Source organism: Brienomyrus brachyistius, unplaced genomic scaffold (assembly GCF_023856365.1).
Source record: "Brienomyrus brachyistius isolate T26 unplaced genomic scaffold, BBRACH_0.4 scaffold46, whole genome shotgun sequence".
NCBI lineage: Eukaryota > Metazoa > Chordata > Actinopteri > Osteoglossiformes > Mormyridae > Brienomyrus > Brienomyrus brachyistius.
The window spans coordinates 1,788,264-2,354,678 of NW_026042321.1; the positions used below are offsets into that span (position 1 = coordinate 1,788,264).

The window sequence follows — 566,415 nt, forward strand, 5'->3', positions numbered from 1 at the left end:
CCTCTCACAAACTGACAGTAAGATGCTGTTCACTCTACTCACTGAGCCATTGCTTTAAGAACACAAAGAAAATGATGCTCACTTATTACTGCGTTGCTATGCTCTAGAAGTACATAGTTAAGCAGCATGAACATAAATGTAATTACAGATATGGATGCAAGAGAAAATTTAAGTACTGTATAAAATGAAGAAGTAATTTCAGACTCGTTCCTTCCCACAGTGTTGCAGTCATGATTCCATCCATCCATTTTCCAAACCGCTTATCCTACTGGGTCGCGGGGGGTCTGCAGACTATCCCGGAAGCAATGGGCACAAGGCAGGGAACAACTCAGGATGGGGGGCAGGCCATTGCAGGGCACACTCACACACCAGTCACTCACACATGCACACCTACGGGCAATCTAGCAACTCCAATTAGCCTCACCATGTTTTTGGACTGTGGGGGATGAACCGGAGAACCCAGAGGAAACTCCACTACGACATGAGGAGAACATGCAAACCTGGACCTCATCTTAAGAAGCAAATGACAGAAAAGTTTGGATTTCACACATACATTAAAATTTTTGTCAAATTCGTACTAATTTATTAATAAATGTGATATATTGGGCCTTACCACATAACGTTAGTTGGCCTACATTTTAGACGCACTATTACCACCTTCTGGGGAGCTAACCCTGGGTGTGTGTGTGTGTGTGTGTGTGGAGGGGGGGGGGGATTCAAGACCCATCTACAGTGCAGAAATTCCAGATGAACCTTCTTTTTCCCTTTTGACTGCTCACTTTCAGAAATTGATTCTTTCCAGTCATAAAATTGATAATGGTATTTATTAACGTTGTTATTAATCTGAGGGAATTGCCAACTGCCACTCTTTACATCAATGGCCCAGTTAGTGACAGTTTCCTGCCGTTACTGTATGTCACATAAAAGTTTGGCTAACAAATGCTACTATTAAGAAAGTTCATATGCTGTAGATTCCTTTCATTTGTGTTAAGGGGATGAGAATCACAAAAGAACCACAAAAATTAATTCTGGTGCTCATTACGATTGCAGTGGAGCAATAATTGAAGAAAGACAAATTAAATACTAAGTTCTTCATCACTTGATCACACTAAGGACAAAGGAGCTCAGTAAATCGTTCTCAGCACGGTGTAAAGCCTGAATCCTTCCGAACTTTTTAAAAGCGAGTTGCTCATCAAGTTCGCAGAATCTAATACAAGGATGTTTTTTTTGTCAATAAAATGTTGGTTGTAGACCTGAGTCACAAATTCAAGGCTGCATTCATCAGCTGATATGGGACAAAGAAGCCAACGCAGCACATGACAGCTCCACCGAGAGCCTGACATCACGGAAAGATTAGCAAGTAACATGAGAACAAGCCACGAGCCGGAATGGGCTTGTTATCCTCAGCCTTTGGAAAGTCTCCTTGTCGGTCACAGTCACTGTGGAAACTCCACACTCGGCTATCTGACCTACGACACACAGCTGCCTAACCACCCCCCCCCCCCCCCAAAAAAAAAAAAAAAAACTCAGCTCCCCCTCTGCCCCTCCCACTCTGCCCCTCTTCAAACAGGACAGACAAGCAGTACTATATTTGGGTTGGTGTAATTATTCCTAGTTCACAGACGTGTTTAATCTTCATATGAATATCATTTCCATTAGTTATACATTACTTGCAAATGCTTTTGGACGCCATTAATATCTCCTAAAAATATCTTAACATTTTAACCTTTTTTAGTTTACACCGAGGAACACAGAAGAAATAAAAGAAGAAATAATTGCTACTGTTCTTTAAAATACGAAAAATATGATTATCATTCATAGGTGTGTATGAAGCGCACACACACACACCTAATGCTTAACCTGCCAGCCAGGGCTTAAGCCGTCACATATAAAGGGTAAAACACAGACACAGCACATGAGAGCCATAAGGGCAGGGCAATCAGGGCAGGGCAATCAGGGCAGGGCAATCAGGGTAGGGCTATCAGGGCAGGGCAATCAGGGCAGGGCTATCAGGGCAGGGCAATCAGGACAGGGCTATCAGGGCAGGGCTATCAGGGCAGGGCTATCAGGGCAGGGCAATCAGGGCAGGGCTATCAGGGCAGGGCTATCAGGGTAGGGCTATCAGGGCAGGGCTATCAGGGCAGGGCAATCAGGGCAGGGCTATCAGGGTAGGGAAATCAGGGCAGGGCTATCAGGGCAGGGCAATCAGGGCAGGGCAATCAGGGCAGGGCTATCAGGACAGGGCTATCAGGGTAGGGCTATCAGGGCAGGGCTATCAGGGTAGGGCTATCAGGGCAGGGCAATCAGGGCAGGGCTATCAGGGCAGGACTATCAGGGCAGGGCAATCAGGGCAGGGCAATCAGGGCAGGGCTATCAGGACAGGGCTATCAGGGCAGGGCTATCAGGGTAGGGCTATCAGGGCAGGGCAATCAGGGTAGGGCTATCAGGGCAGGGCAATCAGGGCAGGGCTATCAGGGCAGGGCAATCAGGACAGGGCTATCAGGGCAGGGCTATCAGGGCAGGGCTATCAGGGCAGGGCAATCAGGGCAGGGCAATCAGGGCAGGGCTATCAGGGCAGGGATATCAGGGTAGGGCTATCAGGGCAGGGCAATCAGGGCAGGGCTATCAGGGCAGGGCAATCAGGGCAGGGCTATCAGGGCAGGACTATCAGGGTAGGGAAATCAGGGCAGGGCAATCAGGACAGGGCTATCAGGGCAGGGCTATCAGGGCAGGGCAATCAGGGCAGGGCTATCAGGACAGGGCTATCAGGGCAGGGCTATCAGGGTAGGGCTATCAGGGCAGGGCAATCAGGGCAGGGCTATCAGGGCAGGGAAATCAGGGCAGGGCAATCAGGGCAGTGACACTGATGCTAGCTGTCATGTGTAAAACAAGCTGGCCAACAGAAACATACCAAGGAATCTCATGTCTTCAACTTCCAGTTAGTTCTTGCTTAACTGCTGAGCATGAAAAATACTCCGAATCAGATGCTACACCTCATCATGAAATATAACGATTAAAAACTTTCACAAGCTATATTTTTTTGTATTGTGTGACAGTATTTCCCATTAATGCTTCAAATACATTTTCCTTCCAGTAAATCAATAATATGCTAGTTAAAATACATATTTAGTTGTTTCCCCAGGTTTATAGTCCTGTAACTATAATACATTTCTGCCCTAAACAAAAAAAGTTCAACTGGAACTTGCATCAACAGTTTTTCTGCTGAGTCTCAGGAAGCTATAGTTTTAGTTTCTGAAGTTACTGTAGGTAGAAATGTGTAACTACAAATGAATGATTCTGTGATGTGAGCACAGTTTTTATATAAAATATCTTTTGCTGCACTTTAAAAATATTACTAATCATGAAAAGTTTATGAATCATGTGAAAAAGAGTCAACTGAGATTGAAGTAGAAATGTAGTAAAGGGTCAATAAATACTGGCTGCTTCAGTCTTACATTAAGTTTGGTGAGAATCAAGCAGGTCAATAATCTGAAACAGCTTAAACATGAGGAAGCGGATGTTACAAAGTAGTAAATCCTACTGACAATCTAAGTTAAACCCCTGTAAACCATTATCCGAAAGAGGTACCAAAGCAGGTCTGCCAAAGAAATGTTCACCAAGCCAGTTGGTGGACAAGGCAGAGCCCTAATATGACTTACACTTGTAGTCCTTGCAAAAGTTCCTTCCTTCAAACATGAAAGAATATCCAGGAGAAAACATCACCACTTATCTCTGTTCGGACTCTGGTGAAGGCTTCGCCCAAACGTTAGCGCTATATGCATGTTGTATCTGTAATAATAGGGCATCAGAGTTTGCACCGAGTTTTGAATGTAATCTTAAAAACTGCCATGTAATGGACTGGAATCCCATCCAGGGATTGGTACCCTGGACCCGTGTGGTCCGGCTTAAGCGCCAGGCTGTCTGGAGCATTAGGGGCATGGAAGAAAAGCAATAACGTCAGCCAATGAAATTTACAAATGAATGACCCATTGAAAATAAGAATTGGAATAATTATATTATTAAAATGAATTACCATGATTGTCAATGTATATGTTAAATGAGAAATGAGTTAAAGCAAACTAATGTCGATAGCTACTGCTGCATAGCACCATCTTATGAAACATCCTAACATTTGGCTTGAGGGACGTTATGATTTTATTAGCTCATAAAGTATCACTCATAATTACGCTACTGCAGTTTTTTGGCCGAACCATTTCATGGCTGTATCTATTCGGATTTCCAACTGGCAATGGCCGTCCTTGCACGCTTTATAGCTTTGCAACTATTTACGAGGCAAAGAGATCTTAGAGGATAATCAATCTTTTAGTATGCTGAAAATATGGTGATTGCCATGGCTTACAAGAAGGAATCATGGAAGAGCTACATCAAAATATTTCCTACCTCAATTTACAGCCAAAAATGCAATAAAAACATGGATTCTCAACAATATCAGTTTACTGGAATGGTAAACTGCAGAATTCAGGAGTTATGGCTTAAATATGTAATCTCATACTGTAAAAAGCAAAGGTTAAAAGCATGGCAACAGCATTATACATTTGTGAACGTGGATCCCTCTCTGCCAACAAGGCACTAAGCAGATTCAAACAACGAAGCGTGAAAATTGGAGGCTCAGGACAGCTGGGCTTCAATGGTGGATGAAACAGGACGCCACCTCCCCCCAATGAAAAGACACGTCTGCATCAGGCCCCGTCTGCATTAGGCTCTGTCTACATCAGGCCCCCGTCTACATCAGGTCCCCATCTGCATCAGGCCCCGTCTGCATTAGGCCCCATCTACATCAGGCCCCTGTCAGCATCACGCCCCCACCTACATCAGGTCTCAGTCTACATCAGGCCCCTGACTACATCAGGTCCCCATCAACATCAGGTCCCCGTCTACATCAGGCCCCTGACTACATCAGGTCCCCATCTACATCAGGTCTCAGTCTACATCAGGCCCCTGACTACATCAGGTCCCCATCAACATCAGGTCCCCGTCTACATCAGGCCCCTGACTACATCAGGTCCCCATCTACATCAGGTCCCCGTCTACATCAGGTCCCCGTCTGCATTCGGCTCCATCTACATCAGGCCCCCGTCTGCATTAGATCCCATCTACATCAGGCCCCTGTCAGCATCACGCCCCCATCTACATCAGGTCCCCGTCTACATCAGGCCCCTGTCTACATCAGGTCCCCATCTGCATCAGGCCCCTGTCTACATCATGTCCCCATCTGCATCAGGTCCCCGTCTACATCAGGTCCCCGTCTGCATTAGGCTCCATCTACATCAGGCCCCCGTCTGCATTAGATCCCATCTACATCAGGCCCCTGTCAGCATCACGCCCCCATCTACATCAGGTCCCCGTCTACATCAGGCCCCTGTCTACATCATGTCCCCATCTGCATCAGGCCCCTGTCTGCATCAGGCCCCATCTACATCAGGTCCCCATCTACATCAGGCCCCTGTCTACATCAGGTCCCCATCTGCATCAGGTCTCTGTCTACATCATGTCCCCATCTGCATGAGGCCCCTGTCTGCATCAGGCCCCCGTCTACATCAGGTCCCCGTCTACATCAGGTCCCCGTCTACATCAGGTCCCCGTTTGCATTGGGCCCTGTCTACATCAGGTCCCCGTCTGCATCAGGTCCCCGTTTACATCAGGTCCCCGTTTGCATTGGGCCCTGTCTACATCAGGTCCCCGTCTGTATCAGGTACCTGTCTACATCAGTTCCCCGTCTGCATTGGGCCCTGTCTACATCAGGTCCCTGACTGCATCAGGTCCCCGTCTACATCAGGCCCCGTCTGCATCAGGCCCCGTCTGCATTATGCTCTGTCTACATCAGGCGCCGTCTGCATCAGGCCCCGTCTGCATTATGCTCTGTCTACATCAGGTCCCCGTCTACATCAGGCCCCGTCTGCATCAGGCCCCGTCTGCATCAGGCCCCGTCTGCATTATGCTCTGTCTACATCAGCTGTCCAGCAGCACATCGTCACCGTCCATGAAGTGTATTGATGAACAATGTATATCTAGTGTTATACTTTTTTTCAATAAATTACATTACATTAAATACATCAATGCCTCCATCATGCTACTGCTTATAAGCCTCAAGAGACTCTAGTGCCCTCCTCCTACCCCCACCCTATGTAAAAAGATACTCTGAGAGAGACAAGGATTATGGAGGTCAAGCAGGATCAGAAAGGCTTTCCTCTCCCACTGTGAAGGGAAAACAAATAACAATACTTAATACCATTACCAGGTGAAGAGGAAGCACAAGGGGGTCCACAAGCCACACAACACAGTTTGAGAAGGATAATTAAAGTCATGGTTTGTGCCCGGAACTGGTGCTGGAGGTGAGCTGGGCCACAGCAACATCAGTCTTCCCGATTCCCCCCACAGTCTGTTGTTTCACATTGCCCATCGCCGCACACACAAACTTAAATATGACTCTCGCACCAAGAGCACTGTCACATCCAGTTTAACGAGCCTTTATGAGTCTACAGGGAGGTGGCAGCTGGTGCCATCTGCTGCCTCGTGATCGCCGGCCCAGCCTTTCTTGTCCAAACCTTGGGTGTCAAAGAGCCGTTTGCCTACCTACCTCCTCACTGGCCTCATTCACATTGAAACACAAGACCAGCTCATAAGAGGTACCTAATCCTGTCAACGACCAACGAAGAACAGCTGCAGAGATAAAATGGAGGCTCGAGACTGAATCTTTATTACCAAGCGAAGGCTTCCGATTGGATTAGGGTCAATTTTAATAGGAGATGTCACCTTGCTTCATTGCTGATGAGTGACAGTTCTGTTGTCCGGTCCTGGTAGCTCTTAAGGGTCTAGATTTAGGGCCAATTGCAATTTTTTCTCCCAATCAGAGTATGTCAAAAATCAAGTAGTAAATGAGCTGAAAGTCTGTTTGTATGTAACAGGCTATGGCTCAGGGTAGAGAAGCAAGTGATTATTTTTAAATCAACCAAGAATTTTCAGTACTTCTAGATTACTTTTTCAAAATCCATGTCATTTAAGTCTTCTGCAGTGCCTTCTTAAAAAAAAACATTATTATATAATTATTTGTTATTCTATTTAAATAAGCCTGGTGGCTCGTGCTACTGCCAGTTTACCATCCCATTAAACTAACACTTCTTGACCCAGTCATTGTGGGGTTTCCTCTCGGAACTACAGTTTCCCCCTACAGTCCAAAACCATGCAGTTACCAAGTTGCCTGTACGTGTGTGTGTGTGTGTGTGTGTGTGTGTGTGTGTGTGCCCTGTAATGGGTTGCTAGCTCATCTTGGGTTGTTCCCTGCCTTTCACCCATATTATAAATGCATGTTTTGGTGCTTTATATCATATGTGGGATTCAAGTTTTGCAATTATATATGTTTTATGTGATGACAGTGTATTGATTCAAAATACACCTTGTAAAATTTACCCAGTATTTAATATTCCAGAAGTTTATGAAATGGCTATGAAAATTCTTTCAAGAATTACCACAAACTTCATTTGATTTGAAAAATAAACATTTCGAAATTAATTCCAGAATTTGAAGCAAGTTACTCCAGTTACAATGCATTTTTCACTTTGATCGTAAAAGTGAAGAGGAAGAGGAATATCAGAAACTGTCTCTGAAATTGTTCTTCCTTTTCTGCTCAGAAGACTAAGGAAGTGCTTGTGATTCTCTTTAGAGAAAGTACGTTATCTGAGAGATCATTTTATATCATTTAAACTCAGAATAAGTGTCTTAGAATGCTACAAAAAGTCAAAATACTAACTCAGCATAAACTAAACAAAAATAATAAATTATAAAAAAGAAACTTAATTCCTAAAAATGAACAAAAATAAAATTAAGATGCAAGAAAATGCATGTGATTTTTTTTATATCCTTGGGAGGTGATTTCGGTTGGTGCTGCAGCTATGAAGCAAAGCATAACTTGGCATAGATGTTATTCCATTTCACTTTTGGAAAGAAAACTTTGTAAAGAAAGTAAAACTTTGTAAATAAAAAGTAATAATTGAGAATAGCTAATATTACAGGAAATGTAAGGAGTAAAAGAAGCCAGATAGTTTGAGGCATTCATGCCACACAAATAAATTTTACAAAACAAAATAATGACAAACAGCCCAGATAATTCCAATAAGAACAGTTTTCGTTTGGCTATGCCCAAGTTATAATTCTCACAATAGGTTGAGGAAAAGACCATCAGCAGAAGACAGAAAATAAGATAAAAAATATTTTGTTATTTGTGGTTCTTCTGAAAAGTCTTTAATTTCTGTAGACCTTCTTTGGTTTATTTGGATAGTATGTTTCTTATGGTGACCATTCAATCTCCATTTTTGAGCCCATTGCTGTTCCTTGCCTTTAAAAGTAATAGTGAGCACAGAGCATATGCTCTTTTGTCTGAGACAAATGGAGGGAAACTACATGTATTTCCAAGCTAGACTGGTCTGGCTCCCCCAGAACGGGAATGGATCCCTTTAAGAGTAACTTTGAGGGGAAAAAAAATACTTGCATCTCTGCTGAGCATAAGTCATTCATAAGGGTTAGCTAGCTGGAATGGGGCCTCTTCTTAAACATTAGACTAAGGTAGTCTTGATAGAGTCAAGAGATTAAATTTAGACTCTGGGGATATACATGAAAACAGCACGTGAATCAGCGCATTAGACAGCTTGGCATGCACCGGGACATTTTTAAGTTCAGTGAAAGCCATGTGCTGAGTTACCAGATGCTATGTGAGCGGTGTGTACCCAACCACATATCCAGATGGAATATGAGAATGGCCATCAGCGTAGGCTTGGGCGGTGTGCTGCTGGACAGCTTAACAACCACTCTGAGCTGTTAATGACCTGACTTGGAGCACAACCGGTACATGAAAACTGTGTAAGTATATCATGGATTTGTTTGCTGAGAGAGAGAAGGTGAAGGGTCCCAAATGGCAGCTCAGCTAATAGACATAATTAATCTTGAAATTGAATCAGAGGTTCAAATTAAAATAAAACAGAAATAAAATTAAATAATAAGAAGACAGGAAGTCTTCCCTGTATTTGTAGTGAATGTGTTCATGGATATCGTATGTTCTCTATGATCACAAAAAAATTATTATAAACCATATTCAAATTCTACATCCTTAAGGGCTACTGCTATAAAACTGATCAGGTTCTATTATGCTTGTATAAAACCATACAGTTCAGTTTTAGAAATATTTCCAGAGATCTGGAGACATTATCATTAAGGGGTTGCTCTCTTTTTAGGCAAAAAGATTGTGGGAAACACTGACACCTAGTGGTGATGTGTGTGCGTCGGAGCTCCTCCTTAAAGTCACTAGAGAAGGCAATTTCGGCACCCAGGATCGATCTGTTTTGAAGTAGCATGAAACTTCTGATTTTGAAGCGGGGTTCACAAAATGTTTGAAAACGCCAGTCACGTGACCACCATGTCATCTTTCCAGAGGAGGGAAAAAAATTAAAAACCCTGAAAAATTTGGGTGCTTTGGGTGTTTGTGCCATTGTTGGTTTGAGGGAGTGGTTTGTTGATTATTAATATTTGACATACAATAGTATTAGTGGAAAATGATTGTAGTTAGTGTGATTTAGATATAGGTATAATTATACCAAGTGAAATACCAAGCTTTTGGTTAGTTAGAAATATATAAGATATATATAAAGTAAGATTTTGCATACACACATAGATTTCATATACACATTAACATTGTTAACATATTTATACAAATATAGGCACAGGTACATATTGGGAAAGAAATAGGCTACATTTAGATAGTAATAGGGAACAATGGAGGAAAGAGTTCCTAAGAGACCTTTTAGGTCTATGGTCTGAGATTTCTTTGATTTGATATCCATGAATGAAGTGTAGAGAGTATAGTATAGAGTTAAAATACTACATCAACACCTCTTCTATGTTTATATATTTGCTACTACACACTGACAGTGGAGCACTGAAAGACAGATATGTAAAATACATATAATAATAAACACAAAAATTCAAGTTTTGTGTTTGTTGTACAGGCAAAAAAAAGCTGAATGATCCTCTGGTTGATGACTGTAAAGGACTGTCAGCCACTTTCCGGGGTGGACGAAGAGGGGTTCTATGCTTTTTTGGGAAATTAGACCCCATGTAAACATTGAAGCAGATGGTCTGGGAACGGTATGGTGGTAAGGGGAGGAAAGACAGGAGAGAGCTTGTTCTCGTGAAAGAGAATGAAAACTTTATCAATAGCAAAAAAAAAAAAAGGAAAAAGGAGAATATCTGGTTGCCGCGAAAAACGTAACTTCAAAATAAAAGCACATCTGCACTTGGAATTCTGAGCAAGTCATTTCCCGCTACAGTATAAAGAAAAGCGGGAAAAGGTGAAGGAGGAGTTAGGGAATATTGTTTGTGCGTCTCACTTCTGACATGTAGACCTCAGTCAACATGGATGCTTTCATGGCTGCCACACGCCATTTCAGTGAAAAGGGGAAGCTAGCACACTGATTACTGGGTATAATGAAGTTCTCCCTGGTACATACTGCAGAAAGCCTTAAAAAAAGCATAAGAAAAGTATATATCTGAGTGGAGCCACCAAGGGAAAATAAGATGCATTATAAGAGACAATGCAGCCAATATGATAAAGTGTTAAAGTGCGCCCAGCTAATGAGAATAACTCATATTCCATGTTTTGCCCACACACTAACTTAAATCACAAAAAAAGGCCATAGAAGACACTCCTGGCCCGGCTCTTGTCCAGAAAAAGGCAAGAAAATTTGTTGGACAAGCACAACTGCAAAGGAGAGGCTGGCTCATGTTCAGGGGTAGCTTGGAATACCAGAGCACAAGCCGCTCCAGGAGGTAGAGACACACTGCAACAGTACTTTATAAAGGGGACTAGAATCTAAATTCATTGGGCAGAAGAGTATTGTCTGTCTTCAGATTTGCCAGAGCAGCTCAAACTAGCTCTGTTTAGTCATAGAGTTCAGCACTCCAGGACTGTTTTGAACGTACTGACTGGAATGTGTTCAAGGACGCTGCCACTGTCAACCAACACATAAATCTGGATGAGTATGCTGAGTCAGTGTCTGCATTTATATCCAAGTGTGGGGATAAAGATGTTCTTAGATCTGCTAGAGCTAACCTGAACCGAGGCTTGTGAGCAGCAAAACGTGCCTATGGACAGAAAATACAGTCACTTCACTGACTCGAAAGATTCAAAACGCTTGTGGCATGGCATCCAGTCCATCACGGATTACAGGCCCTTACACTACCCTGTGATAACAGTGAATTTCTCAGCGCACTCAACCAATTCTTCACCCGGTTTGAGGAGACAAACAATCAGACCCCCTCAGCATGGAAGATCTATGTTTGGATTCAACGGACGTCCGGAAATCTTTACATAGGGTTAACACACGGAAAGCTACAGGTCCTGACAACATTCCAGGGATATGTACTTAGAGAATGTGCTGACTAACTGACACACGTCCTAACAGATATACACAACATCTCCCTAAAAAAAGCCATTGTACCTCAGTGTTTCAAGACAACAACCATCAAACCACTGCCAAAAAAAGTAATCAGCTTCATGATTAATTCTTAATGACTTCTGCCATATAGCACTCACTCCAATTGCAATGAAATGCTTTGAACGGCTGGTTAAGGACTACATAACATCCGTACTTCCTACAACATTCGACCCATTCCAGTTTGCACCCCGTCTAAATCGCTCAGTCGATGATGCCATAACGACAGCACTCCGTCTAACCCTGGCTCACCTTGAAATAAAAACAGTTATGTGCGCATGCTCTTCATCGATTTCAGCTCTGCATTTAATACTGTTGTTCCACAGCAGTTGATAAAGAATCTGGGTCCACTGTGTATCAACACCTCATTGTGCGACTGGATATTAGACTTTCTCACAAACTGACCTAATAGTACGGGTTGGCAATAACATCTCTGAGACAACTACCGTAAAAACACCGGGGTTCCTCAGGGCTGTGTTTTAAGCCCTTCGCTGTTCACCTTGATGACTCATGACTGCTGTGCTGTTCAACACGAACTACTTCATCCAGTTCGCAGAAGACACAACGGTTATGGGTCTCATCAGCAATGATGATGACTCAGCCTACAGAGAACAGGTGAATCAACTCGCTGTCTGCTGTGACATTAATAACCTGCCCTTGAATGTCAACAAGGCAAAGGAGATCACTGTTGACTTCAGGAAATAGTGCATTAAACACACACTCCACTCACAATCCATGGCAACGCTGTGGAGTTAGTGAGCAGCATCACGTTCCTGGGAGTACACATCACTGAAGACCTGACATGGACCACTAACTCCACCTCACTTGTTAAAAAGGCACATCAACGACTCCACTTCCTTCATCAGCTAAAGAGAGCAAAGCTCCCCCAGCATGTCCTCACATCTTTTTATAAGGGTACTATTGAGAGCACCCTGACCAGCAGCATCTCAGTCTGGTATGGCAGCTGAAATGCCTCTGACCAGAAGTCCCTTCATAGAGGAGTGAGGACAGCAGGGAAAATGATCAGGACCCCCCTCCCCCTTCCATCTATTCACGAGATGCACCAACCTCACTGCCTCAGCAAAGCGGGCAGGATTGTCAGGGATCCATCACATCCAGCCTACAGTTCAACATGCTACCATCCAGTAAACCCTACCGCAGTATGGGATGTAAGACCGCAGTATGGGATGTAAGACCGCATTATGGAATGTAAGACCGCAGTATGGGATGTAAGACCGCAGTATGGGATGTAAGAATGCAGTATGGGATGTAAGACTGCACAACTGAGCAAGAGCTTCTTCCCTAAGGCCATTAGACCTCTAAACTCACTTTAATAAACGCACTACATACTCGTATTGTGAACATTTCCATAACACACACTAAAACATGTTTTCATATTTGTTACACTCTGCTGTCATTACCTATTTTGATTGTGGAAAAATGTTTTCTGCTTATCACTCGTTCACCTTACCTCACTAGTGCTACCAAGTCTCTACATTATATTTAAGTAATCTGCACTTATACGCTGTGCTATAATACGGCAATGGTGAGACACTGTGCAATATTTAACTGCAATATTTACCTCTGTCCTGAATAGTTGTCTCCGTGTAGTTCTATATTGTGTGTAGCCTGTAGTATTTTGTTTTGCACATTGAGCCAGGAGAAACGCAATTTCATTCTACTATGCACTCTCGAATAGTATGGCCGGAATGACAATAAAGTTTACTTTCACTTTTTCCTTGACTTTGATTTGCTGAAAAATTAAAGGGGACATGAAAAATAAGATGCATTTAGATGTGGAGGCTGGTGGTATTTCAAACAGGGGAAGCATATTTTAGACAAAGTTTACTAACCTACTAACGAACGAACCTTGCTAACGAAACAAGGAGTAAACTCTAGAATGCCTTATTGACCTTTTTATTTACAGAAGGATATGTACAAATAAAAGTCGATAAAATATAAAGATCTTACTTGCCGAAAACCTGCAGGGGGAAATGCACTTGAAATGATCCGATGGTAAAATAGAAATACTGCCAAATAAAAAGAGCTGCAGCCACTTTGACAGCTTCTCCAGTCATCATGCTGCAGATCAGTGGTCAACCTCTACTCATCAGGGTCAGCACCTGTCTGCCCCAACATTGCGTGTCTTTTCCCTATTTGGCCAGCAGGTGTTGCTGGTCATCCTGTCCTCCATGTTGTCGCGTGAGCCGCCAGTGGATTGTCACCTCTTTTTCCCACCTGCACCATGTCACACAGCTGTAACAGAATGACTAACTCAAAAAGATGATCCCTGGGCTCCATGACACGCCTCTCACTGGGATTCATTTCTCTCGTGCCCGCTGGTGACCCAGCAGCACTGGGGTCAGAGCCCCAGTTCCGGGTATCTGTTTTTGCTGTAGCACCCAGCCTACTGCCTTGGCCCAAACCTCTGATCTGCACAGCCCAGAGGATCATGGACAATCCACTGATTGATCCATGAAATGAGGGGGAGCCCATAGACTTGCAGCCCTGACAGAGCTCAGTCCCGCCGGCAGCTGTTTTCTGCACCTTCCATTGGGGAGGAAGGCAGGGTCAGAGAAATCCTCAGGCCTTTGGGTATCGAGTCACCGGAGTTTGAGCCTGGGAATTCACTCCTGAGCATCAACTGCCCTGCCCAGGACATACAGACAGAATGTTTTACTGGACGGTCGGCATTATTGGCTGGACGTCTGTTTTGCAATCGGCCCTCTGATCGGTGGAAAGTTTTCCCATTCAGCTCTTGGAACATGCCAAAATATTTCCTAGACATGTTGACCTTCTGTTTAAAGGTAACACTGAGACCCATGAAAAAAGCAGGGGGAAGAGACGGTCGCCCTGCTGAATCCTATGATTTATTACAGCGCCATTTAACGATGCCTTAAAAGTCACAATTTCAGCTGTCCAGACTGAAGCAGAAAGGAGGAGCACATAGTGTAATGGAACAGAATATAAGTTACTACTTACCGCAGGACCGTAAAACAGCGTGCACTTCGTAGTGTCCAGAATGTTCAGTGCTCGGGCACGTCCTGCTGCACCTTCCCAGCTCCCAGCAGCAGACGCAGAAGAGAAACACAGGATTTTCACTTCATCTCAGAAGTGTAAGAAATGCAGAAAAAGGACAGAAAGTGAAATGCAGACAGCTGCCAAAACTTACATAAACCAAGCATATCAGAACGATATGAGCCTGAAATCAGTACTTGGGTGTCACTGAAGCCACAGCTCGACACTTGTGACCTTCTGTAGTGTTTCATGGTACCGGAGAATGTGAAATCCAAGTGGCACTGATCACACAAGAGTGTACAATAAAGCTTTTAATACACTGAAAAAATATCACCTATAGAATTCACTCAAATGATGTAACAATTTGCACTCATTTTTAGTGAAGTATACTGAATTTTAGTAGAGATAATACTTTAAATAAATTACATTAAAGTCTACGTACTTTCATGGTAGAATAGTTATCATGTGATAGTCACATTAATTGTATTGGGCGTATTATTTGCTAAATTTGGGTTTACTTTACGTATAAAAAATGATAAATTTACCCAAAAAAAGTAACTGTAAAAATGTTTCCTTAACTGAGTAAATCCCATACGGTGATACTGTGAAAGTAGGTAGACTTTAGCTTAATTTATATAAAATATTTTAGTTCCTAAAAATGGGTATACTTAAAAAAATTTATAAATTTACACCAAAAAAGTGAGTGCTGTCACGGGTGCTCGCGATCGCTGGGTGAGCGTGCAGGCAGGCGAGCAAGCAGGTACAAACAGGCAGGCAGGAATCGGGCAAACGAGGGTTTATTCCAGGCAGGAAGACAAACACAGGGTAACATCAATGACAGACACTGGATTAGTACACAACAGCAACTTAAATACAGGAAACAAGGCAGCAGGAAACAAGACATGACTGGGCACAATCCGGGAATCACACGTGGGTAATTAGAGGGCGTGGCACACACGAGGAACGGGCGTCACAAGTACAAATTCTTACCTCAATTTATTTGAGTAAATTCTCTCTATATATTTTTTTTTCCCAGTGTACAGATTGTTGGACCGTAGAGAGATGCCGCATCCAACATGATCGTTGTGCAGCCAACTCAGTATGACACGTGCCCTGATTTGCATACATGCTTGCGTTAATTGGGAAAAGATCATTGGACAAGTTACAGAGCTGGAGGATGTCTGGAATTGGGCAAGAAAAAGCATGGAACAGTTCAGGTCAAGTACTACGGCAGAAAGCAAGTGCGCAATTTCCAGACACGTGGTCCAACCGACGCTGGATCTTACCCAGAAGGTGGACACACGATGGATTAGCACATGTGCTATGCTTCAACGATTACATGATGTCAACGTAGGGGGGTATTGATCCACTTTGAATTATCGTACAATATAATGTTAACTTCATGTTTTAAAAGAATTTGAATGTAAAATAAATTGTAAATGAATTCGATTTGTTTCTTTTTCACATCTATTATATTTTGTGTCCTTACCCAACTGCACAAGTTCTCTTAGTGACTTTTTTTTCCCTATGGAATCCCAAAATCTAGCTGGGCTACCGGGAGGTTCAAATTTGATAATCCAAATATTTAGGATTACTTATGTTACTAAGGCCACTTAAAAATAATAATAAATTGGTTCTCGTCCCTTTTTTGGAGGGGGTGGGTCGGGCGGGCGGGATTTTTTAAATTTTGATTGACTGTTTGGACTTTCAAATATCTAAGAAAATACATATTTGAAAATACATACCGAAGAGAGCAGACCTACTTAGTACGCTTCCTCAGTTCTTCGTTTGTTGCGTTTCAAATATATTAAATGTAAGAAAATACAAGAATGTAAATTCCTTGATCCATGTATATCTCATAAATGCCTTCCCAACTATGGATTTGGATACTTTATGTTGATGTTTCATTCGTGAATATAAAAATGATACTATTTGAAACCAATATTCTGTTTGTCATTCCCATTCTAAATGAACAACGAAGATTTTAAAATATATATCTAGAAAGAAAGTGTATTAAAACATGTTAAAACACGAGGAATTTACAAAATACAGGAACCTGAATGGTTGAACAAGGAAATGCAACTCTACAAACAAGTACTTAAGAACATGTACCACATCACTTCCCCAGATTTAAATCTTTGCACCAGCCCATCTCAGGTAGAGACAAATTTAGGTTCATGAAACCATTCCAAGACTGGGATTACACAATGTGGATCAATCGTCGATGTGGAATGCGCGGGAAATTCAAATTTCGTCATTCTTGGGCATTTTCCATGCGATTTTTACGAAATAAAAAATTAAAAAAAATTCGGGTCAGAGGCATTTTGTCGGGTCGGGCGGGGACGAGAATCAATTTTTTTTTTTGAAGTGGCCTAACCTTGGTTAATGTAACGGATTGCGTCATAAATTAAATTTTTGAGCATGTATTCAGTAATCTGTAATCGATTACATTATAGACATACCCACCCAACACCGCCCACTCACTGAAACACAAGATTCAGTTTCCCAACCAATTCTGGCCGGAAATTTACTGCTTGTGCACACCTATATACTCTGTCCCTGGTGAAAGGATTTTCACTAAGGCTGGTGAGATTGACGAGTTGTACACAATCGCATACCTTAAACCCACAGTTCATGTCACATAAGCATAATTCATATAGGATATTAAATTATTAGCTCATTAAATTAACCTAATATGACATTACAAGTAATTTGTGACATACTTTATTCACAGCAATTATGTGATAGAACAATAGCATTATGCATAAATTAATATGAATATTTGTAAATTGCAAAAGTTGTATAAGCACACAATACTATGAATTTGACAAAAGGTTGTCATATTTTTTAGGGGCACTAGGTGCCGCACTTAGTCTAAAAAAAGCTATGAAACACATTTCCAGCACAATTTAGCGAAAACCTCCAGCGCTTCGCGAGGCTTCGATATTACATAGAGTAGCGCCGGCGGTGCTGGAACGTTCCTACATTTGTAGTTGTAAATAGCCCGTGTTGTATTGTTGTTGTAGTTATAATTATAGTTGTATTTCATTATTGTGTTTGCCCGTGTCTTATGTACACCCTGTGCGATCCTCGCATGTCTTTAACATTGTGTAAATGACCCACCGCGTGTGTACCTGACGGTCTGGCCTCCCTGTGTTTTCCTACTGTGTTTGGTGGGTGCCTGTTACATTACTGTTCAGCACTGTGAAAAAAGCGTGTCCTGTTCCGACAAGAAGGCTCGTTCTCCTTTGCTGGGCTTGCGATGCCTCGGTCCGGCGGTACAATATTTGTCAGTTTCGCTCGTCATTAGGAAAAAAACGGGATGCATTTAATTTAAGAGATCTTGTACATTTAGCTAAATGCTAGAATTATACCATAGGATATATTAACTGGGCATTGACACTGTTTTATGCTGCCAGTGTTTATAAAAAAAAAAAAGCCAAAAATAGCTGTTTTCTAGCTAAATAGATATTGTTACAAAATGGTGTTCTACTACGTTGGTAAGCAGGCAGTTGTGTATGACTGAAGACTTTTCAGGTCTAGTCATGAGGTCTTTGTCCATGACGGAAGAATAAAAAGATCTATATATCATAACACTTGTATTATTTAATTTTAAAAAGTGATAAAACATGTCATACTAATGCAAGTTCATACAATCAATCATGAGCAAAAATAATGACGTCACTGCTATTTTTTTAACCTGATTGCGGACTCTGTGTTAGCGATGAGAATATGGCTTTCATTTCGACTCATTTAATACATTTTACAGTTGCAAATGGAATTGGATCTTCACAGGTAAAGGTTTAAACTTCAGAATATCATGGCAATCCTTTGTCAGTGTTTGGTAAAAATACCCAGCTGGAACATATTTACTACATATGAACAGAAATGAAGTTAGTATAACTGAGTTCAATGTACTAAGAATGGAAAGTCGGCTTAGCATGTATGGCGTACAGCAGTTAATAAACCACATTGCTGTTGAGCCAGTAGCCGATCTCAGCCTTGTTTCTCTCCACCCAGTCTATGTTACTCCTCACTGTCTCCACAGCCTGCAGTCTGGAGGATTCCCCTGCCCCTGCCTCAGGATACTGCTGGAAGAATTTCTGCATCTAGAATATAACCACAGAGAGAAAAGCACACCGGCTGAATCTTGCACTTTAAAATGAACTTCACTCACTAAACTGGATGCCAAGGTAGAAACCAATCTTGGTGCTTTTTGCTTTTTTTTTGCTTTGGTACTTTTTTGTATTTTATAATTAATTTTATTTTAAATGTATACTGCTGTTTTTAATTTTCAGTGACATGATCCACAATGTCGAGTCTCCACGTGGGTCACATGTGTGCGGAGTTTGCATGTTCTCCCCACGTCGTCGTGGGGTTTCCTCCGGGTACTCCGGTTTCCCCCCACAGTCCAAAAACATGCTGAGGCTAATTGGACTTGCTAAATTGCCCATAGGTGTGCATGTGTGAGTGAATGGTGTGTGAGTGTGCCCTGCGATGGGCTGGCCCCCCATCCTGGGTTGTTCCCTGCCTCGTGCCCATTGCTTCCGGGATAGGCTCCGGACCCCCCGCGACCCAATAGGATAAGCGGTTTGGAAAATGGATGGATGGATGGATGATCCACAATGTCCTGTTCCTCTCACCTGCCAGAGTTGGAGCTCTGTATTGTACGTTGGGGTGATCCTGGCCACAAGACGACCCAAATTCCGGTCATTGATGGTGTACCTGATTCAGGTTTAAACACAACAGTGTGAAATGTGCACAATGGGATGAATTTATGGGATGAATGTATCCCAATGGGTGAATTTTAATTCGGCCAACATGATTTTGTACCCAAATCAAAATACTACTTAATGCAAAACAGGGAAATGATTATGTAAATAATGGGTTATAATATGACAAAAGCAGTTGTTTCCAAATATGTCTGGCTCATTCTAGAAACAAGTCAAGTCACTTCGAGGTACTTTTGCAAGTAGCTTGTGTGACAAGGATTACAAAGTCTTGCTGATGTAACAGTGAAGAATGGTAACAGCGAATAATGGTTAGGTTGGTATGAGTAGATTCAAGTCTGTCAATCTCAGACTGGGATACAGTGGTTTACTCAATACTGGAACTAGAACTCTGTGAGATGCCAAAATATTTTATATTTTTTTCCATATGAAACCATATTAATAATTAGCTCGATATAATTATTTTTTTCAACCTCAATGCTCCATTTTTATGTAAAATTCCCTTAGAATTGCCTTTAAATTAATTCATAACATGAAAAATTCAGCAAAATGAAAGGACCGCAAACTGAAATCTAATTTTAATAGATAAATCACACAGAAGTAAACATTATTGTAATGGGCTGCAACAGCACAAAATGGTCAGTAGATTTACTCGTTAGGGTTTTTCTCAGACTGCCTCACTGTTTGTTCTAAGGATCTGGTTTGACTAGGGCTGGGTGATATGCTCTAAAAATGATTATTAATATTTATCATAATATACTAACTTTCATATGTAGAAAACAGTAAATATCACTGGTTATATTGAGTTATTCTGATTATGATGACCAAAATGATTTATTAATATAGTGGATTCCGCTTATAATGGTTTGTCTGGGTGAAAATGATCGCTATAAGCGGGTGATTGTTATAACCAATCTTTTTCTTTGTGTCTCAGGCAGATTACCATGTAATTGACATTTGTATATTTACAGCGTGAACCTAAGGTAGTAAAACAGATAGCCTCACTACAGAATTTGACACTTTCAAAACAGTACAGCTGTTTAAAATGCTTTTCAACTACTGTAATGAAATCACTGAACTATATCTCAAATACGCTGTAATACAGGACTGTATATAAATATAATATATTGTGGTTTCGCTGCTGCATCTCATTGGCTCATTTTTGGCAGTTTATTGTAAGCTTTGATGAGTCAATATTTGTCATGGAGAGAAAATGACTTTTTCCTGTCATGTTTTCTGTGCACACAGCAGGTACAGTAGCTAGCCAGAAGTAGATGGGTTACTGCAAGGTCATGCAGGGATATCAAAGTATTAAAAAAAAAATTACCGTAATTCGTTTTTTCCATACGTTGTCATGTATAAAAACCCCCAAAAGTATTTGAACAGGAATGATTCTGTTCCAAGCTTTTTGATCCATATAAGCGGTTGATCACTATAATTGTGATCACTATATGTGGTTTTCACTGTAGTTATAGAGCGTGTGATAAGTAAAATAAGATTCATACCTTGGTGGAATTTGTGTAAATAGTGTAGTATAATAGTTCATTATGCAAGAAAACAAGTGTTTAATCTATATCACGATACTCACGATATTAAAATTGATGCAGATATGAATCACAATAAGATATTTTATCAATATATCACACATAGGGCTATACTCAACAAGGGTTCAGGTGAAAAGTTGTTCAGTGAGTAACACTGCAGCCTCAGATCTTCCAGGTTTGGGTTTTGGATCCCGGCTTTCCTGTGTAAGTGGTACTTGAACTGGATACTCTTATTCTTAGGAGAGGGAATGTGGCTCAGAAGGTTAGGCTGCTGTGTCCATCAGTGGAAGGTTGCTGGTTCAAATCTTGGGGTTAGTCAAGTGATTGAGCAAGGCCCTTAACCCTGGGAGCTGCAGGACCAGCTGACCCTGTCCTCTGAACTGCATGGCCCATTGGATAAAAATGAATGCTAAATAAATAAATGTGCTTTAAAGGAAGACTGTGGGTTGGAGGATGTGTCTCATACTGAGAGGTTTCTTTATGGTACAGGGTGCATTGTTCTAATGTGATTTATGTCCAAGCTTTAGGAGATAACGTACATACTATGGCTAGCTCTCCTACTCAGCAAAATCTTCCATGAAGATAATGCCCCCGACTCAAGTCAAAATTTCAGCAGTCCCAGTCAGTAAAACTCACCCCGAATGAAGGGTTAAAGGAGATTCCGTAGTGGCTGCATTTCAAGCGCCATTACCAGAATACGTCATTATGGAATTTCTTGTAAGGAATGTTGTCACATGGCCCCAGTAGTGTTGCTGACACCATTGCATTTCTGCTGAGGTACACTTAAGCTGTGCTTGTGTATGCTGCCCTAGACTTCTGTTAGCACAGTTTACGTTGCTGTTTTCTGCAATCTAGCTGTTAACCTTTTTTTTTTTTGTTAATTCTTCCACTAGTAAATATCGGGATTTCGGAATTTCACAGCGACAGGCCCTCTAGTATTTCTGCTGTTTTCGCAATCCCAAATCAAGGTATAAGCATTCATTAATAACACTCTCTATGAATGCCATGTCTATAAGGATCTATGAACACATTCATAATACATTATAATGCATTCATAAAGCATTATAAACATGGCTATAAATATTTAAAAGGATAACATTATATCCATAATTTTTATGCAATATGAATGCTTTATGAAGCTCTCATCTATAATGCATTTTAAATACCATTATAATTCATTACAAGGCATCCTTAATGCTTATACCGACCATCATAACGCACTATAGATACCTTCATAATGCATTATATGTGAGATTTCCATTGGAGCTTATGAAATATTGTGGTCAACACTATACAGTAAAACCTCGCATTGCGAGCATAATTCGTTCCGGAAATGTGCTCGTAATTCAAAGCACTCGTATATATCAAAGCAAATTTTCCCATTAGAAATAATGAAAACTCAGATGATACGTTCCTCAACACAAAAATATTCATTAAAAAATTAATACAAAATATAAAGTATGAAGTAAAATACATAAAACTTATTAACCTGTACTTAAAAAGAATCGTGGATGGTGTGAGGGAGACGAGAGAGAGGAGGGTTATTTTGTAGGACGACTTTCACTATAACGGAATCACTGCTATCTGTTGGCTCACTGGAATCTTTTTCTTTTTGTGCGACTTTAACAAGGAACCTATCCAATGACAGCTGCTTTTGCCTCATTTTCGATTTTGCAGAAATGTGGACATTGCATTGCCATTAAATAGATTAATCGCTCGCACTGCTACGCCCTTATTCGGGTGGTGCTTTTCTACTAAATTTTTACTATACGAGTGAGGCATGCCATCTGACACTGAACATGGGAATGATTACCCACAATCTTGCAGCGAGAGAGAGAATCATCGGCTCAGTTGTGATTAGGTAAGACCTCACTCGTTTATCAACTTAAAATTGATTCATTTTTGCTCGTCTTGCAAAATACACGCAAACCAAGTTTCTCGCCGAGGTTTGACTGTAATTTCTTATAACTGTCAACAGAAGATGCTGTAATGCTTTTTTTATTTTTATATCGACCGTTATGAAGGTATCTATAATGCATTGTAAGTGTTGGCTTCAAGTCAAGTGTTACCCATTTATTTTTTTAAACATGATATATTTAAATGTAAATGTAGGCAGCCAACCCAGGTGTATGTTAAATGTCGAACATATGTATGTACTGTGAGATACTGTTAGTCAGCTTGATAGGTTAAATGCTCACAGTAGCCAGTAACTTCAGTGTGCTTTTTTAATCTATGGTGTTATAACTGAATACAGCTGTGAAATTTTCCAAAAAAAATTGACATTGAGTTAAGCTGATTCACTAAATGAAACAAATTCATTAAAAAGAGCTATTCTTACCGGTTCACAAGATACTCCCAATTCAGTATGACCCAGTCCCACGCCATCGTCTTCCCATATTTGCTCAGAGAAATGTATCTGATCACAGTGAACACATCCTGACTTCTGATTATCTTCTCATCTTTTGTTGCCTCAAGCAACCTGTAAAAAAACATTTAAAAAGAAGGAATAGATTCATCCTCTTTGAGGCTTATTTTCCAATCTGATCATTTTCCTTTATCTTGTGTATACTGTAAATGTCCATCCATTTTCCAAACCGCTTATCCTACTGGGTCGCGGGGGGTCCGGAGCCTATCCCGGAAGCAATGGACATGAGGCAGGGAACAACCCAGGATGAGGGGCCAGCCCATCGCAGGGCACACACACATACCATTCACTCACACATGCACACCTACGGGCAATTTAGCAACTCCAATTAGCCTCAGCATGTTTTTGGACTGTGGGTGGAAACCGGAGAACCCAGAGGAAACCTCACGATGACATGGGGAGAACATGCAAACTTCACACACATGTGACCCAGGCAGAGACTCGAACCTGGGTCCCAGAGGTGTGAGGCAACAGTGCTAACCACTGCACCACCATGCCACCTGTGTATAAATGTGCTTGTGGATATTATTTGTTATAAATATTTCAGAGTTATTTATTAACAGATGCAGTAAATCAATTTCCTCAGATCTCAAGTGAAATGGTTACAATAAAAAAATGGGACGTAAACTCTTGTACTTCAGTTTCTTGTTTTTCCAGGTCAATGAGGTATACAGTTTTAATTTAGTAGATGGATCAGACTAGACCAGGGGTGTCAAACTGCAGTCCTGGGGGGCCGGAGACCTGTGTAGCTTAGTTCTTTCCCTGTTCCTCCACAAATGATTCAGCTCAAGAGCTGTGTGGAAATAATTGTAGCACAAGGAGTTGCAAAGAGTTGAATCAGGTGTGTTAAACAAGGGGAAACCCAAAAATGTGCAGGGCTCCTTCCCCCCAGGACTGGAATTTGACACCGATGGACTAGAATGAATGAGATTTTTTTTTTCTCTCTTACAAATCAGTTTAAAATTTCTAATGTCAACTGCAAAGGTGGACAGACCTGGTTCAGAAAGTAAAAATCCCAACCAAGATTGTGTTTCAACCAACCACTTGAATATAAAGAGTCACAGTCACAGAGTACTTAACTGGTTGGGTGAAACAAAATCTTGATCTGGATTTTTGCTTTCTGGACTTGAACTATCCACCTCTGGTCAATTGTAATAAAATTCAATTGTGAAACTCATAAATACATTTTTGACATCCTAAGGCACAATGCAAAGAATGGATAGCATCAAAAACAGATTTATTTTGCATCTGCTGTTAACATGGCTACCAGGTCCCTGCTATCAGATCTGGAGCTATGTTTTATCTCCAGATGAGTGATTATATGCTTACCGGTCTAACAGTGACACGTTCTCCACTGATGCCAGTCCATACAGCAGCTTCTCCTTCTCCTGGGCCAAAGTTGCTTTCTGGTACCGGTCAAACATTTTGGTCCACGATTCCTCATTGCCCAAAGTCTTCATACCATAACGATAAACCAGAAGGCGAAGATTGACACCTAGACTACTGTGATGAAAAATTAAATGATGTTTTATTTCCCATTTGCATTAGTACAAGTTATTGTTAATGAAAGACAGCATTAGACATATCCTATCAAATGATAAAAACACACTATTCCAATTGGGTGTTTTACTATTTGACTGACAGACCATTGATGATTTTTTATTCTTTGAGAAGCAGAACATTATCATTAGCAAATAAAGCCACACAATAATGTCGATTTTGTCAAATAAATGTATTCACTCATGGCATAGAGATAGAGAGATAGATAATTTGCATATTTACATTTTGTCGTTAAGCCACTGTGTGAACAAAGTGGAGGACATATTAAGAGATTCTTCGTCACCCATTGCACAGGCGATTCCCAGGACAGTCTCCCTCAGGAGCCTGTAGGTCAGGGACAACAAATGAGGCAGATTTCTATAAATTCACATAACTGATGGTTCTTCACAATGGTGTTGTGATGCATATCTGTAAACCTCAGTTAAAGATATAAGATGAGGACCTTTCCTGACAATCTTCAGCTTATGACTCCCTGTCTTTAAACTTTATGCTCAATATCTCAGAATACTGAACTTAAGATGGTTTTCAGAATATACTTTTTGTTTTGTACCTCAGAATCTGCATTTTTATTATAACTTTCTCACCTCTCAATCTGACTTCCAGTATCTGTCCAGCCTAGCTCTCTGACCACAGTCAGGACTTGATCACGGAAATGTTTCTTCAAGAACAGAAAGAAATGTGATTAAATAGGAACTAGCAGTGAAGTCTTTAAGAGCCTGGCACAGGGTTGTTTCAGCTGGGGAAGTAATTCCTGATTCCTAAGACACCAATGCGTTTCACACCCATTTGGTGAATAAGTGTCACCTGTGTTGAGTGATACTGTTTTAACAGGTGATTAACCAGCATACTTTGAATTGGTGAAGTTGTGCTTTAATGGGGACGACAGCCAAGCAATAGTGCTGATAGGGGCAGCTTTGTGCCACAGAGGGGTTGGGGTTATTTCAAAACATCAAAATCTTTGGTAACACTTTACTTGAAACTGTCATTTATAATGCACTATAGATACCTTCATAATGCATTATAATGGTCTGTTTAAGATTGAATATGTACATAGATGAGAGCTTCAAAAACCGTTCATAATGCATAATAGACATGGCTATAATGTGTTAAGCCATTTTATAACTTTTAATAGCTGTTTATAAAGCTCTATGAAAGCATTATGTGTTCATAGATTTTTGTAGACATGGCATTCACAGAAAGTGTTACCAAATCTTTCACTCAATGAACAAATATACCTACATATAGAAAAAAAATCACTGTTATTCACCAAGTCCAACCTGGAATTTAGGGTAGAGATCATCATCATCCATCAGCATGTCCTGCAAGTATGAGATGGAGGATGCCACTCGCGCCCAAACGATGTAATCCTTCTCACTACTCAAGTATTTAGTCAGACTGAAGGCGGCCCCATAGTCCACAACATCTGCCCTGTTTTAAAGCAGCAGTGAAGAAACAACACCAATCAAAACAATGATGTTTTTTTTCATCATTTATTTCTAAAATGAAGCACTTCACTGGAACAAAAACACATTATTGTGTAGGAAGTAGCTATAAGTAATGTAGGCAAAGTGCATCTTCAAATGGATAGTGACCCTTACCGAGCCAGAGCAAATATGTCGTCAATATATCCACACCTGTCCACTGCTGTAAATTGCTTTAAAATATAAATAACATTATGGGTCAGTGCCGATTGCAGTGTCAAAAACATAGTAATGCAAGGGTAGTCATAACAGTATTAGTGCCAATCCAAAAAAGATTGATCAAACAAAATTACCGAATGATTTGCGGTAAGATACTGGCTCACGCTATCCCATATGCTGATATTGTAGTTGGTCCTGTAGAAGCCCATGTGGCCTTTGTTTAATTTTATTAGTCCATCTGCATTTGTATAGTCAGGCAGAGTTAAACCTAAACCGAAAAAAAAGTCCTTGGTTAGGATATAGAACTGCTCACATCCACATTAGACTATGAAAAATAACTGTGGTTTCAGACTAAAAATTGGTAAAAATGAATTATTTTTATAAATTGGGAAATAATGATTTGTTCTTACCTGCATTTGTTTTATCAAATATTGTGTTATTATACTTGTTACTGTCGATAGCTTGCCATTTAATAGGGATGGTCCATTTGTAGCTGTAAAGAAGTGAATAATAGCCAAATGACTCATTTTCACTGAGTGTGTGGCTTAGCAGAGGTGAATCTATTAATGGGAGAAATCAGGGCTCTGAATTTACAGTGTTGGGGGATTCCCAGTCTATGAATGAGTAATGTCAGGAAGGGGTCAGCCATGCTGGTATAACAGCTTCCACAATTAGCTTAAAGTCCTTAATTTGAAAAAAGAAGCTCGGCATCAGGAGTATATAAAATAAATATGGTATGTACCATTTGGACTGGTAAAATTAAGATGTATTTTTCAATGAAATTAATTTAGCCAAACACTTCACTGATATTGGTCTAATTCACAAAGAAAAACAACAATATTAATTAATCAATCATTCTTATAAGCATGCTGTAGCAGTTAGTACTACAAGTTAGTGAATCCTGCAGTTTTGTGAGTTTCATTCACACATTATGGGCGATGTAGTTAAACCAGGTGAGTCTTATCCTCTGAAGTAAAGCAATTGCATTGTGCTATGGGCACAGCTCATAGGAATCTCAAAGTGCATTCATGGGAATGCTGCTGAAACAATACGATGCAGTGACCGGCTTACCTCAACGGGACAGGTGGCTGAGAGGGATCTGCATTGGGATCCAGCAGGAAGCGCTGTTGCGTTAGTGTGGCCTGTGTCTCACCTATGCTGACATCCACCACAGGGTAGCCCATCTGTCTGGTCCATGTGTCCATGATGTTTGCTACAGGTAATCCACTAACCTACACAGCCACGACACTGTTATCACTCATAGACTTAGTACACCGCATTCTGCATGCCGATGGGCATGACAGTAAACAGAAACAGCCAATAGGGTTAATATTTACCTTTGCTAAAGCAGCCCAAAAATCTGACGTTTTAGCATTCTTAAACTGAAAGTCTTTTAGATATTGCTGTGGAAGAAAAAAAAGTTACAAATTCAAAGCCAAATCTTCATTCTGTTCCATAAAAAAACTTTTCCCCAATTATCAATGTTTTAAATGTGTGTCAAACCTCCAACTTTCAGTAATGAATGGCGTGGATTCAAACTTTGTCAGTCTATACGTAGAAATGCTATTTTATTGAGAAATCTACCTGACAACCTTGCCTGAAAATATCGTGGCCCATTAAATCTTCCAGCATCCTCAAAATAGAAGCCCCCTGCAGGCAGAGAGAGGGCAGAATAAGTAATGCTGTACATTAATAATGATAACTTACAATATATGACACATATTTGATAATAAAGCACTGATTGCTTTGATATTGAAAATGGTACAAATGATTGTAATAGCTATCAGTGTTGGGAAGGTGACGTTTGAAATGTGATAGGTTGCAGATCACTGGTTACCTCATTTAAAAATCTACTAAGATTTGATTACTTTTTCACTTCTTTTGTAACAAATGTCTTAAATTGGACAATAAAGATGAAAAGTCCCAACATATTTGCAGACCCGTGTTTGGATATAATGCCCCCAAAAAGAGGCATTTTGGCTGGGCAAAAAGATGTAAAGCAAGAAAATTAACGTTATGTTCTACATATAATCCATCCATCCATCCATTTTCCAAACCGCTTGTCCTACTGGGTCGCGGGGGGTCTGGAGCCTATCCCGGAAGCAATGGGCACGAGGCAGGGAACAACCCAGGATGGGGGGCCAGCCCATCGCAGGGCACACTCACACACCAGTCACTCACGCATGCACACCTATGGGCAATTTAGCAAGTCCAATCAGCCTCAGCATGTTTTTGGACTGTGGGGGGGGGGGAAACCGGAGTACGGAGGAAAGCCCACGACGACATGGGGAGAACATGCAAACTCCGCACACATGTGACCCAGGCGGAGATTTGAACCCGGGTCCCAGAGGTGTGAGGCAACAGTGCTAACCACTGCACCACCATGCCTCCCCTCTACATATAATTTTTACTAAAAAGAATATTCAGATGTAACCCCTTTATAATCGCCAACATTCTGATAAGTAACTAATTTAATTACATATCTTTTCTCAGTAACTATAATGGATGACAATTACATTTATTTTGTAATTTAATGACATAACGCCATTACGTTCAACTAGCTACTCCCCAACACAGATAGCAATTAAGCTGCGATCGTCAGACTCTTAGTAGCTACAGTTGCTAATAGTTGTATTTTTTGGATAAGAGCTTTACCTTGCTGTACGATATACCATCAAACACTGATGTGATCTCAGCTGGACTCGACACATTCACGATGATTGGGTGAGACGAGAGAAGTGCATCGTCAACCATGACAGGTAGGACGTCGTCGATTAGCATTATGTCGCGCTGTCAGAGAGATTACAGTGTTCAGCCCTCTACCACTTTCAGTATGGCAGGGTGCTTTAAATAAATTCTGACACATCCATAAAAGGCTTACCATTTTCCATGTTGGCTCGGCTACATCCACTCCAACATATTCGAAGAAACTGGCGAAGCCTTCATTGAGCCAGAGATCATCCCACCAATCCATTGTGACAATGTTGCCAAACCACTGTAAATGGATGTCAATGCAGTAGGTTACTCTATAGATAGGCTTTATACTGTAATGGCCAGAGTTTCAAATTCACATTTCCGTCTTCTTTTTCCTCAACTGTATCTGCAACATTCTTGCATGGGTGTTATGTGGTAGCACGTTGCATGCCAGTTGTTACGGCGTGATATGGTGCAGGAGGGAAAAAGACGATGATCCACTAGTGGCTCCAAGACAAAAAGGGGTTTATTAAACAAGCTGAACACACAGGGGAAAATAAAGGACCACGAGGAGTCAATAGCAAACGTGGAAAACAAGAACTACAATAAACTGTAGGATAACACAAAAGGGGGTGCAGGAGCAGTCAAGGGAACAGAGGCGGAGAGACACAGTAACAACACATCCTGACACAACAAACAACTGAGGGAATTAACTAAGGCAAGAACTTAAATACACCTAGAAAACTGGAGCAAACAAGGAACAGGTATAAGTCATAATCAATTAACCAATCAAACGAGGCGTAATAACAATGAGACATAGCTGTAAGCAGTAACATTAAATAAACACAGAACAAAGAGACATAGCAAACACTGAAACTAGGAACACTAATCATACACAAGGAATTACTGCACCAGGAACAAAAATGCACATGGGAAGCACCTTAGACCAAGGGAACCAAAAAAGAACATAAACATGGGTTAAATGGAAACCTGATTAAATAATAACGAAGGTGGAGTTAGCGAGAGGTCAGCATTGAACTCATGACCCCCAGGTTTACAGACTGAGCCACAAACTCAGCCCACTACACTGAGCGGCAATCCAGGGAATGGGGAAAACACATGGGGAAGAGGAACTAAGACAGAGAGGGGGCGAGGTGGAATGGCCAGCAATGCCTGCTGGCCAAATGGGGAAGGGTCACAGAGGGCGGGGTCGGACGGTACAGACCCTGACAGTAGTTATTGTTTTCTCTTTTTTTCCCTATCATCCCTTTCTCCTTCATTTGATATTTCCATCCATCTATTTTCTGTAACCACTTGTCTTAGTCTGAGCCTATCCTGGAGCCTACAGGCAGGAAACAACCCAGAACAGGGCACCCATTGTAGGGCGCACACACTCACTGAGGCTGCAACCCCACGGCAATCGGCAAAATTTTTGTACCATTGTATGTCAATGGGGAGAGAGAGACGCTGCTCCCCGCCGGTGCAATGCTGCCTCAGGCGCCAACCTCCGCCCGGTTTTTGCCGCTTCGCCGCGCCACTCGAACTTCGAATCTTACTTTTACCTCGTTCGCTACTTTTACCTCGTTTGACCTCTAGCAAAGCGTAATCCAATTAGATATAATCTGAGTTTTGTGATGGGTACGTTCAGCGACTTGGAAACCAAACCAAACGTTTAATCTAAAATCATATTGAGACTTAATTCAGAAAAATTCTGCTTGGAGGTATATACAGTATATGCAGAAACAGGGATACCAGGTAGGTTTCTGTAAGCATATTTAGCAAATGAAACTAATCAACTATGTAACTCATTTTGTTTCAAGCAGAAAAGCACTTTACAATCGCACTTATTGTTATGGCAGGCGCTCTTTCATGACAGAGTACTAACCCATCCTGCACCTTCCCCACTGGTAGTGTGAACGCAAAAGTGAATTTTTCACCTAGTAGTTTGCTGCTTGCCGTGTGGACACAGCCCCTCTCTCAAACACACACACACACACACACACACACACACACACACACACACAGAAATCATGGGCAATTTGGAAACTCCCATTAACCTCAGTATGTTTTGGTACTGTGGGGGGACACACAACATGATAACACAGGGATAACACATTCAAACGCAACAAACACGGACTCATAGTGGAGACCCAAACCTTGATCTCAGAGGTATGAAGCTGCTTTGAACACTGCTAATCACTGCACCACCATGCCAGTCCCCATTCAACATTCTGGAATTAGAATTGTATTTATATTAATCTACTTAGTAGATACATTTGTCTAAAGCAAAGTACATGTGAGTAAACAGAAGCAGAGTCAGATAGTATCCCTGGAGTAAATGGAGCTAAGGGCCTTTCCCAAGGGCTCGATGGCAATACAATTCCTCTGCTAGCTGTGGGATTTGAACCCATGACCTTCCAGTCACACTCCAAAAACTACACACCACCCAAAGTCCACAGAAAACCACACATACAACATTGCCGCTATCAGACAAGTTCAGGGCCCCACTAAAGTTCCCTTTTAAGGTCTAAGCCCCTAGAACTCAGAAGCCCAATTCCTGGCTCAACCAAAAACTATTTCAGCAAAAAGACATGAACAGCAAGCGGTTATAATTATTAAACAACAAAATATTTTTCTGGAAAAACAATTTGTTATGTCCAAAGATTTGTACACATCATATGCATGGAGCCAATGATGAGAATTCCAGAAATGAATAATATACGCAAAAGAAGCGTATACTGGATATATACTGGATATGCATGAACACCATCTTCCCTGGCTTGCAATAAATGCTGCATAACTGATTACTGAAACATTTCCTTATTTTACTCCAACCATAAAGTTTTTAAAAGAAAGTGTCCCTTAAGGGTGAAGGACAGTGTTAAGCCACGCCTACAATTGAATTGTTATACTTTTACTGTAAATACATCACATGCAGTGCACTCTAGAATTACAGGAAACCTTGGTAAATAAAAGCAAAAAAAAACATTTTGTTTATGACCTGATACTTGAAAATAAATAAATATAAGCTACCAAAGAACAAATGCAAAGAATGAACTACCTCTGTATTTATATTAGGATGACTAAGAGTCTCTGTACTGGTGTCAGGAATGGGGCATTTTGATGTTAGACTGCTAAGATCACCAGGTTTACAGATCAGCTCTTCACCATATATCTCTGAAAGGTCAGCAGAAATTTTACTCTGACGCAGCCTTGGAGAGCTAATAAAACTGTGTTGCAAGTCTCACTGTTTTTATCACGCAGTCAGAGAGGGTGTATCTCGCCATAAAGGAGTTATTTATGTTTTCAGCAGTTTGTGATCAATAGTAAGATATACAGGAATGTGATAATCTGATTAATGAATTAGCTGCCAGGTTTCCGGAAAACAGAACTTCCGTCTTTTACATTTTTCTTTTTCTTTTTTTAACTGCGATGAACATGCAAATTTCTGTAAGAGAAAAGGGACCGTTTCCTAAATGTAGATAAATGTAAAGAGGTGCTAATTATATTAATTGTTTTTCATTAAATTCTTGCATAATTGTTTTATAATCCAGAAATCCAGGTTTAAATGGAATGTTTCTAAAAGAACGTGATTATGGGGTGAGTTTTGCTCACAATGAATAAAAATGCATCTGGTGTTTTCTGTTAATGTCAGGCACCACTCAAGATTTTATGCTATAAAAAATCAGTTCCCATCATTTCCGATACTGTTTCTGCTAACATGACCATTTAGCTTGTTTTTTATGTTTAGGCATACTTAAGATTTTAAGTGTCAAGCTATAATACAAGATTATGTGAACCATAATGCCACCATTACAGCTGCTCGGTTATGGTAAAAAAAAACATAATCACGATTATTATTGACATTATGGTTATTTAACCTGGTTACTCACTGACTTTGGAAATATCATGCATTTATTGAACTTTTCAAGAAGTGTTTTTTTCAGTAGTGGATGGATATTCTTCAATTCTAAATGCACTTCAACTGAAATATGCATAAAAAGACCCTGGAAAGGGGTGTGTGCTGGATTTATAACACAACGCATCAGGGGAGCTTCATTGCCAACAAAAATGCAGCAAAATAACTGCTTCATCTTGACTTTCAATTATACATTGAAGCATGGATTGGATGGATGAATGTATTTTCTGAAACCATGGGTCCTATTCAAGGTCGCATGGGGTTCGGAGCCAATGAGTACAAGGCAGGAAACAATCCAAGATGGGGCACCAGCCCATCACAGGGCACCAGCCCATCACAGGGCACCCATGGGCCATTTGGTAACTCCAATTAACCTCAGCATGTTTTCAGAATATCAGGGAAAATTGAAGGACCCAGAGTATATCCCACGACAGCATGAGAAGAACATGCAAACGCTACACACATAAAGCCATGGCAGAGAGTGAAACCCAGGTCATAGAGATGGGAGGCAACAGTGCGAAACACTGCACAACCGTCATCCCCTGAAGACCCCTTGTAACTGAAACTGAATCGTAATTAATTAATTGCCCAGCCACAGTCACCCTGCAAACTTTTGCTCTTTAATCATTCATTTATTAGGCTATTTTTACTACAATCATTTTTCAGGGAAACTTGAACCACTTAGGTTGAAATCTACAACCAAACACCATTTCTTCTTTGATGTACTGGTGTATTAGGGTCCTCACCTGGTGAACCAGCTCATGGGAGATAACACTGGCCACACGTTGTTTGTTGTAGGATGATGAATCTTTTTCATCGTACAAGAGGTTTGCCTCTCTGTAGGTGATGAGTCCCCAGTTCTCCATGGCCCCTGTGCCAAAGTCTGGGATGGCCATCTTGTCTGTAAAAAGCAACCACATTATTTATTTATTCTATATCTGCTAACCCGCTAACCCTTCCAAGCATTTGATTGATTTCAAAAAACCTTGATGAAAATAAGTACAGTTGCTTACATCTAAACCAGAAATACACAATGCAAGAATTGTGAAAGCACTATTCATATCAAGCAAATGTAGAAAGGAAAAATTACTCAGGCACAAGGACACGAGGCAAGGTGAAGGTCAATGGGACACTACCTAGCTTGGGCATGGAGTAATCCATGTTGAAGTATGTCTCAAAGTAGTCAAATATTATCTTCGTGGTGTCTGCGGCATAATTTGCTGTATGGATTTGCAATGGCTGGGCATAGATGCGCAACTGAAAGAAAAAATCAGAACACTGCAGACAGCACTCTTTCCATGTAGGCAGTCCCCGGCTTACGAACAAGACCCATCCCCAAAGTCTGTCTTTATGTGAGATCTGTAGCTAAGTCTGACCTTTCGTACTAATTTAGTGTCACTTTGTCAAATGTTTTATCTCTATGCATATCAAACACTTAAGCATCACTTCCAAAAGCACTAAAACATCTTAAACATGATAATAATAATAATAATAATAAGTAGAAAAAGAAGACGCAGAAGAATACAGTAATAATAACAGTAACTACACACAGTACTGCACTGTGCTGGTGAACCACTGAATCCACGCAATGTTACAGGAGTCGCAAAGTAGTATAATAATTAACCATTGTGTTTGACTCAATTTTTCATTATAATAGGCTTTATGGCAGTTCATTCACAAGTACGAGTTGTCTGTAAGTCGGACATTTTTAATCCACAGACCACCTATTTACAAAAGTATGGATCCTCTTAAATGATTCTAGTTGGTCCGACTTAATTTGAACAGCTAGTATTACTGATGCACCGAGTGACTGAATTACTGTATCCAGTCATTTTTCCAACATTTGACTGGTATTGGTACTGACCTTTGAATCACCTAACCCAGACCAGGGCATTTTATGGTCCGCGGGCCACATCCCGCTGACTACCTATGACCGGCTCACGTGAGTTCATAGTTAAAGTGTAACAGTGACACCTATTACTTTGTGATAGGTGCATGACATTCAATTAAACAGCTTTTATTTTGAAGGCCACTATTGTTTTTCTTAGTCATCAGTGCCCTTATGCACGACAGCGAATGTATTGGACAGCTTCCAAGAAATTAGTTCTTACCCTTAAATATGTCAGCTAAAAAAGTTTATGCAGAATGTAGAGTTTTTAATAAGGCATGTACTTCTTAATATTTATTTGCTGAAATCAAAGGTAAAGCTGTGTGCTTAGTGGAGAACATATAGCATGATTTAAGGATTTCAATCTGAATCGCCATTACGAGAGTAAACACAGAGAAAAATACAAGAATTTGACTGATGCCGAACGAGCACGAGCATCAGAAGATTTGCTAGCGAAACTGCAAAAGTTTCACAAAGCTCCACTGATCCAGGGACGCAGCAGTCAGTGCCTGCTTGGTAACATCCCACAAAATAGCAAGTTTATCAAAGACTGTTTGGTGGAGTCTGCAGCGCTAGTATGTCCTCATTGTAATGTTTAATTTACTGTTTTTTTTTATAATGGGAACCTAAGTATATTAAAAGCATTAATTATATATTAAGTATATTATAAATATTCTGGCCTTCTAGAACCATTCCAATTTCTCATGTGGCCCCTTTGGAAAAATAATTTCCCACCCCTGGTCTAACCTATAGTTACAAATTATACATAACCTTTTTTTTTCATGTGAAGTACTTCTGGCAGAGTATATTTACAGTTCTCCTGCATTGCAAAATTAAATAGAGGTTAAGATCTAATGAGGAAAAAGCATGCAGGAAGGACCGAGGAAAGGCATTACAGTGACATTTTAAGACTTAATCTGTGCCCATCTGTTGTACAACCCCTGATACTCCGCACTCTTTCACATACATCTGAAGTACTAAAGCCTGACAATCTAATCTCTTGGGTCTTTCAGTTCATATGTTCATTGCACATCCCAGATTACCTGTAAATATTTAAAAAGAGTTACCTCATATGTATTATTACATATATATCTTATATACAGTATGTGCAATTTATCACTTTTCAAAAGATGTTATAGGGCAATATGTTAAAATTGCTTTTTAAGTGCAGTAAATACCAAACACACAGTGTGTGTCACTGACGTATAAAATAAGCCTCTGATTCACTGAAAATGAGCCTCGCTGCTGTGTTATTTGCTGTTTAATTCATTTTTCCTATTCATTCTGGGTTTTTTTTTGCCAGCTCACATTCCATTCCCTCACCAAAAAGCTGAGCTAGATTATTCTGTTATTCATCATTGTTTTCATGTGGAATCGAGGCACTAGAAAAGTCACATTTCGTATGTTGGATTTGCCAATGAGTTTACACACTGAAAGAAAGAGCCACTGTTATGTAGTAAGGAAACCGATTCCCATGGAGCCAGAGCAGAAAGGTTGATGTCAAAGTTGCCAAGTGAGGTCCTTATACAATACTTTGGCAATTTGTCATTCTTTAACATGGAAGATCTTCCTTACTGCTTCATTGATATTTAATTTTTTTCTTAGAAAGAGAACAAAAAGGTGAAAACTTACTGGAATTCCACGTGAAGAAAGTCGTTCCACAAACACAAACTGATGCACAGCAAAGCAGACCAGATAGGTGCTCATGGGTACTGACTTCTCAAAGGATGATTTAATCTTGTTGCCAGGGACTACCTCCGTTTTCTGGAGAAAAAATGAGAAAGGAGGCCAAATTAATACATTGCTATTTTTGTGCTTTCAAGGGGAGACAAACATAGAAGATTGATTACACTTCAGCCTTGCTTTCTCCTTGATCTTTTGATGAAACATTGCTTCACTTCTCCCCAAGTCTGACTCCCAAAAATAGCACAACCAGACTGTTTATTGCTAACAGTACTACGCTGGATTTGGCCTATAATTTACTTTAGCTCAAGTTTTTTTGAAATTAACAAACAATATATCAAGCCTGACAATCAGTTCTTGAGGAATAAACATGTTATGTTTCACTGGGTCAGTTATTCAGTGCTTTTCTACTTCATATATGCAACAGAGAGCACTTTTCCACCACGGCAGGCACCATACTTTTGGTACGGTACTTCCTATACTCTCCCTTTTCCATTGACTTCCGGTTGAGTACCAGTACCAAAAGTTCGGTACATTGGGGTGGGTCTTGAAAATAGCGTGTCTCTGAAACACAATACAACTGCCGTCCTAAAAAACTTTGCAAACAATGATAAAAAAGTAAAAAAATAAGTACCTGGATGGGCATGTTGGAGAGAGCGTTGTAAGCTCTGTCGTGGGTGATGGAGATGGTGAACGTGGCCTTCCTGTTCGGCTCATCGAAGCATGGGAAGGACTTGCGGGCGTCTGTTGGCTCATGGTCAGTGGCAGCAATTTTTCTGAAAATTAAACGGGTTTGCGTTCATATTCTAGTTCAGAATTCAACCTAAATAATCATTATAGCAAGAAAGAAAAAGAATGTTTGATTGTTTTTCCTATAACTAAACCAAATATTATTTGCGCATATTTCTTTCAAAAGGTAAATGTAAATGTTCATAAATGTATAAAAGGTACAATGGAAAATAAATACTATTTTTACAGGCACTTCCGCTTTATGCAGGTGGTATCCAAATCTTACATCACAAACTAGTGATTGATTTACTGGCATATGAAAGCTAACAAAGAGCCCTAAGACCAGCATCAACATTAAAGACACTAGACCACTGTACTTTAACCCAGTGAGCTTGTTTGTAGTATACATCAATAATGAGGCGAATTGCACTCATATGGCAACTGCTTTATGTTTCTAGGAAATGAGTTGCCAAAAATTACATGTGTGTGTAGCCTTTCCTCCAATAGACACTGATCTTAGGAGATATTGTTATATCAGTCAGACTGAAAAATGGCCAGACAATAGCTCGCTAAGAAATATAATTTGCTCTAAAACTGCACCCAAATCATGGTGTATTGAAGACTTAGGGTCAAGCAGAGCATTAATCATTCAAACCACTTTATAAATGTTGTAATTTCTTTAATTTTCTTAGCTGTTATTTATTAGGATACCTCTGGTTCATTTTCTGCACGTTTATGTATACATTTGTTATATAACCATCTATCCACCCATCCACCCCTGTACCATGAAACAGGGGTCACCCCGTATGGGATGCCAGTCCAACACAGGGCACACAATCCATGACACATTATGGACGATTTTGAATACAACAGAGGTACTTCATTAATCCCCATGGGGAAATTCTCTTTTGCCTCATCTTGCTCTGCATATAGTTGAGAGCGAGTTTGGGAGTCACAGTGAAGGGCAGCCACCTTGTGGCCCCCAGGGAGCTGGGGGTTTAAGGGCTGTGCTCACGGGCCCATAGTCACATGACTGTTCTGCCAAGGCTGGGTTCAAACCAGTGACCTTCTGATCGCAGACACTGCTAAGCCACGCACCGCCCCTTAGGGACAGCCAATCATCTAACTGTATGCTAGTGGACTGTGGAAGGAGTCCAGAGGACTGACAGAAAACTGAGAAAGCACAGGGAGAACAAGAACACCCTATCCACACAGAGCCAAGGACAAGAATCTTCACTTAGCCCAGGAGGCATGAGGCTGAAGCACTAACTGCGAACCACTAACTAACCATGCTATGAATAAATAGCCAGTATTGGTCAAGATATTCCATGAATAATCTCACAGGTGATTTTTATACCTATGATATCCTTGAGGTATCTGTTTTAATTGGCTTCCTTTCATTTGCCAAAATGGGGGTACCCTCCACAAAAGAGCGGACTCCCACGGGAGGGGGACTGGGCCACCAACTCCCTGTCGTGGTGTTTCCAAAACAGGCAGGAATTTTTACACATTATACGTGAGGCTGTGAGCTGTAGCCCACAAGAGGTCGGCTTAAATCTGTGCCCCTGAGGAACTCACTACATTTTAATGTTGTTAAATTAATTAATTAATTAATTTAGTTGGATAGATTCATACTGTAATACTCACAGAGTATTATTTCTTTTCGGAGCACATAACAGATCACCACAAGAATTAAACAAATGGAAAATTATTTAATGCATTATATAATTTCTGTTTGTCTAGTTGATAGTAGTAAAGCTGACTAGAAAAGTATCTGCATGATAAATCCTTGATAAGGGACAGATAAAGTTTCATTTACCTCCCCGTTATACTAGTACTTCAGCGTATTAGACTATTTAATATTTTAAACTGACGACCTTCCACTCATAGCAGCATTGTGACCAGCTGAGACATACACTACCCCTACATGGGCTATTCATAAATGCTTCGTTAAACTTGAACACTTAACATTTCTTAACTGCAGTAAGTGACATTATATATAGCGATTCCGGTTCTGTAGCACTTGACTACATAATGGTTCTTGTGGAACCCAGTGGTACTTACTTGGTTACCCCGTTCTCTTGGTAGGTTGTTTTGTAGAAGCCCACCAGGGAGCCGTTAAGCCAGCCCTGAAAGTCCAATGTCAGCACGTAATACTCGCCAGGTCTAGTGACCGGCAGCTCATCTGCCGCTTCTACCACCACGTACTCCTGGGGCTTGAACTGGAAACAGCCCCTCAGGGCCACATCACTCTGGCCGCTGGGACTGGTCTTCTGCAGCCGTGGGGGGGAGCGGACGAAAGTCTCCCGTATGTGGAGCCATAGGTAGCGTGTGGGACTGGTGATGCGCACGCTCACTGAGACGGTCCCGGTGTAGGTGTCCACTTCCAGGTCGGGTTCCATGTGGAGGTCGTAGTGTTCTGGGATCACATAGCTGGGCAGCCGGAAGTTCGTCCAGTTTCCACTCGTGTCATTGGAGGCCCGGCACGGGCCACGTTCCTCCGGGTTTGGTGGCAGCGTCGGCCTCCCCTCCTCTGAGGCGCTGCAGGAGCTGGTGAGGCCCACTGCCAGGCCCACTGTCACAGCTAAGACGACCACCACAGCGCAGATGATAGCTACATGCTTGCCTCGCATGCAATACTGCTTCGGAGTCTTCGGATCCTTCAGATCATTTGGATCCTCATACTGCATCATGGTGAAGTTGAATAGGGGCCACTAAGGCAGAAAGAAATACTTCAATAATCGAAAATACTACAAGGATTCTCCCAACAGCACTACAAACAGAGAACCCCCCCCCCCCCCCTCCCCTTTCAGTCTGAAGTCAATGGTATTCAGCCCCTTTGGGGATTCTTTCTCTCACCCCTGGAAACAAAAAGCTTTATCTTCAATCACCAGACTCTTCAAATAAGGTGGAGAAGACTGAGGAAAGAGAGTTAGCGAGGCAGGGACAGGCAGTGCAGAAATATCCAAGCAGATGAAGGACTGGCATGGAAAAGGTGAAGGTGCTTTATCTCTGTTCATACCCTGTTTGGGTTAAACATAACTCACTGATATGTTAATTAGCAATAGGGAGTCACAGTCAGGTGTCCACAGCTGTCAAACAAGAAGCGCTTCTCGGTTGGGGGGCATGTAATTACCGTACCATAATACAGCGAAGTCACGCACGGTCAAGATAAAAATGACTTACAAATACGACTTTTACAACACTACTGCAATTCACTTTAGAGAAAAATCAGCACTTTGAGCCCAGTATAAATTACACATCATATATGATTTGTGTTGAAAATTCACATCTCGTGCCTCGGTGAAAATGAAAATGGTAAGGTTTATAGAGCTGTGAGCAATGACATTTCAGGGGACAATGTTAGTGTATTGTGGAGTTTATTGACACCATACTCGTCCACTACTTTGACATGCTGATAAATTAACAAAACAGAACATTTTATTTTGTAGGGAATATTTTTACCATTATTAACACAGGGTTCCTCTAAACGTTAGAACATAAGTTGAATTTGTCAAAACGTACCGAAAGTTATCTCTGACAAACACTAAAATGCTAGTAAAAGCTGTTTACTTCTTATGGGAAGTTTCAGAATTTCAGAAATGGTAATTTCATAAAGGGGGCAAACCCTTTATGAAGGGTTTAGATATAGTTGGTTGTTTGGGGAGAGAGTGCGGTGTGTATTATTTTATTTTCGGTATTTAAAATTTTAAAACAATACCCTTACCATGCGGTGGCTTTACTATTTCAAGTGAAATGGGTATGAACAGTGCTGGGAAGGTTACTTTTAAAATATAATAGGTTACAGATTACTAGTTAGCCTGTTAGATATGTAACAAGTATTTAGCTGTTTTGATTACTTCATCAAAGTAATGTAATTTATTACATTTGATTACGTTTTTGATCTAACAAATGTTTGAAACTGGGCAGCAAAGGCAGTTCTCGGAATTTTTAACTGGGGTTGCCCCAGTTTGTACCGGGAAGTGAGAAGTACGGCTGCAAGGGCACTGAAGGCAGATAAGGAGGTGTTTGTTAGAACAAGTGACATACCGTCTGTGATCTAACAACCCACATCTCGTTTACAGAAGAATTTAAGCATTATGCACATCCAAATCTGTTCCTCAGAGAGACTCACAGTCAGGGCAGGTGATGGAACGGTTTTTACGGATGACACTGCAGTTGTGACCGACTGGGCGGGCAACTCTGAGCAACTGTTTAAAGCTGATCCTCTGGCTAGGATGCTGGATGTCTCTGGGTCTACGGTTCTTGGGGCTAATCCTCCGATTAGCTGTGAACCACTCAATCTCACTGAGATTGCACAGGTGGTGAACCAGCTGAGAGCAGGGAAGGCAGCAGGGATTTGAGATATCCGGAGTGTATCCAGGCTGGTGGTAAGGCTGTCCTCCTGGCATTGCAGGTGAGCTTTGCTTATATTTGGGAGTCAGGCGTCATCTCAACTGACTGAAACGGGACTTGTAGCCCTTATCTAGAAAGGGAAGGGTGATCTCCTGGATTGCGGCAACTACAGGGGAATAACACTGCTATCAGTGCCCAGTAAGGTCCTTTCTACGGTCATCCTTAACAGGATCTGCGATCACTAGCTCACTTACCAGCAACTGGAATTGTCTAGCTGTAAGCCTATGAAGTCTATCATCGACTGCATCCTGGCACTGAGGGTTCTTAGCGAGTGCAAACGCAAATATCGGCAGTTTTTTGCAGCCTCTGTCGATTTTTGTAAATTGTTCGACTCAGTTGTTCGAGTCGCCCTGTGGGACATCCAGAGACTTTTTGTTTGATCCCCTACTAACGGCCAGCCTATACTATATACCGGTACAGTGAGTGCTGTGCACGTTGGATCATAAATTGGACTCAAGACAAGAATTGTTATTTGAACTGTAATTGGGAAGATTTGTTTTGTAAACATTGTCTGCTAAGAGTGCAGACTAAAATGTATTATTGTTTCATGTCTATTTCATCAAGCCATCCATCTCCCAACATGAAAACACATATAAAAGAAACAAATCACATAGTGTACATTTTCTTCAAAATACTGTAATCAGCACACAAAACAATATTTTTAATACTTCTAATATTTCTAATAATTGTAATATCGTAGTGGAATACATCTCAACATCAGGACTTCCTTACAGCTACTGTAAGGAAATATGTGGTCCTAGACAAAGTTAATCTTTATTAGTGATAAGAAACAAACTGATAAGCATTTTCTATCTCATTCTATTTATCGGAACTGCATACATGGAAAAACATTTACTGTATGTTGTGCAATAAATACACAATGTTCAAACTAGCTGTATAGTTTTATTAATTTATGGTCAGACTATTCCTGCCAAGGCAATTATTAAAGTTTATCGGGCTTGTTGCTTTTCTGTAATGGATCACAGAGCCAGGTCCATGAGCTTGGATTTTCCCAAAGCTAATTAATTAGTAGTTAACAATCGCCGGTAAGCCTCAAAAGAGTTTTGGTTACCTGAAGGTAATTTCCTCAGTACAGCTATAAATACTAATTTGTCAGGGTTTTCCTGAGACATTGCCTGTGTACTGATCTTCCTGTTTATTTTGTTCCCGTTGCCTGTTATTACCAACTTTGCTTATTGAATTCTGATTTTGGCTTTTGGGTGGCAAGGTGGCACAGTGATTATAGGATCAGGATTTGAGTCTCTGCCGTGGCTCCATGTGTGTGGAGTTTGCATGTTCTCCCCATGTTGATGTGGGGTTTCCTCCAGGTACTCTGGCTTTGTGTTTTGAATAAATATGGAGCCCTCTTAGGCCTGTAGCCAGAAATCAATTTACTTCTGTAATATTCATATCAAACATTATATAATTATAATGTGTGTTATTAATGTATATTAAAGCTGTCATGACCTGAACATTGAAAGTTTTATGAATGCAGTGTTTTAAGACATGTTAAGGCAGGGGTGGCCAATCTTATCCGGAAAGGGCCGGTGTGTATGCGGATTTTTGGGGTAACTTTTAGGTCAGCTGTTCATACCCAGGTGTGAGGACTCTTCAGCCAATCAGTCCTCTAATTAGTAATCTAATTAGGGAGTCGCAGCGAAAACCTGCACACACAGAGGCCCTTTCTGGGTGAGATTGGCCACCCCTGTGTTAAGGTATACTTACATGCTGCTTGTGAATGGACTATGAATGCATAATGAATGCATTATGAAGGTGCAGTTAATGCAAAGCATTGCAAAATCCTTCAAGGGGATGCAAATTGTAATGGCTTGGTGGTTAACACTCTTACTTTGAGATTTGGGGAATAAGTGACCTTCCAATGAATGTGTAAGACCCTCACCGGGATATGCAGTTGGACGTTGGATGCTATATACCGTATAGTGGCAATGCCGTGCACATTGATCCCATGATCCCATATATCAAACTCGGCTGTTAATATACCGTTCTTTGCAATGAGAAACTGAGCATATGATATAGGTGCCCTATTTATCATTTTATAGAGGGACCTAATATTTTTGGGAGAGTAATAGGATACAAGAGCCAGACTGCACAAGAAAAATGATTTCGAACATACAGCTTCCTTTCTTCCCAGATCCCCGCAGTAGCATATGCAGGACACACACTTCCTTGGTCCAGTATGGAGAACCATGTGCTGTCCCCCAAACTGTCAAGAAGGTCTTGGATTCATGGCAAGGGATGATGATCTGGGATGGTCTTTCTGTTCAGCCCTCGGACATCCACGCACAGCCGTAGAGTCCGTTCCTTTTTGCGGACACACACAACTGGTGGGGAATAGGGAGACACAGACTTGCAGATCCAACCTCTGTCTAGAAGGTTCTGTACATATTCTTTATCCTCCCTATACAAAGGCTTGGGGATGGAATTATAGCACGTTTGGACTGGATCGTTATCCACAACATTGATTTTAAGTTGTAAGTTGGGTATACAACCTGTGTCTCCCTCCCCACATGCAAACACATCTGACTCTTCAAAAAGCATCTCATGCACAATACCCTGCTGCTGGTCAAGATGTTCTAAGTCTTCACGAGGATGCCATCTTTCTTGTGTGTGTGTCTCCGTGCGACTATCTACACTCTCATTGGTTGTGCTGGCTTGGCTGTCATGTGTGGTACAAAGGTAAATGTTACTGACTTGGCTAGTTGATGAGAAGGGGAACTCCAATTTACTGAGCTACTGTCAATAATTTCTTCTATGCAGCCCAATAATGTTCTTGGACACAGAAAAATGCTGTGTTTGGTGGAGTTGCTGACTGGGATCTTTACAGCTTTTGAGGCACCTACTGTTACATCAACTAAGGCAGGGAACAGTTCTAACCCTTCTTGTAAACCACCTTTTAAGGTTGGTTCAAATCACATTGTCCCTCCCTCTGGCCAGAATCTGGTATAACACCTAACCTCACATACTTAACCTAACCTCACAACAGTGAGATCCCTCTTTCCTACTCTGATGATATCATCTACAGGTTTTTCTTAAACTGGATTCTCACTGATTACAGAGACAAGGGTTTTAGCTGTGTCCCTATGAGGTTTTAATGCTTCTGCCAATAAGTCACTTAAACTACTTAAACAGTTAGTTATAACGGCTGAAAAACATGAACCACCTAGCCAGGTGAGTGTTGAGCCGTGGCGCAGAGCGCAAGTATTCCAAATTCTTATAGTCGTCAGGATTAAAAAAGGATTAGGGGTGCCCTCTAACCACTGTCTCCACACTTCCAAGGCGAGTTTAATTGCAACTCCCAGTTCCCTATGTTGTAGTTCCTTTCAGCAGGAGTAAGTTTCTGGGAAAAGAAAGCACAGGGATGCTGTTTGTTGTCAGACGAGGAGTGTTGGGATAACACCATCCCAATCCCACTTCCTGAGGCATCAACCTCCACTAAGAATTGCCATGATGGGTCAGGCACCTGTAGGACTGGAGCAGAGGTGAAACGGTTGTGGAGGTCAGAAAAAGCCCTCTGGGCGGCATCCGTCCACTGAAATAAGACCTTAATAAAACAATGAAAGGTGAGAAACCAGTTGTGCAGCCTGACATATTAAATGTAAATAACGATCTTATAAAAGCAAATATGGAACTGAATTACACAGTATTTCCTTACAGAGTATGGAAATTGGGAACACAACATCTGTTATGTATAAAATAATTTGTGTTGCCATGACTGAAGAGAGATCATGGAAACACAAAGTGTAAACACAGAAAATGGAACAGCCACTTTTGTTGTATGTGAGGAAAAAAGATGAAAATTCAGCATGGTGTGTCGGGAATGAAAGAAGTCACACTGTCGACCAGCTATGGAATTATAGGATTATGGAATTATGCTGAGTGCATGTATCTGGTTATTCATACTCAAGTCTTGAAATAAGTAGAGGCAACTTACAAACCACATTTAACAGAAATCTCTGGTGACCTATCTCTCCATGAGACGGCCATAAACCAGCACTTCTTCTAATCACATGATGCCAAAGGATCTGCAAATGTAGGCTTTCTTGTGTTCCTGGGTGTACCTGGAGGTCTTACAGCTCACCATCGTCACAGTAGAATTGTACTTTAGCTGCCAAAGACATGTTATTCGCTGTGTTTTATTTGCTTCTTTGTATTTTGTGAAGGCTATCTGCCAGCGGCTGTTTTCCAAAGAGCTTTTTGTGCTATGACATTGCCGCTTTTTATCTCTATTATTATATACTTCCTGAACACAAGCTTTAAGTGAAGGGAATGATCTGTCACTGCATAGATTTGTTCTGTTAGTTCACTGAGTGACTCATACAAGTAAGTGACATCAGTGAGCTGGATGTGGTTCATCCGGCTCTCTTTCAGTTCCTTCTTTTCAGGATCGGTTCCTGTCCTGCCCTGGTCCATGTGCCATTTCCCTGTTTGGCCAGCGAGTGTCGCTGGTCATCCTGTCTCCCATTATTTCCCATGTTGTTAGCTCCTAGTATTTCCCCGTTCCTTTGGCTGCTGTGTGACTTAAAGGGTGAATCAGGCTTTCATGTCCTTTTCCCTTTTGTTGTATTTGGCCAGAGACCAGCCTCAACTATGTCTGTATTTTTAACTTTTTCGATATATTCTTGATCATGCATTTGTGTTATGGTTCATTGTTGTTCCCTGTTTTTATTAATATTTATTTACACTTATTTTATAGTCTCCTTTGGTGTTCATCCTCTATCTGTTAACTGACCTCACTTGCTCTTTGTTGCCCCTAGTTCGTAATAGTCCACACTTGCCCCTTGTTAACTCTTGTTATTCATATGTATCAAATTGCCCGCCCTCATTCTATTCCTTAGTTGGTCATTGTGGTTATTTGCCGTGTTAGTGGTGTTCGATTGTAGTTATTACTGTGTATAAGTTCCTGAGTCATTAGTGTTTTAATCCTTGCTTGGTTCTGTAACGGCTACAGCCACACAGTAAGGCCTTAAATTCTCACATCCTTAGTTCATTATTTGTATGCTTTTTCTAATTAAACTGTTTTATTTACAGTAATAATTCATAGGTCTTAGTTGATGTGTTTTGCCTTTCGTGTTAGGTGTAGTGTACATATTGTAGGGTTGTGTGCAGTGATTGTCTAAATTAATGTTTTGGTTTGCAGTTACTTTGGTTGTGGGGAGTGGTCTTTTGTATTCAGCATAAAGGTGTTGCTGAGGGCGGAGGTCACTTAAAGGACAAGCCCTGGAGCAGAAGTGAACCATGTGCTGCCATGGCAAGAGGGGGGAGTTGGGGTTTTGCTGTGTTTACTTATATGTAGTGCTTATTTGGTTTACCCCTTTTGTGTGCTAATTGGTTTGGCCAAACCACTATGGTTCCTCATGTTTCCTTATAGGGAGTCAGCTTGTTTCAGTTACTACTTTGCTTTGTAATATTATGTTACGTTTGTTTTTGTTGACCGCTTTTATGGGCCCAGTTATTAAGGTTTTGAGTTTCGTTATTGTCTGAGTTTTAGGGTCAATAAAGCCCGATTTCTTTAAGTAAGCTCCTGTGTTTGTTGCCTTACTGCTTGGTCCATTACAGTTCCCACATGTCTTCTAGCGTTAGCTTTCCTTGTGCTTAGTTTCAGGTAGTTCATGTTTTACCTGTTTAGTTTTGACCCCTTGTTGGTCCTTTACCTTGTGGTTCTCCATTTCTTTTTGTTAAACACTTTTTGCGTCGATACCTAGATCATCCCTCCTTCGTGATGTCTTGCTGTAACACCTGTGTGGAATGATGTCTGAAAGAGTGACTATGACAAATATTCAATATGTAATTGACAATATACACACATTGTGTGTATACTGCATATATTTGATGTATATATCTTTAGTCAAATTATTTTAAATAAAATTTCATACGTACATAACCGCCCACGCCAGCATAAAAAAAATGTTTTAGGGAAGTGAACAGACAGATTTTTTTAATTTACTTTTCATTTTTTCACAAATGATGCGTGAAAAATTAAAATGCAAATGCTGTTATTTCATAAAATTTTTCGTTTTGGCCTGTGATGATGAAATGGCAAAGTAGAGATTGTATTTTTATTTTATTATCATTTTCGTTTTCTTTTTGGCAGGAAATACCTCCCATACTAACCCACGACGTCACATGCCACTCTGATTATCCATCCATCCATCCATCCATATTCCAAACCGCTTATCCTCCTGGGCCACGGGTGGTTCGGAGCCTATCCACTCTGATTAGACTTCACAAAATACTGAAAACAATGCTGAGCAATTTATCTGAAACAATTTATTCCTAAATTTACCCCATGCATACTGTTTTAACATGATGATTGGACCATATGTAGTGAAGTGGGGTGGGGGGGGGAATCAGAAGCATAGATAACCCAATTTGACTATGCCACCCAAGGACCTCCCACCTGAGGACCTGCCCACCATTATCTTAACTCACCAGGGCAAAGGCTCAGTTACCAACAGAAAGGCAGAGTCATGTTTCTAAATACCAAAATACAATTTATTAATGCAAAATGGTGCTATACAGACAGCCAACAATTATACAAATATAAAACAGACAAAACCCCCAGGTGAGACAATCCTTGATTAACGGGCAATTAAAAAAGACGTTTCAACCGTAGCAGGTAATCTACCCAACTACACATATTAATTGTAATATTCTGCAACTGCGTGTGGCTTCTTCATAAAGATATGGAAATATGTTTGACTATTTGATTCAAGTGGACTTGCTTGGAATTAAACTATACAACTCAACTCTTGTTTAATTTTACGTATTTTCTTGCATCAGCTTTAAGAAAGTAGTCGGGAGATGTGTGGTTTATACGCATCCATCAATTCACTATACCTGCTTGTCTGTAGCCCTTGAGCACAAGGTAGAGAACAATCCAGAATGGGGCACCAACTCCTTGCAGGACACACTCACACACCATTCACTCACACACCATTCACTCACACATGCACACCTACAGACAGCTTAGTAACTCCAATTAACCTCAGCATGTTTTTGGACTGTGGAGTTACCTCACAACAACACAGGGAGAATGAAGGAGACTGGACCCTAACACCCAGAGGAGTGAGGTAACAAGGGTGTAGTCATCAAGTTCTGGGCTTATGCCTTTGACCTCTGCAAGGCTCCAGAACTTTTTAAGGCAGCTTGGGAATTTTTAATGGGTATTATTGAGATTTATGGGGTATGTTGTAAAATTTTGCCAAATTCTTGGTTTGAGTGTGCTTCTGCTAAATGTTTTAGGTTTAAATTACCAACTAGTCCGTTGGTAGGTATAAAACACGCAGGGTTGTGACTTAAGGAGAAGCACTGATTGTTGAAGGATATCAACAGATGAGAAGCCATGTCCTGTCCTTGTTCTTTTCTGTCCTCTGGTCTTGACTGGCAGGGGACATGCTGCATTTATCATGCTGCAAAAGCAGACACTCATATTCCTGCGTTCTAACGCCACATTACAGTTCTGCTGTACTCCTGATTCTCCTACAAGGACATGGTGTCTGGAGGAGGCTGGTTCATGATCATGAACTATACCTGGTGCACGCAGTCATATATTCGTATTATGCCCTGTGTGAGGCCGGCATCCAGGTGTCATTCAAGCTGGCCTTGCTCATCACACTGACGCAGATCATGCGGATCGCTGGTGGTTGCCTGGTCATCTACCTGCTCTTCTTTCGGAGGCAGCAGGGGCAGGATTGCCGGCACTCTCTCAGGTAGGTAGACCGGGGAGTCCCTAAGAATATGGCCAGACCCTGAGGCTACACTCAGATGCACATAAAGCACCAGGCCTGCTGGTTTCTCCTTATTGTAAAAATATAATAAATATAGTGATACTCTATTAGTCCCTGTATCACTGGGTCAATGAGTCGAATAAAACAAAAAGTACCTGCAAAGTGCTGCTAGAACACTGCTCAGAACGACGAAAACTGTGTTAAACTTCCCCAGATTTATGCTACAACACAGTAATTGCATTTTTTTATTCGTAATTCACCATAGAACTTTCTGCACGCTCTGCCGCTGTTCATAAACCCAAATGGTATACATCCAAGACAAGACAGTACAACTGGATACCTTAAAACATCTCACATGAATCTTACATCTAATTAAATTGACTTCTATGTGAAAACAGAAAAGGCATTTGAGTTGACTGTAATTATCCATGTCAGGAGGACACATTGAGCTACCTCAGGTTTTACAAACTATAACTGAAAGGCCCATGTGCTTGGCTAAATAGTTCAGTTCCTCTTGTATTTTGAATGGTTTCTTTCCTTGACTGAATGACTCATCCAGCTGTTTCACATTAACATTAGTAACACATGCGTGATTGTAGAAGACTGAACAATCAGCACACAGCAAGATCTCAATGCTTAAGGTAAATCAAAGTCAGTTTATTTGAAATGGTGGTTTACAAACCCTGTCCTAGTTCAAAGTGTCCTCCCTGACATGGATTATCTGGTTACCCCACTGTTATTTTTACCTGATTAATGAGGGTATTTAACGATTTCATGTAAGCAATTATTGGATGGATTTACTGATTTGTATGAAGTACTGATTTTCATTTATGAATATAATGAATTAAAAATGTCTTCCACACTGAACATCTCCTGGCATCTTACATCACTTCTATCTATCTATCTATCTATCTATCTATCTATCTATCTATCTATCTATCTATCTATCTATCTATCTATCATGTAAAGCATTTTTAATGTCTCAGATAAACACTATTTCAGGGCTGTCTTCTCTACCCGTAGCTTGACGGTGTCCCCGGGGATGCTGGTTGGGATCCCTGACATGTCCGGGTTATTGCACAGCACAGTTCTATGGGAAAATAGAGGAAAGACGGGATAAAACGTCCATTCAACCATCTTCCGTAACTGCTTATCCAGAAAAGGTCTCCAGTGAGCTGAGAATGTATATCGCCAGAAACACAGGACACAAGGCAAGGGACATGCTGGACTAGGAGCCAGTGCATCATAGGACACACACGGACAGACACACACACACACGCACGCACGCACATTCACGCACGCACACACATTGAAAGTATAGTTATCTTTATAGGAACTAATTTCTATGGGCATAAGACTAATACCAACAATGACAACAAATAAGCGAATTTCCGTTCCGCCCCCTATGACGCTCCGGCAGGCATTGCAACAGAAATAACCACGTTGCGCGTGTGCGAGGCAGGAAGTTATGCTGTCTACGCAACTGATAAAAACCAGCACTTTAACCTTGAATGAAAAACATGCGTAAGACGGCGATCTGAAAAGCATGTCAGCTGTCAGCCTAGCGGTGAAAGAGCGGCGAGCGTCGCATCTTAAACGGGGGAGCGGGCTGAACGTGCAGTCGTCGCATTACGCGGTAACAAACTCTCCGGATCAATCTGAGAAGGTATGCTGTCTGAACGTGCTGATCTGCTAATATAAGCATTGATTTGGTACATTATGATATCATTTTAAGATCATGAACCAGAGTGTTTAACTAGGCGCACGCAGTACGTGGTGCTTGGATGAATTACGGAGGCGTACTGGAACTTCTGGGATCGCATATGTGGGCGTCAGGCGCTTTATAAACGAGCTAAAGGAGCATTTTTCAAGACGGTGTACTGAGCTGGGGAGCCACCAGTAATCGAGGTAGCCAACTGCTCTGACCCCCCTCTGATTAATTCTTGCTACTCAGATTTTTCGCGTTTTCAATATTTCTCTATAGATCGGCCTATTTCTTGTCGGATACTTACCTTCGATGTAATCAATTAATTACACATTAATGAACTAAAACGGTGTCATGTATATTTATAATTAATCTAGAAAGACCACTGGAATTATACATATGGATAACTTTCTTTGCAAGTGTGACTTAAAGCAGAATCACAAATAAACCGCTGTTCTTGTATGTGTTTATTTGAATAGAGAAACACAGGCTGTGCCCTGCTGTTGCATTTATATACTGTGTTTCAATTAGGAAATTAGTACCGTAGAGGTTGCAGCTCAAGAGATCGCTATTCATAAATGTATCCATTTATACAACATATTAATTAGGCGTTTCTTCCCACTGTTCAACCCAAAGGAAAGGAATAATTCAAAATAAGGTCTTGCCTTTATCCAGCCTATTTCTCCTAGACATAACTCAGCTCAGTTCAATGTAAATATGAGATATTGACAATTTTCTTGTACTTAAATTCTGCTCCTGAGAAATAACCTTCCTGGCGTCTCGGCCTGATCCCTTTTTAAGATCTTAAAATACTTTTTCTCTTCACTGCACTGATTTTTATTTGTCTCCGATAATCAGCTTTTGAGAATAGTGTAAGATCTAAAAGACAACTTGACTGATTAGCTTTTTAATGATCCTGCACAATATCAAGTATGTATCTTATTAATCAAATTCAAGTCTCAACTCTGTTAAAAAAACTCCTGCTTTTATTGCTATTTTGCTGTTGTAAAAGGACAGGATAATTTCTTTTAGATTGATAAATTCTTTTGTTCCTTATTTGTCTTGGGGGTCGGGGGATTAGGAGAGACGGGTCCGAATTCAGTAATCTCGAAAGAAGCAAGTGATTTTATTTTTGATGATACAGAAAAGACTGTTCTGAGCTGCAAAACTTTCCCTGGTAATCTAGGTTCAGTACTTCCCCACTAGGTACGTGAGCAGGACCTTACTTGGGACTTTACCATTCAGTTTAAGAGTCTGGTTATTTAACAGTTACAATGTGACTGTGTCACTTTCCTGCAGTGTTAAGGATTAAAGCCAGATTTCCAGGATCAAAGTCAGCATTTGAACTCTTTTGCCAAAATACACTGTAGTGTGTTTAAATTGGTTTGGTAGACATTTTAAAGCAAATTGGGGGTCAGAGAGCATCAAGTGCCTAAAGAAAGCCTTGTGTAACATTTGTATTTTCACAAATGTTATTCTGCAGTATATGTACCTACGTATTGTACACCAAATTGGTCTGAGAATGCTGAGATTTTCCATCTTAATACAGAAGAAACCTCCTAAAATAATGGCAGGTGAAACAAACACATGCAAAAATTCCAAATATTGGAAGTTTCTGTGTTTTTCTTTGTGTGTGCGTGCGTGTGAGCATGTGTGAAAACAAAACAAAATGTTCTGACCCAGGCAGACGTGAGATGGAGCCGGGAGACGCGTCAGCTCACACCGCTGGATGACTGCGAGCGGCTCGGGACGCTGTTCGGACAGGTGAACAAGTGCCTGCGGGGGGTGGGCTTCTGCCAGCTGTACTTCGGGGAGAAGATCGTGGAGCCCGTGGTGGTGGTCCTCTTCTGGGTGATGCTGTGGTTCCTCGGCATCCAGGCTCTGGGCCTGGTTGGAGCTCTGTGCATCGTCATCATCTACATCCAGAAGTGATGCCTCGTTGGTTGGTGGGCTGTGCTCCTTCCATCAACCGCAGGTTCTTCACACTACCTGGCCTTCAGCAGACCAGTGGACACATCAAAAGTGCCTTGCATGGAGTTTTATACGACATACTTATGCACGGCGTTTGGTAGCAGTAATATTTTTCTTTTTGTAGTCATTCAGAGCTTTTAAAAATGTATTTTTTTAACTTATTGTTACATCCCGGTCTAGGGTCAAGGAGTAAACAGGGAGGACAACGGGGAATGGGGAGGGAGAAAAGAGAAATGACTCACAGACTAGTTATAGTTAAGATCGGATATATTTGAAGTATATTTTGATATAGTGAGATAAATGTGAAACACCAGGGTGACCTTCAGGAGCAGCAAAGGCCACAATAATAAGCAAAACTAGTGAAATACCTACGTGAGCACCAGCTAAGGCTTCCATAAACAAAAAGAAAAGAAAACAAAAGACAATAGCTACCCTTATTAACCACAAAACAGAGACAAACGATTGACATGCAAAAAATAAGGGGCAGCCACTCCCTACAAGCCTTACACAGAAATATATACAGATTATTTACAAAGAATACACAGGGCAACCAAGTCCAAATCGAAATGCAAACAGGGTAGTCATTAGCCAAACACTGGGCCTGAAAGACATACACATCATAACGCGGAAAAACCAAAGTCAAATCGAAATCCGAAAGAGGAATCACAGAGAGACAAAACAAGATCGTTATACACAGGAAATCAAATACAAGAAGTGCAAGGAACAAAGAGCGAAGGCAGTAAAAGCTGTTAAATGGGGTTGCGGGTCTTGTTTTACAGTGCTATATCAGATGAGAGGCAGGATAGAGAAACGAAGTGAAGAAACCAGTTTGTGCAGTTTTGCCACTGCGTTTGGAGTGAGGGATGGAAGACCTGGAAGCGGATCAGCTGGACGGCAGAATCGAAACGGATCTAAAGGGAAATGGAGAGACATACACACCCACATATATGGACGTAACAATATGCATCTTCGTAAGATTGAAAATAGTGAAACCACAGTGTAGGAAGTACTCTGCTGGGTAAAGGAAACCTTAGACACTTCAGCACTTCTTGTCAGTATTAGAGACCTGATTGAATGACTCTTACACAGTCTGCTAAGAACTATGACTTCATTGTTTTTCAGCATGCAACAGATCTTCAACCCAGATACAGTTTACATGTCTGCAAGTTTAGACTCGGGTTAACCTGGGCACTTTACTACGGTAATCCTTACCAGGCTTTGTTTACTATACTGTATGCATCACACTTTAATTTCTCTTTTAAAAATCTCTTTAATGACTTTAATCTCTTTGACTTGTTGTGGGCTCTTTGTGATTCTTCTTGAGAGCTTTGGTGCAACACTGGCATGAAAGTGAAACCTATTTAATGATTTCATAGCTGAAGGGAAGGCTTAACTGAAAACGGCCATTTGCACTTCTGCTGCCCCAATGGATGAATATATGTCCCAGATCTAGGTGAGCTAATGGGCCAGTGTGCTTGCTTGTACGGATTTGTTTTACATCACTGTGATTTTATTTCAGAAGTGTCACAGCCCATGGTTATGAATGCAAGGACGTTTAGACTCATCTGAGTTGTACCTTTTGGCTGTAAGTTTTACGACATCTACTCATCTCCTCTTTGGAGATGTTCAAACTCACGCTTGCCTTTTTAACATCATATCTCAATTTTGCAGCCTTCTGTGTCTGTAAATGCGCATGGTGCCTCAAAAAGATTGTGGAATTTAAGTTTCTTACTCAGGACCCTGTACTGGAAAAGTGACTAGAAGATTGTTGAATGTTTAGTCCTCTGAGGGGAACATGGTGGCTTAACACTGTAGCCTCATACCTCCAGGGTTAAATGTCTCCACCTCCTTGTATGGAGTTTGCATGTTATCCCTGTGTCTGCATGAGTTTCCTCCAGTTTCTTTCCGCGATCCAAAAACATGCACTTTGATGAATTGGTGTCTGTAAATTGACGTGTGTGTGTGTGTGCGCGTGTGTGCGTGTGCGTGTGCGTGTGTGTGTGTGTGTGTGTGTGTGTGTGTGTGTGTGTGTGTGTGTGTGTGTGTGTGTGTGTGTGTGCGCGCGCCTGGAAATGGATTTGCATGCAGTCCAGACTCAGGCTCGGTGGATAATTAGCTCTTTTTAATTCGAGTTATAATTTTTTTTACTTTAATGTTCCATTTTGGCTAAAGATTCTATTAGAATTGTTCTTAAGCAGATTCGGAACATGAAAAATGGTGATAAGTTGAATGGACTGCAAACTGAAATCTAATTTTAATAAATAAATCATATAATAATATATCCTTTTTGTTGTGGGGCGTAACACTAGAAAACACCAACAGCACATTTCGTTATGCACTTTTTTTGTCTGACTACCTACTAGGGATCCAGATTTTACCAGGGAATGTGTTTGACTAGGGCTGGGAAACATGCCCTAAAAATGATACCAGTTTTTTCAGAGATTTTTACAATATCAGCATTTACCACAATATTCTAAAATTCATACCTAGAAGACAGTAAAATATGACAGGTGGTGTTGAGTTTTTCTGATTTTGAGGAGCAGATTGTTTTACTAATAGTTATAGAGCATATGACAGGTCAATTACAGCAACAGACTCATATCTTGATAATGCACTATTTTTACACAAATTCTATGACTGTCAGTTATGCAAGAAAACAAGTATTTAGGCTATATCACGATACGATATTTGAACTGACGACTATATTAATGTTCATACTTATGGTACGATATTTTACCGAGATAACGCCCAGTCCTAGTCCAGGCTGTTCCCGTACCTCAGGGTTTCCGAGGATCAGCTCCAAGTTCTCCCCAGCCTTCTACTGGATAAGTGGTTTGAAAGAAGAATGAATGATCAGCATCTTATGCAGATATGAGATGTTACCAGTTAAAGAAAAAGTATTCAAAACCTTGCTGCTGTAAGATGTCTTTCTGTCACTCTTGAAGATAAAATGATACAATACAATTACAACACCTGAAAGTGATAATGAAATTAATTTCTCAGTAAAAATTATGCTGAATGAATTATTGACAGAAATGCACATGAATATATTTGAATTATTTAGTCAACGATGCATAAGAAGAAACCAGTGCAATCAGATAAGAGCTTCATACCAAGGTGGAGTGGAACCATAATATTGTCCTCTTTCATGCTTTTAATTTAAAAGCGCTATATAAATGTAATGTTTATTCATTCAATGTGAATGGCTTCAGCTACAGCATAGTTAAACTTGAGGCTGGGTCCAGCAGTTTTAAATGCCTCACATATAACTGAAGTTTAGCTAATTAAGAATTTTAAGAACCGTTTCAATATAGTTACACAAATAGAGTCATTTCACATTGGCATAGAATGGGCCTCTTCAGATCTCGCCCTCAATTCGTCAAGTCAATTGTACACCTATAAGGATACGTCGAATTTGTACAAATTACAGGCTTTTGAGCATCACAATTTATCTCTCATTAATATTTTAGGCTTATAAAATTCTGGACATAAGTAAACATCTGTAAAGTGCTGAAAATCCAGTATCCGTTATTTAAAGCGCTACAGTGACATACAGTATGTTGTTTTCAAAATAAAATTAAACTAAAATGAGACCGTCAATTTGATTTTTCTAGAGGAAAAATAATTTGATAGATTAATCAAACCATTAGGAAAATAGATGATAAATAAAAATTATATACGGTGTTATATATACGGGACAGTCCTAGTGCAAGGTACTGAATTTCTGTGAAATAAATTTACATTCTTTAGCAAATTCTTTTATCAAAAGCAACACGCAATTGACAAAGTAGGATCAGATAGTCGGCTATAGAGTGCAAACCTGCAGAGCAACACATCACCCCTAGAAATAGCATAAAACGAAAAAGCATACCATTAACACATATGCCTAATATTGAAATTAAAGAAGGGAAAACATCACATTTATAATGATGTTTATTCACTTAGTAGGTCGATTCTCCTATACTTGTAAGTCAAAGAATTAGGTAAAGGCTAAATTACATAGCAAAGCCTAACTTTACTTTAAATTTAGCACAATAAAATGTATAGTGTAGCACAAACAATATCAACACTTACACTTTGTTAATCTTGTTGCCGGATCCAGTAAAAATTATTTAGTGGGCACTGAACTGTCAGTCAAAAACTTATTAGCCAATCATCCCTGGAAAAGCCCGCCCATGCGAGAAGTTTGTGTCAGAACTGTAAAGAAAAAGTCAGGCAGAGCACAAGCGAAGAAGTTGGCAGTATAAACAAAGGAGCACATTATCAAAAGACCAAGTTAATTTGAGATGACATTTCTTTTGCTTCAGTGAGAAGTTTTGCTTTATAATATTGGCACAAATCTGACTCTGTACCTCCCCCTCCTACCTGTGCCGCCATAACCTTACACTCATCTAATTGTTTGCACTTCCTCTAGTCTCTCCTGGGATGTGCTCAGGGCCACCATCAGAAATGTATGCCCCCCCCCCTCGGTTGATTAAAACAATTTGGCCAAAAGATTTGTAAGCCTGCCAACGCATCAAGGTAGACTTTTCAGCAGGGGTCTAACTAACCTGATTTAACCTAATCTAAACAAATCTATCTTAAGCTAACCTATAGCCATGTAGCTGTGGTGCTGGCCAACAGAAAGGAGCAGGGATCCAGTCGTGCGTGCAACCTGAGGTTTTATTAGGAGCATGGTAGCGACAATACAAGTAGGGATTAACGAGGAGAATGGTTGAGGTCCGAAAGCAGGGTTCAGAAGCCGGGAGGTCTGTCCTACAAAGAAACACAAGACACGAGAACACGGGGTGCGGGAAGCAAGAGGCGCCGGTCTCAGCGGGGAAGATGGTTCAGGTACGGGAACGGGTCTGGGGAGAGGAAGAGGAATAGGAATGGTAAGTACACGGGGATAACAGAGCAGGGAAGAAGCAATGGGTAGACGAAGGACAATAGATCGCTCAGCAAGGCACATTAGCATGGCTCAATACTTCGCACCGTCTTACTGGTGCCCGGTGCTTAAATCTGTTTCCCTATCAGTCTGACACACCCCGCGAGTTCCGCCCCTGGGGCGTGGTCGGGGCGGAGCCCCCGGCTGAGTTCCCGGCAGAGTCCGTCGATGTGGGCGTGACAGTGCCCCCCCCTTGACGGCCGCCTCCCGGAGGCCGGAGGCGCTTGCGGGGTCTACCCCGGGGCCGCGGAGCAGGTTTAGCAGGAAACTGAGCATGAAAGGCGGCTCTGACAGCGGGGTCGATCGGGGAATTGGCGGCGACCCAACAGTTGACTGCAGGAGGACTACCCGCCCACTCCACCAGGTATTGCAGTTGCCCCCGCCGGCGAGTGTGTGTATGCGTGTGAGTGTGTGCGAGCATGTGTGCGTGTCTATACCCTCAGGAATTGGCAGTACACTCTATGCACAGGCTCCAGTGTACAAAATGAGCCCTTATGAATGCAGCGTGAAACAAAAAAAAATGTTCCGACCCAGGCAGACGTGAGATGGAGCCGGGAGACGCGTCAGCTCACACCGCTGGATGACTGCGAGCGGCTCGGGACGCTGTTCGGACAGGTGAACAAGTGCCTGCGGGGGGTGGGCTTCTGCCAGCTGTACTTCGGGGACAAGATCGTGGAGCCCGTGGTGGTGGTCCTCTTCTGGGTGATGCTGTGGTTCCTCGGCATCCAGGCTCTGGGCCTGGTTGGAGCTCTGTGCATCGTCATCATCTACATCCAGAAGTGATGCCTCGTTGGTTGGTGGGCTGTGCTCCTTCCATCAGCCGCAGGTTCTTCACACTACCTGGCCTTCAGCAGACCAGTGGACACATCAAAAGTGCCTTGCATGGAGTTTTATATGACATACTTATGCACGGCGTTTGGTAGCAGTAATATTTTTCTTTTTGTAGTCATTCAGAGCTTTTGAAAATGTATTTTTTTTAACTTATTGTTACATCCCGGTCTAGGGTCAAGGAGTAAACGGGGAGGACAACGGGGAATGGGGAGGGAGAAAAGAGAAATGACTCACAGACTAGTTATAGTTAAGATCGGATATATTTGAAGTATATTTTGATATAGTGAGATAAATGTGAAACACCAGGGTGACCTTCAGGAGCAGCAAAGGCCACAATAATAAGCAAAACGAGTGAAATACCTACGTGAGCACCAGCTAAGGCTTCCATAAACAAAAAGAAAAGAAAACAAAAGACAATAGCTACCCTTATTAACCACAAAACAGAGACAAACGATTGACATGCAAAAATAAGGGGCAGCCACTCCCTACAAGCCTTACACAGAAATATATACAGATTATTTACAAAGAATACACAGGGCAACCAAGTCCAAATCGAAATGCAAACAGGGTAGTCATTAGCCAAACACTGGGCCTGAAAGACATACACATCATAACGCGGAAAAACCAAAGTCAAATCGAAATCCGAAAGAGGAATCACAGAGAGACAAAACAAGATCGTTATACACAGGAAATCAAATACAAGAAGTGCAAGGAACAAAGAGCAAAGGCAGCAAAAGCTGTTAAATGGGGTTGCGGGTCTTGTTTTACAGTGCTATATCAGATGAGAGGCAGGATAGAGAAACGAAGTGAAGAAACCAGTTTGTGCAGTTTTGGCACTGCGTTTGGAGGGAGGGATGGAAGACCTGGAAGCGGATCAGCTGGACGGCAGAATCGAAACGGATCTAAAGGGAAATGGAGAGACATACACACCCACATATATGGACGTAACAATATGCATCTTTGTAAGATTGAAAAATTACAAAACTGACTGATAGTGAAACCACAGTGTAGGAAGTACTCTGCTGGGTAAATGAAACCTTAGACACTTCAGCACTTCTTGTCAGTATTAGAGACCTGATTGAATGACTCTTACACAGTCTGCTAAGAACTATGACTTCATTGTTTTTCAGCATGCAACAGATCTTCAACCCAGATACAGTTTACATGTCTGCAAGTTTAGACTCGAGTTAACCTGGGCACTTTACTACGGTAATCCTTACCAGGCTTTGTTTACTATACTGTATGCATCACAGTTTAATTTCTCTTTTAAAAATCTCTTTAATGACTTTAATCTCTTTGACTTGTTGTGGGCTCTTTGTGATTCTTCTTGAGAGCTTTGGTGCAACACTGGCATGAAAGTGAAACCTATTTAATGGTTTCATAGCTGAAGGGAAGGCTTAACTGAAAACGGCCATTTGCACTTCTGCTGCCCCAATGGATGAATATATGTCCCAGATCTAGGTGAGCTAATGGGCCAGTGTGCTTGCTTGTACGGATTTGTTTTACATCACTGTGATTTTATTTCAGAAGTGTCACAGCCCATGGTTATGAATGCAAGGACGTTTAGACTCATCTGAGTTGTACCTTTTGGCTGTAAGTTTTACGACATCTACTCATCTCCTCTTTGGAGATGTTCAGACTCACGCTTGCCTTTTTAACATCATATCTCACTTTTGCAGCCTTCTGTTTCTGGAAATGGGCATGGTGCCTCAAAAAGATTGTGGAATTTAAGTTTCTTACTCAGGACCCTGTACTGGAAAAGTGACTAGAAGATTGTTGAATGTTTAGTCCTCTGAGGGGAACATGGTGGCTTAACACTGTAGCCTCATACCTCCAGGGTTAAATGTCTCCACCTCCTTGTATGGAGTTTGCATGTTATCCCTGTGTCTGCATGAGTTTCCTTCAGTTTCTTTCAGCGATCCAAAAACATGCACTTTGATCAATTGGTGTCTGTAAATTGGTGTGTGTGTGTGTGTGTGTGTGTGTGTGTGTGTGTGTGTGTGTGTGTGTGTGTGCGTGTGCGTGCGTGCGCGCCTGGAAATGGATTTACATGCAGTCCAGACTCAGGCTCGGTGGATAATTAGCTCTTTTTAATTCGAGTTATAATTTTTTTTACTTTAATGTTCCATTTTGGCTAAAGATTCTATTAGAATTGTTCTTAAGCAGATTCGGAACATGAAAAATGGTGATAAATTGAATGGACTGCAAACTGAAATCTAATTTTAATAAATAAATCTTATAATAATATATCCTTTTTGTTGTGGGGCGTAACACTATAAAACACCAACAGCACATTTAGTTATCCACTTTTTTTGTATGACTACCTACTAGGGATCCAGATTTTACCAGGGAATGTGTTTGACTAGGGCTGGGAAACATGCCCTAAAAATGATACCAGTTTTTTTCAGAGATTTTTACAATATCAGCATTTACCACAATATTCTAAAATTCATACCTAGAAGACAGTAAAATATGACAGGTGGTGTTGAGTTTTTCTGATTTTGAGGACCAAATTGTTTTACTAATAGTTATAGAGCATATGACAGGTAAATTACAGCAACAGACTCATATCTTGATAGTGCACTATTTTTACACAAATTCTATGACTGTTAGTTATGCAAGAAAACAAGTATTTAGGCTATATCACGATACGATATTTGAACTGACGACAATATGAATGTTCATACTCATGGTACGATATTTTACCGAGATAACGCCCAGTCCTAGTCCAGGCTGTTCCCGTACCTCAGGGTTTCCGAGGATCAGCTCCAAGTTCTCCCCAGCCTTCTACTGGATAAGTGGTTTGAAAGAAGAATGAATGATCAGCATCTTATGCAGATATGAGATGTTACCAGTTAAAGAAAAAGTATTCAAAACCTTGCTGCTGTAAGATGTCTTTCTGTCACTCTTGAAGATAAAATGATACAATACAATTACAACACCTGAAAGTGATAATGAAATTAATTTCTCAGTAAAAATTATGCTGAATGAATTATTGACAGAAATGCACATAAATATATTTGAATTATTTAGTCAACGATGCATAAGAAGAAACCAGTGCAATCAGATAAGAGCTTCATACCAAGGTGGAGTGGAACCATAATATTGTCCTCTTTCATGCTTTTAATTTAAAAACGCTATATAAATGTAATGTTTATTCATTCAATGTGAATGGCTTCAGCTACAGCATAGTTAAACTTGAGGCTGGGTCCAGCAGTTTTAAATGCCTCACATATAACTGAAGTTTAGCTAATTAAGAATTTTAAGAACCGTTTCAATATAGTTACACAAATAGAGTCATTTCACATTGGCATAGAATAGGCCTTTTCAGATCTTGCCCTCAATTCGTCAAGTCAATTGTACACCTATAAGGATATGTCGAATTTATACAAATTACAGGCTTTTGAGCATCACAATTTATCTCTCATTAATATTTTAGGCTTATAAAATTCTGGACATAAGTAAACATCTGTAAAGTGCTGAAAATCCAGTATCCGTTATCTAAAGCGCTACAGTGACATACAGTATGTTGTTTTCAAAATAAAATTAAACTTAAATGAGACCGTCAATTTGATTTTTCTAGAGGAAAATTAATTTGATAGATTAATCAAACCATTAGGAAAATAGATGATAAATAAAAATTATATACGGTGTTATATATTGGGACAGTCCTAGTGCAAGGTACTGAATTTCTATGAAATAAATTTACATTCTTTAGCAAATTCTTTTATCAAAAGCAACACGCAATTGACAAAGTAGGATCAGATAGTCGGCTATAGAGTGCAAACCTGCAGAGCAATACATCACCCCTAGAAATAGCATAAAATGAAAAAGCATACCATTAACACATATGCCTAATATTGAAATTAAAGAAGGGAAAACATCACATTTATAATGATGTTTATTCACTTAGTAGGTCGATTCTCCTATACTTGTAAGTCAAAGAATTAGGTAAAGGCTAAATTACATAGCAAAGCCTAACTTTACTTTAAATTTAGCACAATAAAATGTATAGTGTAGCACAAACAACATCAACACTTACACTTTGTTAATCTTGTTGCCGGATCCAGTAAAAATTAGTTAGTGGGCACTGAACTGTCAGTCAAAAACTTATTAGCCAATCATCCCTAGAAAAGCCCGCCCATGCGAGAAGTTTGTGTCAGAACTGTAAAGAAAAAGTCAGGCAGAGCACAAGCGAAGAAGTTGACAATATAAACAAAGGAGCACATTATCAAAAGACCAAGTTAATTTGTTTGAAAGTTATACATTTTACTTTAGAGATGACATTTCTTTTGCTTCAGTGAGAAGTTTTGCTTTATAATATTGGCACAAATCTGACTCTGTACCTCCCCCTCCTACCTGTGCCGCCATAACCTTACACTCATCTAATTGTTTGCACTTCCTCTAGTCTCTCCTGGGATGTGCTCAGGGCCACCATCAGAAATGCATGCCCCCCCCCCCCCCCCCCCTCGGTTGATTAAAACAATTTGGCCAAAAGACTTGTAAGCCTGCCAACGCATCAAGGTAAACTTTTCAGCAGGGGTCTAACTAACCTGATTTAACCTAATCTAAACAAATCTATCTTAAGCTAACCTATAGCCATGTAGCAACATTCTCCACCACTTATTTACTAAAGAAAAATATCTAACATCTGCAGCATAACAGGAATACACGCTTAACCATGTTAATAGCTCACTACATTGACCACAGTTGCTGTGCTCCAAGCTCAAATACATGGATCAACTCCATAATTTTGATAATTATACTAGATTTTACTATTTTACTCATTAAAACAAGCATAATCCTACTTTCTTCCTAAACATTCTAGATCTGGGGCATCAAACACTCTTCCCGTGGGCCGGAACTGGTCCGATTAAAGGTCTGATCCGGCCTGCCAGAGATTTTGAATATGAACACATTGGACTGGAAAATCCTTCAAAAAAACGTCGGTCCTGTAGGGGGTGTGTCATGCCAAAACTCTTCCACCATCTGAATTCTTTCTTCCTGTGAAGTATTGCTCAGCTGCTAGGCCCAAGACACAATTATGATGATGTAATTTCAAAGCACTCTATAAGTTTCAGGTTCACCGTTGCCACGGCAGCATGAGTTAACATCAATAAAATGCTATTACAGATGTTTTGCAAAAGTGTGTTTTTATTATTATTAAGAAATCATTTATATTTAACTTGATACTACAACCAGCATGTTTCATTAGATTGTCTATTTAGCTCCATAGCGACATGTTTTATTTGCTATTACTTCATTTTTAAAGGTGTGTTTTTATCAATAAAAAAATCAGTTAACGTTTAACTTGATAGCATAAACAACATATCTTGTTAGTTTATGAATGAATATTTAGATCGATAGCGGCATGTTTTCTTAACCGGTAAGTAGGGCTGGGTATCGAGTTCGATACTTTTTAAGCACCGACCGAATCGTCTCGATACTATCGAGTATCGAAAAAATCATTTTCGTTCGGTACCAAATTTCGATACCTAAGGGTATAATCTTGTCAACGTCAGTGAGCTAGAAAACGTGCGGCATCCTTAGGCTATGTTCACACTTGGTGTCTTTTTTCAAACTGCCAGCGTCTGCTTCACATTATAACCCTATGGAGTAATCCGTTTTTTCAAAAAAGTCCTGACCGCTTTTTTAAACGCCACCGCCGGCGTCTCTTACTGCAGCTCAGAGCGTCTTTTCAAGTTGAAAAAAGTTCAACGTTTCTGAAAAGAACGCCCTACGTCAAGCATCTATTTGACAGCTGACCAATGACAAGCGAGTAGCGAGACCTGTCATTTCGATAACAAGAAAAAATGGAGACTTGCCGGTAGATAAACTGAACCGACATTCTCCTCCCCGTAACTTCAAGAGTCAACTTTCTCTTTCTCGACATTTTTGCATCACACAGCACTAGGCTACTATTGCAGCTGTTGTTATAGCAACAAAAGACGCGCTCAGCTGCTATTTGTAACCATACGCTGCCAGCTTTTTTTTTGCTAAAAAAGCGCCATTAGCGTCTTTTTTGACAAGAAAAAGCTGATAAGTGTGAACACTCCCCTAACGTGCCCGGATCAAATGCTGGTGATTGGCTGCTGCGAGGCTGCCTTGAAAATCAATAGTTTACGGCGGTTACGCCCACTCGCCCAGAGCTTGTCTAATGTGAGGCTGTAAAGTATACTACACTTTAAAGCATAGCATAAATTTAACGCAAACGATGTTTAAGTGATCAAAAGTATGGCTACATTATGCTAAGATTGACGGTAACAGCGTGCGATGCAATATTTGTAAAAAGGTTATCGCGTCCAAGACTGGCAACACGTCAAATATGATAAAACACCTGACAGTACACGGAATTAATTTACGAGCAGAAAGTTGCTCCGTGTTTGACTGCAAGAAGATCACGCCAGTGCAGTCATCATCATCCTTTCAGTATTTTCCTGACTCAGGGCCTCCATAAAATGCCCACCACAAGCGTCGTCCTCCGTGACTGATGAGGATAACGGCGCGATGGCTGGGGCTCCGACAGGTAAACAGACATACAAAATCAGCTAACTTTTAGCTTGTGCACCGTTAAAGTTAAGTTTAAGTTTGTGCGGGGTCAATTTATTAATCCTTTTTCGGACCTAACGTACGCTGTGTAACATTATGTACTGTTTCGATGACTTTAAATACCTAGCTAAGTTGATACTAAAATGCTTTAAGGTTAAAAGTAAATGATGAAGTTTACCTCACATTAAACTTATCTTATTTAAATGTCCTTATCCTTGGCTGCATTAACAGTTTAGCTTTCATGTTTTCTTCACATTAATGTTATAGTCTCTGCTCGTGCTGACCCTGGAATTAGGAGACCATCAAGTGATAATCCATTTACACTGGCAGAAAAAGTAAAAATGAACAAAGAAAGGAAAGATGAATGCCACAGGGCCGTTACAAATTTTATTGTTAAAGGTTTACTGCCTTTTTCTACTGTGGAGGCTTCATGGTGGCGGTAAGTACAGTAAGCTGTAAATTATGTTGTAATATTACCATTAAGGCTGTTGGCCAGGTTTGTAGGTCTTAACCTAGATAATTTTTAAAACTTTTTATAGTAAGCAACAATTATAAAATAATGGTAATTTTACTTTTTTTGTGTTTGATGATGTCAACTATAGGGAGATGATAAGCACCTTAAACCCCAGATATCAGTCCCCCAGCCAAGACATGCTCTCAAATACCCTCATACCTGCATGTTATGCAGTTGCAAAAGAAAATGTCAAGAAAGAGTTGCAAGATGTGAGGGATGTGGCTGTGACTGCTGATGGCTGGACCAGCATTGCACAGGACCACTACCTGACAGTGTCAGTTCACTATGTGAGAGAGGGTTCCATGAAAGAGAAGGTCCTACATACAAGGGCGGTATACACATCCCAGACAGGGGACATTGTAGCAGAAGAGATAGGAGATATTCTTGATGAATTTAATATAAAGGACAGAGTAGTTGCTGTGACAGTGGACAATGCAGCAAACATGGATGTAGCAGTAAAAAAGATGAGTATTAAAAAAATTTGCTGCTTTGCTCACACTCTCAATATTGCTGCTCAAAAGCTTTACACAATTACCTCAGTCTCACAGTGGGCAGGAAGGATCAGAGCAATGGTGGTGTGGCTGAAAAGATCCAGCCTGGCTAAACCTGTCCTTAGAGAGAAGCAGCGTCTTCTTGGTAGGTAGAAATCAGAATAGATGAACCTTAGTGCAAAACTCTTTGGCCAAATAGTTATTAAAAATCCTTTGCTAAATCATGCAGTAAAACATTTCTGCAAATAAACAGCCACTTTGATAACCACACACACACACACACACAAACATGAATTTCTCTTTCTCACTTTAGGTCTTCCAGAACATGCGGTCATCCTTGATGTGAAAACAAGGTGGAATAGCTTATTCCTCACGGTGGAGCGATTCCTGGAGCAGTTCCCTGCCATCCAGGCCACCTCCATGGACCATCGTCTTAAGAAATTAATGGACAAGGACAGGCAAAAACAGTTCTTATTCTAAATGCCATTTTCAGTGTGAACGATTTTGCTCATAAATCTATAGTCCAGCTAATGAATGTGATTATATTTTACAGACTGCAGAGAGTTTCTGGTGAGGATTTTAGAAAAGCAGAAGAGTTTGTCAAAGTTACAAAGATACTTTACACTTCAACCCTCTGCGTCTCTGCTGAAAGGAGCCCAACTTTGGGTCAGATTCTGCCTATCTTAAATAAACTCCAGCACCACTTCACAGTGAATAAAGAGGACTCCTCCTTCACAAAGACCATCAAGGACACTCTCTGGAATGACCTCTCAAAAAGATACCAGGTGTGCAGTGTAATCCTGTTGAATTTGCACTTGTTTTCATTAGAATTATTCAGTGATTGACTCATAGTGTTTTTGTCTTGAATGATGGCAATATCAGACAGTTTTTGGAGGAGGGCACAGCCTTAGATCCCAGATTCAAGTCAAAAGTGACAAATGAAGTGTGGACCAGACTGGAGGAGGAGCTAATGAAAAGGACCTCAGAACAGGTGTTAATTCATATTGGTAATCTTCTACTCCTCTTGAGTTGTAGATCAATATGTGTAACCTATTTTTGTTATTGAATATAGACTCCAACTGAGCAGATAGAACAGGCACTTGAAGAGAGTAACCAAGATGACAGCTCTGATGAAGACAGTGCATCTGCAACAACAACACTGGTAAGAAAATATAAAGAAATCCTATTTTTTCCTATTAGCTTGTTTGCATTTATCTTTATAGAGTTTTATATTTTTCTTTATTTCTTTACTTATTTGTAAATAGAAGAGGCCAAAGCTTTCTGCCCTTGAGGAGCTGTTTGCTGTGGAGGACATGGCTGTTGAAGCAAGAATGCAGACCACTGTCAGCAGCACTACAGAGAGGATTCAGGCAGAGATAAATAAGTACAGACTGCTTCCGTCTACACTGTCCTCAGTAAGTCCAGTAACCTGGTGGTGGGACATGAAGGATACTCTGCCAATGCTCTCAGAATTGGCATCAAGGTATCTTTGCGTGCAAGCGTCATCCACACCCTCAGAGCGTACATTTTCCACTGCTGGGGACATTATCAGCCAGGAGTGGGCTTGACTGTCTCCTGAAAAAGCAGACATGCTAATTTTTCTGAAGAAGAACTGTTGAGTGATTTCAGGTGATCTTAAAAGGTTAGTTCACCAAAAAAATGAAAATTCTGTCACTAATTACTCACCCTAATGTTGTTCCAAACCCATAAGACCTTTGTTTGTTTATCTTCAGAACACAAATGGCGATAATTTGGATTTAATCCAAGAGCTTTCTGATCCTCCCATAGATTTACTGGATATGCAGTTTTCAATGCCCAGAAAGGAACCAAAAACATAGTCAAAATAAGTCCATGTGATATAAGTGGTTCAATCATAAATATATGAAGCTGCGAGAATACTTCTGTGTGCAAAGTGAACAAAAATAACTGTATTCAACAATTTATCTATGGGAGGATCAGAAAGCTCTTGGATTAAATCCAAAATATCTTCATTTGTAGATAATTAATGACAGAATTTTAATTTTTGGGTGAACTAAACCTTTAAGCAGCAGTGAGCCTCACAAATACTTAAAATTGATTGACTTAAAATGGCTTGAACTTTATTAAAACGGTTTGCAGTGATATATTGTGCTAATCACACTTTGTTCATTTTGTGCTTTCGTTCCTTTGTTTATTGGTCTTAGAGATAAGCCTGCTGTGAAAAGTGTCACAAACATCCTGAAAAAATAAAACCAAAGTTTCTCTGAGATTGTGTTATGTAATCTTGTTAAAACATATTTCTTAAAATAAAAGTATCGAAAAAAGTATCGTTCGGAACCGGTATCGAATTCAGGGTATCGGTATCGGTATAGAAAATTTTGGAACGATACCCAGCCCTACCGGTAAGTTTGAATGAATGAAAGTCAGACGTCTTTTAGTGAGTCATGAAAGGCACGTAGTACTGTAGGTGCGGTACTGGGAGTAGTAACTTCCAATGACCAGAATTCAGATCAGACACACAAAATTTTATTATTTAGTTGACAAAATGCATTTGTTCACTAAAATGTCTTTCTTTCATTCATGAAATGCCTTTTGTAGACAAAAATTCATTTGTGGCGCCACGTGCTGGACGATCAGGCAGGGAGCGAGGAATCAAGGAAACAGGGTCGGGAATGAGGGTTTATTGATGAAAACAGGTACAAACAGCAAGAGACTTCAATGACCGGACTGGGGAAACAGACTGGAACGTGGACTAAATACACAGGACTACTCAAACTGACAGAAAACAGCTGGTTACAATCGTGGTAGCACATGTGGTTAATGAGGGGGCGTGGCGCACACGAGGATCGTACGAGCAGGTCATACCATTTAGCTGATAAAATGCATTTTGTGAATGAAATTACTTATTACTGAAAGTAGATTCACCCTTAGTTCACGAAATGCAAGGTGCTGATATCAAAGTTAAATGCACAAAATTAAACATTCTTTTTGCTTTCTGTGCACGAAAGAAAGTGAAGTCTTGCTTTTATGGACAAAATGTGTGAAAAGTGGAGTTTTTCTTTTTGTGGACAAAATACAGCAAGGCATTCCTTGATTTTGTCAATAAATAATGCATTTTTTGTGGCACAAAATGTTATTTTCAGCACGAAATCGAGCGCTTAGCCCTATAAATTCTGTACACTTGAACTAGCACAGTTTTTTTTTTTTGTTTTAAGCATACTGTTATACTTGCATTACTTATAACTACTCTATGGGCCGCCATTTGTAAAGGTACTAAACCTTTTTGTACTTGCCACTTTTTCAACATTTAGTGCAATTTTCTGACATTTAGCTAGAAGTAGGTGTTGTGTATCATAAAGTTTTTTTTCTGTGTAGGTTATGTTCAAAATTGTTTATCCTATGTAAATTTAAATGACTAAATATATTAAATGTAAATGTTAAATGTAAATATAAATGTTTACGAGCGTCGCTCTTTCGCATATTGGTCAATACTGACACGCAAACGTGCGATCTTTCACGAGATGTGTTTAGTGATTTTCATCTGACAAACAGATACTGAAGTATGCAGTAATAATAATAATAGAATGAAGGGCAAACATTAATACAACAGTCTTCATGTGCAAATGAAAAATTATATTGTCTAACCAAAAGGAAGCTACCATACTCACAAATAAACAAAAAAACTATATGTATACCTATTGTCACAACCATAGCGGGCAGCAGTGCGATCGTGCGGGTAGGCGGGTCAGGAACAGGCAAGGCAAGCGGAAATCGGGGCAAACGACGGGTTTATTGAGGGCTAGGGAGCAGGAGACACTTAACCACACCATAACCACAATGACGGACAGGGGAAATAGGTCAGACCAGGACTTAAATACAACAAGACTAATCAAAGGAATAGGACAAAGCTGGAGACGATCAGGGAAGCACACGTGGGTAATCAGGGGGCGTGGCACACACGAGGAGCGGACGAGCCGGGCATGACACCTATATGTATTCATTCCATTTTTACAAAAATACTCTGTAGACTGATGTTGCTAGCTATATCTGTTAGCTGTGACTAAAGTCAGAACTTACTGATCTCAGTGATGTAGGGGGCATTAATGCTGCATGTGCATTAGGGCACTGCCGGTATTGAAACCTGAAATGAAAGAGGGCCCCTTAAATATTAACTACAATGTGCATTAATTCATTCCAAATAATAAACAATTGTCCTTTTATAAGCATACTTTCACTATTGAAAAGATAAGATCAAGGGTTTGATTTGTTAAGAATTTATTATTTTATTAAACATACCTTCTCCTCATTAATTTAACTTCTAACGGGGTGGTAGTAGCCTAGCGGCTAAACACATTACATGAAAGATCGCACGTTCGCGTGTCAGTATTGACCAATATGCGAACGAGCGACGCTTAGCAGTGACAGATAACCGTAATGCATTATGGTCCTCATAGTTTCTGCGATTGGAACTGCCGTTTTGAAAGCGATTTTTTGCCATTTCCGAACAAAACGTTCAGCAGCAGCAGCATCTTACGAACTGCTGCCACCAACGAAAGTATGGTGGGAAATATTTAAGGCCAATTTATACGATACTGCTGATTCCCCTCCTGCCCCAAAATACATTCATAACTTCCCGATGTCACAGTGGAAGGTGTACATGATGTTGCTCCCGGCCGTGTAGCAATACCATGTAAGGCAGCGCGAACACCTGCCAAAACTGCGCGTTCTATGGTCTCCAAGTGAGCAGAACTCGCCATGTTGTCCTGCATCAGCCCTAACCAGTGTTGCCAACTATTTTCAATGGAAAGTAGCTAAAGTCTGCTCGAAAAGTCGCCAAATGTCGCTAGATGACGTAATGCGCATATTTGCATATTGATGACGTAATTACGTTGTGTTTGCATTCTGCGTGTTTTCCCTAATCTTACCTCACGTATCCAATATAGAACTGTTAAAAATCAATATAAATCAATTACGTTACATATTTTCTGTTAGACAACACAACGGAACTTATTAACCAGCAGTTACATCCTCTGCAATGAAATAAGAAGAATAAATAAATAAGAAAAAATAAGAAAAAACGGTCAAATTAAATAGTTTTATTTCAAGCAAAGGAGAAGCAGGTAAGTGATTGGTCCATGGCAACACCGTTTGCACATGCGCAGCTCATTCACATCTATGTCAGCTGCCGTGCAGTCACGGTAATATGCTGCTCCTTTCAGCCGGAGCTAGCGCTCACTGATCAGGGCAGAGACAGGAAGATGAGTAACTGTACCGGGAAAGCAAGACCTCGCGCTTACAGGACAGTACTGGCGACATTTGTTGCCAAGGTTTGTCCAAAAGTCGCTAGATTTGTCGCTAGGCGCTTTTTTTAAAAACAAAGTCATCAAGGGGGTCTGAAAAGTCGCTAAATCTAGCGACAAAGTTGCTAAGTTGGCAACACTGACCCTAACCTGCAACCACTTAGCGCGCTCTCGTCAGTACCGCCCATTTCTACGCAGATGGGCATGGCTAATTTGCATACATTCTCAACATTTAGAGTCTACATTTAACATTTATATTTGACATTTAAGTTTTACACTTAACATTTAGATATGTTAACATTTATAGCAAACATTTATATTTACATTTAAATTTTATATGTAACATTTATATTAAATAATTTTGACCATAATCTACACAGCAAAAAAACCTGATGATCCACAACACCATTGACTTCTAGCTAAATGTCAGAAAATTGCACTAAATGTTGAAAACTGGCAAGTACAAAAATGTTTAGTACCTTTAATAATGGCGGCCCAGACTTCTCTGTAATATTTTGGTTAATATTTAATATTTATTTATTTAATATTTGGGAAAACCGTTGATTACTTCTATGAATTTCGGAAGTTTCATAGAGTATTGCAGTCTCTTCATCTGATGGTACATGATTTATAATCAATTCAATTGTTCATTTAACACACCTCTACAGGGAGAAAAGAAACCTCTACTATTGAAACAAAAAATTCAAAAGGCAGTTTAGCAAATTAAAACAAATTAAATAAATACTAAGAGTATTAATAATGTATTACTAATCTAGGAAACATCATTTTCATGTGGCCCACACAAGTTTGGGCATGTTCCATTGTAGCCCATTCACTGAAATGAGTTTCACACCCCTGTTCTACATACAAATGTATAGTAATAAGAGTATCACATACAAACTTTTCTATGGAGCTAAATGAGGGCCAATAGTTTTGTCAATCTGAAAAAAGAATTGAAAATAAAATTTCAAGCTTTGATGTTGAACTTCTAGAAACACAATAATGTATTCAAACTAAGAACAAGAGTTTGAAAGTTTTTTTTTTGTTTAGAAATAATTTTGATTCAGTTCTGTATTTTTTAAAATAAATGTTTTGATGGGCGACAGCAATGGATGTCCGGGCCTCAGCCAAGTGATATTTTTATGAAACTACATGTCAGTGCTATCACGATCAGTGAGCGTGGATAATGCTCACGGGCAGGCAGACGGGCAGAAAAGCAGGCAGGCAGGATCGGGGGAAAAAAAATGGTTCAATCAGGAACTGGGAGCAGGAAACACCAGACATCGACTAACATCAATGACAGACAATGAACTGAGGCAAGATGGGGACTGAAATAGACAACAGAGTACAGCTGGGTACAATCAGGGAAGCACACGTGGATAATCAGGAGGGCGTGGCACACACGAGGATCGTACGAGCTGGGCGTGACAAGTGCATGTAGTGAATTTAGCATAAAGGTCCCAGTATGAAATTGACACATGAAAGTAGCCAGGAGCTACTCAAGCTCCAAGTCAAGACAGCCCAGGAACTTGTAACCAGGAACCAAGTTCTTTATTACAGGGGTGTGATGAAAGATTTAATATGTACTAAAGGAAATGCATCAAAAGCGGCCCAAACTAGAAAAGATGGCTGGTAAAAAGTGTCTGACAAATTAAAGTAAAAATTTAAAGTAGTGCACACTGCCTGTGTGGCTATGAGGGCCTGACTTCGCCTAGTTGGACTTCTACTACTGTATATGGAGCTAATGAATCTTTAAGATATAATATTCCATCTCGGCTGAAGTGGTATTTTTCAAAAAGAATATCATTCGGCAACAATAAAGGATTTTGCTGATCGCGCAAAACTCTCTCAATTTGAAATTTGCTTATTATTATTTGTGCCCCAATTGCAATTGGTCGCTCATCCATGAATGGCGAGGCCAGGACTAAACAGATTTCCATGCACGGACCATGATTAAGTGTGTGAGCTAATCCTTGTTTACGTATAACAAACCTGCTCTGAGCAATTTTGAGGATTTGGATCTGCTGCTATGACAACTCATCCAGCAAGAGTTTCGAAAAACCGACAGATCCAGGATCATGCCAAATCATCAACAATTACATCCAGCTAAAAGAGTAATCCACTTGCGAAAAATACCCCTCAGGACTTGTCCCACATGTTTGTGGAACCTGACAAACATTTACAGTTGTCACAGTGATGTAGTTGCCGATGGATATCAAATTGGACCCCTTATGAAGGGTGTTATCATTGATGTTTTACATTATGCCTGTTAAATTTGCAATGAGGACATTGTGGACGACACTTTCCTCAATAATAACATGTATTATAAAGCTACTTTTCATGCATATTTATACACATAATGTCCTGGGGACAGAAATCGCACTGATTCGGTGGAATGGCCCCATAAACCATAACCCTTGAACTTTGATGTGAAAGCACTTAATGTTAGCTAGGGACCGTAACTAGAAAGCTCTCCAAGATACAAATAGACAAATTTATCTAACATTGCATTTCATTTCAAATGTTTAGTAAATGATACAAATACCGTCAAATGACAGAAAGCAACGAATATCCCATTTTCAACATGGGGACTGCAGGCTATATGACTACAAATTTTACATCAATTTGTCTGAATTCAAATCTTAAACCTTTTGTTGCAGGATGGAACATTTGTGAGTATAACCTGGAAATGTTGTCTTCTATTTTTAATTGTTTTAAACCTATAGGATATGAGGTCATAATGTAGGCTATCATAAGGGTTTGGGAATACTTTTCGCTAATAATTAAATGTAACATTAAGCCTAAGAGCTCATTTGATGTTATTAATATAAATGCCTGGCTTGTGTAAGTCAATAGACCCATAGCAAGTAAAATAATATTGGATGATACACAGATTTATAACTTTATATGGGTGAGGTATGAAAAATGATCTTTGACAAACTGATCAGTGTGCAAAGGTTAAATTAACCAGGGGTGGTACCCCGGGAAATGCCCTTTATTTTCTAAGCCCAGTGTTAACAGGCATGGCTTAATGTATATTATTGAAGTTTAACATATTACAGGTTATTTTATATTTATTAGTAGTAGTAGTTAAAATAACTTCATATAATAGTACGTGGGGGAGGCATGGTAGTGCAGTGGTTAGGACTGTTGCCGCACACCTCTGGGACCCAGGTTCAAGTCTCCGGCTGGGTCACATGTGTGCGGAGTTTGCATGTTCTCCCCATGTCATCGTGGGGTTTCCTCTGGGTACTCCGGTTTCCACCCACAGTCCAAAAACATGCTGAGGCTAATTAGACTTGCTAAATTGCCCGTAGAATGCATGTGTGAGTGAATGGTGTGTGAGTGTGCCCTGCGATGGGCTGGCCCCCCATCCTGGGTTGTTCCCTGCCTCGTGCCCATTGCTTCTGAGATAGACTCCAGACCCTCCGTGATCCAGTAGGATAAGCAGTTTGGAAAATGGATAATGGTACATTTTATTATTATTTATCAGATAATTATTCAATTAATTATTGTTAAGATTTTTTAGTAATCATTACATATTATTAAAACTGTGGCTAACCAGGGCAATAAAATGTTTGGGAAATTGAATCTTTTAAAGGCTCTATATAGAACCATACGGTTTATCGACAAAGAACCCTTTTGAGAGTCTAATAAATTATAGAATCCATAGCACAATTGAATTATAGAATCCATAGCTTCAATTCTGAGTAAATTTGAGGTCTGTTTTCAGGTATGGATATTCACCCATATAATGGTTTTGTGGCAGTAAAATCACAAGGAGGGGCTTATGTTTGAGTCTTTAGCCAATCACAGTCTTCATGGTGTGACATTACCACATTTGTCTGTTTTTTTCTCATTTTCAAACTGTCCCTGAGGCTGGCAGTGTCTGTGCCTCAGCAGGCTAAGCCTCTGTGTTTATCAAAAAAAAAAAAAACGCTCATTCATTATTATTATTATTATTATTATTATTACTATTATTATTAATAAATGAAGATGCACCCTTACATTGCCCCATACAGTCTTTGCAGGCAAACAAATTCCTGTGTTTTGTCTATGTTTATCTTCACTAAAGGCATGCACAACAAAGCAGGTACTTTGGAAATCTGTGTGTCTTTCTGTTTAAGAGAGAACACTGCTTATAATTTATGCGGTGATGTCATACAATGAAGAGTGATTGGTTAAAAAAGTGAAATTCAAGCCCCTCCCTTGTTGACCTAGGGACACATTGAACTCAGCAAAAGCAGGACATGGTCCATCAAAGATCAAATATAGTTAATACAGTAAAAATTGCAAATAGAATTATCTGTTTCACAAGGAGAAACCTCTAATCATCTCATCTTTCTTTTTGCTGTCACTCAGTACTGCTGCATCAAGTTTGTTGTGATTTGTCTCAAAATTCGAACAGGTCCAGATCTTCACCTATACAATGTGGCTGCAGCTTGGAAAAGATCGGACAAAGCATTTTTCAGTTATCATGCTGACAAGATCAAGTGTCTGCGCCTGCCTCCTCTTTGTTATCACTGTGCAGTGCTGCTTCAGTTTTGGTGTGATTTGTCTCAGAATTTGATCAGGTCCTGATCTTCACCCTTAAAAAATGTTGGCAAAGGCTGAAAAAGATCTGTCAAATACTTTTTGAGTTATCGTGCTAAAATAATCAAAAGTGTGAAACTACCCTTGTTTTTGCTATAACTATGCAGTTCTTCAGTTTTGGCGCGACCTGACTCAAAATGTTATCACTTGCAGCTTGTCATCCCATTAATGTCGCTGCAAAGTTAGACAAGGATCCATAAAATTCTTTTAAATTTACTGTGTTGACAATACTAAGTGTCTTTTACAGCCGCTGTTTCCTTCCTTGCTGTCACACTCCACTGCTCCTTTATATTTGGAGCAATTAGTCAGAAAATCAAATCAGACATAGACCATCATGTTTTTCATGCTGCAGTAATCACATTCACCACATCAAATGCTGTCTGCTTTCACCCTTCCCTTTCCTGTCATTAAATAGTGTTGCTTCACTTTTGGGATGATCTCTCTCTAACTGAAAAAAAAATCCAGCTAATCACCTATACTGTAGAATGCAAAATCTGAAAAAGATCAATCACATGTTTTTGAGTTGCTGGTTTAATAGGCACAGTGCTGTGGTGGTGGCAGCGGACCGATCCCAGACCCATGTATATTCTCTGAGTCCAGATAATATAACACGAAATAGCCAGGCTGTGTGGCTGTAAAGGCCTAGAATCCCTGCTCTAGGTACTTGGTGAGCTAATTGTTAAAAACTACTTAACTCCACTGTGGTTTTTGGCAATAACACATTTACTTCAGATAATTTGATGCTATAGCAGAAGCATTTATTATAACTAAAGGTTTACACAGGTATACAGTGTAAAGAATATGCAAAGAATATTTTGTGAGAAACTGTTACTCATTGCTAAGACAATAAGGGAAAAAAAACAATGATCTTGCAGGCACTGTCCGGACAGTGAGGAAACTAACGCAGTTTGGCACAGACAGAAGGTAACAGTGTCGTACACCGTAGGTCGTTCCATCCCTTTTCAGCTACATAAAAAAAAAACAATTAATGGTTAATACTGATCGATGTATCAGTACATTAACTGTTAACATAACATTGATGTATCAGTACATTAATGTTTAACATAACATTGATGTATCAGTACATTTAAAATAACACGAAAACAGTGAAATATGTCCTCTAACTGCTTATCCTGGTTAGACTTGACAGGGATCTGGGGCCTGTCCTAGGTAGCACAGGTCCCATGACAGAGTGGGCATGGATGCACACAAGCGCACGAACACACACAGAAACACACACACACATTTAAATGAATTTGCAAATTTTTATCACAATGTGGTAAAATTATTTGGTAAAATGATTTGGCCATCACTAAATCCAAAAATAACACAATGTGATATTTTTCTAATGTTCAGCCCAAAATAAATATCCTTTCATGTAACATTAGGGAGGACATGGTGCAGACTGTGTATGGCATAGATATACTTTTTTTATTTATTTATTTTGGCGGGAGGGACCAGCAGACATTGGGGTCACTGCCCCCAGCCCCCCATTTTCCGACGCCTTTGCTGATGATATGAAAATTTAGAAAAGTCTTATCTCAAGCCGACTAACTATTTCAATCCTTGCATGTACATAACATGCAATGTCGATATTAATATTGCACAACATCCAGCCCTATTTCTTACCCAGAGCGAATCTGCACAGTCCAAGGAGACACACAAACACCATACACACACAAGGAGTGAACCGTTTACTATTCTATTAAAAAATGTGTGGTTATAGGTTTTTAACACCCTTACAGAAAATCAAAATTAACAGAAAGTCCATTGAAGATCCAATATAAATGTTAGCTTTTTATACAGAAATCCTACAAGAAACATTTTAGGCTCATTTGATTCTGCATTGGATATTACCTCCATAGTTAATCTCTGCACAGTCTTCATCTCTATGGTTATTCGGTTCTCCGGGGTTCCATTTGGTAAAGTCAAAAGGAGTCCCATCAATCCAGAGCCAGGTTCCTTCCTGTAGAAGTTGAAAGATTAGGGGATAGAGGTCATTCTTTGAGAGTCATTCCATGAGTACTTTTAATTGAAAACATTTTATATCCCATTAAATAAGCATGTTTGGATCTCTAAATTAAGTGCATTGTTGCAATATCATTAGGCCTCTGTACCTATAACTGGAAGTTTGCTGGTTTGAATCATGTCCTTGGCAAAATAGTCACACATCCACTGGGCTCGTGAGCAAGGCCCCCCCCCCCCCCCCCCCCCAAAAAAAAAAAAAAAAAAAGATAAATGGCTGACACTGTGCATCAACCCCAAGCTTCACTCTCACTTAGATACCCATCTATGGAAAGCTTGTGAAGTTAAACAACATGGTCAAGGACAAGTCTCATACCCCCCCCCTTTGAAGCACAGCCATCTGGCAATTAAAACCCAAACAAACCGACTGACGAACAGTTTTTATCCAAGGGCTGTGGCCGCCATCAAACCCCTCTTCCAGAACAGTGAAAAGTAACTGTGTGCACATGTTTAAGACCACATACACTGGAACAAGGCCTTTAATAATCTGCACTAAAAGCACTTTTATGCTGCTGCTGAATTCTTGTGCTGCTTAACTTAATGCTACTATTCATTTTGCTGCTTCCTTTAGTCTGTGCTCAGTTTTATGTAATTTATATTTATGTATTTCTCTTAATTAATTGATTAATTGATTGAATAATCCATTAGTTCATTCACGTGTGTATGTCTCAAAGGCAGGGATATGCAAAAGTCAGTACTCTAGTGTACCGATATTCATACTTGTGCACATAGTAAATGAAGCATAATTTAGTTTTTTTCTTTCCCATTTCATTTTGTATTCTGACCGTTATCAGCACCGGGGTTATGCTGGTTAAGATATTCTCTCTATCCACATGAACCTCCGGGCCATATTTTTTTTAGAAATTAACCTAGACAGATTACTTTTACCATTAAATTAATTTTACAAGTTGTCTGACCAACATCCGTTTGAATATCTGTAGGAAATCCATAAGAGAAGAACATGCAAACTGCACACATAGAGCAGAGATGGGATTCGACCCAGTAGGTGTGAACCGTCACATCAGCACACACCAGCTAGAGTAACTTAAAACAAAATGGTGTAATATTACAGTATTTACGTTCTGTTTCGAGTTGTATTCATCCATCCATCCATCCATCCATAAATTTTCCAAACCGCTTATCCTACTGGGTCGCGAGGGGGACGGAGCCTATCCCGGAAGCAATGGGCACGAGGCAGGGAACAACCCAGGATGCGGGGCCAGCCCATTGCAGGGCACACTCACACACCATTCACTCACATCAAGTTGTATTATATAATGCCAATCAGTTTACCTTTACAGCATCAAATGCACCAATCCAGGCGCGAGGAAAATGGCTGCCTGTGACTTTCTGCACAAACTGGTACTCTTCAAAACTGTGGATGGATGCCAAAGTCCCTTTTACATGGATGCAGTTGTTCTGTGCAGAAGAAAACAGAACAGGGCCAGTTTATAAATTGATGAATCCCTTAATCATAAACTCTTCATTGGGCACCTAGTATTTTCAGTTTTATTGGGAACTTTTCTTTATTATGCCACTCACATTCATAAATTTTGTTTTATTTATTCTGTGTTGCCAATAAAAAAATACATAAAAAAAAGTTAAAAATAGCATCTGTGCATCTATTTTCGTAACAAGACTGAATTAAATACAGTTTTGTATTTACAACGCAGTGTTAGAAATACTACAATTATCTGATGATTGTGCAATGTTTTTGGTTACGGGTTAAGCAACATAATAATTGTGTCATTGTAGAGATCTCCTGTGGCCCGTAAATGTGAAGAACGATTGTCAAGCCCTTCTTCAAAATGATCAAACTCTTCACCTTTCATTTACATCAAAAACATTACAATGAAAGCCAGAACACTGTTGTAGCAGAAAAACACATCTGCTAACTCCATATAGTTTCCTTTTCATATGTAAAATAATTCTTTTTAGTGATTTTATTCTGGGGCTATTGAACTGAAACTCAGGATATTTTACTATAGCTCACAACTTGAATCTGCTGTAGGTTAAATTCCCTTTTGAATGGTGGGGCCATGGCATAGGGTAACATTACTGCAGGGCTACTGTTCAACTATCTCATTTTGATTCTCGCCAAGTGCAGTTTCTCTCTCTCTCTCTCTTTCTCTCTCTACACACGTAGGGTATACCTGTCCTTCTGGGCTCGCTCATTCACTTCTATAGGAAAAATGCTAACGCTAACTATGACAACCTTAACCCTCACCCAGCCATAACCATAACCATAACCATAAGTAACCAAGCAAAATATAAGTGTTTTTGCATTTTTTATTTTTTCATAGCAGTCACTGGTATTTATAAAATAGAGTTTTCTCTTACTGGTCCCCATAAGGGGAAAAAAAACATATATTTATCACGTTATGGGGACATTGTGTCTTCATAAGGATAGATATACCCGCTCACACACACACACACACACACACACACACACACACACACAATGTTCCCTGATCTTTTCAGGTTTTTCCAAATATTTATTAGGACATCAGAGGCAAAACTTTTTTTAACCAGGTTAACCTAAGTACCGTATTATTTAACTATGTTGTAGTTAATCCATATAAAGTTTGGGATAACTATCATATGCTATCAGGCGGGTCAGGCTGTATAAGGAGTGGAGCCATTGTTGTTGTCTCATGTACAGTATGTGATAATAGTTGTCTTCATAGCTTTGCAGATGAACTCTTGCAGTAATGTTAAGTATTTAGGAACTACACGGGATTGCAAAAGAAAGGGGATGCAAAAATATAACCTGACCTCAGTGCACTCTTACACACCCCGATTCTTTAATCTTACAATCGTTAATTCCTTCAATTCAAATACAACGACAGGCTACAGTTTAAAAAAAGAATAATGCCATAATATTGCAACAAGTTTAGCCACATAACCAAAATAAAACACAAGCTTCAGATCAGTAGGGGTGTGGTGGTTCGTTATATCAGTTGGTGTACACAGATACACAGTAATACATATCTGTTAAACCAGATGACACATCCCAGCTCTTTGCGTTAGAAGACTATCTACTAGACATCTGGTGTTGGATGGCAAAAATTTTAAATTTAACACAGAGAAAACAAGTACTGCTACTTGGCCCTGAGGCTGCTCAAAATAAGTTTTGCAACCTAAGCCTTAGCGGTCTTCCTACTCAGCCTAACATTGTGGTCAGAGATCTTGGTGTCCTGGTTGATTTAGATCTATGTTTCGATGCTCACATAAGAAATATCATTAGAACTGTGTTCTACCATCTATGGAACATAGCCAAGCTTTGGAAGATGCCCTCCTTTCATCCATCCATCCATTTTCCAAACCGCTTATCCTACTGGGTCACGGGGGGTCCCTCCTTTCATGAGGCAGAAAAATTAATACATGCCTTTATAACTTCAAGACTGGACAATTGTAATGCCTTCCCTTCTGGTTGTCCATCAGGATCCTCAAGTGATCGTCAGCTGTTACAAAATGCAGCAGCCAGAGGACTTAGAAAAACTAAAATGAAACTGATGATGTTAGCTGTTTTATGCTCCCTGCACTGGCTTCCAGTTAAGTCTCGGATTAATTACAAAATAATACTATCAACTTATAAAGCACTGAATGGCCTTGCAGCAAAATATCTTAGAGATCTACTGGTTTCTTACAACCCCTCCCCACCTGCTTCGATCTCAAGGAGCAGGAAATCTATTAGAACCTAGAGTAGAAAGAACTACAGCAGGCTGCAGAGCTTTCTCTTATAGCGCTCCTCAGCTGTGGGATAGTCTTCCAGCAGATTTGCGAGATTCAGGCTCACTCTCAACATTCAAGTCTAGACAAAAAAATCACATTTGGTTAGTCTAGCTTATTGGCACTCTAATTGTACTTCTAGCTTTTGCTAACTGCTTACCCCCAGTTAGGCCTAGAGTGTGAAGTGCAGAGCTGGGTGGGGATCAGTGCCATTGGTTTTGGATGAAGTAAACTGTCAGTGGTGTCACTCTAACCAAGACTTAAATGTAAAATTTTTGACTGTGTATTAGGATTTTGTCTTCTTCTTATTTTTACTTCCTCTACCGGCCCCTAGAGGATGGGTTCCTCCTTTGTATCTTGTTCCTCCCAAGGTTTCTTCCTTCCTGGGAGTTTTTCCTTGCCACTGTCCCCTCTGGCTTGCTCACTGGGGGCTTTGGGCAGGGATAATGTAAAGTGCTTTGACAAAAGTAACGTTAAAATTTGAAATACAAATAAATATTAAAATGAACTGAACTGAATTTAATTGAGTGTACTAAGACTGACATTGTCACTCAGTCAGAGTGAACTGATCAATTGGAGGTGCTTGGTGTCTTCTGCCACATCGGTCATTAGCTAGCTGTCATCATGACCGATTAATTTGTTGATGCAGTTTACTGATACGGTATTTCCAAACTACAGTCACTGAGGTGAAGTTTATGTAATAGTTCCCAAATGTTGAAGAATGCAAATTACCAGGTAGCTTTCATGGGGAATGAGTCAAAAGAAGTTCGTTATTTAATGTCATTGTATTATTATGTTTAATCAGTGACCAAGACCAATATAAAAGAAGTAGTTTGTTCATTGCATATCACTAGTATTCCTAAATTCCAGCTCCTGTAGACCCAGACAGCTCTGCTTCACCTGTTGTCTTTAGGAAACTGAACCACTGAACAGGACCCATCTGGTTAACAGTGTTGGGGAAGTTACTCACAGAAGTAATCCATTGCAGTCAGAGGTGGAATGTTCAGGACCAAAAAGTATTAATCCAGACCAAGGTTTTGTTTCAACCAACCACAGTCAAAAAAGTTACTTTGAAAGAACTCAATTGAATCATAGACAGTGGTCCCACCCAACTACAATGAGTATTTTGAAAATGAAACATTCTTTTTACATTGACTTCATGTTCTGAGAACATAACATAGTTGACTCAGTCTCACTCAATTTTCTCATGTCTAATTAAACCAACTGAATTGGTTTCTAGACTGTAATATTATTTATCAGGGCTGAGAGAAGGCAAGAGCTCCCCTAGTGGCTATAGGAGTGCATGTGTCCTAGAGCAGGAATAATGAACAGCAGCCTCAATGCTTTTAGACCACGACTTGGATTAGAAGAACAAATCAAATCATTTTGCTCATTTAATATTTAAATTTTATGAAGAACCACCACTGTCCAGTTTTTATTATAGACAACATCCTGTAAGGTTTTGGCAGAATCCTCTTCATGATGATGAGTGGAATAAACCACCTTAGAATATATACCCAATTTAAACTGAGAGTAATTTAGTTGGTTTAATTAGACATGAGAGAATGATTAACTCAGCTATGTTCTGTTCTCAGAACACAAAGTCAATGCATCAACTTAAACAGAATGTTTCATTTTCAAAATACTCATTCTATTTGTGTGAAACTGTCTATTCAATTGAGTTAATTCAAAGTAACTTTTTTTCAGTGTGCTTGATTGAAACAAAACCATGGTCTAGATTTGTACTTTCTAGAAATTAACTTTCCACCTAATTTCCCCAACACTGATTAGAGAAACATGAATCCTCCAGTTTTCCCGTGGACCTTATGAAATTCTCTTCAAGGATTCATTGATAAGTGCAGCACAATCTCAAATAACCAAGATTTTATCAGAAGTGGCATTTACCTGTGCATCCACCCATGATTTTGGATGTCCTTCAAAGTAGAAGCAGCGTGAATTATACTGATGCCAACCACCAGGGCAATTGGCTGTAGGGATGTTCAATCCTGAAGAAAATCCTATAGAATGAAGGAGGGGTGTTAGCTTTGGTTTAACTGACTTAATTATAATTAGGTGTTAGGACAGTTACAGCCTTCACAATAGGGAAGCTACATGCCTACTGTACTTTTTAAATCCCCAGAAAACTTTAATTTTATAAAATCAAAGATTGTATTCACACACACACACACACACACACACACACACACACACTACTCAGTCCATATATATATATATATATATATATATATATATATATATATATATATGTATATACACATACAATTTTAGCTATATATATATACATATACACATGTATATGGACTAGGTAATGTGTTAGGAAGGAAAGGATGTCCATCGTTTGATGGAAATGAAAATTATCAACCTACAGAAGGTTGAATTTAAAGACACCCCGGAAATCAAACTGAAAAATAATGTGGCAGGCTGGTCCGAAATTTCATTGCAGCAACTCAAAATCGTACTCAGTAGTTTGTCTGGCCCCATATGCGTATAACGTTGGGGCATGTACCTAATGAGATGACGGATGGTGTCCTGAGGGATCTCCTCCCAGATCAGTTGTGTCCTATTGGATTTAGGTCAGGTGAGCGTGGGAGCCAGTCAATGGTATCAGTTCCTTCATCCTCCAGGAACTGCCTACATGCTGTTGCCACATGAGGCCGGGCATTGTCGAGGAAACCAGGATCAACTGCACCAGCATAGGATCTGACAATGGGTCCAAGGATTTCATCCTAACACCTAATGGCAGTCAAGGTGCCATTGTCTAGCGTGTAGACGTCTGTGCCTCCCTCCATGTATATGCTTCCCCAGGCCATCACTGACCCACCACCAAATCGGTCATGCTGAACAATGTTACAGGCAGCATAACGTTCTACACGGCTTCTCCAGACCCTTTCACGTCTGTCACATGTGTTCAGGGTGAACCTGCTCTCATCTGTGAAAAGCACAGGGTGCCAGTGGAAGACTTGCAAATTCTGGTATTCTTTGACAAATGCCAATCGAGCTCCATGGTGCTGGGCAGTGAGCACAGGATCCACTAAAGGATGTCAGGCCCTCAGGCCACCTTCATGAAGTCTGTTTCTGATTGTTTGGTAAGAGACATTCACGCCAGTGGCCTGCTGGAGGTCATGTTGTAGGGCTCTGGCAGAGCTCATCCTGTTCCTCCTTGCACAAAGGAGCAGATACCGGTCCTGCTGGTGAGTTAAGGACCTTCTACGGCCCTGTCCAACTGTCCTTGAGTATCTGCCAGTCTCCTGGAATCTCCCCCATGCCCTTGAGACTGTGTTGGGATACAGAGCAAACTATCTGGTAATGGCATGTATTGATGCACCATCCTGGAGAAGTTGGACTACCTGTGCAACCTCTGTAGGGTCCAGGTATCGCCTCATTCTACCAGTAGTGACACTGACCGTCGGCAAATGCAAGACTAGTGAAAAAACTGTCAAAAAAGATGAGGGAATAATGTCAGTGGCCTCCAGCTGTTAAATCATTCCTGTTTTGGGGGTCGTCTCATTGTTGCCCCTCTAGTGCACCTGTTGTTAATTTCATTAACAGCAAAGCTACTTAACTGACCAGATCAATATCCCAGAAGTTTAACTGACTCGATGCTATACTCTGATTCAAAAGTGTTCCTTTGATTTTTTTGAGGTGTGTATGTGTGTATGTGCGTGTCTGTGTGTATATATTTATTTATTAAAGTGGTTGAAATTATAGTCTTAAACATTACCTGAATATCATGAACATGTTATGTCTTGGGGGTCACCAGTGCTTGAAGTGGGAAAAACAGGTACCAGTACTCAACTTGTTAAACAGTACCGGCAGATTGTGAAGAAAAAGACAAAGAGATTATGGTAATGTGTACTAGTGAGTACTGCCCCACTTCAAGCACCAGTATCCACCTTCATTAGTCTATTAACCCTAACCCTAACCCTAACCCTAACCCTAACCCTAACCCTAACTCTTAATGAGAATCAAATATCTCAAGACGTCCAAAATTTTGCAAAGTGACTGTTTTGCATCCATAATACTTTTGGGCAAAAGAACATCATCACATTTCTCAAACAGTTCTTGTTCATATGACAGACAATATAATTCATAATTATATAACTATTATAACAATACTGCAGTTGTATAGTAAAATCAGTATATAGTAGTAAACATCTCCAAAAAAGTAAGACTAATCCAATTCATTTTGCAGATGAACATAACTTTATCTGTTTTGTGATGTTTAAATAAAATAAAAGGTACTAACCTTTGGAAGGTTCCAGAGTTTTAGTTTCATTTTGGAGCACTGAAATGCACAAAAATAATTTCATAAAGAGGACTTTCAGGACCTGCTTACAGGGCTGGATGTAGGATAATGTCATACTCAGGACCAAGCAGTGCAGGTTAAGGGTCTGGATTAACGGCCCAACAGAACCCTTGAATTCACAGCATTTGAACTGCTAACCTTTGAAGTACTAACCACAGATCCTTAGCCTCAGAGCCACCACTCCGCCAACTGTGATTGGCCATATTGGAAAAAAAATACTGTGTACTATTTTGAACCAATATGGGATGAGTTTTGTCTCATATTCTTGACTCCCTGATTTAATAAAGGTTTTTGTTCACTGGTGTTCCAAAACACTCTGTAACCCTTGGTTATTCCTGCTTGGGTTCAGCTGTTTAAGTTTTGTCTTGTATTCCTTTATTCCTATGATTCTAGTATCTCCTGGTGTTTGAGAATATACAGTCCCTGACAAAAGTCTTGTCGCTTATCTATTTTGTAGAAACACCTGCTATTAACCTGACTTTTAATTAATCAATTGATGTTACAAATAGCTCATATGAAAAGCTAAAACCCTACCAAATGATGTTTAACGCATTGAAATGAAGTAGTTTCACTGAAAAAAGATTTATCATTTAATCAAGACAGAAAGGTCAAATTTTGGCAAGACAAAAGTTTTGTTGCCTATACAGAAATTGACCAAATGTACTGCAAATACAAAAATATGTCAGCAAATTAAGTAGTGGTGCTGTGAGATCCAAATTTAATATCTTGTATGACTTCCATGAGCTTGAAGGACTGCATCCATGCGGTTTGGCAAGGATTCATACAATTTATTGATGAAGTCATCAGGAATAGCAAAGAAAGCAGTCTTGCATGCCTCCCAGAGTTCATCAATATTCTTAGGTTTCATCCTACCCCACACATGCTCAATGATGATTTTTCCACCACCAAACTTCACTGTTTTCTGGGTGAATCTCGGATCCATGCGGGCTCCAGTAGGTCTCCTGCAATATTTGTGGCGACTGTGGTGTAATTCAACAGAAGATTCATCTGAAAAATTCACCTTCTGCCACTTTTCCAGCGTCCATCCTTTTAGCAGGCTGTGGGCCTTGGCAAATGCCACACGGTTTTTCAATTGTCTTTTGTTTAGTGCTGGCTTCTGGGCACTGATTCGACCATGGAGGCCATTTCGAGACAGAATCCGACAAACTGTTCTGGTTGACACAGAGACTTCAGGTGACCAGGTCTCGTGGAGCTCTGCTGCAGTGGAAAATGGGCTGGCCTTGGATTTTTGAACCAACAAACGGTCCTCTCGAGCAGTTGTCTTGCGGGGTCTGCCTGACCTGGGCTTGTCAAAAACGTCTCCAGTCTCTTCAAATCTTTTTTTTATCCTCTGTACTTGACGCTGAGACACATTGAAGGTGTCTGCCACATCAGCAGTGGATCCGGTCTTCAGCCTCTTGATGATCAACACTTGAGTCTCAGGGTGAATCTTAGGCATGTTTGCAGAGGTCTAGTTGCAGTTGATGTGAAGGTCTAGTGTAGTGGGGTTCTTTTTATACACACCTGAGACCTAATTAATCCATTATCAGGTGAAGCTCATATGACAAGGCGACAACACTTATGTCTTTGAAAAAATTGACTCAATGGGCTTTACCAAGCTTTGAATATTAGAATACTTTTTGACAGTTTCGTTTTGCACTGAAACATTACTACAAAAGCTGTTGGGAATAAAATGAGCCATTTCTTGTAAAAAAATATATTTCAGCAGCACTTGAGGTTAATTTGTACACAAGCGACAAGACTTTTGTCAGGGACTGTAGAGCTGTCACTATCGATTATTTCAATAATCGAATAATCTACCAATTAATCTGATGATTCATATATAATATAATAATATAATATATAATATAATATAATATATACATTGCAATTGGCATGAGGCAGGAACCAAGCAACCAGTGTAGGGTGCACACTCAGTCACACATATGCTACATTTAGGCACACTGATTCTTAAATAGCATGTTTTTGGACAGTGGAAGGAAACTGGAGGATTCACGAAAACGTCACACATATACACAGGTTGAACATTCACATTCCACAAGCACAAAGCATCGGTGTGTGGCAACAGCGATACCCACTGCCCCCCTGCTGTCATTGGCTTGCACAATGTACCATGTTAATATTGTCATGGCATTTCATGCACATGCAGTTGTCACATCGTAAAGACTACAAAGGTCTGCTGGGATCAAACCAGTTTTACTCAGTCATTGGAAACAAAATTTAACAAACTTTGCAATTTGAATAATGGTTCCCTTTCCACATTAGCCTTACAAAGAGTGAAAGCTATTAAAACAATATTCATCAGCATGACTTTTAACATTATCTAGCATTGCTTTTAAACGATCAGTCAAAAAATCAGTCTACATAAGCTAATATTGGTAATTTCAGCTTTTACAATAAACGCGTCCTACTATCTATCTGTTGAACAAACTAAATAGAATTATGTAGTATCTGTTACCGAAAGTTGTCCCAATTTCTATGCAAGTGGTTTAAAATAATTTAACCACCAGATCAATCATTCAGAGTCGTACGGTGTGTTTAAATCTCACATTATGCTCATGTCTTCTTTTTGCTATGATCCATTGTGAACATTTGTTTTGTTGCTCACGTTACAAATGCCCTGTTAACGTACAAGATTAAAGTAGTTTAAGAGTTCGTTTCTGTAGTCGGTAGTCCCTCTATGCGGTATATCATTAATGGACTATCGGGGGCTCAAGTACAGGGGGGCTTGCAGCTTGACCCGGTGTGTGCCTGTTGAGGTGATTCAGACACCTAACTTGATGCCTTCTAGATGCCTCCCTGAGGAGGTGTTTTGGGCATGTACAACCAGGAGGAGACTCCAGTGCAGACCCAAGACACGCTGGAGAGATTATATCTCTTGGCTGGCCTGGGAACACCTTGGTATTCCACCAGTGAAGCTGGAGGTGGCTGAGGGAGGTCTGGACATCCCTGCTTAGACTGCTGCACCCCAACACCCGATAAGCAGTAGACAATGGATGAATGGGTGGATTGAATTGTGGGGCATTCTATGCTAACAGCATGTAATGAAAATTGCAAGTGCGACATACAGTATAGCTAGCTAGTTCTTACTTATTGTTGTACTTTTCAGGATACTCGAGGTGGTCAGTGTAGCTCCATATTGAATCAACCAAACGCACTATTACCACTAGGATTTTTTTCAGCGGTTTTCAGTCACGACAGTTTTTCCCTAACGCAGTTTTCTGTCACGACCCTCCTGATGTTTATTGCAAGTTTATTGTAAGTAACATTACCGGTATTATGATTCACTGAGTTTGCTAATGTCAATGTTAGGTTAACTGAACCGTTATTTCACCATGTATTATTATTATTAATAATAATAATAATAATAATAATAATGAATAGCAATAGAGAATTTTGTCACATCGCGAATGTTCTTGTAAACTGTAAAATCTAACTTAATTTTAGCTAGTTAAATCTAGCTTCCTCACTTTTTAAATTCTCTCTCCCTCTTATCAAGCACATACTGCAGACCATAGACATCTGAGCGGGTTTGCTACGTGCATGAATGTGTATCAGCATTGTTTCTACACTTCCTGTATTCTGCGTTTCAAAAACAATGTCTTCTGCAGAGTCATACAATTGCTACTTAATGACATTTCATAAAATTCTGAAGCCGTAGCGGCAATAATTTATAATTATACTGGCGGCAATAATTATGTTGTGAATTATACTGAATCTGTAATGTAGCTACTAACCTCAGTTTAGTGAGGTGTGTATCCAAAGTATTTGAAAGGTAAATATAAATATAACATGACAGATGAACACTGCAGATTCCATCCATCCATTCTCTATATCAATCTGTCCTATGCAGGGTACCGCAAAGATAAGGGTGTAAGGCAGGGGGATGACCAAGGACAGGGCACTGACACTTTGCAGAACACTACACTGAATTATTTCAGTAAATCTTTTCTGGTTAATGAGCACTGCCTAGCAGTGTGTCAGATGATTAAGTTTGAGTCCAAATGCAAGTTGTCAGTGTATCCCAGGGGTGCCCAGTCCTGCTCCTGGAGAGCTACCACCCTGCAGAGCTTAGGTACAGCCTTAATTTAACACATGATACAGATAATCAGGCCCTTTGGTTATATCTCAGTTTGAGAACCAGCTTAACTTCAACAAAGCCGACTAATTGTAGCAGAATAGTCAACGACAGAGTTGACGGGAGGCCCCAAAGGTTTCCCACAAAAATGAAGGGTTTTATTTTTCTATAATTTTTTTTCTTTTATTAAAAATCATGCAGGCAACAACAGTATAATAACAATAATCAAAAAGCCCAAAACAAAAACTGAGCAAAACAAACAAGCATAAGACAGGCTGTCTTACTAGAGCCTGTCCAAAGTACCAGCAGGGGCGCAACAATTTTGGTGCCAACCCCCTCCCCAAAAAATATATATATATAAAAAAAAAAAAAACTTGCCCGTTTTACAATTCACTTACTGACGTTTATTTAAACAGATTTCATTTTTTCACCATAAAAAAGGAAAAACGTAAAAAAGTGGAACAAAAAGGAAATGCTTTAGCTAGCTATCCATGAATGGTGATTACATGATCAGGTGCTAGTCCGACCGACGTTAACGATACGTTTCATTCACGGTGCACGCCCCACATTTCAATCAATCTGACAAACGGCTTCTAAATCCTTGTCTATAGCCTGTGTGCATTACCAAGAAATCGTTATGCAGTTTCAACTTGCCTAACCCAAGTAAACTAGCCAGCAGCAGCACTATCTAACCTGGTTTTCTGTGAAGTTCATAGCCTAATCCCTGAATCTGGGCACAAGCTTGCGGATAAGTGACGTTTATTTCCATCACAGTTCATACCTGTTGCTGTCTTTCACCCACATCAGCATTTTTTGGCGCATCCCCTCGCACGCCTTCATTTTTCTTTCTGCCTTGAGTACCTGATATTTTTCTGCTCTCTCGATCCTTCCGCAAATGCACGTCAGTGAGCGACAGGCTACTACCACTCTGGCTGCTACTAAATAGACGCTCAGCAGCGCGCAACCACATATTCTTCAAAGTACGGTCCGTGTAACGTTTATCAGTTCATTTTTCTAAGCACAGACGGATATTTGGAGTTCAAATATCCAAAGTTGGCATTAAGAAAGTACTGCTCCTGGACTCAAATAATTCAATATTGTAGTGATTTTATCCCCAGTTCCCGAAGAGGATTAATTGGTACAACACCGAACCAGCCTACCAAAATTACCAATAGTCCCAAATAATCCCAAAAATATATAAATGCAAAACTCAGGATAATGTAAAACTAAATATCAGAAACATCAGAACAGCATGTTCAAATGCATTTTTATTACGTATTTTTATGTATTTATAATGATAGATATCAAAATTCATTTAAAATAAGTTAATAAAATAACATTGTAAAGAAATGGTTGGGGCAGAGCTGTCACTGCAGCCAAAATTAACAACTGAAGTACTGCGGCCCTAACAGATGTAATCTCACTCTAAACATTCTACGAAACTTGAGAGCCCTGCGTGTCATATTTTTTCCAGTATGATAATAAATTTTCAATGGTCATGTATGACTAAATGTAAGTGCAGAAAACATCATGTTGAAGCTCATTGCGCTTAGATAATTAGAGTTTCGGGGTATTACATGTATAATTCTCTCAGAAATCCTGTCAGGTTAGCATAGCTAGCTTACGTTGAAAGTTAAATATGTGAATCAAATAGTAAAAAAATCTTAGAAATCCTGTCAGATTAGTGTGTGCAGTAAAAAAAAATGTTACATGAAATCTTCTCAGATCATATAATATGACAAACATAGATAGACATTTTATACAACATTTATATCACCCGTCTTAAAGACGCTGCTTCCACCGACGACGAGTAATGTCCGCGTGCGCGCATTGACTTTTTGAAATCTGGCTCCATAGCCGCTAGGCGCGCGCGGTCTATATCGGGAACCAATCGATTAAGTTCATGTGTCAAGTACTGATGGAATACCCGGATGTGCTTTCGTTTATTGGATTTAATAGAGTACGCACTGCAGTTTTTATTCAAATTTAGAGATTTAATCCATTTAATCCATATGCCCTAAATCCATTTAATCCATATGTTCCACAAAATGTGCCCTTTAGAGAATGATCTTGGAACATTCGTAAAGGGTCACATTTTGCGGAACCTTTTTAGAACGTTCCCTAAAGGTTCTGACCTTTAGGGAATGTTTCCTGAACATTCCGCGTTTGCTGGGTAGCTCACTACAAGCAGGATTGTGCACCCCTGCTGTATCCTGCCTATGTCCGAGTTGCAAATGTACTGTATGAAGCCCGAGTTAGAGTCGCGGAAACTGCAATTTAGGTCCGAGTTCTGGATTCAAAGTACCACCACACTGGAAGATACGTACACACTTACCAACAAGTATTTGTAATAAAAAGCAAGTGTTTATTTTTCTTACCTCCTGGCACCCAGAAAGCTCCACTGAAAGAGAAGATGGTGTAGAGGATGGTGGAGATGGTGAGCAAACCCATGATGATGTCTCCTGGAGGATGAAGAGGAAGAGAGTAGTTAATTTCCTGATTAGATTTAGGTCTGTGCTTCACTAATCAAACTAGCAATACAAGAATAATGAACTAAACTTGATAAAGTACCTCCAACAATCAGTAAGTATAACTGTACTCAATGGAAAGTTCTAGATGAAAACAGGGGCAGCCAAGGTCTCCCTCTTCTGTAGATTTATCTGTTCAGTAAGGCTTTATATAGTTTAAAGATTGAGGAAATATTTTAAAAGGGGAAGATTTGTGATTTGATGAGCTAGTTTACACTTTCTTCACACTTTTTCAAAAAGATGCTATCAGACCTTCCTGGTAGCCACTTGACAAGTCACGTTGCACGCCTTGCTCTAATGAACATTCATCATGACATGAAAACCAAAATTGACATTGAGAAAGTGCTAAAAGAAATTACAAGAAATTTAAGAAGCTTATTTAATTGCAAGTAGAAAAAGGAATTGCCACAACCGGGAGACAGAGAATCACCTTCAAAGAGAGTTCAATTCATTAATAAGTGTGTGTGTGTGTCTGTGTCTGTGTCTGCGTATTTTTTATTTTTTTTGGGAGGGTTCAGGCGGTGTATTTCTTGACATAAAATCTTGAAGGAGTTAAAAGTTAACAGACAGTGTATTGCTTGTCCCAGGTGTACATGCATTTTCATGTGCTCTTGTTTTGTTTCAATAGTAACCTATAACAAACCTATGCTTGTGAATTCCTTTTTTCTCCTTAAAATGGCAGTTTTTTTGTACTTTCTAGCCATCCTGTGTACATCAAGATATTTAGTTTTTTCTCAAATGATTCTTATGTTCGTGAGAATGACCAAACATAAGCATAATAGGCTATCGCCATGCTTTCATTTTCAAAGTAAAATGAATTTCACTTCACAGGTTCACAATGCAAATAAAATAGTCCACTTTCCACGTTTTGTTTATTGCCAAAATCAGAGGGCATGACCCCCTTTTCTTCAGTGATGAATTTCTGATATCAACAATGTGCATTTTAACTAGTTAAAGTTTAATTTTTCATCTCAGAAAGACACATTATAACTTGTTACAGTTACAGTTTATTCTTATACCAACTATTATAATGCATTATGGAGATATCTATAATGCATTATAGACGAGAACTTCATTGGAGCTTATGAAGTATTATATTCAACACTATGCTATATTCCTTTATTAATTCTCATACTGAACATTACAATGCATTCTGAAAGATTCTATAGTGCAGTGTATATGATAGCTTCAAGTAAAATGTGACCAATATGTTCTTTATTCATGGTACATTTTCCGGTGTAGATGGATGCCATTTATCTGGTCCTTATGACTCAACAATTTGATACTTTGCTGGATTTATTAACTTAAATTTGGCTTAATCATTTGTATCGTTTAACCAAAGTGGTTTTGTAGGTAATGCCTGTATTGTCATGTAAAAATGAGACACAGAGACCGCTATAATTCCAACATGCAGGCTACACATTTAATCCTCCATCCACCTCTGAACACTAACAAAGCATCCTGGGAACTGTAGTACCCATCACTCATTACACCTCCCTCTTTCAGCTAAGCGATTCTTCCTCAAGAATATATAAACCATCCATCCATCCATCCATTTTCCAAACCGCTTATCCTACTGGGTTGCGGGGGGTCCGGAGCCTATCCTGGAAGCAATGGGCACGAGGCAGGGAACAACCCATGACGGGGGGCCAGCCCATTGCAGGGCACACTCACACACCATTCACTCACATGCACTCCTATGAGCAGTTTAGCAACTCCAATTAGCCTCAACATGTTTTTGGACTGTGGGGGGAAACCGGAGTACCCGGAGGAAACCCCACGACGACATGGGGAGAACATGAAAACTCCACACACATGTGACCCAGGCGGAGACTCGAACCTGGGTCCCAGAGGTGTGAGGCAACAGTCCTAACCTCTGTACCACCATGCCGCCCTGGCTCTAGTTTCTGAGATATTTATTTGTTAATTAATTCATTAATTAACGCAACATGTTTGACAAGCATTCAGAATTGCAAGAATACTTTTATTTTAGTTACAACTAGTAAGTAAACAGTCTAACATCATACAAAAATGAAATTAAAAATATCTAAAAGTCATAGGAAAAAGTTATTTATGATTTGATTAATACTATTAATTATTGTTATTAATGTCAGTGCCTCAAAAAGTGCCGTTTATGCAATTTCCTTTTATGTGTGTCATCAGGACAATCACGTTGGAGACTCCAACAGTAGTCTGCCATCATGCGTATGTCCCCTCTGCCTTGAAATCCCTACTCCATCTCCTTCATATCCTGGTGGAACCTCTTGCCTTGTTCCTCGCTGAAGTCTCCAAGGTTATCTGGAAATCTGTTTCAATGGCTATGGAGATAATAAGAGCATAAAGATGCACTAACTCCCAAATTTCTGAAGTTAGCAAGCATATCCTGCACCAATTCCTCATAATCATCTGCTCTGTGATTTCCCAAGTAGTTCCTAACAACAGAGACAGAACTCCTCCAGGCCGAAGCCTGTCTCATTCATGCTTTTGGTAAAATTGGAATCTGTCATGAGTTTGCGAATCTGAGGTCCACCAAAGATTCCAGCTTTTAATTTTTCCATGCTCAGTCCAGGGAATGATCTACAAATGTACTTGAAGCAGTTACCTGTTTTGTTGTTTTTTAACCATGTTCTTTCCACAGATGTAGCAGAATACAGCAGGACTGCTGATGCCGGCTCTTCTTGGTGAAGTCATCATTTTTACATGTATTCATATACTTCTTAAGACAGAACTTTTTGGTTATAAACCAAGACTGGGTTGGCAAACTTATACTGTAGCCGACTTCTTTCCTCTGCAAATTCACAGTTGAATTCTGGCTTCAAAAAAAATCGCTCTCATAGCATTGTAGGCCTACAAATTAAAATACAAAATAATTATATGGGACCTAAGACACTGTTAAAGAATCAAAATACTTACTATTGCATTTGTTATCACAGAAAAGTCGCATTGGGGGAGCGCATTATTTTCATGGATGTCCATTATCTCAAAAACTAGAACCAATTCAGCAAAAGTAATGGGATTTTTCAATTCAACACCCTCAAAATACCCTAAATACATTCAAAAAACCATGTGTCACGGTCGCAGGCTGACAAAGCGGCGATCGTGCGGGTGCGGCGAGCAAATAGCAGGCAGACAGGCAAAGTCGGGGCAAAACCAGGGATTTAATTATGGAAGGGAAACCCTGGGAGGCAGCTTAACAGCGCTGGAGACTTCCGGGGTAATCGGGATACTCTCCTGATCCTCCCCAGGAAGAGGAGCGAGGGCGATGGAGCACGCCCCTAGGACGATCGACAGGGCGATCGCTGGTCTCCTCTTCCTCCTCCGGCGACCGGTGGTGGCGGGAGGCGGCGCTAAGCCCGCAAAGACGGATGGCGCGAGGACAGTCCCTGGTTCGCTGGGAGCGATATATCGCTCCTTCCGGAGCTCGGCTATCCTCCTGAAGTTGTCGCGCACCTCCTTCACTAGGTGCGCGTCTTCCTCCAGGGATAACCCTTCTAAGATATCCCGGTTCCGGCTGACAAGGTTCCAAGCCGGGGAATCCACCCAGATGCCAGGCAGGGAAATCCAGAAGAGCACCTGCTCGCCGTAACTGCAGTACTCCTCCTCTGTCACGGCAGGTGCTTTGTTTAGGTCCGTCATTCTGTCACGGTCGCAGGCTGATAAAGCGGCGATCGTGCGGGTGCGGCGAGCAAATAGCAATCAGACAGGCAAAGTCGGGGCAAAACCAGGGATTTAATTACGGAAGGGAAACCGGGGATCAGAAAACATAGCACACCGACTGACATCAATGACGGACGAAGGACTCAGGTAAGACACGGACTGAAATACACAGGACTGATTGAAAATAATCAGACACAGCTGGGTACAATCGGGAAAGAACACGTGGGTAATCCGGGGGAGTGGCACACACGAGGAGCCGACGAGCAGGGCATGACACCATGGCACCTAATTTTTTTTTTGTAAACCTGTATTATCAAGCATCCTGTTACCCCACGTGGATTGAGGAGACTGGGTCCTCGCTCTGGAACCACGGCTGCGGCAGGAGCTCGAGGGCGAGCACCTGGTGGCCGGGACTCCACCCATGGGGCCTGGCCAGGCATAGCCTGAAGGAATAACATGGGTCCGCCCTCCTGTGGGCCCAGCACCTGTAGGGGAAACCATGGGGCTTGAGTGCAATGTAGATCATGTGACAGCTGAAGGCAGCTAGACAGAGAGGATAGGCCAGCCTAAGCCACTTCACAAAAGTATTACATGGATGAAAATCTACAACTGAAAATCTTCCTCAAAAATGGAACTGTACAAGAGAAAGCAACTGAGGATGAAAATGGAGGCTGCAGATCTTATCTTGTCAAACACAATCATCGGCCATCCAAACCAACAAGGAATTTTGGCAAACAAGTGAGATTTTCTTCTATGGTGGTTTAACTATTCTGAATGTTTAAATGGGTGAATGTGTGTCAGTCATCTTTTTGTCAAGAATGTGCAAGAACACATATCACTGAGAAGACTAGGTAAGACATGCTTTACTTTGTGGCATTAAGAATGGGTCCATAACCATCTAATCAACTACTACATAGAAGGTGATGAGAAATACATTAATGTCTATGAGCCTAGTGAGGCAGAAAACATTTTGCTTCAATTATGTTCCTTTTATCGAGCCAAGGGTGGTGTTTGCACAATACTTTATCAAATACATTTTGGAATAGCCACACTTTTTCGGTTTCACATGGAAATGGTCGTTGTGTGTATACATTGGCATTAAAATTATATTTAATGTGATTTCATGTGAACCTGAATCTTACTTGAATATTTCTGCGCCCAACATCTGTAAACAATATGTTTGCATTTATTTAGTTAGCTGTTACTTTCCTCCATAGCAATGTCCAAATGAAGAACATTTGGCGTCAGAAAGCAAAGCCAGCTAGGCCCAAAGTAAACTGTGAACCATTTGGCATAATTATATGAAATAAAGATCTGGTCTGCTTTTCTGTTCTGGGTATTCTTTCCACATTTTATTTAATCCCAGGCAGCCAGAGCTTCACAACTGTCATTTAACTCTTCTATGGAAAGTGACACTACTTTTTAACTTTTTCGTCTTACATTTCATTTTACAATGAGTATCAGCAAACATTTATGCCAATGAGGTTAGGCATCAAGCTTGCAAAAACAGAAAGCTTACTGTTAAAACCAAAGTGATAGTTGAACCAATTATCATGAAATAGCACATAAGTGTTACTTCCTCAAAACCAGCTGGATTTCCTCATTCTAGCTTGGTCTTTGCATGTAGATCTCATGTTTGGGTTTTTTATCAGGAGCATTTGCAAAAGCAGTAATAACTAAGTAAACCTTTCATTTTTCTCGTGGGAACCCCTTGTTGGTATATTTTTTAGTTTTAAGTTTTAAGGTATTTGTTGTATATATTCTCCTCTCCTGGAGCTGACACCTTATCGTGGTGGAGAAGTTTTCGTGTTCCCGTGATCTCAGGAGCTATGTTGTCTGGGGCTTTATGCCCCTGGTAGGGTCACCCAAGGCAAACAGGTCCTGGGTGAGGAACCAGACGAAGTGCGGCTCAAATAACCCCTATGAAGAAGCAAAGCATGGACACACGGTTTCCCTTGCCCAGACGCGGGTCACCGGGGCCCCCCCCTGGAGCCAGGCCTGGGGGTGGGGCTCGATGGCGAGCGCCTGGTGGCCAGGCCCACACCCATGGGGCCTGGTCGGGCACAGCCCGAACAAGGAAAGTGGGTCCCCCTTCCAATGGGCTCACCACCCATGGGAGGGGCCATAGGGGTCAGGTGCAATGGGATCTGGGCGGCAGCCAAAGGCGGGGACCTTGGCGGTCCGATCCTCGGCTACAGAAGCTAGCTCTAGGGACATGGAATATCACCTCTCTGATGGGGAAGGAGCCTGAGCTGGTGCGCGAGGTTGTGAAATTCCGACTAGATATAGTCGGGCTCACCTCGACGCCCGGCTTGGGCTCTGGAACCAGTCTCCTCGAGGGGGGTTGGACCCTTTTCCACTCTGGAGTTGCCCGCGGGGAGAGGTGCCGAGCGGGCGTGGGCATACTTATTGCCCCCAGGCTGGGTGCCTGTACATTGGGGTTTACCGCAGTGGACGAGAGGGTAGCCTCCCTTCGCCTTCGGGTGGGGGGACGGGTTCTGACTGTTGTTTGCGCTTATGCGCCAAACGGCAGTTCAGAATACCCACCCTTTTTGGAGTCCTTGGAAGGGGTGTTGGAAAGTGCTCCTCCTGGGGACTCTCTTGTTCTGCTGGGGGACTTCAATGCTCACGTGGGCAATGACAGTGAGACCTGGAGGGGCGTGATTGGGAGGAACGGCCCCCCCGATCTGAACCCGAGCGGTGTTTTGTTATTGGACTTCTGTGCTTGTCACGGATTGTCCATAATGAACACCATGTTCAGGCATAAGGGTGTCCATATGTGCATGTGGCACCAGGACACCCTAGGCCGCAGTTCGATGATCGCCTTTGTAGTCGTGTCATCGGACTTGCAGCCGCATGTCTTGGACACTCGGGTGAAGAGAGGGGCGGAGCTGTCAACTGATCACTACCTGGTGGTGGGTTGGCTCCGCTGGTGGGGGAGGAAGCCGGCCAGGCCTGGCAGGCCCAAGCGTATAGTGAGGGTTTGCTGGGAACGTCTGGCAGAACCCCCTGTCAGGGAGAGTTTCAATTCCTACCTCTGGCAGAACTTCTCCCATATCCCGGGGGAGGCGGGGGACATTGAGTCCGAATGGGCCATGTTCCGTGCCTCCATTGTGGAGGCGGCTGACCGGAGCTGCGGCCGTAAGGTGGTCGGTGCCTGTCGCGGCGGCAATCCCCGAACCCGCTGGTGGACAGCGGGGGTAAGGGATGCCGTCAAGCTGAAGAAGGAGTCCTATCGGGCCTTTTTGGCCTGTGGGAGTCCAGAGGCAGCTGACAGCTACCGGCAGGCTAAGCGGGATGCGGCTTTGGCGGTTGCTGAGGCAAAAACTCGGGCGTGGGAGGAGTTTGGCGAGGCCATGGAGAACGACTTCCGGACGGCTTCGAGGAGATTCTGGTCCACCATCCGGCGGCTCCGGGCGGGAAAGCGGTGCAGCATCGACACTATTTATGGTGGGGATGGTGCGCTGCTGACCTCAACTCGGGACGTCTTGGGTCGGTGGAGGGAATACTTCGAAGACCTCCTCAATCCCACCGACACGCCTTCCCATTTGGAAACAGAGTGTAGGGACTTGGGGGTGGATTCGCCTGTTTCTGGAGTGGAGGTCACTGAGGTGGTCAAATAGCTCCTCGGTGGCCGGGCCCTGGGGGTGGATGAGATTCGCCTGGAGTTCCTTAAGGCTCTGGATGCTGTGGGGCTGTCCTGGCTGACACGCATCTGCGGCATCGCGTGGACATCGGGGGCAGTGCCTCAGGACTGACAGACCGGGGTGGTGGTCCCCCTCTTTAAGAAGGGGGACCGGAGAGTGTGCTCCAACTATAGGGGGATCACACTCCTCAGCCTCCCTGGTAAGGTCTATTCGGGGGTCCTGGAGAGGAGGGTCCGCCGGATTGTCGAGCCTCGGATTCAGGAGGAGCAGTGTGATTTTCGCCCTGGCCGTGGAACAGTGGACCAGCTCTATACTCTCAGCAGGGTTTTGGAGGGTTCATGGGAGTTTGCCCAACCAGTCTACATGTGTTTTGTGGACTTGGAGAGGGCATTCGACCGTGTCCCTCGGGGAGTCCTGTGGGGAGTGCTCTGGGAGTATGGGGCTCCGGGCCCCCTTTTAAGGGTGGTTAGGTCCCTGTATGACCGTTGCCAGAGCCTGGTCCGCATGGGTGGCAATAAGTCGGACTTGTTTCCGGTGAGGGTTGGACTCCGTCGCCCTTTGTCACCGATTCTGTTCATAGCTTTAATGGACAGAATTTCTAGGCGCAGCCAGGGCGTTGAGGGTGTCCGGTTCGGTGACCTCAGGATTAGGTCTCTGCTTTTTGCGGATGATGTGGTTCTGTTGGCCTCATCGGACCATGACCTTTAGCTCTCACTGGGGCAGTTCGCAGCCGAGTGTAAAGCGGTTGGGATGAGAATCAGCACCTCTAAATCCGAGACCATGGTTCTCAGCTGGAAAAGGGTAGAATGCTCTCTCCGGGTTGGAGATGGGGTCCTCCCCCAAGTGGAGGAGTTTAAGTATCTCGGGATCTTGTTCACGAGTGGGGAAACGATGGAGCGGGAGGTCGACAGGCGGATCGGTGCGGCGTCAGCAGTCATGCGGGCGCTGCATCGGTCTGTCATGGTGAAGAGAGAGCTGAGCCAAAAGGCGAAGCTCTCGATTTACCAGTCGATCTACGTTCCTACCCTCACCTATGGTCATGAGCTATGGGTAGTGACCGAAAGAACGAGATCGCGGGTGCAAGCGGCCGAAATGAGTTTCCTCCGCAGGGTGGCTGGACTCTGCCTTAGAGATAGGGTGAGGAGTTCAGTCATTCGGGAGGGACTCGGAGTAGAGCCGCTGCTCCTCCGCATCGAGAGGAGCCAGATGAGGTGGCTCGGGCATCTGATCCGGATGCCTCCGGGACGCCTCCCTGGGGAGGTGTTCCGGGCATGTCCCACTGGGAGGAGGCCCCGGGGAAGACCCAGGACACGCTGGAGAGACTATGTCTCCCGGCTGGCCTGGGAACGCCTCGGGGTCCCCCCAGAGGAGCTGGATGAAGTGGCCAGGGAGAGGGAAGTCTGGGCTTCCCTGCTGAGACTGCTGCCCCCGCGACTCGACCCCGGATAAGCGGAGGATAATGGATGGATGGATGGATGGATATTCACCTTCTGATACAACATATGGCTTTTAGCTCCCATACCACCTCATGTCTTGTAGTCTTACGATTCTCCTTCCTGTCTTCTAAGTAGAAAGCTCTGCTGTCTTAAGCAGATATAACTGTTTTGCTCAGAGGATGAGATAAAAACCTTCTCCTTCACAGCATATAAGGTGGCCCAAGTAAAACAGTAGGTGCAATTAGGGTGAACTTCTTTTTTCTCTCCACAGTTCATCAGCTAAGTATTGGCCTATTCAGCAATTTCATTCAGTCTTGTTCTCCGATTCTAAATGCACACCCTGTAATCTTATTATTCATAACCATTATATCGGAAAATTAGGCTGAGAACCTAGTGGAATTATTGGGCAAGTATTCATTTTCTGGAATGGATTGGAGGTACCAAAAATTGGCATTTTAGGGAGAAAAAAAGTAATACACAAACTTTTGTTCGAGTTTACTATTGAAACAAAACAAGAGCACAGAAAAAATCCCATACACTTGAGACAAGCAATATATTCACTATTAACTTGGAGCTCTTTCAGGATTTTATCTCAGAAAATACACCCCCCTCCAAAATAACACACACACACACCTACCCAGCTTTCCATGAATTAAATTCTATTTGAAGATAATTGTCTGTCTCCTTTCTTGCTGTCAGTTTTGGTTTTGATATCATGATGAATGTTCTGTTGTATGTGAATTGACTGTCTCTGAAACCTGCTAAGCCTGATGTTAGAATGACTACCAGGAAGGTCTGATAGCATCTCTTTGAAAATGTGTGAAGAAAGTGTAAACTAGCTCATCAAATCACAAACCTTCCCCCTTTTTTAATATTTCTTGCTGAAACTAAATACAGTCGACCTCGTTACTACGTACAAGACGGGATATCAAAAACATGTACGTTATAAGCATAGAACGTTGTAACCACACAGTGCAAGATGGATGAAAGAACTCATGAAATATCCATGTAAATGATAAAACTTTAATAGAAGAGACCCTTAAATTGACTACAAAACAAACGAACACATTATTACTTGTTAAATAATTCAACAAAGTTCATTTGGATCTTTGAAATTTTCCTTAAATTACTCACGGTTACTTAGTGCGATAAACGGCAACGAAAATACACAACGGCTGATCAAAATGGATTTTTAAAATAAACATTCGCATCCAAATTGGCATTTGGCCTGAAAATATTAATGAAATATTGGTCAAATTAAATCATAAAAATCCTTTACTTCCATTTTTATTCTGAATTCACAATTACCGGCATGACCGGTATTTCACAAGGTTTAATAAACAAAGAATACGCACACAATACTTAACAAGCCATTACTACACAGTCCAGTAACGATCGGTCAAGGCAACTCATTTAACGCGGGAAGTTTGAATTTTACTTTAATGCCAAGCAACACAATAGACAAATGTGCATTATCGGGCGAAGATCAGGTAGATACAGGTAGATGTAGCGACACAAGTCGTGGTGGGCGTGGAGAGCGCTGTACGTTGTAACGATGGTTAGTTTTCGTATTTTCTCTAGAAATTCGGATGTTGTATCGAAGTTTATGCTGTAAGGGTGTACGCTGTAAATAATGGCTGCTATTGGAATAATACATAGGTTAAAAACGGGAATTAGAAACCTGTATGTTGGAAAGGTGAAAACGTTGTATCCGGGGTATGTAGTGTAAGAGGATATTTCATTTTCATTAAGATTAATTACTTTATAATTTCATGTTTATTTTAGTATTGATCCTTTATATAGTACCTAAAGATAAGGGAACAATATGACGCTTTGGGAGCGGAGCAATAGAGTTCTTCTGGTTAGGAGCCGGTACTTTTTGTATATATGGGCTCGAAAAAAATAAAGGGGGAAGTCAGTCTTCCATGTTTAGCACAATATGTTGTCTCCGCGTCGTCTCTGTACCCACGGCCTGAAATAAAGATAACGCTGAAGTACCCCAAAGTCAGCGTTGCAGTAGTAACGAGGTTCGACTGTACTATATAAAGCCTTACTAAACAGATAACAAGGGGAGCCACCGTATAAACAAGATAGTAACGGAAAAGACTGGTTCTGAGCTTGTTGATAAGATGTCTTCTGATCGACAAAAAAGACACCGATCGAGAAAACCCAGTAATCTTTCAGAAGTATTCACTTGAGCTGCAGGGCCAGGCTGAATGGCATGATTGGTTTATATTGCCGTTTGTTACCATTCTGGATCAAAATCCTGTGTTCTCACTCGACTTTTCATGTCAGTGGGCAGACACCACTCTTGTTTCACTGCACAACTTTCTGAGTGTTGTTTTTCATTATATGCATATCCTGGAATTACTGATTAAGACTCATTATCACTGTAATGACAACAAAGAGTAATGTATTCCATGTATTTTTCCATGTGATTTAACCTGCCTTACTGTCTGCCTAAGTGAAACCCATTTTAAGCAACACATTTCAAATGAATTTCAGGTACTTAAAAGATGATATAGAACAGAGATGATTTTGAGAGCCAAGACACAAAAATATTAATTTCCTTGACAAAATCACCCAGCCAGTATTCCTGAACCTTGACTCTGAGGTACAGAAAGGCATCAGTCTGCAAGTGGAGAATGAGCAGCTGAGACAAATGGTGAAAGTCGCAGTTTGCAGAAATGACACAATGGCATTCACAAAACAGTGCTACAAGGGTGTTATTGGCATATAATGCTCTTGAATTTTAACACCACAGTTCACGCAATAGCAGTGATTCATATGCTTTGTCCACCAACCGTTTTCGCTGCAGGTAAATCTATGTCTGAAGAAGGATGTGGAGGTTATAGTGCATCACAAACTACATCCTTATGTGCAAAACATGGATCGACTGGGAGACACTGAGCTGAAAGATCAAATTTTGAGAATGGGATTAACAAACGTTTAATGATGGGTGTTTAAATTTACTGGTAAAACTGTAGACAGGGATTTTACATTGTTTATTATAACAGTAATTACAGGTTCTGAGGTGTAAGAGAACTTTAATTTGTCTTAAATATGCATTCTGTTTTTCCAACAAATAAGGATGGTCAGTACCATCAAAGCTAGTTACATCATATGCACAGTGAAATGCTTAACTTCTTGAAGTCTTTCATCTCTCAGGTTGCGCGGTTGGGACGGGCAAGCAGGAAGCGCGGAAGGATGAGGCAGGTAAGCAGGATTATGGGAAAACTAAGGTTCAGTAAGGGAACGGGACGACAGGGCAGACGGAAACAAACTAACACTAACTAACGTCACTAACATTAATGACAAGTGTGGGGAAGACGGACTCAGACGTGGACTAAATACAAAAGACAAGCCGAAAAATAACAGGAAACAGCTGGGCATGATCAGGGAAACACATGTGGATGATCGGGGGTGTGGCACACACAAGGATCGGATGAGCTGGGCGTGACATCATCACAAAATTTTTTATTAATTTTCATACATAAAAAATGCCCCCCCCCCCGTCATGCCCGGCCCGTTCGCTCCTCATGTGTGCCACGCCCCCTGCTTACCCACGTGTATTTTCCTGATTGTCTCCTGCTGTGTCTGGTTACTTTTGATTAGTCCCGTGTATTTAAGTCCTGGTCTCCCCGGTTTCCTTTGTCTGTCATTGTAAATGTCAAGGTTAGTCAGCATTCTCTGTATCCTGGTCCCCGTTTCCCGAGTAAAACCCGTTTTCCCGAACCTCGCCTGGGTACCTGCTTCCGCTCGCTCGCCTCGCTGCCCGCTTACCTGGCGATCGCGAGCCGTCCTGTGACACCCCCAATAAATAAATTTTTTTTTCATTATTATTAAACTGGTACACAGATTTAAATTTAATATTTTTATATTATATCAAACCATGGCGCGATCCTTGATTGACCTGTAGTGTACTGCTTTTAGCATTTAGCATCAATCATCGAAAACATATTTTAAAACTTTGACAGAATAAAGCATTCGTTATTTTAATGCACAAGCTTTTCAGTAAATGTTTGTTCACGCTCATGCAAGCACACGCACAGACACACACACAGGAAAAACCCGGACATGCGCACAAGCGCATGACCCTATAACACTGTTTAGCTGCAGGCCCCATGTATGGGGACCACACGACCAGCAACCTTCCTGGCAGAAAGCACATTAAATCTATTTATTAATCTGTCTAATTTGTAATAGTATAAAATAATCTATTTCTAATTTAAATAAAAGTCCATCTCTAACACCACATTCCTGATTTGTTTCGTTACATTTAGATAAAATTTAGCTACATTTGGCTAATCAATGGAATAAAGTACTATGACTTCAACTGTCATACCCGGCTCGTACGCCCCCCTGATTATCCACGTGTGCCTCCCTGATCGTAACCAGCTGTGTCTTGTTGTTTTGATTTGATCCTGTCTATTTAAGTCCAAGTCTTGCCTGTGTCCCTTGTCCGTCATTGATGTTGTCAATGCCAGTGTTCCGTCCTACCCTTACCTTCCCCAGTAAATCTCAGTTTTCCCCGATTGCGCCTGCCTTGCCTGTTTCCTGCCTGCCTGTGCGCATTACCCGTGCCGTGGATCGTGACATCAACGGTGTATGACAAAATAGTATAAATTTTTAAACCAATAAAGTTTAAGGAATAAAACAATTCCATTGTATTTTGTTAGTTTATTTTAAATAAGTTGTATCGGTTTATTTAATTATATTTAATAACTGTCGGACAATTACATTTAATTTTGTCCAACATCAATGTCATAAAAGAGGCGTGTTTCCAACAGGAAGTGACGTTTTTCGTGACATTTTCTGGTGCGTTCATTTTTCTCTCGGAAATTCTGAGTTGAGTGACACAACGTTCGGCAATCTCCCGTTCGAGCTACCACATCTCGGAACAAACATGGCTGCCTCCATGAACATGCTGCTGTGTGTTGTTGCTTTATATTTTAGCAGATCTGGAGTGAGAATATTTTTTCCAAAAGTCAAACAAACAAGAAACACAAACTAGTCAAACCACATTAAAAGCTTTACAAAATATTTTTGTACATTCATAGCGATGCTCTTTTTTCGAGAGGCAAACAAACTACAAACAAACAAAATACACGAACAAGTCTGGTAAAAATATGATATTGCAAAAAAAAATAAAAAATCTGACACAGCATGCTAGGATACTGTTTACGGTCATGATACGGTATTCTCTAAATCGAACACATGCAATTACATTCATAACTATTAATACATTTAACAAAATAAACATTTTGAAAGATTTATAAAATATAATTACTGTTAACTGTGTAAGCCGGCATGTTGAAATTACGTCACAGGGGCAACTCGGACTAGAAAATTCTGTCCGACATCAACATCATAAAAGAGGCGTGTTTCCGACGGGAAATGACGTTTGTCATATCGTTTGACGTGACGTCTCATGACATTTTCATCTGACTCTGAGAGAAATAATCGAAGGGGGGGGCGCTCAAGATGGCAGCGAGATAAGAAGTTTTTGACCGAGCTCTCAGCATTCACCTGTATTTTTGATACATTCATAGTCCATTCACTATTAAACTTTTATGAATCTAAGTGTTACACCGGTCAAGGATAGGGAGCAAGGATCCAGACGTGCGTGCAGCCCAAATCTTTAATGGGTGTCCGGGAACAAAGGTACAAGCAGGGCTAGGCAAATAGGAAGGTCGGTAACGGAGAGCAAGGGTCTGAAGCCGGGAGGTCTGTCCAACGGAGAGGCACACAACACGAGCACAAAGGGACTGGGGCACGAGAGGAGCCGGACTCGGCGGGGAAGGCGGTTCAGGTGCGGGAACGGGTCTGGGGAGAGGAAAGGAATAGGAAGCGGTAAGTACACAAGGTAGACGAGAAAGGGCGGAAGCAAAGGGAACACGGAGGACAGGCAATCGCTCAGTAAGGCACATGGGAATGGCTCAATACTTCGCGTGGTTTCTCGGGTGTTCCGTGCTTAAAACTGTTCTGTCATTGGTCTCATGTGAAACACCCGGTTAGACCCGCCCACGGGCGGGGATTAGGCGGAGCCGTCGGCGGACCCCGTCGTCCGGGGCGTGACAGTGTCCCCCCCTCTGACGGCCTCCTCCTGGAGGCCGGGGACGCTTGCGAGGCCGGCTCCGGGGCCGAGGAGCAGGCTTGGAAGGGAACCGGGCATGGAATGCGGCTCTGATAGACAGGTCGATCGGAGTGCTGGCGACGATCCAACTGCAGTCCCTGGGAATGCCCCCTGTCCAGTCCACCCGGTATTGCAGTTGTCCGCGGAGGCGACGGGAGTCCAGGATAGCATGGACCCGACGAGCGGACGACTCGCCAGAGTCCACAGCCGTCACCACCGGGCTGGTCCCCGAGTCGGGTCGGAGGGGACATCGTTTGACCGGCTTCAGAAGGGAAACGTGGAAGGTCGGGCATATCCGATAAATCCGGGGCAATTGAAGTCTGACGGCCACGGAACCCACCCGGCGTAAGACGCGGAAGGGACCAATATAGCGGGCGGTGAGCTTACGGCATCCTGGAATGCGTAGATTCTTGGTCGACAACCAGACCATCTGTCCCGCTCTGTATGTGGGTCCTGCCCGTCGATGACGGTCCGCCTGTCTCCTCTGTCTCTCACCCTGACCCTGGAGAGAAAGCTGTACTTGTTTCCAAGCCGCTCGGCTACGCTGATACCACTCTTCCACTCGCGGTTCGGTTCCCTCCGGTGAGTCCCATGGGAAGAGGGGAGGCTGGTACCCTAGTACGCACTGGAAAGGAGACACATTTGTGGTGGAACTCACCCGCGCGTTGATGGCATATTCGGCCCAGATTAGATGCGACGCCCACCCGGAGGGTTCTCTGTGGCATAGTGTTCGGAGCGCCTTGGCCACCTCTTGGTTGGTACGCTCAGCGAGCCCGTTGGTTTGGGGATGATAGGCAGAGGACAGGTTAAGGTTTATGCGGAGCTTAATGCACATCTCTTTAAACACCCGTGCACTGAACTGAGGTCCGCGATCGGAAACGATTTCCTCTGGAAGTCCGTAGTAGCGAAACAGGTTCTCGATGAGTATTTCTGCTAGATTGCTTGCACAAGGAAGTTTGGACAGAGCAACCAGGCGACACATCTTGGAAAATCTATCGACGATGGTTAGAATGATGGTTTTACCTCGCGATCGTGGTAGGTCCGTGATGAAGTCCATAGCGATGTGCGACCATGGTCGAGATGGAATCGGCAGTGGTTGTAAACATCCAGCTGGCACCTGATGAGAGGCCTTCACTTGGGCGCACTCTGGACAGGAATCCACGTAGTCCTTCGTCTCCTTCCTCCAATTTGGCCACCAGTAACGACGGGACACTAACCGCTGTGTCGTGCTCACCCCCGGATGTCCATTACTTTGATGCGAGTGCACCCACCTCAGTAGAGCCTCGCGATGTCCTCTGGCCACGTACTGAACTCCAGGAGGACATCCAGGTGGGGGTAATCGCCTCTCGTTCTCCTGTCGGATGGTATGATCCAGGGTCCAGGAGATGGTGGAGATGAAACAACTGGGATTAAGGATAGGAGTTATTTCCTCTGAACACACAGGGGCATCGTGTTGACGAGAGAGAGCATCCGCCCTAGCGTTTTTATTACCAGGTAGGTATTGGACCTTAAATTCAAAGCGCGAGAACCATTGTGCCCATCGCACCGTTCGCGCGGAAAGCCGTTTAGCAGACTGCAGGTACTCTAGGTTTCGGTGATCTGTCAGAACCAGGAAGGGATGGCGAGCCCCTTCCAACCAGTGACGCCACTCTTCTAAGGCCAGTTTAATTGCCAGCAATTCCCGATCTCCAACCGAATAGTTATGTTCGGCGGGTGAAAGCTTTCGGGAGAAATATGCGCAAGGATGTCTCCGCCCGGTGTGTGGGTTGCATTGTATTAGAACAGCTCCCACTCCGGCGTCGGATGCGTCGACCTCGACCTCAAATGGGAGATCTGGGTTAGGTTGCGTTAACACCGGGGCGGTACAAAAGGCACGTTTAAGATGTTCAAAGGCCCTGGTAGCCTCCACCGTCCAGGCCAGATGGGACGATGTGCTGCGAGTCAGCGAAGTAAGGGGAGCAGCTACCTGGCTGAAATTCCTAATGAACCGGCGGTAGAAATTGGCGAAACCTAGGAATCTCTGCAACTCCTTCAGGGTCCGGGGTCGGACCCAGGTCTGAATGGCTTTCACCTTCCCCTCATCCATAGCCACCTTCCCGTATCGGAGCACATAGCCGAGGAATTGTACTTGGGTCTGGTGAAACTCACACTTGCTAAGTTTTGCGTAGAGTTGATGTTCACGTAATAGTAGGAGTACCTGTCGCACATGCCGTACGTGGGAGTGTCGGTCTGGGGAATAAATGAGAATATCGTCAATATACATGATAACGCATTTGTGGAGAAGGTCCTGAAAGACGTGATTCATGAACAACTGGAAAATCGAAGGGCTGTTGGCCAAACCGTAGGGCATAACTAAGTACTCATACTGCCCCCTAGTGGTGATGAATGAGGTCTTCCATTCGTCCCCTTCCCTAATACGGATCAGATTGTAAGCGCTCCGCAAGTCTAACTTCGTAAAAAATCTAGCCTCTCTTAATTGCTCCAGGGCGGAAGGAATTAGGGGTAAGGGTTCTCTCCTTTTAACGGAAATCGCGTTGAGTGCACGATAGTCTATACAGGGCCGTAGACCCCCGTCCTTCTTCTTAACGAAGAAGAATCCGGCTGTAACGGGTGAGGTTGAAGGTCAAATAATCCCCTGTAGTAAACTCTCACGAATGTATTTCTTGAGCGCCTCTTCCTCGTTGATAGACACAGGATATAGTCTTTCCTTGGGCATGGTCGCCCCCTCTAGGAGGTTAATGGCGCAGTCACAATTCCTGTGTGGTGGAAGAGTAAACGCTCGTGATCGGCTGAACACTTCGCGATAGTCCTGATATTCACTGGGGAGCCGGTCCTGATCCTCACACTCGGGACTTTCTATGCTGGAGGCACGACAGGAAACAGAGAGACAGGCAGAGAGACACTTGGAGGACCAGGCGGACAGCTCACCGGTTCTCCAGTCGATCCGTGGATTATGTAGTTGTAACCAGGGGAGACCCAGGATGATAGGATCCTTAGCATGAGGGAGGATGTACATCTTGAAACGTTCTCTATGGAGAACACCGACCCTCAGAATAAACGGTAGCGTTCTGTACCGTATCGTTCCTTCTTGGATTCTCTTCCCCGTTACGCCCAGAACCGTGAGGGGGCAGGCGAGTCTTTGACAGGGTAAGCCCAAGCGTCGTGCCAATGTCTGGTCAATGAAATTTCCTGCTGCTCCACTATCCACCAGGGCCTGCGTCCTCTCTGCCCCTCCGTTCGCCCCTAAGACTACGGGAAGAGTGAGTTGACGTCTATTTGACGTCTATTTTATGTCTATTTCGCATAATCACCGGCGGGGTACCTACCGGAGGCGAATCCTCCTCTCGGCGTGGTCTACGGGGACAACTCTGTCGGAAGTGTCCAGCCTCTCCGCAATAGAGGCATAATCCTCCCAGGGTTCTCCTCCATCGTTCGGCCGTGGTGAGAGGGGCCCGTCCCAGTTGCATGGGCTCTGGGTCCTCTTGAACGGGACCGGGCGAGGTTCGGTTCGCCTCCGTTAGCACTCGTCGGCGCCTCCGGTCTCGTACCGTGTTGTCGAGTCTCACCGCTAGGCGGACGAACTCCTCGAATGACATCGCGTCTCCTCGGGAGGCAAGCTCGTCCTGCAAATCCTGAGTCAGACCCCGACGGAATATCGTCATCAGGCCACTGGAGTCTGGCGGCGATCGTGCGGAACTCGAGCGAGTAGTCCGCCGCCGAGCGATTCCCCTGCCTGCAGTCCTAGAGACGATCCCCGGGTTGTCTTCCTACTGCGGGATGATCGAAGACTTCGAGTAAAGCCTGATGGAAATCATGAGCTGAATCCACCAGGGGACTCTGGGTGGCCCATAGTGCCGTTGCCAATCTCTAGCTCTGCCACAGAGGAGAGAGATGACGAATCGCACCTCTGCTGTCTGTGAGCGGAACATCTCCGGGTGCTCCTCGACATAAATCCCGCACTGCATTAAAAACCCTCTGCAGGTGTCGGGAATCCCGTCGTACCGCTTGGGCAGAGCAATGGGCACGGAAGGGCTAGCTTGGGGTGGAGATGCTGGCAAGGGGACCTGTGCCACTTGGGTGGCCAGGAGCTGTTCAACCGCTGCCAACCGGTTCTCCAAGATCTGGGTGCGCGCTGGATCCATAGTTGTACGGCGAAGTATTCTGTTACGCCGGTCAAGGATAGGGAGCAAGGATCCAGACGTGCGTGCAGCCCAAATCTTTAATGGGTGTCCGGGAACAAAGGTACAAGCAGGGCTAAGCAAATAGGAAGGTCGGTAACGGAGAGCAAGGGTCTGAAGCCGGGAGGTCTGTCCAACGAAGAGGCACACAACACGAGCACAAAGGGACTGGGGCACGAGAGGAGTCGGACTCGGCGGGGAAGGCGGTTCAGGTGCGGAAACGGGTCTGGGGAGAGGAAAGGAATAGGAAGCGGTAAGTACACAAGGTAGACAAGAGAGGGCGGAAGCAAAGGGAACACGGAGGACAGGCAATCGCTCAGTAAGGCACATGGGAATGGCTCATTAGAGTGAAGAGGGTGTATCAACCTGCCTTGGATGTGTTTCTGAGCTGGAGAGATAGTCGGCACTGGCATCTAAGACTCCGTGGCATTTCTGAGAAAGAAAAGGAGGATGTGCACCAAGAGGCAGTACGGGTATGCCGACAAGTACTACCACAGGATAAAGACAAACTGCCCGACGGTACAGATGTTGCTCACTGTGTATGACGCAAGCGTCAAGGTGACATGAGCCACTGTACCATCATCGTTCGCTTCGTGGCCCGGCGGCTCAGGAATGCTGTCTGGAAAGCTGCAAAAAACAATCACTTTCTTCGGAGCACAGGCTTACGCTTCACTGAGCACTTATCCAAAGAGGATAGAGACTTAAGGCAGAAACTGTGGCCGGTTATTAAAAAGGCACGAGAGGATGGGAAAACTGCGTTCTTCGTTGGAGGTCGAGCCTTTGTGAATGGGGTTGAAATCCCTCCACAGTAAACTATGACTTTTGCCGTTTAAATTGTTATTAGAGAACAAGCCACTTTTGGAGCCGCAAACTCAACGATAGTTGGAGGAGAAGCACAGACCTACATACATATTTTCTTTCCTCCACAGTTGTCAGGATAAGAGTATAATTATATACACATTAAAATGTCTTGTAAAGATCTTTTTTTTTTCCTAAACAGCAGCTTGTATTTGACAACAGTTTTCTGAAGATGCGTTCTGTGTCCCTTATTCTGCTTACAGTTGTGTAGTCAACAATGTTCAATGTTATCTTAAATTGATATTTCCATTTACTTGGACATCTGTCAGTTGTATATGGGTGCTGATCTCAGTTAAGATCCATCTATACCACCTTTTTTTCCTGATTGTTTCATTGTTTGTATTGTCCTGCTATGCTATCTCTTATTTCACTCAATGCTAGGGGGCTACGTAATACTGTTAAAAGGAAAGCCTTATTTTTCTTTACTAAACAATTTAGGACAGATTTCAGTTTTTTTACAAGAATCTCACTCTGTCTGCAATGATGTCATCTTTTGGAGATCTCAATGGAGTAACTCTGTATGGCTCATGGATCTGAACATTCAGCTGGGGTAATAACTTTACAGAATAGATTCAGTGGAAATATTTGGCATACAGAATGTGACCCTGCTGGACATTTCATTTCTCAAATACTTAAGTTTAATGAGTCAGTTGTTATATGTATAAATGTTTATGGCTACAATTCTAAATCTGAGAATGATCTTCTTTTGCACTCAATTGATAATAAGCTCACAGATTGGTTACAAAAGTTCCCGTCAGCCACATAACTGTTAGGAGGGTTTTTCAATATTATCTTAGAAAACGCAATAGATTTAATAATATTAAATAAAATAATAATATTGACAAAATCCCTGCAAAGTTATCTGCCTTTCATCGCCAGGCCTCCTTACCTTGGTCACTCATCTACAAACACAATTTCTCACCTCATAGATATTTTATATGGAACAATAAGGACATTTTGTACAAACACAAATCCAAATTTTTCAGTTATTGGTTCCATAACAACATTCTTCTAGTCAGTCAGCTGTTTAACAAGGAGGGTTCTCTGTTTATTTATGAAGATTTTTTATCACGGTATAATATCCCTGTAACACCTGGAGACTATGCAATGGTATTTGGTGCAGTTTTGTCTGGTATCTGCATGTTGTTTAAGTATCAACAAAGGATCGATTATCACCTGCTTCGTATGTTTTCTCCAGTGGACTCTCCTGTAGGAAAAATTTGTTTCTCCTCGAATCCACACAGTAAGAAGAAATCCATGAGAACTATATTTCAGAAAGATATCACTACAATGCCAAATGCTGACTCCTATTGGAATTGATTTGTGGATGGTTTGCTATGGGAGAAAGCCTGGCTTCTACCTAATCGCTATATGTTAACTAAGAAAGTTAAAGAGGTATCCTTCAAACTCATTCATACAGTTTACCCAGTTAAAACTTACTGTAAAAGATTTAAAAATTGACTCAGTTTGTACGTTTCGCTGTAACTTTCCTAACTTCTGTTCATTTATTCTGGCACTGCCCATCTGCGACTATATTAACACCAATATTGAAGAAAATTATGTTTTCTTTTGGAGGGATGTACTGTTTGGTCTGCTTGAACCTCCCATTTTCTCACCTCAAATATATTGATCTTACTGACTAAATTTCATATTCATAGCTGCAGATTTAGTAGAAAGAAAACCAAGTTCATAATATTTTTAAAATAGGTCGAACAGTATTATTCTTCAATCTTTATTTCTGGAATTTTTTTTCTAAGAAATATATTGTACTTTAAACTTTTTGCATAAATTACTTTTTAGATTCTACTGTTTATTTTTCTGATGTCTTTTTTATTTATTTAATATATTTAGTATGGCGGAGCGGCATGGTGATGCAGTGGTTGGCACTGCTGCCTCACACCTCTGCGACCCAGATTCGAGTCTCCCCCTGGATCACATGTGTGCAGAGTTTGCACGTTCTCCCCATGTCGTCGTGGGGTTTCCTCCAGGTACTCCGGTTTCCCACCACAGTCCAAAAGCATCCTGAGGCTAATTGGAGTAGCTAAATTGCCATTATGTATGCATGGGTGAGTGTGCCCTGTGATGCCCCCCCCGTCCTGGGTTGTTTCCTGCCTCGTGCCCATTGCTTCCAGGATAGGCTCCGGACCCCCCACGACCCAGTAGGATAAGCGGTTTGGAAAATGGATGGGTGGATGGATTAAATATGCCCCCCTAGTAAAGTTATAGTATAGTATTTTGCTGTTTTTGTAATTGCCCTGTATTCTCAATAAAGTCTGATTTAAAAAAAAAAAGAAAAGAAATATTCGAACGCACCACAATGCCCCGTGGAACCCCCGCTGCAGTACGACAACATGCTGGGGCATATGCAACTAGGCCAGACAGCGCTTGACTCATCAACAGACATTGCGTTAAACATTTTATAAAAACAGTACATTTATGTTAAGGGGAATTATTTCTATTTTAAAACATTAGTGGCACTGCTTTTGGGGCAATGCTGTATGCTCATTTTAACAAGGATTCTTGTTGTCAAAATGTTTAGGGCGTTTTATTTTAAATAACACATTGTCCGAAAAGAGTTTCATTACTTTATAAAAACTACGGTTAAAGGGTCTTATTTGACCCATATTATCCCCGTTGGTGTTGCCATTTTGAAATGTGTGCCAGCGTGAGTGGGCTTGTTCTCAGTGTGCATGCGCTTGTGTGTCCGACCGCGCGTAGTTTACATTTACATTTACAGGATTTGGCAGACGCCCTTAGCCAGAGCGACTTACATAAGTGCTTTGAGACTCTGCAATGAATTTCCGATGCTAGCTCAATAAGGACCCAAGCTATGAATACTATCTCTGAGAACTCCATTGAGTAGTGCAGAATTTTTTTATTTTTTTTTTATACACACACCAGAAAAAGAGTCGAGTAAGAATATAGAAGTTCTACGTCAGGTATTTCTGAAAAATAAAAGTTTTGAGTCGTCGCTTGAAGACAGTCAAGGATTCAGCTGTTCGGACATCTAGGGGGAGTTCATTCTACCAATTAGGTGCCAGGACAGAGAAGAGCCGAGATGCGTGTCTTCCTTGTGCCTTGAGGGGAGGTGGGACCAGTCGAGCAGTGCTGGAGGATCGGAGAGATCGTGGTGCACAGCGGGGTGTGATGAGGTCCTTTAGGTAGGATGGTGCCAGAGAATTTTTGGCTTTGTATGCGAGCATCAGTGTTTTGAATCTGATGCGTGCAGCTACAGGAAGCCAGTGGAGGGAGCGCAGCAAAGGAGTGGTGTGGGAGAACTTGGGAAGGTTGAAAACAAGACGAGCAGCTGCATTCTGAATCAGTTGGAGGGGACGGATGGCGCTCAGTGGTAAACCCGCTAGAAGCGAGTTACAGTAGTCAAGGCGTGAGATGACGAGGGACTGGACGAGTATCTGGGTAGCCTGAGTGGAAAGAAATGGACGTATCCTCCTGATGTTAAAGAGGAGAAACCGACAAGAGTGAGAAAGACTGGCGATATGTGAGGAAAATGACAACCGATCATCTATGGTAACTCCAAGGTTTCTAGCAGAAACCGAAGGACGGATCAGGGAGTTTTCGAAAGAGATCGCAAGGTCCTGGAGGGGGGATGAGTCAGCCGGGATGTAAAGCAGCTCAGTTTTACTAGTGTTGAGTTTTAGCTGGTGAGTGGTCATCCAAGATGAGATGTCTGCCAAACATATAGAGATCTTAGTGGAGACATGAGTGTCTGAGGGAGGGAAGGAGAGGATGAGTTGAGTGTCATCGGCATAGCAGTGGTAGGAGAAGCCATGTGAGGATATGACTTCGCCAAGAGATTTAGTGTAGTGGGAGAATAGGAGAGGGCCAAGAACCGAGCCCTGAGGGACACCGGTGGAAAGACAACGTGGAGTAGATGTGGATCCATTCCATGTCACTTGGTATGTTCGGCCTTCTAGGTAGGAAGCCAGCCAGCGCCAGGCCAGGCCACCAATGCCAAGACTCCTAAGGATGGATAGGAGAGTTTTGTGGTTGACCGTGTCCAATGCTGCTGATAGGTCAAGAAGGATGAGGACAGATGACAGTTTGGCTGATCTGGCAGCATGTAACTTCTCAGTGACTGCTAAGAGGGCAGTCTCTGTAGAGTGAGCTGCTTTAAAGCCAGACTGATTAGGATCCTGGAGGTTGTTCTGAGAGAGATAGAGAGAAAGCTGGTTGTAGACTGTACATTCGAGGATTTTTGAAAGGAAGGAAAGAAGCGATACTGGTCGGTAGCTGCAAGTGTCTGAGGGATTTAGAGTGGGTTTTTTTAGGATGGGAATGACCCTGGCTATTTTGAATGCTGTTGGTACATGACCGGAGGTTATGGAGCCATTAATGATAGTCGTGATAAAGGGGAGAAGGTCTAGAGAGATTGTCTGAAACAATGCAGAAGGGATTGGATCAAGTGGGCAGGTGGTAGGGTTGGAAGATGCGATGACTTTCATGATCTCATCTGCCGTAAGACCGGAAAACTGGGCCAGTGAGGGGGGAGGGAAATCCTTAGTGTGTAGTGTAGTGGATGAGGGAGAGAATGTCTGACAGATTCTGTCAATCTTTTCGGCAAAGAAGTTGGCAAAATCTTCAGCAGTCAGGAAGGAAGGAGCAGGAGGAGGGGGAGGGTTGAGAAGAGACGAAAAGATGTTATGGAGTTTGCGAGGATCTCGTGAGGATAATTCTAGTTTGTCTTTGTAAAAGGCAGTTTTAGCTGCAGTCACGTCCATAGAGAATTTGGGAGTGGATAGTTCAAGTATAGTTCAAAGGGAGTGGATGCCAGGATGGGAGCAGGAGGGCAACAAGGGGACTGCAGGGTGGGAGCAGGAGGGCAACAAGGGGACTGGAGGGTGGGAGCAGGAGGGCAACAAGGGGACTGCAGGGTGGGAGCAGGAGGGCAAAAAGGGGACTGCAGGATGGGAGCAGGAGGGCAAAAAGGGGACTGGAGGATGGGAGCAGGAGGGCAACAAGGGGACTGGAGGATGGGAGCAGGAGGGCAACAAGGGGACTGCAGGGTTGGAGCAGGAGGGCAAAAAGGGGACTGGAGGATGGGAGCAGGAGGGCAACAAGGGGACTGCAGGGTTGGAGCAGGAGGGCAACAAGGGGACTGGAGGGTGGGAGCAGGAGGGCAACAAGGGGACTGCAGGGTGGGAGCAGGAGGGCAACAAGGGGACTGCAGGATGGGAGCAGGAGGGCAACAAGGGGACTGGAGGATGGGAGCAGGAGGGCAACAAGGGGACTGCAGGGTTGGAGCAGGAGGGCAACAAGGGGACTGGAGGGTGGGAGCAGGAGGGCAACAAGGGGACTGGAGGATGGGAGCAGGAGGGCAACAAGGGGACTGCAGGATGGGAGCAGGAGGGCAACAAGGGGACTGCAGGGTGAGAGCAGGAGGGCAACAAGGGGACTGCAGGGTGGGAGCAGGAGGGCAACAAGGGGACTGCAGGGTGGGAGCAGGAGGGCAACAAGGGGACTGCAGGGTGGGAGCAGGAGGGCAACAAGGGGACTGGAGGGTGGGAGCAGGAGGGCAACAAGGGGACTGCAGGGTGGGAGCAGGAGGGCAACAAGGGGACTGCAGGGTGGGAGCAGGAGGGCAACAAGGGGACTGGAGGGTGGGAGCAGGAGGGCAACAAGGGGACTGCAGGATGGGAGCAGGAGGGCAACAAGGGGACTGCAGGGTTGGAGCAGGAGGGCAACAAGGGGACTGGAGGGAGGGAGCAGGAGGGCAACAAGGGGACTGGAGGGTGGGAGCAGGAGGGCAAAAAGGGGACTGCAGGATGGGAGCAGGAGGGCAACAAGGGGACTGGAGGATGGGAGCAGGAGGGCAACAAGGGGACTGCAGGATGGGAGCAGGAACAACCACAAGACAAGAGAATGACAAGGATGACAAGTTGATGAAGTACCTCCAAGAAAAAGTATGTATAACTATCCTCCATGGAAATTTCTAGATGAAAGGAGGGGTACCCAAGGCCTCCCTCTTCAGTAGATTTCTCTGTTTAGTAAGGCTTTATGTAGTATATAGTTTCAGCAAAAAATATTATAAAAGGGGGAAGGTTTGTGATTTGATGAGCTAGTTTACACTTTCTTCACACATTTTCAAAGAGATGCTCAGACCTTCTTGGTAGCCATTTGTAGGGAGCCGCCCACCGGCCCAATGGCGGAATCCAATGGCGCAGCCAAAGGCTGTTAATGCGTGTTGGTCCTTCCAAGCGCTCCTGGGAATTACTTACCCTTTTTAATATACAAAATATTCTTTTAGACACATATCTGACATTTTATTAAAGACCTTCATTTCAGTATATTGTAGTCATGACGGTTATGTTGTTCGGATTACTTCGAGACTCTCCTTTAGATTACCAACTCTAGTTTACCCCTGACGAAGGAGTCCGCCAGATTCGCCTCGGCCGACAGGGCGATCCGTGGGCTTGTTCCACAGGGTTTGTCTTAGAGGCACGGAAATCGCCACCATTTAAGACAATGTCAGCCTCTGATTATTCGGGTCCCTCGACCTATATAATTCCCCAAAGGCTCAGTGTCTGCCAATTACTGAGCATGTGGGTGCCTCGGAGATTAAGCCGATGTTTACCCAAACCACACGTACGTCCACCTCAGAGGCTCAGCCGGGGGCAGCCCATATCATAACATGTGTCAACCTCAGCGGCTGTGACGGCGCACCTTTTATTGCGGTAGTTTGTACGAGGTTTACTTTTGGCTCGTCTCAGGGACTCCGCCGATGCCGCCCATTGTCTTACCATGTGAGCGTCTCAGGGACTATGCCCAGTGCCTAGGAACATAGTGTGTACGCCCCTCAGAGGGTAGACCGGTACCTTTCATCAGCATGTGTTGACCTCAGAGGTTAAGTCGGCCCGTAACTGAGCGTCAGCGAGCTCTAGAGGTGTAGTTTTGGTATCCACCTAACTTAACTTGGGCAGTCGAGTTTGGGACCCGGATAAAGAGGATTTAACCCAGAGGCTGTAAGATAGTATTTACCACTTTAGTCCGAATCAGGATCGAAGTCCAGTCTGGAAAGTTTATAAAGAAGTTAGCAAATCAGACAGTCATGAAGTAATCAAGACAACATTTATTAACACTAGAACTGCCAAATCTACGCAAATTTGCGTAAATTCCCTGGGCCTAACACCTACTAGCATCCCTGCTGAGAGTTTCTTGGGCCATTGTCCTCCTGCTTTTGTTGTGCAAACACACCCATTACCTGTGAGGCCTGGCACATTTGCATTTTTTTACTCAGAGCAGCTAAAATCCAAGGCAGGCTAAACCTCTGTGTGTGACATGGAAACCTTCACAAAAGTCTGCCATATCTATACCAAATATCCCACATGCTGACTGACCTGCAAATATGAAAGACACACATTCACAAAATATATGGAAGCACAAGTCTGTTTTATTTATAAAAAAAATTGAGTGTTTCAAACTTTGCAGTGTTTGCAGACCCAGTGACCATCATCCCTGCATTTGGCGCAAGTGAATTTGTAACACTTTGCACTGGTAAACCTGCTGAGGTTTCTGTTGCAGTTCTCCTGTACCTGACACTGAGTTGTCCATACAAGTCCTGGCACAGCAGCAGCCTTCCTCTGTCCCCATAGCCTTTTGTGGCATAAATTGGCAATGGAGTTCCTTGGCTAGATGACTCAAAAATAATCTTCTTTTGCCTTCCCACCCTGTACATGCCTTGTACAGAACGTAGGAATTTGCCACCACCAGGTCCAGCATGTTGTAAAATACAGCTACTGGCCACCTGCATGTTGCTGCTCTTACGGAATACATGTGCGCCATTTGGTCCAACACATTTACACCACACTATAACAGCAGAGAGAGAGAGAGTCATGAGTGTATTTGCTTTTTTTCTACCTTCTTTCTATATAGGCCTGTATAGTACATATCAGAAAACATTGTAGCGCTGATGTAAAATTATACACACATTCACATACCTTCATGTGGTTATAGTCTGTTATCGTGTTGGGTTTCCTCTTTCTGCCTTCACAGATCGCCACATCTTGGTCCAAGGAACTCAGAACACACACAATCTTGTTTTTTTAGGTGCATAAATTGTCAAGGAGACACTGCCACTTCTAAGCACTGACGCGGAGAATTCCTCTTGCTGTGCAGTGTCCTTTGAAATTGGAGGAAGTTCATACCAAACTTTATTCCCTGTGCTCAGTAGTGTTGTTTTGCGCTGAAGCAGTCTGTGTGACAGTGCCAGTGAGGTGAAGAAATTGTCCGTTGTGACATTTCTCCCGTCATCCAGAAATGGCTCCATCAGACTCATGACCATGTTCTCTGCCAGCCTCTCCCTTTTCTGGTGACTGGGGTCCTTTCCCAAGTTAGGGGACACGTTGCAGACGTATTTGGTCTCCAAATCCGTGGCCATCCAGAACTTGATCCCAAATTTGTCCGGCTTGGATGCGATATACCAAGTGACATGGAATGGATCCACATCTACTCCACGTTGTCTTTCCACCGGTGTCCCTCAGGGCTCGGTTCTTGGCCCTCTCCTATTCTCCCTCTACACTAAATCTCTTAGCGAAGTTATATCCTCACATGGCTTCTCCTACCACTGCTATGCCGATGACACTCAACTCATCCTCTCCTTCCCTCCCTCAGACACTCATGTCTCCACTAAGATCTCTACATGCTTGGCAGACATCTCATCTTGGATGACCACTCACCAGCTAAAACTCAAAACTAGTAAAACTGAGTTGCTTTACATCCCGGCTGACTCATCCCCCCTCCAGGACCTTGCGATCTCCTTTGACAACTCCCTGATCCGTCCTTCGGTTTCTGCTAGAAACCTTGGAGTTACCATAGATGATCGGTTGTCATTTTCCTCACATATCACCAGTCTTTCTCGCTCTTGTCGGTTTCTCCTCTTTAACATCAGGAGGATACGTCCATTTCTTTCCACCCAGGCTACCCAGATACTCGTCCAGTCCCTCGTCATCTCACGCCTTGACTACTGCAACTCGCTTCTAGCGGGTTTACCACTGAGCGCCATCCGTCCCCTCCAACTGATTCAGAATGCAGCTGCTCGTCTTGTTTTCATCCTTCCCAAGTTCTCCCACACCACTCCTTTGCTGCGCTCCCTCCACTGGCTTCCTGTAGCTGCACGCATCAGATTCAAAACACTGATGCTCGCATACAAAGCCAAAAATTCTCTGGCACCATCCTACCTAAAGGACCTCATCACACCCCGCTCTGCACCACGATCTCTCCGATCCTCCAGCACTGCTCGACTGGTCCCACCTCCCCTCAAGGCACAAGGAAGACACGCATCTCGGCTCTTCTCTGTCCTGGCACCTAATTGATGGAATGAACTCCCCCTAGATGTCCGAACAGCTGAATCCTTGAATGTCTTCAAGCGACGACTCAAAACTTTTCTTTTTCAGAAATACCTGACGTAGAACTTCTATATTCTTACTCGACTCTTTTTCTGGTGTGTGTTTTAAAAAAATAAAATAAAATAAAAATTCTGCACTACTCAATGGCGTTCTCAGAGATAGTATTCGTAGCTGGGGTCCTTATTGAGCTAGCATCGGAAATTCATTGCAGAGTCTCAAAGCACTTATGTAAGTCGCTCTGGCTAAGGGCGTCTGCCAAATCCTGTAAATGTAAATGTAAATATACTGCATGGACAATGAACCTTGGTCGAGAACAGCTGTACATCTATGTTCATGTGTTCTCCTGGAGTGAAACTTTCAGCACAGTTCTTGGTGAAGGCTGGCAGAGAACGTGGTCATGAGTCTGATGGAGTCATTTCTGGATGATGGGAGAAATGTCACAATGGACAATTTCTTCACCTCACTGTCACTGTCACACAGACTGCTTCACTTTACTGGGCATGGTGAATAACGTTTGCCGTGAACTTCCTCCATTGGCAAAGGACACTGCACAGGGAGAGGAATTCTCCACGTCAGTGTTTAGAATGGCGCGCATGTATTCAGTACGAGCAGCAACAAGCAAGTGGCCAGTAGCTGTGTTTTACAACATGCTGGACTTGGTGGCGGTGAATGCCTACGTTCTGTACAAAACATCTACAGGGTGGAAAGGAAAAAGAAGATTGTTTCCGATTCTTCTAGCCAAGGAACTCCATTGCCAAATACAGGGATGATGGTCACTGGGTTTTCAAACGCTGCAAACACAGACTTTGAAAGATAGACAGACTGTGTGGGACAGTAACCACTGAGACAAAAGGCAGAAAGATGACGAAGAGATGAACCTGGAACTGAGGCACGGATACATCAATTTTTACATGAACAGCCAAACATGCAAAGCTGGAGAGATCACACAAAAACAAAATTCACTTTTGGTGTTATAATTCAGTGATGGCCAATGAAAATGAAATGACATTTTATTCTGTATGTGTATGAGCATGTCAAAAACCATGGACCATGACTTCACTCAGCTTATGACATTTATATACAAACATGCATTGGAGACTGAAGTGTTAGCATGTTTTCATTTTATTCATTTCATTCTATTAGCAACTTTTCATTCTATTTTCACTCAATTTGTTTTATAAATAACACAGACTTGTGTTTCCATATATTTTGTGAATGTGCGTCTTTCATATTTGCAGGTCAGTCAGCATGTGGGATATTTGGTATAGATATGGCAGACTTTTGTGAAGGTTTCCATGTCACACACAGAGGTTTAGCCTGCCTTGGATTTGAGCTACTCTGAGTAAAAAATGCAAATGCGCCAGGCCTCACAGGTAATGGGTGTGTTTGCACAACAAAAGCAGGAGGAGGATGGGGCTGAAGACCTGCGAAAATCACAGCAGGGGTGACAAACACCTTGGGACTCTCAGCAGAGAATAAAAACTCGGTAAATCTAGTGTTAAACATATTACAATATCCAATCATTGACATGTGGCCACACATACTTGTAAATACAATTTGACAAATACAATATTAAACAATCACATTCCTCAGCTGAGAGTGCACTAAGTTCTGCGGAAAGTATCTGACTACAGATGGACTTTCACGCAGTTCTCTGTGGGAGCTCTGATTACAGAGTGACTCCCCGAATTCTTCTGAGGCCCTTCCTTAAGTATCCCAACCAGGTGATAGCATGTCTCTGAAGACTGACCAATTTCGGTCAATAGTTAATTTTAGGGCCATTGCTGGCCTTGGTTCTCAAGTCCCCAGCCAATCAGATCACTTTAGGGGGCGGTTATAATTCCCTTGTTCTACCATGTGGGCGGCTCTCTCATTTTTGTGGATTTAGCCAAATTATCTTTATTTCCCTTGGGGAAAGTTATACTGCCTTAAATCTGAGAGTATGATATTCGCCATCTCATGCCCATTCAAACGAGACCAAACATGCGTGTATTTGTCCCTAACATCTATGTGTGGTGAGTTATCCTGTTTATAGTGGAAAATGTGTCTGTGTCTGGAGACTGACAGCTGTTGTTGCTGTGGATTGACTGTGGAACTCCGGCCACTCCGGGGGTGAAAAGTCTTGCTTTTTCTGTGTTGCTCCAGTTATTCCTATCCAGTCTCTCAGGAGCCGGCAGGCCTTTGCCTTCCTTAAAAGGGGTGGTTTCAAGAGTTGAGTCCAGTCTTGCCTGGGCCAGCGGAGCTCTGAAATAGACTGATGCAGGCTTATCAGATTTGGGCCTGCAGGACCTATAAGTTTTATGTCCTTACACATTCTAACATCAGGCTTAGCAGGTTTCAGAGACAGTCAATTCACATACAACAGAACATTCATCATGACATCAAAACCAAAACTGACAACAAGAAAGGAGACAGACAATTATCTTCAAATAGAATTTAATTCATGGATAGCTGGGTAGGTGTGTGTGTGTGTGTATTATTTTGGAGGGGGGTGTATTTTCTGAGATAAAATCCTGAAAGAGCTCCAAGATAATAGTGAATATATTGCTTGTCTCAAGTGTATGGGATTTTTTCTGTGCTCTTGTTTTGTTTCAATAGTAAACTCGAACAAAAGTTTGTGTATTACTTATTTTCTCCCTAAAATGCCAATTTTTAGTACCTCCAATCCATTCCAGAAAATGAATACTCGCCCAATAAAATTCCACTAGGTTCTCAGCCTCATTTTCCGATATAATGGTTATGAATAATAAGATTACAGGGTGTGCATTTAGAATCGGAGAACAAGACTGAATGAAATTGCTGAATAGGCCAATACTTAGCTGATGAACTGTGGAGAGAAAAAATAAATTCACCCTAATTGCACCTACTGTTTTACTTGGGCCACCTTATATGCTGTGAAGGAGAAGGTTTTTATCTCATCCTCTGAGCAAAACAGTTATATCTGCTTAAGACAGCAGAGCTTTCTACTTAGAAGACAGGAAGAAGAATCGTAAGACTACAAGACATGAGATGGTATGGGAGCTAAAAGCCATATGTTGTATCAGAAGGTGAATATATACAACAAAAACCCTAAAACTTAAAACTAAAAAATATACCAACAAGGGGTTCCCACGAGAAAAATGAAAGGTTTACTTAGTTATCGCTGCTTTTGCAAATGCTGCTGATAAAAAACCCAAACATGAGATCTACATGCAAAGACCAAGCTAGAATGAGGAAATCCAGCTGGTTTTGAGGAAGTAACACTTATGTGCTGTTTCATGATAATTGGTTCAACTATCACTTTGGTTTTAACAGTAAGCTTTCTGTTTTTGCAAGCTTGATGCCTAACCTCATTGGCATAAATGTTTGCTGATACTCATTGTAAAATGAAATGTAAGACGAAAAAGTTAAAAAGTAGTGTCACTTTCCATAGAAGAGTTAAATGACAGTTGTGAAGCTCTGGCTGCCTGGGATGTAATAAAATGTGGAAAGAATACCCAGAACAGAAAAGCAGACTGTAGAGCAGGCAGACCAGATCTTTATTTCATATAATTATGCCAAATGGTTCACAGTTGACTTTGGGCCTAGCTGGCTTTGCTTTCTGACGCCAAATGTTCTTCATTTGGACATCGCTATGGAGGAAAGTAACAGCTAACTAAATAAATGCAAATATATTGTTTACAGATGTTGGGCGCAGAAATATTCAAGTAAGATTCAGGTTCACATGAAATCACATGAAATATAATTTTAATGCCAATGTATACACACAACGACCATTTCCATGTGAAACCGAAAAAGTGTGGCTATTCCAAAATGTATTTGATAAAGTATTGTGCAAACACCAGCCTTGGCTCGATAAAAGGAACATCCTTGAAGCAAAATGTTTTCTGCCTCACTAGGCTCATAGACATTAATGTATTTCTCATCACCTTCTATGTAGTAGTTGATTAGATGGTTATGGACCCATTCTTAATGCCACAAAGTAAAGCATGTCTTACCTAATCTTCTCAGTGATATGTGTTCTTGCACATTCTTGACAAAAAGATGACTGACACACATTCACCCATTTAAACATTCAGAATAGTTAAACCACCATAGAAGAAAATCTCACTTGTTTGCCAAAATTCCTTGTTGGTTTGGATGGCAGATGGTTGTGTTTGACAAGATAAGATCTGCAGCCTCCATTTTCATCCTCAGTTGCTTTCACTTGTACAGTTCCATTTTTGGGCAAGATTTTCAGTTGTAGATTTTCATCCATGTAATACTTTTGTGAAGTGGCTTAGGCTGGCCTATCCTCTCTGTCTAGCTGCCTTCAGCTGTCACATGATCTACATTGCACTCAAGCCCCATGGTTTCCCCTACAGGTGCTGGGCCCACAGGAGGGCAGACCCATGTTATTCCTTCAGGCTATGCCTGGCCAGGCCCCATGGGTGGAGGCCCGGCCACCAGGTGCGCGCCCTCGAGCTCCTGCCGCAGCCGTGGTTCCAGAGCGAGGACCCAGTCTCCTCAATCCACGTGGGGTAACAGGGTGCTTGATAATACAGGTTTACAAAAAAAAAATAGGTGCCATGGTTTTTTGAATGTGTTTAGGGTATTTTGAGGGTGTTGAATTTAAAAATCCCATTACTTTTGCTGAATTGGTTCTAGTTTTTGAGCTAATGGTCATCCATGAAAATAATGCGCTCCCCCAATGCAACTTGTCTGTGATAACAAATTCAATAGTAAGTATTTTGATTCTTTAACAGTGTCTTAGGTGATGAAATATCCCATATAATTATTTTGTATTTTACTTTGTAGGCCTACAATGCTATGAGAGCGACTTTTTGAAGCCAGAATTCAACTGTGAATTTGCAGAGGAAAGAAGTCGGCTACAGTATAAGTTTGTCAGCCCAGTCTTAGTTTATAACCAAAAAGTTCTGTCTTAAGAAGTATATGAATACATGTAAAAATTATGACTTCACCAAGAAGAGCCTGCATCAGCAGTCCTGCTGTATTCTGCTACATCTGTGGAAAGAACATGGTTAAAAAACAACAAAACAGGTAACTGCTTCAAGTACATTTGTAGTTCATTCGCTGGACTGAGCATGGAAAAACTAAAAGCTGGAATCTTTGGTGGACCTCAGATTCGCAAACTCATGACAGATTCCAATTTTACCAAACGCATGAATGAGACTGAGGCTTCGGCCTGGAGGAGTTCTGTCTCTGTTGTGAAGAACTACTTGGGTAATCACAGAGCAGATGATTATGAAGAATTGGTGCAGAATATGCTTGCTAACTTCAGAAATTTGGGAGTTAGTGCATCTTTATGCTCTTATTATCTCCATAGCCATTGAAACAGATTTCCAGATAACCTTGGAGACTTCAGCGAGGAACAAGGCGAGAGGTTCCACCAGGATATGAAGGACATGGAGTAGGGATTTCAAGGCAGAGGGGACATACACATGATGGCAGACTACTGTTGGAGTCTCCAACGTGATTGTCCTGATGACACACTTAAAAGGAAATTGCATAAACAGCGTTTTTTGAAGTATTCACATTAATAACAATAATTAATTAATAAAGTATTAATCAAATCATAAATAACTTTTTCCTATCATTGTTAGATATTTTTAATTTCTTTTTTGTATGATGTTAGACTGTTTACTTACTAGTTGTAACGAAAATTAAAATATTCTTGCAATTCTGAATGCTTTTCTAACATGTTGCGTAAATTAATTAACTATTAAATATCTCAGAAACTAGAGCCAATCTGACAGTACCAAAGTCATATTCTTAATCAGCACCATAAACGTAATATAAAACCGTTCAGACATTGTTAGTATTTTGCTAATAATGGCAATCCAGAGCATTGTCGGTCAGAAATTCTTTTTTACGCTTCCATCAACTTGCTCTTGGTAGAGTAAGCTGTCTGCGAAGGGCAGCCACCTGTTGGGGCACCCAGGCGGCTGGGGGTTAAGGGTCTTGCTGAAGGACTCGCAGATGTGCTGAGGCGGGGTTTTAACCGCCAACCTGATTACAGATTCACAGGCTTAGCCCACTGAGCCACATGCTGCCACCTATCCAGCAAAGTATCAAATTGTTGAGTCATAAGGACCAGATAAATGCCATCTATCTACACTGGAAAATGTACCACTTTAGAAACTTTCAGAATGCATTGTAATGTTCAGTATGAGAATTAATAAAAGAATATAGCATAGTGTTTAATATAATACTTCATAAGCTCCAATGAAGCTCTCGTCTATAATGCATTATAGATATCTCCATAATGCATTATAATGGTCGGTATAATAATAAACTGTAACTGTAACTAGTTATAATGTGTCTTTCTGAGATGAAAAATTAAACTTTAACTAGTTAAAATGCACATTGTTGATATCAGAAATTCATCACTGAAGAAAAGGGGGACATGCCCTCTGATTTTGGCAATAAGCAAAACGTGGAAAGTGGACTATTTTATTTGCATTGGGAACCTAAGTGAAATTCATTTTATTTTGAAAATGAAAGCATGACGATAGCCTACTATGCTTTTGTTTGGTCATTCTCACGAACACAAGAATCATTTGAGAAAAAATAAATATCTTGATGTACACAGGATGGATAGAAGGTACAAAAAAAACTGCCATTTTAAGGAGAAAAAAGGAATTCACAAGCAAAGGTTTGTTATAGGTTACTATTGAAACAGAACAAGAGCACATGAAAATGCATGTACACCTGGGACAGGCAATACACTGTCTACTTGAGCTACTTGTAGCTCCTTCAAGAATTTCAAGAAATTCACCCCCCCAAAAAAAAACAAACAAAAAAATTCACACACACACATACACGCACACACACACCTACAGTACTAATGAATTAAACTCTATTTGAAGGTGATTCTCTGTCTCCCGGTTGTGGCAATTCCTTTTTCTACTTATAATTAAATAAGCTTCTTATAATTAAATAAGCTAAATAAATTTCTTGTAACTCCTAGAGCAAGGTGTGTGAGGTGACTTGTCAGGTTTGATGTCACACTGGTTACCAGGAAGGTCTGATAGCATCTTTTTGATAATGTGTGAAGAAAGTGTAAACTAACTGATCAGATCACAAACCTTCCCCTTTTTAAATATTTCTTGCTCAATCTTTAAACTATATAAAGCCTTACTGAACAGATAAATCTTCAGAAGACGGAGACCTTGGCTGCCCCTGTTTTCATCTAGAACTTTCCATTGAGTACAGTTATACTTACTGATTGTTGGAGGTACTTTATCAAGTTTAGTTCATTATTCTTGTATTGCTAGTTTGATTAGTGAAGCACAGACCTAAATCTAATCAGGAAATTAACTGCTCTCTTCCTCTTCATCCTCCAGGAGACATCATCATGGGTTTGCTCACCATCTCCACCATCCTCTACACCATCTTCTCTTTCAGTGGAGCTTTCTGGGTGCCAGAAGGTAAGAAAAAATCTTTACTGTTTTTTTCTTTTTTTCTTTTATATAACTTTTGATATTATGTGTGTAGATTTTGTATCCCTGTGTTGTGATTTCTCTGGGTATTCCACTTTCCTCCTGTAGTTTAAAGGCATGCAGTTAATTTACATTTCAACATTTCCCATAGCCTGTCAGTGTGTATGTACGTATCTTCCTGTGTAGTGGTACTTTGAATCCAAAACTCACACAGTGTTCATCTGTCATGTTATATTTGTATTTGCCTTTCAAATACTTTGGATACACACCTCACTAAACTGAGGTTAGTAGCTACATTACAGATTCAGTATAATTCACCACATAATTATTGCCGCCAGTATAATTATAAATTATTGCCGCTACTGCTTCAGAATTTTATGAAATGTCATTAAGTAGCAATTGTATGACTCTGAAGAGAACATTGGTTTTGAAACGCAGAATACAGGAAGTGTAGAAACAATGCTGATACACATTCATGCACGTAGCAAACAACAACAACAACAACAACAAATTTATTTTTATATAGCGCATTATCACAACATTACATTGTCTCAAAGCGCTTTACAGTATCCTCACCCAAAGCCCCCAGTGAGTAAGCCATAGGCGACAGTGGCAAGGAAAAACTCCCTAGAAGGAAGAAACCTTGAGAGGGACCAGACTCAAAGGGGAAGCCCATCCTCCAGGGGCCGGCAGGGATAGTCAAATAGAGAGAGGAGAGCAAGGAAGATAAGCCAATGCCGAAGCCGAGTCTTCTTCCAATTGCCAGGCAACCAGAGGTAAGGCAGCGGGTCATACATGGAAGATCAGAACGGCGAGCTGGATGCAGGGACGTCACTGGTGGTGGTCGGGTGTGCTGGATATCTTGATAGATTGAGGTCTCCAGGCATCACCCCCCAGGAGGAGTAGGGGAAATAAAATGTACAATTAGGCATAGTAGAGGAGGCTATTGGCAGTGCTAAAAGCTAGGTGAGTACAATATGAAGTGCAATCTGCAAGCTCCGGCAGATATGGCTATGGCAGCATCAGTAGGAGGGAGAGGCAAGTGGGACTGCCGGCATGGGGAGTCCCTGAAATGTCAGCACTCCAGTTCCACAAGAGATTGCAAAGCTAGAGTGACAGCACTGACAATCCAGTTCATCCAAAGCCAATGGCACCGATCCCCACCCAGCTCTACACCTCACACTACAGGTCTGACTGGGAGTGAAGAGTTAGCTAGGGCTAGAACTAGTGTCCCTATACGCTAAACTAAACAGGTGTGTTTTTAGTCTGGACTTGAATATTGAGAGTGAACCTGAAACCCGCACATCCGGTGGAAGACCATTCCACAGCAGAGGAGCTTTGTAGGAGAAAGCTCTGCAGCCTGCCGTAGCTCTTTCTACCCTAGGCACTAACAGATATCCCATGGCTTGAGAGCGAAGCAAGCGTGGAGGGTTGTATGTGGTCAGCAGTTCACTAAGTTATTCTGGTGCATGGCCATTTAGTGCTTTATAAGTTAATAGCAGTATTTTATAGTCAATTCGAGACTTAACTGGCAGCCAATGAAGAGAGGATAAGACCGGTGTAATATGATCAAATTTTTTAGTGTTTGTTAGAACTCTGGCTGCAGCATTCTGTACCATCTGAAGTTTATGCAAGGATCCAGACGGGCAACCCGATAGGAGGGCATTACAGTAATCCAGTCTGGAACTTACGAAGGCATGTATTAGTTTTTCTGCATCATTAAGTGAGAGCATCTTACGAAGCTTGGCTATGTTCCGTAGATGATAAAATGCAGTTCTAGTAATACTTCTTATGTGAGCATCAAAGCATAGATCTGAATCGACAAGAACGCCAAGATTTCTAACTACCATGTTAGGTTGTGTAGGAAGTTAGGTTGTGTAGCTCAGATGTCTATGGTCTGCAGTATGTGCTTGATAAGAGGGAGAAAGAATTTAAAAAGTGAGAAAGCTAGACTTAACTAGCTAAAATTAAGTTAGATTTTACAGTTTACAAGAACATTCGAGATGTGACAAAATTCTCTATTGCTATTCATTATTATTATTACTATTATTATTATTATTATTAATAATAATAATACATGGTGAAATAACGGTTCAGTTAACCTAACATTGACATTAGCAAACTCAGTGAATCATAATACCGGTAATGTTACTTACAATAAACTTACAATACACATCAGGAGTGTCGTGACGGAAAACTGCAGAAAAAAATCCTAGTGGTAATAGTGTGTTTGGTTGATTCAATATGGAGCTACACTGACCACCTAGAGTATCCCGAAAAGTACAACAATAAGTAAGAACTAGCTAGCTATACTGTATGTCGCACTTGCAATTTTCATTACATGCCACAATTCAATCCACCCATTCATCCATTGTCTACTGCTTATCGGGTGTTGGGGTGCAGCAGTCTAAGCAGGGATGTCCAGACCTCCCTCAGCCACCTCCTCCAGCTTCACTGGTGGAATACCAAGGTGTTCCCAGGCCAGCCAAGAGATATAATCTCTCCAGCGTGTCTTGGGTCTGCACTGGAGTCTCCTCCTGGTTGTACATGCCCAAAACACCTCCTCCGGGAGGCATCTAGAAGGCATCAAGTTAGGTGTCTGAATCACCTCAACAGGCACACACCGGGTCAAGCTGCAGGCCCCCCTGTACTTGAGCCCCCGATTGTCCATTAATGATATACCGCATTGAGGGACTACCGACTACAGAAACGAACTCTTAAACTACTTTAATCTTGTACATTAACAGGGCATTTGTAACGTGAGCAACAAAACAAATGTTTACAATTGATCATAGCAAAAAGAAGACATGCGCATGATGTGAGATTTAAACACACCGTACGACTCTGAATGATTGATCTGGTGGTTAAATTATTTTAAACCACTTGCATAGAAATTGGGACAACTTTCGTTAACAGATACTACATAATTCTATTTAGTTTGTTCAACAGATAGATAGTAGGACGCGTTTATTGTAAAAGCTGAAATTACCGATATTAACTTATATAGACTGATTTTTTGACTGATCATTTAAAAGCAATGCTAGATAATGTTAAAAGTCATGCAGATGAATATTATTTTTTAATAGCTTTCACTCTTTGTAAGGCTAATGTGGAAAGGGAACCATTATTCAAATTGCAAAGTTTGTTAAATTTTGTTTCCAATGACTGAGTAAAACTGGTTTGATCCCAGCAGACCTTTGTAGTCTTTACGATGTGACAACTGCATGTGCATGAAATGCCATGGCAATATTTACATGGTACATTGTGCAAGCCAATGACAGCAGGGGGGCAGTGGGTATCGCTGTTGCCACACACCGATGCTTTGTGCGTGTGGAATGTGAATGTTCAACCTGTGTATATGTGTGACTTTTTCGTGAATCCTCCAGTTTCCTTCCACTGTCCAAAAACATGCTATTTAAGAATCAGTGTGCCTAAATGTAGCATATGTGTGACTGAGTGTGCACCTTACACTGGTTGCTTGATTCCTGCCTCATGCCAATTGCAATGTATATATTATATTATCCATCCATCCATCCATCCATCCATCCATTTTCCAAACCGCTTATCCTACTGGGTCGCGGGGGGTCCGGAGCCTATCCTGGAAGGAATAGGCACAAAAGGCAGGGAACAACCCAGGATATATTTATATACTTATACTTTATACTTATATTATATTATATTATATTATACTACGGGACCGTTGAATGCTTGAATCTGATTGGCTGACGAACGTTCTGAGGTGTGCAATTATTTTCAGATTAATGCACGGCGAACGTAGTTCCAGGTAGCTCTCTTGACCGCATTACAGTTCCATATCACTTCGCATAGTTAACTGTAATAACGGAAATTAGCATACAGTACCTATACAGCACACAGGACTAACAAAAATAACAACATGACAGACGATTTTCCGAAAGTAAATTTTAATATTTACGGTGAATATGAAACTTTCAACAACTGGGCTGCAGCAGTATTAGTTAGCCTAGTGTACCAACTTAAAGGCTACACATGACATTTCTCACTAGCGAGGTAATAACAGCGCTGCATCTTAAAGCAGACTTACAGATTAGAGACGGTGCTTCAGAACACTGTTGAGGGACACAAAGAGGTAGCCTAATTCATACAAGCTCTCTCTCTCTCTCTTTGTCTCTGTCTCTCTCGCTCTCTTTCTAATAACTTCATTATTAACTGCATTAGTCTGCTATCAACGGCTCAAGCCTCCATTGCCAGCTTTAAAATGACGTTTTGGAACTAGCAAAAGAGTCGTTGGATGAGATGCGGAAGAAATAATCCTACTCACAATAGCGATTTAAGTAGAAAAACCGGACGAATACCTTCAAATATATCATCTGATCGATGTCTTGAGGTGTGGCAACCGTAGTATAAGCGGAATAATTGACTCCGGACCGTTGAATTATTAGAAAATAATGCACACCCGAGGTGGTAATGCGGCCACGACGCGAAGCGGAGTTATTATTTTCTAATAATTCAACGGCCCGTCGTCAATTATTCCTTACTTATATTATATATGAATCATCAGATTAATTGGTAGATTATTCGATTATCGATATTATCGATAGTGACAGCTTTGTATTCTCAAACACCAGGAGATACTAGAATCATAGGAATAAAGGAATACAAGACAAAACTTAAACAGCTGAACCCAAGCAGGAATAACCAAGGGTTACAGAGTGTCTTGGAACACCAGTGAACAAAAACCTTTATTAAATCAGGGAGTCAAGAATATGAGACAAAACTCATCCCATATTGGTTCAAAATAGTACACAGTATTTTTTTTTTTCAATATGGCCAATCACAGTTGGCGGAGTGGTGGCTCTGAGGCTAAGGATCTGTGGTTAGTACTTCAAAGGTTAGCAGTTCAAATGCTGTGAATTCAAGGGTTCTATTGGGCCGTTAAGCCAGACCCTTAACCTGCACTGCTTGGTCCTGAGTATGACATTAACCTACATCCAGCCCTGTAAGCAGGTCCTGAAAGTCCTCTTTATGAAATGCTGCAAGCAGGTCCTCATATATCTGAAAGTGAGTTGAAAGTTCGTAAACAGAGGAGCACCAGTATACCAGCAATTTGTGTGACTTGACCCTAATGTAATACAGTTAACCAGATCTGCGCCTGTTCTTTCATGTGCCGCCACTGTGTTGGACTATGGCTAAGTGATAGAATTAGATTACCCCATAATTAATTACACGAGTTCTCCACGATGGATTGGACTGCTACCACACTTGTAACATACATAATGGCACAGTGCATTATATGCAATTAAAAGACTATGGGAAAAGATTTGCTATGGCTTCTTCTGTTGAATGTTAAACATATTTTTGTGCATTTCAGTGCTCCAAAATGAAACTAAAACTCTGGAACCTTCCAAAGGTTAGTACCTTTTATTTTATTTAAAACACCACAAAACAGATAAAGTTATGTTCATCTGCAAAATGAATTGGATTAGTCTTACTTTTTTGGAGATGTTTACTACTATATACTGATTTTACTATACAACTGCAGTATTGTTATAATAGTTATATCATTATGAATTATATTGTCTGTCATATGAACAAGAACTGTTTGAGAAATGTGATGATGTTCTTTTGCCCAAAAATATTATGGATGCAAAACAGTCACTTTGCAAACTTTTGGACGTCTTGAGATATTTGATTCTCATTAAGAGTTATTCTACTTTAATAGACTAATGAAGGTGGATACTGGTGCTTGAAGTGGGCCAGTACTCACTGGTACGCATTACCATAATCTCTTTGTCTTTTTCTTCACAATCTGCCGGTACTGTTTAACAAGTTGAGTACTGGTACCTGTTTTTCCCACTTCAAGCACTGGTGACCCCCAAGACATAAAATGTTCATGATATTCAGGTAATGTTTAAGACTAAAATTTCAACCGCTTTAATAAAAAAAGTAAATAAATTTTACTTTTACACTAGAGGGGCAAGATGAGGCGACCCCTCAGGAATGGTTTAACAGCTGGAGGCCATTGGCATTTTTCCCTCCTCATCTTTTCTGACAGTTTTTTTTCACTAGTTTTGCATTTGCATGAGGCAATACCTGGACCCTACAGAGGTTGCACAGGTAGTCCAACTCCTCCAGGATGGCGCATCAATACGTGCTATTGCCAGAAGGTTTGCTGTGTCTCCCAGCACAGTCTCAAGATTCCAGTAGATAGGCAGATAATCAGGGAGAGCTGTACAGGGCCGTAGAAGGTCCTTAACCCATCAGCAGGACCGGTATCTGCTCCTTTGTGCAAGGAGGAACATGATGAACACTGCTGGAGCCCTACAGAATGACCTCCAGTAGGCCACTGGTGTGAATGTTTCTGATTGTTTGGTCAAAAACAGACTTCATGAAGGTGGCCTGAGGGCCCAACGTCCTCTAGTGGGCCCTGTGCTCACTGCCCAGCACCATGGAGCTCGACTGGCATTTGCCATAGAATACCAGAATTTGCAGGTCTGCCACTGGTACCCTGTGCTTTTCACAGATGAGAGCAGGTTCACCCTGAGCACATGTGACAGGCGTGAAAGGGTCTGGAGAAGCCATGGAGAACGTTATGCTGCCTGCAGCATTGTTCAGCCTGACCGGTTTGGTGGGGGGTCAGTGATGGTCTGACGAGTCATATCCATGGAGGGACGCACAGACCTCTACAGGTTAGACAATGGCACCTTGACTGCCATTAGGTGTCGGGATGAAATCCTTGGACCTATTATCAGACCCTATGCTGGTGCAGTGGGTCCTGGGTTCCTCCTGGTGCACGACAATGCCCGACCTCATGTGGCAAGAGCATGTAGGCAGTTCCTGGAGGGTGAAGGAATTGATACCATTGACTGGCCCCCACACTCGCCTGACCTAAATCCAATAGAACACCTCTGGGACATTATGTTTTGTCCATCCGATGCTGCCAGGTTGCATCTCAGACTGTCCAGGAGCTCAGTGATGTCCTGGCCCATATCTGAGAGGAGATCCAGGATATTAGTAGCATGTCCCGACATTGTACGCACATGGGGCCATAAAAACTACTGAGTATGATTTTGAGTTGCTGCAATGAAATTTCGGCAAAATGGACTAGTCTGCCGCATCATTTTTTCGCTGTGATTTTCAGGGAGTCTTTGAATTCAGCCCTCTGTAGGTTGATAATTTTCATCTCCATCTAACCATGGGCATCCTTTCCTTCCTAACACATTACTCAGTCCATATATGTATAGATATCCAACATGACTTTTTTTTCATTGAGATCTGATGTGTTTTCAAAGTGTTTCTTATATTTTTTTGAGCTGTGCGTGTGTGTTTATATATATATATATATATATATGACTAAAATTAAAGTTATCAGATAGGGGATTTAAAGAATACAGTAGGTATGTAGCTTCTCTATTGTGAAGGCTGTAACTGTCATAACACCTAATTATAATTAAGTCAGCTAAACCAAAACTAACACCCCTCCTTCATTCTACAGGATTTTCTTCAGGATTGAACATCCCTACAGCCAATTGCCCTGGTGGTTGGTATCAGTATCATTCACGCTGCTTCTACTTTGAAGGACAACCAAAATCATGGGTGGATGCACAGGTAAATGCCACTACTGATAAAATCTTGATTATTTGAGATTGTGCTGCACTTATTAATGAATCCTTGAAGAGCATTTCGTAATGTACATGGGAAAACTGGAGGATTCATGTATCTCTAATCAGTGTTGGGGAAATTAGGTGGAAAGTTCATTTCTAGAAAGTACAAATCCAGACCAAGGTTTTGTTTCAATCAAGCACACTGAAAAAAGTTACTTTGAATTAACTCAATTGAATCATAGACAGTTTCACACAAATAGAATGAGTATTTTGAAAATGAAACATTCTGTTTAAGTTGATGCATTGACTTTGTGTTCTGAGAACAGAACATAGCTGAGTTAATCATTTTCTCATGTCTAATTAAACCAACTAAATTACTCTGTTTAAATTGGGTATATATTCTAAGGTGGTTTATTCCACTCATCATCATGAAAAGGATTCTGCCAAAACCTTACAGGATGTTGTCTATAATAAAAACTGAACAGTGGTGGTTCTTCATAAAATCTAAATATTAAATGAGCAAAATGATTTGATTTGTTCTTCTATTCCAAGTTGTGGTCTAAATGCAATGAGGCTGCTGTTCATTATATCTGCTCTAGGAAACATGCACTCCTATAGCCACTAGGGGAGCTCTTGCATTCTCTTAGCCCTGATAAATAATATTACATAATCTAGAAACTAATTCAGTTGGTTTAATTAGACATGAGAAAATTGAGTGAGACTGACTCAACTATGTTATGTAACAATGTAAAAAGAATGTTTCATTTTCAAAATACTCATTGTAGTTGGGTGGGACCACTGTCTATGATTCAATTGAGTTCTTTCAAAGTAACTTTTTTGACTGTGGTTGGTTGAAACAAAACCTTGGTCTAGATTTGTGCTTTTTGGTCCTGAACATTCCACCTCTGACTGCAATGGATTACTTCTGTGAGTAACTTCCCCAACACTGTTAACCAGATGGGTCCTGTTCAGTGGTGGTTTCCTAAAGACAACAGGTGAAGCAGAGCTGTCTGGGTCTACAGGAGCTGGAATTTAGGAATACTAGTGATATGCGATGAACAAACTACTTCTTTTATATTGGTCTTGCTGACTGATTAAACATAATAATACAATGACATTAAATAACGAATTTCTTTTGACTCATGCCCCATGTAAGCTACCTGGTAATTTGCATTCCTCGACATTTGGGAACTATAATACAAACACACGGGGATCGTACGAGCTGGGCGTGACACAGAATAAATAAAACTAAATTTATGAATGCGAGTGGCATAATAAAGAAAAGTTCCCAATAAAACTGAAAATACTAGGTGCCCAATGAAGAGTTTATGATTAAGGGATTCATCAATTTATAAACTGGCCCTGTTCTGTTTTCTTCTGCACAGAACAACTGCATCCATTTAAAAGGGACTTTGGCATCCATCCACAGTTTTGAAGAGTACCAGTTTGTGCAGAAAGTCACAGGCAGCCATTTTCCTCCGGCCTGGATTGGTGCATTTGATGCTGTAAAGGTAAACTGATTGGAATTATATAATACAGTTTGAAACGGAATGTAAATACTGTAATATTACACCATTTTGTTTTAAGTTACTCTAGCTGGTGTGTGGTGATGTGACGGCTCACACCTACTGGGTCGAATCCCATCTCTGCTCTGTGTGTGCAGTTTGCATGCTCTTCTTGTCATGGGCGTGCAGAACGGAAGATCGCTCAGGAAGCGCGAGCGATCCAAAAACAGGCAGGCAGGAATCGGGGCAAACGAGGGTTTAATCTCAACAGGCACGGACGAACACCGGGTAACATCAATGACAGACAAGGAAAACTGGGGAGACCAGGACTTAAATACACAAGACTGATTGAAAGTAAACGGACACAGCTGGGTACGATCCGGGAAACACACGTGGGTAAGCAGGGGGCGTGGCACACAGGAGGAGCGCACGAGCCGGGCATGACAGAACCCCCCCCCCAAAGGCGCGCTTCTCTGGGCGCGCCAAGGAAGGGGGCGACGGACGGGACGAGGTAAAACAGGACCTGAAAAACAAAAACAGAATCCATCAACACGGGACCGGGAACAAGACGGAGACACAGAACAAAGCCAGGGACAAGACGTAAGACAGAAGCTGACAAAGGGACGGGAAGGCAGAGAGACAGATCAGGAAGGGAGAAACAGAGGGAACAGGAGGAACAAAAGGAGCGGGAGTGACGGGAGGGAGCGACGGGAAACCAGGAACGGAGCGGGGCAGAACAAAGGGACCAGGAACAGAGAAAGGGGGAGCAAGGGAAAGAGGGACCGAGGCAGGGAAGAAGGGAGAGAAGGCGGGGGAACAGGGAGAAGCCCGAGGGAGCCCCAGCGGGCGACGGGGGGCGGCCAGAGGGGCCGCAGCCGGCCGGGAGGCCGGAGCCGGAGGGGACCCCGGAGGGGCAGAGGAGACCGGGCGAGGGACCCACGGAGGGGCCAGGGAGGGAGCAGGAGGGAGCACCGGGGAAGGGGACGAAGGAGCAGGAGGGGACCCTGGCGAGGACAAGGCGAGGGGGGGAGCTGCCGCATGCGGCGACGTCATCTGCCGCGGACGAGCGGGTGGACCCGCTGGCGACGGAGGAACCACCGTCGGGGAGCCCTCAGGGGACCGACCAGGCACGGACGGGGGGAGCGAGGCAGCCGACCCGGAGGGCCAGGACCCGCGGGCGCCAACCGAGCCCCAGCGCAGGCGAGGCAGGGCGAGCCAGGGGGCAGGGCGGGCGGGACCCCAGCCCTGCGTCTGTGTCCCCGCCCCTTACGGGACACAAACATCACGCCTCTCGGTCGGGGCCGAGGACGCTGGGGCAAGGGCAGAGGAGTCACTGGGGGCACAGTCACAAGGGCAGGTCGTGGAGGGGGCACCGGCCCGGGAGCTGCAGGCTGCTGCAGAGGGGGCGCCGGCCCGGTAGCTGCAGGCTGCTGCAGAGGGGGCGCCGGCCCGGGAGCTGCAGGCTGCTGCAGAGGGGGCGCCGGCCCGGGAGCTGCAGGCTGCTGCAGAGGGGGCGGCTGCACGGGAGCTGCAGGCTGCTGCAGAGGGGGCGGCTGCACGGGAGCGGGGTCCGCAGGCAGCGGCGGCTGCACGGGAGCGGGGTCCGCAGGCAGCGGCGGCTGCACGGGAGCGGGGTCCGCAGGCAGCGGCGACTGCACGGGAGCGGGGTCCGCAGGTGGAGGAAGCTGCGCAGACATACCGGACAGCGATGATGGCTGCTCCGGCTGCAGAGGCTGGAGCTGCGCTGATAGCGCAGGCAGAACTGGCACGTCCTGGGAGGGGGAGACGGGCGCGGTCCTCTTCGGGACCCGGGGCACTCGGGGGATCGAGTCCCTTACGGCCCTAATACCTGCCCAATTAGCCAGGTGTTCGGGCCGGTGTTTATACCGGTGCAGGGGCAGTAGTTCATCCGGAGCGAACGGCTCCAGCTCGGGAAACGAGAAGGGAATGTCCTCGTCGTCGCTGCTGGAAGCCCCGACCCTCGCCAGGAAGTGAGCTCCCATATGGAGCGGGTCAGGGACGGAGCCCTGGACGAGCCCCTCTCTCTCGTCCTCAGCGAGAGACCAGGAGTCGGCGAGGGAGCATGTGCCCAGTCGGATGGGCTCAGGCAGGGGCTTTCCTCTCCTCTGCTTCCTCCTTTTCTTACGGTCTGTCATTCTGTCACGGGCGTGCAGAACGGAAGATCGCTCAGGAAGCGCGAGCAATCCAAAAACAGGCAGGCAGGAATCGGGGCAAACGAGGGTTTAATCTCAACAGGCACGGACGAACACCGGGTAACATCAATGACAGACAAGAAAAACTGGGGAGACCAGGACTTAAATACACAAGACTGATTGAAAGTAAACGGACACAGCTGGGTACGATCCGGGAAACACATGTGGGTAAGCAGGGGGCGTGGTACACAGGAGGAGCGGACGAGCCGGGCATGACACTTCTCTTATGGATTTCCTACAGATATTCAAACGGATGTTGGTCAGACAACTTGACAAATGGTAAAGACAACAGACAACAGACAAATGGTAAAAGTAATCTGTCTAGGTTAATTTCTAAAAAAAAATATGGCCCGGAGGTTCATGTGGATAGAGAGAATATCTTAACCAGCATAACCACGGTGCTGATAACGGTCAGAATACAAAATGAAATGGGAAAGAAAAAAACTAAATTATGCTTTATTTACTATGTGCACAAGTATAAATATCGGTACACTAGAGTACTGACTTTTGCATATCCCTGCCTTTGAGACATACACACATATGAATGAATTAATGGATGAATGAATGAATGAATGAATTAATTAAGCTTTATTGTCATTATACATTCAGTACAATGAAACACTGCTTTGCTACTCTCTGGTCATTAAAAACACACAAGACACCAGATAAATTACATAAAACTGAGCACAGACTAAAGGAAGCAGCGAAATGAATAGTAGCATTAAGTTAAGCAGCACAAGAATTCAGCAGCAGCATAAAAGTGCTTTTAGTGCAGATTATTAAAGGCCTTGTTCCAGTGTATGTGGTCTTAAACATGTGTACACAGTTACTTTTCACTGTTCTGGAAGAGGGGTTTGATGGCGGCCACAGCCCTTGGATAAAAACTGTTCTTCAGTCGGTTTGTTTGGCTTTTAATTGCCAGATGGCTGTGCTTCAAAGGGAGGGGGTATGAGACTTGTCCTTGACCATGTTGTTTAACTTCACAAGCTTTCCATAGATGGGTATCTAAGTGAGAGTGAAGCTTGGGGTTGATGCACAGTGTCAGCCATTTATCTTTTTTTTGGGGGGGGGGGGGGGAGGCCTTGCTCACGAGCCCAGTGGATGTGTGACTATTTTGCCAAGGACATGATTCAAACCAGCAAACTTCCAGTTATAGGTACAGGGGCCTAATGATATTGCAACATTACACGTAATGTAGAGATCCTACGGTAACATGCTTATTTAATGGGATATAAAATGTTTTCAATTAAACATACTCATGGAATGACTCTCAAAGAATGACCTCTATCCCCTAATCTTCCAACTTGTACAGGTAGGAACCTGGCTCTGGATTGATGGGACTCCTTTTGACTTTACCAAATGGAACCCCGGAGAACCGAATAACCCTGGAATAGAAGACTGTGTAGGGCTTAACTATGGAGGTAATATCCAATGCAGAACCAAATGAGCCTAAAATGTTTCTTGTAGGATTTCTGTATAAAAAGGTAACATTTATATTGGATCTTCAATGGACTTTCTGTTAATTTTGATTTTCTGTAAGGGTGTTAAAAACCTATAACCACACATTTTTTAATAGAATAGTAAACGGTTCACTCCTTGTGTGTGTATGGTGTTTGTGTGTCTCCTTGGACTGTGCAGATTAGCTCTGGGTAAGAAATAGGGCTGGATGTTGTGCAATATTAATATCGACATTGCATGTTATGTACATGCAAGGATTGCAATAGTTAGTCGGCTTGAGATAAGACTTTTCTAAGTTTTCATATAATCAGCAACGGCGTCGGAAAATGGGGGGCTGGGGGCAGTGACCCCAATGTCTGCAGCTCCCTCCCGCCAAAAATAAATAAATAAATAAATAAAGTATATCTATGCCATACACAGTCTGCACCATATCCTCCATAATGTTACATGAAAGGATATTTATTTTGGGCTGAACATTAGAAAAATATCACATTGTGTTACTTTTGGATTTAGTGATGGCCAAATCATTTTATCAAATCATTTTACCACATTGTGATAAAAATTTGCAAATTCATTAAAAAAATGGCAAAGATCTTGTATGATAAGATGCAGATGTCTGTACTGTATGTGTGTGTGTGTGTGTGTGTGTGTGTGTGTCTATGCCCACTCTGTCATGGGCCCTGTGCTACCTAGGACAGGCCCCAGATCCCTGTCAAGTCTAACCAGGATAAGCAGTTAGAGGACATATTTCACTGTTTTCATGTTATTTTAGATGTACTGATACATCAGTGTCATGTTAACCATTAATGTACCGATACATCGATCAGTATTAACCATTAATTCCTCTTTGTTTTTTCCTTTTATATAGATGACAAGGGATGGAACAACCTACGATGTACAACAATGTCGCCTTCTGTCTGTGCCAAACTGCGTTAGTTTCCACACTGTCCGGACAGTGCCTGCAAGATCATTGTTTTTTTTCCTTATTGTCTTAGCAATGAGTAACAGTTTTTCACAAAAGATTCTTTGCAAATTGTATACCTGTGTAAACCTTTAGCTATAATAAATGCTTCTGCTATAGCATCAAATTATCTCAAGTAAGTAGTGTTATTGCCAAAAATCACAGTGGAGTTAAGTAGTTTATAGCAATTAGGTCACCAAGTACCTAGAGTAGGGATTCTAGGCCTTTACAGCCACACAGCCTGGCTATTCCGTGTTATATTACCTGGACTCCAGAGAATACACATGGGTCTGGGACCGGTCCGCTGCCACCACCACAGACACTGTGCCTATTAAACCAGCAACACAAAAACATGTGATTGATATTTTTCAGATTTTGCATTTTACAGTATAGGTGATTAGCTGGATTTTTTTTTCATTTAGAGAGAGATCATCCCAAAAGTGAAGCAACACTATTTAATGACAGGAAAGGGAAGGGTGAAAGCAGACAGCATTTGACGTGGTGAATGTGATTACTGCAGCATGAAAAACATGATGGTCTATGTCTGATTTAATTTTCAGATTAATTGCTCCAAAAATGAAGGAGCAGTGCTGTGTGGCAGCAAGGAAGGAAACAGCGGCTGTAAAAGACACTTAGTATTGTTAGCACAGTAAATTTAAAAGAATTTTATGGATCCTTGTCTAACTTTGCAGTGACATTAATGGGATGACAAGCTGCAAGTGATAACATTTTTAGTCAGGTCGCGCCAAAACTGAAGAACTGCATAGTTATAGCAAAAACAAGGGTAGTTTCAGAATTTTGAGTTTATTAGCACGATAACTCAAAAAGTATTTGACAGATCTTTTTCAGCCTTTGCCAACATTTTTTAAGGGTGAAGATCTGGACCTGATCAAATTCTGAGACAAATCACACCAAAACTGAAGCAGCACTGCACAGTGATAACAAAGAGGAGGCAGGCGCAGGCGCAGACACTTGATCTTGTCAGCATGATGACTGAAAAATGCGTTGTCCGATCTTTTCCAAGCTGCAGCCACATTGTATAGGTGAAGATCTGGACCTGTTCGAATTTTGAGACAAATCACAACAAACTTGATGCAGCAGTACTAAGTGACAGCAAAAAGAAGGATCAGTCTTCATTGTATGACATCACCGCATAAACTGACAGCAGTGTTCCGTCTTAAACCGGAAGATACACAGATTTCCAAAGTACCTGCTTTGTTGTGCATGCCTTTAGTGAAGATAAACATAGACAAAACACAGGAATTTGTTTGCCTGCAAAGACTGTATGGAGCAATGTAAGGGTGCATCTTCATTAAATAATAATAATAATGAAGGTTGAATCAGCGATCTTTTGATAAACACAGAGGCTTAGCCTGCTGAGGCACAGACACTGCCAGCCTCAGGGACAGAAGCCTTGAGTTTGAAAATGAGAAAAAAACTGACAAATATGGTAATGTGACACCATGAAGACTGTGATTGGCTAAAGACTCAAACATAAGCCCCTCCTTGTTGACTCAGGGACACATTGACCTCAAATTAACTTAAAATTGAAACTGTTCTATAGTGCTATGGGTTATATAAGGCGTTCCCAGACCAGCCGAGAAACATAATGTCTCCAGCGTGTCCTGGGTCTTCCCACTGGGAATTGGGACACGCCCAGAACACCATACCTGGGAAGCGTCCAGGAGGCATCCAAAGCAGATGCTCGAGCCACCTCATCTGGCTCCTCTCAATACGGAGGAGCAGCGGCTCTACTCTGAATCTCTCCCGAATGACTGAGCTCCTCACCCTGTCTCTAAGGGAGAGCCCAGCCACCCTGCAGAGGAAACACATTTCACATTCACGACCTCATTCTTTCGGTCACTACCTTATGACCATAGGTGAGGGTAGGAACGTAGATCGACTGGTAAATCGAGAGCTTCGCCTTTTGGCTCAGCTCCTTCTTCACCATGACAGACCGATGCAGCGCCCGCATGACTGCTGACGCCGCACCGATCCGCCTGTCGATCTCCCGTTCCATCCTTCCCTCACTCGTGAACAAGACCCCGAGATTGTTGTAAATAATTTTGCATATATAGCTCACCCCGTTTGTTTGTGTTAGGTTGGGTCAGTGTAGATTCACACGCTTTCTATTGCTGTTTACTGTAGTTTACTCATTCACTGTCTGTTATATAGTTTTCACATTAAGTTATGGTATGTACCATTTTCTCCATTTGATTCCTGTTTGTGTGTTACATTGTGTAGCACATAGGTAAATGGACACACTAGATTAGAGACGGACACGACCCGCTGTAGGTTTTGTTTTGCAGAAATAGTGCAGATAGTTAAGCGGTTGCCGAATGAGGCACATTACCTGCACTGTGAGGGAGCGTCAGTTACGGCATTACGGTCATGTGGCGCGTTTCCCTGACGGTGATCCAGCTCGTAGGATCCTCATTGCTGAGGAGCCAAGCGGCTTGACAAGGCCGAGGGGACGCCCACGTAACACCTGGCTGCGGCAGATGGATGGCCATTTCCAGAGTGTCTGTCTGCCTGGGGGTCACTGGCAAGAATACTGAGGAGTTTCGCCCCGTGGTGGATGCGGCAATGCACTGCATCAGCACATGCATCCCAACCTGACCTGCAGTACAGCGTGTTATGCTTTTCATTGTGTGTTTTTGGTTTTCCCCGATGCCCAGTTCTTAAAGAAAGATGGACCAAACCTCACTGCTGTGGTACATGTGCAGGGAATATCAGAATAATTATTTATATTATGATGATATTCCCTGCACATGTACCACAACAGTGAGGTTTGGTGAATGATGAACCAGCCTTTATTTTCCTAAAAGCGATCTGATGCCGTAATGTTATGTTTGTGCATGCACTTTAGAATTAGGTGATCAGTGGTCATTGCTGACACAACACAGCATACAGTGCCCAACAACAAAATGTGCCCTCTGCATTTAACCCATATGTGACATCGCGACACAGCAGGGGGCAGCTAATTCAGTGCCCAGGGAGCAGTGCTTGGGGGAGGTACCCACTGTAGCAGGTTGGGGATTTGAACCAGCAATCTTTCAATAACAAATGTGCTTCCCTAACTATGAAGCTACCACTGCCCACAAGCCAGCACTGCCCACTACATTTTATGCGTGGATGCCTTGAACGTTTATCACAAACCGCGGGTATATTGACCGCAGTGTCATTGATGGGTTAAATAAAATTTCAGAAAACATTCATTCCTAGTCAGCAATGTTTTCTCATAAGGTTATCGCTACATGTCATTTAGATTAGCCTGATCTGTGCCTTATACTGAACCCCCCCCCCAAAAGAAAAGAGCAAAGCAAAGACTATGGCATGAAACATTGACCAGTAACTACCTGTCTTAGGCTGAGGCTGGAGATTCACACAACACTGGGAAAACGCTGCACTAAATATCCTGTAGGTGGCACTCTGGCACCTATCATTTATGCATGTAGGTAGGTATGCATGTATCTGTATGCACATATTTATTTATTTGTTTCGTTGTTTATGTCTTTTTCGATTTCTTTGTACCATATTTGAAGGAGCCTACAAAATGGGTCAACCTTAAGGTGCTGCCCTGACATATTTGGTGTTCGAAAGCACCCTTATAAGGATGCAGCATTAAAATGTAACACGAACGTTCCTATAACATCATTGACCAAAACCCGTGACAATGTTTTTTATGTAGTACAATGTTAATTATGTGTGCAATAATGATGAGCTATTTTACAGGTGTATAGAGCAACTACAAAAAATGATAAAAATAGAAAAATCAAACAGCTCATGAGGGAAATGTGTCATTTAATCATAAGTCAGCTGTGTGGATATACATGCTGACTCTTGGAGGTGAATCTAATATTTCAAGCATTTTTGTAAGCTCTGCCAACATAGTTTCTCACTCCAAATGGAAAATGGCCCCACTAAAACAAAGCTGTACAGTATTATCTTTCAATGTCGGCTGGAATATATTAAAAATATTTATGGACACAAACTTGAATACACCACACGCTGAGTAATGACAGAAAAAAATACACAGCTAACATGATTACCTTATCAAACAAAACTAGGGGCAGAACGTTATTATGAGTTGTGACTTTACCCTCCTCTCCTAAGGTAAATCACGGTGCCATCAGAGCATTCAGCGTATTGTGTGGCTTGGGAATCTGCTGGTGATTAGAAGGTCGTTGTTAGAGAAATATGTACTTTTTTTATTGTCATTTTGCTAGACGCTTGGAAACAACACCCTGCAGCAGCTTGATCTTAATTTAACAATAACACTGCTTAAGAACTGTCGCTTGAATATTTCCACCCCATACAGGGTGATAAACAATGTTCAATGTCCGTTGCATATCCTGTTTGTGTACCTCAATAAAAGACACTGCGAGGGGAGTTCCTCTTTCGAAGTTGGCTGAGTTCGACTGAGAGGCTGACACCTCGAGGTCAGAACCGGGCTTCCCTTGCAGCAAGTAAAAGATCATCACAGCTGTGCGTGTTGTTCTGTGTTCAGAGACTGGTTTGTTTCCAGCATATCTTTAGAAGAAGATAACCCTAACATCTTGGTCCTTCGAGCCGGATTTATTAAAGCAGCTGCTCCGAGCGGTTAAACTCCCTCTACAAATTGCAGTCTGCAAATGTGCCGCCCACACTACCGGAAAGGATCCAGTTTCATTAGGAAATGCTTTCGCTGATCAGACAGCAAAGGAGGTTGCAAAGGGTCAGCATGATACACACGTCTTCCTCTCAGAAGAGGAAAAAATGCCAATCTCCAGAGAGATTCTGATAGACAGGCAGACAAGTGCCACAGACACGTGTAGCGCTCCCTACCCTCCCCGGTCTACCTAAATCCGTTGCTGCGGCAGAGCACTGGGTTCATAATCTGTATATATTAAACTGACCCAAATATACCATATGTTACTACCACTTTGTCTCTTTGTCCCGTTCACTTGTATATTAAACGCACACACACTTTCCCTCCCGTAAAACCTTCCCCCACAATACAGTCAACAATCACAATTTAAATAACACAATTTAATATAAATCAGTCCCGTACCCCACAAAATCCTTAAACACTGGATAACCCTAAACCACAGAACAAATGGAAAATAAATCGAGAATAACATTACATCGATTTCACATGGAATTAAACAAAATGGGTACCCATTAACTGAACGATGCAGGCCTGATTGAGTTGAAAAAGTAGCTGTATCCTCTCCACGAGGCGAACAGGTGTCCAAAAGTCCCCTCCAGTGCACGTTCCACGCCGGTTCTCACAAGGCAGTGTGGTGGCGAGCCACACCGCTCTAAATCCACCGCTGCCCCTCTCTCGGTCTTCCGGACGGACGAAAGTCCCCTTGGTTATTCCACTGTGAAAACTTCACCGCTCGCTGGGCTTGCGACTGTTCCGCTTCTATAATGGCGTCAGCTCCCCGCGTTGGCAAGCTAACATTAGCCTATTCTTTCGAATGGCGTTTTAGGGACAGTAAAACCCATTGGGGACATAAGCACGTTCACTGTCCGTTCAATGCACACATACTCCACTGGTTTCTAAAGCTTTTCCCCCAAACACAGGGACTATGTATTTATAAAAACTCTCTCGTCCCGAACACAGACAAACTCCACCATTTCCTTCTAGCCCTTCCCGCTCTCTCCTTTTCCCCGCCCCCAGCTTAACAGTGAATGGGCTAACAGACAGACAAACTGAACAACCAATCACAAATTAACACCGGTTAAACCACCATAACATTTCTCACCTTTCTAGAATAAAGCAACTTAATTACACAAATATAAAGACATTCACAATACTTATTATTTTACCCGGGTTACACACGGAAAAGAAAAGGTGGCTCCAACAAGGCGCCCAGTTAAGTGAGAACCTGTACGTCATTCAAAACAAACCAATCCTCCCGAAAAACTTATACAAATTAGCCGCAATATTGAGCCATGGGCTTTGTCATGTCTCAACAGGAGGGATGGTCGTAATAATATAAAAGCATTTCTATGCACCAAATTTCAATATTTTTTCAAAAATTTTTTGTACATAAGTCAAAAGGAAACGTCAGACCTAAACGAGGATTCTTTCCTCAAGCAGAATACCCGTTTCAGGTACTACACATGGATTTCATCGAATTGTCGAACTGCCATCGCTATAAGTATTGCCTTGTGTTAATCTGTCCATTCTCAAAATGGGTAGAAATCATACCCTCCAGGAAAGCCGACGTACTCGTAGTGGCAAAGGCCATAAGCAAAAACATTATCCCTGAGCACGGGACTCCAGAAGTGATATATAGTGACAAGGGACCTTATGAAGTACTGCTGACCACTCCAACCACCATCAAGATAGCTGAATGACCTACGTGGATACACCAATCCCACTGTAAGAAGGTAGTACATTTCCAGGCCACCGATGAGAAGTGGTGGAAGTCCGGTAACAAAGGGTGGAGAGGTCAATAGGACGCTCTGGTCTCAACCCGGTGAAGAAATCGTCTGAACCACGCTCATTAATATGGCCTGGAAAGGGTTGCTCTTCCTGAGACTTCTCTCCCATTGGGGGGTGAGTAACGCTCAGCAGAAAGTGGGAAACCACTCACATTACCCACATGGGGATTCCACAAATTAATGTTGGCAGACTGGTACTGGTTATGCGGTCAAAAGGCATTTCTGTCCCTACCAGAAAATTGGGGAGGACTTTGTGCTCTTGTGAAACTGTCTGATCATGTGTTTTTTATGCCCAGCATTCACCATCATCCTAGTAGGCACACCCGACGAAAGCGAGATGTCGTGCCTAAGACGGAATTCAACTGGCTGGGGCTGACTGCGGACACAGGAGTGCCCCTAAAATGGCGTATCTGGACCTCAGTAACGCCATTGCAAAGGAGCAACAACAGATACGGAATATGGTGTTGCAGAAGCGCCTAGTGCTAGATCTCCTCACTGCATCCCAAGGAAGAGTGTGCAAACTCATAGGCGACACCTGCTGCACCTACATTCCAGACGAATATAAGGATGGAGGAAAAATTCACGACGCCCTTCAACAGCTTAATGACTTACAAGCATATGTTAAGAAACATACGGAAGGAACTTCACTCACCGGTTGGGACTTGTAGGCTTGGTTTTCTTCCGGAACATGGTGGCAATTGCTGTTTAAAATTCTGATGCCTATAATTGCCATTTTGTTATTAACCTGTTGCTTCTTTCCTTGTGTCATACCATGTATTCGGATGCTGATTCAGAAAACCATTGCCAACACATTTCTATCATATACATTGTTGACTCAGATAGATCCTGATGATCAAACTCTTACTTCTGTCTAGATGAAGGATGTACTGAAACTGTTAAACGCAGATGATACATTACCTGAAGGTTAAGACACGGAGTGAAGAAAATGACAAACAGGAGGGAAATGTTAGAGAAATATGTACTTTTTTTATTGTCATTTTGCTAGACGCTTGGAAACAACACCCTGCAGCAGCTTGATCTTAATTTAGCAATAACACTGCTTAAGAACTGTCGCTTCAATATTTCCACCCCATACAGGGTGATAAACAATGTTCAATGTCCGTTGCATATCCTGTTTGTGTACCTCAATAAAAGACACTGCGAGGGGAGTTCCTCTTTCGAAGTTGGCTGAGTTCGACTGAGAGGCTGACACCTCGAGGTCAGGACCAGGCTTCCCTTGCAGCAAGTAAAAGATCATCACAGCTGTGCGTGTTGTTCTGTGTTCAGAGACTGGTTTGTTTCCAGCGTATCTTTAGAAGAAGATAACCCTAACAGTCGTGGGTTCAGATCCTGTTCAGTGTCACTTTGGGCTACTGAGCAAGGTCAGTTGCTCCCAGGACAAGCCGACCCTGATTTTTTCAATTGTATGTTACTGTTGCTGAGTAAAAATGACTATACTATGCAATCTTTCACAGTGACAGTCAGCTGACTACAGAAGAAAGAAATACGGAGAAGTTACAGACTCTGCACCTCTGGAGCCGTGTGCAAATTCTGCTGCCGTCTCATTTACTGCATGACCAGGTGTAGCAGCTTTTAATGTCTCAGTTATTCCACTAACACTGGAAAGGTCTAACGTTAAAAGCTGTTAAACCAGATTTCGGACAGGTTTCAAACAAGATAAGGTGGCTAACACTGTATATAACATATTTATAATTGTTACAGCTATATTTACAATGTGCCCTTTCAGATTTACCCTTTGATTTAAAATAACACAATAAAAATAAGCCATCCATCACAAGTGTGCCCCTGAGAGGTAAAGTGGGCTATCCCACAAAAACAAAGTTTTCAGAAAATGAGCTGCAAAGTTGAAATTTTTTCAAAAAATCAGTGTCTATACCCTACAATTGATATACATCTTTGGTAGCGCAGATCTCGATATATGTAAAAGATACATAAACCCTCAATAATTAATATTGGACACTAAACTCATTTTTGACTGACGCATGATAGCCCACTTACTTCTCAAGGGCACAATTATGGCAACAGTTGAATGTCTCGGTGGTAGTAGCTCCATCTTTGCTGCGGTCTTGGTTGGCATCCTCTTGCTAACATGGGTACTCAGCTCTAGAAAAGTCACTCCTGAATGTGAGCATTGAGTCAGTGCTGGACTGGGAGCACAGCAGCATCCTCTCGGACTCCTGCGTCTGCTGTCGGGTCCACAGCTCGCCCACCTGACTTCCAAGCGTCCTCTGTTTTAATGACACCGTCTCGAAATTCACGTAGGTATCTTTGGAGAGATCCTCGTCATCAGATCCCGCACTACTGCCACAGAAGGAAGACAGGCAGCGGTGGAGAAGGAGGCCGGACAGAGACAGTGCTACAGCACAGGCGACGGCACCGGCCACGGCAAACATCCAGCCGAGGCTCACGCCCACGTTGGCGGCCCTGGTGGAGAAACTGATGCACAGGCTTTTCTGTGGCTGTCCATTGGTGACGAGGCACACTGTGTACTTCATCTGTGGCTTGAGGCCCATCAGTACCAGCTTGCCTTTCCCAACCTCAGTCTTAACCATCTGTTTCTCCTTGTCCTCATATGAGAAATATACTACAGAAACCAGAGCGCCATCCTGAGCTCCATCTGTGCTCCAAAGCAGCGTCACACTGTTAGCCATCTCTTCTACCGCCCGGATGTTTTTGACAGCATAACTTCGGCTTGTGGAGAAGGTGACACTGGACGCCTTCTTGTTCTTGCCACTCAGTGATGGCTTCCTGAAAGCTCCTCTTTCCTGCACCTTGCCCACCACCTCGCTCTCTAAGAGACCCTCCTGCTGGCTTCTGATGCTCGGGGCTGTCCTGTCACTAGGACCAGGTGATAGGGTGAAGCCAACCCCAGTGGGTCTGGTTGCTGTAGACTTGGGGTCTGTCACCGGGATGGAGAATGTCCAAGTTTCGTCATGTGAAGCCGGCTTTGCTTTGGGGATGTTAGTGGAGATTACACCAGCTACAGTCAGGGTGATCGAGGCCTCAGATGACCCCACCACGTTCTTAGCCTTACAGCGGTATTCACCTGCATCCTTGTACAAAACTGCATTCAGGCTAATTATGGACCATCGTATTCCATTGCCTGGAGACTCCTGGACAACTGTTTCAGAGAAAACAATCAAATCTTTAGATTACAGTCTTGCACACTACATTCTGATTTTAGAATATTGCTGTAACAAAGAAAGACATATATATATATATATATATATATATATATATATATATATATATATATATATATATATATACATACTATATGCTGAATTTTTTTTGGGGGGGGGGGTTATCCCCAGAGAATCAGTTTAATTTTTAGGGATTGAGAGCCAGTGGGAGGCACAATGATGGCATATGGCTGGGTTTCAAGTTTTCGGGGCAATTTTACCTGTTGTGTTGATGGGCAGCCCATCTGCACGCAACCAGGAGAGGCTGGGGGTTGGGTAGCTGGTGGCATCACAACGCAGCAGCACATTGCTGCCCAGCAGCGAGATGAGCTGTGCCCTGGAGGTCACCACTGCAGGCTTCAAGCAACGGGATAGTGCCACCAGCTGGAATGCCACCCCGGCCAGATTCTCCGGCCCGCTGCAGGCCAGGTATGTGTCCATCAGGACCAGCTGAATATTTGGCACCCTAGCCAGCTCCAGGACCTTGGAGATACGGCAGTCACAGAACCACGGGTTATCTTGCAGGCCTGGAGTTGGGGAAAAGGGACAAATGAGTCTGAAGTATCACCCCACAATTGAAAAACCAAGATTAAACTATTAATCTAGGAAGGTACATGAATCTGCTGGCTAATGCTTATTTATGTCTACTACATCAGTCCTGGGTATGAAATAAAACTGCATCTGGCCCTGCAAGCGTTCCTCCAACTTGCAGGAAAGCAATTTTTGGGGGTTAGTGGCGGGATTGGCGCTCCAGCCACCATAAAACACAACAGCTCAGTCTAAAGAGGCATGATACCCTTCTGCTCTCCAGGGGAGTAGCTCTCGTTTGGCTCTCAGCGGAGGTGGTCGCACTTCTCTCCCTCTCCCTCCCCTTATCTTCCCTGCTTCGCTCCTCTCGTGTCGTCTAGTCTACTGTCTTATACTTGAGAGACTCTCTCAGCCCTGCTCTCCAAACTACGTAAAACTATGGATTTGATCAGCTGGTCTCTCAACGCAATTGACACCATCTTCTCGACAAGAAGCCTAGGTTCGGGGGAACCTAACTGTCCAGCAGGAACGTATGCTGCTGGCTACACGATGGACGGATGGGAGCGGTGGAGGGTCGTGTGCCTGGCAGCTCTTTCCGTGGAGGACATTGAAGACATCTACCTATTCGGAACCATGATTACAGGTATTATGCTGATTGGATTAGGCATTGCCCTGGTTTATCAAAGATTGAAGAAGACGGTGACAGCCGCTCAAAGCCCCACTAGGCTGGCCGGAATGATTGATGGAGTGGGCAGAGCTGTTAGCACTCAGACTGTGACAATTGATCGCAAACTGGATAACATCATGGAGAAGCTCACAGCTTTGCAAAAATTATTGGATGGCGGAGACCAGCGTGGACATTAGTGGAGCTGGAAATTACAGCTTCTCGCACGGAAACCCAAACAACCCTATTCTATCAGGTTTTGGCTCCCCCCAATCAGCACTGGCCTCGGCCAAGGCCGCTGCTGAACTAACAACTCCTCCAGAAGAACAAGGCAGTGAGACTCTCTTGCATTCCTCTCCCTCGATCCCAAGGACTTACCGCACCCTCCCCCCCATCCAACGCCTTCGCCGCTTCATACCCCCAGCGTGAACAGGCGGGTCTGTTGACCAGCGCTTGTATGGCTGCAGGACCGGATGGCTGTCTGTCTCTGCTGGACTACCTCCACCACCCCTTTTCCCCCACCCGTTACAAGTCGTGTCATTTTTATGTTGTAAGGTGTAGTGACCATGTGCTTATGTTGCTGAGGTGTTTTTTTCGGTTCCCACAATGTATTCCCCACTGGAGTACAGTCTGGGGGCTGTTTTTTTATTCTCCTCCTCTCTCCTCCTGTTTCTTTTCTTCTCTCTTCCCCTGTCTCCCGACCGGTCTACCCCCTACTGTGATGTTTGTGTATATGTATGGTCGGTTGATGGCCTGTTTTTCGCTGGTACTCGTGACTAGTGACATGGTATATTGCAACGGCAATAAAGGGTTTTCATCATCATCATCATCATCATCATCTGCTGCAGCTGCCCACAGGAAGGCTTCACACATCTTGAAGGGATGGGGGAAAGCCTTCGGGAGCCTCATCCGTGGAAGAGTCAAAACCGTCGGAGAGCTAATAGGGTCAGGTCTGTTGGGAATCAGGGCTGGTGTGGTGCTGAGGCATTGCCTGCTGGGTCTCAATTTGAGACGACCCATCTGGGTAGATACATGGAATGTCTTCTCTCTGCCAAGATGTTCATCTTCCTCTGCTGTGGGTGGGGGGGTGGGGGCTTTGTAAACTCTATATTTCAGTGGTGGCACTCTCTGAGGTACGCGAACTGGGGAGTGGCCAGATCTCTGTAGGTGGGTGCACCTACTTTTGGTCTGGTTGCTCTCAGGGAGTAGCTGTTGCTGTGGCAGATCGACTCCTCCCAATGGTATCCGGTATCACTCCTTTCAACGAGCCTATCATGAGACTCAGTCTAAGGCACTCCTTAGGTGTCCTTATTGTCTCAGTGCATGCTCCGACCATGGCGAGTAATGTCTCATTGAGGGAGACATTTTACTCACAACTTCGCTCAGTAGTTGATGGGTGCCCACGAGGTGACACTCCTCTGGTCATGGGTGACTGCAGTGCAACCACAGGCATTGACAGAGCTGGCTATGAAGATTGTGTCAGTGTGGAGACCGGGGTGAGAGTGGCTCCATTTTCCATAACTTTGTGAAAAGTTTGCTGGATCCTAGTTCCAACGTCCTGAGTTGCATTGTTGGACTTGATACTCTAAGGCTGGTGGTGTGGTGAAGGATATTGATCAAATCCATGTGGGCAGACACTGGAGGCTCCTTCAGAACTGCAGGGTCTACAGAAGTGCCCAGTTTGTGAATTCAGACCACAGACTTGTTGTTGCTACTCTGAAGATTCAGCTTAGATCCAGTAGGCTACCACCTACTAGGAGAATGAGGCTGGGCTTGGATAGACTCCAAGATCAAGCTGTTTCTGATGAGTTTGCATGCAGCTTGTGTAAGGAACTTACAGACGTGGTTACGACTGCCAACTCTAAAGTGATATGGGAGACCTACCGTGATAAGACCCTGAAGGTGGCCGAGGGCTGTGTTGGTGTTGCTGGTGTTCCCAGAATGAGGTGTTTCATCTCGCAGGGCACCCTGGATATTATAGAGAGGAGTCACAGTGCACGACTTTGTGGCAACTGAATTTTGTACCAAGAACTGAGGAGGTGGGCTGTAAGGGCTCAAAGGGTCGATGGAAGACGTTTCTCACACGAACCAGGGTGCAGGTTAAGGTCCTTGCTAGTGTCATCCTTAACAGAATCCGTGATCACTTACTCACCTATCAGCAGCCTGGTTTCATGCCTAAGAAGTCTACCATTGACTGCATCCTGGCACTGAGGGTTCTCATTCAGTGAAAGCGCGAATATCAGCAGAGGTTTTTTTCAGCCTTTGTCAATTTTCATAAAGTGTTTTACTCAGTAGATCGATTTGCCCTGTGGGACATCCTGAGACTTTGCGGGATCCCCCTGAAGCTTTGGGACATCATGGCTGGTAAAGATAAAGATAAAAGATCAAGATGCTTTATTGTCATTGTACAAGTACAATAAGATTTCGTTTGGAGCGCCAGTATATACACAAAATTTACAATAAAATCCAAATAAAATATGTACACACACACACACATATATACACACATTCACCGTGAATAGGTGCTGGTAAATTAGTGCAATATAATCATACTCATGAATGGTTATGATATTGTATAAAGTGCAGTGCATGAGCAATTTCACAGAGGTAGAATTAGAGCTTTACAGCAGGTTTAAGTTCACAAATATTCAGAATGTCAGAGATGAGTGCTTTGAATTTAGAAGTGTGATAGTTGTATGGTATAAGCTGTTCCTCAGCCGGGTTGTGCGTGCATACAGGGTTCTGTACCGTCTACCGGATGGCAGGGGTGTAAAGAGTGTGTCCAGCGTGGGTTGGGTCCTTGATTATCTTCTCAGCTCTGCAGCTGCACCGGGTGTGATGGAGTTCTTCCAGTGATGGAAGCTGGGTGCCAGTGATCCGCTGGGCTGACTTGATGATGCGATGCAGGGTCTTCCTGTTCTCCAAGGTGCAACCAGAGTACCACGTAGTGCAGTATGTGATCACTGACTCTATGGTGCACCTGTAGAAGTTAACCAAGAGCTGCTGTGGAAGATGTGCTTTCTTCAGGCTCTGCAGCAAATGGAGCCTCTGAAGTCCATCCAAACCGCTTACCCTACTGGGTCGCGGGGGGTCTGGAACCTATCCCGGAAGCAATGGGCATGAGGCAGGGAACAATCCAGGATGGGGGGCCAGCCCATCGCAGGGCACACTCACACACCATTCACTCTCATACGCACACGCACACCTACGGGCAATTTAGCAACTCCAATTAGCCTCAGCATGCTTTTGGACTGTGGGGGGAAACCGGAGTACCCGGAGGAAACCCCACAACGACATGGGGAGAACATGCAAACTCCACACACGTGACCCAGGCGGAGACTCGAACCCGGGTCCCAGAGGTGTGAGGCAACAGTGCTAACCACTGCACCACCATGCCGCCCTGCCTCTGAAGTCTCTGAAGTTTTCTGTTATTGCATTTGTGTTCGTAGTCCATGACAGGTCTCGGCTGATATGAACCCCGAGAAATAGGAAGCTCTGGACCACCTCCACCCTCTCGCCACTGACGCTGATGGGGTGGTGGCCCATGTGTTTCCGTCTCCTGAAGTCCAGGATCAGCCCTTTTGTTTTTTTGGAGTTCAGGGTGAGGTTGTTGTCTCGTCTCCAGCGCTCCAGGTCCTCGACCCCTTCCCTGTAAGCTGACTCGTTACTGTTCGAGATCAGACCTATCACTGTTGTATCGTCTGCAAACTTAATGATGATGTTAGAATCATGGGTGGGTTTGCAGTCGCGTGTGAAGAGGGAGTAGAGGAGGGGGCGGAGCACACAGCCCTGAGGTGCTCCTGCGTTGAGAGTGATGGAAGTGGAGGTGTGGTTACCCTTGCGCACTGTCTGTGGTCTGCTGGTGAGAAAATCCAAGACCCAGTTGCATAGATGTGTGTACAGTCCAAGGTTGTGCAGATTGATGGCCAGTTTGATGGGGGGGATGGTCTTAAAGGTGGAACTGTAGTTAACAAACAGCATCCACACGTAGCTGTCCCGCTGCTCCAGATGTGATAGGGCAGTGTAGGAATTATTAGCTCAGGTAATTTTAATATCTCCACCAATATGTCTTGAAATTAATTAACTTTTAATTACTTATTATTTAATGCTGATTATTAACCAATTGTTATGCCGAATGGTCGGCTCCTCCAAACTCAATTGTGAATCCCCGATATCTGTTAATGTGAGACTTAAATGGGATTCATTAATAACCAGTATCGCTTAATAACCTGGGTTAGTGGGCTCGTCCAGCGAGCTGCGTCACCAGGTAATGTAAACGATCGGTAGCGAAGCTCCCCTCACGGCCGATGAGAGAGAGTCTCGCGATATTTCAGGCGAGTTTAGAGGTTCCAGAGCGTAGTAGCCAGATCGCACAGAGGCAGGGACTATTGTGAGCACTCAATGACGGAGGCTGAAGTTGTGTAAAAAGACATGCATTTATTCCTACAACTAACATAAGACAGACATTACACCTAACAAACAATAAACATGGAATAACGGAATAGACACAAACGATGTAATCATGAAAATGCAATGACCAGATTTAAAATGATTAAAAAGGGAAAAACTGTTCTGCAAAGCAAGCAGTTTGTAAGGATTATAAACCTAAAGTAATATAGCAGGTGAATAGGACAGTTCAGGTTGTTAGAAAGGAAAGGAAGTTGGTTTACTTGGATGCAGGAAAGAGGGAGGTCTTTGCAGTTGGTTGCAGTGGCTGATGAGCTGATGGGTGATGGCTCTCAGGGAGGCGCGGTGTTTGCAGCGGTTGTTGGAGTGGAGTCCCTCCGGTTCTTTCTTCTGGTGAAGCTTGGGCTGAGTTGCAGTTCTTTCGGGTCTTCACCGACGGGCTTTAAGAACGCTGCTTGTTTCTCCTTGTTCTTCTCTTTTTCTCCGCCTTTCTCTTTTCTTTGTTCTGAGGTGCCAGGTTTTATAGCATAAGGTTCGTGATTAGGAGTGACCAGGAATTTGAGTCCTGGACCAATGGCTGACCATCCATTTGGCGGGCTCGGAAGGGGGTCGGTATCAGTCTTTTTGGGATTTATGACCAGACTGACTTCTCTGGTAATGGTGATTTTCATTAGGCTGGTGTAACTTTTGATACGTCCACTTTTGTGGTAACCACTGACCAGATTTGGAAACTGGAGTGATTTTCCTTCGGTTTGATACCAAACATGCCGTACCAGCCTAGCGGTTCACACCAAATACCATCTGTGATGATTAATTAATGATAACATAATAGCATAATATAAGTAATGTTCTATTACTAACACCAGTATATGGTACAGGTGGTTTAGGTTGTACCTCAACAGATATTACCCTTTACACAGACATTATATGACATATTCTCATGTCATAAGCACATCTTACCCTTAGATAGGCATGGTAGAATACAAAGATCAGATAAGGGTTGCCGAGGAATGTGGCAAAGCAAAGAGGGGGGGGAAGGTTTGTCAGACAAAGGAAAAGAATCTTCAAAAGTTAGGGCACACTAAGATCCCTGGTTAGACTATTCAATTTCCAAGATTATTCTGGTATAATATATATACAGTGGTAGCTATACCTATCTATTTATTCAAATTTATACAAGAGTTTAAGTGTGAGGGGTAAAATAATTGATACTCTGTGAACATGGTTATAAGGGTGGCACACAAAACTGAGACTGTCTAAGGACACACACACAAACATGATTTGCATATTGAGACATAAGCATCATACTACACAGGGTATACAAAACCAAACTTAAAGGAAACTTTCAGTGGGATGTTGGGTGAGTGGTATGCACGGCAGGATGTCGGGTGATGGGGTTGTGGGCCAAGTCGAGGGGCCCCTGTCCCTGGGGATCCACTCTGCTATCTGTAGGTCGTTAAAAACTTGGGCAATAAAAGTTGGAGTGCTGGCCTCCCTGGTTATCTATGTGTGTGGGGTCACAAACCCCCCTTTGGGGCCTAGGTCGATGTGTGCCTTCTCGTACCAGGGTAGGCCTTGTCTCAGGCCACCTGGAATTTAAGCTTTGTGATATGTGCATGTGTGATCCTACAGCAGTGTGGAGGGCCAGTGTAATAGCATCCTCAGCAGACCTGTTTGACCTGTAGGAAAACTGATGTTGGTCCAGGGAGGGAGGGATGTTGTTCTTGATGTGTGCTAAGACCAGCCGCTCAAAGCATTTCATAGCAATGGGGGTCAGGGCCACTGGACGGTAGTCGTTCAAGTTCCTGACCGCTGCCTGTTTAGGGATGGGGATGATGGTGGCAGATTTGAGGCAGGAGGGGACAGTGGCCTGTTCCAGGGAGATGCTGAACAGGCTGGTGAAGACTGCAGTCAGCTGACCTGCACAGTGTTTCAGGACTCGTCCCGGGACACTGTCAGGCCCTGCTGCTTTGTTGGGATTGACGAGTCTGAGGGCCCTTCTCACCTCATGTGTGTTGAGCACCAGGGTGTTCGGTGGGGCCTCCCGCAGGGCCAGTTTGGTGTGGTGATGGTTGGTGTCTTTGTCGAACCATGTGGTTCAGATTGTCGGGGAGGGATGAGGTCACTGCGCTGGTTGGACAGGTGTTGCTGTTTTTGTAGTCGATAATGGACTTGATTCCCTGCCACAAGTGCCGGGGGTAGTTGTTGTTGAAGTGTTCCTTGATTTTGTCTTTGTAGACAAAGAATCATGAAGGCCCAAGTCTTTAAAGTCCTGGTGCTCCCTGTCTTGCTGTATGGCTGTGAGACATGGACGCTATCCAGTGAGCTGAGATGAAGACTGAACTCCATCGGTACAGTCTCTTTGGAGAATCCTTGGGTACTGCTGGTTTGAATTTGTGTCAAACAAGCAGTTGCTAGAGGAGTCCCGAATGAGACATATTACATGTATTGTGAGGAAGCGTCAGTTACGGCACTATGGTCATGTGGCGTGTTTCCTTAAGGGTGATCCGGCTCGCAGGATCCTCGTTGCTGAGGAGCCAAGGGGCTGGACCAGGCCAAGGGGACGCCCATGTAACACCTGGCTGCAGCAGTTGGATGGCCATTTCTGGAGGGTGGGACTGGACCGTGTGTCTGTCTGGGGGATAGCCAGCCTTGATCACGAAGAGTTTCACCATGTGGTGGGTGCATCAGCGCATACTCCCCAACCTGACCTGATCTGATTGGCCTACATTTGATTTTGCTAATACAAACCATTTACACATAATTATAGTTGTTAAGTTCCACTCTAGTTCCACTCCAAAAGGACACTCCGGGACAACTCTTGATTCACCTTTCATTAAGTTTTAATTTACCAACTTAGACTTGTTGGTTTCAAGTTAATCAACCAATGTTTGAACCGTCAGGTTGATAACCTACAAAGCACAGATACAGAGGTTCACTATGTCATTTTGTAAGATGTTAAAACAATACATGAGCTTTTTAGATTACATTAATTAAATTAAGGTAAACAAATGAACCATTGTAAGTATTTCAAATGAATTAATAAAATTAATGTAGTGAATTAAGTTAAATCAAATAATAAATTTCATTAAATGCTCGCTTCAGACAACAGAACAGTTAAACATCAAATGTAATAAAGACAATCAAACGTCTACAAGCTTTTTCCTTTTAGTCTTTTGACTCTTCAGTTAGTTAAAAAGTTAATATAACCTAATAACATTTACCAACCATTGGTGTCTTTGGAGTAAACTCTTGAGTAGAGCTTGCTGTGCTGTTCCTTGGCTTGTTTGAAGACTGAGCTACCATTCCTGTTCAGGTGTTTTCATTTGTGATCAGCAGTCATTTTGTTGGTGCATTATGGGAAATGTAGTTTGACGGTGGTGGCAACCTTAGACCTTCAACTGTTCAGTTATAACCCAACACCTCCCACTTGAGCTCATGGTTTCTCAAACCCAATGAGGTCACACCAGTCCGTCACTCTTGTTCTTCAATGGGAATCAGAATGACAAGGCGCCTTACATCTCTATGAAGGGTTGTGGCCGGGATTTTATGTTTAACCCTGTTGGATCCTGCGGCCGGCTCCTTTCCAGCTGCCTTTCTGATGGGAACAGGATAGCTGGGAAAGGTCCTCACAAGCACATCTCTTACAATGCCTTTGTTGTCAGTGTTGACGCTGACAACTCTGGCCAGTCTGTACTGTCCTCAGAGCATTTTGGTCAGCCAACCAGACCACATCTCCAACAGCAACATTTCGCTCTTTGGTGTGCCATTTGTTCTGTACAAACAGGTTTGGTCCAGCCAATTGGCTCCACTTCTTCCAGAACTTGCCGACTTCTGTTTGGATACCTATAAGCCTTTTATATGGATAGCCATCGAACTGGAAGTCTCCAGGGTCTCCCTTTGGGTTTGCACGCCCTAGAAGCAGAGAATTTGGGGTAATGTACTCTACACAGTCTTCCCTACTTTGAGTTCTGGCGTCAATAGGTCTTTCGTTAGCAAGGTTGGCTGCCATGAAGAGAAAGGTTTGGAATTCACCCCAGGTGAAAACACCATTTTCACCAAGGTTGCTTAGAGCCCGCTTCACTATTCTGACAGCCGCCTCTGCAGCACCATTTCTATGTGGAGAATCTGAGGGGTGGATCTTCCAAGACCATTCCGTTCCATGCTTGGCAGATAGGTCTTCAAATTGAGACCTGTCCAGTTGGTCAAAGAATTTGTATAGCTTCTCCAGAGCAGGTTTGGCTGCAACAAAGTTAGTACCAGGGTCTGACCAAAGTTTCCTGGGGTGCCCTCTCAGTGACGTGAACCTTTGGTAGGCCAGCAGGAAACCTTCAGATGACTGGTCACTTACCACGTCAGTGTGTATGGCACGGGAGGCCATGCAACAGAAGACCATTCCCCATACCTTGAGTCAGGTTCTTTTCTTAACTTCATCTTTCACTTCATATGGACCGAACAGATCCAAGGTGGTGAATTCGAAAGGAGCAGCTGGGTCTGTTCGCTCTGGAGGCAAGTGCGCCATTATTTGTTGACACTGCTTCGCCCTGTTCTTCCTGCAGCTCACACAACTGTTAACCATCTTCTTGGCAATTCTCCGGCCTTTTATTACCCAAGCTGTCTTCCTCATCCGGAGAAGGGTTGCTGCTACACCCTCATGGTTAACTTCATGGGATTCTTGTGCCAGCAGAGTAGACACCCATGCTTCAAATGGCAGAACTGGTACGGCAGTCTTCTCCTCATTGAACATCTGGATTCTACCTCCACAAAGTAGGAGCCCAGTTTTCACATCTTTGTATACTGCTAATCTGCTGAGAGTTGTTTCTGGAAAAGTTACACCGACTTGAGCTGCTAGAAAGAGGTCGTCACATGCATCCTCAAGCTCTTTGCTGGTCAACCCAGCCAGCTTGGGTGTTGTTGCCTTCCACTTTGGCTGTTTTGGGTTTGAAATCCTCTTCAGCCACTGCTCGGCAGCTCGACGGATCCAGGCAATTACTCTCTTCAGTTTAGTCAGACTACTGAGCCTGTTATGTCCACGAGATGTTTAACCCAGCCAGTGGGCCTCATTCTTGGCAGAGTGGATTTTGCCTCTTGACAAGGACTTTCCTGTGTGGTCAGTGGATCTTCATTCTGTTGACTCATTTTGGCTTGAGCTCTGGTCAATACAGCTGAAAATGCCTTGCTTTGAAGCTTGTTTACACTCTCCCTGGCCTGGGCTGCAACTTCTCCAGCTGAATGAATAGGCCACTCCTCCACTGGCCACTGCAGGAACTCAGGTCCATTTTGCCATGTGGAATTCTCTTTCAAATCATCAGGAGTGCCTCCTCTTGTTATGATGTCAGCTATATTTAGATCTCCACGGATCCACCACCAGTCTTGCACTGGCCCAGCCTTCTGGATTTTACCTACTCTGTTTGCGAAGAAGGTTTGGTATGCATAATTGTCTCCCTGAATGGCTCCTAGGATTGTTTGACTGTCCAGTAGATGGAACCATCTCTCAATCTTCAATCGTGCATGCTTCTCTATGTACTTCCTGATCCTAGCTGCAAAGACTGCGCCACAGATTTCTGCCTTCACAGCATCTCCCTTTTGATCCAGGGGTGTGAGTTTGGCTTTGGCTTCCACTAACCGGACTTCAATGCCTTGAGTTGTTTCCCATCTTAAGTACATGACAGCTCCATATGTTTTGTCACTTCCATCAGAGAATGTGATGCCCCAAGGTTTTCCTTTCCAGTCAGATGGTGTGAGGCTCCTGTGGAATTTCACTCGACCAAGCTGCACATATTCTTCGAAAAGCTGTATAGCTTCTTCTCTGAGGCCTTCTGAGAGAGGTTGATCCCAGGTTTCTTGGGTCAGTTTGCCGCCCCCTCCTTCTTGAAATGCTTTACGAACAAGAATCGCTCCTTTCTGCTTGACCGGTGCAAGTAGGCCAATTGGGTCATACAGTGCAGCAACTTGGCTTAAGAGAGCCCTTCTAGTCAGTGGGTTAGGTGTTTCAGTTCTCACCTCCTCTTCAAGAAGATCTTTGCCAACTCGCATTTTCTTCTTCCTTTTAGAAAAGTTCACAGCGGTCAGCATGTAGAGCTTGTCCTCATCCACTTGGTAGCCAATGCCCAGGGCTTTGTTGTCCCCTTCCCTCATTTGGTTTGGAAGAATTAAGGTTTTCCTTTGCTCCTGGCTTTGGACATCCGCTTCAGCTCCTTTCCTCCCACTTTACCCTGACCGGACCCATGGTTTAAGGAAGAAGCCTCCAGCTTTTAGAATCTCTTCAACATTTGCTGTGATGTTGTCAAGTCTGTGCAGGTCATTGTGGGAGGTTAAGAGGTCATCCACATAACTGTCTTCTTCGATAACTCTTCGTTCATCCTCCAAGTGAGCGAATTTGGGCAGGTTTGCAGTCTCCCTCATAGCCAACTGTGCAATGCAACCAGCGGGTTTGTCACCGATGTTAACTCTGGTGATTGCGTATTCACAGATCTCCTTTTCTGGGCTGTCTCTCCACAGGAATCTGTGTAGATGCATCTCTCGCTCTTCCAACCAGACAGAGTTATACATCTTCTTTACGTCTCCTAGAGCTGCATGCACGCCTTCTCTAAATCTTAGTAAGATGGCTCTGATGGGGTTAAGGACATCTGGTCCCTTTAGAAGAAGATCATTCATGCTTACACCTTTGTATTTCTGGCTACTGTTCCAGACAATGCGAACTGAGTGTTGTCACTGAATGAGGGTTAGGCGCCACCAAGTGGCTGACATACCACACTGGTCCCGTCCACTTCTCCATGACTTCACTGGTGAGTTTCATGGCTACACCTCTTTCGACCATTTCATGGATTTGGGTTGCATAAGCGACTTTCCATTCTGGTTCCTTGCTTAGTTGCTTTTCCATCCTTAAGAAGCAAGCCTGGACTGCCCTTTTGTTTTCAGGGAGAGATGTAGGACATTCAGTCCAAGGATACTTTGCATCCCAGTGTGGTGTAGGTGTGTGAGCATCCTTTTCCTTGTAGGTGAGGCCTCCTTTAATGATCTCAAGCTCCCTCTCCTCTGCTAAGGTCATGTCTCTTCCTCCTGGTGAGCAGTTTCCACATCGACACCCTCCACATCTTGGCTCGCATGCGGCTCCGATGCTGTCCCAGTGCCACCACTCAAGGAACTCACGGTTACTGGCAGATGTAAATTTGGACAGCGCATCTTCCTGCAGTTGCCAGCCTGGTTTGGTTGTTGGAACTGTGATCTCCTGATATCTGACAGCAGCGGTTCGCATGGAGCGAGCGAAATGGGTTCTTGACTCATATGCTGCCACCTCCACTTCAAATAAGTCAGGATGGGCTCCGCCCACTGTTTTCCCCAATGGACTTTCCCACAAAACAAGGTCTCCGATGACTTTGAGTCTTTGAGGTGCCAGTCTTCCCTCTCGATGGCTTATGAGAAGCTCAACTTCGGCTGGTCTCTTCAGGTCTTCGAGCTGGACATCTGGGAAGAACCTTTTTAACTTCTCAGGCTGGATTGTTTGATATACCTTAGCAATTTCATCCAGGCCATAGCAGACTAGTTGATGTGCTCTTTCAGTCCCTTTTGGAGTCTTGACTCTGACCTTTAGGAGGTACCTTCTTGTATTGACTCTCATAGTCATTCCACCAACCCCATGTACGACCAGGGTTCTCTCTTCACTCCTCAGGCCCAATCTTTCAGCAGCTTTGTGGGTTATGTAATTGGTGTCAGATGCTAGGTCAATGAGGGTACCAATCTTTTGACCTGCAGGTGACGGCGACCGAATCAGCATCATGATCACTGGAAGTTCAATCAGCCCATTCTTCTTCAGTAGCTCAGACTGGCCTGCCGTTTTGAGTGTCACTGAGGACCTGTTAGTGAATGCCTTTCGACATTGCTCTGCTAGTTCTGGGGAAAGTTGTGACAAGAACTTCTCCTGTTCCTCTGTGAACTTCCCTTTACTTCTTTCATCTCTTCCACCTTTGCCCCCTTCTCCTCTTCTGGATTCAGTTTTTGGGCACAGGAAATAATGGTGGTCTGGACCAGTTCCTCCCGTTTTGCAGTCTGTATTCCTGTATAAAAAGTTTTCCCTGCAATATCCGTCATCATCATGGTATCCTAAGCATTTGCTGCATGCTCCCAGTTTCTTTAGAACAGACTTCTTTTCGGACAGTTTCAAAGCTTTAAATTTCTTGCAGAAGAAGACCTTTTTGCTGTGTCCACGATCACCACAGACACCACAGCCCTCATCAACTTCTTTCTTTGTAGCTCTGGTTGATGCAGACTTTCTTTCATGCCTTTTCTCTGGCTTGTCTATCTTGTCCACAATTTTAAGTTGTTCAAGTCTCTCCAGTATCTCTTCTTGATTCTTCAGGAATTTCAAGAGCATGTCAAAGTAAATATCTGCAGTAACATTATTTCCAGGGTTGACCAGGAACATTAGCCAGTCTCTTTTTATGAAGTCTGGTAACTTGCTTTCAATGGACTTGATGACTAATGGATTTTTCATGGCTCCCTCATTCCCCAGCTCTGTCAGATCTGCCAGTGCCTTCTCCACAGATTGAATCAGGTCAATGACTTTCCTCGGCTGGTTCCCCTTCACTGGAGGCATATTGTCTAGTTCTTCGAGGATTTCAACTGTAATGGTGGACTTGTTGCCGTATCTATTGTCCAGGACCCTGAACATGTCAGCTGCTGTTGTATAGGTTGAAAGTCTTAATTCTTTTGCAATGGTGTCGCTCACACTCTCCAGAAGCTGTATCTTCAGAACTTCAGGTGAGCCAGTGGGCTCCCCCTGCCTTTGCAGGCTCTCCCAGTCCTTTCTCCACCTGTGGAACTCTCTCTTACTTTCCTGGAAGATAGGCAGAGTAGTTGGTTTTATCTTCACAACAGGTGGTGGTGGTTGGACAGGTTTCCCACTTGTGCCTTGAACAGCCAGCCTCCTTGATATGGCAAACTCTGCTTTTCTCAATTGTAGCCTGTTGTGGGTTGCTCTCAGTTCTTTAAGTCTCCCAGCCAGTTCATCTTTTGATGATTCGGGGATCCATCTCTCCCACTCAGACATTGCTGAGATGGCTGCATTTATCTTTTCTTCCAATAAGGTGAGGTGAACTTCATAGCCTTCTAGATTGTCACTTCTGACTTGAACTCTGTCAGCTTCATCAATTGCTTCTTCTGCTTCAAGAATCAATGTTCTAAGTTCGTTCTTTCCATATCTTCCCCACAGGTTAGTTTGTACAATGTCCCTTACGTCCTCCATTTTAATTTCTGCATCTTTTATGGTTGTCTTTATGTCGGTTTCTTGCTGCTTATCAAGTTCTGCTTCATTATCCGCCGCCTTGACGTCAGCCTCCAGTCCGATCCTGTAGTCCTCATTAGAATCAAGCACTGACCTGAACCGGTCTGAAAGTTTCCCAATTTCTCCTTTAATTCGACTCTCAGCATGGTGTTTGCTCCCCTTTTAATGAAGTTGGCCAGTTTGGTGAAGCTGCTCTTTGCAATGGTCCTCTCCTGCTTCAGTAGTTTGACAGTCTTCCCCAAGACCTCTTCTGCCATCTTTATTTCCTTTTTCCGTCCACAGCTTATCTGGTATGAAGCCCTTTATCTTCCACTCCAGGCTGCTCCGTTGGTTATCAACTGTTAAGTTCCACTCTAGTTCCACTCCAAAAGGACACTCCGGGACAACTCTTGATTCACCTTTCATTAAGTTTTAATTTACCAACTTAGACTTGTTGGTTTCAAGTTAATCAACCAATGTTTGAACCGTCAGGTTGATAACCTACAAAGCACAGATACAGAGGTTCACTATGTCATTTTGTAAGATGTTAAAACAATACATGAGCTTTTTAGATTACATTAATTAAATTAAGGTAAACAAATGAACCATTGTAAGTATTTCAAATGAATTAATAAAATTAATGTAGTGAATTAAGTTAAATCAAATAATAAATTTCATTAAATGCTCGCTTCAGACAACAGAACAGTTAAACATCAAATGTAATAAAGACAATCAAACGTCTACAAGCTTTTTCCTTTTAGTCTTTTGACTCTTCAGTTAACTTTTTAACTAATATAACCTAATAACATTTACCAACCATTGGTGTCTTTGGAGTAAACTCTTGAGTAGAGCTTGCTGTGCTGTTCCTTGGCTTGTTTGAAGACTGAGCTACCATTCCTGTTCAGGTGTTTTCATTTGTGATCAGCAGTCATTTTGTTGGTGCATTATGGGAAATGTAGTTTGACGGTGGTGGCAACCTTAGACCTTCAACTGTTCAGTTATAACCCAACAATAGTAGAACCTTTTCTGTAACCCACTCATCAGACACATACTATTTATTTGCCAGCAAACCCCACAAGTCAATGGACCACGTGCTGTTTACGGAGAAGTTTGTTTTTTGATTTTAGCTAACTGGTTATAAAGGATCTATTATATTTTTAGTTCAAGATGAAGTCACTAAGCTGAGATCAACTGATACAAATTAACAAAGTGAGATATACAGTACAGACAGCGTTGAGATGTTATGCAGGCTGAAATTGCTTAGTTTCGTATCAGTCTGTTACTGTTGTAGCAGTTGCAGCAGCCTCTGGATATGCAGGTATCAGGTGTTAATTCTGTTATTACTGTAATAGTGTTAGCTAGTGTACTTGTAAATGGGCATTCACTGGAAGCTCAGCATAAGCCAGAAGTTCTCATTCTTGTTCCTGGTGACCAGGGGCGCCGCTAAGGGGGGGAAAGTTGGGACAATTCTAAGGGCCCACGCCCTTTAGGGGCCCCCAGAGATCTGAATGGGTGTGGTAGAGGGGCCCAACCTCATATTTTGTCATAGGGCCCAAAATTTCTAGCGGCGCCCCTGCTGGTGACACTCACACACCATTCACTCTCACATGCACACCTATGGGCGATTTAGCAACTCCAATTAGCCTCAGCATGTTTTTGGACTGTGGGGGGAAACCGGAGTTCCTGGAGGAAACCCCACGACGACATGGGGAGAACATGCGAACTCCGCACACATGTGACCCAGGCGGAGACTCAAACCCGGGTCCCAGAGGTGTGAGGCAACAGTGCTAACCCCCCCATTACTATTTACCAAACTTCTACATCACTTTGGACAAAAAGGACTGTTAAATAAAAGTAAATGTAGTGCTGTATCATGATTCTTGCAAAACCTTTGAAATGTGTGTTATAGACATAATTGTAGCTGGTTACGATAAAATATCACCATATTGCTCATTATTACATAAATTCACATATTCTTCTGAAGTCTGGTAGATTTTGTCCTTATTAGAATTCCTTGATCAGCTTCTGACAGTCATTACCCCTGGACAAGAAATGTGGAGCTCAAAAAGATTATGTGGATCAAAGATTCCCAGGTGACCAGCTGGTGTCCCTATATTTGGACACTAATCCACTTTGGAGTGTAAGGAAAACCAAGGCGGGTGATCCAGGTTTCATGTGATGAGGTACTATTGGCATACAACCATCACCTCTGTCTGTGCCAATGAGATGGTACACAGGGCAAACAAAGGCTGTCAGATAAGCCCAACTGGACGCCTCAGGTCCTTGTAACTATAATTAAATGTATTATGTGAACAGCTGCCATAACTTACAAAGAATAACCTTCAATTTGTTCATGCTAATTGAAACAATCCTGCTACTTCAAAAGCAAATCCTCACACTAGGCAACTTTCTGTGTACCTAATTATGTTAAGATGGACACTAATGTTCTTGTGTAAAGTCGCTGTTGGACAGCATTAGGGCAAAATTAGGGCAATTATCGAACAAATAAGAAACAGCATATGTTAATATGAAAACTGTTGTAGTTATACCTTCCGATGTTAAGTGAAACATCAAACTAACTGACCCAGATTACCAACACAGCCGCCCATCTCTGTGTCTCTCAGCAAAGGTGTGAGTTACCGAGTGATTCCCACAGTGCTGCTGCCCTGGAAATACCGTGAGTATGAAGAACTCATGAACCTCCTCAGAACCCCCTTTTAGACATTTGTTTTCTAGGCTTTCAGACTATGGGAATCTACTTATTTACTCAAGCCAGTGCTTTCAGAAATGTATCTTTATGATCTACTGCCCTGCATAAGATCAGGGGGTGGGGGTGGATATCTTGGCATGAGGTCAGGTGATGATTGTACCTTGTTATAATCCTGCAACATTGACTCCTGTTTTTTCTCTCCCTGAGAATATGGCCAGACCCTGAGGCTAGACTCAGATGCACATAAAGCGCCAGGCCTGCTGGTTTCTCCTTATTGTAAAACAGAGCAAATGGTGATTCTCCATTATTCCCTGTAAGGAAAGTGTTTTTTTGCTTTGCCCCAACTTGCTCCCAATGACACATATATAGGCAAGAATAAAAGGTAACGCTTTACATTAACTGCACCTTCATAATGCTTTTATATTGCATTCATAAAACGTTCAGTACACCTTCATAATATATTCATTGGGTATTCATAAAACATTCATAAACATCATGTATGTATGTATGATACCTTAACATCCTAATATCCCTTAACAGATGTAATATATGTTAATAACAAACATTAAATAATAATACAAATATTATAATTGTATCATCATGTATTGTTTGTTAAGGGATGTTAGGGTGTACAGTACTTGCATGCTACTTATGAATGTTCTATGAGTGGATTATGAAGGTGCACTTCATAAGGTGCAGTTGCACACACCAGTGCAAGGACTGTCCCACACTGTGTACTTTATAACTGCACTGTTTGTTCATTGCTTAAAACTGTACAGACGCTATTCTACTTACAAATGTGTTATGTTACGAACAGCCATTCGTAACTTGAAATGTTCGTAAGTCATTATTCAATAACATTAAAAGGGTATATGCAAGTACAAAGAACTAGGATGCTGGGAGTACGCACGCTACGCTGCTACGTGGCGGGAGTAGCAGCCAGAAGTCGTACTGGGCGAAACTGGCACGCAGAAAAAAGAAATTGGTGTTGCGGACAGGAAACGGGAGCCCAAGGAACACAGTTTGGACTTACAGTCCTCTTCGTTCGTAAGTATGCATGTATGCATGTATGTATGTATGTATGTATCTATCTATCTATCTATCTATCTATCTATCTATCTATCTATCTATCTATCTATCTATCTATCTGTCATCTTGTATGTTTACCTTATGTTCCATGAAAGTCATTTTTAAGGTCTCAGATAAACACTGTTTAATTTCACTGTACACCTGCATATTTTGCAATGAGTTTGGCTTCATTTGAAATGATCAACCTTAATTAGGTTTGTAGGTTAGTATACATGCTAATTTCTGGAGGGCAAAGATCAGTCATGGATGTCATACTTACCCAGCAGCACTTTCTGAGAGGGATCCCCAATCACTTTGGAGAAGGGAGGCCAGATGTCCATAAGATCAGAAGGCAGCGTGGTCAGCTTGTTGCTGGAGAGGTCCAGGTAGGTGACGTTCCTCAGGAAGTGAGCAGCCTCGCAGGACACGCTCGCCAGTCGGTTGTTGCGCAGGCTGAGCACGTGCAGGTGGGGCGTGGCCCGCAGCGCCTCCCAGGGGAAGGCCGTCAGCAGGTTCCCGTCCAGTCTCAGCTCCCGCAGCACGGTCAAGCCGGCAAGAGCTTCCGTATCCATGGCGACCACCTCACTGTAGCTCACCCACAGGTACAGTAAGCTGGGCAAGGAGGAGAAAGGTCGACCTGGCAACCGCCGCAGGCCTGTCTTCTCCACCCGTAGCTTGACAGTGTCCCCCGGGATGCTGGTTGGGATCTCTGACATGTCCGGGTTATTGCACAGCACAGTTCTATGGGAAAATAGAGGAAAGACGCTCAAAGGATAAAACGTCCATTCAACCATCTTCCGTAACTGCTTATCCAGAAAAGGTCTCCAGTGAGCTGAGAATGTATATCCCCAGAAACACAGGACACAAGGCAAGGGACATGCTGGACAAGGAGCCAGTGCATCACAGGACACACACAAACACACACTCATAATTGAATGCTTTTGAACCACGCACACTGCCCCCACACAAAACCCCTGTCAGGAATGAACCCCTCACCCTGGGGGTGTGCGTCTACAGTGCTGCCCACAAGGCCATTACAGTCATTACGCCTCTTTCATCCCATCCTTCTTTTTACCACGTCTTCAGGTGTCTTGAGAGAGAATAATAATGTTAACCGCAGGCTGCTCATGTCAATGACGCAGCTTTATGTGGATGCCGGGTTTTATGTGGATTCTGGATGTCAGCCAGAAGCTCCCGCATGGTGAATGTCAGCCTATAGTCTGTCAAAGGAGACGCTCAGCTAAATGCCACAGTTATCTAAAAATACATGCTGTCATGCAGTCTCATTATTGCTATTCATCTTTCACATAATTAAACATGAAATTGTAGAAGGTTGCAGTGGTATAAACAAGCAGTGTTCCAGCAACGATGGCCACGGAGCTACAGCACACTAGCATGCATGTCTCTTTGGGTCTGCAGCTGGGCTGTAAGTTAAAGGCTGATAAGTCAAAGACTGTTCAAAGTTCATGATGGCCTGCCATTGACCATTAGCACATTAAGCTGACATTTTGTTACAAATATAAATGACTTATACATCATTCGTAACATTTTGTTACAAATATAAATGACCTATACGTCATTTGTAACATTTTGTTACAAATATAAATGACCTATATGTCATTTGTAACATTTTGTTACAAATATAAATGACCTATACGTCATTTGTAACATTTTTTTACAAATATAAATGACATGTATAATTTGTAACATTTTGTGGCCTATACGTCATTTGTATCACTGCCACTATGCTCAGCATAATGATGCCAAATTTACCTTCATTATCAAATTCAAATATTTAAAAACATCTAGCTGTTTGAAAAGCATCATCTTAAATAAATAATACCTTTTAGGATAAAAGCATATCGTAGGACTACAGTACTATTCTCTGAATTTTCATTTCTCAAATCAAGTGCGCAGGGTAACACTTCAGTGTTTGAAGTAGAAGGTAATAATAATATTTGTAATTTTGTATGACTAGCTTATTAAATTGTTTATATCTAGGCTAAATACAGTATAACGGTAAAATACCTGATGCCAGTACTGTCACTGCCTCCGTGGAAAATACAGGTGTACAGAGAAGGACATAAGGAGCAGCCAGCGCTGAAAGAGCAAAGAAAAGCAGACAGTGTGACGATGTGAAACATGGCTAAAAAAAAAAGAAAGGAAATGAACACTCCAGCGTCTTGGGTGGGATTCGTTTAAAACAAGAATGCACAGATTCTTTTGAAGTTCACACGGATGATCTGTCGTACGGTTGGGATAGATTAGCCCGGATTATGTGCTTTTACTGCCTGTCACGGATAACCAGGACTTAACCTCACACTGTATGGCAAGTTGGCATCAGACATGCTGATGATGGGTCAGATGTTTGGCTTTTCATGTTGTTATATTTAAAATGGAGCTTCAAGAAGATCTCAGTGGAAATATTCCAGAATGGCCGGGAATGTAGGCTGATTGTAGGCCGGTGATGTAAGCCAATTGTTAACATTTATGGCTGTAAAAAGAGATTTTCTTTAAGGGGTGACCTCAAAATAAAAAAGTTATGACATTAATGCACATTACAATACACACGATTAGTATGCATACCTGTTAAGGGCCTTTTACCCTCAGAAGGAATAAGGTCATTGAGGAAAATACACGCAAATGTGAGTGAGGGTTGAGCTGTGAGATAGTGGCAAATAAAGTCGACGTAAAGAACGTTTATTTATTTAGGTGAAAACAAACTGATCCTTATCTCATCAATATGACATCTGAAATGTATGATTATGGTTACACATTTCAGGTGTGTATTTATTTAGTTGCTTGCATGGTATCTTTTAGAAGGCACTTATATATTAATCTGTAATGTATGGTATGGTTTGGTTTGCATGTCTCTCCCACGCTTTCTACTGTAGGAAAACTGCCCCCATGCCTGATGTCCAGGCAGGGTAAAATGCGTTTGTCATGTAATTACGAACTTTACATGATCTGTCTGGGAAGAAATTAGAGCTCTCGTCTTTTAAGTGATGGGAGAACGAAGATGGGATGAGCAATAGATGCTGAGAGATCAGTGCTACCCACTGAGGCGTCATGTTTAATAACTGTAAAACTTAAATATTGCTAACCTTGCACGTTTACAAAGTCGCAAAGTGATTCTACAAAAATCTTATATTTCCCTTGTCACTTAATATCTCCATCCATCCATCCATCCATCCATCCATCCATTTTCCAAACCGCTTATCCTATTGGGTCGCGGGGGGTCCGGAGCCTATCCCGGTAGCAATGGGCACGAGGCAGGGAACAACCCAGGATGGGGGGCCAGCCCATCGCAGGGCACACTCACACACCATTCACTCACACATGCACACCTATGGGCAATTTAGCGACTCCAATTAGCCTCAGCATGTCTTTGGACTGTGGGGGGAAACCGGAGTACCCGGAGGAAACCCCACGACGACATGGGGAGAACATGCAAACTCCACACACATGTGACCCAGGCGGAGACTCGAACCCGGGTCCCAGAGGTGTGAGGCAACAGTGCTAACCACTGCACCACCATGCCGCCCCTCACTTAATATCTCATACTACAGAAATGTAATTTAAAGTTTTACAACCATCAAGTTATTTTATAATCTTTCACTTTAAGAAAATATATATATTCTATTATTTATTATATTATTTTGTCATTTTTATTATAAAAATATTATGCTGCATTTTTCCACGCAATACCATCCGACGAAGTAGGCTGTTCAGCTTTTATGCTTCTGCTGTGACAATCTGAATTTCCGTTCCGCCCCCTATGACGCTCAGGCAGGCATTGCAACAGAAATAATCACGTTGCGCGTGTGCGAGGCAGGAAGTCATGCTGTCTACGCAACTGATAAAAACCAGCACTTTAACCTTGAATGAAAAACATGCATAAGACGGCGATCTGAAAAGCATGTCAGCTGTCAGCCTAGCAGTGAAAGAGCGGCGAGCGTCGCATCTTAAACGGGGGAGCGGACTGAACGTGCAGTCGTCGCATTACGCAGTGACAAACTCTCCGGATCAATCTGAGCAGGTATGCTGTCTGAACGTGCTGATCTGCTAGTATAAGCATTGATTTGGTACATTATGATATCATTTTAAGATCATGAACCAGAGTGTTTCACTAGGCGCACGCAGTACGTGGTGCTTGGCTGAATTACGGAGGCGTGCTGGAACATCTGGGATCGCATATGTGAGCGCCAGGCGCTTTATAAACGAGCTAAAGGGGCATTTTTAAAGACGGTGTACTGAGCTGGGGAGCCACCAGTGATCGAGGTAGCCAACTGCTCTGCCCCCCCCCTCTGATTAATTCTTGCAACTCAGATTTTTCGCGTTTTCAATATTTCTCTATAGATCGGCCTATTTCTTGTCGGATACTTACCTTCGATGTAATCAATTAATTACACATCAATGAACTAAAACGGTGTCATGTATATTTATAATTAATTTCGAAAGACCACTGGAATTATACATATAGATAACTTTCTTTGCAAGTGTGACTTAAAGCAGAATCACAAATAAACCGCTGTTCTTCAATGTGTTTATTTGAATAGAGAAACACAGGCTGTGCCCTGCTGTTGCATTTATATACTGTGTATTCACCAGTGTTTCAATTAGCAAATTAGTACCGTAGAGGTTGCTTCTCAAGTGATCGCTATTTATAAATGTATCCATTTATACAACATATTTAATAAGCGTTTCTTCCCACTGTTCAACCCAAAGGAAAGGAATAATTCAAAATAAGGTCTTGCCTTTATCCAGCCTATTTCTCCTAGACATAACTGAGCTCAGTTCAATGTAAATATGAGATATTGACAATTTTCTTGTACTTAAATTCTGCTCCTGAAAAATAACCTTCCTGGCGTCTCGGCCTGATCCCTTTTTAAGATCTTAAAATACTTTTTCTCTTCACTGCACTGATTTTTATTTGTCTCCAATAATCAGCTCTTGAGAAAATAGTGTAAGATCTAAAAGAAAACTTGACTGATTAGCTTTTTAATGATCCTGCACAATATGAAGTATGTATCTTAGTAATCAAATTCAAGTCTCAACTCTGTGTTAAAAAAAACTCCTGCTTTTATTGTTATTTTGCTGTTGTAAAGGACAGGATAATTTCTTTTAGATTGATAAATTCTTTTGTTCCTTATTTCTCTTGGGGGTCGGGGGATTAGGAGAGACGGGTCCGAATTCAGTAATCTCGAAAGAAGCAAGTGATTTTATTTCTGATGATACAGAAAAGACTGTTTTGAGCAGCAAAACTTTCCCTGGTAATCTAGGTTCAGTACTTCCCCACTAGGTACGTGAGCAGGACCTTACTTGGGACTTTACCATTCAGTTTAAGAGTCTGGTTATTTAACAGTTACATTGTGACTGTGTCACTTTCCTGCAGTGTTAAGGATTAAAGCCAGATTTCCAGGATCAAAGTCAGCATTTGAACTCTTTTGCCAAAATACACTGTAGTGTGTTTAAATTGGTTTGGTAGACACTTTAAAGCAAATTGGGGGTCAGAGAGCATCAAGTGCCTAAAGAAAGCCTTGTGTAACACTTGTATTTTCACAAATGTTATTCTGCAGTATATGTACCTACGTATTGTACACTAAATTGATCTGAGAATGCTGAGATTTTCCATCTTAATACAGAAGAAACCTCCTAAAATAATGGCAGGTGAAAGAAACACATGCAAAAATTACAAATATTGGAGTAATGAAAGTAAGGAATTTTATTGAAGTTTCTGTGTTTTTCTTTGTGTGAGCCTGTGCGTGTGAGCCTGTGCGTGTGAGCCTGTGCGTGCATGTGAGCGTGTGTGCCTGTGCGTGCATGTGAGCGTGTGTGCGTGCATGTGAGCGTGTGTGCCTGTGCGTGCATGTATGCGTGTCTATACCCTCAGGGATTGGCAGTACACTCTATGCACAGGCTCCAGTGTACAAAATGAGCCCTTATGAATGCAGCGTGAAACAAAACAAAATGTTCCGACCCAGGCAGACGTGAGATGGAGCCGGGAGACGCGTCAGCTCACACCGCTGGATGACTGCGAGTGGCTCGGGTCGCTGTTCGGACTGGTGAACAAGTGCCTGCGGGGGGTGGGCTTCTGCCAGCTGTACTTCGGGGACAAGATTGTGGAGCCCGTGGTGGTGGTCCTCTTCTGGGTGATGCTGTGGTTCCTCGGCATCCAGGCTCTGGGCCTGGTTGGAGCTCTGTGCATCGTCATCATCTACATCCAGAAGTGATGCCTCGTTGGTTGGTGGGCTGTGCTCCTTCCATCAACCGCAGGTTCTTCACACTACCTGGCCTTCAGCAGACCAGTGGACACATCAAAAGTGCCTTGCATGGAGTTTTATACGACATACTTATGCACGGCGTTTGGTAGCAGTAATATTTTTCTTTTTGTAGTCATTCAGAGCTTTTAAAAATGTATTTTTTTAACTTATTGTTACATCCCGGTCTAGGGTCAAGGAGTAAACAGGGAGGACAACGGGGAATGGGGAGGGAGAAAAGAGAAATGACTCACAGACTAGTTATAGTTAAGATCGGATATATTTGAAGTATATTTTGATATAGTGAGATAAATGTGAAACACCAGGGTGACCTTCAGGAGCAGCAAAGGCCAAAATAATAAGCAAAACTAGTGAAATACCTACGTGAGCACCAGCTAAGGCTTCCATGAACAAAAAGAAAAGAAAACAAAAGACAATAGCTACCCTTATTAACCACAAAACGGAGACAAACGATTGACATGCAAAAAATAAGGGGCAGCTACTCCCTACAAGCCTTACACAGAAATATATACAGATTATTTACAAAGAATACACAGGGCAACCAAGTCCAAATCGAAATGCAAACAGGGTAGTCATTAGCCAAACACTGGGCCTGAAAGACATACACATCATAACGCGGAATAACCAAAGTCAAATAAATGGGAAATGAAACCTTAGACACTTCAGCACTTCTTGTCAGTATTAGAGACCTGATTGAATAACTCTTACACAGTCTGCTAAGAACTATGACTTCATTGTTTTTCAGCATGCAACAGATCTTCAACCCAGATACAGTTTACATGTCTGCAAGTTTAGACTCGGGTTAACCTGGGCACTTTACTACGGTAATCCTTACCAGGCTTTGTTTACTATACTGTATGCATCACACTTTAATTTCTCTTTTAAAAATCTCTTTAATGACTTTAATCTCTTTGACTTGTTGTGGGCTCTTTGTGATTCTTCTTGAGAGCTTTGGTGCAACACTGGCATGAAAGTGAAACCTATTTAATGGTTTCATAGCTGAAGGGAAGGCTTTACTGAAAACGGCCGTTTGCACATCTGCTGCCCCAATGGATGAATATATGTCCCAGATCTAGGTGAGCTAATGGGCCAGTGTGCTTGCTTGTACGGATTTGTTTTACATCACTGTGATTTTATTTCAGAAGTGTCACAGCCCATGGTTATGAATGCAAGGACGTTTTGACTCATCTGAGTTGTACCTTTTGGCTATAAGTTTTACGACATCTACTCATCTCCTCTTTGGAGATGTTCAAACTCACGTTTGCCTTTTTAACATCATATCTCACTTTTGCAGCCTTCTGTGTCTGTAAATGCGCATGGTGCCTCAAAAAGATTGTGGAATTTAAGTTTCTTACTCAGGACCCTGTACTGGAAAAGTGACTAGAAGATTGTTGAATGTTTAGTCCTCTTAGTGTGTGTGTGTGTGTGTGTGTGTGTGCGCGTGTGTGTGTGTGCGCGTGCCTGGAAATGGATTTGCATGCAGTCCAGACTCAGGCTCGGTGGATAGTTAGCTCTTTTTAATTCGAGTTATAATTTTTTTTACTTTAATGTTCCATTTTGGCTAAAGATTCTCTTAGAATTGTTCTTAAGCAGATTCGGAACATGAAAAATGGTGATAAATTGAATGGACTGCAAACTGAAATCTAATTTTAATAAATAAATCTTATAATAATATATCCTTTTTGTTGTGGGTTCGTAACACTAGAAAACACCAACAGCACATTTCGTTATGCACTTTTTTTGTCTGACTACCTACTAGGGATCCAGATTTTACCAGGGAATGTGTTTGACTAGGGCTGGGAAACATGCCCTAAAAATGATACCAGTTTTTTTCAGAGATTTTTATAATATCAGCATTTACCACAATATTCTAAAATTCATACCTAGAAGACAGTAAAATATGACAGGTGGTTTTTAGTTTTTCTGATTTTGAGGACCAGATTGTTTTACTAATAGTTATAGAGCATATGACAGGTCAATTACAGCAACAGACTCATATCTTGATAATGCACTATTTTTACACAAATTCTATGACTGTCAGTTATGCAAGAAAACAAGTATTTAGGCTATATCACGATACGATATTTGAACTGACGACTATATTAATGTTCATACTTATGGTACGATATTTTACCGAGATAACGCCCAGTCCTAGTCCAGGCTGTTCCCGTACCTCAGGGTTTCCGAGGATCAGCTCCAAGTTCTCCCCAGCCTTCTACTGGATAAGTGGTTTGAAAGAAGAATGAATGATCAGCATCTTATGCAGATATGAGATGTTACCAGTTAAAGAAAAAGTATTCAAAACCTTGCTGCTGTAAGATGTCTTTCTGTCACTCTTGAAGATAAAATGATACAATACAATTACAACACCTGAAAGTGATAATGAAATTTATTTCTCAGTAAAAAATATGCTGAATGAATTATTGACAGAAATGCACATAAATATATTTGAATTATTTAGTCAACGATGCATAAGAATAAACCAGTGCAATCAGGTAAGAGCTTCATACCAAGGTGGAGTGGAACCATAATATTGTCCTCTTTCATGCTTTTAATTTAAAAGCGCTATATAAATGTAATGTTTATTCATTCAATGTGAATGGCTTCAGCTACAGCATAGTTAAACTTGAGGCTGGGCCCAGCAGTTTTAAATGCCTCACATATAACTGAAGTTTAGCTAATTAAGAATTTTAAGAACCGTTTCAATATAGTTACACAAATAGAGTCATTTCACATTGGCATAGAATAGGCCTCTTCAGATCTCGCCCTCAATTCGTCAAGTCAACTGTACACTTATAAGGATATGTCGAATTTATACAAATTACAGGCTTTTGAGCATCACAATTTATCTCTCATTAATATTTTAGGCTTATAAAATTCTGGACATAAGTAAACATCTGTAAAGTGCTGAAAATCCAGTATCCGTTATCTAAAGTGCTACAGTGACATACAGTATGTTGTTTTCAAAATAAAATTAAACTTAAATGAGACCGTCAATTTGATTTTTCTAGAGGAAAATTAATTTGATAGATTAATCAAACCATTAGGAAAATAGATGATAAATAAAAATTATATACGGTGTTATAAAATTAAATATATTTAATTTATATAATTTATTTTATATAATATAAAAATTATATACGGTGTTATCCCCTCCTGGAGCCGACACCTTATCGTGGTGGAGGGGTTTGCGTGTTACAATGATCCCAGGAGCTATGTTGTCTGGGGCTTTACGCCCCTGGTAGGGTCACCCAAGGCAAACAGGTCCTGGGTGAGGAACCAGACGAAGTACGGCTCAAAAACCCCTTATGATGAGAAAAATTTTGGAACCACGTTTTCCCTTGCCCGGACGCGGGTCACCGGGGCCCCCCCCTGGAGCCAGGCCTGGGGGTGGGGCTCGATGGCGAGCGCCTGGCGGCCAGGCCTACACCCATGGGGCCTGGTCGGGCACAGCCCGAACAAGGCACGTGGGTCCCCCCTCCAATGGGCTCACCACCCATGGGAGGGGCCATAGGGGTCGGGTGCGAGGTGATCTGGGCGGCGGCCAAAGGCGGGGACCTTGGCGGTCCGATCCTCGGCTGCAGAAGCTAGCTCTAGGGACATGGAATGTCACCTCTCTGATGGGGAAAGAGCCTGAGCTGGTGCGCGAGGTTGTGAAGTTCCGGCTAGATATAGTCGGACTCACCTCGACGCACGGCTTGGGCTCTGGAACCAGTCTCCTTGAGGGGGGTTGGACCCTTTTCCACTCTGGAGTTGCCCGCGGGGAGAGGCGCTGAGCGGGCGTGGGCATACTTATTGCCCCCAGGCTGGGCGCCTGTACATTGGGGTTTACCGCAGTGGACGAGAGGGTAGCCTCCCTCCGCCTTCGGGTGGGGAGACGGGTCCTGACTGTTGTTTGCGCTTATGCGCCAAACAGCAGTTCGGAATACCCACCCTTTTTGGAGTCCTTGGAGGGGGTGTTGGAGAGCGCTCCTCCTGGGGACTCCCTTGTTCTACTGGGGGACTTCAATGCTCACGTGGGCAGCGACAGTGAGACCTGGAGGGGCGTGATTGGGAGGAACGGCCCCCCCGATCTGAACCCGAGCGGTGTTTTGTTATTGGACTTCTGTGCTCGTCACGGACTGTCCATAATGAACACCATGTTCAAGCATAAGGGTGTCCATATGTGCACTTGGCACCAGGACACCCAAGGCCGCAGTTCGATGATCGACTTTGTAGTCGTGTCATCGGACTTGCGGCCGCATGTTTTGGACACTCGGGTGAAGAGAGGGGCGGAGCTGTCAACCGATCACTACCTGGTGGTGGGTTGGCTCCGCTGGTGGGGGAGGAAGCCGGCCAGGCCTGGCAGGCCCAAGCGTATAGTGAGGGTCTTCTGGGAACGTCTGGCGGAATCCCCGGTCAGGGAGAGTTTCAACTCCTACCTCCAGCAGAACTTTTCCCATATCCTGGGGGAGGCGGGGGACATTGAGTCCGAATGGGCCATGTTCCGTGCCTTCATTGTGGAGGTGGCTGACCGGAGCTGCGGCCGTAAGGTGGTCGGTGCCTGTCGCGGCGGTAATCCCCGAACCCACTGGTGGGCACCGGTGGTAAGGGATGCCGTCAAGCTGAAGAAGGAGTCTTATCGGGCCTTTCTGGCCTGTGGGACTCCAGACGCAGCTGACGGCTACCGGCAGGCCAAGCGGAATGCGGCTTTGGCGGTCGCTGAGGCAAAAACTCGGGTGTGGGAGGAGTTTGGTGAGGCCATGGAGAACGACTTCCGGACGGCTTCGAGGAAATTCTGGTCCACCATCCGGCGGCTCCGGGCGGGAAAGCGGTGCAGCATCAACACTATTTATGGTGGGGATGGTGCGCTGCTGACCTCAGCTCGGGACGTTTTGGGTCGGTGGAGGGAGTACTTCGAAGACCTCCTCAATCCCACCGACACGCCTTCCAACATGGAAGCAGAGTGTGGGGACTTGGGGGTGGACTCGCCTATCTCGGGGGTGGAGGTCGCTGAGGTGGTCAAAAAGCTCCTCGGTGGCCGGGCCCCGGGGGTGGACGAGATTCGCCCAGAGTTCCTCAAGGCTCTGGATGCTGCGGGGCTGTCCTGGCTGACACGCATCTGCAGCATCGCGTGGACATCGGGGGCAGTGCCTCTGGATTGGCAGACCGGGGTGGTGGTCCCCCTCTTTAAGAAGGGGGACCGGAGGGTGTGCTCCAACTACAGGGGGATCACACTCCTCAGCCTCCCTGGTAAGGTCTATTCGGGGGTCCTGGAAAGGAGGGTCAGCCGGACTGTCGAACCTCGGATTCAGGAGGAGCAGTGTGGTTTTCGCCCTGGCCGTGGAACAGTGGACCAGCTCTATACTCTCAGCAGGGTTCTGGAGGGTTCATGGGAGTTTGCCCGACCAGTCTACATGTGTTTTGTGGACTTGGAAAAGGCATTCGACCGTGTCCCTCGTGGGGTCCTGTGGGGAGTGCTCCGGGAGTATGGGGTACCGGGCTCCCTTTTAAGGGCGGTTCGGTCCCTGTATGACCGGTGCCAGAGTTTGGTTCGCATGGGCGGCAATAAGTCGGACTCGTTTCCGGTGAGGGTTGGACTCCGTCAGGGCTGCCCTTTGTCACCGATTCTGTTCATAGTTTTTATGGACAGAATTTCTAGGCGCAGCCAGGGCGTTGAGGGCGTCCAGTTCGGTGACCTCAGGATTAGGTCTCTGCTTTTTGCGGATGATGTGGTTCTATTGGCCTCATCGAGCCGTGACCTTCAGCTCTCACTGGAGCAGTTCGCAGCCGAGTGCGAAGCGGCTGGGATGAGAATCAGCACCTCCAAATCCGAGACCATGGTTCTCAGCCGGAAAAGGGTAGAGTGCTCTCTCCGGGTTGGGGATGGGGTCCTCCCCCAAGTGGAGGAGTTTAAGTATCTCGGGATCTTGTTCACGAGTGGGGGAACGATGGAGCGGGAGATCGACAGGCGGATCGGTGCGGCGTCAGCAGTCATGCGGGCGCTGCATCGGTCTGTCATGGTGAAGAGAGAGCTGAGCCAAAAGGCGAAGCTCTCGATTTACCAGTCGATCTACGTTCCTACCCTCACCTATGGTCATGAGCTTTGGGTAGTGACCGAAAGAACGAGATCGCGGGTACAAGCGGCCGAAATGAGTTTCCTCCGCAGGGTGGCTGGGCTCTCCCTTAGAGATAGGGTGAGGAGCTCAGTCATTCGGGAGGGACTCAGAGTAGAGCCGCTGCTCCTCCACATCGAGAGGAGCCAGATGAGGTGGCTCGGGCATCTGATCAGGATGCCTCCGGGACGCCTCCCTGGGGAGGTATTCCGGGCATGTTCCACTGGGAGGAGACCCCGGGGAAGACCCAGGACACGCTGGAGAGACTATGTCTCTCGGCTGGCCTGGGAACGCCTCGGGGTCCCCCCAGAGGAGCTGGACGAAGTGGCCGGGGAGAGGGAAGTTTGGGTCTCCCTGCTGAGGCTGCTGCCCCCGCGACCCGACTCCGGATTAAGCGGGAGATGATGGATGGATGGATGGATACGGTGTTATATATATACGGGACAGTCCTAGTGCAAGGTACTGAATTTCTGTGAAATAAATTTACATTCTTTAGCAAATTCTTTTATCAAAAGCAACACGCAATTGACAAAGTAGGATCAGATAGTCGGCTATAGAGTGCAAACCTGCAGAGCAACACATCACCCCTAGAAATAGCATAAAACGAAAAAGCATACCATTAACACATATGCCTAATATTGAAATTAAAGAAGGGAAAACATCACATTTATAATGATGTTTATTCACTTAGTAGGTCGATTCTCCTATACTTGTAAGTCAAAGAATTAGGTAAAGGCTAAATTACATAGCAAAGCCTAACTTTACTTTAAATTTAGCACAATAAAATGTATAAAATGTAGCACAAACAATATCAACACATACACTTTGTTAATCTTGTTGCCGGATCCAGTAAAAATTAGTTAGTGGGCACTGAACTGTCAGTCAAAAACTTATTAGCCAATCATCCCTAGAAAAGCCCGCCCATGCGAGAAGTTTGTGTCAGAACTGTAAAGAAAAAGTCAGGCAGAGCACAAGCGAAGAAGTTGACAATATAAACAAAGGAGCACATTATCAAAAGACCAAGTTAATTTGTTTGAAAGTTATACATTGTGCTTTTGAGATGACATTTCTTTTGCTTCAGTGAGAAGTTTTGCGTGGGGCGGCATGGTGGTGCAGTGGTTAGCACTGTCGCCTCACACCTCTGGGACCCGGGTTCGAGTCTCCGCCTGGGTCACATGTGTGCGGAGTTTGCATGTTCTCCCCGTGTCGTCGTGGGGTTTCTTCCGGGTACTCCGGTTTCCCCCCACAGTCCAAAAACATGCTGAGGCTAATTGGAGTTGCTGAATTGCCCATAGGTGTGCATGTGTGAGTGAATGGTGTGTGAGTGTGCCCTGCGATGGGCTGGCCCCCCATCCTGGGTTGTTCCCTGCCTTGTGCCCATTGATTCCGGGATAGGCTCCGGACCCCCCGCGACCCAATAGGATAAGCGGTTTGGAAAATGGATGGATGGATGGATGGATGGAGAAGTTTTGCTTTATAATATTGGCACAAATCTGACTCTGTACCTCCCCCTCCTACCTGTGCCGCCATAACCTTACACTCATCTAATTGTTTGCACTTCCTCTAGTCTCTCCTGGGATGTGCTCAGGGCCACCATCAGAAATGTATGCCCCCCCCCCCCCCTCGGTTTATTAAAACAATTTGGCCAAAAGATTTGTAAGCCTGGCAACGCATCAAGGTAGACTTTTCAGCAGGGGTCTAACTAACCTGATTTAACCTAATCTAAACAAATCTATCTTAAGCTAACCTATAGTCATGTAGCAACATTCTCCACCGCTTATTTACTAAAGAAAAATATGATACACTAACATCTGCAGCATAACAGGAATACACGCTTAACCATGTTAATAGCTCACTACATTGACCACAGTTGCTGTGCTCCAAGCTCAAATACATAGATCAACTCCATAATTTTGATAATTATACTAGATTTTACTATTTTACTCATTAAAACAAGCATAATCCTACTTTCTTCCTAAACATTCTAGATCTGGGGCATCAAACACTCTTCCCATGGGCTGGAACTGGTCAGATTAAAGGTCTGATCCGGCCTGCCAGAGATTTTGAATATCAACACATTGGACTGGAAAATCCTTCAAAAAAACGTTGGTCCTGTAGGGGGTGTGTCATGCCAAAACTCTTCCACCATCTGAATTCTTTCTTCCTGTGAAGTACTGCTCAGCTGCTAGGCCCAAGACACAATTATGATGATGTAATTTCAAAGCACTCTATAAGTTTCAGGTTCACCGTTGCCACGGCAGCATGAGTTAACATCAATAAAATGCTATTACAGATGTTTTGCAAAAGTGTGTTTTTATTATTATTAAGAAATCATTTACATTTAACTTGATACTACAACCAGCATGTTTCATTAGATTGTCTATTTAGCTCCATAGCTACATGTTTTATTTGCTATTACTTCATTTTTTAAAGGTGTGTTTTTATCAATAAAAAAATCAGTTGACGTTTAACTTGATAGCATAAACAACATATTTTGTTAGTTTATGAATGAATATTTAGATCGATAGTGGCATGTTTTCTTAACCGGTAAGTTTGAATGAATGAAAGTCAGACGTCTTTTAGTGAGTCATGAAAGGCACGTAGTACTGTAGGTGCGGTACTGGGAGTAGTAACTTCCAATGACCAGAATTCAGATCAGACACACAAAATTTTATTATTTAGTTGACAAAATGCATTTGTTCACTAAAATGTCTTTCTTTCATTCACGAAATGCCTTTTGTAGACAAAAATTCATTTGTGGCGCCACGTGCTGGACGATCAGGCAGGGAGCGAGGAATCAAGGATCTGGGAAACAGAGAGTCGGGAATGAGGGTTTATTGATGAAAACAGGTACAAACAGCAAGAGACTTCAATGACCGGACTGGGGAAACAGACTAGAACATGGACTAAATACACAGGACTACTCAAACTGACAGAAAACAAAACAACTGGTTACAATCGGGGTAGCACATGTGGTTAATGAGGGGGCGTGCCGCACACGAGGATCGTACGAGCAGGTCATACCATTTAGTTGATAAAATGCATTTTGTGAATGAAATTACTTATTACTGAAAGTAGATTCACCCTTAGTTCACGAAATGCAAGGTGCTGATATCAAAGTTAAATGCACAAAATTAAACATTCTTTTTGATTTCTGTGCACGAAAGAAAGTGAAGTCTTGCTTTTATGGACAAAATGTGTGAAAAGTGGAGTTTTTCTTTTTGTGGACAAAATACAGCAAGGCATTCCTTGATTTTGTCAATAAATAATGCATTTTTTATGGCACAAAATGTTATTTTCAGCACGAAATTGAGCGCTTGGCCCTATAAATTCTGTACACTTGAACTAGCAGAGTTTTTTTTTTGTTTTAAGCATACTGTTACACTTGCATTACTTATAACTACTCTATGGGCCGCCATTTGTAAAGGTACTAAACATTTTTGTACTTGCCACTTTTTCAACATTTAGTGCAATTTTCTGACATTTAGCTAGAAGTAGGAGGTGTTGTGTATCATCAAGTTTTTTTTCTGTGTAGGTTATGTTCAAAATTGTTTATCCTATGTAAATTTAAATGGCTAAATATATTAAATGTAAATGTTAAATGTAAATATAAATGTTAAATATAAATGTTTACGAGCGTCGCTCTTTCGCATATTGGTCAATACCGACACGAAAACGTGCAATCTTTCACGAGATGTGTTTAGTGATTTTCATCTGACAGATACTGAAGTATGCAGTAATAATAATAATAGAATGAAGGGCAAACATTAATACAACAGTCTTCATGTGCAAATGAAAAATTATATTGTCTAGCCAAAAGGAAGCTACCATACTCACAAATAAACAAAAAAACTATATGTATACCTATTGTCACGACCATAGCGGGCAGCAGTGCGATCGTGCGGGTAGGCGGGTCAGGAACAAGCAAGGCAAGCGGAAATCGGGGCAAACGACGGGTTTATTGAGGGCTAGGGAGCAGGAGACACTTAACCACACCATAACCACAATGACGGACAGGGGAAATAGGTCAGACCAGGACTTAAATACACCAAGACTAATCAAAGGAATCGGACAAAGCTGGAGACGATCAGGGAATCAGTAATCAGGGGGCGTGGCACACACGAGGAGCGGACGAGCCGGGCATGACACCTATATGTATTCATTCCATTTTTACAAAAATACTCTGTAGACTGATGTTGCTAGCTATATCTGTTAGCTGTGACTAAAGTCAGAACTTACTGATCTCAGTGATGTAGGGGGCATTAATGCTGCATGTGCATTAGGGCACTGCCGGTTTCGCAGTTTCTGCGATTGGAACTGCCGTTTTGAAACGATTTTTTGCCATTTCCGAACAAAACGTTCAGCAGCAGCAGCATCTTACGAACTGCTGCCACCAACGAAAGTATGGTGGGAAATATTTAAGGCCAATTTATACGATACTGCTGATTCCCCTCCTGCCCCAAAATACATTCATAACTTCCCGATGTCACAGTGGAAGGTGTACATGATGTTGCTCCCGGCCGTGTAGCAATACCATGTAAGGCAGCGCGAACACCTGCCAAAACTGCGCGTTCTATGGTCTCCAAGTGAGCAGAACTCGCCATGTTGTCCTGCATCAGCCCTAACCAGTGTTGCCAACTATTTTCAATGGAAAGTAGCTAAAGTCTGCTCGAAAAGTCGCCAAATGTCGCTAGGTGACGTAATGCGCACATTTGCATATTGATGACGTAATTACGTTGTGTTTGCATTCTGCGTGTTTTCCCTAATCTTTCCTCACGTATCCAATATAGAACTGTTAAAAATCAATATAAATCAATTACGTTACATATTTTCTGTTAGACAACACAACAGAACTTATTAACCAGCAGTTACATCCTCTGCAATGAAATAAGAAGAATAAATAAATAAATAAGAAAAAATAAGAAAAAACGGTCAAATTAAATAGTTTTATTTCAAGCAAAGGAGAAGCAGGTAAGTGATTGGTCCATGGCAACACCGTTTGCACATGCGCAGCTCATTCACATCTATGTCAGCTGCCATGCGGTCACGGGAATATGCTGCTCCTTTCAGCCGGAGCTAGCGCTCACTGATCAGAGCAGACACAGGGAGATGAGTAGCTGTACCGGGAAAGCAAGACCTCACGCTTACAGAACAGTACTGGCGACATTTGTAAAGTTGCTAAGGTTTGTCCAAAAGTCGCTAGATTTGTCGCTAGGCGCTTTTTTGAAAAAAAAAGTCGTCAAGGGGGTCTGAAAAGTCGCTAAATCTAGCGACAAAGTCGCTGAGTTGGCAACACTGGCCCTAACCTGCAACCACTTAGCGCGCTCTTGTCGGTACCGCCCATTTCTACGCAGATGGGCGTGGCTAATTTGCATACGTTCTCAACATTTAGAGTCTACATTTAACATTTATATTTGACATTTAAGTTTTACACTTAACATTTAGATATGTTAACATTTAACATTTATATCAAACATTTATATTTACATTTAAATTTTATATTTAACATTTATATTAAATAATTTTGACCATAATCTACACAGCAAAAAAACCTGATGATCTACAACACCATTGACTTCTAGCTAAATGTCAGAAAATTGCACTAAATGTTGAAAACTGGCAAGTACAAAAATGTTTAGTACCTTTAATAATGGCGGCCCAGACTTCTCTGTAATATTTTGGTTGTGTATTTGGGAAAACCGTTGATTACTTCTATGAATTTCGGAAGTTTCATAGAGCATTGCAGTCTCTTCATCTGATGGTACATGATTTATAATCAATTCAATTGTTCATTTAACACACCTCTACAGGGAGAAAAGAAACCTCTACTATTGAAACAAAAAATTCAAAAGGCAGTTTAACAAATTAAAACAAATTAAATAAATACTAAGAGTATTAATAATGTATTACTAATCTAGGAAACATCATTTTCATGTGGCCCACACAAGTTTGGGCATGTTCCATTGTAGCCCATTCACTGAAATGAGTTTCACACCCCTGTTCTACATACAAATGCATAGTAATAAGAGTATCACATACAAACTTTTCTATGGAGCTAAATGAGGGCCAATAGTTTTGTCAATCTGAAAAAAGAATTGAAAATAAAATTTCAAGCTTTGATGTTGAACTTCTAAAAACACAATAATGTATTCAAACTAAGAATAAGAGTTTGAAAGTTTTTTTTTTTGTTTAGAAATAATTTTGATTCAGTTCTGGAGTTTTTTAAATAAATGTTTTGATGGGCGACAGCAATGGATGTCCGGGCCTCAGCCAAGTGATAGTTTTATGAAACTACATGTCAGTGCTATCACGATCAGTGAGCGTGGATAATGCTCACGGGCAGGCAGACGGGCAGAAAAGCAGGCAGGCAGGATCGGGGAAAAACGATGGTTCAATCAGGAACTGGGAGCAGGAAACACCAGACATCGACTAACATCAATGACAGACAATGAACTGAGGCAAGACGGGGACTGAAATAGACAAGACAACAGAGTACAGCTGGGTACAATCAGGGAAGCACACGTGGATAATCAGGAGGGCGTGGCACACACGAGGATCGTACGAGCTGGGCGTGACAAGTGCATGTAGTGAATTTAGCATAAAGGTCCCAGTATGAAATTGACACATGAAAGTAGCCAGGAGCTACTCAAGCTCCAAGTCAAGACAGCCCAGGAACTTGTAACTAGGAACCAAGTTCTTTATTACAGGGGTGTGATGAAAGATTTAATATGTACTAAAGGAAATGCATCAAAAGCGGCCCAAACTAGAAAAGATGGCTGGTAAAAAGTGTCTGACAAATTAAAGTAAAAATTTAAAGTAGTGCACACTGCCTGTGTGGCTATGAGGGCCTGACTTCGCCTAGTTGGACTTCTACTACTGTATATGGAGCTAATGAATCTTTAAGATATAATATTCCATCTCGGCTGAAGTGGTATTTTTCAAAAAGAATATCATTCGGCAACAATAAAGGATTTTGCTGATCGCGCAAAACTCTCTCAATTTGAAATTCCCTTCTTATTATTTGTGCCCCAATTGCAATTGGTCGCTCATCCATGAATGGCGAGGCCAGGACTAAACAGATTTCCATGCACGGACCATGATTAAGTGTGTGAGCTAATCCTTGTTTACGTATAACAAACCTGCTCTGAGCAATTTTGAGGATTTGGATCTGCTGCTATGACAACTCATCCAGCAAGAGTTTCGAAAAACCGACAGATCCAGGATCATGCCAAATCATCAACAATTACATCCAGCTAAAAGAGTAATCCACTTGCGAAAAATACCCCTCAGGACTTGTCCCACATGTTTGTGGAACCTGACAAACATTTACAGTTGTCACAGTGATGTAGTTGCCGATGGATATCAAATTGGACCCCTTATGAAGGGTGTTATCATTGATGTTTTACATTATGCCTGTTAAATTTGCAATGAGGACATTGTGGACGACACTTTCCTCAATAATAACATGTATTATAAAGCTACTTTTCATGCATATTTATACACATAATGTCCTGGGGACAGAAATGGCACTGATTCGGTGGAATGGCCCCCATAAACCATAACCCTTGAACTTTGATGTGAAAGCACTTAATGTTAGCTAGGGACCGTAACTAGAAAGCTCTCCAAGATACAAATAGACAAATTTATCTAACATTGCATTTCATTTCAAATGTTTAGTAAATGATACAAATACCATCAAATGACAGAAAGCAACGAATATCCCATTTTCAACATGGGGACTGCAGGCTATATGACTACAAATTTTGCATCAATTTGTCTGAATTCAAATCTTAAACCTTTTGTTGCAGGATGGAACATTTGTGAGTATAACCTGGAAATGTTGTCTTCTATTTTTAATTGTTTTAAACCTATAGGATATGAGGTCATAATGTAGGCTATCATAAGGGTTTGAGAATACTTTTCGCTAATAATTAAATGTAACATTAAGCCTAAGAGCTCATTTGATGTTATTAATATAAATGCCTGGCTTGTGTAAGTCAATAGACCCATAGCAAGTAAAATAATATTGGATGATAGACAGATTTATAACTTTATATGGGTGAGGTATGAAAAATGATCTTTGACAAACTGATCAGTGTGCAAAGGTTAAATTAACCAGGGGTGGTACCCCGGGAAATGCCCTTTATTTTCTAAGCCCAGTGTTAACAGGCATGGCTTAATGTATATTATTGAAGTTTAACATATTACAGGTTATTTTATATTTATTAGTAGTAGTAGTTAAAATAACTTCATATAATAGTACGTGGGGGAGGCATGGTAGTGCAGTGGTTAGAACTGTTGCCTCACACCTATGGGACCCGGGTTCGAGTCTTCGCCTGTGTCAGATGTGTGCGGAGTTTGCATGTTCTCCCCATGTCGTCGTGGGGTTTCCTCCGGGTACTCCAGTTTCCCCCCACAGTCCAAAAACATGCTGAGGCTAATTAGACTTGCTAAATTGCCCGTAGAATGCATGTGTGAGTGAATGGCGTGTGAGTGTGCCCTGCGATGGGCTGGCCCCCCATCCTGGGTTGTTCCCTGCCTCGTGCCCATTGCTTCTGAGATAGACTCCAGACCCTCTGCGATCCAGTAGGATAAGCAGTTTGGAAAATGGATAATGGTACATTTTATTATTATTTATCAGATAATTATTCAATTAATTATTGTTAAGATTTTTTAGTAATTATTACATATTATTAAAACTGTGGCTAACCAGGGCAATAAAATGTTTGGGAAATTGAATCTTTTAAAGGTTTTATATAGAACCATACGGTTTATCGACAAAGAAGCCTTTTGAGAGCTTAATAAATTATAGAATCCATAGCACTATAGAATTATAGAATCCATAGTTTCAATTCTGAGTAAATTTGAGGTCTGTTTTCAGGTATGGATATTCACTCATATAATGGTTTTGTGGCAGTAAAATCACAAGGAGGGGCTTATATTTGAGTCTTTAGCCAATCACAGTCTTCATGGTGTGACATTACCACATTTGTCTGTTTTTTTCTAATTTTCAAACTGTCCCTGAGGCTGGCAGTGTCTGTGCCTCAGCAGGCTAAGCCTCTGTGTTTATAAAAAAAAAAAAACGCTCATTCATTATTATTATTATTATTATTATTATTATTATTAATAAATGAAGATGCACCCTTACATTGCCCCATACAGTCTTTGCAGGCAAACAAATCCCTGTGTTTTGTCTATGTTTATCTTCACTAAAGGCATGCACAACAAAGCAGGTACTTTGGAAATCTGTGTGTCTTGCTGTTTAAGAGAGAACACTGCTTATAATTTATGCGGTGTCATACAATGAAGAGTGATTGGTTAAAAAAGTGAAATTCAAGCCCCTCCCTTGTTGACCTAGGGACACATTGAACTCAGCAAAAGCAGGACATGGTCCATCAAAGATCAAATATAGTTAATACAGTAAAAATTACAAATAGAATTATCCGTTTCACAAGGAGAAACCTCTAATCATCTCATCTTTCTTTTTGCTGTCACTCAGTACTGCTGCATCAAGTTTGTTGTGATTTGTCTCAAAATTCGACCAGGTCCAGATCTTCACCTATACAATGTGGCTGCAGCTTGGAAAAGATCGGACAACGCATTTTTCAGTTATCATGCTGACAAGATCAAGTGTCTGCGCCTGCGCCTGCCTCCTCTTTGTTATCACTGTGCAGTGCTGCTTCAGTTTTGGTGTGATTTGTCTCAGAATTTGATCAGGTCCTGATCTTCACCCTTAAAAAATGTTGGCAAAGGCTGAAAATGATCTGTCAAATACTTTTTGAGTTATCGTGCTAATAGACTCAAAAGTGTGAAACTACCCTTGTTTTTGCTATAACTATACAGTTCCTCAGTTTTGGCGCGACCTGACTCAAAATGTTATCACTTGCAGCTTGTCATCCCATTAATGTCGCTGCAAAGTTAGACAAGGATCCATAAAATTCTTTTAAATTTACTGTGTTGACAATACTAAGTGTCTTTTACAGCTGCTGTTTCCTTCCTTGCTGTCACACACCACTGCTCCTTTATATTTGGAGCAATTAGTCAGAAAATCAAATCAGACATAGACCATCATGTTTTTCATGCTGCAGTAATCACATTCACCACGTCAAATGCTGTCTGCTTTCACCCTTCCCTTTCCTGTCATTAAATAGTGTTGCTTCACTTTTGGGATGATCTCTCTCTAACTGAAAAAAAATCCAGCTAATCACCTATACTGTAAAATGCAAAATCTGAAAAAGATTAATCACATGTTTTTGAGTTGCTGGTTTAATAGGCACAGTGTCTGTGGTGGTGGCAGCGGACCGGTCCCAGACCCATGTGTATTCTCTGAGTCCAGATAATATAACACGAAATAGCCAGGCTGTGTGGCTGTAAAGGCCTAGAATCCCTGCTCTAGGTACTTGGTGACCTAATTGCTATAAACTACTTAACTCCACTGTGGTTTTTGGCAATAACACATTTACTTCAGATAATTTGATGCTATAGCAGAAGCATTTATTATAGCTAAAGGTTTACACAGGTATACAGTGTAAAGAATGTGCAAAGAATCTTTTGTGAGAAACTGTTACTCATTGCTAAGACAATAAGGAAAAAAAAACAATGATCTTGCAGGCACTGTCCAGACAGTGAGGAAACTAACGCAGTTTGGCACAGACAGAAGGCAACAGTGTCATACATCGTAGGTTGTTCCATCCCTTTTCAGCTACATAAAAAAAAACAATTAATGGTTAATACTGATCAATGTATGAATACATTAATGGTTAACATAACATTGATGTATCAGTACATTTAAAATAACACAAAAACAGTGAAATATGTCCTCTAACTATGTCCTCCTGGTTAGACTTGACAGGGATCTGGGGCCTGTCCTAGGTAGCACAGGGCCCATGACAGAGTGGGCATAGACACACACACACACACACACACACACACACACACACACATACAGTACAGACATCTGCATCTTATACAAGATCTTTTCCATTTTTTAAATGAATTTGCAAATTTTTATCACAATGTGGTAAAATGATTTTGTAAAATGATTTGGCCATCACTAAACCCAAAAATAACACAATGTGATATTTTTCTAATGTTCAGCCCAAAATAAATATCCTTTCATGTAACATTATGGAGGATATGGTGCAGACTGTGTATGGCATAGATATACTTTATTTATTTATTTATTTATTTTGGCGGGAGGGACCAGCAGACATTGGGGTCACTGCCCCCAGCCCCCCATTTTCCAACGCCGTTGCTGATTATATGAAAACTTAGAAAAGTCTTATTTCAAGCCGACTAACTATTGCAATCCTTGCATGTACATAACATGCAATGTCGATATTAATATTGCACAACATCCAGCCCTATTTCTTACCCAGAGCTAATCTGCACAGTCCAAGGAGACACACAAACACCATACACACACAAGGAGTGAACCGTTTACTATTCTATTAAAAAATGTGTGGTTATAGGTTTTTAACACCCTTACAGAAAATCAAAATTAACAGAAAGTCCATTGAAGATCCAATATAAATGTTAGCTTTTTATACAGAAATCCTACAAGAAACATTTTAGGCTCATTTGGTTCTGCATTGGATATTACCTCCATAGTTAATCTCTGCACAGTCTTCTACTCCAGGGTTATTCGGTTCTCCGGGGTTCCATTTGGTAAAGTCAAAAGGAGTCCCATCAATCCAGAGCCAGGTTCCTACCTGTACAAGTTGGAAGATTAGGGGATAGAGGTCATTCTTTGAGAGTCATTCCATGAGTATGTTTAATTGAAAACATTTTATATCCCATTAAATAAGCATGTTACCGTAGGATCTCTACATTACGTGTAATGTTGCAATATCATTAGGCCTCTGTACCTATAACTGGAAGTTTGCTGGTTTGAATCATGTCCTTGGCAAAATAGTCACACATCCACTGGGCTCGTGAGCAAGGCCCCCCCCCCCAAATAAAAAAAAAAAAAAGATAAATGGCTGACACTGTGCATCAACCCCAAGCTTCACTCTCACTTAGATACCCATCTATGGAAAGCTTGTGAAGTTAAACAACATGGTCAAGGACAAGTCGCATACCCCCCCCCTTTGAAGCACAGCCATCTGGCAATTAAAACCCAAACAAACCGACTGAAGAACAGTTTTTATCCAAGGGCTGTGGCCGCCATCAAACCCCTCTTCCAGAACAGTGAAAAGTAACTGTGTGCACATGTTTAAGACCACATACACTGGAACAAGGCCTTTAATAATCTGCACTAAAAGCACTTTTATGCTGCTGCTGAATTCTTGTGCTGCTTAACTTAATGCTACTATTCATTTCGCTGCTTCCTTTAGTCTGTGCTCAGTTTTATGTAATTTATCTGGTGTTAATTAATTAAGTGATTGATTAATTGATTGATTAATCCATTAATTCATTCACATGAGTATGTCTCAAAGGCAGGGATATGCAAAAGTCAGTACTCTAGTGTACCGATATTCATACTTGTGCACATAGTAAATGAAGCATAATTTAGTTTTTTTCTTTCCCATTTCATTTTGTATTCTGACCATTATCAGCACCGGGGTTATGCTGGTTAAGATATTCTCTCTAACCACATGAACCTCCGGGCCATATTTTTTTAGAAATTAACCTGGACAGATTACTTTTACCACTAAATTAATTTTACAAGTTGTCTGACCAACATCCGTTTGAATATCTGTAGGAAATCCATAAGAGAAGAACATGCAAACTGCACACACAGAGCAGAGATGGGATTCGACCCAGTAGGTGTGAGCCGTCACATCACCACACACCAGCTAGAGTAACTTAAAACAAAATGGTGTAATATTAGAGTATTTACATTCCGTTTCAAACTGTATTATATAATGCCAATCACTTTACCTTTACAGCATCAAATGCACCAATCCAGGCGCGAGGAAAATGGCTGCCTGTGACTCTCTGCACAAACTGGTACTCTTCAAAACTGTGGATGGATGCCAAAGTCCCTTTTAAATGGATGCAGTTGTTCTGTGCAGAAGAAAAGAACAGGGGCAGTTTATAAATTGATGAATTCCTTAATCATAAACTCTTCATTGGGCACCTAGTATTTTCAGTTTTATTGGGAACTTTTCTTTATTATGCCACTCGCATTCATAAATTTAGTTTTATTTATTCTGTGTTGCCAATTAAAAATACATAAGAGAAAGTTAAAAATAGCATCTGTGCATCTATTTTTGTAACAAGACTGAATTAAATACAGTTTTGTATTTACAACGCAGTGTTAGAAATACTACAATTATCTGATGATCGTGCAATGTTTTTGGTTACGGGTTAAGCCACATAATAATTGTGTCATTGTAGAGATCTCCTGTGGCCCGTAAATGTGTAGAACGATTGTCAAGCCCTTCTTCAAAATGATCAAACTCTTCACCTTTCATTTACAACAAAAACATTACAATGAAAGCCAGAACACTGTTGTAGCAGAAAAACACATCTGCTAACTCCATATAGTTTCCTTTTCATATGTAAAATAATTCTTTTTAGTGATTTTATTCTGGGGCTATTGAACTGAAACCCAGGATATTTTTCTATAGCCCTCAACTTGAACCTGCTGTAGGTTAAATTCCCTTTTGAATGGTGGGGCCATGGCATAGGGTAACATTACTGCAAGGCTACTGTTCAACCATCTCATTTTGATTCTCGCCAAATGCAGTCTCTCTCTATCTCTCTCTCTCTCTCTCTCTCTCTCTCTCTCTCTCTCTCTCTCACACACACACACACACACACACACACACACACACACGTAGGGTATACCTATCCTCATGGGGCCCGCTCATTCACTTCTATGGGAAAAATGCTAACGCTAACTATGACAACCTTAACCCTCACCCATCCCTAACCAAAACCATAAGTAACCAAGCAAAATACAAGAGTTTTTAAATTTTAAATTTTTTCATACCAGTCACCGATATTTATAAAATAGAGTTTTCCCTTATGGGGACCAGGAAACTGGAAAAAAAATGGATATTTATCACGTTATGGGGACATTGTGTCTTTATAAGGATAGATATACCCGCCCACACACACACACACACGCACAATGTTCCCTGATCTATTCAGGTTTTTCCAAATATTTATTAGGACATCAGAGGTAAAACTTTTTTGACATTATAGTTAACCAGGTTAACCTAAGTACCGTATTATTTAACTATGTTGTAGTTAATCCATATAAAGTTTGGGATAACTATCATATGCTATCAGACGGGTCAGGCTGTATAAGGAGTGGAGCCATTGCCATTGTCTAATCTACAGCATTAGTACTAGTGATACTAGTTGTCTTCATAGCTTTGCGGATGAACTTCTGCAGTAATGTTAAATATTTAGGAACTACATGGAATTGCAAAAGATAGGGGATGCAAAAATATAACCTGACCTCAGTGCACTCTTACACACCCCGATTCGGCAGATTTCGCTCAGTCAATCAAAATTTTTTAAATCTTACAATCGTTAATTCCTTCAATTCAAATACAACGACAGGCTACAGTTTAAAAATAGAATAATGATATAATATTGTAACAAGTTTAGCCACATAAACAAAATAAAACACAAGCTTCAGATCAGTAGGGGTGTGGTGGTTCGTTATATCAGTTGGTGTACACAGATACACAGTAATACATATCTGTTAAACCAGATGACACATCCCAGCTCTTTGCGTTAGAAGACTATCAACTAGACATCTGGTGTTGGATGCAAATTTTGTTGGATACAAAATACAGCAGCCAGAGGTCTTAGAAAAACTAAAATGAAACTGATGATGTTAGCTGTTTTATGCTCCCTGCACTGGCTTCCAGTTAAGTCTCGGATTAATTACAAAATAATACTATCAACTTATAAAGCACTGAATGGCCTTGCAGCAAAATATCTTAGAGATCTACTGGTCTCTTACAACCCCTCCCTGCCTGCTTCGATCTCAAGGAGCAGGATATCTATTAGAACCTAGTGTAGAAAGAACTACAGCAGGCTACAGAGCTTTCTCTTATAGCGCTCCTCAGCTGTGGGATAGTCTTCCAGCAGTAATCCATTGCAGTCAGAGGTGGAATGTTTAGGACCAAAAAGTACAAATCCAGACCAAGCTTTTGTTTCAACCAACCACCGTCAAAAAAGTTACTTTGAAAGAACTCAATTGAATCATAGACAGTGGTCCCACCCAACTACAATGAGTATTTTGAAAATGAAACATTCTTTTTACATTGACTATGTGTTCTAAGAACATAACATAGTTGAGTCAGTCTCACTCAATTTTCTCATGTCTAATTAAACCAACTGAATTGGTTTCTAGATTATGTAATATTATTTATCAGGGCTGACAGAAGGCAAGAGCTCCCCTAGTGGCTATAGGAGTGCATGTTTCCTAGAGCAGGTATAATGAACAGCAGCCTCATTGCTTTTAGACCACAACTTGGAATAGAAGAACAAATCAAATCATTTTGCTCATTTAATATCTAGATTTTATGAACAACCACCGCTGTTCAGTTTTTATTATAGACAACATCCTGTAAGGTTTTGGCAGAATCCTCTTCATGATGATGAGTGGAATAAACCACCTTAGAATATATACCCAATTTAAACTGAAAGAGAGTAATTTAGTTGGTTTAATCAGACATGAGAACATGATTAACTGAGCTATGTTCTGTTCTCAGAACACAAAATCACAAAATCAACTTAAACAGAATGTTTCATTTTCAAAATACTCATTCTATTTTTGTGAAACTGTCTATGATTCAATTGAGTTAATTCAAAGTAACTTTTTTTCAGTGTGCTTGATTGAAACAAAACCATGGTCTAGATTTGTACTTTCTAGAAATTAACTTTCCACCTAATTTCCCCAACACTGATTAGAGAAACATGAATCCTCCAGTTTTCCCGTGGACCTTATGAAATGCTCTTCAAGGATTCATTGATAAGTGCAGCACAATCTGAAATAACCAAGATTTTATCAGAAGTGGCATTTACCTGTGCATCCACCCATGATTTTGGTTGTCCTTCAAAGTAGAAGCAGCGTGAATGATACTGATGCCAACCACCAGGGCAATTGGCTGTAGGGATGTTCAATCCTGAAGAAAATCCTGTAGAATGAAGGAGGGGTGTTAGCTTTGGTTTAACTGACTTAATTATAATTAGGTGTTAGGACAGTTACAGCCTTCACAATAGGGAAGCTACATACCTACTGTACTCTTTAAATCCCCTATCTAACTTTAATTTTAGTCTTAAATATATATATATATATAAACACACACACACGTATAGCTCAAAAAAAGGAACACTTTGAAAACACATCAGATCTCAATGAAAAAAAAAGTCATGTTGGATATCTATACATATATGGACTGAGTAATGTGTTAGGAAGAAAAGGATGCCCATGGTTAGATGGAGATGAAAATTATCAACCTACAGAGGGCTGAATTCAAAGACTCCCTGAAAATCACAGCGAAAAAATGATGCGGCAGATTAGTCCATTTTGCCGAAATTTCATTGCAGCAACTCAAAATCATACTCAGTAGTTTGTATGGCCCCATGTGCGTACAATGTCGGGACACGCTACTAATATCCTGGATCTCCTCTCAGATATGGGCCAGGACATCACTGAGCTCCTGGACAGTCTGAGATGCAACCTGGCAGCATCGGATGGACAAAACATAATGTCCCAGAGGTGTTCTATTGGATTTAGGTCAGGCGAGTGTGGGGGCCAGTCAATGGTATCAATTCCTTCACCCTCCAGGAACTGCCTACATGCTCTTGCCACATGAGGTCGGGCATTGTCGTGCACCAGGAGGAACCCAGGACCCACTGCACCAGCATAGGGTCTGATAATAGGTCCAAGGATTTCATCCAGACACCTAATGGCAGTCAAGGTGCCATTGTCTAACCTGTAGAGGTCTGTGCGTCCCTCCATGGATATGACTCGTCAGACCATCACTGACCCCCCACCAAACCGGTCAGGCTGAACAATGCTGCAGGCAGCATAACGTTCTCCATGGCTTCTCCAGACCCTTTCACGCCTGTCACATGTGCTCAGGGTGAACCTGCTCTCATCTGTGAAAAGCACAGGGTGCCAGTGGCAGACCTGCAAATTCTGGTATTCTATGGAAAATGCCCTCAGGCCACCCTCATGAAGTCTGTCTCTGACCAAATAATCAGAGACATTCACGCCAGTGGCCTGCTGGAGGTCATTTTGTAGGGCTCTGGCAGTGCTCATCCTGTTCCTCCTTGCACAAAGGAGCAGATACCGGTCCTGCTGGTGAGTTAAGGACCTTCTACGGCCCTGTCCAACTGTCCCTGAGTATCTGCCAGTCTCCTGGAATCTCCCCCATGCCCTTGAGACTGTGTTGGGATACAGAGCAAACTATCTGGTAATGGCATGTATTGATGCACCATCCTGGAGAAGTTGGACTACCTGTGCAACCTCTGTAGGCTCCAGGTATCGCCTCATTCTACCAGTAGTGACACTGACTGTCGGCAAATGCAAGACTAGTGAAAAAACAGTCAGAAAAGATGAGGGAATAATGTCAGTGGCCTCCAGCTGTTAAACCATTCCTGTTTTGGGGGTCGTATCATTGTTACCCCTCTAGTGCGCCTGTTGTTAATTTTAATAACATCAAAGCAGCTGAAACTGATTAACAACCCCCTCCGCTACTTAACTGACCAGATCAATATCCCAGCAGTTTTATTGACTTGATGCTATACTCTGATTAAAAAGTGTTCCTTTAATTTTTCTGAGCTGTCTGTGTGGGGAGATATATATATATATATATATATATATATATATATAAATTTATTTACTTTTTTTATTAAAGTGGTTGAAGTTTTAGTCTTAAACATTACCTGAATATCATGAACATGTTATATCTTGGGGGTCACCAGTGCTTGAAGTTGGAAAAACAGGTACCAGTACTCAACTTGTTAAACAGTACCAGCAGATTATGAAGAAAAACACAAAGAGATTATGGTAATGCGTACCAGTGAGTACTGGCCCACTTCAAGCACCAGTATCCACCTTCATTAGTCTATTAAAGTAGAATAACTCTTAATGAGAATCAAATATCTCATGAAGTCCAAAAGTTTGCAAAATGACAGTTTTGCATCCATAATATAAAAGAACATCATCACATTTCTCAAACAGTTCTTGTTCATATGACAGACAATATAATTCATAATTATATAACTATTATAACAATACTGCAGTTGTATAGTAAAATCAGTATGTAGTAGTAAACATAAAAAAGTAGAACTAATCCAATTCATTTTGCAGATGAACATAACTTTATCTGTTTTGTGATGTTTTAAATAAAATAAAAGGTACTAACCTATGGAAGGTTCCAGACTTTTAGTTTCATTTTGGAGCACTGAAATGCACAAAAATATGTTTAACATTCAACAGAAGAAGCCATAGCAAATCTTTTTCCATAGTCTTTTAATTGCATATAATGCACTGTGCCATTATGTATGTTACAAGTGTGGTAGCAGTCCAATCCATCGTGGAGAACTCTGTGTAATTAATTATGGGGTAATCTAATTCTATCACATAGCCATAGTCCAACACAGTGGCAGCACATGAAAGAACAGGCGCAGATCTGGTTAACTGTATTACATTAGGGTCAAGTCACACAAATTGCTGGTATACTGGTGCTCCTCTGTTTACAAACTTTCAACTCACTTTCAGACATTTGAGGACCTGCTTGCAGCATTTCATAAAGAGGACTTTCAGGACTTGCTTACAGGGCTGGATGTAGGTTAATGTCATACTCAGGACCAAGCAGTGCAGGTTAAGGGTCTGGCTTAACGGCCCAACAGAACCCTTGAATTCACAGAATTTGAACTGCTAACCTTTGAAGTACTAACCACAGATCCTTAGCCTCAGACCCACCACTTCGCCAACTGTGATTGGCCATATTGGAAAAAAAATACTGCGTCCTATTTTGAACAAATATGGGATGAGTTTCGTCTCATATTCTTGACTCCCTGATTTAATAAAGGTTTTTGTTCACTGGTGTTCCAAGACACTCTGTAACCCTTGGTTATTCCTGCTTGGGTCCAGCTGTGTATGTTTTGTCCGGACCCCCCGCGACCCAGTAGGATAAGCGGTTTGGAAAATGGATGGATGGATAATATAATATATACATTGCAATTGGCATGAGGCAGGAACCAAGCAACCAGTGTAGGGTGCACACTCAGTCACACATATGCTACATTTAGGCACACTGATTCTTAAATAGCATGTTTTTGGACAGTGGAAGGAAACTGGAGGATTCACGAAAAAGTCACACATATACACAGGTTGAACATTCACATTCCACACGCACAAAGCATCGGTGTGTGGCAACAGCGATACCCACTGCCCCCCTGCTGTCATTGGCTTGCACAATGTACCATGTTAATATTGTCATGGCATTTCATGCACATGCAGTTGTCACATCGTAAAGACTACAAAGGTCTGCTGGGATCAAACCAGTTTTACTCAGTCATTGGAAACAAAATTTAACAAACTTTGCAATTTGAATAATGGTTCCCTTTCCACATTAGCCTTACAAAGAGTGAAAGCTATTAAAACATAATATTCATCAGCATGACTTTTAACATTATCTAGCATTGCTTTTAAATGATCAATCAAAAAATCAGTCTATATAAGCTAATATCGGTAATTTCAGCTTTTACAATAAACGCGTCCTACTATCTATCTGTTGAACAAACTAAAGAGAATTATGTAGTATCTGTTAACGAAAGTTGTCCCAATTTCTATGCAAGTGGTTTAAAATAATTTAACCACCAGATCAATCATTCAGAGTCGTCCGGTGTGTTTAAATCTCACATTATGCTCATGTCTTCTTTTTGCTATGATCCATTGTAAACATTTGTTTTGTTGCTCACGTTACAAATGCCCTGTTAACGTACAAGATTAAAGTAGTTTAAGTGTTCGTTTCTGTAGTCGGTAGTCCCTCTATGCGGTATATCATTAATGGACTATCGGGGGCTCAAGTACAGGGGGGCCTGCAGCTTGACCCAGTGTGTGCCTGTTGAGGTGATTCAGACACCTAACTTGATGCCTTCTAGATGCCTCCCTGAGGAGGTGTTTTGGGCATGTACAACCAGGAGGAGACTCCAGTGCAGACCCAAGACACGCTGGAGAGATTATATCTCTTGGCTGGCCTGGGAACACCTTGGTATTCCACCAGTGAAGCTGGAGGAGGTGGCTGAGGGAGGTCTGGACATCCCTGCTTAGACTGCTGCACCCCAACACCCGATAAGCAGTAGACAATGGATGAATGGGTGGATTGAATTGTGGGGCATTCTATGCTAACAGCATGTAATGAAAATTGCAAGTGCGACATACAGTATAGCTAGCTAGTTCTTACTTATTGTTGTACTTTTCGGGATACTCTAGGTGGTCAGTGTAGCTCCATATTGAATCAACCAAACACACTATTACCACTAAGATTTTTTTCAGCAGTTTTCCGTCACGACAGTTTTTCCCTAACGCAGTTTTACGTCACGACACTCCTGATGTTTATTGTAAGTTTATTGTAAGTAACATTACCGGTATTATGATTCACTGAGTTTGCTAATGTCAATGTTAGGTTAACTGAACCGTTATTTCACTATGTATTATTATTAATAATAATAATAATAATAATAATAATAATAATAATGAATAGCAATAGAGAATTTTGTCACATCGCAAATGTTCTTGTAAACTGTAAAATCTAACTTAATTTTAGCTAGTTAAATCTAGCTTTCTCACTTTTTAAATTCTCTCTCCCTCTTATCAAGCACATACTGCAGACCATAGACATCTGAGCGGGTTTGCTACGTGCATGAATGTGTATCAGCATTGTTTCTACACTTCCTGTATTCTGCGTTTCAAAACCAATGTTCTCTTCAGAGTCATACAATTGCTACTTAATGACATTTCATAAAATTCTGAAGCCGTAGCGGCAATAATTTACAATTATACTGGCGGCAATAATTATGTTGTGAATTATACTGAATCTGTAATGTAGCTACTAACCTCAGTTTAGCGAGATGTGTATCCAAAGTATTTGAAAGGCAAATACAAATATAACATGACAGATGAACACTGCAGATTCCATCCATCCATCCATTCTCTATATCAATCTGTCCTATGCATGGTACCGCAAAGATAAGGGTGCAAGGCAGGGGGATGACCAAGGACAGGGCACTGACACTTTGCAGAACACTACACTGAATTATTTCAGTAAATCTTTTCTGGTTAATGAGCACTGCCTAGCAGTGTGTCAGATGATTAAGTTTGAGTCCAAGTGTGAGTTGTCACTGTATCCTGTCTATGTCCGAGTTGCAAGCGTATCAAGCACGAGTCACGGAAACTGCAATTTAAGTGAGTTTTGGATTCAAAGTACCACTACACAGGAAGATACATACATACACACTGACAGGCTATGGGAAATGTTGAAATGTAAATTAACTGCATGCCTTTAAACTACAGGAGGAAAGTGGAATACCCAGAGAAATCACAACACAGGGATACAAAATCTACACACATAATATCAAAAGTTATATAAAAGAAAAAAAAAACAGTAAAGATTTTTTCTTACCTTCTGGCACCCAGAAAGCTCCACTGAAAGAGAAGATGGTGTAGAGGATGGTGGAGATGGTGAGCAAACCCATGATGATGTCTCCTGGAGGATGAAGAGGAAGAGAGCAGTTAATTTCCTGATTAAATTTAGGTCTGTGCTTCACTAATCAAACTAGCAATACAAGAATAATGAACTAAACTTGATAAAGTACCTCCAACAATCAGTAAGTATAACTGTACTCAATGGAAAGTTCTAGATGAAAACAGGGGCAGCCAAGGTCTCCGTCTTCTGAAGATTTATCTGTTCAGTAAGGCTTTATATAGTTTAAAGATTGAGCAAGAAATATTTAAAAAGGGGAAGGTTTGTGATCTGATCAGTTAGTTTACACTTTCTTCACACATTATCAAAAAGATGCTATCAGACCTTCCTGGTAACCAGTCTGACATCAAACCTGACAAGTCACCTCACACACCTTGCTCTAGGAGTTACAAGAAATTTATTTAGCTTATTTAATTATAAGAAGCTTATTTAATTATAAGTAGAAAAAGGAATTGCCACAACCGGGAGACAGAGAATCACCTTCAAATAGAGTTTAATTCATTAGTACTGTAGGTGTGTGTGTGTGCGTGTGTGTGTGTGTGAATTTTTTTGTTTGTTTTTTTTTGGGGGGGTGAATTTCTTGAAATTCTTGAAGGAGCTACAAGTAGCTCAAGTAGACAGTGTATTGCCTGTCCCAGGTGTACATGCATTTTCATGTGCTCTTGTTCTGTTTCAATAGTAACCTATAACAAACCTTTGCTTGTGAATTCCTTTTTTCTCCTTAAAATGGCAGCTTTTTTTGTACCTTCTATCCATCCTGTGTACATCAAGATATTTAGTTTTTTCTCAAATGATTCTTGTGTTCGTGAGAATGACCAAACAAAAGCATAGTAGGCTATCGCCATGCTTTCATTTTCAAAATAAAATGAATTTCACTTCACAGGTTCACAATGAAAATAAAATAGTCCACTTTCCACGTTTTGCTTATTGCCAAAATCAGAGGGCATGACCCCCTTTTCTTCAGTGATGAATTTCTGATATCAACAATGTGCATTTTAACTAGTTAAAGTTTAATTTTTCATCTCAGAAAGATGAAACTATAACTAGTTACAGTTACAGTTTATTCTTATACCAACTATTATAATGCATTATGGAGATATCTATAACGCATTATAGACGAGAACTTCATTGGAGCTTATGAAGTATTATATTCAACACTATGCTATATTCCTTTATTAATTCTCATACTGAACATTACAATGCATTCTGAAAGTTTCTAAAGTGGTACATTTTCCAGTGTAGATGGATGGCATTTATCTGGTCCTTATGACTCAACAATCTGATACTTTGCTGGATAGGTGGCAGCATGTGGCTCAGTGGGCTAAGCCTGTGAATCTGTAATCAGGTCGGCGGTTAAAACCCCGCCTCAGCACATCTGCGGGTCCGTCAGCAAGACCCTTAACCCCCAGCCGCCTGGGTGTCCCAACAGGTGGCTGCCCTTCGCAGACAGCTTACTCTACCAAGAGCAAGTTGAGGGAATCGTAAAAAAGAATTTCTGACCGACAATGCTCTGGATTGCCATTATACTTACCAACATACTAACAATGTCTGAACGGTTTTATATTACGTTTATGGTGCTGATTAAGAATATGACTTTGGTACTGTCAGATTGGCTCTAGTTTCTGATATTTAATAGTTAATTAATTTACGCAACATGTTAGAAAAGCATTCAGAATTGCAAGAATATTTTAATTTTCGTTACAACTAGTAAGTAAACAGTCTAACATCATACAAAAAAGAAATTAGAAATATCTAACAATGATAGGAAAAAGTTATTTATGATTTGATTAATACTATATTAATTAATTATTGTTATTAATGTCAATGCTTCAAAAAACGCTGTTTATGCAATTTCCTTTTATGTGTGTCATCAGGACAATCACGTTGGAGACTCCAACAGTAGTCTGCCATCATGTGTATGTCCCCTCTGCCTTGAAATCCCTACTCCATGTCCTTCATATCCTGGTGGAACCTCTCGCCTTGTTCCTCGCTGAAGTCTCCAAGGTTATCTGGAAATCTGTTTCAATGGCTATGGAGATAATAAGAGCATAAAGATGCACTAACTCCCAAATTTCTGAAGTTAGCAAACACATCTTGCGCCAGTTCTTCATAATCGTCTGCTCTGTGATTACCCAAGTAGTTCTTCACAACAGAGACAGAACTCCTCCAGGCCGAAGCCCCAGACTCATTCATGCTTTTGGTAAAATTGGAATCTGTCATGAGTTTGCGAATCTGAGGTCCACCAAATATTCCAGCTTTTAGTTTTTCCATGCTCAGTCCAGGGAATGATCTACAAATGTACTTGAAGCAGTTACCTGTTTTGTTTTTTTTTAACCATGTTCTTTCCACAGATGTAGCAGAATACAGCAGGACTGCTGATTCAGGCTCTTCTTGGTGAAGTCATCATTTTTACATGTATTCATATACTTCTTAAGACAGAACTTTTTGGTTATAAACTAAGACTGGGTTGACAAACTTATACTGTAGCCGACTTCTTTCCTCTGCAAATTCACAGTTGAATTCTGGCTTCAAAAAGTCGCTCTCATAGCATTGTAGGCCTACAAAGTAAAATACAAAATAATTATATGGGATATTTCATCACCTAAGACACTGTTAAAGAATCAAAATACTTACTATTGCATTTGTTATCACAGATAAGTCGGATTGGGGGAGCACATTATTTTCATGGATGACCATTATCTCAAAAACTAGAACCAATTCAGCAAAAGTAATGGGATTTTTCAATTCAACACCCTCAAAATACCCTAAGTACATTAAAAAAACCATGGCACCTAAATTTTTTTTTGTAAACCTGTATTATCAAGCACCCTGTTACCCCACGTGGATTGAGGAGACTGGGTCCTCGCTCTGGAACCACGGCTGCGGCAGGAGCTCGAGGGCGAGCACCTGGTGGCCGGGCCTCCACCCATGGGGCCTGGCCAGGCATAGCCTGAAGGAATAACATGGGTCTGCCCTCCTGTGGGCCCAGCACCTGTAGGGGAAACCATGGGGCTTGAGTGCAATGTAGATCATGTGACAGCTGAAGGCAGCTAGACAGAGAGGATAGGCCAGCCTAAGCCACTTCACAAAAGTATTACATGGATGAAAATCTACAACTGAAAATCTTGCCCAAAAATGGAACTGTACAAGAGAAAGCAACTGAGGATGAAAATGGAGGCTGCAGATCTTATCTTGTCAAACACAACCATCTGCCATCCAAACCAACAAGGAATTTTGGCAAACAAGTGAGATTTTCTTCCATGGTGGTTTAACTATTCAGAATGTTTAAATGGGTGAATGTGTGTCAGTCATCTTTTTGTCAAGAATGTGCAAGAACACATATCACTGAGAAGATTAGGTAAAACATGCTTTACTTTGTGGGATTAAGAATGGGTCCATAACCATCTAATCAACTACTACATAGAAGGTGATGAGAAATACATTAATGTCTATTAGCCTAGTGAGGCAGAAAACATTTTGCTTCAATGATGTTCCTTTTATCGAGCCAAGGCTGGTGTTTGCACAATACTTTATCAAATACTTTTTGGAATAGTCACACTTTTTCGGTTTCACATGGAAATGGTCGTTGTGTGTATACATTGGCATTAAAATTATATTTCATGTGAACCTGTGTCATGCCCGGCTCGTCCGCTCCTCGTGTGTGCCACGGCCCCTGATTACCCACGTGTATTTCCCTGATCGTCTCCAGCTTTGTCTAGTTACTTTGATTAGTCCTGTGTATTTAAGTCCTGGTCTCCCCGGTTTCCCTGGTCCGTCATTGATGTCGTTTGATGTCAGTCAGTGTCCGATGTTCCCCGTTCCCCGAAACCTTTGATTCGCCTGCCCGACGATCGCCCGCTTTGCCAGCGAGATCGTGACAGAATGACGGAGCCCAAAAAGAAGCGGAGAAGGAGGAAGAAGCTCCCTGAAGAGCCGATCTGTCTGGGCGCCTGCTCGCTCTCCAGCCCCTGGCTCCCTCAGGAGGAGGAGCTCGTCCTGGGTCCCGACCTGGGACCGTACGGTCTGGGACCCTGCTCCCTGGCGAGGCTCTGGGCTCCGAGCGAGGATGAAGAGGACGAGCCCTTCGTCTTCCCGGACCCAGAGCCCCTCCCTGTGGAACAGCTGCCGCCCCCCAAGCGGTGCGATAACCGGCCCGAGCGGCTGACAACTTGGGGAGGGTGTAAGGTGGTGAAGGACGCCATCCCGCGAATACCTCGCCCTCTTAAAGGGGCCACGCCCGTATCGCCCGTGGCCCTCGCCGACAGGTACTTCACCCTCCAGGGACTGTCCTGGAGGGTGATGGGGGAACCGGTCCCACAGGGCCCCCCGGAGGGGGAAAGGCTCGCTGCGCAATTGGGGCAGGATTTCGCCTCCTTCTCTCCAGACTCCCCGTATTCAGATCTGGAGAGGATGGCTGAGGACCTCCGGAGGCTGATCAAGCTCCGGAGAGCTCCAGAGGCGCCCCCTCCGCCTGCAGCAGCCCCAGAGGCGCCCCCTCGGCCTGCAGCAGCTCCAGAGGCGCCCCCTCCGCCTGCAGCAGCCCCAGAGGCGCCCCCTCCGCCTGCAGCAGCCCCAGAGGCGCCCCCTCCGCCTGCTGCAGCCCCAGAGGCGCCCCCTCCGCCTGCTGCAGCCCCAGAGGCGCCCCCCTCCGCCTGCTGCATCCCCAGAGGCGCCCCCTCCGCCTGCTGCAGCCCCAGAGGCGCCCCCTCGGCCTGCAGCAGCCCCAGAGGCGCCCCCTCCGCCTGCAGCAGCCCCAGAGGCGCCCCCTCCGCCTGCAGCAGCCCCAGAGGCGCCCCCTCCGCCTGCTGCAGCCCCAGAGGCGCCCCCTCCGCCTGCAGCAGCCCCAGAGGCGCCCCCTCCGCCTGCAGCAGCCCCAGAGGCGCTCCCTCCGCCTGCTGCATCCCCAGAGGCGCTCCCTCCGCCTGCTGCAGCCCCAGAGGCGCCCCCTCGGCCTGCAGCAGCTCCAGAGGCGCCCCCTCCGCCTGCAGCAGCCCCAGAGGCGCCCCCTCGGCCTGCAGCAGATCCAGAGGCGCCCCCTCGGCCTGCAGCAGCCCCAGAGGCGCCCCCTCCGCCTGCAGCAGCCCCAGAGGCGCCCCCTCCGCCTGCAGCAGCCCCAGAGGCGCCCCCTCCGCCTGCTGCAGCCCCAGAGGCGCCCCCTCCGCCTGCAGCAGCCCCAGAGGCGCCCCCTCCGCCTGCCGCAGCCCCAGAGGCGCTCCCTCCGCCTGCAGCAGCCCCAGAGGCGCTCCCTCCGCCTGCCGCAGCCCCAGAGGCGCACCCTCCGCCTGCCGCAGCCCCAGCTCCTGTCCCTCCGCCTGCTGCAGCCCCAGCTCCTGTCCCTCCGCCTGCTGCAGCCCCAGCTCCTGTTCCTTTCACCCTAGTCCCCGAGGTGGTCCCAGACGACTCCATCTTGGCTCCTCCCTCTTCGGAGGTGGAGGAGCTGGAATGGGACCCCTCGGGGACAGAACTTGTGACTCCTTGTCCCTTGCCCCGGCGACGTCGACCCCGACCTAGGGTCGGCCTGTCTGTGTCCCGCAGGGGAAGGGGGCACAGACGCAGGGCTGGGGTCCCGCCCGCCCTGCCCCCTGGCTCGCCCTGCCTCGTCTGCGCTGGGGCTCGGTTGGCGCCCGCGGGTCCTGGCCCTCCGGGTCGGCTGTCGCCTGCGGGTCCCCCTCCGGTGCCTCGTCGCCCTGCCTCGCTCCCCCCTCCGGTACCTGGTCGGTCGCCAGGGGGCTCCCCGACGGCGGCTCCTCGGTCGCCTGCGGGGCCCCCACCTTCGGCCCGTCGGAGGACGTCGCCGCCTGCGGCGGCTCCCCCCCTCGCCTTGCCTTCGCCCTGGCCCCTTCCAGCTCCCTCGTCCCCTTCCCCGGTGCTCCCTCCTGCTCCCTCCCTGGCCCCTCCGCGAGTCCCTCGCCCTGTCTCCTCGGCCCCTTCTCGGTCCCCTCCGGCTCCAGCCTCCCGGCCGCCTGCGGCCCCTCCGGCTGCCGCCCGTCGCCCGCTGGGTCTCCCTCGGGCTCCCCTTTGTTCCCCCTCCTCGTCTCCCTACGCCCCTGCCTTTGTCCCGCCTGTCTCTGCCCCTCTGTTTTCTGCTCACCCTTTCGTTCCGCCCGTCTCTGTTCCTTGTGCCCCGGTGTACCCGCCTTGCACTCCTGGCCCCTTTGTTCCGCCCGTTCCTTCTGTGTCTCCCTTCCTGGTTTGCCTATCTGCTTTCCCGACCCTCTGTCAGGTTTTGTCCTTTGTCTTGTCCCTCACTGTGTTCTGTGCCTCTGTCTCGTTCCCGGTCCCGTGTCATTGATTCTGTTTTTGTTTTTCATGTCCTGTTTTGCCTCGTCCCATCCGTCGCCCCCTTCCTTGGTGTGCCCGGATTAGCGCGCCTTTGGGGGGGGGTTCTGTCATGCCCGGCTCGTCCGCTCCTCGTGTGTGCCACGCCCCCTGATTCCCCGTTCCCCGAAACCTTTGATTAAACTCCCGTTTTGCCCCGTATTTGCCTGTCCGCTTGTTCCTGTTCGCTTGCCTGCCCGACGATCGCCCGCTTTGCCAGCGAGATCGTGACAACATGAATCTTACTTGAATATTTCTGCGCCCAACATCTGTAAACAATATGTTTGCATTTATTTAGTTAGCTGTTACTTTCCTCCATAGCAATGTCAAATTGAAAAACATTTGGAGTCAGAAAGTAAAGCCAGCTAGGCCCAAAGTCAACTGTGAACCATTTGGCATAATTATATGAAATAAAGATCTGGTCTGCCTGCTCTACAGTCTGCTTTTCTGTTCTGGGTATTCTTTCCACATTTTATTACATCCCAGGCAGCCAGAGCTTCACAACTGTCATTTAACTCTTCTATGGAAAGTGACACTACTTTTTAACTTTTTCGTCTTACATTTCATTTTACAATGAGTATCAGCAAACATTTATGCCAATGAGGTTAGGCATCAAGCTTGCAAAAACAGAAAGCTTACTGTTAAAACCAAAGTGATAGTTGAACCAATTATCATGAAACAGCACACAAGTGTTACTTCCTCAAAACCAGCTGGATTTCCTCATTCTAGCTTGGTCTTTGCATGTAGATCTCATGTTTGGGTTTTTTATCAGCAGCATTTGCAAAAGCAGCGATAACTAAGTAAACCTTTCATTTTTCTCGTGGGAACCCCTTGTTGGTATATTTTTTAGGTTTAAGTTTTAGGGTTTTTGTTGTATATATTCACCTTCTGATACAACATATGGCTTTTAGCTCCCATACCACCTCATGTCTTGTAGTCTTACGATTCTCCTTCCTGTCTTCTAAGTAGAAAACTCTGCTGTCTTAAGCAGATATAACTGTTTTGCTCAGAGGATGAGATAAAAACCTTCTCCTTCACAGCATATAAGGTGGCCCAAGTAAAACAGTAGGTGCAATTAGGGTGAACTTCTTTTTTCTCTCCACAGTTCATCAGCTAAGTATTGGCCTATTTAGCAATTTCATTCAGTCTTGTTCTCCGATTCTAAATGCACACACTGTAATCTTATTATTCATAACCATTATATCGGAAAATTACACTCTGTGAAAGGCTGAGAAACTAGTGGAATTTTATTGGGCGAGTATTCATTTTCTGGAATGGATTGGAGGTACCAAAAATTGGCATTTTAGGGAGAAAAAAAGTAATACACAAACTTTTGTTCGAGTTTACTATTGAAACAAAACAAGAGCACAGAAAAAATCACATACACTTGAGACAAGCAATATATTCACTATTAACTTGGAGCTCTTTCAGGATTTTATCTCAGAAAATACACCCCCCTCCAAAATAATACACACACACACACACACACACACACACACACACACACCTACCCAGCTATCCATGAATTTAATTCTATTTGAAGATAATTGTCTGTCTCCTTTCTTGTTGTCAGTTTTGGTTTTGATGTCATGATGAATGTTCTGTTGTATGTGAATTGACTGTCTCTGAAACCTGCTAAGCCTGATGTTAGAATGTGTAAGGACATAAAACTTATAGGTCCTGCAGGCCCAAATCTGATAAGCCTGCATCAGTCTATTTCAGAGCTCCGCTGGCCCAGGCAAGACTGGACTCAACTCTTGAAACCACCCCTTTTAAGGAAGGCAAAGGCCTGCCGGCTCCTGAGAGACTGGATAGGAATAACTGGAGCAACACAGAAAAAGCAAGACTTTTCACCCCCGGAGTGGCCGGAGTTCCACAGTCAATCCACAGCAACAACAGCTGTCAGTCTCCAGACACAGACACATTTTCCACTATAAACAGGATAACTCACCACACATAGATGTTAGGGACAAATACACGCATGTTTGGTCTCGTTTGAATGGGCATGAGATGGCGAATATCATACTCTCAGATTTAAGGCAGTATAACTTTCCGCAAGGGAAATAAAGATAATTTGGCTAAATCCACAAAAATGAGAGAGCCTCCCACATGGTAGAACAAGGGAATTATAACCGCCCCCTAAAGTGATCTGATTGGCTGGGGACTTGAGAACCAAGGCCAGCAATGGCCCTAAAATTAACTATTGACCGAAATTGGTCAGTCTTCAGAGACATGCCATCACCTGGTTGGGATACTTAAGGAAGGGCCTCAGAAGTAGTCGGGGAGTCACTCTGTAATCAGAGCTCCCACAGAGAACTGCGTGAAAGTCCATCTGTAGTCAGATACTTTCCGCAGAACTTAGTGCACTCTCAGCTGAGGAATGTGATTGTTTAATATTGTATTTGTCAAATTGTATTTACAAGTATGTGTGGCCACATGTCAATGATTGGATATTGTAATATGTTTAATAAATGTTGTCTTGATTACTTCATGACTGTCTGATTTGCTAACTTCTTTATAAACTTTCCAGACTGGACTTCGATCCTGATTAGGACTAAAGTGGTAAATACTATCTTACAGCCTCTGGGTTAAATCCCCTTTATCCGGGTCCCAAACTCGACTGCCCAAGTTAAGTTAGGTGGATACCAAAACTACACCTCTGGAGCTCGCAGACGCTCATTAACGGGCCGACTTAACCTCTGAGGTGAACACATGCTGATGAAAGGTACCGGTCTACCCTCTGAGGGGCGTACACACTATGTTCCTAGGCACTGGGCATAGTCCCTGAGACGCTCACATGGTAAGACAATGGGCGGCATCGGCGGAGTCCCTGAGACGAGCCCAAAGTAAAACCTCGTACAAACTACCGCAACAAAAGGTGCGCCGTCACAGCCGCTGAGGTTGACACATGTTATGATATGGGCTGCCCCCGGCTGAGCCTCTGAGGTGGACGTACGTGTGGTTTGGGTAAACATCGGCTTAATCTCCGAGGCACCCACATGCTCAGTAATTGGCAGACACTGAGCCTTTGGGGAATTATATAGGTCGAGGGACCCGAATAATCAGAGGCTGACATTGTCTTAAATGGTGGCGATTTCCGTGCCTCTAAGACAAACCCTGTGGAACAAGCCCACGGATCGCCCTGTCGGCCGAGGCGGATCTGGCGGACTCCTTCATCAGGGGTAAACTAGAGTTGGTAATCTAAAGGAGAGTCTCGAAGTAATCCGAACAACATAACCGTCATGACTACAATATACTGAAATGAAGGTCTTTAATAAAATGGAGTCAGATATGTGTCTAAAAGAATATCTTATACATTAAAAAGGGTAAGTAATTCCCAGGAGCGCTTGGAAGGACCAACACGCATTCACAGCCTTTGGCTGCGCCATTGGATTCCGCCATTGGGCCAGTGGGCGGCTCCCTACAAATGGCTACCAAGAAGGTCTGAGCATCTCTTTGAAAATGTGTGAAGAAAGTGTAAACTAGCTCATCAAATCACAAACCTTCCCCCTTTTATAATATTTCTTACTGAAACTATATACTACATAAAGCCTTACTAAACAGAGAAATCTACTGAAGAGGGAGGCCTTGGGCACCCCTCCTTTCATCTAGAACTTTCCATGGAGGATAGTTATACATACTTTTTCTTGGAGGTACTTCATCAACTTGTCATCCTTGTCATTCTCTTGTCTTGTGGTTGTTCCTGCTCCCATCCTCCAGTCCCCTTGTTGCCCTCCTGCTCCCATCCTCCAGTCCCCTTTTTGCCCTCCTGCTCCCACCCTGCAGTCCCCTTGTTGCCCTCCTGCTCCCACCCTGCAGTCCCCTTGTTGCCCTCCTGCTCCCACCCTGCAGTCCCCTTGTTGCCCTCCTGCTCCCACCCTGCAGTCCCCTTGTTGCCCTCCTGCTCCCACCCTGCAGTCCCCTTGTTGCCCTCCTGCTCCCACCCTGCAGTCCCCTTGTTGCCCTCCTGCTCCCATCCTCCAGTCCCCTTGTTGCCCTCCTGCTCCCACCCTGCAGTCCCCTTGTTGCCCTCCTGCTCCCACCCTGCAGTCCCCTTTTTGCCCTCCTGCTCCCACCCTGCAGTCCCCTTGTTGCCCTCCTGCTCCCACCCTGCAGTCCCCTTGTTGCCCTCCTGCTCCCACCCTGCAGTCCCCTTTTTGCCCTCCTGCTCCCATCCTCCAGTCCCCTTGTTGCCCTCCTGCTCCCACCCTGCAGTCCCCTTGTTGCCCTCCTGCTCCCACCCTCCAGTCCCCTTGTTGCCCTCCTGCTCCCATCCTCCAGTCCCCTTGTTGCCCTCCTGCTCCCACCCTGCAGTCCCCTTGTTGCCCTCCTGCTCCCACCCTCCAGTCCCCTTGTTGCCCTCCTGCTCCCACCCTGCAGTCCCCTTGTTGCCCTCCTGCTCCCACCCTGCAGTCCCCTTGTTGCCCTCCTGCTCCCATCCTCCAGTCCCCTTGTTGCCCTCCTGCTCCCACCCTGCAGTCCCCTTGTTGCCCTCCTGCTCCCATCCTCCAGTCCCCTTGTTGCCCTCCTGCTCCCACCCTGCAGTCCCCTTGTTGCCCTCCTGCTCCCATCCTCCAGTCCCCTTGTTGCCCTCCTGCTCCCATCCTCCAGTCCCCTTGTTGCCCTCCTGCTCCCACCCTGCAGTCCCCTTGTTGCCCTCCTGCTCCCATCCTCCAGTCCCCTTGTTGCCCTCCTGCTCCCACCCTGCAGTCCCCTTTTTGCCCTCCTGCTCCCATCCTCCAGTCCCCTTGTTGCCCTCCTGCTCCCACCCTGCAGTCCCCTTGTTGCCCTCCTGCTCCCATCCCCCAGTCCCCTTGTTGCCCTCCTGCTCCCACCCTGCAGTCCCCTTTTTGCCCTCCTGCTCCCATCCTCCAGTCCCCTTGTTGCCCTCCTGCTCCCACCCTGCAGTCCCCTTGTTGCCCTCTTGCTCCCACCCTGCAGTCCCCTTGTTGCCCTCCTGCTCCCACCCTCCAGTCCCCTTGTTGCCCTCCTGCTCCCACCCTGCAGTCCCCTTGTTGCCCTCCTGCTCCCATCCTCCAGTCCCCTTGTTGCCCTCCTGCTCCCACCCTGCAGTCCCCTTGTTCTCCTTAACATAAATGTACTGTTTTTATACAATGTTTAATACAATGTCTGTTGATGAGCCAAGCGCTGTCTGGCCTAGTTGCATATGTCCCAGCATGCTGTCGTACTGCAGCGGGGGTTCCACGGGGCATTGTGGTGCGTTCGAATATTTCTTTTCTTTTTTTTTTTTTTAAATCAGACTTTATTGAGAATACAGGGCAATTGCAAAAACAGCAAAATACTATACTATAACTTTACTAGGGGGGCATATTTAATCCATCCACCCATCCATTTTCCAAACCGCTTATCCTACTGGGTCGTTGGGGATCCGGAGCCTATCCTGGAAGCAATGGGCATGAGGCAGGAAACAACTCAGGATGGGGGGGCCAGCCCATCACAGGGCACACTCACCCATGCATACATAATGGCAATTTAGCAACTCCAATTAGCCTCAGGACGCTTTTGGACTGTGGGGGGAAACCGGAGTACCTGGAGGATACCCCATAACGACATGGAGAGAACATGCAAACTCCACACACATGTGATCCAGGGGGAGACTCGAATCTGGGTCGCAGAGGTGTGAGGCAGCAGTGCTAACCACTGCACCACCATGCCGCCCCCCATACTAAATATATTAAATAAATAAAAAAGACATCAGAAAAATAAACAGTAGAATCTAAAAAGTAATTTATGCAAAAAGTTTAAAGTACAATATTTTTCTTAGGAAAAAAATTCCAAAAATAAAGATTGAAGTATAATACTGTTCGACCTATTTTAAAAATATTATGAACTTGGTTTTCTTTCTACTAAATCTGCAGCTATGAATATGAAATTTAGTCAGTAACATCAATATATTTGAGGTGAGAAAATGGGAGGTTCAAGGAGACCAAACAGTACATCCCTCCAAAAGAAAACATAATTTTCTTCAATATTGAGTTGATGTATTTTCTTCAAATGAATGTGAAGACTCTACAGGCATGAAATGTTTTTATATCCTTTAGATCTTGGAATGTGATGAGTGCCAAAAGGTAGGGAGGCCTTTGACAGCTGTACAGACACTGGAGTGTATTAAGGTAATCCGTAAATTTTTTTTAGAGACATTAAGATGCTAAATGGCTATAAATAAATGCATGCAGTATGTATATACAGTTCATACTCCAATCTCTACATGTACTTTTACAAATTTCAAATTGTATTTACTAGTATTTACCCCAAGATTAAATACACACAAACATAGTTTGTTTTGTTATAGGTATCTGCTGTGTGGGAGCTGATTGGAATAGATTTGACTGGACCATTGCCTAAAACGACTGATGGCTACCAGTATATCCTTACAGCGACAGATTACTTCTCTAAATGGGTTGAAGCATTTCCTTTGAAAGGAAAGTCTGCAACTGAAGTTGGAAGGCATCTCTGTTCCATGATTTACAGACACGGATGTCCGAAAAGAATTCTGTCAGATCAAGGAAGAGAATTTGTCAATGAAGTAATGAAGTGTCCTTTTAAAGTGCAGGCAGTCAGATATTGGGTTTGGAGTAGACCAGTAGCTTTAAGATGTTTATGACCAAAAAGTAGTATTATCACTGTAACTAAGCTTTATTCAGTACCATTGAGAACACATTTCATTCTTTGTTTATTTACAAATTTATTTATTTAGTATTTAATAACTTTGTTTTTCTTTTAAAGCTCAACCACTGCCTGTGTGAGATGTTGCACATTGAGAGAAGTGTAACTGCAGCCTACCATCCACAAAGAAATGGACTGGATGAAAAAACAAACGACAATATAAAACGGTTGGTGATTTTTTTTTTTGGATGTTTTATTTTTTGTGTGTTGTTACCAGATTTGTTATATTTACTAATTTTATTATTTTTTTATTTTAAATTATCTGTTAAGAGCTCTGAAGAAACTGGTTAACAACCAGCAGAATGACTGGGACATCTATCTGGATGCAACATTATTTTCTTTAAGGTCAAAGGTCCATACAACCACTAAACATTCACCATTTCTGCTTATGTACGGAAGAGAGGCAGTGTTTCCTTCACAGGTTCCCATTGAATTGCCAGTAAGTACAATTACTCATATCTTGTCATAGTTTAGCATAGTTTCTTGTGACAAGGTGATTGCAAGCTAATGAATTGGAGCTTGAACAGCCATGACAATTGCTTCTGAAAACAGCTACGACATGTTCCGTTTTTTATATATCTATTTTATAATCAAATATAAGGTCTTGTAGTTTCAATGCAGATGTTTGTGCTGTTTTTGCAAACTGTCCTGTGGTAGAACTATGTATTGAAAGTTTTCCACAGCTTTCTATGTACATACAGGGGGTGTAAATGTTTTCACCTTTTTATTTCTTAAATTGTTTACATTTAGGGGCAGCACGATGGGTTAGTGGTTGGCACTGTTGCCTCACAGCAAGAAGGTCCTGGTTTCAAACCCGTTTGAATGGGGCCTTTCTTTGGGGAGTTTGTTCTCCCTGTGCACAGTTGTTATAATTTGTATGACTTTTCAAACTGTTTTGTTTCACTTCATGTTAAGGCCATGCAGGACAGGGGAAATGTTAATCATAAATTGTGATTTCTGTCTTGCCATTGTGATCTTACTTGTTAGCTTTCCACAATCATCCTCCCTGATGAAGCAAGTTACGGTGAGTTCAAACAGTTGAAAAACAAAACAATGGAGGCCATTAAAGCTACCACAGAAGAAAATATAAAGAAATCACAGGAAAAGCAACAGGCAGCTTATGTGAAAAGGGTGCAAAAGTTGGAAAATGTTGTACAAAGTTGGAGATGAAGTTCTTTTGGCCAACATAAGAAAATATGGAAGGAAGGGTGGCAGAATGGAACCTGATTTCTCTGGACCATACACTATAGAGACAATCAGTGGGAAAATTGTAACACTAAAAAATCGCGAAGGAGCAATATTGAGAAACAAATATAACATCAGCCACCTGAAGCCATACAGAAGGAGCTCACAACCCACTACACAACCCACTGATCCATTCAACGACCCTCCTTGTGTGGAACGAGTCAAGCCCATGCTAAGACCTCAGCAGTCTTTGGACAAGGCCAATGACCCAGAGGTAATCAAGCACAACTTGAAGAGACCCTCTGTTATTGTTTTTGCCAAAAACATGCAAAAACATATTGATGGCTCAGATGACAGCACCCCTCCCCCTGACAAAAAGAACACAGGCACCACAGGCAAAATACCAACACAGGACAAAAACCCTATATCAAAGAAAACACCCCAAGAAGAAGGTCTTGTCTTGTAACTACAAAGCTCCCAGTTGGCCAGTTTGGCCCTGTCCAGTTGGCCAGTATAGCCCTGTCCAGCGTTTTGTGTATTAAATTTACTTTTTACCTGTTTGACCGGTTGGTCACAAGTTTTACTTGAATTACAGATGGGTGAACAAAATAACAGCATGATCAGACAACTATACACAAAATAGTTAATCTCTAAACAATGCCAAAAATATGTTTATGTATAAACAGTTTTAAATATTAGGAAAGGGTGAAAATAAGTCCACCCTCCGTATATACCATGTTTTATGTTTGCATGAGTTCAGTTTGTCTGCTTCATTACAAATTCTTTAGATATTTCTTGCTTTTGACTGTTAGTCTGATGGACCTCTTTATTGTAACACTAACTGTTTTACATTTGCTTTTTAGTGATGATGCTTTGGGCTGCAAAGGACACTGGGAGGGTTGAAGCAGTTGTTGGCCCATACAAACTGTATGATCATTCTTTTCGCACCCTGCAGGGGAATGAGTGGCTTTCGGATGAAGTAAGAGAAGGAAAATAAGTTGTCCAACATATTAATACTGTAGTTTTGCATGTTGCTTATAAACCTGTTGTCTACAGGTTATTAATGCATATGTGCACTACATTTTGGAGAAACAACAGGCAAGTATCAATTATGACAACAGTTAACATTTGTCCATTTTTAAACTATATATTCAATCTATAAAAGACAAGATTATTTCTTTTTTACTGAAACCAATACACCAGATGTGTGCAGTTGTGGCAACATCTTTGTTTACTGGCAAATTCCGAACTCTCATGAAGGCTACTAAATCATAAAAGTATAACATTTTATATCTTGCATGATTAAGTATTACTAACTTACTCTTACCACTTACCACAGATGAAATTTCCTGTGGTGGAGAAGTGGGCATGCCCCGTGAATGTTGGAGCCCATTGGATACTTGTGGTGAGTGGGAATTAGGAACACTATATCATTGTGAAACAATAAATATTACAATTAAATATTTTTTATATTATTAAAAATATCATAACTAATATTATGTATGTTTGATTGCATCAAAATATTTCTAGGTTGTCGACATTCCCCTCAAAAAAATCATTCTGATGGACCCATTTGGAAATGAAGCCTCCTATGAGAGGAGAATTTTGCGCAACTGGAGGTATCACAGTTCAAGTATATTGAATATTTTCTTTTGGAAAAATTATAATGTCTTTACTTTGTTATATGTAAATGTAATGACCTTTATGTTTTAGGAATTTTATGAAACAGAGAGGGGATGATGAGAACAGAGCAACATGGACAGTAGCAACCCTGCAACACAACAAGCAGAGAGATGGTAGCAGTTGCGGCGTTTTCATTTTGAAGGTAAATGTTTTAAAAACTTTTCATTGATGCTTTTAAACCTATTCCAGTTTATAATTTGTTGTATACAGGTGTTGGTTTTGCAGAAGGAATAATAATGAGACAGCTATCATTGCTGTGTGTTATTTATTTGTTGTTGTGTACAGCGACCTTGAAATACCCAAAAAGCACATTTAAATAAATATTTGTAGTTGTTCTATTGATTTCTTCAGCTTTAGTTCTATACCACCAACATTGTATTTCATGGTGTATTGCATATGCTGAAATGAAAAGATTTATGCTGAACCTCAGTTTAGAATTGAGGATATGTACTCATATTGTGACAAATTTATAGTGATATTGATATACTTGTTTATTCTTTTTTGCAGTTTGCTGAACATCTCCTTTCAGAGGGAGACATCAGTCGAGTTCAGACGACTTCAGATTTTGTGACAAATGCCCGATTGGAAATAGCCTGTTCCCTCCTGGAATATCAGGGTGGGTTCTAGAGTAATTAAATATCCACAATAATCATCTAACTGTGTTGCTTCAGTCATACACATTTCATAATAAAAGCACAAAAAGCTTATGGGAACTTCTGTGTGTGTAGGCAAGGCATTGGACTTACTGTGTCATTTGCTCCATGTTGGAAGGCGATGTTGACAAAAGCCTAATTGAAATGGTAAATTTTTGCAGGTCATTAAATATATACAACAATATATATATAAGTATTACTTATATATATATTGTATTACTTATCAAGGGTTACAGTGTTACATGTACACATTAAAGCACACACTAACAATTGCAGTTACATGTAAATTGTTATGTACATGTAGTTAAACAAACTGTACAAATATTTTTACTTTGTTGTCTGCAAAAGATTCTAATTTATTACTTTTTTATACTTACAGGTCCAATGCGACCACTGCAACAGATGGGCACATTTTCAATGTGCAAATTTTGATCCAAAGAATCAGTTTGCTTTCATTTGTACAAAGTGTTTGTGAAAGTTTTTTTTTTTTCTTTTTGGCTTCAAATAAATATTAAAGTACCAGTACTTTTGTGTTGTCAGTTTGTTCAATTCCACCACAAAATAACATTATACTTTATGGGGTTGAAGTGTGTCATAAAAAAATCCTACCCCACTTTATGGTAGTATAATTTTATGGGGTTGAAGTGTGTCATAAAAAAATCCTACCCCTCGTTATGGTAGCATAATTTTATGGGGTTGAAGTGTGTCAAAAAAATCCTAACCCTCGTTATGGTAGTATCATTTTATGGGTTTGAAGTGTGTAAATAAAATTATGCTACCCTAACATGCGGTAGGGTATTGTTATGTAGTGCAGTTCAATTAAATACCTCCCATTTATACAGGTAGCATTTTCTGATAAGGTATGAAAAACCGATGGTTAAAACTATAACATTGCGCTACGGTAGGAAAATCTGATAAGGTAGGATGAATCGTTAGAACACCCTTACAGCGAAAACTTCGATACAAATATCCAAATTTCTAGAGAAAATACGAAAACTAACCATCGTTACAACGTACAGCGCTCTCCCCGCCCACCACAACTTGTGTCGCTACATCTACCTGTATCTACCTGATCTTCGTCCGACAATGCACATTTGTCTATTGCGTTGCTTGGCATTTAAAGTAAAATTCAAACTTCCCGCATTAAATGAGTTGCCTTGACCGATCGTTACTGGACTGCGTAGTAATGGCTTGTTAAGTGTTGTGTGCGTATTCTTTGTTTATAAAACCTTGTGAAATACCAGTCATGCTGGTAAATGTGAATTCAGAATAATAATGGAAGCAAAGGATTTTATGATTTAATTTGACCAATATTTCATTAATATTTTCAGGCCAAATGCCAATTTGGATGCAAATGTTTATTTTAAAAATCCATTTTGACCAGCCGTTGTGTATTTTTGTTGCCGTTTATCGCCAGCCGGCACTAAGTAATCGTGAGTAATTTAAGGAAAATTTCAAAGATCCAAATGAACTTTGTTGAATTATTTAACAAGTAATAATGTGTTCGTTTGTTTTGTAGTCAATTTAAGGGTCTGTTCTATTAAAGTTTTATCATTTACATGGATATTTCGTGAGTTCTTTCATCCATCTTGCACTATGTGGTTAAAACGTTCTATGCTTATAACGTACATGTTTTTGATATCCCGTCTTGTACGTAGTAACGAGGTCGACTGTATATAGTTTCAGCAAGAAATATTAAAAAAGGGGGAAGGTTTCTGATTTTATGAGCTAGTTTACACTTTCCTCACACATTTTCAAAGAGATGCTATCAGACCATCCTGGTAGCCATTCTAACATCAGGCTTAGCAGGTTTCAGAGACAGTGAATTCACAGGCCATACAACAGAACTTTCATCATGACATCAAAACCAAAACTGACAACAAGAAAGGAGACAGACAATTATCTTCAAATAGAATTAAATTCATGGATAGCTGGGTAGGTGTGTGTGTGTATTATTTTGAAGGGGGGTGTATTTTCTGAGATAAAATCCTGAAAGAGCTCCAAGTTAATAGTGAATATATTGCTTGTCTCAAGTGTATGTGATTTTTTCTGTGCTCTTGTTTTGTTTCAATAGTAAACTCGAACAAAAGTTTGTGTATTACTTTTTTTCTCCCTAAAATGCCAATTTTTGGCACCTCCAATCCATTCCAGAAAATGAATACTCGCCCAATAAAATTCCACTAGTTTCTCAGCCTTTCACAGAGTGTAATTTTCCGATATAATGGTTATGAATAATAAGATTACAGGGTGTGCATTTAGAATCGGAGAACAAGACTGAATGAAATTGCTAAATAGGCCAATACTTAGCTGATGAACTGTGGAGAGAAAAAAGAAGTTCACCCTAATTGCACCTACTGTTTTACTTGGGCCACCTTATATGCTGTGAAGGAGAAGGTTTTTATCTCATCCTCTGAGCAAAACAGTTATATCTGCTTAAGACAGCAGAGCTTTCTACTTAGAAGACAGGAAGGAGAATCGTAAGACTACAAGACATGAGGTGTTATGGGAACTAAAAGCCATATGTTGTATCAGAAGGTGAATATATACAACAAAACCCTTAAAACTTAAAACTAATAAATATACCAACAAGGGGTTCCCACGAGAAAAATGAAAGGTTTACTTAGTTATCGCTATTTTTGCAAATGCTGCTGATAAAACCCCAAACATGAGATCTACATGCAAAGACCAAGCTAGAATGAGGAAATCCAGCTGGTTTTGAGGAAGTAACACTTGTGTGCTGTTTCGTGATAATTGGTTCAACTATCACTTTGGTTTTAACAGTAAGCTTTCTGTTTTTGCAAGCTTGATGCCTAACCTCATTGGCATAAATGTTTGCTGATACTCATTGTAAAATGAAATGCAAGACGAAAAAGTTAAAAAGTAGTGTCACTTTCCATAGAAGAGTTAAATGACAGTTGTGAAGCTCTGGCTGCCTGGGATGTAATAAAATGTGGAAAGAATACCCAGAACAGAAAAGCAGACTGTAGAGCAGGCAGACCAGATCTTTATTTCATATAATTATGCCAAATGGTTCACAGTTGACTTTGGGCCTAGCTGGCTTTACTTTCTGACTCCAAATGTTTTTCAATTTGACATTGCTATGGAGGAAAGTAACAGCTAACTAAATAAATGCAAACATATTGTTTACAGATGTTGGGCGCAGAAATATTCAAGTAAGATTCATGTTGTCACGATCTCGCTGGCAAAGCGGGCGATCGTCGGGCAGGCAAGCAAACAGGAACAAGCGGACAGGCAAATACGGGGCAAAACGGGAGTTTAATCAAAGGTTTCGGGGAACGGGGAATCAGGGGGCGTGGCACACACGAGGAGCGGACGAGCCGGGCATGACAGAACCCCAAGGAAGGGGGCGACGGACGGGACGAGGCAAAACAGGACCTGAAAAACAAAAACAGAATCAATGACACGGGACCGGGAACAAGACAGAGGCACAGAACACAGCGAGGGACAAGACAAAGGACAAAACCTGACAGAGGGTCGGGAAAGCAGATAGGCAAACCAGGAAGGGAGACACAGAAGGAACGGGCGGAACAAAGGGGCCAGGAGTGCAAGGCGGGTACACCGGGGCACAAGGAACAGAGACGGGCGGAATGAAAGGGTGAGCAGAAAACAAAGGGGCAGAGACAGGCGGGACAAAGGCAGGGGCGTAGGGAGACGAGGAGGGGGAACAAAGGGGAGCCCGAGGGAGACCCAGCGGGCGACGGGCGGCAGCCGGAGGGGCCGCAGGCGGCCGGGAGGCTGGAGCCGGAGGGGACCGAGAAGGGGCCGAGGAGACAGGGCGAGGGACCCGCGGAGGGGCCAGGGAGGGAGCAGGAGGGAGCACCAGGGAAGGGGACGAGGGAGCTGGAAGGGGCCAGGGCGAAGGCAAGGCGAGGGGGGGAGCCGCCGCAGGCGGCGACGTCCTCCGACGGGCCGAAGGTGGGGGCCCCGCAGGCGACCGAGGAGCCGCCGTCGGGGAGCCCCCTGGCGACCGACCAGGCACCGGAGGGGGGAGCGAGGCAGGGCGACGAGGCACCGGAGGGGGACCCGCAGGCGACAGCCGACCCGGAGGGCCAGGACCCGCGGGTGCCAACCGAGCCCCAGCGCAGGCGAGGCAGGGCGAGCCAGGGGGCAGGGCGGGCGGGACCCCAGCCCTGCGTCTGTGCCCCCTTCCCCTGCGGGACACAGACAGGCCGACCCTAGGTCGGGGTCGACATCGCCGGGGCAAGGGACAAGGAGTCACAAGTTCTGTCCCCGAGGGGTCCCATTCCAGCTCCTCCACCTCCGAAGAGGGAGGAGCCAAGATGGAGTCGTCTGGGACCACCTCGGGGACTAGGGTGAAAGGAACAGGAGCTGGGGCTGCAGCAGGCGGAGGGACAGGAGCTGGGGCTGCAGCAGGCGGAGGGTGCGCCTCTGGGGATGCAGCAGGGGTAGGGAGCGCCTCTGGGGATGCAGCAGGCGGAGGGAGCGCCTCTGGGGATGCAGCAGGCGGAGGGGGCGCCTCGGGAGCTGCTGCAGGCGGAGGGGGCGCCTCTGGGGCTGCTGCAGGCGGAGGGGGCGCCTCTGGAGCTGCTGCAGGCCGAGGGGGCGCCTCTGGGGCTGCTGCAGGCGGAGGGGGCGCCTCTGGCGCTCTCCGGAGCTTGATCAGCCTCCGGAGGTCCTCAGCCATCCTCTCCAGATCTGAATACGGGGAGTCTGGAGAGAAGGAGGCGAAATCCTGCCCCAATTGCGCAGCGAGCCTTTCCCCCTCCGGGGGGCCCTGTGGGACCGGTTCCCCCATCACCCTCCAGTACAGTCCCTGGAGGGTGAAGTACCTGTCGGCGAGGGCCGCGGGCGATACGGGTGTGGCCCCTTTAAGAGGGCGAGGTATTCGCGGGATGGCGTCCCTCACCGCCTTATACCCTCCCCAAGTTGTCAGCCGCTCGGGCCGGTTATCGCACCGCTTGGGGGGCGGCAGCTGTTCCGCAGGGAGGGGCTCTGGGTCCGGGAAGACGAAGGGCTCGTCCTCTTCATCCTCGCTCGGAGCCCAGAGCCTCGCCAGGGAGCAGGGTCCCAGACCGTACGGTCCCAGGTCGGGACCCAGGACGAGCTCCTCCTCCTGAGGGAGCCAGGGGCTGGAGAGCGAGCAGGCGCCCAGACAGATCGGCTCTTCAGGGAGCTTCTTCCTCCTTCTCCGCTTCTTTTTGGGCTCCGTCATTCTGTCACGATCTCGCTGGCAAAGCGGGCGATCGTCGGGCAGGCGAATCAAAGGTTTCGGGGAACGGGGAACATCGGACACTGACTGACATCAAACGACATCAATGACGGACCAGGGAAACCGGGGAGACCAGGACTTAAATACACAGGACTAATCAAAGTAACTAGACAAAGCTGGAGACGATCAGGGAAATACACGTGGGTAATCAGGGGCCGTGGCACACACGAGGAGCGGACGAGCCGGGCATGACACAGGTTCACATGAAATATAATTTTAATGCCAATGTATACACACAACGACCATTTCCATGTGAAACCGAAAAAGTGTGACTATTCCAAAAAGTATTTGATAAAGTATTGTGCAAACACCAGCCTTGGCTCGATAAAAGGAACATCATTGAAGCAAAATGTTTTCTGCCTCACTAGGCTCATAGACATTAATGTATTTCTCATCACCTTCTATGTAGTAGTTGATTAGATGGTTATGGACCCATTCGTAATCCCACAAAGTAAAGCATGTTTTACCTAATCTTCTCAGTGATATGTGTTCTTGCACATTCTTGACAAAAAGATGACTGACACACATTCACCCATTTAAACATTCTGAATAGTTAAACCACCATGGAAGAAAATCTCACTTGTTTGCCAAAATTCCTTGTTGGTTTGGATGGCAGATGGTTGTGTTTAACAAGATAAGATCTGCAGCCTCCATTTTCATCCTCAGTTGCTTTCTCTTGTACAGTTCCATTTTTGGGCAAGATTTTCAGTTGTAGATTTTCATCCATGTAATACTTTTGTGAAGTGGCTTAGGCTGGCCTATCCTCTCTGTCTAGCTGCCTTCAGCTGTCACATGATCTACATTGCACTCAAGCCCCATGGTTTCCCCTACAGGTGCTGGGCCCACAGGAGGGCAGACCCATGTTATTCCTTCAGGCTATGCCTGGCCAGGCCCCATGGGTGGAGGCCCGGCCACCAGGTGCTCGCCCTCGACCTCCTGCCACAGCCGTGGTTCCAGAGCGAGGACCCAGTCTCCTCAATCCACGTGGGGTAACAGGGTGCTTGATAATACAGATTTACAAAAAAAAATTTAGGTGCCATGGTTTTTTGAATGTACTTAGGGTATTTTGAGGGTGTTGAATTGAAAAATCCCATTACTTTTGCTGAATTGGTTCTAGTTTTTGAGATAATGGTCATCCATGAAAATAATGCGCTCCCCCAATCCGACTTATCTGTGATAACAAATGCAATAGTAAGTATTTTGATTCTTTAACAGTGTCTTAGGTGATGAAATATCCCATATAATTATTTTGTATTTTACTTTGTAGGCCTACAATGCTATGAGAGCGACTTTTTGAAGCCAGAATTCAACTGTGAATTTGCAGAGGAAAGAAGTCGGCTACAGCATAAGTTTGTCAACCCAGTCTTAGTTTATAACCAAAAAGTTCTGTCTTAAGAAGTATATGAATACATGTAAAAATGATGACTTCACCAAGAAGAGCCTGCATCAGCAGTCCTGCTGTATTCTGCTACATCTGTGGAAAGAACATGGTTAAAAAACAACAAAACAGGTAACTGCTTCAAGTACATTTGTAGATCATTCCCTGGACTGAGCATGGAAAAATTAAAAGCTGGAATCTTTGGTGGACCTCAGATTCGCAAACTCATGACAGATTCCAATTTTACCAAAAGCATGAATGAGACTGGGGCTTCGGCCTGGAGGAGTTCTGTCTCTGTTGTGAAGAACTACTTGGGTAATCACAGAGCAGACGATTATGAAGAACTGGCGCAAGATGTGTTTGCTAACTTCAGAAATTTGGGAGTTAGTGCATCTTTATGCTCTTATTATCTCCATAGCCATTGAAACAGATTTCCAGATAACCTTGGAGACTTCAGTGAGGAACAAGGCGAGAGGTTCCACCAGGATATGAAGGACATGGAGTAGGGATTTCAAGGCAGAGGGGACATACACATGATGGCAGACTACTGTTGGAGTCTCCAACGTGATTGTCCTGATGACACACATAAAAGGAAATTGCATAAACAGCGTTTTTTGAAGCATTGACATTAATAACAATAATTAATTAATATAGTATTAATCAAATCATAAATAACTTTTTCCTATCATTGTTAGATATTTCTAATTTCTTTTTTGTATGATGTTAGACTGTTTACTTACTAGTTGTAACGAAAATTAAAATATTCTTGCAATTCTGAATGCTTTTCTAACATGTTGCGTAAATTAATTAACTATTAAATATCAGAAACTAGAGCCAATCTGACAGTACCAAAGTCATATTCTTAATCAGCACCATAAACGTAATATAAAACCGTTCAGACATTGTTAGTATGTTGGTAAGTATAATGGCAATCCAGAGCATTGTCGGTCAGAAATTCTTTTTTACGCTTCCCTCAACTTGCTCTTGGTAGAGTAAGCTGTCTGCGAAGGGCAGCCACCTGTTGGGACACCCAGGCGACTGGGGGTTAAGGGTCTTGCTGACGGACCCGCAGATGTGCTGAGGCGGGGTTTTAACCGCCGACCTGATTACAGATTCACAGGCTTAGCCCACTGAGCCACATGCTGCCACCTATCCAGCAAAGTATCAAATTGTTGAGTCATAAGGACCAGATCAATGCCATCCATCTACACTGGAAAATGTACCACTTTAGAAACTTTCAGAATGCATTGTAATGTTCAGTATGAGAATTAATAAAAGAATATAGCATAGTGTTTAATATAATACTTCATAAGCTCCAATGAAGTTCTCGTCTATAATGCATTATAGATATCTCCATAATGCATTATAATGGTCGGTATAATAATAAACTGTAACTGTAACTAGTTATAATGTGTCTTTCTGAGATGAAAAATTAAACTTTAACTAGTTAAAATGCACATTGTTGATATCAGAAATTCATCACTGAAGAAAAGGGGGACATGCCCTCTGATTTTGGCAATAAGCAAAACGTGGAAAGTGGACTATTTTATTTGCATTGGGAACCTAAGTGAAATTCATTTTATTTTGAAAATGAAAGCATGATGATAGCCTGCTATGCTTTTGTTTGGTCATTCTCACAAACACAAGAATCATTTGAGAAAAAATAAATATCTTGATGTACACAGGATGGATAGAAGGTACAAAAAAAGCTGCCATTTTAAGGAGAAAAAAGGAATTCACAAGCAAAGGTTTGTTATAGGTTACTATTGAAACAGAACAAGAGCACATGAAAATGCATGTACACCTGGGACAGGCAATACACTGTCTACTTGAGCTACTTGTAGCTCCTTCAAGAATTTCAAGAAATTCACCCCCCCAAAAAAAAACAAACAAAAAAATTCACACACACACACACGCACACACACACACCTACAGTACTAATGAATTAAACTCTATTTGAAGGTGATTCTCTGTCTCCCGGTTGTGGCAATTCCTTTTTCTACTTATAATTAAATAAGCTTCTTATAATTAAATAAGCTAAATAAATTTCTTGTAACTCCTAGAGCAAGGTGTGTGAGGTGACTTGTCAGGTTTGATGTCACACTGGTTACCAGGAAGGTCTGATAGCATCTTTTTGATAATGTGTGAAGAAAGTGTAAACTAACTGATCAGATCACAAACCTTCCCCTTTTTAAATATTTCTTGCTCAATCTTTAAACTATATAAAGCCTTACTGAACAGATAAATCTTCAGAAGACGGAGACCTTGGCTGCCCCTGTTTTCATCTAGAACTTTCCATTGAGTACAGTTATACTTACTGATTGTTGGAGGTACTTTATCAAGTTTAGTTCATTATTCTTGTATTGCTAGTTTGATTAGTGAAGCACAGACCTAAATCTAATCAGGAAATTAACTGCTCTCTTCCTCTTCATCCTCCAGGAGACATCATCATGGGTTTTCTCACCATCTCCACCATCCTCTACACCATCTTCTCTTTCAGTGGAGCTTTCTGGGTGCCAGAAGGTAAGAAAAAATCTTTACTGTTTTTTTCTTTTTTTCTTTTATATAACTTTTGATATTATGTGTGTAGATTTTGTATCCCTGTGTTGTGATTTCTCTGGGTATTCCACTTTCCTCCTGTAGTTTAAAGGCATGCAGTTAATTTACATTTCAACATTTCCCATAGCCTGTCAGTGTGTATGTACGTATCTTCCTGTGTAGTGGTACTTTGAATCCAAAACTCACTTAAATTGCAGTTTCCGTGACTCGTGCTTGATACGCTTGCAACTCGGACATAGACAGGATACAGTGACAACTCACACTTGGACTCAAACTTAATCATCTGACACACTGCTAGGCAGTGCTCATTAACCAGAAAAGATTTACTGAAATAATTCAGTGTAGTGTTCTGCAAAGTGTCAGTGCCCTGTCCTTGGTCATCCCCCTGCCTTACACCCTTATCTTTGCGGTACCCTGCATAGGACAGATTGATATAGAGAATGGATGGATGGATGGAATCTGCAGTGTTCATCTGTCATGTTATATTTGTATTTGCCTTTCAAATACTTTGGATACACACCTCACTAAACTGAGGTTAGTAGCTACATTACAGATTCAGTATAATTCACCACATAATTATTGCCGCCAGTATAATTGTAAATTATTGCCGCTACTGCTTCAGAATTTTATGAAATGTCATTAAGTAGCAATTGTATGACTCTGAAGAGAACATTGGTTTTGAAACGCAGAATACAGGAAGTGTAGAAACAATGCTGATACACATTCATGCACGTAGCAAACCCGCTCAGATGTCTATGGTCTGCAGTATGTGCTTGATAAGAGGGAGAGAGAATTTAAAAAGTGAGAAAGCTAGATTTAACTAGCTAAAATTAAGTTAGATTTTACAGTTTACAAGAACATTCGCGATGTGACAAAATTCTCTATTGCTATTCATTATTATTATTATTATTATTATTATTAATAATAATAATAATACATGGTGAAATAACGGTTCAGTTAACCTAACATTGACATTAGCAAACTCAGTGAATCATAATACCGGTAATGTTACTTACAATAAACTTACAATAAACATCAGGAGTGTCGTGACGTAAAACTGCGTTAGGGAAAAACTGTCGTGACAGAAAACTGCTGAAAAAAATCCTAGTGGTAATAGTGTGTTTGGTTGATTCAATATGGGGCTACACTGACCACCTAGAGTATCCCGAAAAGTACAAAAATAAGTAAGAACTAGCTAGCTATACTGTATGTCGCACTTGCAATTTTCATTACATGCTGTTAGCATAGAATGCCCCACAATTCAATCCACCCATTCATCCATTGGCTACTGCTTATCGGGTGTTGGGGTGCAGCAGTCTAAGCAGGGATGTCCAGACCTCCCTCAGCCACCTCCAGCTTCACTGGTGGAATACCAAGGTGTTCCCAGGCCAGCCAAGAGATATAATCTCTCCAGCGTGTCTTGGGTCTGCACTGGAGTCTCCTCCTGGTTGTACATGCCCAAAACACCTCCTCAGGGAGGCATCTAGAAGGCATCAAGTTAGGTGTCTGAATCACCTCAACAGGCACACACCGGGTCAAGCTGCAGGCCCCCCTGTACTTGAGCCCCCGATAGTCCATTAATGATATACCGCATAGAGGGACTACCGACTACAGAAACGAACTCTTAAACTACTTTAATCTTGTACGTTAACAGGGCATTTGTAACGTGAGCAACAAAACAAATGTTTACAATGGATCATAGCAAAAAGAAGACATGAGCATAATGTGAGATTTAAACACACCGGACGACTCTGAATGATTGATCTGGTAGTTAAATTATTTTAAACCACTTGCATAGAAATTGGGACAACTTTCGTTAACAGATACTACATAATTCTATTTAGTTTGTTCAACAGATAGATAGTAGGACGCGTTTATTGTAAAAGCTGAAATTACCGATATTAACTTATATAGACTGATTTTTTGACTGATCATTTAAAAGCAATGCTAGATAATGTTAAAAGTCATGCTGATGAATATTATGTTTTAATAGCTTTCACTCTTTGTAAGGCTAATGTGGAAAGGGAACCATTATTCAAATTGCAAAGTTTGTTAAATTTTGTATCTAATGACTGAGTAAAACTGGTTTGATCCCAGCAGACCTTTGTAGTCTTTACGATGTGACAACTGCATGTGCATGAAATGCCATGACTATATTAACATGGTACATTGTGCAAGCCAATGACAGCAGGGGGGCAGTGGGTATCGCTGTTGCCACACACCGATGCTTTGTGCGTGTGGAATGTGAATGTTCAACCTGTGTATATGTCTGACTTTTTCGTGAATCCTCCAGTTTCCTTCCACTGTCCAAAAACATGCTATTTAAGAATCAGTGTGCCTAAATGTAGCATATGTGTGACTGAGTGTGCACCCTACACTGGTTGCTTGGTTCCTGCCTCATGCCAATTGCAATGTATATATTATATTATCCATCCATCCATTTTCCAAACCGCTTATCCTACTGGGTCGTGGGGGGTCCGGAGCCTATCCTGGAAGCAATAGGCACAAGGCAGGGAACAACCCAGGATATATTTATATACTTATACTTTATATTATATTATATTATATTATATTATATTATATTATATTATATTATATTATATTATATATGAATCATCAGATTAATTGGTAGATTATTCGATTATCGATATAATCGATAGTGACAGCTCTGTATTCTCAAACACCAGGAGATACTAGAATCATAGGAATAAAGGAATACAAGACAAAACATACACAGCTGGACCCAAGCAAGAATAACCAAGGGTTACAGAGTGTCTTGGAACACCAGTGAACAAAAACCTTTATTAAATCAGGGAGTCAAGAATATGAGACAAAACTCATCCCGTATTGGTTAAAAATAGTACACAGTATTTTTTTTTTCAATATGGCCAATCACAGTTGGCGGAGTGGTGGGTCTGAGGCTAAGGATCTGTGGTTAGTACTTCAAAGGTTAGCAGTTCAAATGCTGTGAATTCAAGGGTTCTATTGGTCCGTTAAGCCAGACCCTTAACCTGCACTGCTTGGTCCTGAGTATGACATTAACCTACATCCAGCCCTGTAAGCAGGTCCTGAAAGTCCTCTTTATGAAATGCTGCAAGCAGGTCCTCATATATCTGAAAGTGAGTTGAAAGTTCGTAAACAGAGGAGCACCAGTATACCAGCAATTTGTGTGACTTGACCCTAATGTAATACAGTTAACCAGATCTGCGCCTGTTCTTTCATGTGCCGCCACTGTGTTGGACTATGGCTAAGTGATAGAATTAGATTACCCCATAATTAATTACACGAGTTCTCCACGATGGATTGGACTGCTACCACACTTGTAACATACATAATGGCACAGTGCATTATATGCAATTAAAAGACTATGGAAAAATATCTTCTATGGCTTTTTCTGTTGAATGTTAAACATATTTTTGTGCATTTCAGTGCTCCAAAATGAAACTAAAAGTCTGGAACCTTCCAAAGGTTAGTACCTTTTATTTTATTTAAAACATCACAAAACAGATAAAGTTATGTTCATCTGCAAAATGAATTGGATTAGTCTTACTTTTTTATGTTTACTACTACATACTGATTTTACTATACAACTGCAGTATTGTTATAATAGTTATATCATTATGAATTATATTGTCTGTCATATGAACAAGAACTGTTTGAGAAATGTGATGATGTTCTTTTGCCCAAAAATATTATGGATGCAAAACAGTCACTTTGCAAACTTTTGGACGTCTTGAGATATTTGATTCTCATTAAGAGTTATTCTACTTTAATAGACTAATGAAGGTGGATACTGGTGCATGAAGTGGGCCAGTACTCACTGGTACGCATTACCATAATCTCTTTGTGTTTTTCTTCATAATCTGCTGGTACTGTTTAACAAGTTGAGTACTGGTACCTGTTTTTCCCACTTCAAGCACTGGTGACCCCCAAGACATAACATGTTCATGATATTCAGGTAATGTTTAAGACTATAATTTCAACCGCTTTAATAAAAAAAGTAAATAAATTTTACTTTTACACTAGAGGGGCAAGATGAGGCGACCCCCAAAACAGGAATGGTTTAACAGCTGGAGGCCACTGGCATTTTTCCCTCCTCATCTTTTCTGACAGTTTTTTTCACTAGTTTTGCATTTGGTGATGGTCAGTGTCACTGCTGGTAGCATGAGGCAATACCTGGACCCTACAGAGGTTGCACAGGTAGTGCAACTCCTCCAGGATGGCGCATCAATATGTGCTATTGCCAGAAGGTTTGCTGTGTCTCCCAGCACAGTCTCAAGATTCCAGTAGACAGGCAGATAATCAGGGAGAGCTGTACAGGGCCGTAGAAGGTCCTTAACCCATCAGCAGGACCGGTATCTGCTCCTTTGTGCAAGGAGGAACATGATGAACACTGCTGGAGCCCTACAGAATGACCTCCAGTAGGCCACTGGTGTGAATGTTTCTGATTGTTTGGTCAAAAACAGACTTCATGAAGGTGGCCTGAGGGCCCAACGTCCTCTAGTGGGCCCTGTGCTCACTGCCCAGCACCATGGAGCTCGACTGGCATTTGCCATAGAATACCAGAATTTGCAGGTCTTCCACTGGCACCCTGTGCTTTTCACAGATGAGAGCAGGTTCACCCTGAGCACATGTGACAGGCGTGAAAGGGTCTGGAGAAGCCATGTAGAACGTTATGCTGCCTGCAGCATTGTTCAGCATGACTGGTTTGGTGGTGGGTCAGTGATGGTCTAGGGAGACATATTCATATAGGGATGCACAGACCTCTACAAGCTAGGCAATGGCACCTTGACTGCCATTAGGTATTGGGATGAAATCCTTGGACCTATTATCAGACCCTATGCTGGTGCAGTGGGTCCTGGGTTCCTCCTGGTGCACGACAATACCCGACCTCATGTGGCAAGAGCATGTAGGCAGTTCCTGGAGGGTGAAGGAATTGATACCATTGACTGGCCCCCACACTCACCTGACCTAAATCCAATAGAACACCTCTGGGACATTATGTTTTGTCCATCCGATGCTGCCAGGTTGCATCTCAGACTGTCCAGGAGCTCAGTGATGTCCTGGCCCATATCTGAGAGGAGATCCAGGATATTAGTAGCGTGTCCCGACATTGTACGCACATGGGGCCATACAAACTACTGAGTATGATTTTGAGTTGCTGCAATGAAATTTCGGCAAAATGGACTAGTCTGCCGCATCATTTTTTCGCTGTGATTTTCAGGGAGTCTTTGAATTCAGCCCTCTGTAGGTTGATAATTTTCATCTCCATCTAACCATGGGCATCCTTTCCTTCCTAACACATTACTCAGTCCATATATGTATAGATATCCAACATGACTTTTTTTTCATTGAGATCTGATGTGTTTTCAAAGTGTTTCTTATATTTTTTTGAGCTGTGCGTGTGTGTTTATATATATATATATATATATAAGACTAAAATTAAAGTTATCAGATAGGGGATTTAAAGAATGCAGTAGGTATGTAGCTTCCCTATTGTGAAGGCTGTAACTGTCCTAACACCTAATTATAATTACTTAAGTCAGCTAAACCAAAACTAACACCCCTCCTTCATTCTACAGGATTTTCTTCAGGATTGAACATCCCTACAGCCAATTGCCCTGGTGGTTGGCATCAGTATCATTCACGCTGCTTCTACTTTGAAGGACAACCAAAATCATGGGTGGATGCACAGGTAAATGCCACTACTGATAAAATCTTGATTATTTGAGATTGTGCTGCACTTATTAATGAATCCTTGAAGAGCATTTCGTAATGTACATGGGAAAACTGGAGGATTCATGTATCTCTAATCAGTGTTGGGGAAATTAGGTGGAAAGTTCAATTCTAGAAAGTACAAATCCAGACCATGGTTTTGTTTCAATCAAGCACACTGAAAAAAAGTTACTTTGAATTAACTCAATTGAATCATAGACAGTTTCACACAAATAGAATGAGTATTTTGAAAATGAAACATTCTGTTTAAGTTGATGCATTGACTTTGTGTTCTGAGAACAGAACATAGCTGAGTTAATCATGTTCTCATGTCTGATTAAACCAACTAAATTACTCTCTTTCAGTTTAAATTGGGTATATATTCTAACGTTGTATATTTTGCCCATCATCATGAAGAGGATTTTGCCAAAACCTTACAGGATGTTGTCTATAATAAAAACTGAACAGTGGTGGTTCTTCATAAAATCTAAATATTAAATGAGCAAAATGATTTGATTTGTTCTTCTATTCCAAGTTATGGTCTAAATGCAATGAGGCTGCTGTTCATTATTCCTGCTCTAGGACACATGCACTCCTATAGCCACTAGGGGAGCTCTTGCCTTCTCTCAGCCCTGATAAATAATATTGCAGTCTAGAAACCAATTCAGTTGGTTTAATTAGACATGAGAAAACTGAGTGAGACTGACTCAACTATGTTATGTTCTTATAACACATAGTCAATGTAAAAAGAATGTTTCATTTTCAAAATACTCATTGTAGTTGGGTGGGACCACTGTCTATGATTCAATTGAGTTCTTTCAAAGTAACTTTTTTGACTGTGGTTGGTTGAAACAAAAGCTTGGTCTGGATTTGTACTTTTTGGTCCTAAACATTCCACCTCTGACTACATTGGATTACTGCTGGAAGACTATCCCACAGCTGAGGAGCGCTATAAGAGAAAGCTCTGTAGCCTGCTGTAGTTCTTTCTACTCTAGGTTCTAATAGATTTCCTGATCCTTGAGATCAAAGCAGGCGGGGAGGGGTTGTAAGAGACCAGTAGATCTCTAAGATATTTTGCTGCAAGGCCATTCAGTGCTTTATAAGTTGATAGTATTATTTTGTAATTAATCCGAGACTTAACTGGAAGCCAGTGCAGGGAGCATAAAACAGCTAACATCATCAGTTTCATTTTAGTTTTTTTAAGACCTCTGGCTGCTGTATTTTGTAACAACTGAAGATCACTTGAGGATCCTGATGGACAACCAGAAAGGAGGGCATTACAATAGTCCAGTCTTGAAGTTATAAAGGCATGTATTAATTTTTCTGCCTCATGAAAGGAGGGCAACTTCCAAAGTTTGTCTATGTTCCATAGATGGTAGAACACAGTTCTAATAATACTTCTTATGTGAGCATTGAAACATTGATCTAAATCAAACAGGGCACCAAGTGTCAGGATCGGCGCCAGTGAACGGGTGTTCGTTCAGGCAGGCGAGCAAGCAGGAAGCAGGCAAGCAAGCGAAGGACGGGAAAACGGGGATTTATTCAATAGTAGGGCAAGGCAGGACGGAACACAAGTACACACTTGCAAACATCAATGATGGGCCAGGAACCAGGGCAAGACACGGACTGAAATACACAAGACTGGGCAAACATAATCAAACACAGCTGGGTACGATCGGGGAAGCTCACGTGGATAATCAGGGGGCATGGCACACACGAGGATCGTACGAGCCAGGCATGACACCAAGATCTCTGACCACATTTTTAGGCTGAGTAGGAAGACCACTAAGGCTTAGGTTGTAAAACTTATTTTGTGCAGCCTTAGGACCAACTAGCAGTACTTGTTTTCTCTGTGTTTAATTTAAAAGTTTTGTCATCCAATACCAGATGTCTAGTAGATAGTCTTCTAACGCAAAGAGCTGGGATGTGTCATCTGGTTTAACAGATATGTATTACTGTGTATCTGTGTACACCGACTGATATAACGAACCACCACACTCCTACTGATCTGAAGCTTGTGTTTTATTTGGCTAAACTTGTTACAATATTATATTATTATTCTATTTTTAAACTGTAGCCTGTCGTTGTATTTGAATTGAAGGAATTAACGATTGTAAGATTGAAAAAATTTTGGGTGACAGCGAAATCTGCCGAATCGGGGTGTGTAAGAGTGCACTGAGGTCAGGTTATATTTTTGCATCCCCTTTCTTTTGCAATCCCATGTAGTTCCTAAATACTTAACATTACTGCAGAAGTTCATCAAAGCTATGAAGACAACTAGTATCACATTCTGTAGATTAGACAATGGCAATGGCTCCACTCCTTATACAGCCTGACCCGCCTGATAGCATATCCCAAACTTTATATGGATTAACTACAACATGTAAGGAATAATTGACGACGGGCGGCTTCGCGTCGTGGCCGCATTACCACCTCGGGTGTGCATTATTTTCTAATAATTCAACGGTCCGGAGTCAATTATTCTGCTTATACTAGGGTTGCCTCACCTCAAGATATCAATCAGATGATATATTTCAAGGGATTAGTCCGGATTTTCTACTTAAATCGCTATTGTGAGTAGGATTATTTCTTCCGCATCTCATCCAACGACTCTTTTGCTAGTTCCAAAGCGTCATTTTAAAGCTGGCAATGGAGGCTTGAGCCGTTGATAGCAGACTAATGCGGTTAATAATGAAGTTATTAGAAAGAGAGCGAGAGAGACAGAGACACAGAGAAAGAGAAACACAGAGAGAGAGAGAGAGAGAGAGAGAGAGCTTGTATGAATTAGGTTACCTCTGTGTGTCCCTCAACAGTGTTCTGAAGCACCGTCTCTAAACTGTAAGTCTGCTTTAAGATGCAGCGCTGTTATTACCTCGCTAGTGAGAAATGCCATGTGTAGCCTTTAAGTTGGTACACTCGGCTAACTAATACTTCTGCAGCCCAGTTCTTGAAAGTTTCATATTCACCGTAAATATTAAAATTTACTTTCGGAAAATCATCTGTCATGTTGTTGTTTTTGTTAGTCCTGTGTGCTGTATAGGTACTGTATGCTAATTTCCGTTATTACAGTTAACTATGCGAAGTGATATGGAACTGTAATGCAGTCAAGAGAGCTACCTGGAACTACGTTCGCCGTGTGTATATCTGAAAATAATTGCACACCTCAGAACGTTCGTCAGCCAATCAGATTCAAGCATTCAACGGTCCCGTAGTATAAAGTTAAATAATACGCTGCTTAGGTTAACCTGGTTAACTATAATGTCAAAAAAGTTTTACCTCTGATGTCCTAATAAATATTTGGAAAAACCTGAAAAGATCAGGGAACTTTGTGCGTGTGTGTGTGAGCGGGTATATCTATCCTTATGAAGACACAATGTCCCCATAACGTGATAAATATCCATTTTTTTTTCCAGTTTCCTGGTCCCCATAAGGGAAAACTCTATTTTATAAATATCGGTGACTGGTATGAAAAAATTAAAAATTCAAAAACTCTTGTATTTTGCTTGGTTACTTATGGTTTTGGTTAGGGATGGGTGAGGGTTAAGGTTGTCATAGTTAGCGTTAACATTTTTCCCATAGAAGTGAATGAGAGGGCCCCATAAGGATAGGTATACCCTACATGTGTGTGTGTGTGTGCTTGTGTGTGTGTGTGAGAGAGAGAGACACTGCATTTGGCGAGAATCAAAATGAGATAGTTGAACAGTAGCCCTGCAGTAATGTTACCCTATGCCATGGCCCCACCATTCAAAAGGGAATTTAACCTACAGCAGGTTCAAGTTGAGGGCTATAGAAAAATATCCAGAGTTTCAGTTCAATAGCCCCAGAATAAAATCACTAAAAAGAATTATTTTACATATGAAAAGGAAACTATATGGAGTTAGCAGATGTGTTTTCTGCTACAACAGTGTTCTTGTAATGTTTTTGATGTAAATGAAAGGTGAAGAGTTTGATCATTTTGAAGAAGGGCTTGACAATCGTTCTACACATTTACGGGCCACAGGAGATCTCTACAATGACACAATTATTATGCTGCTTAACCCGTAACCAAAAACATTGCACAATCATCAGATAATTGTAGTATTTCTAACACTGCGTTGTAAATACAAAACTGTATTTAATTCAGTCTTGTTACAAAAATAGATGCACAGATGCTATTTTTAACTTTCTTTTATGTATTTTTTTATTGGCAACACAGAATAAATAAAACTAAATTTATGAATGCGAGTGGCATAATAAAGAAAAGTTCCCAGTAAAACTGAAAATACTAGGTGCCCAATGAAGAGTTTATGATTAAGGGATTCATCAATTTATAAACTGCCCCTGTTCTTTTCTTCTGCACAGAACAACTGCATCCATTTAAAAGGGACTTTGGCATCCATCCACAGTTTTGAAGAGTACCAGTTTGTGCAGAGAGTCACAGGCAGCCATTTTCCTCGCGCCTGGATTGGTGCATTTGATGCTGTAAAGGTAAAGTGATTGGAATTATATAATACAGTTTGAAACGGAATGTAAATACTGTAATATTACACCATTTTGTTTTAAGTTACTCTAGCTGGTGTGTGCTGATGTGACGGCTCACACCTACTGGGTCGAATCCCATCTCTGCTCTGTGTGTGCAGTTTGCATGTTCTTCTCTTATGGATTTCCTACAGATATTCAAATGGATGTTGGTCAGACAACTTGTAAAATTAATTTAATGGTAAAAGTAATCTGTCCAGGTTAATTTCTAAAAAGAAAAATATTGCCCGGAGGTTCATGTGGATAGAGAGAATATCTTAACCAGCATAACCCCGGTGCTGATAACGGTCAGAATACAAAATGAAATGGGAAAGAAAAAAACTAAATTATGCTTCATTTACTATGTGCACAAGTATGAATATCGGTACACTAGAGTACTGACTTTTGCATATCCCTGCCTTTGAGACATACTCATGTGAATGAATTAATGGATTAATCAATCAATTAATCAATCACTTAATTAATTAACACCAGATAAATTACATAAAACTGAGCACAGACTAAAGGAAGCAGCGAAATGAATAGTAGCATTAAGTTAAGCAGCACAAGAATTCAGCAGCAGCATAAAAGTGCTTTTAGTGCAGATTATTAAAGGCCTTGTTCCAGTGTATGTGGTCTTAAACATGTGCACACAGTTACTTTTCACTGTTCTGCAAGAGGGGTTTGATGGAGGCCACAGCCCTTGGATAAAAACTGTTCTTCAGTCGGTTTGTTTGGGTTTTAATTGCCAGATGGCTGTGCTTCAAAGGGGGGGGGGTATGCGACTTGTCCTTGACCATGTTGTTTAACTTCACAAGCTTTCCATAGATGGGTATCTAAGTGAGAGCGAAGCTTGGGGTTGATGCACAGTGTCAGCCATTTATCTTTTTTTTTTTTTTTTTTTTTGGGGGGGGGGGGGGCCTTGCTCAAGAGCCCAGTGGATGTGTGACTATTTTGCCAAGGACATGATTCAAACCAACAAACTTCCAGTTATAGGTACAGAGGCCTAATGATATTGCAACAATGCACTTAATTTAGAGATCCAAACATGCTTATTTAATTGGATATAGAATGTTTTCAATTAAACATACTCATGGAATGACTCTCAAAGAATGACCTCTATCCCCTAATCTTCCAACTTGTACAGGTAGGAACCTGGCTCTGGATTGATGGGACTCCTTTTGACTTTACCAAATGGAACCCCGGAGAACCGAATAACCCTGGAGTAGAAGACTGTGCAGAGATTAACTATGGAGGTAATATCCAATGCAGAACCAAATGAGCCTAAAATGTTTCTTGTAGGATTTCTGTATAAAAAGCTAACATTTATATTGGATTTTCAATGGACTTTATGTTTATTTAGATTTTCTGTAAGGGTGTTAAAAACCTATTACCACACCTTTTTTATAGAATAGTAAACGGTTCACTCCTTGTGTGTGTATGGTGTTTGTGTGTCTCCTTGGACTGTGCAGATTAGCTCTGGGTAAGAAATAGGGCTGGATGTTGTGCAATATTACTATCAACATTGCATGTTATGTACATGCAAGGATTGCAATAGTTAGTCGGCTTGAGATAAGACTTTTCTAAGTTTTCATATAATCAGCAAAGGCGTCGGAAAATGGGGGGCTGGGGGCAGTGACCCCAATGTCTGCTGCTCCCTCCCGCCAAAATAAATAAATAAATAAATAAAGTATATCTATGCCATACACAGTCTGCACCATGTCCTCCCTAATGTTACATGAAAGGATATTTATTTTGGGCTGAACATTAGAAAAATATCACATTGTGTTATTTTTGGGTTTAGTGATGGCCAAATCATTTTACAAAATCATTTTACCACATTGTGATAAAAATTTGCAAATTCATTTAAAAAATGGAAAAGATCTTGTATAAGATGCAGATGTCTGTACTGTGTGTGTGTGTGTGTCTATGCCCACTCTGTCATGGGACCTGTGCTACCTAGGACAGGCCCCAGATCCCTGTCAATTCTAACCAGGATAAGCAGTTAGAGGACATATTTCACTGTTTTCGTGTTATTTTAAATGTTCTGATACATCAATGTTATGTTAACAGTTAATGTATTGATACATTGATCAGTATTAACCATAAATTGTTTTTTTTTATGTAGCTGAAAAGGGATGGAACAACCTACGATGTATGACACTGTTGCCTTCTGTCTGTGCCAAACTGCGTTAGTTTCCTCACTGTCTGGACAGTGCCTGCAAGATCATTGTTTTTTTTTCCTTATTGTCTTAGCAATGAGTAACAGTTTCTCACAAAAGATTCTTTGCACATTCTTTACACTGTATACCTGTGTAAACCTTTAGCTATAATAAATGCTTCTGCTATAGCATCAAATTATCTGAAGTAAATGTGTTATTGCCAAAAACCACAGTGGAGTTAAGTAGTTTATAGCAATTAGGTCACCAAGTACCTAGAGCAGGGATTCTAGGCCTTTACAGCCACACAGCCTGGCTATTCCGTGTTATATTATCTGGACTCAGAGAATACACATGGGTCTGGGACCGGTCCGCTGCCACCACCACAGACACTGTGCCTATTAAACCAGTAACTCAAAAACATGTGACTGATCTTTTTCAGATTTTGCATTTTACAGTATGGGTGATTAATTGGATTTTTTTTCAGTAAGAGAGAGATCATCCCCAAAGTGAAGCAACACTATTTAATGACAGTAAAGGGAAGGGTTAAAGCAGACAGCATTTGACGTGCTGAATGTGATTATTCAAGAAGTATTTGGTGGATCTTATTACTGCAGCATGAAAAACATGATGGTCTATGTCTGATTTAATTTTGAGAGTAATTGCTCCAAAAATGAAGGAGCAGTGCTGTGTGGCAGCAAGGAAGCAAACAGCGGCTGTAAAAGACACTTAGTATTGTCAACACAGTATATTTAAAAGGATTTTATGGATCTTTGTCTAACTTTGCAGCAACATTTAAGGGATGACAAGCTGTAAGTGATAACATTTTCAGACAGATCGCACCAAAACTGAAGAACTGTGTAGTTATAGCAAAAACAAGGGTAGTTTCAGACTTTTGATTCTATTAGCACGATACCTCAAAAAGTATTTGATAGATCATTTTCAGCCTTTGCCAACATTTTTTAAGAGTGAAGATCTGGACCTGATCAAATTCTGAGACAAATCACACCAAAACTGAAGCAGCACTGCACAGTGATAACAAAGAGGAGGCAGGCACAGACACTTGATCTTGTCAGCATGATAACTGAAAAATTCTTTGTCCGATCTTTTCCAAGCTGCAGCCACATTGTATAGGTGAAGATCTGGACCTGGTCGAATTTTGAGACAAATCACAACAAACTTGATGCAATAGTACTGAGTGACAGCAAAAAGAAGGATGAGATGATTAGAGGTTTCTCCTAGTGAAACGGATAATTCTATTTGCAATTTTTACTGTATTAACTATATTTGATCTTTGATGGACCATGTCCTGCTTTTGCTGAGTTCAATGTGTCCCTAGGTCAACAAGGGAGGGGTTTGAATTTCACTTTTTTAACCAATCACTCTTCATTGTATGACACCGCATAAATTATAAGCAGTGTTCTCTCTTAAACAGCAGGATACACAGATTTCCAAAGTACCTGCTTTGTTGTGCATGCCTTTAGTGAAGATAAACATAGACAAAACACAGGGATTTGTTTGCCTGCAAAGACTGTATGGGGCAATGTAAGGGTGCATCTTCATTTATTATTATTAATAATAATAATAATAATAATGAAGGTTGAATCAGCGATCTTTTGATAAACACAGAGGCTTAGCCTACTGAGGCACAGACACTGCCAGCCTCAGGGACAGAAGCCTTGAGTTTGAAAAGGAGAAAAAAAACACACAAATATGGTAATTTGACACCATGAAGACCGTGATTGTCTAAAGAGTCAAACATAAGCCCCTCCCTTGTTGACCCAGGGACACACTGAACTCAGCAAAATCAGGATGTCCCTTTGGGTGATTTTACTGCTACAAAACCATTACAGTATATGGGTGAATATCCATACCTGAAAACAGACCTCAAATTAACTCAAAATTGGAACTGCTCTATAGTGCTATGGGTTCTATAATTTATTAGGCCCTCAAAAGGGTTCTTTGTCGATAAACCATATGGTTCTATATAAAACCTTTAAAAGATTCAATTTCCCAAACATTTTATTCCCCTGGTTAGCCACAGTTTTAATAATTCATAATAATTGCTAAAAATTCTTAACAATAATTAATTGAATAATTATCAGACAAATAATTAAATTATAATGAAACGTACCATTACTGTATATGAAGTTAATTTAACTACTACTACTAATTAATATAAAATAGCCAATAACTTGTAATATGTTAAACTTCAATAATATACATTAAGCCATGCCTGTTAACACTGGGCTTAGAAAATAAAGGGCATTTCCCGGGGTACCACCCCTGGTTAATTTAACCTTTGCACACTGATCAGTTTGTCAAAGATCATTTTTCATACCTCACCCATATTGTCACGCTTGGCGTTTGCGGGTGAGGCGCACGGACGGGGCGAGCGGGCAGGAAGCAGGCGAGCAGGCAGAATTAGGGCAAACGGGGATTTATTAAAAGGATGAGGACTTGGGAACATGGCACGCCGACTAACATCAATGACAGACAACCGGTTAGTACAAAACAGGAACTTAAATACATGGAACAAGGCAGCAGGAAACAAGACACGACTGGGCACGATCAGGAAATCACACGTGGGTAATTAGGGGGCGTGGCACACACGAGGAGCGGACGGAGCGGGCGTCACACATATAAAGTTATAAATCTGTCTATCATCCAATATTATTTTACTTGCTATGGGTCTATTGACTTACACAAGTCAGCCATTTATATTAATAACATCAAATGAGCTCTTAGGCTTAATGTTACATTTAATTATTAGCGAAAAGTATTCTCAAACCCTTATGATAGCCTACATTATGACATCATATCCTATAGGTTTAAAACAATTAAAAATAGAAGACAACATTTCCAGGTTATACTCACAAATGTGGTGCTTTATCTTCCATCCTGCAACAAAAGGTTGAAGATTTGAATTCAGACAAATTGATGTAAAATTTGTAGTCATATAGCCTGCAGTCCCCATGTTGAAAATGGGATATTCATTGCTTTCTGTCATTTGACGGTATTTGTATCATCTGCTAAACATTTGAAATGAAATGCAATGTTAGATAAATTTGTCTATTTGTATCTTGGAGAGCGTTCTAGTTACGGTCCTAGCTAACATTAAGTGCTTTCACATCAAAGTTCAAGGGTTATGGTTTATGGGGGCCATTACACCGAATCAGTGCCATTTCTGTCCCCAGGACATTATGTGTATAAATATGCATGAAAAGTAGCTTTATAATACATGTTATTATCGAGGAAAGTGTCGTCCACAATGTCCTCATTGCAAATTTAACATGCATAATGTAAAACATCAATGATAATTACCTATAACACCATGACCTGCCCCTGCTCACTACCACTGCATATCACCATGAAATATGCCGATTAAAAACCTTCAGGACTCTTGTTTTTTTGTATTTCTGTGACAGAATTTCCCATTTATGCTCTGAATATATTTCCCTTACAGTAAATCAATAATATTCCAGATGAAATACATATTTTAGGAGTTTCCTCTGGTCTACACTCAGTCCCATGGCCCTTATAAACTGGAACTTGCATCACCTAAAGCACATGAAGACCACAGGAAAACCAAAAGTAAGTAATCTATCTTCCATGAATTTTTGAGGATATTATATGTCTGAGGTGGTAGAACTCAATGTTCTGTCCTGTTAACCAAATTATATCTTAGATTTCATTTAGTTATTTATTAAAAATACATTTCTGGTAAGTTACTCAATGTACTCAATGTTATTATACTATTGGGTTTGATTACATGTAGCTATGGTTCATGAATTTGCCATGACTTCTTTTTTAAAAAGAAACTCAGTCATGTTAATTTCTGTCCTGTTACTCATATAAAGATTAAAAATACTTTCATGCATATATGTGTTTTTTTAACCACAAAATCATATTCTTTGAACATGTAACCAATCACGTCTTTAAAATACACACTTTATTGAGTGGGACACAAAAGAACGAGTTGATATGGTTTTCAAATGATATTTAAACAGTTGCTTGAGGTTTTAGTAACAGAATGAACAAAAATGCAAAAAGTCTTCTACTTAAAAACCTTGAAAAAAAATTAAACCTGAGATTGACGAGTGTACATTTTGAACAGCTAAATATACAGTATGTTTTATTAGATTCAGCATTGAAAGAGATGAAAAAATGAATTTAGTTAGACTTATTGTCATGCCCGGCTCGTCCGCTCCTCCTGTGTACCACCCCCCCTGCTTACCCACGTGTGTTTCCCGGATCGTACCCAGCTGTGTCCATTTGCTTTCAATCAGTCCTGTGCATTTAAGTCCTGGTCTCCCCAGTTTTCCTTGTCTGTCATTGATGTTAGTTGGCGTCTTCTGTTCCCTGCCCCGGATCCCCTAAATAAACCCCTGTTTGCCCTGATTTCGCCTTGTCTCCCGCTACCTGCCTGCCGATCCGCACGATCGCCGCTTCGCTCAACCGCGACCCGTGACACTTATGAAATACAAATGGAACCGATCTGCTGGAATCACCCAAATTGTGATCCTCTTTACTGGTGACAAGCACATTCAGATGTAAACGTTTGTCATGTTCCATAAACATGTGGGACAAGTCCTGTTCTTCATTAGCGTACGCCATTTATTTATTTTCTTTAGCCCTCCAAACTTGACAAATCTGCTTCTGTCTTTGGCAAAAATAAGTGAATGCATGCCACGTGAACACACCTGTAACCAGTTAATATGATAACGACTTAAACCATAACACCAGAAGTTGGTTCCTGGTTACAAGTTCCTGGGCTGTCTTGACCTGGAACCTGAGTTACTCCTGGCCACTTTCATGTCATTTTCATACTGGGACCTTTATGCTAAATAAGCATGGGAGATGCAGTTCGTAGGTCAAACATCACACGTAATTTCTTATAGAACTATACCGCCATACAAACGAATGAAGTATAAGTAAGTAGTTTTGTTAGTCATTCATTGGTTATTGTGTGGATCGAATGAAATAAAAATTTTACATACACAATTTCTATTATTCTAATTAAATCTGGCCAGCAGATCGATATTTTGTTTTCCATAGAATAAAAAGTTGTAACGTTAACCTGCAAACAAGCACTGACAAGTTTCATCCTTGGCCAGGGCGAAATTAGACAATAGAATATTGGTTAGCGATCAAATTTTCCGATGTAGGTCCTCCTTCCAATAGTAGGATGAACAGTGGTACAACAGCAGGACAGGCAGAAGGGTGGGCAGGCTGGAAGGATGCCACATATAGTAGAGGCATTGCAGGCAGGAGGGTCGGTAGAATATGTCATGTTGGGGGGATCATCTCACCCAGGGCCACCATCAGAGGGGGACAGAGGTACTCCCGGACCAGACCCCATAAAAATATCACTTGCCTGAGGCCCGGACATCCATTGTTGTTATGTTGGAGTAGTGGAGCTCTGCCCCAGCAGGCAGGACATTTACAAATGCGGTTGAGGTACCAAACCAGACAAAAGCCGAACGAAAATCACGAGAGGAAATGAATGTACGCGAGAGATGTTGAAAGTGGACTTGAACGAACAACTTACTGCGCGTGAGCAATCAGACGTATGTGAGAGATATTGAAAGTGCGTGAGAGGGAGACTCATATCTTTCATAGAGACTGAGCTGTTATTGTGCGGGTGAGGAAGAGTTCCATGCGAAAGGCTGAGTTATGTAAGGAATAATTGACGACGGGCCGTTGAATTATTAGAAAATAATGCACACCCGAGGTGGTAATGCGGGTTAGGGTTAGGGTTAGGGTTAGGGTTAGGGTTAGACCCCGTTACACCTCGGGTGTGCATTATTTTCTAATAATTCAACGGTCCGGAGTCAATTATTCCGCTTATACTACGGTTGCCACACCTCAAGACATCGATCAGATGATATATTTCAAGGGATTCGTCCGGTTTTTTCTACTTAAATCGCTATTGTGAGTAGGATTATTTCTTCCGCATCTCATCCAACGACTCTTTTGCTAGTTCCAAAACGTCATTTTAAAGCTGGCAATGGAGGCTTGAGCCGTTGATAGCAGACTAATGCAGTTAATAATGAAGTTATTAGAAAGAGAGAGAGAGCTTGTATGAATTAGGCTACCTCTGTGTGTCCCTCAACAGTGTTCTGAAGCACCGTCTCTAAACTGTAAGTCTGCTTTAAGATGCAGCGCTGTTATTACCTCGCTAGTGAGAAATGTCATGTGTAGCCTTTAAGTTGGTACACTAGGCTAACTAATACTTCTGCAGCCCAGTTCTTGAAAGTTTCATATTCACCGTAAATATTAAAATTTACTTTCGGAAAATCGTCTGTCATGTTGTTGTTTTTGTTAGTCCTGTGTGCTGTATTGGTACTGTATGCTAATTTCCGTTATTACAGTTAACTATGCGAAGTGATATTGAACTGTAATGCGGTCAAGAGAGCTACCTGGAACTACGTTCGCCGTGCGGTTATCGGAAAATAATTGCACACCTCAGAACGTTCGTCAGCCAATCAGATTAAAGCATTCAACGGTCCCGTAGTATAATTCATAATAATGTTTCTCAGATTCAGAAAGGTGTAAATTTAAGGAACATCATTGGCTGAAGTCGACACGTAGCGTTCTATATGCTCGTGTTTCTGTAACGAAAAACTAACATTATTACGAAATACAACACCTTTTACCAAATAAAAACAAAAGGACACATTTAATTAATTATGGATATGTATAGCTGTCTGTTCATTTATTTATCCATCCATCCATCATCTACCGCTTTTCCTGGTCAGGTCGTGGGGGCAGCAGTCTAAGCAGGGAAACCCAGATTTCCCTCTCCCCGGCCACTTCGTCCAGCTCCTCTGGGGGAAACCCGAGGCGTTCCCAGACCAGCCGAGAAACATAATCTCTCCAGCGTGTCCTGGGTCTTCCCACTGGGAAATGGGACATGCCCAGAACATCTCACCAGGGAGGCGTCCAGGAGGCATCCTAATCAGATGCTCGAGCCACCTCATCTGGCTCCTCTCAATGCGGAGGAGCAGCGGCTCTACTCTGAGTCCCGAATGACTGAGCTCCTCACCCTATCTCTAAGGGAGAGCCCAGCCACCCTGCGGAGGAAACTCATTTCGGCCGCTTGCACCCGCGATCTCGTTCTTTCGGTCACTACCCATAGCTCATGACCATAGGTGAGGATAGGAACGTAGATCGACTGGTAAATCGAGAGCTTCGCCTTTTGGCTCAACTCTCTCTTCACCATGACAGACCGATGCAGCGCCCGCATGACTGCTGACGCCGCACCGATCCGCCTGTCGATCTCTCACTCCATCCTTCCCTCACTCGTGAACAAGACCCCAAGATTGTTGTAAATAATTTTGCGTATATAGCTTACCACGTTTGTTTGGGTTAGGTTGGGTCAGTGTAGATTCACACGCTTTCTATTGCTGTTTACTGTAGTTTACTCATTCACTGTCTGTTGTATAGTTGTCACATTAAGCTACGGTATGTACCATCTTCTCCATTTGATTGCTGCTTGTGTGTTACACTGTGTAGCACATAGGTAAATGGACACACTAGATTAGAGACGGACACGACCCCCTGCAGAAATAGTGCAGATAGTTAAGCGGTTGCTAGAGGAGTCCCGAATGAGGCACATTACCTGCATTGTGAGGGAACATCAGTTATGGCATTATGGCCATGTGGCACGTTTCCCTGAGGGTGATCTGGCTCGTAGGATCCTCATTGCTGAGGGTCCAAGCGGCTTGACAAGGCCGAGGGGACGCCCACGTACTACCTGGCTGGATGGCCATTTCCAGAGTGTGGGACTGGACTGTGTGTCTGCCTGGGGGTCACTGGCAAGAATACTGAGGAGTTTCGCCCCGTGGTGGATGCGGCAATGCGCTGCATCAGCACATGCATCCCAACCTGACCTGCAGTACAGCGTGTTATGCTTTTCATTATGTGTTTTTGGTTTTCCCCGATGCCCAGTTCTTAAAGAAAGACGGACCAAACCTCACTGCTGCGGTACATATGCAGGGAATATCAGAGTAATTATTTATATTAGGTGAGGTTTGGTGAATGATGAACCAGCCTTTATTTTCCTAAAAGCGATCTGATGCCGTAATGTTATGTTTATGCGTGCACTTTAGAATTAGGTGATCAGTGGTCATTGCTGACACAACACAGCATACAGTGCCCAACAACAAAATGTGCCCTCTGCATTTAACCCATATGTGACATCGCGACACAGCAGAGGGCAGCTAATTCAGTGCCCATGGAGCAGTGCTTGGGGGAGGTACCTACTGTAGCAGGTTGGGGATTCGAACCAGCAATCTTTCAATAACAAATGTGCTTCCCTAACTATGAAGATACCACTGCCCACAAGCCAGCACTTCCCACTACATTTTATGCGTGGATGCCTTGAACGTTTATTGACCGCAGTGTCATTGATGGGTTAAATAAAATTTCAGAAAACATTCATTCCTAGTCAGCAATGTTTTCTCATAAGCGTAAGGTTATCGCTACATGTCATTTAGATTAGCCTGATCTGTGCCTTATACTGCCCCCCCACAAGCAAAGAAAAGAGCAAAGCAAAGACTATGGCATGAAACATTGACCAGTAACTACCCGTCTTAGGCTGAGGGTGGAGATTCACACAACACTGGGAAAACGCTGCACTAAATATCCTGTAGGTGGCACTCTGGCACCTATCATTTATGCATGTAGGTAGGTATGCATGTATCTGTATGCACATATTTATTTATTTGTTTCGTTGTTTATGTCTTTTTTGATTTCTTTGTACCATATTTGAAGGAGCCTACAAAATGGGTCAACCTTAAGGTGCTGCCCTGACATATTAGGTCTTCGAAAGCACCCTTATAAGGATGCAGCATTAAAATGTAACACAAACATTCCTATAACATCATTGCCCAAAACCCGTGACAATTTTTTTTATGTAGTACAATGTTAATTATGTATGCAATAATGATGAGCTATTTTACAGGTGTATAGAGCAACTACAAAAATAATAAAAATAGAAAATCAAACAGCTCATGAGGGAAATGTCATTTAATCATAAGTCAGTAGTGTGGATATACATGCTGACTCTTGGAGGTGAATCTAATATTTCAAGCATTTTTATAAGCTCTGCCAACATAGTTTCTCACTCCAAATGGAAAATGGCCCCACTAAAACAAAGCTGTACAGTATTATTGTCAGGCGGCCTAGGACAGAAAGACAAGGGTCCAGGGTTGCAAACCAGCGTCTGGTTTATTTGCTCTGAAGAAGCACAAGTACTGGAAGGGACGTTCAAGAAGCGAGGTCAGTGGACGGGCGAGAAGGTCAGTAGCCGGGTGGTCAGTCCTACACAGAAGCACGAGACGGGACCACACAGGGGAGTGGGGACAAAACGTGCCGGGCTCAGCGGGACAGGCGGGTCAGGATCGGGAATGGGCCTGGAACGGAAAAGGAAGGAGGTTAAGGAATGGACAAAAGGTAAACAGAGAGGGTTCGGTAGTAGGGGAAGACGTAGGACAAGAAAACGCTCAGTATGGCATGTAAACATTGGCTCAATACTTCGCAAGGATGAGGGGTTGTTTGGCTGTTTATATGTTCCTGTTCATCACCCTTAACGCCGTGCACCTGGTGGTGTGGGCGTGACAGTACCCCCCCCCCCCCCCCCCCGACGGCCGCCACCTGGAGGCCGGGGCCACTTGCGGGGACGCCCCCGCGGACGAGGAGCGGGACGGGCAGGGTGGGCGAGGTGAAAGGCGGCTACGAGCTCCGGGTCGGGAATGGCATTGGAGGGCAGCCAGCTGCGTTCTTCTGCCGTCCCACCTTCCCAGTCGGCGAGATAGTACAGGCGGCCCCTACATCGGCGGGAGTCAAGAAGAGAGCGAATGCGGTCGGAGGGACACTCCTCCGGCATGGACAGGGGGGGTTCCACCACTAGCGGAGCTTCTGGACGCAGGGGACTGTACTTGACCGGCTTCAGGAGAGACATATGGAAGGTGGGGCAGATACGATATACCTTTGGCAGCTGGAGACGGAACGCCACTGGTCCCACCCGACGCAAGATGCGGAAGGGACCGATGAAACGAGCAGTTAGTTTCCGACACCCAGGTATGCGGAGGTTCCTCGTAGAGAGCCACACCAGTTGGCCCACCCGATAGGTGGGTCCAGAGCGACGTCTTCGGTCCGCTTGAGTCTTTCGTGTTTTAGCCTGCTCCTGCAGGGCTCGTTGGACTCGTTTCCACGTCTGGCGGCTCCGATGGTACCAGTCCTCCACTGTAGGGACTGGCCCCTCCGGAGAGTCCCACGGGAACAGCCTGGGTTGGTGCCCTAGGACACACTGGAAGGGTGAGAGGTGAGGAACTGGACTCACCCGAGTGTTGAGGGCGTATTCTGCCCAAACGAGGTGAGTTGCCCATTCGGAGGGGTTGGTCCAGCACATGAGACGTAGGGCTTTGGCCACCTCTTGGTTTGTCCGCTCGGCCAAGCCGTTTGACTGAGGATGGTATGCTGAGGAGAGGCCAAGGGTGATGTTAAGCTTATGACATATTTCTTTAAACACTCGAGAGTTAAACTGGGGTCCCGGGTCACTAACGATGTCCTCGGGGAGCCCGTAGTACCTAAAGAGGTTCTCAATGATGATCTCCGCTAGTTCTGTGGCCGTGGGAAGCTTTGGGAGCGAGACCAGCCGGCACATTTTAGAGAAGCGGTCTACTATGGTTAGGATAGCAGTTTTTCCAGCCGACCGGGGGAGCTCCGTAATAAAGTCCATGGCAATGTGGGACCACGGACGAGCGGGGGTCTGCAAGGGAACCAGTAGACCTGCTGGCGCTTGGGGCGGTGTCTTTGCTTGGGCGCACTCGGGGCAGGACTCCACAAACTCCTGCACCTGCTGTCTCCAACGGGGCCACCAGTATCGGCGTGAGACCAAGTGCTGGGTCGCTGCCACTCCCGGGTGTCCCGTTCCTCGCTGGGAGAGCAGCCAGAGGAGTAGTGCACTGCGATACTCACGAGTGACGAATTGGACCACCGGCGGACAGCCGGGGGGAGGGGTCCTCCCCTCGTTCTCCCGACGGATGTTCTCCTCTAGATCCCAGGTTATAGTGGCCGCGAAACATAAGGTACTCAGGATGGGGTCGGTCCTTTCCGGGCAGGAAGGGGGATCGAACTGACGTGAGAGAGCGTCTGCTTTGACGTTTCGGCTCCCTGGTAGATACTGGACCTGAAACGAAAACCGTGAAAACCACTGTGCCCAACGGGATTGACGAGCTGAGAGGCGTTTAGCTGACTGGAGGTACTCCAGATTATGATGATCTGCGAGCACTAAGAAGGGATGGCGTGCTCCCTCCAGCCAGTGCCTCCATTCCTCTAGGGCTAGACGGATGGCCAGTAACTCCCTCTCCCCCACGGGGTAGTTGTGTTCTGCTGCGGTCAGCTTCTTAGAGAAGTAGGCGCAAGGGTGCCGTTTCCCTGTCTGGGGGTCCTTTTGTATTAGGACTGCCCCTACCCCAGCTTCGGAAGCATCCACTTCTACCTCAAAAGGGAGGTCGGGTTGAGGCTGGGCGAGAACAGGAGCTGAACAGAATGCCTCTTTTAGCCTCACGAAGGCGGCCTCTGCCTCCGGCGACCAGGACAGCCGTGCAGGGGGACCCTGGGTTAGGGCCGTTAGTGGAGCTGCTACTTGGCTGAAGTTGCGTATAAAGCGACGATAGAAATTCGCAAACCCCAAGAACCGCTGTAGTTTTTTGAGAGTACGAGGTCTTAACCAGTCGCGGATAGCAGCTACCTTCCGCTCTTCCATGGCTATGGTCCCCTGGCCTATGATGTAGCCTAAGAACTGGACCCGGGGTTGGTGAAATTCACATTTCTCCCCCTTGGCGAACAGGTGGTGCTCCCTTAGTCGCTGCACCACCTGGCGGACATGCTGGATGTGGGATTCCTTATCTGGAGAGTAGATCAGGATATCATCAACATAGACAACTAAAAAACGATGAATGAGGTCCCTAAACACCTGATTCATAAAAGCCTGGAAAATAGAGGGGCTATTAGCTAGCCGATAGGGCATCACGCAGTACTCATATTGCCCCTTACTAGTAACGAAGGAGGTCTTCCACTCGTCCCCCCTCTTAATCCGAATCAGATTATAAGCACTTCGAAGGTCGAGCTTAGTAAAGATCCTAGCCTCTCGCAGCTGTTCGAGGGAGGAAGGGATCAAGGGTAGAGGCTCTCTCCTCTTTACAGTGATGGCGTTCAGGCCCCTGTAATCAATACACGGCCGGAGTCCCCCATCCTTTTTTTTATAAAGAAAAACCCGGACGTCATTGGAGAGGTGGATGGCTGGATGATCCCCTGCTTGAGCCCCTCCTGGATGTAATAGTCCAATGATTGCTCCTCCTGTAGGGAGATGGGGTATAATCATCCCTTGGTAGGTGTTGCCCCCTCCAGGATCTCGATGGCACAATCACAGTCTCTGTGTGGAGGAAGCGTGAAGGCCCGCGCCTTGCTGAACACATCCCCGTAATCCTGATACTCTTCCGGAATTTGACTAGGATCCTCCGGTTCGGGGCTCTCCACACTGGAGGTACGACAAGGCACCGTCATGCAGGAGGACATACATGTGGGGGACCATGAGGTAAGCTCCCCTGTTCTCCAGTCTAGCGTGGGATTATGGCGCACCAACCAGGGGTACCCCAGAATTAGGGGGTCCTTAGCTTGAGGGAGGACATACACAGCAATCTCCTCTGTGTGCAGAGCTCCAACGCGCAGTGTGAAAGGATACGTGCAGAAATGAACTGTTCCCTCTTTAATCCTTTCTCCCGTCACTCCCAGGACTGAGATCGGTCTGGCTAGCTTTCGCAGCGGCAACCCGAGCTGCCGAGCGAGGGCCCGATCTATAAAACTCCCCGCCGCCCTGCTGTCCACCAGTGCTTGGATAGAGATCCCTCTCCCCTGAGACCCCATAATCACCGGAACCGTGACCTGTCGCCGGGCGGATTGAACAATCGGCGGTTCACCTACCGGTGGAGTCTCCTCCTCTCGGTGCGGACGGACGGGGCAGAGCCGGATGGTGTGTCCAGCATTGCCGCAATAGAGGCAGAGCCCTCCCTGGGTCCTCCTTCGGCGTTCGGTTGCGGAAAGAGGGGATCTTCCGAGTTGCATAGGCTCCGTCGGCTCGGGGCTCTGACTCGGGGGCATTCGGCGAGCTTCCGCATAATGTCGATCCCTGACGGTGTTGTCCAATCGGACTGCTAGCCGGACGAACTCGTCAAAAGAGAGAGCTTCCCCTCGCAAGGCGAGCTCATCTTGCAAGTCCTGGTTTAACCCCCGGCGGAATATTGTCAGGAACGTATCGTCCGTCCAGGCGAGCCCCGCGGCGATGGTGCGGAATTCCAGAAAGTAATCTGCCGCGGAGCGATTTCCCTGACGGCAGTCGAGGAGGCGATCGCCTGGCCGACGCCCCACTGCCGGGTGATCAAACACTTCCACCAGCGCCCGGTGAAAGTCCCGGGTGGATTCGATAATGGGGCTTTGGTTGGCCCACAGCGCGGTCGCCCACTCCCGTGCGCGCCCAGTTAGAAGGGAGATGACGAATCGAACTTTGGCCGATTGGGTGTGAAACATCTCTGGATGCTCCTCCACGTAGATGCCACACTGCATCAAAAACCCCCTGCACTGGTCAGGGTTTCCGTCGTACCGTTCCGGTACAGCAATAGGAGCGACGGCCGCCGAGCGGGGTGGAGATACCGGCAGGGGAGTTTGAACAGCCTGGGCCGCGAGGAGCTGTTCCACGTTGGACAGGCGCTCCTCCAGAGCAGCGCGGCTCGCTGTATCCATTTCTGCCAGGCGAAGTATTCTGTCAGGCGGCCTAGGACAGAAAGACAAGGGTCCAGGGTTGCAAACCAGCGTCTGGTTTATTTGCTCTGAAGAAGCACAAGTACTGGAAGGGACGTTCAAGAAGCGAAGTCGGTGGACGGGCGAGAAGGTCAGTAGCCGGGTGGTCAGTCCTACACAGAAGCACGAGACGGGACCACACAGGGGAGTGGGGACGAAACGTGCCGGGCTCAGCGGGACAGGCGGGTCAGGATCGGGAATGGGCCTGGAACGGAAAAGGAAGGAGGTTAAGGAATGGACAAAAGGTAAACAGAGAGAGTTCGGTAGTAGGGGAAGACGTAGGACAAGAAAACGCTCAGTATGGCATGTAAACATTGGCTCAATACTTCGCAAGGATGAGGGGTTGTTTGGCTGTTTATATGTTCCTGTTCATCACCCTTAACGCCGTGCACCTGGTGGTGTGGGCGTGACAGTACCCCCCCCCCCCCCCCCCCCGACGGCCGCCACCTGGAGGCCGGGGCCACTTGCGGGGACGCCCCCGCGGACGAGGAGCGGGACGGGCAGGGTGGGCGAGGTGAAAGGCGGCTACGAGCTCCGGGTCGGGAATGGCATTGGAGGGCAGCCAGCTGCGTTCTTCTGCCGTCCCACCTTCCCAGTCGGCGAGATAGTACAGGCGGCCCCTACATCGGCGGGAGTCAAGAAGAGAGCGAATGCGGTCGGAGGGACACTCCTCCGGCATGGACAGGGGGGGTTCCACCACTAGCGGAGCTTCTGGACGCAGGGGACTGTACTTGACCGGCTTCAGGAGAGACATATGGAAGGTGGGGCAGATACGATATACCTTTGGCAGCTGGAGACGGAACGCCACTGGTCCCACCCGACGCAAGATGCGGAAGGGACCGATGAAACGAGCAGTTAGTTTCCGACACCCAGGTATGCGGAGGTTCCTCGTAGAGAGCCACACCAGTTGGCCCACCCGATAGGTGGGTCCAGAGCGACGTCTTCGGTCCGCTTGAGTCTTTCGTGTTTTAGCCTGCTCCTGCAGGGCTCGTTGGACTCGTTTCCACGTCTGGCGGCTCCGATGGTACCAGTCCTCCACTGTAGGGACTGGCCCCTCCGGAGAGTCCCACGGGAACAGCCTGGGTTGGTGCCCTAGGACACACTGGAAGGGTGAGAGGTGAGGAACTGGACTCACCCGAGTGTTGAGGGCGTATTCTGCCCAAACGAGGTGAGTTGCCCATTCGGAGGGGTTGGTCCAGCACATGAGACGTAGGGCTTTGGCCACCTCTTGGTTTGTCCGCTCGGCCAAGCCGTTTGACTGAGGATGGTATGCTGAGGAGAGGCCAAGGGTGATGTTAAGCTTATGACATATTTCTTTAAACACTCGAGAGTTAAACTGGGGTCCCGGGTCACTAACGATGTCCTCGGGGAGCCCGTAGTACCTAAAGAGGTTCTCAATGATGATCTCCGCTAGTTCTGTGGCCGTGGGAAGCTTTGGGAGCGAGACCAGCCGGCACATTTTAGAGAAGCGGTCTACTATGGTTAGGATAGCAGTTTTTCCAGCCGACCGGGGGAGCTCCGTAATAAAGTCCATGGCAATGTGGGACCACGGACGAGCGGGGGTCTGCAAGGGAACCAGTAGACCTGCTGGCGCTTGGGGCGGTGTCTTTGCTTGGGCGCACTCGGGGCAGGACTCCACAAACTCCTGCACCTGCTGTCTCCAACGGGGCCACCAGTATCGGCGTGAGACCAAGTGCTGGGTCGCTGCCACTCCCGGGTGTCCCGTTCCTCGCTGGGAGTGCAGCCAGAGGAGTAGTGCACTGCGATACTCACGAGTGACGAATTGGACCACCGGTGGACAGCCGGGGGGAGGGGTCCTCCCCTCGTTCTCCCGACGGATGTTCTCCTCTAGATCCCAGGTTATAGTGGCCGCGAAACATAAGGTACTCAGGATGGGGTCGGTCCTTTCCGGGCAGGAAGGGGGATCGAACTGACGTGAGAGAGCGTCTGCTTTGACGTTTCGGCTCCCTGGTAGATACTGGACCTGAAACGAAAACCGTGAAAACCACTGTGCCCAACGGGATTGACGAGCTGAGAGGCGTTTAGCTGACTGGAGGTACTCCAGATTATGATGATCTGCGAGCACTAAGAAGGGATGGCGTGCTCCCTCCAGCCAGTGCCTCCATTCCTCTAGGGCTAGACGGATGGCCAGTAACTCCCTCTCCCCCACGGGGTAGTTGTGTTCTGCTGCGGTCAGCTTCTTAGAGAAGTAGGCGCAAGGGTGCCGTTTCCCTGTCTGGGGGTCCTTTTGTATTAGGACTGCCCCTACCCCAGCTTCGGAAGCATCCACTTCTACCTCAAAAGGGAGGTCGGGTTGAGGCTGGGCGAGAACAGGAGCTGAACAGAATGCCTCTTTTAGCCTCACGAAGGCGGCCTCTGCCTCCGGCGACCAGGACAGCCGTGCAGGGGGACCCTGGGTTAGGGCCGTTAGTGGAGCTGCTACTTGGCTGAAGTTGCGTATAAAGCGACGATAGAAATTCGCAAACCCCAAGAACCGCTGTAGTTTTTTGAGAGTACGAGGTCTTAACCAGTCGCGGATAGCAGCTACCTTCCGCTCTTCCATGGCTATGGTCCCCTGGCCTATGATGTAGCCTAAGAACTGGACCCGGGGTTGGTGAAATTCACATTTCTCCCCCTTGGCGAACAGGTGGTGCTCCCTTAGTCGCTGCACCACCTGGCGGACATGCTGGATGTGGGATTCCTTATCTGGAGAGTAGATCAGAATATCATCAACATAGACAACTAAAAAACGATGAATGAGGTCCCTAAACACCTGATTCATAAAAGCCTGGAAAATAGAGGGGCTATTAGCTAGCCGATAGGGCATCACGCAGTACTCATATTGCCCCTTACTAGTAACGAAGGAGGTCTTCCACTCGTCCCCCCTCTTAATCCGAATCAGATTATAAGCACTTCGAAGGTCGAGCTTAGTAAAGATCCTAGCCTCTCGCAGCTGTTCGAGGGAGGAAGGGATCAAGGGTAGAGGCTCTCTCCTCTTTACAGTGATGGCGTTCAGGCCCCTGTAATCAATACACGGCCGGAGTCCCCCATCCTTTTTTTTATAAAGAAAAACCCGGACGTCATTGGAGAGGTGGATGGCTGGATGATCCCCTGCTTGAGCCCCTCCTGGATGTAATAGTCCAATGATTGCTCCTCCTGTAGGGAGATGGGGTATAATCATCCCTTGGTAGGTGTTGCCCCCTCCAGGATCTCGATGGCACAATCACAGTCTCTGTGTGGAGGAAGCGTGAAGGCCCGCGCCTTGCTGAACACATCCCCGTAATCCTGATACTCTTCCGGAATTTGACTAGGATCCTCCGGTTCGGGGCTCTCCACACTGGAGGTCCGACAAGGCACCGTCATGCAGGAGGACATACATGTGGGGGACCATGAGGTAAGCTCCCCTGTTCTCCAGTCTAGCGTGGGATTATGGCGCACCAACCAAGGGTACCCCAGAATTAGGGGGTCCTTAGCTTGAGGGAGGACATACACAGCAATCTCCTCTGTGTGCAGAGCTCCAACGCGCAGTGTGAAAGGATACGTGCAGAAATGAACTGTTCCCTCTTTAATCCTTTCTCCCGTCACTCCCAGGACTGAGATCGGTCTGGCTAGCTTTCGCAGCGGCAACCCGAGCTGCCGAGCGAGGGCCCGATCTATAAAACTCCCCGCCGCCCTGCTGTCCACCAGTGCTTGGATAGAGATCCCTCTCCCCTGAGACCCCATAATTACCGGAACCGTGAGCTGTCGCCGGGCGGATTGAACAATCGGCGGTTCACCTACCGGTGGAGTCTCCTCCTCTCGGTGCGGACGGACGGGGCAGAGCCGGATGGTGTGTCCAGCATTGCCGCAATAGAGGCAGAGCCCTCCCTGGGTCCTCCTTCGGCGTTCGGTTGCGGAAAGAGGGGATCTTCCGAGTTGCATAGGCTCCGTCGGCTCGGGGCTCTGACTCGGGGGCATTCGGCGAGCTTCCGCATAATGTCGATCCCTGACGGTGTTGTCCAATCGGACTGCTAGCCGGACGAACTCGTCAAAAGAGAGAGCTTCCCCTCGCAAGGCGAGCTCATCTTGCAAGTCCTGGTTTAACCCCCGGCGGAATATTGTCAGGAACGTATCGTCCGTCCAGGCGAGCCCCGCGGCGATGGTGCGGAATTCCAGAAAGTAATCTGCCGCGGAGCGATTTCCCTGACGGCAGTCGAGGAGGCGATCGCCTGGCCGACGCCCCACTGCCGGGTGATCAAACACTTCCACCAGCGCCCGGTGAAAGTCCCGGGTGGATTCGATAATGGGGCTTTGGTTGGCCCACAGCGCGGTCGCCCACTCCCGTGCGCGCCCAGTTAGAAGGGAGATGACGAATCGAACTTCGGCCGATTGGGTGTGAAACATCTCTGGATGCTCCTCCACGTAGATGCCACACTGCATCAAAAACCCCCTGCACTGGTCAGGGTTTCCGTCGTACCGTTCCGGTACAGCAATAGGAGCGACGGCCGCCGAGCGGGGTGGAGATACCGGCAGGGGAGTTTGAACAGCCTGGGCCGCGAGGAGCTGTTCCACGTTGGACAGGCGCTCCTCCAGAGCAGCGCGGCTCGCTGTATCCATTTCTGCCAGGCGAAGTATTCTGTCAGGCGGCCTAGGACAGAAAGACAAGGGTCCAGGGTTGCAAACCAGCATCTGGTTTATTTGCTCTGAAGAAGCACAAGTACTGGAAGGGACGTTCAAGAAGCGAAGTCGGTGGACGGGCGAGAAGGTCAGTAGCCGGGTGGTCAGTCCTACACAGAAGCACGAGACGGGACCACACAGGGGAGTGGGGACGAAACGTGCCGGGCTCAGCGGGACAGGCGGGTCAGGATCGGGAATGGGCCTGGAACGGAAAAGGAAGGAGGTTAAGGAATGGACAAAAGGTAAACAGAGAGGGTTCGGTAGTAGGGGAAGACGTAGGACAAGAAAACGCTCAGTATGGCATGTAAACATTGGCTCAATACTTCGCAAGGATGAGGGGTTGTTTGGCTGTTTATATGTTCCTGTTCATCACCCTTAACGCCGTGCACCTGGTGGTGTGGGCGTGACAATTATCTTTCAATGTCGGCTGGAATATATTAAAAATATTTATGGACACAAACTTGAATATACCACACGCTGAGTAATGACAGAAAAAAATACACAGCTAACGTGATTACCTTATCATAAACAAAACTAGGGGCAGAACGTTATTATGAGTTGTGACTTTACCCTCCTCTCCTAAGGTAAATCACGGTGCCATCAGAGCATTCAGCGTATTGTGTGGCTTGGGAATCTGCTGGTGATTAGAAGGTCGTTGTTAGAGAAATATGTACTTTTTTTATTGTCATTTTGCTAGACGCTTGGAAACAACACCCTGCAGCAGCTTGATCTTAATTTAGCAATAACACTGCTTAAGAACTGTCGCTTGAATATTTCCACCCCATATAGGGTGATAAACAATGTTCAATGTCCGTTGCATATCCTGTTTGTGTACCTCAATAAAAGATGCTGCGAGGGGAGTTCCTCTTTCGAAGTTGGCTGAGGTCGACTGAGAGGCTGACACCTCGAGGTCAGGACCGGACTTCCCTTGCAGCAAGTAAAAGATCATCACAGCTGTGCATGTTGTTCTGTGTTCAGAGACTGGTTTGTTTCCAGCGTATCTTTAGAAGAAGATAACTCTGACATCTTGGTCCTTCGAGCCGGATTTATTAAAGCAGCTGCTCCGAGCGGTTAAACTCCCTAGACAAATTGCAGTCTGCAAATGTGCCGCCCACACTACCGGAAAGGATCCAGTTTCATTAGGAAATGCTTTCACTGATCAGACAGCAAAGGAGGTTGCAAAGGGTCAGCATGATGCACACGTCTTCCTCTCAGAAGAGGAAAAAATGCCAATCTCCAGAGAGATTCTGATAGACAGGCAGACAAGTGCCACAGACACGGAAAAGAAAAGGTGGCTCCAACAAGGTGCCCAGTTAAGTGAGAACCTGTACGTCATTCAAAACAAACCAATCCTCCCGAAAAACTTATACAAATTAGCCACGATATTGAGCCATGGGCTTTGTCATGTCTCAACAGGAGGGATGGTCGCAATAATAGAAAAGCATTTCTATGCACCAAATTTCAATATTTAAAAAAAAAATTTTTGTACTTAAGTCAAAAGGAAACGTCAGACCTAAACGATGATTCTTTCCTCAGGCAGAATACCCGTTTCAGGTACTACACATGGATTTCATCGAATTGTCGAACTGCCAAGGCTATAAGTATTGCCTTGCGTTAATCTGTCCATTCTCAAAATGGGTAGAAATCATACCCTCCAGGAAAGCCGACGTACTCGTAATGGCAAAGGCCACAAGCAAAAACATTATCCCTGAGCACGGGACTCCAGAAGTGATATATAGTGACAAGGGACCTTACGAAGTACTGCTGACCACTCCAACCGCCATCAAGATAGCTGAATGACCTACGTGGATACACCAATCCCACTGTAAGAAGGTAGTACATTTCCAGGCCACCGACGAGAAGTGGTGGAAGTCCGGTAACAAAGGGTGGAGAGGTCAATAGGACGCTCTGGTCTCAACCCGGTGAAGAAATCATCTGAACCACGTTCATTAATATGGCCTGGAAAGGGTTGCTCTTCCTGAGACTTCTCTCCCGTTGGGGAGTGAGTAACGCTCAGCAGAAAGTGGGAAACCACTCACATTACCCACATGGGGATTCCACAAATTAATGTTGGCAGATTGGTATTGGTTATGCGGTCAAAAGGCATTTCTGTCCCTACCAGAAAATTGGGGAGGACTTTGTGCTCTTGTGAAACTGTCTGATCATGTGTTTTTTATGACCAGCATTCACCATCATCCTAGTAGGCACACCCGACGAAAGCGAGATGTTGTGCCTAAGACGCAATTCAACTGGCTGGGGCTGACTGTGGACACAGGAGTGCCCCTAAAATGGCGTATCTGGACCTCAGTAAAGCCATTGCAAAGGAGCAACAACAGATAGGGAATATGGTGTTGGAGAAGCACCTAGTGCTAGATCTCCTCACTACATCCCAAGGAGGAGTGTGCAAACTCATAGGCGACACCTGCTGCACCTACATTCCAGACGAATATAAGGATGGAGGAAAAATTCACGACGCCCTTCAACAACTTAATGACTTACAAGCATATGTTAAGAAACATACGGAAGGAACTTCACTCACCGGTTGGGACTTGTAGGCTTGGTTTCCTTCCGGAACATGGTGGCAATTGCTGTTTAAAATTCTGATGCCTATAATTGCTATTTTGTTATTAACCTGTTGCTTCTTTCCTTGAGTCATACCATGTATTCGGATGCTGATTCAGAAAACCATTGCCAACACATTTCTATCATATACATTGTTGACTCAGATAGATCCTGATCATCAAACTCTTACTTCTGTCTAGATGAAGGATGTACTGAAACTGTTAAACGCAGATGATACATTACCTGAAGGTTAAGACATGGAGTGAAGAAGATGACAAACCGGAGGGAAATGTTAGAGAAATATGTACTTTTTTATTGTCATTTTGCTAGACACTTGGAAACAACACCCTACAGCAGCTTGATCTTAATTTAGCAATAACACTGCTTAAGAACTGTCGCTTGAATATTTCCACCCCATACAGGGTGATAAACAATGTTCAATGTCCGTTGCATATCCTGTTTGTGTACCTCAATAAAAGACACTGCGAGGGGAGTTCCTCTTTCGAAGTTGGCTGAGTTCGACTGAGAGGCTGACACCTCGAGGTCAGGACCGGGCTTCCCTTGCAGCAAGTAAAAGATCATCACAGCTGTGCGTGTTGTTCTGTGTTCAGAGACTGGTTTGTTTCCAGCGTATCTTTAGAAGAAGATAACCCTAACAGTCGTGGGTTCAGATCCTGTTCAGTGTCACTTTGGGCTACTGAGCAAGGTCAGTTGCTCCCAGGACAAGCCGACCCTGATTTTTTCAATTGTATGTTACTGTTGCTGAGTAAAAATGACTATACTATGCAATCTTTCACAGTGACAGTCAGCTGACTACAGAAGAAAGAAATACGGAGAAGTTACAGACTCTGCACCTCTGGAGCCGTGTGCAAATTCTGCTGCCGTCTCATTTACTGCATGACCAGGTGTAGCAGCTTTTAATGTCTCAGTTATTCCACTAACACTGGAAAGGTCTAACGTTAAAAGCTGTTAAATCAGATTTCGGACAGGTTTCAAACAAGATAAGGTGGCTAACACTGTATTTAACATATTTATAATTTTTACAGCTATATTTACAATGTGCCCTTTCAGATTTACCCTTTGATTTAAAATAACACAATAAAAATAAGCCATCCATCACAAGTGTGCCCCTGAGAGGTAAAGTGGGCTATCCCACAAAAACAAAGTTTTGAGAAAATGAGCTGCAAAGTTGAAATTTTTTCAAAAAATCAGTGTCTATACCCTACAATTGATATACATCTTTGGTATATTTAAAAGATACATAAACCCTCAATAATTAATATTGGACACTAAACTCATTTTTGACTGACGCGTGATAGCCCACTTACTTCTCAAGGGCACAATTATGGCAACAGTTGAATGTCTCGGTGGTAGTAGCTCCATCTTTGCTGCGGTCTTGGCTGGCATCCTCTTGCTAACATGGGTACTCAGCTCTAGAAAAGTCACTCCTGAATGTGAGCATTGAGTCAGTGCTGGACTGGGAGCACAGCAGCATCCTCTCGGACTCCTGCGTCTGCTGTCGGGTCCACAGCTCGCCCACCTGACTTCCAAGCGTCCTCTGTTTTAATGACACCGTCTCGAAATTCACGTAGGTATCTTTGGAGAGATCCTCGTCATCAGATCCCGCACTACTGCCGCAGAAGGAAGACAGGCAGCGGTGGAGAAGGAGGCCGGACAGAGACAGTGCTACAGCACAGGCGACGGCACCGGCCACGGCAAACATCCAGCCCAGGCTCACGCCCACGTTGGCGGCCCTGGTGGAGAAACTGATGCATGGGCTTTTCTGTGGCTGTCCATTGGTGACGAGGCACACTGTGTACTTCATCTGTGGCTTGAGGCCCATCAGTACCAGCTTGCCTTTCCCAACCTCAGTCTTAACCATCTGTTTCTCCTTGTCCTCATATGAAGAATATACTACAGAAACCAGAGCGCCATCCTGAGCTCCATCTGTGCTCCAAAGCAGCGTCACACTGTTGGCTGTCTCTTCTACCGCCCGGATGTTTTTGACAGCATAACTTCGGCTTGTGGAGAAGGTGGCACTGGATGCCTTCTTGTTCTTGCCACTCTGTGATGGCTTCCTGAAAGCTCCTCTTTCCTGCACCTTGCCCACCACCTCGCTCTCTAAGAGACCCTCCTGCTGGCTTCTGATGCTTGGGGCTGTCCTGTCACTAGGACCAGGTGATAGGGTGAAGCCAACCCCAGTGGGTCTGGTTGCCGTAGACTTGGGGTCTGTCACCGGGATGGAGAATGTCCAAGTTTCGTCATGTGAAGCCGGCTTTGCTTTGGGGATGTTAGTGGAGATTACACCAGCTACAGTCAGGGTGATCGAGGCCTCAGATGACCCCACCACGTTCTTAGCCTTACAGCGGTATTCACCTGCATCCTTGTACAAAACCGCATTCAGGCTAATTATGGACCATCGTATTCCATTGCCTGGAGACTCCTGGACAACTGTTTCAGAGAAGACAATCAGAGGAAAATCTGCAGATTACAGTCTTGCACACTACATTCTGATTTCAGAATATTGCTGTAACAAAGAAGGACATACATATAGATAAATACATATATATATATATACATACTATATGGTGTTTTTTTTGGGGGGGGGGGATTATCCCCAGAGAATCAGTTTAATTTTTAGGGATTGAGAGCCAGTGGGAGGCACAATGATGGCATATGCCTGGGTTTCAGGTTTCTGGGGTAATTTTACCTGTTGTGTTGATGGGCAGCCCATCTGCACGCAACCAGGAGAGGCTGGGGGTGGGGTAGCCGGTGGCATCACAACGCAGCAGCACATTGCTGCCCAGCAGCGAGATGAGCTGTGCCCTGGAGGTCACCACTGCAGGCTTCAAGCAACGGGATAGTGCCACTAGCTGGAATGCCACCCCGGCCAGATTCTCCGGCCCGCTGCAGACCAGGTATGTGTCCATCAGCACCAGCTGAATATTTGGCACCCTAGCCAGCTCCAGGAGCTTGGAGATACGGCAGTCACAGAACCACGGGTTATCTTGCAGGCCTGGAGTTGGGGAAAAGGTACAAATGAGTCTGAAGTATCACCCCACAATTGAAAAACCAAGATTAAACTATTAATCTAGGAAGGTACATGAATCTGCTGGCTAATGCTTATTTATATCTACTACATCAGTCCTGGGTATGACATAAAACTGCATATGGCCCTGCAAGCGTTCCTCCAACTTGCAGGGAAGCAATTTTTGGGGGTTAGTGGCGGGATTGGCTCTCCAGCCACCATAAAACACAACAGCTCAGTCTAAAGAGGCATGATACCCTTCTGCTCTCCAGAGGAGTAGCTCTGCTGCAGCTGCCCACAGGAAGGCTTCACACATCTTGAAGGGGATGGGGGAAAGCCGTCGGGACCCTCATCCGTGGAAGAGTCAAAACCGTCGGAGAGCTAATAGGGTCAGGTCTGTTGGGAATCAGGGCTGGTGTGGTGCTGAGGCATTGCCTGCTGGGTCTCAATTTGAGACGACCCATCTGGGTAGACACGTGGAATGTCTTCGCTCTGCCAAGATGTTCATCTTCCTCTGCTGTGGGTGGGGGGGTGGGGGCTTTGTAAACTCTACATTTCAGTGGTGGCACTCTCTGAGGTACGCGGACTGGGGAATAGCCAGACCTCTGTAGGTGGGTGCACCTACTTTTGGTCTGGTTGCTCTCAGGGAGTAGCTGTTGCTGTGGCAGATGTTGGTATCCGGTATCACTCCTTTCAACGAACCTATCATGAGACTCAATCTAAGGCACTCCTTGGGTGTCCTTATTGTCTCAGTGCATGCTCCGACCATGGCGAGTAATGTCTCGTTGAGGGAGACATTTTACTCACAACTTCGCTCAGTAGTTGTTGGGTGCCCACGAGGTGACACTCCTCTGGTCATTGGTGACTGCAATGCAACCGCAGGCATTGACAGAGCTGGCTATGAAGATTGTGTCAGTCTGGAGACCGGGGTGAGAGTGGCTCCATTTTCCATAACTTTGTGAAAAGTTTGCTGGATCCTAGTTCCAACGTCCTGAGTCGCATTGTTGGACTTGATACTCTAATGCTGGTGGTGTAGTGAAGGATATCGATCAAATCCACGTGGGCAGACACTGGAGGCTCCTTCAGAACTGCAGGGTCTACAGAAGTGCCCAGTTTGTGAATTCAGACCACAGACTTGTTGTTGCTACTCTGAAGATTCAGCTTAGATCCAGTAGGCTACCACCTACTAGGAGAATGAGGCAGGGCTTGGATAGACTCCAAGATCAAGCTGTTTCTGATGAGTTTGCATGCAGCTTGTGTGAGGAACTTACAGACGTGGTTACGACTGCCAACAGTACAATAAGATTTCGTTTGGAGCGCCAGTATATACATAAAATTTACAATAAAATCCAAATAAAATATGTACACACACACACACACACACACACACACATATATACACACATTCACCGTGAATAGGTGCTGGTAAATTAGTGCAATATAATCATACTCATGAATGGTTATGATATTGTATAAAGTGCAGTGCATGAGCAATTTCACAGAGGTAGAATTAGAGCTTTACAGCAGGTTTAAGTTCACAAACATTCAGAATGTCATAGATGAGTGCTTTGAATTTAGAAGTGTGATAGCTGTATGGTATAAGCTGTTCCTCAGCCGGGTTGTACGTGCGTACAGGGTTCTGTACCGTCTACCAGATGGCAGGGGTGTAAAGAGTGTGTCCAGCGTGGGTTGGGTCCTTGATTATCTTCTCAGCTCTGCAGCTGCACCGGGTGTGATGGAGTTCTTCCAGTGATGGAAGCTGGGTGCCAGTGATCCGCTGGGCTGACTTGATCATGTGATGCAGGGTCTTCCTGTTCTCCAAGGTGCAACCAGAGTACCACGTAGTGCAGTATGTGATCACTGACTCTATGGTGCACCTGTAGAAGTTAACCAAGAGCTGCTGTGGAAGATGTGCTTTCTTCAGGCTCTGCAGCAAATGGAGCCTCTGAAGTCCATCCAAACCGCTTATCCTACTGGGTCGCGGGGGGTCTGGAACCTATCCCGGAAGCAATGGGCATGAGGCAGGGAACAATCCAGGATGGGGGGCCAGCCCATGGCAGGGCACTTGATTTCCTTGATTTTTGATCCTTGACAAAGAATCATGAAGGTCCAAGTCTTTAAAGTCCTGGTGCTCCCTGTCTTGCTGTTTGGCTGTGAGACATGGACGCTATCCAGTGAGCTGAGATGAAGACTGAACTCCATCGGTACTGTCTCTTTGGAGAATCCTTGGGTACTGCTGGTTTGAATTTGTGTCAAACAAGCAGTTGCTAGAGGAGTCCCGAATGAGACATATTACATGCATTGTGAGGAAGCGTCAGTTACGGCACTATGGTCATGTGGCGTGTTTCCTTAAGGGTGATCCGGCTCGCAGGATCCTCGTTGCTGAGGAGCCAAGGGGCTGGACCAGGCCAAGGGGACGCCCATGTAACACCTGGCTGCAGCAGATGTATGGCCATTTCTGGAGGGTGGGACTGGACCGTGTGTCTGTCTGGGGGGTAGCCAGCCTTGATCCCGAAGAGTTTCACCATGTGGTGGGTGCATCAGCGCATACTCCCCAACCTGACCTGATCTGATTGGCCTACATTTGATTTTGCTAATACAAACCATTTACACATAATTATAGTAGAACCTTTTCTGTAACCCACTCATCAGACACATACTATTTATTTGCCAGCAAACCCCACAAGTCTATGGACCACATGCTGTTTACGGTGTAAAGTTTGTTTTTTGATTTTAGCTAACTGGTTATAAAGGATCTATTATATTTTTAGTTCAAGATGAAGTCACTAAGCTGAGATCAACTGATACAAATTAACAAAGTGAGATATACAGTACAGACAGCGTTGAGATGTTATGCAGGCTGAAATTGCTTAATTTCATATCAGTCTGTTACTGTTGTAGCAGTTGCAGCAGCCTCTGGATATGCAGGCATTAGGTGTTAATTCTTTCATTACTGTAATTGTGTTAGCTAGTGTACTTGTAAATGGGCATTCACTGGAAGCTCAGCATAAGCCAGAAGTTCTCATTCTTGTTCCTGGTGTCCCCCCTGCCAGAAGGTTTTCATTCTAGCTCACACTGATTTCAACTGGATTATTAGCTTATTAAGGACCACCTGAACCTGACTAAGGTGGAGCTGGAATGAAAACATTCTGGCAGGGGGGACATCAGGAACAGGAATGAGAACTTCTAGCCTAGCAACAGATATGCCTCACTGACTGATCGACAGGACGTATTCAGTAATGTGATATTTACTAATGGTGTACGATACTACAGGTTTTGGTATCAATGTGATACCAAGTAAATACAGGGCAAGTATCGCCGATATGATACCGATATCGATAATTTTTAATAATTAAGGTAGATGCATCATCAAATTGCTAAAGCTGAATTAATTTTCATTACCTAGGACCCAGGATTGAGCCTCTGCCTGGGTCACATGTGTGTGGAGTTTGCGTGTTCTCCCCATGTCATCATGGGGTTTCCTCCAAGTACTCCGGTTTCCCCCCACAGTCCAAAAACATGTTGAGGCTAATTGGACTTGCTAGGTTGCCCATAGGTTGCGGGGCGTCTGGAGCCTATCCCGGAAGCAATGGGCATGAGGCAGGGAACAACCCAGGATGGGGGGCCAGCCCATCACAGGGCACACTCACACACCATTCACTCTCACATGCACACCTATGGGCGATTTAGCAACTCCAATTAGCCTCAGCATGTTTTTGGACTGTGGGGGGAAACCGGAGTACCTGGAGGAAACCCCATGACGACATGGGGAGAACATGAAAACTCCACACACATGTAACCCAGGCGGAGACTCGAACCCGGGTCCCAGAGGTGTGAGGCAACAGTGCTAACCCCCCCATTACTATTTACCAAACTTCTACATCACTTTGGACAAAAGCGACTGTTAAATAAAAGTAAATGTAGTGCTGTATCATGATTCTTGCAAAACCTTTGAAATGTGTGTTATAGACATAATTGTAGCTGGTTACGATAAAATATCACCATATTGCTCATTATTACATAAATTCACATATTCTTTTGAAGTCTGGTAGATTTTGTCCTTATTAGAATTCCTTGATCAGCTTCTGACAGTCATTACCCCTGGACAAGAAATGTGGAGCTGAAAAAGATTATGTGGATCAAAGATTCCCAGGTGACCAGCTGGTGTCCCTATATTTGGACACTAATCCACTTTGGAGTGTAAGGAAAACCAAGGCGGGTGATCCAGGTTTCATGTGATGAGGTACTATTGGCATACAACCATCACCTCTGTCTGTGCCAATGAGATGGTACACAAGGCAAACAAAGGCTGTCAGATAAGCCCAACTGGACGCCTCAGGTCCTTGTAACTATAATTAAATGTATTATGTGAACAGCTGCCATAACTTACAAAGAATAACCTTCAATTTGTTCATGCTAATTGAAACAATCCTGCTACTTCAAAAGCAAATCCTCACACTAGGCAACTTTCTGTGTACCTAATTATGTTAAGATGGACACTAATGTTCTTGTGTAAAGTCGCTGTTGGACAGCATAGAGAAAACAAGGTTATATACTGTGCTCATGTTTCCTAAACAAATTAAAGTCAACTGCAAAATTAGGGCAATTATCGAACAAATAAGAAACAGCATATGTTAATATGAAAACTGTTGTAGTTATACCTTCCGATGTTAAGTGAAGCATCAAACTAACTGACCCAGATTACCAACACAGCCGCCCATCTCTGTGTCTCTCAGCAAAGGTGTGAGTTACCGAGTGATTCCCACAGTGCTGCTGCCCTGGAAATACTGTGAGTATGAAGAACTCATGAACCTCCTCAGAACCCCCTTTTAGACATTTGTTTTCTAGGCTTTCAGACTATGGGAATCTACTTATTTACTCAAGCCAGTGCTTTCAGAAATGTATCTTTATGATCTACTGCCCTGCATAAGATCAGGGGGTGGGGGTGGATATCTTGGCATGAGGTCAGGTGATGATTGTACCTTGTTATAATCCTGCAACATTGACTCCTGTTTTTTCTCTCCCTGAGAATATGGCCAGACCCTGAGGCTAGACTCAGATGCACATAAAGCGCCAGGCCTGCTGGTTTCTCCTTATTGTAAAACAGAGCAAATGGTGATTCTCCATTATTCCCTGTAAGGAAAGTGTTTTTTTGCTTTGCCCCAACTTGCTCCCAATGACACATATATAGGCAAGAATAAAAGGTAACGCTTTACATTAACTGCACCTTCATAATGCTTTTATATTGCATTCATAAAACATTCAGTACACCTTCATAATATATTCATTGGGTATTCATAAAACATTCATAAACATCATGTATGTATGTATGATACCTTAACATCCTAACAGCCCTTAACAGATGTAATATATGTTAATAACAAACATTAAATAATAATACAAATATTATAATTGTATCATCATGTAATGTTTGTTAAGGGATGTTAGGGTGTACAGTACTTGAATGCTACTTATGAATGTTCTATGAGTGGATTATGAAGGTGCACTTCATAAGGTGCAGTTGCACACACCAGTGCAAGGACTGTCCCACACTGTGTACTTTATAACTGCACTGTTTGTTCATTGCTTAAAACTGTACAGACGCTACTCTACTTACGAATGTGTTATGTTACGAACGGCCGTTCATAACTTGAAATGTTCGTAAGTCATTATTCAATATCATTATAAGGGTATATGCAAGTACAAAGAACTAGGATGCCGGGAGTACGCACGCTACGCTGCTACGTGGCGGGAGTAGCGGCCAGAAGTCGTACTGGGCGAAACTGGCACGCAGAAAAAAGAAATTGGTGTTGTGGACAGGAAACGGGAGCCCAAGGAACACAGTTTGGACTTACAGTCCTCTTCGTTCGTAAGTATGCATGTATGTATGTATGTATCTATCCATCTATCTATCTATCTATCTATCTATCTATCTATCTATCTATCTATCTATCTATCTATCTATCTATCTATCTATCTATCTATCTGTCATCTTGTATGTTTACCTTATGTTCCATGAAAGTCATTTTTAAGGTCTCAGATAAACACTGTTTAATTTCACTGTACACCTGCATATTTTGCAATGACACTAAAGTTTGGCTTCATTTGAAATGATCAACCTTAATTAAGTTTGTAGGTTAGTATACATGCTAATTTCTGGAGGGCAAAGATCAGTCATGGATGTCATAGTTACCCAGCAGCACTTTCTGAGAGGGATCCCCAATCACTTTGGAGAAGGGAGGCCAGATGTCCATAAGATCAGAAGGCAGCGTGGTCAGCTTGTTGCTGGAGAGGTCCAGGTAGGTGACGTTCCTCAGGAAGTGAGCAGCCTCGCTGGACACGCTCGCCAGTCGGTTGTTGCGCAGGCTGAGCACATGCAGGTGGGGCGTGGCCCGCAGCGCCTCCCAGGGGAAGGCCGTCAGCAGGTTCCCGTCCAGTCTCAGGTCCCGCAGCACGGTCAAGCCGGCAAGAGCTTCCGTATCCATGGCGACCACCTCACTGTAGCTCACCCACAGGTACAGTAAGCTGGGCAAGGAGGAGAAAGGTCGACTTGGCAACCGCCGCAGGCCTGTCTTCTCCACCCGTAGCTTGACAGTGTCCCCCGGGATGCTGGTTGGGATCTCTGACATGTCCGGGTTATTGCACAGCACAGTTCTATGGGAAAATAGAGGAAAGACGCTCAAAGGATAAAACGTCCATTCAACCATCTTCCGTAACTGCTTATCCAGAAAAGGTCTGCAGTGAGCTGAGAATGTATATCCCCAGAAACACAGGACACAAGGCAAGGGACATGCTGGACAAGGAGCCAGTGCATCACAGGACACACACAAACACACACTCATAATTGAATGCTTTTGAACCACACACACTGCCCCCACACAAAACCCCTGTCAGGAATGAAACCCTCACCCTGGGGGTGTGCGTCTACAGTGCTGCCCACAAGGCCATTACAGTCATTACGCCTCTTTCATCCCATCCTTCTTTTTACCACGTCTTCAGGTGTCTTGAGAGAGAATAATAATGTTAACCGCAGGCTGCTCATGTCAATGACGCAGCTTTATGTGGATGCCGGGTTTTATGTGGATTCTGGATGTCAGCCAGAAGCTCCCGCATGGTGAATGTCAGCCTATAGTCTGTCAAAGGAGACGCTCAGCTAAATGCCACAGTTATCTAAAAATACATGCTGTCATGCAGTCTCATTATTGCTATTCATCTTTCATATAATTAAACATGAAATTGTAGAAGGTTGCAGTGGTATAAACAAGCAGTGATCCAGCAACGATGGCCACGGAGCTACAGCACACTAGCATGCATGTCTCAGCTGGGCTGTAAGTTAAAGGCTGATAAGTCAAAGACTGTTCAAAGTTCATGATGGCCTGCCATTGACCATTAGCACATTAAGCTGACATTTTGTTACAAATATAAATGACCTATACATCATTCGTAACATTTTGTTACAAATATAAATGACCTATACGTCATTTGTAACATTTTGTTACAAATATAAATGACATGCATAATTTGTAACATTTTGTGACCTATACGTCATTTGTATCACTGCCACTATGCTCAGCATAATGATGCCAAATTTACCTTCATTATCAAATTCAAATATTTCAAAACATCTAGCTGTTTGAAAAGCATCATCTTAAATAAATAATACCTTTTAAGATAAAAGCATATCGTAGGACTACAGTACTATTCTCTAAATTTTCATTTCTCAAATCAAGTGCGCAGAGTAACACTTCAATGTTTGATATAGACGGTAATAATAATATTTGTAATTTTGTATGACTAGCTGATTAAATTGTTTATATCTAGGCTAAATACAGTATAACGGTAAAATACCTGATGCCAGTACTGTCACTGCCTCCGTGGAAAATACAGGTGCACAGAGAAGGACATAAGGAGCAGCCAGTGCTGAAAGAGCAAAGAAAAGCAGACAGTGTGACGATGTGAAACATGGCTAAAAAAAGAAAGGAAATGAACACTCCAGCGTCTTGGGTGGGATTCGTTTAAAACAAGAATGCACAGATTCTTTTGAAGTTCACACGAATGATCTGCCGTACGGTCGGGGTAGATTAGCCCGGATTATGTGCTTTTACTGCCTGTCACGGATAACCAGGACTTAACCTCACACTGCATGGCAAGTTGGCATCAGACATGCTGATGATGGGTTAGATGTTTGGCTTTTCATGTTGTTATATTTAAAATGGAGCTTCAAGAAGATCTCCGTGGAAATATTCCAGAATGGCTGGGAATGTAAACCGATTGTAGGCCGGTGATGTAAGTCAATTGTTAACATTTATGGCTGTAAAAAGAGATTTTCTTTTAGGGGTGACCTAAAAATAAAAAAGTTATGACATTAATGCACATTACAATACACACGATTAGTAGGCATACCTGTTAAGGGCCTTTTACCCTCAGAAGGAATAAGGTGAATGTGAGTGAGGGTTGGGCTATGAGATTATAGTGGCAAATAAAGTCGACGTAAAGAATGTTTATTTATTTAGGTGAAAACAAACTGATCCTTATCTCATCAATATGACATCTGAAATATATGATTAAGGTTACATATTTCAGGTGTGTATTTATTTAGTTGCTTGCATGGTATCTTTTAGAAGGCACTTATATATTAAGCTGTAATGTATGGTATGGTTTGGTTTGCATGTCTCTCCCACGCATTCTACTGTAGGAAAACTGCCCCCATGCCTGATGTCCAGGCAGGGTAAAATGCGTTTGTCATGTCATTACGAACTTTACATGATCTGTCTGGGAAGAAATTAGTGCTCTCGTCTTTTAAGTGATGGGAGAACGAAGATGGGATGAGCAATAGATGCTGAGAGATCAGTGCTACCCACTGTGGCGTCATGTTTAATAACTGTAAAACTTAAATATTGCTAACCTTGCACGTTTACAAAGTCGCAAAATGATTCTACAAAAATCTTATATTTCCCTTGTCACTTAATATCTCATACTACAGAAATGTAATTTAAAGTTTTACAACCATCAAGTTGTTTTATAATCTTTCACTTTAAGAAAATATATATATTCTATTATTTATTATATTATTTTGTCATTTTTATTATAAAAATATTATGCTGCATTTTTCCACGCATTACCCTCCGACGAGGTAGGCTGTTCAGCTTTTATGCTTCTGCTGTGACAATCTGAATTTCCGTTCCGCCCCCTATGACGCTCCGGCAGGCATTGCAACAGAAATAATGACGTTGCGCGTGTGCGAGGCAGGAAGTCATGCTGTCTACGCAACTGATAAAAACCAGCACTTTAACCTTGAATGAAAAACATGCATAAGACGGCGATCTGAAAAGCATGTCAGCTGTCAGCCTAGCGGTGAAAGAGCGGCGAGCGTCGCATCTTAAACGGGGGAGCGGGCTGAACGTGCAGTCGTCGCATTACGCGGTGACAAACTCTTCGGATCAATCTGAGCAGGTATGCTGTCTGAACGTGCTGATCTGCTAATATAAGCATTGATTTGTTACATTATGATATCATTTTAAGATCATGAACCAGAGTGTTTCACTAGGCGCAAGCAGTACGTGGTGCTTGGCTGAATTACGGAGGAGTGCTGGAACATCTGGGATCGCATATGTGGGCGCCAGGCGCTTTATAAACGAGCTAAAGGGGCATTTTTAAAGAGGGTGTACTGAGCTGGGGAGGCACCAGTGATCGAGGTAGCCAACTGCTCTGGCCCCCCTCTGATTGATTCTTGCAACTCAGATTTTTCGCGTTTTCAATATTTCTCTATAGATCGGCCTATTTCTTGTCGGATACTTACCTTCGATGTAATCAGTTAATTACACATCAATGAACTAAAACGGTGTCATATATTTATAATTAATTTCGAAAGACCACTGGAATTATACACATGGATAACTTTCTTTGCAAGTGTGACTTAAAGCAGAATCACAAATAAACCGCTGTTCTTCTATGTGTTTATTTGAATACAGGAACACAGGCTGTGCCCTGCTGTTGCATTTATATACTGTGTATTCACCAGTGTTTCAATTAGCAAATTAGTACCGTAGAGGTTGCAGCTCAAGAGATCGCTATTCATAAATTTATCCATTTATACAACATATTAATTAGGCGTTTCTTCCCACTGTTCAACCCAAAGGAAAGGAATAATTCAAAATAAGGTCTTGCCTTTATCCAGCCTGTTTCTCCTAGACATAACTGAGCTCAGTTCAATGTAAATATGAGATATTGACAATTTTCTTGTACTTAAATTCTGCTCCTGAAAAATAACCTTCCTGGCGTCTCGGCCTGATCCCTTTTTAAGATCTTAAAATACTTTTTCTCTTCACTGCACTGATTTTTATTTGTCTCCGATAATCAGCTCTTGAGAAAATAGTGTAAGATCTAAAAGACAACTTGACTGATTAGCTTTTTAATGATCCTGCACAATATCAAGTATGTATCTTAGTAATCAAATTCAAGTCTCAACTCTGTGTTAAAAAAACTCCTGCTTTTATTGTTATTTTGCTAACATCATATCTCACAGGATAATTTCTTTTAGATTGATAAATTCTTTTGTTCCTTATTTCTCTTTGGGGTCGGGGGATTAGGAGAGACGGGTCCGAATTCAGTAATCTCAAAAGAAGCAGGTGATTTTATTTCTGATGATACAGAAAAGACTGTTCTGAGCTGCAAAACTTTCCCTGGTAATCTAGGTTCAGTACTTCCCCACTAGGTACGTGAGCAGGACCTTACTTGGGACTTTACCGTTCAGTTTAAGAGTCTGGTTATTTAACAGTTACAATGTGACTGTGTCACTTTCCTGCAATGTTAAGGATTAAAGCCAGATTTCCAGGATCAAAGTCAGCATTTGAACTCTTTTGCCAAAATACACTGTAGTGTGTTTAAATTGGTTTGGTAGACACTTTAAAGCAAATTGGGGGTCAGAGAGCATCAAGTGCCTAAAGAAAGCCTTGTGTAACATTTGACAGTGAAAAATTAATTCTGCAGTATGTGTATGTGTGAGCCTGTGCGTGCATGTATGCGTGTGTGTCTGTGCGTGCATGTGAGCGTGTCTATACCCTCAGGGACTGGCAGTACACTCTATGCACAGGCTCCAGTGTACAAAATGAGCCCTTATGAATGCAGCGTGAAACAAAACAAAATGTTCCGACCCAGGCAGACGTGAGATGGAGCCGGGAGACGCGTCAGCTCACACCGCTGGATGACTGCGAGCGGCTCGGGACGCTGTTCGGACAGGTGAACAAGTGCCTGCGGGGGGTGGGCTTCTGCCAGCTGTACTTCGGGGACAAGATCGTGGAGCCCGTGGTGGTGGTCCTCTTCTGGGTGATGCTGTGGTTCCTCGGCATCCAGGCTCTGGGCCTGGTTGGAGCTCTGTGCATCGTCATCATCTACATCCAGAAGTGATGCCTCGTTGGTTGGTGGGCAGTGCTCCTTCCATCAGCCGCAGGTTCTTCACACTACCTGGCCTTCAGCAGACCAGTGGACACATCAAAAGTGCCTTGCATGGAGTTTTATACGACACATTTATGCACGGCGTTTGGTAGCAGTGATTTTTGTTTTCTTTTTGTAGTCATTCAAAGCTTTTAAAAATGTATTTTTTTGAACATATGTATTTTCGTAATATTGAAAAATTACAGAAATGACTGATGGTGAAACCACAGTGTAGGAAGTACTCTGCTGGGTAAATGAAACCTTAGACACTTCAGCACTTCTTGTCAGTATTAGAGACCTGATTGAATGACTCTTACACAGTCTGCTAAGAACTATGACTTCACTGTTTTTCAGCATGCAACAGATCTTCAACCCAGATACAATTTACATGTCTGCAAGTTTAGACTCGGGTTAACCTGGGCACTTTACTGTGGTAATCCTTACCAGGCGTTGTTTACTATATGCATCACACTTTAATTTCTCTTTAATCTTTAAATGCCATAGAGTTGACTTGTTGTGGGCTCTTTGTGATTCTTCTTGAGAACTTTGGTGCAACACTGGCATGAAAGTGAAACCTATTTAGTGGTTTCATAGCTGAAGGGAAGGCTTAACTGAAAACGCACTTCTGCTGCCTCAATGGATGAATCTTCATATGTCCCAGATCTAGGTGAGCTAATGGGCCAGTGTGCTTGCTTGTACGGATTTGTTTTACATCACTGTGATTTTATTTCAGAAGTGTCACAGCCCATGGTTATGAATGCAAGGACGTTTTGACTCATCTGAGTTGTACCTTTTGGCTGTAAGTTTTACGATATCTACTCATCTCCTCTTTGGAGATGTTCAAACTCACGCTTGCCTTTTTAACATCATATCTCACTTTTGCAGCCTTCTGTGTCTGTAAATGCGCATGGTGCCTCAAAAAGATTGTGGAATTTAAGTTTCTTACTCAGGACCCTGTACTGGAAAAGTGACTAGAAGGTAGTTGAATGTTTAGTCCTCTGAGGGGAACATGGTGGCTTAACACTGTAGCCTCATACCTCCAGGGTAAAATGTCTCCACCTCCTTGTATGGAGTTTGCATGTTATCCCTGTGTCTGCATGAGTTTCCTCCAGTTTCTTTCCACAATCCAAAAGCATGCACTTTGATGAATTGGTGTCTGTAAATTGGTGTGTGTGCGTGTGTGTGTGTGTGTGCGTGTGTGTGTGTGTGTGCGTGCGCCTGGAGATGGATTTGCATGCAGTCCAGACTCAGGCTCGGTGGATAATTAGCTCTTTTTAATTCGAGTTATAATTTTTTTTACTTTAATGTTCCATTTTGGCTAAAGATTCTATTAGAATTGTTCTTAAGCAGATTCGGAACATGAAAAATGGTGATAAATTGAATGGACTACAAACTGAAATCTAATTTTAATAAATAAATCATATAATATATGCTTTTTGTTGTGGGGCGTAACACTAGAAAACACCAACAGCACATTTCATTATGCACTTTTTTTGTCTGACTACCTACTAGGGATCCAGATTTTACCAGGGAATGTGTTTGACTAGGGCTGGGAAACATGCCCTAAAAATGATACCAGTTTTTTTCAGAGATTTTTACAATATCAGCATTTACCACAATATTCTAAAATTCATACCTAGAAGACAGTAAAATATGACAGGTGTTTTTTCTGATTATGATGACGAAATTGTTTTACTGATAGTTATAGAGCATATGACAGGTAAATTACACCAACAGACTCATATCGCGATAGAATTTGTGTAGAGATATTGCATTATGACCGTCAATTATGCAAGAAAACAATTATTTAGGATATATGAAGATATTGGGCACCAGATATTGTCTTCTTTCATACTTTTAATTTACTCTAAGCACATTCTTAGCTGGAATGGACTGACCTAAAGTAAACGGATTGTTTTCATATTTGCTGAGGAAGTATGTGATGCATAACAGCGGCCTCCTAATCATCCCCTATATCTAATTAGTGAATTCTCACCTGCCCCTTCACCACCTTGGCTAACATATGGTGAGCATACTGGTACAGAATGATTGCCATTGAATTATCCAGTTACACGGTGGTGATGGAAGTGGCTCCCCATTGGATCTGTAAAGCGCTATATAAATGTAATGTTTATTCATTCAATGTGAATAGCTTCAGCTACAGCATAGTTAAACTTGAGGCTGGGTCCAGCAGTTTTAAATGCCTCACATATAACTGAAGTTTAGCTAATTAAGAATTTTATGAACCATTTCAATATAATTACACAAATGGAGTCATTTCACATTGGCATACAATAGGGCTCTTCAAATCTCACCGTCAATTACAAATCCAGGCCTTGTTTTCAGTTCTCCCAGGTAGTTAGTTTAATAATTATTGATTCTGATTGGTCAGAGGTTTCACACCTGGCTCACAGGTAAAGGAAGGCAGGAAAACTCCTCACAGAAAACTAGAATCATCAATAAAGCCGAAGAACTAGCAGACGGAGAAGCCAGGCTTGGTTGACTGATGCCATGTGACTTCTGACAGGGTAGAGAAAAGTAATTCATTTATTTATTTTTCTGGAAAAAATGTGAATAAAAGATTCAAATGAAAAATAGTCATCTAAGTTCATATTTATTCACATTTTAAAACAATGAAGTACGCATTTAGAATATTCTTGTGGTTGGACTCATTAAAAATATTAAAATATGGTATTTTATATATCAAAGTGGCATTTTAAAAAATTCTCAAGGTCTTGTCACAGGGGAATATGAGGTCAATATAAGGCAAAACCTAGCTGAAAATTAATGAGATTAAGTCATTAAGATGCATCTTAAAGGATCATTTTTCATTTTATTTGCAGTAAAATTCAACGCAGAGCTTCACAACATTATTAAATAAAAACAATATCCATCAATTGCACAAGAGCAAACGTTTCCAAAGTGTTCAAGTACATGTATCTTGACCTGCATAGCGTTGTACACAAAAGGCAAAACTCTGGCTCAAATGCAGTTCACTCTCCGACACCCTTATCCCAAGCAAGCAGATGTAAGCCCTTATTACTTAACCTCTGATTTGCAGGAGGAACAACATCACTAAATGTGCAGATCACTTCTTGACTAAAGTAAAAACAACTTTGCCGAAACAAGTGATGGTGATGACCTTTCTGGGTTTTCAGAACTTGTCAACAGGTCCACTTCCTTAAACAGGAAAGAGCCCCTGCTGAGTATTGTCTGACATGCAGTGTTCGGCACAATATCAGCATCTGTAGTCAAACGTGAAATTCATAATGATCCCATAGAACCTGGCAGCCTGCGGTCATCTCCTTGCTTGACCAGGCAACGGCAGTTTTTAAGGCATTTGAGTTGATCAAATGATATCATAAGCTGTCCTTTGCAAGTCAGAGGTCAATTGTGGGCAGATCAACAAACACTATGCATGTTCTGCTTTTGGATAGAAGATACTTAAGCATACAGAAGATACATATTATCTTACCCTGCTTCACAGTACCTCATAATACAGGCTTATGCACAGGTTCATAAATAATACTAGAACATGCTATGCACATTTAACAAATATAGCGGGACTAATACCCTTGGCCTGTGCTTTGATTGGCACTCCATGGCCACGCCTACTTTTACACACCAATGAACAACCAGGATTTTACCAAAACATTGGCCTTGAGTTAAGGGTGTTTCGTGACATTCTGTCATAAATATAAGTATATAAAGACTTAAGACATTAGAATTATACATCCATTCAATTCAGAACTACAAATAAAATCCTAATTTCAAATCGCCAATTTAAGCCAGAGTTTGCTCTCCATAAAAACTAACCAAAAAGTCTTATGAACCAAAAGTTGTGCTAAAGCTCACCTCACGTCTTAAGGACTTTACACCCTTATCAGTCTCCCCTGTCCGTACATATACCAAGTACCACTTTGGAATGACATAAATGCATAATATGACTTAATGGACAGCAACTTTGGATTGTAGCCATAGACAAAACACATACAAACTGAACACTGGACTATTTTTTTTAATCCAGTGTCCTAAAGTAAACATATCAAGGCTCAGTTGCTTATAAAACACACTAGCACATTCAACTCAAAAAGGTACATTTTTGAGGAAATTTTGTCAAACTGAGTATTGTTCATTTTAGTGCACACAAGAATATTTACAAACATCAGCCAGTCCGACAGGACTGTGCCTGACCTTCAGCAGTACCAGTTCGGCCAGAGGGTAAGGACTCCTAGTGCATGCTCAATATATGGAGTCCCGACGACACCCATCGGGAGTCACAGCAAGATCTCAGCTGATTCATTCTGGCTCCGCCCCCAGAGACATGCAGTTCAGCTGAACTGACAATTCCAAGCTTTCCTTTGCCATCTATGGTTGTACCTTGCTGTTGCCTTGGATAAGTTTAGGGTGTCGATCACCTTAATCTAATTAGCAGTTACTGAAAATGGAAAGTGATAAGTGACCATGTGACATTGCCTTCTTGGAATGTAGACAAAGGACTTTCTAAGCCTTTGTTTTTGTTTAGTTTTTTTTAAAGATCACTTGTGCTGATGTTGCTACAAAGCAGAGCAAAAAGAATCCGTTTCAGCTTATTGCTGGTGATCAAGACTGATATCAAGCAGCAGCTGAAGCTCTTTACTATAAGCATACTTCAAGGTTTCAATGCAAGCCACTCATACTATGTACAGATGAGGACATTTCTCATATACCATGGCTCAGAAATAAAAACACAAGGTTACTTCCTTATATTTCACGACTGAAAGCCAACAAAATGAGCAGGCAACCACAAGAAACCAAAGGTCCAATCAACTTGCCCTCCCTCTTCACTGAATAAGAATAAATTAAATAAATAATAAAAATAGATCAAACTTTTGTTAACTGTACTTCAAAACAGACCCCTGCAGCACACGACAAAATAGATATTTGCAGATGTTTCCAGTGACGGCGATGGCAAATAAGAGGAGAGAATTGCAGGAGATTAAAAAATGTGTGCACATCCCTGAATTCAAATGAAAAGTAGAAAATTGCTAGTGTACAAAAGTGTTGATGCTTCTCTTACCACCCTCTCTGAGTTCATGGAGGAAAGCTGGAAGAGGGATGGTACAGGGTTGAGAATTTAGTTGTGGCTCCAGCTTTGAATAAAATGAAACTGTGTCCCAATTATAGGTGCACAGCTGACTTGTCCATCGCTTCTTGTATGTTCACAGTAATGGGCCCCTCAGGGTCTCCTTGTGTGGATTTTAAGGTGAATACAGTCTGGCAACTCCAACTGAGCTACAAATTGCACTTGACTCAAAAACACCTGCATGGGAAACATGGGTCATATGAAAACCGTAACAGCAGATTCTGTTCGCCGTCCGCTGGCAAAAAATAGGCTGAATTAAATAAAATACTGAAAGGACGGCCAGTGAGAATAAGAACAAACAATGAACAAACATCATTCCTAATGAGTGATGAAAATGCAAACTCTGAACAATAAAATCCATTTGATGTTGTGGGCTGGTGTTTCATGTTGTAACATCTAGCAGGGCTACCTATTAAATCACCCAAAAACATCTCCAAACTGGGTACAATCACATCACCAAACGGCTACTGTCAGCAGATGTGTCAATGAACCTGAACTGCAGATTTATGAATCAATTCCAGACTTTTTCCCCATCCTGTCCAAGCCAAGACTATCTGTCCTGACTGTCTGAAACTGAGGTATTGTCGGGGTTCCCTGGGGGGGTCTCCAGCAGCATAGTGGAGAAGCCATTACTTTCCGAGTCGCCCGTGTCCTCAGCATGTGTCCGCACGAAGTCATTCTCCCACTCCAGCGTGTTGGAGTCCTCCGAGGCAGAAGCCGGGCCGCTGGCTGCCTTGCCCCTCCCTGGCAGCAGTGCCGCCCGCAGGATGTCCTCCTCAGTGCGGGAGCGCTCGCACACCGCCAGCCCTCGCGTCATTCCTGCACCATCGATGCAGGAAATGCGACATTAGCCTCTGCCCCCCATATAATCAGCATTCCACATTGGCTGCATGCAATCCAATGCTCCTTTTAAATTATAAGAGCAATTTCTTAATTAATTGAACTGGACAGAATGTATCAGTTATAACTAAAGGAGGTGTCTAAACCCCTAGAAAGTTACGTGTTTACAGACTTTTGCCAATCAGTGCTCTCAGTTTAATCAAATAGTTGCGAAATATGTGAAGTAATTTTCCGCCTAAGTATAGTACTCGAGTAGTTCTACATAGAATGTGTAGAATAATGTATGCAACATATAAATATTTACTATTCACTGATGTTAAAAATAATAGCTAATGGAATCTGAAAGGGTGCCTAGGCCTGGAAAATGTGCACTTACCACAAATGAAGCTAAGCACTTCTGTCTAGCCACTGATGTAAACGCACAAATTATCCGGGAAAGAAATAAACTGACTGCCAAGACCAACCAATGAAAGATTTGCTTACAAGAGTCTGCTAGTTACCCGGCTGATTCTCATTGGTTCTGCGATATGACACTGGAAAAATGTGGCCTCTCACCAAAACTAAGACCTAACTCAGTGAATGTGTCTTCATTTCTGGAATATTTAGATAAAGGGATCCATGACACTTTGAAGAGTGAGATTTTATCAATCAGATTTTGTCTCTCAGTCGCAATGTTCCCCTGACCACAATTTCCAAACTAAAATAGAAGGCCATTTGGGCCAAAGTCTAGTCCCTCACCCTCCTCATCTTCCCACTCCAGGTCCAAAGAGGTGCCGTCATCGTTGGTGGAGCGTGTCCTAGTAGTGAAGTCATAGCTGCTCTCTGTGTTGGGTGTGACAGCGTTCGTCTCAGAGGAAACCCCTGGCATCACAGATGGCAAGGAAAGAGGGGTGTTACCATAGAAACACAAGCTCCAATTACCCCATTACGCTGAATGCTGGTTCTCCAGACCCACATCAAACAACCAAGCCTTGAAAGTATTCAGCATGGTTTACCGTAACTGCTACACACAGACACCTGCCAAAATATCCAGCGGAAAAAACAAAAACAAAGCCCCCCCTGCAGAGATATGTCACTTCAGTACCTTAGTTACGTTTAAAAATTTTCTTTAGCGGTTGTAGTACAATTTTTCATCCTTTGTTGATGAAAAGGGTACATCTATTAGCCAAAATCAAGAAGTCATATGCGATTAATTCTTTACCATATAGTGATATAATTTTCACAGGTTCTGAGTCTTTGTGATCCACAAAAACTGACATATTTATTAATCTGATGGTACCTTTTTGAAATCAGATAATTGCTATTAATTTACTATATTCTTAATAAGAGATTTCAGTTCCTATCGAGTTTGCTGTTGATTCTGTTAATAGATCACTCTAGCATACTGATCCAGATGAGTTTTCGGCTTAAGTATAAGATACACAATTATTTTTTTTGTGATTCATGCCTGTCTTTTTTCTATTCACAAAGTGTTTTCTGTTTAGTATTAAGCAAACTGTGTCCCCAAACTAGCAAGACAATATCAATGAGTAATATGATTTTGGATTGTACTTGTTTTCTCTATCACACTTTGTGCAGTATTGACACATCATGTGCATCTGCTTATGGTCACAGCAGAAACAGACCCTGTTATCTGGAAGTTCAGACTTTCAGAGACATGTAATTTGCCACCTGTGATGTAATCTTAGTGGTGCAGAACTTGAAGTATGACCAAGAAGAGTCAACTTAAAGTCTCAGAGAAGACCGAGCTGTTGTGTCAAGTAGCTCTGCTATGCAAGGTTGGGGTGGGCAATATAGCAATATCATGATATTTCAAGGAAATTTGTGATAATGGTATTTATGACAATATAGAAAATAATTCTGAACAATGTTTAATCAGTGATTGCAGCTTGCAGGTAGCAGCAATTATTATTCATTATCTATCCATAATATGTCTGCTTAATGCTTTAGTGTAACAATAACTTAACCGTATAACTCTTCAAGAACGTGCACAATATAGTCATCTAATAAAACTGACCTTAAATTTTAAAGACAAATGTAAACAAACGGCAGAAATCCAAACAGACTTTCCGTCAAAATGTAAACACTCACTGCTTATGAAAATAAAATAAAAATGTAGTCAAAACTTAAATAATTGCCTTGCATGTTTTTTTGGATTACCATCAAATGAAGTAGACTATTAGTGCTGGAACTGTTGCAATGCTTCTAATTTCTTGTGTAAACATAAAATGGATACACCCTGAAGTAAGGTAAGTGAGAATGTCAGGGCTGCAGCTGTAGAAGTAAACACTTTGAGAGTTAACTAGCCATCCAGGTGGCAGACACATCACAGCCAGAGCTTTGGATTCTTTGTCAAGAACACCACACACTCACACATGGGCAATTTAGTAACTCCAATTAACCTCAGCATGTCTTTGAAACTGAAGTACCTGGAGGAAACCCCACAATGACATGGGGAGAACATGCAAACGCCGCACACACACACACACACACACACACACACACACACACACGGCCCAGGTGGAGACTTGAACCTGGGTCCCCTAGGTGTGAATCAACAGTGCTAACCACTGCACCACCATGCCACCCCCCCCCACCTTTAATATCACTTTCCTTCAATATCACTACGTAATTATGTAACTCAAATTATTACAAAACAGAAAAAGTGGTTCGTACACTGTACGAAGTTTCGATAGCGTACTACAGCGGCATTAGCACTGTGCACGAGCGAGGGAATGCACAGGTACTATTCTAGAGGGTGGACTACCAAAAAAGGCAAAACTACCTTAAATTTCATTTATTCGTGGTTATTAAATTACCATTAGTATACCATGCTTTTTAATATCACTTGTCCTTACAGCTGCTAGATATGCTCATCATTAAAGCCATAAAGTCGTCTGCTTGCTACCTTAGAATCTCCACCGAATAAGTATTTCAGAAAATGTTTAGGCTAGAATCTGGGCTTATTCTACACTGCTTGATGGTGCCAGCGTGTGTGTGTGTGTGTGTGTGTGTGTTGTGCTTGTTGAGAGCAGTGCTGGTATAGGAAGCTAAAGCTGAAAAGAAAACGGAAACTAATTTTTAAATAATCGTTAAATGAAATAAAAATGAAAACTATATATACCTAAAAAACCTGTCAGACTTTAAACTGCTGAAAGTACTGCCACACCACCATAGTCTTTTTGCCTGGTTTATCCACAGTATCTCATCTTTTAAAAGATGTCGCAGCTGCTTGGCCGTGGAACTGGGGAAATGATTCACTTCCATAATGCACATCTTAAAACAGTCAGCATCTTGTCTAAAGCCCAGTGAATGATTAAATGTGCATGTCAGTATAGCGTAACTATTCTACATGATTGTATGGTACGTGCGCAATAATCACCAGGTCTTCAGATAATGGGTACAAACATTTGTCCAGACGGCGGCTATTCGGTATATATGAACATTTACACCCACAATTTGGTAAGCAGATTAGTAGTATGACTAAAATGAATGAGAGGCCTATAAAGGTTGGGTAACATAGATGAATGCGTCATTCAGAAATTTCATGTGCTTTGATTACTTGGGTGTTAGAACTTTGGAGTGACACTATTTTTTTTTTCCAAAATCAGTGACGTACACAATGAACGTTGATGAGATAGGTGTCACCACACCTGTAATAGTTTGCATACTGCCAATGGTCCATCAGTCAGGAATGTCATTGTCTCTGCCCCCCACGCCCTTCACTTTGGAAAGGAAGAGTAAATTTTAAAAAGAAACAATTGTAACCTTTTTACAGTTTATAACATGCAACGGATTAAACGCTGATGAATAAAAAGTGCAATCACATTATACTGGAATAATACAAGCCTATTAGCATATTCCAGCATGCTTGCTTGCCACATATATACCCGTTTGTATTTTGGGTTGTAAATACTTGGGCTGTGTCTTCCGTTGATGTAAGTGTGTATACCTGTGTGTGCCCCGAACTGTGCCAGTTACTCGGATGTTTCTGTGGTCTCTGTAAGTAGTTATCATGTCTGTACTTTAGAGCCCAGCGTCAGACGTGGTGTTTATCCATTATATATGATGGGAGTGTGTGGTCCCTTTGCGGGAAACAATAAAACTGCTGCTTCTTTCAGAAACAGTCTTTTTTTAGTTTGGTTGTTGCCGCCGCCATGCTCCGCTTTGCTAAACGCCACAAGGGAATATTCCACAAAATATACTCGTATTTTACTGCTGAACTGGGGCACATTTCACAAAAGCTTCCATTAGCAACTCCGATTCACTTGCATGGTTCTAAATGTGTAAGCCGCTAACATACAGTTGTAGCCAAAAGTTTTAAGAATGACACAAGTATTATAAGTTTGATGCTTCAGTTTTTGTCAGATGTTTCTGTGATATACTGAAGTATAATTACAAGCATTTCATAAGTGCCAAAGGCTTTTACTGACAAATTACGTTTATGTAAATAGTAAATATTTGCAGTGTTGGCCCTTTTTCAAGACCTCTGCAATTCGCCTTGACATGCTGTCAATCAACTTCTGGGCCAAATCCTGACTGATGGCAGGCTTTTCTTGCATAATCAATGCTTGGAGGTTTTCAGAATTTATGGGTTGTTGTTTGCCCACCTTCCTCTTGAGGATTGACCACAAGTTCAAGTTGAGGTCTGGGGAGTTTCCTGGCCATGGACGCAAAATGTCGATGTTTTGTTCCCCATTCACTTAGTTATCACTTCTGCCTTATGGCACGGAGCTCCATCATGTTGGAAAAGGCTTTGTTTGTTACCAAACTGCTCTTGGATGGTTGGGAGAAGTTGCTCTCAGATGATGTTTTGGTACCATTCTCTATTCATGGCTGTGTTCTTAGGCAAAATTGTGAGTGACCCCACTCCCTTGGCTGAGAAGTGACCCCACACATTAATGGTCTCAGGATGCTTTACTGTTGGCACGACACAGGACTGATGGTAGCGCTCACTTTTCTCCTCTGGACAATCTTTCTTCCGGATGCCCCAAACAATCGGAAAGCGGATTCATCAGAGAAAATGACTTTACCCCAGTCCTCAGCAGCGCAATCCCTGTACCTTTTGCAGAATATCAGTCTGTCCCTGATGTTTTTCTTGTAGAGAAGTGGCTTCTTTGCTGCTCATCTTGACACCAGGCCATCCTCCAAAATCTTTGCCTCACTGTGCATGCAGATGCACTCACACCTGAATGCTGCCATTCCTGAGCGAGCTCTGCACTGATGGTTCCCCGATCCCGCAGCTTTCAACTTTAGGAGATGGTGATGGCGCTTGCTCGACTTTTTTGGCCGCCCTGAAGCCTCTTTCACAACAATTGAACCTCTCCATGAATTTCTTGGTGAGCCAATAAATGGTTGATTTAGGTGAAATCTTACTAGCAGCAATATCCTTGCCTGTGAAGCCCTTTTTGTGCAAAGCAATGATGACTGCATGTGTTTCCTTGTCAGTAACCATGGTTAACAGAGGTGGAACAATGATTTCAAGCACCACCCTCCTTTTAAAGCATCCAGTCTGCTATTCTAATTCAATCAGCATGACAGAGTGATCTTCAGCCTTGACCTCCTCAAACACTCTCACCTGTGTTAACGAGAGATTCACTGAAATTATGTCAGCAGGTGGGGCAGCATGCTGGTGCAGTGGTTAGCACTGTCGCCTCACACCTCTGTGTCCCGGGTTCGAGTCTCTGCCTGGGTCACATGCGTGTGGAGTTTGCATGTTCTCCCCATGTCGTCGTGGGGTTTCCTCCGGGTACTCCAGTTTCCCCCCATAGTCCAAAAACATGCTGAGGCTAATTGGAGTTGCTAAATTGCCCATAGGTGTGCATGTGTTAGTGAACGGTGTGTGAGTGTGCCCTGCGATGGGCTGGCCCCCCATCCTGGGTTGTTCCCTGCCTCGTGCCCATTGCTTCCGGGATAGGCTCCAGACCCCCCGCGACCCAGTAGGATAAGCGGTTTGGAAAATGGATGGATGGATGGGATGTCAGCAGGTCCTTTTGTGGCAGGGCTGAAATGCAGTGGAAATGAGTTTCTTGGGATTAAGTTCATTTTCATAGCAAAGAGGGACTTTGCAATTAATTGCAATTAATCTGATCACTCTTCTTTACATTCTGAAGTAAATGCAAATTATCATCATAAAAACTAAGGTAGCAGACTTTGTGAAAAATAACATTTGTGTCATTCTCAAAACTTTTGGCCACAGCCGTAATTAGCAACTATACTTTTGGTAAATATACCCCCGTAACATCATTTATGTATATTATACAAGTGTTCTTACTGCAGAAGTTAATGTTCCAAGTAAAATCTTATTTCTAGCAAATACAATGTATACTATTTTAAGGTAATTTACGATATGTATTTTGACAAACTTAAGTTAAATAAAACAATTACTTTGTAGTTTACTAGGAAAAAAATCTCATGAAGGTAGTTAAAAACGCTAAAAGAACAACCTAGTTACCATTAGTTTGTACGTATTTATAAAGATTTATATAAAGGATGTATAAAGTTTTTACAGGAACAATCAAAATTAGACAAGTGACAGTTGTAATTTACAAAGTTAATGCTTATCCAAATTTGCAGTTAAGGAATGAAACGATGTATTTTTACCACATTTCCTCAGTGTAAACTCTCTCACGTCACAAAATAAAAGGTTGTAGCTCCTCAATTAGTGTAAACAAAACCCAGACATGTGATCATTTATGGGAGTTTTCAAGCGTTTTCTTGACCCAGTAGCAACCACGGGATTATCGTATCATCATCATATGAACAGCGCTATTTGCAAATGCGCAGGCAAGCAGCGGTACTTGGAGACTCAGACACGAGAAGTACACAACTGAAGGTTTCTGGGATGTTTTTTAGATGTTTCTATGACAAAAACTCATGGAGGTTTTTTAATCGGTTTATGTTTCATTTCTGTTAGGTTCAGCGAGCGGGGGACCGCCGACTCCAAAGGCTTAAATAAGAGCTATAAATGACAATACTGATATACCTGACTGACATGACAATTGCTCTGCACAAAAATCAAACACTGTACTTCATTTTAACTTTTTGTTTTTGTCGATGGATTCTCATAGACCACCGCCATGGTTTCATTTTCAGAATAACAGGGTTTCTGTGGATTTCAGTGAGGTTCACAATGTAAATGAGAGTCCATGTTCCAAGTTTTGCTTTTTGCAAATCAAAAGAACGTAAAGGCTGCACCTTCTTTTTCGGGTTAAGTGGGGAGGGCGTGTCTCGCCAATGACGAAACGCCCATAACTTTTTAAGCACTTTTCTGCCTTACATACTTCATAGGAGGATATACCCCTTAGTCTGTAACAGAGAGGCTGATATTTGAAAATAATTCTGAAACAGTATACCACACAGCTGACATCTTCCTATGGTTTAAGTTGTCCACAGCCCCCCCTCCCCCAAATGCTATGGTATCCCTTACTCCACCCCAACCCCACAGTAGTACTCACTGCTGCTCCGAAACTGCTCCAATGGAGCCTTCGTGTTCCTCTGGCACGTCTCCCCATCACTTATACCAGCCGTCCTGAGGAATCAAAAGAGCAAGAAGGGAAATAAAATATCCTCCATAGTCAAAAACTTATAATTAGAAAATATTACAGTGAATGAAAACATATATGTACACAAGGGAAACATTGATTGGGAGTGACTCTCTCACAGAGAGCATAGCTGGGAACATGCTACATTAGGGCTTCTTACTCAACTAAGAATATAACTGTCTGTTTATAAATACTTTGTGTGGAGGACATTCAAGAATTATTTCAGAGCTATTTCAACTGGATAACTAAGACCTTTGGCTTATTTTAGCACACTCTTCAGTTTCAAGCAATTTGTAGCTCCTGTCTGTACTTTTCCAGTTCAGTTCAGCAGGTTCCTAAGACCTCAAACTTTGAATACAAGGCGATATGATACAATAACATCTCTTCCTTTTTGCTCATTGACCTAAATATTTTGATTGGCTGTGACAGCATAGTCCGGCCCACCCACGGGCTACTCACGTTTTCTGATGCTCTCCATGGCGTTCAGTGTCAGCTTTGTCTCTCACCAACTGGTAATAAAGATAATAGAATCTTAGCAAACATTTTGATCATTCATCAAAATTTTTGTCAAGGATCTTCTGCTGCCTTTTGCCATCACAAAGTCACAAGTTATGAATGCGGAGATTCCAATTTGGCGCTTACCTGCAGATTAATTTATTGAAAAACGTTTATTGTTCATTTGCGATTTGTGTATAATATGAACCTATTAACGATTTAGCATGTTCCTGGATTAATATACTATGCATGTAGATTATGTAATTAAAACACTGCGTGTCTTAGACGCGAGTAGAAAACTCATTTGGATTAGGATGGTTGAGTGACCTAGAACTTAAAAGACTGAGGATATGAAAGGAAACAATGAGGAAAACAGAAATCAGAATGGATTAAGGATGATGGAATTATTCTGCAGCAGGCCGATGTACCCAATGGCACGTAATGAAGGAACTGTCAGTTACTCTGCAAGCTCAATCAGCAAATGGATTAAGTTAGATGCCCACACTTCTGAAACACTAACCACAACGCTCATTCCTTTACAGGAATTATGAGAAAGTCTCTCAGCAGCATGCTGGGAATACTGTGTTATTATACCAAGAAACAAGGAACTGTACCAGCAGAGAACCCCGCTGGACCAACTCTATTCAGGGGATGTATCCTGCCTTACAAGGAATATCTGAACAAGGGAGGAAGTCTAGAGGAAAGAGTGGGGATTCAGGCCCGGGACACAGATTGCAGGATAGAACAGCCAAGCAGGGAAGCGTTACACTGTGAGCATAGTTTAAAAGTAGCAGATAGTGTCACATGACAGGGGAGTACGTCAGGTGGTTTGCTGAGGGACAGAGCCGAAAAGCAGGGCCACACAGCCTTTCAGGAGAGGGGCTGAATAACACAGCCTGCTGGGGTAGGGGCACAGCCTGCCCGGAGCCCCCTCACCTGAGCACACTTGCGCTTTTGGGCCACCCTGGCAGCCTGGCGCTGGGCTGCATACTCAGCCTCCTCTTCTACCTTTAACTGCTCCTCCCGAGCCGCTAACTGGGCAGAGGCGATAACAGGAGATGTGTTAGGCATCTAAAACCGGCTCTGGTGGGGCGGTGGGGGCAAAATATGAAAAACTGAGAACTGAAGGACAACATTTTAAATTAAATCAAAATTAAAGTTAAATGACAAAACAGATTAAAGATGGATTTATCCAACATAAATGAAATAACTCTGAAAGTACTCTGTGCCATTTTGTGAAATGAATGAAAGTACAACAATGAAATCTGCATTTAACCAATATGAGAGGTAACAGTGGCCGGTTATTATTTAGTGCCCAAAGAGCAATGTCTGGGGGCGGTACCTTACTCACGGCACCTCAGTGGTACCTTGGTGATCGGGGATTCAAACCAACAACCTTTCAATCACAAGTATACTTCCTAACCATTAGGCCTCCACTGCCTCAAATCACAACATACATAACTCTTCATTAAAGTTTCATGATAAGTTCTTTTTGAAATTTAGAGTAAACTGTATGTGAATTTCTTGTTGAGCGAAATGTTGAGCGAAAGTCTGAATGCTGTTGCGAGGATCTGAATACTCTGTATGTTTGTCTATGAACATATATGTTCATATGTTTGCAAATGACAGCTGAAGCACACACCTCGGCTTGGAGCTTTCCGTCAATCAGCAGCTGCTTGTCAGTGATAGCAGCATAGCGGTTCTCTCTCAGGTAGGTGATCTCATCCTCATTGATTGGCCTGTGGCCCGAGAACATCAAAAACAAATCACCTGTAAAGCATCTTCAACAAGTGACCCGGACCCATCAGCACCTGCCTGTACATTTTCGTTATTTAACCGAGCTAGTGGGTGACTCAAAGCCTTCAAGCCACTTCCAGCAAAGAACAGAAACTGTCAGAAAATGGACTTAACTCAATGAACGGTGAAGTGGATAATATGTTACTCTAATCTTGGACACGGACCCTCATAAAACCAACATATTAAAAAATAATAAAAACTAAGCTCAACACATAGGAGCTGAAATAGGGATTAGACAGTCTAGACAGTCATAAAAATGCACTACTAACTAGAAAAACTATTTAGCAAGTTTTACTTTTGTTAATTTCCTTTAAAGAATCATTCAAATATAATTTAAAGAACTTCTATTGGAAGTGTATAACATTTTTCCTCCACAACAACAATGCTTTCTGGCTAATTTACATGGGGAAACAAAATAACGGAAACGCCCTTTGCACTTATATATGGCTCAGCTTTTGCTTTCAGAGCAGGTTCAGTTGTCACAGAGGTGCTGAACTGTATATAGTTGTGTAAGTGCCATTGATGATTATCATACTGAAATGCCAGAATATCATAGGGCAACGGTGTTTGTACCATTGAGTGCCCCTGGTTTTGCAAAATAGCCTCACATTCCTTGGCCATTTTACGGCCATGCTAAGTAGTCGATGGACCTAATGACTCCCACAAGAGACAAACAGCCACTCTGCTTCATTGTGATCTGAGATAATCCTCTGGCTTTCTTCATACATAAACCCATCCAGACCCTGCAAAATCGTAAAAGGATGAAAGATGACTCATCATTTATTATTCCCTCTTGCTCAGGGGCTCAGGTTTACAGTAGGCTTTGTGCTTTTGTGGTACTGGCCGTGGATGAAGTGGTTTTTAAATGCAAACCCCGCCCAGGCAGGTGAAGTTCACACCTTTGTTGGTGAGACTGGCTCACAGAGATGTGGATTCAGTTCTGTGATAATTTTCCAGGTCGTACTTTTGTTCTGTCCCGATAAGTGTCAGTGTCTCCCAGCCAGTCAGCTATAACACATGACCCCTGTTCCTGTTTTTGCAGGTTTTATGACCAATAAACCAGCAATTCCTGCACCATCTGTCTCCTGTGTAACTGTTACTTGCCTCATGCTATTTGAAATACAAACATTTAGGAGGTGCCGATTGTCAGAAGTCATTAACAGGCACATATTGCGAATTGCCATGCAACCTAATATGACTCATTTTCATAGCTGCATCTGTAATTGCGATTAAGTGACTTCGAGTCTTTTTTGTTGGGTTCTCTTGCATTGTCCAGCCTCCCTGAAATATCATACAGGTCATGCTTAAATATGAACACAGCATGATTCTTAGTTTTTACTGTTTTGATTATTGATTTTAATATTCTTCAGGAGGTTTCAATAATATACCAGAACCATATTACAACCAAGAATCACATATTTTAAACTAGACTTGAGCTACTTTCACTAGTACGCATCACTAAAATGATAATAAAAATGTTCAACCATGAAAACATTATTTTCCTACAAAATGTACAATTTTTTTTTAAAATAAGCAACGGTTCTATCAATTTCTGCACTCGTCATTCTAAATGGACCCTGCTGACACAGTGGAGCTCGGATTTAGCTCTTCAAATAAAACCACCCAGACCCGTCAACCACAATACACACCTCTGGGCACCTCTTGGACTTTCTGCCTGAACAAGGAGAAAACACAAAATAGAAATAATTCAGAGAAGACTGAACAACATATTTCTGGCAGACTGTTCGAACGCCATAAGAATTGCACCCACTCACCTCATCACTCTCCACAAGATTTTCAAACTAGAGAGAGAGGGACAAAAAACAGCTACATACAACACATCTGCCAAAAATGATTCACTGAAAGTATAAATGTTAGAAGCATTAATATAATATGTAGGAAACCCATTAACAAAGTATTTCAAATAATACATACATACCACAGAACTTGTATTCATTAAATACAAAAACAAATACTAAATTAAAACCTCCATTCAGGGATTCTAAGAGAACCTCAGTATTTAAGGGTGATACCTCTATAGTGTAATGTTCCCCAGTGGTGCTACTTCTGAAGTACTTCGACCTGTGTGATCAGGAAGAGGAAAAGCACTTTACAGCCAACTGGTCCATTTACATTTTCCTAGTGGAGGTCAAATAATACTTTTAATTGACTGGAAACATATGTGGTCATCTCTTCTTTCATTCTTGTACTACCATCATTCATAATATATGCATTGACTTGCCTGAAAATGAAGCGTAGTGTAAGTAATAGGAGAATTCAGTGTACTGGTCCGAAGTATTTGACTGGAATATTAAGGCACAGGGCGTCATTGGCCTGGGTTGGGATGGGATTTCAAGGGCGTAACTGAAACCCCAGCATCTGGCCTTTTAAAAGGAACTGTCAATACGACCCAGAAGGAGACGTCATTAGATGATGCCACAGTGCCAATCAAGTGGCACAATCTCTTTATGTATAAAAAATATTTATATAGCAAAGAACGTGGTTCATAATAGGAGCGCAATTCCGTGTCATTATTTATTCACCATCTACATAGGAAATCGAATAGCTTGGAAAAACGGAGTAAACGGATGTTATATATATACACACACACACAATGCAATGCATATATTACAGCGACGTTTCCCGTGTTAATTAAGTATTGCATAATACGCTGCAACATACTGCAGTGTTATGAATGACAATTTATTTAAAAAGTCAGTTTGTTTCCTCGGATAAAATCGACTATTTAATCAAATAGTTTGGCGAAATGTTGTTCACACGGTAGAGTCTTTTTTTATCTGATATATCCAACACAGGTCTAACTCAGTGTAGCACTGTAATAGTATCCTCCGTATACTTATCCCAACCCCCCACACTGGTAAAACCGTACTAGTTTACTTACCCTCCTCCTCGATGGATTCTACTGGCCTCTCTTCTAAAAATGCCACAGCATTCAGTCCAGCAGTTTCCCATGGCATCGTGTTAAAAACTGCCGATGGGTAGTAAGGCAGCTCACTCGCAGGTTGTCATCAGAAGCCAAGGTGGGAGCTGCGCTGCCACCACATCAGTCAACCACTCAGATCCATAAACCTGTCACTTCTTAGATGCAGCCATGAAAGCGACACGTAACAAATGCACCTGTAATTTCACATGTACAAAGACAGGGTCGTGATCAGAGACTCACTCACACTTATTACTGACCACCATGTTTCTTTCTTGAAGCGGTAACTCATTGTTCCACTGTTCCGGCTACACCCACGTGACGATTCATAAGCTATGGGGTGCAAAATGGCTCAAAATACTTGCCGGTAAATCCTTCGCTATTTTTTCCAACGTGCTTGTTAAAATTCAATAGCCCTAACTTGACAATCTTTTTAATTCGTCGTATGCATGCAAAATTGTGTTTCTTAAAAATATACCATTTTGTGTATTTACCGAGGAATTCGTCTGGATAAGTATGGGGAAATTATATATGAGCCTGTTGCTTGGGCTTAGATGGGTAGCTCAGACCTGTACTCGTGCCTGGAAGGATTTCTGTGATCATATCACGCTGTACCCTGGACACTGATTGACTCTGTCTTCTGCTCAAAGAATATACACACGTGTCTGTGTCTTTCATGAAAGCAAGTTGGAGTATGTAAAAACTCCCAACAAATAAAGCACCTCTGTTCTATATCCAGAAGCTTCTGTCACTAGCCCTCCAACTAAACAAAGGACGCTGACCGATGTTCCGATGGAAACTTATAAAAGTGAACAGTAGAGGGCAGCCAAGCACCAGTTTATCCGGCATAGGCACATTTTATGAAACCTACCTAATATTCTCGTGACTAGAAGAGCATTTCCCAAAACAGTTCATATATATTGCACAACGTTGTGGTTTAGCTACAAAAACCTGCAACTTACCCAAAATAAGAAAAATGATAAGTCAGTGACAGTGAGGAAGTGGGAATGGACTATCGTTCAGAATTGTGGAGCTCAATAGCATACTTACACTGACATATGGACAATATATCTAAGCATTTTGACTCTCGTGGTTAAAACGATGCTGATTGAACTTTTCACCTTGGTAGCACTGACTCATTCATTGGCGGAATTATTTGCTTCTGGGACATGAGTTAATTGTATTGGCCAAGTTACAGGCTATACAAAGTACTTGATTCTGCCATTGCGTTATTGAGGACAGGTTGGTTGCCTTCTTCTGCCTCTTCCCCTGTTCTGCCATTGTGCCCACACCATACCACCACACATCCCCCTTTCTCTTCTCCGTCCTCTTCCACCAGCAGGCAGTCGCCCCTGGTCAATGATTGCTGCGCAGTTTCCTGCACGTTCACCAGGTATAGCTCTGTTGTACTCCTGCTGCATAAATGCATTTCACAGATAACAGTTTATGAATTGCACTTTCGGAGCAAATTCAGTGCCCAGCATCACTGGCAGATTAAGATACTCCCCTTTGTAACTGAAGCTCATTATTCAACTAATCCTCGTACTACAAGCAAGTAACAACTTTATCAAACATTACACGCGTACATCATTGTAGTTTATGGAATATATTTTTAAATCAGTTTGAAAGCTGTTTTGCATGTGGTGCCTTACAAGATACATAATCACATGCATATATAGTTTTGGGTATGAAATTATTACAATAGGAATCTACATAATGTATTTTGACCAAACAAATGATAACAATTGTACAAAACTATTTGCATATACGTACAAAAATATTTGGAAATTTGTGTGAAGCAATGAGAAATCATGTTCTGTTGGCCATAAGTGACACAATGGGGTAGGGATGATGCTTGTCATTTTGCAGATGTTAATTGTCATTTGAGAAATACTCCAAAGCAGTCCAGAAAAACTCTAATCGTTTTGGACAAGTTTCAGGCTTTTGTTGCTAAACCACAATGTTGTGCTATACACTTGAACTGTTCTGAGCAATGCTCTTATCGCCTTGAGAATGTTATAGTTTTTCTCGATTGATTTGGCCCATTTCGTGAAACATATTTAACATTCTCAAAACAGTTCATGCATATAGCACAACATTAAGGTTTAGCTGCAAAAGCCTGTAAGTTCCTAAGTATCTAAGCATTTTGACTCTCGTGCTACATAATTTGTTTTGAACAATTAGACTAAAAGCAACTGAAAATAGTACCAAATGATGACAATTATACAAAACCATTTGCATATACTAGGGGGCGGCATGGTGGTGCAGTGGTTAGCACTGTTACCTCACACCTCTGGGACCCAGGGTCGAATCCCCGCCTGGGCCACATGTGTGTGGAGTTTGCATGTTCTCCCCATGTCGTCGTGGGGTTTCCTCCGGGTACTCCGGTTTCCCCCCACAGTCCAAAAACATGCTGAGGCTAATTGGACTTGCTAAATTGCCCATAGGAATGCATGTGAGAGTGAATGGTGTGTGAGTGTGCCCTGCGATGGGCTGGCCCCCCATCCTGGGTTGTTCCCAGCCTCGTGCCCATTGCTTCCAGGATAGGCTCCGGACCCCCCGCGACCCAATAGGATAAGCGGTTTGGAAAATGGATGGCTGGATGGATTTGCATATACTGTATATACTAAACCTTTTGGAAATTTGTATAAAGCAATGAGAAATGCTGTGCAAAAGTGATGGGGATTAGACTTGTTGCTTTACAAATGTTAATTGTCATTTAAGAAAACAATTGAGAAAAACTGAAACAGAAATGAAGGCTCTTTTAAAATGTAAATCGCTCTATTTATTTATTTGTTTATTTATTTTTTTGAAGACTTCCACCAACATACAGCAGGGGGGTGGTGATGTCAAATCCTTGGGAAGGAAAGATAGGACAGAAGAGAGATAAGGAAATAAATAAATAGACAAACAAATAAGTAATAATCCATCCATCCATCTATCCATCATCCATTATCTTCTGTTTATCCGAGGTCGGGTCGCGGGGGCAGCAGTCTCAGCAGGGAAACCCAAAATACTAATAATAATGATAATAATGATAATAAAAAAAGAATACAATGACATAAGCATTACATGATATCATGCAGTAAATATGTGTAGGCTATTAAGGTTGCATAATAAACTTGCTGGGGACCTGAGCAACTGGACCAGGCCGAGGGGACGCCAACGTAACACCTGGCTGCAGCAGATGGATGACCATTTCCGGAGGGTGGGACTGGGATCCCATGGAGTTTTGCTGTGTGGTGGGTGCGGTGACACCCTGCATCAGTGCATGCTCCCCAACCTGATCTGAATGACCTGGACCACCAGTGCTGAATGGGTTGCATGTGTGACCTCAGAGACTGAACATCTTTGGTTTGTTCAGAGGCCAGCCTCACCTGTTTTTGCTATTAATTGATTTTCTGTTTTCCTCGTGCCTGTGATTGTCCTTGTTCTGGTGTGCCCTGCTTGTCCCCTTCTTAATTTTGGTTCTGCTTTTTTTTTAAATTATTTTTCCTAGAATCATAACTCCCAGTGTTTGATTTACATTCCCTAGTTTCCTCTGTTTATTAATCGTGATGTATTCCAATAGTTTCTTCTTGTCCTGTGCCTTCCTCTGGGACCAGGGCTTGAGTCTCTGGCAGGGTTCCATTTAACGAAAATACAATACAATTGTAGAACTTTTGTTCTGTATTGTATTGTACAATACAATGAAGTTCACAGGGTTCCATAGGTGTCAGTGTTCCCCGTGATTGGTTGGCGCCTCATCCTGGGTTGCTCCCTGCATTACACCCAAAGACTCCAGACCACTCTGTTGCCCTACATAGGACAATTGGTTACAGAAGATGGATGGATGCGTCAGTGAACGAATAAATATTTAATGATTTACAAGCAAAATTTAAAACTACATGTGCAGTTGGCTCTCATCTTCACAGGAATACACTTTGCAGAATCCCGCAAAAACTGACAGAAAAACGGGCTGAAGATCCTCCTGTCAGTCTTGTCAGACATACTATTTGACCACAGCCAGATGAAGTCATTTTTGGTCTTCTTAAGCAATTGTATTACAGATTGGTGTTTTCTTTTTGAAAAAGAAAAATGATAAAATGTAATTGTTTAAAAAGCCATTGACAATGCAATCAAAATGAGTACCATTGGTAATCACCACACTTTAGTTGCAATATTTCCAAAGAATAAAATGAAGTTATAACCGTAGATGCATATAACTGGTATTCAAACATTCACCGTATAAAGCGATACGTACAGCAATTGCTTGTAGTGACAGTGCACATGCGTGCTTATTTCAAATGCATTTCCTGTGCTATGACAAGAAATAACAGTGGATTTAAACTGTTACACTGCTAATGAGGTATAAATTAGCTGCATGATGGTTAAATGCATGGTGGCACCAACTGAAAGTGCAAATGTTAACATGTTAACTTTTTTTTCCTAACTGTACAGAATTTATCTTTTTACGAGCATGCATTCCATATGTCGGGCTAATATTTTTTGCTTTGTGTGGAAACAGTAACCTTATCTTTTTGGTTAAATTATCAGTTACCATGGAAAATAAACACAGTCTTGCCAAGATTTTTACTGCATCACATACAGCAGGTTTTTTCGTTTGCTTTCTGGTGTGCTGAGGAATGTTTTACCATTTCTAAACAGTTTCTTGTACTTCATTTAATGTCTGCACTCCTGTTTTAATGCAGTTTTCTTATGCGTTGACATTTAATTGAAAATAAGAGAGTAGGTTCGTTTCTTGTTACTGTGACATTAAGCAGCTCATAAGTCACTGAATGAATATGTGTAGCATAGGGATGTTTTTACCAAGGTGTGATAAATGCTGTCATGACATAAATCTCTGCACGTTTGCTTCTTTTGTGTCCAAGTAGAGGAATTGAATAAATGTAGTTTTTTCTTTTTTGCTTAATTAAGCTAACATACAGTTATCTGGCTGTTCAGATCAGGAAACATATGAGCATTATGGCTGTTTAACAATGCAAGTAGTACAAGGTGTTTACATGAACATCCTACAGAAATGCTCAGAAGATTGACAGGCCAGGGATGTTCTCTGTAGGAACTTTATGAAGGAACATTGCCTGGGAGATTAAGGAAGAGGCCCAGTCAAGAAAGTCAGAAAATAATTAAAGCAGAGGGTCCTGAAAGATAGGGACTGGGTTGGATTTGGAGTCTTACCCCATGTCAAGACAAGTGATCAGGTTGTACTGGGAGTCAGAGGGCTGCAGCAAGAGAAGGATGCTGAAGAATCCAAAGTAAAGCTGATGCTTATCCTGACAGACTGAATATAAACTTCAGCAGTTCTTCTGGTACTACCATCCCCGCTGGGGGTTGTGTCTATAAGCACAGTGATACCACATTCTGGGTTCAGGAGCTCCTGGGGAAAAAATCACTAAGGACTCTGACCATGTGATAAGTAGGAAAAGATAACGAGATGGACGTTACCTTATTCCTTATCCTGAATGTAAATGTATACTACAGTCATTTCATAGCAACTCTGTAAATAGTTTTCTGTGGGTAGCGAATATACTGTTGCATAAGTGTCATGTGTGTATTTGGGTATGGCTCAGCCATTGCACAAGTTCCAAACATTTGTTCCGCAGTCCATGCAGTGGAGATGAGCAGCATGAAGAAAGGCTATCTGTGTCCATCCATCCATCCATTACCTGCCGCTATGGGGGCAGCAGTCCAAATTGGGATTCCCAGGCCTCCCTCTCCCCAGCCTCCTTCTCCGGCTCCTCCATTGCAATACCATGCAAGGCCTTCCCAAGCCCGCTCGTGTAATGTATTCAATGCCTTCGACTAAATATTTGCAGAATAATATTTGTAAGAAACATTTCAAAGATTCTACAAAACCTATCCATATTCTAAGCAATAGCTTTGGTGAGGTTCTAGGGGGGCTTGGAGCTTATCCATGACAGCACAGGACACAAGGCTGGGTTATACCTCACATGGGGATGCCAGTCCATCACAGGACGCACACACATAATTAGGAAATCAGAGATACCTATCAGCACAGGACACAAGGCTGGGTTATACCTCACATGGGGATGCCAGTCCATCACAGGATGCACACACATAATTAGGAAATCAGAGATACCTATCAGCACAGGACACAAGGCTGGGTTATACCTCACATGGGGATGCCAGTCCATCACAGGACGCACACACATAATTAGGAAATCAGAGATACCTATCAGCACAGGACACAAGGGTGGGTTATACCTCACATGGGGATGCCAGTCCATCACAGGACGCACACACATAATTAGGAAATCAGAGATACCTATCAGCACAGGACACAAGGCTGGGTTATACCTCACATGGGGATGCCAGTCCATCACAGGATGCACACACATAATTAGGAAATCAGAGATACCTATCAGCACAGGACACAAGGCTGGGTTATACCTCACATGGGGATGCCAGTCCATCACAGGACGCACACACATAATTAGGAAATCAGAGATACCTATCAGCACAGGACACAAGGCTGGGTTATACCTCACATGGGGATGCCAGTCCATCACAGGATGCACACACATAATTAGGAAATCAGAGATACCTATCAGCACAGGACACAAGGCTGGGTTATACCTCACATGGGGATGCCAGTCCATCACAGGATGCACACACATAATTAGGAATTCAGAGATACCTATTAGCCTTCATGTCTTTGGGTTGTGAGAAGAAATCTGCATGGCAAGGGGACAATAGGCAAATGTCACAGAACAGCGGTGGAACTTAAATCCACAGACCAGGGTCCATGATGGAATGGTGTTACCGACTGAGTTGCCATAATTATGAAAATATATATATATATATATTTTTTTTTTAAAAGTCCTGAGTTTGCAATAATACAGGCAGTGTCCCGGTTAAGAACGAAATCCTTTCGTCAAGCCTATAATTTCAATTTGAAGGTAAGTCGGAAAAATTATATTATATATAATAATAACAATAATAATAACAATAGTGATAATAATGTAGTAACTACATACTGTAATGCTCCTGGAGCTGATGAAGTAGTGTGTCATTTGATATTATCAACCATTGAATTTAAGCCAAATTTTTTATAATAATAGGCTTTATGGTAGTCTGTTCTGCCAAATGTGTACATTGCAGAGATATGGATTTTGTGCCATATTCTTCTATTTGCAAAATGTGAAATGTAGAGTAGTTTTCCATTTTTCAATGCCAAGACACAAAAGGCATTTGTCTTTACTTGCCCTAGGTTATGTGGTGTTTTGAGTTTCTGTGGTAAAATAAATCTTAGATTAAAATGGAACTACATAGTTAATAATTAATTAAAATCAAAAACAGAATTAGTCAAACTATAACTAGGGTAAACTTTCAATGTCATTTTAATGTGGAGTTTGGTGCAGTATTTCCACAGATAGTGGTATTTGTACTACAGTACTGGGCAAAAGTCTTACTGTAGGTCACCAAAGAAAACTATACTGCACAGTAATAGAATAAAAAGAAAGAAGTATTTCTTCTGTTGCATTAACTTACTGACTTCTTGTTGGACGGCTAGAAGAACACAGCTTTGCATGCCAAACTTCTCCTCAGAGGCACCCTAGCTATTCCATGTATTTATTCAATTTCACAATCACCTCATTTAATTAAGTAACCTCATCTGGTAAACATTACAGAAATACATAGAGGTAGTGGCCAAGATCCACAAAAAATATGTGTATATTGGAAGATCACTGCAAATACTGCGGTAACTAAAGGAGAGCTTTTGAAAAAAGCTAACAGACTTAAAGTCATGGTGATCATTTAAATATTGTTTTTTTCTAGTAGTCTAAGACTTTTGCACTGTATGTATTTCTGTGAACTGCCTACATACATTCCTGTAAGATTTACTGATTTGTAAGTTGTCTATTGAGCAACTGCAGATGCAGGTTCCTGCCCTTCTGGTATCCATCACTCTTGAAATCCTGAGATATGTTTACATTATCATGCATTTGAAAAGCAAGAGATGGGAATTCTTTCCTAACTTAAATCTTTCTGTATAGGATTTACTGCAGCAGAAGGCTTTAACCTTGTGTGCGTGGTCAAAATGGTTCCTTGGCAGAGAGACTGGAATGCAAACAAGTTACAGATGTACAGAAGATGTGTGGTTTTGGGGGGGGGGTGTTCTCAATCACAGGAGAACATTCAGTTATAAACTTTCTATACTAGGGTTGGGGTTTGGTGGTGAGGAGGGAAGCAGAGACCAAGAAGGTTATCTTTTATCAATGAAAAATTCTGCTTGTTTATTTTATTTTTTAACCCAACAAGGAGTATTGCAGAATATTAGTGAATTGGTCATTGTGTGCAAATGGATACAGTGATTGCAGGGGTATTATAATGAATTGCAAATTAATCATTGTAAGTGAGGATAAAAGAGAAAAGTTGAATTGGCAAGATGAAATCGGTTTGCAAAATGAGGCGGAGTTAAGCAGATAAACTGCTACTCAAAAATGAGAAACAGCCTGCACAGCCAATGGAAAACACTCATATCCAGATACAGTTGGTGTGCTGGTGGGTCCATGTTTCTGTATTTAAGGCAGATACAGACTGTTGCTGGTTCCTTTTTCTCTTCAGAAGTAGCACAAACTCTCCACAGAGTCATGGCAACTGCAGGACAGGTATGAATCCGAACATATGGTATTATTTACCACCTGCCTTATATTTTATCTTAAAGGTTATGAGCATTAAATTCATATGTTATAACTAAGAATGCTTATTATATTCTGCTGTTGTAAAAATGATCCTACTATCAAAATTACCCAGCATGTCTAGTACATGGTCTACCTGGTTTAGTGCTGTGAAATTATGCCAAATAAATTTGATTCAATGAGGAAAATGGGTACTATCCTGCACTTATTTTTTCTTTGTAGTTCTGTTGGTTTAGCCATTATCTTCAATTCCTTCTTGTCTTACTTTTGTATGCCATTGTGTATATTGTATATATGTATGCTACAGGTGTTGAATAAAACTATTTCTTTGTGTTTTCTTTTGCATGCGTAAACCAGGTTTTAAAATAATTCGTCTGAATTTAAAAATGCAAATAAAAATAACCAACGTTCCTACCCTCCGTTTTCCAATTGCTTATCCTGGTCAGGGGCACAGAGACTTTTGAACACATAATATAAGAAATAGCTGACAAGTTTCACTTATTAAAACTTTCACTGACATATCTGTAAAAAAAATAAATGCTTTAACGGGAGTTTGGCAGAAGTGAAGTCTTATCTGATCAGTACTATTTGGGGCATGTTAATATATGTGTGGGATAGATCCCGCATAAGACTAAAGTGTAACATGACTATAAAAATAGTACAGATGCATACATAGAGAGTCGCATTAAGTCTGTGGTATAATCCAGGACATTCAGGACAGGGGAAACCTTGGTCAATCTCACATTATGGGCAATCAACAGTCGCTAGTTTACAACTTTCATTCAATATACTGGCCTTCAGGGAAAATTTTAAATGCATAATGTAGACCTGTATATAGCACATATTATATAATGAATAATGATATGAAAAACATTGACTGATCCCACTGGTTATCCAAAGGCCTGTTAAATTAGGCATTACCTTTAATATATTATTCGTGTTTGATGGCTATTCCTTTCAATTTTACGTGAGAAATAAAATGGAAATACCCCACTGTATGATACCTTTAGAGAGTGTAGTGAGGTGTCTTGATATAAAAGCTTCAAGAGAAACAATAATTTGTTCCAAGGTGATCAAGTGCAAGGCCGCCATTGCCTGGGAGCCCAGCAAGCCGCTGGTGATTGAAGAGATCGAGGTGGCCCCCCCGCAGACACATGAAATCCGTATCAAGGTGAGGAACGCCCCCTTCGTTATCGTGGGGGACCTGATATTGTGCCCAGAAGAGAAGTACTTCAGATTGGTTAAGTTACATGAATTTTCTGTCTGTGGTTAAGCTTTATCTGCACCTTATGTTTGTTTATTTTTATATACTGAGGCAATTTTATACTCATTGCACATATTTATTACTTATTTGTTTACTCATTCTTATATTGCACTGTTTGTCTTTCACTGTCTGGTCATGTACTGCACTGCAGTCCTCTCCCTGGATGCTCTATCCTGTAACGTTACCATATGAAATTCACTGTGTTCCTCGGACTAACAGAGTATGTCAAATTTTTAACGTTATGCCAATATTGCACGGCATAGAAGCGTAATCTCTCTGTATGCCACATGGTGGCGATAGTGATTTGTTATGATTATGATGTAATGAATTGCACTTCTGCCTTCCTGAGCATAGATTGTTGCAACTGGAGTGTGCCACACGGACTTGTACCACCTGTTTGAGGGGAATAATAAAGAGGGATTCCCTGCAGTGTTGGGACACGAAGGTGCCGGGATTGTGGAGAGTGTCGGGCCTGGAGTCACTAAATTCAAACCAGGTTGGCAGTAATCAGTTCATCATCACTGCTGTTACAGGTTTTCTCAAATGACAATTAACATTTGCAAACCGAGCATAATCTTCGCACCATAATGTCACTTTTGCACAGAATAATGTAATTTTCTCATTGCTTGACACAAATTTATGTTTTAGTACATATATGCAAGTGGGTTTTGTACAATTGTCATCATTTGGTTTCAGTTGCTTTAGTCTTGTTGGTCAAAATGAATAATGCAGTTTCCCATTGTAATAATTTTATACAAAACTGCACGTGTGTCACCACATGCAAAACTTTCTGAATGATTCAAAAATACAGTATAATCCCGTTATAATGGACTCACTTATAACGGAATATCGTTTATAACGGATGACGTTCGCTGGCTGAGCGCCTTTAGGAACATGCAGAAAAAGCATCAGACATAGCGGACTCGCATATAAAGGAATTTCGCTTATAACGTATAAACAATTAGGTCCCCAGGGCTGCTTTTAGCTGTGGTTTTGTTCGCTATAACGGACATGCAGGCTCCGCCTACAAGGCGCATGGCGTGCCGGTGATATCCAGCACAGATACGTAGTCGGGATTATTAATAGTCACGCATCTGGTAAAGTTGGATTACTACATGTACAATATAATAATCTATACCACAAGTGTGTCTGCTGGGGTGTGACACGAGTAAATGGTGTCCTGTAGTTGGGTTCTGGCCACACAGCAACTCTGGATATAATGGACTGTTTTGCCAGGTCCCTTGAAGTCCGTTATAATGGGATTGTACTGTATTTTCCATAATGTTGAGTGATACAGCATTGTTGTATTTTTGGTTTCTACAGCGCATGATTTTGTTGCCATTTTGCTGTTCTTTTTGTACAGTGCTGTGACTTTTATAGTACGTTTGCCATTGTACTATGAGCTTATAAAAGTTGAAACTGGCGCCTTTGTTCAGTCAGTGACACAGAAAAAACTCAGAACTGTGGAGCTCAGGAGCATACCTAGACTGACATTTTGACAATATAACTAAGCAGTTTGACTCTCATGCTTAACACAATGCTGATTGTACTTTTGATTTTGGTGGCATTGACTAATTAATTGGTACAATTATTTTGCTTTTGAGATGTGAGGTACCTGTTTTGTGTGAGTCACAGCCTTTTCCAGCTATCTATTGTGCTATATGCCTAAACTGTTATGAGAAATTATCTTCTAGTAATGAGAATGTTAAGTATGTTTCATGAAATGTGTCACAGCAGTTGAAAGAAACTGTAATTCATCCATAGCATCTTTCATTATTTGGTAAAAGAAGAAGTAGGATAAACCTTATTTGATCAAATATTTAATCTTTTCTAGGGGATAAGGTCATCCCACTCTTTATTTCTCAGTGTGGGGAATGTAGGTTCTGCAAGAGCCCAAAGACCAATCTGTGTGAAAGAAGCTGGTGAGTCCAAACTAAATGTAAAAATGTAATGGTTAAGTTATAACGACATCTCCTGCTATGGTGCTCAAAGGGTGCTGGGTGTCGATCAACAGGTCAAACGAGCGGTATGATGTCATGTCAGATAACGATTCTCGCTTCACATGCCGAGGGAAGAAAGTGCTGCAGTTTATGGGCACCAGCACGTTTTCTGAGTACACGGTGCTCAATGAGATCGCTGTGGCCAAGATCCATGACTGTGCCCCCTTGGACAAGGTGTGCCTGCTGGGCTGTGGAATCCCCACAGGATATGGAGCTGCAGTCAACACAGCTAAGGTTGGTGAGACCATGTGTCAATTTAACTGCAAATCAAGTATTTGATTTGCTATATCATCAATATACGATACTACAAAGTTAGATACTCTCGGAATACCTTACCTGCATTTATAAACACTTCAAACCGTTTACAGTCATTGTAAAATTACATTTACAATTATTTAGCAGACAGTACTGCCCAAAATGATGAGCAAGCCAGTCAAATAACTCATCACAAACATACAGCTGGCAAGGAGGCAAACAGGAATAAGTGCAGCTTATTCCTTGAATGAATGCCTTGTAAATAGTGCAATTAGTATTAGATCAAACACCATTTAATGCTTTTAAGACACAGACAGAACCAAGCAGGACTATTCACTCAAAAGATAAAGCGTAACACTAAGAGCATTCAGGGGAGTGAAGAGACCAGCAAAGAAACATGGTGGGTGTAGACAGGATCTTGTTATTCATTACTGGTGTAGACAGTTTAATGGTAGTTCTTAAACCCGCACTCGCGTCAATCCCGCAGGTGGAGCCTGGTTCCACGTGTGCTGTGTTTGGGCTGGGAGCTGTGGGGCTGGCTGCAGTCATGGGCTGCAAAGCCGCTGGAGCAGCCCGGATCATTGCTGTGGACATCAACAAAGACAAATTTGAGAAGGCAAAGGTGTTTGGGGCCACTGATTTTGTGAATCCGAAGGAGCACAGCAAACCCATTAGCCAAGTTCTCGCCGAGATGACCAATGGGGGTGTGGACTTCTCCCTAGAGTGTGTTGGCAATGTAGAAGTCATGGTGGGTGCATTGGCTGCAGAGAATATTGAGTGGTACTAACTTTTGTTTAAACTCACTGCTGCTAGGAATGTCATTACCTTCCTTTGGATTGTCTCGTTCGTTCCAGAGAAGTGCCCTGGAATCCTGTGTGAAAGGCTGGGGAGTCAGTGTCTTGGTAGGATGGACTGATATGCATGACTTCTCAGCAAGGCCCATCCAACTCATAGCTGGGCGTACTTGGAAGGGTACCCTGTTTGGAGGCAAGTTTGTCTAAACAGTGGGAGTAGGCATTATATCATAATAGAACATTAGCTTTGTCAGAGATGGAAAGCAGTGGGAGCATTTTCATGCTAATGCATGAGTCCTTGTTGGTAAATCTATACAAAAATACATGCAAAAACTAACAATGATACTGAAGTAAAAAACTGAAGTATAGTTCAGTTGTCTACTATGAGATGTTTATCTATGCTGTTAACGTAAAGGTACTTATCATTTGACAGGCTTTAAGAGTAAGGATGGTGTGCCCAAGCTAGTCAACGAGTATCTGGCCAGGAAACTGAAGCTGGATGAGTTTGTGACACACACCATGACGCTTGACCGTGTCAATGATGCCATAGAGCTCATGAAACATGGAAAATGGTACGCTTTGCAGACATGATCACAGCCCTTTTCATTTAGCATGTCACATGGGGAATCCAAGCTAAAGTAAGCACAGCCATATGTAAAGGCAGTCTTACAACATGTAAGTCTTTCAAAGTATAAAACAACATTAACAACTTCTATTGATTTGCCAGCTAGTGAGAATTCAACTAAATATAGATGAAGAGAACTTCTTGCCATAAAACTCTTCATTCAAACAATTAAGAATAAAATACACTATGTAATTCGGTAATTCCCTATGAACTGAGATTGTCTAGCCTTGATATAATCTGTAAATTAGATCAAGGAATTTGTTACAATGGCTAACAATGGCTTCTTAATGCTCGCTTGTGTTTCAGCATTCGAACGGTACTGAATGTGTCTCAACAGTAAGAAGAAAGAAGCAGCATCTTACAGGATATATCACATATATATATACACACACACACACACACCTATTCTAGTCATATCTAGTCTTCTTTTGAGATAACAGTTCACAATACACTTCTGCTCTACTGACTATCATTCCTATCCCCTGAATTTCTAGATTGCATGAAATGTACAGTGTGTGTGTGTGTGTGTGTATATATATATATATATATATATATACATACATACATACACACACACAATATATATATATATATATATATATATATATATATATATATATATATATATATATATATAAATTGCAATTATATTGAATTCATAATAAAACACGTATTATTGTAAGGTAGTAGTTTATATAGAAGCATTAATTGACCATTTAAAAATATTTTGTTTGCCTTCCAGTTTTGGTTTGTATCTGTGTATGGCTGGATGGACAGATGGAGAATTTCAATTATTCTTGTTACGTGCTTTTATTTTATGCAATGACTTTGAATGACCTCTGTGTTTGAAAATATACCATATAAATAAACTTGACTTACCTTATACGGGGTAACATTTTAGTGCTAACGATACAATATTTGTGTAAATGTGTCATATATTTGGTGTTTTTCAGTGACTCCCTCTCAAAAGGCCATAAGTTCTGAAAACCCCTAATGATCATGTTTAGCAGTGCCAGCACACATTGTTGCCCCCAAGCTTACTGTACCTGGCACATCCACTGTGACCCTCTGACCTTTGACGTTTCTGCCACATTTACTTACTTTATTCAGGACAAATCCTGCCTCAACCACATACACAAAATTGCGTGGCGTTACAAATATTTGAAATAGTGCAGCTTAGCAAAAAAAGAAAACATCTCTATATCCTTAACTGCACGATAAGAGCATTCCTCAAAACAGTTGCATGCATGTAGCACAACACCATGGTTTAGCTGCAAAAGCTGTAACTTACCAAAACAATTACAACTTTTCTTGATTGCGTTGGAGCATTTCTCAAATGATGAAATTTGCAAAGCAGGTGTTTTAATATCACATATGACAGGGGTGCCTAGTCCTGCTCCTGGAGAGCTACCACCCTGCAGAGCTTAAGCTTAGGGTACAGCCCTAATTTAACACGTGATACAGATAATGAGGCCCTTCAGTTATATCTCAGTATGAGAACCAGCTTAACTTCAACATAGCTGACTCTAATACTGAGGTGATACTGAAGTGCCTGATTATCTGTATCAGGTGAAGTTAAGGGAGAGCAAGCAAACAAGCGAGGAGCGAGTAAAGTGACGAAGCGGCGGCCTTTTCTGTCGGTGAACCAAAAACCGCTCCGAAGGCAAGGGAGGCGGAGTCAGGTCCCGAAGGCGGAGTCGAAGGAGCAGATGAAAAGGCGACTGGGCAGGATGTCCAGAGAACGTGCAGGGCATCCCCCCGAATCTTACGGCACCTAACACCTGTCATATGATATCATTGATTCACACACATTTCCAAATGATTTAGTACAGATATGCAAAGGGTTTGTCTCATTTGGTACAATTTTCAGTTGCTTTTGACCTTGTTGGTCAAAATTAATTATGTAGTTTCCCAATGTAATAATTTTACATTCAAAACTATATATGTATGTGATCATCATATTAACCACCACATGCTAAAGTTAACTGTTGTTAAAAGCGCTATATAAATAAAATTGCATTGAATTAACCAAGCTTTTAAAATTATTTAAAAATATATTCCATAAACTGCAGTGATACAGCACTGTTGTGCTTTTTACGGAAGGCCTGAAGGGCAATAAAAACGCATCAACAAATATGAAAACGCTACAACATTAGCGGCACTGCAACTGGAAAGGGTATGTACCTACTGATCATCACGTGCCTGTCCCCAATTGGACAGAGAGCCTGTCAATCGGCCAACAGTCGTAACTATAGTTAATCCAAAGGTACCAGATGCAAGCAAAAGATGCAAAAAGAAAATGAATGTTGTTGGATGTGACCATATACAGTTAGGACAGAGACATAAATATTTGGACAGAGACAAAGTTTTTCAATTTTTAAGTTCTGTACATTACCACAATAAATTTTTTAAGTAATTCAGTGGGAGAGCAAAAACATTGCATAAAAATGTGGCGAAGTCATTTTTCTACACAATCCCCTCTTTTCAGGGGCTCATAAGTAATTGGACAAATTAATGTAACTGCAAATAAAATGTTCAATTATAATACTTAGTTGAAAACCCTTTGCAGGCAATGACTGCCTGAAGTCTTGAACTCATGGATATGAGCAGACGCTGGGTTTCCTCCTTTTTAATGCTCTGCCAGGCCTTTACTGCAGCAGCTTTCACTGGCTCTTTGTTTGAGGGTCTGTAGTTTAGTCTTTAGCAAGGGAAATGCATGCTCAATGGGGTTGAGATCGGGTGACTGACTTGGCCATTTGATAGTATTCCACTTCTTTGCTTTAATAAAGCCCAGGGCTGCTTTTGCTCTGTGTTTTGGGTCATTGTCCATCTGTATTGTGAAATGCCGGCCAATCAATTTGGCTGCATTTCGCTGGATTTGAGCAGACATGATGTCTCTGAACACCTCAGCATTCATGAAATATTTCCTTCTGACAGGCTTGATCACTCTTTCTGCAGGGATAGGGAGGTTTACTAGTTTTCTGCAGTGGGTTTCACCAGCTAAGCGTAAGTTTGATCATAGCCTACGGTGGAAAAAAATGCCCCATGTTCAAGTTTACGACGTACTAAACAATAATCGGCTGCACCACCCAGATAGTTTCAACGTAGATTGTACACCTTATTAATTGTAAGGGCCATAACAAAATAAATGGATGCATCTGCTCGGTCATGACAATCAATCCATGAAACACTCTACGCACTGTTCTTCAGCTAATCTGAAGGTCACATGAAGTTTGCAAGTCTGTAGCTGTTGACCCTGCAGACAGTTGGCGACTTCTGCACTCTGTGCGCCTCAGCATGTGTTGTTCCCGCTCTGTGATTTTACATGGCCTACCACTATGTAGCTGAGTTGCTGTTGACCCCCATTGCTTCCACATTATAATACCACTAACAGTTGACCATGGAAGTTCTAGTAGTGAGGAAATTTCACTAATACACTTATTGTACAGGTGGCATCCTATCACGGGTACAACACTTGAATTCACTGAGCTCCTGAGAGCGACTCATTCTTTCACAAATGCTTGTAGAAGCAGTCTGCATGCTTAGGTGCTTGATTTTAGGCACAGGTCTGTGGCTATGGAAATGATTGGAACACCTGAATTCAATGATTTGGAGGGGTGTCCCAATACTTTTTGCAGTATAGTGTATTTGATGAAGTGGGCACAGCAATGACTGCACTTAAGAATATTAAGTAAAGCAAACCTCAAGCTAATCATTATCTACAGTACCACACTGAGGCAGCACCAAGAGCATGCCTACCCGCTGCATCTCAACATGGTATAGGTGCTGCACGAATGTACAGAGAAAAGCCCCCCAAAGTGTTGTCAGCAGTGCTCAGAGAATCATCGGTGTTCCACTACCCCCAATGAAGAGCATTTACAGCAACAGGCATCCCAGCAGAGCAACCACCATCTTCACCAAACCCACATACCCCAGTCAACATCTCTGCAACCCTCTGGCCTCCAGAAGGCACTACAAGAGCATCAAAGCTTACACTACCAGGATGAGGCTCAGCTTCTACAAAACTCACCAGCATGCTGAACAAGGCAACCGATTGGTTCTCATAACCAGCCAGGAGCCATTCGATCTGCAGCTAAGCAGGATGATGCCTGGCCAGTACTTGGATGGGTAACCAACTAGGAAAGCTGGGCTGCTGCTAGAAGAGCTGCTGGTGTGGCCTGTGTAGATCCTAGGGCCCCAGTGCAGTAATGGGGGACACTGTGCTCTAAAAATGGTGATAGAAATGGTGCTGCCCTTCAGATGAGAGGTAAAACCGAGGTCATAAAAAAAATCCTTGGGTATCTTATGAAAGAATAGGGGCAGTTCCCTGATGTCCTGGTTAAAATTGCCCAGTATGGTCCTGTCAAATCTGGCCTCCTATTCATCCCCTGTATCTAATTGGTGAATTCTCTCCTGCCCCTTCACCACCTGAGTGACTGTGTGGTGAGTGTACTGGTGCAGAATGGCTGCTGTAGCATCATCCAGGTGGGTGTTACACAGTGGTGGTTAAAGCGACCCCCAATTGGCTCTGAAAAGCACTTTAGGTGTCTTGAAGAGTGCCATATAAATCTAACTTTCATTCATAATACATATTGCAGCAGTCACTATTTATTGCATCATTTAAAATTAGGTCATACTTATCTCATACAGTAGATTACTCACTTTGCTCTTGGACTGTAAACACTTCATATAATTTATCCATGAAAGTATATTGCTGCCATATACTTGCGTAGACTCATATGCACCAACATTCCTGTACATTCTCTTTCTGCTTTGCCCCATCCTGCCCTCCATACAGGGGACTGCAAACTTGGGGGGTCACAACAAAGGGGCAGCCCCCTTGTGGTGCTCAGGGAACTGAGGGTTAAGGGTCTTGCTCAAGGGCCCACTGACATGTGATTACTGAAGTGTCAATCTTCCAATCACAGGCAGAGACTTAACCCACTGAGTCACATGATTTTCCTGTATGCCTTAGTTTGCTACTTCATCACAAAAATTAAGGGTAAGTCAAGGTGTCTTTTGGAAAAAAACACTGATTGATCCTCTGCTTTCTTATGCGCACTGTGGTAATATCCTTTATTTAGCCAAGCAGGCCGTCAGCTCCTTGTCGAGGCTCTGTGCGAAGCGGTGGTTAATGAAGAGCAGCTGTCCATGAGGAACCAGGTGATGCAGCAGTGCTTCGACGCGGTCACTCTTCAGCAGCACCTGGGAAGCGGATGAAGAAGCACGTCACTCCTTTAACCTGGTTATCTGCAAGCATTCAGAAGGTGCATTTCATTGAATACATGTGCCCTAGTCTTCATGAACACCGTAATCAGTCCCTACAGGATTTCACAATTCTTCAGTCTCAGAAATTAATGCAAAAATCAGGTAAACTCAGCAGTATTTGAAATAGATTCCACTTTTTAAAGCCTTTGATAAAACAGACAGAGCCGTGGCTCACGGAAAAATACGGTGACCAGCTGAGAGCAGGCAGAAGACCAGACGTGCAGTAACACAAGAACCTGTACCATAGACAACCTAACAGGTTACTCATGTTTTGCTGCTAATGTTAGATCAAGTTTATTTTACGAAGACTTTTTACTAAGAATTAACTGGAACCAAAACAGTATTTTCTAATTTCCTGAACTCGCAATTTTGCAGATTTATGCAAATTTTCCATAAAAAAGCACATATAACTCTGCAACCTCAATCACAAAATGAGAACAGCTGCTGCAAAATCAAGGGTTTTTGGCATCACACAAATCCTGTCGGGACTGAATAATCAGTTGTGCATTTGTCACATTTCATTGCTTGTCACTACCTCCCTCCCAACACATTTCCTTTTTCTTCTCCCCATCACCCTGCTCTTGCAAACCCTCCCCCCCCCCTTCTTTTCAAGCCTACCTCACTGCCTGGCGCCAAAAGCCGCAGACTCTCCAGACAATGGGAGGCCAGGCTCCGTAAGGCCCCCTCTGCCAGCAGCAGGTTCTCATCAGCGTGGCATACCATAGAGAAGCCCAGTGCATTGACGCCCAACCACAGCAAGAAATGCTCCTCTGGAAAGGGATCCCCTACTGGCAGGCGCAACATCCCGCTGTCCGCTTCCTCAAGCGCCCTGGCCTCTTCTCCCAGCACCGGCTCTGCAGAGGGCTGTCCCCTTGCCTCCCTGCAGAGGCTACATGTGCTCTGTACCTGCCTGGGTGAAAGAGATGGACATGAGTTCAATTCTCTCTGCTAGTCTCAATGCAGTACTTCAGTTCAGTCACATGACCAAACCTGGCATGTTCTAATGATGGGGACCTTTTAGAATGCATCCACTCAATGTTGCACAATCTATGCATTTTCACAGTGGACTCCACACTTCAGAAGGATTCAGCACACCAATTTGTATTAAACAGCACTTACCTTGCTATCGTAGCCAACTTCTCTTTTTCTAATAGGCGTCTCTCTTCCGGAATTACGTCTGTGTTCATTCCCGATAACCGGTTCGTTGGCTCAAAAACACGACAGTACAGGATTCTGCTCTCTTTGGCGGACAGTGTGCTCACAGGGCACAAGGTATGGATTAAGAAGCACTTCACCATGTCTCCGTCTCACACAAGTGCTACGAAGCAAAAAATGAAAAAATGTGTGAAGGTAACCTCAACAGTCACGGCACCAAGCACAACATGGCATTTCTAAAAACAGGTGGTGGATTAACATGTTCAGGGGCCCCTAGGCTGCACTTTGCATAAGGCCCTTCTGCCCCTACGCCCCAAAATGATACAACACAACTATAAAACAATATTACTAAACTATTAAATAATTTCTACAAAGACAATGTGACACTGTCAAATGAGAGCAATCACAACAGAACAACAACTGGCAATTTCACACTTAGTCATATAGATCAACCAGAAAGAGCTCAACATCCTTACAAAATGCAAGTTATTCATAAGACAATATATGTAAAAATAAAAGTATCACAGATATCAGTTGTTTAATTTGTCAGCTTTGGTGTTTTTGCCTTGTAATTTAGTACGTATGGCATTTTCTTGTGACCATTGTCCTGTCTGGAATGAAAATCCTAATATAGTAGCTTTAAAACACACCTTGTGTTACCATTACCTATGCATTTGACAAACAATGCATTTTAAAGGAAGAAACTTAACAGAAACCTTCATTATCCCTTTCAAATAATTCTCTTCCAGGCCCCTAAGCAAGGAACACTGTACACATGAGCTGTTTTATGTTTGGTGTAACAATATTTTAATTTCTTCCTCAATGTCCATTTTAAGAACAACTAATAGAGATTTGGATATTGATAGACTTTCAATAAGCTGTTTGGTAGCCGTACTGTTTTAAACAATTACTTTACATATACTTACTATCTGTACAGCAATGCTGTTATATAAAATTTAAAAAGACAATATAAGCAAAATTCAGTTAAATGTGATTCATATGGTCATTACTATGGAACTGCATAATTGAAATTTAACAGTGATTCATCAATGCTCTGAAAAACCATTACAGCTATTCTTGTAGCTAAAAAGCATGTAGACAACAGGCCAAAAGAAGATGCAATGATATGCAGCCACCTCTCTCTCTCTCTCTCACACACACACACACACACACACACACACACACACACACACACACACACACACACACACACACACACACACACACACACACAGCCATTAATCACTGCCATCTCACAGATGAACTCTAGCCTTCCCAGGGAAACATCTCTTAGGATCATTTATTCATGTGTCTATGGTTGTATCTCTGTCAATCAACTTGAGTCAGCTAATAACCGATCGCGGGTGTTTTACACGTGCAATTCTAAAGTAAAATGTGTAATATGGATCTAAAGAAATTAGAGATCTTAGACACCTGATGTTTCGTATGTTGTGGTCTTATTTAATGAATCCGGTCCATTTCATGCAGTTTTCTTTCTCCAAGAGATTTCAAGCAATTTCTTATGCGTGAGGCAGCACAATTAAATCATCAGTTTGTTTAGTTACTATTCACCAATTTGTAACATGTTAACTTCTTCACCTGCGATTAATCCTATTACTATAACAGCCTGTGTTACTACAAATATCAGACTTATGTTTAGTTAAGCAATTTATCAGAATTACACTACAGCATGAAGTAAACGTAATGTAGATTTTAATTAACTATTTAATATTTAAGCAGTACATTCACAAGCGAGAGGAATGTAAAAGCGTAACATAAACGGCTAGGTTTCAAACCTGCACGAAACCTTATTAAGCGCATTCTTTCAGTCTTGAGAAACTATTAGCGGAAACAACGCACTGACTTATGGATTTCAGCAATATAGATTGGTACCTTGGAAGTACATTGGGTAAACATAAACTACTACATATGTAAAAGCTGCTTTAATTAATACAAACCAAAAAACAAACTCACCTACCTATACCGACACGGAAACCACTTTTGATTATTTTTTATGCTTACCCAGGAAACGCCCACAGTAAAACGGTCTCGGGAAATGTAGTCATTATATCCTGGAATCTACGTCTCTAAACGATTAAAACTACAATTCCCATACATGACAGTAACCTTACCACCTCTCGTTTTACAATCTACACACAACTGACACAACATATGTGTATACACGTCTTTTTCAACTATAGTTACAAAACGCTAAAGTTTGTTAAACTTTAAGCAAAGAATACGATTCACTGTTCACATGAAAACAAAAATAAAGTGTCAAAGTGCCTATGGTTTCCAGAAGTCACGTCACTCGTAAGCAGCGTGTTACGTAGAGAAGTGCATGTCATTTAATTTTTAAAGTAAACGTGCACAAACCTTGCAAACGCTGTGTGATGATGCTGAGTGGCCGTCATATGTGGAAAATAGCCGTCTTTTCATTCACTTCGTACTCCAAAAGGAAGACGGGTCTGGGTAAACCGGGATGTATGGTAACCTTATCTGTAAAACTCCCACTTCACAATAGGCACAACATTACCATAGTCAAAACTTTGTTAGCAGCATTGTAACAAGAACATTGAAATTATTTTGCATTTCAGTGAACAAATGATTTCAGGATGCTTGTTTTATCAAGCAATTTTTACTAAGAACTCCAACCAGCAAGCTGAGCAGCTAATGTATTTGTTGTTTGTAATGAAATTGGACTTCTGCTATCCATTTTTTTTTTTACTTCAGTATGAATTAGATATTTTTAACTAACCAAAAGCAGGCTACAGGCAGTACACTAGCCTCTTGTCTTTGTAATGTTGTTTGCTATTCCTCTGCTAACCTGGGGTACATTTCCCAAAAGCATAGATGCTAACAACATTTAGCAACTTACGTAGATAGAACATTCAGCTGAAAGGTTCTAATTTTATAAGTTGATAATGGGAGAATTTAGAAAATGTACCCCTGAATAGGACTTACCTTCCTAGACTACTGGTATTAAATAACCTTAATTACATCAATGGCTGTCAGGATGTAATTATTTATCCTCCCCAGGTGCACAAATTGTGCACACATGCCCCTCAAGAGAGAACATATATGTTCATTGGGCTTGAAAGTGGGCCAGTGTATGTTAAGTTTGGGGACATTATTAAGACTGTTACGTAACTGTCTAAAATTTCTAATCAGCCAATTTTTCCACCTTCTTTTACCCATGTGAGATTTCTATTTGAAAAAGGGTACTGTCCTTATTCAAATATGCCGAGATAAAGTCAGGTTTTTCATTTTATGGCACCTTTTCCATAAATGCTGTAATATGGTATACGTGGAGTGGTTTTAGATTTCAGTGATTCCTGAAAACAGGATGTCAACCCTCTAATTTCAGCAGTTATGTACAGGAAGGAGCTGGAGGAACATCTGTAGGTTCTGACTGCTGCTGCCAGGTGTTTACATGGTGCCCCAGTTTGACCAGCAGGACAGGAACACAGCTCTAACTATATATCCTTGAAGTATCCTGAGCCCACTGCCCTTTTTCCAAAAGTTACTTCTCCTCAACCTGCATAAAAAGGAAAAAGGAGCACAATATTTCCTCTAAAATAGAGCACACACTGAATCATCTGCAACAATCATATATACAGCATATTTTAAACAAATCTACATTTTTAAATCCTGGTTTAATCATGATTCTGTTGACAGAAGGCTGCACTGAGCAGCAGGTTGCTTCAAGGTTCACAATTTCTAAGAGGACAGTCACACGAGAAATAAGGGGAAGCAGGAGATACTGGAAACGACCAAAGACCAGCCAGGTAGAGGGTGGAAGCGGCTTTCTAATGACAGAGATGACCATTAACTTATCCGAGAATTTCTCATGATTCCAAGAATGACATCAAGTGACCTTCAAATGGAATAGGAAACATTAAGTGCAGGTGTGAAGTGCACTGCTAGGACAGTGTTCATGCTCCTAGAAGCAGGACTGAAGAACCATAAAGCAAGGAAGAAGCCCTTCATCAATGAGAGACAGAGAAGAGTCAGACTGCAGTTTGCAAAAACAATACATTATTCACAGACGCACACCCTTAAATTCAGAAATGAGTGAAACAAAAAATTGTGCTCTGGGCTCTTAATTTTTTCCTCGGCTGAATGTGTCTGTTCAATTTGTTCAGTCTGTTCAACTTATTATTTTATTATCTGTTTAATTTGTGCTTCACCAAGGAACATGATTAATGGAATGACTCCCAGCATCCAAGGGCAACATCAACAATACATGCCTCATGGTAGTTCTCTACCCTCGATGTCAGGAGGGCGAACAGTTGGGGAGGGTTGAAGGCTTTGGAAAAAACATGTGAAATAATCTGATGGTGTAAACTTCTGTACAATAGCTATACACAAGACAACTAACAACTCTCCGGTGAACTGACCTGATTGCAGCTGGATTTGACTTTGCCTGCACATACAATCTCTCCATCTCAGATATATCTTTGCTGCAAAGCATGAGCTTAACAACCGCAAAGAATCTGCCTGTCATCCTTCTCTACACCACTCTCCTTACTTCGCAGCCATCTCCAAATTGCTTGAAGGAGATGGAAGGAGCAGAGGAGAAGTTCTGGTTGTTTTAGACAAGGAGTGGCATTGGGTAGAGCATGCAGAAGGCAGGACACAAAAGCGCAGTAGCCTGAAAGTCACAGTTTTTGGTTTAAAGTCCATCAAAGATGGTCGACAAAGCTTTTGATATCAATTTTACCTGTGTTTGGACAGATCTGTAATATCAGTGAAAGAATGGAAAACAATATTCATCTTCACCCTCGGATGTGAGTATTCTTCCATTTTCAGGCCAGTTGCATGATATAAACCTCATCAACCCACTTGCTCACTGTGAATTTTCTAGAGGATTTCCTGCTTCATTCACACATGGGGGTCAACTGAAAAGTACCCAGACTTTATACTAGGGAGCTAGCAGGGTAAAGTCCATTTAATGTCTGGTACAATCGTTTTGGACATTTGAGTTCACACACACAACCCCTCCACATAATGTCTAGTAAAGTTCAGAGTGGCATTTCATTGATGTAATACACCACGTGCTATTACTATTTTATTATTTTCTTACAAATTTAATGGTTATTTTAATAAAGTTGTCTGAAATATTCCCTACCTTTGCACAAATCAAGTCAGGGCAAATCTCCGTTTGCTGAGACATAAGCTCGGCTCACACCGGCTGTGTGGCATGTGCATTGCAGCTATGGAATATGTTGGTTTTCACTTTGGGGCTCATGTTGACATGTTAGAGCAGCTACACTGTCTGTGTGAGACACGCCTCGCAGACATGGCTCACGCCTCGCAGCAACAGTGCATCATCTAGGCCATCCCAAAAACCTGCACCCACACCGGCCTTTCATGGAACAGGTTCCCCACCCCTGATCTAGAGTCGAAGTGATGCCTTTTTCACGCATGTTGTTAGCAGTTCTCAGCAAGAACAGATGGTTAAACAAATCTGCTGATAGTATACTGACATCACATTACGTAACTGACACCTTTCACTGTAGTTTCACTGTCTAAGCTACATATAGACATGAAAAAATACAAAAATATGACTATGTTGTTAGAGCAGAAAACTCACGGTATGCTATAATTTTATGACATAAGTCAATAGAACATTAGGTGAAGGTTAGTTTTCAGGAGTCATCTCTCACTCTTGAATGAGAGTAAACAATTATCATGTGACTGCTAGTTAAAACTGGTCAACTTTATGATCTTCCATTTTCTAACTTTTCAAACATTCCATTGCTGATGGTCATTATCTTTGGTAAACTCAATGCAGAAAGACAGGGCTTGCAGCAGCAACGTAGGCGACATGGACAAACACATGGATCCACGCCACAGCAGTTCTCTGTCCAGGGAGTGTCCTGAGCTATTGGTGTATGTCTCACTATACTCAGTTTGAAGGTTGTTCATATAAACAGCCAGAAAACATGTGGGAGCATGGCATATCGAAAAGGTGTGTTAACACCTCTATGGTCTTCTCCCCCACATCTCTTTAACAGAAAGCATCTACAATGAGCAGGTTGTGGTTGTGCCTGTTATCAATCCTGGCTTCAAATTATCCTATGAACATATCACATATACTGTACTGTGCAAAAGTCTTAGGCAGTCCAAAGAAATGTTTAAAACTGTTTATCTGGATAGCAAGTGTACTTTGGCTTAGAATAAAGAACACAATTTAATGTTAGAACACATGCAAATTAAGAGTAACACAATAAAAACTAGTAATAATTTCTTTTGTTTTCTAAAAAGTTACTGATATCTAGTTGGATGGCTAGATGAACACCACTTCAGTTCCCAAACTTCTCCTCAGGGGCACCTAGGCCGTTCCATGGTTTTGTTAAATTTCACCAACATCTCAATTAAATAATTAAATATATTGGTTTAGCTCAATTAAATGATTAAATATATTGGTTTAAAAAGTCAGTGAGAGATTGACTAGCTGTATGAGGTGTGCTAGTGGCCAAGTCAAAAAATACATGGCTGCACTGGACGGTCGCTGCAAATACTGGGATGATTTTAGCAGAGGTTCTGAAATGGCTAAGCTGACACACTTTGACAGGCATAATATCATAGTTTTACACCAACACGAGGATAATCTAAACATCATTTTCTTTGCCTGCCTAAGACTTTTACACAGTACTGTAAATATATCAAAATCATGTGTATGTTTAGAGACAAAACAATAAAATTTTAATAAATGGATCCACAAACTCACCTGGTACCTTTTCATCAGGACACCACTTCAGAGTCACATACATCTCTCTCTGACAGCAGGTGTTTTTAGGAGATGTTCTGCTACTTGCAGATCTGACTTCCACCTTATTCTAGCACTTGTAGGTTGTCTGAGAAAAATATTGTAAATATACTGCAGTAGGGTCGGACTCACAGAAGAGCAGCTTATGAAATTTTCAGTGCAAAACATTTCTTACCTTGAATAAAACACGTTACCTGACCTAGACTGGGGCAACATCTACCATCCATGTCACACCTGATGAATTCTTCTGCAGGATTACCCACTCGCAAGCCTGCTCTACACGTCTGATGTCCACCTGCACAGTAGGAGTGCAACGGTACACGTAATCAAACCAAAAATTTGCGGTTGGGGTCTTTTGGTTCAATATGCATAAGTACCGAACAAACGTAGCAAATTTGGAACCTCGTCTGTTTCTCCCGAGCAACATTCGGAAAGGGGTGGATGAAGCCGCGCCAATACGCATGCAAGCGTTCGTCCTAATGCGAAGCTGGAAGTTGTTAATGTGAATGCAATTACAGCACTGGTATTTTTTTTTTAAATGCTGCACCATTATTGATATTTATTTTGTTATGCTTTGTATTTTTTGAGACAATATTTGTGTTGCACAGTTCAAATATGAAGCCAAAAGCTACTAATGTGTATGTAATACTGGGGAGCTACACTCAAATACTTTGACCCAAACTGAGTGTAAGGATTCCCATTTCTGCATGTGCTTCAAGATATGACTGCAAACCAAATTATTTAATTATTGTGTTTATTATCATCTAACTAAACGGCTGTCGAGGATAAGCGGCTTGGAAAATGGATGGATGGATGGATGGATGGATGGATGGATGGATGGATGGATGGATAAACGGCCGTCGTTTTCTGTCTATATCATTTTCTATTAGTATGTTTATCTGTTAAATTTGAGTATCATTGTCACATCCCCGGAATCCTGTACTGGATAAGCAGCTGGAACAATGACTAATTTATCTGTTAGGGCGACAAGCACACATTTCAGGAATCCCCGTGTCCATGGACCTCAAAATCTGTGCAGGTACCCAGGTGAAATCTAAGGATAATCGTTACTCCACATCATTTTGTCCACATGGTGGCAGTAAATAACCGTAAATGCCAGAAAACTGATCTTCGTGCTCCATGAAATGGTATTGCAGCCCGAATTATGTTAGATTTGATAAACTTTAGGGATCCCAGTTGGATAAATCCCATTACTATCAGAATCAATAGATATTGTTTCACCTGGTACACATTTAAACCTGTGGCTTCTTCTTAAGACTTTTCAGGTGAATTGATTACATGGGGATTGTGTGCGATATGGGGATGAAATGTTTGTATGATTTTATGACCTGTATTGTGTATACTATTTATCTCATTCTATCTTTAATGTAATGCTCTGTCTACCTGCTCAGGGACTATGGACGGACAATAGCAACACAGTACTTCCTAAAACCCGGTATAATGCATCTTTCCTTGTCTTATGCAAGTTTAATGTTTTATCGTGTACTGTCCCTGTTTAAATATATAAACAAAATTAAATGAAATGAAGTTATTATAGATACAATTTATTATAAAAGGGAAAAGAATCAAATATCTAATGCTTGTAAATTATGTGAAATCTTTATTAATACATGTTAGCATTCAAATTTTAAGTATTCATTCCAGAATATTATTATTATTATTTATTATTATTATTATTATTATTATTATTATTATTATTATTAGCCTCTGGGACAGGCTCCAAGCCCCCCCGCAACCATGACCAGGGTAAGCGGTTTTGGAAAATGGGTGGGTGGATGGATGGATGGATATTATGATTGTCATCCATTCATTTTCTATCCCCACTTATCCTATCCCCCTGAGACCCCATGCATTCATTTATGTCCATTGTAGTGAGTAGTGACTAAAGAGGACATGCTGTTAAATTAAAAATAAAAATACCTTTGAAGAAATCTAAATTGTAAGATGTCCTATTTCCTCCAAAGTCAAATCACAAATAATCACTTTTTTAATAACTTTTTCCGTGATTACTTTTTTTCGCTTCATGCCCAGTAAGTCGTGACAGAACAACCGGACTGGGGAAAAGATACCTAACGCAGAATTAAATACATAAGACTAATGACTACAAGAGGAAACAGTTGGTAAACACGGGGAATCCACACGGGGTAGATGAGGGGGCGTGGCACACGGGAGGAGCGGACGATCGGGACATGACAGTCCTCCTGCAGACCGGAAGTTGCTCTGCATGCGGCATGCTAAAACTTAATTCCTAACTTTTAAGGGGAACAATCTTTTGAAATGATAACATTAAAGAAAAGTTAAACTTCATAACAATGCCGAACCATTTTCCGATTGAAATACCTTACAAATAATATTATATTATGTTCCATAAAGGCTGCCAGGCGAAATGCGCCTTCCTTGTCACTTACTTTTAGAGCAAAGCTCCCGCCTCTCAGAACGTTCCAGTGATGATATGATATGAGAACCCTTTATTGCTGTTGCAATACACCATGTCACTAGTCACAAGTACCAGCGAAAAAACTGTCCATCAACCCGACCACACATATACACAAACATCACAGTAGGGGGTAGACAGGTCAGGAAGACAGGGGCAAACAGAGAGAAGAAAAGAAACAGGATAACATGAGGAGAGAGGAGGAGAATAAAAAAACAGCCCCCAGACTGTACTCCAGTGGGGAGGACATTGTGGGAACCGAAAAAAACACATCAGCAACATAAGCACATGGTCACCACACCTTACAACATAAAATGACACAACTTGCAACAGGTGAGGGAAAAGGGGATGTGGAGGTAGTCCAGCATAGACAAACATCCATCCGGTCCTGCAGCCATGGGGTCAACAGACCCGCCTGTTCACGCTGGGGGTATGAAGCGGCAAAGGCGTGGGATGGGGGGAGGGTGCGGTGAGTCCTTGGGATTGGGGGAGAGGAATGCAAGAGAGTCTCACTGCCTTGTTCTTGATCAAAACCCATTATCGTTCTCTATCCACAAAACAAGCAAAATTGGGCAAACATGTTAAAACTACCACTATATGTAATGCAAACAGAAGATTTTACTTTATTTCAGTGATATTCTAAGTAAATTTGGAAAGGAAACAAGACTAATTGCTAATTGTTCCTTTTCAAGATTATTCTTAGTATATGTTTTTTAAAAATCTGTATGAGCCATATGGAAAGAATACGTTTCTGTTGTTTGTTTAAATTGTTGTTATACATTAGAATATGTGTAACAGTATTGTTTAGTTCATCATTGTGGAGTGCATTCATTAGATTGACCATTGGGTGGAAAGCACGTAATATATCACGTGATATAAATATGTTTCGTTAATCACGGAAATTATTAACCATCTGCATCTTTTAACAATCTCTGCATTTAGAACTATATTAGGACATTAGCATTTGCTGTTGAAAAGTTCGACAGAATGGACATTTGCTAGTGAATTGTGCTACGCATTGATTTATGAACATGGCAGAAAGTGCTGGAAACGAAGAGGCACCCGAAAATTCTGGCCACAAGAGGGCGTTAAAGCCCACTGAAAAAGCGTTACAAGCGAAACTGCATAGATTAACTGGAACTAGAAAAGGAAAATTTGGCCAGCTAAAGATAAAGATGAAAGAAATTGAGCTCATGGAAAATAATGATGTATGCAGAGTGCAAGATCTTTTGCAAAGTGATGTATGCAATTTGCACAAAGAATAAGTGGAGCTCAATGCTTCAGTAATTTGATGGATGAGGAAGAAGGGAAAGAGGATCAGGAATGATTTGCTAATAAATTAACTTCCGTGAAGGCATATGTTGAAAATTCTTTTGCATGGGTCAGTTCCTAGCTTGAAGAAAAGGCAAAGACTTCAACCACACCTGCAGTGTTCACAAGTTAATCTGCGGTATTGCAGACCTAAAGGTAAACATGGGTCAGTGGCCTCAGGTGGATAAAGAATATCCTCACGGAGCTCAGTGTCCATCGTGTGCAGCAAAGAGGGGGCAGAACATGCAGCTCTAATAGCATGAGCAGCAGCATTAGAATAAAAACAAACTCTGGATCAGTGCAGACACAAACATTGAAATATGAATTAAAATTCACCCATAAAGAAATCTGGAAAACCAATGGCTGTTGCTTGCTTTTGTTGAGAGATAGATATTACAGCCGGAAAAGTGAATGTAAAGTTAACATCACAGCGGTGTTGTCAGGGTCAGCATCCATCCAACCCTAACCTTCGTGCCTCTTACCCGTTTGGCCAGTAGGGGTCACTGACCTTCTGGTCCAATCACTCCTTGTCAAACCCTTGTGTGTTATCTCCAGTTTCCCTTGGCTGCCTCATACATCAGTGGGTTGAGTGTACAATACCAAGGCTGTACCCCTGCAGTCCTGGGTTCGAGGCCTGCCTCATTTGTTTATTGGTTTTCTGTTCTTTCTAGAGTTTTATTTTGTTTATCCTATTTTGTATCGTGGTTAGTTCTGCTCTGCTTGTATGTATGTTCCTAGTCAAAAATATTTGTAATATTTTTCAGTGTTTGTGTGTTCACTTCACATTCAATAGCCCAGCTGTCTTGCTTAAAAGTCACTGGCGGTGAATGGACACCGTGCAATTTTTTATAAATACATATAAAAACAGAAAATATTAAAGTTATAGAGTGTCCCCCATAGTCTAATGCTTAAAGCACACTTTTCAGGACATGTCTGTATAATGTAGCTTTATCCTTACTGTCACGTTGCAGCAAATAGCAAGTGGGCAATAGTAGCGGGATCACAAAAGTATTGCCCAAATTTCCCACCCGGACCTCTAAGGTGCTCTAAGGTAAACATCAACAATATTACAACATATGGACTAATGCAATTACAGACTACAGGGACACGTTGAAATTTGAATGGGTTAATTAAACTTAGAATATGAATTTTTTACATCATGCTCGAATGGATGTTTGACTATCAGTTAATAAGTGATAGCCCTAAGAAACTGGGATGGGGAGGTGGAAGGTCTGCAATAGTCTTCTGGTTTCAAGTCATCAATTAGTTGTGCTAAAATTTAGACTGACTTTTTAACATGTACTAGATAATGCTGAAAAAGATCCGTCATTAAAATTGCAGAGCTTGGTAAGTTTTGTTTCATATGACTGAGTAAAAACTTACCAGCACTGCATTTGGATGATTTCTGCATGTGCTCTCCAAGACATTCGTAATCATGCTTGTCCTTGCTGCTGGACTGTGTGGTGCATTTTTGAAAAATTAAACAAAAAATGAGTGAAGACGAGAAAAATGAACAAGAACTGGTCACAAAAAGACAGTTGTCTTCCACTGTATGGAAATATTATTCTATTCCACAAAGAAGATAGACCTGTTGAACAAAAGCAAGTGATTTATCAACACTGCTTTGTGTCTTTTGGCATAATTCAAAGCAACACTGACTTATTTGATGCTCTGCTGGTAGACAATATGTTCTACACTGCAATTTTGTTTTTTTCCACACAGTGAACATGACAATCCCGACGCACATGCGTTTTTTGACAACTATCACATGATCCTCGTTTCTGTGTATGATATGTCACGCTAAAGTCTAGTCCATGCTTTACCGGTACGCTTTTGTGCACTTTTGGTCTGGAGATGGTCACCGCGTAGCAGCTTTTGTTCATACTGTGGATGAGGATGGTTCTGGTCAGCGCATGCGTACTGCAATGATATTCCTCCAGACCAGCATGGAGCAGATATCGTCTGATAGGTCTGAATGAATCTTACAGAAATGCAGGACGACATGTGGTTTATAACCCACAAGTTTCAAGTCTTCTTGGGTTTAAAGACCACCTGAACTGAGACCAAGTCATTACCATGACCAGAGTGTATTGAGACAAAACCAGGAAGGGCGAGACTGAGACGAGACCAAGACCACAGCAGGGCGAGACTGAGACATGACCAAGACCAAGTGGGCCAGACCAAATCAAGATTAGAAACAGACTCCATAACACACACACAATAACATGTGGAGCATAAGCACTATGGCCTAAAATCTGTGTCACAGTATAATTTGATCCATGGATGTTTTTTCTTAGAATTTCAATGTAAATGCTTCTGTACAAATGTAACATTTTTTTTTAAATAACACACACCTTATCGGTTGCATTTGAACTTTGAAGCAGGATGCTTTGCACCCAAACACAGGACTGTGTTAACCCTTTGAACCCCATTTATTTTTCAACGTTTTTCTTTCCCTTTGATTTTGAGCTTCTTACATTGTATGTACATGTGTTAACCACATATACTTTATGGTTTTGTTTTCAGGACATTCTGAGCTACTCAGATATGTCATAATTTTATATGTAAATGCTGACAGAGTCTTTATATACTTCTTACAGTAAAAAACTACTTGTGCATATTGAAATTTTTCACTTTTTAGTCTCATCTAATATAAAATTTTTCAGGCACTGCAAATATAATCTTATAAATGTTGATTTTAAGGTCTCTGTGATGTGGGAAGGCACGGCTTTCATTGGGGACCTTTCCATGGCTTAGTGTGAAGGGACACAGTACATGGTTAGTGCCAGGCGGAAATGAATATCTTTGATTTTGCATCCATTTGGTAACGTATTGAAGTTATCTGATGCATAGCAATACATCATTATTTATTTTGAGTCTAATGCTGAATGTTTATTTTGTCATTTTCCACCTATATACACTATGAGTGGCAAAGTGAAATTTGAAAATGAAACTTTTATTCAGCGTTTTAGTCTCAAACAAACCAAAGCCGTTGCATTTCATTGCATTTACATGTGACATGTGGGAGCTTTTCTAGTTACATGATAGGTGTGTGTTATTTCTAATAAAACTCTATTTTTGTGTGTTTAAGGGGGCAGTGTGTGGCTCAGTGGGCTAAGCCTGTGTCCTTGTAATCAGAAGGTCACAGGTTCGAACCCAGCCTCAGCACGTCTGCGGCTCCTTGAGCAAGACCCTTAATCCCCAGCTCCCTGGGCACCACTATGGGTGGCAGCCTTTCGTGGTCAACTTACTCCACAAAGAGCAAGTTCAGGGAGGTGTAAAGATATAAAGGCTTATAATAATAAATGTTTTCGTAACACTTTCTAAGAAGCCCATATTCATGAAACCTAATAACCGTTCTTATAATTCATTATAATGTTCATAAAGTATTATAGACATGGCTATAAATATTTATAAAAAGGTATAACACATTATAGCCACGTTTCTCGTACACTATGAATGCCCTATGAAGGTTTCATCTCTAATGCACTATGAATACCTTCATATTGCATATTAATGGTAGGTATAACAATTATGGATGCATTGTGATTCACTATGAAGGTACTTATCAGTGCATTATAGATGAGACCTTCATAAAACATTCATAATTCATAATACACATGGCTGTAATGTGTTCTGCCTTTTTATGAAGTTATAGCTGTGTTTATAATACTTTATGGATGTATTATAAAGCATTTTATACATTTGAAAGTATGTATAATGCAATATAATGGCTGCTTTAAGTAAAGGTTTTCCAATATTTTTTTTCCCAGAAAGGTAGTGTGTCTATTATTGCGGAAGGAATATGCACTTTGTTTTCCGTCTAATATGCATAATATCGACAATTTTTGCCGATATTAGGGGTGCTTTTTCGTGGGAAATATTTAAAATATATGCCTCATTACGCACAGGATTACTGTGGAATATTTTACCGCACAGCCCTGCAACTTAGACTAGATCGGATCGAGTATCGTCTCTCAGATGCAAACATTTATCTCTGTACGTTATAGGCTACCTATCCAAAGTTACAAGCCTGAGATTAATAGGTGTGAAAATCAACTTATTTTGCGTTTGTCGGATTCTCCGGGTTAACAAACAGATGAATATTAAGCCGTTGTCATAAATATTGAGGCGTTTTGATGAGTGGTGTTGACTGGCCTCGAAATAAAACTTCCAGTCGTCTTTGTCCGAGGTGAAGACAAGACCGAGTCAAAATAAAGCCGATTCCGAGAGGAGACCACACGGGTCTCCAGTACTACACCGCTAGTTCTTAAAACAATAAAAACATTACTTTACCGATGTCGGCTTTGGTCTCTCAAACAATTTGGACAGTAAATATGTTTAATATTCACCTCTGCCTGATCACGGTTTACATTTGCATTTACAGCATTTAGCATACGCTTTTTTCCAGAGCGACTTACAACAGTCGGTTCTCACTGAAAGTACGACTATTCGATTATTATGATCAAATATGATTTTTGAGTAGAAATAAATAATAATCAACACATAGGTTGAATATGTGGGGCCCCAACTAGGTCAGGGTGAGAAAATATGTTTTGAAATAGTTTGGGATTTTTTAGCCATAGTTTTGCGATCTCAATACACTTGCCAATTTGCTATTTGCGGCATCACGATAAACAGAAATAATGTTTGTGAGTGCACTTCACGTTCAGCAGCCCAGCTGTCTTGTTTTCAGTTACTAGTGGTGAACTGACACAGTGCCATTATTAATAATATGTATAAAACACATATTATGCATGGTGTGCATTGTCTCCCATATCATATCGTTTAGTTTTATACTTATTTATAAGGTTTATACTTAGGTTTATACTTAATTCTATGTTTTGTATTTTAAACGGACACAGTGCAATTATTATTAGTAATGGACTATTGCAAGAAATCACAAAAGTATGGCAAGGGAACTAACTATTTCATACAATATTTTCTCGCCCTGACCTCTTAGGAGCTCCGTAGTGATATATCATTAATCTGTAACAAATACAGATGATAAGAGTTTTCCAGAGCTATTTATATTTATTGTTTTGAGCTGAACAAATCGAATGGACAAAGTTTACATACATACCACCTACTGGATATACCTAGTCAATTTTCTTGCACATGCGCAGTCGACGCGCAAGGTTTCTGCTAGGCAAAAATCTGGGCTACACGCGCACCGACCGCAGCCGTCCGCAGCCAACCCGTGATGACGATATTTACCTGACGTCCCCTCGTCCGAAACTGAAAGCCCTTGCGGGAAAATGATTATAAATTGGCCTTATGTGCTGCAAGTCTTTTCATGATTCTTCAGGCCAAATCGATCTCGGATTTGTTTCTCAATGTGTGATCCAGCATTTTTTGGCGGTATTCACCAGATACTAATAGTGGGTATTGGATCGGTGCCAACTCTACCTGCCTCATTTTCCCATCTAGCCCGCCCCAGATGCTCTACAGGCCCTCTGCTTTTTTACTCTAAAATCATTACATTCTGGCTTTTAGTGAAGCACACTCCTGTACAATATCGTCATTGGAGTTCTGGCTCCCAACATCATTGTAAAAACTGATAACAGCCAATCCACTTAGTTAGTCCTTTGCCATTCTGGACCTTAAGTATATTTTAATTACATTGAGCTTGGAAAAACTCTGTTCATCTGATGCCACAGTCATAGTGAGAGTACAGAAAATGTGTAGAGTTGCCCCCAGTTTCAGGTAAAGGTCACACGGGTCATTCTGGCAAGCGATCTAATGAACTCATCTGTGGGTGAGGGAGTTCTGGAAGACTATATGGATTGTAATTACACTTCCACATCTGACACTTCTGCACAAGTTAGCATTTTCCTCAGAAGCTGCACTTATCCTTCTGTTTTGTGACATCAAACAGAGTAAATTTGAACAGAATTCAGAATTTTTCTCTTACATCTCCAGGGGGCTGAAATCTGTCCTCCATAGACTGAATGGCACAGTCCGCAAGAGTGTTGAAAAAGGTTGTTAAATAATGTGTATAAATGACTGTTTCTGCACCAGTTTTCCTACTCTGTATTTTTCTATGTGAAACTCTGTATCATTTTTATTATTTCATTACATTTTCCTAAAATGATTAGCTTGTGCTGTTTCACAGTTTCATTTATTTGTTCATTGTCGGCTAACAAGATACAAATCTTGATTGCGGTCTACCCAGGTACTCCTCGCTAGCACAAATTTTAAAGTTCATATAAACTATCATGAAATAAAACACAAAAAACCACGTTAGTCCAGTTCTTTCTTCTCTTCATACATTTTTCCTTTTCCTACTCTCTGTTCCAGAAACATAAGCACTGTGATGTGTTCTCATCTCATAAATGGGAAGCGTAAACTGCGTAAAATTGCGTCATTTTCAAACTTCGCGCGTTCAAGCTGCAAAATAAGGAAGAACCGCAAGGGCTCCCCCTGCTGGTTTCTGGGCTCAAAATAGCCGGTTATGTTGCTTATGCACGTGGCCTGGGGCCATGTGTTATAGGCCACAGTATTCCTGACCGGATAATTGTGGAATTCACTGCGCCCCGATTTAATTAGACTTAAATAAATCTTCGTTGATTTAGCTCAGACTACCTTAAATCCGGCTCAGCAAAAAAAAATTTGCTTCGTGATATAGGCCCTGGGCATGCATCGCACCTGATATAGCCTAATTGTTGTTGTTCTTTCTCAAAAAATGTTTTATGTTATAAGTAGTAACATAATTTTATTGTCCAAGAGCAGGAGTGCTAATGATTAAACGCTAAACTATTTCTTATTAAATGGTTAAATAATTGCGTAAAATGGAACGTCGGGAAATTATCCCAATGTAACTTGATAGAAAATTATTTTGCTTCAGTAACTGCCATATAACAAACCCTTTTTTTCTTTTTGACAATGCTATATTTTCATCCGTGTGGTACATTTTGAAAGCATGTGTAGACAAACGACTTACAAATATAGAAATTTAGATTTTCAATTAAAAATAGAATTAACTTAATGTGCTTCTCTAACACGGCACCTTCTTTAGTTTCACTGCAGATAATTTCTAAGATGTGGTTGAGTAATAAGAAACTGTGTGGTGAGGCATTAACTGACACTTATTCGGTTCATGAGACAGGTCTTCTAACCATTGATTCAAAGCACTGGTCCTCAAGCGATAAAACCTAAACCAAGAACTATACAATGCAATCTAAATTGTTTTCTGTGTTGACAGGTCCTGTTGACATTTGAATGCCTTGATTATAGTTATATATGCTGTATGCGATTTATTTTACTTGATGTCATGACGTGTCATTTATCTTAAACGTAAAATATCAGTAACATGCAGTGTGTGATTAAAAAAAAACACGTAGCTGTGGAATCCACGTTTTCTCATTTTAAAGTGAAAATTCTTAATGCGCTGTCCCCAGGCTTTTTTCCCTTCATTTTTACGTAACCAAAAAACTACGGAAGCCGAGAACGACCGTGCTTGAAATTAAGGCCGTTATCTCGAGATCAGGAGTTAATTATTTCGTTATCACGAAAAAACAAAAAGTCATTTCCACTTATTACTTATACATTATAATATATTAAATTCTATGATTATTTCATGATATTATTATACATGACTATACATTTTTATATAATACATGAGGCCTATACTATACTATCATATTACTTATAAATTAAGTGGTCATTACGAGCAAACGAGCTTTGTTATCTCGAAATAACGGAATAATTAACTCGTGATCTCGAGATAACGACATTTTTAAAAATGACAAGAATGGTCGTTCACGGCTTCAGCAAAATAAACCAAATAAATAAATAAATAGCGACATATAAAAATGTGTTATTTTTGTCTTAATTGCTTAATAATGATTTGACCGTATACGTATATATGAAAGTATAAGTTTTATAATTAATTCCCATGTATTGGTGAAGCTTTTATTGTATTTGCTTCCACTGAAATAATGTACTTGATCCTCCATATCTGTATTCTCAAAATCAAATATTTTTATTTAGGAATTTAGGCGACAATACTGTTGTCCTCCATGAATTCCTTAATCGCTGAAATATATGATTGTTATATATTCAAGGTCATGGGCACTGATATAGACCTAATGTATTAAAAATAATTGACAAATTCCACCAGTTAAATTATCTTCCACTTAGCATTCATTATTCTCATATACTTTGAACAATGACAATGCCGACAAATCCAAATTAGAACAAGGAAGGCGTATAAAAGTGTATTTTAAAATTCCGCAGTGTTTACTGCTGCGTATAAACAGGTTCATTTTTGCATTTCAATCAATACGCAATATTTGATTACATTCACAGTATATGGTTATTTGCACGTGGTTTTGATTTGTTGGCCAGTTTCAGCAGAATTTACTTATTGGCTGATAAATTACTGCAGAATTAATTGTTAAACTGGAAGACGGACGCAGTCGTAATACACATGCAGCACATTTAGAGAGCCGCAATCCAGTATTTTAAACAATGATGAGGAATTGTCAAGACACTAATTGATTATTCATCTCGTTTTTAAATCTCTATTAAAACAAAAATCATTGTAATTTGGGGAAATCGGTGAAGTCTTACACTTTCCAATTTGTTCTTATTGTTCCGAATTGCATTCTTTGCGTTTTAATTCAGTTGAGGTGATGAATGCCACACTGCGTGCCATTTGTTGTAAGTTTTCCGAACAAAACATGTGAGATTAACTTTGATCTAGTATAAAGTATCATTAGAATGGAAAAATAAATCAAACGGCGTTATGATATTCGTGTACGTGCACTGGATACTAAAGACATCTTCGGTATTAAAACAAAATGTGCGCGATCCAGCAGTTTTGTGATTATTTTCCGTGTATTTCTTTCTCGGGAATGCATTAAAGAAGATTTTGTTTAAGTCTAATATCTATCCATCCATCCATTTTCTGAAACGGCTTAATCCCAACTATTTGACTCGAAAATAAATTTACCTGCTGTAAAATTTGTAGAATATCTTCAATTCATACTGTACTCCTTCCACTTTCCTGTAAATTTACCCTAGGTTTTTGCATCTCGGTTTTATCATGCATTTTTATATTTCATTACATATGAATTACAATATTCTGATATTTCATACAAGATAAATGAACACACAGATATGCGCTTATTGAATAATAATTATATAACATTGTCGTTCTAAAAATTGTACGTGTACAACTCGGGGTACGTCTTGTGCGACTAATAAAGTAAATACAGCCATTTCGAAAAAACTTGAACTACAAAGGCTTTCTGTAAAGAATGCCATAAAAGGAAATCATTAGGTCGGTTAAATCAGTACATTTGTACCCTTTTGACATCAAAACACCCAATCAACATGTTGTTCGACTTCATTATTTTAGTCAGTAATTATTTTCTAATGCACTCTGTATAAACGACAAAGTTAGGTATTAACTTTAAATGCAACATTAGCAGGCTAGTTGCAACTTTAAGGAGCAAATCACATTAAGCAACTTAGGTTTAAGTTTCAGTTTTGTGCAGTTTTGCTTATTATTAAGTTTCAATACGTAATGACAAGTTTCGGTCATATCGCTATTCTAAAGCTTTATGTGATTTTCTTCTGATAAACTTCCAGGAAACTTAGAACCCACTGAGTGGGTCACTAGACTTGCAACAGCTGCAGTAACACTGTGTGCAGGAGAGATGTTATCTCCCTTTTTCAGTAAAACCACCGGTCGAAATTGTTCAGCTAATATAGATGGCCGGCTGATGGAGTTAATAATTATCTGGAAAGGCTTTTATGGCTTTCTTATTATACCCGATAGGGCTCAGTTAACTCAACCTTGTCAGAACTGATCACTGCAGGTTAAGAGAGAACGATTTTGCCGTCAAATAACCCCCAGAAATTCACCAATCTAATTCCCTTCATATATACACACAAAAGCGCTAAAATCCATGATGACCATTCACAGACTTTGGAATTTCCATGCATTAGAATAACTTTTCCTGAGTTAGCCTATAATAACGATACGTATATGCTCAAGGCTTTCCTTCGTAAGCCTGTTATTTTGTAAAGTTAACGTAGTAAGAAAACCAGTAAGGGCGAAATTTCTTTAGACATGAAATAGTCTTTCGTCGTTGCTCAGCGAATAAACCCATCAACGTTTTAAACACATTGAAATTTGAACTTTGAAGTTAATACAAAATCTAGAAGATTAATTCCATTTTACAGAGTTAACGTTTATCTTTTAAGGAGCTCGCATTATAATAAATTATTAAATAACGTGATATTTGCTGACATTTTATGTTATGACGTGTTTAGATTAAAGGCAATATACTGGTATAACTGATAATACACCAACTAGGACATTAATCAAGGTTGTACCTTTACAAACGTTGTTGTTATCTTCGAAATATTTTATAAAGCCTACTGAGCTTGTGATTTTTATTATTATTATTATTATTATTATTATTATTATTATTATTGTTGTTGTTGTTGTTGTTGTTGTTTTGTTGTTGTTGTTGTTGCTGCTGCTGCTGTTGTGAACGGAATTTCGCATCAGACGGTAATGGAGACAAGACGCGCGAAGCTTCAGCGAACGTTTGTGCATTCAGAGCCCAATTCGCCTGCCGGGGTTTGGAGAGTGTGATAGAAACCCTGGGATGGATTTTTTTTAGGTAAACAGCGGCTGGGGGATGAGTTACAATATTTATTTCTTTAATTTCCGATTTGCTTGCAGACAAATGTGGTATTTATATACAGCATCATTTCTCAATAATTGTTAGGATTGATGTGGCGATCCCTAAGGGTAGCCTACAGGGAACATTATGCGTGAGGCGCTAAGCCATCACAGCGCGTTATCTCTCTCTCTCTCTCTCTCTCTCTCTCTCTCTCTCTCTCTCTCTCTTTCTCTCTCTCTCTCTCTCTCTCTCTCTCACACACACACACACACACACACACACACACACAGACAAAGGCTCATTTTTAGATTCACTGGTTCATCTATGGCTAGTCGCGTCACACTTCCAATGCTGTAGTTTCAGTCTCCAACCTCTCCCGTGTGCATTTTTAACTCGCTTTTCCCCCCGCTGTCCTAAACATTGTAGCCAGGTGAACTGGCGTCTCTAAACAGCCAAAAGTATGTGATTGTGAGTGTTTGCCCTGTATTTACTGGGGACAGGCTCCAGATTTAACGTGATCCTTTTCTAAGTATTATAGGTTAATATTTGTTTATGGATTTCGTGCTAGAAACGGACAACTTAAATCAAATAAACGTTTAACTCTTCATCTAATAACGGTCAATAAACATAAAAGGTATATATGATAAACAGAATTATAGTAGGCCAAAATGGCTAATGGAATCTAAATAGCAGGACATAGAGTGTACTCTTTTTGGAACTCTATTTTGATAGACATTTAATCTATAGGTGTACCTCCTTATAAATGCCACGAAGATTCATTTCTTACTTAAGTTTGTCATGTTTTTAGATGAATACTTCAATACATACTTATGGGCAATTTTATGTTGTGTTTATATCCATGGATAAGAAATGACAAATATAATTAAGCAATAATAACATAAGCTTGACGGCTATGTAAGCAAGAAACTATTCAGATGATCTTGTACAGATGCTTTTTCATTATTTGTTCGAAATTCCTGAAAACCACAGCAACATAAAAATGCTAAGAAATAATCATAATCTAATTAAACTAATATAATCTACCGCCTTTATTCCCTTATTCAGACATCTGTCGTTGACCCCTATACAGTGACTCCGATCCTCGTTAAACGATCCGTTCTCCAGCTACTCATTCCAACAGGCAGACAGGTGCGGCGTCCAATCAGCGCTGCCGCATCAAGCAGCCATCCGCCTCTCACAAGCCGTCGCTCCTGTCAATCGGCTTTATACCGCAAATCTATTTCACTTAATGGTATAGCGAGCGACATGTGCGACCCCATGGTGTAATTCATCATCCTTTCACCTTTAGCGCTTTAATGTTTTACGCGAGCACTGACTGTTAGTGTTGTGGTTAAAAACGGCAGTAATTATAACCCTTTTGTAAATTAATGTATTTACTTATCAAGGCTAAAGAAGTTGCGGGTGTTTCACTCTACTTTTTCTGAACTTCGGCTGGATTGTCAGACAATGTTTCCTCCGGCCGCTAAACGCTGTTTCACAATTGAATCCTTGGTGGCCAAAGAAGGTCCTTTGAGCACGGAAGATCCGGTCCGGCCGACGGCACTGAGTTATTCAAGCCCCGCTGATGTCTTTATGAACGGGTATCAGAGTCCAGCGAGCAGATCTTTGTACCCAAACCCGGACTTAGTCTTCCCTGAGACGGTGAACCATCCTTCTTTGTCGGTGCATCCGCATCAGCTTGGTGGTTCGCACCTACCGCACCCGCACTCGTTTTTTGGAACACAACATCGCGAGCCTCTTAATTTTTATCCGTGGGTTTTAAGGAACAGATTCTTTGGACACAGATTTCAAGGTAAACTTTATTTGAAACGATTTATTTAGACCTACTTAGATAAAATATAATCATATTTATACATTTCATTTCTGACTATTTTTTTACAACGTTTAGCTGTGTATACAATAATGATGGCCATAACTTAAATGCTTTTTGAATTCTTTTTGATTCAACAAAAAACTGAATAGTATTAGTTACTAATTGTTACTAGTTATTAATTATTAAATATGCTTTTATTTTTTATGTTGCGCGTTATTTAATATAAACGTAGTCTATCTATCTATCTATCTATCTATCTGTCTGTCTGTCTGTCTAATTTGTGTATATGTATGTGGATTTATAGCATTGTTTTATTATGTTTTCATATTATTTGTTAGAAGTATGAAAGTATATTTATAGATAGAGTCATTTTTTTAGTTGAATGATAGGTATAATGCTCTTTATTCATTATTATTATTATTATTATTATTATTATTATTATTATTAACAATAATAATAACAATAACAATAATAATAGTGTTGTGTCGCTTTTGTAATTTTATTTCTTATTGCCAGATTAAGCATCTGTCGTCTGTGTATACGTATATAAATAAATATGTAGGTAAATTATGCACAAATTATGAAATCCCTTGTTTTAAGAAACAATAGAAATAAGATTTCCTCCGATTTTGTCAAGAACTATGCCTTAGTAATTCATCATTCAGAATTTAGTCAGTATAACATTCATAAGTGATACGTACCTAGACAATTAAAATAAGCACGGCAATTAATCGACTCTGAATTGAATGTTGTCTACCTTATGCTTGTAGTAGTATTGCTTAATTGATAAAGAAATGGCGGGACAGTTTCTGTTAGTTTCAGTTTAGTGTCAGACCAGCGTATTCTGTAGCCTAAATTAATTAAGCGGTATTTCTTTAAACCTGTAGCCGATGTTAAGGACAAATGCCGTTTGATATCAGCTCGCCTGTAAAGATATATATATATACTAGTACTGATAACTATAATACGTAGCAACTATAATAATAACTAATAATAACAACAAATAACATCATTAATAATAATAACAACAACAGCAACAATAATAATAAAAATAACAACAACAACAATAATAATAACAACAATTATTATTATTATTATTACTATTATTTCGGGTGGTCCAGTGGCCGAATGAGTTATATTGTGTTTGCGGAGTGCATAATATGTCCTCCCACAGTCTAGTGACATGCAGTTAGGCTATTAGGTGCCTCTAAAATTTCCCGAGTGTTTGTATGTGCGACGTACTGTCATCCTACATAGAGTTTAACCCAGCGTCGCGCCCGATACTGTCTGGGGTAGGCTCACGAGCCAAACCAGAGTAAGTGGGTATAAAAACTCCCCCAAAAAAACAATATTGTTCTTGCACGTTTATTTCCAATACCTGGGCGGTTTTTCTGTCTATGCACTGTATAAGTTTAGATATCGTTTGACGCCCAAGCTACTCTTTTCCATTTTTTGTACAAAAACAGTTTAATTAATGTTTGTCACTGTTAAGTGAACTAATTTAGCTAATTAAGAGAAAATACGGAAACACGTTCACAGCTTTACTTATTGGCTGCGAAAGAGAAATATGTGAACATGCCTTTGGCTTCTTTCCGAAAAGATATTTAAAAATAAAATGATTTTTCTCGGCAGAAACCAAAGCCGCAGCTACTCGTTAAGCTGATATGAAGTTTTCTTTTCCAGCTCGGTTTAATTATAACAAATATTACAAGTAATTAAATATTATATTTTGTTAAATTTAGCATGTTATAAGAATTACTGGTCCGTGATTTCTCTGTATTTTTTAGTAAATTTAATACTACCAAAAACGGGCTAAAATGTACCTTTGCGTGTCCCTCAAGGGTCTGCCATTTGTACCCTTAACTGAACGTAATTGTACCTTTTAAGGTACAGAAATTGACATAGGAACATTTCTGTTCCATTGATAGGTCATTAATGCTGTTTGTACCTTTGGATGTTCCTCAGAGTCTATTTCTGTACCTTAAAAGGTACAATTACAAGGGTATACAGCCCCAGTGACAAGCAAATGTAGATTTTTTTTTTTACCCATTTACCGATCCGTTTTATCTAGCGTATTCTTCTATAAATAAACCCTACTGCTGATGGTTTATTTCAAGTATCTATCAGACTTCTGCTATAGAACAACTTTACACAATTTGTACAATACTGTAAACTGAATTACAGTAACGATATAATGCCGTTCTCCAAAAAACAGTAAAATACTGTGATTAATTCTACAGCATGCTTAAAAACTATTGTAGTTGGGTTTACGGTAATTTTACTGTGTTATTAAGTACAGCAACTACTGGCATGGGGTTGCCAGTAAGTTACTGTTAATTTGACAATAAATGTTTTACAGTGTAAGTTAAGCAATTGCATGCTACCTGTAGATATATTTGTACCTGTAATGGTGTATTTTATTATTCTGTTCAGCCAAATGGCTACTTAAATATTAGTTTAAATACTAGCACTCATGGCCATAGGTGGAAATTAACGGGAGAACATTTTAAAATGAGAAAAGCACACAGCGTGTAGCTGGAGTATGGAATAGTCTTTCTGCTAGTGTAACGCAAGCTAAAACCCTGGGTTCCTATATTAAATCAGAGCTAGATAAGATTTTAAGAACTCTCACCTATTAGTTAAACTCTTCCCAAACGAGCTTGATGGACCGAATGGCCTCTTCTCGTTTGTATTATAATTTATATGTTCTTATTTGTGCTGATAACTTTTACGATCTCCTTCAATAGCGATTTTTTTCCGACAGGTTGGATCGAAAGGTTCACAACACTAAGTACTTCGTTATCTCCCACTTAAAATCATTCGCCAATTAGCGAGTGTTTCTAACCCTTCATATCTAAAGTAGTTTGTAATCTCGTTAGTAAACGAGTCATCCGACTCATTCGTTATTTTCCACGTCCTTCTTTATGCGAACTTTTGCCTGCATGCTGTTATATCACAGAGACACAGAGGTTACTCGAAATAGATCGCAAACGCACACTAATTGGTCAATGCTGTAATAAAAATTATAATATACCCTAGAAATTAGGGGGCTCTTTAACACCTCTTTAATTCCTGTATACAGTTTGATTAGGCTACATAACGAGGTTATGCACCGTTCAGCCCCTGAAATTCAAGTATACTGTTTTGCAGGCAGACAAGAAGTATTCAGACCATCTGAGATATAAACAAATCAAAGAGTTCAACTACATACAATTTCCAGCAGGAGGGGGTACTTGCGTAACATTTTGTTTTATGGATGAAACACTGAACCCTTTTCATACTCCCAGCCTCTTTAATTCCATCTCCAAATGTCAAAAAACGTTCTTGGAACCAGGCCTAAATGTCCAGGTGATATGAAACCATCAAGGACATTTTACAGACATTCTCGCCAAGCGGCCTGGGAGTTCACATGATGCTTATGTCTGGTCCAGCTTTGGAGTGTGTGAGATGGCAAAGGATGGTGTGTTTGTTGGTGGCTGGTTACTGGGAGACGGCAGGTATCCTCTTAGCGAATAGCTGCTGATTCCCGTGTTGAATCCCCAAACGATGGCCGAGGAGAGGTATAACACCACACACCAAAGAACACACACGATTGCGTTCTGAGCATTTGGATGATGGGATTTTGGTTCCTGTTGTAGTAGTTGAGGGAGGGGTCTAACCTTTTCCTAGAATACTGCTGTGCTCATTTTGTTTTGTGTGCTACGCTGCACAACAATGCAATAATAATTTAATTAACATTTATTTTTAGTTACCTCCTGAATACGTTTTCTAAACTCTTCTTTTGAGGACTGATGCTTCTTTTCCTACTGCCGCTCCTCATTCTTCTTTATTTACAAGGAAGCCACATCACATTTTGAGCCCATTCACAATATATTTGAGTAACAGATTAATTAACTTTGGTCTAAATTTCACGTTAATTTCTAAATTTTGGTCTTAATTTCCCCAGTATTGCTATTTTTAAATTTATTTTTAATTTATTTTTTACATTTGCGTTAGTCTGATGTGACAATAATATTTCACCTCTGAAATATGTAGGTCGGTATTCCTGTGTTAGTGTGTGTTATTCTGTTATTCTGTGTTATTCTGTTATTCTGGAGGTTGGGGAGGAACCAACAAAGAAGTACAGACACGTTTCTACTTACGAACTTTCAACTTACGAACTTTCAGACATACGAACGAAGAGGACTGTTAGTCCAAATTGTGTTCATTGGGCTCCCGTTTCCTGTCCGCAACATCAATTTTTTTCTGCGCGCCAATTCTGAGTAGTACGACTTCTGGCCGCTACTCCCGCCGCGCAGCAGTGTAGCGTGCGTACTCCCAGCATCCTAGTTCTTTGTACTTGCGTATACACTTACAATGATGTTGAATAATTTAACTTCCGGCCATCCGGAACATATCTCATTCGTAAGCAGAGGAGTGTCTGTACTTCAGCTTTATTTGTTAAATCTGGAATAACAAAGGGTTTTGGGAAACACTCACAAATGTCACTCATTCTCTACTTATGTTTTTTGATATCTTATTTGTTATTTACTACGATTGATATTTATCGGGAAAAACACCCCAGTTGTATAAATTTTGAAAAATGCAGTGCAGCTAGTTGCTCAAATAAATAATGGTAAATGGGGCCTTAAAGTTGGATTACAACCCTTCCTTGTTTTACTTTATATATGGCTAATTTAATATTTCCTACGTATTTTCATTTTTTGGAAAGAATCAAAACCATGTGACACTGTGATGGCTTAATACATTTACAAATTTTCTAACAAAAGGAGAAATGCAGTAACACTGAAAGCTCACTTTGTAAAGCTCATGGTATACATTGACAATAACTGAGTTAGTCGTTTGCATGTATTTGGCTGACCGCAGGGAGTTATCAACCCCAATCAATTAGAGAATACGATGTACAGAGTGCCAGACTTATCTTGATATTGGGTCAACAGGGACATTTTGGGATTAGTCTAAATCGATTTATTATTGTGTTCCCAGGAAATGACGTTTCCCAGGATAACCTTCTGCTCCACGGTCCCTTCGCCAGGAAGCCCAAGAGGATCCGAACAGCCTTCTCCCCTTCCCAGCTTTTACGGCTAGAGAGAGCTTTTGAGAAAAATCACTATGTGGTGGGTGCTGAGAGAAAGCAGCTGGCCACTAGCCTCAGTCTCTCAGAAACACAGGTAACTGGATCTGGAAGATGATGCGATTTCTAGGGCTATTAGTAATTTTTGGTTAACCACTGTGCCATATGAAAGTTGTAAGTTTGCTTTATACATATAAATTCCCTGCAATTCTGGGAAATACTTTCTCTAACATTCTCTGTAATGTTATTATTTACCGTAACATATTATTTATTGGGCGGCATGGTGGTGCAGTGGTTAGCACTGTTGCTTCACACCTCTGGGACCTGGGTTCGAATCTCTGCCTGGGTCACGTTTGTGGAGTTTGCATGTTCTCCCCATGTTGTCATGGGGTTACCTCCAGGTACTCCGATTTCTCCCCACAATCCAAAAACATGCTGAGGCTAATTGGACTTGCTAAATTGCCCATAGGAGTGCATGTGCGAATGAATGGTGTGTGGGTGTGCCCTGCAATGGGCTGGCCCCCCCTCCTGGGTTGTTCCCAGCCTCGTGCCCATTGCTTCTGGGATAGGCTCCGGACCCCCCATGACCCAGTAGGATAAACGGTTTGGAAAATGGATGGATGGATATTATTTATTGTTATTGGTTATTTCTATCTATCTATCTATCTATCTATCTATCTATCTGTCTGTCTGTCTGTCTGTCTGTCTGTCTGTATTCGCACATGATAGCTTTCACCACTATGCAGGCTGCTTTGCCCAACTCTGTTCAATGCCAGTTATTAAAATCTTAGCATAAGACAACAGGAACAGATCCTTTTGTAATCTCACGTTAGGAAGTATGTCCTCTGCTCCTATATTGCTTATTATAATTGATTACACATTTGGATTTCATGTAGGGGCGGCATGATGGTGCAGTGGTTAGCACTGTTCCCTCACATCTCTGGGACCCAGGTTCGAGTCTCTGCCTGGGTCACATGTGTGCGGAGTTTGCATGTTCTCCCCATGTCGTCGTGGGGTTTCCTCCGGGTACTCCGGTTTCCCCCCACAGTCCAAAAACATGTTGAGGCTAATTGGAGTTGCTAAATTGCCTGTAGGAGTGCATGTGTGAGTGAATGGTGTGTGAGTGTGCCCTGCGATGGGCTGGCCCCCCATCCTGGGTTGTTCCCTGCCTCGTGCCCATTGCTTCTGGGATAGGCTCCGGACCCCCCGCGGTTTGGGAAATGGATGGATGGATGGATTTTATGTATACATAGACTTGAGTCCAAACTCCTTATCTTGCATTTCTTTTTTTGTCATGTACAATATTTTTACACGGTGGACTTATCTTAAAGGGTAATCCATAAGAAGAGATTTAAAGGCCCCTATATTTAAATCTCACTCCGTTCTTTCACACCAACATTGAATCAAGGAAACAAACCAAAAAAAAAATTTGCTTTCACTGTAATTGCTACAGTTGTATCCACAACAAAATCAAAAGAAAATCATAAAACACTGTCATGTCAAAAAATCCATCCAACCATCCATCCATCCTTTCATCCATCCATCCATCCATCCATTGTCCAACCACTTATCTGGTACAGGGTCATGGGGAGCCTGGATCCTGTCCTAGGCAGCATAGGGCACAAAGCTGGGGAAGACCCAAGGGAAGATTCCAGTCCATCACAGGGCACACAAACATGTATGTTAGGCAATTTTGAAACCCTAGTTTATGTTTTCAGACTATGGGCAGAAATCATAATATACGGAGGAAAACGTCCACTCACACATATGCTCACACACACGCTCACACACACGCACATGTTGGGTAAACATATCTTTTTGGGAACCACTCATTCATTTCTATGGGAAAAATGCTAATGCAAACTCTGACAACTTTAACTCCCACCCAGCCCTAACCATAACCATAGGCAACAAAACAAAATACAAGAGTTTTTGTGTTTTTGATTTTTTCATTGCAGTCACAGATTTTTATAAAATAGACTTTTCACATATGTGGACCAGGAAACTGGTCCCCAAAAGGTAAAAAAAATGGGTATTCATCACGTTGTGGGGGTCTCCGCAAGGTAAGGTATACCTGAACCACATATTCCTGAATTGCATCACAATACCACCACTGTCCACTTTTCACTTTGGATGAATATTATTAAATACATTTCCTCTTGCTCGTATTGGTTTAGAGTGTTGTCTTAGGAACTGAAGAACTAAGAACTAAGATTTTGAATTATCTTGTATTCAGACTGTGTATTTAGACCAGGGGTAGGCAACCCTGATCCTGGAGTGCTGGTATCCAGCAGGTTTTCCATCCTACCTGGTTTCTGAGGAACCACACCTGATCTCATGATTATGATCCAACACTCTGCTTTGTTGGCCGGTTATATTCAGCTGGTTATGAGTGTGCGCCAGTGACAGGAAGGCTGTGGGTTCAGATGACTGGCAGAGTAACATTATGGCCGCCTAAGCCCATTTGTTCAGGGACTCTGACTGACACAGAGTAAACATGAATAACACTGTTTCAGATCATTTTAGTACTATAGGTGGTGTGTGGTTCAAATCTTGCATGCTGTTTGCATGTGTGGAGCTTGCATAACCTCCCCATGTCGTATAAGTTGTCTAATGCAGTTGAAAAATATGCAATTAGGCTAACCAGTAGGGTGTGAGTGTGCGTATGTGCAGCATACCTCTTCATTATTCTCAGAGAGGTTCCAGGCCCCCTATCACTCTGTTCAGGATAAGGAGGGAAGACAGATGTTAACTAGTTTGGGTTAGTCAGGCAACAGCGGAAATACTCAAAACACAGACATCATGAGTTCAACATGTTTAAAGGTCAATGAAATAAAGTACAAATCAAAGAACAGCTTAATTACACATTGATTGAATATTTTGAAGCACGTCCTGATTTTCCTGAGTTCAACATGTCTCTGTGTCAGCAGGGAGAGACTAGCGTTTCACTACTACAGCCAATCACATTCTTCATTATATGACATCACCACATTAATTAAAACCAGTGGCATGTCATACAATGAAGACTCATTCCATCTGTAATTGAGCTATTCTTTGGTTTGTACTTTATTTCATTGATCTTTAAACATTTGCATTCATAGCTTTTGGTTTTCAACCTGCAGGTCTTAAATTAAACTGCTCTTTCACTTTGAATCATGATTATCGTGGAAGATAATGGTTACGAATGTCACAAAGTCATGGAAATTCATAAGCCATGCAGATCCTCAGCAGAAAACTGTAGTGATTTTCAGCAGCTCTGTAGTACTCTTTGAACATGGCATTATTTTCATTTCTTGCGCCTCAAGGTGAAGGTCTGGTTCCAAAACAGAAGGACAAAGTACAAGAGGCAAAAACTGGAGGAGGAAGGACCAGACTGCCAGCAGAAAAAGAAGGGAAACCATCACATCAACAGGTGGAGGATTGCAACAAAACAAGCCAGCTCTGAGGACATTGATGTCACTTCAGATGAATAGATCTCTTTACCAAGACATGGAATTCACTTGCAGTTGCATCCCTATTTATTATGTATTATCTATAAATATAATTATACGACACCGCAGAAATGACTGGATAACTGGCCAGCATTTTCAAGCTGCAAAATGAAAACACTGGCTGGAATAAAAGTAAGTGTGCATTCAGTAGGTCCTCAACTATGCTTTGCATACCAATCTGAATAATCAAAGTAATGGTTTTGTTATAGCTTGGTTATAAAGGCCAAAGCTGATGATGTGTAGTAGAAGGAATGTATCCCATCAATGTTCAAGCAGGAGATGCCTCGTATTATAACATAATTGTCACACCTTCTCGCTTTTACCTTTTTTGATCTCTGCCCAATATAGGAGACTACTTCCTGAAAATCTTGTTTGCCTGAACTTTTAAATTTATCATCTTTTAATTCAGCCACTATTTTACCCAGGCCCTTTATGCTTTATAAAATGCATTTATTTCTCATAACCTATGGATGGTCTAATTAAAAAAAAATAGATTTTCTCCCAAGGATATTTCCTTAAAAATATATTCAGCTTTCTTATGTTGAATTGTGCCATATATTCAATTACATAAATTGAGTTTTTTTCTGTTTCACGTAACTGGAGGTGTACATGGAGATATTAACAAAAGATATTTAGCATGGGTGTCCAGTCCTGTGTGCATAGCTGGGGTTGTAGCACCTGCAATGTACTGCAGCTTTTCTGTCATTTAAGTTGTTACAAAACAGATTTATATTATAACTGCATGAGTAACTACTAATTTTTTAAAAACACAAGGCTTCGGACATGAATATAATTTCCAAATCCCAGTGCATGAGCTATATTAGGGGATTATATCATCATTTCACTTTGATCATAAGCTTTAATTTTTTGACCCTAAATAATAAAATAGCTGGACAAACTTTGGCTTTAGGCCGAGCATAAAAACAGATATCACTTATAATTTTTATTGAACATAGTTTTATACTCAGTCCATAAAAAGAAACAGGATATGCATCAGAATACAGTGCAACCATATTGTTCCTAATCGCCCTTAATACGACTGAGTATGAAGTGAATATGATACACATTGTCATGTTTTGTAATAAAATCTTCCTGCAAAACTATTGTACAGTAATTAATAAAGATTTAAATTGGAATGTGTTTTGTGAGTTTTACAGCAAGAAGGCATGAAAAGAATGCAGCGTATGTTTGAGTCAAAAAAATCTTTTTTGTTACTTGACAAACGCATGTCCAAAGTCTGTCCAATACCATATTTTAAGGAAGCATACCACAGAAACATTTCATGTGCAGCACTGGCTCACGGAGTCACGACCAAGTCATTACCAAAATCCTTTTGATTGAGCTTTGATTGATATTAGGAGAAAGATAAATTCTTGACAATTTTTAGGTAAGCAAGGTAGCATATTAAGTGTCCACAGGACAGGAGAGGCGGACCTAGGAAGACTACATTAATTCAGACCTTTAAGGTAAGAACTGCCCTTGCATAGATTAAGGTCATAGGCTGCTTTGTGTTCCAGTCATATGTCAAACCATGCAGCAACCTGGCAAATGCGACAAAAAGGGGGGGAATGACCAACCAGGGACTAGAGCTGGGGGGCTGTGAGTGTTGAGTTGTCATATGCTATTATAGTTTGAAACTATAAGACCAAAAATTCAAGAGATTTAATTTTTACCTTAAATTAATAGGCGGCGGCATCGTGGTGCAGTGGTTAGCACTGTTGCCTCACACCTCTGTGACCCAGGTTCGAGTCTCCACCTGGGTCACATGTGTGTGGAGTTTGCATGTTCTCCCCATGTTGTCGTGGGGTTTCCTCTGGGTACTCTGGTAGCAATTGGAGTTGCTAAATTGCCCATGCGTGAATGGTGTGTGAATGTGCCCTGCGATGGGCTGGCCCCCCATCCTGGGTTGTTCCCTGACTTGTGCCCATTGCTTCTGGGATAGGCTCCGGACCCCCCGCGACCCCATAGGATAAGTGGTTTGGAAAATGGATGGATGGATTATCATGAAATTAATAGATGAAATTAAAACTAAGCAATTTTTATTAATCACCCTCAGATATTTAGTCAAAAAACACTGCATCGAAGATGATCATTTGTCCATTGAAAAATGATCAAATTGATCATTGATCAAATTGTCATTGACAAATGACAAAACATCTTATTAAGTTGTTAAAACTCAAGCTTATCCAACGTGGAAGATCCTGACACAGACAGTCAACTTTTGCTGATTTGGCTTCACTAGTTCTCGCTTCTGCTTATCCAGAATGTTATGATGTATAATTATAGGTATAGATTTTCCTCCATATGTTTCTGTGAAGTTGCATAGTTTTTTCCCGCTTTCTAAAAGAAGAACGTTCTCATAAAACCTTTCATCAGCCAAAACGTTGTAAAGTGAAGAAGCAATTACCATTAATTTATATGGGAATGTGTCCAAGAGGCAAACGGCCAAATCACCTCAGCTGGATCCTTTCGATGCGGAAGAGCAGCAACTCTTCTTTGAGCTTCTCCCAAATGTCTGAGCTCCTCAACTGAGCCCAGACATTATGTAAAGGAAACTCATTTCTGCCACTTGTATTCACAGTGTCATTGTTTCAGTCGCTACCCAGAATTTGTAACCATAAGTGGCACAACAGTCTGGCTCAATGTCTGCATAACTGCTTATATATATATAAAATAAATGATACACTGCTTTTTCAAACTATTATTACAAGAAAAAAATAGAAGTACTTCAAACAAATGTAACTGACTGGTCTTGAAGTGTAATGTAACAATTTACTGTGCCCTGTAAGTGCAATTTAATGAATGCAAGTGCCTAATTATGAGTTTCATCAAAATCACCACTATCACAGCACCCTTTCAATTTTGGAAATAATTTGTGTCCAAACCTTCCCAGCATATTTTCCAGCATGCAAACAGTCCTGTTTCATTGACTAGATACTCATTTTAGACTTGTTGGTCCAACTTGTCCCATGGGTGGACTTTCGTCTGCCCACGAGACCTGCTCCCAGTCCTGAACACTCCAGCGTTTATGTTCTTTAGCCTATAATAGCCTCTTTTTCTTGTTAACACCACAAAGTAAAGGTTTTCTGACAGCAACTCGACCATACAGTCCAGCTGCTCTCAGTCTTCACTTGACTGTACCGGTTTCCCTCTGTTCACATTAATCGCAGCCCTCAGACCATTACAGACCATTATGTAGCTCTGATTTAAAGGAACCCAGGGTTTTAGCTTGCGCTACACTAGCAGGAAGACTATTCCATACTCCAACTACAAGCTGCGTAATTTACACTTATGGTAACAAATTCAAGTATTTAAACTAATATTGAAGTAGCCATTTGGCTGAACAGCACCCAGACCTGTTAGAATCTTATATACCTGGATCATGTCCCCCCTTAGTCTCCTTTGCTCGAAGCTAAACGAAGCTCCCATGCAGGGATCAGAAATATAAAGTACAGATATTTTATGGGTTCCACTGAAGTAAAGGTAGCTGATTATGAGAATGATCTCGGTGTGTATGTTGATGCTTCCATGTCCCACTTTCACCAGTGTGGGGAAGCAATAAAAAAGGCCAATAGGATGTTAGGTTACATCTCTAGGTGTGTGGAGTTTAAGTCAAGGGAGGGGGTGTTATGATTATAAAATTCCTTAGTAAGACCCCACCTAGAATATTGTGTGCAGGTTTGGACACCATACCTTAAGAAGGACATTGCTGCCTTGGAAAGGGTGCAACGTAGGGCTACAAGAATGATTCCATAGAATCATTCCTTTCTTAGAGGAATGTCTTATGAGGAGAGGTTAGCTGAGTTGAATCTGTTCAGCTTTGAGCAAAGGAGACTAAGGGGGGACATGATCCAGGTATATAAGATTCTAACAGGTCTGGATGCTGTTCAGCCAAATGGCTATTTCAATATTAGTTTAAATACTAGCACTCGTAGCTATAAGTGGAAATTTGCGAGAGAACATTTTAAAATGAATTTGAGGAAGCACTTCTTTACGCAGCATGTAGTTAGAGTATGGAATAGTCTTCCTGCTAGTGTAGCGCAAGCTAAAACCCTGTGTTCCTTTAAATCAGAGCTAGATAAGATTTTAACAAATCTGAGCTATTAGTTAAGTTCTCCTCAAACCAGCTTGATGGGCCGAATGGCCTCCTCTTGTTTGTAAATTTCTTATGTTCTTATTCCCTAATTCCATAAAAATAGATAGTAGTGAGCAAAATGAGTGACATTTTTGTCATTCAAAATGTTATCTTTCATTATTGAAAACTATCCCATGTCACAAACGAATAGGTTTAAGGGACATTGTACCAGAAACACCCATTTCCACATCTAAAAGTCCATCCATCCATTGTCCAACCCGTTTATCCTACTGGGTTGCGGGGGGTCCGGAGCCTATCCCGGAAGCAATGGGCACAAGGCAGGGAACAACCCAGGATGGGGGGCCAGCCCATTGCAGGGCACACTCACACACCAGTCACTCACACATGCACACCTATGGGTAATTTAGTGACTCCAATTAGCCTCAGCATGTCCAACTCCACACACATGTAACCCAGGCTGTAACCCGTAGACTCAAACCCAAGTCACATATAAAAGTCCTGAGAGCAAAAGAATCTTCTTCCTGAATCTGTACACTGAGCCATATGGAGAACATGTTCAACTATGAGAAACACATCATGCCATCTCAGCATGTTTTATGCTTGAATAAAATACGTTTTTCTATGCATTTCACCCCTATAATGTCACATGTATTTGTATCTATTAGAATAGTTTCTGAATAATTTCTTTGATACAAATAGCATTTCCTTATTGAACACACATCCTTGAGTGTATCTAACATGGTTTTATGATTCCTGTATGAAATATAGGTAACTTTTTGCTTAACTGTAGTGGATGGCATGCAGAACTCATACGTCTTGCTTATGCCACAGAAGCACTCATAGAGTTGTAAAAAAATTCATTTTCACAGGAGATTTTTACAAAAATGTAATGGCGGATAAATACCTCCATCTTAATCTACACATATAAAGAGATACATTTTTTTTTCTCAAATACTCAATTTTATACCATAATGTCTTGCGTGATAGGATTAATTATGGTGTAACACGACTGACTTTATGGATTTTGTTGATGCAAAATCCAGATCCAGTGAGACGGGCTCAGGCGCAGGTTTGGTTCACTTCCCCCGTTTTCACTTCCCACAGCTGAAGACGGCAAGCAGACAGGCGGCTAGTTTCGGGCAGCTAGCGGGTGGATTGGAGGCTAGCTGTGGGGAGCCATTGTCGCTTGACAATTCCCTACACCTCAGCTAGCAGGCGCTAAACCTTCACTGCCTCTTGGGGATCCATGTTAGGGGTGAGTGAGAGCATTTGATTCATAGAGTAGAAGAGAGCATTGGCCTCGGGCCTTTTCCAGACCATGGGGTTAGCCCTCAGTTCCAGGATGAGGTCCAGGAAGACAAAGAAGTTCTCTGCCTGACAACGGGGCAATTCCCGTGGAACTGGCAACCCCTTTGACCCCTGCATCCAGGACACTCGGGGTATCCAATCTGCCGGAATGATGACTGGAAACAAACACAATCCCAAGGGATTTGAGCAGGAAGAAGGAGCAAGGAATGGCACAGGCAATGCGAAGGTGTAATGTCAATGACAGAATTGGGAGACACAGGACTGGGAAACACTTTCATACAAGGCTAACGAGGGAACAAATAAGAGGCAGCTGGAGTAAGGAGCACAAGAGCAGGAAGAAGAGGTAAGCCAAACAAGAGATGGGCGTGGCTTGTTAGGGTCACACTAGGGAGGTAACAGCAGAGTCGGATGGGAAGGGTGTGATAAATATGACTGACATCTGATATATTCCAAATATTTTGACACAATATTTCAATATAAATTTCAGTAAAAAAAAATAAAAAAATACTGAAACAATTACACTCATTATTACTCAATACTAATATAAATGATATGTATATATGAATTGAAACATCATTAATATAAACATTAATATAAAACAAATAGAATGAGAAGTACTTTATTTCCCAGCGATGTGTTGTTCAACTCCCTTCCAAAATCTGCAACCTTATCGATATGTCAGTTCTTAGGAAATTTATTTCACTGCATATTTAACTGCTCAAATTGTTTACTACTTCCTATATATCTATTGTCATATCCCGTACTGTACATCTTATCATTTTATAGCCAATATTTAAATTTGTATAATCTATGTTGTGACAGGGCATGACAGTGAACCAGTTTAACTGCATTTCTTAGCCTGTCAACATGCTAATATTAAAACTGTTAGCATACAAGCAAGGTGTCATGCCCGGCTCGTCCGATCCTCGTGTGTGCCACGCCCCCTGATTATCCACGTGTGCTTCCCCGATCTAGCCCAGCTGTGTCTGATTATTTTCGCCCAGTCTGGTCTATTTCAGTCCGTGTCTTGCCCTGGTTTTTTGTCCGTCATTGATGTTAGTTGATGTCAGTTGATGTTAGTGAGTCTTAGTGCTGTTGTTCCATTCCGTCCTGCCTTGCCCGTACCTTAATAAATCCCCAGTTTTTCCCAGAGTTTCGCCTGCCTGCCTGATCTTTCCCTGCCTACCTGCCAGCCTGCCCGTTCTCTGCTCGTTCTGACACAAGGAATTTCAGTGACATTTTGGATTTACAACAGTTCCTTTTGTTTCTGGGAAATTTTTGCATCACGGGGCTTGACCCTTTAGTTCGTCCTTCACAAAAAACTTGCAATAATAAGCTTACAATTATACACTTCAATGTCACCCTTGATCAATATCAGCATTAACCTCAAATAATGTCACTTTCTTTGAATCATAATCTTTTTGTATAATGTTTTAAGTAAATGTGATAATGGTGTTTTTTCTGAATAAAAGTTTTTTTATCACAACAAAACTATGAAAGAGGTAGCTCCAGTTTAGCTGGGGACAGCTCCATTTCTCAGGTTTTGTAATTTTAAAAAGTATTTTCACTGAAGTAAGAAAAACATCTGAGAACCGAATAAAAAAGCGTATTCCTCTACAGAAACGCTCACAGACATTAACCATCTGGTCAGTTTTAGACATTTTGAGATTATAAAAGGTCATTTTGTGATTATAATTTAACCCAGGACAGATAATGTATGTTGCTGGTAGAATGTCCCTTAGACAAAAAATTCAAGGGTCTGTGATCAAAATTTCAGAACGGTTACAATTTCATTGCAGAAGATGCCTATAATTTTTGTCAACTATTGTTGATGGTTACACCTTTCAGAAATTAGTAGGAAATTATAGAGGCTTTTGTTTTCACTGACTTTGGCACATCGGTGCCCACAAGACATAACCAATTTCTCTCACTGCTCTGACTTAATTTTGTTGCACTTGTCTTCCAATTTCTTTCACACTTTGGAAACTGTAGTGGGTTTCTTTGCCATAATTTTGTCTATAATTACCTTTCAGAGATTCTTAATACGGTTTACATCAGGACTCTGAGCTGGCCATTTCAGCAGCTTGATGTTCTCAACTTCGAGGAATTGCTTCACTCATTTTGCAGTGGGCATTGTCTTAAGTGATGCTCGCAGAAAAGGAACCACGTGTTGCTGGAGGAGGTCCTGGTGCACATTAGCATTCATCATGCCATGTAGAGAAGCCTGATTCCTCCAGCAGCCATAGAGAACATACCCACACCATGACACTTACCCCTCAGAACTTTACGGACTTCTTTGCACACTTTGGGTGGAGTATATCCTCAATTCAATGCCACACATAAGACTTCCCTTCTAAACTAACTTAATTAAACTTTCATTACTGAAATTATCGTTCGATCAGTTCTCATCTGTTCATACAACATGCTCTTCAGCAAAGGGCTAGTCTAGCATTTTTACTCTTCTTGCTGATGAGTGGCTTTGTCACTGAAGAGTGGGTTTTCAATCCATATTTTCCCAGGTGACAAAACCATCTGAAGACAAATTCTTGTCCCATCCACAAATGATCTGTTGAGGGATTCCAGCTGTGGCGTTGAACTGATCCCCTACAGAGAGTCTTCCTATCATCCTGTTTTGTCGTGCGCTCCTCTTACCTGGGGACCAGCCTTTTCTTGTAACTTGAATGACTTGGTTTCTTTGTACAGCTTCAATATTTGAGAAATGATGCTCTTGTAATGGTTCATCTCCCTCTGAACAACCTGAGGTTACAGGGTTTCAGTCACACTGGAGAAGCCCATCATCTTGCAAAATGCCTACCGTTGTTGCCAAATAGATTCGGATTGCCAGATATTTCAAGATATTGTATAGTACCGTATATTCAAGTTTTGAATTTAATGTCTCTCAGTGTATTTTATGGTAGTTAATTGCACTGGAAAATTGCCTACTACCAGTATATTGCACTCTCCTGACTGTATGCACATACTGTCTTATCTTATTGGTACTATTTGTATACTGTGAACCCTAACCTTTGCCATTTCACCTCTCTGTATACTAGTATATGATGAGATGACAATAAAGTTCACTTAGACATCGAACAGATCATTCTCTAATTTTGATTGCAGACTTTCCTGCTTAAACCCTTCATTTTGTGTTGTGCAATAGTTTTCACTGATGAAATATGATTAAAATATATCTGTTCTGTTTGTGTTATGATCATTTTGAATATGGGTAAGTAAATTTACAAAGCACAAAAATGTCACTCATTCTCTAATATTGATCACTACCGTAACTGGTTTTCGGCACCAAAGATTATGTGCTGATTTCCAGTAGATTCTCAGACATTCCTAAGAACTTGGACTGTGCACACAACCAGTTTGATTATGGTATTATTTATATTCTAGAAAGCCTCAGGCTTTATTACATTATTAAAAAGATTTTAATGAAATGTTGTTTAAAATTTCAAATTTAGTGGTGGCGCAGTGTAAAAATTGAAACAATTTCTCATTTGATCTTTTTGTCGATTTGATTGTAGTACCTTATTTTTGCCAGACCCCTCAATATGATATACCAATGTTGAAATGAGCATAATGTGATGTAAAAATTGAAGGAACCAAATTTTTGAGAAAACAATAGGAACAATGGATCCTCACTGAAATTCTCAGAGAATGCCAAATATGTAACAGTTATTGCATGTTTTGTGCATAAGACATTCTGGAATTATCTTGTTTGTATTTTACAAACTGTGTAATGGCAGTAGAATTGCAAATATTTCACATGCCATAGTTTAATCTATAGGTGGTCTATTCTTCCTTCTATAGGTAGCAATATTTTGTTATTGGAATAAAACACAGGATCCATGCATTAGTAACTAAGTTATTATACATTTTGGATGCTCATTTGGAAACCTTTGTCAATAATAATCACATACACACTTACAATCACAATGCAGCCTATTGGTTATATTCCAATTTTGAATTAAAACTCCTAATATTTGAACCAGAAGCAGATGGCTACAGCTTTAACGACAGAATCTTAATCAGTGGTCCTGGGGAGTGTGAAATAGAGGGGGAGGGAGCATACATTTGTTGTGAATTCACCTCTTTTGAGAATGTTGTCTGCAAATCCCCTGAAAGTGCAAAGGGACTTGAGAGTGAAAGGAGACCAAATGCATGATGGGATGCAGTATGTTGCAAGAAGCTTGGCAGTACATATGTCTGAAGTTTTGACACCATATGGCTGCCTGAGCTATTTACAGTTGTAATTAAATCTTAAACATCTTTAAAGCTCACTAAAAATCAGTTATGACTCTTCAGAACCTCAATTGGTACAGAGAAATGGGAATATGGAAAAAATAGGCAAGCTGAAAGTGGTGATAAAGAAAGCATTGTAAAAATATAACCTTGTAGAAATTAAATTAATCTATAACATCCATGTATTTAGTTCAAAATGAGTGTTTCACCTAATATGAAAAGCTTGACAGTAAGCTGCACAAACTTATTTGAACCAAAGTCAGGACTCGCGTTGAGAGCAAGTAGATCATGGGGAGGTATAAGGGCAAAAAAAGGGTTTTTACTCAAAGGATAACAGGAGCAGGGCAAAATGAAGTGGACCACAATGGGTTAAACAGGAAGGTAAACATGTGGAAAGCACTGGAACACACGCCATGAATGACTTCAATAACAGCACTGGGGAGCACAGGACTGGGTTGAGCTTTCAAACAGGACTGACGAGGGAGCAAATGAGAGGCAGCTGGAGTGATCCACACGAGGGCTGATAAATAACAATGAACAGACAGATAACATCAGGACAAGGTACTCTATGGAACAAGACAGGACAAGACTGGGTGAAACATTAAACGGATAATCACACTGGCTATAAGATGAGAGAGGAAGCCACTAGGAAGATCGAGCAGCAGGACAGGAGGACGCCAGTGGGATGGCAGTGCTGGGAGAACCTGTAGGATAGGGAACAGGGGATGCCACTGGGACTGTTGAGCTGGAGCTAGAGTGTGCAGTGGGTTCATTCTTAATAGTGGAAGCCGTCAGGTCAAGGTGCATGGTCCTGGATGGATCAGGGTCAAAGCCATCTTCCCCTTCTCACCATAGATTCTGCTTGCACCTCTCCTGGGCCTCTGTTTACTGTGCCGACTGCTCCAGGACTTAGAACAGTAAACATGAAGAACAGCAGAGGGGGTCCCTGAAGACTCAGGACTGGGCCCAGATGGTACCATTTGAGGCCCCCTGGCTGGGACTCACTTAGGTCTTTTCGCTGGACCAGAGGTTGGCCAAGGTATCAGGCGGAAATACAAATAATCTGGGGAGGTGGGTTTGTGCACCCAGTCTGCGAAAATCATATTTACTATTAGATGATTCAAGTTCTTAATTTTGTATCTTATTTTTAGGTTCTTCTCAGTTCTATAATTAAGGCAACATTTTAAAGCATTCCTGTAGTACTATATTTAATCAAGCAATTGCTGCATTGGGAAATAATGAATTCTCGAACCATCTATGTCCACCAATCAGGTGTTCTGGTGTCTATGAAGAAGGGGTCAAAGTTCAAAGGGGTCAAAGTTAAAAATAAAATCAGAGTAGTGTCAGGGGCAGCATGAGGCATTTTTCCCTGAGGATATGCAGACAATAATATGAAGCACAATATTAATATTTAATAGAGATGCAGAAATGCAACTATGTACCTGTAGCTGCTGGTGCTGCTGTACAGTCGTGGCCAAAAGTTTTGAGAATGACACATATACTAATTTTCACAAAGTCTATTGCCACAGCTTTTATAATGGCAATTTGCAAATACTCCAGAATGTAAAGAAGAGTGATCAGATGAATCGCAATTAATTGCAAAGTCCCTCTTTGCTATGAAAATGAACTTAATCCCAAAAATTCCAATTTCCACTGCATTTCAGCTCTGCCACAGAAGGACCTATAGACACCGTTTCAGTGATTCTCTCGTTAACACAGGTGAGAGTGTCGACGAGGACAAGGCTGGAGATCCCACTGTCATGCTGATTGAGTTGGAATAGCAGACTGGATGCTTTAAAAGGAGGGTGGTGCTTGAAATCATGGTTCTTCCTCTGTTAACCGTAGTTACCTGCAAGGAAACACATGCAGTCATCATTTCTTTGCGCATAAAGGGCTTCACAGGCAAGGATATTGTTGCTAGTAAGATTGCACCTAAATCAATCATTTATCAGATCATGAAGAACTTCAAGAACAGAGGTTCAATTGTGGAGAAGAAAGCTTCAGGGTGCCCAGTCAGGTGTAAGTGCATCTGCATGCACAGTGAGGCAAAGACTTTTGGAAGATGGCCTGGTGTCAAGAAGGGCAGCAAAGATGCCACGTCTCCCCAAGAAAAACCATCAGGAACAGACTGATATTCTGCAAAAGGTACAGGAATTGCACTGCTGAGGACTGGAGTAAAGTAATTTTCTTTGATGAATCCCCTTTCCAATTGTTTGAGGTATTCGGAGAAAAGATTGTCTGGAGAAGACAAGGTAGGCGCTACCATCAGTCCTGTGTCATGTCAACAGTAAAGCATCCTGAGATGTGTGGGCTTGCTTCTCAGCCAAGGGAGTGGGCTCACTCACAATTCCTTCGAGATCAACTTCTCATGACCATCCAAGAACAGTTTTGTCATGAACAATGCCTTTTCCAGCATGATGGAACACCGTGCCCATAAGGCAAAAGTGATAACTAAGTGGCTCAACATTTTGGGTCCATGCCCAGGAAACTCCTCAGACCTTAATCCCATTCAGATATTGTGGTCAATCCTCAAGAGGAAGGTGGGCAAACGAAAACCCACAAATTCTGACAAACTCCAGGCATTGATTATGCAAGAATGGGCTGCTATCAGTGAGGATTTGGCCCAGAAGTTGACTGACAGCATGCCAGGGTGAATTGTAGAGGTCTTGAAAAATAAGGGCCAACATTGCAAATATTGACTCTTTGCATAAACATAATATAATTGTCAATAATAGCCTTTGACACTTATGAAATGCTTGTAATTATACTATTATAAAACACGAAAACTGAAGCAGCAAACTTTTTGAAAACCAATACTTGTGTCATTCTCAAAACTTCTGGCCACGACTGTACCTACCATATTAGTCTGCGGTGCTTGTAATTAGACCACCCACGTTCTCTGCCTTCCTTCCCACATGTCCAGATGGTGCCCGGGGTGGACACTATCTGAGCTGGAGTCCTAGTTCAGTCCCATGGAAGAGTGACATCGTGAATTCGACTTATGAAGTGTGACATCGTGGGTGCAGCCTTCAGTCTGCCACCATGTGCAGGCCAGAGTGGAGAATCGACTCATTGATGGACTGGCTGCAACCTTGACCACCGTTTACACCTTGTTTCTAATGTTTTCACATTAGCAAGCATTCATTCATTTTTCATTTAATGTTAGCCTAGGGGAGGTTGGGGAGCCAGTTAATCATGGACCCCCAAAGATTTTTTTTCATCCTGCATTGGAGTTCTTGGTTCCTCTATTCCATTTTCATCTTTCTTTCTTTCTTTCTTTCTTTCTTTCTTTCTTTCTTTCTTTCTTTCTTTCTTTCTTTTGTTTTTGTCTTTGATTTTATAAAAATGATGTACTTATGCATTACAACACACCCATGTACAGCACCTTTGGGTGATGTGAAAGACGCTAAATAAATCGAATTGAGGTGAGCTCCATTTCTGTCTATGACAAATATGGCCAATTTATATAACATACTTAAATGTCAAATAGTAGTTAAGCTATATTTCATTTAGAGCATTTCGAACTATGACAGTTTCAGAAATTTTACATTGCTATTTTAGACACCTGTGTCAAATTCCTATGTCAATTTTTTCATAAAACAATTGTTTTAATTAGAAAGTGTAATGCAAGTGTTTATTTTGGTGTAAGTTTGCGTTTTTGCATCGTACGTTTCTCAGTGTATAGTCTCATTACCTGAAATGTTTTGATGGTTAGTGTAAATGAGTCCTATTTTTATAATTTGATTATGTCTCAATATTTGGATTTTGCTCCCATTACTGATGATCCATCTGTACCTTTTTGCTGCTTTTTGCTGCCTCCTCTTACCTTCACTAACATCTCAGCTGTTCAGGTCTGTTTTCAAGTGTTAGCATGTTGCCGCAATAACAAAATATTTTGTGGGGAAAATTTGGTGAGGGGAAAAAAATGTAATAAGAAGAAATATTGTAAGCAACACCAGTGTGTAAGGAGTATCGTGTGTATGAATTATGGACTTCTGAAGTTAAGCTATTGTAACATGGTTGGCCTCACTAACCCCAGAGTCGTAGCACTCCTAACTGTGTAGGGATGTGTAGCGGATGGTTTAACTCTGACTTGCTATCCTTGCTAAGATATTCTTAGAAAATGTTCCCCCCTTTCCGTTGGCCAATCTGCTTCCATCTCTTACTTTATCATAAGATTTGAGGGGTGCCATTATGCTCTCCCGGACTGGGATCCGATTCGTCCCCCACACCGTGTGTGTGGAGTTTGCTTGTTCTTTCCAGCTTTGTGTAGGTGTCATCTTGCAGTTCAGAAATAATTAATTCAGTAAACCAGTGTCTCTAACTTACCCACTATGCTTTCTTGTGAGCCTGTGAAAGACTGGCATCTTACCCTGGATTCCCTATGACCTTCAGCCCATTCTACTTGGCACAGGCTTGACCCTGCGCTACATAAACCACTGGAAGATGAGTGATTGGAATAAAGATCTGAAAATGCTTCTCCAGTTTCCTTATATCACATTTCTGTGCTAAAGTCAACCAGACGTGACTCTGCCACAGATGGATAGCATAGCAAGAACCTTATGTTCCTAAATCCTTATCTCCTTACTTCTTATCATGGTGTCCTGCCACACGATAACTATATTTCTCCAATCAGTTTCCTTTGGCATAATGTTCAGGAGAATCTGAATGAGGTTTATGGCCATGTATGCTACAAGGAATGCAGCTTAGCATGGTTCTTGCAGTGACATGTGACAGAGAACAGACAGTAGCACAGGGAAAGCATACATCTAACAATCAACAACAACTTGCAATCAACATTAAATAGTGAATCAGTTAAAATGAAACAAACGTACAGTATATAGTGTAGTGCTGGATATCACATGTGGCAATATTGTATTTGTACCATTGAAATTTACTTTTAATATCAAATATGCCTCACATACACACAAAGTAGCTACAAGTCAAATTTATGATTTTCTTGTCTTTTAATAATGAAAGTAAACATTTAATAACTTACTATGCTGTTCTACGCAACTAGTCATTTCGTGACAAAAATGTCATCGACAGAAATTACAATAATAACAATGGCTGTTGGCATGAAAGGTGAGGTTCTGAATCCTCCCCCTTTGCATGGAGTGTGAAGAGGGTTTTGTTGCAGATGCCTGTAGAGTGGAGCTCCACCGGAAATACGTCACCTCCACAGGAAATACGTGACCTTTAAGGACGTGAAGTGGAGCTCCGGTTAGGGTTAGGGTTAAGGTTAAGGTTAGGGTTTATTCACTGTAACACAGAGTTGAGGTCACGTGTTTCCTGTGGAGGTGACGTATTTCCGGTGGAGCTCCACTCTACAGCCGTCTGCAGCTGGATCCTTCTCTGGAGTGTGCATGCTCTTCCTGTGTGGGTGGAGTTCTGAATCCCACCCTCTGCCCTGAACTTGGAGTGTGCATGCTCTTCCTGTGTGGGTGGAGTTCTGAATCCCACCCTCTGCCCTGAACTTGGAGTGTGCATGCTCTTCCTGTGGGGGTGGAGTTCTGAATCCCACCCTCTGCCCTGAACTTGGAGCATGCATGCTCTTCCTGTGGGGGTGGAGTTCTGAATCCCACCCTCTGCCCTGAACTTGGAGTGTGCATGCTCTTCCTGTGGGGGTTGAAGAGAGTGTAATTCGGCCATTGTTATTGTAACGTGTTTATATATATATATTTTCCATTAATAATTTTAGCAATTTGCTATGCTTTTCATTGTATGTTATCTTTGTAATAAAACATCTGCATTCCATTATTGTGAAATCAGCTAAAGAGTAGTATTGATATTGGGATGGCTGTCAGAATAGGCTGATGGCCGGAGACAGGGCCAATCTGAGAACAGTTGGAATCAAAATAATAAGAACAAAAAATTATGTGTAACAACAGTAAAGAGTGTCTTGGGGAAACACAGGGACGCATTAAATGGTTATGGGGCACGTGGACTTCAGCCCATTCAATGCTGCCCTCCATGAGTCCTGGGTCAATACATGCGAGAGATACAAGTCAAGAAAGGCTGCGAAGTAGCCTAACAACAAGGGGTCACTGAGGACCCCGGGAGGAAACACGGGGCAATGACTGGCTATCTACCAAATCCTGTCACCCGCTACAATGAAAGATATGGATACAGGCTTCGATTTCCAGCATGCTAAAAGTATCTCCATCTCTGACTTAGGGGATAATTGCTGTCCTGTCACCCCCACCTCCTGTCTCACTCCTCCCAATTTGAGCAAATCCCTCTTCAGCCTGTGGGATGGAGAGCACAGCAGGACTCCCTGCCACTACAGCCACCCCTCTAATGAAAGGGAGCTGCCATCTAATGAGGAAGCTAATTAACACATTCCAGTTTGCTGACTTAATTGGGCTGTGCTTTTATTACAGAATTTTGAAAAGAGAAAAAAGTTTTACGTAAAAGATGTTGGAAGAGAAAGAATAGGTGTCATAGTGTGTCAGCTTCAGTTCTTTTTTTGTGGTATTGTGGGGACTGATTTGCCATTTGTTTGAGGTCACTGCCTGGTAAACAAGATTGGTTCTACAAGAGACCAGTTTCGTGGTAGAGTCTTGGTTGGGAAATTCAGAGCATCAAGTTTAATAAAAAAAAATATTATTAGTATATTAAACTTGTGTTCAGGGGACACAGTGAAATTCTTGTGCCACAGTTGTGGCGGGGGGTGGGGGGGGGTGGAGCAGAAGGTAGGACAAACTACAGTGCATTACTCTTATTCTACAACAATGAGGACAGTGCTGTATAAGAATAAAAAGAAATGGTGATCAATAAGTAGTGTAACATGGTGATGAGGTGGCGTACAGGACGTCCACAGCATACCGGCTCCTGAATATATTATTATTAGCCTACAGCCTAATAATCATTGTTAAGTTGTGTGAAAATTGGTCAAATTTGTGCCTCATCCAATATCATGACAACAGTCTGTTTTGGTGCGATGCTAGACAGCTAGTGAACAATTAATCTACAATACAAGAACTGTGACTTTTCTTGAGTTTTACTGAAGAATTAGTTTTGTTGCAAGACTGAAGACAGTCAAACAAATAATATACATGTACATACATCGTAGATTTATGTATTATTTGTATTGCATGTGTAATGAGGTGGAGCTGGAGGGTGCGATCTGGTTGGGGCATGGTAATTTCATTAACCTGGCTGCAACAATTAAGCAATCAGCACGCGTATATAGGACCCGGTTGTGGTTGCGTGTGGGACTGATTTGCAAGCGTGACGTGACTCTCCGTGCGCTAGTATCTGCTTTTCCGGAAGTTGTGGCTATATCCAACGCTGCAGTTGCAAGGGCTTGGTAAATCTAGCAGCTTGCGGTTGCTTCCGCTTTTAAGGTTTTCCAACTTTTACCGCGTGTAATCTGCCAGTGGATCGCGACTTGGAGTGGCCCGGACCGACGTGAGCCAGACCATCAACGGGATACTAAGTCACTACAATTGCTGCTGTTTTGCCCGGATGTTTTATGTTTTGTTTCATGTTTTAATTGGTTTTAAGTATTAATGTGTTTTATTTATTGGATGTAAATTGGGGGGGTGTCGTGGGGCAGGCTTGGTGCTGGGCGGTGAGGATCCGTGTCGGGCGATACCGCGCTGCGTGGTCGCGTTGCTTTCTTTTAGCCCACCCCGTGGGTGGATGTACGTGCGTCATGTACTGCGGGACCCCTTAGAGTGTTTGACTGTACGCCTCCCATTCCCCTCCCGATAACAGCTCCCTGGTTTGGGTTTTTCTCTTTTGTCGTGTGATTGGAGTGTTTTAAACATGATTTGATTTGTATTATTTGTGCTGTGGTTTTGGTTTCTTTGTGTTTTTATTTTGGAGTGTTAATTAACAGCAGCCTAATAAAGGGAGTGTTTATGGTCTTTGCGTCTCCCCTATGGTGATCACGAATCTGTGTCCTTTTATATTGGAGTGGGTTTTGAACTCCGGTATTCTAATTCTCTGGGTGAAATTCCCAGAGTGGCGTAGTCGGGTTGTCCATTTCCGTATTCCCTCGCTACTTCCTCCCTCAGTAACGCCACACATGTAACACTAGCACCTAGCATTAGTGCAACTTTATAAACATATACCAGAAGTTTCATAAGCATTTTTGCAATTCCACAGTGCAATAAACAGCATACTGACACCCACCCCCATGGCTTGGTAAATTTTATTGTCTGCACCTCAGCCACTGTTGTGGTTAAAATGTGGCCCTCTAGGCCTCTACAGTTGGGTGTCTTGGGGATACAGTGTTGGAAGTACATTAAAAATATAAGGATGCGATATAATGGTTGTTATATGGTCCCCAGTTGTTCAGTAACCTGATGGTCTGAGGAAAGTAACTTTCTGTAGTGGGCGGTACCCAGAGGGCAGGAGTGTCAACATCAATATCTTCAATTAATCATCAGATCAAAAATCAGATGTAGTTATGGTGGTTGTAAATGTAGTTAAGGTGGTTGTAAATGTAGTTCAGCTGATGCCAGTTAAGGTGGATTTGAGAAATTGCTGATCTCTTGAGACTTTCATGCACTATGGTCTCTAGAGTTTAAACGAAGTGGTGTAAAAATATCCAGGGAAAGGGATGTTTGTGTGGAAATGCCTCGTTGATGAGGCAGGTCACAGCAGAATGGCCACACTGGTTTGAACTGAAAAGGATGCTACAGTCATTTAAATAACCACAGCGCTGGTGAGCAGAAAACAATCCCTGAATGCATGTTGAACCTTGAGGTGGATGGACTCCTGTCAGCTCTAAGAACAGGAAGCTGAGGCTACAGTGGACACAGCTACAATGACATGTGACACAGCTACAGTGGACACAGCTACAATGACATGTGACACAGCTACAGTGGACACAGTTACAATGACATGTGACACAGCTACAGTGGACACAGCTACAATGACATGTGACACAGCTACAGTGGACACAGCTACAATGACATGTGACACAGCTACAGTGGACACAGCTACAAAGACATGTGACACAGCTACAGTGGACACAGCTACAATGACATGTGACACAGCTGCAGTGGACACAGCTACAAAGACATGTGACACAGCTACAGTGGACACAGCTACAATGACATGTGACACAGCTGCAGTGGACACAGCTACAATGACATGTGACACAGCTACAGTGGACACAGCTACAATGACATGTGACACAGCTACAGTGGACACAGGCTCATTGAAACTGCACATTCAAAGATTGGATAAACATTGCTTTTTCTGCCGAATCTCAATTTCTGCAGGGTCAGAATTTAGTGTAACCAGCATGAAACCATGGATCCATCTTCCCTTGTGTCAATAGTTCAGGCTGGAGGTGATCGTTTAATAATGTGGGGAATGTTTTCTTTCACTGGGTCCATTAATACCAATTCAGCATCACTTAAAAATGAGCCATCCTATCGAAGTATGGCTGCAGACCATCTGCATCCATTTACTCCCAGTAATGAGGTATCCTCCAACAGTTATTCGCGGCAAAATAATGTGCCATGTAATAAAGTACAAGTCATCTCAAACTCGTTCAATGAACATGACAGTGATTTCAGTGTCCTTCAGTGGTCTCCTCTGTTAAGAGATCTAAATCTAATAAGGCACTTTTGTGATGTGGTGGAACAAGAAACTCGCAGAATGAATGTACAGCCTACAACTGTGCAGCAACTACAATTAGGACAGAGACAAAGTTTTTCAATTTTTAAGTTCGGTACATTACCACAATAAATTTTAAAAGAAACAAGTCAGATGCAGTTGAAATGCAGACTTTCAGCTTTAATTCAGTGGGGAGAGCAAAAAACATTGCATGAAAATGTGGGGAACTAAAGTAATTTTTCTACACATTCCCCTTCTTTCAGGGGCTCATAAGTAATTGGACAAATTACTATAACTGCAAATAAAGTATTAGTTGAAAACCCTTTGCAGGCAATGAGTCTTGAACTCATGGACATGACCAGACGCTGGGTTTCCTCCTTTTTAATGCTCTGCCAGGCCTTTACTGCAGCAGCTTTCAGTTGCTGTTTGCTTGAGGGTCTTTCTGTCTGTAGTTTAGTCTTTAGCAAGTGAAATGCATGCTCAATGGGGTTGAGATCGGGTGACTGACTTGGCCATTCGAGAGTATTCCACTTCTTTGCTTCAATAAAGCCCAGGGCTGCTTTTGCTCTGTGTTTTGGGTCACTGTCCATCTGTATTGTGAAACGCTGGCCAATCAATTTGGCTGCATTTGGCTGGATTTGAGCAGACACGAGGTCTCTGAACACCTCAGCATTCATTCAGCTGCTTCCATCCTGTGTCACATCATCAAGAAACACTAAAGACCCAGTGCCACTGGCAGCCATGCACACACAAACCATCACACTGCCTCCACCATGTTTTACAGATGATGTGGTGTTCTTTGGATCATAAGCTGTTCCAGCCCTTTTCCATACTTTTTTATTTCCATCATTCTGATACAGGTCGATCTTGATTTCATCTGTCCAAAAAATGCTGCTCCAGAACTGTACTGGCTTTTTTAGATGTTTTTTTGCAAAATCAAATTTAGCCTTTCTATTCTTAAGGCTTATGAGTGGCTTGCATCTTGCAGTGAACCCACTGTATTGGTTTTCATGCGGTCTTCTCTTTATGGTAGACTTGGATATGTATACGTCTAGAGTGTTGTTCAATTGGTTGGCTGTTATGAAGGGGTTTCTCATCACCATGGAAATGATTCTGTGATCATCCACCACTGTTCTCGTCCGTGGACGTCCAGGCCTTTTTTCATTGCTGAGTTCACCAGTGCTTTCTTTCTTTCTCAGGATGTACCAAACTGTGGATTTTGACACTCCTAATGTTGTGGCAATTTCTCAAATTTTTTTTCTGCTTCCGCAGCCTAAGGGTGGCCTGTTTCACCTGCATACTGAGTTCCTTTGACCGCATGTTATATGTTCACACCTCAATCTTCCAAATGCAAACAAGACACCACAAAACAACTCCAGGCCTTTTATCTGCTTAATTGATAATGAAAGAATGAAGGAATTGCCCACACCTGTCCATGAAATAGCTTTGAAGTGAACTGTCCAATTACTTTTGCCCCCTTTAAAAAGAGGGTGGCACATGTTAATGAGCTGAAACTCCTAAACCCTTCATCCAATTTGAATGTGGATTCCCTGAAATGAAATCTGAGAGTCTGCACTTTATGTCCATGGCCATTGTATAACTTCAATTGGAATATATTTCAGTAAATAGGTAAAATAGTAAAACTTGTGTCAGTGTCCAAATATTTATGGTCCTGACTGTATGTGATCCAATCATTTTAGGTGGATCAGGGGTGGCTTTCCCCATACTGATCGATCTTAGCGAATAACGAATAAGAGAAAGAATGACACAATTAAAGAACAAGTGATATTTCCGTGTGTTTCACAGAAGACTTCATTATTTCAGAATTAACAAATTAACTTTAATAATACTTTGTTGACTCCTCCCCAGCCTCTGTGTGGTGAAATAGGTTATTTGATTGTCACAAAAAGCATGAGCTAATTAGAAAATCAATAAAAATCAATAATAATAAAGCAATAAACACCAAAGCAAACAAAATTAAGACCAAAATAAATTTACTTATTTGTTCAAAATATAAAAATGAGCTCAAAATGTTTCTTCCTTGTAAACAAAGGGAAGAATCTTAGAGCTCCAACAAACTTGTGTAGGCACCATAATCACATCTTTCACATACTCAAAGCCCCCTCTACAGGAGGGTGTGTTCTTTGGTGTGTGGTGTTATACCTCTCCTTGGCCATCGTTTCGGGATTCAACACTGGAATCAGTAGCTATTGGTTAAGAGGATACCTGCCGTCTCCCAGTAACCAGCCACCAACAAACACACCATCCTTTGCCATCTGACACACTCCAAAGCTGGACCAGACATAAGCATCATGTGAACTCCCAGGCCGCTTGGCGACAATGTCTGTAAAATGTCCTTGGTGGTTTCATATCACCCGGACATTCAGGCCTAGTACCAAGAAGCCTTTTTGACATGTGGAGATGGAATTAAAGAGGGCAGGAGTATGAACAGGACTGAGTGTTTCATCCATTGCACCTGCAATACCAGGTATGTCTGCAATGGCATGAAAACTAATTTTACTGTCATGTAAGGCATCCCCTCCTTGGAAATATGTGATCCATGCATGCACAGTTGCAAGACACAGCAGCCTTGCTCAGGCCATGTGCATCTGTAGGTCTGCAGGAATCCACCGGCGGCGTAGGAGCAGAGAGCTGTAAGAAGCTGCACGGTGCAAAATTCCAGGCTGTTCCACTTCTCAATTTATCCTGCACCAGACTAAGGAGGCTCATTTATTTTACCTAAGGCCAGCCTGTATTTCTCTAGGAATTGTTCATTACTGTGATGGTCCAAGGGGTTCAGGACCACCCATGAAAGCACCTTGGCTTCCTGGATGGCGCTATCTCAAACACTGTCTTCCTGTAGACTTACACAGTTCTCTGCCATTGCTGGTCATGAGGGGTGATTCACCTTCCCAATTTAAAGAATGTGACTGAACACATAGCAAGATTGATTGGTTAGTTTATTATGTAGATCACCAGGGTCGCTCAGAATTTATGAACTGGATTTTGAATTGACTTGGCCACATCCTGTAGGATGTTGAATTTTAATGACAATAGAATTTAATTCATTTCAGTTCAATGGAATCATACAGTACATTAATGTTACTTAATCTAGCGAAACATAAATAATGACATAACAGATTTACTTCCAACATGGTAGATGTTTATATTGACCTTATATATGTATTGGTGAGTGAACTTCGTATGATTGTAAGATAAGAATTGTGCAATTGTTTTAGCCTTTTCTGATTGTTTTAGCCTTTTCTAAATCATTTTCCATGTGCATATATTTATTGTTTTTGCATATTTAACAGTCTATCTGTGTTACCATTTGAGAGGAGTCTGCATGCTGTAGCTTTTCCTGTAGGTTGTCAGATGGGTAGGACTGCGATAGGGTTACTTTTATGACTGTATTAAGTGCTCTTTCACCATGGCACACAAAATTCACAGTTAAATTAATTATTCCATAGGGAATACTACACATGTGGCATTTATTATGAATAACAGTGACATGCGCAAACGTTTCAGGTAGGTGCCAGAACAGGGGGATACTATTTGCTGCTGTAAATATTTGTGATCACGTGGTGGGGGTATTAAGCGTATGCTGTTTATGTTAACATGCTGGGTAATTCATATTGAAATATTAAGCTGTATAGTTAAAGCTGCACTTACATTAATTTTCAACCTACATCCGTTCCAGCTACAAAGTGGGAAAATTGCAGTGGGATTCCCTGCTGGTTTGGGGACCATAAGCTTATGTTGCTTATACTTGAGGTTGGCCCTCACTGTGGCTGTGAAGAAATTCACGAATGAAAAAATAGACATTACAATAGCTAAACTGTGAGAAATAAATAAAAAACTTTACCCATAAAATTTCTTATATAGAAAGCAGGAGTTGCAAATTGTTTGACTTGCACTCAGTGGTCTAAAATTGCCATGGAAATGAATAACCTGCAACTGTAACAATTCAATGAAATATAGAAAAAGCTTGTTGGAAGATGTATTAAAATATTACAAGAATGGTAGTTGACCCAATTTCCCAAATAATCTATAACACTGCACAGTTAATCAACATATCTGAAACCTGAGCTAGACACTAGATGAACAGGCACCATTTAGCACAAGTAACAGCTTTGCAACTGTGATTTAATTTATTTTCAAATTAATATAGTGCTTACCTAAAAGTCGGAGACAGAACACAAAAGTGTTATTTTATTTAAAACAAGTTAACTGTGATTTCAAAACTAATTCAAAAATAAAGACTACCTTCAAGTCATAAGTAATCAGAGTGCTAGGTTAGACAAGTGAAAAAGAAAAATGTGTTTATATTGCTATAAATTTTAGAAATACCTGTAGAAGGTCATAAAGGCTGAGTGCTGATTACACAAGCAGACTGATGTCATGAATTACGCCGCCAAGAAACATTCAAATCAATGCAGATTGTAAGGGACCTCAGTTGTCTCTCACTTTCTTCTCTTTTTATCTTGCTTCTTCTGTACTGCGATCCTTAATATTATGTATGTGTTTCTTCCAAAATTTAAATGTGGCATGTGGATTAAGACTGAAAATTATGTGAAATCATCCTTTCAAGTTATGACAAAAGGACAAGAAATATTAAGTCTAATATAGCAAATTTATGGATTAACACAGATGGCATGCAATGTTTTATATGAGGTAATGTTTATGCTGACGTCAATATATGGAAGATTAATGTTTTCTCCACTAATTCCGCATGTAAGCACTTAAAAGTGCAAATTAACCTACCACTGGTTTACTTGCACAGAAGCATGTTAATTGAGGTACATTGTTAAATTTTTGAAGTTGCATTATTTGAGCATTAAAATAAGCAGTAACATAATCATTTGGGTATTTTATAACATTCAATTTTACAGCTTTTTTCACAATAACTCTCATTTGAGGACATCTAATATGGAGAAGGACTCTGTATCTGACTGCTCGCCTAACCAATTATCAATCTGACGTAAGATTTTAACCTGAAAGAGACTATATACATGTTTATTCAGTGTCCTGAAAAGCAGTGGGAAAGAAAATATGATGCTAAAGTGAATGGTATGGGGAAAAACCCTACTAAGCTGGTGATGGGGTAAATGACATGACAAAGGGCTGAAATCTGTTTCAGTTGTTTCATGGGTCATTATTTCGAGACTTACAAATGTGAAGTTGGCCCCGTTCAGGTCTGTTTGTTATTAAGAATGTTTTTTTTAAGATATTGCCATATTTGAGCATATGCTTGCTTGTTCAAGTGTATGACCAAGGTATGTATGGTTATAAAACTGTAAATATCTGTATAATTTCACTTTGCTGCAATAAACTTTAAAGCTTAGGGGCCACAGTGACACCCATGCAATAATAATGGCAAAAGATTTATTCTTTTGTTTGGTTGCTAACCTCCTATCCTAATGTAAAAACTATAAAGGAGAGTTATTGGTTGTCACCCAGGGCTAAGAAATAAGGGTTTATTAAGAAAATAAGTGTTTCTTTCAAGTACATATGATGTGATCTGTTTACTGTTTTTATTGCAGTCACTTTGTACTCTAATGGCTGGAATTTATTCAGGGAGCATTTTATTTAGCTGTTTGCAGTTAATAAAATTTAATTGCCTTTAATGTTAAAGTCAATGGTTTACAAAACAAATAATAACAACAAACAGGGAATGCAGCAACACTTTGGAATGATTATACAGTTGGTTTAAAGCAGCCCAGAGCTAAGCATGTACCAATTACTGGGAAAAGCCCAGGGACAGTACAAGAACCTGTTGATTTAATTAGGGAAGTTGGTAAACAATTTAATTACGGCCCAGCAGCTAGTGGCCTGCTTTGGGAAATCAATTACGAGTCCTCTGGGTAAAAGACAGGTAGCACAGGGTTAAATAGGTATGTGTTGTACTGACATCTGTAATCTACAACTTCTGCAAACAAATCAGTCTATAAGCCAGTCTAGATTGTGAGGGGCTGATTTTCCAGACAGAGTTTTTACTCATTATGGAAATAAATTCTTGCTACTTCATGATAGAAAGTGATAAAAAGCTTTGGGAGGTAAAACAAAGTCCAGAGGTTACGAACGAGATCAGTTCCCGAAGTCGAATTTGTAGGTAGGTTGGATCAATAATAATACAGTAAATATTATAATTATTATTATTGTTGTCGTTGTCATTATTATTGTTGTGGTTGTTATTTTACTGCAATAATGAAAGTAACTACATACAGTATTGTACTGTACTGTACTTCAAAGCAATGTTTTCATGAGTAGTGCGAGTGTTTGTTATTATGAACCATTGTATTTAATCTGAATTTTTTATATATTTTTTTGGACATTCTGAACCATTCTGTAAATGTAAAGATGAAGTTTATCTTAATATAGAGTATCACACAATTAACATTTTACAAAAATAGAAAATCCCCTTTCCATATATGTCCTTTACTCGTATTGACTCATTACAGGCTTAAAGGAAGTTAGCAGTTAGCAATCCCATTTAGCAAACTCTAGCGAGAATTGTGTGGGAAATAACCGCATATTAAGCTGTTAGTAAGCTCAGTGTAAGAAAAGTAACCATCTCAAGTAATCCAGTGGGCGCCCTGACGTGTCACGCATTAGTACCTTTCATTTCTAGGTTAAATTTACACAGCGGTGCTCAGTAGCTGCCTCAGCAACAGCTGTGGGAGCTGCTACAAGTATGTTGTCATGACTCTAAATTTCTCTGTGATCTGTAGAGAGGGACGCTGAGGTAGGCGATGGGGCTCCTGTTTAATTAGGCCTCTCGCTCCTCCTGGACAATCTGCTGCTGTCAGGGCCCCTGGCTTTCAGCAGCCACATGGCGGGTGGCTAATTGGCCTTGAGATCACGCTAAGGCCTTTCGAGGACCTTCCCTCGAGATGGTGCTGCAGTCGGATAGCAGTGCGGGGTGGCGTCCAGGGAGGCAAGAGAGTCCAGGTCTGTCATTTTCAACAAGGACGTTTTAGAGAAAAGCAGCAATGAAGGTCATTTCATAATTTGCCATGTTTGTTTTTAATTTTACATGTTGACTGACATTAAACCATGTATAATTTATGTACTATTTACACTTGCTGACCACCAGTTTCCAATTTGACTTTACCTGGCTATCAGTTTTGAATTTTCCAAGTGATACATTTTGGTTTGGCTATTTATGTGTTTATACCTTAACTTCATGAGAATCAGGGATTCAGTTCAAGAACATAAATGAAAATAATCTTGAACTGTAGAACACTGGATCACTATTAAGCGCTGCGGTGTATATGTACCCTAAACATATTGAAAGGGAGTGTGTTTTTGTTAAATAATCCTTTTTTCACAGGGAGTATGTTTATAAGATTACCTCACATTTAGAAACATTTACAACACTTACACGTAGAGATTCTATATCTTATTTGATGTTGGTTAATAAGCTATACTTTAGAATATCTGTCGAGAGATGCAGGAGTGCAGCCAAATAGCTAAACCAGCAAGTCGCTATTATTTAAGTTCATCACATGTCCTCTTGTTAGATCACATTTTCATAACACGTCTGAAAGTCCCCTCATTCAAATATGTATGTTTAATGTCAAATTAAAGTATGAAACTCTGAAACAAGGATACGTCAGTAATTAATTGCAATAGGACCGGAATAAAGCTGGTATCATTTGTTCGTCTAGCTTAATATAACACTACTGTCTGAAAATCTCAGAGCTGCTTATACACAAAATCCAGAATTTTTCATGTTGGGATGGGCCTTAAACTCAGTCGAACATGTACACAGGAGATGACTTTGTAGTCACACCTATGTAAACATTTCATACTTGGCTCTTCAGAATACTCGTAGCACAAAACACCAATCTATTTACTATCTATTATCTAAAAGTTAACGTCATATACAAATATTTATATCTTCTGTAATCGCATGCATGCGCATATGTTTTAAAAGTATGTAACATATCGCCATTTAAATCATATTTATGAACTACTTCATATTCACAAATTGTGATTACCCCCCTGTCTGTTTGGGGATGGCTGTACAGGACTACAAGGACCTTGGTGATGGGGCTCCTGTTTAATTAGGCCTTGACAGCAAACTGTACTGCAGTAAGAAGGGCCAGAGTGGGTTGAATTTCCTACGAAGGCTCATGTCCTCCAATGCTGAGGATTATCTGTGGTAGCCAGCACCTTCTTCTGTGCTGCTGTGTGCTGGTGCAGCAGTGTGAAGGTGACAGATGCCAAGACACAACACGCTGATCAAAGGCTGGGTAGCTACTAGGGGAGGAGTTGGACACCCATGATACTGTGGCTGGGTAGCTGCGAGGGTAGGAGCTGGACAATAATGACATTATGACTGAGTAGGAGCTAGGGGAGGAACTGGATACTAATGACACTGTGGCTTGGTAGGTGCTAGGGGAGGAGCTGGAAACTAATGACACTGCGACTGAGTCAGTGCTAGGGGAGGAGCTGGACACTAATGACACTGCGACTGAAGAGATGCTAGGCAAGGAGCTGGAGAGCAATGTCACTGCGGGCGGGTCTGTGCTAGGGGAGGAGCTGGAAACTAATGACACTGCGGCTGAAGAGATGCTAGGGGAGGAGCTGGACACTAATGACACTGCGGCTGAGTAGGTGCTAGGGGAGGAGCTGGACACTAATGACACTGCGGCTGGGTTGGTGCTAGGGGAGGAGCTGGACACTAATGACACTGCGGCTGAGTAGGTGCTAGGGGAGGAGCTGGACACTAATGACACTGTGGCTGGGTAGGTGCTAGGGGAGGAGCTGGACACTAATGACACTGCGGCTGAGTAGGTTCTTGGGGAGGAGCTGGACACTAATGACACTGCGGACGAGTAGGTGCTAGGGGAGGAGCTGGACACTAATGACACTGCGGCTGGTTAGGTGCTAGGGGAGGAGCTGGACACTAATGACACTGCGGCTGGTTAGGTGCTAGGGGAGGAGCTGGACACTAATGACACTGTGGCCAGGTAGGTGCTAGGGGAGGAGCTGGACACTAATGACACTGCGGCTGAGTAGGTGCTTGGGGAGGAGCTGGACACTAATGACACTGCGGACGAGTAGGTGCTAGGGGAGGAGCTGGACACTAATGACACTGCGGACGAGTAGGTGCTAGGGGAGGAGCTGGACACTAATGACACTGCGGACGAGTAGGTGCTAGGGGAGGAGCTGGACAGTAATGACACTGCGGCTGAAGAGATGCTAGGGGAGGAGCTGGACACTAATGACACTGCGGCTGAGTAGGTGCTAGGGGAGGAGCTGGACACTAATGACACTGCGGCTGGGTAGGTGCTAGGGGAGGAGCTGGACACTAATGACACTGCGGCTGAGTAGGTTCTTGGGGAGGAGCTGGACACTAATGACACTGCGGACGAGTAGGTGCTAGGGGAGGAGCTGGACACTAATGACACTGCGGCTGGTTAGGTGCTAGGGGAGGAGCTGGACACTAATGACACTGCGGACGAGTAGGTGCTAGGGGAGGAGCTGGACACTAATGACACTGCGGCTGAAGAGATGCTAGGGGAGGAGCTGGACACTAATGACACTGCGACTGAAGAGATGCTAGGCAAGGAGCTGGAGAGTAATGTCACTGCGGGCGGGTCGTGCTAGGGGAGGAGCTGGAAACTAATGACACTGCGGCTGAAGAGATGCTAGGGGAGGAGCTGGACACTAATGACACTGCGACTGGGAAGGTGCTAGGGGAGGAGCTGGACACTAATGACACTGCAGCTGAGTAGGTGCTCGGGGAGGAGCTGGACACTAATGACACTGCGGCTGGTTAGGTGCTAGGGGAGGAGCTGGACACTAATCATACTGCGGCTGGGTAGGTGCTATGGGAGGAACTGGACACTAATGACACTGCGGTTGGGTAGGTGCTAGGGGAGGAGCTGGACACTAATGACACTGCGACTGGGTAGGTGCTAGGGGAGGAGCTGGACACTAATGACACTGCGACTGGGTAGGTGCTAGGGGAGGAGCTGCACACTAATGACACTGCGGCTGGGTAGGTGCTAGGGGAGGAGCTGGACACTAATGACACTGCGACTGGGTAGGTGCTAGGGGAGGAGCTGGACACTAATGACACTGCAACTGGGTAGGTGCTAGGGGAGGAGCTGCACACTAATGACACTGCGGCTGGGTAGGTGCTAGGGGAGGAGCTGCACACTAATGACACTGCGGCTGGGTAGGTGCTAGGGGAGGAGCTGGACACTAATCATACTGCGGCTGGGTAGGTGCTAGGGGAGGAGCTGGACACTAATGACACTGCGGCTGAAGAGATGCTAGGGGAGGAGCTGGACACTTATGACACTGCGGCTGGGAAGATGCTAGGGGAGGAGCTGGACACTAATGACACTGCGGCTGAGTAGGTACTAGGGGAGGAGCTGGACACTAATGACACTGCGGCTGGGTAGGTGCTAGGGGAGGAGCTGGACACTAATGACACTGCGGCTGAGTAGGTTCTTGGGGAGGAGCTGGACACTAATGACACTGCGGACGAGTAGGTGCTAGGGGAGGAGCTGGACACTAATGACACTGCGGCTGGTTAGGTGCTAGGGGAGGAGCTGGACACTAATGACACTGCGGACGAGTAGGTGCTAGGGGAGGAGCTGGACACTAATGACACTGCGGCTGAAGAGATGCTAGGGGAGGAGCTGGACACTAATGACACTGCGACTGAAGAGATGCTAGGCAAGGAGCTGGAGAGTAATGTCACTGCGGGCGGGTCGTGCTAGGGGAGGAGCTGGAAACTAATGACACTGCGGCTGAAGAGATGCTAGGGGAGGAGCTGGACACTAATGACACTGCGACTGGGAAGGTGCTAGGGGAGGAGCTGGACACTAATGACACTGCAGCTGAGTAGGTGCTCGGGGAGGAGCTGGACACTAATGACACTGCGGCTGGTTAGGTGCTAGGGGAGGAGCTGGACACTAATCATACTGCGGCTGGGTAGGTGCTATGGGAGGAACTGGACACTAATGACACTGCGGTTGGGTAGGTGCTAGGGGAGGAGCTGGACACTAATGACACTGCGACTGGGTAGGTGCTAGGGGAGGAGCTGGACACTAATGACACTGCGACTGGGTAGGTGCTAGGGGAGGAGCTGCACACTAATGACACTGCGGCTGGGTAGGTGCTAGGGGAGGAGCTGGACACTAATGACACTGCGACTGGGTAGGTGCTAGGGGAGGAGCTGGACACTAATGACACTGCAACTGGGTAGGTGCTAGGGGAGGAGCTGCACACTAATGACACTGCGGCTGGGTAGGTGCTAGGGGAGGAGCTGCACACTAATGACACTGCGGCTGGGTAGGTGCTAGGGGAGGAGCTGGACACTAATCATACTGCGGCTGGGTAGGTGCTAGGGGAGGAGCTGGACACTAATGACACTGCGGCTGAAGAGATGCTAGGGGAGGAGCTGCACACTAATGACACTGCGACTGAGTAGGTGCTAGGGGAGGAGCTGCACACTAATGACACTGCGGCTGGGTAGGTGCTAGGGGAGGAGCTGGACACTAATCATACTGCGGCTGGGTAGGTGCTAGGGGAGGAGCTGGACACTAATGACACTGCGGCTGAAGAGATGCTAGGGGAGGAGCTGGACACTAATGACACTGCGACTGGGTAGGTGCTAGGGGAGGAGCTGGACAGTAATGAGACTTTGGGATAATTGAATTTTTCGGATTTTGATTAAGATTAATTTCACTGGTGACATTTTTCAACAGCAGCCAAATTTGTTGTGACATTTTGAGTGTGTACGTTCGCAACACTTGCCCTTGAACGTGTGATATTAGCAAGCTGCCTGAAATGTTCTCGAAGACAAGGAGAATGTCGCTGTCTCGTTTTTCAGATTTTTATTCAGTAAAGTTTGGGTCCCAGGCATCAACCAATTAACCACATCTATGTCATAATATAATGGCAGAATTTACAAGATTCTACATTTGATATATTTGGCTGAATGTACATGTGTATCATAAATCAACTATCAGTGTTTCTGTATAAAAAGCCACCTTCACTCCTCACATTCTATAAATGTACTTAATTTGCATTCCTTATTATAAAAGCCAACCAAAGAGCTTCTTTCGGAAACCAGAATGCCATTAACAGTTTCATCTTCATTCCTCATGTTTCATTGGGTAGTGTGTTTTCAAGACTCATATGCGGCATATTCTTAGGGTAGCTACAGGCTAGTATCAAACATTATGCTTTTATTAAAAATGTTCAGTGAAAAAAATAGAATATGAATATTAATAAGTTATGTATTTCATAAAGTCCCACAATGCCATTTCAGTAGCACAGTTATTCCTGGCTGCTAACTAACTATCTTGCGTGTATTTCACAAGAAAAGTAGTGAAATATTAAAATGTGTATCGATACTTGTAATGTCACAGAATGCAACCAGGGTCCTCTAATGAAATGGTGGCCTAGAAGATCTCGTATGTCAACTTTAGGGTGGGTCAAGTTTGGTACGGGTCACAGTGGGCTGGGAATTAATCCCAGGAAGCACATGGTATAGGGACTAGTCCATTGCAGGCTACAAACAAGTACTCAAGTAGTCAGTGCATTTATTGTCTGCAGATTTGTAATTCGTTATGCATATATATTCCTCCGGTAGCTTTTGGAGTGCGATGTATTATGAGCTGAACTGAAATAGTGAACTATATATATATATATACACATTACACAGAAACCCTTTTCTCTGGTGATAATTTACTTTTCTATAACATTTATAAATAAATAATAAAGAAACAAATTATGTATGTATGTATGTATATATCAGACGGTAAAACAAAAGCATTCATTAATAGTGGTGATGAAAAAATGCTTTTCAGCTTCCCATCAGCCTTTGAAAAAATTGTCGTTAATCAGCCCCCAGCTGTGTGTAACCTTTTTAGCTCTATAGAGCCTAGTAGCCTGCTGGTTTTTGCTCTTTAGTTAGGACAAAGGCCTTATCATGTAATATATAACAAGCTCCTTAACCTGACATGCAAAAGGTATGAACATTTTCTTCCCCATGTGCAGTGAGACTACAAGGGAAACATGGTTTCTCCACAAAATTGCCAAAAGAATTTAATTTGCAAATGTATCAATGTAAATTCATTTTATTTTGCAATTAAAAGTTTTATGTCTCCTACTAATTGCACCACAGTACTGCTTTTGGCAACGTATATGTTGATTTCCTATTTGAAACTAGGAAAATAAGCCATAGTCTAAGGAAAATTTTTGTACGCTTTCTCTAAATTGAGAATAGACAGAAGCTTTTTGGTGAATATTCTTGCCCAGATGCTGTGATTTTATGGGAATTTAGCTTTTTCAATGCACTAGGTACTATACTGTTGGTGCTAAAAATTCTGTACTTTCCCTTTTCCACTGACTTGCAATCCAGTACTAGTACCAGTACCAAAAGTACCAAACCAGCTGCGGTACTTTTTCGATACTTTGGTACTTCGGGGTGGGACTTGCAAACATGTTTATTCTCAACTGTTTATGAAAATAACCTGCCTCCAAAACACAAAAAACAACTGCTGTCTCAAAAAAAGTTAGAAACTCAGAAAACAATGACTGTGGTGTATGCAGTTGTAAACAGCCTCCCCAACACTAGGAGGAGCTGTTCGTCCCCCATTTCATTCACCCAGTGTGGGTATGCCTCTGATCTTCAGAAAAAGAGAAAAGAGAGCTCCACGTTAAGCTACAACCTGCAGTGATTCTTGTGATTCTTTAGAACATATTAAAAGTGTTTAAACATGCAAAACATAACACAGACCCAAAAAAACAAAGTAATAATAATGGATGCATGGACAAATGAAAAGAGCTAAGCTTTAACTGCAATCTGGTTAGAAGAAGAGATTCAACAAGATGTAGATGGCATGACAAGAAATGAAAAAGTATTTTGCTACAATATACTTGAGCGAGCATGATTTTAGATAAATTTCAAATATCGTGATGTGATTTTTTTCCAATAAATATTGAGGTATTTATGAAGCAGGTTGCCACAGTGGTGCAGTAGTTTGCACTGTTGTCTCACAGTTAAAGTTTCCACCATGGCTCCATGTGTGTGTAGAGTTCGCATGTCTCCTTGTATCATCATGGGGTTTCCCCAGGGTACTCCAGTGTTCCCCTTCCCACAGTTCAGAAACGCTGAGGCCGATTTGAGCTACCGAATTGCCCATAGGTCTGAGTGTGCCCTGTAATGGATTGGCACCCCATCCCGTGTTCCTTGGCTTGCATCCAGAAACCTGAGCAGGATAACTGGTTACAGAAAATAGATGGATGGATATTTATAAAGCAAAAAAGGGGTTCAAAATAAATATTATAACAAACCTATCTAGGAGTGATTTAAATAGCAAGGATGAAAATGATCATCATCCAGACCAGAATTTAAACTGCTTTTTTTGTAAATATCCATCCATCCATTTTCCAAACCGCTTATCCTACTGGGTCGCGGGGGGTCCGGAGCCTATACCGGAAGCAATGGGCACGAGGCTGGGAACAACCCAGGATGGGGGTCCAGCCCATCGCAGGGCACACTCACACACCATCCACTCACACATGCACTCCTACGGGCAATTTAGCAACTCCAATTAGTCTCAGCATGTTTTTGGACTGTGGGGGGAAACCAGAGTACCTGGAGGAAACCCCACGATGACATGGGGAGAACATGCAAACTCCACACACATCTGACCCAGGCGGAGACTCGAACCAATTGCGTAACATGCAATTAAAATATTTAATTAAAATAACATTGCCCAGCCCTGTAATACACTGCAGTGCAGTTCCTAAAATGTCACATTGTGATGGCATTCAGCACTGCTACCAGTTTTTATGCCAGTGGAAAACCAATATAAGGACCATAATTTTGGCATTTCTTTGAGTGGAAAAGTGCCCTAAGACAGTTTCATATATAGTTTTTGCTTATGCAACATTAACTGGACAGATAATACTTAGAGATGGTGGAAAATACTGGGGCCAGCTGAACTGCACAGTAGCTCAGCAAAGTGGGGCTGGTCTCACCTGGCCTAGCTACTTTCCTGATGTTCAGCTTCTTGAATATAGCGTCTTCCCAGATACAGAAGGGCAGCACTGGAGCGGGAGTCAGCTGGTGGATGGATGGTGGATAGGTTTTTCAAACCTTGCATAGAACACATTTAATTTATCTGGGAGGTTAGGTTCATTTTTCAGAAGCTAGCTATGGTATTTTTTTGTAGTCAGTGTTGGAGTTATTGAATGAAAATTGTTATTCATTGTATAACTGGACTTTGCTTGTTTTATCACTGTCATGCCCTAACTGTTCTGATCCTCCTGTGTGTCACACTCCCTCCTTTACCTCATGTGGAATCCTCATGTTATCAGATGTTCTTAGTTGTGTCTAATTAGTTTGGCGTATCTAAGTGTGTGTCAGTGTACGTCTCCTCAGTCCAGTCATTAACGTCAGTAGCATCTTAACGTCGTAACATCACTTATGCCTGTTCTTCTGGTTTCCTCAGTGTGCCTTCCCCAAAATAAATCCTGCCTTTCCTGACTCCCTGGACTCCTGCTCGTCTTTCTGTGCTCTGTAGCAAATCACAGCGCCCAACTTATACAGCTGCCCAGTGTGGATCCCTGTCTCCATTTTCGTCATGGAAAACCAAGGTGTTTTGTTACATTAGAATGCCACTTTTTTTAGGGGGGAATCACTAGTCCTCACAGAATTTGATACACAAGGTAACTGCATGAGTTCAAGCTGTGATGAATATATTCCCATCAGTGCATTAAAAACACCCTTGAAGTGTTTCAATGGTGTCTATGGACCAGGACCAGTTTTGTACATTTTCTTATTGGAGTTTAGCTTTTGTCTGTATTTTGGTATGAGAAATAATGCAGCGTGATCTGACTTCCCCAGTGAAGCCCTCAGAAATGCACAGTAAGCATCCAGAATTGAAGTGTAACAATAATCCTATGATTCGTTTTCTCTGATGTGATAAGTGACTTGTTTATAGTTGGGAAGTACAAAAGGCAGATTTTTACAGATCGCCTGGCATGATAACAGATGTATCAGGATTACAGTTTTCAACAGGGAGGTATATGGAACCCATATGGAAAAGTTTTTTTAAAATAACATATGGCTCTTAGGTGTTTTACCCAAATCATATAAGCACTTTATATGGCACTCAAAATAAATACATAGTCCTTATTAATTTAATGTTTCATTAGACTTGTATCCCCATTCTTCATGTAAAATACCTAAGAAATGAATGTACTATCAAACATGTAAGTCCTACATTCATGTACAATTTATGTTACATTTATGTTATTAGGTATATGTGCTATTTATTCATGTAACATTTAATTTTTTTTTTTTTTCAAACATAAAAGTTCTACATTGATGTATAATGCATATTGAATGAATGGTTTTTCAGTATTTTTATGCATAATTCTTTGAATGAACTCAATCATGAACTGAATCATTGTTCTACACAACTAGAATTAGTATTTTTGTAAAGGAAACATTCTTTTTAAGTTGACGCATTCATTTTTGTTTTCTGAGAACAAAACATGAATTTTCTCATGTCTAATTAAATCAACAGATTGCGGAGAGATTATATGTCTTTCATCAGAACAATATAAAAGCAATATTTTTTTTATTACAAAACAACAAGTACTAAACATGTATTTTCTACTAAAGTCCTATGTTATTACACACTGTAAAATGTAAAGTTTATGTGAAGGTTTTATATTTTTCCTATATGCTTTTCCCTTGAGTGGTAAATCACATTGCCCATGTGAGTGTTAAAGTCACCCAGCAGACCAATGGAGTCCCCAGAAGGGGCACCTTCCACCCCCCAAGGTCTCCAAGAAGGCTGGATTCTCTGGATTGGTGTTTGGTGTGTATGCACAGGCAACAGTCAGAGCCCGTCCCTCAATCCTAAATCGAAAGGAGGCGACCTGAACTCCAGCATACTGACACCAAACTGGTCAGCGCCTGCCCACCCCTGCCCAGTGCCTCTCTCCATCGGCAACTCCAGATTGGAACAGAGTCCAGCCCCTCTCCAGGAGTTGAGATGAGCCTGACTCTATCTAGTCGGTATCTCTCTACCTTCCGCACCAGCTCAGTCCTCTTTCCCACCAGAGAGGTTACATTACATTTATGTTTTGTGGCCATAGTCATACAAGAAAAAAACATATTGTAGCGAACTTACAGTATAGAAAATATCATGCGTTGTCATATATAATTGAAATACGAAAAATTCTTATATAATATTTCTATAAATATTATATAATTTATATATTCTTATATAATTCTTATATAAATTTATAGGCCCCGATCTTCTACTCCTCCCGTGTGCCCCACCCCCTCATCTACCCCGTGTGGATTATCAGTGTTTACCAGCTGTTTCTTGTTGCTGTCATTAGTCCTTCGTATTTAAGTCTCCATTAAGTATGTTTTCCCCAGTCTGGTCATTAACGTTCATCTTCTGATGTTTGCTTGTCTGCGTTGTTTTCCCGATTAAAGTCCTCGTTCACCTGACTTCTCGGCTTATGTGCTGTTTCCCTGCTCCGGGTTGGAGCAAAGGCTCAACGCCATGCTGCTTTCTTTCATTTGAGGCATCACCGGAGAAAGGAATAACCACTTGAATAAGGCCAATCTTATTAGTTTTTGGGCGCCCATTTTCAGACATTTAATAATTATTCTTTTTTTGGGAAATCAGTGGAAGTACTGGACCCAATATATTGCTGGTTTTGTGCTTATGGATTTGTATGGGTTGGTATGGTAGAAGGCTTCCCTATTGTTACTTATTTAACCCCTCGGTTTTGCACTCTGTATCGGTGTCTGAGGTTTTTGGTAACTGTCCCCTATCAGATTGTTACATGTAGTTTGTCTTGTTCTGCCCCCCCCCACCCCACCCCATGTACCTGTCACCTACTCTGCAACTGTGGGACATGGATTTCGCTGCCTTCTGAGGAACAGATGTGACAGTAGAAGCTTCAGACTTGAGAAATATTCTCCTTTGCCTGAATTCCCTGATTATTTTACCCATAAAAAACTCCAAAAATGTGGTGCCAATAAATAAATGCAAAACAGTAAAATAATAAATCAGAAGAGAAGTAAAATGAATTTATGTTGCTTGTCTCTATTGTTTATATTGATATTGTTTGACAGACCGAGAAGCAAAGTCACCTAATGGAGTTCTTACTGACCTAAACCAGTGAAAAGTTTAGCCTTTGCCATCTTTTCAATAGCTGTTTTTATTCAATGCATAGAGCCCATACACTTCTGCCCACTGCTGGGGACCCATATGCCCAGGCTAATTAGCCTCACACTAGTGCTAAATTTTGCTACTTCCATCCACACCTTACTAGACAACCTGAAAACATACAGCTGGGAGATGCCCCAAAATGGGCTTGTCATGATCACCCAATGCACACACTCACTGCACAGCTTAGGCACACAAGAAGTGATTCAGATGATAGCAAAGCAGGCAGCCTCTATTGCTTATTTAGACATTTAATTATTTGTTAGTAGAAATTTGTTTATTACTTTAAATGGGTGTAATGCAGAGTTCCTGATTTTATTTTTGATTTTCCAAAATGCCATATACTATATAAAAAGTTTGAATGGTAGGGTTTTGACAAATACCTCAATAACTCTTCTACAATGGAGATTAAAAGTTCGCAACATATTCAGATATCAGGTTTTTTATTTAAATCCAGATAAATCAGATGATTTTCACCTTTAATAGAATCTTGGTGCCATTGATGTTTACCGGTACTAGATTTTATTTCAGCTAGAAAGGGGGGTGGTTGGATAGACATTACTGTATCCCCAGACAGCCCTGTCACCTGCTCCGTCTATTTAACTTGCACTCCTAACACGTTCATCAAGCTCTACAAGTTCAAGAACTGGATGGATCATCTGGAAATATGAAAAACAATAAATGTGTTTTTACCTCTATGCTGTGAGTCCTAGTTGTGACATGTAACCCTGAAATTACACCAATGTATTTATTGTACGTTCCAATAACCTGCCAAATTACAGAATCTTTCCCCATAAATTAGGTGGTAACCGGAATTTGTGTGTCTAGGTCAAAATATCCGTATCTCAAATAGCTACATATTATTCATGTTTCATATGGCTAAATATTCATATTCTATTTATTTCTCATTTGCAGTATGACCAACATTTTTTTGACAATAAGAACAGTAAGAACTGTAACAGATGCGCCAATGGAGGGTCAACAGACAGGTTTTTTGTGTGGGTAGGATGTATTAAATTGTGTGCAAAATGTTCACATGAAAGACTAAATCGAGCTCATGCAATCCCTACAATGTGCACATGATTTACTTTTTTTGTGCTATAGATTTGCTGTTTCAAGCTCTTTAAATAACCAATTCAATTCAGTTTCGGTACATTTAATGCTTCGGTCATTTGGGTTCTTGCCAGACGATAACGTGACCGCAATGCCGCACACTGAAGTGAAGTATGCAAACACTATGTGGTTTATGCTAGCTAGTTTATTTGCTAAACTCTTTCTAATAATACATAATAAATGTCCCAGTCCAACTTGGTCTCATTCTGCTAGACCTGAGACGTGTCTAAACCAAGCTTCATCTGCATAAGTCTACAGCAGAAAATAGCTGTTATGGTCATCTATGTCATGCCCGGCTCGTACGATCCTCGTGTGTGCCACGCCCCCTGATTATCTACGTGTGCTTCACTGATCGTACCCAGCTGTGTCTAGTTATTTTGATCAGTCCTGTCTATTTAAGTCCAAAATCTTGCATGTATCCCTTGTCCGTCATTGATGTTAGTCGATGTTCGTGCTTCGTTCCCCGAATAAACCCCTAGCTCTGCCCTGTATCCTGCCTGCCTGTCCGTGTGCCTTACCCGCAATCCACGGTCGTCCCAATCTAATTCTTAATATTTTATAATTCTTAATAAAACCAATATATGCATACATCATTAAGCCCATATCTTTATAATAATGCCTAATATGTCTCTCATTAAAAATGAATCCTCCTTAAATTTTGTTTAATAGATAAAAACTAGGCTTTATTTATATGTTTACATATCAGGTAATTTTTTAAATCAATTAAAATGTATTTTATTTTAATGAGTATATTATTCACCTTTACATGACTGTTCTGCTGTATATTACATTGCAACACTAACACACAACAAGCCAGGGAAAAGCACATCTATAGTTAGTTTCCTTTACTGTCCGAGTTTTCACCCTCATTGTGTCTCGCAAATACCAGCTCTTGACAACCCAATAATTAAATCACATTAATCAGCCTTTTCAGAATCTCATGGTTTTTCCTCATTGTGTTGTAGTACTTGATTAACTGTGGATTGGTAATCACTAAGTTTGCCACTTTCAATTTTATGATATAAGGGAGGCCACCCTTCACTTAGCGTGAGGAATTCAGACAACTGGGAGGGGCTCAAAGTAGAGCCGCTGCCCCTCTGCAACGAAAAGAGGCAGTTAAAGTAGCTCAGGCTTCTATCTAGGATGCCTTCTGCATGCCTCCCTGGGGAGGTGTTTCAGGCATGTCCAACCGGGAGAAGACCCTGGGGCAGACCCAGGACATGCTGGAGAGATTATATCTCTCGGTTGGCATGGGAACGCCTTGGTATTCCACCAGAGGAGCTGAAGGAGGTGGCGGGGGAGAGGGAGGTCTGGGCATCCCTGCTTAGACTGCTACCTCCAGGACCTGACCCTGGATAAGTGGCAGAAAATGGATGGATGGATGGATGGATGGTTTATTATTGCAAGTGTACCTTACTCAATTTCCCACCTCTCCAAGAAAGTGGCATTATTACATTCCCCCCACAATAAATTTACCTGAGATCTCCATCGTACATCATACCTATAAATTTTTCTGAGAAATCAGTTTGAGAATAACAGACCTTTACAGTGCTCCCAAGACGTTTGCAAAAATTTAAGGGATACACTTAGATGACAAATGGCTGTGTTTACTAGATGGCGATTGCAGACTCCAACATCATTCTCCGCTGCTCTCTTTCATGCAGTTCCAGTCCAAGCTGATTTCAGGTCTATCACAGGGGAAGATTTTCAGGTGTACATTTTCATACAGTGTTTTTGTGAAGCGGTACAGTAATAGGATCTACCAAAGATGAAATAGACAAAAGTGCAGAAATGACAAATATAGTTATCTTGTTCAAAACATAAATGGTCTTATACTTCTCTTTGGTGTCACTAAGTGCCGTTGCTTCAATTTTGGTGTCTTCAGATGTTCATCCTTAAAATGTGCATTTTGAGTTATCGTGCTAAGAATATCAAGTGTCTGACTTGCCCTTCTCTTGCTATCACTTAACTAATCAGCCCTAGTCCAAGTCAGCATTGACACATGGAAGAAGAAGTGCTGAAAAGTTTACAAGAATATACATTAGCTACTGAAATTCCTTACAGGGTCCTGTCACTCTCTAGTCAGAAGTAACATAGTTAAAGTTAAAGTTAAAAACATCAATTTTAAAGGAATGGGAGATATCCAGCCAGTTGAAAGGATTCAATCATAAAACCTGAATCCAGAGATGGGCTTACTATGAGGCAAAGGTAGGCAGTAGAAAACTAGGGGCCCTGTGAAGACAGAATGTCCAGAATTTACATTTATTTATGGATTATTGACAGTTTTGAGGATAAAGAAAGTTACCCTCAGTCCAAGCTGTAATTCTAATTTGAGGCTTCACATTTCCAGTTTTCTTTTCACACTGAAGAAGAAAACGGTGCAAATATATCAGACTAGTATTAAATCTCCCGTGTCATGGATATTATTCTGCTAGAATGGTAGAAAAACTATGAACAGACATGCAGAGAACACAATTAAAGGATGCAAAAATTCAATACAAACACAATCTTAGGGCAGAGTAGGGTATCCAAGACTACAGCCTGGTCCCACGGCAAAGGATGAAACAGTTAAACTTCTTAAATTTGGCCGATTGATCCACCGGCCCCAGACCCACCTCCCCACAAATGGCAAAGCAGACTCCGGTCGTCACCCTGCTTGGTAAGTATTATGGCTATCACCTCGGGCTTTGATTAGCATATTAATGATGTTCCATTATTTTTAATTTCCTCTCATTTATGTTTTGTCTCTAAAATATAGCTCAAATGGTCCACTTAGGCCCCAGAGAAGTTAGCCTGTATCATATTTGTGTTATTTTCTTCAACTTTATTGGGTAAATGAAATTATTTATTGCCATTAAGATACATTTCAATTCTTAAATGCAGTTTTCTGAGCTACATACATTCCTGCCTACCATCAATCTGTAAAATATATGAAGGTATTCAAAATGCCCAATGAACTGTTCCCAACCTTTGTAACATATTTTATGTGAATTATTTGTGAATTTGGTTTGGAATTGTGTGAAAAGTAAATAGAGCTCATCCATCAACATGGTTAGTGCCTCTGTAGCCCCTATACATTCTATTACAAAGTTACTTTTAAAATCAGTAATTGTGTTCTGCCACAAAATTGTGTTTTTGGCCTATCCTGAATCCTGAAATCCAGGATAAGCACCGCAGCAACCTTCATCTGTTGTCTAATTCAAACAGATAGCAAGCTTCATGGTTTTCTTTTCTTTAAATATAAAAGATAAAAGCAGTGGAACTATTATCATCCACTTGAATTGCTTACTAAGTTATGCTTCAAGAGAGTAAGTGGTGCTCCACTACGACCTCTACATTGTACCTGCCCGTCCTACTGTCCTGGGCTTTAGTTGACGCTGTTTTCCAACTCAACTCATTTCTTGGGCTTGTAAAGAATTGTGCATCGGATGTAGCCTGCAGGCTTTGAGTGTAACATATGTGATCTAGTGCTTTCAACATCTCTAGATAGCTTCCATCCTTTCCAGCCTGAAAATCTTTAACAACTATAGTAACTTCTGCGGCAATGATTCTGATCCGTCGGAAATTTTGAGCGCTGCGATCCACTGGGATGGTGCGTTCCTTGCAGTGTTTCTCATAGTGCTTGATCATATCCCCTGGGTTGGTCGGTGCTCCTCCCACTCTTTCCCACTCACAGCCTACACATGGTTCCACCTCCCCCCTCCATGGTATCTCTAAGCTTCTTCTATGTGTGAGCGTTTGCCTCAGTGAATGATACAACACTGTAAGTCTCAACCGACTCATAACACTGTCATCAAAACAGTTTTCTCTGCCTCATTCCATAGCAGTGAAGTGAAACCACATAATTATTATTCAGAAAACAGAATCAAAAACTTTATTGTTCATCAAGTGTACAAGGAATTTTTATTGGTGCAGGTGTCAAAACAAAGAGATACGCAAGACAAAAATATACAAGAGATTAATAAAAATAAAAATACATTATACACAAGCAAACTGCAAATATGAAGGACGTGCAATGTATCAGAGTGGCAAGTTAAAGTACAATGGTGTACTGATGGCACTGGGAAAGGTTCTTGCACAGAAGGATTATGCTAGGAAAGGCAGTACTTCAGTGCATTACAGTTAGTGTGATAAAGAGCCTGTGCGGCAGTTTAAGCCAGAGGTATGTAGTCGCCAATTATGCACAGACTACAGCCATCCATATTCTGGAACCACTTGCCCTATAGAGGGCTACAGGTGCAAGGCAGGGAACAATCCAGGGTGGGGTGCCAACTCCTCGCATGGCACACAAACACCCCATTCACTCACACAGACACACCTACAGGCAATTTGACAACTCCAATTAACCTCAGCATGTTTTTGGACTGTGGGCGAGGGGAACACAGAGAAAGCCCCACAATGACACAATGACATCCAAGCTCCCTGGGTGCCATTGCGGGTGGCAGCCCTTCGCGGACAGCTTTCTCTACATGGAGCAAGCTGAGGGAGGCGTAAAGACAATTTCCCCACAGAGGGATCAATAAAGTATCAATTATTATTAACTCCACTCACATGCAGCCATAAGCAGAGTCTAGAACCCAGCTCCCAGAGGCGTGAGGCTATTGTGCTGATCACTGCAGCACCATTATAAATGCAATTTAACGTTATTATTTTAGCTTCTGTTCAAACCAGGGGCTGTTATAGCAAAGCAGTGAAACACATACAAAAATACTAAACCCATAGTTTGCACAAGGTTTTTTGTATACTCACTAGTTCCCAGATGCCACGTCCTGAGTAGTGATTTGCCAGGCTGCTCTGTCCTTCAGCACCTCTTTCTCAATGTGAGGCGTCAGCTACCTGGCGGTGATGATTCCAAGTGACGGCGTTAAATGTAAGGCCGGTCCAGCTTTAATTGCCCTATGCAGTGAGCTGGGGTCAGGCTGGGACAGCTGTGAATGTGGCTGCTTGCGCAGTGGGCCCAGCTGGCTCTAATTAGCAGGCCTTTTGCTTGAGGGCATATCAGCAGGGCTGGTAGGGGGCTCCTTCCCCAGAGCTGCCCAGCACATCCACACCTCATGTCATTTCAGAGGCTCACACTTTAATTACCGTGGCTGCAGAAGACGCTAACCTCCTCATTACTGAGGTCCATGACATACCCCCCCCAGGCCATGTTTTTTCTCATTCTTCGCTCCACTGGGCTCAAACAGGCCCTGTTGGCTCCCATGTAAAACCGTCATTATCAAAAATCATATTGAATCATTAATACAGATCAGATAACTCAAACATTTTTACACCTTTGGTAGGAACGACTTCGTATTCTCTGACAGATGTTCTCTATTCTAATCATCAAAGGGTCAATTCCCCCATGTGCTTAAGTAAAAAAAAACTTCTACCTACATATGCTTTTTTTCTCTTAAGCATATTCACTTAGGTCTGGGGATATGATAGGCTAGATATGAGCATAGAAACGCCAAAATAAGGGTGTGTCTCATGTAAATGATGCTTATGCATATTCTACCACTTAAAAGAGCTTAAGTGTTATTCTCATTACATGCTCTGGAGGGCTGTATTACGTCATACTGCTCTGCATGGCCAAATGCAATATTGCAGTGTTCAGAAAGCCATACATGCAACAAAACAATTTTTTTTTTGCCTTTATTATATATTATGATGTAAATGTCACAATCCAAAACACAAATAATGATATAAGAATTATATAACACAATAGTATATAATAGTATATTTCCTTTAGGTAACATTCAAGTGACATACTGTATGCCTTGTCAACACGCCTAGTGGACAAAGCAATTAGGCTAAATGACTGGCTGATTAAAAAATAATTCTTTTAATTAACATGAGTAAAAATTAGTTTAATGGAAGTAGCATGTCCTCTCATAACACTCTGAATTATTTCACATGACACCTTGGATTATAGGCCATATCACTCTGAATTATTACACATGATGTTCTGGATTATTGCAGATAACATTCTGGATTATGGCACATATTTACGTGCATATTTTAGCACCATGTGTCTCCATGTAAAAGAGGCCTACAGGATTGCCGGGGGGGGGGGGGGGGGGGGGCGGCTGGGGGTTGGTGGAGGTAGTAAGGTTTGATGAGCCCAGACCCTGACGTGTGTAAGTATGATGTTTGAGGGTGTCATACCCTCTGTTTCTTTCCTCCTTTAGTGTCCTGGGCAAGCAGTCTGATCATGGTTGTGGGACTGTGCCTTGTGTGTAGTGATACTGAAATTGTATCCAGATTCCCTGCATCTGAACAGGGAATGAGTTGGGTGGTGGTTACTTCTGAGGAATCTCTGTGCCTTGTTCCTGCAGTGCTGTGTGTAAAGTGTACCTTCAGTGGGGAGATCAGAGCCAGTGACTTGCTCTGCCATTTTAATTACTCATTGCAAACCAGGACACTCTACAGGCTTGGATAAGGGGCTGGGTTTTTGAGACCAGCCTTTCTCAGCAGCCTGATAAAGCAGAGCCATTGCTGTGCCTTTTTCACAGTGTTTTTGGTTCAGCTCAGGTTCTCAGTAACCTGAAGGCTGAGAAACTTAAAACTGTCCACCCACTCCGCCACAGTTCCCTTGATGGTGAGAGGCTGCAGAGGGGGGCACGCCTTCTAAAATCTATGATTAGCTCTTTAGTTTTCTCTATGTTGAGAATGACATCATTGTCCTCTCTATAGCAGGTTATGTCATATACAAGCCTACTGTATGATAACTTGTCGAATGCATTGCATGTTTCTGGGTGGAATGTGAAATGCCACATTTTCAACGAATACAGGACACCATCAGTTCCGTATTTTTGTATACATACAGTACAAACATTTCATAATGCACTACATACCCTAGGTCAGGACTCCCCAATGAAACTACCTGACCAAGATACTCGAATAATTCGTAACCATTCTATACTTAGTGGGGCTGAATTTGTGGGCTATTACTGGCAGTGACTAACAATTGATTTGGAATAATGCATCGCAGCTTACACTGTACTGTATACGCTTGTTTGGACTGTGCAGTTGATTGTATTATTATTTCATCAGCAGTGCTTTCTAAACTTTGTTGCTTATAATACTAATATTTACACCATATCTATTGGTTACATATATTTTCGTGTTTACTGAATTGTTCTGAATGAAGATAAAAAAAAATGCTTAAGTATATGGATTTACATAATCTCATAAGAGATTCTCACAAACTCTTTACCGTAACATATCAATTTTGTCCAATTTTTTTAATGAGTTTGATGACAGACTCATATTACATTATTTTGCAATATAGCAAATTTGCCTCTGGGGTAGTTACTCGGTTGAGAAGTAAAACTGCAGGGTCGGTGCCTGTCCTAGATGCTTTGTCTCTGTTTGGCCAGCAGGTGTCGCTGGCCATCTTATTCCCTCCTCTGTCTTTGTACTAAGTCCCTAGTGTGTTTTACCTGTTCCATGAACCACTGCATAGTTCAGTGAGTTGAACGTACGGCTCAGACTCCTAACTCTCTGGTCATGGGTTCAAAACTGACCAGGGACCAGCCTCATCTATGTTTTTTACCTGTTCCATCGTTAGCCCAGTTTGGTGTATGCATTTATGTGCTTGCCCAGCTCTGTTCTTTAATTAGTCATTGTGTTCATGTTATTGGGTGTTTGTTACTTTTCTCTACTAGTCCTGCTCCCTTGTAGTGTTACTTTGTCGATGCTTCTATTTAGTTCTCAATGTTTTTCCTGTTTCTCCCCCTGACCCCCTGTGGTCCCTTTATTTTGCGGTTTCACCTTTCGTGTTCAGTTCTGCTCTTTAATAAACCCCTCTGTCGCAGAGTTGGAAATGGATCGTCAGCTTCTTTATGTCTGCACCATGCTGTGCTGCCGTGACATAAAGCAACTGGCAATACAAGAGAACTGAAGAAATGAATGTACATCATATACTAACTGATTGTCTATTGGGGGGTTCTTGCAGTGAAGTTGAAGGATTTAAATAACATTCTTTCCAGGTTTGTGTTATTTGATCTTAAAAACTGAAACAGAAGTGCCTATTTGGAGGGTATGGTTGAGAGATCATTAAATCAGACCTAGAAATTTCACAATTTTAATAAAATTAAATAGTGATGGCAATTTCAATTGCTCTGCACAAAATTCACACTATAGGGACTCTAGTTCTAGCTCTAGCTAACTCCTCACTCCCAGTTAGACCTAAAGTGTGAGGTGTAGAGCTGGGTGGGGAGCGGTGTCATTGACTTTGAATGAACTGAACTGTCAGTGCTGTCACTCTAGCTTCACACTCCCTCGTAGAATCGAAGTACTGACGTTCAGGGACTCCCCATGCCTGCATTCCCACTTGCCTCTCCCTCCTACTTATGCTGCTATAGCCATATTTGCCGGAGCTTACATATTGCACTAACCTAACTGTTTGCACTGCCTCTAGTCTCACTTATTTTGACTAACTTCAAATTTTATCTCTCCTACCCCTCCTGGGGTGTGCTGCCTGGAGACCCCAAATTATCAAGATATCCTGCCTACCCTGCTGCCTGAAACATCTCCACTACCTGTGGTGTTTCTCCGGTCTGCTCACCCTTCTGTCTGTGACGTCTGTCCTTCATGCCCTGCTGCTGTACCACTGTTCGTCCTGCCATTAGAAGCAGCATCAGCACCTGCCTGCCTTCTGCTTTGAAACTCAAATCTTAAAATTTGGACAGTGTCAATTGGGACTTCGCCATCTTGCTCATTTGACTTCCTCTGTCGGCCCCTGGAGGTTGGGCTCCTCATTTGATTCTGGTTCCTGTCAAGGTTTCTTCCTTCTAGGGAGTTTTTCCTTGCCACTGTCACCTCGGACTTGCTCACTGGGGGCTTTGGGCAGGGATAATGTAAAGTGTTTTAAGACAATGTAATGTTGAGAAAATGCATTATACAAATAAAACTGAATTGAAATTGAATTCATAATATAAATTAAATAGTCCATGTTCCTTGTTTTGCTTGTTGTCAAAATCACTGAGGGTGCAACCCCCTTATCAAGCTTGATGAATTAATTATACATCTTGCTTTTTTGGGTTATGTGCAGTGGGCATGTTGACACTGATGAGGGAAGAATACGCTCAAAAGAATTCAAATGTGACTTTTAAAGTGCTTTTTTTTACTTAAACACCTGATTGGAGAATGGACCCTCATGTGACCTGATGCACTTATGCTCAGTGTCACATATCAGCAGCAGGCTTAATTAGCAATAGGCTTGTAGTTCAGGGTGGTGGTATCTCTCGGTGGGTAGCATTTTTGTCTCCCTATGGATTCTGTGGTTTCCTCCTGGAGTCCAAAGATATGCAGTTAGGTTAACTGGTTGTTGTTTGGCTTAAGTGATCCTGACCAGGGTAAATGTTTGATAGATGGATAGACATCCTAGGAATTTACAAAGATTTATCATTGACCCCACTAAAAAGTGCTGTGTATATCCTCTGGGATCCTGAAATGCACAAAAAAAACCGAAACTGTCATAGAACCTGAAATGCAGAAAGCCAAAACTGTCATAGAACCTGAAATGCAGAAAGCCAAAACTGTCATAGAACCTGAAATGCAGAAAGCCAAAACTGTCATAGAACCCAAAAAAACTGTTCAGACAAACCATTGTAGAAACTGTAAAAGTTCTAAGGAGTTTCACAGCGAACAGTATCTCCATGCATGAACATTGCGCTCATACTCTTATATACAGGTACAAGGCTGGTTTGTTGTAACATGGTTATTTTCAACTCAGCTGTATCAGCAGATGGTTTCAGATAACACTCTCCATAGACAACGATGCCAGATGTTGCACTGCAAATTATGTTATGGTGAGTGCCAGGTGTATGGAAAGTCATGTGGCAAAGCCTTAATAAGCTTCTTTGCCAACTGTTTTAAACGATTTATCAGTCAAGAAACTCACAATAAGGCAATTAAAATTTAAATTCTAATTTTCTCCCCCAAGTGCACACCTGTTTTGCTATTGACTTTAATAAGCCTGTTAAGTATTAAAGATAAGACTATGACATATGTGAGAGATACTTAGTTAAATATTAAATATTACAAAGGATTTTGAAAACGTTTAAATTAATTTTATATCCACCTTTTAATTATTATTGTCATCAGTTTACTCATATCACTTATAGTGAAAGGATAGTGAAGCCTGGATTCAATTTCATCTTATTAAGATTTATTATAGAAATTACCCCACTTTGCTATCAAGGAATGGTCTTCCTGTAACGTGAGAATATCATGAGGGAACATTGTTTGCAAACAAAGGCTGCACTTTGTCATGTAAAACTTTTGGACCAAAGAATCAGACCTTGAGCACTATAAATAGGCTACAGCTAAAGTTCGGTTTGGACAACAATGGAGGCCAAGAAGAGGGGTGAGATCTAGAGGAGGACAAGGAGGAGGAGGAGGTGAAGAAGTAAGAGAAGGAGGAGAAGGGGGAAGAGGTGAAGTAGGATGGGGATGAAGGAGAGGGTGACGAAGGGGAAGGGGAGTTAGGAAGATAACTAAAGAAATCAGAGCTATTGTGGTTGATCATGTTGTTAACCATGTGATGAGCATGAGGGAGGCTGGGTAATGGGTTCAAACAATCTGTTGCAGGGATCATCAGGATATTTCAAAATGGGAACCGATAACTTTCTGTAAGCATTGTAGTCTTACTGGAACAGTAATACATACTATACTGTCATAATGAGAAGGATCATTACTAAATCCATTCAAATTTTTTTACAGAACTGCAAGAAAACCAGCATCTGGTTGGAAGAGGTCTACTGTTCACCCCAGAGCAGGAGACCCGCATTGTAAATGTGGTCATTGCAAGTATCTGCGTCAGACTCAGAGAACTGCAGGACCACATACAGTAATAGCAGATAACTCCGTATTCCAAAACGCCAACAGAGCGAGTCACTCTTCTCTGTCTCATGTTCTGAAATGCATTAGAATTAGGATAAAGCAGCTGTACTGAGTCCCTTTTTAAAGAAACTCAGACCATGTACAGCAGCTGAGATATGAATATGTGCAGGTAAGCTATACTGTCCTATCATTGGTACTGGATCTGGAAGTGTATAGTGCTGCATCATATTGACTGATCCCTGTCTGCACATACTGTGCTACGTTGTTTTGTCTTGTCCCATTCAGAGAGGCATTGATCTAGAAGTAGATGCAGTATGGGTGGGGACTGCCGTGGTCTCCAATTGGTTCACAGGTCCCCCGCTTTTCATGACACTCCCCTATCGCATAGCATATTGCGTATAGCCTAATGCGACTACTTTATAACTACAGCTCTTTGTGCACCATTGGGGCGGCTTCGAATCCCTTCCTGTAGGCGGTTTCTCCACCCTCACTTTGCTCTCCGTCTCTCCAAGGTCTGATCTCTCTTCAGCGTCTGCGGAACTAACCGCAGGCAGCTATCATGAGACACACAGTATTCAAAACAATCTCTTCTTGCCTGAGGCCTAAAACATAACAGACCCACTATGCCTCCTCTCCCAGGCCTAACAATATCAAATTTACTTTCCACACCATACTCTCCGTTCTTGTATCCAATTGAGGAATTCTACTCTGCATGGTGTTGGAAGGTGTATGATCACCAGTCCCACCAATGCATACCCCTTCTACAGGCAATGGAGGAGGCTTGTGGAGACATTGATCAGGGGCCATGCCAGCCCTGGATATGGCACTCCAGGCAATACTTTCTACAATGCTTAGCTCCAGATACCATTGCACGATGATGTGGATGAAGTCTTATGGCTAGACCCCCAGAGAAGGCAAGATTAGAAGGTTATTTCTTTTCTATCACAAACATTTTTGTTGTCATCTACTTTTATGAATATGGAGTTGACCCACCCTTTGCTGCTATAACAGCTTCAAATCTTCTGGGAAGGCTGTCCAAGGTGTGTTTATGGAAAATTTTTACCATTCTTCCAGGAGAGCATTTGTGAGGTCAGGCACTGATGCTGGACGGGAAGGCCTGGCTCGCAGTCTCCGCCCTAATTCATCCCAATGGTGTTCTGTTGGGTTGAGGTCAGAGCTCTGTGCAGGCCAGTCAAGTTCCTCCACACCAGACTTACTCATCCATGTCCTTATGGACCTTGATTTGTGCACTGGTTCACAGTCATGTTGGAACAGGAAGGGGCCATCCCCAAACTGTTCCCACAAAGTTGGGAGCATGAAATTGTCCAAAAGGGCTTCGAATGCTGCAGCATTAAGAGTTCCTTTCACTGGGCCAAGCCCAACCCCTGAAAAACAAGCACTCACAATAACTCCCCTCCACTAAATTTTACACTTGGCACAATGCAGTCAGCCAAGTACAGTTCTCCTGGCAACCGCCAACCCCAGACTCACCCATTGGATTGCCAGACAGAAAAGCATGACATGCACGACAGCACTTTTTTGCAAACTGCTAAAGCCACAAGTGTTTTTTATTTATACTGTCAGTGTGTAGTTGGTGCCTCATGTGTGAATTTCAGTGGTTGTTTGTATGCATTGTATTGACGTAAAGCACATTTTTTTTAAAGAGTTTGAAGAGTTTTGCAAAAGCTGTTTGATTTTTCAAGAAATGTGTGTAGAGTGTGTAGAGTTTTGCAAGAATAGCCTGATCGCCTAAGCAATCATTAAAAAACTGTAAACACTCTATCTTGAACAGTCAATTACATAAGAGTGAGTTGCAAGATGAAGAGGAAGAGGGAGGCAAAAAAGAAGGCAAAGAACTGTAATATCAGATGATATTCGTGCTACTGTGGTTGACCATGTGCTTGTCCATGGTTTGACAATAAAAGAAGCTGAGCAATGAGTGCATCCAAATCTCAGTCACTATGCAGTTTCTTTCATAGTTTGTACCTTCAGAATTGAGAAGAGGTAAAGCACTTTACTTTTATGGCATTTAGTAGACTTACAGTACTGTGCAAAAGTTTTCGGCACTGAAAAGAAATGTTTAACGCTATTTATCTGGGTAGTAAGTGCACATTTTCTTGGAACAAAAACTATAATTTAACATAAGAACATGAAAATTACGAGTAACACAATAAAAACTAGTAAAAATATCTTCTGTTCTCCAAAAAGTTACTGATATATACTTGGATAGCTAGATGAACACCACTTCAGTTCCCAAACCTCTCCTCAGTGGCACCCGAATCATTCTATGGATTTATTAAATTTCACCACCAGCTCGCTTAATTAATTAACTTAATTAGTTAAAAAAAGTCAACGAGATATTGAATAGATATATGAGGTGGGCTAGTGGTCAGGTCAAAAAATACACGGGTGTATTGCATGTGTCATGCCCTGCTCGTCCGCTCCTCATGTGTGCCACGCCCCCTGATTACCCATGTGTGCTTCCCTGATCGTCTCCAGCTTTGTCCACTTACTTTGATTAGTCCCGTCCTATTTAAGTCCAGGTCTTACCTGTTTCCCTTGTCTGTCATTGATGTTCGTATGCGTCAGATGTTTCCTGATACCCCGTTCACCATTAAATCCCCGTATACCCCGTATTCCGCCTGTCTGCCTGTTCCTTGCCCGCCTTGCACGCTCGATCGCCTGTGTCAGCTACGGCGATCGTGACAGCATGGTTGCTGGAAATAATAGGGTTATTTTAGCAGAGGTTTTGAAAGGGCTAAGCTGACACACTTTGCTAGGCATAACAGCATAGTTTTGCACCAACATGACAGTTACTTAAATATATATTTTTTTGGCTGCCTAAGACTTTTGCAAAGTACTGTACATTACATAATTACAGGCACTGTCTCCCTGGAGCTGTAGAAAAATTTTCATATTGCAAGTACTGGAGACATCCTACAGAAAAATGACACAGTACTTAGACCTTACACTGTTTTGTACACTGGACGTTGATTGCAGCTCCCAAAGATTTGTGTGTGTGTGTGGGTGTAAAACTGAAAGGCGACCTCATAGTGGAGGCAGACAACGCTCCTGTCAGATGCACAACAGCAAGAAATGGTGAATATGGTTGTGGTCAACAACATTATTTGCTTGTGGGAAATTCAGAGCAGAGTCACAGATGATCAGCAAACGTTCCAGGGTATAAATCAAATCAGCATTTCTACTACTGTCCACGTACAATGTCGTAATGACCTGAAGATAAAGCAGAAATCCCCACTCAGCAAAACGCCCACTGAGACACCTGTTAAAGGTGCTTTGGTAATTGGTGACTCAGTTTTAATAAACCTGAATAAATACATAAATGACCATAGTAAATGAAAAAAAAATTGCTCTCACTAAGTACAATGAAGTAGCATACATAGGTGATCTTTTGAAATAAAAACCTGCAGAAACACTGCAGCCTGAAATATAAGTAGGTGTTTTGCTGGCAGTCATTGGAGTTTGGCAGCATGTTTTCATCTACATCATACTGGATATTTTTCCTGAACAAACAGTGGGGGGTTGTGATGCTGGCAGATCCATCCTGGACAAACCTCAGGAACCAGGATTTTCTGGAAGGAGACAAACACATCACTTTGGAACAGAACGTAATACAACTGCAAATTGAATGCAGTACTTGCTTGTACATACGCATGCTGCATTTTTTTTTCACACGATCAGTATTCCTCTCAAATGGTACTCTATATATTTCATTCTCACCCCACTTCTTTTAGAATATGGTCAATAGTGGACATGGAAGCATTCTGCATGTTGCCGAATGCCATTGACCTCTTTGAAGTGTATTTGTTTTTCCCAGAGTCTGATGGCATTATTTGCCAGAACAATTTTCATGATTTCTTCCTCTTGTACTTGAGCATAGAGCCTCGTTTTAACACCATTTGGTGGCCTTCTGTGAATTTTGCTGAGTGAAGTGAAAATTGTTTACTGTGTTTCTACATAGACAAGCCATAATTCTGAAAATTATCAGAAGTCTTAGCTGTTTTTATTGCAAATGTCCTAATGATTACAGCAACGGAATTGCAGCTCAGATTGGGCGGGATTCGCTGGCCAGCTTCTCACATACTCAAGACATGATTAATTCCACTGTCAACCAATATTGCTCTTACCTACTTAGATACTCTGATTGCCTCTGCCTCTTCTTACTCTGCCTCTGCCCCTCTATACTATTTTATGTTCCATTTTGTTTCATGCATTTTACTACAGTTTTTCTGAGTTGCTATAACGCATTTCTTAAAATCTCCTCTCCTTTTCTCGAAACCCTAAGCTACACTCACAAAACATTTGACTCATCGTGCAAAATCAATCTTCTCAAAACTATATTATCTTCGTTCAAAAGCAAACACTGCTTTCAGATCAGGCACAAAGCTACATTACTGAGCAGATATTACACACAAAAAAATTTTAAGACACTACAAGTAAAAATTGTTGCTGGCATGTAGAGAAAAGTTTACTGTGGATGTGGTCTTTTACATATTGAGCTGTGAAATTGGAAACCGAAAGACTATAGTAAAAAAAAATGTCTACCGAAAAAATGTTTGCATACAACTGTACTAAACCAATTGGTAAAGTTTGCAGTATTCAATACTCCAAAAACGTTACTGTAAAGGACAAAGTAAAAAATCCAAATGAGAGCCATATTAAAGTAAAATGTTGTGCAAGCCAGAATCAAGGAAGAATATTCACTCTGCAATCATCACCATGTCTCAGGGCTGGATTATGCAGAGCACTTTGTCTACACAGGAAATGCTCTCCCTTGCCAGGTAATGCAGGAAGAATCCCCTGTGTGACCCATTTGTACCTGGCACACTCACCTTCGGCACTTGCATTTTTCTATGTTCCAATCATTCTTTGGCTTCTTCTCATGTTTAGAAATGTGTCAACAGTTTTGAGTCCATCCACCCATTTTCCAAACCGCTTATCCTACTTGGTCGCGGGGGGTCCGGAGCCTATCCCGGAAGCAATGGGCACGAGGCAGGGAACAACCTAGAATGGGGGGCCAGCCCATCGCAGGGCACACTCACACACCATTCACTCACATATGCACACCTACGGGCAATTTAGCAAGTCCAATTAGCCTCAGCATGTTTTTGGACTGTGGGGGGAAACCGGAGTACCCGGAGGAAACCCCACAACGACATGGGGAGAACATGCAAACTCCACACACATGTAACCCAGGCGGAGACTCAAACCCAGGTCACAGAGGTGTAAGGCAACAGTGCTAACCACTGCACCACCATGCCACCACCCCCGTTTTGAGTCATTGTGTTTAAATGATGACTACTGTGTTCTGCTTGTGCTCATCTTTTGCAGCCTGTGTTTTCTATTTTGCATCACGGTGCAAAATGTGTTTTGATGAATGGGAATGTGTTCAGAGTTTTCCAAAAAGGGTGACTCAGATCTGTAGATAGTGCTTACCTAGTTAGACACAATCTCTAAGCCAGAGCCCAGCCACCTTGTGGGCGGAATTTCATTTCTGCCACTTGTAACTGCGATCTCATTCTCGTTCACTACCCAGAACTCATGACTATAGGTGAGGGTAGGAACATAGGGTTAACTGGCAAATGGAAAGTTTTGCTTTCTGGCTGAGTTCTCTCTTTCGAACAATAAACCGGTAAAGCATTCACATTACTCGCGACACTGCACTAATCTGCCTGATAATCTTTGCTCCAGAACAAGACCCTGAGATACTTCCTCTGCTGGAGGAAGTAACTTTTCTCCCACCAGGACAGGACAATTCCCCCTTTTCTGGTCAAGAACCATGGCCTCAGACTTGAAGGTGCTGATCTTAATCCCAGCTGCCAAAAACCTAACTGCCACAGCCCCACAAAGTCACTTCTGGAATGTCCCAGAACATCACCTATCCAATCTCAATGTCCCCTGATTCCCTCAGGATGTAAGAGAACTTCTACCGGAGGTGAGAGTGCAAGATCTCCCTAACAGGGGCCTCCACCAGAGGCTCCCAGCACACCCTCACTATGTGTTTGGGTCTACCAGGTCTATCCAGCATCTTACCCTCGCCATCAGATTCAACTCACCACCAGATGGTGATCAGTTGACAGCTCATCTACTCTCTTCACCAGATTGTCCAAAACATGCAAATGTAGATCCAACAATATGATTACAAAATTAATCATAAAACAGCGACCTAGGGCGTTCTGGTGCCAGATGTACTGATGAACACTCGTATGTTTGAACATGGTATTTGCTATGGAGAAACTGCAATTAGCACAGAAGTCCAATTACGTCATCACATGGTATCACTTACAGGAATCGCCACATTCAAGAGGAGAATGAATACATGAGTACTGTACTTATGTTTGCATAATCTCTTTGAACACTTAAGACATAAAATTTGTGCCCTGATCAGCCTGCATGGTCCTAGGCTTACTGTATGTGGTGAAAACTGCACAGATGGAAAGCTTTAGAGCAGTGTTTTTCAACCAAGTTTTCTGGGACTCCTAGACATTCCACATTTTTGCTCCCTCCCAGCCAATCAAGAACTCAGAATACCTAATACAGATGTGTTGGGAGCTAGGAGAAAACAAAAATATGGACCGTGTGAGGGTTCCCCAGGACTGGGTCGGGAAGCAGTGCTTTAAAGTGACAGGTTGTAGCACACATTCTAGTAAAAAAAAACTATAGGGGTACACATAATCAATAAATACCTCTTGAAAGGGTTCCCCTACTAATGGTATATGGGGTAAAGAAGCAGGGAGGAATATCCTGGTTAGGCTTCATCATGTGCTGATGCATAGGACAGGACTTATAATAGTTACCATGGGATGGGATCAATAGTGGCTAAAAAAATATGCAAAATACAATTATATGTCTTTATAACGCTTAAGTATCCTGATGGTGATGTGGTGACTGTAGGATACACCATCTGTACTTTTTTTGGCATCAATTTTTGAAAAACAGCATTCCTGCCTTAATCTGAGCAGCTGGATTCCATTTGCCCATAAGCAAGCCATTCACTATATAAAAAATAAACCTCCCTTGCACAGATCAACAGAGTCCTAGCGCATCATCTCACAGAGCCTCTATCAACTGCCTATTAGCGATGGGCAACTTCAGTACCTTTTCTCTTTCCACCAGTTCATTAGGTACCTTCTATAGCAGAATCCACGACTGGCTTGTTGACTGTACTTGTGTCGTATAGAAACCTGTCCGACAAATCTACAGTATATCCTCACGTTTGTGAGATTGAGCAAAAGTCTTCACACCACTCAGGAAAACACTGAGAAATTCCTGAACCAACTCCTTATTCTAGGCCAGCCCAGTCATTGTAGGGGCCTTCCTCTGGTAAAAGTACCCCTTTACGACCATCCAGATAATTTCCCAGGATTAGAGTAATGCAGCCTGTGCTAACATGCTCACATTCTCTAGTTGAGATACAACCGAATATGGTCAAGCAAGCGGTACTTAAATACAAGTACAAGCTCACAAGTTATGACAAGTTACGGGCAGCGTGCCATTGGCATCTTCTTCGAGAAAATGACCCTTCTTCTTTGCCATCAGATATTAGTTTTCTTCTGCTTTTATGCCAGTCACATGCTAGAAACGTACCCACCGGCTTCTGGTGAATTCGCCAGTCAATTTCCTGCTCCATTCACACAAAGTTACCAGGACTCTGTTCTAGAGACGTAGCAGGGTAAAGTTTAATGTCCGGTACATTTGATTTGGATATTTGTGTTCACACATATAGCCCCTCCAGGCAATGTTTGGAAAAGTTGAGGGTGGCTATGCATGTCTGAAAAGGGGTTAAAGAGCAACTCAAAAGTTTTCAAAGGGCTGCCTTTGAGCTTCAGGCACCATCTCATAAGCGAAGAGTACTGCTAGTTCTCATACTTACTTCTTGTGTCTTCTCCACAAACTTAGGCTATTATAGGAAAGATACAATGTGCTAATATACTTCGAAATAAGAGTCAACCATGTGTTTTGCAAATCTGGCTCTAAGCGAATGTTTTTGCTGATGTCAAACTCAGTCTGTGGCATCACTGGGGCCTGGGGAGAGGTTAGCTGGGGAGAAGTTAGCTGGGGAGAGGTTAGCTGGGGAGAGGTTAGCTGGGGAGAGGCTAGCTGGGGAGAGGCTAGCTGGGGAGAGGTAAGCTGGGGAGAGGTTAGCTGGGGAGAGGTTAGCTGGGGAGAGGTAAGCTGGGGAGAGGTTAGCTGGGGAGAGGCTAGCTGAGCTGATTCTGTTTAGCCTCGAGCAAAGGAGACTAAGGTGGGACACAATCCAGGTATATAATATTCTAACAGGTCTGGAAGCTGTTCAGTCAAATGGCTATTTCAATATGAGTTTAAACACTAGAACTCATGGCCATAAGTGGAAATTAGTCGGAGAACACAGCGTGTAGTTAGAGTATGGAATAGTCTTCCTGTTAGTGTAGCGCAAGCTAAAACCCTGGGTTCCTTTAAATCAGAGCTAGATAAGACTTTAACAACTCTGAGCTGTTAGTTAAGTTCTCCCCAAATGAGCTTGATGGGCCGAATGGCCTCCTCTGGTTTGTAAATTTCTTATGTTCTTATGACAGTTGAAGATATGAAGATAGATAATGTTCACTCTATATGACAGGATGAGGGGCTCCAAGATTTGAAATACAACTGCTGCTCTTTTGGATGAAGAAAAGTTCCATTCAGTACTTCCATTTTGCTTTTTGGAAAAATGTTGATGTAGATGCAGAAGTTTCTTCTGAATTATTCTTTCTACAATATAACACCTGGCAAGAATTCTAGGTAAATTCACCTTCCTTTGTATTCCTGAGGTAATGTTGTCTAGGTCCTGATGGAGCAAAGCATTCCCAAACAGTGATACTCCCACCATAACTGAACACTGAAATCTAGGTCTAATTGTGGGACATTTTTCTGCCTGATATACTGGGTGGCTAAATGTTTTGTGGTACCTAGCCAGAGAACACCGCTTTCAATAAAATAAATTATGAGCCGATATGCACTGAAAATTTCAATAGTAAGAGCTAAAGTTATTACTTAGTAATATGAAAATTTATCTTACAAATTCTGAAGAAGTATTTCACTGGATGGTATGGTGACTCTTTCTCTCACCATTGCCTCACACCTCAGGGCTGCAACTTTAAATCCCACCCCTGTTCTGTGTATGTGGAGTTCGCATGTCCTCCATATTCTTGTATATGATTGTATGTGTTCTGAAATGGACTGGGACTGCGTCCTCGGAGGCTTCTGTCTTGCACTGCCTGGGATAGACTCCAGCCTTCCCCCCACAACCCTGACCAGGATAAGTGGTTGGAAGTATTTCACCGAAAGTTGATAAAAAAAAAGTGTTGTTATTGAAATTACATGCCACATCTGCTTTGATCTTGACATACAGCACTTCTTCAAGGAGCATCACTGTGTGACGACTACTAGTGTCATGAGATGGAAAAGAACAACTCAAGGGCTAGGGTACGGTAAATGTACTTTCTTCAACTAAATCACAAACTATTATGGGGAAAACAAAACGGGACGACGAGGGATCCAAACGGGAGAAGAGGGAAGACTTGCACAGGGGCAGACATAGACAACAGGAGGGACAACATCAATGACTAGACTGGGACCAGGGGCGTTGTAAAGGGGGGGTAAACGATGACGATTCTCGGAGCCCATTACTGAGAGGGGGCCCAGAGAAGCCCCCAATAAATGTGTTGGGGGCCCTGTCAAGATTCTTTTCATGGGGCCCAAAATCCTTAGCAGCGCCCCTGACTGGGACTGACAAGACACAGAGGCACTCATACAACAATCAATGAGCAACAGGCATGGCTCATTAGGGTCACATCAGGGAGGAGACAGAAGGGTCAGACAGACAAGATGGACAGGACATGATAATAAGTGTATGTAACGCACATGATGAAAAGAAATTAAGTGCACTAACGACACCATTTGCTGTACTGTTACATATTCTTTAATTAAGAACAATTCAAGGATCAAATTCCTTAATACACTATAGAATGCAAAAAAACAACTAGGGGAATTTAACAAGGAGCTGAAAGACTTGTAGAATTATTATTCAAGAATTGCATCACATGGAATTCTATAAGAACCAAAATTTTCTTTTTTCTTAATTCATCATAATATGGCTTTCGTTCATCAATAGCATGGGGTTTGCACAGTGGCTCAGTGGATAGTACTCGTACCTCAGACTTCATGGTTGGGGGAATGAATCGCACCTTTCCTTCGTGTGCATGGACATGTTCTCTCTGTATGATGTGGGATTCCTCTGGCAGTCCAAAGACTAAGACCAGTTAGCAGTTAGTTTAACTGGAGTCTCTGAAATGCCCACTGTTAATAATCAATACTGCCATTAAGAACATCTTTACACAAAACAAATGGTGTATTGGATGTACAAGGTTATAACAGTGATACTGGACTACATTAAATGGGCGTTCTAGCATGGCATTTATAATGTAGACATGAGTTCTTTGACTGGACATATGAATGCACTATAATGAGTATGTGACCTTTAGTAAAAGCATATCTGTTAGGTAATGCAGCAGAATGGATATACTGTGAATAATTTATGACATTCTAAGCCGTGTCGCTACAATCAGTGTAACTTGTGTAGATATTACACAATCCTGTATAAGGCAAAACTGGGTGTCATACCTAGTCAAACACGTTCAGAGTCTCTATGAGGAAGCAATGTGCAAGGAAGAAGGAAGAAAATGCTGAGCATATCGACATTCAATCTGTCTTTAATACTATGCATGTTTATAAACACCAGGGGCCTCATTTATCAAAACTATATACACACAATAAGATGCTCGAAACTTGAGTACACAACTTTTTATGCAAAACCTATCCAGCAAAACTTGACTGGAAAAAATGTGGATGTTTATGGAAACTCACTAGGTGGTATAAGAAACATGTTGGACATATCGAGAAAAGGCAACAGCCATTGTAAAGCTGGGAATTTAAGGTAAACCAGCAAAATGACAGGGCTCATGCCAATAATTCACACCACCAATTTGCGCTTTCACTTCAAACACCATGGAATCTAAAAATGTGAACTTGGATGTATTTGAATTATTATTATTATTATTCATTATTAATTCCATTTATTTCATTCTGCTGGAATACCGTTTATTTGTGTAGGCTAAAGACTATACACTAAATGTGAATTAGGCATAGACATTCGCATGTATGGAGTAACGTATTCAAAAAAGTCTATAGTCAGGAGAATGTGATACAGAGCAAAAACGTTCTTGATATTATGTTAACAGAAAGATTGGAAGGGAACAAGTTTTCCACATAATTTTTACTTATTTGCACTACATAAAATGTCTTTGAACTTTGCTGTTTTGCATAAAATGTATGTTACTCTGTGCTGTAGGTGGACAGGAAAGTGTAAAACCTACATTTGCAGCAATGCCCAGTTTTCCTAATGGAATCTGGGCAATCGATTGCACTGACATTGTAATAAGCTGACCTCAGATTAAACCAAAGTTTATCAAAGGCACAGCAGTATAGACATAACAGACTTTTGTCAATCACTTCCATTTCCTTCTATTATCGCGAAAGCCATGTGTAATGCCATCATGACGTCATCATTATGATGCAGCCATTCACATACCACATCAGTACCTCACAACTGCTCTGCCGAATGCATGTCAAAGTTTGAAGGTGAAGATGTGGGTTTGCCCTTGACAAATACAGTCTCACTGGCCCTCTGCACAGCAAGTTATTTCCTTCTCTCTATCTTCAGATCTCACCACTTATTTATATATCTTTCTTTTGGGTATAGTGCGTTTTGTAGAGCTGACGGAATTTACTGCTGCAGCAATGTGTTGCCATACAGCGCAAGTTTATTATCATTGCATAAAGTACAAGTAATCAAAGAAAGAAATGCCGTTTGGCATCTAATCCAAAAGTGCAAAAAAGTGCAAAAGTGCAGAACAATATATACCTGTGTGATAATTAAATAATTAAAAAATTTATATCTATACTTGATCTTTTTATTAACATGCTTAGGGCACCAAATATAACATTCTATTGTGCCTCGACTTCACACTGCTCAAAATTCCTTTTTTTTTGGTTTGTTATTCACAAACGCAATCATTGGACTTTGCAACCACAAAGGCTTGATTTGCATATTATATGAGTGTGCAGTTTGTTTGCATTGATCTGTGGGTGACAAATGTACGAGGCTTGTCCACATACAAGACAGTCCTGACATTTCTGAGGGAAAATGCGTGTACATCAGGTTCCATAAATCTGATTTTTTTGTGTTACGCATTTCATTCCTTTTCATGGGTGCACATTTTTTCACACTGAAATTTATGCAAAGTTTGGTAAATGAGGCCCCAGATGTCTAACAACACTTTGAAGCCTCTGTTTACTATTACATGCTCATTTTGGCTTATAGCATGACAGGAGTAGGTGTGCTTTGAGCAGCATTTTCAAATACAAATAGTTCATAGCTTTTACGTGAACTAGTCTAAGCTCACTAAGGGAGTTAGATTTGAAACTGCACAGTTTTCCATCGTTTCCTTTGGTAAATATGCATTTCAAAGCAGAAAGCCAGGTACATTGAAAACATTTTGGATATTGATTTATTTTGTACTATATCTATATTAGAAGGGTGATGCAATTTGAAGGTGAAGTATAGTTATAAAACCTAGACCCAATGAATTAACTGAATCATTTGAACTTTGACCGCACTTGCAACAATGTCGGTGTCTGGTCCATGATGCGCACCAGCAGCTTGTCGATGTAGTCCTCCAGGTCCCGCACCGTAAGCTTCATCTTCTTCAGCTCCAGCTCTCGGCTCTTAAGCAAGGCCCCTTGCCTTTCAAGCTGAGCTGCTTGCTTCTTCAGCTCTGCGTCCTGCTGCAGAAGTAGAGCAATGAGGTCGCTGTTGGACAGATGACAAAGTGAGGTGTCCTCCTCAGGGAGAGACTGCTGAATAAACAAAGAGGAAGGAAACGGGGAAAGATACTGTTAGGAAGGAAAACTGCACACTTCTAACAATGATCTTTACTCAAAAAAGTTACATATTGACAAAAGGTGATTAACTACATTTATTCATTCATTATATAGCAATAAGAGTTGGTAGCACTTTACTTGATGGGGCACAAATACTTAGTACAAATACTTAGTAGGTCATGAACAAATATAGTTGCTACTAAAGATAAAACATACATCACGGTTCACTAATGATGAACAAATATGAGATCAGCATTTAACTTGTGTAATTCATGACTTGTTCCTTCAGCAGTTCACAAAGGTTTACAGAATTAACAGGTATACTGTAGTAACAGATATAGTGATTGCTTTGAGATAAAACATAAGTCTAGATTCATTAATAATGCATTAACATGAGATCACTATGTAACTCAGACTTAATTCGTGGTTAATACATAATTCAAGTTCGATTGGTAAATGTCAATTCAGGAGCAGAGTTTGCATGTTCTCCTCAAACACTCTGGGTTCCATAACGTTAAGACGTGCAGATAGGCTGACCAGCGTGAGCACATATGTGACATGTGATGTACTAGCATCCCATCCCAGGTTTAGCCCAGCCTTGGGCTCTTGGCTGCGTAGCATATGCTACAAACTGCACTGCCACTCTGACTAGGATCAGTGGTTAGAAGACAAATGGATAGAAATTCAATGAAGAATTAAACCTCTGCTTTCAGCCTTAAAAAACTGACCTCAACCTGACCTTGATCTTCCATATCCATAAAACTTCTACAAATTAGCATCAGTACTGAAAGTTAATATACTGCAATGACCTCATCTGCAACATATATGCAGACACTCCTCTACTTACTAACTTTCAGACATATGAACTAAGAGGACAGTAAGTCCAAATTAGGTTCATTAGGCTGCCGTTTCTTGTTCGTAACATTTTTTTTCTGCACACCAATTCCGCCTAGTATGACTTCTAGGGGGGCAGCATGGTGGTGCAGTGGTTAGCACTGTCGCCTCACACCTCTGGGACCCGGGTTCGAGTCTCCGCCTGGGTCACATGTGTGCGGAGTTTGCATGTTCTCCCCGTGTCGTCGTGGGGTTTCCTCCGGGTACTCCGGTTTCCCCCCACAGTCCAAAAAACATGCTGAGGCTAATTGGAGTTGCTGAATTGCCCGTAGGTGTGCATGTGTGAGTGAATGGTGTGTGAGTGTGCCCTGCGATGGGCTGGCCCCCCGTCCTGGGTTGTTCCCTGCCTCGTGCCCATTGATTCCGGGATAGGCTCCGGACCCCCCGCGACCCAATAGGATAAGCGGTTTGGAAAATGGATGGATGGATGGATGGACCTCATCTGCAACATATATGCAGACACTCCTCTACTTACGAACTTTCAACTTACTAACTTTCAGACATATGAACTAAGAGGACAGTAAGTCCAAATTAGGTTCATTAGGCTGCCGTTTCTTGTTCGTAACATTTTTTTTCTGCACACCAATTCCGCCTAGTATGACTTCTAGGGGGGCAGCATGGTGGTGCAGTGGTTAGCACTGTTGCCTCACACCTCTGGGATCCGGGTTCGAGTCTCCGCCTGGGTCACATGTGTGTGGAGTTTGCATGTTCTCCCCATGTCGTTGTGGGGTTTCCTCCGGGTTTTCCGGTTTCCCCCCACAGTCCAAAAACATGCTAAGGCTAATTGGAGTTGCTAAATTGCCCGAAGGTGTGCATGTGTGAGTGAATGGTATGTGATTGTGCCCTGTGATGGGCTGGACCCCCATCCTGGGTTGTTCCTTGCCTCGTGCCCATTGCTTCCGGGATAGGCTCCGGACCCCCCGCAACCCAGTAGGATAAGCGGTTTGGAAAATGGATGGATAAATGGATGACTTCTGGGCGCTACTCCTGCTGTGCAGCAGCGTAGTGTGCATACTCCCAGCATCCTAGTTCTTTGTACTTGCATATACCAAATAGCCATTCGGAAGGTATCTCATTCGTAAGTAGAAGCCTTCAGTAGGGTGCCACTTATTTTTGACCTTTTGAAATCATCGTCTCTCACCCTCCTCATTTGTTAGATTAATTGAGAAAATGCTTCCTGCCAAATTTCAGGTAAATTGTTAAATATTTAGAGGTAGTTTAAACACCTCAAAGTTCATCCTACAATAAAGCACTGCGAGTATTAATTCTATTCCGGAGTAGGCCTGTAATGAGTCGATCTCTAAAATAACTGCAATAATTCAAAACATCATTAACTTGTTAATGTTTCCAACTGAATATTTATGGTTGAAATTATTTGTTACTGTATCTAAACTATGTATGTTGTCATGACAACATACTGTAAGTACTATCTAGTATTGTAGTATCTATGTCATTAATGAACAATTGAACAGTGGCATATTGATAAATGCAAAAGCTATAATTTCTTCATTTAATTAGCATATGACGTGGTTCATATATGTTCTTGCTGTATATTGCTCAGGTACAAACAATGTAATCTATTTAATGTGTATTACATTGCGAAAGTAACTATGAGTGGTAGAAGAGGCTGGCCACCATCCACCGGATTAATGACGCTCGGATATGATGCATGTCGCACGATGCATGTTGATGATGACACAGCTAATATCGTGAATTGATGATGATGTTGCAGGGAAATGATGGCACAAGGTACTCGGGGTAAAGACCACGTCTATCTTCTTGACAGCAAGACATATGAAATCACAGGCTCCAAGCGCCCGTCTATCTGGCAGTGGCTTGGCTTGTTCCTTTACCATCATCTTGACCTTAGTAAGACAAAACGTGAGGCCTCAAAATTTGTGATTAACAGTGTTTTGGAGTTCTGGAACCGAGCCAGAATACCTCCAAGAGGGACCCAACACTGCCAGCAAAAACTTGAGAACATTTTTGATGACTAGAGGTCACTGAAGAAGAATAAAGGACGCCAAACAGCAACACAAAGGAACAACGAAGCACAATTCTATGATGTTCTCGAGGATCTCTTTGATATTGCACACTCAGATGCACTGTCATTAATCAAAATTACTGAGGATCGAGATTTCCTGATTGCGCAGCGTGAGGAGGGCAGGCGGGGATGCATGGGTGGTGTAGATTTAAAACTGCACAGAGTAGAAGAGAGGCAGGCCGAACGGGCAGCAGAAGAACACAACACACGCCTTCGCAGTCAGTCTGCAAGTGAAATAGCCAGTGCATCTGTGGTCCTCACCTCGTCAGGATCAGACAGTGAAATAGAAGCGCAGTCTATGGAACAAGACTCAAGTAGACAGACCACGGAGTCTAATAAACAGTTTCAGCGAAAACGTGGCTGAGAGACTGTTATTCCTCAGTAGATGAGTGCTGCCTTTGACCGGTCAAAGGTTTCCAATCGAAATGGCATAATGATTGTCACTGAAACAGCAAAAAGCCTCGGTCGTGACGTCCATGAGCTGGCACTGGATCCGGAGACCACCCGCCGCAGTCAAATGCGGCATCGACATGTGATGGCTGAAGAGCTGGAAGAGACGTTCACAGCAGATGTTCCACTGGTGGTGCACTGGGACGGGAAGCTGTCGAAGGACTTAACCGGTAATCACCACGTTGACCGCCTCCCAGTGATAGTAACAGGAGCTGGAATTGCCAAGTTGCTTACTGTTGCTAAACTACCATCTGGGACTGGTGAAGCAGAGGCTAAGGCTGTTTGCGATTCACTAAGACAATGGAGCGTGGACGAAAGTGTTACTGGAATGAGCTTCGACACAACTAGTTCAAACACACCAGGCAACATGGATGGCAAAAGTTATATACGTCTTGAAGATCTGGCTGCTCCGCTCTCAGTTTAAGCTCACTCCAAGGGAACGACAAGGTGTTAGTGACATTTGTATCTTCGTCGTCCGTCTCTACGTCAAGGGTTCATGGCACCACATGCAGCAGCTGCCCCTACATGTGACTTACAGTTCCTTAAGGATTTCATTGCATATGAAGCAGTCCATCCACAAATTGCAACAGTTTCAGTTGGCAAGTTCGCTTCACATCTGTGGTACCATTCAGAAGAACTAGTTTGCCTGTCGCTGTTTGATGATCATACATCTAACCAAGAGAAGGCGGTCATGGTCCATGCCATTCAGGACAGCTCCCCAAGTGATGAAAAAAGGGCAACTGTTGACCTGATGACAATAAAAGACTGTTGTCAAAGTTGTCTAGCTTTGTATCAAAAAGGTCACTGGTGTTGTTTGACCTGTTGAAAATTCCAACAGTGTTTCTTACAGAAGATCCTGCCTTGTGGAGCACGCTTGAGAGCTACCATTTGGCCAGGAGAACAGTACATGCTCTTACAGTAGTCAACGGTCATGCAGAGTGTGGAGTTGTACTTGTTCAGGATTACAGCAGACAATTAACAAAAGATGAGCAGCAGGTGCAGTTTCTTCTTCGAGTTGTAGAGGAACATCGTCACTGTTATCCGGATGCACTAAAGAAGACTAAGTGAATGAGAAAGCATTGTAGACTGTTCACTGTTCAGCTAGTAAAAATGACAGTCCACATCGAAAGTGATATTGTTTTTTCATTGCTGTAGTCACTACAGTGAGTGTAGTAACGGTGTTACTGACTTATCGTCAAACTGTGAAAGTGCCTTGTATAAATTCATTAAAACAAAATCTGCATACAACCGCGATAGGCCTAAAGGGGATTACTTAAAATATATGTATTACTGCTTGACAACCAGAAATTTCAGTACTGCATGTTACATAGCTCCCGACTTCACACCAACATTGCGTTCCATGCATTACTGCAAATTCTGACTTCACTGAGCTACCTGTAAATTTTTTAATTATTTGTTAAAATTTCACATATGGTTTTTACACCAAATCAAACAATTTTCTGGGGTGAGACAAATAAATTAACACAACATAAAATTGTAGGCCAAATAGTGGCCACCCTAACCATCAGCCATTTCAGACATTAAAATGGAGCTACATGCCCTTTTGACTTAATAACATGGATATGTCTTACCTGTTATTTCTGTGTTCTTTACCCCGATTAAACAGCTCTCTTTCATTTCTGTTGTTAACATTACCCATCCTTAAGTGAAGTCCCAGTTCCAACACCCAGTGACACATGGTTTTATATCTAGTCTCTCCCAGTCTTCCAAGGATATTAATTAAAGGATGAATTTAAAGAACATGTAAACTTAAACCACTAGCCTACCTTGCTTCTTTCAGCCTCGGGCTGGCCATGCTGAGTGCTCCTTCCTGCCTGGATGGTGGACTTTAGCTTCTCTAACCCACTGGTGAGTACTGAGCGGCTGTCTGATCTTCTCTCCTCCTGAGCAGCTGTAGTAGTCAGTGGTTTAACTGGATGAGGACTGAAAAGGGAAATAAAGAATTTGAAGTATTGACAAAATGCTCATGAAGGGACAAGCAAGATTAATCTAGGGTAAAGAGTAATTGAGTTTGAGTATTCACCTGACTGTGATAAACAGTTAGAAGATGGAAGAATAGATGGAATATCCTAAACCGGATCACTTCGGTATGAACAATGTGTAGATAAATTTAACAATAGATGGCTGGGATGATTAGACTATATACTGAAATAAGTCAAATGAACAATTGAACATTATACAGCATTTTTCAAGACATCCAAAGCACTTTACAGAACCAATGGGGAGGCACTTCAACCACCACCACTGTGTAGCCCCCACCTAAATGATGCGACAGGAGCCATTATGCACCAGTACACTCACCACACAGTAGCTAAGGTGGTGAAGGGGCAGGAGAGAATTCACCAATTAAATACAGGGGATGAATAGAAGGGCAGATTTGAAAGGGCCACAGTGGGAAGTTTAGCCAGGACACTGGGGTAGCACCCCTACCCTTTCATAAGATGCCGAGGGATCTTGTATGATGTCAGAGAGTCAGGACCTCGGTTTTACATCTCATCCAAAGGACAGCACTATTTTAACAAAACAATGTTCCCTTCACTGCACTGGGATTTAGACACACCACAGGGTGGGCTAACCTGTTGGCCACATTAACTCTTCTTTCAGCGGCAACCTCCCTTTCCTAGTTGGTGTTCCATCCAAGTACTGGGCAGCCTAAGCCTGGTTAGCTTCAGATGAGTCACCTAGTCCAAACTGCAGGTGATATAGATGCTGACAAATAGTGCAACAAAATGTAAGTGTACAATCAAAACCCATCCATCCATCCATGCATCCCTCCATTGACCCGTTCATCCATCCATCATTCCACATTCCATTTTCCGTACTTGCTTCTCTCTTGCAAGTCCGGAACCTATCCTGGAAGCCACACAAGGCAGGCAATTACCCAGGACAGGGCACCAACCCATTGCAGGAAATCAAAACCCAAATGTACCAAATTCTGTGTTAATTTAATATTTTATGTAAGTTTTAATATCTCATACCTTTATATTACTTGTGTCAGCAATGTTATAGCAATGAATAATGGAAATTTAATCCCTGTGGATATAGGTATGCAATGCAATATAAATTAATTTGCTGTTGACGATGAATAAGTGATGAAAAACCAATCTGCCCACAGTTTTCAGTTCCCTGGTACAGATTCACAACTCATACTGTTGGTACACTCAAATGTGGTCTCAAAATCAAATAACTAATCAGGATTTCTCCTTTGCTACTCAGTATGAATCAACCAACGTCCTCTTTTTAATACTGATACTGATTATTGGTGCCCGATTACCCATAACCACAGCCATCCATCCATCCATTTTCCAAACCGCTTATCCTACTGGGTCTCGGGGGGTCCGGAGCCTATCCTGGAAGCAATGGGCACGAGGCAGGGAGCAACCCAGGATGGGGGGCCAGCCCATCGCAGGGCACACTCACACACCATTCACTTACACATGCACTCCTATGGGCAATTTAGCAACTCCAATTAGCCTCAGCATGTTTTTTGGACTGTGGGGGGAAACCGGAGTACCCGGAGGAAACCCCACGACGACATGGGGAGAACATGCAAACTCCACACACATGTGACCCTGGCGGAGACTCGAACCCGGGTACCAGAGGTGTGAGGCAACAGTGCTAACCACTGCAATACCATGCCGCCCCTAACCACGGCCAATGTTCTGTAAATATTCTATAATAATGTAAGTTGTTAAAAAGAAATACAACTTCTAGCCAAATACTGAATTAACTAAACATGTTTAATAAAAATTTGAAACATTACAACACCTGGGGAAAGGTGCTTGAAAAAAAATTACTTAAAAAACTAAATTTCCACTATGCTCAGACAGTAAGATGGAATACAAATATAACAGCATCTGCCAGAAGTGAAAAATGAAGATTTAGAGAAAAAAAAAATGCAAAGCTGCCCAAAATAGACAGCTTCATAAAAAAATGCTGTGCAGACAGCTACCACCACCACTAGTTTAACATTAAATTGATGATTTGACTGAAACTGCACAGCAAAAAGCCTGGAATGTGAGTAGAACTTTGTTTTTATTTAAGTAATTAGATACAGTATGCTAATTGATGAATGCACCTTATGTCACGTCCCTAAGGGCGACACTCACTGGTTGAACGGAAACCAGCTCTAATCCCACTCTCCTCTCTACAGGAGCTCGCTTTTTCAGCAGAATCAGTGTAAAGTATCATTGCCCTTATGCACTGTACTGAGCATTACCATAACTTATATATTTATATAACCTATACTATACCACAGCTGGGGATTTCAACAATGCCAGCCTGAGGAAAGTTCTACTGAAACTTCCTCAACATATTAAGCACAACACCAGAGGAGATCAGGTCCTGGACCTTGTTACACCCCCTTCCAGGATGCATACAAAGCCCTTTCCCATGCTCCATTTCGCAAATCAAATCACATCTCCATTCAGAAGCTGAAACAGGAAGCACCAACCCTCAGGGCAGTGCATCTCTGGATGGACCAATCAGAATCCACACAACATGACTGTTTCTATCACCCGGACTGGGACATGTTTCGGACGGCTGCTGACAGAATCGACGAATATGCGGAATCAGTCTGCAGATTTATCAAGAAGTGCGTGGACCACGCTGTTCCGTCTATAATAAATAAAGTTTACCCAAACCAGAAACCATGGATCAACAGTGATGTTTGTGCATCATTAGCAGCGTGGAGCTCACCATTGCTTCTACGGGCACACCAGATACCAACTCTGGAAGACCATAAAAACAACAAAGCATGGACCATCGCTAAACACCATCGCAGACTTCAAAGGGAAAACCAGCATGTTACAGACTACAGCCTCTCTGTCCGAAGAGCTAAATGTGTTTTTTGCTCAATTCAACACTGCGAGACTGGTCAGTGTGCACACTGCAGATGACATCATCGCATACAACGCGTCTGAGGAAGAGAAAGCTTCAGGTGACTGAACGCTTGTAAAGCTGCTGGCCCTGACGGAATCCCCGGCCATGTCCTCAGGTCATGCACGTCTCAGTTGGCTGGATTGTTCATGAACATCTTCAACCTCTCCCTCTCTGTCTGTGGTTCCTGCCTATTTCAAATCTGCCACCATCGTCACTGTACCCAAGTCTTCAACTATCACATCACTGAATGACTGGCGACCACAATGGGTCCACTTATGACACCATAGCCCTGACTCTCCATACTGCCTTAGCCCAGCTGGAGAAGAGGGACACATTCGTGAAAATGTTGTTTGTAGATCGTGGTCGTTCTCCGGTTGCCCTGAACTGTGTGATGAGTTCGCATCCCATGGTAAGGTGCACTTGTTCAGGGAGTAGAGTCGCCTTTCCATAACCCTAGGACATCTAGGACTGCTGCCACCAACGCACCCAAACAAAGGCACAGACATCCTGCTCCATATCTCCAGTTGACAAAACAGAACCTATGCAGCTTGACCGTGCCCCACTGACAGTGATGGAGAAACAACAACGATACCAAATCTGTCTCTACCTGTAATGCAGTGGCTTGATATATGCTCCAGGACTGCCCTCACACCATGCTCCAGGGCGCCCCTCACACCACAGAGACATCGTGAAGGTAGGGCTATCCATACTTCTGGGTATTATGGAAACCAAGCTGACACTACCAGTCATGATCTCTAATGGGAGGACACAATGTTTGTTCATTCATTTTTAGACTCCAGAGCCACCGGTAATTTCATTGATTGCCCATTTGCCAAATGACTAAAATTCCTACTCTAGGAATTATCCACCAGTACATGCAGTAGACAGTGGTAGAATCACGCATCGTACCATTCCAATAACAAGTGGAGCTGCTACACTCCGAGCGCATCCAGTTGTCCAGTTGTTTGTACAGTACTGACTTCCGACCAGGATCTCCTGGGACAACCCTGGCTGAGGGACCATAACCCCACCATCAACCGGAAAGCAGGAGAGTTCTTGGTCTAGTCACGTACCTGTAGGCAGCAATGCATGCAAATGCCTTACAAAGCCTTTTCTGTAGAGAGCCCTGAGCTGGAGGAATTCTCCATCATTCCAGCTAAATACCACAACATCCTAGACGTATTTAGCACTTGAGCTTCTGTGCCATTGATCTCCTGGATGAGGCTACTCTGCCTAAGGAACATTTATTCCCCTTGTCCCGACTTGAAGAGGAAGCTATGAATGTCTATCTGGAAGAGGGCTTAAAACAAGGTACTGTATTATGTTTCTGTCTACCATACCAGTAACCTCTGGAATCTTTGTTAAAAAGGATGGAGGGTTGCACCCATGTGTGGATTACCGTGCCATGAATGCCATTATGATTAAATGGAGAGAACCCCTGTTGTTAATCCCCTCTGCTCCCTCTGTTGTGAGAAGCAGTAATCTTTACTAAACTATCTCCAAAGTGCCTACAATATGATCAGGATACATGAAGGGTATGAATGGAAAACCTAATTTATCATACATTTAGGACAATACAAATATCTTCTTATGCCACACGGATTAGCTAATAGTCTGTCGATCTTTCGGGTGTTTATGTACGAGGTTTTTTCTGACTTGGTCAATAAATGTGTGGTAGTTTACATCAATGACATCGTCATTCACTCATTCCCCCCCACCCCCGAACTACATGTCATCTACATGTCATCCATGTCCGGGAAGTCCACCATATTACTGATCTCCCATATTTCCAAGGTAAAACAATAGTTCTTGCTATCATCAATTGATTCTCTAAGATGTATAGTCTAGTCCCTCTTCCAAAGCTTCCTACTGCTAGTGAACTAGCCGATTTATTGATAACTTGGGTCTTCCATTATTATGGCATTCCAGAGGACATAATGTGGGTTGCAGACCTCAGTATCCTATCACGGGTGTGCAGAGCCTTCTGTGTGAGCTGAATATTACCCTAAGCCTGTCCTCTACCCACAGTCTAATGGGATGGCCGGACAGAGGAGGAGGAGGTGTCTAAATCCCTAAGACTCTTGTGCAAGGACCAGCCCCCACTACTGCATATTGGTTCGTCAGCCCAGTGTTATTACAGCTGACATTCCATGGAGATGATACTGAGCAGAAGCAAGTGATGTGTCAGCACTGCTTCACATCTGCTGGCACAGCTCAAGGCACCACCGACATTTTTGGCAGACTCGTTAGGCATATAATAAGTTCTATTTGGCTATATAATTAATTTTCAATTCCTACATATTACAATGACTTAAAATATTGCAGTATGAACTTTTTCCAGTATTGTTCAGCCCGGAATACATTTGCACAAAACAAATAATATCAATAATATTAATATTTATAATTAAAGAAAATGGGATAACCTTCATTTTCAGGGATTAGAGAATGTACAGAAATCATACAAAATAAATTTAAGCAAAATAATTCAAATCAAAGTGATGACAAAGACTAGGACAGACTAAATGGCTAACCTCAGAATATTGGGTGAGTCATGCCGTGTTAATATTTAAGTTCTGTTTTGCATTACTGACAGACGACTGCATTTTCACTCACTTTTGCTCTTTAATCAAGTTTTGTCACGTAATCCTGACAGTTTTACTTCTGATTACCCAAATAAGTAAGCACAGTAAAACCTCGGATTGCGAGTAAGTTGGTTTGCGTGTTTTGAAAGATAAGCAAATTTTTTTAAATAAATTGTAACTTCATAAAAGAACGAGGACTTGCAATGCGAGTATTACGTATATGCTTTGTCTGTCCAACGTCACGTAATCACAACCGAGCCGGTGGTTCTCTCTCTCTCTCCTGCTGTAGGATTATGGGTAATTGTTTACCATGCAAAAATGATACACCTATCGAAAATGTAACTTCCGCTACTACAAATGCGCATGCTTACGACTTCCGCAAGGACGCGTGCTATTTATACTGCACCACCCGAATAAGGGCGTAGCAGTGCGAACGATGAATCTGTTTAACGGCAATGCAACGTCACATTTACGCGAAATCAAAAAGCGGCTGTCATTGGATAGGTTCCTTGTTAAAGTCACATAAAGAAAAAGATTCCAGTGAGCCAACAGATAGCAGTGATTCTGTTAGTTATAGTGAAAGTCGTCCTACAAAATAACCCTCCTCTTCTCTCTCTCATCTCCCTCACACCATCCACGATTCTTTTCAAAGGTAAAGTGCAGGTTAATTTGTTTTACTGTATGTATTTTTACTTTATGTTTTGTATTAATCACTTTTATATTCATTTTTTGGGTTGTGGGACGAATTATCTGAGTTTTCATTATTTCTAAAGGGAAAATTCGCTTTGATATATGAGTGTTTTGAATTACAAGCACGTTTCCTGAATGAATTATGCTTGCAATCTGAGGTTTTACTGTACTGTGTGTTTGTGGAAACAAGCCAAGACAATGTGAGTGACAGAACTTCTTAGTAACTTTACAGAAAGAATGAGCACAAAGTCACTTATAATATGTAGGACTTGTGACACTGAAACCAGATTTTCCAGATTTATAGTCCCTAAATGAACGTCAATACAATACGTCTTTATGGGAAACATCTGTAAGAAAAACGCCTTCCACTTGTGCACAGAAACCTCGGCTGTAACCTCACCACATTACAGCCCTGCCTCCACTGAGGTCCTATCCAGGGTGTTCCCTTTATTGTTTCCTATGCTGCCTTGTGAAGCCTTGTACTGTGCCTACTACCCTGTATTGAGGTTCAGAGATAAATGGATGGATGGATGGATGGATGGATGGATGGATGGATGTAATATTATATATAACACTATTTTCATACCAGACGAACAATAAGAACAAAGTGAGTCTGCAAATAAGAGGATCTGAAACTAAGATGGTAAGTGATCCCTCGGTCCAATTTGCCACAGAATCTTCAAAAACCCCTGTGTTGTATTATGTGCAGAATATGTATTACAGAAATACTAGGATAAAAACCTGTTTTTGCTAGATTAAATAGATTTAAATGCAGTTCTAAGGACTTCTTCCTGTTTGTAATCATGATAGCACTACAAAATGGAGACCAAATCCTGCTCCTGAAAGGTGGGTGTGTGCCACAAGTGCTCCTGAACAGCACACACTCACCTTGGTCTGCTCCTGAACAGCACACACTCACCTTGGTCTGCTCCTGAACAGCACACACTCAACCTTGGTCTGCTCCTGAACAGCACACACTCACCTTGGTCTGCTCCTGAACAGCACACACTCACCTTGGTCTGCTCCCGAACAGCACACACTCACCTTGGTCTGCTCCCGAACAGCACACACTCACCTTGGTCTGCTCCCGAACAGCCCACACTCACCTTGGTCTGCTCCCGAACAGCACACACTCACCTTGGTCTGCTCCCGAACAGCACACACTCAACCTTGGTCTGCTCCTGAACAGCACATACTCACCTTGGTCTGCTCCCGAACAGCACACACTCAACCTTGGTCTGCTCCTGAACAGCACACACTCAACCTTGGTCTGCTCCCGAACAGCACACACTCACCTTGGTCTGCCCCTGAACAGCACACACTCAACCTTGGTCTGCTCCCGAACAGCACACACTCACCTTGGTCTGCTCCCGAACAGCACACACTCAACCTTGGTCTGCTCCCGAACAGCACACACTCAACCTTGGTCTGCTCCCGAACAGCACACACTCAACCTTGGTCTGCTCCCGAACAGCACACACTCAACCTTGGTCTGCTCCCGAACAGCACACACTCAACCTTGGTCTGCTCCTGAACAGCACACACTCAACCCTGGTCTGCTCCTGAACAGCACACACTTAACCTTGGTCTGCTCCCGAACAGCACACACTCAACCTTGGTCTGCTCCTGAACAGCACACACTCAACCTTGGTCTGTTCCCGAACAGCACACACTCACCTTGGTCTGCTCTGAGGGTCCTTGAAGCCAAACCAGCCTTTGTGTTTCTGCTCCGGTGGTGCACCTTGATCCTTGCAAGCCTTGGTACGGTCTGAGTCTTCCCCTCCACGAGGGAGGTTATTCTTATGCTTTGTGTCATTTCCAGCTGATTCTCCTACTGCAGAAATCATGGGTATGGCCACCTGCACAGGTCGGCTTTCCGATTGGTCCTTGTCAGCCTTCCCAAACATAGGTACTTTTTCCTCTGTCGCTGAGTTATCAAAGGACCGGTGCCGGACTTCACTGGTGCAGATATTTTGGGGATCTTCACTCCGGCGAGTGATGTTTTGCAAGGAGCGGGAGAGTGGCATGCATTTCTGCAGCAACTCCAAAGAGGTGGCCTGGGTATCTGAGCCTCCAGAAACTAGGGAGTCAGCAGCATAGACGTGGCTGCCATTGATGCACAGTGAGGACTGTGACCGCAAGCCACTCTGGCACTTGGTGATAGGCTGAGGCATGATGATAGTAATCTGACTGGCCTCATCACTGAAGGCCCGCTTGTGGCCCATGAGCTCTGGCAAAGGACTGACGGCGTGTTCTGAGGAGAAAAGGAAGAATCCTTAGGTGCAGAACCTGGAATTTGAAACAATGTACTTTTTCTTAACTCAGAATGACTTAAATAACTTACAAAACGGTGTACTTTATACTTAATTACAGACTATTTCTCCATTTGGTCTCTTAAAAACCTTTTACAGTAGACAATGGAGTCCAAAAAAAAAAATCAACCTTAAAATAAGCAAATAAATATAAAAATGTCAAAGAAGCAGCAAATACTGAGTGAAATACTTCTCAAATAAGTCATGAAAGTTGAAACACTATTCCCCTGATAAATCATACTGATTAAAAAAAAACCCTAATAACTAGCAAATAAGTCATTAAATGACCTCTGCTAAGTGTTATCCATTTATATTACATAAAAACAACAATTCTGATATAATCACACAGACAAAACATTTCATTACTAACAGAGTTAATAACATGCACCATATAGCAGAAAATTTGTAGACCAATATACAAAAAATACTTTTGGTATGTTACTCATGTTCTGAAATAATCATTAATGAAAGAGTAATGGTAATAACTGATGAATGGTAAAGTCTGATTCTTACTTTTTGTTTGTGTTTATTATTACAAGTTATTTCAGTCCCAGGATTAACTGAAACTGCAAAAATCCTTCAGTAAAATCATTGCATAAAATAGTTATTTCTCATTGACTCACAGATGACTTCAGATTAATTCATGGATTACTGCAATCCTACAAGCATTCATTGAGACTGTGTCTGTTCATCAAGACAGCCAACATGTAATCCCTTTCAGACTGCTGCACTGTTGCCCTGCACATCCGTTTACTAATCTCGGATCAGATACAATTCCTGAGCCGTCAAACAAGTTATATCGATGTGTATTTTGTATCTGGATGAACAGAAAACTTTTTTGATAAAAAAATTTGAATAAAATAATTGTTAATATGCAAAAAAATCCATTGAATTACTGTTTATAGTGAGATAAACAGATATACTTCATGAAAAAATATATTCATAAGCACAAAGCACATCCTGCATATAAAATCCATTCATTTTTCTCTTATGCTGATAATTGTAAATAGTCAGCAAATACCTACATTGTTAGTAAGCTAAGCTTAGACTTAAATGAAACAGAATATAGGCAAGTCAGCTTGCAGGTCTTGCCTTGCATTTGGCCGAATTTTTCACTCGGACACTTCTGACTCAAAAAATCTTGTTGAGTCTCTCCAAGTTCACAGCAAAAGTCTACAGTCCCTCTGCAGCTTTAGAGCCGCCCGATTTCTTATATTAGCTTCAGTGTTTCCTAACATTTTGCTAAGTGATATGATTAAATTCCATCACAATACATTTCTCCAAACTAAACTACAATAGTACAATGAAAATATTTTTACAAGCCTACCTTACAAACTCTCCCCACAATTCCAAAAAACACGACACAGTAAAATTCCCTACAATACAAGTGTCCGGGTTCCCCATAATACGTTTCCCTGACCGACTACCTTACTACTGCTAATAAAATGTGCCTAGCAGGGAGGCTAGCGACCCAAAAAGAAAAACTATGAAAACTTTATAATATTGTACAATGCTGTGTCCCACAGTTTGAGAAGAGCCACTGACCTGTCCAATGTTCCTGGGAAGTTTGCAAAAAGATCCACAGAATATGTTTAGTTGACATTCTCACCTTTATGAACCTCACACTTTATTTGATCTGTATTGCACATCTATTGCACATCACTATTTGTTTCAGTATACTGTAGCTTTCCTTATTTATGGAATTTATTACATTGTTATTTTTAGGGCCCTATAGTATACCCAGTGCATAGTGGCACCAGGTGTGATGCAAGTATTAGTCAGACGTCATTGTCCCATCTGAGCTCCTATGGGAGTGTCGGCCTTAAAATGATATGGAATAAGGTACATTGTTGGCACATTGCTTTTTTGAGGCAGTGATTGTGATTCTGACCAACCAAAACATGGTTAAACGTCAATGCTGCAGTACTTCATTGGTTTAAGGTGCGTTATCAAAATAGTTCCATGCCCCTAGAATGGCATGTGAACACCTCACATACACTGTTTACACGCACAAGAAGGCATGGCAGTGCAAAAACATGCAGAAGACTACAATATGAAAGATAATTAATCTGTACATCAAAATATTTGAAGAAATATATGTGTAGGGTTCTTCTGGGCAGGATGACCCAACAACACTGGTGTGTATAGAATGATGAAAAAAGATGGTTTGTTTGTGTGCATTCTTTTCTAGTACCTGGGAAATCCACAATTGTAATCGCAATCTGTCAAGGTGGAAGCAAACCTGTCATTTAAAGGGATCGGAAGATAACATTTTTATTGGTTTATAGCATGTTACACACTTAACACACTCATGACTAAACACAACCTTTTTGGACCATGCACCTGACACTGCAACTATTATTCTGCCATTAAACTAGCAGAAGTGGGTTGGCAATGCCCTGAAATAACTTGCACCGTGTGCTTCAGATTATGAGCGTTAGAGTTATCCTTTTCACAATGTTATGCGTGTTAATAAACTCAGCCTTCTCTTTGCTGTCACTAACTGCTGTAGCTTCAATAGTGGTGCAGTTTGTCTCAAAATTTAAACAGATCCATATCTTCATCCTTACAACATATTAGAGTTAAGGTTTAAGGTTTAAAGTGTTTTCAGTTTCATATTTATTTTCTCAAATTTTGGAAGCTATTACACTCCAACAATTTTTATGTAATAGCTGTTATAATTAGAGGTGCCAATCCAATATTCGTGATCGGCGCCAATCCATACCTTTTATATGGATCGGCTATCAGTCATATGTGACTAATCCACACTCGATACTTACTTATTTAGTTTTCATCAGTCTGTAAAAAATATAGCTAATATTTCTTGGTAAATCGATTTGTACAATCAACCACACGACAGCTCTTTCTCGTTATATATGGCTTTTTTTCTTCGCCGTTCAAGCCGAACATTAACGCTGCCACTCAGTTTTTTGGTACTCAATTCTGCCTGCTGTGATGTCATGCACATACCCTTTGCAGTACAAGGGGCATAAGAATATCAGTTAAGAGGATGATGACTTGGAAATACTTTATGCTTTTAACGATTAGTGGCACAGTGATTTGCAATCTTTGTAAAAAAAAAAAAAATTTAAAAGGTGGAAGTAACGTTCAATGGAAAATCCCACTAAACAAATTGCACAGGATTATGCAAGACAACGCGAATAATATGAAAAATGGCTGATTTGGGAGTCACTAACTCGATCTCTTTTGCGCACTCGATACAGCTAATGATACACAAAGGACTGCAATCGCAACAAAGTTGCTCTTGCTAGTACGAGAAAAACTGTGGGGCATTTTAAGCATTCGCCACTTGCGTATACTCTACTGGAACATATTAAAATTGAACTACAAATATCTCAAAAATGCGTAAAACAAGATGGAACAGTACGTTATGTATGTTTCTAATGGCCTAATTAAAGATTTTTTGAGGTATATTTGTTAATTTGTATTTACCAGTTTAACATATTAATATGAATATATATATTAAATATAAGTATTTATACACAATATAATAAAATATTGTATTTTTTTCTACAATGTAAAATAGAATAAAATAAAATAAAATAAAATAATAGGAAAAAGAGCTCTCTGTTATCGGAATCTGTATCGTATTGGCAGTTATCAGAATCAGATAGAAACTGAAAAATGTGGACTGGTTCATCTCTTATTATACTGAGAATAAAATAATTACTTTCTCTGCATCTTATGTCAAAATAACCTCAATCACAATGATCATATTTAAAAGGGCAAAAGTGATAAATAATATTGTGAAGAAACCAAGTAAGCCCTGAACCTCACACCCCCTCAGTACTCCCACAATATCAGTAAGATCATGTGAAGGAAACATGAAATCTCCTGTGCAGTAGAAGCCAATATTAATATATTATTGTGCATAATGGCCATTCAAGCGTGTTCACTGAATTAACCTCACCACAGTAGAAGTGTTAAATATATGAATAAGTATATCATTTATATTATAATAAATTGTATCATATATTATTACAAGATAATTGCCAGAAAATCTTGGAAAATTAGCAGAATTAGTTGACAATTGAGTCAGCAAAACTAGCATTAAACAGACACACACACACCAATTTAATATTTCTCCAACCTTAAATAATTTTTACTTTTATTTCCTGAGTGAATCTTACCAGGGCTGTAGTCAGCAGTCAAGTTGCTGCTACTGCTGGGGGAGTTTGAGATGTCTGACACCACAACGCTTATGCCTGCAGTGGGGCTCAAACTGCCACCCCGTGAAGATGACTCACTGGTCTCCGAACCAAGGGATGTGCTAGACCGAGTGTCAGATGATTTGCGGAGTTTTCCACTGAGGAAAAAGTTTCTCATCTTGCTCCGTCGTCCTTCACCTCCCTCATCGTCTTCATAGTCTTCCTCCCCGCCACCGTCACTTGGCAGTCTCTTCCGTATATGGGGCAGGACCTGAAGACCTCCTGGCACGATGGCAGAAGATGAGTCCATATCCCCTCTTTTTTTGCCTTTCATGCGATCCTTCAGCTTATCAAAAGGAGAGCGTGGTTTATCTTTCGCAGAGAGGTCATACATGCTAGCAGTCAAGTTATTGCGTGTGAACTGTACAGTGACCTGCACTTCGCCTCGATCCTTCTCCTTTTTTCCAGATTTAGAATGAAGCTTGTACCACCTGGAGTGACAGATTAGAAGAATAACAGAGCATTAGTTACGTAGTTTAAACAAACTTCCTTATGCGCAGTGCTTGCAGGGACCCTGTACTGGACAAGTAGCACGGAAGGTACATAGATAACCATCTAATAATCGGCACTACAAAAAAATGGTTGAAAGGCTTTTGAAGTAGTGCTGTACACATCAGGTACATAAGCCGAGGAAAAACATTTCAAAAAGCAAAACAGTTCACATTTTATTTTGGTCATGTTTGTTGAAATATGTTATACAGCTCTGGAAGAAAAATAAGAGACCACAGCACAATATTTTGTTTCGCTCATTTATGGGTTTGCGTCTGTGAATAATACAAAGTAAAAAGTATGTGAACCCCTTGGAATTTTCTATATTATTACTATACTATACTATAGATTTTCAGAGAATATTTGACCATATTGTATAAATCATTCAAATTGTGAAACTGAAGGTTCGAAAAAGTAAGTGAACCCCAAGCTAATGACTTTTTTAAAAGCTCATTGCAGTCAGAATTTAGCGCACCTGGAGTTCATTTAATGAAACGAGTTCAGGGGTGTGGCCTAGAATGCCTTTGGTTGATAAAAACCACTGAAAAGGTTGAGTTTGGGTTTTGACAAGAAGCATATCCAGATGGGAATCATGCCTGGCACAAAAGAGTTGAAGACCTACGATCAAAAATTGTTATGTTACATAAGACTGGAAAGGGTTATAAAGTCATCTCAAAGGTTCTGCATATTCATCAGTCTACTGTTAGGCAAGTTGCCTATAAATGGAGACAATTTGGTACTGTGGCTACTCTGCCTAGAAGTGGGCGCCCTGCCAAGATGAGCACAACGCAAAGTCATCTTTGAGGTAAAGAAGAAGAGTAGAGTGACAGCGAATGACTTGAAGTCATCAGAACTGTGTAACATCTGTACTCATGATTCAACAATATGCAAAACACTGAACAAGAAAGGAGTCCATGGCAGGACACCAAGGAGGAAGCCACTGCTGTCAAAAAGGAACATTGCTGCATGCCTGAAGTTTGTGAAGGAGCACTTGGACACTCCACAACGATACTGGGAAAATGTTTTGTGGAGTGATGAAACTGAAATTGAACTATTTGGGAGGAACAAGCAGAACTTCATTTGGCGTGATTTTAGGTCACTGCATATCAACAACAATCATCCCTACAGTAAAGTATGCTGGAGGAAACATCATGACGTGTTTCCAACAACATACGCGAGTTCAGTACAAGTATTATAAGTAATTCCTTATCAGCACATCAAAGAGAAAGCCTGCCAGATTACATTAAAAAGTAGATGGGAAATAGACCCACATTTGCCTTCAGAGCTGTTTCAAAGGCAGACCAATTGTGCATTCAGACAATATTTTTTGCAGCAACAGTAGTGCTGAGCTGTTATTTTTGCACTTGTGGTCTTCCTGTTAGCGTTAACAAGTTAGCCATTCCCCCCGACCTCACTCATTAAGTACTTTCAGCTACAGAACTCCACTTGACTGAATGTTTTTTGTTTACCATTTACTGTAGTGCAATAAAATGAAGAATGGTATTCTGAGGAGGTTAGCTGTTACCGTGGTGCTGGACCCACCAAGCCTAAATGTAACAATCACATGGTGTTTAGCTCACCTAACACAGTAAACCTTTTGACCCTGTAAAAAGAGGTTTCAGCCTTTATTATAATGAGACCTGGCATTTTTTCCATCTTTGACTTATAAGCTGAATGGATACACATAGAATTTGAAAAGATGTAATGTTTGTAACAAAAAATTATGCTACCTCTCCAAAATTTACAAAATGTTAAGTTACTCATCTCATTTTTAAAAATGGAAGAATTCATAATGTTCCACAAAAGTTGGTGGTGTAAAAATCTGGTAGTGTAAAATGTCAGAGTTCTTTCAACTGTTTTATTGTAGCTTCTCTTCTAATTAATTTACTTCAGTAGATATCAGCTGTACTATGATAATGAGGTTTTGATGATAATATAAGTAAAATATCTTTACTGAAAGACTGTAGCTTAGAACAGATGGCAGCCACTCTCTCAGGGTAAAGTTGAAACTAGTCTTTCATAGCTTAATGGAGTACGTACTTATCAGTTCCACAGATGCACAAAAAATCCCCACTGGGAAAAATGCATAAGCTGGTATAGTTTGATAAGTCGTATGTATGTATTTTTTTTGTTTTACGTGCCTGCTGTCGTTCAGCTGAGCGTAATAAATTTCCTATTACATTAGAATACATGAAAGAAGAAAAATCATACTAGTAAGAAAAACATTGTGAATCCTAATAATTAGGATTTAAAATAATATTCACTAAAATATTGCAATTTATAAGAACAACTGTTATAAAAACATCCAAAGTATTATGTGGTTGAAGCACATATTTAGCAGAAATTTATTAATAATAACTGTTACTTTATTGATCCCTGTGGTAAAATTCTCCTTCACCTCCCCCATCTTACTCTCTGTAGGTGAAAGCAAGCTGGCTACAAGGGGCAGCCCCCCGTTGAGGCACTCAGGGAGCTGGGGGTTAAGGGCCTCGCTCAAGGACCCACAGACCTGCTAAGGCCAGGCTTGAAGCAGCGACCTTCCAGTCACAGGCACAGAGGCTTAGCCCACTGAGCCATACGCCGAAGCATATTTACAAACAGAAGGGACTTAGCAATATGTCTATTTCCTTTGGTATGCTGCCTGTCATACATCCACTAATCCATCCATTCATCCACCTATTCCAGGAGCCTAAAGCCTATCCAGGCAGCATAAAGCACAAGGCAGGAGTCATTGGAATACATGCAGACAATCAGTACATGAAGAAATACCTAAGAGTGATAGATAGAGGGATTCAAAATGTGGTTTTTCCACCGTCAAGATAGTGAAATAGATTTAGACACACCCATGAATGTTAGATGTGCTTTATGTTAGATCGTCAAAATAGACGCATTACATCACGGACTCTATCAGGACTGAGTAAGGTTGACTTTTGTTTTTAATTGGCACATATGGAGTATGAATATCAATTATTTGTTTGTTTTGATTGACTGACTTATATTTTTCAAGTGTAATCAAGTACTTTATGTCAGATTTTGGTTTTATTTAAAATGAAAGGGTGTTTTCCTCTGAGAAACATGACCTATGCAGGTTTCATGTTTTTGGATAAAGACTGATAATGCAGACTTTCACAGAGAAAAATGCTAATTAGTACCACTGGTGCAGAAAACCATTTATACACATTATTTAACTTTTTGGCAGTCTTGTGGACTGTGCCATCCAGTCTGTAGAGGACAGATTCTGGCCCTTTAGAAATATAAGAGAGAAATTTGGAGTTGTTTTGAATTTTGAAAGATCAGTGTGAGCTTTGGGTGAAAACTCTAACTTGTGGAGGAGTGTCACATGTGGACTAGGGTGACTTAGTAATTGAAATCCAAAGTCATCCAAAACTCCCACACCCAGAGATGAGCTCATTAGAGCTCTTGAATTTATCAAAATGACCTTTATCTGAATCTGAGGGTAGCTCAACACATTTCCAGTACTCTCACTGTGATCGCGGCATCACATGAACAGAGCTTTCCAAAGCTCAAGCTAATTAAAACTTATTTATGGTCCATAATGGCGTAGGAACGACTACATGGATTGGCTATCATCAGTATTAACAATGAAGTTACACAAGACTTTGCATCCAAAGTTTTAGAGTAAAAATGAAGAGGACCTGTGAAGGACCTGGGGCAGGTCAGAAGGGAAACTCGGGCAGAGCAGGCAGGTCTAAAGAGAAACTTGTTGAAGCTTTGATCTATTCTAACATTATCTAAATATATTGTGTATGTAAGCTAGTTCTTTTATACTTTTACTTTTAAACAAACTTTTATACAAAGGATTTCTTTTGATTTATCTGGTCATTTTGAAATATTTATAGTTTTATTCGCACTTCATTTTTTGTAATGCTCAATCGTTTGTTCACTCATCGTTTATTCGCTAAATTGTTCAACTTATTCTGTGTTAACTTATCTCATTTTGCACTGAATAAATGCTGTATTGAGCCATACTGTACAGTATGTGGATTATTATCGTTTTCAGTACTACACATTTCGCGAGCTTCTAGTCAAGTCAACAGTTTTCTGTAGTATTTCTAATGTGACTTTACACATGATTAGTAAATACTGCTGCTGACAGTGGCTGAAAAAGGCTAGGACCAGCAATGCTTATCTGCTTCTGTTTAATCAGTTTGCCAAAGGTGGGGTGTCTATTAAATAAATATAATATATACTAACATAGGATATAATGTATAATATACTTTGTCATTCCTGAAGATAAATGAACAAAAACTGGAAAAAAGGGAAGTCTGTAATAAAGAAATTATTGTCAACAATATAGTATAACAAAATGCAGGAAGTCTAATCTGGCACTTATGAAGAGAATGAGGTCGGACTTCTGTCTTTCATAGGATGCTATAGTCAGTGTTGGGGAGTAGCTAACTACAATTAGCAATGCTACTAACTTAACTACATTTTTCAGTAGCATACCAGTAGTGCAGCTACTTTTAAAACGCTGTAGCTTTTCCGGTAACTTTTTTCTTAATATATAAATAGTGATGTAGTGTGGTAACACTGCTAAGTAAAAGAAAAAATACAGGTCATTCCCAGCTTGTGACCATGGCGATTCATGATCGATTGGCTTTACGACTGTTTCAGTCCAAAACTGGTGATAAAAAGTTTATAACAATAATGAACTAAGAAAATGGTGATAGAGGTTAAAAATTCCAAACGATATGACTTAAAGGTGATATTGTTTTATTATACAATATACTATATGCCTACATATGATCAATTTTCCATATAAAATAAAGGGCTGACAGAACCATTCAGTTGGAACAGATTGCGGTTTTATGTCCACGATGAGCAGTTAGTTTTCTTTCTGTTTTTCTTTGTTTTTTTTTTTATAAACTCAGTCAGACTTTATGAAACTTATGTTATGTATATATTTATTTGTCATTTGTCAAGCAATAATAAAGCCAGAAAAAAAATTTCAGCTACCAGGTGTTTCTGATTGGTGTTTTTCCTTGAATACTCTGGGGATAGATGTTAAGGGTTGAAAAATACTTCATGGCAAATAATACTTTAGACACGTTCATTACAATGCATAGGAGCACTTCAGTTCTTGGACAGATTATTAAAATCTATTTTTTTGTTGTAACCCTTTTAATTTTCACACAGAAATTGTAAAATATTCTTGGTTTACACCAAATACAGAAACTTTTATGAGGGTTAATTATGATTTGACATTACATTGTTAAAACATGGATTTTAGTTTCAACTTTTAACATCATGTTTCATATTTTTTTATTAATTTGCTTTGAGAGTATCCATCTATCCATCCATTTTCCAAACTGCTCATCCTACTGGGTTGTGGGGGGTCTGGAGCCCAACCCAGAAGCAATGGGCATGAGGCAGGGAACAACCCAGCCCATCGCAGGGCACACTCACACACCAGTCACTCACACATGCACTCCTATGTGTAATTTTGTAACTCCAATTAGCCTCAGCATGTCTTTGGACTGTGGGGGGAAACCAGAGTACCTGGAGGAAACCCCACGACGACATGAGGAGAACATGCAAACTCCACACACATGTGACCCAGGCGGAGACTCGAACCCGGGTCATAGAGGTGTGAGGAAACAGTGTTAACCACTGCACCACCATGCCGCCCCACTTTGAGAGTATCCTACAGCATAAATATTAAGTATTACCGGATGAAATAGATGTACTTAGCTACTTTTTCTCTTTAGCTTGCAGTGTAGCTAATTACGATATTAAAACAGTAGGTTGGCTGTAGCTTAGCTACTTTTAATCATAAGTAGCTTGTAGCTTAAAAAGCTGCCATTTAAAAGGACCTTCCCCAACCCTGGCTATAATATACTAACATTCCATCAGGATCATACTGTACTCTCACTGGTCACTGTTAGGGACACCTTTTCAACTGCTTTCTGGATCGATAAAGCAAATATCTAAGCAGCCAGTTATATAGCAGCAGCACAATGCATACAATTTTGCAAATACAGGCCAGGCACTTCAGTTAATGTTCACATCAAACACCAGAACAGGGGATAAAGGTGATATAAGCGACTGATGTGGCTGTTGATGCCAGTAACTCAAATAACCACAATTACAATTAAGATTTGCACAAGCGCATCTCTTGTCAACAAGTCAAACCTTGGGATACAGCAGAAGACTGCACTAGGTGCAATTCCTGTCAGCTAAGAACAGGAAACTGAGGCTACAGTGGGCACTTGCTCACCAAAATGCAACGATGCAATATTGGAAAAACATTGCCTGGTCCAATGAGTCTCGATTTCTGCATTCAGATGGTTGGGTCAGAATTTGGCGTAAACCTGCATGGATCCATCCTGCCTTGTATCAACATTTCAGGCTAGTTGTGGTGCTGTAATAATATGGGGGTATTTTCTTCACACACTTTGGGTCCCTTAATATCAATGCCCCAGCCTACTTGAGTACTGCTGCTGGACTACCTATCCCTTTATGACCCTATGTCAACATGGACCAAAGTCACTGAGGAATGCTTCAAGCACACTGCTGAATCTATGCCATGAAGGATTCATGCAATTCTGAAGGCAATAGTTGGCCCAACCCAGTACGAGAAAGTTGTACCTAATAAAGTGGCGAATAAGTGTATATATTGGGTTAGAAAAGGCAAAACATTTCTGAATCCAATAAAATTATCCTACCATTGCACATCACTTTAACACCTTTTATATAATGTTGAAGTCATACAGTATTAGTGTACTGCTACAAAATGTCACTAAGTGCAAGTTAAAACTTGACCTTGAATAGCAATAATTACTAAAAAGGCCAAAAACACTATATTTTTCAGTGACAACCTCGCTACCCCCAGTTCCTGCTTGGGCTGTAACTCTAACACTAAATAGACCAAAACAGTGACCAAGATTAATGATTGATATTAGAACTCATATCGTATTAGTATTCTAGCAGTAAACATGGCTGGACAAAAAAAATAATAATAAAATATCTGTGATACTTTCCTGCCTTTGATGTTCTATTGTGGGACCCATTACAAGCAGTAGTGGCCTAATGGTCAGGGAGGTGCAGTTGTGATTGTACAGTTGTGGGTTCAAATCCCCGACCAGCAAGGTACCACTGAGGTGCTGCTCCCTGGGTGCTGAACTAGATGTCCACTGCTATGTCATGTATGGGTTAAATGCAGAGGACACATTTTGTTGTGGTGTGCCACCAATGATAAATAATCACTTCACTTATCAATCAAACATTATCTGATGAATAGACAGCAGATTCTTGTCACATCACATCTGGTTTGTAAATTGAATCACCACACAGCGTGAACTATGCCTGTTCTTCTTCAAAATGGAAAATGGAGAATGGAGACAGGTTCCTCAACCTGCTTGGACCTCAATACTGAATACAGGTATTCAGCTCTTTACATATGCTTTGGTCACAGAAGGCAGACTACAATAGGTCTGTTACTTTGGTATCAGCAGAATGTTCCTCTATTTGTGGGAAAATCATTCGGCAGCATGCCTGGCTGCTATGCTATGTCATTAAGTTCTATTACAAATCTGCATGGGATACAGTATTTCTCACAAATAAAAAGTAATAATAAGCTGTACAGTATGTTTCATAGACTTCAGTGACACGCAACACAGTATTTGATTCCATGTGGCGTTTAAGTGTAGCTCGCTTTTAAGTACAGTAATCACACTTAGAATATTCAAACTTAAATTGAAACTAAAGATGCGCCATTTAAAAATAAAATGGCAACCTGCCTATTAAGCTACGTCAGCAAATTCTAAAGGACATCACCTGATCGCAGAATGCGTATGTCAAGCAAAAAGTAATAATAATTGTTTAATAATAATATGCACACATTCGTGATAAGGGCTGCTCTGAATGACGCGACGACTTTCTCCTTTAAAGATGTCAGATATTAAGTTTCCTCATACTCTCACCCGCTGCACGACTAGGTCGGTCGAGTTGAGAGAACGCAGTATAATATTATCTTAACTTATAATTTAGACAGGCCTCTGACAAGAAATTGCATTCTCTGCGATTAATTTACTAGGTAAAAGCAGCTGATCACACGATTCTGAAAGCACTGTGCACGCGCGCCTGCGTGTGCACGTATGAAATGACTGCCACTATACTGGCAATTTGCATAGCCCCATGGTACCCTTGCATCAAACGCTGCAATAGATTGAACAAAGAAAATAATACCTACTGGTTTCGCATGCATATTCCATCTTGGAAGACTTTATTTAAAGCGATGACTGCTTGCCCGAGAAACACATCGAGTCCCATTAGTGCACGGTGCATCACCGTGACGATCAGGTCGCCGCTCCGTCCATCCATATCTAGCACCCCTGGTAGCAGCTCGAAAGTGCATTCTTCCTTCCACTCTGGGCTGGTGCTCTTCTCCACCACGCAAGTGGAGAACTTCTCTTTCCCCAGCTGAATGATACTATACGAGTCGCTGGTTCCGTGTTTGCCTTTGGCCCGCAAGCACCTGGCTCGGAGGACTGTCACCTGCACATGAGTTGGCAGCCATCTCAGCTCTTCATTAATCGACATGTCATGAAACGTTGCAGCAAGTGCAGAAAATCAGCCGGAAAAGCACAAGAGAAACAGCAATGTGGCTCTGCCTGCGGCTTACCACTAGCACAGCATTATGGTGTATTCATCACTCCGCTATTTTTCACGCGATGCTATGCTGAAGACCCTGCCTGTTAATCACGAAGCCCTTGGACACCTAAATTTGTTTGCTCTGGGCGTTTTCGCTACTACTTGGGTGACCGTCCCTCTGCAGAATTTTCTCCAAGATCATCTGAATGGCTGGGGAAGCCGAAGCGGCCGTCGACGTCACTTTCATCCCCCTGACGGGACGAGGAAGTGCCGTCTGAACCCATTTCCCCGGTTAGCTTCAAACTTGTGCGCATGCTTTTTCTAGGCGCTATATATATATATATATATATATATATATATATATATATATATATATATATATATATATATATATTGAAGATGTTTACTGATGTTTCATCATTACAAATTAGGACTGATATGATAACAGCACAAACGAATCGTAGTAACCTTAGTCATTGTATTGTGCTTATTGCCATAGCTGTTTCAAAAGTATTGCATCATCACCAGAAAAATTATAGTGTTATTCACGATATAAGGCACTCAAAGGCATCTTTTCATGCGGAACTTGCCGGAAATTTTAATAAGTACGACCGATTGGTGTTACATCACATATTTATAGAATTCTGCGATATATGTAACTCAATAGGTGGAATCCCACCAGATTTTCTTTGATTTATGTCATTTTTAAGTTGTTTCATCGCTATATGTATCATTGTATGTAAACTAATTTAGAAAGCCTCTTTACTATACTGCATTGTCACGTAATTATAGGAAAGTAAATAAAACTTAATATAACTATTGAAAGAAATACCTGTCACCATTTATTATAACAAAATAACAAAAGTCTTAATTGTACAGTGAAAACATCTAGAGTGAAAATGAAAAGGGAGTGACATTTAACCTGAAGTTTGTTGGAAAAGCCCAAAAGATGGACTGTGCTATTAGCCATTTATTAAGGTGCTTACCCAATGGATGTGTATAGGTGTTAATCAAATATTGACATGAAAGTCTAGTACTCTGTGGATCAAGATGTTTAATGGCTAGATGACAGTGAGGTTATAACAATATGTCTGATGTCATGATTTATGGGACAAGATTCTAACAGTTCTGGATGCTGTTCAGCCAAATGGCTATTTCAATATCAGGTTAAATACTAGAACCCGTGGCCATACAGTCAGTGGAAATTAGCAGGAGAACATTTTAAAATGGATTTGAGGAAACACTTCTTTACACAGCGTGTACCAGAGTAATGAACAGTCTTCCTGCTAGTGTAGCGCAAGCTAAAACCCTGGGTTCCTTTAAATCGGAGCTAGATAAGATTTTAACAACTCTGAGCTATTAGTTAAGTTCTCCCCAAATGAGCTTGATGGGCCTCCGCTCGTTCATAAATCTCTGACGTTCTTATGGCAATTTCTCATATTATGCCGTATGTGATCTCACACTAGAAATGATGCTATTTATGTAAGAGACACTTTTATCTGAAGCCTGGATAGATTGGTGGGGGGGCGGGGGGGGGGGGGGGGGCTCTTAATCTGTTAACCTGAGAGTTGTCTGGAGTGGTAACTTGCAACAGGGTTCTAACCTGTTGTGCTACACATCACTCCTCATTAGGGTAAAGTTTATATTTTAATCATAATTGACAGAAGAGGAATAACAGTTCAGTAATTTCTTGGCTTGAGATTAATCTAAAAATGAACATGGAGAAGATACCAGATATTTATAAAAATCATCTCGTCTTTCTTTTCCCCACCAAAGCCACATCCATTCAAAACTTCAGTTTTGTTTCATCAGACTAAAGGACACACTTCCAAAACTGATCCCCATGATTCAAATGGTCTTGGACAAACCAGTCCAGTTTTGATACACTGCTGTGTGAGTGATGGAGTTTTTCTTGGCTCAAATGAAAATACAAATGGTGTAATTTTATTTTATTTTTAATTTTGGCAGGATCGTTGCACATACACTTTGAAAACTAATACAGTATTTTATCATCATCATTTTCTTTTTTAGTAGGAAATACCTCCCATAGCTAGAGGTAACATGCCACCACACCAGTCTGCTGCCCACCTCCTCCATGCATGCAAGTACCTGCTTAACCTTAGGCATAGAGGTACTGGAATGTGACAGGGTGCTGAGAGAAATAATGGCTTAGCATCTACTTTGAGCTCAATTTTACACTCCCTATCCAATTTAACTATCCCACTTAATAATTTTGGAAATTATCATATAATACTGTGCTCTTGTCATCTGTCCTGACATTGCTGTGAACTTCCCTTGGCGTTATACTGTATAAGGCTTTGTACATATAAGACTCTGGTAGTTTCCTCCAAGTCTGGAAAGCCTTCTTTCCTATAGCTTTCCTCTCATAGGACGTATCATTATCTACTGAGCTAACAGTGACTAAAAAAGCAATATATTCTTTTTCATCTCACCTTTGTTCTACTGTCCAGGGTTGGATTGTCTCTGTTTAATGTGAATGGCGTCCACATTTTGTAGCTAAATCCATTTTAAAGTTCCCTTCATTAAGTTTTTTTTTCACAAGCTTACACTGGTGAACGCGAGTGACCATTTCAGGATCCACCTGCAGTTGTTCTGACAGTTTATCATCCAGAAAGCCAATAGAATTGGAGGTATATGCATAGTATATGGTATATACACATACATACTTACTTATACATACACTGATTGTGTTGGCCCCCCTCATTCCGACAAAACAGCTCTGACCCGTCGAGGCATGGACTCTATAAGACCTCTGAAGGTGTCCTGTGGTATCTTGTACCAAGTTGTTAGCAGCAAATATTGTAAGTCCTGTTAGTTTCGAAGTGGGTCCTTCATGGATCAGACTTGTATCTCCAGTACATCCCACATATACTTGACCAAATTGAGATCCAGGGAATCAACACCTTGAGCTCTTTTTCATGTTTCTCAAACGATTCCTGAACAATTTTTGTAGTGTAGCAGGGTGTATTATCCCGCTAAAAGAGGGCAATGCCAGTGGGGAATACCCATTGCCAAGATGAGGTGATCTTTGGTCTGCAACAATGTTTAAGCCAGTGGTCTTTGTCAAAGTAACATCTGAATGAATGCCAGGATCCAACTCGGGCTGGGGTCTTGCCCATGTCATTCAACCATCAAGTCAAATTTTACTACAGAATATATGTCACTGTCCCCCAAAACAGGCTGTTTTCGTTGAGCAGGCTGTCATTATTTTTTGTCATGTACATTATGGCCACAAAGAAACAAAAAATATATAGTTACAATTAGCCGACTGAACTAATAAATCACCTTTGTATAATTGTTCATCTCGATCAGTGTAATTTTATTTAAAATGAATCAGTCCAGTGTAGTCAAATACAATGTTTATATATTGTTTTGATTGCTGTTCCACCTGGGGGCAACATGCCAGCAGAAGCTAATGATGGGAATAACAGCCCTTCGAAGGGAGCCGGATCTTGTGTCTCCTTTCCTTTACAAGAGCCGTTCAAAGGACTTTTTGTTTTTTTTTTCCTTAGGGAGTTGGGGTTACTAGGTTTATTTACGAAATAATCATTAGCATAATGATAGGGTAATATTTTGATCAGATTCAGACTCCTACAATATCATTTCATTTCACATGCACAGACTAGTATTAGCAGTACTTGTATAGAGAAAAATATACCGATACTATACCAGTATAAATGCTGCGAAGGATGAGTGAACTGTACGGCAGTGTGCACAAGTAAAAGAGAGTGGAGTGAATTTATTGCAAGTAGTGAAATTTGGACAATGATAAAAAAGAAAAGTTTGCGAGCATGACTCGGTTGTTTGAAAGTCGTTGAAAAGAATTAGATTGTTGCCAAACATAACATCACCAGCAGACATGCACCACTATGGCGAGGATGCGGTGATCCTCCAGCAAGATGGCAGCTAGCTGTGGAATCAGCGAACATGGCAGCAGACTACGGCGAAAGGGGCCACGTCGCCCCCAACTGTTCCGACTGCCCGTGATGTACATGTGTGACAGAGAAATCCTCAGAGGAGATGGTGCACAGGAGCTGTGGGTGTGCAGCAGCATGGACCTGTATGCTGAGCAGCATTGCCAGTTGAGAACTTTGTAGATGGGCACTTGGACATCTTGGCAGTTGATGCCCTGGCCCCCACAGGGGACTGAAGTGGGGGCCAGAACAAAAGGGGGATGGGAATGCCAAAGCATATTATGATGGATTGCAAGTTCTCGTTTCAGATTCCTCCCCCAGGTCCAAGAGGGGCAGTCACCAGCAGGGACTGGCAAGCTTCACACAGCAGGGTGGGTCCTCCTGAAAGTCTAGGAACTAGGAACGTACAGAATAACATGTTGCACCAGCTGAGCCGAAATTGCCAGAAAGTGGAAAAGTACAGACAGGAGCAGGGGCTGCTTGTAGAAGGGGTATAAGACAAAAGATGGACAACAAGGAAGTCGAACTCTGTGGGGGATACGCCGCGTTGCAGAATTCCCAGATCAATCTGCAGGAATAAAGGTTATTTGACAACTCATCCACGCCTCCGGGTGATCTCTTCTCATCTACGGACCCGGGGGAGTCAGCATACTCCAACACAGCCCCACCGCACTTATCCAAAATCACATTGACACTTGAGAAGCCCCGCCCATCCATCTGCAACCAGACTGGCTAATGCTCGCTAAGCGTCAGGCGGCCGAGCAGAAGATCTGGGAGATGATGGCAGCTTCAGAGCCTTCGTCAAGCCTTCAGAGAGTCCGTGGGCTGCACCTGCAGTCTTGGTTAGGAGTAAGAATGGGTCATGGTGTTTTTGTGTGGATTTCAGTATCTGAAGTTGGACAGTCACAGGAGGGGAGCAGCAGAGATCGTGGAACTCCTCTCTGATGTCATCTAATGACTGTAGCGAGCAGAAAAAGGTTTTGGTCCTGCACAAGGATCATCCACATCGTATTGCCCCCTGGCTCAACCTGACCCCCCTGCAGCAGGGACTGTGACGTATTGGCAATGCCAACCTCTGCAGAATCTGCAGGACTTTGTGGTGGTCTTGTGGGTCACCTGGGACACCTGTGGGTCACATTGCTGTGTTGGGTAGCAGAAATTGAATTCTTCACATACCAGCATGCCTGGCTCCCAGGGTCGCCAGCAGCGGAGGGAAACCAGGTCAGTTTTCCCCGAGGATTAAGGGGGGTCCAAAAGGGCACTTTAACATATAAATAATCTGCTGGAATAATTTGTGAAAAATATGTATTCTTGAAAACTTGATAAAGTATTTCTGAATTGCATACATGGTTGTTATTTTTTATCTTGGTAATTTTCCTTAACATGGTTGGAAACAATCTTACTTTCCCTCACTATAATGCAAAAGTTGGTTTGGTCTGCACTTTAAGAAAAGTCTGAAAAGTAAAACCTACCAACAAATATGAAAACACACTAACAAATATGAAAACACACCAGCAAATACAAAAACAAACCAGCACATAAGAAAACACGTCAGCAAATACAGAAACACAACAGCAAATATGAAAACATGCCAGGAACTACAAAAAGACAACAGCAAATACAAAAACACCAGTAAATGGGAAAACACGCCTAGACTGTAGGACATGGATGCCATTGTATCTTTATACTTTATACGTTTTTCTGTGTATTTGGGTTAGTTAGGGAGTTAGGTTAAGTGGTTTGAGTTTCTTTTGATTTTGACTTGATGTATTTGCATATGTATGCTACAGTACACACTGTAATCATATTTTTATTCACAGAATTGAATGAAGACCTGCAGGTGGTGGCTGAGGCAAGATCATCACAGAAGAGCGGGAAGCAGAGATCATTCAATTGCAATTCGATTATGGGAAATACAGGCTGCTGTAATTGCAGGCCACACAATACTCAACAGCATCCATTCAGTCAGTATATTAACTATTGATAGGATCTTGAAATGTAACAACTTAAGCATGAAACAAATATACTGAGTGCCATTCGATAAGAACAGGGACTATGTAAAGGAGTGGAGATATCAATATGTACAAGTAATGAGCCAGAGTTGTACATTCACCATATGTTTACTGTAAGTCTATGTAGGACCAGTTTAATTTCACATGCTTTCATATGTTTCCCTTTGAAATGAATGTTGTAACTTAATTTTTTTTCAATCCACCACAGAGCCCCCAGAGGACCACCGCAGGCAGTATTGCAGCCCCCACCCAGAAAAAGGCAGAGGAGAGCTCCGGAGGGAGGCCATCCGGCAGCCACAGTGCAGGAGCCCCAACGGGCCGTGGGGGCGAGCCTGCAGGCTCCGCCGGCAGCCGGCCCCACCAGGGTAGACCGGTCCCCGGGCCCAGAAATCCAAGGGCCCCCCTACCCCCCAGCAGGGGCCCGACAGAGCCAGGAGGGCCAGACCCCGCCAGGCAACCGGCAAGAGTGAGCCAGTACCCACCCGAGCATCCATTCCCGGACATCCAGAACCACCAATGCACTAGCGGCCGGGGGCCCCTTCCACCGGCTGGGAGTGTAGCGGGGGGAATAGAGTCCGAGATGTTATTTCAGGTGGAGTCTAGGACCCAACCTGACACGTGCGTATAGACAAACAGGCACACACATACACAAGCATACTTTCCCACCCTCATGCACACATAAACAAATATTTACACATTCACCCAACATAGAGACACACAGAAATGAACGCTGTACACATACTCTCACTCCCCATATATACTCTATGTGGACCCCTATTTTTCCTCTGGCATGGAGACCAGAAGACCACCCTGGACCCCGCAGCAGCTGAGAAGCCTACCAGCCCAGACCTCGACCAGACGGCCAGCTCTTCCTCTCAGCCCCCAGCTGCAAATGGCGAACAGAGAATGGGGGTGTGAAAAGACCCCATGCCCCCCTTCGCCCGCTCAGATGTGGTGTTGGTGCATGTTGTTCTAAAGTTCTTTAAAAACAGGGGAAGGGCACAGTGCCAACCACCCCCTGCCAACCAAAAGCTGGTGTTACCTCGGCCCCTCCCCAGAACCCTCAATGTCTGTGTGCAATTTAAAATTGAGAGGTGGACACTGGCACCAGAGGTAAGGCTGAATGAACAGACCGCCCTCTGGATGCCATTCTGTGTGCCCACCCCCAAGGCCCTAAATGTATGTGTCATGAGAGAGTAAGTAATGAGAGTGTCTACGTTGTAGTGTATGAATGAGGTACATGTGGTCGCGATGGGACAGAGCAGGAATACCTCCCCTGTATCCCAGCAACGCACCTGCACCTCAAAGCCCTACATGTGTGGTGGTGTGATGGAGCGGAAGGAGGGAAGCATTTAGGGATGGGGAGGAAAGGATTGGGGGGGGGGAGGGGTACCCTCCCCCTTTGTAACCAGCTCCCCCGCTGACCCCCATAGGCACCCCCATTCCCCGAAATCCACCCAGGGCAAGGGGGGGGGGGGGCAGGCCCATCCAGACCGGGGCCCAAGGCAGCGGCACCACCGGGCCCCACAGAGCCCAGGGCGGCCCACCGGACCCCACCACAGAGTGGATATCCCAAAAGCAGGAACCCCCTGCGGACAGAATGTTGTAACTTCAGAGAATCATGGAGCTGGAGTCCAGTGCTGAACCTCTTACGTTCATTTATGTGGATGAAGCTGGGTTCAATCTGGCCAAAACCGGGAAGCAGGAGGATTATCACTGAGCACAGGGAAACAGTACAGATACCAGGACAGGGAGGTGCAAACATAATTATATGTGCAGCTGTATCAGATTATGATGCTGTAGCATACATCCCAACAATTGGGTCATATACTGCTGCATGACTTACTGTATTTCTTGATGAGCTTCACAGACTCCTGTTGGTGTTTGAAGGAAGCGAGCATGCTAGGGTCACTGTCCAACACTGCGTAGTGATATGCGGCAATGTTCCATCCTCTCACATAGCCATAGGCTTTGAGCTTATCCAAATACGTCAATAGAATTTCTACCTCAATATTCCCCAATCCTCAGTCCAGTTGAGGAATTCTTTGCAACCTGGCAATGGAAAGTTTATGATCACTGTCCATATAAGGAAAATCCACTTTTAGATGCCATGATAGAGGCAAGTAGGGCAATCTCAGCATCAGACTGCCACGGCTGGAAACTATAGTTTGTGATGTTAATTAACAAAAATAGCCCAGAGAGCTGAGAGCTCAGACAGACCAAAGCAAATGCCATGTTTTTTTAAATTACAGTTTTACTCCAGCGCTTAACTACATTGACCAAGCCATTAGTACATGTTGTCCAAACATGTATGAGCAAAACAGCAAACTTTCTTGCACAGCAGCAAACAACAAAACATAGTGTCTCACCCTACTAATCGCTATCAAATGCAGGAGCTCATAACACTCCATCTCAAAATAGTTCCTGAATTGGACCAAACTTGCAATTGGTTAACTGCATCCTTCAAATCTAACTCTAAACCACCCAAAAGCTACTAACACAGTATAAAAGGTTGTGATTATGTGGTTCAATTTTAAACACAAAATGGAACAAGGCCAGAGAGGATGTGGATGTAGATGTGGAAGAGGAAGAGACAAAAACAACCAAGGACAGAGGTCAGCTATGAAATTATAACTACTGTCATTGACCGTGTCATTAATCATGGTCTCTCTGTGCGTGAGGCTGGTCTAAGAGTGGAGTTTAACATTTCTCGGTCATTTGTGGAATCAATTATTCGAACATTTAATAGGGAAAATATGTTTTCACTTGCTGTAATTCAAATATAGGCCATAGTTCATGCAGTTATCAGATCTATATTTACTGCAGTATTCTACATTACATATTTGCTTTTGTGGAACTGAAAGAAGACCTGTACTGTAGCTGGTGGGCTTGGCAAGATTTTCACTGCATAGCTGCTTGTGAAAAAATGGTGCTGAGGAACAATGCATTTCGTTCATGGGAATTATATGCTGCTGTAAATGCAGACCACATGACATTCCACCATATTCATTCAGTCGATTTATCAACTATTGAGGAATTCTTTTCTGCATGAAAAGTTTATGATCACCGTACTTATGAGGAGAATCCACTTTAAGATGCCACGACAGAGGCATGGACAGCGGTCACAGCAAGAGAATGCCAAGGCTGGAGCAGATGTGTTCGGAGGTTTTTCCCACGTTGCATTGGCATGGACAATATTGATGAAAACATGTGGTCTGATATCAGAGATCAACGAGATCAGCCAGAATAAATCACATGCCATTTTTATACCACATTACAGAATTTGTTTTCTCGATATTTGTGTTTGAACTCACACCCAATGAAACTACTGTGCCTGCAGTGAAATGGTGTTTTCTCATTCTTGTGTTACTTTGTTGCTCCCTCTGTGTATGTACAGATGATTTTTACTGCAGTGAATGAATGAATGAATGAATGAATGAATGTTTTGTTCATGGATTGCTTATATGTGTTTACTGTTAGACTGATGTGGGTGAGTTATAGCATTTTGTAGCATGTATTTATTATTTTGATTGAGTTAGGGAGTTTTGCCAGATTTTTTTGTTCTACACAGGCTGTATTGCCTAGAGAATGTAGTTATTCTTTTGATGAATGTAGTTAAGTGCCTGAGAACTTAATTGCCTACTTTACTTACCTTATTTACCTTACTTACCTACAACATAGACTGTAAAACTGTAAAACAGCTGCTGTCTATATTTGTACTGTGAATCCACCATATTTGCACCGGCTCATTGTATTTTGCAGAAAAAGTTTAATTTTATTTTTGAAACTTTTATCTGTCTAGCTTGTCTGTCTTGCTAGTCATTAATGCACTAACCTTGGGGTCTTAGAATAACGTAATTTCAGTCCTACGTGTGTCGCGTACATACGCCATAATTAACAGTAAAGACTTTTGACTTTTGAAGTGGATTGCAACAGTCACACAGGACAATTGGCAGTCCACTGAAAACACGTGTTTATGTACTTTATTGTAATTTATATTTATGATTTATTTATTAAAATTAGATTTCAGTTTTCAGTCCATTAAATTTTTTCATGTTCTGAATCTGTTGAATTGAAGAGCAATTATAGCATAGAAGTAAAGTAAAACATAGAAGTATAGAAAAATTACTTGAATTATATTGGGTTAATTATTGTCTGATATGAAAAAAATTATATTGTGTGTATCCAGACGAGGTGTTAACTTGATCGTTGTTGATGTCACAATAACGGAGCTCTGGCAAGACAGCTTTGCATAGTGGGGCCTATTAGCATTTCCCAGCGTACTCACAAGCCATGTAAGTAGCCCATGCCTGTATTTGAAGTTGTAAATACTTGTGCTGTCTCCTACTTATGAAAGTGTGTCTACCTGTGTGTGCCCTGCTCTGTGCCAGTTCCTCGTGTCTTTCCTTACTCTCTGCAATGAATTACCATGTGTGTGCCTTGCAATACGGCGTCAGACCTCTCTGCATTTCCATTTCACGCATGTTAGAGCTGTGGTTGGTGTTTGTTTTAGTCCTCTTAAGAGCTACAACAAAAGAGCTTGTTGTTCATGAAGATTTACTTCGGCCAACCCTTGAAGAAATGGGTGCACCAAATCAAACTGCCAAAGTGCTGATTTTCCCGCAGCTCCGCCTACTGATCCCTACTGATCTTCTCTCAGCTGAACCTGCCCTTAAGTAGGGTTAGGTTCAAGCATTAGTTGCCTCGTTGATGACGTTCAATCTGATCTTGGTTTTTGAAATGGAAAGTAATCAGGTTTACGCTACTAATTTGGGATTGCTCACTAAACCTGCTTTCTCGAATATCCCCCAGGACCAGAATTATAGGTAAGGAGCATGCACTGATTACAGTGCGTTGCCACACCCACCACATGACAAACTACCTCAGGGATAAGAACCTGAGTGCAGCCAGTGATACCCCAGCACCACACTAGTCCGAATGGACCAGTATGAGTCTTTTTCTGGTGGCTGGAGTGCCGATCCTGCCACCAATCCCCAAGTTATTCCCTATAAGCTGGAGGACCTCCTTATAGGGCTGGATCTAGATTAACATCATACCCAGGATGAAGCAATTTCAGGTTAGGGGCCTTGCTTAAGGGCCCAATGGAGTAGAATCACTTCAGTAATTCACAGGATTTGAACCAAATGGTAGCATTGATCCCTAGACAGAGCCAACACTCAGAATTATAGAGCAACAATAAATCAGTGAGCACCATGTCTGGCTGGCACCTCTCCAGCACGCCTCTTAGCTGTCATCCTGCACTGGCTTAAATAGCCCCACTGTCATACTAGCTCAGGTGTATCCTGTATTATCGATGAGCAGCTCCACCTCCAACTCAAACAGAACAACCCACAAATGAGGCAGAGGTCATCTTTGTCTTTCTGTCTGTCTGTCTGTCTCTCTCTCTCTCTCATTTATTTATTTAAAGAAAAACAAATCCTTCATCAAGAAATAATTATTTTTTAACAAAAACTCGTGTGCCACAATTATTGGCACCCCTGGGAATTATTGTGAACACAATGTGACTGAAGCATGTTTCCCATGTAAGTTGTACATCTTTGAGTTGATTGGAGTGAAAAGGAACCTTCAAGCTGTCATCCATGACTTCCTGATTAACTGGGGTACAAACATGATACAGGTCCCAAATTCCCTTAGCCATCCATCAACATGGCAAAGATAAGAGAACGCACAAGCCAAATGAGGGAGAAGTGTGTTGATCTTCATAGGTCAGGGAATGGGTATGAAAAATAGCTACTCGCCTGAAAATTTCTACTGTTAGGGAAATAATAAAAAAGTGGACAACAACTGGAACTATTACAAACCTGCCTGGAAGAGGACCCAAGTTTGTTTTTCCCCCACATACAGTGAGGAGGATCGTAAGAGAGGCAAAAAATCCCCAAGGATCACTGGTGGTGAATTACAAGACAAAGTAAAATCTTGGGGTTACCACGTCTCCACGAAAACCATCAGACGCCACCTTCATGCTAACAGATTATTTGGAAGGTATGCCAGAAAAAAACCTTTTCTGTCAGTTAACCACAAACCTGTGCCTGGAGTTTGTGAAACGCTACTACAACTTTGACTGGAACAAAACTTAAATGGTCTGATAAAACAAAAATGGAGCTTTTTGGTAATAAACATTCAAGGTGGGTTTTGTGTAAAAAGAAGGATGGCTGTAGTAAAAAGAACCTTATCCCTACTAAAATATGGTGGAGGTTCTGTGATGTTCTGGGGCATTTTTTCCTCCAAAGGCCCTTGAAACCTTGTTACGGTACCCGACATTATGGACTCCATGAAATACCAGGACATATTAAATCAAAATTTTGCTGCCTGCGCCAGGAAACTAAAACTTCCAGCAGGACAGTTATCCTAAGCACATCCATCCATTTTCCAAACCGCTTATCCTACTGGGTCGCGGGGGGTCCGGAGCCTATCCTGGAAACAATGGGTATGAGGCAGGGAACAACCCAGGATGGGGGGCCAGGCCACACTCACATACCATTCACTCACACATGCACACCTACGGGCAAATTAGTAACTCCAATTAGCCTTAGCATGTCTTTGCAGAGGACCCCTTTGCAGGGTCCTAGAGGTTTGAGGCAACAGTGCTAACCACTGAACCAATCCTAAGCACATGTCCAAATAAAAACAAAAATGGTTATCTGATCACAGAATCAAGCTTCTGCCATGGCCACCTCAGTCCCCTGACCTGAACCCCACTGAAAACCTGTGGGCTGAGCTGAAGAGGCGAGTCCACAAGAAAGGACCTGGCACTCTGGATGACCTGGAGAGATTCTGTACAGAGGAATGGCCTGAAATGCCCTGCTCTGTATTCTCCATAAATGTCTATAGTCTTCTAAAATGTTATAGAAGACTGGCAAAGCGAGGTTGGACAAAGTATTAAATGCTGGGGTGTGAATAACTGTGGTACATACTGTATGTTTTTGTTGAAAATAATTATTTCTTGATGAAGGATTTGTTTTTCTAAATTATTTTTTTTTCAAAGAAAGGTTGCATTTTTCTATTTTTTTTTCAGGGTGAGATGAAGCTACTTCACTGAAAGGTTGATATTTTCTAACCCTTTTTACAAATCTTTACAAGGGGTGTCAATATTTGTAGAAGGAGCTGTATATAAGCATAAAACCTCAAACACTATATTAGCTAATGTTTCGGTTTCATTTTCCAACCTCTGTATATTCACACTATATGGACAGAAGTATTGGGACACCTGGGCAATACGCCTACAGGAACGTTTATGACATTCCATTCTAAATCCATAGGCATCTATATGGAGCTGGTCCCCCCTTTGCAGCTATAACTGCTGCTACTCTTGTAGAAAGGCTGTCCACAAGATTTTGGAGTTTGACTGTGGGAACTGTCATCCAGAAGAGCATTTGTGAGGTCAGTCACTGATAGATAGATAGATAGATAGATAGATAGATAGATAGATAGATAGATAGATAGATAGATAGATAGATAGATAGATAGATAGATAGATAGATAGATAGATAGATAGATAGATAGATAGATAGATAGATAGATAGATAGATAGATAGATAGATAGATAGATAGATAGATAGATAGATAGATAGAACTTTATTAATCCCTCGGGAAGGTTCCTCTGGGAAATTCTAGTTTCCAGCAGCAGTACACCAGCATATTACAAGTTACAGATACAATAAAAAATACAATATAAGAGAATTTAAAATACACGTACTAAAGTAAGAGCCAAATAGATATTGCGGTATTGCACATGAGATTGCACAGTTATGTGGTCCATTGCACAGTCCGAATGTTAAATGTGAAATGTGAATGGGTCTTCCTCAAACTTTTAGAAGCATAGAATTGTCCAAAATGTTTTGCTATGCTGAAGCATTATGAGTTTTCTTAACTGGAACTAAGGGGCCAAGCCCACGCCCTGAAAAACTAGCCCATATCATTATCCCTCCTCCACCAAACTATAGAGTTGGAACAATATAGTCAGGCAGGTAGCGTTCTCCTGGCATGAAAAAAACGCATGGTTCATATAAGTCTATCAAGCATTTATCGGCTTTCAATTATATACGACAACACATGAAGTTTTCTATATGTTCACCACAAGTCAGTGTTTTTTCTTGTATGGTTATGGCCATATTCATATCAAAAACACAGTTGACATGTAAAGCACTCAAGGGAAAAGTCTACAGGAAAAAAATACAACCTTTACAAGAACTTTACATTTTACCGTATGTGATAGTATATAACTTTAGTAGGAAATACATGTTCATTGCTTGTTGTTTTTTAATAAAAAATTATATTGCTTTTATATTGTTCTAATTAAAGACATGTATCCACATTCTGTTGGTTTAGACATGAATGTTATGCTCTCAGAAAACACACTGAATGCATCAACTGAAAAAGAATATTTCCTTTACAAAATATTCATTCTAGTTGTGTGGAACCACTGTGTGTGATTCAATTTAGTTCATCCATCTATCCATCCATTTTCCAAACCGCTTATCCTACTGGGTCACGGGGGGTCCGGAGCCTATCCTAGAAGCAATAGGCACGAGGCAGGGAACAACCCAGAATGGGGGACCAGCCCATCGCAGAGCACACTCACACACCATTCACTCACACACCATTCACTCACACACCATTCACTCACGCCAGCACACCTACAGGCAATTTAGCAACTCCAATTAGCCTCAGCATGTTTTTGGACTGTGGGGGGAAACCGGAGTACCTGGAGGAAACCCCACGACGACATGGGGAGAACATGCAAACTCCACATACATGTAACCCAGGCGGAGACTCAAACCAGGGTCCCAGAGGTGTGAGGCAACAGTGTTAACCACTGCACCACCATGCCACCCCTCAATTTAGTTCATTCCAAGAATTATGCATAAAAATACTGAAAAAAACTCATTAATATGCATTATACATCAATGTAGAACTTATATATTTGACAAAACATGAATTTAATTCGTTTTACATGAATAAAGGGCATATATAAATAATAACACATAAATTTCATATAAATTGTACATGCCTGAAAGGTACACAAATAAAGGACATATATGTCTAATGACACATTACATTAATTTGGATTGTATATTTATATTGAGTGTCATATAAAGTATTTATATCATTTGAGTAAAACATAAGAGTCATATGTTATTTTAAGAAAAACTTTTCTAAACAGGCCACCAAACCCAGACTTGTCCATCAGACTGCCAGACTCCGAACCGTGATTTGTAACTCCACAGAACACATTTCCACTGCTCCAGAGTCCACTGGTGGCATGCATTACACCACTACCCCGATAAGCCAGTAACCCCGCTTCGTAGTACAGACCATTGGTGTCATCAATGATATCAAATTGGCTGCTGCGAAAAGGGCCCACTAGTGATATAAAACCACAACCACAATGGCGCCACCTATAAGCCATGATATCGCTGCAATGACTCGAGAACTGAAAACCAAAAAATTTACCAATTTTAAAATACAGTTTTTTTTCTCTATTAATTTTTAACATGGTATGTTTTTCATTTTGGAGATATTTTACATAAAATACAGAACTGTAAATTAACTTTCACATATGAGAACCATTAAGGGAGATATAACCAGTCAAAGTCATAGCCTCCTCCCCAGTAAGTTCAAGCTTTGTTAGTAACTCTCCCATAGTATTGATCCAAGACTTGCCCAATTTCAGTTCCATAGGAGCAGATCAGCATGCCAATTTTTGTTAAATTCCATGACGATGAGGTCAAAAAGTGTGACCGTTTCACATGAAATGACCCTTTCCCTGCTCACTCTTTCTCCCTTCCGCTCACACGTGACATTGTAAGGGATTTTTTTAGTCTCTGAAGAAATTTACTTAGATTAAATATTGGATTTCGTCTTTACCAGAGGAACAATTATTGTGGAGGACACTGTATATAGTGACGGCCCCAAAACTGTAAATAACAAAAAAATCTAACTAGTTACTGTGACGTTCATATTACATACCATTACAAATCATTGGAAAAAAAACCCAAAGAATCCTTAAGACATGGCAAGCTTGGATCTGACCCTCCACGGAAAATAATAGCCCAGGCCTGGGCTATTCCAAGCTTTGTATTGCTGCAGCCATGGCAGAAGCTCGGTACAAGAAGCTGATAAAACTACGAATGTGGCCTTGAGCTACTACATAGGGGACCCCTCCGTGCCTTATCCACTTTCACTGTTATGACTGCAAGGAGAGCGGGTGGACAACCTTTGCTCCCCAAACATTTGTTCTGCTCCCTTGATCATGGTGTAGTGTTTAGACAGACTATGGGACATGTGTGGACTCTTTATGTGCCTGATTAAAGCTGCTATGGCATTTCCAGCACAAGGGTTAGTAGCCACATTATTTTAACGTCTCCGGCTGGCATCCCTGCAGTCATTCCGAATGACAGGCGCATTGCAAAAAAAGCTAATTGTTTCCATTTAATAAACAGAACCTCTACCAGATACCTGATCTAACTGAGGTTATATGAAAAATCTGATTATTTCTGTGCATAGCGTTCCTCTGCAAAGGTCACTGAAGTCATGTGAGAGGTCGGGAGGTCCAGGCATGGTCTACATGATCGATACATCCATCCATTCATCCATGCATCCATTTTCCATACCGCTTATCCTACTGGGTCACAGGGGGTCCGGAGTCTATTCCGGAAGCAATGGGCACGAGGCAGGGAACAACCCAGGATGGGGGGCCAGCCCATTGCAGGGCACACTCACACACCATGCACTCACACATGCACATGATCGATACATGATTACTCAGTATAAATGGTTGGAGTTGGATAACATTAATGCATTTTTTCCATGTTTTTTAATGACATTGCTTATTTTTTAAATATTTACTTTATTAATTCCAGGAAGGAGAATATGTGGAGTATTTGTCATCACTGTTGTTGTTGAAAACAATCATATATCAGTTCCAATGTAGTGCTATATTTCGTTCGTATTTATAAACATGTGGCCGTATAATTATTGTCATTATTTTTTTATCATTTGTTATACCAGTGAATCCATACATCCATCCATCCATCTATCCATCCATCCCCGCTTGTCCTTTACAGGGTCACTGGGGTTCAGAGCATATCCCAGAAGCTACGAACACAAGTCAGGGAATAGTCCAGGATGGGCAGATACTGAAACATACACACACACACACACACACACACACACACACACACACACACACACACACACACACACCATCAGCCCACGATTATATAAGCGCATGAGAAACTTAAAAAAATTAATTTCTTTCATCCCTTCACATATTCTGAATTGTGAAGTTATGTAGGCAGACGAAGAATGCGTTGATAAGGAATCTGATTCAGCAATATCGCTTTCCGTCCTTCTCCTTTACCATTGCGGATTACAAATCCACAGGGAATGCTGCGGCTAAAATTGAAATTCCATGTCTAACCGGGACTGAAGCCTGTCCCATTATCTCTGTGCAGACGGGTGTTATCCTGTCTAAACAGCCCGGTGGTACGAGAGAGCCAGCGGGGAAAGGAGCCCCCCTCGCCGGCTCTCCAGCTACGACGGTCTCCTTGACGACCGTTCGCCCGGAACAGCTGGCGGAACAACCTGTGTTTTTCTTTATGGGTTTATTTCGGTGTTGGTTTACAAGTTTATACAATCGTCCCAGTTGTGTGGTTTAGCATGGTTTGTGTTTTAATTATCCGCAAAACTGTAGTTAGAAGCCGTTTATGGGAACTTGGGATTGTCAATCACACAGAAAGTCAGAAGTTTTGACTTTGGAAAAACGTAAACGCAATATTTCATTTATGTTATATAAATCGATTTCACTAAATATAACATAATATAATATATAATATAAAATAATATTGTTTGTTTATAGTGTTTAAACGTGGGTTTGCTATTTTTCGGATAACCGTCATTCCTTGTGGCTAAATTAAAACCAACATCTTGAGTCTGTCGCCACCTATTGGCCGTGGCCATAAATGGCAATGCCCTTTTTACCTCAGCCGCAATACGAATTTGCTTTGATACACTTTTTGAAATATTCGATATTGTAAGGACATATAGTTTTCGTCAAGAATACATTGCAAAAACAATGCAGAAAAGGGTGATAACATCAATCATGTCAGATTTATATCAGAACTAGTCAATGTGAACAGAAAACTCACATTCAATTCACAGTAATATGGATAGAATATTAACTTAAAAGTCTTCAAAGACGTGTAGCTGACTTCTTAAGCACCTCCTGCTAGTTTTGGAAGGGAGGGTGCTGCAGTCTGACCTGTGAGCTCATATGTTTTCCAATTGATCTTGCTTGTCCACAGAGAAAGATGACAGACGTGCTTCTTCAGAGACAGCAGTTCTTAAGCTCAAGGATTTTTACACATATGGTATATTGAGAAGGTCAAGGAGAGCAGACATGTCTGGCTTCCAGTCTCCTCCTGATGAATCCCATCTCCCCCAAATATGAACAGTGAAGAAAAATATTGCACATTACTTTAAGGATGAAAACCCTTCCATGAGTGCTAGCTTGTTTCATACCTAACATTTCAGTGTGATCATGGTAAGGAGTTTAGTCAAAGGGTTTAGTTCAGTCTGTGCCATGCATGAACACCTTAAACCCACTAACTATCAGCTGGGGAAAACTACTGTCTTCATCCGGTGCTTCCAGTTATCAGATAATTCTACAGCACAAAACATTCACAGTATGTTACTTCATGAGAAATCAACATGTTTTGATCTGAGGTAGACTTCTGTTTATCAGAAAGAGCTAAAGGACCACACCAAATGTCTTGATATCTTCATATCTGTCCTTTTCATCCTATCCAGGGTTATAGGAATCAATGAAACCGAAAATGAAGCAGCCACAAAATTAGAGATTCTTTATGCAAGAACTATGCATGCAGGAACTAAAATGAAGAACAGAAGAAATTTAATTAATTAAAATGACATCTATTGTATTCATTCAAATGAATTTGTTTCAGTTTTGTTTGTTAGCATGTCTCAATATTGCCTACATGGTTAATAACATTTCAGAACAAAAAAACAGGCGACACAGGGTGGCAGCCGAGGGGGCCAGTTTGCCATCCAATTTCACTTTATATTGGATTGGGGCACTTGCAGTGATGCCACATTGAACAGGACCAACCCTGCTACTAATGTACATGTTTTTACAGAATCAAATGTTACTGGATCAAAATTGTTGGCTTGAATATGTGATGGAGCTGAGAGGTTATCCCTCAATTCAAGCTTAGATATGTGACGTGCCTGTATGTTTCTTGGTAAATCTGTTTATTTAACCAAGTCAGTTGTAACTGTCATTATAAGACAAACCTAAATACAGCGTGAGTGAGAGAGATCATTACTCAATAAATGACAAACTCAATGAAGACCGAAAGTAAGGATTTTCAGCACCCTGTTAACAGTGAGCATAAATCAATTCATGTGATCATTTAAGCAGATGCAAGTGATTCATATGATACACTGCCTATTTTATTTGTTTTATCACAACCACTATGTTCAGGTAAGTATGTAACAGACACTGGGTAAATACCTGATTTCAAATTCATTATATATTTTAACCAACATTAATTCAGTTTTCAGCGGTACTGTTTTTACCTTGTACTCATGAAGCAATAATAGAAATTATGTGGCAAAATATTAACATAATATGGAGGGTGGGGGGCAGGGAGAGGTCCCCTCTGTAAATTTTGCACTGCCCTAATGGACATGCAGGGAATGCTCCTCTGCCCAGGTCTTTGTAACTTTATCATTGCTACGGAATATCCTGTATCCATATCTGTTACTTCTGTAGCAATGTTTTGCACCAACACATAAATTAATTTCAAGCATAATATAATGCATGCATTTATAATACAAACATAATATAATGGTAAACCACAAATCAAAAATATTAAACAAAACCTATAGTTAAACACTCTTGTTATCTAACACAGAAACATATTGTAACATCTATTACTATGAGAAAATTAGTTTGAGTTGCATGAGTGCTTTCGCAAGAACAATACCTGAAGTAACTCAGGTGATGTTAGAAAGTGACATCTTGCTAGCTTCGCTTTAAATGTAGCCCCCCCCCCCCCCCCCCCCCCCCATTTCCTGTACAGGCATTCATTTCCAGCCTTGATATTCCTGCAGCGGTTTTTGGGTTGGAGTTTTGATACAACGACTGAATGGAAGCGCTGGGCCACAAATTTTAACTAAACAATAAATTTTATTTGTAGGCTTGAACAACCAAGGCCATTTAAATGAAGAAAAGAATGGCAGTAAAAGAAAGCTATCATCTTAAGAAACACAAACTTTATAAAGTGATACAAATTTTTTAAATACTTGTGCATTAAGTAATGTAAAATATAGTAATCACAGCAGAAACATTTCATTCCTTTATTACCTGAATCTGCCCATCTGATTCTCTATTTTCTAATAAATAATAAATAACTGAGTAGCTGTATAATATAGAGGCACAGGTTGGTGATCTATCACCATGGAAACACAAAAGCTCACACAAACCCAGCCCTATGCTGTCCGACAATTCATTCAATAATAATAAGAATCAAGCAGTCAAATAGCTTTGTTCTGCTCCCCACCTAATGTTAATTTGTAGTATGACAGTGTAAAAATATTTGTACTGATTTTTTTTTTGCCTTTATGTTGACTAATAACTGGCACAGATTACAATCTCAAAAGTGCATTTTTATGAACCTACATTTAACGTTATATTATTTACCACATTAATTGTACTATGTGAGTAATTTCAAGACAGATAAATTATTACGTTAAAATGAACAATGTTATAAATAGTGCTAATTATAAGTGCCCTAATATATCCTGAAAGTATAAGGCAAAATTGTAGAGGCAGACATAATCTTCCAATGTTGTTATATATCAATTATTGTAAAATATGAATGCAGTTTTGTTATATGCTAAAAAAAAAAAAAAACACAAACCACTACCTTGTGCAATCATTAGTATGCTAAGAAAATAATTGGAACGACTGGAAATAGATTTATCCAGCTACTGAAATTTAATACTGAAACTGTTCTAAATTGATACACAATGTCTCCAATCCTTTAGCTCACATTTTGGAGTAGTTAAATTAATATTTTGCATAGATTTAAAAAAACTGACCTCCCAAGGAACAGCTTAAGACTTAATTTTATCTGTTGTTTTAGTTAATATTCTCGTGCCTGATAGAGCACAACATTATGTATTTAAGCAGCATTACAGATGGGACGCATTACTAGCAATATCATGCTATCATGCTGTGTAATGCTATCATGCATTACAGTAACTAGCAATATCATGGTGATAGATGTTTAGAGCATATGAGATCTTGGACAAGCTTAAATTTTATTTTTTGAGAGATGAAGTTGTAAATGTACTATGTGGAACAGAAAAGCATAATAATATAATATTATTTGAATGGAACTTCGGAAGTTGGAATTTTATTGAAACATATGATGGGAGATTGATATGTTTATCTTTAAATATATTTCCCATTTCATTCCGAAAAATGGAACAGATATTTCTGCTTTAAAAATCCCAAGTCTAATTACACAGAAAACAGACAAACGATTACTGTTTTATTATTATTATTATTATTATTATTATTATTATTATTATTTTAGTATATACAACATAAATAAGTAATATGGATTTAATTGTCTAATGTGATCAGGTGCAATAGAGAAACAGAAAGAATGCAGCTCAAAAACAGCCTTTCTCCATGACCTCTACAAGTAAACGAGAAGTGTTCAGATGATTCTGCTCTTGGGAAGACACATGGAAAATCTGCTTTACTTTTAGGTCAGAAGGTTTTCACAGAGCCCATCTAAAGCTTGTGGCGAGAGCACTACGGGGTCAAGCAGCTCATGGGCAGCAGGAGGTCGGAGCGTCGTCCGGCAGCAATGTGACTAAGCTACCGGCTTCACGATCTGCACTTAGCGGACACGGGCATAGATCCCCAAATTGTGAATTTATTCCACAAGCGATCAAATTGACATATATTTTCAGATAACTGAGATACAGCTATTACCGCTTTTCCTCGTCAGTGAATTCCACTCGGAGGGTTCTCTTAACTTTATGTTTTTAAAAAAGTATTCTCTAGACTGGACATGAAGCATTTAATTTCTAGTTAGCACAAAATGAACGGACTCGTTCCCCAGTAGTCAACATAGACACATTATTATTATTAATATTAATAATAAGCCATTTTTTACTCCATCAGCAGCAATCTGGTCATTTTCGATTTTTTGTATTCATCGTGATATCAATAATAACCATTTCACATTCAAAAATCAATTTTCTACAGAAGCACGGAATAGTAACATTTAAAATTTTGTCATTAATTTTGTCTAATTCACTTACCATGGACCTCCAGGACGTGTTTAATTAGATTAGGAAATAAATAAATATATAAGGCCGTCAACGTGCCATGTGTAAGTGGTTAATTTGCAACCTTCATTGTAGTTCTGCTTCATTATCTTGCTCTTGTCACTTGTCCCCTTTGTACGTTGTCTGCATATATACACTCATTGGCTTTCAGAAATATGTTAGTATTCTTATGTTACACACAATTTCTTTGTTTTCATCGACAAACTGCTTAAAAGTTACACATATTCAAAACCAAAATGTCACCCGTAGTGTCTAAATTTAAGATTGAGAATGCATGGTGAATTAATTGACAGGATTACTGGGGTTATTTGTCAACAACAGTTCCCTATTGTGGTGCTAATCTCTGACTTCCTCCCGTTCTTGGTCTCCTCATTTGATTGCTGTTTTCTCTCTGATTGATTCTTGTTCAAACAAGATGCCGCTGGCAACCTCTCTTCTGAATGCCAAACAAGTCATTTGCACTTGCCCTTCGGAGAGAGGGCTAATCCGAAAAGCGAAATGAAAGTGTAGTCGTGGGCATTTTTTATGTCTCTGCGTTTTATTTTTGCTGCCTGTCTTTATGAACCTCCACGTCTTCGGGCTACGCTACATTAATTCCCCAATTATTTCATATTGACTGACTATTAGATAAACAAGCAAGGGTAAATAGAAGAGTTTCTCGCAGATTAGTCAGGGGTTGTTGCTTTGAATGGAGTTCATCGGCTTTTGAAAATACGGACATTTTAAACCAGAAAATCGAAGGTTATATGCTTCAATTTTCATTCGCCAACAGCATGTATTTTCCACCCATCCATTTTCTGTAACCGTTTGTCCTATTCAAGGTGGTGGCGGCGGCGGGGGGGGGGGGGGGGGGGGGGGGGGGGGGGGGGTCCGGAACCTATTCGGGAGGCTACGGCTGCAAGCAGGAAACAACCGGGGATGGGGCGCCAACCCATCACAGAGCATGCATTTTAAATGAAATTTTTATAGCCTTATTGACTTGCCAAATAACCAAAAACAATTCATATTATGGAATATCGCGGCAAGCAAATATTTAGAGCGTAGGCGTAGATTTAGGATGGGACGGGGGGTCACGTCCCCTCCAATGTTGAAATGGAGGGGATCATCCCCTCAAAAATATCACATATAATGCCTAGTATAGAAAAACACATACAATTAATAAATCACATTACATAATTTAAAGTTTTCCTTCTTACAGTTTTTATTTGGAGAACCCCCTACCCTAGTCAAAGCGGTTTGTTCTCAAGTCCCGCTGCGGCAGACAGACGCTCTGTAAACCGCAGGTAGAGAGACAAGCGGCAAGGTGAGCGGAGAAGCACAGTAACTCACTGAAGACCTTATATCATAACCAGCATGTGGAACGGTGGAATGTCGGGTTTTATAAAGATTATCTTATTTGATTGCGCAAACTGCAACTACATGGTTATTTAACAGCATAGTACAAATAGAGACGCTGATAACACAGCGGTACGTAGCGTTTGCGTCAGTCACATTTCGCATCCCGCTGTTTGCTCTCTGGGCAGAAGAATGAGTAAGAAACCCATCAAAAAACGGTGCCAGACCTGGCATTTATTTGGGAAACGCCAGTTACTCAGTTACCGTTAGCCTATCTCAGAATCATTTAGTTCATAAACAGTGCTGGCAGAACGCTCCGTTATAATTGCTATGAAGAGATTCAATAATTCACCTGTATATATGAATCTCGTTCACTGTCACTATTTTATGTATGTATGTAGTGTGTGTGCAAGTGAGTCCGGAAAGTTAGGATGTTTGTGAGAGGAGAGTGGCGGGGGCATCATGGTGGACCCAGAGGTGGGGTCATTCCCCCCCACCCCAATGAATGGTCGGACGTTAGCTGGCGGAATCTTCGAAATTACGCTTAATTTAAATAATCCCCGCAAATTCAGCGTACATAATTAGCATTTAATGCATTTCAACTATCATATTAGTGAAGATGAGTAACTGTAAAATGGAAAGATAAATTTCACTTCATATATTGAAACTATAACAGCAACAGTGCACGAAAAAACGAACTGTACACTGTGGAAAATGAAAGATCGATCTGTTGGCCAGATTTAATAAAAAATTATGTCACGGGTCATATAAAGGAATCATAAAAAAGGTCGTGTCCCGTTTTGATCTTGATCGATTACCCAATAAGCTAACTCCTTCTAAAAATGATAACATATACATCTATGGTACCTGTGTACTTTTATTGCAAAAGTGTTCATTAAGTATAACATGAAATATAAATAAATACACCAATAATAACTTACAACAATAAAGAAAAAAATCCACTAAAGTTAAAACAGCAGTACAGTCTTGGTCAATGCATAAATGTGCAAATGCACTGAAAATAAGAAAATACGTGATGGGGTGTTACATTTAAAATACAAAAGGGAGCAACAAACCAAACTAATAATATTAAATACAACAGGAATGTTTTCTGCATAAAACAAATATTTTAATGTGCAGGGTCAGTGTTGGTGCCATCTGACCCCTCCCTTTGTGTCCTTTCTCCATTTGGCCAGCATCATTACCTCGCCTGTGCCATGCCACCATTGCAGTGCCGTATGAAATTATACTGATTTAAACAAATAAAAATAATCATATCACCCACCCATCATGAGAACTCTCAGGTAATAACTCTGAGGGACCTCTTAGATGCAAGGTTGTTATGATATGATACTGTATCACATATACTATTTTGCCAAAAGTATTGGGACACCTGCCTTTACACACACATGAACGTTAATGGCATCCCATTCCTAATACATAGGTTTAATATGGAGTTGATCTACCCTTTGCAGCTATAACAGCTTCAGCTCTTCTGGGAAGGCTGTCCACAAGCATTAGGAGTGTGTTTATGGGAATTCTTGACCATTCTTCCAGGAGAGCATTTGTGAGGTCTGGTACTGATGTTGGACGAGAAGGTCTGGCTTTCAGTCTCTGCTCTAATTCATCCTGAGAGTGTTCTATCGGAATGAGATCAGGGCTCTGTGCAGGCCAGTCAAATTCCTCCACACCAGGCTTACTCATCCATGTCCTTATGGACCTTGCTTTGTGTACTGATGTGCAGTCATGTTGGAACAGGAAGGGGCCATCCCCAAACTGCTCCCACAAAGTTGGGATCATGAAATTGTCTAAAACGGCTTCAAATGCTGCAGCATTAAGAGTTCCATTCAATGGAACTAAGGAGCCAAGCCCAACCCCTGAAAAACAAGCCCACACAATAACCCCCCTCCACCAAACTTTACACTTGGTACAATGCAGTCAGGCAAGTACTGTTCTCCTGGCAACCACCTAACTGAGAATCGTCCATCAGATTGCCAGACAGAGAAGTGAGATTTGTGACTCTACAGAGCACGTCTCCACTGCTCCAGTCCAGTGGTAGCGTGCATGACACCACTACATCCAACGCTTTGCATTGCACTTGGCTTGGATGCAGCTGCTCAGCCATGGAATCCCATTCCAATAAGTTCTCTACACACTGTTCTTGAGCTAATCTGAAGGCCACATGAAGTTTGGAGGTCTGTAGCTATTGACTCTGCAGACAGTTGGCAACATTTGCACACTGTGTGCTTCAGCATGTGTTGTCCCCACTCTGTGATTTTACGTGGCCTACCACTTTGTGGCTGAATTGCTGTTGTTCCCAACTGCTTCAAACCAATAGGTTATTATACCACTTACAATTAGTTGACTGTGAAATATTTAGTAGCAAGGAAATTTCACGAATGGACTTACTGCACAGGTGGCATCCTATCACGGTACCACGCTTGAATTGACTGAGCTCCTGAGAGTGACCCATTCTTTCACAAATGTCTGTAGAAGAAGCCTAGGTGCTTGGTTTTATACACCTGTGGCTATGGAAGTAACTGGAACGTCTAAATTCAAAGATTTCGAGGGGTGTCTCAATACTTTTGTCAATATAGTGTACCTCATGACTGATGCTTGGATTTTCCAGGCTATTGAGGAATTCCTGTGACATTGTTGATCTTAAATAATATTTGATAAGTTTCAGCTTTGAAAAGCTCCTTTAGGCACTGGCTACTGTAATGGGTTATGTAAGTGCAATTCTTAAAGCTGCTCATAAGATGGGAAATATTTCTTTTAGATTTTATGTGTGAATAAAGAAGTGGAGCTGGATCATATGTGAGGGCAACAGGAGTAGGTGTTTTATTTCAAGGGCAAATTCTCTGCCACAGATATCAGCTTCGCTTTTGAATGTCAATGCTTCACTGAGAGCTTCTGTGTTTGGAGTTCAGTGCGTGTCAGACCTCTAAAGCTCATCATTAAACCTCATTAAGACAGACCAACCTGTCCTCCATAGAACACTTTGCAGCATCTACGACAGTGTTAAAGAACATGACCTCTAAAGCCTTTAATGTATCTAGGAAATGTATAGCACGAGTTTCATAAACAAAGTGGCATTTGGTACTTCTCAGCCAGCTGCTCTAGTGTGGCATTCGTATTCCTCCTCTCACAGAGTTCTTTTGCAGTCCCTTGAGCTGCAGAAAACCGTTCATTTTGCAGTCAGTAAGGAATTTCTATGTTGTCCTCAGAAGGTCAGTAGTACATCTAATTGCATTTTAGGTGACTGCATAAGTTTCCTTGTCTCTCTCCTCCAAGATGGCATAGGGTCTCAAACACTTTTAATTCTGCTCTCTCACCTAATGTCTACCTAGAACATCATATGATCTTCACAGTGATATTTTTTCAAGATTTCCCATCTTTTTGTAGCTGCTGGATGTATCCAAAGTGGCTAGTTGCAGCTATGGAGGCCTTAGCTCCATCAGCCACTGCTAAATTTAATGTATGTGTATGACATGGCACAAAGAAGACACGTGGATTTTTTTCCAGTTTAGCATGCACACCCTTATTTCTGCCTCACATGTTTGCACCATTATCATAAGCTTGACCCTTATAGTCATCAAAAGGCAGATTGTGTTCATTTAACTATGTAACTAACTGTGTAACTAAATAACAGGTTTGCCAAGCTCTTGACCTCTGCTGCAAGAAAACTAATAAAACGTTCCTTTATCTCAGACTTGTTGAAAATGTGTGTTGGAATGATAACAGACATGTTCCCGATGGCTTATATCAGGAATGCAGTCAAGTGTGACTAAAAAGTATTGGGCTGCTTTTATTTTTGTCATATTTTTTTTAATTACTTAGTTAGTCATTGCTGCAATTAGCTCGTTTTGAATGTCTTCCCCTAAGTAATGTGGGTGGATGCCAGCTGTATGTTGTGCCCTTGTTACATTTTGCTGCATTACAGGATCAAACTTGGCAAGAAGTTCTACCTCTTTTAAAAAATTGCCATAATTTTAATGGTACAATGTGTCACTTGATCCTCTGAAAGGAAGGTTTCCCTGTGTAAGACACTGGATGATGGCCACTAAGCGGGTAAGAACTTCCCAATGGGTAAGAACTCCTAATGGGTAAGAACCTCCAATAGGTAAGAACTTACCAATGGGTAAGAACCTCCAATAGGTAAGAACTTCCAACGGGTAAAAACCTTCAACGGGTAAGAACTTCCCAATGGGTAAGAACTCCTAACGGGTAAGAACCTCCAATAGGTAAGAACAGCTTTTCACAGCCTCTAATAATAAGTGATAATTCCTGCCTATCTCTTGTCTCTCTGCTTCTGAGATGTATCTGTACCTCCTTCCATGTTGCCAAATGCTCAGTGTGTTCAGGAGAATTCTCCTGGAATTTTAAGATGGATGATGTGTTTTTCCAGTCATTTACAATTTGCGTAAGTTGTATTCTTTGAAAGAGAACAATTTACAAGGCATTGCTTTTTGGGGAATATGCTAACCAGTTTCTTTTCATTTTTTCACCATACACCAATATTTTTAAAAAGCAGTAAAGGTGACATGCTCTGCCATCATTTTTGGCGGAGGTGTCCTCAGGCTTTACCTCTGCCTAATGAATCAGGAGTGACTATATCTGTTAACACAGGAAGTCAGTCGGCTGAATAAAGTGATGGACCCCGTCTGACTGTAGAATGTGTATAAGCTTCTGGTGGCTCTGACTGTGTTTGCTCTAGTTCCTGAGATTCAGCATCTGGTTCTAGTTCAATCCCAGCAGCAGAAGGACATTAACAATAGAATAAGCATTTAAAAAAATTAACTGTAGTCATATAAATTTATGTTGAAGAATTACAGCTAGGACTTTAACTGCAGTATTTATCTGCTTTGCTGTTTTGGAATTAATATGGTTCTAACTAATAAGCTACGCAGGGGCAACACAGAATGTGGTCAGTGAAGAAAACTAAACTAAGTAAATAGTTGGTAAAAATAGAGTGAAGTTGGAATAACTATGCAGAGCATATAAGGTATGAATGAGAGGTATATGAAATAGTAACAAGCTTTGATCTCATCATATTCTCATAAAATCAAAGTATCAATGCATTGCTCAGGACAAGAATGTCTGCATTCAATAAACATAATAAGATATGAACCTCATATACAGCAATAGATGGAAGAAAGAAAAAGGACTGTTAATTTAGAGCCATTGGCTATGAGTTCCAATCACTTTTATGATGTTTATTTAGCAGGTGCTTTGATCTAAAGTACAGTAACATGCATTGTTTTTTGGGAAGAGAAGGACTAACACCAGTACCAGATGCAACCAGGGATTAAGAGCCTTGATCACAGGATTGGAACTGGTGACTTTCTGATCACAAGCACAATGTCTGAACTGACTGAGCCGCAGACCTGAAATGACTGAGCCACACACCTGAAATGACTGAGCCACACACCTGATATGACTGAGCAACAGACCTGAAATGACTGAGCCACACACCTGATATGACTGAGTCACAGACCTGAAATGACTGAGCCACACACCTGAAATGACTGAGCCACACACCTGATATGACTGAGCCACACACCTGATATGACTGAGTCATAGACCTGAAATGACTGAGCCACACACCTGAAATGACTGAGCCACACACCTGATATGACTGAACCACAGACCTCTCCAAGGTTACAATCATCTAACCAAAGTTTACCCCCTCCTACTGTACATCTCATTCCTATTTTAAACTGAGAAAAAAAAACAGTAAAATGACGGAAATGTAAGTACTGAACATTCTCAAAAATATGGGATTAAGATAAACTTTATGTTATCATATTTATCATATTATGAATGAATGTATTATGTACATATGTCTTATGTATTATCATGAATGTTGACCCTAATACACTGAATATCCTAAACCAGGGGTTCTCAAACTTTTTGATCAGACAGACTGCTGATCAAAGGCAGAGGTCTGGAACAATTTGTATTTTTAGAACAATTTTCAATATCTATCCTTATTCATGTGCGAAATTTGATTATAATTGTGTAGGGTTTTTTGGGATGGAATATAAGTTCATATACAGGTAACTTAGATATACACAGTATTTTATATTTAAAAGGATCTTGTCTTTTTTCAGCCTGATTTTGTCACTGCAGGGCTACTGATGCATATGGTGTCCAAGTCAACATGTCCTTCTTCAAAGCCATTTTTTTTTATCCAGGAGTCATTTAGCTAAGTTAGGGCACACAAAGGCCTTGTGTGCTCTCCTTGGTCCTCTTATCACACCGTCTGGAAATTTAATTCATTGAAGTTCATAATCTCTCATTTAATCATTCATAAATTATTAGCATTTTTACAAAGGAAACTCAGGCAATTTTTCCAGATTATCTTTAACATTTATACGCTAATAGAAAATTGTTCCCTATGTGGCATGTTACTTTACTTTTTACCTTTAAAAGTAAAGCAGAAGTATAAATACTGCAGGGCTTTGTTTTCTGGCCTTTCTGCAGTGAATAGTGTGAAATATGAACGGTATAGAGAGCTTCGGAAAAGAAGACTAATTATGAGTGACGAAATAACTGCGGCAGACATATTTAATTATTCTAACTGATGTGTCGGTCAGTTTATGACCATAATGCTGTGATAGTTATGTCAAATGTCATTCTCAGTAAATACATATGAAGCATGGAATTATGTATGTTAATAAATGTAAACACTGAGACAGGCCATCTTCCGGGTATGTGTAAATATAACGTTCTCCCTATTTACTCATAGGGTGCTTTTCCTGTAACACAAAATGATTTACATGAGACGTTTGCATAAGTGCCTACGTGAGTTTTATATATGTTCTCAATTGTCTTGGATTATTAATAACAGCCTGCTGAAGTCATCTCACTGCCAGAAACTATGCTATAAGAAACTATATTAAACATTTTTAACCATGCTGAAGAAAATATATTCTAGTGTATTTCCCACTGAATAAAAATGATGAAACTTCAATATTTATTGTAATACATTATAACAAAACACATGTGCAGATGAGCTGTGAGTCACTTTTACTAATGAGGTGGAAGACAGCATGCTGGATGAGTAACAAAGTAAAAGGAAGGGCCTCCCCTGACTCATCAGCAATTGACGTGAAACACGGCGTGAGACTCTGCAAGAACAGGGCTGGAGCAGGGTGGAATGGCCCCGGGCACGGGTCCGAATGGCAACAGCTTATGATGTCAATGAGAAAAAAATGGTAGGCGTTTTTAAAAAATGCATCTCCCCTGAAAATATCTGTGAAATCAGTGAGGGTGCATTCTGTCACAGTGGCCCGTAGTACATGTGAGTAATTATTAATCACTGCCACTTTAAACCTTAGCACTTCGTTGCCATACTTGTATGTTATTGCACAGCCCTGGCACTGGAAGCATTTTCCAGGCAGGCATTATACGGGGGGGCACATTTTATCTCACCAAGAGTAATACTAGTAACTGACAATGTTAGAACAACAACTGACAAACACTCATTGGTGACGCAAATGACAAATTGACATGTCAGAACTATGGGTAGCATGACAAAGTCTGCTTTTTTATTGTAATTTTACTTTGCACAAATAAGACCACACCCATATCATACAAACCCATATCAGCGATCACTAAAATAATCTGAACATATAAGGCCTATGCTTTAATGTTAAGTAAGCTAAGAAACCAAATTTTATTGACCTGTTAGAAGAACTATATATCCGTTTTATTCAAATGTATTAAAATTCGCTACAACTGTAGGCTAGACAGTCAGATAATTGAGCTTCTGCCCACCTCCAAATTAATGTTAGTTTGTAGCAGTCAAGTATTTTGCCTGTTTCATCAACTGCTCAATATTAACTACTTTTAATATCAACATGAATAAATTACGATGAGTTCAGCATTTCATTTATTTATTTTTACAATGTATACAATATTTACAAATGTATTTATTTTTGGAAACGTGTCTTCCCATCTGACAGGCAAGGGCTTGAGGTCATCTTGGGGCAGGGTAAACTCATCCATGCCCCCCTTGATGCCTAGACAACTATTGTATGTTCCTAGGCAAAAAACCATAACCCAAGCCATAACTGCACAACATTCAGCTTTGGTCCAATTTATTGCCTGGGAGTGTAACCAATATACAACATACAAGCAATATATACAGCATACGTACAGTATACAGGCAAATTGCAACATAAATGCAATAAATGTTGTATATGAACATATTGCATGTGTGTTATTTGTCCCCACTATTCTGTTATTTCTTATTATTTATTGTTAAATGTTGTTTAAGTCTGACGGGAGGAAGGAAAGCAAGTATTTTATTATACTTATACAAATAGCAATTATGCTTCTAACTCCTTGACTCTTTCGTGTTTCTGCCCACACTTACCTGTGTGGGCAGAGGGTGGCCGACGTCTATCTCAGGCAGTATAGGACACGAGACACAGGTGCACTAATCACAGGATGCCTGTCCATCCCACGGCACATACAGCACAAACTGAAAGATTCAAGGAGTTAGAAGCATCATTGCTATTTGTATAAGTATAATAAAATACTTGAAGATGGATGGATGGTTGGATGAATTTTCAATGTTAGTCAAAAGTCTAGACACACAGGCTTTTAATGTGTTTGTCTCTATTTCACCTTATAGTAAAAGACCTTGAAGCAATGAAGTAATACCTATCAAATAATGCTACAATCACTAAATGTGCTCAATATCTCGAAATTTTCTCAAATTTTAGGCTCTTCAAAAGGCCCCCTTTACCTTTGATGACTCTGCACTACAAACTTAGCGTTCTTCCAACCAGCTTTCAGATGCAGCCACCTGGATGGCTTCTGCAACAGTCCTGAAAGAGTTGCACAAGTTCTGGGCACAAGTTGGGTACCTTGCTCTTACTATTATGGTCCAGTTCATCCCAATCGAACTACACTAGTGGCAAAAAAATACATTTTTGGCATTACACTTTAAAAATTACTGCATTAATATTGGCATGTTTATATACAATCAAAGGATGATAATATAAGTAACTAGAGTAACTGGAATAAAGTACTGCAATCTGAAAATTGGAAATGTTTCCACAATTTTGGTCACTAGTGTACACAATTTTTGTCACAATTTTGGTCACTTGTCGTTGGGATTGAGGGGAGCAGGCCATCTGCCGTACAGTAGTACTCCATCTCTTTCCATGTTCACAACATAATACTAATAGTGCATAACCTCAAGGTCTGCTTAGGGTTATCATCTTGTTGGAAAAACAAATGATTTTTAGAATGTATGTCCAAACTTTTGACTGGTAGTCTATATAAAAACCTTCTTTGTTAACCTATTTCCCAGTGACTGTGTGATTACATTTCCCAGACCACGTCAATTCCAATAATTCTGAAAGACATCAGATTGCAATTTGTTGTGCCTCAACAGGGCAAAACCAAATAAATACTTAATTGGACTTTATCCATCCCCTAGTTTTTCAGAGACATTAAAGCCAATGGCAACACAGATTGATTATACAAAAAGAATTTATAAAATATGGCAAAAGACATTTAAGTTGTTAATGTTTTGTATAGAAGATTAATGATAAATTGTCCATTTTCCCCTAAAAGTGACAGATAAGCTCCACAGCAATTTCTGCCCAAAGCCCCAAACTATGTCTATGCAAAACAACTGGCAATTATCAGGAGCTAGTTTAGGATAATGACGTTCCAAAGAATCTTTTGATTGAAATGTAACTGGATTGGCCTTAAGCAAAGTGGTAAAATAAATAAATAAATATTATATATATATATATATATATATATATATATATATATATATATATATATATATATATATATGTGTGTGTGTGTGTGTGTGTGTGTGTGTGTGTGTGTGTGTACATGTATATTTATATATTTCTTTATTTATATATATATATATATATATATATATATAAACAAACAAGCAACAAAAACAATAAGCAATATAAAACAAAGTGACCCCCACTTTAGTCTGTATGTGTGTCTGCTTGTGTCTGTCTGTGTGTGTGTATATATATACACACATATATACATATACATAAATGAGAAGTGCTAGCAGCAAATTTAAATTAACATATTCAGGGTAAATATTCAGACTATTACGATAATAAAGGCGGATTATTCAATTCAATGAATGTTAAATAGCTGGGGAAATGGTGGGCGCCTTATCTCGGTTACCTCCTATTTATTTTAATCGTTTCCCAAAAGAAGTCTTCATTTTATTCTTCTGTTTTTTATGTTCTTGTTTTCGACAAAAAGGAGTCTCCAGTCTGGGGTTATTATTCCTGCTCGCGTGCTTTAAGTGGCGCCCTTCTTTTTAAAAGTGAAATTGGCAAAAGAGTGAAATAAAAGGAGCAAACCTCCGGGGCTACATCAGGATAAGCTCTTTTCATTATGAACAGCATCGATCGGTGGCAAGATTATTTTATTATGCATAACTGAAATAATATAAATTCATCTAGACTGAATGAAAATAGCCTTCCCTAAGCCAACACGCAAATAACACGGAAGTTCCCATAGCTAGCTTTTACTTCAAATTGATTAAAGTATAGAAAAGTTACCTTTGAATGAATCTATTTCCTATATATAAATACCTGAAATGGATGGTCTTATACTTGCTTTGACTCGCCAGACAGAACTCTAAATATCTTTTCAAATTCTTCTAAATTTAAATGCTTATTCAGAAAGTAAAAATGGGTATCATCATATTTTATGATCAATAATAATAAAACTACCACTACCGCCACTACTAATAATAATAGTTTTAATGAATAATATATAGACACATTGCAATTCATCCTATTTTTTACTTTGCTACAGTAAGTGGGAAATTCGTAACGTCATTTACACACATTTACACAAATTAGATGGGGATTAATTGCAGACTGAGCATAATACACTTATACGCTGCTGCCATCTGGTGTTTCATTAGTGAATTTGAAGTCTTCTGCAAAGTGTTCCTTTCAGAGATGAGCAAAAAAAATACATCTGAATTATTCTTATACAAGATACAAATACCCGCGACCCAGTAGGATAAGCGGTTTGGAAAATGGATGGATGGATGGATAACAAGACACAATGCAAAAAACAAATATGAAACATTCTTAAGTGCCTTAAATATATCCCAACTGCTCTAATACTCAAATTATGGTCAATCAATCAATTGAAAAGTTAACAGACTCTGGAAGAGCCTTTTTTGTAAATTAATTGACAAAACATCTTCCTTTTTGCATCACGGGTGCTAATAACTCAACAGCATTTAAAATGAAAAATACGAATTTAAGAGCTTCAAAAGAATTTAAACCGAATTTAAGAGTTTCACAACATCTTAAAAACTTTAAACACAAATAGCCTGAATGGAGGTTGTAAGTCTTTTAACACAAGTTATCAACTATTAGCTCCAATAACCATTCATTAAAATGGCTGAAAATACTAAACTTCCTCGTGTATGTCAAAACATTGTGCACACATAATGTCATCACGCAAACATTATAGGGAAGATATTTATTGTATTTTTAAATGCAAAATACTGAACATCAAAGTATTTTGATAAAAATTACATAATGATTTTTTTTATTAAGCCAAATACAAATTACAAAATACTATTAATAATGTTCTGTTTACAGTAGAATACACATCTTATCACAACAAACAAACATGTGTATCAGGCAAACAATAAAACAAGGGAAGAATTTTCAGCTGTCTTCTTAACTGGCTTAACCATTCACATCCTAAGGAACATGCTGGCAAAAGCATTTTAACCTTTAACACAGTGTTATCAATATATGAACATTGATTGGTGTATCTATCCGGTTTTCACATTGTAGTATGTGAGTGAACTTGAAGCCAATCCTAGGCAGTACAGAGCATGAGGCAGGAGACACCCTGGTCAGGAAACAAGTCCCTTACAAAACAAACACTCAGGTTTCAACCTCTGAGTTTTTATTGTCATGTCATGGAACACAATGAAATTCTTCTGCCACAGTTGCAGGGTAGGGGATGGGTGCTTGCGGGGGGACAATAGGGCAAACAGCAGTGTAATTATAAACCAGATAGTGTAAGACGAAAGGCAGTAAAAAAGCATGTAGTATATATTAATGCGTAATATAGGACGTGAAACAGCAAGTATGCAGTAAATGCAGTAGGTGGCGCAACAGAGAAGCATTTGCAAATAGGGTGTACAGTACTGTTACAGCATTTCGGTTCCTTACCCCACTTTTGGTGTGTGAAACCATGAATGGAAAAGTACTGCTGCCCCAGTGGTCACACAACACATCTGATGCTCCTAGTCCATCTGTCAACGGCCTATTCTGAGCAGAGTCACAAGGGGGCGCTGAGGCCTATACTAGGCAACATAGAGGGCAACCTAGATAGGATGCCACTCCATCACAGGGAAAAAACACACACTATGACCAGAGTCTGGTCATTCAGGTCCAGAAAGTAAAAGTCCAGACCGGGATTTTGTTTCAACCAACCAGTTGAGCATAAAGAGTCACAGTCACAGAGAACTCAACTGGTTGGTTGAAACAAAATCTTGGTGTGGACTTTTTACTCTCTGGATCTGAATGACCCAACTCTGACTAATTTAGATATGCTAATTAACCTAAACACATGTCTTTGGACTATAAGAGGAAAAGAGACTAATTGGAAGAAACCCACATACAGAAAGCACAGGTTGGAATGGCATCTCTAATTTGCTCATTATATGATTGTAAGCATCTTTGTACCATGCAAAGGACTGGCACCCTCTCCAGGATTGTCTTCATTCCCTGTCATGGACCGACCTCCCGGCGACCTGAATAAGTACTTGGAAAATGGATGAATAATTCATAAAAGATCATGCATAATAAAAATGCATTAGGGATGATGTATTTACAATTTTGATGTATGTATTTACAATTTTGTTTTAGTTGTGGGAGTGAGAAAACAAGAAATGCAACTTTTTTTTTGCTGTTCAACTGTTGTTTATGTGGAGAAACACATGTAATTAATAAAAACAGATAACGTTATAATAATTTGCCATGTGTACAAGGCTCATTGTAATTCAAAATTTCCGTGCTCCCCTTGACAGTCACAGTGCTGGGGGGGTGCTGTGGCCTTGGGGCAGTCGGGCCTAAGGGTCATTCTCAACAGCTTAATGATGATTTGTGTACTCTTCGTGGCACATGGATCTGCGGTTACAAAACTGAAATATGGGAGCAGGAGAAGGGTAGTAGCCCTATTTAATATTTGATTGTGAACAAAGGGAAGCTCACAAAGTAATCAACAAGAGCATTCCATTCATGAGCTTCTGCCCAAGTCTTTTGTAGACAGCAGCCCTGTTGTAGACTGCAGACTGCAACCTTATTAATTAATGCAAATTAATTGCATTTTGCGACCATTTCCCAGAAGCTAGTTGGTTTTCAGGCTGGGTGAAAAGCTAGTGCCTTCAAGCAGGCCAGCATTTGGGCCTGTCTAAAAGCTGACGCCTTCAAGCTTTCACTTCCTACAATTTTTCTCACGTATGTCTGATTGACTAGGAAAAACATGGATGAAATCAGACTGACTCTCAAAACAGAAGCATTTAGTCATCTGCTTTAGCATGATTCTGACAGTCGTGGTTAGACTGCTCCACTCTGGATATAGTTATCCAGCTAGAAGGACACGGCATTTACAGTATAACTTAGCTAGCTGACAGGATAGCGGACTCTGGTAAGAAGACCGGCAGTAGCCAGTGCAGCTACATCAACAATTCCTGATGCTCAAATACTCCCATCATCAGACAGGGCTGCCAGACCTGGAATTTCTGCTGCCTAAGTGCAGACTTTTTTTACTTCCTAGGGAATTCACTGTCATTTACATTGACGCTATCATTAGTACGGCTAATGATAAGCTATCATTAGTACAGCTGCACAACATCAATAAAAATCTCTCTGTTGAACCTGATAGTGTTTTTATTGAGGCACGTGATTTTAATCAAGCTGGTCTTAAGGCTATTCTTCCAAAATTCCACCTCAACGTAGCGTGTGGGTGCGTCTAAAGAATCGGGACTGCTTTACCCTTAACCAAGACTCTTACAGTTTGGTTCCAGGATTGTTTTCAGCTCACAGATTGTAACAGAGCACACAAGAGGGCTTAAAGACTGCCATAGAGAAATACACGACTGCAGTTATAGACTACATCAATTGCTGCGTAGATAATTTCACCAGCAGGAAACTGAGTCGTGCATTTCCGAACCAGAAGCCGTGGATGACACCAGAAGCATGTAATCGTCTTAAACCTCAGGCTTCAGCTTACAGAACAGGAGATCCAGGAGCATACAGAACAACCAGGTCAGACCTAAAGAAGCACATGGAGGCTGTAAAGCTAAAACAAATAGCAGATTGAAACCCACTTCAATAACGCAACCATTCCTTGACATGTGTGGAAAGGAATTAGGGGTATTACAGACTATAAAGGGACAACCCTGCGAATAGCTGTTACCTTAGCCTACAAACTGAATATCTTCTACACACAGCTTGATAGAAACAGTGATGAAGTAACAAAACCCCTCCTTTCAACTGAGGATGCCGTCATCCTCGGCCTTCAAGAAGTCACATCCTGCTTTTGAACCATCAACCCCAGGAAAGCAGCCAGACCAGATGGTGTGATGGGTCGTGCCACATAACTGACCAATTATAGGCCTGTAGCACTCACTTCCTCACCAGCCAAATGTCTAGAGAGATTGGTTGTGAAGCACATCAAAAGCATTGTGTCAGCCTCTTTCTCAATATCAGTTTGCCTACAGGGAGAGCAGATCAACAAAAGGTTCAATAGCCATAGTTTTTCACACAACATTGGAATACTTAGAGCATAAGAACACACATTGAAGAGTACTTTTCATCAACTACATTTCTGCTTTTAGAACCCAACCCAATAAGCTCATTCATAAATTATAGGACCTAGGACTTAATATTTCACTATGCAGTTGGATACCAGACTTCTTATCAAACTGTACACAGTCTGTCGGACACGGCAAGCATGTTTCATCTCCTTTGACCCCAAGACCAGTATTCCAAAAGGATGTGTGCATAGCCCTTTACTCTATGCCCTTTACACACATGGCTTATTGAAGTTAGCAGACAATACCACAAATCTTGGATTTATATCAAACAATGATGAGTCATGTATGAATGAGATGCAGAAGGTGGTTGAATGGTGTAATATTCGCAAGCTTGCTCTGAACATCAGAAAGACTAAGGAAGTGATTGTGAATTTTGTAAATTGGGACAACACAACCACACTCTGTTACTGAAACAGCGAGGCAGTGGAGAGAGTCTCCATCTTCATGTTTTTGAGCCTGATAGTCACTGATGAGTTGTCTTGGAGCATCAACACCACTGCAGTGATTGCGAAAGGTCAACAGCACCACTTTTATCTGAGAAAACGTAAGAAAACAAACCTCTTGCAGAAGCTCCTGGTAAACTTCTAACATTGCGCCACTGAGAGAGTGCTGTCATAATCATTGTCAGTACCGTTAACTAACTGTACAAAGGTCAACCAGCAAACTCTGCAGAAGGTGATAAAGACTGCTGGAAAAATCACTACAGATGTCGCCACCATCTTTAGGTCTAACTTCTTACACTAAACAGAGGGCTGAGCAATGTTAATTAACACAGCTAAAATGCAAAAGCTCCATTTGCCATAAATTGCCTCTCTTAGTGTTCATCTCTGCTACTCCCCATCCTTCCCAGCCTTAGCCAGTAAGATCTGGAGTTTGTTTATTCTGAACCCTAGCTAGTTTCTCCCTGGCAGGACAAGGAGTAGCACTTTGTCTACCCTTAGAGATGGAATGTTTGCAAAGTTATACACAATAGTATCTCTGAATTATCCAGCAATCCTACTTCTCCTAAAGGCCCTATATTTGCCCTGAGAAATGGTTCATCTGTGATCACTGCCTCCACATTTGTTTATGTAGAGAAAATTTCATTTTGTGTAGGTTCTTAGTCTGAGCTGGAATAAAAATCTCTTGCTTAACCTTCTGGAAGAAGATAAAGGTGTGTCTGAGTAAGTACTTCCAGAATGAAAAACTGCTTCTTCTCTCAAGTTGCCCCCTCCCCCATCTTTGTGGGGGCCATTTATTAATTCCTATAGGAAAAAACCTAATCCCAACAGTGACTATAACCAGCCATAACCTTAACCATAAGTAACCAAACTTGTGATGGGGCAGGACAAAGGAGGGACAATCATAAACAAACAAACAAAACAGATAAAACAACAACTAACATTAAAACTACAACTAAGAAGACATATGGGGACCAATCAAGAATCAGAACACTATGTGATGAAACCAAAGTAGAACTTTTTGGTCTAAACTCAACTCGTCGTGTTTGGAGGAAGAAGAATACTGAGTTGCATCCCAAGAACACCATACCTACTGTGAAGCATGGGGGGGGAAACATCATGCTTTGGGGCTGTTTTTCTGCTAAGGGGACAGGACGACTGATCCGTGTTAAGGAAAGAATGAATGGGGCCATGTATCGTGAGATCTTGAGCCAAAACCTCCTTCCATCAGTGAGAGCTTTGAAGATGAAACGTGGCTGGGTCTTCCAACATGACAATGATCCCAAACACACTGCCCGGGCAACAAAGGAGTGGCTCCGTAAGAAGCATTTGAAAGTCCTGGAGTGGCCTAGCCAGTCTCCAGACCTCAACCCCATAGAAAATCTGTGGAGGGAGTTGAAAGTCCGTGTTGCTCGGCGACAGCCCCAAAACATCACTGCTCTCGAGAAGATCTGCATGGAGGAATGGGCCAAAATACGAGCTACTGTGTGTGCAAACCTGGTAAAGACCTATAGTAATCGTTTGACCTCTGTTATTGCCAACAAAGGTTATGTTACAAAGTATTGAGTTGAATTTTTGTTATTGACCAAATACTTATTTTCCACCCTAATTTACAAATAAATTCTTTAAAAATCCTACCATGTGAATTCATGGATTTTTTTTTCACATTCTGTCTCTCACAGTTGAAGTGTACCTATGATGAAAATTACTGACCTCTGCCATCATTTTCAGTGGGAGAACTTGCACAATCGGTGGCTGACCAAATACTTTTTTGCCCCACTGTATAACTGGATGGGTCCATAGCACATGGGTCTGTGTGCTTGATTGGCCTGCCTGCCATCCAGAACTGCCACCCATTGAAAACAGTTGACGCATCATGAAATGTAACATATGACAATGGAGACCTGGAACTGTTGATCAGTTGAAATCCTATATACATTTCACTTTCAAAACTCCAGCAACTGGTCTATTAGAGATCAACAAAGAAGAGGCGATGCTACACAGTGGTAAAAATGGCCCGTCCCAACGGATTGTGTGTTGCTGACATCAAATTCAAATTGAGCATATATTTGTCATAAAACAAAAAAATTTCTGCTACAACACTTGATATGTCTTTGTTCTATTTTCAGTTAAATAAGGGTTTATATGATTTATTAATCATTGCATTCTGTTTTGATTTACATTTTACATTTTTGGATATGGGGTACTCCGGTTTCCCCCCACAGTCCAAAAACATGCTGAGGCTAATTGGAGTTGCTAAATTGCCCGTAGGTGTGCATGTGTGAGTGAATGGTGTGTGAGTGTGCCCTGCAATGGGTTGGCCCCCCATCCTGGGTTGTTCCCTGCCTCGCGCCCATTGCTTCCAGGATAGGCTCCAGACCCCCCGCGACCCAGTAGGATAAGCGGTTTGGAAAATGGATGGATGGATGGGGTTGTACACGTGGGTGCAGTCCTCCGACAAGAAGGCAAACCAGTCACCTATGCATCAACAAACTTACAGCACAAATTGAAAAACCTGTTTGTTGAGCTACTCGGCTGTAATCGCTTTCATAAGTATGCATTTGGCAGAAAGATAATAATAATTACCCAGTTTTGTTGCCACAGGTAGCAGCACTTCACATCAGCAGAGTGAAATGCCAGAGAAGACAGAGCCTGTATTATGATAGGAGTATACAACCACTGCCTGCACTTAGTCCAGGAAGAACTCCCAAAAAGAAGAGAGCCAATGGAAGACAACACCTGTTCTAAAATCTTACCTGATCTGCACAGGAGAGAGAGAGAGAGAGAGAGAGAGAGAGAGAGAGAGAGAGAGAGAGAGAGAGAGAGAGAGAGACTTTGCAGTAATCACCAATATCATCTGAAGACGCGCGAGAAACCAAGCACATCTGAACCACAACAACAACAACCATCAGACATGAGGCAAGTTCAGAAGAACAATAAGCTAAATAGAGCCGTTGAAAAACCAGCTACAAACATCTACAGACCTACCTTTCACAACACAATCCAGTTCCACAGTTAAACCAAGGCAAATCATTGATTTGTAAAGAGTGAAGGTGGATCACCCTGTAGAAGAGAAATACTGTACTGTATATATTAATTAATGCACTATGTTTATGTATGTATGCCTGAATGCTGATGCTCCTATTTATGTTTTGTTTATGTGTATATTATTTGATATATTGCAAGAAGATACACGTATATTAGCATTTTTCTTTTAAAGTAAAAGTAAGAATAAGTTAAGCATGGACACTAGAAGTCTTGAGCAATTCAAGCTATGCTTAACATCCTGCTGTGTTTATCTTTAATTTATAAAAAAGGGGGATGTCATTGGTGACAAGTGTTCATGAGACAAAGTTATCTAATAAACAGTGAAATATCCAGTTGCAAAATCTTAACACAAATGACGAAGAAACAAAACAACACTAGTTTGAAAAAAATACATGGCCATTATCTATATTAACTGATTTGATTGATGAACATTTGATTACACTCTTCCCTGGCTTTTTCTTCCCCCTTTAACAACTTTGTCCTCACTGTTACAACAATTGCCTGATGCTGGATGGCTAACAGTTAGCTATGTCCTCTTAATCTAGCAGCACAATTTACCTAAAACATTAACTTAATCCACCATAAAATGAAAAAGTGTCATATCCCATAAATTCAGGGCCCGAAAGGATGAGGCCCCTATTCATCTAACTGAACTAATGAAATCTAGAACATATACTGACAGCATGGAATTCAGACATTCTTGCAATCTGACAGTGGACCCTTCAGCCAATGGGCTCTTTGCCCCCACAAAAATCATACAAATACATGCACATACTAGAACTGGGAAGGGCACAGGCAACAGGAGGACTGACATAAATGACCAGACTGGGGAAGACGAGACTGGTTGGCTTGACCAACAAGGGGCTGACATGATGCAGGTGTGGATGGTTATACAATAGGATTGGGGATAACAAGTAAGACACAACTGTGGAGAACTAGGAAGGATCTGGGGGGACCAGCAGCAACTCCTGCTGGTCATACTGGGGGGGATGGACAGGACAGGTTACGGCAGAGCCCCCCCCCCCCCAAAGCATGCATTTGGGAGATGGGAGACACCACCACAACCAGGATGGGACAGACAGGATGGACAACGGCTGGACCGGTAGAGTACATAGGACAGACACCAAACAAGACCAGAAAACAAGGACATGGACTAGACACATGGCATGACTAGAGGCATGGAACAGACGAAGGCGAAGCCAGGGACCAAAGGAACAGCAAGGAATAACCAACAAAACCCCCTCTAGGACAGGGTGAAAAGGTAGAAGGACAAAGGAGACAGGGACAGAAACATAGGAGCGGGCCACAGGCCCAAGCAAAACAGAGGCAGGACAGGGTATTGGGACAGGGACCGAGGTGTGACCGGAGGGAGCGTGGAATGTCCAGGGAGTTTCCTAGACCCTGGGTAGCTGGGTGTTGAACATGGAACATGGACCATCCTGGGCTTGATCATCAGCGAGGCAGGGCACAGCAGGCCTCAGCCGGACCACAGGACCGAAGGATGCTGAGGGGACAGCAGGGCCGGAGCAGGAGTGCACTGTGGGTCCTGTGACCTCTGCAGGCTGTGTCGGGTGAATGGGAGTCTGGCCAGTCGTCATGGAGAGTGTGTCCCTGTCTCCCCTCCCATGGGCCCCAGCTGACATTGGTAGCTGCACCGAGACCTAGAACTGGGTAAGCATAGATCTCAGGCTGAGGCAGGGGCCCACAGAGCAGGACTCATGACAAGGCCTAGAGGGTCCCACTTTAAGTCTCCCGGCCTGGCAGTGATTCGGTGGTCGGGTGTTGGCACCTTCTAGTGTGCTCAGTAAGGGAGGCACCCCCTGGGTCACTCGAAGAGAAAGTGTGAAAGATCCTCCTGGAGGAGATGAAGACACTGCCATGCAATGGGCACTCCCACTACAGTATAATGACTCACAACTATTTTGCAGCCCATATTTAGAGAAAGGGACAGCATGAATGAATGTTTAACCACACAGATACCATGACGCATATTTAATACCATTATAAATACCGTTTTCATCATTGCAATAAATTAATTCACATTTCACATATGTATTTTGTACAGATCTTGTTTTTGTGGGTACTATCTATAGCTGTCCCTGAGACATTTCCTTCAGTCGAGCGTTTAACAACGTTGTGTCACTGTTATTGCCCAAGCTAAATTGAAACTTCATAATATCTGATAATTTAGCTCTTCCAAACAATATAAGACTAGTTTATTTCTTCAGGAAACATCAACATAATGTTGAACCTTTATATAGTCTGGAGACCAATTGCAGAATTGCTGCAGGACTGGATCATTTGAGAACTTTAAATGGTTAAATGTGTTTGATTGCTTCGTGTCTTTAAGGTTTGTTTCATTTTGATTTACACAGCAAGGGGGAGGTATGATATAGATATATATCAAGAGATATATAAGAGATATGAGTTACTGATACATTATTGACTGAAACATGGGCATTGTGGACTTTTTTATTTCATATTTTCAGAGGACATTCTTCTAAACCAGATTCTACACCAGTTCAGCTGGCAATGTTTTCTTCATTTAAGAAACTTTGAAACCCTTATGAGGGAGGCATGGTGATGCAGTGGTTAGTGCTGTTGCCTCACACTTCTGGGACAAGGAATCAAGTCTCTATCAGGGCTCCATGTGTGTGGAGTTTGTATTTAGTAGATTTTTGTACCATTGGTTTTGTTTTAACTGTCTTTGTTATTTCCCTAGTGTTTGGATTCTGTTTCCTAGTTTATGAGTTCCTTGATTTAATTATTAGTTTCATCTGTTGCCTGTTTTGCCAGTCATTGTTGATTGTCCTCTGCTGTTGTTCGTTGTCTTCCATTGATTGGTTAATTGATTATGTCTTACACCTGTTCCTTGTATGCCCCAGTTCACTGTTAAGCGCTTGCCCTGCTTTGTTCTCTAGTGATTTGTTGACTTTGTTCCTTGCTGTGTGCTATTGGAAGGCGATCCCCCAAAGAGAAGCACGGACCCAGAATTGCGGGACAGAATGATCTTTATTATCGAACAAGCAGAAGAGTTTGAAGGGGCGAGATGTGAATCGTGGTCGTGGGCGAAAGCTGGGGTCGATAGCCAGGGTAGTCAGTCCTACAAGCAGGCATGAGACACAGAGACACAAGGAAGGGGAGACGCAAAGTCCAGGGGCAAGCAGGGCAGGCAGGACGGGAGACTCAGGAGCGGGATTGGGTCTGGGGAAGGAAGGCAGACAGGGTGAGGAGCACACAACAGGCAGACGGACCAGGCGAGGAATCAGGGGATGGCACGAGACAAGAAAGCGCTTGGTATTGCTATGGGACATAGGGAAATACTTCGCAATGAGAGATCGCGCACTTTCCGCTTATAGCGCTCCCGTGCGGAGCCTAACTGGCTGCTCTTCAATTAACCACGCCCGGGAGGCGTGACAGCTAGTCTGATTTGCTGTGTCCTATTGATGTCTGCTTCCCTGTTTTCTCTGTGTAACCAGTTTCACTTTGTAGATCACTTTTTGTTCTGTTATATTCTTTCCCTTGTCTAGTTTTGACCCCTCGTGGTCTGTTTTGTTTGTAATGTTCCCAGTATTTTCAGTTCTATAATAAACCCCCTTTGTGTCTGAGCCGCTAATGGATCACCACCTTTTTTTTTCTTGCCTGAACCATGTCTCGCTCCCGTGACACGTTTTGTTTTACAGAAACGAGGTATTTATATCATGGAGGTGGGATTGTTTATTAAGGGCATTGTCCAATGTGTCACAGCTTATAACTGGGGTTTCTTGAAAGTTTTTCAGTAGAACACTTGCCAGTTTTCTACAGCTAAGACCACCATCCAAGTGTTAAAGTCTGGGTTGCAAAGACTGACGTACAGAGTCATTAGCTATAGTTTAAGAATGAGTTATTCGTGGATCTGTTGTGGGCGTTCCTGAATTTGCAAACGTTACACAACGTATTGTGGAAGAAAAGCTGAATTTTATCACTAAAGTTTCGAGTGTATGGTATTTGGACCATTTTGGTGCTTATGAGCTGTGTTCCTCACCTGGCAGAGAAATCGCACTAATCAGATTGGAAGAGATTATGGACATTTATCCCCTGCCAGACTACCTGATATGCATCGCAGCTTTTCCTCATATCATGTAAGCCTAACACACCTTTTAAAAAATATCTTGCACAGCGTTAAGGGTGAATTTGAAACATAAAGGGTAACTTGAAACTCCCGATTGCATCGTCACGATTGTGTCATCGGCCAAACAGCTGATCGACATCACAGGAGGAAGGAAATTGTATGTTGGAGATTTCACAACCACTCCATCTGATAAATCAAATGTCCACATGCTGAGTGTGAATGCATGTGTAAATAGATTTTTCTCATTCACCGCATTTCAACCAGCCTTTTGCAATGTGTTTGACGTGCATGTTTATATCATGATGATAAAGAAAATACCATTTATCATTCCTTACTGCTACCTCACTGAGTCAAGGAGAAGGGTTGTTTTTCAAAAGGTACATAATTATTTAAGTGTAGGACATTTATTTCAGTTTTTATTTCATAAGAGGAAAAAAAAATAATTTATATATATATATATATATATATATATATATATATACATACATATATATATATATATATATATATATATATATATATATATATATACATACATACATATATATATATATACATATATATATATACATATATATATCCATCCATCCATCCATTTTCCAAACCGCTTATCGTATTGGGTCGCGGGGGGTCCGGAGCCTATCCCGGAAACAATGGGCACGAGGCAGGGAACAACCCAGGATGGGGGGCCAGCCCATCGCAGGGCACACTCACACACCATGCACTCACACATGCACACCTACGGGCAATATATATATATATAGGGGCGGCATGGTGGTGCAGTGGTTAGCACTGTTGCCTCACACCTCTGGGACCCGGGTTCGAGTCTCCGCCTGGGTCACATGTGTGTGGAGTTTGCATGTTCTCCCCATGTCGTCGTGGGGTTTCCTCCGGGTACTCCGGTTTCCCCCCACAGTCCAAAAACATGCTGAGGCTAATTGGAGTTGCTAAATTGCCCGTAGGTGTGCATGTGTGAGTGCATGGTGTGTGAGTGTGCCCTGCGATGGGCTGGCCCCCCATCCTGGGTTGTTCCCTGCCTCGTGCCCATTGCTTCTGGGATAGGCTCCGGACCCCCCGCAACCCTGTAGGATAAGCGGTTTGGAAAATGGATGGATGGATATATGAACAATTACACCTTCAGTACCAAGAGGCTAACTTTGGTAATGAAATTGTGAGCCTTTTGTCCTTTGCTGATATTGAAAACAAAAGTACTCAAGGTGCTTTTTCTCCTAATGAGCTTACTTCCAATGACAATCTAGTGTTTTCAGTTAGTGCCAGCACTGGCAGCAGTGGTACTGGAAGCAGTGGCACTGGCAGCAGCTTCTGCACACCTAATATAATCTGTTCTATAGAAAGTTCTTTCAGTGAGAGTGCCTCAAGAAATGCTGATTAATCCACCGACAGTGGTGACAATGGTAAATTGTGTGTATCCCTTGAGTCAAGGTGCTTTCGTGGGCTGATGTTTTTGTGGTGCCACGTTCTTTTTATGCTGCGGAATTGTACTTTGAGAGGGCAAAAGCCATGAGAAATGCCAAGAGATGGTGAAAGACGTGCCAGTGTTTGAAGAATTCCAGAATAGATGGTCAGCACTTTTTAAGCAGGTGAAGCAAGTGTTATATTTGGACACTATAAATTATTTTCCATTGAGCTGATCATTTCCTATTCAGTAGTCCAACTCTGTGTGTATTCAGGTGAATGCTGAGTTTACTTGGATAATGATGGTGCCTCTGCAGTCGCTGTTTATACCCCAGATAAGTTTAGTGATGTTCCGTGGTAAAGGAGGGTATGCAGGGCAGATAATCACACAATTAATCACACTGATTTAAATATAGAAGAAAACAATACAAAGTATAATCAAGCTGTAGCTGGACTAATCAGATCACTCTATACATGTATTTTTTCTCTATATTTTACTTGCTAGACTGAAGACATGAATGTCAAACGAACTGTGTACAGCAGAGCCCGAGTGTGTACCTTGATGAAGACAGCAGTATCCTCAGTACCGACTACTTGGTGGGTATAAAATCTTTCCTCAATAAAACTTACTGTCTTCATCTTTTACTAGCATATCGTTAACGTTTATGGATAGTGCTACTCTTATGGGTGGTGTAGTGGTCTCTTATGGGTGGTGTAGTGGTTAGCACGCATGCCACTCAGTGCTGGTGTTCCACCTGGCTTTCCCCTGTGCTTTCCAATGCCCAAAGACATGGATATTAGTTGGAGATGCAAAACTGGGATAAAGTGGTACTCAGATTACCAATAACTATCTTATAAACGTTACTTACTGTATTGATCCAGTTCATAATCTGTTACCTTTGAAATAAATCTCCCAGACAACCATGTGTTAAGAAAAGCCTTGAATATTACTGACACAAGTCATAGGCCTGCTTGCTGCACCTCTTCCTCTTACTGGGTTCCCCAGGTAACTTTACCAGCATTAGTGACTTAATCATGGTAAAATGTGTATTTTCCTAAGGACGTTGATGACTTTGACGTTTGTTCCTCTCACCTTCTGATCTTCTACTGTTAAAGTAGTTTGCATATGTTGAAGAGGAACAAATGGACCTGAAAACTTCCCACATTGTCAAAATAACTGGTTTTTATCATATTGTGGAGGGCATTTGGTTCCCACAATGTAATATAATCCAGACACACATATACACACAGGCTGAGACTCACAGAAAAATTCTGGCATGCATAGTCTGACACAGACCATTCATTAAGAGCTTTAGATAGGAAATAAAAGATGTTTGTTGTTAACTGCTGTTAAAAATAATAAATACACAAAATATTCATTTAGGCTAAAACATTGTACTGTAATCCCTTGAGTGTCTCTAGAAACAATTTCTGTTTGCTATCAACTACCGTTTATATGTTGAAGTTGGTATTTTTGGAAATGTAGTGTATGTTTAATACCTTTGTATTAACTCTGCATTTTTATTAACTGTTATAGCGTACAATACTTGAAATAAACATGCACTAAATAAAATGGAAAATTAATTTCTTGTAATATAGTTAAATGCAATATGTAAATGGATGTTATAAGCAGTATTAAGAAGTATTTATTAATTACATAGTTTAAAAAGATAAATATATTAAATACGCATGACATATGTATGATATTAAATGGTGTATGTTTTAATTCTAGGTGTAATGAGGACAGATCAAATACATTTAAAAGAGTCATTTTTAAATCATTAATGTGAATTAACTCCAGTTCTTGAAGAATTTTAATTGTATAAATCTCAGTATGAAAGTTGTTTGTTTATTTCGGTTTGATAGATTCGCAGATTTGATAATTATGGTTTCTGTTAAAAAAAGTTGTAAAATTCCAGAAATGGTTCATAAGTTTCAAACTGTGCACCAAATGAGTACAGGTTGTGGGTCGGTGAGTACCCACAATAGGCTAAGATATTTTTAAACAAATAAATTGTTCTTATTACAGGTTATATACAGAAACAGTACATAATACAATATTTTTTCTTTGAAAAATGTGAAATAGTACCCTATGTTTTTTCATCGTTCCTTCATCATTTGATGAGTATGAAAAGCATGATTTTCATTTGTAATCCCTTGACAGATATTTTACCATTGACATATCTCTTGAGAATTAGTCAAACGTCAGAATTCCTTTCATTTAATTGAGTGAAGTAATTATATTATTATAGTGTTCAATGTACTTTACCAACAGTTTATGCAGTAATAATAATGTCTTATCGTGCCTAATTTACCAATTGACTTGTGTATGTACACAAAAATAATGTACCCTTTGTACTCTTGCCAGTATGGACATGAAACAGGTTTTAAACTGCATTCATAATGGTCTTAAAAAGTCTTCAGTTTAACTTGTTGAAACCTACAGAAACCCTGGCAGGTCAGTGTTCTATTTTGAAAAACAATTATTTACAGGCTGTATGTGGTGTGTTGTAAAAGTCAATTCATCTAGGATGGCTTAGTGTTTCCATACTTAGCCCTTATCTAGAAAGCAGCAATGCTCCTTGATCTTTGTTCACTGGTGCCAGTATGTATAGGATCATTTACATTCTTGTGATTGCCCAGTCGGTAGACTTGTTAAACAAATACTCCGGAGCCAGCACATACATTTGTGAGAAACCAGATGGCAATACACTGTAGGGAAATGTTGTGGTGTTATGAAGTGCCCAGCAAACATGCCCCTTTGGGACCACAGCTGACAGCCCACTGTGGGCCCCATTACTGGGGCCAAATGCAGGGTCCCAGTGGGCTGCCCACACTGAGTTGAGTGGCCCTGCAGACCCTGAAATATCTGTGGGGCCGACATGGGCGCCATATTTCAGGCCTGCTGGATGGCCCTAGTGGGCTGCCCGCAGTGACCTTCCAGAGCTCCAGAGCAGGCCATGCTCATACTGTGGGCACACTGGGCATACTGTGGGCACAGTTAAGGCGTGCTGGGGGAAATCTGTGGAGACACAGTGCTCCAGTGTCCCTATGGGTGTGCTCTGTGGGTCTTTAAGAAATACTGTAGCAAAATCCTATACCTGCAGTATACCACAACATTACTACCGATGAATGTGCAGAATAATTGCCCTTGCTGAAAGTAGCAGTAACAAATTAAGAGCCATATGTTTTGAAATACTTTTGTTCACAGCCAGGTTAAAAGAAACATATTGAAAATTTAATACAAAACTGATCATGTGGAATGAATACCAAATAAAATTCTGTTTATTAAACATAACAATAAACACACAACCACATTACAACATAATTAATACATAATAAATCAATCCCCTCAAGGGCACCAGTGGATCCCTGTCATTTACAGTCTGCTCCTTCTGTTCCTTCCCCCATCCCAGTCTTTAGTAAACAAATACCAGTCAAAAGTTTAGACACACGAAGCCACCTACAAAGGAGAGTGAAAGTGTCGCATCACATGACCTGGCCACTTACTGTAAATCTAGTGGAAATGATTTTAAAGGGGGGGGTGGCATGGTGGTGCAGTGGTTAGTACTGTTGCCTCACACCTCTGGGACCTGGGTTCGCATGTTCTCCCCATGTCGTCGTGGGGTTTCCTCCAGGTACTCCGGTTTCCCCCCGCAGTCCAAAAACATGCTGAGGCTAATTGGAGTTGCTAAATTGCCCGTAGGTGTGCATGTGTGAGTGAATGGTGTGTGAGTGTGGCCTGTGATGGGATGGCCCCCCCATCCTGGGTTGTTCCCTGCCTCATGCCCATTGCTTCTGGGATAGGCTCCGGACCCCCTGCGACCCAGTAGGATAAGCGGTTTGGAAAATGGATGGATGGATGATTTTAAAGGAATTTAAGCAGTGTGTGAAGGAAAAGCAGCCAGTGAGGCTCAGCATATGTTGGACCTCCTTCAGGACAGCTGGAAAGCATCCCAGGAGGCCCCCTCATGAAACTGATGCAGAGGAAATAGCAAGGCCCGCCAGCCCCTGCAGCAGTTGGGGTTAAGGGCCTTGCTCAAGGGCCCAGTGGTGGGATCACTCTGTGTTCCTGGTCTTAGAGGAATGTCTTTTGAGGAGAGGTTAGCTGAACTGAATCTGTTTAGCCTCGAGCAAAGGAGACTAAAGGGGACATGATTCAGGCACACTTCAATATTAGTTAAAAAACTAGAACTCATGGCCATAGGTGGAGCAGGAGAACATGTTAAAATGAGTTTGAGAAAAGCACTTCTTTACACAGTGTGTAGTTAGAGTATGGAATAGTCTTTCTGCTAGTGTAGCACAAGCTAAAACACTGGGGTCCTTTAAATCAGAGCTAGATAAGATTTTAACAACTCTGAGCTATTAAAGTTCTCCCCAAGGCCAGGCAGGGCTGTCCCCTCTCCCCCCTACTCTTTAATCTGTCGTTGGCGCCTCTGGCTGCCACTCTCCGTCACTCAGATGTTATTTCCCCCATCCTAGTGAAAGGTGTCCCTCAGACTGTTTCTTTATATGCTGATGATCTGCTTCTTTACCTCGGCAATGCTCCTGTGGATCTCCCTCATGTCCTTAACCTGTTTCAAACATATGAATCCCTGTCTGGCTATAGGATTAACTGGGCAAAATCCTCTCTCCTTCCGTTGAATCCTGCCTACCGCTCCTCTTCACTTCCTCCTTCTATTCCTCAGGCAGGGTCTTTCAGATACCTGGGGTTGGACATTTATCCATCAGTTGCAGAGCTCACAGCTGCTGGCTTCCGCCGCACTCTCGAGGGCATTAAAGTCTCAATCTCCTCGTGGTCTTCTCTTCCCCTCTCATTTCGGGCTAGGCTGGCTGTTATTAAGATGAACGTGCTCCCTAGAATTAATTTTATGAGTTCCATGCTTCCCCTCTCCCCTCCACCTGGGTACTGGGCCTCTGTTAAGTCTACTATTACTACTTTTCTTTGGAATGGCAAGAGACCCTCCGTCAGACACTCTACCCTAATCCGTGACCAGTTGGATGGGGGCGTCTCTCTACCGGACTTCGAAATTTACCACCTTGCTTTTACTCTAAGGCCAGTTTGGAGCTGGATCAGTCCTCCCCAGCATCCCCCTGCCTGGCTTCCTATCGAAGCAGAATATGTTCTCCCCCATTGTCTAGCCTCGCTTCCTTTCCTCCCTGTTAAATTCAAATCCATCTCTGCCTCCGTCGGTCCAATTATCTGTCAGGCCCTTCGCACATGGAGAAGGGTTGAGAAATTGTTGGGCCCCTTCCCAAAATGGCACCCCAGTGTTCCGTTGCTCCACAATCCTGACCTGAACATTGGAGGCCGCCCCATCTCTTCCTCGCCGTGGTCTCAGTCAGGTATCTCCACCCTGGGTGACATTTTTGATAGCTCGGGTCTCAAATCGTTCCAGTCTCTTAAGGTCACGTTTAATCTTCCCTTTTCTTCATATTTTTTCTACCTCCAGCTGAGGTCCATGCTTAGGGCCTGTAATATCTCCTTTTCCTCACCTCTTCCGCTTCACCCGCTGTGCAGATTTGCTCTGTCCCTTTCTCCTGTTTCTAAGCCCGTGTCCAGTCTCTATTCCCTCCTCCGCAAATCCTCTCATAAACCTCTCCCCATAATTTTTGTCTGGCAGGGGGAGCTCTCTCCCACCCCCGTCTTATCTTGGAGCGTTATTTTTCATAATATTAAAAACTTTTCTAAAAATCCCAATCACCAGCAAACACAATTTAAGTTTGTTCACAGATTATACCCCACTCTCAGGAAACGCCATCTCATGAGCTTAGAGCCTGACCCCTTGTGTCATCTTTGTCCACTTCAGGTCCCTGGTACCTTTCTCCATATGTTCTGGGACTGTCCTCCAGTGGCTGCTCTTTGGGATTACGTGGCCAGATCTCTCTCTTCAGTTCTTTCCTCTCCCATCCCCCTGTCTCCCGTGGTCCTTCTTCTCCTGGACTTCTCTTCTCTCTCTTCCAGCAGAGGCTTCTGATGTCTGCCTCCTTAGCGGCCAAGTTGTTATTAGCCTCTCGTTGGAAGTCTCCTGATCGTGCCATTCCCTTGGTTTGGAAGTCCACCTTTCTTGATCTGCTTCTGCTGGAACTCTCTGCAGCCCGGATTAACAACTCGTCTGGTTCTACAATCCAGAGCTGGGTCCATGACGTGCAGCTGGTCAAGGATTGGTTGCAGGTCATGTCCTGAGGCCGTATTCCTTGTTTTTTGTTTTGATTTTTACTTTCCTAATTCTCACATTTTTCAGTGATATAAGTGCTTTATTTCTTTTCTCCTCAGTTTTTAGCTGTGCTCTCCGTGGCTGGGTGTGCCGATGACCTTTGTTGGTCTTCTGTTTCTTTAAATTGAGCTGCTGTCTCAGGGTGTATTGGGGGTGGGGTGGGGGTGGAGTATGTTCTGTTTTGTTCCATTTTGTTCTGTGTTAAAAAAAAAAATCTCTAATAAAAATTTGGTCACAAAAAAAAAAGTTCTCCCCAACTTAGCTTGATGAGTCGAATGGCCTCCTCTCGTCTGTAAATTTCTTATGTTCTGTGTGTGATACTGTGCATGTGATCACTTGCCCACACTGGCCCACAGTAAACTCACACCTACCGACAGTGGGCCAGTACAAGCATGTATGCTGGAGGTGCATTCCTTAGCTGGTAAATACAGAACACACAGGGTGCTACATTTATTTGTCAGTTCAGCATAATGTAGATAAAAAATAATTTAATAAACTCAGTTTCGACAAGCATTTTAAGGACAATCGAAAAAGGAGCCATCAAATGAATCAGTTATCCGGAAACTTACAGGACCCCGTCTTATCTTACTGTCGTACCAGAGTATTTTACAAATATAGTATTAGTATTATCCAAAGTATTATCCAACCTATTCTTGTTTTACTGTTCCACCTGTTTCTTTAACATACTCTGTCACAAACCATACCAAACTAACACGCATAACCAACACTGCTACCAAGATAATAGGTCTCCTCACACTCAACATCTCAGAGCTGAACTGTAGGGCCATCAAACACGTTGTAATCACAGTAACACGGACACCATACACCTACTGAACTGCCATTTCACTATACTGCCCTCTGGGTGCCGTTACAGGAGCATGAGGTGCAAAAGGACTGGCTGTGGTAAAAACCTGGTATGGTATCTTCTGTTTTTCTTGTGTTAATGTATATTTGTGCTATAGTCTCTGTTGCATAATGACGGGTGTAAAATGCAATGTTCTTTTATTTTTATTTTCCAGTGCGTGGATAACAATTTCCCCAAGGGGGACAATTACGTCTAAGTGTATTTAAACAATAATTAGACCAAACAAGATCTCACAAAACAAATGACACAAAACTAATTTAGCATACTTCATACACACAGGCCTGCAGTACACTACCTGACTTGAGGCTGCAAACAAGCATTTAATTAAATCTAATATTACGTAATTGCACAAAAGTAAACAATATTAAACAATGAATAATTTCGTCGCATTCCAGGACAAGCAGTTAGAAGATGAAAGAATTATTATACTATTCTTCACCACAGCGTCCGCGTTTATTTACAATTACATTTATTTCGTTTAGCAGACGATTTTGTACAAAATGACGTTCTAGTGAGGTAAATAGCTCAAAATAGTTATTTTTCACTTCAGATAAGACCGTTACACAGTGAAACATATTAATCATCTTAACAGCAAATAGAAAAGCACGGTGTATCAAGGGCGGCGCCTTAGGGACTTCCTCCAGGTTTGGTTTTTGTTTCACTGAAACCGAAAGTGAAATGTATCTCCGGCGAAGACGTTTTTATGTCACATTTCTATGCTTCGCGATATACTGCTCTTACTTTCAGTACTTTTTAAAGAAAACTCCAAAGAGAAGACATTAAACAAACAGTCTTTTCGTTAAACAGAATTTTTTTTAAATATTAGGCCTAGAGTATATAAACAGGTAGGTACTGATAAAATTACATTTATAGATCAAAAGGTTACGTAAACGGTTCTGTGAAATCGCATGTATACAATCAGTAATTGAAACTTAAATGAAAAACGACGGTGTTTTTGCAGAGGATCGCGGATACAGGCTTGGCTATGGCATCGAAGGGCTCAATCCTGCTTGCCGATTCGTCGTCTAATGGAGAAATCCGACTGAACGCCGAGGCTGTTGAAGTATTAGCTAGCCTTCCTCAGCCTCTGAAGGTAGTTAGTATATTTGGACCGCGACATTCTGGAAAATCCTACCTTCTTAACTTGCTAGCAGGGAGCAACGGTAAGGAGGAACTGTGAGCTTTATTCACTTGTGCATTTAAATACAAATGATGATACCCTCAAATTTAATTGGTTCAATGCATGTCCGTGGCCAGTAATTTTGTATATACGTAATGACTAAATGAATAATAGAACCGAGTTAATCTTTCTCTTGTGAGTGTACTTATTTTTCAGTAACCATATGATTTTTTTTCTATGTTACCTCTTGTTACTCAAACAGAAACAGTAACTTAACAAATACAGCTTATCCAATATGATGTTGTTAGCCTGGAACCATTCAAGACACAAACAACAATGCCGGTCCATCAAGGACCATATGCTTATATATGGTGGGAAATTTTGAGACTGTATAGTACCCTGTGTGCCTGGAATAGGCTCTAACCCCTCACATACTTCACCAGGATAAGCAGTTAGTTTAATATAATCTTCTCTCTGTAACTCAAATACAGTAATAAAACAGAAATATAATTAAATAATTGCCAGTAGATTATGTTACCCCGACTGGACTGGGGAGACTGGGGCCTCACCCTGGAGCCAGACCTGGGGCGGGAACTCGAAGACAAACAACTGGTGGCCAGGCCTCCACCTATGGGGGCCGGCTAGGCATAGCTCAAAGGGGTAACATTGGTTCACAGTTCTGTGGACCCACTACCTGCAGGGGGAGCCATGGAGGATGAGTGCAGTGTAGATCAGGTGGCAGTCGAAGGCAGGGGCCTCGACGGGCTGATCATCGGCTACCATCATTAGTTCTCGGCGCATGGAACGTAACCTCTCTAGTAGGAAAGGAGCCTGAGCTGGTGCGGGAGGTACAGTAGAGAGATACCAACTAGATATAGTCAGACTCACCTCAATGCACGGCTCGGGCTGTGGAATCAAACCTCTGGAGAGGGGCTGGGCTCTGTTCCACTCTGGAGTTGCCCATGGTGAGAGGCACTGGGCAGGGGTGGGTCTATTTATAACCCGGTTCGGTGCCAGTACATAGGAGTTCACCCCAGTGAGTCATGGAACACTGTGGCAGTTGTTACACCCTCATGACAATAATGGAGGTTTGATGGAAGTTTGCCCAACCAGTCTACAAGTGTTTTGTGGACTTGGAAAAGGCATATGATTGTGTCCCTTGGGGGTTCTGTGAGGGGGTGCTTTAGGAGTATGGGGTACAGGGTCCATTCTTGTGGGACATCAGGTCCCTGTACAAATAGAGCAAGAGTTTGGTTCTCATTGCCAACAGTAAATGAGACTCGTTCCTAGTGGGTGTTGGACCAGAGCTGCCATTTTTTTCAGATCCCGTTCATAACTTTTATAGACAGAATCTCTAGGCGTAGCCAAGGAGCGTAAAGGGAGTGGTTCAGCGGCCTCAGGATTGAGTCTTTACTTTTTGTGGATAATGTGGTCTTGTTGGTATCGTCAGCTGGTGACCTGCAGCATGTACTGGGGTGTTTTGCAGCTGTGAGGTGGCTGGGATGAGGATCAGCACCTCTAAATCTGAGGCCATGGCTCTTGACTGGAAAAAGGTTACTTGCCCTCTCCTGGTGAGGGGTAGGTTACTGCCTCAAGTGGAGGAGTTTAAGTATCTAGGGGTATCTAGGGAGCGAGAGATTAACAGACGGATCGGTGCAACATCAGCAGTATTGTGGATGCTGTACCGTTCTGTTGTGGTAAAGAAGGAGCTGAGCTGAAAGGTGAAGCTTTTAATTTACCAGTTGATCTGCCCTAATCTTTGGGTAGTGACTGAAAAAATGAGATTGCAGATACAAGCAGCAGAAATGAGTTTTCTCTACAGGGTGGCTGGGTTCAGGCTTAGAGATAGGGTGAGGAGCTCGGACATCCAGGAGGGGCTTAAAGTAGAACCTCTGCTCCTCTGCATCACAAGGAACCAGTTGAGGTGGTTCAGGCATCTATCTAAGATGCCTCCTGAATAACTCCCTAGGGAGGTGTTTCAGGCATGTCCAACCGGGAGGAGGCCCCAGGGCTGATTCAGGACATGCTGGTGAGATTATATCTCTCAGCTGGCCTAAGAATGCCTTGGTATTCCCCCGGAGGAACTGGAGGAGGTGGTTGGTGAGAGGGAGGTCTGGGCATCCCTGCTCAGACTTCTGCCTGCGTAACCCGACCTCAGATAAGCGGGAGGAGATGGATGGATGGATACACACACATACTGTATATGGTTGTTATTATTAATGTTGAGAAAGTAATTTATTTGAAAACTTATCATGATTTGCAAAACTTTTATTAATGTTGCTTTCATGTTGGTGTTTGTTGTGAAATGCATGGTACCTGTGCAGCTTGCTTTGTAATTGTTGCCTGCGTATAGTTGTAATAATCATTACGTGTTCTTTCCCCTAAAGAATTTATTGTGTCCAGAGACAGCTGCAAATCGAGTGCATGTATTTACATGTGCAGTCTGCCAGACCCATTGGGCTCAAAGCAGAACCTAGTGCTGTTGGACTGTGAGGGATTTGAAGAGGACTTGGTAAGTGCAGGGTTCCTGATGACACTCATCACATATCAAATTATTTTCTCAATCATGGTGTTAATGGTTTCGTAGTGTTTTAATGCCCATGGCATATTTAGAATTTTTTTCTGAACTTATAGCAAATGTTATATTTAAAATGTTAGTGTAACATTTTAATTTTGATAAAATCATTTATATTACTATTAATATTTATATTAATATTTATATATGCCATATATTTATTTTTGCTTTACAAGTGTGTTGCTCAGCCTAGTGCACGATTACATTAATCTGAATGCACATGCATTGTTTCTGCATCATATGGCAGGTGCTGGAGGAGCGAGCCTACAGCCCCATCTTCACCCTGTCTGTGCTCCTCAGCTCTGTCTTCCTCTATAACACACTGGGCCCCGTGAAACGAGAAACCTTGGACCAGCTTTTGTATCCTTATCCTAATAACCAGCTTGTCAGCACTTACAAAAGCAGGCGACAGCTTGATGAATAGTCGCAGATTTGTAACCGGAAAATTGCAGAGTAATATTCACTATTAAGTCATTTCCGTGAAAGCGATGCTTAATTGTTTCATCAAAGTGTGAATTAACGATGAAAATTTTTTATTTTATAATAACAATCTGTTATTTTCAAGTATAGCCAAGTAAATAAGCAAAGGTGAGCTAGCTATCTTTGCCTTGGATCCAGAAATCATTTCCTTGTAACTGCGAGTGTTCTCATGTAACATATGGACTTTTTTCATAGTTTTATTCTTGTGTTTTCTTTTTCTAAAATTATAAATATTAGAATGGATTGTATAATAGCTTATAAAGAAAAATAGCATGGACTAGTTTGTTGTTAATTTAAAACCAAATGTTTCACTTTTCCTTAAAACTAATACTTAAGTCACATCACTATGTTGAGAAATCTAGTCATTTTGCCTTCTGAAGACCATGCAAATGAGCGATTCCTTCCAGAATTTGTGTGGTGTGTGAGAGATGAGAGCCTAGTTATGAATTTTGGCAGCATCGAACTTGATCCTGAAGACTTTTTAGATTCTGTCTTAAATGACATTAAAGGTAATAACACATTCTGTTTAGAAAGAAGAGGTGGACATTTTGTGGAAAATGGCATAATGTCATTAAAACACTACTTGTTCCTGTCATAATTAATGCACTTATGAATTCAGTTTTAGTCTTAATTCCTTCTGGTCCATTTCCTCTTTCAGATGGCAATTCCCCAGCTGGACACCTTCTGGAAATATTCACAAGACCCAAAATGAAACTCCTTGATTTCTGCACACCTCATGCATATAATAAAGACTATGAGAGCCTGTCACTTAGTGAGCTCAGCCCTAATTTCACAATGCAGATAGATGCTTTGAGGGATTTTCTATACAGAAGCAAACCAAAGGCTCTTGCTGATGGTCATTATGCAAGTGGGAGAGGTCAGTGAAATGCTTGCTAGGCATTGTAATCTCCTTAATGGAAGAATGAATGTTAGCTGTACATCATCTGAATAAATGTATAGCATTGTGAATATGCAGATGGCCTCTTTAGATTTTAGTCATAAATCTGAACAGATTGTGGCTTTTGATCTGAGGTTTGCAAATTTATTTTTGTCTTTCCCCAGAACTTGTAGTTCTGCTTGAAAAGTTTGTGGAGAAGGTATCTGCAGAATCCATTATGGATTTGAATCAGATGACTGGCTTCTCAGTTTTGGAGGTATCAGGCAAAGACTTTTCAGGGGACTTGCCGCAAAACACCCCCGTGGTCAGGAGCGACCCCTCAGGAAGCTTGCCGTCACGTCTGGAGCACTCAACTTCTGGAAGAGAAGAAGAGGCATCTGTAAGTTTAACAAACTGATTTTAATTACTTTGCATGTTTTATTAAAATAGATAAACAAGCATACAAGTGGTATGTTTTACGATATTATAAAAGAAACTATCTTTTGACTTATTAGGATGGATCGGTATCAATACTGACACAAAACTGTTATTTGCAAAATTGGCAATAATTTGCCCATCGCCAAATATTTGACAATTGAAACTTATTCATAGACTTATTTATACACACATCCAGCCTGTAATGCTTAGTTAAAGAAGCAGTTATTTTAATCACTTGATCTAACCTCACTTTACTGGTCTGTGGCTATAGGTCTTCTCCAGGACAGAGAAAATGTTGGAACCTATTTGTCTAATTGAGAACACCTCAAATAATGAGCTCAAAGTCAATCAGGAAGCAGTAGACATTTTAAGCTCCTTCCATAAGCCTGTAGTTGTGGTGTCTATTGTGGGCTTGTACCGCACTGGCAAGTCGTACCTGATGAATCGATTGGCTGGGAAGCATAAAGGTACAGTACGCGCTGCATTTCTCTGTAAATTTAATTAAGTTTTTCCTGATACATTTGCATCTCCCAGCTTAGGACACACTAATCTGTTCCTGATATTTCAGGATTTGCTCTGGGCTCCACTGTCCAGTCTAAGACAAAGGGTATCTGGATGTGGTGTGTTTCTGTTCCTGGTAGAGAAGAACAAACACTGGTCTTGCTGGACACTGAAGGACTGGGAGATGTGGAGAAGGTACTGTACAGTAATGCTTGAAGAAATTGCAAAGGAATCATTTAACAATTGATATATACAATACAAGGAATCTACAGTTAATGAGCAAATTCAAGGATTTTTATTTATCTTCAAAATTTTTACACACGCTACAAAATTAATGAAACGTATATCTTGCCCATGTAGACACTAATTAATAATTAAAATGATCGTTTCAAACTCCTAGGAGGACACGGTGGTTGGATCTCTGCTCTCTCGCCACCACTTTGCATGTTTTTCCTTTGTTCCTATGGGTCTCCTGCTGTTACTTGGTTTTCTCCGCAAATTTGACGCCTCTAAATTGTTCATAGTGTGTGGGTCCTTAGGCTCCAGGTTTGCCTTGAAAGCGTCTCACTACAGCAAGCTTAATACCTGCATTTATGGGGATTAGTTTTATTAAAATCCCTTAGGCTCGTTATTCAGAAAAAAAGTCATCGTGTCCTCATGTTTCTTATCTATCACAATATTCACATTCATCGTTCAAGATTTTCAAGAGAATTTTGTTATACTTTTACAGTGTCATAATCAGCGATAAGAGAATTTCACATAAAATAACTTAATTTAAATACAAGTATGTATTTATGTTAATGCAATTGATGTGTTTATCACCATTATAAAGGAAAATAAGTAATTGGATGGATTGATATTATTATTGATGCAAAAGTATTACTTGCAAAATTTGCAAATGCCCATCACCGAACATTTGACAATTGCTCGAGCTAAGGTTTAAAAAGAATTGTCTTTATTGTAACAGGGGGACGAGAAGAATGACAACTGGATTTTTTCCCTGGCTGTGTTACTAAGCAGTACCTTCATCTACAACAGCATTGGTACCATCAACAATGTTGCTGTGATGAGTCTACAGTATCCTACCAAGCTGAACATTTCCAGTTTCTTTTCTAGGAATATTGCATGCAGAGCTGAAAAGTAATTATGATGTCTGATGCAGAACCTACTACTATTTCAGGTTCTGGTACTCCCTAGAAGTATTTTTCCCACTGACTAACTGAGGAATAAATAATCATCATAACAAGAAACAAATCCACAGTCTAAAGCAGGGAATTTGTTTTTACTGTCCTGGACAGAAATACACAAATGACTCTAAACTTGCTCTAAAGTGCTTTGATCAGGACTTGGCTGCCATCTGTTGGTTATACAACGTCCATTCGCCACTATCTTCAAAAACACTGAAGGGTTGGTAGACAGTGGATTGGTGGATAGATTAACCATAATACATCTTTTCTTATTCACTGTCAGTTACATACTTGTTGCTTTATTGAAGATACAAAGGTTCTAAAAAAGTGCTAAAAAATATCCTTATGAAAATAATCTTATGATCAATGGTGTTCCATTTTCACGTCAAGGCACAAAGTGGACATGGGCAGTAGATAATTTGAAGGGGTCTTCTGATCTTCTTTGGTCTTCTGATGATCACTTACTTGGAGTTTCCCTACATTGACTTTGATATTCTTGTATTTGAGAAACATGCTGTAGTTTGATGCTTCTGCTTCCTTTGTCTGCCATTTTTTTGCTCAACTGGAATTGTTACATTAATCTATTAGGTTTCTCCTCTCGACATGCTGACCTTCCCATCTCTCACCACTGAAAATAGATTTTCTAGATTTTCTTCCTCAACTGCAGCATCTAACAGATATGTGACTGAGCTGACAAAACACATCAAGGTAAAGTCCAGTGATGAGGATGAAGCTGATGCTTCAGCTGAGTTTGTCCGCTTCTTCCCCTCCTTTATCTGGGCAGTAAGAGATTTTACCCTGGAGCTTGAGGCTGATGGGAAACCCATAACTGCTGATGAATATTTGGAGAACTCCCTCAAACTGAAGCCTGGTAAGTGCATAACACTGCCATTCACTGTTTACTCCATGAAGTCTATAGTACACATGAATGGAACAATGATTTTTTTAGAATTACTCAGTAATTCTAAAAAATAAAGGCCTTTTATTGTGGGCAGTATAAGGTACACCTGTGCACTACCCATGATGTCAGATCAGCATCTTGATGTGGCACACCTGTGAGGTGGGATGGATTATCTCAGCAAAGCAGAAGTGCTCACTATCACACATTTAGACTGATTTGTGAGAAATGTTTGAGAGAAATGGTAATATTGTGTATCTGGAATGAATTGTAGATCTTTAAGTCCATCTCATGAAAAATGGGAGCAAAAACAAAAGTGTTGCGTTTATATTTTTGTTCAGTGTACATGTTCTCGCTTCGTTCAAAATTGGAAAATGTGAAGTAAAATTTTAAAAAAAATTAAAGTTAAAAAAATAAAAGCAGGGCCGCAGTATGTTTCCCAAAAGCTTGCTTATTACGTTAGCGGCTTACACATTTGAAACCATGTAACTGAAGGTGTCAGCTATCAAAGTCGCTAACGGGAGCTTTTGGTAAATGTGCCCCACAATGATTTGTATTTTAATGAGTAGTAACGGCAGGAAGAAAAAACCCAAATCTAAGTTTCTTTTATATACCTTCGGTTCGTAAAACACATTTTAATCATTTCAAATATAAGTTTCTCATTTTTTTTTCCTATCAAGGCTACACTAAAAATGTTGCCACCAGCAACAGTGCCCGAGAATGTATTCGGAAGTACTTTCCCCGTCGAAAATGCTTCGTCTTCGATACGCCTGTCCACAGGGACAAGCTGAAGATTATTGATCAGCTGAGTGATTCTGACCTGGAAGAAAAGTTTGTTAAGCAAGCTACAGAGTTCTGCAGTTATGTGCTTGGAAATTCCCAGGTGAAAACCATCAAAGGAGGAATTAAAGTCACCGGGAGATGTAAGTTCAAAGTCCTCACAAAAATAACTGTTGAATTATTTATGCAAAGTTAGGCTTGTGTGTTTAGTTGAGTTAATAGTGTATAATTGTTTAGGTGCTCTATGATGGTCTAACGTCCTGCCTGGGATAGGTTCCAGGTCCCTAGAACATTCATAGAACATTCATAAACAGCATGTAAGTATACCTTAACATGCTAACATACCTTAACAACTTTATTATACATTAATAACAAACATTATAATTGCATAATCATACTTACATGCTGCTTATGAATATTCTACAAATGTATTATGAAGGTGCACTGAATGTTCTGCGAATGCATTATAAAAAAATTATGAAAGAGAGGTTAATGTAAAACGTAAATGTATGGATTATGTATGAACTACAGTCTGTTACAGCACTACACAGAACCCTGTCCAGGTTAACTGACCTGTTCTACGCCTCTCCATAAAATGTCATTTCTTTGGTTCTCTCCATTTCATGATGCGGTGTGTCTCAGTGCTGGCTAAGCTGGTGATGATGTATGTGGATACCATTAAAAGCGGGAAGGTTCCTTGTCTGGAGAATGCGGTGGTAGCTCTAGCTCAGATGGAAAACTCAAAAGCAGTTGAGGAGGCACACAGCCTCTACAAGCAGCTGCTGAGCGAGTGGATAGAGTTACACACCGAGACACAGGAGGAGCTTTCGAATGTCCATGAAATCTGCCTGAAGGAGGCGCTGCAGCTCTTCCTTGATCGCTCATTCAAAGATGATGATCAGTGTTTCCAAACACAACTCATGGTTCGTAGGGACCTTAAATATACTTCATTCACTTTCCTTGATTCACTTAAACTTAGGATAAATAAAGCTGATGTTTAAGGAATGAAGCATTGAATGTGTTATTTTTACTATTATTATTACTATTAGAAACACTTTACTAAGTCTCCAAACGTGTGAATATCAAAAGTTTTTGAAAGGTTCTTTTTGTGGATTTTTGTTTTTTGTTCCAACAGGATCTTGTAAGAAATGAATATGATAAGAAATGTCAGGAGAACGAGGAGCTCTCCCTGAATCACTGTATGGCTCTGCTCATGCAGCTGGAGGACACTCTGAAGCCAGATAATGATTACATGAGACCAGGTGGTTATCAAGACTTCCAAGAAGACCTAGAAGTTTTAATTGTCCAGTACAGAGATACAAAAGGCAGAGGCATCAAGGTGCAATAATCCTCCTATCACACCTGTTTTTGGGACAAAAATGTGTGTTAATTATGTCACTTGTTTATTGGAAAGCATTTTCATTACAGTTGGAATTTATACTGATAGTAGTATGGGGGAAAGGTAAGCGTTACCATAGAGATATTTATAAAAATATACGTTTTTGTTAATGTTTAACATGTTAAATTATTAATAAATGTGACCCACTAGAATGTTTTGGCACAATTTTTATGATTAAGCTTCACTTGTGCAAGTAGATCCTGTGTAAACATCGCCAGTCCATAACAAGGTTGGTTTTTCAGGCAGAACAGGCTTTGGAAGAATACCTGGCTAAAAAAAATAAATTGGGTAAAGTGATACTGGTGGCAGACAGAAGTCTCTCTGAACAACAAAAGCGTATAGAAGGTGAGAGGGGCATTAAACAGCTCTGGATGTTACCATAATATTATATGTGGGCTGTGAAGTTCCAGTGATAATTTATAGTAAATTTTGTTCGCCGGCTGTCATAACACATAGAGAGTATATAAAATGATTAACGCCCAGTCTGTTACAGTCTGAAACGCTATCATTTACTTCATTCAGGATACTAACTTGATGTATTTTGATGTAGTTTAAGTATAGTGTTTATATTGTTAATTTTTAATGCAGAGTACACCATATGATAGACATAGCATGAAATGTATATGTGATGTATTTTAATATTTTAGCTATTCAGAGGAAGCATGGGCTATATGAACTGTTCTAAAAAATATATTATTAATTCTAACTTTCAAAATGGAAACTGAATGATGATGAATAATGCTTAAAGCATCTATAGGTGCATGTAAGACTAGAGTGTGGTACCATGACAATTGTTCTTCATTCTAGAGGAACAAGCCTATGCTAAGATGCAGGAGGTGAAAGCAAAGGCTGCAGAAGTGGAGAAGGTGGCCATGGGGAGGAGAATTGAGGATGTGAAGAGAGCACAAGAAGAAAATAATAGACAGCTGATGGAAAAAATTGAGAGGGAACGCAGAGATATGCTGTCTGAACATGAGCGAGTTCTTCAGCAAAAGCTGAGGGTATCATCTGATTATAATTCTGACTTTGTATCCTATTTCCCCATTAAGAAATATTCAGGATGTGGGACCAGTGATGAAAAGGTTGCATTTATGTTGATGATCTTTAATGTCCCCTCCAATGGGCTCACCACCCATGGGAGGGGCCATAGAGGTCGGGTGCGAGGTGATCTGGGCGGCGGCCAAAGGCGGGGACCTTGGCGGTCCGATCCTCGGCTGCAGAAGCTAGCTCTAGGGACATGGAATGTCACCTCTCTCATGGGGAAAGAGCCTGAGCTGGTGCGCGAGGTTGTGAAGTTCCGGCTAGATATAGTCGGACTCACCTCGACGCACGGCTTGGGCTCTGGAACCAGTCTCCTTGAGGGGGGTTGGACCCTTTTCCACTCTGGAGTTGCCCGCGGGGAGAGGCGCCGAGCGGGCGTGGGCATACTTATTGCCCCCAGGCTGGGCGCCTGTACATTGGGGTTTACCGCAGTGGACGAGAGGGTAGCCTCCCTCCGCCTTCGGGTGGGGGGACGGGTCCTGACTGTTGTTTGCGCTTATGCGCCAAACAGCAGTTCGGAATACCCACCCTTTTTGGAGTCCTTGGAAGGGGTGTTGGAGAGCGCTCCTCCTGGGGACTCCCTTGTTCTGCTGGGGGACTTCAATGCTCACGTGGGCAGCGACAGTGAGACCTGGAGGGGTGTGATTGGGAGGAACGGCCCCCCCGATCTGAACCGAGCGGTGTTTTGTTATTGGACTTCTGTGCTCGTCACGGACTGTCCATAATGAACACCATGTTCAAGCATAAGGGTGTCCATATGTGCACTTGGCACCAGGACACCCTAGGCCGCAGTTCGATGATCGACTTTGTAGTCGTGTCGTCGGACTTGCGGCCGCATGTTTTGGACACTCGGGTGAAGAGAGGGACGGAGGTGTCAACCGATCACTACCTGGTGGTGGGTTGGCTCCGCTGGTGGGGGAGGAAGCCGGCCAGGCCTGGCAGGCCCAAGCGTATAGTGAGGGTCTGCTGGGAACGTCTGGCAGAATCCCCTGTCAGGGAGAGTTTCAACTCCTACCTCCAGCAGAACTTCTCCCATATCCCGGGGGAGGCGGGGGACATTGAGTCCGAATGGGCCATGTTCCGTGCCTCCATTGTGGAGGCGGCTGACCGGAGCTGCGGCCGTAAGGTGGTCGGTGCCTGTCGCGGCGGTAATCCCCGAACCCGCTGGTGGACACCGGTGGTAAGGGATGCCGTTAAGCTGAAGAAGGAGTCTTATCGGGCCTTTCTGGCCTGTGGGACTCCAGACGCAGCTGACGGCTACCGGCAGGCCAAGCGGAATGCGGCTTTGGCGGTCACTGAGGCAAAAACTCGGGTGTGGGAGGAGTTTGGTGAGGCCATGGAGAACGACTTCCGGACGGCTTCGAGGAAATTCTGGTCCACCATCCGGCGGCTCCGGGCGGGAAAGCGGTGCAGCATCAACACTATTTATGGTGGGGATGGTGCGCTGCTGACCTCAGCTCGGGACGTTTTGGGTCGGTGGAGGGAGTACTTCGAAGACCTCCTCAATCCCACCGACACTCCTTCCAATATGGAAGCAGAGTGTGGGGACATGGGAGTGGCCTATCTCGGGGGTGGAGGTCGCTGAGGTGGTCAAAAAGCTCCTCGGTGGCCGGGCCCCGGGGGTGGACGAGATCCTCAAGGCTCTGGATGCTGCGGGGCTGTCCTGGTTGACACGCATCTGCAGCATCGCGTGGACATCGGGGGCAGTACCTCTGGACTGGCAGACCGGGGTGGTGGTCCCCCTCTTTAAGAAGGAGGACCGGAGGGTGTGCTCCAACTACAGGGGGATCACACTCCTCAGCCTCCCTGGTAAGGTCTATTCGGGGGTCCTGGAAAGGAGGGTCCGCCGGATTGTCGAACCTCGGATTCAGGAGGAGCAGTGTGGTTTTCGCCCTGGCCGTGGAACAGTGGACCAGCTCTATACTCTCAGCAGGGTTCTGGAGGGTTCATGGGAGTTTGCCCGACCAGTCTACATGTGTTTTGTGGACTTGGAAAAGGCATTCGACCGTGTCCCTCGTGGGGTCCTGTGGGGAGTGCTCCGGGAGTATGGGGTACCGGGCTCCCTTTCAAGGGCGGTTCGGTCCCTGTATGACCGGTGCCAGAGTTTGGTCCGCATGGGCGGCAATAAGTCGGACTCGTTTCCGGTGAGGGTTGGACTCCGTCAGGGCTGCCCTTTGTCACCGATTCTGTTCATAGTTTTTATGGACAGAATTTCTAGGCGCAGCCAGGGCGTTGAGGGCGTCCGGTTCGGTGACCTCAGGATTAGGTCTCTGCTTTTTGCGGATGATGTGGTTCTGTTGGCCTCATCGAGCCGTGACCTTCAGCTCTCACTGGAGCAGTTCGCAGCCGAGTGCGAAGCGGCTGGGATGAGAATCAGCACCTCCAAATCCGAGACCATGGTTCTCAGCCGGAAAAGGGTAGAGTGCTCTCTCCGGGTTGGGGATGGGGTCCTCCCCCAAGTGGAGGAGTTTAAGTATCTCGGGATCTTGTTCACGAGTGGGGGAACGATGGAGCGGGAGATCGACAGGCAGATCGGTGCGGCGTCAGCAGTCATGCGGGCGCTGCATCGGTCTGTCATGGTGAAGAGAGAGCTGAGCCAAAAGGCGAAGCTCTCGATTTACCAGTCGATCTACGTTCCTACCCTCACCTATGGTCATGAGTTTTGGGTAGTGACCGAAAGAACGAGATCGCGGGTACAAGCGGCCGAAATGAGTTTCCTCCGCAGGGTGGCTGGGCTCTCCCTTAGAGATAGGGTGAGGAGCTCAGTCATTCGGGAGGGACTCAGAGTAGAGCCGCTGCTCCTCCGCATCGAGAGGAGCCAGATGAGGTGGCTCGGGCATCTGATCAGGATGCCTCCGGGACGCCTCCCTGGGGAGGTATTCCGGGCATGTCCCACTGGGAGGAGGCCCCGGGGAAGACCCAGGACACGCTGGAGAGACTATGTCTCTCGGCTGGCCTGGGAACGCCTCGGGGTCCCCCCAGAGGAGCTGGACGAAGTGGCCGGGGAGAGGGAAGTCTGGGTCTCCCTGCTGAGGCTGCTGCCCCCGCGACCCGACTCCGGATTAAGCGGGAGATGATGGATGGATGGATGGATGGATGGATGGATCTTTAATGTTAGATCGTGACCAACCATGTCACCCCTTTGTTGCGTTGCAGGAGCAGAATGCCATGCTGCAGCAAGGCTTTGACACAAATGCAAGACAAATGCAGAGAGAGATTGACCAGCTGCGACATCAGATGAGCCAAGCGCAAAACAGCAGCAGAGGCAGTGGGTGGTGTACTATCTCCTAATGAAAGACTGTATAAAATAAATAAATGAATGAAACTAAAGGCCAAGGAATGAAGCTTTCAAGATTAATTTTTCAAAGAATGACTCTGGAGAACTGGCTATCGAATATAGTAGAACACAATAGAATAGAATTTCCATCTTCACTGAACTTTATACTGTCTGTGTTTCAGTGGGCGTATATCAGCATAGTGTGATATCCATAATTCATTTGAATCTGTAAGTACAGTGCTGGCCAAAATTATTACAACACCTGACAGATCTGAAAATATTTACCTTTTTTGCCTCCAAAACATGATTTTATTTCATAATGTTCATGAAATATGCAAATTTTTATTTGTGGTATAAAGCAGGGTTAGGCAGCCCTGATCCTGGAATGCCGGTATCCATCATGTTTTCTATCCTACCTGATGAGTTACTATCTGCCTGAGATCAGGTGTGGTTCCTCATAAACCAGGTAGGATGGAAAACCTGCTGGATACCAGCACTCCAGGATCAGGGTTGCCCACCCATAGTATCAAGGTTAAAATACACAAATGTTATTTGTTGACTCAGTAAACAAACTGTTTTCAAAATAACTTTCTTTACTGTAGTTGTCATATGAATTCTCCACTGACTAACCACCCCTCCACCGCATATGTGCAGTCTGTAATAACCACTGCAGTAACAAAACAAGTAAACACACATTTGAACAAATTCATGTGAACATTAATATTCTACAATATATGTCTACATATTAATGTTTAAACATAAACATGACAAAAATGTAAACATGACATAAACATGACAAAAAAAACTTTTCTTTTTGGATGCCACATTCCATCATTAAGCATGTTTAGAAACAGCAGAGCAGATGCCTATTCTTTGGTTAAACAATTTGCAAGCTCTCTTGGTAGATGACTATTTCACACTCTGGCTCTTTTCACTGTTGATCAGATCCTTGATATTGCTCATCTCCAGCCACAGTCTCATTCCATCCATGTCACTTGCGATAAGCTCTGAAAACAGTGTAGGAAGGAATATTTCATTATCAATTCCACTAGTCAATACAAGAGATTCTCCAACAAGGGTACTGCAAACAACCCTGCCAACGCACTGGTGGGAACTTTCCGTCTTTCACCATGGGGTGCCCATCTTCTGTGCTACCATTGATAAAAGTTACCCAGTGATGCATCACTGAATAGAACAAGCTTCAGTTTATCCGGTTTTCCATAAAACTGGAACTTCAGTTAAATTATGTTATAATTTTAGCTAAGCTGAATCTCAGTAACAGATCGAACATAATATTAGGTTGACTATGTCTTGCTATCCGGGGAACCTTAGATCTAAGCTGGTCTACTTCAGATTCTGCAAGCTTAAGTTGTATCAATGTGAATGGAAGACAGTCTTAGCATATTTTTCTTGCTGTAGAAAGACAGCTCAATTGTCATTTTCATGCCAATGTAACAGAAATGATTGGTATCCTCTCTGCCAATCTGAAAAGCATTTTTAATATGAGAAATCACAGGGGCAGTGAAGTCAGCTGTGCCTCCCCAAATTAAATCATCCACATGACATCCAAGTACTCCTGGTCTAACCAGGAAAATACAGGTGGATCTTCCTTTAGATGCCCTGCTCCCTGTTTAATATGCACAACTTTCAAAAAGTATACACAGCACCCAACCCATTCTGGTTTTATGATTATATTAGATGATTATATGTACACAGACTGCACTGTATGTATATTTATGCAGTGTCACAGAGATTATGTAGTACTTTGGGCAGAGCTTAACAGGTGTCCATTTAAGACGTCATATGTGGGAGGGGGCATGTCCTTCATTGATTGGTCCAGGGTCATGACCCTGGATGGTATTCTGATTGGTTCAGGGTCATGTACATACAGTATGTTTGGCAACACCTCTAATCAATGTTGGAAGGGTTGTGACCTGGTAGGAGACCACACCCACATTTGGGATTGTCCAAAACTGTCAGAGTACTGGAAAAATATACAAGAAGAGGTTAAAAAATGTTTGAACATAAAATTACCAGTTGAACTCGGACTTGTACTAGGAATTATACCACAGAATATAGTATTACTGGGAGTTCTTTTAATTGACAGGAAAATGATAATGATCTCCTGGCTAAAACCCCAGCCCCCCTTGATAGTACAATGGAAACAAAGAGTAAAGAAAGTGTATAATATGCAATTTATAACTGCAAAATTGTTACTGAGAATGGAGTGTTTCTTTACCAAATGGCTTCCAATCTATAATTTTCTTTTTTCAACAGATGTATGACACTTAGGAAAGGATAGGGTTGAATTGAGACTTCCACGTATATCTTAGAACATCAGAAACTTACAAACGAGAGGAGGCCATTCGGGGAGAACTTAACTAATAGCTCAGAGTTGTTAAAAACTTATCTAGCTCTGATTTAAACCCAGGGTTTTAGTCTGCACTACTTGAATAAGAAGACTATTCCACACTCTAACTACATGTTCTGTAAAGAAGTTTTTTCTCAAATTCAGTTTTAAATGTTCCACCTATTTAGCGGCCTACTGTCTGATTTTATTGTGTATACTTTTTGAAAGTTGGCAGGCTTAGTTGATTGACAGTGTTATTCGAATATGGGTTCCACATTAAAGGTGGCAGCACCCAACCTATTCTGGTTTTATTATATTAGATGATTATATGTACACAGACTGCACTGTATGTATATTGATGCGTGGATCACAGACTGCCCAGAGAAATATTCCTGCATTTTCTTTGGACATTTGACTGCTAATGTACTGTAAAAAATATCTATGTTAAACTTTAATAAAGAGAAGTACAAACAAAATAAAAAGCTCGCGAATACTTCCTTCTGCGTCTATCATTTCACCTCCTACCAATTTAGACTCCATACAATTCTTATTATCGAAACAACTATTTCTGCACATTTAATGCTCAACTTATCTGCTAATTGTACACACTCTTCCTCTGTCTTGGCCCAAAACCATGTATGTCCGCTTTTTCCACTGGCTCATAAATTTTCCCCATTAAACTAAATGCGCTCTGAGACCTTTTCCTCCTACATCATTTTATATATCACAATCAGTTCGATCCAGCAGACCTTCTTCTCTCAACACAATATCTGCAGTTTTTACCACGCAGGCCTTCTTTGGCATTATCTATTTCAAAATTATCTTTGCCTAAAACAATGCATTGCTTTACAACGTAATAGTACTTTTGCCTCACAACTTAAAACAGACAGACAGACCCCCTCTCTCTAGGGCGCAACTTCTGAATCACTTTTACTACACGGGCTCTCTCTGGCCTTTTTCTACTGCATCTCTGTCTTTACATTACAAAAACAACATTTCTGCTCCACAAAAATGAACGGACCCCTCTCTTCAGAGCGTGACAAGATATAGACCCACTGTCTCTAGGGGAATACAACTTTTACTTCACAAAACAGACCCCCCTGTCTCTAGGGTAATGTCTCTAAACAACTTAACACACGGGCCTCCCAACAGTAACTCAAAAACCTTTAGTTTAGACCGTTACCTCTCTCAGGGAGTTACCTTTAAATCATCATTAACCCTCCGAGGCCTCTTTGCCTTGAGACAATATCCCAAACCCTCAAATTAAACTGTCCCATCTTCTACAGCGTTTTCTCTGGGGCAATATCCACACGTGACCCTTACTTTGGGGATTTCTCTCACACCACACACACACTGGGCCCACTGAATTCTACCCAAGCAGTTTTCCCCTCCCCCAGTTCTTTTCTGTTCGGCGAGTACCCTTACCGGGGCTAGAGACACCCCCGTCTCCTTTTCCCTGTTCTATTTCCCTATCTTTTCATGCAATAATAAAAGGCCTTTCTTACCAATCCTTAGGGCGTCTCCTTCAGTGCAGATGGATGTGCTCCGGTTCCTCTGCCAGGTGCTCGCCTCCCTGGGTCTCCTCTCCGATCCTGTTCGTGATGTCAAATTATGTTGTGGTTTTTTTCTTCCACCACCAATCAGGAGTCAGGAGTCGCTTGTGTAGATCTTTGGACTCAGTCTTCATTGCAACAGTGAGGTTACAATCAAGGCTGGACATACTGCATTTTTTCTACATTTTCTTATCGTGTAATAATATATCTTTTCCCGTTTGATCCCTCAGCTGAACATAATAGTAGCATGACCATCTCTACTCGGATTTTTTGAAATACCCAGCGGTGAACTTTTGGTGAACTCAGGCGAATCCCTTCATTCTGTAGCAAACCTTGGCAGCTTCTGCTTGTCGCACATTGTCTGGCTAGAGGATTAATAATATATTTGTCCTTTATGATAAGCTGCAGCACTAATAAAGTACATATTCATTCATACATCAAAGGTTCAAGATAGCTAACAGATACAGAAACTTCTATCAGGTGCTAAGGGGCTCTATACCAGCTTCTTAATAGAGTCCGAATGATTCCATTCTATCCATTTTCCAACCCAACTACCCTTCTGGGTTGTGGGAGGGGGAGCCTAGCCAAGATGCTACGGGCAAGAGGCGAGGAACAACCCAGAATAGGGGGCACACCTATGGGCAATTTAGTAACAATTAACCATTGTACACATTGTATCATGTAACCCAGGAGGAGACTCGAACCCAAGTCCCAGAGGTGTGAGGCAACAGTGCTAACCACTGCACCACCATGGCGCCGTGCTAAACAATATTGCATACAAATTGAAAAACTGTAAATAAATATATTTCTCCACCTTAGTGGGATCGCTGCCACTGGGAAGATGCAGCTGGGTAAAAATTGACTGCCGTGCTGCTGACTGACTTTTCAGTTCTGGCACTTTCCTGGGGCGTATGGCTGTTTTAGCGGGGAACTCGATCTCCTAGCTTTTGTGCACCATTTTGAAATGCCGCTCCAAACTGCCATTCTTCAGTAAAGCCACGCTTGCATTGCATATAAGACATATGGACTTCGAATTTGAGTAAACAAAAAAGTATCCTCTTCCCACTCTGAATGAAAATGAAATGTTTTTGATCGTTTGGCTTCTGACATGTTTGCGTGCTAAATGTTTACAGAGCACGATTAGCAGCACATTGAAAAAAGGGCGCACGCACACGTGCAGGGATGGTTGCCACACACTTTGCGATCGATTGAGAATTAATCTGCGATGGCGATCAACTGTTTGGGCACCCCTGCTCTGTGCGATTGAGAATTCAGTAGCAAACAGGCTGGCTGACCAGAACATAGAATTAACATAGAAATTGATAACAGGAAGAATGACAAGGGATCTTGACAGTTTCCAATAAATCAAACATATTAACTTCATATGTAAACACACCATTTAAAATTATAGACATCCATAATGCGCCATATCATTTACATGTATGGTTTAATAAAGGAGACAAAATGAGTATTTGAAGCGATATTCCAGATTTTTCAACTTCTCAACTTCTCTTTATCCTTTGGCTGGCACCCCCATTTGAAAATAGTACTAATGATTGCACCATCCCGAAATAAAATGCATAAAACACCCAAACCAGTTGCAATATATGAAGATATACCGTATACATTTGCATTTCATTTGACCAATCAGCAAATAACCTTGTGCTTGAGTACAAACAATGATGAGCCAGTTAAGAGTAATAGAATTTTTTTATATAAATCTTGTGCAACTCTGAATGGTTATCACTAGCGGTTTGTTGTTCTTGTGGAAATCATGGGATTGTCATCATCTTCTTGTCCTTTTGAGAAGTGCAGTTTTTTCAGGAAGCTTCAGAAGAAGCATCCCCGTGAAGAAGTCCAGAGGAGAAAGGTAAACCGTCTTTATTATGATCTGCAGGGAGTTGCCTAGCAGGCATGCCTGCATGTGAGTCACTTGCGTGAAGTTGCCCCCCATATATTTTAGATTTCAACTAAACTGGTCTCAATCGTACGTGCCACGTTTGTGCTGGATTGTGACGTGAGCAATGCCATTTTAGAGACTCGGGGGGGGGGGGGGGGGGGGGGCGTTAATATTTGGGAGGTCTATACCTGTGCATTAACTATATACACACACACTACATATGTATTCATACATACACACATACATATTTTTCGCTGTATTTTTACAGAGAAAGTAAAACTTAATTATTGGACATTTTTATTTAACCACCATGTGCAACAAGTAAGACGGTCCATGGGAAGGTAAAGACATCACAAAACACAGTGCAGGCAAAATGACAAGTTTATTAACTGGTCACGTTTGGTGCTGGGGCGTTCACTACCTTGTAGCAAAACGCTATGTATGTCTGCACATAACTTGGAGTTCTGTGATATCCTTTACCACTGTGAATGCTTCTCTTACCACTGCTATGCCTATGACACTCACTCATGTCTCCACTAAGATCTCCGCATGCTTGGCAGACATCTCATCTTGGATGACCGCTCACCAACTAAAACTCAACACTAGTAAAACCGAACTGCTTTACATCCCTGCTGACTCAACCCCCCTCCAGGACCTTGCGATCCCCTTTGACAACTCCCTGATCCGTCCTTTGGTTTCTGCTCGCAACCTTGGGGTTACCATGGACGATCGTTTGTCCTTTTCCTCACATATCGCCAGTCTGTCTTTCTCATTCTTGTCGGTTTCTCCTCTTTAATATCAGGAGGATACATCCATTTCTTTCCACTCAGGCTACCCAGATACTCGTCCAGTCCCTCGTCATCTCACACCTTGACTACTGCAACTCGCTTCTAGAGGGTTTACCACTGAGCACCATCTATCCCCTCCAACTGATTCAGAATGCAGCTGCTCGTCTTGTTTTCAACCTTCCCAAGTTCTCCCACACCACTCCTTTGCTGCACTCTCCCCACTGGCTTCCTGTAGCTGCCTGCATCAGATTCAAAACACTGATGCTCGCATACAAAGCCAAAAATGGTCTGGCACCATCCTACCTAAAAGACCTCATCACACCCCGCACTGCACCACGATCTCTCCAATCCTCCAGCACTGCTCGACTGGTTCCACCACCCCTAAAGGCACAAGGAAGACACACATCTCGGCTGTTCTCTGCCCTGGCACCTAGTTGGTGGAATGAACTCCCCCTAGATGTTCGAACAGCTGAATCCTTGAATGTCTTCAAGCGACAACTTAAAACATTCCTTTTTCAGAAATATCCGAAGTAGTACTTCTGGCTTCTTACTTTGAGTTCTTTTCCTTATTTAAAAAAAAAAATGCACTTTCCCAACAGAGTATTCAGATAGATGGTACTCATTGGGTCTTTACTGAGCTAGTATCTGAAAAATTCACTGTAGAGTCTTAAAGGACGCATGCAAGTCACTCTGGCTAAGGGCATCTGCCAAATGCCGTAAATGTAAATGTAAATGACGATCAAATTAAAAATTAAATCGCTTTTCACACCGTAAGAGCCACTTTCCATACTGTCGTTTTGCTATTTCACTCCCACATCCCATGGAATGGACGTACTGTGCTGTGCTGAGTTGGTAGAACAGATGATAACCTGTCACGTGACCATGTAAACAAACATTAATATCTCAGAAACTAAAGCAGCACAAAGGATAGTTTTAACAGCACAAACACAGCATTCACGATTGAGACCAGTTTGGTTGAAATCTGAAACATGGGGGGCCAACTTCACACAGGTGTATGACCTACATGTTCCATATGATTGCACTCGTATCCATGAAGAAGACCATTCACCGGCTGCTAGACTACGTAGAGCTACATGGCCTCCATACTGAGGGCATTTACTGCAAGCCTGGTAGTGCCATCAGCATGAAGGAGCTGTGCCAGCAGCTGGAGAAAGGTGTCAGCCGGCACTGCTTCCCCTTCTGGGAAGGCCCTCTCAGTGCTGGGCTGCTCATTTCTGTATCCATAACAATGCTGGTTCCGTGCACCATCCAGATCCCCAGGCGGTACGTCTAGAAGATTACCCCATCCACAGCATCACCGGCCTGGTCAGTGAATGGCTCCGGATCCTGCCTGAACCGCTTTCAACATTCAGTCAATACAGTGGCTTCCTGCATGCCATGGGTAAGGCCTGACTGCTTCTGGATAGGGCAGCGAGGTCAGTTCTTCTATCCAGCACCAAATGATGAAATTGAACATATCTCCACTATTACCACAGAGCTGGCAGAAAAATTGGAACGACTGGAGAAAATCTACCAGGTGCTGGATACGCTTCCTTCTGCCAACACTGACATGTTGGAGATACTCCCCTCCACATGGTCAGGTGGGAAGGCATTCCTTTCTCACTTGCCAGATATCCTTGACAATGCGCAGGATTAGATTGCACAGAATTGTAAAGCTGGACTCCACCTCTGCCTTCCCTAACCTCTGAAAGTCTTCTCCTTCCCACGGTGGCCAGTAAGGAAGGCCATAATCTAATGTCCACACATTCGCTGGCCATAGTCTTCGCCTCCTCCATCCTTCGCCCTCCTGACACCTCGAACCCCCTCGACATTAGGATGGACATGAACAAGATCACCATGCGAGTACCTCGCTTGTCCTTCAGGCACAGACCACCAAGGCTTCTGGGCTTGTTCCTCCAAAAGGCTGTAGGCTGCGCTGAGCCTCCACCGCATAACTGCCCATATGCACCATCTATGCAGGTATCTGGAGCTCATACTGAATGAAGTGAAGAGGCATTTTGAGGAGCTGAAGGAATGGGAGCAGCTGGAGTATGCTGATGCCCTGACCAGCTGGAGTTTGCAGGAGCCCTGCAGGTTATACCATCCACAGGGACGATATGACCTGCATACAGTCTGAGATGGAGTGACCCAGTCCAAACCAGGACAGCATGGAGCCAGAGACCCTTGTGGAAGAAGAAATGTATAAAATAATATTATTATGGGTCCCAAGAGTGGTACCATGATAATAAAGTTAAGTACCTGTAAACAGGTGAGTAAAACAAAGTGCTGACACAGGCTGCTGCTTTTCCGTTCTTCGTCCAAAGTGCGTCTCTTTATTTACTAGCAACAACTGCAATATATCTATGTGCAATAAATCTTTCCTTGGTCATTGTGTGGTTCAGTTGTAAACATGTGCAATAAAATTCCATTCATATAACCCAAACAAATACATTCATAGTCATTTTATAACATAACACATGTTCAGGTATCCACAAAACATCAACACATACCTTTCTTCACCTTTACAGGAGTGATAATAAACCACTATAGCTCAGTAGTGAAAATACATGGGTATTCCATAGCATTTTAATCTGCCTATCTGTAGCTGCCTATCACCTGAATATTTATTAATACTGAATAGAGTTCCACAAAGTAACAAAGTCTAAGAATTGCACCTAATGGGTTTCTGTTAATTACTATAAAACACTAACTTAAGGCTGCATGATTTGGGGAAAATATCAAATCGTGATTTTTCTGACAGACACTGCGATTGCGATTTGATTTGCGATTAAATCTTTTATGTTAAGCTTCAGTTCAATATTCAGTGTGTAATAATTTTAAAACATTATGACATTGTCACAGGAGATCGCGGGCAGAGCGCCGATTGTGCAGGCAAGCAGGCAGGAACGGGCAGACAAGCCGTAATCAGGGCAAACGGGTTTATTTAGGGGATCCGGGGCAGGGAACAGAAGACGCCAACTAACATCAGGTAACATCAATGATGGACGAAGGACTCAGGTAAGACACGGACTGAAATACACAGGACTGATTGAAAATAATCAGACACAGCTGGGTACAATCGGGAAAGAACACGTGGGTAATCCGGGGGCGTGGCACACACGAGAAGATGACGAGCAGGGCATGACAGAACCCCCCCCCCAAAGGCGCGCTTCACCGGGCGCGCCAGGGAGGAGGCGACAGACGGGACACGGGAACCGGGACCTGGAGCAAAAAAAAACAGAACCATCAACGAGAGACGGGAAACAGGACTGAGGCACAAAACAGGGCAAGCGACAGGACATGAGACATGAGCTGACAAAGGACAGGGAAGGCAGAAAGACAGACAAGAAACGGGGACACGGAGGGAACAGGCGGAACAAAAGGGCCAGGAGTGAACAGAGGGAACCCAGGGAGAGAAGGAGGAACACGAGGAGCAGAGACGGGCGGGACGAAGGGACGAGGGGCAAAGACAGGAGAGCAGGGCAAGAAGGAGGGGGAACAAAGGGGAGCCCGTGGGAGCCCCAGCGGGCGACGGGGGGCGACCGGAGGGGCCGCAGGCGGCCAGGAGGCCGGAACCGGAGGGGACCGTGAAGGGGCTGAGGAGACTGGGGGAGGGACCCGCGGAGGGGCCAGGGAGGGAGCAGGAGGGAGCACCAGGGAAGGGGACGAGGGAGCTGGAAGGGGTCAGGGCGAAGGCAAGGCGAGGGGGGGAGCCGCCGCAGGCGGCGACGTCCTCCGACGGGCCGAAGGTGGGGGCCCCGCAGGCGACCGAGGAGCTGCCGTCGGGGAGCCCCCCGGCGACCAACCAGGCACCGGAGGGGGGAGCGAGGCAGGGCGACGAGGCACCGGAGGGGGACCCGCAGGCGACAGCCGACCCGGAGGGCCAGGACCCGCAGGCGCCAACCGAGCCCCAGCGCAGGCGAGGCAGGGCGAGCCAGGGAGCAGGGCGGGCGGGACCCCAGCCCTGCGTCTGTGCCCCCTCCCCTTGCGGGACACAGACATGCCGACCCCAGGTCGGGGTCGACGTCGCCGGGGCGAGGAACAAGGAGTCACAAGTTCCATCCCCGAGGGGTCCCATTCCAGCTCCTCCACCTCCGAAGAGGGAGGAGCCAAGATGGAGTCGTCCGGGACCACCTCGGGGACTAGGGTGAAAGGGACAGGAGCTGGGGCTGCTGCAGGCGGAGGGGGCGCCGCTGGGGCTGCTGCAGGCGGAGGGGGCGCCTCTGGAGCGCGGTCAGGAACAGGAGCGCGGTCAGGAACAGGAGCTGCAGGTGGCTGCAGTGGGGGCGCCTGCCCGGGAACTGGAGCGCGGTCGGAAACTGGAGCGCGGTCGGAAACTGGAGCGCGGTCGGAAACTGGAGCGCGGTCGGAAACTGGAGCTGCAGGCTGCTGCAGTGGGGGCGCCTGCCCGGGAGCTGCAGGCTGCTGCAGTGGGGGCGCCTGCCCGGGAGCTGCAGGCTGCTGCAGTGGGGGCGCCTGCCCGGGAGCTGCAGGCTGCTGCAGTGGGGGCGCCTGCCCGGGAGCTGCAGGCTGCTGCAGTGGGGGCGCCTGCCCGGGAGCTGCAGGCAGGGGAAGCTGCGCAGGCGGTGGCTGCGCAGGTGAAGGCGGCTGCGACGGCTGCGCAGGCGGCTGCGGGGTCCGCGGGCGGCGGCGGCCGCACGGGAGCGGGGTCCGCGGGCGGCCGGAGCTGGAGAAGCCTCTGTAAGCCCTCCGCGAGGGCTTCGAGGGCCGCTGGCTCAGAGGCTGGGTTAAACGCCTCGAAGTCCTTCTGGAGCTGGGTCAGGTGTTGCTCTACCTCTGGGTCTCTAGGCGTCGGGAAGCTGTCTGACACCCTCCAGTATAACCCCTGGAGGGCGAAGAACCGGTGAGCGAGCCGCTCTCTTTCCTCTAACAGAGGCGAGGGAGAGACGGATACGGCCCCCTTTGGGAAGCGGGGCACACGCAGGATCGCGTCTCTACCAGCGCGGACACCTCCCCAATTATCCAGTCTTTCGGGGCGGTACTGGTGCCTTTCGAGGGGCGGCCGCTGGTCCCTGGGGAACGGTGCAACGCCCGGGATTAGGACGAGCTCCTCCTCCTCATCGTTACGATCCCAGAGTCGGGTCCGGAAACTGGCTCCAGAACGGAGCGGTTCTGACTCCGGGCTTAGGACGGGTTCTCTCTCTTCATCCTCGCTAGGGAGCCAAGGGCTAGAGAGAGAACAGGCACCCAGACTGATGGTCTCTTTAGGAGTCCTCTTCCTCCCTTGCTTCCGCTTCTTTTTTAGGTCTGTCATTCTGTCACGGGAGATCGCGGGCAGAGTGGCGATCGTGCAGGCAAGCAGGCAGGAACGGGCAGACAAGCCGTAATCAGGGCAAACAGGGGTTTATTTAGGGGATCCGGGGCAGGGAACAGAAGACGCCAACTAACATCAGGTAACATCAATGACGGACGAAGGACTCAGGTAAGACACGGACTGAAATACACAGGACTGATTGAAAATAATCAGACACAGCTGGGTACAATCGGGAAAGAACACGTGGGTAATCCGGGGGCGTGGCACATACGAGGAGCCGACGAGCAGGGCATGACAGACATGAGATACCATCAATATAAACTGGCCTATATTCTAATGCAAAGATGAGAATTTAAAGATGTGGTGTGTCAAGTTAAATAAAATAATAATGAAAACAATTGCAGCAAAAAGAAAAATCTTGCAGGTAACGCTGATTACCCCTTAATAACACTAGAACCGCCTTTTCCCATGCCAATGAACAAGCAAGAACTACTTTGGTGTATGCAGCCCTTTTGTTTGCACTAATGTGTTAAAAGTGTCAATAACAGCAGCTAACAACACTCAAAAAGCCGTAATATTCATAACAGAGTGGCTGTTCATTCCTGAAACCGTAAAGATGGATTTTTTTTAACGTAGTATGCATTTTATAAAAAGTTGAATCAATTCAGGTGAAACAAAAAAATGTACGTGTTCAGGGTTGCAAACTCTTTCAGACTCTCACGCAAAAAACCTTACTGCAAATCTTCCATTCTAAACTTAAAATTAGCTGCATCAAAAACGTTACGGCAGTTTGCAAACCCTACAGACTATTTACAAGGTAATAAAACTTACATACATGTAAAATGTATGTGCAGAACAGAGAACAGAAAATCTCACCTCAAGCAGCTGACCAACGTTGCCAACCCTGCATATTATTTGAAATGAGAAGTAAAATGCAATTTTCAACTGGAGCGGCTTATCATTCCTTTACTTTGTTATTTGGACAAATACAAAACGAATGAATAAACATTATATGCGTCTCTTTTTGTATCTTTTCTAAATAAGACCGCGTGCCCATACCCAACTGTAGCGATTAGCGGTTAAAGTGATCTATTCTTTCAGTTTATGTTAAAGCAAGGCTTTTTATTTTATTACTGTTGTGCGATTAAGATTAATCTTTGGAAATAAAATAATAAGCACAAAAACATACGACATAAATACGATTGTATTATGGGTTTTACGGCTTTTTTGGGGGTTATCATTGTGAGAATTACTGACTGTCTCGTTGTTTTGATGGCTTAGCGGTATCCTAATGCTATAACATATTAACGAAACAAAAGGTATCAAACGCTGATGTATATCGCAGCTGGTGTTTAAAATGAGCTCGCCGGTTCTATTAATGATAGGACCTTTCTGAAACAATCTCGGACCATGAAATAGTCTTATAGCTCAGTAGCGGAATCAGTATTTTTTCCGCACCGCGAATGTAACATTTTCCTTGGGTTTCACATGTTTGCTGTTTGTGGGCATATACGCCTTCTAGAGTCACTTGTAATTGGGAAGCACGGCGCTTGTGATTGGTGAGAATGGCTGTCACACAGGGAGCACGGCATGAATTTGTATTCTCACAGCGGTTTTAAACCCTGGGTCCGACGTGCTGTATAATGTATATCCTAAATCATGTCTCATAAACCATCAATACCCATTGAACTTTGTAAAATTTCCGTCTCACAAAACAGTGCCTGGTAGCGCACGATGCTAACCCAGTTAGCTTAAAAAACCGGTAGTTAACCGTCTGCAGCACTTCTGCCGCCACAGATCGCTCGCGAGACAGCTGTTCACCTCACCTACAAAACTTCTAATCCATTTTTTATACTTAAAAGTTCAAAATAACACTAAAATCGTAATCAAAAAACATTAGTTATGAATTAAAAAAATAAACATGACACAGTTTCCCCTGTACTAACCTGTACACAAGCGAGTAAAACAAAAAGATGTCACAGGCAGCTGCTTCTCCGTCCTTCGTCCAAAGTGCGTCTGAGGGCAGGGTGGGTTCCGCCCCTTAGGCAACCCGGAAGCAACTGCTCCACCTGTGTCACACGCTTCAGTTACGACTATGTTATTTTAGAGCAATAATAGCTGATTTAAGAATAAAGAATAGCTTGTTTCACCCCTGTTTTATTTATTTTTCTATGCGTGCACAATATTATCCATCCATCCATCCATCATCTCCCGCTTAGTCCGGAGTCGGGTCGCGGGGGCAGCAGCCTCAGCAGGGAGACCCAGACTTCCCTCTCCCCGGCCACTTCGTCCAGCTCCTCTGGGGGGATCCCGAGGCGTTCCCAGGCCAGCCGAGAGACATAGTCTCTCCAGCGTGTCCTGGGTCTTCCCCGGAGTCTCCTCCCAGTGGGACATGCCCGGAATACCTCCCCAGGGAGGCGTCCCGGAGGCATCCTGATCAGATGCCCGAGCCACCTCATCTGGCTCCTCTCGATGCGGAGGAGCAGCGGCTCTACTCTGAGTCCCTCCCGAATGACTGAGCTCCTCACCCTATCTCTAAGGGAGAGCCCAGCCACCCTGCGGAGGAAACTCATTTCGGCCGCTTGTACCCGCGATCTCGTTCTTTCGGTCACTACCCAAAGCTCATGACCATAGGTGAGGGTAGGAACGTAGATCGACTGGTAAATCGAGAGTTTCGCCTTTTGGCTCAGCTCTCTCTTCACCATGACAGACCGATGCAGCGCCCGCATGACTGCTGACGCCGCACCGATCTGCCTGTCGATCTCCCGCTCCATCGTTCCCCCACTCGTGAACAAGATCCCGAGATACTTAAACTCCTCCACTTGGGGGAGGACCCCATCCCCAACCCGGAGAGAGCACTCTACCCTTTTCCGGCTGAGAACCATGGTCTCGGATTTGGAGGTGCTGATTCTCATCCCAGCCGCTTCGCACTCGGCTGCGAACTGCTCCAGTGAGAGCTGAAGGTCACGGCTCGATGAGGCCAACAGAACCACATCATCCGCAAAAAGCAGAGACCTAATCCTGAGGTCACCGAACCGGACACCCTCAACGCCCTGGCTGCGCCTAGAAATTCTGTCCATAAAAACTATGAACAGAATCGGTGACAAAGGGCAGCCCTGACGGAGTCCAACCCTCACCGGAAACGAGTCCGACTTATTGCCGCCCATGCGGACCAAACTCTGGCACCGGTCATACAGGGACCGAACCGCCCTTAAAAGGGAGCCCGGTACCCCATACTCCCGGAGCACTCCCCACAGGACCCCCCGAGGGACACGGTCAAATGCCTTCTCCAAGTCCACAAAACACATGTAGACTGGTCGGGCAAACTCCCATGAACCCTCCAGAACCCTGCTGAGAGTATAGAGCTGGTCCACTGTTCCACGGCCAGGGCGAAAACCACACTGCTCCTCCTGAATCCGAGGTTCGACAATCCGGCGGACCCTCCTTTCCAGGACCCCCGAATAGACCTTGCCAGGGAGGCTGAGGAGTGTGATCCCCCTGTAGTTGGAACACACCCTCCGGTCCCCCTTCTTAAAGAGGGGGACCACCACCCCGGTCTGCCAATCCAGAGGCACTGCCCCCGATGTCCACGCGATGCTGCAGATGCGTGTCAGCCAGGACAGCCCCGCAGCATCCAGAGCCTTGAGGAACTCTGGGCGAATCTCGTCCACCCCCGGGGCCCGGCCACCGAGGAGCTTTTTGACCACCTCAGCGACCTCCACCCCCGAGATAGGCGAGTCCACCCCCAAGTCCCCACACTCTGCTTCCATATCGGAAGGCGTGATGGTGGGATTGAGGAGGTCTTCGAAGTACTCCCTCCACCGACCCAAAACGTCCCGAGCTGAAGTCAGCAGCGCACCATCCCCACCATAAATAGTGTTGATGCTGCACCGCTTTCCCGCCCAGATCCGCCGGATGGTGGACCAGAATCTCCTCGAAGCCGTCCGGAAGTCGTTCTCCATGGCCTCACCAAACTCCTCCCACACCCGAGTTTTTGCCTCAGCGACCGCCAAAGCCGCATTCCGCTTGGCCTGCCGGTAGCTGTCGGCTGCGTCTGGAGTCCCACAGGCCAGAAAGGCCCGATAAGACTCCTTCTTCAGCTTGACGGCATCCCTTACCCCCGCTGTCCACCAGCGAGTTCGGGGATTGCCGCCGCGACAGGCACCGACCACCTTACGGCCGCAGCTCCGGTCAGCCGCCTCCACAATGGAGGCACGGAACATGGCCCATTCGGACTCAATGTCCCCCGCCTCCCCCGGGATATGGGAGAAGTTCTGCTGGAGGTAGGAGTTGAAACTCTCCCTGACAGGGGATTCCGCCAGACGTTCCCAGCAGACCCTCACTATACGCTTGGGCCTGCCAGGCCTGGCCGGCTTCCTCCCCCACCAGCGGAGCCAACCCACCACCAGGTAGTGATCGGTTGACAGCTCCGCCCCTCTCTTCACCCGAGTGTCCAAAACATGCGGCCGCAAGTCCGACGACACGACTACAAAGTCGATCATCGAACTGCGGCCTAGGGTGTCCTGGTGCCAAGTGCACATATGGACACCCTTATGCTTGAACATGGTGTTCATTATGGACAGTCCGTGACGAGCACAGAAGTCCAATAACAAAACACCGCTCGGGTTCAGATCGGGGGGGCCGTTCCTCCCAATCACGCCCCTCCAGGTCTCACTGTCGCTGCCCACGTGAGCATTGAAGTCCCCCAGCAGAACAAGAGAGTCCCCAGGAGGAGCGCTCTCCAACACCCCTTCCAAGGACTCCAAAAAGGGTGGGTATTCTGAACTGCTGTTTGGCGCATAAGCGCAAACAACAGTCAGGACCCGTCCCCCCACCCGAAGGCGGAGGGAGGCTACCCTCTCGTCCACTGCGGTAAACCCCAATGTACAGGCACCCAGCCTGGGGGCAATAAGTATGCCCACGCCCGCTCGGCGCCTCTCCCCGCGGGCAACTCCAGAGTGGAAAAGGGTCCAACCCCCCTCAAGGAGACTGGTTCCAGAGCCCAAGCCGTGCGTCGAGGTGAGTCCGACTATATCTAGCCGGAACTTCGCAACCTCGCGCACCAGCTCAGGCTCTTTCCCCATCAGAGAGGTGACATTCCATGTCCCTAGAGCTAGCTTCTGCAGCCGAGGATCGGACCGCCAAGGTCCCCGCCTTTGGCTGCCGCCCAGATCGCCTCGCACCCAACCCCTATGGCCCCTCCCATGGGTGGTGAGCCCATTGGAGGGGGGACCCACGTGCCTTGTTCGGGCTGCGCCCGACCAGGCCCCATGGGTGTAGGCCTGGCCACCAAGCGCTCGCCATCGAGCCCCACCCCCAGGCCTGGCTCCAGGGGGGGACCCCGGTGACCCGCGTCCGGGCAAGGGAAAACGTGGTTCCAATATTTTCATCATCATAAGGGGTTTTTGAGCCGTGCTTCGTCTGGTTCCTCACCCAGGACCTGTTTGCCTTGGGTGACCCTACCAGGGGCATAAAGCCCCAGACAACATAGCTCCTGGGATCATTGTAACACGCAAACCCCTCCACCACGATAAGGTGTCGGCTCCAGGAGGGGTGCACAATATTACTGCGTGTGTATATAATAATTCACATAATAAACATTACTTACAAATTTTTTTAACTTTTTTAGCCTGGTCTGACTTTACTGCAAAAAGCACACATTCACATGATGTTGTGTAAAATGAGTTAGCACGTTAGATGCGTTTCCAGAAAAATTGCCAAATTCGGTATAACAGGGCTAACAGACAGTCTTCTTAACTACGCGCTCTCTCTGGTGTTGGTGTAATTTATTGGGAAGCCACAATTAGCACAATGTTTCCCATACACTATGCAGCCGCTATGCGACCACAAAATTGTGGAGAATTCAGTTGCATTAAAGCAGGCTGACCAGAACATAGAAATAACACAGAAATTGACAATAACAGGAAGAAAAGACAAGGGATCTTGACAGTTTCCAATAAATCTAATTTGTTAACTTCATATGCTCCCAGTAAACACAACATTTATAATTATATACATCCATAATGCTTCATATCATATATATGTATAGTTTAATAAAGGTGAAAAAAATGTCAACCAATATGAAAAAACAGATAATGTCTAGTTTTTCCATTTCCAATTTTGTGTTCAAATCAAACATGGAAAGAAACATTTAACAAGCAATGACAACATTTCATTTCCTTCTCAAACCTCTTTCAAAACTTCCCCTGCAGCCCACCTGTCTGCCAGCAATAATAATACCAGGAAACCTACACCAATAATATAGATGTGCCACTGCATTTCTCTTGTGGTACACTTCCGTTCGTTTTTGTATTCGTGTTGTGGCCTTTGCATTGTCTGACCTGTCTGGACCACCATAGAACTTGTTATAAAATGACAAATTATCGAGATTAAATAATTAAAATTGAAAATGAGTAACCTAATAACATGGCTGTTCAAATCGAATCTTTTTTTGCAAAGCTGGTTGGCAAAGTCACTCAGATCCATACCCTTGCCTTTTTTCCTGCTTCCAAAAAAAATCAATGGTCCACTTGCCTAATATACTGCTTGAGATGTAACATGAGTGATAATAATTCCAATGACAAACTTGCATAAAAAGTACATTTTCCAAGATGGCATCAATAGCATCTTGACCTATCCATCATTAAAGACACTAACATCAATGTATCATCTCATTACATTTTTTTCTTATAAAATCATCTTACAAGAAAGTAAACTCATGTAACACACCAATGACACAATTAAATGAACCATGTAATTAAAAAAAATAAAAAAATTGAATTCAAAGGTAAATTTGTAGAACGTGCAAACTCCACACACATGTGATCCAGGCAGAGACTTGAACCCAGGTCCCAGAGGTGTGAGGCAAAAGTGCTCACCACTGCACCACCATGCCGCCCCATGTTGAAATATTATTTTGGGAAATATCTATTACCTCTTGAAAAAGATCCATTATTCATTCAATATCCTTCATTCACCTAGTTTTGCTACGTCAAGGGATGTGTCATACATCACAAGCACATCTTTCTCCACTTGATTGATTTGAGCACCTGAGTTCTCAAATGGTGTAATGCAAAGATTGTTCACACCTGGCAAGTCAGCTGATCCTGGATCCTGGAATACTGTCTGGTTCTGAACTCTTCAAGTTGTATCAGTTATTCAGTTTTCCAGTTGCCTTTTCTGCACAAGCAAGTATTTCAGCAGTTTAAGTACTTCCATTCTCTCTGTCAACATTCCAAACAACCTGTCCTTCCTTACGACTGAGAGATCTTGTTAGCGTCGTTGCTTGAGCATCGGAAGCAGTCTTTACCTCACTTGTGCCTTCAGTGTTGTGCATACCTTTACATTTTCTATTCACATAGTGAAAAGAACGTGCACTGATGTCCAGTCACTCACAGTAGTCCCATCAAGTGCAGGTGGACTGTCAATAAGGACAGAATTAAGGTTAGAATTACTAGTTGGTAAGGACTAAAGCCATTGACATTTTACTTTGTGTTTTTTTTTGCCATCAAAGCCCAATCAAAAGCAGTTTCCAAATCACTGTCACAATCCAGCCATCCATTATCTGCTGCTTATCCAGGGTCGGGTCGCAGGGGCAGCAGTCTAAGTATAGATGGGCAGACCTCCCTATCCCCAGCCACCTCCTCCAGCTCCTCTGGAGGAATACCAAGGCATTCCCAGGCTAACCAAGAGATGCAATCTCTCCAGCGTGTCCTGGGTCTGCCCTGTGGTCTCCTTCCAGTTGGGCATGCCTGAAACACCTCCTCAGAGAGGAATCCAGGAGGCATCCTATATAGATTCATGAACCACTTCAACAGGTTCCTTTGTATGCGGAGGAGCAGCAGCTCTACCTTGAGCTTCTCCCAAATGTCTGAGCTCCGCACCCTATCACTAAGGGCTGATTTATACTCGACGCTCACAATGCGTATGCGTACACATCCTGGCCGTCACGTGTTTTCTGAGTTGATTTCACGCGTCGTTTGTTCACCTATGCAAGAAATTAACACGATGTATGCATGAGTTGCAGTACCACCAAAAATTGTGGTGGCAGTATGGTCACCTTCTGTCATGGCACTGTGTATGGTTGATAAAATTCACCAGGAGCATGGAGTTTACATTTTACTAGAACATTACTTTTGTTATAGGAAAGAAAACTTAGCAAGCTGTGCAGTTTTAATGACTGCTCCTTTCCAGGATCGTCTAGTATATGTTTGACATTAGTTTAAAGTTTTCCACCACTACTTTTGCAAGAGCTCCGCATGCGCTCTTCAAACCATTCCTAATCATTTTCATCCTTGCTGTTTAAATCACCTATGAATAGAAGTGTTTGTGGGAAATTGATTTATTTTGAACTATTTTTCTTTAATAATATTGCAATATGTATCAGGGTTGAGCGGGATGCGGATGGGCAGGCTAGCAGGCAGGCAGGGAAAGTCGAGGCAGGCAGGCGAAAGTCAGGGAAAATGGGGATTTATTCGGGGGAAGACGGTTACGGGACTTTACTGACATCGACTAAGATCAGTGACGGACGAAAGGCAAGGCAAGACGTGGACTCAAATAGACAAGACTGGGCGAAAATAATCGGACACAGCTGGGCAAGTTTAGGGAAGCACACGTGAATACTCAGGGGGCGTGGCACACACGAGGATCGGACAAGCCGGGCATGACAGAACCCCTCCCCAAAGGCGCACTCTCAGGGCACGCCTCAGGGGAGGCGATGGACGGGACGAGGGACATAGGACCTGGAAAACAAGAACAGAACCATTAACGGGACACAGGGAACAGAATGGACAGACAAAACTGGAGGACCTCCTCGGCTGGAGGGGCTACAGTCACTGGTGTGGACGGAGCTACAGGCGGAGGCAGAGGAGCCTCGGGCGTAGCTGCAGGAGGCGGAGGGAGCGCCTCGGGCGTAGCGGCTGCAGCAAGCGGCGGAGGCGGTTGCTCGGGTGTACGTGCCTGAGGTGGAGGGGCCTCGAGTGAAGTTGCTGCAGGCAGAGGCTACGCCTAGGGCAGAGCGACTGCAGCAGGCAGAGGCGGAGGCAGCGCCTCGGGCAGAGCGACTGCAGTGGGCAGAGGCGGAGGCAGAAGAGGCTGCTCGGGCGTAGGTGCCGCAGGCGGCAGGACAGACAGAGGGGCCTCGGGCGTAGCTGCAGCTGGCGGCAGGACAGACAGAGGGGCCTCAGGCGTAGCTGCCGCAGGCGGAGGCAGAGGCGGCTGCTCGGGCGTAGCTGCCGCAGGCGGAGGCAGCGCCTCGGGCAGAGCGGCTGCAGCAGGCGGGTCCCACGCCAGCGGGACAGGCGGGTCTCGCGCAGGCGAGACGGGCGTGGCCCCTTTAAGAGTCCTGGGTACGCGCGGGATAGCGTCCCTTGTCACGCTGGCCCGTTTGTTGGCTAGCCGCGCTGGCCGATAGACATACCGCTCGAGGGGAGGCGGTGACAAGGCACGTTTACAGGAAGGGGGGAGCCGCCCCCTTTATATATATATAAAATAGCATGTTTCAATACAGCTAATAAAAAGTTCAAAAAAGAATTTGTGGTTATGACCTGACGTTATTCACCAGGCATGGTTGCACCTTGGATACTTGTCATACTCAGGACATGATCTTTATCAGGAACTTCACCATCTTGTTTAGCAGAAACATAAAAAATTTTAATGAAATACTTCAAATTGTATGCTACTGATAGTGTGTAGGGAAAATTAGCTCAAGTTAAATCTCCACCAATGGACTCAATTGAGGAACACCAGACTCACAAGGCTTAAATGGGATTCACTAATTACCAGTATCGCTCAGTAACCTGGGTTAGAATGCCCCAAACCAAACCAATGAAAAATAATCAAAAGATACATGCGTGTGTATGTATATATAAAATATGGAGCGGGAGGTCGACAGGCGGATCGGTGCGGCGTCAGCAGTCATGCGGGCGCTGCATCGGTCTGTCATGGTGAAGAGAGAGCTGAGCCAAAAGGCGAAGCTCTCGATTTACCAGTCGATCTATGTTCCTACCCTCACCTATGGTCATGAGCTATGGGTAGTGACCGAAAGAACGAGATTGCGGGTGCAAGCGGCCAAAATAAGTTTCCTCCGCAGGGTGGCTGGACTCTCCCTTAGAGATAGAGTGAGGAGTTCAGTCATTCGGGAGGGACTCAGAGTAGAGCCGCTGCTCCTCCGCATCGAGAGGAGCCAGATTAGGTGGCTCGGGCATCTGATCCAGATGCCTCCGGGACGCCTTCCTTGGGAGGTGTTCCGGGCATGTCCCACAGGGCGGAGGCCCCGGGGAAGACCCAGGACACGCTGGAGAGACTATGTCTCTCGGCTGGCCTGGGAACGCCTCGGGGTCCCCCCAGAGGAGCTAGAAGAAGTGGCCGGGGAGAGGGAAGTCTGGGCTTCCCTGCTGAGACTGCTGCCCCGCTACCCGACCCCGGATAAGCGGAGGATAATGGATGGATGGATGGATGGATATATATATATATATATATATATATATATATATATATATATATATATGTTTTAATACAGCTAATAAAGAGTTCAAAAAGGAAGTTGTTGTGACGTCAGGGCGTTCACTAGGCATGGCTGCACCTTGGATATTTTTCATACTATTTTTTAGTATTTTCATGCACACATTTTTAGGAATCGAACCCGAGTTCTGAACGGATTTAGTCCAAGGTCTGAGGTACCAGAGGTATCTGAGGTTTGCTGTTTTATATCACTCTGGTGTGCACATTGCGCAAAGTGTCATACTGCTTTGTCATAGGCAGAAACTGCTACAAGGAGTGGCAATAAGAGAGCTAAAAAAAAGACAATGAACAAAGCCCAGAGAAAAGTAAATAGTTTGAAATAGTGTCATTTGACAACAATGTTGCTTTTTTTATTTGTTTCTGCTTGTTACAATGTTGCCAGAAAAGGGACACCAATAGTGTAAAATGCCATAACTTATTTCTGTATGCACCTCCATCCATCCATCCATCCATTTTCCAAACCGCTTACCCTACTGGGTCGCGGGGGATCCGGAGCCTATCCCGGAAGCAATGGGCACGAGGCAGGGAACAACCCAGGATGGGGGGCCAGCCCATCGCAGGGCACACTCACACACCATTCACTCACACATGCACACCTATGGGCAATTTAGCGACTCCAATTAGCCTCAGCATGTTTTTGGACTGTGGGGGGAAACCGGAGTACCCGGAGGAAACCCCACGACGACATGGGGAGAACATGCAAACCCCACAAACATGTGACCCAGGCGGAGACTCGAACCTGGGTCCCAGAGGTGTGAGACAACAGTGCTAACCACTGCACCACCATGCCACCCTGTATGCACCTATGTTTGAAAAAATTTTGAGTTCTGTTTCCTATGTTGGATAACACACAAAATTCAATATAAGGGCCAGTCAGAAAGTTTGATATTTACTGTTTCAAAAATATTGCAACTGAAAAAGATCTTCCTGTGCTTACTTTTTGGAAGGGTTTCCATCCATCCATCCATCACCGTAACTGCTCAGTCCAAACTGGGGTCACATGAGGGGGCGGAGCCTATCCTGGAAACAATGGGCACAGGCAGGAACCAACCTTGGACAGTCACCAACACACTGCAGGGTGCACACACACACAAGGCCAATTCAGACTCTACCTGCCCTGCATGCTTTCGGACCGTGGGAGAAAACCTATGCAAACATGCAGAAAGCATGCAAACTCCACACTGAGAGGACTGAGGACTAAACCCAGGACCTTTTTGCTGTGAGGCGGGAGTGTTAACCACTGCACCACCATGCCACCCTGAAGGGGCTTCATCAACAGTATTTAGTCTGAATTTTTTTTTATTGAATTATAACACTTTTTCCTAATATTTTACAGGGAAACCTATCAGTATGTACAAAGTAATGGACTCCTTTTTGATATACTTTGAGTAATAAGCTTTTAGTTTTAAGTTTGTCGCAGCAGTTTTACCAGCTCCATAGCCCCCCCACATCCCAAGCCCCCCCCCCCCCCCCAAACCCATTATGTTGAAATGTTATTTTGGCTGACATCTATCACCTCTTCAAAAACATCATTATTCTTCCAGTTCCTTCATTCAGCTAGTTTTACTACTTCAAGAGATGTGTCATCCATCACAAGAACATCTTTGACCTCTTGATTGATGTGAGCACCTGAGTTCTCAAATGGTGTAATGCAAAGAATGTCCAAACATGGCAAGTCATCTGATCCTGAAATACTGTCTGGTTCTGAACTCTTCAAGTTGTACCAGTTATTCAGTTTTCCAGTTGCCTTTTCTGCACAAGCAAGTATTTCAGCAGTTTAAGTACTTCCATTCTCTCTGTCAACATTCCAAACAACCTGTCCTTCCTTACGACTGAGAGATCATGTTAGTGTCATTACTTGAGCATCTGAAGCATTCTATACCAAACTTAGGACAGAAAAAACTAAGATAGAAAATGTAACGAAACACAGGGGAACAGAAAAGTAAATAAGAGATTAAACAGATAAGGCTGGTTGGCAGCCAGCCTTCAACCCATAACAGGAGAGTTACAGCATCTGTACCACACACTGAACCCATTGAGCCATGCGGCAGTCCGGATAGCAGGGTCTAGCACACAAGGGTCTAGCACGAAAACAGAGGAGGGAACAGGATGGCCAGCAACAACTGCTGGCCAAAGGGGGAAGAGACATAAAAGGCAGGGTCAGACAGGTGCAGACACACGCTAGATGCGTGAGGGTTGGCAACCCTGAACATTGCTGGACTTGAACATGATGAGCTACCAAGCTGACAGAGGCCTCTTTGTCCGGTAAGAGCTGTGGAGACAGTTTGTGTGTTTGCATAAATAAAGCCTGGTGTACAAACTCTGCTGAAATAATTCACCACTATTCACTGCAGTTAGAGTTTCTAATCATAAAATGTCGCCCATTCTACCTGCTGGGAGAATTCACCGCAGTGGTAGTTGTATATTTCCCACCGAACTCCAATGCAACCAGTCACTAGTCAAGCTGTACGAAGCTATCAGCAAGCTACAAATGGCACATCTGGATGCATTTTTCATTGTTGCTGGCGACTTCAATCATACTAATATGAAGTTGGTTCTACCTAAATTCTATCAGCATGTGAACTTTGCCATAAGAGGGGAGAACTGTCTGGACAAAGTCTACTCAAATGTGCATGAATTTGTCATGCTCAAGTCCAGTCATGTTCAGGGTTGCCAACATTTATCTGGCGTGTGTCAGGGTCTGTACCAGTAACTAACTCGCATCAAGTTTATCTGTTTATTTGAAACAATTATTAAATAGTTGAGTATATAACTGTCATTTATTTGACCGCCATCTGTAAGTTGCAGCCTATTTATCAGCATTTCAATTGTGTACATATGCTAACATTATTAAGAATATAATTTCATATCACAATGAAAACGCAATTCCAGGGATACATTTCCCCTTGTGGCAGAGCATCCAATTACTTGACTGGAAGTGTGCGCTGCTGCCAATCACACGCTGTGAGGAGGAGTCAGTCACAGGTACAAACTGAAAGTAAGGAAGGGAAGAAAGAGTAACTGAGTCTCAGGTTCAGCTGTTTGACCTTCGTCTTGAAAGGTAAGAGGAGAAAGAATTTTTGTCGATTTGGGTTTTATCTCCAAAAGGGCAACGTATGTCGTAACTATAAAAATACAGACAAAATGGCTAACGGGTTGAAATCCTTGACCAGACAGCCATATTAGCCGTGATTACTGCAGGAAACTTGATTTTGCTTTTCGTTCTAATTTTCTTCTATGTTATAGTTATAGTTTTCTTCTATATTGTTCTATGTAATAGTTGATAACACAGGCAACTAGCTCACTGGCCGAGTCTAGTTAGATATAAGTATCATTAAAAACCAAATAATTTTAGCTCTCGTCAATTCCGTGAAATAAATACGAACTGCTGTAGCCTTTGATTTTCCATCATTCAAACACTTCCTCATACTCTACATTTGACTGTACCGGTTGAAAGTAAGGCATGTTAACATACTGTCTCATGGGCCTAGATTAGTAATAATAATAATAAACAATTTATATTTACCAATGGGTGCTATAGATTTTACACCCCATGAAGGCATATCATAATTCGCCCCCCAGTCCAGACCAATTCAGTTACTTTCCAAATTTTTTAGGCCCCCTGTCACTCAGTGGCCCTTGGAATCCTCTGAACTTGGCCCCGTCTTATGGTGTCCTTGGTTGTAGTAACCAATTTAATGTATTTGTCTTGAAATCTGACTGTATCTTATATCAGATGTTATTTGTGTTTTTCCCTACACACACACACACACACACACAGGTTTGTAATAAAATCTTTGTGGGGACTCTCCATTCATTTTTATGGGTAAAACTGTAATCCCAACATGACAAACTTAACTCCTACCAAGCCCTAAGTATAAGTAACCAAAAAAAAAACAAACAAAATACGAGATGAGATACATGCATGTGTGTGTGTATATATATATATATAATATATATATATATATATATAAAATTGTATGTTGCAATACAGCTAATAAAGACTTCAAAGAGAAAGTTGCTGTTATGACCTGAGGGAATTCATTAGGCACGTAGCAGGGATATTTGTCATACTTAGGACTTGATCTTTGTCAGGAACTTCACCAACTTGTTTACCAGAAACATAAAAAAATGTAATGAAATACTTGAAATTGTCACGGGTCGTGGGCAGCGATCGCGAGCAGAGCGGCGATCGTGCGGAAGGAGCAGGCAGGCAAGCGGGATACGGGAAAACGGGGGTTTATTCCAAGGGACGAGAGCACGAACATCGACTAACATCACGTAACATCAATGACGGACCAAGGACTCGGGTAAGACACGGACTGAAATACACAGGACTGATTGAAAATAAGACACAGCTGGGTACAATCCGGGAAACACACGTGGGTAGGCAGGGGGCGTGGCACACAGGAGGAGCCGACGAGCAGGGCATGACAGAACCCCCCCCCCAAAGGCGCGCTTCACCGGGCGCGCCAGGGAGGAGGCGACAGACGGGACACGGGAACCGGGACCTGGAGCAAAAAAAAACAGAACCATCAACGAGAGACGGGAAACAGGACCGAGGCACAGAACAGGGCAAGCGACAGGACATGAGCCAGGAGCTGACAAAGGGACGGGAAGGCAGAGAGACAGATCAGGAAGGGAGACACAGCGGGAACAGGAGGAACAAAAGGACCAGGAGTGAACGAAGGGAACAGAGGAGGACGAGGAGCAGAGACGGGAGGAACAAAGCGAGGGGGAGCATAGACAGGCGGGACCAAGAAAGGGGAAGCAAACGAAGGAGGGACCAGGGCAGGAGAGAAGGGAGAGAAGGCGGGGGAACAAAGGGGAGCCCGTGGGAGCCCCAGCGGGCGACGGGCGGCAGCCGGAGGGGCCGCAGATGGCCGGGAGGCCGGAGCCGGAGGGGACCGAGAAGGGGCCGAGGAGACAGGGCGAGGGACCCGCGGAGGGGCCAGGGAGGGAGCAGGAGGGAGCACCGGGGAAGGGGACGAGGGAGCAGGAGGGGCCCACGGCGAAGGCCCGGAGGAGGGGGGAGCCGCAGCAGGCGGCGACGTCCGGCGGAGGGCCGGAGGTAGGGGCCCCGCAGGCAACCGAGGAGTCACCGTCGGGGAGCCCGCAGGCGGCCGACCAGGCTCTGGAGAGGGGAGCGAGGCGGGGCGACGAGGCACCGGAGGGGGACCCACAGGCGACAGCCGACCCGGAGGGCCAGGACCCGCAGGCGCCAACCGAACCCCAGCGCAGGCGAGGCAGGGCGAGCCAGGGGGCAGGGCGGGCGGGACCCCAGCCCTGCGTCTGTGTCCCCTCCCCTTGCGGGACACAGATAGGCCGACCCTAGGTCGGGGTCGACGTGGCCGGGGCGAAGAACAAGGAGTCACTAGTTCTGTCCCCGAGGGGTCCCATTCCAGCTCCTCCACCTCCGAAGAGGGAGGAGCCAAGATGAAGTCATCCGGGACCACCTCGGGGACTAGGGTTAAAGGGACAGGAGCTGCTGCAGGCGGAGGGGGCGCCTCTGGAGCTGCTGCAGGCGGAGGGGGCGCCTCTGGAGCTGCTGCAGGCGGAGGGGGCGCCTCTGGAGCTGCTGCAGGCGGAGGGGGCGCCGGGACAGGAACAGGAGCTGCTGCAGGCGGAGGGGGCGCCGGGACAGGAACAGGAGCTGCTACAGGCGGAGGGGGCGCCAGGACAGGAACAGGAGCGCGGTCAGGAACAGGAGCGCGGTCAGGAACAGGAGCGCGGTCAGGAACAGGAGCTGGCTGCAGTGGGGGCGCCTGCCCGGGAGCTGCAGGTCGCTGCAGTGGGGGCGCCTGCCCGGGAGCTGCAGGTCGCTGCAGTGGGGGCGCCGGCCCGGGAGCTGCAGCAGGCGAAGGGGGCAGCGAAGGCGGCTGCGCGGGCGGCGGCGAAGGCGGCTGCGCGGGCGGCGGCGGCCGCACGGGCGGCGGCGGCCGCACGGGAGCGGGGTCCGCGGGCGGCGGCCGCACGGGAGCGGGGTCCACGGGCGGTGCTCTCCGGATAGGAGAGGCTGCCTGGGGAGACAGCTTAGCAAAGCTAGGGACCATCCGGGCGATTGGGGAGACATCCCGATCCTCCTCCGGGAGGGCCGCCGGGATGAGGGCACATGCCCTTAAGGCGATCGTCGGGGCGATCGCCGGTTCCTTCCATCTCCTCCTCCGGCTCTTGGTAGCGGCGGGAGGTGGAGCTACGTCCGCCAATGCGGACGGCGGAAGGACTGGTCCCCGCTCGCTGGGAGCGACTGAGCGCTTGGTCCGGAGCTGAGCTATCCGCAGGAGACCCTCGCGCAGCTCCTCGGCCAAGCGGGCTTCTAGGTCGAGGGCTAGCTGGCCGAGGGTCTTCTCACACCAGCGGACGAGGCTCCACGCTGGACGATCCTCAATGATACCGGGTTGGGATCTCCAGAATGCTACCTGGTCCTCCTCGGAGATGTATTCCGCCTTGTTGAGGTCCGTCATTCTGTCACGGGTCGTGGGCAGCGATCGCGAGCAGAGCGGCGATCGTGCGGAAGGAACAGGCAGGCAAGCGGGATACGGGAAAACGGGGGTTTATTCCAAGGGACGAGAGCACGAACATCGACTAACATCACATAACATCAATGACGGACCAAGGACTCGGGTAAGACACGGACTGAAATACACAGGACTGATTGAAAATAAGACACAGCTGGGTACAATCCGGGAAACACACGTGGGTAGGCAGGGGGCGTGGCACACAGGAGGAGCCGACGAGCAGGGCATGACAGAAATTGTATTAATACTGCTACTGATGATGATTTAAGATTAAGGGTAAATAGCTGTTAAAACTTTATTCTGCCTTGGACACTTTTCTCAGCTGTCCTGTTATACTGTAAGGCATCCGAGCATTTCGATGTATCCAGAACTGATGATGACATTTTTTCTTTTCATTTACACTGTATCGTATAAATAAAACGGCCCTTGGTTGTACTTTATTGTGCAACTATGACTATTAGACTTTGATTCCTGTTATTGTATTTTTCGTTTTCGTTATTGTATTTAAAAGTGTAGCTACCTGATTTGCAGTTCTTGCCCGATTTGGTGACTGTAGTGTGCATGTGGAAACATCTTATGGCAAGTTAAATATTCACTGTTTGTTTTCATTTGAGGTGGTGTGTCACATTTAAAAATACTGTAGTGGTTCAGCAAAGAGTCATCATACACATGGATTTCACTGCAAAATTAAGAATGTTATATTCCTTGCTGGGGGCGGCATGGTGGTGCAGTGCTTAGCACTGTTGCCTCACACCTGTGGGACCCGGGTTCGAGTCTCCGCCTGGGTCACATGTGTGCGGAGTTTGCATGTTCTCCCCATGTCATCGTGGGGTTTCCTCCGGGAACTCCGGTTTCCCCCCACAGTCCATAGACCTGGTGAGGCTAATTGGAGTTACTAAATTGCCCGTAGGTGTGCATGCGTAAGTGAATGGTGTGTGAGTGTGCCCTGTGATGGGCTGGCCCCCCATCCTGGGTTGTTCCCTGCCTCGTGCCCATTGCTTCCGGGATGGGCTCCGGACCCCCCGCGACCCAATAGGATAAGCGGTTTGGAAAATGGATGGATGGATGGGTCTGAGAGTCCTTCAGGTGCCTTTTGCCAAACTCCAGGTGGGCTGCCATGTGCCTTGTACTAAGGAGTGGCTTCCATCTGGTCATTTTACCATACAGGCCTGATTGGTGGTGTTGTGACCAGGCACAGGGTGAGCGAGCAGTGAGCGGGGAAGCAGAATCGGGCACACGGAATTCCAGAAAATGGGGTTTATTACAGACAGACACTACACAGTAAAACAACGTTAATGACCGGACTGGGCAACAGACTTGAACGCATAAACAGGCCTATTCAAATTGACAGAAAACAGCTGGTTACAATCGGGGGTAGAACACGTGGTTAATGAGGGGGTGTGGCACGCACGAGGATCATACAAGCAGGTCATGACAGAAGACCCCCCCCAAAGGCGCGCACTCTCAGGGAGGCGACGGACAAGACGAGACCTGGAAAACAAGAGCAAGAACATTAAGGAGGAACCGGAAACTGGACGGACAAACAAAACAGGTACAAGGGAAGCAACCAGGACAAAACCTGACACAAAATAGGAAACGCGGACAGACAAACCAGAAAAGGAGGCACCGGGGAAACACCAACAGGCAGAACGAAAGGGCCAGGAGTGAACAAGGGAGACACAGAGGGACGTGGAACAGAGACAAGAGGGACAAAACCAGGGGCCAGAAAGGGAAAGCACAGGAGACAACGGGGAGCCCGAGGGAACTCCAGCAGGTGAAAGGTGACAGCCACCAGGGCAGCCGGTGACCATAACGCCGAAGCCAGAGGGGACCTAGGAGGGAGCGTGGAGGCAGGTGGACGGACAGGAGGCGGCAAGGAGGAAGTTTGTGGGGGCACCAGGGGAGGCAAGGAAGGAGCTGTAGGGGACCTCGGCGCAGGCAAGGAGGCAAGTGAGGAGGCAGGCAAAGCCGTGGCAGGCGTCGGCGCAGCCACAGTCAGCAAAGGCGCAGCCAACTGACAAGGGGGACCCGCAGGTGACCTAGGAGTCAAAGCAGGGATACCCGTAGCCGACCAACGAGGCAGAGGCAGGGCCAAAGACAGCCGCCCGAGCCATCGGAGGGGGACCCGCAGGCACCTTGCAAGCCACAGTCAGGGAGACCAAGGATGAGCTAAGGGGCAGCGGTAATGTTATGAGCGAGTCTTGCCGGATACAGAATCGGGAGGGGTTCCTCCTGGTATGCAGCAGGGCAGACAGCGGAGAGGGAGATGGCCCCTAAGAAGATCACCGGTTCTTCCTCCGGCTTCTCCACTTATTTCACCCTGCTTCTTGTGGCGGAGTCAAGGGCAACTCTGGGGGCTCCAGCAATGGACCATGAGGTATTCTGCTGTCCAGGGCCATATGACCTCCGCTACTCCATTCTTCAGCTGCTGCAGATTTAGCCGAGTCATTCTGTTGTGACCGTGCGCAGGGCGAGCGAGCAGTGAGCAGGGAAGCAGGATCGGGCACACGGAAGTCCAGAAAACAGGGTTTATTACAGACAGGCAATACAAAGGAAAACAATGTTAATGACCGGACTGGAGCAACAGACTTGAACGTAGACTAAATACACAGGACTATTCAAACGGACAGAAAACAGCTGGTTACAAATCGGGGTATAACACGTGGTTAATGAAGGGGCGTGGCAAACATGAGGATCGTCCGAGCAGTTCATGACTGATGGATTGTTGCAGAGATGGTTGTCCTGCTGGAAGGTTCTTCTCTCTCCACAGAGGACCTCTGGAGCTCGGACAGAGTGACCATCAGGTTTTTGGTCACCTCCCTGACTAAGGCCCTTCTCCCCGATAGCTCAGTTTAGATGGCTGGCCAGCCCTTGGAAGAGTCCTTGTGGTTTCGAACTTCTTCCACTTATGGATGATGGAGGCCACAGTGCTTTTTGGGGTCTTCAAAGCAGCAGAAATTTTCTGTAATCTTCCCCAGATTTGTGCCTCGAGACAATCCTGTCTCAGAGGTCTACAGATGATTCCTTTGACTTCATGCTTGGTTTGTGCTCTGACATGCACTGTCAATTGTGGGACCTTATATAGACAGGTGTGTGCATTTCCAAATTTACATTTACATTTACAGTATTTGGCAGACGCCCTTAGCCAGAGCGACATACATAAGTGCTTTAAGACGCTGCGATGAATTTTTCCGATACTAGCTCAATAAGGACCCAAGCTATGAATACCATCTATCTGAACACTGTTGAGAAAGTGCAACAAATTTTTTATTTTTTTTCTTTTTGTACACATACAAACACACACGGAAAAGAGCTGAGTAAGAATACAGAGTACTACTTCAGGTATTTCTGAAAAAGGAAAGTTTTGCATTGTCGCTTGAAGACAGCCAAGGTTTCCGCTGTTCGGACATCAAGGGGGAGTTCATTCCACCAACTAGGTGCCAGGACAGAGAAGAGCCGAGATATGTGTCGTCCTTGTGCCTTGAGGGGTGGTGGGACCAGTCTAGCAGTGCTGGACTGCTGCACAATCAACCAAATGTAGCACAGGTGGACTCCAATTAAGCTGCAGAAACATCTCAAGGATGATCAGTGGAAACAGGATGCACCTGAGTTCCATTTTAAGCTTCATGGCAAAGGCTGTGAATACTTATGTACATGTGATTTCTCAGTTTTTTTATTTTTAATAAATTTGCAAAAATCTCAAGTAAACCTTTTTCATGTTGTCATTATGGGGTGTTGGTGTAGAATTTTGAGGAAAAAAATTAATTTAATCCATTTTGGAATAAGGCTGTAACACAGGGGTGCTCAACTCCAGTCCTGGAGGGCCAGAGCCCTGCACATTTTTTGGTTTCCCCTCATTTAACACACCTGATTCAACTCCTTGTGTTAATTACCACACAGCTCTTGAGCTGAATCATTTATGGTGGAACAGGGAAATAGCTAAGCTACACAGGGGCACCCCTGCTGTAACATAACAAAATGTGGAAAAAGTGATGCGCTGTAAATACTTTCCGGATGTACTGTATGGACAAAGTGCTTTTTATGACTGTATGAACATATAGAGTTGGTGGAGTAGACTGCTACTGTTTCTGTCGACTGGTCGACTTTACTCAGGTTTAATCTGGGACTTTAAGACACGCATAACACTTTTCCAGCACAAATAATTGTGTTATCCTGTTAAATGCACACTGTCTATTAAAGTTTCACATGGTCACACTTCAATGTTATAGTTTATTTATTAGCCATAGCCGCTACCTTAATGATAACAGACGGTCAATGTGAATGAGGAATTTTCTGTACAGAAGCAGACAAAAGGCTCTTCCTGATGGTCATTATGCAAGTGGGAGAAGTCAGTGAAGTGCTTGCTAGGCATTGTAATCTCCTTAATGGATGAATGAATGTTAACTGTACACTTTACCTCAACAGAATTGTCTGGCTACAGGAAGAGCTACAAGGTAATGGCTTTTCTGGGGGACTTGCCACAATACGCCCCTAGGGTCAGTAGCGATCCCTCAGGAAACTTGCTCTCAGGTCTGGGGCACTCAACGCTTGGAACAGATAAAAAGGTATCCACAGGATCCAATATGTATTTTAATCGGGAGACTGGATACAGGAAGAGCTATAAGGTAATGGCTTTTCCAGGGGACTTGCCACAATACGCCCCCAGGGTCAGCAACGATCCCTCAGAAAACTTGCTCTCAGGTCTGGGGCTCTCAACGCTTGGAACAGATAAAAAGGTATCCACAGGATCCAATATGTATTTTAATCAGGAGGCTGGCTACAGGAAGAGCTATAAGGTAATGGCTTTTCCAGGGGACTTGCCACAATACGCCCCCAGGGTCAGCAACGATCCCTCAGGAAACTTGCTCTCAGATATGGGGCTCTCAATGCTTGGAAGAAAAGAAAAGGTATCCACAGGATCAAATATGGATTTGAATCAGGAGGCTGGCTACTGGAGGAGGAATCAGGCAAAGGCTTTTCAGGGGGACTTGCCACAATACACCCCTGTGGTCAGGAGCAATCCCTCAGGAAACTTGCCATCACATCTGGGGCTCTCAAAGCCTAGAAGAGAAGAAAAGGTATCTGTAAGTTTAACAAACTGATGTTTTCATATAATTACTTTGCATGTTTTACTAAAATACTTACACAAGCATACGAGTGACATGTTTTTACACTATTATAAAAGAAGATGACTTTTAAGTAATTTGGATGGATTGGTATTAATATTGAGACAAAAGTGCTATTTGAAAATTGGGTATAACTTGCCCATCACCAAACATTTGACAATTGAAACTTATTCATAGACTTATTTATGCACACATCCAGCCTGTAATGCTTAGTTAAAGAAGCAGTTATTTTAATCACTTGATCTAACCTCACTTTACTGGTCTGTGGCTATAGGTCTTCTCCAGGACAGAGAAAATGTTGGAACCTATTTGTCTAATTGAGAACATGACAAATAATGAGCTCAAAGTCAATCAGGAAGCAGTAGACATTTTAAGCTCCTTCCATAAGCCTGTAGTTGTGGTGTCTATTGTGGGCATGTACCGCACTGGCAAGTCCTACCTGATGAATCGATTGGCTGGGAAGCATAAAGGTACAGTATGTGCTGCGTTTCTCTGTAAATTTTAACAGTTTTTCCTGATACATTTGGATCCCCCTGCTTAGGACACATTTATCTATTCCTGATATTTCAGGATTTGCTCTGGGCTCCACTATCCAGTCTAAGACAAAGGGTATCTGGATGTGGTGTGTTTCTGTTCCTGGTAGAGAAGAACAAACACTGGTCTTGCTGGACACTGAAGGATTGGGAGATGTGGAGAAGGTACTGTACAGTAATGCTTGAAGAAAATGCAGTGGAATCATTTATCAATTGATATATAAAATACAAGGAATCTACAGTTAATGAGCAAATTCAAGGATTTTATCTGTCTTCAAAATCTTTACATACACTACAAAATTAATGAAACGTATACCTTGCCCATGTAGACATTAATTAATCATAAAATCATCATTTCAAACTCCTAAGACACAGTGGTTAGAACTCTGCTCTCTCGCCACCAGTTTTTTCTTGTTCCCGTGGGTCTCCTGCAGTTACTCTGATTTTCTCCCCAAATTTTGTGTTCATAGTGTGTAGGTCCTCAGATAGGCTTCAGGTTCACCAGGAGAACATGTCACTACTATAAGCTTGTTGGCTGCATTTATAATGATTTGTTTAATCAAAGATTTTCAAGAGAATTTTGTTATACTTTTACAGTGTCATAATTAGCGATAAGAAAGTATCTTACATAAAGTAACTTAATTTAAATATGAGTATGTATTTATGTAAACATGAGTGATGCGTTTAACACCATTATAAAAGAAAATCGAGCTAAGGTTTAAAAAGGATTGTCTTTATTGTAACAGGGGGACGAGACGAATGACCACTGGATTTTTTCCCTGGCTGTGTTGCTAAGCAGTACTTTCATTTACAACAGCACTGGTACCATCACCAATACTGCTGTGATGAATCTACAGTATCCTACCAAGCTGAACATTTCCAGTTTCTATTCCAGGAATATTGAATGCAGAGCTGAAAAGTAATTACGTTGTCTGATGCAGAACCTACTACTATTTCAGGTTCTGGTACTCCCTAGAAGTATTTTTCCCACTGACTAACTGAGGAATAAATAATCATCATAACAAGAAACAAATCCACAGTCTAACGCAGGGAATTAGTTTTTACTGTCCTGGTCAGAAATACACAAATGACTCTAAACTTAGTGCTTTGATCAGGACTTGGCTGCCATCTGTTGGTTATACAACATCCATTCACCACTATCTTCAAAAACACAATAACACAGGTCTGCAAAAAAAATCTTTTTTTCAATTGCATGGGATATTTTTGGTAAATTTTATGTTTTTTAGGGTGCTGAATCCAAAATGACCTCGATTTCCCTCCATCACATACATTTTTTTTGCAAAACATGAGTTTACATTAAAAAAGCACAACAGTGATGAAAAAATCAATACTTTATTATAATTAACTATGCATAACTTTTCTTATAATAGAAAAAAAGAAACAAAAAACTATTCCTTCATGACATATTTAATACTACTTTTTGTCTGTGAAACCTTTTCTTCTGTTTGATGCTCCTCCGAACATACTTTCGCTTTCCATCTTCTGTTTCCTGCCTGAGCATCAAACAGTAGTCAGCTAGCATGTTGATGTCCCATCTTCCTTGGTATCGTCTCTCGATTTCACGAACATCGTGATGAAATCTTTCACCCTGCTCTTCACTATAGGCTCCTAAGTTTTCGGGAAAACAGTCAATATGGGAGTGTAGGAAATGAACTTTTAAGCTAATCTTGCATCCTTTAGCTTCATGCGTTGTACAATGGCTTTGCAGAGAGGGTCTTTAAAATCCCCCAAAAACCTGTGCACTACATCCTTAAGAGTCCTACGCTTCTTCTTCTTTTTACCCCATTATTTCTGAAAAAAGGGGATCAGATAACAATTTTCGTATGTCGGGGCCAGTAAAAACTCCCTCTTTCAACTTTGCTTCTGACAGTTTTGGGCAGTGATTTAATAAGCTGCTTCATAAGCCCTAATTTTATATGAAGAGGTGGTAATAAAACCTTTTCAGGTGGAACCAAGGTTGTATTGACTTTTTTTTGTCTGAGCTTAAGGCACCTCGAAGTGGCCAGTCAATTTTGGTTCAATGGAGGTCTCTGGCTGGACTGTCCCACAAGCATAGGAAGCAGGGATATTTTGTTTAACCTGCCTGCTGGCCCAACAACATGGTTAGTGTTTTGAAGGCTCCACAAAGGTGCCACTCAGATGGATCATATTCTATGTCAAAGCACTTCATTAGCCCTTAAACACAGGGACGGATTATGGGTTGTGTGGGCCCCTGGGCAAAACGTTCGCGAAGGCCCCCCCCCACCACCACCACCACAATTCAAGGGTCCTTGGCAGCCAAACGCCCTCCCTATAGGGTCAGGGGCCCTTGTAGGCAGAGGATCAAAGAATGTAGGCCCTCTAAAATAGACAAACGAAAATACATTGTTGATAAGCGTTGCAAATTGTTTTGGGCTAGGGGCCCCACGGGCCCCCTGCTTGTTTTTGTTTTATTTTTTTGTTTTTATTCAATCCTTTATTGCTGTTGCAATATACCATGTCACTAGTTACGAGTACCAGCGAAAAAACTGGCCATCAACCCGACCATACATATACACAAACGTCACAGTAGGGGGTAGACCGGTTGGGAGACAGGGGAAGAGAGAAGAAAGAAACATAATAACATGAGGAGAGAGAGGTGACACCTCAGCAACATAAGCACATGATCACTACACCTTACAACATAAAATGACACGACTTGCAACGGGTGAGGGAAAAGGGGTGGTGGAGGTAGTCCAGCAGAGACAGACAGCCATCCGGTCCTGCAGCCATGGAGGCGCTGGTCAACAGACCCGCCTGTTCACGCTGGGGGTATGAAGCGGCGAAGGCGTTGGATGGGTGGGAGGGTGCGGTAAGTCCTGCACCCCAAGGGCCCCTGGGCAGCGGCCCCGCTGGCCCGGTCCGTAATCCGTCCCTGCTTAAACATCATTACAAAAAACAAGATTTCCCTCTTTGGAGAAAAACTGAGTGAATTCCTTCTCTCGGTGCCTGTACCAGGAGAATAAAGTTCTAGGTGTCAGCAATTCGGCTCCATCTTTGGAAAGGCCTAAATCTCTAACTAGATCATTAAGCTCGCGCTGATAAAATGGTTGGAGAAACATCTGAGATAAATTTGTCCTAGTGAGGAAATGTGTCTCCATCCTCAGAATCACTCCAGATATCAACCAAACTTGAAGGTGGGTGTGGAACCGGTATTTCTGAGGTATGAGGCACTGGACGAATAGCTGAACTATGGTTTAGGTAAGACATGTTCTTTGTATTTTTTGTATTAAAGCCTCTTACATCTTCCGAACAGAGATAGCTGTTACACTTCGCTCGCGATCACTGGATGAGCGTGCAGGCAGGCGAGCGAGCAGGAACAGGCAAGCAGGCAAAGTATGGGAAAATGGGGTTTAATCTCTAGACTCAGGGCAGGAAACATCAGACATTAACTAACATCAATGATAGACACCGGACTCTGGTAAGACATGGACTCAAATAGACAGGACTGGTTGAAAATAATTGGACACAGCTGGGTACGATCAGGGAAGCACACGTGGATAATCAGGGGGCGTGGCACATACGAGGATCGTAGGAGCCGGGTATGACAATAGCAATCAGTAGTGTGGTTTTGCTGTTCACGCCACATCACAGGAATACCAAAATGAAATGAGTTTTTCTTACCCTTAAACCACAAACGGAGATCTTCCTCACATCTTCTACACACCTTGTGAGGAGCCCATGGTTTGTCTGGATCCCCAAGTTTCAACTTGAAGTAAGCAAGATAAACTTTCTTCACAAAATCACTTACTTTGTTGACTTTTAACAGTGTATTCACCACAAATAAAACAAAAGTTGTCTGGAGAAACTACACAACCTCTTGGAGCCATGATACAGAACTAAAAGAAGTGCACAGTCACGATTGAACGCAGGATGTAAACTGAGTGCGGATCATACAGCAAGCAAAATCCGGAACTTACTTAGCATGTTGAAACATGATCATCTGAACTCCTCACACTGCCAAACCCAACACACCCCCCCTCCTACTGACCCCTCTCAATTCCTCGCATTTTCTATTTGTATTTCTCTTGAGTCTCTTAGAAATATTAAATGAATGTAAGAAATCATTATTGGATATGGTTTTTTAACTCAAGAATAGGAAACCATATTTCAGTTTAAAAAGGGAAATGTTACGCTTAATTAAACTAAAAACACGAGTTTTGCAAGAAAACCTGACGAGATGGAATTTTAAAAATATTTTTCCCGGTTTCAGTGAGTAAAAATCTATAAGAAACAATCAAAAAATCTTATGCAGTTTTTTTGGTTGCAGACCTGTGTAATGAATCTTTTCTTACTCTCTGCCAATTACATAATTGTTGCTAATTAAATATACAAAGGTTCTGTAAGTGCTAAAAATATCCTTATGAAAATAGTTTCAATGGTCAATGGTGTTCCATTTTCACGTCAAGGCACAAAGTGGACATGGGCAGTAGATGATTTGGTCTTCTGATGATCACATACTTGGAGTTTCCCTACACTGACTTTGATACTCTTGTATTTGAGAAACATGCTGTAGTTTGATGCTTCTGCTTCCTTTGTCTGTCACTTTCTTGCTCAATCTAATAGAATTGTTACCTGAATCTACTAGGTTTCTCCGCTCAACATGCTGACCTTGCCATCTCTCACCACTGAAAATAGATTTTCTAGATTTTCTTCCTCAACTGCAGCATCTAACAGATATGTGACTGAGCTGACAAAACACATCAAGGTAAAGTCCAGTGATGAGGATGAAGCTGATGCTTCAGCTGAGTTTGTCCGCTTCTTCCCCTCCTTTATCTGGGCAGTAAGAGATTTTACCCTGGAGCTTGAGGCTGATGAGAAACCCATAACTGCTGATGAATATTTGGAGAACTCCCTCAAGCTGAAGCCTGGTAAATGCATAACACTGCCATTCACTGTTTACTCCATGAAGTCTATAGTACACATGAATGGAACAATGATTTTTTTTTAGAATTGTTACTCAGTTTTAGATAACATTCTTTTAAAGAATGTTTTTGGATTTGAAGGTTAGAAACCAGAAGTAAATATCACAATATGAATTTGATTATGATATTCACAATATATCACAATCTCAGATACAGTGTTAATGATAATAAAAACCTTTTGCTTTTCAGGTTTAGCAAATTTAAAACTCATCTCTTTATAATCTTAGCAATTGAGATCTCAGCTAAAATCAAAACCACACATATGCAGTGAAATAGTCAAGCAACTAACAGTATTTTTGCGTGGATTCTATACTTAAAGGTATCAATATTTAATCATTATTATACAACAGTTAGAAATCTGATTGGACAAGAGGTCTTCTCTGAGCACTTTTATCAGAGTATAACTGCACTTGAGTGTCTGAGTCACGAAGCTGACCTAATCGCCCACCCGTTTTCAAATAGCGCTATTCATATAACAATACAGTAACCCTGTAGTTGTTACTGGGTCAAAAAAGCACGTGAAAATTTCTACAAACAAGAATACATGTCTGAGTTTGCTTTACACTGATTCAGTAGCTGCAACCATTTATTTTATGTGAGTTTTCACTGAGGAAATACTATAAAAATACATCTCGTCAATTAATGCATAACTGCAAATTGGGGTAAGCAGTGACTAAATTACAAATGTTTTCTAATTTTGATTGTAAAAATGTGTCTTTATAAACATGTGCAAACTGTTGGTAAGACCGTCGGTCTTTTAGCATTTTCCTCTGCCTTTATGATATTTTTTTTTTGGATGACTACAGAGCAGTCTTTTTAATTTTTTATGTTTCTCAAAATACATGTCATAAAATAGTATGGATATGAAAATAAGATTTGCACTAAAAACACTTTTATGATTCACATAAATGATGCAACTTACATGTTCTCTGTTCGTTCAAAAATGGAAGACGTGTAGTTGCAGCACAAAATAAAAATAATAAAATCAGAGCCGCGCTACGTTTCTCAAAAGCATAGTTGCTAATTATGTTAGCAGCTTACACGTTTGGAACCATGCAACTGAAGGTTTCAGCTATCTAATTTGAATAAGGGAGCCTTGGGTAAATGTGCCAAAGTTCAGCAGAGAAATATTCATGCATATTTCGCAAATTATTTTGTGACGCAAAGTAGTTGAGAACTAGTGTTTGCATTGGCAACAGGCAAGAATTGGCTGGCGGTAACTGTTTTTTATTTATTTTTTGCGGAGACCCGTTGAACTGTTGTATAAAATCAAAAAACATACTCAAACCCATGCGGTTGTACTACAATATATGGCTGCCACTAATGACTGTTTTCTATGGATTAATCTATTTACTATTTTACCAATTGGTTGATTACTGTAAGTGATTAATTTTCCTTTTTCCTAATTTTATTTTGACAACAACAAAGCGTTTGTTATTGCAGTGCTTTAGATAAGGGATGCCGGCTTCTTGGCATTATACGGACATTACAGATGCTCCTCTATTTACGAACTTTCAAATATATGGCGAAGAGGACTGTAAGTCCAAATTGTGTTAATTGGGCTCCCGTTTCCTGTCCGAGGCATAAATTTTCTTTTTTCTGCGCACCAGTTCGACCTAGTATGACTTCTGGCCGCCACTCCCGCCGCGCTGCAGCGTAGCGTGCGTACTCCCGGCATCCTAGTTCTGTTTACTTGCATATACCCTTAAAATGATGTTCAGTAACGACTTACGAACATTTCAAGTTACGAATGGCCGTTCGGAACATATCTCACTCGTAAGTAGAGGAGCGTCTGTATTTTCACCCTCAATGGGTTGTATTAAGCTGACATCATTGTCCAAAGTACGTACTGTACACATACATGTAAACAAGACGGCAGTCATTTTGCCGGGGAATGAGTATAGTAACAGCAGCAAGAAAATCCCAAATCTAAGTCTCTTTTGTATACCTTCGGTTTGTAAAAGTCAAAGAAACCAAAGAATTACCAGAAAGCCAATGAAAAACTTCACTAAAAGCCATCAATTGAACTTGAATAACGGTAATGTGAAGAAGTGGTACGTTGTGTGTTCTGAGCATTTCCTTACAGGCAGAGATGGGCAGTATTTCAGTTAAAATACATATTTATTTATTTTGAGTATTTTGTCATTTGTATTTTGCTGGAAGGAACAAAATCAGAGATAATTCAGAGATTGTGTTTTATACATTTAAAATATTTAAAATACTTAATCAAATGTAATTTTAAGAACCTTCATTGCCAGGCTCACAGACTTTTAAATACAGCCTATCACCATCTTTGGCAGCAGGGCAAGGAAAGAATTAAGCTGCTTTGGTAATCCGTGCAAATTGCCTAAATGTAAAACATGTAGTAAAATAGGCCTATATTGCTCACTAAATGTCAGTATATGACAGAAAAATAGAGCGACTAAAAAACTGCAGTGCTGTGCTCTAGAAGTGCATTAACTTGCTAACTTTCTATACACTAGCTATTATGTAGCTAGTGGCTTTCTAGTTTATTTCAACAGGCATGCTTGTGGTTTGTCATATGGGGAAGACTTTATTAGCAATGAATCAGGCTAGCTACTTTTGTTCTAAAGGACAAGATTGAATTTGTATCAGTAAAACACAGGTGCATTATGCATTATGATAAAGCGTTTTTGTGCCTCATTACGTGTGTATTTAGACTTTATGGTCAACTGTGGTGGTAGATTATTTCCTTCAAATGTTATGAAGAAAAGGCTCAGCCCCTTTAGCCTGAACAAAATACAACTTTTATGGTCTTATGGTATGTCCGTACTAATGGTAATTTAATAGACATTAACAACACTTACGGTGGTTTTTGCTTATTCTGGTGGTCTAGAATAGCGCCGATGTGTTTTCAGGTGCTCGGGCATAGCGCTACTGCCCCTGCAGAACTTTGAGTGTGAATAAGCTGCAATTTGAACTACTCTCATAATTACATAGGAATATTAAAGGAAAACATTTGTTATAATGAATTGAAGCATTTTAGAATTCATTATGATAATTTCATGAAAATTATTTCTTTAAATGATACATCTGTTTAAAATTTATATTGATGTCGACGCATTTTCAGCGTTAATGTCATCGACTAATCGCAACAGCCCTACTCCGGTATATCACGGCTGTGATTATCTTCGACACTCTGCCTGCGGTTTTTGCCTGTGACCGAATCACAGCTGTGATATACTGGAATACAACCGCATGAGGACGAGTATGTTATTGCTTAATTTTCTTAGTAAATTTGTTGTAAGGTGTGGTATAAAAACGTGCAATCTTCAGATACTTATCTGGGGCTTCTAGAACAAAAACTCTTCTCTTTTAATCATTTCAAATATATGTTTCTCATTTATTTTTTTCCCATAAAGGCTGCCATATAAATGTTACCTCCAGCAACAGTGCCCGAGAATGTATTCGGAAGTACTTTCCCCGTCGAAAGTGCTTCGTCTTCGATACACCTGTCCACAAGGAAAAGCTTAAGATTATTGATCAGCTGAGTGATTCTGACCTGGAAGAAAAGTTTGTTAAGCAAGCTACAGAGTTCTGCAGTTATGTGCTTGAAAATTCCCAGGTGAAAACCATGAAAGGAGGAATTATAGTCACTGGGAGATGTAAGTTCGAAGTGCTCACAAAAATAACTGTTGAATTATTTATGCAAAGTTAGGCTAACTGGTGTGTTTAGTTGAGTTAATAGTGTATAATTGTTTATATGCTCTATGATGGTCTAGCGTCCTGCCTGGGATAAGTTCCAGGTCCCTAGAACATTGATAGAACATTCATAATCAGCATGTAAGTATACCTTAACATGCTAACATACCTTAACAACTTTATTATACATCAATAAGAAACATTATAATTGCATAATCATACTTACATGCTGCTTATGAATATTCTACAAATGTATTATGAAGGTGCACTGAATGTTCTGCAAATGCATTATAAAAACATTATAAGCAGTTCATGTAAAATGTAACTGTATGGATTATGTATGAACTACAGTCTGTTACACCACTACACAGAACCCTGTCTAGGTTAACTGACCTGTTCTACGCCTCTCCATAAAATGTCATCTCTTTGGTTCTCTCCATTTCATGATGCGGTGTGTCTCAGTGCTGGCTAAGCTGGTGATGATGTATGTGGATACCATTAAAAGCGGGAAGGTTCCTTGTCTGGAGAATACGGTGGTAACTCTAGCTCAGATGGAAAACTCAAAAGCAGTTGAGGAGGCACACAGCCTCTACAAGCGGCTGCTGAGCGGGAGGGTAGTGTTACACACCGAGACACAGGAGGAGCTTTCCAATGTCCATGAAATCTGCCTGAAGGAGGCGCTGCAGCTTTTCGTTGATCGCTCATTCAAAGATGATGATCGCTGTTTCCAAACACAACTCATGGTTCGTAGGCACCTTAAATATACTTCATTCACTTTCCTTGATTCACTTAAACCTAGGATAAATAAAGCTGATGTTTAAGGAATGGAAGCATTGAATGTGTTATTTTTACTAATATTATTACAATTAGAAACACTTTACTGAGTCTCCAAACATGTGAATAGCAAAGATTTTCTGTATGTGACTTTGAATACTTGAAAGTATGAAAAGTTCTTTTTGTGGATTTTTGATTCTTGTGTCAACAGGATCTTGTAAGAAATGAATATGATAAGAAGTGTCAGGAGAACGAGGAGCTCTCCCTGAAACACTGCACTGATCTGCTGATGCAACTAGGGGCTTCTTTGAAGCCAGATTATTACCTGACATCAGGTGGTTATCAGTACTTCCAGGAAGACCTGGAAAATGTAATTTTCCAGTACAGAAACACAAAAGGCAGAGGCATCAAGGTACAAAAACTATGCAATTTTCGCCGAATAAAGTAAACATACCAACCGTAAATTTCGAACAAAGTACAGTTAAGAAATCCATTAAGGTATATGCATTACTGGCTAGTGTTGCAATCCATGCGTGAGCGGGGAGTGAGGAAGCAACTCCGGGAGCCAGGAATCCAAACAGACGGATTTATTAGGGAAAACCGGGGGAAATATAGGACAGAGAACAATGAACATCAATGAGAGATCTGGGGAAACTGATTCAGTCGTAGACTTAAATACACAGGACTAAACAAGTAAAACTGTAAACAGCTGGTTGCAATCGGGCTTTCACACGAGGTAAATGAGGGGGCGTGGCACACGGGAGGATCAGACGAGCCGGGTGTAACAGCTAGCTTATTACAGGGAGGGGTGACTCTGAGGCTGGGGATCTGTGCAGCAGTCGGAAGGGGGCTGGTTCAAATCCTGTGAATGCCAGGACTGATTCTAGTTCACTGGGCCCTTGAGCAAGGCCCTTAACCTGCAATTGCTTTGCCCAGGGTACAATGTTACCCAACATCCAGCCCTGCAAGCAGGTCCTCCAACTTACAGGAAAATTTTGGGGTTTGGTCGTAGGATTATCACTCCAGCCACTGGAATAACTTCTGTTCCATTCCATTAGAACTAGTGTGGTGCTGAGGTATCACCTGCCGCATGGCTGATTGTCTTGTGGTGGATGCAGCAATGTGTCGTATTAGTGCACGCTCCTAATTTCCTCATATTACACCTGATTTCTTGGGACAAATATGTGTGTTAATTATGTCACTTGTTTACTGGAAAGCATTTGCATTGTAGTTGGAATTTATACTGATATTACGAATAGGGGTAAGGTAAGCGTTACTATGAAGATATTTATAAAAAAATACATTTCTGTCCTCTCCTGGAGCCAACACCTTATCGTGATGGAGGGGTTTGCGTGTTCCAGTGATCTCAGGAGCTATGTTGTTTGGGGCTTTATGCCCCTGGTAGGGTCACCCAAGGCAAACAGGTTCTGGGTGAGGAACCAGACTAAGTACGACTCAGAAGACTCCAATGAAGAAATAGATTTTGGACCCACGATTTCCCTTGCCCGGACGCGGGTCACCGGGGCCCCCCCCTGGATCCAGGCCTGGGGGTGGGGCTTGAGGGCGAGTGCCTGGTGGCCAGGCTTACACTCATGGGGCCTGGTTGGACACAGCCCAAACAAGGCACGTGGGTCCCCCCTCCAATGGGCTCACCACGCATGGGAGGGGCCATAGGGGTCGGGGACGATGCAGGCTGGGCGGCGGCCAAAGGCCTCGACGCACAGCTTGGGCTCTGGAACCAGTCTCCTTGAGGGTGGTTGGACCCTCTTCCACTCTGGATTTGCCTGCGGGGAGAGGCGCCGAGCGGGGGTGGGCATACTTATTGGCAGGTCCAAGCGTATAGTGAGGGTCTGCTGGGAACATCTGGCGGAATCCCCTGTCAGGAGGAGTTGCAACTCCTTCCCTCAGCAGAACTTCTCCCATATCCCGGTGGAGGTGGGGGAGATTGAGTCCGAATGGGCCATGTTCCGCGCCTCCATTGTGGAGGCGGCTGACCAGAGCTGCGGCCGTAAGGTGGTCGGTGCCTCTCGTGGCGGCAATCCCCGAACCCGCTGGTGGTGAGGGATGCCATCAAGCTGAAGAAGGAGTCCTATCGGGCCTTTTTGGCCTGTGGGACTCCAGGCGCAGCTGACGGCTACCGGCAGGCCAAGCGGGGTGTGGCTTTGGCAGTTGCTGAGGCAAAAACTCGGGTGTGGGAGGAGTTTGGCGAGACCATGGAAAACGACTTCCGGATGGCTTCAAGGAGGTTCTGGTCCACCATCCGGCGGCTCAGGGTGGGAAAGCGGTGCAACATCAACACTGTTTATGGTGGGGATGGTGCGCTGCTGACTTCAACTCGGGACATTCTGGGTCGGTGGAGGGAATACTTCAAAGACCTCCTCAATCCCACCAACACGCCTTCCGATATGGAAGCAGAGTGTGGGGATTTGGGGGTGGACTCGCCTATCTCTGGGGCGGAGGTTGCTGGGGTGGTTAAAAAGCTCCTCGGTGGCCAGCCCCTGGGGGTGGATGAAATCCGCTCGGAGTTCCTTAAGGCTCTGGATGTTGCGGGGCTGTCCTGGTTGACACGCATCTGTGGCATCACGTGGACATCGGGGGCAGTGCCTCTGGACTGGCAGATCGGGGTGGTGGTCCCCCTCTTTAAGAAGGGGGACCGGAGGGTGTGCTCCAACTATAGGGGGATCACACTCCTCAGCCTCCCTGGTAAGGTCTATTCGGGGGTCCTGGAGAGGAGGGTCCGCCAGATTGTCGGACCTCGGATTCAGGAGGAGCAGTGTGGTTTTTGCCCTGGCCGTGGAACAGTGGACCAGCTCTATACTCTCAGCAGGGTTTTGGAGGGTTCATGGGAGTTTGCCCGACCAGTCTAGTGTGTTTTGTGGACTTGGAGAAGGCATTCAACCGTGTCCCTCGGGGAGTCCTGTGGGGGGTGCTCCGGGAGTATGAGGTACCGGGCTTCCTTTTAAGGGCGGTTCGGTCCCTGTTTGACCGGTGCCAGAGCCTGGTCCGCATGGGCGGCAATAAGTCGGACTCGTTTCCGGTGAGGGTTGGACTCCGTCCGGGCTGCCCTTTGTCACCGATTCTCTTCATAGTTTTTATGGACAGAATTTCTAGGCGCAGCCAGGGCGTTGAGGGTGTCCGGTTTGATGACCTCTGTTGGCCTCATCGGACCGTGACCTTTGACTCTCACTGGGACAGTTTGCAGCCGAGTGTGAAGCGGCTGGGATGAGGATCAGCACCTCCAAATCCAAGACCATGGTTCTCAACCGGAAAAGGGTAGAATGCTCTCTCCGGGTTGAGGATAGGGTCCTCCCCCAAGTGGAGGAGTTTAAGTATCTCGGGGTCTTGTTCACGAGTGGGGGAACAATGGAGCGGGAGGTCGACAGGCGGATCGGTGCGGTGTCAGCAGTGATGCGGGCGCTGCATCGGTCTGTCATGGTGAAGAGAGAGCTGAGCCAAAAGGCGAAGTTCTCAATTTACCAGTCGATCTACGTTCATACCCTCACCTATGATCATGAGCTATGGGTAATGACCGAAAGAACGAGATCGCGGGTGCAAGCGGCCGAAATGAGTTTCCTCCGCAGGGTGGCTGGGCTCTCCCTTAGATATAGGGTGAGGAGCTCAGTCATTCAGAGTAGAGCCACTGCACCTCCGCATCGAGAGGAGCCAGATGAGGTGGCTCGGGCATCTGATTAGGATGCCTCCTGGACGCCTCCCTGGTGAGGTGTTCCGGGCATGTCCCACTGGGAGGAGACCCCGGGGAAGACTATGTCTCTCGGCTGGCCTGGGAACGCCTCGGGATCCCCCCAGAGGAGCTGGATGAAGTGGCCGGGGAGAGGGAAGTCTGGGCCTCCCTGCTGAGACTGCTTCCCCCGCGACCCAATCCTGGATTAAGCGGAAGATGATGGATGGATGGATGGATGGATGGATGGATGGATGGATGGATGGATGGATACATTTCTGTTAATCTTGGTGTAAGGGTGCACTACTAATAAATGTAACCCAACTAGAATGTTTTAGCATTTAGAAAATGCAAATTTTTTTTATGATAGCTTGACTTGTACAAGTAGATCTTGTAAACATTGCCAGTCCATAAGAAGGTTGGTTTTTCAGGCAGAACAGGCTTTGAAAGAATACCTGGCTAAAAGCAATGAACTGGGCAGAACGATACTGGTGGCAGACAGAAGTCTCTCTGAACAACAAAAGCGTATAGAAGGTGAGAGAGGCATTAAACAGCTCTGGATGTTACCATAATATTATATGTGGGCTGTGAAGTTCCAGTGATAATTTATAGTAAATTTTGTTTGCCGGCTGTCATAACACATAGAGAGTAGATAAAAGGATTAATGCCCAGTCTGTTACAATCTGAAACGCTATCATTTACTTCATTCAGGATACTGACTGTTGATGCATTTTGATGTAGTTTAAGTATAGTGTTTATATTCTGTTAATTTGAGTACACCACATGATAGACACGGTATGAAATGTATATGTGATATATTTTAATATTTTAGCTATTCAGAGGAAACATGGGCTATATAAACTGTTCTAAAAAATTATGATTAATTCTAACTTTCAGAATGGAAACTGAATGAGGATGAATAATGCTTAAAGCATCTATAGGTGCATGTAAGACTAGACTGTGGTGCCATGACAATTGTTCTCCATTCTAGAGCAACAAGCCCATGCTAAGATGCTGGAGGTGAAAGCAAAGGCTGTAGAAGTGGAGAAGGTGGCTATGGAGAGGAGAATTGAGGATGTGAAGAGAGCACAAGAAGAAATGAACAGAAAGCTGATGAAAAAAATTGAGAAGGAACGCAGAGATATGCAGTATGAACATGAACGAGTTCTTCAGCAAAAGCTGAGGGTATCATCTGATTATAATTCTGACTTTGTATCCTATTTCCCCATTAATAAATACTCAGGATGTGGGTCCAGTGAAGAAAAGGTTGCTTTTATGTTGATGATCTTTAATGTTAGACCGTGACCAACCATGTCACCCCTTTGTTGCGTTGCAGGAGCAGAATGACATGTTGCAGCGGGGCTTTGACAGATATGAGAGAAAAATGCAAAGAAAGATTGACCAGCTGCAACGTGAGAGCCAAGCGCAAAGCCAAGATTGGGGGGTGTGTGCTATCTCCTAATGCAAGGTTGTATAAAATAAATAAATGAAAAAAGGCCAAGGAATGAAGCTTTCAAGGTTAATTTTTCAAAGAATGATTCTGGAGAACAGATTATAGAATAGAATTTCTGAACTTTAAACTATCCTTGTTTCAGTTGAAGTATATCTGCATAGTGTAATACCCATAATTCATTAAATTTATGAATTAATTAATTGAATTAATGAATTACAGAGAAAGATAATTGCCAATGAAAAAGAAACTGATCATTGACGTAGAAATGACTGCCCTTGAGTAAAAATAATATGCAATGTAAGTATATGGGCAGTGAAACATTTTTACTTTTAATTGTTATTTTGTCTCTGTAAATTGTCACAATGGATTTGAAATAAAACAATGAATATGTGCTTAAAGTGTGGACTGTCAGCTTTAATTTACAGTCATGGACAGCTATATTGGGCTGGTATTATAACCATTTGTTTAATACGCATGGTGGCCACTGGTTAAACGAATCGAGCACTTTGGTGAGGACATAAATATGAAGCACATAGATTTCTGATTGACAGCAGAAGATGACAAATTGGTAGCCCAGCATAGGGTTACCGGCATCCCATGATTTGGAATTTGCAGATAGACAGAACTTTTGATGGAGGATAAACAGTGGAACTGACTTCTGAATTTGCATTTGCATGCTGAGCTCTAATATATGGCAGAAGATGAAAGCTATGTGAAGTGAAACAGCATTTTCTCCATTTTATCATAATACTTATTGAATGTAGAAAGTTTTTGTTTCAGTGTTCTTGATCATATATCAATACAGTGAACCCCCACCTATCGTCGAAGATGCATTCCAGACCCATCAATGACAGGTGAAAATCCATGATATAGAAAGACCATATAAAAAAACATTTTTTTATAGTTTAAGCCTTAAAGTATCCCTCCCACACGCTTTAAACACATGCAATGTGCACATATCTTTCTCTGTATACATAATGAAATATGTAAAAATATGAAAAATTTTTATAATGGCGAGCAACATCCACGTAACGCCTTCCTTCCCGAAACATTTCCAGGAGTTTTACCATCTCCTGAATGGTGCGGGTGCTTAGGCTCACTATTTCAAGAAGGCTTAGAAGATGTAGAATGCTTGGGAGCCATCGTAGGGCTTAAAACAAGGCGAAAACAATCGGACCACAAGCAAGGTACATGATATGCAGAGAACTGTGACGAAATACCTGAACCGCAATATAGAAGGGGATCACTGTATAGATATAGGGATTGACAAAACTGGTACACAAATATGTATTTGTGGTATAAAGCAGGGTTGGGCAGCCCTGATCCTGGAATGCCGGTATCCAGCCTGTTTTCTATCCTACCTGATGAGTTACTATCTGCCTCAGATCAGGTGTGGTTCCTCAGAAACCAGGTAGGATGGAAAACCTGCTGGATACCAGCACTCCAGGATCAGGGTTGCCCACCCCTAGTATCAAGGTTAAAATGCATAGTTATTTGTTGACTCAATAAACAAACTGTTTTCAAACTAACTGACTTTACTGTAGCTCACTTACTGCAATTGTCATATGAATTCTCCACTGACTAATCAACCCACCACTGCACATGTGCCGTCTGTAATAACCACTGCAGTAATAAAATTCTCCAGCAAGGCTACAACAAACAACCCTGCCAACGCACTGGTGGGAACTTTCCATCTCTGCCCATGAGCATGACGGGCCCATCTTCTGTACTTCCTGCCACACAACTGTAAGTTACCCAGTGACGCATCACTGAATAGAACAAACTTCAGTTTGTCCGGTTTTCCCAAGAACTGGAACTTCAGCTACATATAGTCAGTTTTTTTATTATTAATTATTCAATTAATTATTCAATTATTATTTAAAAAATATATATTTTACATTTTAGCTAAACTGAAACTCAGTAACAGATCGAACATAACATCAGGTTGAGACTGTCTCGCTATGCAGGGAAGTTGACCAACCTTAGATCTAAGCTGGTCTACTTCAGATTCAGTAAGGACAGAATCACACTGCCAAGCTTGAGTTGTATCAATGTGAATGGAAGACAGTCTTAGCATATTTTTCTTGCTGTAGAAAAGACAGTTTAATCGCCAGTTGAGGTTTCCATGCCAATGTAACAGAAATGACTGGTCTCTCTGCCAACCTGAAAAGCATTTTAATATGAGAAATCACAGGGGCAGTGAAGTCAGTTGTGCCTCCCCAAATTAAATCATCCACATGACATCCAAGTACTCCTGGTCCAACCAGGAAAACACAGCTGGATCGTCCTTGAGATGCCCTGCTCCCTGTTTAATACACAGTGTCTCTCACTCAAGCACATTTTTCTCCACTTGATTGATTTGAGCACCTGAGTTCTCAAATGGTGCAAAGATTGTTCACACATGGCAAGTCAGCTGATCCTGGAATACTGTCTGGTTCTGAACTCTTCAAGTTGTATCAGTTATTCAGTTTTACAGTTGCCTTTTCTGCACAAGCAAATATTTCAGCAGTTTAAGTACTTCCATTCTCTCTGTCAGCATTCCAAACAACCTGTCCTTCCTTACGACTGAGAGATCTTGTTAGCGTCGTTGCTTGAGCATAGGAAACATTCTATACCTCACTTGTGCCTTCAGTGTTGTGCATACCTTTACATTTTCTATTCACTGTCTGATGTGGAAAGAATGCACTGATGTCCAGTCACTCACAGTAGTCCCATTAAGTGCATGTGGACTGTCAATAAGGACAGAATTAAGGTTAAAATTGTGTCCAAAAATTTGTTGGTAAGGACTAAAGCAATTGGCATTTTGCTTTGTGTTTTTTTTTTGCCATCAAAGCCCAATCAAAAGCAGTTTCCAAATCACTGTCACAATCCAGCCATCCATTATCTGCTGCTTATCCAGGGTCGGGTCGCAGGGGCAGCAGTCTAAGTATAGATGGGCAGACCTTCCTATCCCCAGCCACCTCCTCCAGCTCTTCCGGGCAAGTACCAAGGCATTCCCAGGCTAATCAAGAGATGCAATCTCTCCAGCGTGTCCTGGGTCTGCCCTGTGGTCTCCTTCCAGTTGGGCATGCCTGAAACACCTCCTCAGAGTGGAATCCAGGAGGCATCCTATATAGATTCATGAACCACTTCATCAGGTTCGTTTGCGGAGGAGCAGCAGCTCTACCTTGAGCTTCTCGCAAATGTCTGAGCTCCTCACCCTATCACTAAGGGCTGATTTATACTCGACACTCACAATGCGTATGCGTACACATCCTGGCCGTCACGTGTTTTCTGAGTTGATTTCACGCGTCGTTTGTTCACCTATGCAAGAAATTAACACGATGTATGCATGAGTTGCAGTACCACCAAAAATTGTGGTGGCAGTATGGTCACCTTCTGTCATGGCACTGTGTATGGTTGATAAAATTCACCAGGAGTGTGGAGTTTACATTTTACTAGAACATTAATTTTGTTATAGGAAAGAAAACTTAGCAAGCTGTGCAGTTTTAATGACTGCTCCTTTCCAGGATCATCTAGTATATGTTTGACATTAGTTTAAAGTTTACCACCACTACTTTTGCAAGAGCTCTGCATGCTCTCTTCAAACCATTCCTAATCATTTTCATCCTTGCTGTTTAAATTACCCATGAATAGAAGTGTTGCGATATGTATTGCTGATAATAATATTTTCCAGTGTCGTGTAGCCTAATTATGAAATAGTAACTACTACGAGACATCTAATAACATACAATGCAACCTTCACCGCGGGGTAGTAAAGTGATATGTGGCAGAGCAAAGTACGATGTGGAGCAGTGGTGAGAATACAGAGAATGCTGCAGCAGTATTTAAAAATTAGCAAATCTATCGCCATGGAGACAGAGAGTGTACGTTATTTCATGCCACAACAAAGAGAGCGTCTACTACAGGCCAGTGGCTCTGACTTCACATGTCATGAAAGTGCTGGAGAGACTTATCCTGAAACATCTGCAGCCTGTTTAGCAGCATTTCAATTGTGTACATATGCTAACATTATTAAGAATATAATTTCATATCACAATGAAAACGCAATTCCAGGGATATATTTCCCCTTGTGGCAGAGCATCCAATGACTTTACTGGAAGTGTGCGCTGCAGCCAATCACACGCTGTGAGGAGGAGTCAGTCACAGGTACAAACTGAAAGTAAGGAAGGGAGGAAAGAGTAACTGAGTCTTAGGTTCAGCTATTTGAATTTCGTCTTGAAAGGTAAGAGGAGAAAGAATTTTTCTCATATTGTTTTTATCCCGAAAAGGTCGTAACTATAAAAATACATACAAACTAGCTAACAGGTTGAAATCCATGACTAAACATATTTGCCATGATTACTGCAGGAAACATGATTTTGCTTTTCATAATAATTTTCTCTTATGTTAATAGTTGATAACACTCACTGGACAACTAGCTCACTGGTCAAGTCTAGTTAGATGTACGTGTCATTAAAAACAAAATCATTTTAGTTTTCGTCTATTCTGTGAAAGAGATACGAACTGCTGCAGCCTTTGATTTTCCAACATTCAAACATTATCTCATATTCTACATTTGACTGTTCCGGTTGAAAATAAGGCATGTTCTGCCGTATCATGTTAACATACTGTCTCATGGGCCTAGATTAGATAATAATAATAATAATAATAATAATAATAATAATAATAATAAATAATTTATATTTAGCCATGGTTGCGTTGCTACAGATTTTGTGCCCCATGAAGGCATATCGTATTGGGGCCCCCAGTCCAGACCAATTCAGTTACTTTCCAAATTTTCTAGGCCCCCTGCCACTCCGAGGCCCTTGGAATCATCCTAACTTGCCCCCCCCCTTATGGTGTCCTTGGTTGAAGTAACAAATTTAATGTACTTGTCTTGAAATGTGACTGTATCTTATATCAGATGTTATTGGTGTTTTTACACACACACACACACACTTGAAATTATGTCTTTGTGGGGACTCTCCATTCATTTCTATGGGGAAAACACTAATCTATATATATATATATATATAATGGTGTGTTTCAATACAGCTAATAAAGAGTTCAAAAAGGAAGTTGTTGTTGTTATGACCTGACGTTACTCACCAGGCATACTTGGATACTTGTCATACTCAGGACATGATCTTTATCAGAAACTTCACCAACTTCCTGAACATAAAACTTCCTGAACATTTCCCAGAAACATAAAAAAATGTAATAAAATACTTCAAATTATATTGATTCTCCTACTGATAATGATTTAAGATTAAGGGTAAATAGCTGTTAAAACTTTATTCTGCCTTGGACACTTCTCAACTGTCCTGTTATACTGTTACTAAGTGCTATAAGTGTCCAATTCATTGGTGTCGATCGCATGGTATCAGGGTCAGCGCCCATCTGACCCTGTCTGACGTGTTCCATTTTGACCAACAGGTGTCACTGATCATCCTGTTTCTCCTTTCCTCTTGTAACCTTCAGCCCTAATATATCTCTGTTTCCTGGGCTGCTGTGTAGCTCGACGGGTTAGTGTGCAGTTCAGAGACTAACACGCTCTAATTTCTGTGATGTTCCACACCTGCCATTTGTTAGTCCTTGTTATCTATGTTTTTAAGTGCTCGTCCTCATTCTGTTCCTTACTGAGTCATTGTGTTTGTTAGGTTCGTAGAAGTCTGAGCTTGCGATGATATTACTGCGTGAAGTTGCTACCCTGAATCTGTTATCTGTACCTGTTATCTACAGTCGTGGTTCCCTAGTTCTTCTCCTGCTGTTTGCCCTGTTCCCATTGCATTCCTTTTATTTCAAGTATTACCTTTTCCTGTTTTGTTAGGGACCCCTGCGGTCTCTTTATTTAGTGGTTTACCCATGCTTTATGTTTTGTTAATTAACCCCTTGTTGCACGGAGCTATACTGCACCACTCATTTCCTGCTTGTGCCAAGTCACGGCGAAACACATGGGAACACATTTTCAGAGTTGAACACAAACTTGTATAGCTATTGTTTCCATCAATCATATTACAGGTTCTACATTTTTTATCCTGTCAGCACACTTTGAAATTAAATTTATATGTCAAGTGTTCTTTGGTGTATGTACATAGGTTATCTGAGTTGTACTTTTATCTTTGAATCCTTGGGTTCCTTTAAATCAGAGCTAGATAAGATTTTAACGACTCTGAGCTATTAGTTTAGTTCTCCCCAAGCGAGCTTGATGGGCCGAATGGCCTCCTCTCGTTTGTATAGTTCTTATGTTCTTATGTTCTTATGTTCTTAATCCGAATAAGGTTTAATGACAAATTCTGAAAAAGATCATCTACAGAATGAGGAAGAGTTATACAGTCTTATTGCCACCGGTAGAAAGGATTTCCTGTGGCGTTCGGTTCTGCATTTGGAGGCAATTAGTCTTTTGCTGTGGGAGCTCTGATGACCCATCATGTCTGCGTGCATGGGGTGGGAGGGGTTGTCCATGATGCTGAGAAGCTTTTTCAGCATTCTCCTCTCAGACACCTCCGCCAGGTTCTCCAGTCTGACCCCCAGGACAGAACCAGCCTTTTTAATCAGCTTGTTCAGCCTGTTGGCATCAGCTGCCTTCACCCCATTGCCCCAGCACACAGCTGCAAAAAACACTACGCTCTCCACCACAGAGTGATAGAACATAGTCAGCATTTTCCTACAAACATTGAAAGACCTGAGCCTCCTTAGTAGGTAAAGCCGTCAACAAAGCTGTCCACCACACTCCTGTATTCATCCTCCTGTCCGTCCCTAACACAGGCCACAATGGCAGAGCCATCAGAGAATTTCTGCAGGTGACACGACTGAGACCTGTACCTGAAGTCAGACGTGTAGAGGGTAAAGAGGAAGGGAGATAGGACAGTCCCCTGTGGCGGCCCCGTGCTGCTCAGGATGCTATCAGAGCAGCAGCTCTTCAGCCGGACATGCTGTGGTCGATTTGTTAGATAGTCCGTAATCCAGGCTACCAGTGGGGCGTCCACCTGCATTTCCGTGAACTTATTCCCTAGCAGTGATGGTCTGATTGTGTTAAAGGCACTGGAGAAGTCAAAAAACATGACCCTTACAGTGTTTCCAACAATGTCCAAAAGAGAATAAGCCTGGTTCAGCAGGTAGATGATTGCGTCCTCTACGCCGATGTGGGGCCGGTAAGCAAACTGTAGGGGGTCCAGCCAAGGCTCCACCAGCAGCCGCAGATGTTTCAGGATAAGTCTCTCCAGTGCTTTCATGACATGTGAAGTCAGAACCACTGGCCTGTAGTCATTGGGGGTCGAAGGGTGGATCTTTTTGGGGACAGGAACCAGACAGGATGTCTTCCAGAGTGACGGAACCCTTGGGACCGATGCCATCAGGACCTGCAGCTTTACTGGGCTGAAGTCTACACAGTTCCCTTCTGATGTCATCTGCTGGAGGGACAGAGAGAGACAGTGTATGGGGCAGGAGACGGGGTAGGAGAATGGAGAAGGTGAGAAGAGCTGAGTGTGGGGGAGGAGACATAGGGGAGTCAAACCTATTAAAGTTATTTAAGTATGTTAAGTTATTAAGATATCACATGTACATAATTATTCACAGCCTTTGCTCAGTACTTTGTTGATGCACCTCTGACAGCAATTACAGCCTCATGTCTTTTTGAATATGGTGCCACCAGCTTGGCACACATCCTTGGCCAGTTTCGCACATTCCTCTTTGCTGCACCTCTCAAGCTCCATCAGGTTGGATGGGAAGCGTCGGTGCAAAGCCATTTTAAGATCTCTCCAGAGATGTCCAATCGGATTCAAGTCTGGGCTCTGGCTGGGCCACTCAGGGACATTCACAGAGTTCTCCTGAACCCACACATCCTTTGATATCTTGGCCGTGTGCTTAGGGTGGTGTGTAGAATTTTGAGGAAAAAAATTAATTGAATCCATTTTGTAACATAACAAAATGTGGAAAAAGTGATGCGCTGTAAATACTTTCCGGATGCACTGTATGGACAAAGTGCTTTTTTTACGGTTGTACGATCATATAGAACTGGTAGGGTAGACTGCCACTGTTTCTGTCGACTGGTCGACTTTACTTAGGTTTAATCTGGGATTTTAAGACACGCATAACACTTTTCCAGCACAAATAATTGTGTTATCCTGTTAAATGCACACTGTCTATTAATGTTTCAGATGGTCACACTTCAATGTTATAGTTTATTTAATAGCCATAGCCGCTACCTTAATGATAACTTACAGTAACAGACGGTCAGTGTGAATGAGGAATTTTCTGTACAGAAGCAGACAAAAGGCTCTTCCTGATGGTCACTATGCAAGTGGGAGAGGTCAGTGAAGTGCTTGCTAGGCATTGTAATCTCCTTAATGGATGAATGAATGTTAACTGTACACTTTACCTCAACAGAATTGTCTGGCTACAGGAAGAGCTACAAGGTAATGGCTTTTCTGGGGGACTTGCCACAATACGCCCCTAGGGTCAGCAGCAATCCCTCAGGAAACCTGCTCTCAGCGCTTGGAACAGATAAAAAGGTATCCACAGGATCCAATATGTATTTTAATCAGGAGGCTGGCTACAGGAAGAGCTATGAGGTAATGGCTTATCCAGGGGACTTGCCACAATACACCCCCAGGGTCAGCAGCAATCCCTCAGGAAACCTGCTCTCAGCGCTTGGAACAGATAAAAAGGTATCCACAGGATCCAATATGTATTTTAATC

General features: G+C 42.3%; 15 protein-coding genes and 3 long non-coding RNA genes across 35 annotated transcripts; 9 read left to right on the forward strand and 9 right to left on the reverse strand.

Annotated features, from left to right (window-relative positions):
* Positions 1–18,105: 18,105 nt before the first annotated feature.
* LOC125723166 (glutamyl aminopeptidase-like) lies at positions 18,106–40,342 on the reverse strand. Its single transcript, XM_048999555.1, has 21 exons — positions 40,191–40,342; positions 39,396–40,045; positions 37,237–37,378; positions 36,552–36,683; positions 34,168–34,288; positions 33,778–33,932; positions 29,300–29,413; positions 29,074–29,208; positions 28,003–28,068; positions 27,756–27,821; positions 27,490–27,650; positions 26,829–26,911; positions 26,553–26,686; positions 26,377–26,432; positions 26,056–26,206; positions 25,363–25,436; positions 25,001–25,102; positions 24,548–24,721; positions 23,132–23,272; positions 19,163–19,244; positions 18,106–18,628 (listed from the first exon to the last, which is right to left on the reverse strand). Exons 2-21 carry the CDS (start codon positions 40,022–40,024, stop codon positions 18,479–18,481), a joined length of 2,868 nt encoding a protein of 955 aa, XP_048855512.1. The 5' UTR covers positions 40,025–40,045; positions 40,191–40,342; the 3' UTR covers positions 18,106–18,478.
* Positions 40,343–50,920: 10,578 nt separating this feature from the next.
* Positions 50,921–280,886, forward strand: LOC125723191 (uncharacterized protein FAM241A-like). Of its 4 annotated transcripts, none has more exons than XM_048999615.1 (3): positions 50,922–51,161; positions 58,633–58,924; positions 279,473–280,886. In XM_048999615.1, the coding sequence occupies exons 1-2, from the start codon at positions 51,042–51,044 to the stop codon at positions 58,879–58,881; spliced, it is 369 nt and encodes a 122-aa protein (XP_048855572.1). In that variant the 5' UTR covers positions 50,922–51,041; the 3' UTR covers positions 58,882–58,924; positions 279,473–280,886. The 4 variants fall into 4 exon arrangements, 3 of the variants coding, with proteins under 3 accessions (XP_048855571.1, XP_048855572.1, XP_048855570.1); XR_007386799.1 differs by lacking the exon at positions 279,473–280,886 and adding an exon at positions 60,457–61,176 and having other exon boundaries at positions 50,923–51,161; positions 58,633–60,138; XM_048999614.1 differs by lacking the exons at positions 58,633–58,924; positions 279,473–280,886 and adding an exon at positions 52,884–53,944 and having other exon boundaries at positions 50,921–51,161.
* Positions 77,089–206,033, reverse strand: LOC125723188 (lactose-binding lectin l-2-like). 3 transcript variants are annotated; one of them, XM_048999606.1, is made up of 7 exons: positions 205,939–206,003; positions 92,917–93,000; positions 86,380–86,418; positions 84,018–84,130; positions 79,674–79,799; positions 78,213–78,321; positions 77,089–77,321 (listed from the first exon to the last, which is right to left on the reverse strand). In XM_048999606.1, exons 2-7 carry the CDS (start codon positions 92,987–92,989, stop codon positions 77,254–77,256), a joined length of 528 nt encoding a protein of 175 aa, XP_048855563.1. In that variant the 5' UTR covers positions 92,990–93,000; positions 205,939–206,003; the 3' UTR covers positions 77,089–77,253. The 3 variants fall into 3 exon arrangements, with proteins under 3 accessions (XP_048855563.1, XP_048855562.1, XP_048855561.1); XM_048999605.1 differs by lacking the exon at positions 205,939–206,003 and adding an exon at positions 93,110–93,188; XM_048999604.1 differs by lacking the exons at positions 77,089–77,321; positions 78,213–78,321; positions 79,674–79,799; ... (1 more) ...; positions 86,380–86,418; positions 92,917–93,000 and adding exons at positions 194,610–194,839; positions 195,740–195,848; positions 197,020–197,145; ... (1 more) ...; positions 202,482–202,520; positions 205,746–205,829 and having other exon boundaries at positions 205,939–206,033.
* On the forward strand, positions 129,462–244,110 carry LOC125723186 (lactose-binding lectin l-2-like). Of its 3 annotated transcripts, none has more exons than XM_048999603.1 (7): positions 129,462–129,556; positions 129,666–129,749; positions 135,112–135,150; positions 137,236–137,348; positions 138,730–138,855; positions 142,375–142,483; positions 143,389–143,573. In XM_048999603.1, the coding sequence occupies exons 2-7, from the start codon at positions 129,677–129,679 to the stop codon at positions 143,454–143,456; spliced, it is 528 nt and encodes a 175-aa protein (XP_048855560.1). In that variant the 5' UTR covers positions 129,462–129,556; positions 129,666–129,676; the 3' UTR covers positions 143,457–143,573. The 3 variants fall into 3 exon arrangements, with proteins under 3 accessions (XP_048855560.1, XP_048855559.1, XP_048855558.1); XM_048999602.1 differs by lacking the exons at positions 129,666–129,749; positions 135,112–135,150; positions 137,236–137,348; ... (1 more) ...; positions 142,375–142,483; positions 143,389–143,573 and adding exons at positions 231,421–231,504; positions 234,970–235,008; positions 237,123–237,235; ... (1 more) ...; positions 242,900–243,008; positions 243,881–244,110 and having other exon boundaries at positions 129,467–129,556; XM_048999601.1 differs by lacking the exons at positions 129,462–129,556; positions 129,666–129,749; positions 135,112–135,150; ... (2 more) ...; positions 142,375–142,483; positions 143,389–143,573 and adding exons at positions 231,222–231,311; positions 231,421–231,504; positions 234,970–235,008; ... (2 more) ...; positions 242,900–243,008; positions 243,881–244,110.
* On the reverse strand, positions 152,025–174,109 carry LOC125723164 (leucine-rich repeat, immunoglobulin-like domain and transmembrane domain-containing protein 3). The gene is made up of 5 exons (XM_048999553.1): positions 174,078–174,109; positions 173,790–173,861; positions 172,042–172,502; positions 153,344–153,649; positions 152,025–153,061 (listed from the first exon to the last, which is right to left on the reverse strand). Exons 1-5 carry the CDS (start codon positions 174,107–174,109, stop codon positions 152,025–152,027), a joined length of 1,908 nt encoding a protein of 635 aa, XP_048855510.1.
* Positions 175,559–179,669, forward strand: LOC125723192 (uncharacterized protein FAM241A-like). The gene is made up of 2 exons (XM_048999617.1): positions 175,559–175,800; positions 177,746–179,669. Exons 1-2 carry the CDS (start codon positions 175,681–175,683, stop codon positions 177,992–177,994), a joined length of 369 nt encoding a protein of 122 aa, XP_048855574.1. The 5' UTR covers positions 175,559–175,680; the 3' UTR covers positions 177,995–179,669.
* On the forward strand, positions 218,890–222,848 carry LOC125723184 (uncharacterized). The gene is made up of 9 exons (XM_048999599.1): positions 218,890–218,998; positions 219,102–219,270; positions 220,880–220,995; positions 221,073–221,114; positions 221,356–221,421; positions 221,547–221,635; positions 221,730–221,841; positions 222,207–222,315; positions 222,732–222,848. Coding segments are annotated over exons 2-9 (588 nt in total). The 5' UTR covers positions 218,890–218,998; positions 219,102–219,269; the 3' UTR covers positions 222,785–222,848.
* On the reverse strand, positions 262,274–276,188 carry LOC125723220 (leucine-rich repeat, immunoglobulin-like domain and transmembrane domain-containing protein 3). The gene is made up of 6 exons (XM_048999627.1): positions 276,157–276,188; positions 275,872–275,943; positions 274,217–274,677; positions 267,706–268,011; positions 265,239–267,446; positions 262,274–262,404 (listed from the first exon to the last, which is right to left on the reverse strand). The coding sequence occupies exons 1-5, from the start codon at positions 276,186–276,188 to the stop codon at positions 266,410–266,412; spliced, it is 1,908 nt and encodes a 635-aa protein (XP_048855584.1). The 3' UTR covers positions 262,274–262,404; positions 265,239–266,409.
* Positions 277,239–279,966, forward strand: LOC125723190 (uncharacterized protein FAM241A-like). Its single transcript, XM_048999612.1, has 2 exons — positions 277,239–277,476; positions 279,181–279,966. The coding sequence occupies exons 1-2, from the start codon at positions 277,357–277,359 to the stop codon at positions 279,427–279,429; spliced, it is 369 nt and encodes a 122-aa protein (XP_048855569.1). The 5' UTR covers positions 277,239–277,356; the 3' UTR covers positions 279,430–279,966.
* Positions 280,887–282,101: 1,215 nt separating the features above from the next.
* LOC125723181 (AP-1 complex-associated regulatory protein-like) lies at positions 282,102–298,510 on the reverse strand. 2 transcript variants are annotated; one of them, XM_048999594.1, is made up of 10 exons: positions 298,160–298,510; positions 297,291–297,339; positions 297,033–297,059; positions 296,907–296,932; positions 295,103–295,199; positions 294,397–294,495; positions 293,425–293,474; positions 292,879–292,952; positions 286,160–286,282; positions 282,102–285,400 (listed from the first exon to the last, which is right to left on the reverse strand). In XM_048999594.1, the coding sequence occupies exons 1-10, from the start codon at positions 298,228–298,230 to the stop codon at positions 285,132–285,134; spliced, it is 885 nt and encodes a 294-aa protein (XP_048855551.1). In that variant the 5' UTR covers positions 298,231–298,510; the 3' UTR covers positions 282,102–285,131. The 2 variants fall into 2 exon arrangements, with proteins under 2 accessions (XP_048855551.1, XP_048855553.1); XM_048999596.1 differs by having other exon boundaries at positions 295,103–296,932; positions 297,033–297,116; positions 298,160–298,177.
* Positions 298,511–306,676: 8,166 nt separating this feature from the next.
* Positions 306,677–312,714, forward strand: LOC125723226 (alcohol dehydrogenase 1-like). Its single transcript, XM_048999632.1, has 9 exons — positions 306,677–306,831; positions 307,931–308,032; positions 308,480–308,621; positions 309,960–310,047; positions 310,140–310,359; positions 310,868–311,128; positions 311,235–311,367; positions 311,608–311,746; positions 312,106–312,714. The coding sequence occupies exons 1-9, from the start codon at positions 306,733–306,735 to the stop codon at positions 312,137–312,139; spliced, it is 1,218 nt and encodes a 405-aa protein (XP_048855589.1). The 5' UTR covers positions 306,677–306,732; the 3' UTR covers positions 312,140–312,714.
* A 3,673-nt stretch (positions 312,715–316,387) lies between these two features.
* LOC125723227 (AP-5 complex subunit sigma-1-like) lies at positions 316,388–320,674 on the reverse strand. Of its 5 annotated transcripts, none has more exons than XM_048999633.1 (4): positions 320,599–320,674; positions 318,187–318,385; positions 317,686–317,977; positions 316,388–317,004 (listed from the first exon to the last, which is right to left on the reverse strand). In XM_048999633.1, the coding sequence occupies exons 2-4, from the start codon at positions 318,363–318,365 to the stop codon at positions 316,876–316,878; spliced, it is 600 nt and encodes a 199-aa protein (XP_048855590.1). In that variant the 5' UTR covers positions 318,366–318,385; positions 320,599–320,674; the 3' UTR covers positions 316,388–316,875. The 5 variants fall into 5 exon arrangements, with proteins under 5 accessions (XP_048855590.1, XP_048855593.1, XP_048855592.1 ...); XM_048999636.1 differs by lacking the exon at positions 320,599–320,674 and adding an exon at positions 320,245–320,331; XM_048999635.1 differs by lacking the exon at positions 320,599–320,674 and adding an exon at positions 320,197–320,259.
* Positions 320,675–340,657: 19,983 nt separating this feature from the next.
* LOC125723250 (homeobox protein EMX1) lies at positions 340,658–350,941 on the forward strand. Its single transcript, XM_048999660.1, has 3 exons — positions 340,658–341,219; positions 346,227–346,411; positions 349,620–350,941. Exons 1-3 carry the CDS (start codon positions 340,874–340,876, stop codon positions 349,785–349,787), a joined length of 699 nt encoding a protein of 232 aa, XP_048855617.1. The 5' UTR covers positions 340,658–340,873; the 3' UTR covers positions 349,788–350,941.
* Positions 350,942–411,408: 60,467 nt separating this feature from the next.
* Positions 411,409–439,685, reverse strand: LOC125723234 (rab11 family-interacting protein 5-like). 3 transcript variants are annotated; one of them, XM_048999646.1, is made up of 6 exons: positions 439,433–439,469; positions 439,001–439,305; positions 430,222–430,730; positions 425,436–426,012; positions 417,372–417,528; positions 411,409–412,172 (listed from the first exon to the last, which is right to left on the reverse strand). In XM_048999646.1, the coding sequence occupies exons 2-6, from the start codon at positions 439,129–439,131 to the stop codon at positions 411,912–411,914; spliced, it is 1,635 nt and encodes a 544-aa protein (XP_048855603.1). In that variant the 5' UTR covers positions 439,132–439,305; positions 439,433–439,469; the 3' UTR covers positions 411,409–411,911. The 3 variants fall into 3 exon arrangements, with proteins under 3 accessions (XP_048855603.1, XP_048855602.1, XP_048855601.1); XM_048999645.1 differs by having other exon boundaries at positions 411,409–412,169; positions 439,001–439,685; XM_048999644.1 differs by having other exon boundaries at positions 439,001–439,685.
* LOC125723248 (uncharacterized) lies at positions 424,636–425,287 on the reverse strand. 3 transcript variants are annotated; one of them, XR_007386829.1, is made up of 3 exons: positions 425,149–425,287; positions 424,991–425,053; positions 424,636–424,646 (listed from the first exon to the last, which is right to left on the reverse strand). It is a non-coding gene; the product is annotated as an uncharacterized LOC125723248 (long non-coding RNA). The 3 variants fall into 3 exon arrangements; XR_007386830.1 differs by lacking the exon at positions 424,636–424,646 and adding an exon at positions 424,667–424,677; XR_007386831.1 differs by lacking the exon at positions 424,636–424,646 and adding an exon at positions 424,730–424,740.
* A 47,356-nt stretch (positions 439,686–487,041) lies between the features above and the next one.
* LOC125723247 (uncharacterized) lies at positions 487,042–493,345 on the forward strand. The gene is made up of 3 exons (XR_007386828.1): positions 487,042–487,165; positions 487,486–487,577; positions 492,791–493,345. It is a non-coding gene; the product is annotated as an uncharacterized LOC125723247 (long non-coding RNA).
* A 1,358-nt stretch (positions 493,346–494,703) lies between these two features.
* Positions 494,704–558,131, forward strand: LOC125723229 (guanylate-binding protein 1-like). 2 transcript variants are annotated; one of them, XM_048999639.1, is made up of 17 exons: positions 494,704–494,908; positions 495,025–495,226; positions 497,571–497,695; positions 498,006–498,118; positions 498,575–498,747; positions 498,897–499,115; positions 499,301–499,515; positions 499,825–500,020; positions 500,122–500,249; positions 501,022–501,131; positions 501,919–502,112; positions 502,820–503,062; positions 503,562–503,842; positions 552,813–553,013; positions 556,712–556,814; positions 557,272–557,465; positions 557,617–558,131. In XM_048999639.1, exons 2-17 carry the CDS (start codon positions 495,049–495,051, stop codon positions 557,740–557,742), a joined length of 2,799 nt encoding a protein of 932 aa, XP_048855596.1. In that variant the 5' UTR covers positions 494,704–494,908; positions 495,025–495,048; the 3' UTR covers positions 557,743–558,131. The 2 variants fall into 2 exon arrangements, with proteins under 2 accessions (XP_048855596.1, XP_048855595.1); XM_048999638.1 differs by lacking the exons at positions 552,813–553,013; positions 556,712–556,814; positions 557,272–557,465; positions 557,617–558,131 and adding exons at positions 504,055–504,258; positions 504,561–504,663; positions 505,126–505,319; positions 508,516–509,341 and having other exon boundaries at positions 494,706–494,908.
* Positions 509,442–522,570, reverse strand: LOC125723244 (uncharacterized). Its single transcript, XR_007386824.1, has 3 exons — positions 522,449–522,570; positions 512,492–512,578; positions 509,442–509,643 (listed from the first exon to the last, which is right to left on the reverse strand). It is a non-coding gene; the product is annotated as an uncharacterized LOC125723244 (long non-coding RNA).
* Positions 558,132–566,415: the final 8,284 nt, after the last annotated feature.

Coding starts and splice junctions, on each gene's coding strand:
- LOC125723166 (XM_048999555.1), bottom strand. CDS start 40,024: ATGATGCAGTATGAGGATCCAAATGATCTGAAGGATCCGAAGACTCCG. Junction 27,822..28,002: donor TTTTCAGGCAAGGTTGTCAG/GTAGATTTCTCA, acceptor TTTCTTCCACAG/CAATATCTAAAAGACTTTCA. Junction 23,273..24,547: donor AACGTGTCACTGTTAGACCG/GTAAGCATATAA, acceptor GTTTTTTTACAG/GTTGCTTGAGGCAACAAAAG.
- LOC125723184 (XM_048999599.1), top strand. Junction 220,996..221,072: donor ATGAGTGGCTTTCGGATGAA/GTAAGAGAAGGA, acceptor TGTTGTCTACAG/GTTATTAATGCATATGTGCA. Junction 221,422..221,546: donor GAGCCCATTGGATACTTGTG/GTGAGTGGGAAT, acceptor AAATATTTCTAG/GTTGTCGACATTCCCCTCAA.
- LOC125723191 (XM_048999614.1), top strand. CDS start 51,042: ATGTCAGCTGTCAGCCTAGCGGTGAAAGAGCGGCGAGCGTCGCATCTT. Junction 51,162..52,883: donor CTCCGGATCAATCTGAGAAG/GTATGCTGTCTG, acceptor GTTCTGACCCAG/GCAGACGTGAGATGGAGCCG.
- LOC125723164 (XM_048999553.1), bottom strand. CDS start 174,109: ATGTCTGATGCCAACTTGCCATACAGTGTGAG. Junction 173,862..174,077: donor AACTTGCCATACAGTGTGAG/GTTAAGTCCTGG, acceptor TTGCTCTTTCAG/CGCTGGCTGCTCCTTATGTC. Junction 153,650..172,041: donor CTCTCAGAAAGTGCTGCTGG/GTAAGTATGACA, acceptor CCCCAACTCCAG/GCCTGCAAGATAACCCGTGG.
- LOC125723192 (XM_048999617.1), top strand. CDS start 175,681: ATGTCAGCTGTCAGCCTAGCAGTGAAAGAGCGGCGAGCGTCGCATCTT. Junction 175,801..177,745: donor CTCCGGATCAATCTGAGCAG/GTATGCTGTCTG, acceptor GTTCCGACCCAG/GCAGACGTGAGATGGAGCCG.
- LOC125723234 (XM_048999644.1), bottom strand. CDS start 439,350: ATGTCGATTAATGAAGAGCTGAGATGGCTGCCAACTCATGTGCAGGTG. Junction 430,731..439,000: donor GGAATATGCATGCGAAACCA/GTAGGTATTATT, acceptor CTGTCACTCCAG/GTGGTACAAGCTTCATTCTA. Junction 426,013..430,221: donor GACTGCTGACTACAGCCCTG/GTAAGATTCACT, acceptor TTTTCTCCTCAG/AACACGCCGTCAGTCCTTTG.
- LOC125723227 (XM_048999633.1), bottom strand. CDS start 318,365: ATGGTGAAGTGCTTCTTAATCCATACCTTGTGCCCTGTGAGCACACTG. Junction 317,978..318,186: donor AAGTTGGCTACGATAGCAAG/GTAAGTGCTGTT, acceptor TCTTTCACCCAG/GCAGGTACAGAGCACATGTA. Junction 317,005..317,685: donor TTTTGGCGCCAGGCAGTGAG/GTAGGCTTGAAA, acceptor TCCGCTTCCCAG/GTGCTGCTGAAGAGTGACCG.
- LOC125723188 (XM_048999606.1), bottom strand. CDS start 92,989: ATGGGTTTGCTCACCATCTCCACCATCCTCTACACCATCTTCTCTTTC. Junction 78,322..79,673: donor GTGCATTTGATGCTGTAAAG/GTAAACTGATTG, acceptor CAACTTCTACAG/GAAGGAACCTGGCTCTGGAT. Junction 77,322..78,212: donor TGCAGAGATTAACTATGGAG/GTAATATCCAAT, acceptor TTTTTTATGTAG/CTGAAAAGGGATGGAACGAC.
- LOC125723229 (XM_048999638.1), top strand. CDS start 495,049: ATGGCATCGAAGGGCTCAATCCTGCTTGCCGATTCGTCGTCTAATGGA. Junction 498,748..498,896: donor TGTCTTAAATGACATTAAAG/GTAATAACACAT, acceptor TTCCTCTTTCAG/ATGGCAATTCCCCAGCTGGA. Junction 499,516..499,824: donor GAAGAGAAGAAGAGGCATCT/GTAAGTTTAACA, acceptor CTGTGGCTATAG/GTCTTCTCCAGGACAGAGAA.
- LOC125723190 (XM_048999612.1), top strand. CDS start 277,357: ATGTCAGCTGTCAGCCTAGCGGTGAAAGAGCGGCGAGCGTCGCATCTT. Junction 277,477..279,180: donor CTTCGGATCAATCTGAGCAG/GTATGCTGTCTG, acceptor GTTCCGACCCAG/GCAGACGTGAGATGGAGCCG.
- LOC125723220 (XM_048999627.1), bottom strand. CDS start 276,188: ATGTCTGATGCCAACTTGCCATGCAGTGTGAG. Junction 274,678..275,871: donor AGTGACAGTACTGGCATCAG/GTATTTTACCGT, acceptor ATTTTCCCATAG/AACTGTGCTGTGCAATAACC. Junction 267,447..267,705: donor GCTGCCCATCAACACAACAG/GTAAAATTACCC, acceptor TCTCTGAAACAG/TTGTCCAGGAGTCTCCAGGC.
- LOC125723186 (XM_048999603.1), top strand. CDS start 129,677: ATGGGTTTGCTCACCATCTCCACCATCCTCTACACCATCTTCTCTTTC. Junction 137,349..138,729: donor AATCATGGGTGGATGCACAG/GTAAATGCCACT, acceptor TCTTCTGCACAG/AACAACTGCATCCATTTAAA. Junction 138,856..142,374: donor GTGCATTTGATGCTGTAAAG/GTAAACTGATTG, acceptor CAACTTGTACAG/GTAGGAACCTGGCTCTGGAT.
- LOC125723226 (XM_048999632.1), top strand. CDS start 306,733: ATGTTTCTGTATTTAAGGCAGATACAGACTGTTGCTGGTTCCTTTTTC. Junction 310,360..310,867: donor CTGCAGTCAACACAGCTAAG/GTTGGTGAGACC, acceptor TCAATCCCGCAG/GTGGAGCCTGGTTCCACGTG. Junction 311,129..311,234: donor TTGGCAATGTAGAAGTCATG/GTGGGTGCATTG, acceptor CGTTCGTTCCAG/AGAAGTGCCCTGGAATCCTG.
- LOC125723250 (XM_048999660.1), top strand. CDS start 340,874: ATGTTTCCTCCGGCCGCTAAACGCTGTTTCACAATTGAATCCTTGGTG. Junction 341,220..346,226: donor CTTTGGACACAGATTTCAAG/GTAAACTTTATT, acceptor TTGTGTTCCCAG/GAAATGACGTTTCCCAGGAT. Junction 346,412..349,619: donor TCAGTCTCTCAGAAACACAG/GTAACTGGATCT, acceptor TTGCGCCTCAAG/GTGAAGGTCTGGTTCCAAAA.
- LOC125723181 (XM_048999594.1), bottom strand. CDS start 298,230: ATGGGAAACTGCTGGACTGAATGCTGTGGCATTTTTAGAAGAGAGGCC. Junction 294,496..295,102: donor ACGGAAAGCTCCAAGCCGAG/GTGTGTGCTTCA, acceptor GCCTCTGCCCAG/TTAGCGGCTCGGGAGGAGCA. Junction 286,283..292,878: donor GGAGCAGTTTCGGAGCAGCA/GTGAGTACTACT, acceptor CTGTGATGCCAG/GGGTTTCCTCTGAGACGAAC.